A 512,271-nucleotide genomic window follows, 5' to 3' on the forward strand; every position below is an offset into this window, starting at 1 on the left:
TAATCACGTTGTATTTTCTATCTTGTCACTCTGATTTTAGGGGATTGTGTGTAATATATATTTTTTGACTTTATGATTTTTTCACACAATGATTTATGCATGTTTGATGAAATCCAAGTATATTTCTGTTTTAGTATTGAGCTTGTGTAATGGATCATGATATCTGAACCGTCAGACTGACGTTCAATGAGGACAGCACCCATTCCCACATATTATTAATGGTGGAGATGATTAATGGTGGAGATGATTAATGGTGGAGATGATTAATGGTGGAGATGATTAATGGTGGAGATGATTAATGGTGGAGATGATTAATGGTGGAGATGATTAATGGTGGAGATGATTAACGGTGGAAATGATTAATGTTCAACCTCCAGTTACTGCTGGTGATTTGGACACTGTGCTTGACAATGCCTGCCCAAAACGGTAAATAATGTCAAATGATCAAATAGATAACAATGTTAAACATTAAGACACTTCAGACAAAGGGATCTAATTCTGTACTAGACAGTATTCAAAACATCAGAATGGCGTTTAGAAGCTTTAAATAGAGGAAATGGCACCAAAAGAGAAGGGATCTAATTCTGTACTAGACAGGACTCGAAACACCAACCTAGTGTTTTCAACCTTTTCTGAGGGCTCCCAGTCTCTGGCAAGGTGTTGCACAGCACTTTTCTGTGAGGGCTCCCAGTCTCTGGCAAGGTGTTGCACAGCACTTTTCTGTGAGGGCTCCCAGTATCTGGCAAGGTGTTGCACAGCACTTTTCTGTGAGGGCTCCCAGTATCTGGCAAGGTGTTGCACAGCACTTTTCTGTGAGGGCTCCCAGTATCTGGCAAGGTGTTGCACAGCACTTTTCTGTGAGGGCTCCCAGTATCTGGCAAGGTGTTGCACAGCACTTTTCTGTGAGGGCTCCCAGTATCTGGCAAGGTGTTGCACAGCACTTTTCTGTGAGGGCTCCCAGTATCTGGCAAGGTGTTGCACAGCACTTTTCTGTGAGGGCTCCCAGTCTCTGGCAAGGTGTTGCACAGCACTTGATTAAGTGGTGTTACAACACACCGTGTCATGTTTCAAAACAGCTCAGGATGATGTGTTTCAACACTCCAGCAAAGTTAAGGCTTCGTCTCCTTCAATTTGGTGGCAGCTCAGTTACCACAAGTTTTGGCATTACAACGTACTTCATTTTAACAGTGTTGATTGATAAATTAAGGTCACTAATTAGTAAGGAACTCCCCTCACCTGCTTGTCTATGGCTTAATTGAAAGGAAAAACCAAAAACCTGCAGACATGAGTTTGACACTCCTGCAGCACAGTATTGTAGATGAGGTGAACCCTAGGTGCACTGGTCATCTGACACCATGATTTAAAAAAACAGGAACCGCTTAGCTGACTGGCATGTTTAGGCCAGTAATGGGACTTTATCTCTCAATACCAACATGCACATTTACGTAGACACTCTTGTCCAGAACGACTTACAGTTGTGAGTGCAAACATTTTAAAAACTTTTTTTGTGCCACGCTCTACCAACTGAGCTGCACGGATCACATACATGATACTGTTGTGTGAGGTCACTTACACCATAAAGGCTGTATTGTGAACACAGTTAACCCCACAAGGCATCCTACTCTGACAAGACTTGTTTCATTTCTGTTCTTTTTTCTCTTATAGCAACCTGACAATCTGCATTGTCTCCAGGTCTCTCTTGAAAAAATAGACATGTTTTATATCAACGAGAGTAACCTGGTTAAATAAAGGGGAAATAAGTGCTAATCCTTCCAGGGTGCTGCTTCTATAAGACACTGTTCTCTCACTGAATGTACTGGAACAGAACAGCAATGATGATTGCCATTGACTGGCTATTTAAAATGAGGCTTTTTTTTAATAAAATATGTGTTGTTGCTTTACATGTATTATTCAATAAATGTCTATTTTCTGAACGGCGAATGATGAACTGTACATGAATTAGGATGAAGCTATGTATTATGTTTGGTTTAACTGTGTCTGAACTGCATATACAGTTAACCTGATTATTAAGCCTATATATGAATTAGGATGAAGCTATGTATTATGGTTGGTTTAACTGTGTCTGAACTGCATATACAGTTAACCTGATTATTAAGCCTATATGTTTTTTCCCAACCAAAACATCAGTGACATTTAAGACACTCAGAGAGGGAAGCACCTGTTCCCCTACAAGACCATGCTCCCCCATGCTCAACGTCCCACTGAATCCAGGAAATGAGCCATTTCAGTTCAAAACAGTGATCCAAAACTTAGACCACGTGGTGCTTCTCTGGTCTCAACCACTTCAGTCCCGTGGTGAGAGGTGGACGTAGGTTGTTCCCGCCACCTCTCTGTGGTCTGTGAGTGGAACTAACTGTTGAAGCCTGACTCTGTGATAGCACGCTCCCCCCCCACACACACAGACAGACACGTGGATGGGGTTTTAGGTTGGTTTCTGTAGAAGCACTTTGTGACATCTGCTGATGTAAAAAGGGCTTTATAAATACATGTGATTGATATGTGCATCCACCAAGTGCTACACCTACAGCAGACTGTGTGGCTGACCCCTGACCCCTGACACTGCGGAGAGGAGGATGTGTAGAGCTACACCTACAGCAGAGTGTGTGGCTGACCCCTGACACTGAGGAGGATGTGTCGACTTACACCGACAGTAGACTGTGTGTCTGACCCCTGACCTCTGACACTGAGGAGGATGTGTAGAAGTGAGAAAAACAATACCTGAAAAGATTTTGAGCAGAAAACTTGCCATTAAAATGTATTTTTAATCCCCCTCATCATAAGGCAATCAATAAAGTCTAGCTGGGGTGTGTGTGCGTGTTTGTGTGTGTGTGTTCGTACTATACAAGCACCATGACAGGGGTAGTGGTGTCAGGGGGGACAACTTCCTACTGTTATTCTCATGTCTCAATTCCCTGTTCTGCTCTCAGGAGGAAGTTGGATATTTCACATACTTCTACAGGTAAACGAGTATGTGTCTGAAGAATGTGCTTAACTGACATCAGAGGACCAAGATTAGAGATCTGAAAACTATATAAATACAGGTGGACCACCTTAAAGTTGCTTATATTAGAACCACCACTACAGAGTTAACCGCTGTAGGGAGTACTTAAAGGGTTAATTACCAGAAGATGATCTAGAGTGCCCTCTAGTGGATATATAGTATATAGCACACAATTAGCTAAACCTCCCACTGAGCTGTTATCTTGTTTCGGACTGATAATATTGTTATGAACGGGTTCAATCCAAATGTAATCATCTAGTTTCAACATGAGACCATGACCTGCTGCTCGGTCTCAGGTTAAGAGGCAGGGTATGACCACTAAAATATATAGGTCCCACATAAAACCAGGCATAACCTTTAAGGCATAATGAAGCCCTATAGATGCTTCATAAGTCATCCATAAGTCAATGTGATGCTATATAAACGGGTAGAAAAAAGGTTATGCCACATTTGGTAAAGAACCAGACGTACGGTCAGACCTGTCACATGACCCTTTGTAGTGCTTATGAAGACTTTACGAATTTATGTCATGTTACGTCAACTCAAATGAAGAAGAAACACATTCAATATAATGATAAATGTCTTTGGTCTGACAGAGTTGGATATAATGATACATGTCTTTGTTCTCACAGAGTTGGACATAATGATACATGTCTTTGGTCTGACAGAGTTGTGGAGTCAGGGGGGACAAAGAAAAATCAGTGATGCCAAGTTCCAGAGTCAAGAGGTTCATTCAGAGTCAAGAGGTTCATTCATAGGTAACAGAGGGTTTCCTCCAGATAAGCCTTTGATTTACACTCCTAGATTAATGATTTGCTTTTAGAACTTTAATAATATTCAGAACATCAATAATAAACGTTTGTTTGTACAGAACGGATTGTGTCCACTTTCCTGTCATTGTGAAGTGCTCCAGCTTCCCCATGCAGTCAACAGAACTAACATACATATCTAGTATTACCATGTGTGGACTCTGGGGGGGTTAGGGTTCCTTCGGAAAGTATTCAGACCCCTTGACTTTTTCCACTCTATGTTACGTTACAGCTTAGTCCTAAAATTGATTCAATATTTGTTTTTTCTCATCCATCTACACATAATAACCCATAACGACAAAGCAAAAATAGATATTTAGATTTTTTTGCAAATGTATAACAAATTAAAAACTTAAATATCACATTAACATAAGTATTCGGACCCTTTACTCAGTACTTTGTTGAAGCACTTTTGACAGCGATGAAAGCATCAAGTCTTCTTGGGTATGACGCTACAAGCTTGGCAAATCTGTATTTGGGAAGTTTATCCCATTCTTCTCTACAGATCCTCTCAAGCTCTGTCAGGTTTGATGGGGAGCGTTGCTACACAGCTATTTTCAGGACTCTCCAGAGATGTTCGATCAGGTTAAAATCCGGGCTCTGGCTAGGCCACTCAAGGACATTCAGAGACTTGTCCCGAATCCACTCCTGCATTCTCTTGGCTGTGTGCTTAGGGTCGTTGTCCTGTTGGAAGGTAAACCTTCACCCCAGTCTGAGGTCCTGAGCGCTCTGGAGCAGGTTTCATCAAGGATCTCTCTGAACTTTGCTCCGTTCATCTTTGCCTCAATCCTGACTAGTCTCCCAGTCCCTGCCGTTGAAAAACATCCCTGCAGCATGGTGCTGCCACCACCATGTTTCACCTTAGAGATGGTGCCAGGTTTCCTCCAGACGTAACACTTGGCATTCAGGCCAAAGAGTTTAAACTTGGTTTCATCAGACCAGAGAATCTTGTTTCTCATGGTCTGAGACTCTTCAGGTTCCCTTTAGCAAACTCCAAGCGGACCATCATGTGCCTTTTACTGAGAAGTGGCTTCTGTCTGGCCACTCTACCATAAAGGCCTGATTGGTGGAGTGCTGTAGAGATGGTTGTCCTTCTGGAAGGTTCTCCCATCTCCACAGAGGAACTCTAGAGCTCCGTCAGAGTGACCATCGGGTTCTTGGTCACCTCGCTGACTAAGGCCCTTGTCCCCTGATTGCTCAGTATGGCTGGGCAGCTCTAGGAAGAGCTGGCCACCCAAAACTGCATTAGTTGCATTACAACCATTCATAGATGTATTGGCATTTGCATTTGAACCATAAATGGACAAAATATCCTATACAACTAAAGCAGACATTCCAACTGAGGCCAGTAGAGCTGTGACTAGATCACACTGTTTAAACACCCTTCTGTTAGGATCACACTGTTTAAACACTGTTCTGTTAGGATCACACTGTTTAAACACTGTTCTGTTAGGAACACACTGTTTAAACACTGTTCTGTTAGGATCACACTGTTTAAACACTGTTCTGTTAGGAACACACTGTTTAAACACCCTTCTGTTAGGAACACACTGTTTAAACACTGTTCTGTTAGGATCACACTGTTTAAACACTGTTCTGTTAGGAACACACTGTTTAAACAATGTTCTGTTAGGAACACACTGTTTAAACCCTGTTTAAACACTGTTCTGTTAGGAACACACTGTTTAAACACTGTTCTGTTAGGAACACACTGTTTAAACACTGTTCTGTTAGGATCACACTGTTTAAACACTGTTTTATTAAGACAGACCCGGACAAGACAGACCAAAACAGACCAAGACAGACCAAAACAAGACACCAAAACAAGACAAGACAGACAAGGCCGGACAGGCAAAGACAAGACAGGACAAGACAAACCAAGACAGGAAAGGGACAAGATAGACCAAGACAGGACATGGAAGGACAAGAAAGGGACAAGATAGACCAAGACAGGTAAAGTCAAGACATGACAGACATGCTGAAGAGAATCACAATTGTAGGCAGGATGAGTGTGAGTGTGTGTTTATGTGTAGGCCCAGTTTCCCTGACTCATATGACTACCTGAAACTGGAGTGAGACTGGGTGTGTGTTTGCTTTGAGGCTATTTCAGAACTTTCACTGTGCCACAATAGTCACAGAACATTCAAGAGTAGATATGTTTAAAAAGCAGTGCCAGTCAGACGGTCCAAGAGAAACAGCATCGAGTCCAAACTGGGCACAAGAGGGGCAGACTGAATGGGCTTTCTGTTAGCTCACCTCCCACAATCTATTCTGACCATCTGTTTCCAACGGGACTCTTGTTGTGAAACTCTGGTGAATAATCTTCAAGAACAACACACACTAATTCATACAGGTACACACACTAATTCATACAGGTACACACACCGATTCATACAGGTACACACACCCGTAAACACACCCACACCCAAAAAGTATGTTGTGGCTCACAAAGCCCTTCAAAGTTGAAGCATCTTCAAAAAGCATAGGTTTGATAAATCTGGCACCTAATGAAATAAGCCTGGCTGGTGCCACGCTTGTATGGTCTGCAGGATGCAAGGGGCACACAAACACCTCTGGAGTCAAAGCAAGACTTTCAGATCCTGGTACAAGGAGGAGCACTTCCAATGGTGAGGTCCACTAATTATCATAAACACATAAAACATACTTTAAAAAGCATTGTTTCTAAAGGCAACAGAGTCATGCAACAATTCATTTGATAATGAAGATCAACAGAGTGAAATAAAGAGCATCTCTGGGTGGTTTAATTGTCCATGTAGGTCCTGTAATAGTGCATTACATACTGTACATAGAGCGCCTTCAGAAAGGATTCACACCCCTTGACTTAATCCACATTTTGTTGTGTTACAGCCTGAATTCAAAAAGGTATTAAATAGATTATTTCTCCCTGCTACATCTGCTCTTGCCATCTACTTCTCATCATGTGTCTCCCTAACCCGCCGCCACTTCCCCAGTGCTCTCTCCCTGTGTGTGTGTGTGTGTGTGTGTGTGTGTGTGTGTGAGTGGAGACAGGTGTGCTGGAGACGGAGCAGATCCCCACCAGCTGCAACATGTTCCATAATCAAGGCCTTTACAAATAATCAGCCCTGCCACTTCCACGCTGCTAGTTCGTAGCCTCTGCTCAGTCAGTCTGCGGTTTAAGCTGTTTGTTCCTGCATAGCTCGTGTTATCCTCTTGTGCCTGGTTTTCCCTAGCCTGACTCTGCTTTCCGCTACAGTTCCGTCCGCTCTGACTCTGGTCCGTCTCCAGTCCCTCGTCAGTCCTGCTTACCCTGCCCCTACTCCCCTTGTCTCAGCCTCAGTTCCTGGTTCCCTGCTACCCGCCCAAGCTTTATTCAAGCTTTGTCAAGTTGGTGGTTGATCATTGCTAGACAGCCATTTTCAAGTCTTTGTGACGTGGTGAGGTTGGACCCAGGTGCAGAGAAGAGACCAGACCAGGAATCCGTGGTTAAGGATAAACATAGTACTTCACTGAGAAACGGTAGTCTCAGGATCACAGTAAACGTAGGTGATTAGATGTTGAAATGGTGCTGGATTAGTGGAGGCAGCGCTTGTTTTCTTTGTGACTTGCAGTAACTCTCTGTGGTTCTAAATCAATAGTTTAGTAGTCCGAGAATGTCTGAAAAATGTACTTGTTCTACCGTGCTGTAGGTTTGTAACTGTTTGTTACATGCAATATGCTTTCTGGACTTCACCGGACAGATGTTGCTCTCTGGTTTTGTGGTGAAACAAAGGTGAGGTTGAATTTATTCTACCACTGTCTTCTTATTGTCTAGGCTTTAAGCCTATATATATCACAGTGACAAGGCATATGAACTAACAGGTTATAGCTCAAACAATGCAATTATCACAACATATTGGTTGAAAAATTGCCCACCTCTATTGATCCTCAGCTCTTTCTTTGTTTACCCATCTTCTAATTGGTGCTCTTCTTTGTGAGGCATTGGAAATTCTCCCTGGTCTTTGTTGTTGAATCTGTTTGAAATTCACTGCTCAACTGAGGGACCTTACAGATCATTGTATGTGTGGGGTACAGAGAGGAGGTAGTCATTCAAAAATCCATTCAACTTATTACGCGACTTGTTAAGCACATTTTTACTCCTGAACTTATTTAGGCTTTACCATAACAAAGAGGTTGAATACTAAATTGACTCAAGACATTTTAGCGTTTCAATTTTAATTACTTTGTAATAGGCCAGTGACACAAAATCTAATTTGAATCCATTTTAAATTCCGACTGTAACACAACATGTGGAGAAAGACAAAGGGTGAATGTTTCTGAAACCGCTGTAGGTCTGTTCACCAGTAATCCTCAGGCAGCACTTAGAAACACACAGCTCAGCTCACTATTAGTGCTGTTTGACATTCCAACAGGAATATTCTCAGTGACGTAAGGGACAGTAGCCTAAAAAGCTATCCTGATATACCCAACCTGACATCCAATGTCATAAGTATATTTCATTGACACAATCACGTCAACTTCCATCGTTGTCTAGACTATTTTGGGCAGGCTGATTTGGTGTGATGTTAAACTATAGGAAGATGCTGAAGAGTTTATTGCTAATAAACAGTAGTAGTTAATTTGTATACATACATCTGTTGTGAGGTTTAAACAGGCTGAAAAGTTGGAGGCCATTTTCCTGCTGTAATTACACCTTCAGTTCAAATGGGCAGATGGTAGTAATACGATTCAATAGGAAAGGCACGCGACACAGACATTTTGTCATTCCCTGTTGGAAATATGTAAGTTAAATATTGAGCATGAGAATTATATGATATTGTTTGTATTCTAAATGTCATATAGCTAACTAATACATGGCAAATTGCATTTTAATACTGGAACTCCCATGAAGTCAACGTGTGTGTTTGAGTCATAAAATATAAAGATATGTGTAACACACCACCCCCCCCCCCCCCCACGGCCCTTATAACAGCAGCAAAATCACACAAACAAATAACAGGAGAACTCCTACACAAAACAGCAGCCTGGTCCTTAAACACACTGTAACTGTTAAACATTACAGTGTGTAATTAGAAAGTTTTTGCGAACGTATAATTTAAAACTTACTTTTAAAGCACTTTCAATTAAGGGCCTTTGTCCTATACTTTTTTCTTCATCGAGTGGACCGGTTATAGCCTGATCCCAGATCTGTTGAGCCATTGGCGTAACAATGACTATAGGAGTTGGCAAGTCATTACAAACTGATCTGGGACCAGACAAACTAAACTTCAAAGCCACATTTTGATAAGTGTCTTTATATCTACTGTTAATAGAAACATGGCTTTAGTGTTGTTGATGTTGTCGTCACTGGTGGGATGAAGGTGTATGTCCAGTTCACCCAGTGGGGTCTGGGGAAACAGCTGTTGGTGATGTGTAGTACTGTAGTGAGTTGTTCCTTCTAACAGACATGGGGCGTATGGTGCTGAGGAGCTGATAGGTCTAGCTGGATGACCAGAACTCTGGCTTCTCATCAAAACAGTCCTTCTTCCACCATTCCAGGTCAAATCTCAATCTGGATGGTGGGAGAGAGAGAGGGTGGGAGGAGGGGGGCAGAGAGAGAGGGTGGGAGGAGGAGGGGGGGGGGCAGAGAGAGGGGGGAGAGACACAGCGAGAGAGAGAGAGCGTGAGAGAGAGAGGAGGGGGGCAGAGACACAGCGAGATAGAGAGAGACAATTAGACCAAACAAAATCATGAGAAAACAAAAAGATAATTACTTGACACATTGGAAAGAATTAACCAAAACTGAAAAAACTAGAATGCTACTTGGTCCTAAACAGAGAGTAAACAGTGGCAGAATACCTGACCACTGTGACTGACCCAAACTTAAGGAAAACTTTGACTATGTACAGACTCAGTGAGCATAGCCTTGCTATTGAGAAAGGCTGCTGTTGGCAGACCTGGCTCTCAAGAGAAGACAGGCTATGTGCACACTGCCCACAAAATGAGGTGGAAATTGAGCTGCACTTCCTAACCTACTGCCCAATGTATCACCATATTAGAGACACATATTTCCCTCAGATTACACAGATCCACAAAGAATTAAAAAACAAACCCGATTTTGATAAACTCCCATATCTACTGGGTGAAATACCACAGTGTGACATCACAGCAGTAAGATGTGTGACCTGTTGCCACAAGAAAAGGTCAACCAGTGAAGAACAAACACCATTGTAAATACAACCCATATTTATATGTATTTATTTTCCCTTTTGTACTAACTATTTGCACATCGTTACAACACTGTATATAGACATAATATGACATTTGTGAGTGTAATGTTTACTGTTCATTTTTATTGTTTATTTCACTTTTGTATATTATCTACCTCACTTGCACTGGCAATGTTAACATATGTTTCCCATGCCAATAAAGCTCCTTGAATTGAATTGAATTGAGAGAGGCGGGAGAGAGACAGTGAGAGACAGAGAGAGACAGAGAGTGAGAGAGACAGAGAGTGAGAGAGACAGAGAGTGAGAGAGTGAGAGAGTGAGTGAGTGAGAGAGTGTAGGGGGGGGGGCAGAGAGAGAGATATTTAATTAATCATCATATCCAAAAACGAGGTGTTATTGTGTTAGTTGTACCCTCATCTACTCCACAGTTTCAACTCAAAACAACAGTCCCCTGTCAGTCAGTCACTCCCTCTTCCTGACCCTCTAATGTCCTCATTACACAAACAGGCAGCCAGCATCATGTGGAGACCGATCAGTCTGCCGCAGGGCGAGAAGTCTGGTGCAGGGCGAGATATCAACACCTTTGTCTTTGAAAGAACAAAGGCCTTACATCGGAGTAGAGACTTCCTCTGGTTTGCTTAAGGAGCAGGACCAAACCTGGTCTTATTCCTCTTCCTGAAAGTGATTCAATCATGCAATGTTCCCTGCCAAAAACATCATAACATCCTGGCCAAGCGTTACACTCATCCAGACACATTATAGAGCAGTGGAGGCTGGAATGGAATCAAACAGTGGAGGCTGGAATGGAATCAAACAGTGGAGGCTGGAATGGAATCAAACAGTGGAGGCTGGGATGGAATCAAACAGTGGAGGCTGGAATGGAATCAAACAGTGGAGGCTGGGATGGAATCAAACAGTGGAGGCTGGGATGGAATCAAACAGTGGAGGCTGGGATGGAATCAAACAGTGGAGGCTGGGATAACAACAAACAGTGGAGGCTGGGATAACAACAAACAGTGGAGGCTGGAATGGAATCAAACAGTGGAGGCTGGAATGGAATCAAACAGTGGAGGCTGGGATGGAATCAAACAGTGGAGGCTGGGATGGAATCAAACAGTGGAGGCTGGGATGGAATCAAACAGTGGAGGCTGGGATGGAATCAAACAGTGGAGGCTGGGATGGAATCAAACAGTGGAGGCTGGAATGGAATCAAACAGTGGAGGCTGGGATAGCAACAAACAGTGGAGGCTGGGATAACAACAAACAGTGGAGGCTGGAATGGAATCAAACAGTGGAGGCTGGATGGAATCAAACAGTGGAGGCTGGGATGGAATCAAACAGTGGCGGCTGGGATGGAATCAAACAGTGGAGGCTGGGATGGAATCAAACAGTGGAGGCTGGGATAACAACAAACAGTGGAGGCTGGGATAACAACAAACAGTGGAGGCTGGAATGGAATCAAACAGTGGAGGCTGGAATGGAATCAAACAGTGGAGGCTGGGATGGAATCAAACAGTGGAGGCTGGGATGGAATCAAACAGTGGAGGCTGGGATGGAATCAAACAGTGGAGGCTGGGATGGAATCAAACAGTGGAGGCTGGAATGGAATCAAACAGTGGAGGCTGGGATAGCAACAAACAGTGGAGGCTGGGATAACAACAAACAGTGGAGGCTGGAATGGAATCAAACAGTGGAGGCTGGAATGGAATCAAACAGTGGAGGCTGGGATAGCAACAAACAGTGGAGGCTGGGATAGCAACAAACAGTGGAGGCTGGGATAGCAACAAACAGTGGAGGCTGGAATGGAATCAAACAGTGGAGGCTGGAATGGAATCAAACAGTGGAGGCTGGGATGGAATCAAACAGTGGAGGCTGGGATGGAATCAAACAGTGGAGGCTGGGATGGAATCAAACAGTGGAGGCTGGAATGGAATCAAACAGTGGAGGCTGGGATGGAATCAAACAGTGGAGGCTGGGATGGAATCAAACAGTGGAGGCTGGAATGGAATCAAACAGTGGAGGCTGGGATGGAATCAAACAGTGGAGGCTGGAATGGAATCAAACAGTGGAGGCTGGAATGGAATCAAACAGTGGAGGCTGGGATAGCAACAAACAGTGGAGGCTGGGATAACAACAAACAGTGGAGGCTGGAATGGAATCAAACAGTGGAGGCTGGAATGGAATCAAACAGTGGAGGCTGGGATAGCAACAAACAGTGGAGGCTGGGATGGCAACAACCAGTGGAGGCTGGAATGGAATCAAACAGTGGAGGCTGGGATAGCAAGAAACAGTGGAGGCTGGGATAGCAACAAACAGTGGAGGCTGGGATAGCAAGAAACAGTGGAGGCTGGGATAGCAACAAACAGTGGAGGCTGGGATAGCAACAAACAGTGGAGGCTGGGATAGCAACAAACAGTGGAGGCTGGGATAGCAACAAACAGTGGAGGCTGGGATAGCAACAAACAGTGGAGGCTGGGATAGCAACAAACAGTTGAGGCTGGGATAGCAACAAACACCTGGCAACCACATGTTTGATGTATCGATACCATTACACTCATTTCGCTCCAATCATTACCTCGAGCCCGTCCTCCCCAATTAAGGTGCCACCAACCTCCTGTGTTATAGAGGGTGTCTACAGTACACGCATTCCACCCGTTTCCAGGAACAGAGGAAACCCCTTAACACACAACCAGCCCTGAAAGACCACATGCACACTTAGAACTCACCAACTACTTCTCTGACAGAGTTCAGTGTGTCAAATCTGTTGTCTGGACCTCTGGCAGTCTCTATGGGGGTGCCACAGGGTTAAATTCTCGGGCCGACATTTTTCCTGTATACATCAATGATGTCGCTCTTGCAGCTGGTGATTCTTTGATCCACCTCTACACAGATGACACCATTCTGTATACCTCTGGCCCTTCTTTGGACACTGTGTTAACTAACCTCCAGATGAGCTTCAATGCCATAGAACTCTCCTTCCGTGGCCTCCAACTTCTCTTAAATGTAAGTAAAACTAAATGCATGCTCTTCAACCGATCGCTGCCCGCACCTGCCTGCCCGTCCAGCATCACTACTCTGGACGGTTCGGACTTAGAATATGTGGACAACTACAAACACCTAGGTGTCTGGTTAGACTGCAAACTCTCCTTCCAGACTCACATTAAACATCTCCAATCCAAAATTAAATCTAGAATCGTCTTCCTATTCCGCAACAAAGCATCTTTCACTCATGCTGCCAAACAGACCCTCGTAAAACTGACTATTCTACTGATCCTCGACTTCGGCGATGTCATTTACAAAATAGCCTCCAACACTCTACTCAACAAATTGGATGCAGTCTACCACAGTGCCATCCGTTTTGTCACCAAAGCCTCATATACTACCCACCACTGCGACCTGTATGCTCTCGTTGGCTGGCCCTCGCTTCATACTCGTCGTCAAACCCACTGGCTCCAGGTCATCTACAAGTCTCTGCTAGGTAAAGCCCCGCCTTATCTCAGCTCACTGGTCACCATAGCAGCACCCACCCTTAGCATGCACTCCAGCAGGTATATCTCACTGGTCACCCCCAAAGCCAATTCTTCCTTCGGCCGCCTCTCCTTCCAGTTCTCTGCTGCCAATGACAGGAACAAACTGCAAAAATCACAGAAACTGGAGACTCATATCTCCCTCACTAACTTTAAGCACCAGCTGTCAGAGTAGCTCACGGATCACTGCACCTGTACATAGCCCATCTGTAAATAGCCCATCCAACTACCTCATCCCCCATACTGTTATTTATTTGATTTATTTTGCTCCTTTGCACCCCAGCTTGTACATTCCTCTTCTGCACATTCTACCATTCCAGTGTTTAATTGCTATATTGTAATTACTTCGCCACCACGGCCTATATAAATAAAGGTGAAATAAATAAATAAAAGTAAAGCATGGCTGATATTCCATAGTAGTGTGCGTTTGTGAGTGTGGGATAATCAATGGTGGTTTATCAGTAACAATAGGCATCAACTTTTTATTGAAAAGTAAATGAACATGTACAGGCAACCACCAGCAGGTGTCTCCTAACCATCCAATCAGAGGATCTCTAACCAGGTTGCCAGATTGGTGATAGATGACCATGCTTAACGGTCAAGATAACGTAAAGGTGATACAACTAAAACTGTTATTTCCCTTCTTCTCTTAGACTGTTTCTGAAACTGTCTTCCCTACTTCCCCACAACCAATCAGAGTTTTGCCAACAGTGCCACACTCATGGCGAGGTAAGGTCGGTTGAGCATGTTTGTGTGCCGGACAGGATATGGTTACTCCCCGCACTTCCTCCTGTGTTGCAGATTAAAAGTGCCCCATGCAAACTTCCCCTTTCATCAAATAACAGAAGTTCTTATCTGGACTTGACTTTCTGCATGACTGGCTGAAGCTCATATCCTACAAGACACACATGAAGCTTTTTAACAGTCTGTCTGACGACCGGGTCTCCTGTGTGCCACGACTATGTTATCATACAAACGCTAACTCTGTGTAGACATAAATAGAACTGCCCAATTTGACTGGAATACCTTCAGTTCTGGGTTGGGTTCTATTTCCCAGCTGTCATTGAAGCAGACAGTCACCACTATGGCCCATTGATTTAGTAGAACCACAGTAGAACCACAGAAACCCACTTGTGGTTCCATGCTGCTCCCAGTCTCTCCCCACACATATCAATAATCTACTCCACCATCCAGACTAGCCACATCTCTGAGCTCCAAATGTTTTGGGACAGTGACAAATGTTTTGTTGTTTGGGATTTGAAATGATACAGTGACTATGAGGTTAAAGTGCAGAATGTCAGCTTTCATTTGAGGGTATTTATCTATTTCTTTTGAACCGTTAGAAATTACAGCACTTTTTTTGTACATAGTCCACCTATTTTAGGGGACCAAAAGTATTGGGACAAATTCACTTGTATTTGTATTAAAGTAGTCAAACTTGTTTGGATGCACTTGCTGTTTGTTTTGGTTGTGTTTCAGATTATTTTGCGCCCAATAGAAATGAATGGTCAATAATGGATGGAGTCACTTTTATTGTAAAGAAGAATAGAATGTTTCTTAACACTTCTACATTCATGTGGATGTTACCATGGTTACAGATCATCCTGAACGAATCGGGAATAATGAGGAGTGAGAAAGTTAGACACACAAATATCATATTTTCAAAATGGACAAAGATAATTGTCAATCATGAGATTATATTAGATCAATTAGAGAAGCCATCTCTCATTCCATCGCAAGTGTTGGTGTAATTTCAGCTGCTGACATGCAGTTGTTTGACCTATAATACAACACAGTGGGAGATAAATCTGAAATCAGAGATGCAGGTGCCTCTCTTGATACAACAACTTCACAGCAACGTCATAATCAAAACCATCTTCTGACCCCATCACGTGATTAATCACGGCACTCTGCACAATGTCATTGAGGGCACAGCAATGAGTGAGGGCCGGGCTAGCATGCGGCAGGAACAGTTTGAGAAAAAGAGAGGCGTTGTTAGCCACTGGGCAGTTTGTCAGATTTTTGGGTTCTTTCTGCCCCCTCTTCCCTCCTCCTGGCCCCTTGTGTGAATCTGGCTCCAAGTAGCGGATTAGAGAAAGTCCTTTCTACTGAGAAACTAGCACTGGACAGCCAGCACTTGTTATTCTGGGGGGAGAGGAGAGGAGCACGAACCATAGACAACACTTAGAACAAACTGAATTAGTAAACATATCTAAATGACCTCTGTGGTGTTTTTTGGCAGGGGTGACAGTGTGTCACCTCTAAGTTCTATACACACATTAAATCATAGTGAGTTACATTTACTCACACACATTCTATTTACCAATCGGAATATTTCTCATAAGGATTTTATGAGAAACAGCTATGCAAAGTCAATTATTACCTCCACAGGTAATGGAAGGTAGTGCACTACTTCAGACCAGGACCCATAGGGCACTACTTTAGACCAGAACCCATAGGGCACTACTTTAGACCAGGGCCCATAGGGCACTACTTTAGACCAGGACCCATAGGGCACTACTTCAGACCAGGACCCATAGGGCACTACTTTAGACCAGAACCCATAGGGCACTACTTTAGACCAGGACCCATAGGGCACTACTTTAGACCAGGACCCATAGGGCACTACTTTAGACCAGGACCCATAGGGCACTACTTCAGACCAGGACCCATAGGGCACTACTTTAGACCAGGACCCATAGGGCACTACTTTAAACCAGGACCCATAGGGCACTACTTTAGACCAGGACCCATAGGACACTACTTCAGACCAGGACCCATAGGGCACTACTTTAGACCAGGACCCATAGGGCACTACTTTAGACCAGGACCCATAGGGCACTACTTTAGACCAGGACCCATAGGGCACTACTTTAGACCAGGACCCATAGTGCACTACTTTAGACCAGGACCCATAGGGCACTACTTTAGACCAGGACCCATAGGGAATTGGGTGCCATTTGGGACGCATCTGCGGTCTTGAATCCACATCATGATTCAGGAGGTGAACCAACAAGGACATGTCTATGTCTGCCCTCCAGGATGTTGATTTTGGAGCCTTTGCTGAAAGTCTGAGAAAAGTAACTCAACAGGAAAGAGTTTGGAGTATTTTGGAGTAGATGAGTACCAGTGAATCTGTCTCCTCAACACATCTACCCACATGGCAGAGGTCTTCCTCATCAGTTCCAGCCTTTCTTATCACGTAAGAACACAGCAATGAGGAAGAGCAACATCGTGATGAAAGCTCTGACCGACCAGTGGGCCAGTGAGTCAAGTCGGACACTTTCATCAGCTATGGAAACTAAAATAATTACTAAACCTACGAGGTACGCGAACCATGGACGGTCCGTTCAATGACCCTTAAACTTTACAAGAGTACAAAAGAGATCCAACGAATCCGATCAACTTCTAAAATGTCTTGGTCTATCTGTAAGAATTGAGAAATCAAATTGTCCCTATTGCTAAATGCTAGACCACTTATATAATATAGCCATGAGTCAACAGAGCCAACACTCATGGACTGTGATTATAATTCCTCCACAACCCTACCTGGCTTATATTGACACCTCAGTGCCAGACTCGGCAGCAGTGTTTTGCAGACTACACCTCTTTCAGAATAAGTTGACGTACCGCTCACCCTTCCCACTACTGCTTATCATAGACCACACTAACCCCAGAGCCACTTCCCTCTCATTGGCTAAATCACATCATTATCACTAATGATATGGTTAGCGTAATGAGCCTCTTCAGTTTGAACATGTTGAGGCGTAAACATGTTGAAGCGGCAGGAGGATTTCTCAGTAGGAAACTGAGTAATACTGTTGTGTTGAATTTCTTGAAGGAACTACCTGAAAGTACTCATACAATTTCATTTTTAATGCCAGGTAAATACCAATGTAAACTAGTGCTGCCAGAAACTGTGCCCACAGGATTTCACAATCGGAAATGGAACCAAAAAAAAGGGACCTTTCCTGAAATCTCTCTCCTTTGGCTGACCAAAAAGCTCACTTTGACGGCAACTGTTGTCGGTAGCGTGATCTGTTCTGTTTCCTGCATCTACCTGGGAACTGGGAAGTCCTATTATTATCGCCAGTTCACCCTACCCTGAAGAGGTCATGGGAAAAGGTGTCAGAGGTCAAGGGTCAAGGGAGCGACGATGACAGAGGACTGGCGTATCCCCCTTTCACTTTCCTGTGGACCTCCCACCTCCATGTTAAAATATGTCATCGGTCTCAAAGAGTTATCCTTTTGAGTCATGTTTCCTTACCTTGGTGATGTTGGTTTTGTGTTTTAGGGGAATGGTAACTTTCCATCAGTGAACATTTTGAAGGTCATACTGTTGTGTTTTTGTATCAAGCTTTGTGCCAGCTGTTACTGAGTGTTCTTTAACAACACTGGTAGTTGCAGAAGTTTGAGATACTTATTACCAAAGAGATAAAACAATTTGTTTTATCATCTGTTTTTACTACTCTCTAGGGCTCTCTGGAGATCCTGAGAGTCCACTGAAGTCACAGAGATATGATGACGAGGCCTTGACCCCATATCATAAATACGTTATTAATCTCAGAGGGGAAATTTGTTAAATTAAGGTTTAGTTTTTTGATTGACCCAAAACCGCCCCTCCCATGCTAACCAGTGGGAGTTGCAATCAAGAAGGAGTCGCAATCAATGAAACATTTGAGCTGCCTTCTACATTGTGTTTATATGCCATGGTCCAACCGTGCAAACTCATGGAGCAAGATGTTAACTTTTCACTCTGAGATTGACCAATTGGCTTTTAGAGATCGTAGATCTCAGGGAAAGTGACGTCACATTCCGATGCCAACGAAAAGTCTCCTCTATATCTTGAACACATGAAACAACCACAGTAGGAGACAGATGACCCGGGTTATGAGAAGCACTCATAACTTGGCAAGCATAACCCGGTCAAACTGTGTCTGCTGTGTCAGCTCTGAAGAGGCTTGTTCCCAGGATTCAGAAGGACACTGGTATCATTAGCCTCACCATGGCAACAACACATCCATGGTGTTGGAGACGACACAAAAATAGCAGTAATGTCCTTTTTGGGACTGTTTACAAAACACCTAGGGAGTGTATTGAGTAGGACACAACCTTTGAAACATTGCAGATGTAATTACAATGTATATTGAATGGACAGGGTCCTCTATTCTGAATGAGAGAATCGTGTCCACTCTATATGTTCAGGTTACATGACAATGTTGCTTCCCACTAAATAAGCCCATGGAGTGTCACCTCTTCGACCAGGAAAATGGACTCAAGGAGGATCAGAAGCTGATTGGCTACTCACCGTCTCGACACAGGAAGCACTTGCAGAGGCACACACACAGACAGCACAGAAGCAAGGCTGCCACACAGGATACTGAGATGATAGTAGTGAGGGCCGGACCAACTGCAACACACACACACACACACCATGTTTACCAACAGACATATGACAACCCATGAGATGTGATTGGCGCTGGAGGGATGGCTGCCGTCTTATCGGCTCTCAACCAACCATGCAATTTTCTTTTCTTTTTTCGTGTTTGTTCGTAACTTGTTTTGTACATAATGTTGCTGCTACCGTCTCTTATGACCTAAAAGAGCTTCTGGACATCAGAACTGCGATTACTCACCTCAGATTAAAAGCAGGGGTTTTCTTCAATGAGTCAGACATAATACAGACACGCGAACATGCCCAGATCCCCGTCATTGGCTGGAGAAGAAAACTGAGATTTCACGGAAAAGGATCAGGCGACGAGTGGCTAATCTGCCTTCGCCTTCTGCCTTTGCCTGCTAGCTAACGTTCAATCGCTGGAAAATAAATGAGATGAACTGAAAGCATGTATATCCTACCAACGGGACATTAAAAACTGTAATATCTTATGTTTCACAGAGTCATGGCTGAACGACGACATTAAGAACATACAGCTGGCGGGTTATACACTATCGTTGGGATAGAACAGCAGCCTCTGGTAAGACACTTGGTGTGGGCCTATGCTTATTTGCAAACAACAGCTGGTGCACGAAATCTAAGGAAGTCTCAAGGTTTTGCTCACCTGAGGTATCTCATGATAAGCTGTAGCCCACACTGTCTACCTAGAGATTCTAGACCACCTTTACTCCACACACAGAGATGCGTACAAAGCTCTCCCTTGCCCTCAATTTGTCAAATCTGACCATATTTCTATCCTCCTGAATCCTGCTTACAATCAACAATTTAAGCAGATAGCACCAGTGACTCAGTCTATAAAAGAAGTGGTCAGATGAAGCAGATGCTAAACTACAGGACTGTTTTGTTAGCACAGACTGAAATATGTTCAGCGATTCTTCCGATGGCATTGAGGAGTACACCACAGTCACTGGCTTTATCAATAAGTGCATCGAGGACGTCGTCCCCACAGTGACTGTACGTACATAGCCCAACCAGAAGCCAGGCAACATTTGCACTGGGCTAAAGGGTAGAGCTGCCGCTTTCAAGGAGCGGGACTCTAACCTGGAAGCTTCTAAGAAATCCCGCTATGCCCTCCGATGAACTATTAAACAGGCAAAGCGTCAATACAGGACTTGGAACGAATCGTACTACACCGGCTTCGGCGCTCTTCGGATGTGGCAGGGCTTGCAAACCATTACAGACAACAAAGGGAAGCACAGAGCTTCCCAGTGACACGAGCCTACCAGACGAACTAAACAACTTCTATGCTCGCTTCGAGGCAAGTAACACTGAAACATGCATGAGAGCATCAGCTGTTCCGGACGACTGTGTGATCACGCTCTCCGCAGCCGATGTGAGTAAGACCTTTAAACAGGTCAACATTCACAAGGCCGCAGGCCCAGACGGACTACCAGGATGTGTACTGCGAGCATGCGCTACCAACTGGCAGGTGTCTTCACTGACATTTTCAACCTCTCCCTGTCCGAGTCTGTAATACCAACATGTTTCAAGCAGGCCACCATAGTCCCATTGGCCAAGAACACTAAGGTAACCTGCCTAAATGACTACCGAACCATAGCACTCACGTCTGTAGCCATGAAATTCTTTGAAAGGCTGGTCATGGCTCACATCAACACCATTATCCCAGAACCCCTAGACCCACACCAATTTGCATACCGCACCAACAGATCCACAGATGATGCAATCTCAATTGCACTCCACACTGCCCTTTCATACCTGGACAAAAGGAACATCTATGTGAGAATGCTATTCATTGACTACAGCTCAGCGTTCAACACCATAGTGCCCTCAAAGCTCATCACTAAGCTAAGGACTCTGGGACTAAAAACCTCCCTCTGCAACTGGATCCCGGACTTCCTGACGGGCCACCCGCAGGTGGTAAGAGCAGGTAACAACACATCCGCCACGCTGATCCTCAACACGGGGGACCCTCAGGGGTGCATGCTCAGTCCCCTCCTGTACTCCATGTTCACTCATGACTGCATAGCCAGGCACAACTCCAACACCATCATTAAGTTTGCTGATGACACAACAGTGGTAGGCCTGATCACCGACAACGATAACACAGCCTACAGGGAGGAGGTCATAGAGACCTGACCGTGTTGTGCAAGGACAACAACCTCTCCCTCAACGTGATCAAGAGAAAGGAGATGATTGTGGACTACAGGAAAAGGAGGACCGAGCACGCCCACATTCTCATCAATGGGCAAGTTGGAGCAGGTTGAGAGCTTCAAGTTCCTTGGCATCCACATCACCAACAAACTAACAAGACCCAAGACAGTCATGAAGAGGCCACAACAAAACCTATTCCCCCCCCAGGAAACTGAAAAGATTTGGCATGGGTCCTCAGATCCTCAAAAAGTTTTACAGCTGCACCATCGAGAGCATCCTGACGGGTTGCATCACTGCCTGGTATGGCAACTGTTTGGCCTCCGACCGCAAGGCACTACAGAGGGTAGTGTGTATGGCCTAGTCCATCACTGGGGCCAAGCGTCCTGCCATCCAGGACCTCTATACCAGCCGGTATCAGAGGAAGGCCCTAAAAATCATCAAAGACTCCAGCCACCCTAGTCATAGACTGTTCTCTCTGCTACTGCACGGCAAGCGGTACCGGAGCGCCAAATCTAGGTCCAAGAGGCTTCTAAACAGCTTCTACCCTCAAGCCACAAGACTCCTGAACAGCTAATCAAATGGCTACCCAGACTATTTGTCAACCCCCCCCCCCTTCTACGCTGCTGCTACTCTGTTATTACCTATGCATAGTCACTTTAATAACTCTACCTACATGTACATATTACCTCAATTATCTCGACACCGGTGCCCCCGCACATTGACTCTGTACCGGTACCCCCTGTATATCACCCCACTATTGTTATTTGCTTATGCTCTATAATTATTTGTTATTCTTATCTCTTACTTTTTTTGTTTTTTTTGTTGGTATTTTCTTAAAACTGCATTGTTGTTTAAGGGCTTGTAAGTAAGCATTTCACTGTAAGGTCTACAGCTGTTGTATTCGGCACATGTGACAAATAAAATTTGATAGCATATACCATTTAGCAGGCGCTTTTATCCAAAATGACTCACAGTACAGTGACCGCATACATTTTGGTAAACAAATCTGACCCCCTGGAAATCGAAGCCAGGACCCTGGCGTCGCTAGCGTCATGACCAACTGAGCCAGACAAGACCACAATATTGACTTCAAGGACATTAAACTATGCCTCATTTTGACCATAACTGATGATATGAGCTTCACAACAAGAGAGATAGACGCACTGTGGAAAAGGCTTGATGCTTATTTTGGTTTTCCACTTCCTGGAAACTGGAGCACTTAATGGTCTATCAAACGAGCCATAATTGTACATAACTAGAATAGCAACTGAAGCTCTCCTAAGAATCACTCCCCCAAATGGATACAATCACAAAACTAGATCAGGACAGTGTTACAATACAGGATTTCAACACACAACTCTACACATGTTGAACCACAATGCAGACCTGGGTTCAAATAGTAGCCCCAAGTCCTGGGCTTGATTGACCTCGCCTGGCGGAATGGACCCAAAACAATAGTCCTAAAAGTGCAAACCCTGCCCATCGCACTTGGCATTTGAAAGAAACAAAATACTATGTGAACCCAGCACTGTCACATTGCGAGGGCTGTTAAGCAGACTTGTCTTCATAAGCAGAAAAAATCTGTTTTTTTATTAAAAAAGTATAACTAATATACCTTTATTAGATCTTTTATAAGACATGTATTAATGATTTACTGCTAATTTATAAATCTTTATTGAGCCAATGTGATTCTCTGAGCTGCTCACCATTGAGGTTGACGGACATGGGCGAGTCCAGGCCTCGGTGGTGCACCATGCATTTGACGGATTGGTCGTGGGGCAGGCCCTCCTGGAGGAGGAGGGTGCTGGTGACCAGGGTGGTGCCGTCCCCCTGGTCGTAGGACGAGGACACGGACGGCCCCAGCGTCCGGTTGTCCCCCTCCACATTCCATACCATCTGGGCTGCAGGACGGGCTGCGGCCGTGCAGTTGGCCTCGATGACCCCGCTGGAGGTCACGTGGGTGATCTCTGGGTTGGGCAGCACTGAGGGAGACATCACACACAATGGATGAGAGATCATGTTTATGGTGAATGACAGTATATATATACAGTGTAAGACAGTGGTTCTCAACTCCAGTCCTCCAGTGGTGTCTGACTGATGTTATCTTGTCTGGTGTGGTCTGACTGATGTTATCTTGTCTGGTGTGATCTGACTGATGTTATCTTGTCTGGTGTGGTCTGACTGATGTTATCTTGTCTGGTGTGGTCTGACTGATGTTATCCTGTCTGGTGTGGTCTGACTGGTGTTATCTTGTCTGGTGTGGTCTGACTGATGTTATCTTGTCTGGTGTGGTCTGACTGATGTTATCTTGTCTGGTGTGGTCTGACTGATGTTATCTTGTCTGGTGTGGTCTGACTGATGTTATCCTGTCTGGTGTGGTCTGACTGATGTTATCTTGTCTGGTGTGGTCTGACTGATGTTATCTTGTCTGGTGTGGTCTTGTCTGGTGTTATCCTGTCTGGTGTGGTCTGACTGATGTTATCTTGTCTGGTGTGGTCTGACTGATGTTATCTTGTCTGGTGTGGTCTGACTGATGTTATCTTGTCTGGTGTGGTCTGACTGATGTTATCCTGTCTGGTGTGGTCTGACTGATGTTATCTTGTCTGGTGTGGTCTGACTGACGTTATCTTGTCTGGTGTGGTCTGACTGGTGTTATCTTGTCTGGTGTGGTCTGACTGGTGTTATCTTGTCTGGTGTGGTCTGGCTGATGTTATCTTGTCTGGTGTTATCTTGTCTGGTGTGGTCTTGTCTGGTGTGGTCTGACTGGTGTTATCTTGTCTGGTGTGGTCTGACTGATGTTATCCTGTCTGGTGTGGTCTGACTGATGTTATCCTGTCTGGTGTGGTCTGACTGATGTTATCTTGTCTGGTGTGGTCTGACTGATGTTATCTTGTCTGGTGTGGTCTGACTGATGTTATCTTGTCTGGTGTGGTCTGACTGATGTTATCCTGTCTGGTGTGGTCTGACTGATGTTATCTTGTCTGGTGTGGTCTGACTGATGTTATCTTGTCTGGTGTGATCTGACTGGTGTTATCTTGTCTGGTGTGGTCTGACTGGTGTTATCTTGTCTGGTGTGGTCTGACTGGTGTTATCTTGTCTGGTGTTATCTTGTCTGGTGTGGTCTTGTCTGGTGTGGTCTGACTGGTGTTATCTTGTCTGGTGTGGTCTGACTGGTGTTATCTTGTCTGGTGTAGTCAGACTGATGTTATCCTGTCTGGTGTGGTCTGACTGATGTTATCCTGTCTGGTGTGGTCTGACTGATGTTATCTTGTCTGGTGTGGTCTGACTGATGTTTTCTTGTCTGGTGTGGTCTGACTGATGTTATCTTGTCTGGTGTGGTCTGACTGGTGTTATCTTGTCTGGTGTAGTCAGACTGATGTTATCCTGTCTGGTGTGGTCTGACTGATGTTATCCTGTCTGGTGTGGTCTGACTGATGTTATCTTGTCTGGTGTGGTCTGACTGATGTTATCTTGTCTGGTGTGGTCTGACTGATGTTATCTTGTCTGGTGTGGTCTGACTGATGTTATCTTGTCTGGTGTGGTCTTGTCTGGTGTTATCTTGTCTGGTGTGGTCTGACTGATGTTATCTTGTCTGGTGTGGTCTGACTGATGTTATCTTGTCTGGTGTGGTCTTGTCTGGTGTTATCTTGTCTGGTGTGGTCTGACTGATGTTATCTTGTCTGGTGTTATCTTGTCTGGTGTTATCTTGTCTGGTGTTATCTTGTCTGGTGTGGTCTGACTGATGTTATCTTGTCTGGTGTGGTCTTGTCTGGTGTTATCTTGTCTGGTGTTATCTTGTCTGGTGTGGTCTTGACTGATGTTATCTTGTCTGGTGTGGTCTGACTGATGTTATCTTGTCTGGTGTGGTCTGACTGATGTTATCTTGTTTGGTGTGGTCTGACTGATGTTATCTTGTCTGGTGTGGTCTTGTCTGGTGTTATCTTGTCTGGTGTGGTCTGACTGATGTTATCTTGTCTGGTGTGGTCTGACTGATGTTATCTTGTCTGGTGTGGTCTTGTCTGGTGTTATCTTGTCTGGTGTTATCTTGTCTGGTGTGGTCTGACTGATGTTATCTTGTCTGGTGTGGTCTTGTCTGGTGTTATCTTGTCTGGTGTGGTCTGACTGATGTTATCTTGTCTGGTGTGTTCTTGACTGATGTTATCCTGTCTGGTGTGTTCTTGTCTGGTGTGGTCTGACTGATGTTATCCTGTCTGGTGTGGTCTGACTGATGTTATCTTGTCTGGTGTGGTCTTGTCTGGTGTTATCTTGTCTGGTGTGGTCTTGACTGATGTTATCCTGTCTGGTGTGTTCTTGTCTGGTGTGGTCTGACTGATGTTATCCTGTCTGGTGTGGTCTGACTGATGTTATCTTGTCTGGTGTGGTCTGACTGATGTTATCTTGTCTGGTGTAGTCAGACTGGTGTTATCTTGTCTGGTGTAGTCAGACTGGTGTTATCTTGTCTGGTGTAGTCAGACTGGTGTTATCTTGTCTGGTGCACAACATGGAAACAGAACATGGCCTCCAACCCTCCAGTCTCCATCTGACACAATGAGACCTCACTATATCAGACTGCACAACATGGAAACAAGACGGAACGACAGATGGGCATCGGTGCCTGGGTTTACTGCTGTTTTTACAGTGGACAAAAGCAGGGCTGTTCGGATGAGATTGGAGCAGAGGGACTCACCCAGAGACATACTGATTAGAGCACCACACACACACACAGAGAGGGCCTGTGTCTAGGGAAAACAGTGACCCAGTCATCCCTTGGGTCTCAGCCCATTTAAATCACCTCTTTCCTGTCTCCAGAATCGTCACCCCTCCCTCTAACAACTTTATCACCCCCAAGTCCCAACACTCACATTCTGTAATCGGTTCATAGACAGCATCTAAGAGGACTGTAATCAGTCCATAGACAGCCACATAGCCTCTAAGAGGACTGTAATCAGTTCACAGACAGCCACACAGCATCTAAGAGGACTGTAATCAGTCCATAGACAGCCACACATCATCTAAGAGGACTGTAATCAGTCCATAGACAGCCACACAGCATCTAAGAGGACTGTAATCAGTCCATAGACAGCCACACAGCATCTAAGAGGACTGTAATCAGTCCATAGACAGCCACACAGCATCTAAGAGGACTGTAATCAGTCCATAGACAGCCACACAGCATCTAAGAGGCCTGTAATCAGTCCATAGACAGCCACACAGCATCTAAGAGGACTGTAATCAGTCCATAGACAGCCACACAGCATCTAAGAGGCCTGTAATCAGTCCATAGACAGCCACACAGCATCTAAGAGGACTGTAATCAGTCCATAGACAGCCACACAACATCTAAGAGGACTGTAATCAGTCCATAGACAGCCACACAGCATTTAAGAGGCCTGTAATCAGTCCATAGACAGCCACACAGCATCTAAGAGGCCTGTAATCAGTCCATAGACAGCCACACAGCATCTAAGAGGACTGTAATCAGTCCATAGACAGCCACACAGCATCTAAAAGGACTGTAATCAGTCCATAGACAGCCACACAGCATCTAAGAGGCCTGTAATCAGTCCATAGACAGCCACACAGCATCTAAGAGGCCTGTAATCAGTCCATAGACAGCCACACAGCATCTAAGAGGACTGTAATCAGTCCATAGACAGCCACACAGCATCTAAGAGGCATTCTGTCGAAGTCAAATTCTATAACTTCCATTCCATAACTGTGAAATGACAATAGGCCATGTTGAGTCTCCAGTGTGAAATACTCGTATCTCTCTCAGTATGCCACCAAGGGGCATAACATTTGTGGTTCTTATATTTCAGTGGGCAGAATGCACTAAAACAGCTCAACCCTGTTCCTGGAGAGACCCTCCTGTAGGTTTATACTCCAACCCTGTTCCTGGATAGGTACCCTCCTGTAGGTTTATACTCCAACCCTGTTCCTGGAGAGAGACCCTCCTGTAGGTTTTTACTCCAACCCTGTTCCTGGAGAGATACCCTCCTGTAGGTTTATACTGCGACCCTGTTCCTGGAGAGATACCCTCCTGTAGATTTATACTCCAACCCTGTTCCTGGAGAGATACCCTCCTGTAGATTTATACTCCAACCCTGTTCCTGGAGAGAGACCATCCTGTATGTTTATACTCCAACCCTGTTCCTGGAGAGATACCATCCTCCAGGGTTGGAGTATAAACCTACAGGAGGGTATATCTCCGGGAACAGGGTTGGACAGTCCTGAACTAAAGGGTAGCCTTCCACCCCTAAAGGGCCCTGGGTTTAGTAACTGTACAATAGAGTATATCCACAGCAGGTCTAAACAGTAGCATTGTGACCCATTCTGGCTCTTCCCATCGGCTTCCCTTTCCTGTGCTCTATCTGACACACACACACACACACACACACACACACACACACACACACACACACACACACACACACACACACACAGGGAGAAGTGTATCATCTTATAATACAACTTCCTTCCTATCTACTATTCCTTCCAGTCTACTATTAGAATGTCTACTTTGACAACATCATCCGGGAAATCATCACATTTTTACAGTGTGATTACAGTGTGATTACAGTGTGATTTACACATGGCCCTTTAATGACCTGGAGTGTATAGACATAAACACACATCATCTCATCCAGTCTCAATGGGCCTGTTTGGCCTTCAATGAGCACAACAACTGACTACCTTGGGGCACATGGCTACGTTTTCCAACAAACTAAATATAAAATATACTAGAATGGCTGGGCAGTAGATGACTGCTACTGGTTTTGAGCCACATCTTTATCAGTGAAGATTGGGAGCAGGAAATTCCAGCAAAAACCATAATCAATACAACCTTCCTTACAGCAATAGTCTCAGTGGATATACTCCCTGAGATATAATACAACCTTCCTTACAGCAATAGTCTCAGTGGATATACCCCCTGAGATATAATACAACAATACAACCTTCCTTACAGCAATAGTCTCAGTGGATATACCCCCTGAGATATAATACAACAATACAACCTTCCTTACAGCAATAGTCTCAGTGGATATACCCCCTGAGATATAATACAACAATACAACCTTCCTTACAGCAATAGTCTCAGTGGATATACTCCCTGAGATATAATACAACAATACAACCTTCCTTACAGCAATAGTCTCAGTGGATATACCCCCTGAGATATAATACAACAATACAACCTTCCTTACAGCAATAGTCTCAGTGGATATACTCCCTGAGATATAATACAACAATACAACCTTCCTTACAGCAATAGTCTCAGTGGATATACCCCCTGAGATATAATACAACAATACAACCTTCCTTACAGCAATAGTCTCAGTGGATATACCCCCTGAGATATAATACAACCTTCCTTACAGCAATAGTCTCAGTGGATATACCCCCTGAGATATAATACAACAATACAACCTTCCTTACAGCAATAGCCTCAGTGGATATACTCCCTGAGATATAATACAACCTTCCTTACAGCAATAGTCTCAGTGGATATGAGATATAATACAACAATACAACCTTCCTTACAGCAATAGTCTCAGTGGATATACTCCCTGAGATATAATACAACAATACAACCTTCCTTACAGCAATAGTCTCAGTGGATATACTCCCTGAGATATAATACAACAATACAACCTTCCTTACAGCAATAGTCTCAGTGGATATACCCCCTGAGATATAATACAACAATACAACCTTCCTTACAGCAATAGTCTCAGTGGATATACTCCCTGAGATATAATACAACAATACAACCTTCCTTACAGCAATAGTCTCAGTGGATATACTCCCTGAGATATAATACAACAATACAACCTTCCTTACAGCAATAGTCTCAGTGGATATACTCCCTGAGATATAATACAACAATACAACCTTCCTTACAGCAATAGTCTCAGTGGATATACTCCCTGAGATATAATACAACAATACAACCTTCCTTACAGCAATAGTCTCAGTGGATATACTCCCTGAGATATAATACAACAATACAACCTTCCTTACAGCAATAGTCTCAGTGGATATACTCCCTGAGATATAATACAACAATACAACCTTCCTTACAGCAATAGTCTCAGTGGATATACTCCCTGAGATATAATACAACCTTCCTTACAGCAATAGTCTCAGTGGATATACTCCCTGAGATATAATACAACAATACAACCTTCCTTACAGCAATAGCCTCAGTGGATATACTCCCTGAGATATAATACAACCTTCCTTACAGCAATAGTCTCAGTGGATATACCCCCTGAGATATAATACAACAATACAACCTTCCTTACAGCAATAGTCTCAGTGGATATACCCCCTGAGATATAATACAACAATACAACCTTCCTTACAGCAATAGTCTCAGTGGATATACCCCCTGAGATATAATACAACAATACAACCTTCCTTACAGCAATAGTCTCAGTGGATATACTCCCTGAGATATAATACAACAATACAACCTTCCTTACAGCAATAGTCTCAGTGGATATACTCCCTGAGATATAATACAACAATACAACCTTCCTTACAGCAATAGTCTCAGTGGATATACTCCCTGAGATATAATACAACAATACAACCTTCCTTACAGCAATAGTCTCAGTGGATATACCCCCTGAGATATAATACAACAATACAACCTTCCTTACAGCAATAGTCTCAGTGGATATACCCCCTGAGATATAATACAACCTTCCTTACAGCAATAGTCTCAGTGGATATACCCCCTGAGATATAATACAACCTTCCTTACAGCAATAGTCTCAGTGGATATACCCCCTGAGATATAATACAACCTTCCTTACAGCAATAGTCTCAGTGGATATACCCCCTGAGATATAATACAACAATACAACCTTCCTTACAGCAATAGTCTCAGTGGATATACCCCCTGAGATATAATACAACCTTCCTTACAGCAATAGTCTCAGTGGATATACTCCCTGAGATATAATACAACAATACAACCTTCCTTACAGCAATAGTCTCAGTGGATATACCCCCTGAGATATAATACAACCTTCCTTACAGCAATAGTCTCAGTGGATATACTCCCTGAGATATAATACAACAATACAACCTTCCTTACAGCAATAGTCTCAGTGGATATACTCCCTGAGATATAATACAACAATACAACCTTCCTTACAGCAATAGTCTCAGTGGATATACCCCCTGAGATATAATACAACCTTCCTTACAGCAATAGTCTCAGTGGATATACTCCCTGAGATATAATACAACAATACAACCTTCCTTACAGCAATAGTCTCAGTGGATATACTCCCTGAGATATAATACAACAATACAACCTCCCTTACAGCAATAGTCTCAGTGGATATACCCCCTGAGATATAATACAACAATACAACCTTCCTTACAGCAATAGTCTCAGTGGATATACCCCCTGAGATATAATACAACAATACAACCTTCCTTACAGCAATAGTCTCAGTGGATATACTCCCTGAGATATAATACAACAATACAACCTTCCTTACAGCAATAGTCTCAGTGGATATACCCCCTGAGATATAATACAACCTTCCTTACAGCAATAGTCTCAGTGGATATACCCCCTGAGATATAATACAACCTTCCTTACAGCAATAGTCTCAGTGGATATACCCCCTGAGATATAATACAACCTTCCTTACAGCAATAGTCTCAGTGGATATACTCCCTGAGATATAATACAACCTTCCTTCCAGCAATAGTCTCAGTGGATATACTCCCTGAGATATAATACAACAATACAACCTTCCTTACAGCAATAGTCTCAGTGGATATACCCCCTGAGATATAATACAACCTTCCTTACAGCAATAGTCTCAGTGGATATACTCCCTGAGATATAATACAACAATACAACCTTCCTTACAGCAATAGTCTCAGTGGATATACCCCCTGAGATATAATACAACCTTCCTTACAGCAATAGTCTCAGTGGATATACTCCCTGAGATATAATACAACAATACAACCTTCCTTACAGCAATAGTCTCAGTGGATATACCCCCTGAGATATAATACAACAATACAACCTTCCTAACAGCAATAGTCTCAGTGGATATACTCCCTGAGATATAATACAACAATACAACCTTCCTTACAGCAATAGTCTCAGTGGATATACTCCCTGAGATACAATACAACAATACAACCTTCCTTACAGCAATAGTCTCAGTGGATATACCCCCTGAGATATAATACAACAATACAACCTTCCTTACAGCAATAGTCTCAGTGGATATACCCCCTGAGATATAATACAACAATACAACCTTCCTTACAGCAATAGTCTCAGTGGATATACTCCCTGATATATAATACAACAATACAACCTTCCTTACAGCAATAGTCTCAGTGGATATACCCCCTGAGATATAATACAACCTTCCTTACAGCAATAGTCTCAGTGGATATACTCCCTGAGATATAATACAACAATACAACCTTCCTTACAGCAATAGTCTCAGTGGATATACTCCCTGAGATATAATACAACAATACAACCTTCCTTACAGCAATAGTCTCAGTGGATATACCCCCTGAGATATAATACAACAATACAACCTTCCTTACAGCAATAGTCTCAGTGGATATACCCCCTGAGATATAATACAACAATACAACCTTCCTTACAGCAATAGTCTCAGTGGATATACCCCCTGAGATATAATACAACAATACAACCTTCCTTACAGCAATAGTCTCAGTGGATATACTCCCTGAGATATAATACAACCTTCCTTACAGCAATAGTCTCAGTGGATATACCCCCTGAGATATAATACAACAATACAACCTTCCTTACAGCAATAGTCTCAGTGGATATACCCCCTGAGATATAATACAACAATACAACCTTCCTTACAGCAATAGTCTCAGTGGATATACTCCCTGAGATATAATACAACCTTCCTTACAGCAATAGTCTCAGTGGATATACCCCCTGAGATATAATACAACAATACAACCTTCCTTACAGCAATATTCTCAGTGGATATACTCCCTGAGATATAATACAACCTTCCTTACAGCAATAGTCTCAGTGGATATACCCCCTGAGATATAATACAACCTTCCTTACAGCAATAGTCTCAGTGGATATACTCCCTGAGATATAATACAACCTTCCTTACAGCAATAGTCTCAGTGGATATACCCCCTGAGATATAATACAACAATACAACCTTCCTTACAGCAATAGTCTCAGTGGATATACTCCCTGAGATATAATACAACCTTCCTTACAGCAATAGTCTCAGTGGATATACCCCCTGAGATATAATACAACAATACAACCTTCCTTACAGCAATAGTCTCAGTGGATATACCCCCTGAGATATAATACAACAATACAACCTTCCTTACAGCAATAGTCTCAGTGGATATACTCCCTGAGATATAATACAACAATACAACCTTCCTTACAGCAATAGTCTCAGTGGATATACTCCCTGAGATATAATACAACAATACAACCTTCCTTACAGCAATAGTCTCAGTGGATATACCCCCTGAGATATAATACAACAATACAACCTTCCTTACAGCAATAGTCTCAGTGGATATACTCCCTGAGATATAATACAACCTTCCTTACAGCAATAGTCTCAGTGGATATACTCCCTGAGATATAATACAACAATACAACCTTCCTTACAGCAATAGTCTCAGTGGATATACTCCCTGAGATATAATACAACCTTCCTTACAGCAATAGTCTCAGTGGATATACCCCCTGAGATATAATACAACAATACAACCTTCCTTACAGCAATAGTCTCAGTGGATATACCCCCTGAGATATAATACAACAATACAACCTTCCTTACAGCAATAGTCTCAGTGGATATACTCCCTGAGATATAATACAACAATACAACCTTCCTTACAGCAATAGTCTCAGTGGATATACTCCCTGAGATATAATACAACAATACAACCTTCCTTACAGCAATAGTCTCAGTGGATATACTCCCTGAGATATAATACAACAATACAACCTTCCTTACAGCAATAGTCTCAGTGGATATACTCCCTGAGATATAATACAACAATACAACCTTCCTTACAGCAATAGTCTCAGTGGATATACTCCCTGAGATATAATACAACCTTCCTTACAGCAATAGTCTCAGTGGATATACTCCCTGAGATATAATACAACAATACAACCTTCCTTACAGCAATAGTCTCAGTGGATATACTCCCTGAGATATAATACAACCTTCCTTACAGCAATAGTCTCAGTGGATATACCCCCTGAGATATAATACAACCTTCCTTACAGCAATAGTCTCAGTGGATATACCCCCTGAGATATAATACAACCTTCCTTACAGCAATAGTCTCAGTGGATATACTCCCTGAGATATAATACAACAATACAACCTTCCTTACAGCAATAGTCTCAGTGGATATACCCCCTGAGATATAATACAACCTTCCTTACAGCAATAGTCTCAGTGGATATACCCCCTGAGATATAATACAACAATACAACCTTCCTTACAGCAATAGTCTCAGTGGATATACTCCCTGAGATATAATACAACAATACAACCTTCCTTACAGCAATAGTCTCAGTGGACATACTCCCTGAGATATAATACAACAATACAACCTTCCTTACAGCAATAGTCTCAGTGGACATACTCCCTGAGATATAATACAACAATACAACCTTCCTTACAGCAATAGTCTCAGTGGATATACCCCCTGAGATATAATACAACAATACAACCTTCCTTACAGCAATAGTCTCAGTGGATATACTCCCTGAGATATAATACAACAATACAACCTTCCTTACAGCAATAGTCTCAGTGGATATACTCCCTGAGATATAATACAACAATACAACCTTCCTTACAGCAATAGTCTCAGTGGATATACTCCCTGATATATAATACAACAATACAACCTTCCTTACAGCAATAGTCTCAGTGGATATACTCCCTGAGATATAATACAACAATACAACCTTCCTTACAGCAATAGTCTCAGTGGATATACCCCCTGAGATATAATACAACAATACAACCTTCCTTACAGCAATAGTCTCAGTGGATATACCCCCTGAGATATAATACAACAATACAACCTTCCTTACAGCAATAGTCTCAGTGGATATACTCCCTGAGATATAATACAACAATACAACCTTCCTTACAGCAATAGTCTCAGTGGATATACCCCCTGAGATATAATACAACCTTCCTTACAGCAATAGTCTCAGTGGATATACTCCCTGAGATATAATACAACAATACAACCTTCCTTACAGCAATAGTCTCAGTGGATATACCCCCTGAGATATAATACAACAATACAACCTTCCTTACAGCAATAGTCTCAGTGGATATACCCCCTGAGATATAATACAACAATACAACCTTCCTTACAGCAATAGTCTCAGTGGATATACTCCCTGAGATATAATACAACAATACAACCTTCCTTACAGCAATAGTCTCAGTGGATATACCCCCTGAGATATAATACAACAATACAACCTTCCTTACAGCAATAGTCTCAGTGGATATACCCCCTGAGATATAATACAACAATACAACCTTCCTTACAGCAATAGTCTCAGTGGATATACCCCCTGAGATATAATACAACAATACAACCTTCCTTACAGCAATAGTCTCAGTGGATATACTCCCTGATATATAATACAACAATACAACCTTCCTTCCAGCAATAGTCTCAGTGGATATACTCCCTGATATATAATACAACAATACAACCTTCCTTACAGCAATAGTCTCAGTGGATATACTCCCTGAGATATAATACAACAATACAACCTTCCTTACAGCAATAGTCTCAGTGGATATACTCCCTGATATATAATACAACAATACAACCTTCCTTACAGCAATAGTCTCAGTGGATATACTCCCTGAGATATAATACAACCTTCCTTACAGCAATAGTCTCAGTGGATATACCCCCTGAGATATAATACAACAATACAACCTTCCTTACAGCAATAGTCTCAGTGGATATACCCCCTGAGATATAATACAACAATACAACCTTCCTTACAGCAATAGTCTCAGTGGATATACCCCCTGAGATATAATACAACAATACAACCTTCCTTACAGCAATAGTCTCAGTGGATATACCCCCTGAGATATAATACAACAATACAACCTTCCTTACAGCAATAGTCTCAGTGGATATACCCCCTGAGATATAATACAACAATACAACCTTCCTTACAGCAATAGTCTCAGTGGATATACCCCCTGAGATATAATACAACAATACAACCTTCCTTACAGCAATAGTCTCAGTGGATATACCCCCTGAGATATAATACAACAATACAACCTTCCTTACAGCAATAGTCTCAGTGGATATACCCCCTGAGATATAATACAACAATACAACCTTCCTTACAGCAATAGTCTCAGTGGATATACTCCCTGAGATATAATACAACAATACAACCTTCCTTACAGCAATAGTCTCAGTGGATATACCCCCTGAGATATAATACAACAATACAACCTTCCTTACAGCAATAGTCTCAGTGGATATACCCCCTGAGATATAATACAACAATACAACCTTCCTTACAGCAATAGTCTCAGTGGATATACTCCCTGAGATATAATACAACAATACAACCTTCCTTACAGCAATAGTCTCAGTGGATATACCCCCTGAGATATAATACAACAATACAACCTTCCTTACAGCAATAGTCTCAGTGGATATACTCCCTGAGATATAATACAACCTTCCTTACAGCAATAGTCTCAGTGGATATACTCCCTGAGATATAATACAACAATACAACCTTCCTTACAGCAATAGTCTCAGTGGATATACCCCCTGAGATATAATACAACCTTCCTTACAGCAATAGTCTCAGTGGATATACTCCCTGAGATATAATACAACAATACAACCTTCCTTACAGCAATAGTCTCAGTGGATATACCCCCTGAGATATAATACAACCTTCCTTACAGCAATAGTCTCAGTGGATATACCCCCTGAGATATAATACAACAATACAACCTTCCTTACAGCAATAGTCTCAGTGGATATACTCCCTGAGATATAATACAACCTTCCTTACAGCAATAGTCTCAGTGGATATACTCCCTGAGATATAATACAACAATACAACCTTCCTTACAGCAATAGTCTCAGTGGATATACCCCCTGAGATATAATACAACCTTCCTTACAGCAATAGTCTCAGTGGATATACTCCCTGAGATATAATACAACCTTCCTTACAGCAATAGTCTCAGTGGATATACCCCCTGAGATATAATACAACAATACAACCTTCCTTACAGCAATAGTCTCAGTGGATATACCCCCTGAGATATAATACAACAATACAACCTTCCTTACAGCAATAGTCTCAGTGGATATACCCCCTGAGATATAATACAACAATACAACCTTCCTTACAGCAATAGTCTCAGTGGATATACTCCCTGAGATATAATACAACAATACAACCTTCCTTACAGCAATAGTCTCAGTGGATATACCCCCTGAGATATAATACAACAATACAACCTTCCTTACAGCAATAGTCTCAGTGGATATACTCCCTGAGATATAATACAACAATACAACCTTCCTTACAGCAATAGTCTCAGTGGATATACCCCCTGAGATATGATACAACCTTCCTTACAGCAATAGTCTCAGTGGATATACTCCCTGAGATATAATACAACAATACAACCTTCCTAACAGCAATAGTCTCAGTGGATATACTCCCTGAGATATAATACAACAATACAACCTTCCTTACAGCAATAGTCTCAGTGGATATACCCCCTGAGATATAATACAACAATACAACCTTCCTTACAGCAATAGTCTCAGTGGATATACTCCCTGATATATAATACAACCTTCCTTACAGCAATAGTCTCAGTGGATATACCCCCTGAGATATAATACAACAATACAACCTTCCTTACAGCAATAGTCTCAGTGGATATACTCCCTGAGATATAATACAACAATACAACCTTCCTTACAGCAATAGTCTCAGTGGATATACCCCCTGAGATATAATACAACCTTCCTTACAGCAATAGTCTCAGTGGATATACCCCCTGAGATATAATACAACCTTCCTTACAGCAATAGTCTCAGTGGATATACTCCCTGAGATATAATACAACAATACAACCTTCCTTACAGCAATAGTCTCAGTGGATATACCCCCTGAGATATAATACAACAATACAACCTTCCTTACAGCAATAGTCTCAGTGGATATACCCCCTGAGATATAATACAACAATACAACCTTCCTTACAGCAATAGTCTCAGTGGAAATACCCCCTGAGATATAATACAACAATACAACCTTCCTTACAGCAATAGTCTCAGTGGATATACTCCCTGAGATATAATACAACAATACAACCTTCCTTACAGCAATAGTCTCAGTGGATATACCCCCTGAGATATAATACAACCTTCCTTACTGCAATAGTCTCAGTGGATATACTCCCTGAGATATAATACAACAATACAACCTTCCTTACAGCAATAGTCTCAGTGGATATACTCCCTGAGATATAATACAACCTTCCTTACAGCAATAGTCTCAGTGGATATACTCCCTGAGATATAATACAACAATACAACCTTCCTTACAGCAATAGTCTCAGTGGATATACCCCCTGAGATATAATACAACAATACAACCTTCCTTACAGCAATAGTCTCAGTGGATATACTCCCTGAGATATAATACAACAATACAACCTTCCTTACAGCAATAGTCTCAGTGGATATACCCCCTGAGATATAATACAACAATACAACCTTCCTTACAGCAATAGTCTCAGTGGATATACCCCCTGAGATATAATACAACCTTCCTTACAGCAATAGTCTCAGTGGATATGAGATATAATACAACAATACAACCTTCCTTACAGCAATAGTCTCAGTGGATATACCCCCTGAGATATAATACAACCTTCCTTACAGCAATAGTCTCAGTGGATATACTCCCTGAGATATAATACAACAATACAACCTTCCTTACAGCAATAGTCTCAGTGGATATACCCCCTGAGATATAATACAACAATACAACCTTCCTTACAGCAATAGTCTCAGTGGATATACCCCCTGAGATATAATACAACCTTCCTAACAGCAATAGTCTCAGTGGATATACCCCCTGAGATATAATACAACAATACAACCTTCCTTACAGCAATAGTCTCAGTGGATATACTCCCTGAGATATAATACAACAATACAACCTTCCTTACAGCAATAGTCTCAGTGGATATACTCCCTGAGATATAATACAACAATACAACCTTCCTTACAGCAATAGTCTCAGTGGATATACTCCCTGAGATATAATACAACAATACAACCTTCCTTACAGCAATAGTCTCAGTGGATATACTCCCTGAGATATAATACAACAATACAACCTTCCTTACAGCAATAGTCTCAGTGGATATACTCCCTGAGATATAATACAACAATACAACCTTCCTTACAGCAATAGTCTCAGTGGATATACTCCCTGAGATATAATACAACAATACAACCTTCCTTACAGCAATAGTCTCAGTGGATATACCCCCTGAGATATAATACAACCTTCCTTACAGCAATAGTCTCAGTGGATATACCCCCTGAGATATAATACAACAATACAACCTTCCTTACAGCAATAGTCTCAGTGGATATACTCCCTGAGATATAATACAACCTTCCTAACAGCAATAGTCTCAGTGGATATACCCCCTGAGATATAATACAACAATACAACCTTCCTTACAGCAATAGTCTCAGTGGATATACCCCCTGAGATATAATACAACCTTCCTTACAGCAATAGTCTCAGTGGATATACTCCCTGAGATATAATACAACCTTCCTTACAGCAATAGTCTCAGTGGATATACTCCCTGAGATATAATACAACAATACAACCTTCCTTCCTGCAATAGTCTCAGTGGATATACCCCCTGAGATATAATACAACAATACAACCTTCCTTACAGCAATAGTCTCAGTGGATATACTCCCTGAGATATAATACAACAATACAACCTTCCTTACAGCAATAGTCTCAGTGGATATACTCCCTGAGATATAATACAACCTTCCTTACAGCAATAGTCTCAGTGGATATACCCCCTGAGATATAATACAACCTTCCTTACAGCAATAGTCTCAGTGGATATACCCCCTGAGATATAATACAACCTTCCTAACAGCAATAGTCTCAGTGGATATACTCCCTGAGATATAATACAACAATACAACCTTCCTTACAGCAATAGTCTCAGTGGATATACTCCCTGAGATATAATACAACAATACAACCTTCCTTACAGCAATAGTCTCAGTGGATATACTCCCTGAGATATAATACAACAATACAACCTTCCTTACAGCAATAGTCTCAGTGGATATACCCCCTGAGATATAATACAACAATACAACCTTCCTTACAGCAATAGTCTCAGTGGATATACTCCCTGAGATATAATACAACAATACAACCTTCCTTACAGCAATAGTCTCAGTGGATATACCCCCTGAGATATAATACAACCTTCCTTACAGCAATAGTCTCAGTGGATATACTCCCTGAGATATAATACAACAATACAACCTTCCTTACAGCAATAGTCTCAGTGGATATACTCCCTGAGATATAATACAACAATACAACCTTCCTTACAGCAATAGTCTCAGTGGATATACCCCCTGAGATATAATACAACCTTCCTTACAGCAATAGTCTCAGTGGATATACTCCCTGAGATATAATACAACAATACAACCTTCCTTACAGCAATAGTCTCAGTGGATATACTCCCTGAGATATAATACAACCTTCCTTACAGCAATAGTCTCAGTGGATATACCCCCTGAGATATAATACAACAATACAACCTTCCTTACAGCAATAGTCTCAGTGGATATACTCCCTGAGATATAATACAACAATACAACCTTCCTTACAGCAATAGTCTCAGTGGATATACTCCCTGAGATATAATACAACAATACAACCTTCCTTACAGCAATAGTCTCAGTGGATATACCCCCTGAGATATAATACAACAATACAACCTTCCTTACAGCAATAGTCTCAGTGGATATACTCCCTGAGATATAATACAACAATACAACCTTCCTTACAGCAATAGTCTCAGTGGATATACTCCCTGAGATATAATACAACAATACAACCTTCCTTACAGCAATAGTCTCAGTGGATATACCCCCTGAGATATAATACAACCTTCCTTACAGCAATAGTCTCAGTGGATATACTCCCTGAGATATAATACAACAATACAACCTTCCTTACAGCAATAGTCTCAGTGGATATACCCCCTGAGATATAATACAACCTTCCTTACAGCAATAGTCTCAGTGGATATACTCCCTGAGATATAATACAACAATACAACCTTCCTTACAGCAATAGTCTCAGTGGATATACCCCCTGAGATATAATACAACAATACAACCTTCCTTACAGCAATAGTCTCAGTGGATATACCCCCTGAGATATAATACAACAATACAACCTTCCTTACAGCAATAGTCTCAGTGGATATACCCCCTGAGATATAATACAACCTTCCTTACAGCAATAGTCTCAGTGGATATACCCCCTGAGATATAATACAACAATACAACCTTCCTTACAGCAATAGTCTCAGTGGATATACCCCCTGAGATATAATACAACCTTCCTTACAGCAATAGTCTCAGTGGATATACCCCCTGAGATATAATACAACAATACAACCTTCCTTACAGCAATAGTCTCAGTGGATATACCCCCTGAGATATAATACAACCTTCCTTACAGCAATAGTCTCAGTGGATATACCCCCTGAGATATAATACAACAATACAACCTTCCTTACAGCAATAGTCTCAGTGGATATACTCCCTGAGATATAATACAACCTTCCTTACAGCAATAGTCTCAGTGGATATACCCCCTGAGATATAATACAACAATACAACCTTCCTTACAGCAATAGTCTCAGTGGATATACTCCCTGAGATATAATACAACAATACAACCTTCCTTACAGCAATAGTCTCAGTGGATATACCCCCTGATATATAATACAACAATACAACCTTCCTTACAGCAATAGCCTCAGTGGATATACTCCCTGAGATATAATACAACAATACAACCTTCCTTACAGCAATAGTCTCAGTGGATATACTCCCTGAGATATAATACAACAATACAACCTTCCTTCCAGCAATAGTCTCAGTGGATATACTCCCTGAGATATAATACAACAATACAACCTTCCAAATGACCCCTAATAACCCCCATCCATACACACCATATACAAAGAGGCAGGCCGTGGCGCTCCTGGTGCCTTCTGGGTAAGTGTGGAACTCGCAGGTGTAGCAGCCCTCGTCCTCCGTCTTCACCGGCCTGATGGAGAGCTGGGTGTCTCCCAGGGAGGGGTTCAGGGTCATGCGTCCCCGATAAGGTTCCTCAATGCTGGGTTGGCCTCGCTTGGCAAAGGAGGCCAACGTGGTCGTGTCGCCCTGCTCTGCAGTCTTTCTCCACAGGACCTGGCGTACCCTGTCTGGGAGGACGTACCAGCAGGACATGGTGGCCAGCTTCCCGCTGATGGCTGTTTTATTACCCTCATTGCCCACTTTGACTGGGTCAGATACAGGGAAACAGAGGAAGGTATCAATAGGTGAGCATTGGAATGGGAGGAGCACATTCGTAGTGGTGGGTTAGAGAGATATGACAAAGTGTTTGGAGGCTTACATTTCAGCAAGGCATTTAAATATAGAAATAATTTGGCTTAATTTAAAACCTTATGCACACTACAACCCCAAAAGTATGTGGACACCTGCTCGTCGAACATCTCATAAAAAAATCATGGGCATTAATATGGAGTTGGCCCCCCCTTTGCTGCTATAACAGCCTCCACTATTTTGGGAAGGCTTTCCACTAGATATTGGAACATTTCTGTGGGGACTTGCATCCATTCAGCCACAAGAGCATTAGTGTGGTTGGGCACTGATGTTGGGCGATTAGGCCTGGTTCGCAGTAGGCATTCCAATTCATCCCAAAGGTGTTCGATGGGGTTGAGGTCAGGGCTCTGTGCAGGCCAGTCAAGTTCTTCCATAACGATCTCGATAAACCATTTCTGTATGGACCTCGCTTTGTGCACGGGGGCATTGTCATGCTGAAACAGGAAAGGGCCTTCCCCAAACTTTTGCCACAAAGTAGGAAGCACAAAATCGTCTAGAATGTCGTAGCGTTAAGATGTCCCTTCACTGGATGGTCTTCAGAGATACAGTGGCAAGAGAAAGCATGTAAACCGTTTGGAATTTCCTAGATTTCTGAATAAATTGGTCAGGAATTTGATCTGATCTTCATCGAAGTCACAACAATAGACACACTGTCTGCTTAAACTAATAACACAAATTATTTAATTGTTTTTGTCTATGATGAATACATAATTTAAACATTGGGGAAAAGTATGTGAACCCCTAGGCTAATGACTTCTCCAAAAGCCAATTGGAGTCAGGAGTCAGCTAACCTGGAGTCCAATCAACGAGACAAGATTGGAGATGTTGGTTAGACCTGCCCTGCCCTATAAAAAACACTCACAACAATGTACAAGAAGTATTGCCTGATGTGAACCACGCCTCGAACAAAGCAGATCTCAGAAGACCTAAGATTAAGAATTGTCGACGTGAATAAAGCTGGAAAGGGTTACAAAAGCATCTCTAAAGTATCTCTGTTGCTACTCTCCCCAGGAGAGGCCGTCCTGCAAAGACTACTGCAAGAGCTCAGAGCAGAATGCTCAATGAGGTTAAGAAGAATCCTAGGAAGTCAGCTAAAGACTTACAGAAATCTCTGGAACATGCTAACATCTCTGTTGACGAGTCTACGATACGTAAAATAGTAAACCAGAATAGTGTTCATGAGAGGACACCCCTGAAGAAGCCACCGCTGTCCCCCAAAAAATATTGCTGCACATCTGAAGTTTACAAAAGAGCACTTGGATGTTCCACAGCGCTACTGGAAAAATATTCTGTGGACAGATTAAACTACAGTTGAGTTGTTTGGAAGGAACACACACCACTATGTGTGGAGAGAAAAAAGGCACAGCACACCAACATCAAAACCTCATCTCAACTGTAAAGTATGGTGGAGGGCGCATCATGGTTTGGGGCTGCTTTGCTGCCTCAGGGCCTGGACAACTTGCTATCATCGAAGGGAAAATGAATTCCCAATCCAGGTCAATTACTTGATAAGCATATCCAGTAAATAAGTAAGTAAATCCAGCTAATTATCATAGAGGATGTCCCGCTAATACCCAATGAGTATATCCACATCATTATAGGCTATCTCTCCGCCAATTGAAGCTCAACAGAAGTTGGGAGATGCAAAAGGACAACGATCCAAAACACAGATATAAATCAACAGAATTGTTTCAGCAGAAAAAAAATGACGCCTTCTGGAGTTGCCCAGTCCTATCTTCAACCCAATTCAGATTCTGTGGCATGACCTCAAAAGAGCGGTTCACACCAGACATCCCAAGAATATTGCTGAACTGAAACAGTTTTGTAAAGAGGAATGTTCCAAAATTCCTCCTGACTGTTGTGCAGGTCTGATCCTCAACTACGGGAAACGTTTGGTTGAGGTTATTGCTGCCAAAGGAGGGTCAACCAGTTATTAAATCCAAGGGTTCCCATACTTCTCCCACCCTGCACTGTGAATGTGTACATGGTGTGTTCAATAAAGACATGAAAACGTATAATTGTTTGTGTGTTATTAGTTTAAGCAGACTGTGTTTGTCTATTGTTGTGACTTAGATGAAGATCAGATGAAATTGTATATTTTATGACCAATTTATTCAGAAATCCAGGTGATTCCAAAGGGTTCACATACTTTTTCTTGCCACTGTATATGAGAGGGGTTGGAGGTAGATGAAGGATGGGATTAAAAACAAACAAGAGATTATTATTGTAAAATACATTGTGTCTGTAAAATGTATATAGTATTTATTAGCTGGAAGAAGAGGCCTAAGTGTTTTTGTCCATTAGTTTATTCGAATTAGGGAAGGGGTAGTAGGGTTAGGGGAAAATTATAAAGGAAAATATATTTTTAAACGATATATACAAAAATATTTCCCTTCACTGGAACTAAGGGGCCTAGCCGGAACCACGATAAACAGCGCCAGACCATTATTCCTCCTAGTTCCAAATTTTTGAGTTGGCACTATGCATTCGGGCAGGCAGCGTTCTCCTGGCATCCGCCAAACCCAGATTCGTCCATCGGACTGCCAGATGGTGAAGCGTGATTCATAAATCCAGAGAATGCATTTCCACAGTCCCATGGCGCGAGATTTACACCACTCCAGCCAACGCTTGGCATTGAGCATGGTGATCTTAGGCTTGTGTGTGGCTGCTAGGCCATGGAAACCCATTTCACGAAGCTCCTGACGAACAGCTCTTTTGCTGATGATGCTTCTAGAGGCAGTTTAGAACTCGGTAGTGAGTGTTACAACCGAGGAAAGATGATTTTTATGCGCTATGCGTTCAGCACTCCTGTTCTGTGAGCTTGTGTGGCCTACCACTTCGTGGCTGAGCTGTTGTGGCTCCTAGACATTTCCACTTCACAATGACAGCACTTACAGTTGACTGGGGCAGCTCTAGCAAGGCAGACATTTGACCAACTGACTTGTTGGAAAGGTGGCATTCTATGACGTTGCCACGTTGAAAGTCACTGAGCTCTTCAGTAAGGCCATTCTACTGCCAGTGTTTGTCTATGGAGATTGCATGGCGGTGTGCTCGATTTTGTACACCTGCCAGAAATGGGTGTGGCTGAAATAGCCGAATCCACCAATTTGAAGGGGTGTCCACATACTGCTGTATATATAGTGCATATTTTGAGGCAGTAATACAACAGAGGGTTAGAGGTGTCCTCTTGTTGTGGTCGTTATATTCAGAGAAAGTATCGGGCCCTGGTCACTTCCTGTTTCTGATTATCCACAACTGATATATTCTGGGATGGGAGGGCCAAGTGAGCATGCTGACTTTTCATGACCTTACACAATCAGCAGACAAATCAACTGTGCTGAAAAACATGGGAACTACAAACAAATTCACAGGAGGATTTGTTTTCTATTTTAGAAAAATGTAACAATTGGGAATGTGCCAACCCTATGAGGAAGGCCACCTGGTGCTGGAGAGAGAGTATTTGAGGAGGAGAAATTAAGGAAACTATTGCATGCCATAGTCCTGGAATCTACAGTATATCTGGAAGTCCTTAAAAGTGTGACTGACCGAGCATGCTGAGCTAAAGCCTATGCATTACCTCTGGGCACTAATGCAAGTCTTCAGGTCTCAGGCAATGCTACTCATCACATGAGCGTGGTTTACCAAACCACCTTGTTTAGACTGAGGCCAAACTCACCTTCGATACTGAGGCAGGTGATTCCCTCCTGTGCTCCGCTGGGGTAGATGTCAAAGATGCAGCGGTAGCAGCCCTCGTCGTTAGGCCCCACCCTCTTGATGGTGATGGCGCTGACGTTGCGGTGCGAGGAAGTTAGCTCCACGTCGTCTTGGCCGGAGGTGGTTCTGACCGACTCGCCTGGCTCGTACGCCAGGAGAACCTGCTTGTGTTTGTTCAGCCAGCGGACCTGCTTGACCGTGTCGCCAGTTGCTATGGTGACGTTACAGCCCAGCGTGAAGGGGAGGCCCGCCACAGCGGTCATGCTGGAGGGGGCGATGACCTCACCTGACACATGACAGGAAGTCAACCAAAGAGAAGCACTGAAACTCAATACAATTCACTATTTTAAGGTGGTCGACCACATACCAAGTCAAACATGCTTTCTCACTGCAAGGGAAGAATAGCATTTTCTATTGGATTCAACATGGCACCTAAACCTACTGTAACGTAGTGAAATATGTTGAGTGTTGGCTACCTTGTGTCCTGAAAACCACCATCACCACTAGCTGCAGACACAGCATCAGCCAACGAGACAGGGCAGATACACACATCTTGGTCTGCGGGAGTGTGTTGCATCCAGGTTACTGATAGAGAACAGGACTATTGTTAAAAATAGCACCATGGAACATCCACAGCCAACAGTCACAATGAACTTCAGCATATAAAGTTGAATCAGATTTTTTCTTCCCCTACCTGTGATCCAGTGTGTGAGACGTGTTGTCGGTCAGTGTTGTAGCAACCTCATCTTACTGGCAGACGGACTCCTGTAGCTGGATCCAGGAACCAGAGGAGGACACAACTCTCTCAACGTTGTAACCCTCTATTCAGCATTACAACCAATTATAACAGAGCATTATAACCTACAGTGGCAAGAAAAATAAGTATGTGAACCCTTTGGAATCACCTGGATTTCTGAATACATTGGTCATAAAATATACAATTTCATCTGATCTTCATCTAGGTCACAACAATAGACAAACACAGTCTGCTTAAACTAATAACACACAATGATACGTTTTCATGTCTTTATTGAACACACCGTGTAAACAGTCACAGTGCAGGGTGGGAGAAGTATGTGAACCCTTGGATTTAATAACTGGTTGACCCTCCTTTGGCAGCAATAACCTCAACCAAATGTTTTCTGTAGTTGTGGATCAGACCTGCACAACGGTCAGGAGGAATTTTGGACCATTCCTCTTTACAAAACTGTTTCATTTCAGCAATATTCTTGGGATATCTGGTGTGAACCGCTCGGTTGAGGTCAGGACTCTTACTGGGCCACTCCAGAAGGCGTATTTTCTTCTGTTGAAGCCATTCTGTTGTTGATTTACTTCTGTGTTTTGGGTCATTGTCCTGTTGCATAACCCAACTTCTGTTGAGCTTCAATTGGCGGAAAGCCTTACATTCTCCTGCAAAATGTCTTGATAAACTTGGGAATTCATTTTTCCGTTGATGATAGCAAGCTGTCTAGGCCCTGAGGCAGCAAAGCAGCCCCAAACAATGATGCTCCCTCCACCATACTTTACAGTTGAGATGAGGTTTTGATGTTGGTGTGCTGTGCCTTTTTTCTCTCCACACAGTCTTGTGTGTTCCTTCCAAACAACTCTACTGTAGTTTCATCTGTCCACATAATATTTTGCCAGTAGCGCTGTGGAACATCCAGGTGCTCTTTTGCAAACTTCAGATGTGCAGCAATGTTTTTTTGGACAGCAGTGGCTTCTTCCGTGGTGTCCTCCCATGAACACCATTCTTGTTTAGTGTTTTACGTATCGTAGACTCGTCAACAGAGATATTAGCATGTTCCAGAGATTTCTGTAAATCTTTAGCTGACACTCTAGGATTCTTCTTAACCTCATTGAACATTCTGCTCTGTGCTCTTGCAGTCATCTTTGCAGGACGGACTCTCCTGTAGCAACAGTGCTGAACTTTCTCCACTTCTAGACACGTTGTCTTACTGTGGACTGATGAACATCAAGGCTTTTAGAGATACATTTGGAACCCTTTCCAGCTTTATGCAAGTCAACAATTAGGTCTTCTGAGATCTCTCTTGTTCGAGGCATGGTTCCCATCAGGCAATGCTTCTTGTGAATAGCAAACTCACATTTTGTGAGTGTTTTTATAGGGCAGGGCAGCTCTAACCAACATCTCCAATCTCGTCTCATTGATTGGACTCCAGGTTAGCTGACTCCTGACATCTTTTGGAGAAGTCATTAGCCTGGGGGTTCACATACTTTTTCCATCCTACACTGTGAATGTTTAAATTATGTATTCAATATGGACAAGAAAAATACAATAATTGGTGTGTTATTAGTTTAAGCACACTGTGTCTGTTGCTGTGACTTAGATGAAGATCAGATCTAATCCAGATAAGAAATAGTATTTGAACCCTTTTTCATGCCACTGTGTAACATTGCATTAGAACCTTTGATGTACTGTAGCATTCTAACACTCTGCTTAGTGGATGAAAACTAAACTGGATAATGGCTCGGTAGCTCTAATCAAGTGGAGCTTATTTTCAGTAGCATTGCACAGCACCAGGTTGGTTACGCTAAGTGACACAAACAGTGTTGTTAGTCTGAGGGGCTATCGCCATGGGGATTGACTCAACAGATCAACAACAACAACAACAGCATATTCATCAGTTCTGTCAGATTATAGGTCTTAACCCCTGTGCTGCACTCCTACCCACTGAGAGTGTAATCACCTGGCAAACAGAAGGCCAGCTGTGCTGCTTTGATGTCTGCAATGCACCAGCCCCCGGTCTCAAAAAAACACGTTTGTGCAATCAAACCAGAAGCAAAAATCTGTGAACGACGCAAGATGAGTCCATGACAGAAGAAACAGAGGAACCACCATAACAGCCAGTACTAGCCATGATGGAGCACGGTGGATGTACACATACAGCAGCCTAGAGGATTCAGGCCTACTGTAAAGCACTGTCTGTCTGAGCTTGGGCTTAGAGGTCTGCCAGCCAAGCTCAGCGTGGTTCAGCGGCTATAAAAAACACTTGTGGTTATGCTCCAGTGTCTGCGTTGCCGGGAAATCCACTTGTTTAAGAGAGCCAGTGGGAGGTTGTGACAAAGCAAGGAAAAACAGCCCTCCAGGCAGAGGGTGTCCCTAAGAGCTGATTTGGGATCCGTTTACACAACCACAATGATTATCCCTTCTCCTGTGGAGGTACATATCCAAACTGACCTCAGATCAGCTACAGAGGCAACCTCCACTTAGACAATGAAAAAGAAACTGATATAAGCCACACGACCAGACCAGAGCGAACCCACCAGTCTTTTATAGGCAGTTCATTGGGTCTTTTACGACGTAAACCGTCTGGGTTCAAACGTGCCGTCTGCCCCGTTGGGCAAAGTTTAAAACGGCTCCTCTCTTTTTCCACTATACACATTAAAAAAGTAGTTCTGGCATCTTATGGTGAATAAAACATAGTATATGGAGGGAATGTAAACATAGACACCAGTATTTCCAGATGAAACAGTCCCATAACAGACAAATCCATGCCCCTCATGCAGCTCTTTGAAAAACATGACACAGAAACTCCATTCCTGTATCAAACTGACTTGGATTTTACTGAATATAATAGCATAGATTATTACTGGGCCATGTTTGACTGATTCCATTTCAAAAGGGTGCATGGCACAGCCAACACACTTAAAAGTCAACCTCATTGCCACAGAGTAAAGGAAAACCTGGCCTTTCACAGGCAGTAGGCCTATACAAGAATAGGACACGTTAGAGCACACTGGTCCTCAGGGGCCAAACAGTGTGCATTGTGTATGCAGAGTGTTAACATCTTCAACAGCTGTTTGTTTAGTTCTCAGTAACAAGGTGTGTGGACTTCCTAATGTCCAAATCAAAGACTGGGGAGTCCAGACATTCTATATCATTATATCACCAGACTTGATTCAATGTAGGCATGAGGAATTCAGAGCCTGTTAAGGCTTGTTTAGTTGATGTACCAACCTATGGGGTTTCTGTAATTGTTCTGTTGATGGATTCACTACCATGCAATACCATGATTAGGCTATTTGACTATAATAGGACATTGTTTTGGAGGGGAAGGGTGGGGGGGGGGGGGGGTGTCTATTGAGCATATAAAGGTGATACATTGAAGATATTAATTCAATAAAAGGTTGAGATAATCCTACTAGCAATATGTAGGCTAAAAGTTGATCCACATGAGTTGAATGATGTCCTAGTCAAAAAAAGGCAATTTCACAAAATACAATTTCATCCAACTTCAATATGATGCTATATCTGTCATAATCCTTGATTAAAAACTGCACTGGGATACAACAATATATAAACATGATATAAACAATTGTTATAACAATATTATTAACGTAATGCTGTGGTGGGAAAGTAGTAAATGATAATACTTGAGTCAACGTAAAGAGGTTTTAATAGAAAACGACTCAAGTAAAAATAAGTCGCCATGTAAAATACTACTTGAGTGTACAGTAGTCATACTTGAGTAAAAGTAAATGCTCTACATCAAAATCATTATATTAAGCAAACCAGAAGGCACGATTTTCTTATTGTTTTTTTTACGGACAGTCATGGGCACATCAACACTCAGACATCTTTGACAAACGCAGTATTTGTGTTTAGTGAGTCCTCCAGATCCGAGGCAGTAGGGAAGACAACGCGTTATATTGATAGGTGCGTGAACGGGATCATAATTCTGTCCTGTCTTACCAGAAACAGTTTTAAAAAAATGAATTATAAAGTACAGATATCCAAAATAAACGGCTTAAGTAATACTTTAAAGTGTTTTTACTTAAGTAGGCTAATTTACACCACTGACGTAATGTATAGGCTAACCCTACAGACTTCTCCCACCTTTAGAAAATAATGCAATATAGACAGCCTTATGATGAACGCATTCATATGCATATTAAACAGAACACAATGTTTTATTTTAACTGGGCCCTATAACAAATGAATACTGGTAAAAAACATAAACTTACCCGTTGAGCAGTGCATGGAGTTAGTGATAATGAGATTTATTTAATTCCGTCCTCTGCAATAACACAATATTCTACACTTTGACTATCAAATCCATGCTTCAAAAGTCTTAAAGCTGAACAGATCGTGTGTGATGCGTTCCGCCTCTACAAGAGCGGCGTCAGAGAACAGAGACTGTCAAGTGGACCTATATAGCAAATTGTCTTGGGTACGCTGTTGGCGATGTTGCATGAGCGCTGCAAAACTATCAAAACCGTTTCTCTACCACCTCTCTCCCTAAATTATATTCAGGCGACCCCTAGTGGCAATTGTTTGCAACATTGGCTGGTCTCGAGTGGCAGAAGAATCAGACAATTCGTTTAAGCTTTGCCAGCAGCAGATTTATGACAATTCCATACATTACAACATTGTTACAGCATTTTATTTATAAAGTGAATAAAAAAAACAAAAACGCACACAAAACACACCACATAGTACATTATGATGACATTGTGTAGGCTATAATATTACAACACTTAAATATATTTAAAAAATTGAAGAATGAAACACACATCTAGTGTTTCTTCATGACCAAACTGCTAATATATTTACATAGAATACATATGAACATATTTATACAATAACCCGCAGGACTATATGCGTGTCATTAACCATTCAGTCAGCTAATCAGTATCTGTCCGAGACAACTAAACTGTCTCCGAGCCACACAGATGTGTGTGTGACAGTATGATAGTCACTCGGCAATCCTTTAGAAACGTTTTCATATTGTTGTGTATTAAGAGGGTAATTAACATATTGTTGTGTATTAAGAGGGTAATTAACATATTGTTGTGTATAAAAGAGGGTAATTAACATATTGCTGTGTATAAAGAGGGTAATTAACATATTGTTCTGTATAAATCAGGGTAATTCACATATTGCTGTGTATAAAGAGGATAATTAACATGTGTGTAAAGAGGGTAATTAACATATTGTTGTGTGTAAATAGGGTAATTAACATATTGTTGTGTGTAAATAGGGTAATTAACATATTGTTCTGTATAAATCAGGGTAATTAACATATTGTTCTGTATAAATCAGGGTAATTCACATATTGCTGTGTATAAAGAGGATAATTAACATGTGTGTAAAGAGGATAATTGACATATTGTTGTGTATTAAGAGGGTAATTCACATATTTGTTTTATGAAGTATGTAAGTGACATGAGTAACATCAGAACAACAATGCAGGAATGCAACTCATTTGAATATGTGTTAGATTAGACCTCTGGATTTCAGGGTCATCATGTTGAGCGTTGATAGTTCTTCCTGTTCTCTGTCATTGGCTGTGGGATTTGGGCTAAAGATTGTCAAACTTACAAAAACAATGTCAAAGTAATACAGTATTTTCTCTGTCATCTGAACAGTAAAACCTACCTTCTTGTATTTCTCAGTTTGCACCACAGTACCACAGCAGCTCCACAGCACACAGCAATGAAACACAGTGAACCCATCACTGCACCAATCCCTGTTGGGTAACATGTGAAAGATGACAAGATGAGAACGATACAATTCACAGATAAGAGTGTCAGAGATTAGTTGTGGTCATTAGATTAGTGACTTACCTCTGATCCTGTCACCATCAGTGACCTCAGGTACACCTAGCACAGAACATACAGAGACAGTGCTTCAGAATGACACCAGCATGTTGATTGTTACTGTAGGCATGTACAGAACCACTTCTCACCAGGAAATGAAGCTTGTGTTCTAGCTGGAATAACCATGGATACGTTATTGGTGACACCTCCAGAGAACTGTGACACCATACAGCCAACCCTGGTGTCTTTGTCAGGTAGACTGAATGCTGCCAGCGTGGAAGTTATGGTGACAGTGACAGTTCCATTGTGATGGGTGACATTGACCATTGTGGAATTTTCTGGAATTTCTGTGTCTTCCCAGGTTACTGTAGGAACAGGTCGTCCAGTAGCAGAACAGGACAGAGTGGTGTGACTGTTGTTGGTTTGTGTGATGAGGAGTGAGGGTCCATACAGCTCTATAGAACAACAACAAACACAGTTCACAGTGAATGTAAATACTATGATGTTTTCATGCACATCACATGGTCAAATTGATCTATGATGTTTGGAGGCCATTGTTCCTGTGTTAAAGGGACATTAAACATTGTTCCAGTGTTAAAGGGATATTACACATTGTTGAAGACATTTCATGCACATTGTCCATGTTTAAAAGGTCTGAAAACATCTGACAAACTTACGCTAGACTTTGGAGTGGTAGTGTCCCTTCAATCCCCTCTTCCCCAACCTAATGTAATGTGATTTTTACCATTTACATGGAGGCAGGTGGTTCCACTGATAGCTCCCTCTGGAAAGGCGTTAAACAGACACTTGTAGCAGGACTCGTCTCCTCTTGACACTCCTCTGAGGACAATAGAGCAGTTCTGCAGTCCCTCGTCTTCAAACTCCACATTCCTCTGAAAAGGTGGGTTGACTACTGGTCCAAATCGTTTGCTATAGGAGCCAATGTTCACATTTTGCCCGTGTCATTTTTTTCCAGGTGACTTGCAGCACGTCTTTGGGTTTCATGAGTTCACAGGTTAAGACTGCATCTTCTCCCAGGGTTGCTGTGACAAGCTGCTGTGTTCTCACCAGATGAGAGAGCCCTGCATGAAGAGAGTTACACATGACATAAAACTACTACAACACACGCACTTCTAGGATGTACATCACTGGAGCCGAGCTCCCAGCCATCCAGGACCTCTATACCAGGCAGCGTCAGAAGGCCCCAACATTTTTTTGAAAGACTCCAGCCACCCAAGCCACAGACTGTTCTCTCTGCTACCGCACAGCAAGCGGTACCAATGCACCAAGTCTGGAACCAACAGGACCCTTAACTACTTCTACCCCCAAGCCACAGACTGTTCTCTCTGCTACCGCACAGCAAGTGGTACCAATGCACCAAGTCTGGAACCAACAGGACCCTTAACTACTTCTACCCCCAAGCCACAGACTGTTCTCTCTGCTACCGCACAGCAAGCGGTACCAATGCACCAAGTCTGAAACCAACAGGACCCTTAACTACTTCTACCCCCAAGCCACAGACTGTTCTCTCTGCTACCACACAGCAAGCGGTACCAATGCACCAAGTCTGGAACCAACAGGACCCTTAACTACTTCTACCACCGTGCCATAAGACTTCTAAACAAGACTGCTAAATATCTGATCAAATGGCTACTACCTGCAATGACCCTTTCTTGCACTGACTCTATGCACACACACAGGACTCCACCCACACATACTGACACCCCAACACACACAGGACTCCACCCACACATACTGACACCCCAACACACACAGGACTCCACCCACACATACTGACACCCCAACACACACAGGACTCCACCCACACATATTTACAGACACCCCAACACAAACACACAGGACTCCACCCACACAGTCACATCCTTACACTGACATCCCAACACACACACACACTGCTGCTACTGTCTATCCTGTTGCCTAGTCACTTTACCCCAATTACCTTGTACCCTGCACATTGACTGTTGTGGTATTCCTGTTATTCACTGTGGATTTATTCCTTGTGTCGCTATTCTTTTTTATTTATTTATTAATCTTATCTTAAACTCTGCATTGTTGGAAAATGACAGTTAAGTAAGCATTTAATTGTTAGTCTACACCTATTGTCTACGAAGCATGTGACAAATACAATGAGATTTTATACAATATAGTGGTGTAGTACTCAGAATGGCCAGAAGGGGGAGTACAGAACTAGTCTATAATATAGTCTAGGTACAGTAGGAGGAAGTTGTGATTTAAGGAGCTTTTAAACTGACTGCAGTACGGGTTCATGTGTTGAATTATTAAAGTTGAATTTAAAAAACATGAGCTAGCGCACACCCAGAGAAAGTTATGTTATGTAGAGGTGCTGACTAACGGCGAATAAACTTTAAGCTATAAAAAAATAAAGAGTTGCACACTCCATACATACATTTACTTGGCAAATCACCAATGTTTCGGCATCACTGTACCTTTTTCAGGGTAATGTCATGAATGCTTGAACCAGGTTACGTAGACAAACAGTGCAATTAGTGCAACCAATGACAAAAGTGAGGAGTGTGTGATAATTATTAAGTTAATTAGAATGAATTGAGTGAAACTGTTACAAAAACAATCGTTTATAGCATATTGAATATACACTGCTCAAAAAAATAAAGGGAACACTAAAATAACACATCCTAGATCTGAATGAATGAAATATTCTTATTAAATACTTTTTTCTTTGCATAGTTGAATGTGCTGACAACAAAATCACACAAAAAAGGTCAATGGAAATCAATTTTATTGCTGTCAATCTGTCTGGTGGCCACAGATGTGTTTAACCCTGCACAACTGACTGTATGGTAGACCATTATAGAGGGGAAGGATACTGTCCGCACATAGCAGGGGATTGTGGTCTGTGGGCTTTGTGTAGAAGTCTGTGGGCTTTGTGTAGAAGTCTGTGGGCTTTGTGTAGAAGTCTGTGGGCTTTGTGTAGAAGTCTGCGGGCTTTGTGTAGAAGTCTGTGGGCTTTGTGTAGAAGTCTGTGGGCTTTGTGTAGAAGTCTGTGGGCTTTGTGTAGAAGTCTGTGGGCTTTGTGTAGAAGTCTGTGGGCTTTGTGTAGAAGTCTGTGGGCTTTGTGTAGAAGTCTGTGGGCTTTGTGTAGAAGTCTGTGGGCTTTGTGTAGAAGTCTGTGGGCTTTGTGTAGAAGTCTGTGGGCTTTGTGTAGAAGTCTGTGGGCTTTGTGTAGAAGTCTGCGGGCTTTGTGTAGAAGTCTGCGGGCTTTGTGTAGAAGTCTGCGGGCTTTGTGTAGAAGTCTGTGGGCTTTGTGTAGAAGTCTGTGGGCTTTGTGTAGAAGTCTGTGGGCTTTGTGTAGAAGTCTGTGGGCTTTGTGTAGAAGTCTGTGGGCTTTGTGTAGAAGTCTGTGGGCTTTGTGTAGAAGTCTGTGGGCTTTGTGTAGAAGTCTGTGGGCTTTGTGTAGAAGTCTGTGTGTAATGCATCCTTCTCTTTGATGATCCATAAGTCCAGGTAGTTTATTTTTCTCTCATCAGTCTGCATGGTGAATTTGAGGTATTCGGGGCTCTTGTTTAATAGAGTTTGGAATTTATTTAGTTCCTGCTGACTTCCTTCCCAGAGCACAAAGACAGCATCTATGTCTCTTTTCCATAGGAAAGTAGGGGGTGCGTCTCTGTTTTGTAAAGGAGTGCTTCCTAAAATTGTCCCACATACAGGTTTGCATAGTTGGGAGGAAAAGGAGGAGCCCACGGCTAACACCCCGAATTTGAAGGAAAAAGTCTGACTCAGAGATAGTCGTTTTTGGATAATACCAGTTCAGTAAGATGCAATCATTGGATGGAGCCAGCATTGCACAAAATAACAGGTCTAAACATATATTCAATACATTTCACATAAATAGTCAGCAATTCATTAAATTCATTATTTTCAGGCCCTGGCTGGACCTTAGATGCTTCAAACCAGTTCACATTATCATGTTGAATTAAAATTTTCCTCGTGGTCTAATATATTGTGCCAATTTCGAAGTGGCTGTCAAATGCAGTATATTATCAATCGGGGAGAGCTATCAGCAGGACAAACAGGTAGACGTGAGGAGCCATGGTAAAATGTATTCTGTAGGGATCGAATAAGCAGCAGAGATGATCTGTCTCTGACCATTTGTGTACTCTTACACGTGGTGCCGAGCGGAGTTGTCTGGTCGGTGTTGCCGGTTAATTATGAAACTCCGCATCCAATTCATTTTCAATGGAAGGGAAGCGGTGAGAAAGCGGCGACGGCTTGGGAGGCGGTGAAAAATAAAAACTTTCCCCAACTTTGACGCACAATCACCAGCGGCGACCACTGGGCGATGACCAATCATATCGAGTGGTTTCCATGACGAATATGACGCTATGCAACCCAAGGCTGGAGACTTTCTTCAGTAAAGATGGCTGACAAAAATATTAGGAAGTGATAACGTATCATGTAACACATATGTACAGTTGAGAGGAATATGTTAGTTAATGTAGAGACTAACGATTATGCATATGCTTTTGTCATGGAGTTAATTTACGAAAATCGTGATTTAGCAAGCTAGCTGACTAGCTAACATTAGCTGGCTAGCTGAATGGGTGTTGTGACATGAGTAGGAAATTGTCATTCTGGTTGTTTAATGTTTTAGGGACTCCTGAAACAACCAGAAAACCAGGCTGTCGTCTTGTGAAACAGTGGGTGTAAAGAATCTAGCTAGCTAAAGCATTTATTTACTGCAAATTGAATGTACAATTTTGTAAACTTGCCTTGCTAATATTTGCCATGCAATGCAGATGAAGTAACGTAGCTAGCGAACTGTTTTCTTGCTTATTGTGCAGTAGAGGATAAAAATACACGTATGCCTACGGATGTGTAGCTAGCTGTGTCTGCATGTTTGTATTACAATTATACACTTAAACAGTGTTTACCAATCTTGGTCCTGGGACATCAATGGTTACACATTGTAACAATGCAATAGACTAGTAACAGGATTTAACTAGTTAAAGGCTGATTTGTAAATACAGAAATATAATTTTAAAAACAGTACACTACACTTCCTATGCGTCATGTAAGTACTCTAAAACAGGTACATCTCAATATTTAATTTCCTTCATCTGCATTTATCTGATAAACATAGGATAAGTGTACTATTTAATCAAATGAGACTTAATTTCAGCCAGTAGAGAATGTGAATAGAGAATATTATCGCAGTTAATCACAATTACATAATAGTGTCTTTAGTGGTTTCTCCTAACTAGCCTTAGGCCACTAGTTGGCCCGAAGGTTCTCTTAAGAGCGGCGGAGGTGGTGATGACGGTACTTGGGATTGGCATCCTGTCTCACATCAAAACATACCTACAAATGAGAGACAAAGCATGATTATGCCTTGTGTTTTTCTATTCTAATACTGCCAGTCATCATAAAAATCAGGAGGTGAAATGACAAACTGACCTTGGATCATTAACTCTGGGACTTCTACATTTCTATCTGTATTTCAATGTAAAACATCGCTAATAGTACTTCCTGTTGACCCGACCAAGTGACCTCTCACCTCTGACCATGCTGTGCAGTCTATGTAGCCTGTTCAGATGCGGGATGGGTTTACCGACACAGGTGATATAACCGAGAGGATGAAGTGAAGAAGAGAGACTGTTATTGAGAAAATAGGGTCTTCCAGCCATGTGGAGGATTGCCCGGTTGCCAAAGTTTGTTTGTCACCAGAGCGGTTAGAGCGTATTACTATTTACCTGGGAATAAATACATTAAACAGAACATTTATGAAACTATTTAATAACTAGACCTTCATGCAAACTTGCTATGCTGAATTCTTGACGCACAATCAAACATGCTGCTTGCTATATGCTGCAAGCACGCCTTCAAGCGAGCCACTCTGGGAGGCTGGAGTGGCACATGGAAATGTACCGCGTACTAAATGTACAATAAAAAAACAAAAAAATGCTCCATGTTCTCCATAGTAAAAGTAAAATGTGCTGCCAGTATCATACACAGTTACTGGTCACAGAGAACCAACATCACGTTTTGTACCAACAGAGGGAGCACATGACTAAGGAAATTACAATAAAAAAATGGAGTCTAAAGAAGCTTTCCACTGAGCTGAAATAAATAAATTAGGAATAAAATATTACATTCACTGAAAACAATGTAAAGTCAAAAAAAGTATTACTCTAATATCGCTCCTCTTTCAGGTCTTTCAGTAAGTAAACAGTAGCACAATTGATACATCTGACCGACCAAAAGGTACAGACAGTGAACCCAGAGTCACACTACGTCGCTAATTCCAATGTGACATCTACTGTAAAAGCCGAAAGTCAGACACTAGCAAGGCTCAGACCAACATGGAAGAGTTGGCGTTGTTTATAAAAAGTTTCCAACCCCCATATCACACACTCACAAACTGAAATCATATGAGTGTACAATCAATTAGTGAGAGAGTGCCTGAAACATAACATTAATTTGTATAGATCTGTATGAATCATAGCAAAATTGCTTCCTGTTTCAGTCATGTCTTTGGTCACGTTTGGGTGAGTAAAAAACAGCTAATGATTGGTTGATAGAGCCTCCCACCATGCAGGCTATTGCTGCAGGGTGAAGTTGGTGAAGGGTAACTGCAGAAAAGTTAATGCAGTCGACATGTAGGCGAAAGTCAGATAATTTTGATCCCCATAATGCAACACACCTTGATTTGGTGATGGTCACCGACTTAACAAAAGTCATCCGCTTGATTACACCCTGTATGTTCGAGATGGCAACGATGAGTATGATGTGTCTCTAACGCCCCCTTCCCTGAAAATATCACTTATCTTCATGTACTCCAGTAACAACTGGTTGGTACATTTTTTTTTACGCTAAACAGTCTCCATATATACTTCCATTCATTTTTTATATCTGGTACCGGGGACCTTCAGATGAGTCTTGTGAGTGTCCTAGAGCAGAGCAAATCAACCAACATGTAAGTGTTCGTGAGAGTCTCACCTTTCCACGAGGTCTAACCTTTCCACTTTTCATATGAGTCTGTAGCCAAAACTGTTCAAACGCTATAGACAGAGGTTGGCAGATCGGCTGTACCAATCCAAGACGTCCCAAGCAAAACGGAGAACATGAGAGTTTCATCTTTCCATAGAGGGGTCCTAATAATTTGTAGGCCAAACCATTCAGACTACTGACGGTTTTGTGAGAAGACTTTTTGGGATGTCTCATGGTCTGACAAACATTGCTTTGTACACATGCTTCAAACATCTGAAAACACAATATTTTTGGTTTAATAAAAATATATTTCACAGTGGTTTAGATTATTCTCTACACTAAACATTGCTTGTTTAGTCACAAACTGAAATTAGGTGAACTACTAGAATTTTAGCAACCAGGAAATTGGTATTTCTGCATATTGCACCTTTAAGTGTAGAATTGCAGGAAAATTGTTAAAATGCTAAAGATTTCTAGCCAGACATCTTTCTTGACAGACATGGGATTCGAACCAGCAACCCTCCAGTTGGTGGCCTGCCTCCTCTACACCAACCGGTCTATCGCGATCGAATGGTCAATCTCCAAGGCATTCCTAGTCGATCACCAAACATTTCTGTAAAAAAAACTGTGATAAAGCCTTGCCTTCCTATTTTTTTCCTTCATTTCACACCGATGGCGGTAGGTGCACTTGACTCAGCAGCCCTAGAAGGCAGAACTCCACCTACCAGGCAGGCCCAAAGAGCAAATCAAGTGCACCTATAGGACTACCGCTGTCCAATCAGATAGCTCAGATCACCGTGTCTGCAGTTTCCTTGACTCAGAAAAGGTTGTTGACCACTGCTCTAGGTTAACTACAGTTTTACCAGAGCAGTCTAGTCATCAGATAAGGAGCGCCTCCTGTAAGTATCTTTCTGACTGCGTATCCTTCCTGGATTTGGAGTCAGCATATTTGTTTATTAGAATCCCCATTAGATTTTGCAGAGGCAGCAGCTACTCTTCCTGTGGTCTGAAAAACACACAAAACATGTCACAAAGTACTAAAAGGCAAGGACAGTCACACACATTCTTTTAAAGCATAACCCTGAGGTTGTGAGTGGCCAGAGTACTGTAATAAACCTCCAGCCCAGATGGTTCCTCTTTCCTTTGACCCTTTTCTACAGTAAACCCGACTCAGACCTCCTGTTGGGCCACATAGCTAAGCTACTTGGTACAATTATATAATGTTTTTCAATTGTGGGAACAAAGTCATGATGCAACAAAGTAATGAATCTCCTTGGCATGACGGGCATGACCCCGACCTCTAACACCGGAGAGAGACTCAGGACCAGCATCGGGGGAACTTCCTGCTGACTCAATTACCAGAATCGCACATACTTTGGGCATCTGAGAAGCATGTGGTGAAAACTGTAAACCTCTATGACACACATACTAATCTAAATAAAATCCTCACCCTATTCCCATAACATGGAGTCATCATTTCCCACATTGTAAAACGTTTAATTATGTAAATGGACTGAAATGTATGCTGCTATTCTTGTTACAGTTGTATTTTCTGTTCTTATCTTTTAGGCCTATGAATTAAGTATAGGCATGTTTAGCTTCTGGGGTGGAGCATTAGCAGGCGATTGGTTTGGAACTTGCTGTGGTTATTAAAGTACTCTGGCCAGGCCCAACATCAGGGTTATGGCATAAAAAAAAATGTTTTAAAAAGAGGGCAGCAAAAATACATCAAAACACAGCAATCATTCAACAAACAACAATTATCCATGACCCAGGCCGTCTACTTTATTCTCTTGCATCGTCTGATTGTGTCCAGAATGTTCTATCCATACCTTTTTATTGTTGTGCCACCTAGTGTTTGCTACTTGTTCTGTACCTTATGGTCCATATGCTGGAAATGCTACATTAATTGATAAAAGAAAGATGTATACTGCAGAAAGTGTATTGTCTGTCTTCAGTGTCTGTGTTTCTAGATTTAAGCATTGAGATGCAGCCGGAGTCATCCTCTGGTTGAGTGAGACAGCTTCACATGTATCAATGTCACCACAGTAACACAAGACCACACCAGCCAACCAGAATATGAGGCAGGTACTTCCCAAGATATAATGAAAATGTTTTGTTCAGATTAAAAAACACCTTGCTGCTCTATTTCTCCTTTTAGGGGTTTCTATGGCAACTACACTCATCCATTTGGCACCATACAGTGTTTTGACACTGTAAACTCTGACATATGCATACCCTGAGGGTCCGTGTCAGCTGTGGTGCAGCATCATACTGTATTTCCTGATGGACCTGTGAATCGAACCAGAAACCATTCTAGTTACTGGTCCACCTCTCTAACTCTAGGCTACCTACAGTTCTACCAGATGACTCAGTACACATTTCAACACAATCACATGATATCAAAGTTTACAGTAGCTTAGTCATCAGATAAGGAGTTGCTACTGTAAGTATAATTCTGACAGATAAGGAAGGAGTGGCTACTGTAAGTATCATTCTGACTAGAGGTCCACCGATTAATCGGAATGACCGATTAATTAGGGCCTATTTCAAGTTCTCATAACAATCGGAAATCTATATTTTTGGACACCGATTTTGCAGATTTTTTTTTTTACACCTTTATTTAATCTTTATTTAACTAGGCAAGTCAGTTAAGAACACATTCTTATTTTCAATGACGGCCTAGAAACGGTGGGTTAACTGCCTCGTTCAGGGGCAGAATGACAGATTTTCACCTTGCCAGCTCGGGGCATCCAATCTTGCAACCTTACAGTTAACTAGTCCAACGCAATAACGACCTGCCTCTTGTTGCACTCCACAAGGAGACTGCCTGTTACACGAATGCAGTAAGCCAAGGTAAATTGCTAGCTAGCATTAAACTAGTCTTATAAAAAACAAATCAATCAATCATAATCACTAGTTAACTACACATGGTTGATGATATTACTAGATATTATCTAGCGTGTCCTGCGTTGCGTATAATCTGACTGAGCATACAAGTATCTACGTATCTGATTGAGCGGTGGTAGGCAGAAGCAGGCCGGTAAACATTCATTCAAACAGCACTTTCTTTGCGTTTTGCCAGCAGCTCTTCGTTGTGCGTCAAGCATTGCACTGTTTATGACTTCAAGCCTATCAACTCCCGAGATGAGGCTGGTGTAACCGAAGTGAAATAGCGTTTCATGATTTTTCAACGCAGATACCTATACTGATTATTGGAGGACAAAAAAAAGCCGATACTGATACAGATTTTTTAATATTTTTATTTGGAATAATGACAATTACAACAATACTGAATGAACACGTATTTTAACTTAATATAATAGATCAATAAAATCAATTTAGCCTCAAATAAATAATGAAACATGTTCAATTTGGTTTAAATAATGCAAAAATAAAGTTTTGGAGAAGAAAGTAAAGGTGCAATATGTGCCATGTAAGAAAGCTAACGTTTAAGTTCCTTGCTCAGAACAGAAGAACATATGAAAGCTGGTGGTTCCTTTTGAGTTTTCAATATTCCCAGGTAAGAAGTTTTAGGTTGTAGTTATTATAGGAATTATAGGACTATTTCCCTCTATACCATTTGCATGTCATTAACCTTTGACTATTGGATGTTCTTATAGGCACTTTAGTATTGCCAGTGTAACAGTATAGCTTCCGTCCCTCTCCTCGCTCCTCCCTGGGCTGGAACCAGGAACACAACGACAACAGCCACCCTCGAAGCATCGTTACCCATTCAGAGCAAGGGAAACAACCACTCCATGGCTCAGAGCGAGTGACGTTTGAAACGCTATTAGCCGTGCGCTAACTAGCTAGCCATATCACTTCGGTTACACCAGCCTCATCTCGGGAGTTGATATGCTTGAAGTCATAAACAGCGCAATGCTTGACGCACAACGAAGAGCTGCTGGCAAAACGCAAAGAAAGTGCTGTTTGAATGAATGTTTACTCGCCTGCTTCTGCCTACCACCGCTCAGTCAGATACTTAGATACTTGTATGCTTGTATGCTCAGTCAGATTATATGCAACGCAGGACACGCTAGATAATATCTAGTAATATCATCAACCATGTGTAGTTAACTAGTGATTATGATTGATTGATTGTTTTTATAAGATAAGTTTAATGCTAGCTAGCAATTTACCTTGGCTTACTGCATTCGTGTAACAGGCAGTCAGTCTCCTTGTGGAGTGCAACAAGAGGCAGGTCGTTATTGCATTGGACTAGTTAACTGGAATGTTGCAAGATTGGATCCCCCGAGCTGACAAGGTGAAAATTTGTCATTCTGCCCCTGAACGAGGCAGATAACCCACTGTTTCTAGGCCGTCATTGAAAATAAGAATGTTCTTAATTGACTTACCTAGTTAAATAAAGATTAAATAAAGGTGTAAAACAAACACAAAATTGGCCAAATCGGTGCCCAAAAATACAGAATTCCGATTGTTATGACAACTTGAAATCGGCCCTAATTAAATCGGCCATTCCAATTAAATCGGTCGACCTCTAGTTATGACATTAGCTTCTAGTGATAAATTCACAGATCTTTCAGTTGCACCTTTTCAATAATGCCTTCTGGATACAAGACTCTTGGATACAAGACTCTTGGATACAAGACTCTGGGGCAGTGGTCATGTTGCGAAGTTCTCCTTTTGCTTTGACATGTGGGAACAAAGTCACTCACTGCACACCTCAGCATGCACATGACCCTTACCACCAGTCTGGTCTAATAGATATAACATAGTAAATGTAACAGATGTGAAACGGCTAGCTAGTTAGCGGTGGTGCGCGCTAAATAGTGTTTCAATCAGTGACGTCACTTGCTCTGAGACCTTGAAGTAGTGGTTCCCCTTGCTCTGCAAGGGATGCGGCTTTTGTGGAGCGATGGGTAACGATGCTTCGTGGGTGACTGTTGTTGATGTGTGCAGAGGAAACACCGTGCACCTGGCGACCTGGTTAGCGCTAGGCCAATTGTGCAGTGCGCCCGGCCCGCCACAGGAGTCGCTAGTGCGCGATGAGACAATGATATCGCTACCGGCCAAACCCTCCCTAACCCGGACAACGCTAGGCCAATTGTGCGTCGCCCCATGGACCTCCCGGTCGCGGCCGGCTGTGACAGAGCCTGGGCTCGAACCCAGAGTCTCTGGTGGCACAGCTAGCACACCACCCGGGAGGCCCAGCTTCGTCTTTTAACCAAAAGATGAGACAAACAAAATTCCCTGCCCCTTTAAGGACGGGAGATTACCGCGGTAACGTGACTCTAGTCAGTCTGATATTTAGAAGCGTTGTTTTCTCTTCCCTAGCAGTTGAAACTCAAACATACAAAATCAAACTAGCTTGTGAACAAAACAATGTAAATAGCCAAGAAACACACGGACTAGTTGTCACTTCAATAGTATTTTTTTCCAAGTAAATTAGAGCAATTATTTATGCCTTGTGCACAGAGTATGGAAATGTATCTTTCACTCCGCTCTTCACGTGAGAAAGGCCTGTAGCCAGGCAGTGTTGCAGCGCGAGGTGGAATAGGCTATTTAAGATTCGTAGTTCTTTGACTTTGTGCGATTAATTTACCAGCTATGAAACAAAACGGCAGAAATACTCTGAAAACAGCTGCTGCAGCATTTATTTAACTATACATGTGATCATACTTGACATTTTTTTAAATTCACAAATGCGAGTGAAATGCTCGCACTGTGGAGCCATGACAACCCGTCAACATGGCTGGCGAAATAGACATCTTTACCCGCAAATGCCAAAATCTGCACACAGATGGCGGGTGTTCATTTTAGGCCCTGTATATCAACTACAAAGACATGCAGTATTTTTCACATTTCTGGTTATATTTAGTGCAGCTACAGTATGACATTAAGCTTATTGTGAGCCACACAGAAATACTAGAACAAACTCGTTTCTTCCATAGAAATGTAATCACTTACTCATTCTAGTTCCGTGATAACTTCATTCTCGATGTTTATTCTACAGTATGTCACCGGAAACAAAGGGTTACTTTAATGTTACTAACTCCCAACGCCAGCCGCTATAACTTTCACTTTCACCTCACCAATATTTAAAGGTCCAACGCCAGAAACAGAATGATCTTGTTAACATTCACCCGCTGAGAATGAACACTTACCTAATTATCTTATGCGTGCTGTCTGAAGGTACGTTATTTTCCATGGATCTGACCAGTTGATTCTGCTCGTATATGATAAAGGAACATTTCCCACTTTTGACAGGCCATTGATTTTTTTTGTAAGGCTAAACTTTTTTTATTTACCTGTTAACATTCCTTCTTCCTTTTGTAGCGGTCTCTGTCAACGTCGTAGCTAGAGGAGACACCAGGGTTGACTTCAATGCCGACGCATCATATACCTGCACTCATGCGGACCCGACAGGTGTGCTGCAAGTCACCTGGCAGAGGCTGTTCAAAGACGACTCGGTGGAGAATCTGGCCACCTACAGCAAGCGGTTTGGAGCTCAAATCATAGACCCGCAACGAGGCAAGGTGGTTTTCACGGAGGCATCTCTCAACTCAACGTCTATTACCGTGAAGAACGTAACATGGGCAGACGACGCCTGCTATATTTGTTCCTTCAATGTTTACCCGAGTGGTTCAATACGCAAGCAGATTTGTCTTACCGTTCAAGGTTAGTCAACTAATTAACTAATTTACTAGTTACCAATGTATTACCTAACTGCTCAACGAATTATCCAGCCCTTGATTAGGCCTAGTTGAATCAGGTGTGCTGGTAGTATAGGAGCCTAAAAAGTCTCTGGGGGTATTCTTGGAGAGAATCATTTTGGGGAAAACACTGTTATACAGTATTCATAAAGTCTTAGCAATACATACATGCTTCACAACTAATTTATGAGCGAAATCATACATTAGCAGAGATGCTGTAATATGTTTTACAGTACTATTTTCCTTACTGTAAAGACATTTTACAGCATACTTGCAGTAAATGTAAATGGATGCTGTAATGTTTTACAGTAAGGAAAATGGTATTGTAAAACAAAATTACAGTATTAAGATGCCAACTCTGGTGTCAGGATATTGCTGCAAATTTACAGCGAAATTCTGCCTGAAATAGACATGTAAGAAAAACAACACATTTATGGTATTATCCTATGGATCCTACAGTGTTTTACTGTTGAAATTGCAGAAAAGTCTTACAGTGGGACCTTTGCTAAGGCATGATTTCTGAATCATACAGTATGGGCTAAGGGTTTATTAAGCCTTTCTAACCAAAATATGAAATGGAATTATGACTTCTCAGATGTATTGTGTTGACTGTCTTGTCCTAGACTTTTAAACCCCGCCCTCTGCGCCACAGGATTCCTTTGGCTGTCATTGTAAATAATAATTTATTCTTAATTGACCTGCTTTGTAAAATAAATAAAATCAATATTAGCTAATATTCCCTGTTTCATCTATTCAAAGGTTTATCTGAAGTGAGAGCCACAATGCAAAAAGTCCCCAGCACTGAACCTAAAGCAGACATGGAAGTTGTGGTCAGCTGCTCTGCCACGGGTAAACCAGCACCTTGGATCCAATGGAACTTATCTGCTGCAGCACTCATAAAGACACCTAACAACTGGACTGTCATTAACAAAGACCAAACTGTCACAGCCAATAGCAACATCACCCTCCAACTGTTGCCAGGCTCCGGGGGATACGTGGACTGTATCGTAAACAATGGGATGAGGACACAGAGACACGAGCGGGTCTTGCTTCCTATTCTCCCTGGAGAGAGGGAGGTTGAAGAGGGTACGTAATGTTGACGTGTCATATACTTTTAGACCATACATTTTTAGCGTGTCAGTACAGAACGGTTCAACTTGAAAACAACATTGAGAAAAGATCATCCCCAATGATGTTGGGATAGCCTAGTGAACCAGCCAGATCGTGCGACAGCTCACTATTCTAACATTCCAACAGAATGGTGAGCACAATGAGATCAGGCTGGTTGCAAGAGCCTAATGTTGTGATGCTAGTAGTGCTGTTATCTAATCTCACCAGTTAAGTTTAGTTTTGACTACTGTGGTACAGAACCATGAGTCACTCCCTGTAGAGTCAGGTGTTTTATTGAGTTCTGGGTAGTTTCCTGCCCCTCAGGGAAGCTAAATGAAGGATGGATGATATGTTAAAGGGTGAAATCCATATCAACATGCTATTCAAACAGACTTCTTTGGAAAGAGGATGTACAATTCCCAGCTTCCTCTTCTCAAGAAATGGATCTCTCCAAATGCATGATCACGGCAATTTCATAGGGGCGGCAGGTAGCCTAGTGGTTGGAGCGTTGTGCCAGTAACTGAAAGGTTGCTGGATCGAATCCCCGAGCTGACAAAGTAAAAATCTGTGCTTCTGCCCCTGAACAAGGCAGTTAACCCACTGTTCCTAGGCTGTCATTGTAAATAAGAATTTGTTCTTAACTGACTTGCCTAGTTAAATAAAAAAATAAAAAAAATGTTTCACCTTCCAGGTGACAAGAGGACACCCCCATGGGCGGTTGGCATTCCAGTGTTCCTAATCGTCTCCATTTTAGTCATCTGCGGCAGTGTCATGCTTCAAAAGAAAAAAGGTGAGTCAGCACAAGATTATCTGATGTCACCTTTGCCAGTCTGGTTTTCTTAACAGTCATGAGAGACTACTAGATGTAATAACACCGTAGAAAGACCAACTGAGTGAATGTCTAATCAGAACCATAGTGTATCATCTCTCTCTCTCTCTCTCTCTCTCTCTCTCTCTCTCATATATATATATATATATATATATATATATGTATATATATATATATATATGTATGTATGTGTCTCTGGCTTTATGAAATAAACTGTGTGAAGTATCAGCTGTGGGTGAGTCATGTCTTAGAGCTCTAGAATGGTTACTGATAAAGTGTACTGTGGATTCAGAAAGTATTCAGACCCCTTCCCCTTTACCACATTTTGTTACATTACAGCCTTATTCTAATTAAATCGTTTTTTCCCCTTCATCAGTCTACACACAATACCCCATAATGACAAAACGAAAACAGGTTTTTAGAAATATTTGCAAATGTATAAAAATAAAAAAAACAGATACCTTATTTACATAAGTATTCAGCCTTTGCTATGAGAATGTAAATTGAGCTCCGGTGCCTCCTGTTTCCATTAATTATACTTTAGATCTTTCTACAACTTGATAAGAGCCCACCTGTGGTAAATTCAATTGATTGGACATGATTTGGGAAAGGCACACACCTGTCTATATAACATGGTTGACAGTGCATGTCAGAGCAAAAACCAAGCCATAAGGTCGAAGGAAATGTCCGTAGAGCTCCGAGACAGGATTGTGTCGAGGCACAGATCTGGGGAAGGGTACCAAAAAATGTCTGCAGCATTGAAGGTCCTCAAGAACACAGTGGCCTCCATCATTCTTAAATGGAAGAAGTTTGGAACCATCAAGACTCTTCCTAGAGCTGACCGACCAGCCAAACTGAGCATTTGGGGGAGAAGGGCCTTGATCAGGGAGGTGACCAAGAACCCGTTGGTCACTCTGACAGAGCTCCAGAGTTCCTCTGTGGAGATGGGAGAACCTTCCAGAAGGACAACCATCTCTGTAGCACTCCACCAATCAGACCTTTACGGTAGAGTGACCAGACAGAAGACACTCCTCAGTAAAAGACACATGAAAGTCCACTTGGAGTTTGACAAAAGGCACATAAAGGACTCACAAACCATGAGAAACAAGATTCTCTGGTCTGATGAAACAAAGATTGAACTCTTTGGCCTGAATGCCAAGCATTTTCCAGCGGCAGGGACTGGGAGACTAGTCAGGAAGGAGGGAAAGATGAATGGACAAAAGTAAAGAGATCCTTGATGAAAACCTGCTCCAGAATGTTCAGGACCTCAGACTAGGGTGAAGGTTCCCCTTTCAACAGCACAACAACCCTAAGCACACAGCCAAGACAACGCAGGAGTTTCTTCGGGACAAGTCTCTGACTGTCCTTGAGTGGCCCAGCCAGAGCCCGGACTTGAACCAGGTCGAAATTCTCTAGAGAGACCTGGAAATAGCTGTGCAGTGACGCTCTGCATCCAACCTGTCAGAGCTTGAGAGGATCTGAATAGAAGAATGGAAGAAACTCCCCAAATACAGGTGTGCCAAGCTTGTAGCGTCATACCCAAGAAGACTTGAGGCTGTAATCGCTGCCAAAGGTCTTTCTGCAAAGTACTGATTAAAGGGTCTGAGTACTTAAAAAAAAAAAATATTTACAAACATTTCTAAAAACCTGTTTTTGCTTTGTCATTATGGAGTATTGTGTGTAGGTTGATGAGGGGGGGAAACATTGTCATCCATTTTAGAATAAGGCTGTAACAAAATGTGCAAAAAGTCAAGGGGTCTGAATACTTTCTGAATGCGCTGTATGTCTTTACTCCCTACAGTAAAGTCTAACCTTCACGTTCTCTCTGGCAGGTTACAGGCAAGCAGCAACCACAGCAGACGAGCAGGACGCTTTTGGGGAAAGTGTGTAAATGTTTGTCAGTGTTGATTGCTATACTTATGTACTTTAGCTGACAGAGGTTTTTATTGAGCATCAGAGCGCTGTTGGTATTTAGAGTTCGGTTGCAGAAGAGCCCAGTTCCTCAAGACATGAGATCCACTAACACGCCTCAACCAGACTACTAATCCATCTTTAGAATATTACAGTATATTCTAATTTTATGACAAAGATCATATTAAATGCATGGCGACTAGCAAGATACAGTACTACTATTCATGAATGAGGATGAGACTGTCTGGGAGTCTTGGGAGCATGAACAGTGTGCAGGCCTTCCTGTTCTTTATTAGTATTCTTTATTAGCCCAGCTCCTACGTTTAGAAGGATGTGGTTATGACAAACATTTCTAATGAGACAGGTAGATGCACTGTGTACTAGATATATTGAACCTTTTTGAGTTGACAGAGTCACATTTCTTCCCCAGTCATATGTAAGCTAATTTATACCTGCACTATACATTACATAATGTCACTAATAATGTTTTTTGTTTTGACATTTTACTTTAGTTTTGAGAGATGAGGTTGGTCAGTGAGGAAATACAATATAATCAATTACAACACAGCGCCACCTACAGTTGACTTTATGACACACCAGGAAGAAGATGGGAGAATATCCTTCTATTTAATTTAACTTGAAACCATTTAAATATGGTAGCACTTGTGTCAATGTGAAGTTTATGCTGTTATTACATACTGTATCTATAGTAATACAGATACATGGATGTTTTACCTCCTTTGTTATATCAATGCAATGTATGAATGTATTTGAGCCCTGAAAATATAATGGTGATAACAATGTTTTGCACTTTGATAGTTTGATATACTGTACCTTGTTCACTAGATTTAATTGTATCACGTTTTAGTTCCTGTTTGTATTTATTCTGATCATGGATGTTGCTTGTTGTGTTTGACCCCACTTGATTTAACACTGTTTATAACTCAGGTTATTATTCTCGCTTGATCTGTACAATGTTTTTGATTGTTTAAGATTCAAAAGCATTCTGTAAATGTATTGTGTTCTCTCCCGTTTGATATAAAACTATACGCTGTATTTAAAATCGCCCATCGTCACCTTGTTTTATGTTACTCACCATTTCAAATCTTGGCTACTTTGTTATAACTCTGTTTACAGTAACATCACAATCAGGGCTACTTTGTTATAACTCTGTTTACAGTAACATCACAATCAGGACTAGGTTGTTATAACTCTGTTTACAGTAACATCACAATCAGGACTAGGTTGTTATAGCTCTGTTTACAGTAACATCACAATCAGGACTAGGTTGTTATAACTCAGTTTACAGTAACATCACAATCAGGACTAGGTTGTTTAATAGCGCTGCACCAGACTCCCTTGGCTATGTGTGTAATATGTCAGCGCCTATCTGTTTTAAGAAGAGTTCAACTAATTAACCTTCTCAACTAAAACTAGTGATAGACCAGCAGAGTTTACTTTCACTTTTAGTGTAGGGGAGGGGCTTCTGCCCAAAAGGTGATAGGTCCATTCAAACCAGGAGGGAATTCCAAAAAAGAGAACTCACATTTTCACCATGGCTCCTACGTTCTACAACTACCTGTTTATTCAGCTAATAGTCCTTCCTACAGGTGAGTTATATCCGTTTTATACATGACTTAGTGCATCTGTCAGATTTTTATTTTAATTTCACAGTATCGCTGACACTGTTGCTTTTACGTAATGAGGTGCTTTCAAACCTATTTATTTCAATACACTGCATGCATTTAATTTATCTTCCACTATACAGATACATTAAAATATATACAGATAAATTAATTGATGAATGTAGTGAGTCACTGTTTAAAGTGTATAGTGTCGTGAAAGTCACTGTATAAACTGATTTTAATCAGTGAACAAAGTAAGAGGATTGATCTATAGCCATAGTTCCTTATATTCACTGATGTCCACACATTCTGTACTTTGTTACTTTAATAATTCAACACACGGACCCATACTGCTGTCAGTTACTAACCCATACTGCTGTCAGTTACTAACCCATACTGCTGTCAGTTACTAACCCATACTGCTGTCACTTACTAACCCAAACTGCTGTCAGTTACTAACCCATACTGCTGTCAGTTACTAACCTATACTGCTGTCACTTACTAACCCACACTGCTGTCAGTTACTAACCCATACTGCTGTCAGTTACTAACCCATACTGCTGTCAGTTACTAACCCATCCTGCAGTCAGTTACTAACCCATACTGCAGTCCTCAAGGATCATACAATATTATAATGACCATCAGTGTGATGCATTTTTACTAACCCATACTGCTGTCAGTTACTAACCCAAACTGCTGTCAGTTACTAACCCATACTGCTGTCAGTTACTAACCCATACTGCTGTCAGTTACTAACCCAAACTGCTGTCAGTTACTAACCCATACTGCTGTCAGTTACTAACCCATACTGCTGTCAGTTACTAACCCATACTGCTGTTAGTTACTAACCCATACTGCTGTCAGTTACTAACCCATCCTGCTGTCAGTTACTAACCCATACTGCAGTCAGTTACTAAGCCATACTGCAGTCAGTTACTAACCCATACTGCAGTCCTCAAGGATCATACAGCATTATAATGACCCTCAGTGTGATGCATTTTTACTAACCCATACTGCAGTCAGTTACTAACCCATACTGCTGTCAGTTACTAACCCATACTGCTGTCAGTTACTAACCCATACTGCTGTCAGTTACTAACCCATACTGCTGTCAGTTACTAACCCATACTGCAGTCAGTTACTAACCCATACTGCAGTCAGTTACTAACCCATACTGCAGTCCTCAAGGATCATACAGCATTATAATGACCATCAGTGTGATGCATTTTTACTAACCCATACTGCTGTCAGTTACTAACCCATACTGCTGTCAGTTACTAACCCATACTGCAGTCCTCAAGGATCATACAGCATTTTAATGACCATCAGTGTGATGCATTTTTACTAACCCATACTGCTGTCAGTTACTAACCCATACTGCTGTCAGTTACTAACCCATACTGCTGTCAGTTACTAACCCATACTGCAGTCAGTTACTAACCCATACTGCAGTCCTCAAGGATCATACAGCATTATAATGACCATCAGTGTGATGCATTTTTACTAACCCATACTGCTGTCAGTTACTAACCCATTCTGCAGTCAGTTACTAACCCATACTGCTGTCAGTTACTAACCCATACTGCAGTCAGTTACTAACCCATACTGCAGTCAGTTACTAACCCATACTGCTGTCAGTTACTAACCTATACTGCAGTCCTCAAGGATCATACAGTATTATAATGACCATCAGTGTGATGCATTTTTACTAACCCATACTGCCGTCAGTTACTAACCCATACTGCTGTCAGTTACTAACCCATACTGCTGTCAGTTACTAACCCATACTGCTGTCAGTTACTAACCCATACTGCTGCCAGTTACTAACCCATACTGCAGTCAGTTACTAACCCATACTGCAGTCAGTTACTAACCCATACTGCTGTCAGTTACTAACCCATACTGCTGTCAGTTACTAACCCATACTGCTGTCAGTTACTAACCCATACTGCAGTCAGTTACTAACCCATACTGCTGCCAGTTACTAACCCATACTGCAGTCAGTTACTAACCCATACTGCAGTCAGTTACTAACCCATACTGCTGTCAGTTACTAACCCATACTGCTGTCAGTTACTAACCTATACTGCTGTCAGTTACTAACCCATACTGCTGTCAGTTACTAACCCATACTGCTGCCAGTTACTAACCCATACTGCTGCCAGTTACTAACCCATACTGCTGCCAGTTACTAACCCATACTGCAGTCAGTTACTAACCCATACTGCAGTCAGTTACTAACCCATACTGCAGTCAGTTACTAACCCATACTGCAGTCAGTTACTAACCCATACTGCAGTCAGTTACTAACCCATACTGCAGTCAGTTACTAACCCATACTGCAGTCAGTTACTAACCCATACTGCAGTCAGTTACTAACCCATACTGCAGTCAGTTACTAACCCATACTGCAGTCAGTTACTAACCCATACTGCAGTCAGTTACTAACCCATACTGCTGTCATTTACTTAGCCATACTGCAGTCAGTTACTAACCCATACTGCTGTCATTTACTTAGCCATACTGCAGTCAGTTACTAACCCATACTGCAGTCAGTTACTAACCCATACTGCAGTCAGTTACTAACCCATACTGCAGTCAGTTACTAACCCATACTGCAGTCAGTTACTAACCCATACTGCAGTCAGTTACTAACCCATACTGCAGTCAGTTACTAACCCATACTGCAGTCAGTTACTAACCCATACTGCAGTCAGTTACTAACCCATACTGCAGTCAGTTACTAACCCATACTGCAGTCAGTTACTAACCCATACTGCAGTCAGTTACTAACCCATACTGCTGCCAGTTACTAACCCATACTGCAGTCAGTTACTAACCAATACTGCAGTCAGTTACTAACCAATACTGCAGTCAGTTACTAACCCATACTGCAGTCAGTTACTAACCCATACTGCAGTCAGTTACTAACCCATACTGCAGTCAGTTACTAACCCATACTGCAGTCAGTTACTAACCCATACTGCAGTCAGTTACTAACCCATACTGCAGTCAGTTACTAACCCATACTGCAGTCAGTTACTAACCCATACTGCAGTCAGTTACTAACCCATACTGCTGTCATTTACTTAGCCATACTGCAGTCAGTTACTAACCCATACTGCTGTCAGTTTAAAAGCCACTTCATTCATAACTTCCTCCTACTGTACCTAGACTAGATTATAGACTAGTTCTGTACTCCCCCTGCTGAACATTCTGAGTACTACACTACATTATGTATACAGGGAATCCAGAAAGTATTCAGACTCCACTTTTTCCACATATTGTCAAAACATGAACCCATGCTACGGTCGGGTTAAAATCCCCTTCATGCAAGACTTCCTTTGGGCTCCTGAGTGGTGCAGCGGTCTAAGGCACTGCATCTCAGTGATCGACCGTGATTGTGAGTCCCATAGGGCGGTGCACAATTGGCCCAGCTTCGTCCAGGTTTGCCATTGTAAATAAGAATTTGATCTTAACTGACTTGCCAAGTTAAATAAAGGTTAAATAAATACGATACCTAGACTAGATTTTAGACTAGTAATGTACTTCCCCTTCTGACCATTCTGAGTACTACACCACAATATGTTGTGTGTATATATACTGCGTATTGGCTAAAACTTTCTATGAAGTCCATATACATAATGCATTATACAACATTATACATGTACTCATAATGCACTATGATAGGTTAATAATGCAGTATAGACACAGACTCATTAAGTCTCATAATTCCATATACCAATACTCCTAATGCAAAACATTTTTTTATAATATGGTCCCAGCTGGAATCAAGCCCACAACGCACCATACTCTACCAACTGAGTGTGTGTGTGTGTGTGTGTGTGTGTGTGTTGTAGTACTAGTTTTAAGTAGTGTGTAACTGTCTTCATGCAGGGCTCTCTCAATTAGTGAAAACACAGAAGGTTGTCACAGCAACCCTGGGAGAAGATGCAGTCTTAACCTGTGAGCTCATGACACCGAAAGACGTGCGGCAAGTCACCTGGCAGAAAGAGACACCAGGGCCGAAGGAAAATGTGGCCACTTACAGCAAACGAGGTCCTGATGTCAACCCACCTTTTCAGAGGAAAGTGGAGTTTGAAGACGAGGGACTGCAGAACTGCTCTATCGTCATCAGAGGAGTGTCAAGAGGAGACGAGTCCTGCTACAAGTGTCTGTTTAACGCCTTTCCAGAGGGAGCTACAGCGGAACGACCTGTCTCAAAGTCAATGGTAAAATCTGATAACATAATGTGCTGTAAATGATTGACCCAGAACAACTTCAGAACTTCAGGCAGCCATTTTATCAGATCATACTTCCAATGTCTTGAAACCATTTATCAAAATGGAATCATTTAGTAAATCATGTAAATGGAATAATTTAGTAAATAATTTCAATGGAATCATTGTGGTCTCACTGTGAACTGTGTCTGTTGTTCTATAGAGCTGTATGGACCCTCACTCCTCATCACACAAACCAACAACAGTCACACCACTCTGTCCTGTTCTGCTACTGGACGGCCTGTTCCTACAGTAACCTGGGAAGACACAGAAATTCTAGAAAATTCCACAATGGCCAATGTCACCCATCTCAATGGAACTGTCACGGTCACCATAACTTCTACGCTGGCAGCATTCAGTCTACCTGACAAAAACACCAGGGTTGGCTGTATGGTGCCACTGTTCTCTGGCGGTGTCACCAAGAACGTATCCATGGTTATTCCAGCTAGAACACAAGCTTCATTTCCTGGTGAGAAGTGGTTCTGTACATGCCTACAGTAACAATCAACATGCTGGTGTCATTCTGAAGTACTGTCTCTGTATGTTCTGTGCTAGGTGTACCTGAGGTCACTGATGGTGACAGGATCAGAGGTAAGTCACTAATCTAATGACCACAACTAATCTCTGACACTCTTATCTGTGAATTGTACCATTCTCATCCTGTCATCTTTCACATGTTACCCAACAGGGATTGGTGCAGTGATGGGTTCACTGTGTTTCATTGCTGTGTGCTGTGGAGCTGCTGTGGTACTGTGGTGCAAACTGAGAAATACAACAAGAAGGTAGGTTTTACTGTTCAGATGTCAGAGAAAATACAGTATTACTTTGACATTGTTTTTGTAAGTTTGACAATCTTTAGCCCAAATCCCACAGCCAATGACAGAGAACAGGAAGAACCATCAACACTCAACACTCAAAATGATGACCCTGAAACAAGTAAACAGTGTTTGTACTTACTGTAGGTAATAGATTAGAAAACATTGAATTGCTTTTCAGTTTCAAATGTCCTCCCTGGAGAATATGTAACTGTAAATACCCACAAAGCCGTTATATCAGTACAATACTACAACATGATCTGACTCTGATCAGTATCATTGATGTTAATGTCTTTCAGGACCACAACAATCTCCAGTACATTCTAAATGTGTTAGTACAACCTTATTGGATCATCCTGGTAGAGTGGTAGTCATGGTGACCGCATACATGCAAATAAGTTGCATTGCTGCATTGTTGTTCCAGTATGTTATTTGTATTTTGTATATATTAGGGATCCCCCATTAGCTGCTACTCTTCCTGGGTCCAAACATATTACAGTACTTACATTACATATAAAACAGTACATCATATAACATTATTACACCACTACATCTCTACAATACAACATGTTTAATACCACCATACAACAATATCACAATGTTTACATATGCCTGTGTCTGTACCTTTGTATGTGTCTTCACAGTCCCCGTTGTTCCAAAAGGTGTATTTTTACCTGTTTTAAAAAATCTGATTCTACTGCTTGTATTACATGATGTGGAATAGAGTTCCATGTAGTCATGGCTCTATGTAGTATTGTGCACCTCCCATAGTCTGTTTTGGACTTGGGGACTGAAAAGAGACCTCTGGTGGCATGTCTTGTGTTTTAAACAGGCAGCGCAGTACATTCAGCTTGTCAACACCTCTTACAAAAACAAGTAGTGATGAAGTCAATCTCTCCTCCACTTTGATCCATGAGAGATTGACATGCATGTCATTAATGTTAGCTCTCCGTGTACTTTTAAGGGCCAGCCGTGCTGCCCTGTTCTGAGCCAACTACAATTGTGGCACTTGACCACACTACTAACATTAGTCAAGGTGCGACAAAACTAGGGCCTGTAGGACCTGCCTTGTTGATAGTGTTGTTAAGAAGGTAGAAACTATGGCCTGTAGGACCTGCCTTGTTGATAGTGTTGTTAAGAAGGTAGAAACTAGGGCCTGTAGGACCTGCCTTGTTGATAGTGTTGTTAAGAAGGTAGAAACTAGGGCCTGTAGGACCTGTCTTGTTGATAGTGTTGTTAAGAAGGTAGAAACTAGGGCCTGTAGGACCTGCCTTGTTGATAGTGTTGTTAAGAAGGTAGAAACTATGGCCTGTAGGACCTGCCTTGTTGATAGTGTTGTTAAGAAGGTAGAAACTAGGGCCTGTAGGACCTGCCTTGTTGATAGTGTTGTTAAGAAGGTAGAAACTAGGGCCTGTAGGACCTGTCTTGTTGATAGTGTTGTTAAGAAGGTAGAAACTAGGGCCTGTAGGACCTGCCTTGTTGATAGTGTTGTTAAGAAGGTAGAAACTAGAGCCTGTAGGACCTGCCTTGTTGATAGTGTTGTTAAGAAGGTAGAAACTAGGGCCTGTAGGACCTGCCTTGTTGATAGTGTTGTTAAGAAGGTAGAAACTAGGGCCTGTAGGACCTGCCTTGTTGATTGTGTTGTTAAGAAGGTAGAGCAGTGCTTTATTATGGACAGACTTCTCCCCATCTTAGCTACTGTTGTATCAATATGTTTTGACCATGACAGTTTACAATCCAGGGTAACTCCTAGCAGTTTAGTCACCTTAACTTGCTCAATTTCCACATTATTCATTACAAGATTTAATTGAGGTTTAGGGTTTAGTGAATGATTTGTCCCAAATACAATGCTTTTAGTTTTGGAAATATTTAGGACTAACTTATTCCTTGCCACCCTATCCGAAACTAACCGCAGCTCTTTGTTGTATAGTGTTGAGTCATCCGCATACATAGACACACTGGCTTTACTCAAACAGCTACCCTGGGGAATTCCTGATTCTACCTGGATTATGTTTGAGAGGCTTCCATTAAAGGACACCCTCTGTGTTCTGTTAGACAATCAACTCTTTATCCACATTATAGTAGGGGGTGTAAAGCCATAATACATATGTTTTTCCGGCAGCAGACTGAACGATAATGTCAAAAGCTGCACTGAAGTCTAACAAAACAGCCCCCATTATCATTTTATCATCAATTTCTCTCAGCCGCCTCCCGGGTGGCGCAGTGGTTATTGGCCTAGCGTCGTCCGGGTTAGGGAGGGTTTGGCCGGTAGGGAAATCCTTGTCTCATTGCACACCAGCGACTCCTGTGGCGGGCCGGGCGCAGTGCGCGCTAACCAAGGTTGCCAGGGGCACGGTGTTTCCTCTGACACATTGGTGGTGCTGGTTCCGGGGTGGATGTGCGCTGTGTTAAGAAGCAGTGCGGCTTGGTTGGGTTGTGTATCGGAGAACGGATGACTTTCAACCTTCGTCTCTCCCGAGCCTGTACGGGAGTTGTAGCGATGAGACAAGATAGTAGCTACTAAAATAATTGGAGACCACGAAATTGGGGAGAAAAAGGGATAAAATTTAAAAACAAACAAAAAAACAATTCTCTCAGCCAATCATCATTCATTTGTGTCAGTGCTGTGCTTGTTGAGTGTCCTTCCCTATAAGCGTGCTGAAAGTCTGTTGTAAATTTGTTCACTGTGAAATTGCACTCTATCTGGTCAAATATTTATTTTTTCTAGAAGTTTACTAAGGGTTGATAACAGGCTGATTGGTTGGCTATTCGAGCCAGTTAAGGGGGCTTTACTATTCTTGTGTAAAGAAATGACTTTAGCTTCCCTCCAGGCCTGAGGGCACACACTTTCTAATAGGCTTAAATTGAAGATGTGGCATTATCATCGGCTATTATCCTCAGTAATTTTCCATCCAGGTTGTCAGACCCTGGTGGCTTGTCATCGTTGATAGACAACAATCATTTTTTCACCTCTTCCAAACTGACTTTACGGAATTCAAAAGTACTATTCTTGTCTTTCATCATGTGGTCAGATATACTTGGATGTGTAGTGTCAGTGTTTGCTGCTGGCCTGTCACACATACGTTTGCTTATCGTGCCAATGAAAAAGTCATTAAAGTAGTTTGCAATATCAGTTGGTTTTGGGATGAATGAGCCATCCGATTCATTGAATGATGGAGCTGAGTTTGCCTTTTTTCCCAATATTTAATTTAAGGTGCTCCAAAGCCTTTCACTATGATTCTTTATATAATTTATTTTTGTTTCATAGTGTAGTTTTATTTCATTTAGTCATGATTTCTTAATTTGAAATACGTTTGCCAATCAGTTGGGCTGCCAGATTAATTGCCATACCTTTTGCCTCATCCCTCTCACCCATACAATTTTTCAATTCCTCAGCAATCCACAGGGATTTAACAGTTTTTACAGTCATTTTCTTAATGGGTACATGCTAATTAGTAACTGGAATAAGCCATTTCATAAATGTGTCAAGTGCAGTATCTGGTTGCTCCTCATTACACATCAAAGACCAGCAAATATTATTTACCTTATCAACATATGACTCACTATAAAACTTATTGTATGACCTCTTATACACTATATTAGGCTCAGCCGTTGGAACTATTCTAAAATGGAGTAAATGAAAGTGTGATGATCACTTTAATGGTACTGTATTTCAAACTCTCTGGTCAGTTATGTTTGTTTTAGACCATAGCTGTCAATACTTGACCGTTTTTACTTTTTTTTTAATGAGAACCTGAGTGACTACTATACTGTCTCAAACACATCTGTGTGGTTCAAAGACTGTTTCCATCCATAGGCATTGTGGGTACTGAATAGTGGACTGAATGGCTGACACACATAGGCCTGCTGTTTATTTTATACTTAAATACAGTCTGTATGTAAATATGTTTTGTAGTTGGTTAATGATGAAACATGATGAATCCAAACTAGACTTGTTTGTGGTTTTTATTATTTTACTGGGGTTTTTTATCAAATGTTTATAAATCAAATGTTAGGTACTTTCATAGTGTGGGTGGTTTTCTTAATTCTTTACTTTTTTCAAAATCAAATGCTGTAAGATACACAATGTTCTAATGTACTTTGTTGTGTGTTTTTGTTTTCTACTTTTATAAATAAAATGTTTAAAACAATGTTGTGATGTACGTTGTGACATCGCTTGTTATACAATGTGTCATAAATCTATGGAGCCAGATATCTTCCAAAACGTTGAACGTGCGTATCGTAAGGATCGTAAGAAAATCCATTCTAAAGTGTTAGGATTGTAAGAATAGCAATACATGAAACATAAACGTGAACTTTCATCTGTGAACATGTTACGATTACGGACAAATATTTTAGGCTTGTACAAATCTTGTTGCAATTCTGATGTACAATAATACCTTTCAGTTTCATCTCACCAACAAAGAAAGCGTACACCAAACGGCCTGTGAAGAGTGCTACCCGAACAAGCATTACACAGTATAAAACAGGTAATGGAAACCGGAAAGAGGTATCCTGCACGTTTTCAAATTAAAAGTCTCCATTCTGTTATTGGCATCATTATTATTGGCATCATTTGGTTAACCCCAGTTTTTGGAATAAAATTGAGGTCGTTGACAAAACAGACCATTGTCAAAGGTCTGCGTGATAATGACGTCAATGTATTCCAAATACTGGTGCCTGATGATCACAATCATTTGGATTATAAGCTTTCTGGTATGTTCTATTACGAATTGTCTGGGACTCGTTATTGTTTCGTTGTTTACTACTGAAATATATTTTGCTTATTAAGTCAAATAAGGCATTAACTGCAATACACTGATCTCAAATATATTTGCATAATTAGGCTAAACAGAGCCATGGCGGACCCATTGTAAAATTAGAGGCTTTTTATATTGTATTAAAACGTGTCCCAGTCCAACGTGCTAACTCTGCCCACTGGGGCGTGGCTTATGGAGCGCTCTTTAAAATACGCGCTTGTATCAATTTATTCCAACAGATCGAGTTCTCATCACACACAGGCTGTTCAAAGACGACTCAATGGAGAATCTGGCAAGGTGGGTTTCACGGAGGCATCTCTCAACTCGACGTCTATTACTACGAAGAATGTAACATGGGCAGAAGAAGCCTGCTATATTTGTTCATTCAATGTTTACCCGAGTGGATCAAGACGCAAGCGGATGTGTCTTACCGTTCAAGGTTAGTCAACTTAATTAACTAATTCATTCATTAAATTCAGGGGAGGGTCATGTAATTTGTAATCAATTAAACGTCTCATTGCTCAGGGTTTGAGAATTAGTTGCATATTATAGTATCTCATGATGCCCCTCATCCCTGATTCTCTGCTGGGTCCGCAATATCAAGCTCTGAACGAACAGAGTAGAAACGCAGATGGACAACTAGTAAAAGCACAAACCAGCTTTATTCAACCCACTGGATGCTTCAGTCACACAAGCATATATTTATACCTTCCAACTAGGTGGAGTCACCACTCACCACTTCCAAGATAAACAATCAGTCTCTGTTCCTCTTACTTATTACATTGTCATGGCCCTGCCTGAGTCCAGAGCAGCGTGAGCGGAGAGGTGTGTGAGATGGGACTGTGGTTGGGGTGGACCCCTGCCGCCTTCCTCCCAGAGGTTTCTTCTCTCTTCAACTGTTGTCCTCGTCTCGATGTTGAGTTCCACCTCTCTCCTTGCCCTAGTTCCACAGAAACTAACCTGACTTATCAGGAACTGAGACTAGCATGTTGCTCTTAACCTCCATCCTTAGGAATATTAATACACAGCAAGAACAAAACATGTCTGGACAGACACCTTCTATACTCGTCTCACAGTAACTTTCCTATACAAAGTTCAATAAAGTAGTTAGAATCCAACATGATCCATAGCCTATACTATAGGCCTAGGCTATACCAAGACCATGCAGGGAGAAGCACAGTGCAAAGTTATATTTCTAAGAAAATTGACTCCTTCCCTAGTTTTTGCGCTGCTGGGATAGTATATATAAAACTAGGCTACACTGCAATGGATAGGCGTTCCCAATCCAGGCTGCATCACATCCGGACGTGATTCGGAGTCCCATAGGGTGGCGCACAATTGGCCCAGAGTCGTCTGGATTTGGCCGGGGTAGGTCGTCATTTTAAATAAGAATATGTTCTTAAGTGCCTTGCTCAAGGGCACGTCGACAGATTTTTCACTTTTGGTTTCACTGTCCCAACGCTCTAACCGCAACTCTTACATAGAATTGCAGGGCTCAATGATGTTGATGGCTGTCGATAGTATGAATCTGTAACAACGGTGTATTAGCTAATGCGGCCATTACATCTAGCGCATGCTAGCTAACTCACTTATATAGCAAATACCATACATTACATCTAAAACATGCTAACTCACTTATAGAGCAATAACATACATTACATCTAGAGCATGCTAGCTAACTCACTTATATAGCAATACCATACATTGCCTCTAGAGCATGCTAGCTAACTCACTTATAGAGTAACAACATACATTACATCTAAAACATGCTAACTCACTTATACAGCAATAACATACATTACATACATCCAGGGCCTTTGGAAGAAAAACAGCCCCAAAACATCAAAGATCCATCACCAGACTTCACAGTGGGGATGAGGTACTTTCTGTATGGATATCTTTCTATCTACACCAATCCCACCTCTGGTGTTTGTTTCCAAAAAGCTCTATTTTGATCTCATCTGACCATAGAACCTGGTCCCATTGAAAGATCCAGTAACGTTTGGCAAACTGCAGGCGCTTGAGTTTGTTGTTTGATGACAGCAAAGGCGTTTTCATGGCAACCCTCCCAAACAACTTGTGGTTATGTAGGTGGCGTCTGATCGTAGTTTTGGAGACTTTCTGACCCCAAGACCCAACTAACGTCTGTAATTCTCCAGCTGTGATCCTTGGAGATTTTTTTTTGCCACTCGAACCATCCTCCTCACTGTGCGTGGGGTCAATATAGACACATGTCCTCTTCCAGGGCCATTGTTAACATCTCCGGTAACTTTACATTTCTTAATTATTGCCCTGATAGTGGAAATGTGCAGCTCAACAACCTTTTGTCGCACATTATCACAACTTTCCAATAGTGATGGATGACTATCGGACCTTGGCCTGTGTGTCACCATATATTTACACCCCAGTGAAACAGGAAGTCATGGCTTACCACTTAAGTGTTCCTAATCACTCAGGTGAACTTAAGAACGCAAAACATGAATGGGAATATACTTCAGTTAGATTTTACTCATAATCATTTCTAGGGGTGCCAATAATTGTGCAACACATGTTTTGAAGAAAAACATTTATTTCACATGTATTTTTTTCAGTCATTTTACTTTAATTAAAAGGTTCGATTTTTGTTAATATTTTGAATGAAACACCAAGAGGATAAACAGCAAACACATTTTTTTCACAGCCCGTTTTGCTCATATTTACCAAATGTCCCAATATTAGTGGAGGGACCTGTATGTTCACCCCTACCCTTATCCACGGTGTTCTGCAAAACCACAACCTTCTAGCTACTTTGCCATGTAACGCTTACAAAACGAAGAACAGTTTCTAAAACAGCATATCTAAGACTCTGGTCTGTCCAAGGAGTGAGGGTAAACAGTAGGCATGTTCTCTGCAATCCACTTCATATTTAAATTATTATTTTGGGTATAGTGGAGGGTCACTTGTTTTTTGTTGTTGTCAAGTGTTCAGGGAGGGTCGGGTAAAAATATATTTAACTGAAGGGAGGGCCATCCATTTCCATTTCAGAGAGATATGATTTTCTCCAGGTATCCCTTATTATAAATACCTTACAGTCCCTTAGTAGTCAAAAAATATATATCCACCCAAACAAAAGGTGAAAACTGATCCTCACACCATCTCTATCTGATACATGTTGTGTCTACCAGCTTATTCCCACATAAAACTGATCCTCACACCATCTCTATCTGATACATGTTGTGTCTACTAGCTTATTCCCACAGAAAACTGATCCTCTTTACAGTAGAAGCTAACAAAACACACCAAAACTGACAAGGTGTACACTGATTAGTAAAGAGAGGCTAACATTCTCTAATTCTCCATTTCCTCTGCACAGTTCTCACAGTGAGAAACAATAGGATCCAATTCAGTGTTACCACTTACTTTATGACATGAGAATTAAGTGATGGACTTTAACCTTAGCTGGTCTGAGAGAACTGATGAGGCTTTTCTCCTTTATGTATATGTTGGTGTTTCTTTAAGCTGCTGTGTTGAGAGAAATTTTTCCCACAGTCAGAGCAAGAGTAAGGCTTCTCTCCTGTATGTATACGCTGGTGACATGTTAAGGTATATAATTGGGTAAAACAATTCCCACAGTCAGAGCAGAAGTGAGGCTTTTCTCCTGCATGTAAACATTGGTGTTTTTTTAAGTTGCTCTGTTGAGAGAAACTCTTCCCACATTCAGCGCAGGAGTAAGGCTTTTCTCCTGTGTGCGTTCTCTGGTGAACTGTTACCTCAGATGATGTTTTGAAGCATTTTCCACAGTCAGAGCAGAAGTAAGGCTTCTCTCCTGTGTGTGTTCTCTGGTGAACTGTTAGCTCAGATGATGTTGTGAAGCATTTTCCACAGTCAGAGCAGAAGTAAGGCTTTTCTCCTGTGTGTATAAGTTGGTGTTTCTTTAAGCTGCTGTGTTGAGAGAAATTTTGCCCACAGTCAGAGCACGAGTAAGGCTTCTCTCCTGTGTGTATTCGCTTGTGACTATTTAACTTATCCAATTGGGAAAAACTCTTTTCACAGTCTGAGCAGGAGTAAGGCTTTTCTCCTGTATGTGAACGTTGGTGTCTTTTTAAGTTACTCTGTTGAGAGAAACTCTTCCCACAGTCAGAGCAGGAGTAAGGCTTTTCTCCTGTATGTATACGTTCATGTTTGATTAAGGTATCCAATAGGGAGAAACACTTCCCACAGTCAGAGCAGAAGTAAGGATTCTCTCCTGTGTGTGTTCTCCGGTGAACTGTTAGCTCATATGATGTTGTGAAGCATTTTACACAGTCAGAGCAAGAGTAAGGCTTCTCTCCTGTGTGTATATGTTGGTGGTTTTTTAAGTTTCTCCGTTGAGAGAATCTGCACCCACAGTCAGAGCAGGAGTAAGGCTTCTCTCCAGTGTGCACGCTCTGATGAACTGTCAGAGCCCCTGATGTTCTAAAGCTCTTCCCACAGTCAGAGCAGGAGTAAGGCTTCTCTCCCGTATGAATACGTTGGTGTGTTTGTAAGCTTCCCAGTTGAGAGAAACTCTTCCCACAGTCAGAGCAGGAGTAAGGCTTCTCTCCTGTGTGCATACGCTGGTGAGATTTTAAGGTATTAAATTGGGCGAAACAATTCCCACAGTCAGAGCAGAAGTAAGACTTTTCTCCTGTGTGTATTAGTTGGTGCCTATTTAACTTATCCAATCGGGAGAAACTCTTTTCACAGTCGGAGCAGGAGTAAGGCTTCTCTCCTGTGTGCACTCTCTGATGAACTGTCAGAGCCCTTGATGTTGTGAAACTCTTTCCACAGTCAGAGCAGGGGAAAGACTTCAATCCCGTGTGCCATCTCTGATGAACTGTCAGAGCCCTTGATGTTGTGAAGCTCTTCCCACAGTCAGTGCAGGAATACATATTCTCTCCTGTGTGTATTTTTAGGTGTATTTTTAGCTTTGATAGCATTGGGAAAATCTCCTCACAATGTGGGCAGTGGTGAGACCTCTTAGCTCTGTGATCTTCCTGCTGCTTTCTGGATGTAGAGAATGTCTCAACGTCACCTGTGTGAACAGCATCAGGAAAAAAAGTCAAGTTTTTGTGACATACGCAGAATGGGAAAAACATTAAGAACACCTGCTCATTCCATGACATAGACTGACCAGGTGCAAGTTATGATCCCTTATTGATGTCACTTGTTAAATCCGCTTTAAAATCAGTGTAGATGAAGGGGAGGAGACAGGTTAAATAGGGATTTTTAAGTCTTGAAACAGCTGAGACATGGATTGTGTATGTGTGCAATTCAGAGGGTGAATGGGCAAGACAAAAGATTTAAGTGCCATTGAATGGGGTATGGTAGTAGGTGCCAGGCGCCCCGGTTTGTGTCAAGACCTCCAATGCTGCTAGGTTGACGCTGAACAGTTTAACTTATATATCAAGAATGGTCCACCACCCAAAGGACATCCAACCAACTTAACACAACTGTGGGAAGCATTTGAGTCAACATGGGCCAGCCTCCCTGTACAACCCTTTCAACACCTTGTAGAGTTCAATAGGGCTGTCCCCAACAACAACAAAAAATATGTGGTTAACCAAGAGTAGTTTGTTCTTTCAACTAATCAATTGGTCCAACATGTTTAAACATGTATTTCTCCAGTGCATTCGGTAATTATTCAGACTCCTACTTTTTCCACATTTTGTTGCGTAAACAGCCTTATTCTAAAATGGATTACATTGTTTGTTATTTCTCATCAATCTACACATATTACCCCATGACAAAGCAAAAACAGTTTTTTAGAAATGTATTCATAATAAAAAACAGAAACATCACATTTTATGTAAGTATTCAGACTAGGGATGCACGATATATCGGTGAACATATCGGAATCTGTCGATATTAGCGAAAAATGCCAACATCAGTATCGGCCTGATGTGTAGTTTAACGGCGATGTTAAAAAGCAACATCAAAGCTACCGTGCATACCTACGTAATGACGCCACGTAAAATGAAGCTACACGTGCATACCTACGTAATGACGCCACGTAAAATGAAGCTACACGTGCATACCTACGTAATGACGCCACGTAAAATGAAGCTACCGTGCATACCTACGTAATGACGCCACGTAAAATAAAGCTACCGTGCATACCTACGTAATGACGCCACGTAAAATGAAGCTACACGTGCATACCTACGTAATGACGCCACGTAAAATGAAGCTACACGTGCGACATCGCATTCCTAACCTAGCCCATTCAATGTCTGCTGTGTGGATCGAGCCGCCAACAAGTCGAGCAGTCATTTGAAAGAGTAAGAACATTTCAGTGAGACAACTCAAAGGCGAAATCCATTAAAGCCAAGATAATGGAATTCATTGCCCTTGACAATCAATCGTTCTCTGTCGTGGGTGATGTCGGCTTTCGCCGACTGGTCGAGCACCGGTACACACTACCAAGTGCGCTATTTTTCAGGATGTTGCACTACCGGAGTTACACAGTAATAGAGTCACTGCTGTTAGCTTCTCGACATGCATACTATGGAACGCGATTTGAGTCTTTACGTGTCAAAAATGATACAGTAGCACTGTTAAAGCTGTACAAAAATGTCTAACAAGCAAACACCGCTAACAAGCAAACACCGGCCACGAACGATGTGTTTATTACGGCGTTGGCAATAAAGCATAATTTGTTTGACCGCAACTTCTGGGGTGGCTAGCTAGCTTTAGCTTGGTACCTAGTTAGCACCAATACAACCAGCCTGAAAACAATGACCAGTAGAAACTGCAGTCCTTTTCATTATTCTTAGCAATAATTTAGGAATCATAGGTATTAGCTAGGTTGTCACTTGTGGTTCGCCTATTAAATTGAACTTCAGTTCATGAAAATAAATAGCTAGCCTGTTCTTATTTGATTAATGGTGGTCGGACCCATCTATGTGTAGCTAGCCACAATAAGGATTAGCCACAATAGTGGACTTTGCAGTTAACCTTCAAAATAAAGGTATATGACAAGAGGGAGTCCGACCGCAAGTGATTTGATTGTGCCGGACTCAGACTTTTTATTAACAGTGAGTCACTGTGACTAGCACCCATTGTCTCACACTCCTCCCTGCTGCACCGACCACCACAGAACATCAAAAGGGTTTATTGCGCTGTCCGTGATTCTGAAGCTGCAACATAATAACACCCATTTCTGACTGAAAAGTTCTGTTGCCGAAATCCCTCATTTGTTTAGGAAAAACATTCCCTATTCCCTCAATCCTTGCTCTATTTATGAGAGATATGTATGCATCGCATGCACATGATCAATAGGGCCTAACCTATAGCACATCATAATCACATAAACAAACTCAGAACATCATAACAGTAAAATTGATGAGGAGGACATGGCAAACTCGAAACAGGAGAATGTTTACTGGTTGCTCAGGAGGGAAAGGGGAAGTCAGATATATGGAATACATGTGACTAGTTATGGAAAATACTGGAGATCAAGACAAATGAGGAAAGGAGCAAACGCTGTCAGCATATTATGTGGGCCAAACAGGTGCTGTTAGATTACAATATCCTTTTTCTGACCGTTTGCAACAATGTAAACAACACTAAATAAATTATAAGCGGACCGGTGAGCCTGTTGTAAAAAAACAAAAAATGTTATGCCTTTATTACAGCAAAGACTAAAAACAGTCACATATGTGAAAGCAATTTCTGAAATGGAACCTGTTTATTTATTGTTTACGCTAATTATTCATTTTATTTTAAAACTAAAATGCTTGATTGCATTTAAAATCATGAATGACTGGTCTGCTGTTTAATGACTGACTGATACAGTACCCTATATAAGTACTGAAATATAGGCCTAAGTAAGTTACGGTATTAAGACTAAACAGGATGCCCTCTTAGGCCTACATCTGGATGGTGGTTATACAAGGCTATTATACTAAGCCTACTAATGATAACGGCATTACCTATTATCATAATGATGATCATAACAATAGTAATAATCAAGAAATATCAAGAAAATGGAGGGGTATTGTTATTATTATTATTATTGGACACTAAATGAATCATAAATAATACCAGGGAGGCTGTTTAACAGAGAGAAAGTAAAGCGTTTATTACAGCATAGCAAAGACTACAAACAGCCGAATTCGTGAAATTGTTTATCCAACATGTGGTTGCGTGAGGCTCGGTGCTCATGGAATCAGTAGGCTATTAAACAAACACTCAAACAGGCAACACAAGCAGGATCTGTATTATTTCTGTTGATGTACAGCTCTGGAAAAAATTAAGAGACCACTACAAAATTATCAGTTTCAGTAGTTTTACTATTTGTATGTATGTATTTTGGTAAAATTAACATTTTTGTTTTATTCAATAAACTACTGACAACATTTCTCCCAAGCGCATTGATGTGTTTCAGAACCACAGACATCGACCACTATCCAACACGGGAAAAAGCACATTTGTTATAAGATAAAACTTTTTTTAAATTAGTGTTGCACCATTGTTCTTACATAATATAACCATATACAATTTCAGTAGCACGTCTTGGAGTGATGGACTGTGCCATCCCCACAGCCTCCACAATGGATTAGTCCATTCAGACAGGCGTGAATCAAACAGGTGTCTTGTACACCATGATTTTTTTTGTTATTTGCTACTGCTCGACTAAAGAAATATTGGTGGACCAAAAGCCTATCGACCAAATAATCGACTAAATGGTGTCAGCCCTAGAGTCCATGCTACATATCTGTGTGGGGGGGGTATTGGAGTGGCCATCACAAAGCCCCGACCTCAATCCCATAGAAAATGTGTGGGCAGAACTGAAAAAGCATGTACGAGCAAGGCCTACAAACCTGACTCAGTTACACCAGTTCTGTCAGGAGGAATGGGCCAAAATTCACACAACTTATTGTGGGAAGCTTGTGGAAGGCTACCTGAAACATTTGACCCAAGTTAAACAATTTAAAGGCAATGCTATCAAATACTAATTGAGTGTATGTAAACTTCTGACCCACTGGGAATGTGATGAAAGAAATAATAGCTGAAATAAATAATTCTCTCTACTACTATTCTGACATTTCACATTCTTAAAATAAAGTGGTGATCCTAACTGAACTAAGACAGGGAATTTGTACTCTGATTAATTGTCAGGAATTGTGAAAAACTGAGTTTAAATGTATTTGGCTAAGGTGTATGTAAACTTCCAACTTCAACTGTACATATCAATCAAATGTATTTTAAGAAGCCCTTTTTTACATCAGCAGTTGTCACAAAGTCCTTCACAGGAACCCAGCCTAAGACCCCAAACAGCAAGCAACGCAGATGTAGAAGCTCAGTTCCTAGGAAAAACTCCCTAGAAGGGAGGAACCTAGGAAGAAACCTAGCGAGGAAAAAGGCTCCAAGGGTGACCTTGGAGCCTTTATACAAATATGAGCTTTTTTTTAATCAAATAAATAGTTTCAACGATATTGAAAAACCATCCCGTGGCGTTTTCCAAATACCCTGGTATACAGTATACCACCCAAGCCTAGTAACTACACAGACTCATTTCATACAACTTCAAAACACTGTCAGTTTGTCTACTTCACTTCTTTAGTCTACTCTCTGATCACTCCAGATAGACCAGTTGTTCAGGGATGTGTGATGTTGAATTACAGAATTCAACCTAGCAACAGACTGGGTCATAACTTGTGGAGGTCTAACTTCTGAAGATAACTTATAGACAGAACCTGCTCTTACCATGACTAACAGATTTCCCAATCTTCTCCTCCTCTTCTTCATCTTTAATGTTGACATTCAGCTCTAGTGTTTGACTGCAGTCTTCCAGTTTCACTGATGCCATCTCTGGATCCTGCAGTGCAAACTGGGCTCAACTGTCACAATCAGGACCCAGTGACTGTACGTTTGGACTCAGTGTGAAAGGAGAGAGGCAGGCTGGGTTTGTCCTCACTGTTGATGTTACTGGCCTCGGACTTAATCTGAGTCGGGCTGTAATAATAAAGAGAAACAGACACAAAGTTATTTACTTTCTCTATTCTCTAAAAATACATTACATTTATTCTCTTGGGTTCTAACTTGAAATATCCTCATTCATATTAACATATTAGAACTGGGTGTATGCAAATGTGCTGAGGGAGAAAGGGGAGTGCAGAAGGTTTACACTCTGTCAGAACATGTTATGGTTAAATCTCATGTATGATATGGAGAGGAGAAGGGCAACGGTCTGGTTTCAGCCACTGATAAGGTTGTATAGCCGTGGATTAGGGAGGAGTGAGGAATGTGGGCCGAGGTCAGGTCAGATGAAGGAACACTCCTATGACATACACACATAGGAGGCAGGGCCATGACTGCACCAATGAGAGGAACCACTTACGTTCCTGCCTAGCAACAGAGATGAGTTGTCTGTCTAGATGGGCAAGGAGTTTGTGTAAACATATCTGTCTAGATGGGCAAGGAGTTTGTGTAAACATGTCTGTCTAGGTGGGCAAGGAGTTTGTGTAAACATGTCTGTCTAGGTGGGCAAGGAGTTTGTGTAAACATGGCTGTCTAGGTGGGCAAGGAGTTTGTGTAAACATGTCTGTCTAGGTGGGCAAGGAGTTGGTGTAAACATGTCTGTCTAGATGGGCAAGGAGTTTGTGTAAACATGTCTGTCTAGATGGGCAAGGAGTTTGTGTAAACATGTCTGTCTAGGTGGGCAAGGAGTTGGTGTAAACATGTCTGTCTAGATGGGCAAGGAGTTTGTGTAAACATATCTGTCTAGATGGGCAAGGAGTTTGTGTAAACATGTCTGTCTAGATGGGCAAGGAGTTTGTGTAAACATGTCTGTCTTATGCAACTGTTTGACCCAGTGGGTGAATATATTTGTTTGGAGCTTTGACTAGTTGTCTGTTAGTTTTTTACACTGTTTATTTAGAACCTAACACTTCTTAATCACTTATCTAATTTCAATAGCTCAGGCAGCTAAACATTGACAACAAAACATTCATTCATTTACATTAGACAAAGTGCACACTTTAAATGACAAAGTAAGTACATGTAACCTATAGTAGATTAAATAAATGAATATAAATGCATAACTGACTCAAAAAATTTTAGTACAAGGTTGCAGTTTGTTTTAGGCAGCACTATGTACTATTTTACTGAATAACCTTGTCTTCATTGTATATTTTCACTCTCAAAAACCAGATCGTCAGTGGTGGAAAAATAACTAAATTGTCAAACTTAAATGCTATACATCAAATTCCTTATATCAAAGCAACAATATGTAACTTTTTGGGCAATCCGACCAAACGCACAAATGTGTGTAATAGATCTTTCAGTCTCATTGAAAGCAAGTTTAAGAAGCGGTAGATACATTCTATGTGTGCCATTTCTGTGCTTTCCATTCTTAAGTTAAGTGTTTGAGTCCTTTACTTTCGGTCTTGTACTGTACACCAGCGTCAAACAACTGAATATACATTATTCTTGGTGATGGAAAATATATTTCACAGCGGTTTAGATGGTACAATGATTCTCTACACCATGGCTGCTTGTTTGGCCACAAACTGAAATTAGGTGAACTATTCACATTTTTGCAACCAGGGATTTCTGCAAAGGCAAAACTTTAAACAAACCAGATGGCATGATGGCACTTTAAACAAACCAGATGGCATGATTTTCCAGTTTTTACATTTTATTTATGGATAGCCGGGGGCACACTCCAACACTAAGATATCATTGAAAAATGCATTTGTGGGCCTCCCGGGTGGCGCAGTGGTTAAGGGCGCAGCGCCAGCTGTGCCATCAGAGTCCCTGGGTTCGTGCCCAGGCTCTGTCGTAACCGGCCGCGACCGGGAGGTCCGTGGGGGCGACGCACAATTGGCCTAGCGTCGTCCGGGTTAGGGAGGGATTGGTCGGTAGGGATGTCCTTGTCTCATCGGGCACCAGCCTCTCCTGTGGCGGGCCGGGCGCAGTGTGCGCTAACCAAGGTTGCCAGGTGCACGGTGTTTCCTCCGACACATTGGTGCGGCTGGCTTCCGGGTTGGATGCTGTGTTAAGAAGCAGTGCGGCTTGGTTGGGTTGTGTATCGGAGGACGCATGACTTTCAACCTTCGTCCCTCCCGAGCCCGTACGGGAGTTGTAGCGATGAGACAAGATAGTAGCCACTACAACAATTGGAGACCATGAAATTAGGGAGAAAAAGGGGTTAAAAAAAAAAAATCAGATCAGAGGCAGTAGGAATGACAACATGTGAATTGGGCGATACTGCCGTGGGTTTTTGTGCTTTTCCGTGATATCACGGAAAAAACAAAGGCAGCACAAAAACACCCAAATTCATCCTTTTAGAGACTGTGATACAGATGGTACGCATGAAATTGTGTCATTCCAAACTTTATCCGCTACTTTATTTTCCATTTTGTTTTGCAACTCTGTCCATTTTATATGTAATAAAGGAAACATTTTGAATAAATGAGGGATACAAAGTATATTGAAAGCATGAAATGCTTCTACACAGGAAGTTCCAGACACTTGTAGAATCTATGCCAAGGCGCATTGAGGCTGTTCTGGCATCATATCTGGAGGACACCTGGCACCATCCCTACGGTGAAGCATCATGCTGTGGGCATATTTTTCAGCAGCAGAGACTGGGAGACTGGTCAGGAAAAGATTAACAATGCAAAGTACTGAGAGATCCTTGATGAAAACCTGTTCCAGAGCACTCTGGACCTCAGATTAGGGTGACGGTTCACATTCCAACAGGACAACGACCCGAAGCACACAGCCAACACAACGCAGGAGTGGCTTTGGGGCAAGTCTCAATGTCCTTGAGTGGCCAAAGCAGAACCCAGATTTGAACCCGATCGGACATCTCTGGAGAGACCTGAAAATTGCTTTGCAGCCACACCCTACATCCAACCTGACAGAGCTTGAGAGGATCTGCAGAGAACAATTGGAGAAACTCCCCAAATACAGATGTGCCAAGCTTGTAGCGTCATACCCAAGAAGACTCAATGCTGTAATTAACTAAAATTTAAAATAAACTATTTTTGCTTTGTTATTATGGGGTATTGTGTGTAGATCACATTTTTTTTTTACGGCTGTAACGTAATAAAATGTGGAAAAAGTCAAGGGGTCTGAATACTTTCCGAATGCACTGTAGTATGCTAATGTTACCTAGCTGGCCTGGCGCATTGTTGCCCAGGAAAGCCTAGTGAGCTGGTATTTTATCCAGGTAGCCTAGGACATCAAAAACTTAAAGCGTGTACTGTATGACAGAGTTCTAGACCGTTTAGGAAACATGAAAGAGTTGGATAGCATTGGCGTTTCTCTACAAGTAGGGTGAGTCAACATGTTTTTTCTACTTGCGCGCGCACACACACACACACACACACAAACCAGTGCCATGGACAGCCACAACATGTTTAGCTTACGTTGATTGGACTAAATAGTTTTGGGTATCTTTTAGTTATCACTTTATTAGACTAAGCATAGGTGATTAGATGTAGAAATGTTGAAGTTGAAATGGTGCTGGAATAGTGGAGGCAGCTCCTGTTTTTTTTGTGACTTGCTGTAACTCTCCATGGTTCTAAATCAATAGTTGAAAATGTATGAAACATTACTTTGATTGACCATGCTGTCGGTCATATAACTGTTTGTTACATGCAATATGTTTTGTAGACTTCACTGGACAGATGTTGCTCTCCGGTATTGTAATGAAACAAAGGTGTGGTTGAATTTATTCTGTCACTGTGTCTTATTGTCTAGGCCTTAAGCCTATATACCACAGGAGCAAGGCATATGAACTAACAGATTATAGTGCAAACAATGCAATTATTACATAGGTTATAATATGTTTAGGGCTTGCACAGTGATTTTACTGATAAAAAGGTATTTCCTATTCTGATTTCAGATGATCAATCCTTTCAAAATAATGGTGGCAGAATATCCTACATTTTTCTCAATCATCATTGGAAAGTTGTGTTAATGGCAGTTGTTTAGGAGAAAAGCACAGATTTTCGTCTAAGATACACATTTTCACAGGTGTTTTTCTTGACTGACAACAATTTGATTGATGTGGTGTTTTTACTGTGTCATAACATTAACCACAGACAGAATGGTCACCGCCATTTTACATGCTCGTGAGCCTTTTTTTAACAAAAAAACAACATCTCAATTAAATTGATTATTTATTAAATTACCCTGAAATAACGTACAGTACATTCAAAAAGACAAACCCCAAATCTCTAGCTATGTGACATGTAAAATATTTGTTCACGTTCTTCTCTCACTCGGTTTGACACACACAAAAAAAATAACAACCTCTGTTACGGATTTGTTACCTACCATGTTATGACATGTTCTTTCGATATTAGAAAGTACAAACGTGCAAAGACATACCTGTAGTAATACATAGAACTGTGCTGTCAAGACGATAACCGTTGTAACGCTTTCGTTATTCTGAAGAATGGTCCACGCCTACCCGGAACTACTTCTTCTTCTTCTCCTCTGGATTTTTACGGTGGTTGGGATCGAAAATGTGGCATTACCGCCCCCAACTGGATGATAATATATGCCCATTATACTTTGTCTTACAAAATGGAAAAAACATCAAATAAATGTTCTATACCCCCCAAAAAATATATATACCCCCCAAAAATACCATTCCAATTAACTCTACACTCATTAAAAACCCACTACCCCATTCCACTACTGTGATCCTATCTGCACCATGCCAATGGGCTCAGAGGGCGGAATACCACCCCTCAACACAACCTGTAACTCTTCTGGAATGAAATCAGATCTTGTATACCCTCAGCTAATGTAGCTATCATTGGGCTGAAACATAAACTGCAGATTGTGGTTATATCAAGACAGCAGCCCCACCTGCAGTTTACTTACTGAAAGACCAAAGAGAAGAGGACCGTAGATAATGTTCACTTCTCTCACAAAATATGACATTAGTCCACTTTTTTTCTTTGTCTGCAATATTTTATCCTCCACTTATTTCACCTCAATTCATTTAAAAATGACAGCACGTGTTGAACTTTTATTGGTGTAAGGTGTATGAGGTCTTGTGGTAGGAAAAAGTGATTGGAAAAAAAATTACTTATGGTGTGTGTTTGGTTAAGTAAATCTTGGGTATCAATTAAGTAATAGTAATTATTACTTAAGTAAAGTAATGCTTTTGGCGTCATTAGTGCCTAGGTTCGGCCAAAGTTCAGAAAGTCCCATAGCTCTTGAGAAACAATATCGTTATCTGAAAATGTTGCCATGACAACATTGTTGATTTACCCTACACCACAGATACAAAAGCTGAAGCCAGGCCCACTGTCTTCAGATATGGTGTATGTTCTCATGTGCTCCATCTCTCCAATGCATTTTAGCAAACTTGTCCTACCTCATGTATTATTGAGTTACATTGCAGTCCGATCTCATCTATGATTCCTCTGTCAGTGCAATGCATACAACTTCAAAATCAAATCAAATGTCACATACTTCATAAACAACATATGTAGACTAACTGTGAAATGATGACTTTAGGGGCCCTTCACAACAATGTAGAGAGAAAGTAAATAGAAAAATAATAGAAATGTAATAACACGTATTAATAAAAATAACAATAAATACACATTGACTAAGGATAATATGGCTATATACACGGGGCAGCGAGTAGATGTGCAGGGTTTGAGTTCATATCGTAATTTATTTTATTATGTAAATACAGAATTTCCAGATGCTTGTTGTGTTAGATTCCACAGTTAATTGAACAATTTTATTATTTTCACGCTTCTGAAGAAAAAGCCTCAGCAAATTTCCCCAGCAGATATACACAATACTATATTGATTGAGTTTAACTGTGACTGTAGACAGAATACAGAGAGCAAGTTTACTTTCACTTTTATGCAGGAGGCAGCCTGGTCCCAGATCTGTTTGTGCTTTTGCCTACTCCATTGTCATTGACAAGCTAAACATTGTTGCTATGGCAATTCAATGAGGCGCTGGCAAGAGAGCATAAACAGACGGTTACCCAGGCTATGGAGCAGGTGTAAGGGAATAAGGAATTTCCCGCTCTTTTTCTCTTGTTTCATTACTGTAGCAAATTACATTTTCACCATGTCTCCTGCACTCTTCAAGTCTCTGTTTATTCTGCTCATATTCCTCCCTAATGGTGAGTTATATCAGGTTTATGCATGATAATACCGCATTTGACTACCACTTTGAAAGTGGCGCGATATTGTTAGTGCCTATTTGATCTAAATGTGTACTTTCACAACTGTAGACAAACCTGTTAATTTCACAACACGAAATACATGTCATATTGAAGCTGTAGCTCAATCTTCTTGCTGCATGGGTAAATAGCCACCAACTCGGAATTCTTAAATAATTCGTATTTATTAGCAAAAAGTAGTAAGACAAAGGCCTGGCACAGCACAACGCGTTTTTGGTTTCACAGAACTAGGACAAGATTCATTAGGCTTTAAGCCACTAGGTCGTGCTACTAGACTATGAGACTAATGTAACTAATGGATGCATTGATTGACCATCCATGATATCAAAATAAATGTTGAGGCTATACAGTGTTTGATCATATTTGATCTGTAAAGTTGACTAATTCAATATATACATTAAAACAAGAGTGTGACATACTTGAAAATCATTGGGTTCTTGAGTGTCGCAGTGATCTAAGATTCTGCACCTCAGTACAAGAAGCGTCACTGTAGGACATGGTTTGAATCCAGGCTGCGTCACATTCAGCCGTGATTGGGTGACCCATAGGGCATAGCACAATTGGCCCACCGTCGTCCGGGTTTGGCTGGGGTAGTCCGTCACTGTAATTACGAATTTGTTCTTAAATGACTTGCCTAGTTAAATAAAGGTTAATAAACAAAAGCTATACACAAAGGTGTCTGTAAACAACTCTGGACACTAATATATATATTTTTATTAGTGCTCACCCCTGTAACTAGCTAGCCTTTTCACACCGGTTACACATACGTGTTAACTGTTGACAAACCAGTTAATTTGACTATAGTAAATGCATGATTTCATCTGCAGCTCCATGCTCTTACTGTATGGAATGATTGATGTCGCTCTAATGGGTACTTTAATGGTGATGTATGCTGTGGCCTTAGGCACATATCATGTATATTCTATCCTGAAATTGATAGAAATGGATAGTTTTACAACAGGTGCCATAACTTCCTCCCGCCAAGACTGCCCTTACCACTGTAGTCCCCCTTCTGACCGTTCTGAGTACTACTAGTGTCTAAGAACTATTGTAACTGTCTTCATGCAGGGCTCTCTCAGTTGGTAAGAACACAGCAGGTTGTCACAGCAACCCTGGGAGAAGATGCAGTCTTAACCTGTGAGCTCATGACACCCAAAGATGTGCGGCAAGTCACCTGGCAAAAAGTGACAACTGGGGAGAATGAAAATGTGGCCACCTACAGCAAACGCGGTCCCCATGTCAACCCACCTTTTCAGAGGAAAGTGGAGTTTGAAGACGAGGGACTGCAGAACTGCTCTATCGTCATCAGAGGAGTGTCAAGAGGAGACGAGTCCTGCTACAAGTGTCTGTTTAACACCTTTCCAGAGGGAGCTATCAGTGGAACGACCTGTCTCAAAGTCAATGGTAAAATCTGATAACATAATGTGCTGTAAATGATTGACCCAGAACAACTTCTCCAGAACTTCAGGCAGCCATTTTATCAGATCATACATCCAATGTCTTGAAACCATTTATCAAAATGTGATCATTTAGTAAATCATGTAAATTGATTAATTTAGTAAATAATTTAAATGGAATTATTTAGTAAATAATGTGATTGAAACCATTATGGTATTGACATTCACTGTGAACTGTGTTTGTTGTTGTTCTATAGAGCTGTATGGACCCTCACTCCTCATCACACAAACCAACAACAGTCACACCACTCTGTCCTGTTCTGCTACTGGACGACCTGTTCCTATAGTAACCTGGGATGACATCATGATAGAACATTCCAACATGGTTGATGTCACCCATCCCAATGGGACTGTCACTATGACAACTACTGTAACAGTGGTAGTGTCCAGTCTAACTGACAAAGAGGTTAGGTGTGTTGCCTCTATGTCCTTCAGTGATGTCACCAAGAATGTTTCCATGGTGATTCCAGCTTCAATTACTGGTGAGAAATGTCTATAGATCAATGTGTAATATCAGGAACATGATGTCATGATGAAGTACTGTCTGTCTTCATGATGAAGTACTTCCTGTGTATTTCTGTGCTAGGTCAATCTCAGGTCTCTGATGATGACAGGATCAGTGGTACGTGGTTGTTATTCTAATAATGACAGGTCATAATCAACCTATTGACGGGCTCTTTTCCTATTCAACTTTCAGGTGTGGTGCAGAGCCATATTTACATGTATGAGGCTTTGGTGTAGTGTACCTGTGAATTTGACCTCTGTCTTTTCTTGACATCTCTCTCATTCACAGGTACAGTGGTTGGTGCAGTGATGGGTGCAGTGTTGTGTTTAATGTGTCTCATTGCTGTATTCTGTGTAATATGGTGGCAAAAGAGGAGAAAAGACACCTCTTCCAGGTAGAGAGAAAACCATTTCCTTCCTTGATACTGAAAACAGCTATTCTGAATTTAATGTAATTTGACTGCCAGCTGTTTACTAGTTGATCTCTAATTTAATGTAGAAAACCCCCAGTTCCTGACCCTGAAATCAGCAGAACTCCCTTAAAGACACCACCAACATCCAAACAGTAAGATGCTCATTCTAAAGATCATCCTTCATCATTAAATAATTGTAATAAAATAATAATGAATCAGATGATGTGGTTCTTGTCAGTACAGTGTTTATTTAGATTTATTTCAGTGTCACACCAACCTCCAGTCCATCACACATGTGATTATCTCTTCAACACTTTTAACAGCTATTTAAGATAAGTAATCATTTTATTACCTTTTGTTTTTTCAGGTCACAATCGTTAACTAGCTCACCAAACAGCTCAACAACCAGCTCACCAAACAACTCAACAACCAAGCGGAGGATGACTAAGAAGTAGGTTTATCTTCTCATACTTTCATAGTCTTAACGTCTTCTGGAATCTCTCTCATTGAGCAAGAAACATGGGAATAAAACTTGGAAATGTATTTCTGTGGTGTATGTTTCCTGCCGCTACATTGTCTATTTTGATATTTTTCACACCAAGCTCCAGTCCGTCACAAATGTGAGTATTTTTACAACTTCATTTGATCATCCCGATAGAAAGTGTGAAACAGACAATATTGAGAATGTTACAAAACTTTTAGTATAAATTACAGTGACCCAAAAATCAAAACATAAATCAAATATGTCCTCTTGTTTCTGGATAAAATCCCTCAGCTCGTCTGACAAGCGCAGGATGCAACAAGCTCAGGAGGCTGTAAAGAAGTAGGTTTACACCTTCACTCTCTCACTGTCTGCTGTAGTCTCTCTCTTGAGGAAGAAGCTCTGAAATGATGTAATTTTGTGGTGGTCATAGAGTAGTCATGGTGACAGCATCATGCACTCAGCTGCATGTTAATATCTGTTCTGTAATGTTTGTCACAATGGCTGTCAGACCATCTTATTACCTCACAATGACCTGTGTTTTCATCCAATTGAAACATTATGATTTTCTTTCCCCCTCTTTTCTTTCTCAGGAACCTTTTCAATGACTACTGAGTGACTGTACTCACATTGGCACACACACACCTGATCATTACTGACTCATCTGGTTCATGTTATTTTATCTTTAAAAGTCTGTGACAATCAATCCGTTTTTTTAAAAACAGTCCTTTTTAAAGATATTGTATTGAGCCTGTTATAACAGTTATCTTCGTTGCCTGGTTTGTCTCAGGTCATGATGGCCTAGGGAGAGTTGTGCAGGTCAGTTTAAAGATTGTAGGGAGAAATCAAAAATCTCTCTGAGACATTTACAAAGACCACACACGTAAGAGGGGAACATCAATCGTATTGGACACTTCCACTGAACAATCAGTATGCAGTTCTGACATTAGGTAACACTCAGGTTTTGACCTCTTAAAACCAAGAGACGGCATCAGTACAGCTTTTAATGTTTATCTAGTATATACCTTGTAAGCATGTGCATCTGTCATGTGTGTTGCTGTTTCTTTATCTTGTGTCACGTGCCACAACTAATGTTCCTTCTGGATAATGTTTAATTTAATCTAGGGTATATTACCAGGAAACTACCAGAATTTTGGCAATTTTCAAGTTTTGGGGGTGAATTTTATAAGATCTAGTGAGTTTTTTTCAGATTATCACTTCAGATTATCACATGTCTGTAATTATCTTTGGCCCTCTGTGTGGCCTTATCACATATAAAATATATACAATTAGAGTTAATAAAAAATAATGTTATTGTTGATTAGATGATTTTTCATTAGACAATTTTCTCTTGAACCTTATGGTCTATCCACTAGAAATTCATGGACAATAAGGACATAGATATATGTGAATACAGTTTTTCAAAGTTATTCAAGTATAAATGACAAAAGTTTCCATACTAGAAATAATTTGTGCTGACATCAAAATAAATTAACCAGCAATTAGAAGTTTAACCAATCAGAGTATCAAAGCCAATTACATGATTCATGGAAGCCAACTCTTGCTCAACCCATCAGTTTCTGGGACCAATCAGAATGGTGAGAATGTTTTCACATTCTTAAGACGTTGGGAAGGAAAGCAAATCCAGACTCATGGTGGAGAAGAAACGCTAGTGGGCGTGTTGTTTGGCCGGAGCGATGAGGTTAGGTAGTCAGGCTAACTGATGTGCAGGAAGGAAACGACAGACCGGCCACCATGAAACAGTTATCTCATGCTTTAAATAGACTGGCCTTGCATCCACAGAAGTACATAGGCTACAGCATACATAAATTTTGTGGGAAAAACAGTTGTAATAAATCATATCCAGCTCGTTACTAGTTGTTGTGTGTGTTTTTTTTATTAACATATGCACTTAAACATGTAGACTAATTCATGTAGCCAGGCCTATATAGGAAACAGAAAACTACAAAACAGGTCTACATTAATATTCTGTGTTTTAAAGTTACAGTTTGAATACAGTGGCACTTGGGACTTTTACTGATTTCTCCATTCATGTTTATGACAGGACAATGTTAGTATTTTACAACAGTACACTGACACCTGGTGGAGAAGATTATGACTTGATGTGATCTCCACAGAAACATACTTTGTTCTATCCACAAACACAACAGCTGTACTTTTTTAGACGTGTAACACTTGTATTTCCATAACAGATGTGCAGCCTGCAGACAGTATGTGTTGATATTTACAACCACCACAGAACATCTACAGTAAAGGAGAGGCTGATATATGGCAAGTCAGACAAGGGAAAATGCATTTTCACTAATCAAAATATTCACAGTAAATGCATATCTACCACTCTACCATATAGCTGTATTCTAGCTAGCTGTATGTTACGAGAAGGTGTCTAATGCCATGTCGTCATTGGTCAACGGTGCCAGAGGTCAGGGGTTAGGATGCGGCAGCTGCAGAGTTGAGTAAAGCCCATTGTCTCTCCTTGTGAACGTGTTGTAGGGCTCATTGTCCTGTGGCTCCTCCTACAAAGACATTAACAATAGTCACCATATTACACTGTAGAATAACATATGGGGCTGTGGAAAATTCTATTGAAAATGTGAAAGAGCGTAGTCTGCAGGGGCCTCATTAATAAACGCTGCGTACGCACAAAATATCCCCCATAACGTGCCTGCGTCCGTTTCCACGCAAAAGTTGTCATTTATAAAAACTGAACTTGACATGAGAATGTGCTTATCCTCATGCTAACTTTAGACCATGAGTTCAAGTGGTGAAGTATTGCAATGCAAGAAGGCATACGTAGCCTAGTAGTAGCATTGTGCAGGAATATATGACAACACACTTATTCAGAACGATAAAACAGGTAGCTAAATATCATGCAATCATTCGCGGTTAGTGAGAAGTGCAAAAAATCTATTTATTTTATATTTACACTAAAATAATTAGGTGTCCTTGCTAAGCAAAGCAAAACTCTAGATTTCTTCTTCCTATTATTATTATTATTATTATTATTATTATTATTATATTTATTCTGCTCACTCTAAAGTTTAAAAGATTTAAGCTTTTAAAAAAGTGCCAAATGTCCAGACTGCCCCAGTTTAGATTGCTTGTCAAAGGATTTTTGATGCTGTGTTTACTTTTTGAGCTATAGCCATTTTCAAATGTTCTTAAATTAACACGGGTTTGAATGAGAACCATAGGAATAAATATATTTGTTATTTATTACTTTTATTTATACAGGGTGGGTCGGTATTGAGACCAGGGTCTCTTTTGTAAGGGAGCCCTGTGAACATGAACATAGAAAACTATACAAAATGCAGTGATGTGTATGAAAATAGTGAAGAGAACAGGGACCAAAAATTGACCCCTGTGGCACACCTTTCGTAATATTGAGGAAACTAGATTTGATAGCGTCAGTAAGCAAACAATGTGTCCTGTCTGTTAGATAGTTCTTGAACCAATTGCAAAATGCCTGATCTAGGCCCATTTCAGACAACCTTAGAGTAAGTAAGAAATGGTCAACTGTATCAAATGCCTTCGACAAGTCAAAACATAAGGCATCACAATGATGTAATGGTCTAAACAATGTAGCACATCATCTAAGTGTTGCTGCTGAAACAATGCTATGTCCACGTCTAAAACCAGATTGGTGTTCATTAAGAATACAATGAGAAGTAAAAAACATTCTAAATTCTAGTTTTCAGAAGCTATTTTATGAAATAGGTGGCCCGCTGAGGCAAAGTGGTTCTTAAAAGCACTACAAATGTCCATCTTATCTGTTATGGAGAGGCTGTTATAACCTGCTGGTGTATTGAGGGGATGGAGTTTTGTTTGAGATTTCACTACCTTCCAGACGGCAGCTGAATTCCCACCATTCTCAGATGCACAGTTCAAGAAGTATGTTGATTTTGCTTTTCTAATCATGGATAAACATCTATTTCTCATGCGTCTGAAGGACTGCCAGTCATACGTAGAATCAGTTAGCCTAGCTGTAGCCCACGCTAAATTTCTCTCCTGAAGTTTCTCTGATAGTTCATGCGTGAACCAGGGATTAGCTCTATCTCTTACCCTTAGTTTCTTGAACAGAGCAGGCGTATCTGCAATAGAGTTGAGCAAAGGAGTAAAATCATTTAGGGCCTGATCTGAGTCAGAGATATTGGACACAACCCCCCTTTCAACAAGAATTGTTGCTAATTGAAATTCCTATAATTTCTCTTTGTAATAAAGCGAGGGCAAGATTTAGGTAGATGTGCAGCTCTTATACAGGCAATGGAACAATAGTCACTGAACTCACTAGAAAAAATTGTCTGTATACTTATGAGGAGCATTTGTCAAAATAATACCTAAAAGAGTAGATTTTTCCAGGTGTTTAAAGTTGGGGCGGTTTGGTTCAGCTGAGTTAGATTTAGATCAATAAAGATAACTTTCAGCCTATCAGAAGCTGGCATCAAACAATCCATATTAAGATCACCCCCAAATTAATAATTCAGAGTTAGTATAGTTAGATAGCAAGTCAGACAATTGGCTAAGAGCACATGTTGAGGCAGAGGGAGGGCAATAAATTCCCACTAGTGTAATTTGGGCATTATTACCGAATTATTATTATTATTATTATTATTATTATTATTATTATTATTATTATTATTATTACTACAGTAGCTATTAAAAATTATCCTGCTCCTTGGCCAGCGTGTCCAGAGATGCAACCTCTCTTATCATCACTCAGTGCCTGGGTTTATCTCCACTGTACCCGCACCCCACCATACCCCTGTCTGCATATTATGCCCTGAATCTATTCTACCACGCCCAGAAATCTGCTCCTTTTATTATCTGTCCCCAACGCACTAGACGACCAGTTTTGCTATCCTTTAGCCGTACCCTCATCCTACTCCTCCTCTGTTCCTCGGTTGATGTGGAGGTTAGCCCAGAACCTGCGTGTCCCCAGGCACTCTCATTTGTTGACTTCTGTAATCGAAAAAGCCTTGGTTTCATGCATGTTAACATCAGAAGCCTCCTCCCTAAATTTGCTTTACTCATTGCTTTAGCACACTCCGCTAAACCTGATGTCCTTGCTGTGTCTGAATCTTGGCTTAGGAAGGCCACCAAAAATTCTGAGATTTACTGCAATATACTGCAGAAATAGCTTGCAAAATTATGTTATACTTTCCAGGTCTATGCCCAAACAGTCAGAGCTTCTAATTAAAAAAATTAATATCTCCAGAAATAAGTCTCTCAAGTCTGGACACCATATGTGAATTGATTGCCCCCCCATCTATCTTCAGAGTTTGTTCTGTTAGGTGACCTATACTGGGATATGCTTAACACCCCAGCAGTCCTACAATCTAAGCTAGATGCCCGCAATCTCACAAAATTTTTTAAGGAAACCACCAGGTACAACACTAAATCCATAAACACGGGCACCCTCATAGATATCATCCTGACCAACTTGCCCTCCAAATACACCTCTGCTGTTTTCATTCAGGATCTCAGCAATCACTGCCTCATTGCCTGCATCTGCTATGGGTCCACAGTCAAACGACCACCCCTCATCACTGTCAAACGCTCCCTAAAACACTTCTGAGAGCAGGCCTTTCTAATCGACCTAGCCCGGGTATCCTGGAAGGATATTGGCCTCATCCCGTCAGTCGAGGATGCCTGGTAGTTCTTTAAAAGTAATTTCTTCACCGTCTTAAATAAGCATGCACCTTTCAAAAAATTTTAGAACTAAGAACAGATATAGCCCTTGGTTCACCCCAGACTTGACTGCCCTTGACCAGCACAAAAACATCCTATGGCGGACTGCAATAGCATCGAATAGTCCCTGCGATATGCAACTGTTCAGGGAAGTCAGGAACCAATACACGCAGTCAGTCAGGAAATCAAAGGCTAGCTTTTTCAAACAGACATTTGCACCCTGACTCCAAAAAGTTTTGGGACACTGTAAAGTCCATGGAGAACCAGAGCACCTCCTCTCAGCTGCCCACTGCACTGAGGCTAGGTAACACGGTCACCACCGATAAATCCATGATAATCAAACATTTCAAAAAGCATTTCTCTACGGCTGGCTATGCTTTACTCCTGGCTACCCCAACCCTGGGCCAACAGCTACGCATCCCCGCAGCTACTTGCCCGAGCCTCACCAGCATCTCCTTCACCCAAATCCAGATACCAGATGTTCTGAAAGAGCAGAAAAACCTGGACCTGTACAAATCAGCTGGGCTAGACAATCTGGATCCTCTCTTTCTAAAATTATCCACCTCCATTGTTGCAACCCCTATTACCAGTCTGTTCAACCTCTCTTTCGTATCGTCTGAGATTCCTAAAGATTGGAAAGCTGCCACGGTCATCCCCCTCTTCAAAGAGGGTGACACTCTAGACCCACACTGTTATAGACCTATATCCATCCTGCCCTACCTTTCTAAAGTCTTCGAAAGCCAAGTTAATAAACAGATCACTGACCATTTCGAATCCCACTGTACCTTCCCCGCTGTGTAATCCGGTTTCAGAGCTGGTCATGGGTGCACCTCAGCCACGCTCAAGGTACTAAACGATATCATAACTGCCATCGATAAAAGACAGTACTGTGCAGCCATCTTCATCGACCTGGCCAAGGCTTTCGACTCTGTCAATCACCATATTCTTATCGGCAGACTCAATAGCCTTGGTTTCTCAAATGACTGTCTTGCCTGGTTCACCAACTACTTCGCAGACAGAGTTCAGTGCGTCAAATCGGAGGGCCTGTTGTCCGGACCTCTGCCAGTCTCTATGGGGGTGGTACCACATGGTTCAATTCTCTCAATGATTTCCTGATCCACCTCTACGCAGACGACACCATTCTGTATACATCTGGCCCTTCTTTTGACACTGTGTTAACTAACCTCCAAACAAGCTTCAATGCCATACAACACTCCTTCCGTGGCCTCCAACTGCTCATAAGCGCTAGTAAAACCAAATGCATGCTTTTCAACCGTTTGCTGCCCACACCCGCCCGCCCGACTAGCATCACTTCTCTAGATGGTTCTGACCTAGAATATGTGGACAACTACAAATACCTAGGTGTCTGGCTAGACTGTAAACTCTCCTTCCAGACTCATATCAAACATCACCAAAATCAAATCTAGAATCGGCTTTCTATTTTGCAACAAAGTCCCCTTCACTCACGCCGCCAAACTTACCCTAGTAAAACTGACTATCCTACCGATCCTCGACTTCGGCGATGTCATCTACAAAATAGCTTCCAACACTCTACTCAGCAAACTGGAGGCAGTCTATCACAGTGCCATCCGTTTTGTTACCAAAGCCCCTTATACCACCCACCACTGCGACCTGTATGTCGGCTGGTCCTCACTACATATTCGTCGCCAGACCCACTGGCTCCAGGTCATCTATAAGTCTATGCTAGGTAAAGCTCCGCCTTACCTCAGCTCACTGGTCACGATAACAATACCCACCCGTAGCACGTGCTCCAGCAGGCATATCTCACTGGTCATCCCCAAAGCCAGCACCTCCTTTGGCCGCCTTTCCTTCCAGTTCTCTGCTGCCAGTGACTGGAACAAATTGCAAAAATCGCTGAAGCTGGAGACTTACATTTCCCTCACTAACTTTAAACATCAGCTATCTGAGCAGCTAACCGATAGCTGCAGCCGTACATAGTCCATCTGTAAATAGCCCACCCAATCTACCTACATCATCCCCATTTTGTTTTTATTTACTTTTCTGCTCTTTTGCACACCAGTATCTCTACTTGCACATCATCATCTGCTCATCTATCACTCCAGTGTTAATCTGCTAAATTGTAATTACTTCGCTACTATGGCCTATTTATTGCCTTACCTCCTCACGCCATTTGCACACACTATATATAGACGTTCTTTTTTTCTATTGTGGTATTGACTGTACGCTTCTTTAATCCATGTGTAACTCTGTGTTGTTGTTTGTGTTGCACTGCTGTGCTTTATCTTGGCCCGGTTGCAGTTGTAAATGAGAACTTGTTCTCAACTAGCTTACCTGGTTAAATAAAGGTGAAAAAATAAAAGTAAGCTAAAATACTAACTTTAAAACATTCAGGCTATCCTAACTTCTAATTCATTTTCATATGCATTTGCATACATTAGCATAAACTACTCAACAACTGTAACTCTTGAACCATTCAAGCGAGAAACACTAAACAAACTTTCACATGTTCAGGCTATCCTATTCTATCAATCAATCGATTTGACCACAACTATTGACCACAACCACATAGCTACTGACCACAACTACTAACCATAACTACTGACCACAACCACACAACTACTGACCACAGCTACTGACCTCAACCACACAACTACTGACCACAGCTACTGACCTCAACCACAAAAGTACTGACCACAACTACTGAGTAGTACTGACCACAACTACTGACCACAAGCACAAAACGACTGACCACAATCACACAACTACTGACCACAACCCCACACCTACTGACCACAACTACTGAACCACACACCAACTGACCACAATCACACAACCACACACCTACTGACCACAACTACAAAATGTCTGACCACAACCACACAGCTACTGAACACAACAATTGATCGCAACCACACAACCACAAAACGACTGACCACAGAATACTGACCACACAACTACTGACCACAACTACTAACCACAAACACACAACTACTGACCACAACCGCACAACTATTGACCACACAACTACTGACCACAACCACACAACCACTGAACCTCACAACCACTGAACACAATTACTGACCACAACAACACAACCACAAAAGTACTGACCAGAAACACACAACTACTGACCACAACCACACAACTACTGACCACAACTACTGAGCACAACCACACAACCACTGAACCACACAACTATTGGCTCATTAATCCCCCTCCTCTCCCCTGTAACTATTCCCCAGGTCGTTGCTGCAAATGAGAATGTGTTCTCAGTCAATTTACCTGGTAAAATAACGGATAAATAAAAAAAATTACATTACTACTGCCTTCACTACCACTACTACTACTATTTCACAACCATACGTACTTCAAGACTAGCAAACACACCACATTTACTTCAGTAAATGCCATTTTCTAGTTAGAAATAGGTATATTTGTACTATTTATTTCATTTCCATGATCATTGCAGAATAATTTCCTCACCTTTTCAAACTGTGATGGTTTCATTAGCCTATAGGTTTACAACAAGTTAGGATACCATTCATCGCATCTGTTATTTAAGTCACATGTATCTCAGTTGGTAGAGCATAGCCAGGTGTCACGCCCTGACCTTAGAGCCTTGTTTATTCTCTATTTGGTTAGGTCAGGCTGTGACTTGGGTGGGCAAATCTATGTTTATAATATTTAATATATGAACATAATATAAATTACCATTTAATTGAGCCTATTAAGCTATAATAACATGCGAAAGGGGGCGTGGTTTATAACAGCTGACTTTAACAGAAGAACAGACAGTTGATCTTTTGTATTGAAGTGAGTAGGCTACCACTGTAAGTACTGTAGTTGTCATTTCTTTCCGAGTAGACAACGTTTCAGAATTCACGGCCAGTGGAGCATATTAAAAAGTTACAATATGTTTACAGGTCCACAACAATTTGCAATTGTTTTTTTCAGCAAATGTCACTGTAAAAGTTTAAAACATTCTGCCAACACCTCCAGAGACATTTTATCAAGCTCGCGAACTGCTATTTAGAAACGGCAATGGTTTAATTTCAGTACATAGCGAAAAAGGGCGTTACTGTCACCATAAAAGGCTTTTCAGGCTGATTTGAATGCTCATTCACAAGCGAACAAATTCAGGATGGGTCTGATTTATAACAGGAAACATGCATGGCACCCGCCAAGCTGATGAATCTCAATATTTTTGTAAGTGCGCAGTCTATGTGTGCGGTCTTTTCAGAAATGCTGCGCGCAGATATTTATTGTGAAATGTACGCAACGGTTATAAATGAAGACTCGGCTGCCTTCATCACTAACAGGCAACAGCAAGCAGTGTTGTGGCACCTCGTTGACGGTTCCAGACACTTGTAGCTGTGTTCTCCTGTTGAGCAAAAAATAACAAGATTGAATTAACATAGCACCAACTGAATCATGTTTTACACAGCACATTTTCCAGAGTAAAATTATTGTGAGCAGTGTGTGTGTGTTTTTTTTCACCACACTCGTTTTTGACAGGAAATGAGACGTGAGAAGCCACAACAGTGCAGCTATTGGAAACTACTCACTGGTCACATATGTCAGTTGAACATCTAGCCTAGTTTCGATTTACATTTTGGTTGAAGCCCCAATTGAACTCATAGCATTGCATGTATTTCTGACACCAATTCAGTACTATATCCTCATTGTAGAACTAAAATGTATTTGAGAATGCATCATTTCTACAACAGTGCTTCCAAGTAATTATTCAAATACCAAAAATCTGTCAAACACTCTTTTACCAAAATATTAATATTATCTTACCTGAGATGAATTTTCCTCATGATTACGCCAGCAAACACCAGGACAGCTACACATGCTGCAACGCCTGATATCATCCCCCAATAGAAGAGACGGTTGTCTGTGGCCTCTTGCACTTGGGCCCCTGAGCAAGGGGAAAATATATATTAAGATCTTATTTGTTTCTCTTCCGCCATCTTGTTCATTTTCATTAAGGCAACGTGTTGTTGACAGTCTCTCCATTTTAAGACATTATTACATGAACTGATGACAAAATCCAATATTGTGACTACAGACATTCTCTCAGTTCTGTCAGATGTAACGTCTATGACAGACGTTACGAAACAAGAACACAAAACACTGACAGAACATCAAGGTAAGCACAGGACAGGCATCCCACTAAATATGTGATGATAAGATATGCTGGGGTTCCTTTTTAAATGATTGTGAACAATCCCATCAGACCAAACACTTACCATTGACTGAAATATGTATGTCTATATCAGAATTGCCTTCATCATGTGTACATACACAGGTGTAGTTCCCTTCATCAGATGGTTGTGTGTTGGTGATGTGTAGAAACACTCTGTCATTCTCTGTCTGCAGTGTGACTCTGGGGTCACAAGTGCTGTTGGTATGATTTCTTTCAAAGTCTTGTGATACTCTACACTCATGACCGTCACTTATAACTCTATTTTTGTGACATATTACAATAAGGATGTCAGTGAGTGTTTGGTTTGGGCAGAGAAGAGTGGAATCTGCTCCTCCGGTCTCCAATGTTTTCTCTTGAGTCACTGTAAACAGGAAGGGAAACAGATTGTGAGTATATTATTTTATGAGATCGGTTTGATTGAGCATGAGTAGTACCATCAATTCTCATTCATAGAAAGTCCCATTTCAGTCTACAGAAATGACTACAGACCCAAATGGACGTTTTTTACAATGGTAGAAAGAAACCTGGCACAAAAAAAAGCCACTTTACTGAACTGTTAATGTCCAAATGAAGACGACCCAAAGTGAATTCATGACCTTATAGTAAAACTATCTCAATGTAACAGGAATATTATATGGGGGGGTTTAACTGTGTATGGGATGCAACTCTAGACAAGCCATCAACTAAACTAAATCCTCTTCCTAACATGTCTAAGGTATTAAACCACAATATCAAAGAGATGGGTCTGTGTGAACTGTGGAGATAGAAACATTCAACTGAAAGACAATACTCTTATTACTTTCACCTCCAAAACTCATATTCAAGAAGTTACTTTTTCATTGTAAACTTGGCTTTAATTGACTGTTTCTGAATGTAAATACCTTCCTATAATAATTACAGACAATATCCCATTGTCTTTCACGTTTAACCACAAACCTCCTATGCCAATAGCAGAGACATAGCGATCCAACACAAAGTTTCTTGGAGATAAGGAGTTTACCTCATATCGCAACACACAGACAGACACGTTTTTGGAAATTAATGTAGACAATGAAGTGCGCCCAACTGTAGTCTGGGAAGGTCTTAAATCTATACATGAGAGGTTGTATCATGTCTTACTCTTCACATTAGAAAAATTAGACCAATAAAGAATTAGAAATACTAGAACAGAAAATTCACGACTTAGAAAGAAAACACAGTTTAGATAGAAATGTTGACACCCTTCAACAGTTGAAGACTTTTAAGCTTGAATATAAAACAAACTCTCGAACTGCAGAGATTGCTGCCATGAAATCCAAGCAACAAGATGTTGAGCATGGTGAAAGTGCAGGGGAAATGCTTGCTTGGCAAAATAAGAAAGAGTAATGTACCATCCATAGCATTCAAACCCCAGATGGTAGCATAATAATGGTTCCTTCTGAAATGAACTCATTAACTCAAAACATTTTATGACAACCTGTATCAATCCCAAAACAAAAGTTGAAATGAATATATAGACATTTTCCTCAATAAGGCCATTTGACCAATTATAAATGAACCAGAGAAAAGGAATATGGAAAAAACATCACCCCAGGTGAACTGTTGGAGGGCATCAATTATCTACATATTGGGAAATCTCCTAGTAATGATGGATTCCCAGTGGAACGTTATAGACACCTTCATTCCAAATTACTAAGGCCTATGTTACTTATGCTCACAGCAGCTCTAGAGAAAAATGAACTTCCCCAGTGACCATGATTGGCTACAATCACCCTACTTAAAAAGAAAGATAATGATCCACTGTCGTGCGGATCCTTCTGCCCAGTATAACTTTTGAATGTAGATTACAAAAATCATTGCTGAAGTATTGGCTTTTCATTGGCATAGAAACAGTCATGTAAAAGTTAATTCCCTCAGATCAAACAGGGTTAATAAGAAAAAGGATGTCCAGACAATCTCCACAGTTTTTTCAGTGTAATCCATCATACCACCATCAAATTCATGAGGTGGAAAGAAACAACATTGCCAGGCACCCTTATTTGTTATAACCCCACCTTACCTCCAGCATTTAGTGATGACATCTTTAAGTCGTGTTCCAAAGGGGCATCATGAATTTAACATGTTTACTATGATGGATCTATACTGTCATTCAATCAATTACATTATCCAAGGCCGATTTCTCAGAAATCCTATTCAGTCACTTCAACAGAATATGGATGAACCTAAGGCATCTAGCATAGATTAAATACTGAAAGAAGCTGCTACGACAAAGAAGTTGATTGCCAAGTTATATCAAGGGCTGATTGAAACTCTACCTGAAGGCTCAGAACCTATAATGAACAAATGGTAAACAGATCTAAATGAAGAAATTGAGGAGAATCATTGGTCACAGATGTGTTAAAATGTTCATACCTGTTCCTACAAAGACATGAACTAATGCAATGTAAGATCATTCATAGGACTTACTATACTCCTGCCAGAATGCATGTAATGTCACCCAGAAATCATCTCTGTTGGAGATGCAAAAAGCACAAAGGAACTATATTTTATTTATTTTATTTTTATTTATTTCACCTTTATTTAACCAGGTAGGCAAGTTGAGAACAAGTTCTCATTTACAATTGCGACCTGGAATATTACACATGCTGTGGTCCTGTGACAAACTGACACCATTCTGGGATAATGTATGTGCTACCATTTCATTAGGTCTAGGAATTTATATCCGTTCATCTCCACGATTATGTTTGTTGGGAAATGTAAATATTGGTGATCAATATCAGAGAAGGTTTTGGTAATCTAGATCTACTTGCTGCAATAAAAATAAAGCCATCAATTGGAAAGCTCCATATCCACGCTCAATAACAAACTGGAATTAAACCATACACATCAAACCATACACATTAAACCATACACATTAAACCATACATATTAAACCATACATATTAAACCATACATATTAAACCAGACATGTTACCATACATATTAAACCATACATATTAAACCAGACATGTTACCATACATATTAAACCATACATATTAAACCATACATATTAAACCATACACATTAAACCATACATATTAAACCACACACATTAAACCATACATATTAAACCATACACATTAAACCATACATATTAAACCATACACATTAAACCATACATATTAAACCAGACATGTTACCATACATATTAAACCATACATATTAAACCATACATATTAAACCATACACATTAAACCATACACATTAAACCATACATATTAAACCATACATATTAAACCAGACATATTAAACCATACATATTAAACCATACACATTAAACCATACATATTAAACCATACATATTAAACCATACATATTAAACCATACATATTAAACCATACATATTAAACCATACACATTAAACCATACATATTAAACCATACATATTAAACCATACACATTAAACCATACATATTAAACCAGACATATTAAACCAGACATATTAAACCATACATATTAAACCATACATATTAAACCATACATATTAAACCATACATATTAAACCATACATATTAAACCATACATGTTACAGTGCATGAGTAGCTAGTGAAGTAAAGCAAAGTAAAGTTTATTCATATTGACTAACTGCATTAAAACTGTAGTGAACAATGTGGTTATCTTTACAATGCAGTGTCCTTATTACTGTGTAGGTCTAACTCCTGTAAGTACTCCTGTAAGGTTCAGGGCTCGTGTACAAATTAAATAGATCATGGGATACATCTCTCTTACCGTTAACAGCTGTGCATAGACCCCACAGCACCAGAAGCAGAGCAAGTCTGGATACACTTCCACACATACTGACCAACTGCAGAACCAGACGTTGACCGGACACTGCCTGCTGAGACCGACTACAGATGTGACGTATTTACTCAGTAGAGGAACACGATAAAACTTAATCAAACCAAAGTGAAGCTCATTTGTCTGGGTTGACTTGGTTATAATGGGCCTTGAGAGCTGAGTGTAGGAAGTTCTGCTGTCGTCTAGCTTGTATTCGTGTTACTCCTATGCAGAAACAATGGCACCTCTGCTAGTGCAACCTAGTTTTTGTGACTGGGGTCTTTGTAGAGCACCACAGAAAGGTCTTATGATCTACCACAGACACATCAACAGGTCCACTTCCTTCTTTAGACACAAAAAAGTATAGATTTTGCACCACCACAAGGCTGAAGGATGCTTTATAACAGATGTTTTCATTCAATTTTTTATTTCACCTTTATTTAACTAGGCAAGTCAGTTAAGAACAAACTCTTATTTACAATGACGGCCTACCAAAAGGCAAAAGGCCTCCTGCGGGGTTGGGGGCTGGGATTACAAATATTAATAAATAAAAATAAATATAGAACAAAACACACATCACGACAAGAGAGACACAACACTACATAAAGATAGACCTAAGACAACAACACAGCAAGGCAGCAACACATGACAGCAAAGCATGGTAGCAACACAACATGGTAGCAGCAACACATGGTAGCAGCACAAAACAGGGTACAAACATTATTGTGCGCAGACAACAGCACAGAAGGGAAAGAAGGTAGACACAACAATACATCACACAAAGCAGCCACAACTGTCAGTAAGAGTGTCCATAATTGAGTCTTTGAATGAAGAGATGGAGATAAAACTGTCCAGTTTGAGTGTTTGTTGCAGCTCGTTCCAGTCGCCAGCTGCAGTGAACTGAAAAGACGAGCGACCCAGGGATGTGTGTGCTTTGGAGATCTTTAACAGAACGTGACTGGCAGAAGGGGTGTTGTATGTGGAGGATGAGGGCTGCAGTAGATATCTCAGATAGGGGGGAGTGAGGCCTAAGAGGGTTTTATAAAGAAGAATCAACCACTGGGTCTTGCGACGGGTATACAGAGATGACCAGTTTATAGAGGAGTATAGAGTGCAGTGATAAGGAGCATTGGTGGCAAATCTGATGGCAGAATGGTAAAGAACATCCTAGCCGCTCAAGAAAGCACCATTACCTGCAGATCTATACATTCTCCGTAATCTAGCATGAGTAGGATGGTCATCTGAATCATGATTAGTTTGGTAGCTGGGGTGAAAGAGGAGCGGTTACGATTAACTTTAACCTGCAGCTTTGATATGTGCTGAGAGAAGGACAGTGTACCATCCAGCCATACTCCCATGTACTTGTATGATGTGACTCCCTCAAGCTCTAAACCCTCAGTAGTAATCAAACCTGTGGCGAGAGGAGCATTTCTCTTACCAAACCACATGGCCTTTGTTTTGGAGGAGTTCAGAACAAGGTTAAGGGAAGAGTAAGCTTGTTGGACACTAAGAAAGCTTTGTTGTAGAGCGTTTAACACAAAATCCGGGGAGGGGCCAGCTGAGTATAAAAATGTATCATCTGTATATAAATGGATAAGAGAGCTTCCTACTGCTGGAGCTATGTTGTTTATGTAAATTGAGAAGAGCGGGGGGCCTAGGATCGAGCCTTGGGGTACACCCTTGGTGACAGGCAGTGGCTGAGACAGCAGATGTTCTGACTTTATACACTGCACTCTTTGAGAGAGGTAGTTAGCAAAGAGACACCAATACTCCTTAGCCGGCCCACAAGAATGGAATGGTCTACCGTATCAAAAGCTTTGGCCAAGTCAATAAAAATAGCAGCACAACATTGCTTAGAATCAAGGGCACATCATTGAGGACCTTTAAGGTTCCAGTGACACATCCATAACCTGAGTGGAAACCAGTTTGCATACCAGAGATAATACTATAGGCATCAAGAAAGCCAGTCAGTTGATTATTGACAAGTTTTTCCAACACCTTTGATAAACAGGGCAAAATAGAAATAGGCCTATAACAGTTAGGATCAGCTTGATCTCCCCCTTTAAATAAAGGACGAACCGTGGCTGCCTTCCAAGCAATGGGAACCTCCCCAGAGAGGAGAGACAGGTTAAAAGGTCAGAGATGGGCTTGGCGATGATAGGGGCAGCAACCTTAAAAAAGAAAGGGTCTAAACCCTCTGACCCAGAAGTTTTTTGGGGGTCAAGTTTAAGGAGCTCCTCTAGCACCTTGGACTCAGTGATCGCCTGCAGGGAGAAACTTTGTAGCGGGGATAGGAAAAAAGAGGGGCTAGTCGCATTAGAAAAGGTGGGAGATTAGGAAATGTTGGACGGGCGAGGAGGCATGGCTGAGTCAAATAGGAATCCCAACTTAATGAAGTGGTGATTAAAGAGCTCAGCCATGTGCTTCATGACAGTAACAACCACATAATCAGCTTTAAGGGACATGGGCAGCTGTGAGGAGGAGGGTTTATTCTTCAGGTCTTTAACTGTTTACAGAACGTCTTGGGGTTAGACCCACAGAGAGAGAACTGCTCCTTATAGTAACTAACTTTGGCCTTCCGGATAGCCTGAGTGCACTTATTTCTCATTTGCCTGAACGCGAGCCAGTCGACCTGAGTATGTGTGTGCCGAGCCTTTCGCCAAATGCAATTCTTGAGGTGGGGTAACTCCGCAAGATCACGGTCGAACCAGGGGCTAAACCTGTTTTTAATTCTCATTTTCTTTATGGGGGCGTGTGTTTGTTAGCAATACCACTGAAATATAAAAAAGAAGGTCCAAGTGTCTTCGACAGAGGGGATCAAGCTGATTCTATACCAATTTACAGAGGCCACGTCCTGAAGGAAGACTTGCTCATTAAAGTTTTTTTTACCAAGCGTCTATGACAAATCATGACAGGACGTTTCACCGAACAGCCGTTACGAACACAGGCTGTAAAACAGTGATCACTAAGGTCATTACTGAAAACATCAGACTGATACCTCTCGGGATTATTTGTGAGGATAACATTGAGCAAAGTATCCTTTTCTGGGTGTTTGGAGTCATACTTTGTGGGATTGTTAATAATCTGAGAAAGATTTAGGGAGTCCCATTGCTTTAGGACTTGGTCAGGTGGTTTATGCATGTCCCAGTTTAGGTCACCTAGCAGGACAAATTCAGACTTAGTGTAACGGGGCCAGGAGAGAGTTTAGGGCAGGTAGGGTACAGGCCAGTGCTTATGGAGGACGATAGCACCCAGCAACAGTCAAGAGCTATTTGAAAGTTTAACGCTAAAATCCAGCAACTCAAATTGTTTGGGAACAGACTTGGTTGAGCACTGAAGGTGATCCATGGAAAAGATTGCCACTCCCCCACCTTTGGAAGATCTGTCTTGACGAAAAAAGTTTATAACCAGAAAGGTTAACATCAGTATTCAGAACACTCTTCCTTAATCACGTCTCAGTAATGGCCAACACATCTGGATTGGAGCTGTGAACCCACACTTTCAATTGATCCATTTTAGGTAATAAGCTTCTAGTGTTAACGAGCTGAAAACCCAGGCTTTTACGAGAGCAGCAATCACCAAAGCAGATATCAGCAGGCAACGGGAGTAGGTGTCACACCCACTTGGGAGAAGCTTTTATTTCTGTAGATGATTTCTTGTAGAAAATAGCTTACATATTGCTAACAGGCCACATAGTCAATGTACCTGCTAGGCCAAGCCTAACTTAGTGAAGACCTTGATTCGTCTCTGTCTTTACAGTTCCTGAAACATGTCTATGGCCACCCACTCAGTTACCAGTGACCTATTCTGCCACATCCCAGGGAATGGAGAGTGCAGAACCACCCCTCCTTAAATCCATAGTCATTGACAGTAAGATGTGTGAAAAATGTTGTTTGGTACTGAGATTTTCTATGTGTATTGATTCCTACGAACCAACTTTGTAAGAGCCTTGTGTCCTGATTCAACAGACACCTCCCCTGGTGAGTCATGTAAAGTTTCCTGACTCAACAGACACATCCCCTGGTGAGTCATGTAAAGTTTCCTGATTCAACAGACACCTCCCCTGGTGAGTCATGTAAAGTTTCCTGATTCAACAGACACCTCCCCTGGTGAGTCATGTAAAGTGTCCCGACTCAACAGACACCTCCCCTGGTGAGTCATGTAAAGTTTCCTGACTCAACAGACACCTCCCCTGGTGAGTCATGTAAAGTTTCCTGACTCAACAGACACCTCCACTGGTGAGTCATGTAAAGTTTCCTGACTCAACAGACACCTCCCCTGGTGAGTCATGTAAAGTTTCCTGACTCAACAGACACCTCCACTGGTGAGTCATGTAAAGTTTCCTGACTCAACAGACACCTCCCCTGGTGAGTCATGTAAAGTTTCCTGACTCAACAGACACCTCCCCTGGTGAGTCATGTAAAGTTTCCTGACTCAACAGACACCTCTCCTGGTGAGTCATGTAAAGTTTCCTGACTCAACAGACACCTCCCCTGGTGAGTCATGTAAAGTTTCCTGACTCAACAGACACCTCTCCTGGTGAGTCATGTAAAGTTTCCTGACTCAACAGACACCTCCCCTGGTGAGTCATGTAAATGTCTTCCATTTCTCTCTTGCTCATTCTCTCTGTTGCTCACTCAGACTCACACACGTGCAGTTACACCCATTTCTAACACTGTTTGTTGCAGGAATGATATGACAGACGCATAACTATTGAACAATATAATATTATATTGTATCTTTACACATACTTACATTTGTGCATCATTTTTTTTAAGACTGCCAAGCTGTCCTATATTGAGGTACCTCTGTCCAGGACAATGTCCTCAGGATTATGGAGCTGTGTGTTTATAATAAGTTGTTTGAATATTACAACGTGTATTAGGATTAAGCTACACTTTAAAGAGGAGTTCAGATAACCTCTTTCTTAAAATGCTTCAGATTGATGAGCAATGAATGAATGTCCCACTTCGATATGAAGGGACAGAGGAGCAAACATGGCTTTGCTACCACTTTTAGTAGATTCTGACTGTTAAATATATTTGATTGTGTGTTACTGTTATATCCTACAAGCCCACATTATGGAAACATATATTTTGTGCTTACAGAAAGTGTCATGAAAAGCCAGAAGAGTCAGGAGGTTGATGTGTTTGGTGCCCTCTGGAAAGTCCTAAAATATGCCCCTGAGCCGTGTTGGAGAAGGACGCAAAGTATGTATATGATCAAGATGCTCTTTTTTAAAGACGTCTCTAAGCTGTAACTGCCACAACATTATTCAACTAGTACCATGGAAATACTTTTAACCAGCTGAGTACAAAGTTTCTTCAAGAGTGTCCTCTTCTAGTTTGCTTATAAAATATCAACCTGACAAAGTTGTAATGCGCTGATTGTCTTCACTTCATCTGACCCATCACACCACTCTACAAGAGGACCACTATGCTCCAGATCTGACCCATCACACCACTCTACAAGAGGACCACTATGCTCCAGATCTGACCCATCACACCACTCTTCAAGAGGACCACTATGCTCCAGATCTGACCCTTCACACCACTCTTCAAGAGGATCACTACGCTCCACATCTGACCCAGCACACCACTCTTCAAGAGGACCACTATGCTCCAGATCTGACCCATCACACCATTCTTCAAGAGGATCACTACGCTCCACATCTGACCCATCACACCACTCTTCAAGAGGACCACTCTGCTCCAGATCTGACCCATCACACCACTCTACAAGAGGACCACTATGCTCCAGATCTGGCCAATCACACCACTCTCCAAGAGGACCACTATGCTCCAGATCGCCTTCTGTGCTCAGAGGTCCTTGATGAGGATCTTGCCCATCACACAGCTCTTATTAATAATCAAGTCAAATATAACAATTGGTCTTTATTTCTATGCATGAGATTTCTGTGGGTGAATTATGAAACAATTATTTTATGCAGATGTATGAAAAATTGTTATGTATATTTGTTTTAGCCATTGCTTGATCTATTTTAAATGTAAGAATATGTTGCAGATTAACTTTAATTGATTGGCCTCCCGAATGGCGCAGCGGTCTAAGGCTCTGCATCGCAGTGCTAGAGGCGTCACTACTACACATCAGGGTTTGATCCTGGGCTGTGTCGCAGCCGCCCGAGACAGGGAGACACATGAGGAGGTGCACAATTGGCCCATCATCGTCCGTGTTGGCTGTCCCCATTGGAGAACCCTTGAAGAACCCTGTTTGGTTTCAGGTAGAACCCCTTTGGGTTCTATTTTGAACCCTTTCCACAGAGGGTTCTACATGGAACTAAAAAGGCTTCTCCCTAGAACCAAAAAGGGTTATTCTATCGGGACAGCTGTAGTCAGGGGGTCATTACCAGGTGATGATGAGGTCTAAACTATCACCAGTAGGCTCCATAATATAGCACATAATATAGTGGTCACAATTATGACCAACTGGTCGCTGGCGGGCAGAAAAATACATAATATTCTGGTCAGTAAAAAAATGTCATTTTTCATCCAGTTTGAGACCAGAATAAGATGTCATGAAAATACTTATTTTCAACCACTGGTCATATGGGGGTTAGAAAAATACATAATATTCTGGTCAGTAAAAATACGTTAAAAAAACATCATTTGTCAACCACTTTGCAACAGAGTAAAACGTCATAAAAAGATGTCATAATGAGGTCTTTTCAACCAGGTTTTGCCAACTGGGTAGGCTACCAGCGTAAGTAGGCCTGTCCTGTAGTTGTCATTTGTTTCCAAATAGACAGTGTTTCAGAATTGGAGGTCAGTGCAGCATATTAAAAATACATTACTGAATTCAAACAATCTGTTTACAGGTCCACAACCATTTTGCAATAGTTTTTTATTTCAGAAATGGTCAGATACTGCAAATGTCACTGTATAAGTTTAAAACATTCTGCCAACACCTCCAGAGAGAGACATTTGATCAAGCTCACCATTTCTATTTAGAAACTACCATGGTATAATTACAACACTTCCAAAGTATACAGTGAAAGGTGTTATTCTCACTATAAATGTTGAATGAAGGCCGTTTTTCAGGCAGATTCTCACTCACGCGCGCACAGGTTCAGGACGGGTCTGATTTATAGTGGAAACATGCATATGTACGTATTGCATCCGCCCAAGTTGATGAATCTCAATGTTATTGTACGTGTGCGGTCTTTTCAGGAACGGAGCGCGCAGATATTTATTGTGAAATGTACGCAACTGTTGTAAATGGGGACCCAGCTGCTGTCATCTGACTAACAGGCAACAGCAAGCAGTGTTGTGGCACCTCGTTGACGGTTCCAGACACTTGTAGCTGTGTTCTCCTGTTGAGCAAAAAAAGAACAAGATTGAATTAACATAGCACCAACTGAATCATGTTTTACACAGCACATTTCCCAGAGCACAATGATTGTGTGCAGTGAATCAGTTTTTTTTCCACCACACTCGTTTTTGACAGGAAATGAGACGTGAGAAGCCACAACAGCGCAGCTATTGGAAACTACTCACTGGTCACAGATGTCAGTTGAACATCTAGCCTAGTTTCGATTTACATTTTGGGTGAGTTTTGGGTGAGTCAACTAACGTGAATTCAACGTGAATTCAACAACAAAAAATATCACCATGTTATTGGATTTAGGGTAAAAGTTTGGGGGGGGGATACGAAATTCCCTTGTGATAATACATTTCTCTATGGGGCGGCAGGGTAGAGTGGTTAGAGCGTTGGACTAATAACCGGAAGGTTGCAAGTTCAAACCCCCGAGCTGACAAGGTATCGTTCTGCCCCTGAACAAGCAGGCCGTCATTGAAAATCAGAATTTGTTCTTAACTGACTTGACTAGTTAAATAGATAAAAATCCAACATGTTTTCCACATTATGATCACATCGCATTTTGTTGTTGAAATTAAGTGGAAACAACATTAATTCAACCAGTTTTTATAGTATTCAACCAGTATTTTATAGATGGTGTTTGGATATTTAAAAATGTGTCAGTTTGATATATAGCATTGCATGTAAAGGGCTTTTCCAGAAGAACATTTCCAGAAGGACTAATTCGAGACAGAAAGGAGTTTGGACACTCAACTGTCATCATCCTATACAATTAATTATTAAAGTGAGCTAAAATAAATCCATCTCTGCCTTTCTTGTTGAGTGCTCCAATTACTTTCTGCCTCAAAGTAGTCCTTTTGGATGTTTTTCTTGGTAAGCCCTTTTCATGCTTTTCATCATTGTTGTACTCTATCCTCATTGTAGATCTAATATGTATTTGAGAATGCACCATTTTTACTACGGTGCTTCCAAGTAATTATTCAAATACCAAAAATCTGTCAAACACTCATTACAGCAACTCTTTTACCAATGTATTAATATTATCTTACCTGAGATGAATTTTCCTCATGATTACGCCACCAAACACCAGGACAGCTACACATGCTGCAACGCCTGATATCATCCCCCAATAGAAGAGACGGTTGTCTGTGGCCTGTTGCACTTGGGCCCCTGAGAAAGGGGAAAATATATATGATGATCTTATTTGTTTCTCTTCCGCCATCTTGTTCATTTACATTAAGGCGACGTGTTGTTGACAGTCTCCATTTTAAGACATTATTACATGTATTGATGACAAAATCCAATATTGTGACTACAGAGATTCTCTCAGTTCTGTCAGATGTAACGTCTATGACAGATGTTACAAAACAAGAACACAAAACACTCACAGAACATCAAGGTAAGCACAGGACAGGCATTCCACTAAATATGTGATGATAAGATATGCTGGGGTTCATTTTAAAATTATTGTCAACAATCCCATCAGACCAAACACTTACCATTGACAGAAATGTGTATGTTTATACCAGAATTGCCTTCATCATGTGTACATACACAGGTGTAGTTCCCTTCATCAGATGGTTGTATGTTGGTGATGTGTAGAAACACTCTGTCATTCTCTGTCTGCAGTGTGACTCTGGGGTCACAAGTGCTGTTGGTATGATTTCTTTCAAAGTCTTGTGAAACTCTACACTCATGACCCTCACGTATAACTTTATTTTTGTGACATATTACAGTAAGGATGTCAGTGAGTGTTTGGTTTGGGCAGAGAAGAGTGGAATCTGCTCCTCCGGTCTCCAATGTTTTCTCCTGAGTCACTGTAAACAGGAAGGGAAACAGATTGTGAGTATATTATTTCATGAGATCGGTTTGATTGAGCATGAGTAGTACTATCAATTCTCATTAATAGAAAGTCCCATTTCAGTCTACAGAAATGACTACAGACCCAAATGGACGTTTTATAATGGTAAAAAGAAACCTGGCACAAGAAAAAGCCACTTTACTGAACTGTTAATGTCCAAAAGAAGACGACCCAAAGTGAATTCATGACCTCATACTAAAACTATCTCAATGTAACAGGAATATTATATGGGGGGGTTAACTGTGTACGGGATGCAACTCTAGACAAGCCATCAACTAATCTACAGTTGAAGTCGGAAAATTACATACACCTTTTAAACTCTGTTTTTCACAATTCCTGACATTTAATCAGAGTAAAAGTTCCCCGTCTTAGGTTAGTTAGGATCACCAATTCATTTTAAGAATGTGAAATGTCAGAATAATAGTAGAGAGAATGGTTTATTTCAGCTTTTATTTCTTTCATCACATTCACAGTGTGTCAGAAGTTAACATACACTCAATTAGTATTTGGTAGTATTGCCTTTAAATTCTTTAACTTGGTTCAAACGTTTCAGGTAGCCTTCCACAAGCTTCCCACAATAAGTTGAAACTCATTTTGACCCATTCCTCCTGACAGAGCTGGTGTAACTGAATCAGGTTTGTAGGTCAGGGCTGTGATGGCCACTCCAATACCTTGACTTTGTTGTCTTTAAGCCATTTTTCCACAACTTTGGAAGTATGCTTGGGGTCATTGTCTGTTTGGAAGACCCATTTGCGAACAAGCTTGGCTTGAGGTGTTGCTTCAATATATCCACATAATTCTCCTTCCTCAGATGCCATCTATTTTGTGAAGCGCACCAGTCCCTACTGCAGCAAAGCACCCCCACAACATGATGCTGCCACCCCGGTCCTTCACGGTTGGGATGGTGTTCTTCGTCTTACAAGCCTCCCCCTTTTCCTCCAAACATAACGATGGTCATAATGGCAAAACAGTTCTATTTTTGTTTCATCAGACCAGAGGGCATTTCACCAAAAGTACGATCTTTGTCCCCATGTGCAGTTGCAAACCGTGGTCTGGCTTTTTTATGCTGATTTTGAAGCAGTGGCTTCTTCCTTGCTGTTTGGCCTTTCAGGTTATGTCGATATAGGACTTGTTTAACTGTGGATATAGATACTTTTGTACCTGTTTCCTCCAGCATCTTCACAAGGTCCTTTGTTGTTGTTCTGAGATTGATTTGCACTTTTCACACCAGAGTACGTTAATCTCTAGGAGACAGAACGCGTCTCCTTCCTGAGCAGTATGACAGCTGCGTGGTCCCATGGTGTTTATACTTGTGTAATATTGTTTGTATAGATGAACGTGGTACCTTCAGGCATTTGGAAATTGATCCCAAGGATGAACCAGACTTGTGGAGGTCTATAATTATTTTTCTGAGGTCTAGGCTGATTTCTTTTGATTTTATCATATTGTCAAGCAATGAGGCACTGCGTTTGAAGCTAAACCTTGAAATACATCTACAGGTGCACCTCCAATTGACTCAAATTATGTCAATCAGCCTATCAGAAGCTTCTAAAACCATGACATCGTTTTCTGGATTTTTCCAAGCTGTTTAAAGGCACAGTCAACTTAGTGTATGTAAACATCTGACCCACTGGAATTGTGATACAGTGAATTATAAGTGAAGAAAAATAAGAAATTTGTGGAGTGGTTGAAAAACGAGTTTAATTGACTCCAACCTAAGTGTATGAAAACTTCTGACTTTAACTGTATATCCTCTTCCTAACATGTCTAAGGTATTAAACCATAATATCAAAGAGATGGGTCTGTGTGAACTGTGGAGATAGAGACATCCAACTGAAAGACAATACTCTTATTACTTTCACCTCCAAAACTCATATTCAAGAAGTTACTTTTTTATTATAAACTTGGCTTTAATTGACTGTGTTTCTGAATGTAAATACCTTCCTAGAATAATTACAGACAACATCCCATTGTCTTTCACGTTTAAGCTCAACCTCCTATGCCAATAGCAGAGACATAGCGATCCAACACAAAGTTTCTTGGAGATAAGGAGTTTACCTCATATCACAACACACAGATAGACATGTTTTTGGAAATGAATGTAGACAATGAAGTGTGCCCAACTGTTGTCTGGGAAACTCTTAAATCATACATGACAGGTTGTATCATGTCTTACTCTTCACATTAGAAAAATTAGTCCAATAAAGAATTAGAAATACTAGAACAGAAAATCCATGACTTAGAAAGAAAACCCAGTTTAGATAGAAATGTTGACACCCTTCAACAGTTGAACACTTTTAAGCTTGAATATAAAACAAACTCTCGAACTGCAGAGATTGCTTCCATGAAATCCAAGCAACAATAATGTGAGCAAGGTGAAAGTGCAGGGGAAATGCTGGCTTGGAAAAATAAGAAAGAGGAATGTACCATCCATAGCATTCAAACCCCAGATGGTAGCATAACAATGGTTCCTTCTGAAATTGACTCAGTCTTTAAAACATTTTATGATAAACTGTATCAATCCCAAAACAAAAGAAACTGTCATGTAAAAGTTAATTCACTCAGATCAAACAGGGTTAATAAGAAAAGGATGTCCAGACAATCTCCACAGTTTTTTCAGTGTAATCCATCATACCACCATCAAATTCATGAGGTGGAAAGAAACAACATTGCCAGGCACCCTTATTTGTTATAACCCCACCTTACCTCCAGCATTTAGTGATGACATCTTTAAGTCGTGTTCCAAAGGGGCATCATGAATTTAACATGTTTACTATGATGGATCTATACTGTCATTCAATCAATGACATTATCCAAGACCAATTTCTCAGAAATCCTATTCAATCACTTCAACAGAATATGGATGAACCTAAGGCACCTAGCATAGATTAAATACTGAAAGAAGCTGCTACGACAAAGAAGTTGATTGCCAAGTTATATCAAGGGCTGATTGAAACTCTACCTGAAGGCTCAGAACCTATAATGATTGGTCATTGGTCACAGATATGTTAAAATGTTCATACCTGCTCCTACAAAGACATGAACTAATGCAATGTAAGATCCTTCATAGGACTTACTATAGTCCTGCCAGAATGCATGTAATGTCACCCAGAAATGTCACATCTCTGTTGGAGATGCAAAAAGCACAAAGGAACTATATTACATATGCTGTGGTCCTGTGACAAACTGACACCATTCTGGGATAATGTATGTGCTACCATTTCATTAGGTCTAGGAATTTATATCCGTTCATCTCCACGATTATGTTTGTTGGGAAATGTAAATATTGGTGATCAATATCAGAGAACTTTTGTAATCTAGATCTACTTTCTGCAATAAAAATGTAAAGCCATTAACTGGAAATCCTCATCTCTACCCTCAGTTCAAACCTCCAGTTTGTTACTATCTAGCTACATCCCATTAGACTTATAAAATCAAACATAAGCCAGATTGTCACGGTTTTCTAGGTGTGAAGGAGAGTCGGACCAAAATGCAGCGTGGCTATTGCGATCCATGTTTATTTAACAATGATGAAACATGAACTGTACAAAAACAATAAACGTGATGTGAAAACTGACACAGAGGACACTAAGGACAATCACCCATGAAACACCCAAAGAATATGGCTGCCTAAATATGGTTCCCAATCAGAGACAACGATAAACACCTGCCTCTGAGAACCACTTCAGACAGCCATAGACTTCACTAGAACACCCCACTAAGCTACAATCCCAACACACCACATACAAAAACCCATGCCACACCCTGGCCTGACCAAATAAATGAAAATAAACACAAAATACTTCGACCAGGGCGTGACACAGATAGACATACTGTATTTGACAGAATTTGGAAATGTTTCAACCATCTTAGAGAATGTTTTGTATAGTTGGCATTTTGTTCTTGTGTTTGTGTTTAATTAAGAGCATGAGTAGCTAGTGGTAGGGAAGTCAAAAAGAAAGTTTAGTCTTTTTGACCGTATTAAAATTGTATTAAAACTAGTGAACTATTTGGTTATCTTTACAATACAGTGTCGTTATTACTGAGTAACTCCTGTAAGTACTCCTGTAAGGTTCAGGGCTCGTGTACAAATTAAATAGATCATGGGATACATCTCTCTTACCGTTAACAGCTGTGCATAGACCCCACAGCACCAGAAGCAGAGCAAGTCTGGATACACTCCCACACATACTGACCAACTGCAGACCCAGACGTTGACCGGACACTGCCTGCTGAGACCGACTACAGATGTGATGTATTTACTCAGTAGAGGAACACGATACAACTCAATCAAACCAAAGTGATGCTTCTTTGACTCGGTTGACTTGGTTATAATGGACCTTGAGAGCTGAGAGGAGGAAGTGGTTCACAGAAACACTTGGACCTCTGCTAGTGCATCTTGGTCTTTGTGACTGGGGTCTTTGTGGAGCCCCACAGAGAGGTCTTATGATCAACCACAGACACATCAACAGGTCCACTTCCTTCTTTAGACACAAACAACGATAGATTCTGCACCACCATAAGGCTGAAGAGTGCTTTTTATCAAGTGTAGAACTGATGCAGGTATTAGTTAGTTTCAATCAACACTGAATCGGCCAATGTGTCCTCATTTTGTATTTTTTGTAGAAGAAACCCTGATAGAAGAAGCAATTTTTTTGCCTAAGTGGGAAGTGTCATTAAGTCAGCATATGTCCTGACACCTGTCATAACTGCAAAAGGTACACTGCCTTGTTATGTAGATATTATGCTTGTGATGTCTTTCTACCTCAGTTTGTGGCAGGACTACCACTGGGCTGAAACACAAACTACAGATTGTGGAGTTATCAAGACAGCAGCACCTCCTGCCCCTTACTTATTGAAAAGGTGTTTAGTGACTACCGCTCCCCCCGATTCGGCACATACCTGGCACGAACTCGGGACCTCTGCCTTGCTAGCACACGTGACCGTTCTCCCTCATGCATCTTAGCTGATCACGCCACCTCAAAAGCTCATGAGGCGACGCAAGCGGGACACTTAAAGCTGAGGCGCAAGGTTGGGGTCAATTCCAATTAAATTCCAGTCAATTCATGAAGTACACTGAAATTCCAATTCTAAGTCCTATTCCAATTCTCTTCAATGCCTTGCAATTAGGAACATTTGGAATTAGAATTGGAATTTGGTTTACTTTATGAATTGACCTGGAATTAAAATGGAAGTGACCTTACAATGACCCTGCTGAGGAGGAAGTTTCACACATCTCCATGTGCTACATTCATCCCATAAACTTCCTCAACAGCGCCCCCAGTGTTGAGCTGAGCGCAACTGTTGATCCGAGTCATTACGCACCACAGTAAAGGATGTCGTACCGCTTCCTTAGCGAGTACTGCCAACCCCCAATGACCCTGCTGAGGAGGAAGTTTCACACATTTACAACATTCTGCTCAATCCACTGAAGAGGCCTCTAAAATAACTAGTATTAAACGTTACAGTTGATTCAAGACAATCTTTGTTGGGCTGAACATAATATTTGATCTCTCTCAGAATCCCCCGTGCAAGAGGACCCAGTCAAAGAAGCATCACTTTGGTTTGATTGAGATTTATCGTGTTCCTCTACTGAGTAAATACATCACATCTGTAGTCGGTCTCAGCAGGCAGTGTCCGGTCAACGTCTGGTTGTGCAGTTGGTCAGTATGTGTGGAAGTGTATCCAGACTTGCTCTGCTTCTGGTGCTGTGGGGTCTATTCACAGCTGTTGACGGTAAAATAGATATTGCATAATCTATTTCATTTGTACCCTAAGTACAGGTTAACAATGAGTAATTACAGTACTTGTTACACTACTTACAGGAGTTACACAGTAATTGTTCATTACAGTTTTAATAGTCATTAAGAATAAACTGTCCTTTTCACTTTCCTACCTCTAGCTTCATGATCAATCCAACCTATCATATGAAAAAAATACTCTCAGAATCTGCTTCTCTTCCTGTTTGCAGACTCAAGTGAAAACGTTGGGAACAGGAGGAGCAGATGTTCCTCTAATCTGCCAAAACCAAACACCGAGTTACATTACTCAAATGATATGTTATTTAAATAGAGTGAAGAGGGATGAGTGTCCAGTGTCATATTGATCTGACCCAAAACGTCCAGACAGCACTTGTGACCCCAGAGTCACACTACAGATAGAGAGTGACAGAGTGTTTCTACACATCACCAACATACAACCATTTGCTGAAGGGAATTACACCTGTGAGTCTTCACATCTTTTGCGTTTCAGTATTTCTGTCAAAGGTAAGTGTTTGGAGCCCTTTCAGTGGGGAAAATCGTCCAGCCCTTCCAGTGGGGAAAATTAATGGAGAAAGAATAGGGTTTTGGAATAAACGCTGAAAATAAGGTCAGAGGTTAACACAGGCTTCGGAGATCTTATACGTTTTGTTCTATGAGATACTATCCGTCAGCTAACATGACCATGGAGTTAGTGAGAATTAATTATGTCCTCTGTATGGGGTAAAACAATCTGGTACACTGACTATCACATCCATGTTTCAAAAGTCTTTAAAGTGAACAGACCAGGGTGTGATGCGTTTTGCCTCTTCATGAGACATCAGAGTCAATATCAAACCCGTTTCTCTACGACGTCTCTCCCTAAAATGATATTTGTGGGACACCTAGTGGCACTTGTTTGTAACTTCGGTTGGTCTCTTGAGTGGCAGAAGAATCAAAGACAATTCATTTTTTAAGCATTCCCAGCAGCAGATTTATGACACATTGTATAACAAGCTGATGTCACAACATACACTACAACGTTGTTTAAAATTGTATTGATAAAAGTAGAAAACAAACACACACCCACAACAAAGGACATTACAACATTGTGTATCATAAAAAACATTTGATTTATAAAGAGTGAAGAAAGAAAACCACACACAAAAACACACACACCATGAAAGTAGTCGACATTATGACATTGTGTAGGTTATAATATAAACACTTGATTTATAAATAAGTGAAGAATAAAACCACAAACAAGTCTAGTGTGGATTTATCACGTTTCATCATTAACCAACTACAAAATATATTTACATACAGACTGTATTTAGATATACAATAACCAGCAGACCTATGTGTGTCAGCCATTCAGTCCACTATTCAGTACCCACAATGCCCATGGATAGAAACGGTCTCCGAACCACACAGATGTGTGTGAGGCAGTATGGTAGTCCCTCAGTTCTCGTCACCCTCTAAAAGTTTCCTAAGATAGATACAACAGAATGGCATAGATATTTATTATTTAAATATATATACTTCTGACTGCATCTTTGTAATTATTTGTAATGATTTCAGCTCACCTTCTACATTGCAGGTCATCTGGTCTCTCAGGAGATATTCTGCATAAAAGAAGGTCATTTAAATATCGACTGAATGGAGTATACTATATTAGTGATGTGAGTAACATAACATAACAACAATGCAGCAAATTCAACTAATTTGCATGTATGCAGTCACCATGACTACCACCTCAAAACATAATTCCAGAGCTTGTCGTTCAATGAGAGAATACGGTATAAAACACCCGCCCAAAAAACAAGAGGACTTAAACCTACTTCTTTACAACACCTTGTGCTTGTTGCATCATACGCTTGGCTGAGGAGCTGAGGGAGTCTAAACTGAAACACAAAAAGTACATTTTCGAGTAATGTTTGAATTTTGGGGTTATTGTAACCCATTTTAACATTCACAATCATCTGTTTCAAGCATTCTACCAGGACGATCAAATAAAGTTGTACAAATACTCACATTTTGAATGGACTGGAGATTGGTGTGGTCCTGAAAGAAATGAACATGGTCAATGTATTGATAAGAACCATATTATCTATGGAAACAGCCAGTCAGTGCCGCTTCTAGCCTTAAGTGACGTGAGCGGTTGCTTAGTGCCCACAGCCACTAGGGGGCCCCCAACCAAAACAATGTTTTTATATACAGTAAATATCATATGTTTTAGGAAGTCAGTCGGGGTCTCAACATACTGTTGAATTGCAGGACAATAACTTTAAAGCTGCCAAGAGGAAGGGCAAAAAGCTAGAAACGGCCCTGCAGACAGGGATGTAAACACTGACATAATAAACATGACCACTCTCTGATTAAAGAAATACACATCTTTCCCAAGTTGAGAGAATATCTAGTGCATTAGTGACATGATGAGTCACAAAGCAGAACAGATATCAACATGCAGCAGAGTGCATGATGCTGTCACCATGACTACTCTATGACCACCACAGAAATACATCATTCTTTTGTAACTTTCTATTCTTCCCTGTTTCAAGCACTTTATAAAGATAATGAAATAAAGTTGTAAAACTATTCACATTCGTGATGGAGTGAAGGTTTGTGTGTCCCTGGTTGGTGGACTGGAGGTTGGCGTTTCCCTGAAATGAATAAAACATGGCAATGTACTGACAAGAGCACACAGGTTTTTTTTTTACCTGTATGGCAGAGATTTTTTAACAATTATATTAGCATGTTTTAGGTTTTCTTACAAATAGATTTGATGGACCTATTGGCCCCTTACAGGTTCTTTAGAATGAGTCTCACCATTCAGTTGTCGTCTTTGTTGGAGTCCTGATGAATTCTGGGTCAGACACGGGGGATTTTCTGTACATCAAATTAGAGATCAACTGGTAAACAACTGGCAGTCAAATCACATATTAAATTCATAGTAACTGTTTTTTTGTTTCAAGGTAATATTTGTATCTCTACCTGGATGAGGTATCTTTTCTCCTCTTAAGAAACCAAAGTATTACACAGATTCCAGCAATGAGACACATTGAACCCATCACTGCACCAACCACTGTACCTGTGAATGAGAGAGATGACAAGAGAAGACAGAGGTCAACTTCCCAGGTACACTACACCAAAGCCTCATGCATGTACAGTCGTGGCCAAAGGTTTTGAGAATGACACAAATATAATTTTTCACAAATGTGCTGCCTCAGTGTCTTTAGATATTTTTGTCAGATGTTACTATACTGAAGTATAATTACAAGCATTTCATAAGTGCCAAAGGCTTTTATTGACAATTACATGAAGTTGATGTCAATATTTGAAGTGTTGACCCTACTTTTTCAAGACCTCTGCAATCCACCCTGGCATGCTGTCAATTAACTTCTGGGCCACATCCTGACTGATGGCAGCCCATTCTTGCATAATCAATGCTTGGAGTTTGTCAGAATTTGTGGGTTTTTGTTTGTCCACCCGCCTCTTGAAGATTGACTACAAGTTCTCAATGGGATTAAGGTCTGGGGAGTTTCCTGGCCACGGACCCAAAATATCAATGTTTTGTTCCCCGAGGCACTTAGTTATCACTTTTGCCTTATGGCAAGGTGCTCCATCATGCAAGAAAAGGCATTGTTCGGTCACCAAACTGTTCCTGGATGGTTGGGAGAAGTTGCTCTCGGAGAATATGTTGGTACCATTCTTTATTCATGGCTGTGTTCTTAGGCAAAATTGTGAGTGAGCCCACTCCCTTGGCTGAGAAGCAACCCCATATATGAATGGTTTCAGAATTGTTTACTGTTGGCATGACACAGGACTGATGGTAGTGCTCAACTTGTCTTCTCCGGACAAGTTTTTTTCCGGATGCCCCAAACAATCGGAAAGGGGATTCACCAGAGAAAATGACTTTACCCCAGTTCTCAGCAGTCCAATCCCTGTACCTTTTGCAGAATAGCAGTCTGTCCCTGATGTTTTTCCTAGAGAGAAGTGGCTTCTTTGCTGCCCTTCTTGACACTAGGCCATCCTCCAAAAGTCTTCGCCTCAATGTGCATGCAGATGCACTCACACCTGGCTGCTGCCATTCCTGAGCAATCTCTGTACTGGTGGTGCCCCGATCCCGCAGCTGAATCAACTTTAGGAGACGGTCCTGGCGCTTGCTGGACTTTCTTGGGCGCCCTGAAGCCTTCTTCACAACAATTGAACCGCTCTCCTTGAAGTTCTTGATGATCCAATAAATGGTTGATTTAGGTGCAATCTTACTGGCAGCAATATCCTTTTTTTTTTTTTTTTTTTTTTTTTTTTACCTTTGTTTAACCAGGCAAGTCAGTTAAGAACAAATTCTTATTTTCAATGACGGCCTGGGAACAGTGGGTTAACTGCCTGTTCAAGGGCAGAACGACAGATTTGTACCTTGTCAGCTTGGGGGTTTGAACTTGCAACCTTCCGGTTACTAGTCCAACGCTCTAACCACTAGGCTACCCTGCCGCTCCTTGCCTGTGAAGCCCTTTTTGTGCAAAGCAATGATGACGGCACGTGTTTCCTTGCAGGTAACCATGGTAGACAGAGGAAGAACGAATGATTCCAAGCACCACCCTCCTTTTGAAGCTTCCAGCCTGTTATTCGAACTCAATCAGCATGACAGAGTGATCTCCAGCCTTGCCCACGTCAACACTCACACCTGTGTTAACGAGAGAATCACTGACATGATGTCAGCTGGTCCTTTTGTGGCAGTTCTGAAATGCAGTGGAAATGGCAAATAGCGACTATGCAATTAATTAAAATTCATCTGATCACTCTTCATAACATTCTGGAGTATATGCAAATTGCCATAATTGCCACACATAATTGCCACAAATTGCCACACGCAGACTTTGTGAAAATTTATATTTGTGTCATTCTCAAAACTTTTGGCCACGACTCTAAATATGGCTCTGCACTACACCTGAAAGTTGAATAGTAAAAGAGCCAGTCAGTAGGTTGATTATGACCTGTCATTATTAGAATAACAACCACTGATCCTGTCATCAGAGACCTGAGATTGACCTAGCACAGAAATACACAGGCAGTACTTCATCGTGAACACAGGCCCTAAATCACCATGACATCATGTTCCTGATCATGTCAATATATATTATGGTGGTATTAACCCTAACCATTTCTCACCTGCAAATGAAGCTTGATCCCTAGTTGGAATCACCATGGAAACATCCTTGACGGCGCCAACGGATGATGCTACACACCCAACCCTGGTGTCTTTGTCAGGTAGACTGGACGCTGCCACCATGGCAGTTATGGTGACAGTGACTGTTTCATTGGGATGGGTGACATCAGCCATGGTGGATTTGTCTAGACTGATGTTTTCTATGTGGTCCCAGGTTACTGTAGGAACAGGTCGTCCAGTAGCAGAACAGGACAGAGTGGTGTGACTGTTGTTGGTTTGTGTGATGAGGAGTGAGGGTCCATACAGCTCTATAGAACAACGATAAACACAGTTCACAGTGAATGTAAATACTATCATGTTTTCATGTACATCAAGGTCAAATGGATGCATGATAATTTGAGGGAATTGTTCCTGGGTTAATCATTTACACACAGGTCAAGGTAGAACAATGGATTGAAGGCATTGGAGGCCATTGTTCCTGTTTTAAAGGGACATAACATTGTTTTAAGACGTCAAAAGTAGTCTAATGTTAAAGTGAATTCACATTATACAATTTGGATTATAGAGTGTAATGTCCCTTAAACCCCTCCTTAGTTATCATATATTACCATTAATTTGGAGGCAGGTCCTGCCACTGATAGCTCCCTCTGGATAGGCGTTAAACAGACACTTGTAGCAGGACTCGTCTCCTCTTGACACTCCTCTGATGACGATAGAGCAGTTCTGCAGACCCTCGTCTTCAAACTCCACATTCCTCTGAAAAGGTGGGTTGACTACTGGTCCAAATCGTTTGTTGTAGGTGGCCACATTTTCAGTTGCCCCTGGTGTCACTTTCTGCCAGGTGACTTGAAGCACATCTTTGGGTTTCATGAGCCTGCAGCTGAAGTGAGCATCCTCTCCCGGGGTTGCTATGACAACCTGCTGTGTTCTCACCAGCTGAGAGAGCCCTGCATGAAGATAGTTACAGCCTGTTTAGTACACACATCTAATACAGCGCTAGATTTTAGCAACCTGCAGTGAACACTGTGAAGGGGTAAGACAACTGCAGAAATACATTTAAAGGTATATGCAGTGTTGCATCAATCATTTCAATTCCCATTCTGTATGTTTATACATTTCAAAGGACTCTTGGAAGACTAGCCCTTGGTGGGCTAAAATAAATCCTATGAAATTTAATGCTGGAATATGTCACTTTTTGGGCAACCAGACCAAATTCACAAAGAAATGAATTTATAGAAATGATATATCTGTCATTCTCATTGACAGCAAGTCTAAGAAGTGGTAGATCTGTTTTATGTGAGCTATTTCTATGCTTCCAGTTTTGTTGCAGCTGAAAGTACACTATTTTTTTGGTTTTGGAAATATATTTCACAGTGTTTTAGATGGTACAATGATTCTCTACACTAAGCATGGATGGTTTTGTCACATAAACTGAAATTAGGCAAACTACTAGAATTTTTGTATTTTAAGCTGAGAGTTTCAGCAAACTAAGGTTTTTTGATTCATCTCAAATTGAGTAAAAATAAAAAAGTATTCCACGTCAGCTAAAGAATCCTCCCAATTCAAATGTCCAGGAAACTGGGATATTTAGGCTCCATGGACTTTTTATAAGTTGCATGTTTTACAGTATAGAACAGGAAGATGCTGATGTTTGTATACTAATGGTGACTGGACCGGCTATTCACCAGTTAGCTTCAATAATAATGTTCAAAATATAATAATTTTCATTGAATTAAATGTATTATTTTAAGGACTATCTGCTACAGTTACAACTTATGTATAATGCACCTACCTATAAGTGTAGTGTAGTTATCTACATCTCATAATGAAACGCAACTCTGAAATTGATAATACTGTATAACTTACATTTAAGACCTACAGACCTATCATGTATTTCATATGAACACGGATGTAACTCACCCTCAGGAAGGAATAGCAGCAGAAGAGTAAGGTAACTTTTAACATGAGCCATGGCAGCAATGTGTGGCCAGGTGAGGCAAGGTGATGTAAATGGACCTCTGGATAATGTGTGGCAAAGTAGTATTTCATACTAGAAACCGTTTTCAAATGAGGCATTGTGGGAGGCATGGTAACGTGGTCCGTTGGATAGTTTAAATACAAGCTCTGTTGTTTTAGTTCAAAAACTAACAAGAAACCTTGTTGGCCAATTTTGTGTTGTGAGCTCCTCCCACAGAGAAAATGACAGTTGCCAGTCTCTCTACAGCTCCTCCTCTAGTGAAAGTGAAAGTGAAAGTAAACACAGAACAGTATCAGGAAAACACCGGAGAACACAGTATCAGGAAAACACCGTTGCAAGGTTGTATCATCAAGCTAAGTGAATCTAATGGTGAGATTAACTTAACCTATATGAAGGTTTTCTCGTGTGTGTCAGTACCATTGCTTGCTCAAAGATGTAGCTGTGAAGTATGTCTCTCCTTACAGCCGTTTGATTGGCCCAGCAAATTGAGTGTGAAAAGATAAGGGTGGCGTCTGAACTATGCTCCACACAGCAAGCAGATTTGATTTGTACGTATAGGGTACATGTGCAGCCAGCATGCACAACCAAGTGTGTGTGGGAAAGACATGTAAGATATTCATGTGTCAAGGGGAAATGGACTAGCCTGAGTACCAGTCTCTAGCTAACATTCAATGTTTTATAAGAAACATTAATGCGTTAAATTCCGAAGTGTTTGCAGTCAATTTACAGATAGCTTGACTCACTGCAAGGCCAGCCTCTCCCATCTCCTCATTGTTTTTCAGGAGCATATTTTTATTTATTTAACTAGGCAAGTCAGTTAAGAACAAATTCTTATTTACAATGACGGCCTTATTCAGGGGCAGAACGACATATTTTTACATTGTCAGCTCGGGGATTCGATCTAGCAACCTTTCGGTTGCATGGAGGGCTAGAGTGTCCGCAGGTTTTTTGTTTTAATTATAGCCTAGACAACCAAGTGAGGCGAGTTCCTTACTAATTAGTGACCTTCATTCATAAATCAAGTGCGAGGGTGGAGCGAAGTCCGGCAGACACTCGGCCCTCGGTGGAATGAGTTTGACACGTGGACTATAGCTATATATAGCCTATACCTATTTAAATAAAATCACGAATGTAGTGAAATACAGGTTTGAACTGCTGTAAAAATATCACGCCCTGACCTTATCTCTGTTTTTCTATATATTTTGGTTAGGTCAGGGTGTGACTAGGGTGGGTACTCTAGTTTTTGTATGTCTAGGGTTTTTGTAGGTCTAGGGGTTTTGTATATCTATGTTGGCCTGATATGTTCCCAATCAGAGACAGCTGTTTATCGTTGTCTCTGATTGGGGATCATATTTAGGTAGCCCTTTTTCCCCACTTTCTGGTGTGGGATCTTGACGATGTGTATATTACACACACATAGCCAAGTGAGCCTGGCGCAGAGCTATAACAACCTATCCCTGATTTTAAATACAGAATATATTCATAAAATACACAGGCTTGATGTAGAAATTCATAAAAAAGACACTTGAAATAACTAGTAGTAGCTTTGCTTAACCTGTCAGCACTATATTGTATAGCTTCACGTTTTGTTTGTTAGTTTGTTCGGTGTGAATTATTTTAATAAAGAGAATGTAGGCATACCACGCTGCGCCTTGGTCTCCTTTATATGACGATCGTGACAAGAAAAGCTATAGTATCAGCAATATTGTGTACATTCAGAAAACAATGCTGACAAATGCAGTATGTCATCCATAAAACTAATTAGATCACCTTTAGAAATGACGAGACTATACAGGTAGCTGTAGTGTGCAGGAGACATGGTGAAACTGAGTTATATTAGTCACGAGAGGGAATTTGAATTTTCCTCTGTGTCCACATTTGGCCCCTCCCCATACACCAGGCTAAAAGTAAACTCAGCTGGTGAGACTTAATTTTTATTTTTAAACAGTGTAAGCCAATGTCAGAACCATTGTTTTAGTTGAGAAGGTTAAAGGAACTCTTCTCAGGACATAAAACAGAAAGGAGCTAAAATATTACACACACATAGCCAAGTGAGCCTGGCGCAGAGCTATAACAACCTACCCCTGATTTTAAATGGTTATTACTGTAAACAAGGAGCTATAACAACCTACCCCTGATTTTAAATGGTTATTACTGTGAACAAGGAGCTATAACAACCTACCTGATTTTAAATGGTTATTACTGTAAACAGAGCTATAACAACCTACCTCTGATTTTAAATGGTTATTACTGTAAACAAGGAGCTATAACAACCTACCCCTGATTGTAAATGGTGATATTACTGTAAACAAGGAGCTATAACAACCTACCCCTGATTTTAAATGGTGATGTTACTGTAAACAGAACTATAAGAACCTTCCCCTGATTTTAAATGTTGATGTTACTGTAAACAAGGAGCTATAACAACCTACCCCTGATTTTAAATGGTGATGTTACTGTAAACAGAACTATAAGAACCTTCCCCTGATTTTAAATGGTGATGTTACTGTAAACAAGGAGCTATAACAACCTACCCCTGATTTTAAATGGTGATGTTACTGTAAACAAGGTGACAATGGGCATTTTTTTTTCTTTTTTAAATACAGCATATAGTTTTATATCACAGGTGGTAACACAATCCATATAAATAATGTTTTTAATGATTAAACAATCTAAAACATTTTACAGATCAAGCAAGAATAATAGCCTGATTTTATAAACAGTGTCAAATCAGGTGGAAATGGAATCGAACACAACAAGCAACATACATTATCAAAATAAATAACAATAGAAACTCAAACAAGACGATATATCAAAGAGCAAAAATGTGCATTATCATAATTTACATTCTAAGGTCTCAAATACATTCACACATTACACTGGTATAACAGGAAGAACAACAAAACTATTTGTAGTGCCATAGATTTATAATAACAATACACTGTAAACTTAACTTGAACAAAAGTGCAACCAGGTCAATCATATTGAAGTGGGTTGAAATAAAATAAATTACTAGGTTATTTTATTTAGAACATAAAATAAATAGATAAATATATTCTACTTGGTGTATGTTATAATAAAGTACAGTCAAACAGTAGGTGGTGCTGTCCTAATAGATGAGGTAACCTAGCCTGACGACTCAAACTAAATTCTCCCACTGCTTTGTCCTTCACCACATACTTTAGTCTGAATATGGGTAGGGTTATTATTGAAGTTGTTTGTGGTGACGAGGGGCACGACGGGCGTTGTACAAAACAATGTCTCCAGCGATTGGATTGTCTCTAACCAATCACAGTAACAGCCAATGATGAATTTTCAAACCCCTGTTTAACCTACGTGTGTTCTAGCTCTGACTCAACCCATCGTTACTGGACAAATCAGATGGCCCCGAATGTGTTGGCATTCGGTGAAAAGCTGGGGATGTACTCAAATCCAGACTCATTGCGAAGAAGAAACTAATGTCCTTTGGCGTAACATTTGGCTGGAGCAAGGAGTTTGGGTAGCCAGGCAACAAGTAAACCTACCTCATATCACAACACTCACCTACAAGAGGTCATCAATCTCTCAAACCTAAAAGTGCCATTTCAGTATCTCTAAACAGCATTAACCATATCATGGCTTGTATAATGCATGTGTTAATTAGCTTATTTATGACTGTGTAAGAATGATTCAACAAGGTTCAACATCCAGGCTCAGTAACAACAGGTGCTCCAGTCCTCAACAAAAACAGCGGTCAGCTACAGTGCATATAAGCACGGTCAGCAACAACAGACAGATGTTTACACAATGCTCCTAAGACGGTCCTGCTCGTCTGCTGTGGTTGCCAACGCTGCTTGCCTGCAACCTGCCAGAGAGAATGTGAAGGTTACTATACTGTACTACAGTGAATCTAAAAGGACGTTATCCATAAACATTCCTGAGCTCCAAGGCATGCAGTTTATTCAGTTTATTTGATAAAAGACAGAACCATATATAGAGTTGATGACTCAATTCATTCCACTTGTCTTACTAAGACGGTTAAAATAAAGATATTAGATATTACAGATAATCTTGTGCTGACTCACCTTTTTTCTTTTGAAGCTCGACACAGCCCAAGATGACTAAAAGGGAAATGATTAGGAACACTGGAATGGCAACCGCCCACGGGGATGTCTTCTTGTCATCTGGAAGGTGAAACATGAAACTCCAGTGAGCATGTGTTTGGAGAGACAGCATTTACTCAGAAGAGAAAAACAAGGAATTTTACACCCTTCCTTTTTAATGCATTCAGTTTGAATAACATGTTCTGTTCCATCTATCCAATCATATCATCCATCACGTAGCATCCCTGAGGATCTGGAAACTACCCAGAATTCAACACAACACTTGACTACAGTGTGATTTTAAAAAGGGAGTGACTCGTGATGCTTTGCCATGGTGGTCAATATTAAACCCAACTGGTGAGATAAGATTACTAACAGCACTAATAGCATCACAACATTAGCCTCTTGGAACCAGCCTGAAATCGCTGCGTTCTGTTTTCAGGAAACAGAATGTTGCACTATTGCACGATGATGCTGGTCACAAGGCTATCACGACATGCCCCTGGGGATGATGTAGCCTGTTGAATAGAATGCCAAATTCATGTATCCAAATGTAAATGTTTACTATTAACATCAAGAATTTGGCAAACTATTTATAAGGCTAGGGATGATGTTGTTTTCACAATGTTTTCAAGTTGGACCATTCTGACACGCTAAAAGAGTATGGTTTAGAAGTATATGACACGTCAACATTACGTACCCTCTTCAACCTCCCTCTCTACAGGGAGAATAGGAAGCAAGACCCGCTCGTGTCTCTGTGTCCTCATCCCATTGTTTACGATACAGTCCACGTATCCCCCGGAGCCTGGCAACAGTTGGAGGGTGATGTTGCTATTGGCTGTGACAGTTTGGTCTGTGTTAATGACAGTCCAGTTGTTAGGTGTCTTTATGAGTGCTGCAGCAGATAAGTTCCATTGGATCCAAGGTGCTGGTTTACCCGTGGCAGAGCAGCTGACCACAACTTCCATGTCTGCTTTAGGTTCAGTGCTGGGGACTTTTTGCATTGTGGCTCTCACTTCAGATAAACCTTTGAATAGATGAAACAGGGAATATTAGATCATGTTGAGTTTATTTATATGACTTATTTTACCAGACAGATCAATTAAGAATAGCTTTCAAAATATGTATCATGTTTTCATAAATGTTTTGACACCAGCAAATGTCCCTTATTAATGCAGCAGAGTTCATGGTCGTTCAGACAGTTTTGGGATTCAGACAGTTTTGGGAAATCCTGCCAGTGATGTAACAATGCCAATATGTTGATTTTATAGTTGAAGTTAGCTGGTGTTCTAAACTATAGTGTTTCTATTCCCCTAATAAAACCCCTAATAAACTGCCCACACTATTATTCAGATATCATTCCTTCGCAAATGTCCTGCTGTAAAGGCTGACTAAAGGATTATTCTATATTTAGCGAAGCACCAGATGTAAGGACCTTTATATTACATGTATTGGGGGTTTTGCTTATAAATGTATTAGTTTAGCATCTACAGTACATTCGTAAAGTATTCAAACCTCTTCCATTTTCCACATTTAGTTACCTTACAGGCTTTTCTAAAATGTATGAAATAAATACAAATTCCTCAATCTACACGCAATACCCCATAATGACAAAGCAAAAACATGTTTAGACATTTTTGCAAATCATTAAAAAAAAAAAAACTTTTACTACATTTGAGGCTGTAATGTAACAAAATGTGAAAAAAGTCAAGGGGTCTGAATACTTTCTGAATTAACTTTATGTATTGCTTATGAAGTCTTTATGAATGCTCGATAAGAGTGTTTCCCAAAAAATATAATCTCCAAGGATACCCCCAGTGACTTCCACTTCTATACCAGCACACCTGATTCAACTAGGTCTAATCAAGGGCTGAATAATTAGTTGACCAGGTGTGCTTGTACCTGTGCTGACCTACGATTATTATTTTGAGTTACAATATCACTTACATTAAAATGTTGTAACTTCAACTGAATAGATAACAATAGAGGTACGCCCTAAAACTGTTATTATTCAGTGCATTAAATACCTTGAACGGTAAGACACGTCTGCTTGCGTCTTGATCCACTCGGGTAAACATTGAAGGAACAAATATAGCAGGCTTCGTCTGCCCATGTTACGTTCTTCACGGTAATAGACGTCGAGTTGAGAGATGCCTCCGTGAAAACCACCTTGCCTCGGTGCGGGTCTATGATTTGAGCTCCAAACCGCTTGCTGTAGGTGGCCAGATTCTCCACCGAGTCGTCTTTGAACAGCCTCTGCCAGGTGACTTGCAGCACACCTGTCGGGTCCGCATGGGTGCAGGTATATGATGCGTCGGCATTGAAGTCAACCCTGGTGTCTCCTCTAGCTACGACGTTGACAGAGACGGCTAGAAATGGAAGAAGGCAAGTTAACAGGTAAATAAATAAAAACAAGTTTAGCCTACATAGAAAATAATCAATAACCTGTCAAACGTGGGAAATGTTGTTTACCTAACCCATCTCATCTTATATGAGCAGAATCAACCCCTAGTCAGAAGCCATGGAAAACGATTTACCTTCAGAGAGCAGGCATAAGAGAACGAGAAAAGTATTCATTCTCAGCTGGTGAATGTTGACTTAAACTATTGGTTTTGTTTCTCACGTTGGACCATAATATATTGCTTCGTTAGTTGCACGTGAAGTGAGTCAGATTGTTTTTGGAAAGCCCTTAAATTGTTGAGGGGGTATAGAGTAGCTTAGTTCCCCAGTGGTTCCCGGCAGTAGCCAATTACAACGTGACAAGAAGGAACTGTTAGTATAATTTTTTGTGTGGCGAAATGACGAGACTATACAGGTAGCTGTAGTGTGCAGGAGACATGGTGAAACTGAGTTATATTAGTCACGAGAGGGAATTTGAATTTTCCTCTGTGTCCACATATGGCCCCTCCCCATACACCAGGCTAAAAGTAAACTCAGCTGGTGAGACTTAATTTTTATTTTTAAACAGTGTAAGCCAATGTCAGAACCATTGTTTTAGTTGAGAAGGTTAAAGGAACTCTTCTCAGGACATAAAACAGAAAGGAGCTAAAATATTACACACATAGCCAAGTGAGCCTGGCGCAGAGCTATAACAACCTACCCATGATTTTAAATGGTGATATTACTGTAAACAAGGAGGAGCTATAACAACCTACCCCTGATTTTAAATGGTGATATTACTGTAAACAAGGAGCTATAACAACCTACCCCTGATTTTAAATGGTGATATTACTGTAAACAAGGAGCTATAACAACCTACCCCTGATTTTAAATGGTGATATTACTGTAAACAAGGAGCTATAACAACCTACCCCTGATTTTAAATGGTGATGTTACTGTAAACAAGGAGCTATAACAACCTACCCCTGATTTTAAATGGTGATATTACTGTAAACAAGGAGGAGCTATAACAACCTACCCCTGATTTTAAATGGTGATATTACTGTAAACAAGGAGCTATAACAACCTACCCCTGATTTTAAATGGTGATATTACTGTAAACAAGGAGCTATAACAACCTACCCCTGATTTTAAATGGTGATGTTACTGTAAACAAGGTGACAATGGGCGGTTTTTTAAATTAAATACAGCATATAGTTTTATATCACAGGTGGTAACACAATCCATATAAATAATGTTTTTAATGATTAAACAATCTAAAACATTTTACAGATCAAGCAAGAATAATAGCCTGATTTTATAAACAGTGTCAAATCAGGTGGAAATGGAATCGAACACAACAAGCAACATACATTATCAAAATAAATAACAATAGAAACTCAAACAAGACGATATATCAAAGAGCAAAAATGTGCATTATCATCATTACATTCTAAGGTCTCAAATACATTCACACATTACACTGGTATAACAGGAAGAACAACAAAACTATCTGTAGTTCCATAGATTTATAATAACAATACACTGTAAACTTAACTTGAATAAAAGTGCAACCAGGTCAATCATATTGAAGTGGGTTGAAATAAAATAAATTACTAGGTTATTTAGAACATAAAATAAATAGATACATCTATTCTACTTGGTGTATGTTATAATAAAGTACAGTCAAACAGTAGGTGGTGCTGTCCTAATAGATGATGAGGTAACCTAGCCTGACGACTCAAACTAAATTCTCCCACTGCTTTGTCCTTCACCACATACTTTAGTCTGAATATGGGTAGGGTTATTATTGAAGTTGTTTGTGGTGACGAGGGGCACGACGGGCGTTGTACAAAACAATGTCTCCAGCGATTGGATTGTCTCTAACCAATCAAAGTAACAGCCAATGAATTTTCAAACCCCTGTTTAACCCACGTGTGTTCTAGCTCTGACTCAACCCATCGTTACCGGACAAATCAGATGGCCCCGAATGTATTGGCATTTGGTGAAAAGCTGGGGATGTACTCAAATTCAGACTCATTGCGAAGAAGAAACTGTCATTTGGCGTAACATTTGGCTGGAGCAAGGAGTTTGGGTAGCCAGACAACAAGTAAACCTACCTCATATCACAACACTCACCTACAAGAGGTCATCAATCTCTCAAACCTAAAAGTGCCATTTCAGTATCTCTAAACAGCATTAACCATTATATGGCTTGTATAATGCATGTGTTAATTAGCTTATTTATGACTGTGTAAGAATGATTCAACAAGGTTCAACATCCAGGCTCAGTAACAACAGGTGCTCCAGTCCTCAACAAAAACAGCGGTCAGCTACAGTGCATATAAGCACGGTCAGCAACAACAGACAGATGTTTACACAATGCTCCTAAGACGGTCCTGCTCGTCTGCTGTGGTTGCCAACGCTGCTTGCCTGCAACCTGCCAGAGAGAATGTGAAGGTTACTATACTGTACTACAGTGAATCTAAAAGGACGTTATCCATAAACATTCCTGAGCTCCAAGGCTTGCGTTGCTCAGGTTATTTGATAAAAGACAGAACCATATATAGAGTTGATGACTCAATTCATTCCACTTGTCTTACTAAGACGGTTAAAATAAAGATATTAGACATTACAGATAATCTTGTGTGGACTCACCTTTTTTCTTTTGAAGCTCGACACAGCCCAAGATGACTAAAAGGGAAATGATTAGGAACACTGGAATGGCAACCGCCCACGGGGATGTCCTCTTGTCATCTGGAAGGTGAAACATGAGATTCCAGTGAGCATGTGTTTGGAGAGACAGCATTTACTCAGAAGAGAAAAACAAGGAATTTTACACCCTTCCTTTTTAATGCATTCAGTTTGAATAACATGTTCTGTCCCATCTATCCAATCATATCATCCATCACGTAGCATCCCTGAGGATCTGGAAACTACCCAGAATTCAACACAACACTTGACTACAGTGTGATTTTAAAAAGGGAGTGACTCGTGATGCTTTGCCATGGTGGTCAATATTAAACCCAACTGGTGAGATAAGATTACTAACAGCACTAATAGCATCACAACATTAGCCTCTTGGAACCAGCCTGAAATCGCTGCGTTCTGTTTTCAGGAAACAGAATGTTGCACTATTGCACGATGATGCTGGTCACAAGGCTATCACGACATGCCCCTGGGGATGATGTAGCCTGTTAAATAGAATGCCAAATTCATGTATCCAAATGTAAATGTTTACTATTAACATCAAGAATTTGGCAAACTATTTATAAGGCTAGGGATGATGTTGTTTTCACAATGTTTTCAAGTTGGACCATTCTGACACGCTAAAAGAGTATGGTTTAGAAGTATATGACACGTCAACATTACGTACCCTCTTCAACCTCCCTCTCTACAGGGAGAATAGGAAGCAGGACCCGCTCGTGTCTCTGTGTCCTCATCCCATTGTTTACGATACAGTCCACGTATCCCCCGGAGCCTGGCAACAGTTGGAGGGTGATGTTGCTATTGGCTGTGACAGTTTGGCCTGTGTTAATGACAGTCCAGTTGTTAGCTGTCTTTATGAGTGCTGCAGCAGATAAGTTCCATTGGATCCAAGGTGCTGGTTTACCCGTGGCAGAGCAGCTGACCACAACTTCCATGTCTGCTTTAGGTTCAGTGCTGGGGACTTTTTGCATTGTGGCTCTCACTTCAGATAAACCTTTGAATGAATGAAACAGGGAATATTAGATCATATTGATTTTATTTATATGACTTATTTTACCAGACAGATAAATTAAGAATAGCTTTCAAAATATGTATCATGTTTTCATAAATGTTTTGACACCAGCAAATGTCCCTTGTTAATGCAGCAGAGTTCATGGTCGTTCAGACAGTTTTGGGATTCAGACATTTTTGGGAAATCCTGCCAGTGATGTAACAATGCCAATATGTTGATTTTATAGTTGAAGTTAGCTGTGTTCTAAACTATAGTGTTTCTATTCCCCTAATAAAACCCCTAATAAACTGCCCACACTGTATTATTCAGATATCATTCCTTCGCAAATGTCCTGCTGTAAAGGCTGACTAAAGGATTATTCTATATTTAGCGAAGCACCAGATGTAAGGACCTTTATATTACATGTATTGGGGGTTTTGCTTATAAATGTATTAGTTTAGCATCTACAGTACATTCGTAAAGTATTCAAACCTCTTCCATTTTCCACATTTAGTTACCTTACAGGCTTTTCTAAAATGTATGAAATAAATACAAATTCCTCAATCTACACACAATACCCCATAATGACAAAGCAAAAACATGTTTAGACATTTTTGCAAATCATTAAAAAAAAAACTTTTACTACATTTGAGGCTGTAATGTAACAAAATGTGAAAAAAGTCAAGGGGTCTGAATACTTTCTGAATTAGCTTTATGTATTGCTTATGAAGTCTTTATGAATGCTCGATAAGAGTGTTTCCCAAAAAATATAATCTCCAAGGATACCCCCAGTGACTTCCACTTCTATACCAGCACACCTGATTCAACTAGGTCTAATCAAGGGCTGAATAATTAGTTGACCAGGTGTGCTTGTACCTGTGCTGACCTACGATTATTATTTTGAGTTACAATATCACTTACATTAAAATGTTGTAACTTCAACTGAATAGAGAACAATAGAGGTACGCCCTAAAACTGTTATTATTCAGTGCATTAAATACCTTGAACGGTAAGACACGTCTGCTTGCGTCTTGATCCACTCGGGTAAACATTGAAGGAACAAATATAGCAGGCTTCGTCTGCCCATGTTACGTTCTTCACGGTAATAGACGTTGAGTTGAGAGATGCCTCCGTGAAAACCACCTTGCCTCGGTGCGGGTCTATGATTTGAGCTCCAAACCGCTTGCTGTAGGTGGCCAGATTCTCCACCGAGTCGTCTTTGAACAGCCTCTGCCAGGTGACTTGCAGCACACCTGTCGGGTCCGCATGGGTGCAGGTATATGATGCGTCGGCATTGAAGTCAACCCTGGTGTCTCCTCTAGCTACGACGTTGACAGAGACCGCTACAAAAGGAAGAAGGCAAGTTAATAGGTAAATAAATAAAAACAAGTTTAGCCTACATACAAAATAATCAATAACCTGTCAAACGTGGGAAATGTTGTTTACCTAACCCATCTCATCTTATATGAGCAGAATCAACCCCTAGTCAGAAGCCATGGAAAACTATTTACCTTCAGAGAGCAGGCATAAGAGAACGAGAATTCGAGTATTCATTCTCAGCTGGTGAATGTTGACTTAAACTCTTGGTTTTGTTTCTCACGTTGGACCATAATATATTGCTTCGTTAGTTGCACGTGAAGTGAGTCAGATTGTTTTTGGAAAGCCCTTAAATTGTTGAGGGGGTAGGTATAGAGTAGCCTAGTTCCCCAGTGGTTCCCGGCAGTAGCCAATTACAACGTGACAAGAAGGAACTGTTAGTATTATTTTTTGTGTGGCGCACATTAGGCTGAAGCTGAATGACGTCATTGCAACAAAATAAACGCGGAAATGTATTTATTTTGACGTAACATTTTTTTGGTTCACATGCTCTGTGCCAAACAAAACTACAATGTAGAGGTCACCACATCAAGGGTATCGAAAGGCTACTGTAACCACAGCAAGTTCCAAACCAATTGGCTGCTAATGCTCCACCCCAGAAACTTAACATGCCTACACTTGATGAACATAGATTTCAGTCAATCTACAGTACCAGTCAAAAGTCTGGACACACCTAATCATTCAAGGGTTTTTCTTTATTTTTAGTTTCTACGTTTTAGAATAGTAGTGAAGACATCAAAACTATGAAGTAACACATATGGAATCATGTAGTAACCATAAGTGTTAAACAAATCAAAATATATTTTAGATTTTTCAAAGTAGCCACTCTTTTGCCTTTGACCGCTTTGCACACTCTTGGCATTCTCTCAACTAGCTTCACCTGGAATGCTTTTCCAACTATCTTGAAGGAGTTCCCACATATGCTGAGCACTTGTTGGCTGCTTTTCCTGCGGTCCAATTCATCCCAAACCATCTCAATTGGGTAGAGGTTGGGTGATTGTGGAGGCCATCTGGTGCAGCACTCCATCACACTACTTCTTGGTCAAATAGCCCTTACACAGCCTGGAGGTGTGTTGGGTCATTGTCCTGTTGAAAAACAAATGATAGTCCCACTAAGCACAAACCAGATGGGATGGCGTATCACTGCAGAATGCTGTGGTAGCCATGCTGGTTAAGTGTGCCTTGAATTCTAAATAAATGACAGACAGTGTCACCAGCAAAGCACCATCACACCTCCACGCTTCACGGTGGGAACCACACATGTGGAGATCATCCGTTCACCTACTCTGCGTCTCACAAAGATACAGTGGTTGGAACCAAAAATATAACATTTGGACACATCAGACCAAAGGACAGATTTCCACCGGTCTAATGTCCAATGCTAGTGTTTCTTGGCCCAAGCAAGTCTCTTCTTATTATTGGTGTCCTTTAGTAGTGATTTCTTTGCAGCAATCTGACCATAAAGGCGTAACTCATGCAGTCTCATCTGAACAGTTGATGTTGAGGTGTGTGTTACTTGAACTCTGTGAAGCATTTATTTGGGCTGCAATTTCTGTGGCTGGTAACTCTAATGACTTTATCTATGGGTCTTCCTTTCCTGTGGCGGCCCTCATTAGAGCCAGTTTCATCATAGTGATTGAGGGTTTTTGTGATTGCACTTGAAGAAACTTTAAAAGTTCTCAAAATTTTCTGGATAGATTGACCTCCATGTCTTAAAGTAATGATGGACTGTCGTTTCTCTGAGCTTTTTTGGGCTCTTCTTGCCATAATATGGACTTGATAGCCCTACTTGATAAAATACCATCTGTAAACCACACCTACCTTGTCACAAAACAACTGATTGGATGAAATGCATTAAGAAGGAAAGAAATTCCACAAAATAACTTTTAACAAGGCACACGTGTTAATTCAAATGCATTCCAGGTGACTACCTCATGAAGCTGGTTGAGAGAATGCCAAGAGTGTGCAAAGCTGTCAAGGCAAAGGGAACTACTTTGAAGAACCTCAAATATAAAATATATTATACACTTTTTTTGGTTAATACATGATGTGTCATTTCATAGTTTTGATTTCTTCACCATTATTCTGCAATTTATAAAATAGTAAAAATAAATTAAAACCCTTATATGAGTAGGTTTCCAAACTTTTGACTGGTACTGTACAAAAACATATTACAATGTGGGAAATGATGACTCCGTGTTATGGTAATAAGGTGAGCATTCTATGAGTGAGACATTTTCAAGATTTGAAATCTATTACAGTAAGTAGTGTGTCTATCATAGGGGTTCACAGAGTTTCTTCAACATGCTTCACACATTAAATGTTGTTCTGGTAATTGTGTCAGTAGGAAGTTCCCAGATTCTCATCCTGGTGGTTGCTGGTCTTCATTGGTCTGGTGTTAGGGGTTGTGGATGTGTAGTGAGTGACTGTGTCTGAATGTCATAGCAAAAGGGGGAAGTCCACTGCCCCAGTAGGTAGAAAACACTAGTTGCATGACACAAGTGAAACTGAAAGCTCTTTAGATACTTATGTGACTTCATTAATTGAAGGTGATGTTAACATCACGTTAGTATAACCAGTGGTGTAAAAATACTATCATGGGCTACTTCAGCAGTTTTTGGGCATATCTGTACTTTTACTTTGCTATTTATTTTTTTGACAACTTTTATTCCACTACATTCTACATACATACACTACATACACTACATACATCCTAAATAAAATAAGGTACTTTTTACTCCCATACATTGTCCCTGACACCCAAAGGTACTCATTATATTTTGAATGTTTAGCAGGACAGGAAAATGGTCAAATTCTCGAGAATATCTGACGGACTCACTAAACACACATCTTTTGTTTGTAAATGTTGTCTGGTTTGCTTAATATATTATAAATTATGTATACTTTTATTTTAGCTACTTAAGTATATTTTAGCAATTGCATTTACATTTGATACTTAATTATTGTTTTTACCTTTGTTTAACTAGGCAAGTCAGTTAAGAACAAATTCTTATTTACAATGAGAGCCTACCTTGTTCAGGGGCAGAACGACAGATATTTATTTGCCTTGTCAGCTCAGGGATTCAATCCAGCAACCTTTTGGTTACTGGCCCAACGTTCTAACCACTAGGCTACCTGCTGCCCCACTTAATTATACTTAAATTCAAATACTTTTACTCAAGTAGTATTTTACTGGTTGACTTTCACTTTAATTTTTGATTATGGTATCGTTAAGTATGACAATTGGGTCCACCACTGAGTATAATATAGTTCATTTTATTATCATAATTGGGTTATAATTGTAATGGTACATTTTATTACATCATAAACTGCATGTCCTATTAAAGTATAATCCCATCACTCTGTAATTTGACCATTTACAGTCTAGCTAGGAGCAGCCTTAAGGGTGGCAGGTAGCCTTGCGGTTAACAGCGTTGGGCCAATAACCGAAAGGTTGCTGGTTCGAATCCCTGAGCCCACTTCAAGGTCACCATCAATGATGGCTGATCTCCGAGGGTGTCTCGGGGAGTGGCCCAAGAGAAGGTCTGAGTCATGGTTACTGTAGGAAGGAATAAAATGAAAGAGGATCCACTACCGGAGGGTTATTTCAATACTCTGGGCCACTCTCCATGGCCTCGGTAGTAACCGACTCCAATTCCAGGAAAGGAGAGCAGTCATAATGATACTTACAGTAGACACTCATTATCAGAAATCACTGTACACTTTGATATCCTGTGATTGTATAAAGGGTATTGGAATGTGTACTAAGAGTTATCTGGTAAAACTGAAAGTAGCCTAGTTTAGAGAGGCGGGCCAGTAACCAGATGGAAGAAACTTCTCCAGGGCTTCTGTACTGCAGTGTGTACAGTGTCACAACACTGTAGGGGCAAATTGTGTACATATGTAGTTTTGATAAAAACCCTTGACAGGGGAAATTGAGTAAAAAGGTGTGTTCTAATCCAAATATCTGAACCAAACATTTTCATTATATCTTGGGAAGAACCTGTTTAATATTCTGGTTAGCAGTTGTGGTCTTAAATTACTGTGGTGACATTGATGCATGTGACGCTGTCTCACTCAACCAGAGGATGATTCCAGCTGCATCTCAACACCTATGTATCTAATGTACATAAAAACAAAGACACAGTGAAAAGACAAAGATGATAATTTCTGAAACACATATTTCTTAACAATTGATGTTGTCTACAGTACAGAATATAGACCATATAAAATATGTTACAAACTCAACGGTAAATCTAAAGTATGGAGATAATTCAGTACCATCAGATGACGCAAGGCTCTTACACAAATATAAAGCATTCACATATGTCATCAGACAGGACACTTTTCTGGAATTTTTACTTCAGAAATGTTGCATCACTATCCGTTCATAGCGCTGTGACTAAGTCCTTTTTCAAATGCAGCACAGCGACACCTAGTGGAACTGCAGTTTTATTTTCCTTTTTGTTTCTTAAAAAAAAAAAACAGGAACTAAAATGACTGATTTAATAATGCATGTTGCTGTGGAGGTGACAGACACTCGTGGCCTGGCTCTACTGTTCAGCAACACTAAAACCAGAGGGAGCCATAGAAATACTATGGTTCGCTCTGGTACTACACACACACATGCATGCATGCATACACAGTGCCAGTCAAAAGTTTGGACACCCCTACTCATTCAAGGGTTTTTATTTATTTTTACTATTTTCTAAGTTGTAGAATAATAGTGAAGACATCAAAACTATGAAATAACACATGGAATCATCATTTCTTTGAGATTCTTTAAAGTAGCCAACCTTTGCCTTGATTACAGCTGTGCAAACTCTTGGCATTTTCTCAACCAGCTTCATGAAGTAGTCACCAGGAATGCATTTCAATTAACAGGTGTGCCTTGTTAATTTGTGGAATTTCTTTCCTTAATGCATTTGAGCCAATCAGTTGTGTTGTGACAAGGTAGGTGTGGTATACAAAAGATAGCCCTATTTGGTAAAAGACCCTAACCCAACACACCTCCAGGCTGTATAAGGACTATTTGACCAAGAAGGAGAGTGATGGAGTGCTGCATCAGATGACCTGGCCTCCACAATCACCCAACCTCAACCCAATTTAAATGGTTTGGGATGAGTTGGACCGCAGAGTGAAGGAAAAACAGCCAACAAGTGCTCGGCATATGTGGGAACTCCTTCAAGACTGTTGAATTCCAAGTGACTACCTCCATTAAGCTGGTTGAGAGACTGCCAAGAGTGTGCAAAGCTGTCATCAAGGCAAATGGTGGCTACTTTGAAGAGTTTAAAATATATTTAGATTAGTTTAACACTTTTTTGGATGCTATGATTCCATGTGTTATTTCATAGGTTTGATGTCTTCACTATTATTCTACAATGTAGAAATATTGAGATGCAAAGAATGTGTTCCTCCATTAAATACACACTCACAGGTGTAGTTCCCTTCATCAGATATGTTGGTGATGTGTAGAAACACTCCACCACTCTCTATCTGTAGTGTGACTCTGGGGTTACAAGTGTTGTCTGTACCAATAATTTTGGGGTCAGATATGACACTTGACAGTCATTCCCACTACTTATCACTCTAGCTTACATATTATATAAATAATGTTGTTAATGGTTTGGGCAGGTAAGAGTTCCTAAATCTGCTCCTGTTTCCAATGTTTCTACTTGAATCTCTGTAAAAATGAAGGGACATGGCTTGTGAGTATATTGTTTAAATTGAAATGTTTATTTTGCATTGACTAGCATTACAATGCACCATTTTTTTTGCATTAGTGAAAGGTGTGTAAAAAACAAAACATGTTTTATTACACATTCATAAATGAATGAGAATATTCTGAATCAAATGTTGCTGCTTCCCTGAATGTACTTCAAATTGTGCTGAGTGGAACTCCTATTGTTATACAAGGTAATGCTGATGGCATTAACATTTCACTAATATCAGAGGACTGGACCTCTTTCAGTGTTGTACATGCTGTGTGTTTGATAACAGGACAAATCTTATGTTAAAAGGCTGTGCCCACACCCCACACCAGCAGAAGCAGAGAAAGCCTCAAGGCACGTCTTCCACACATAATGACCCACTGCAGAACCAGACGTTGGTCCAATATTTTCTGCTCGGACCAACAGTAGAACAAAAGTCAAACCAAAGTGGTGGTCCTTTGACAGGTTGTATCCAGTCACATCATCTTGTGATAGCACCACGTCCTCTCGGCTGTGCAACTGTATTCTATTTTCTGTGTTACTTTCACACTGACAATACATCCCTTGGGCTCTGCAGTACAACCACTACATATAATAAACTATGTGTCAAGAGCTCATCTTCCCTTCTCTAGCAACAATGATAGATTCTGACAGCTCTTCAAGACTGAGGGGGGTTTATATCAAGTGTATGTAAGTGATGGTTAGATCTGGTCCTACAGGTTAATAACAGGAAATGAATCTACCAACTGCTATGATTATGATTCAACATTATTATAATCATTCAATTATTAACTTTTAAATACAAATTACTTTTTAATACATCTGCAGCAGGGCAATAAAGTCCAGGGGCCTCATTTTATAAACCCTGCCTACTTATGAAATAGAGCCTAGAATGTACGTGCACCAGTAGGGATGCGTTGGTAAAATCACCGGGAAGCCAATCCAGAAAAAAAGCCATATTACAACCTATGTGTTGTGATAATTGCATTGTTTGCTCTGTAACCTGTTAGTTAATTTGCCTGGACACCATGATGTATAGACCTAAAGGCTGAGATGATAAGAAAACACAGTGGCAGAATAAATTCAACCACACCTTTTTTAAATTAATTACAGTATATAACTGAGATCAACATCTGTCTGGTGAAGTCTACAAAACATATTGCTATGTAACAAACAGTTATGTGACCTACAGCATTGTCAAACAAGGTAATGTTTCCAACATTTTCAGACTACTAAACAACTATTGGTTTAGGACCATGGAGAGTTACCTCGAGTCACAGCTGCCTCCACTATTCCAGCACCATTTCAACATCTAATCACCTATGCTTAGTCTAATAAAGTGATAACTAAAAGATACCCAAAACTATTTAGTCCAATCAACATAAGCTAAATATGTGGCTGTCCATGGTACTGATTTCTGTGTGTGCGTGCAAGTAGAATAAACATGTTGACTCACCCTACTTGCAGAGAAACACCAATGCCATTGTCACGTTCTGACCTTTATTTCCTTTGTTTTGTCTTTATTTAGTATGGTCAGGGCGTGAGTTGGGGTGGGCAGTCTGTGTGTTTTTCTATCTTGGGGTTTTGAGTTCAGCCTAGTATGGTTCTCAATCAGATGCAGGTGTCGTTAGTTGTCTCTGATTGAGAATCATACTTAGGTAGCCTGGGTTTCACTTTTGGTTTGTGGGTGTTTGTTTCCGTGTGAGTGTTTGTTGCCACACAGTACTGTTTCGGTTTTGTTCGTTTCACGTTTATTGTTTTGTATTTCATAGTGTTCAGTTTGTCTTTAAATAAACGTTATGGACACTTAGCACGCTGCGCATTGGTCCTCCGATCGTTCTCGCTTCTCCTCCTCAGAAGAGGAGGTGGAATGCCGTCACAGCCATCCCTCTTTCATGTTGCCTAAACGGTCTAGAACTCTGTCATACAGTGCACACTTTAAGTTTTTATTGTCCTAGGCTACCTGGATAAAATACCAGCTCACTAGACTCACTTCCTGTCATGGACAATGATACACCAGGCCAGCTAGTTAACATTAGCATACTACATTAGCATACTACATCATACTACATACATGTTGAACTTCCATCCTCTCAAGCCAGGGGCACAATATATTAATTTATGGTTGGATCAGAATCAACGTTATAATCATTGGCCAGTACAGAGAATTAAGTTAAACCGCAAGTCTAAATCTCCATCCATGGCTAGGAAAGGGCAGATTTTTATCTAGCTAGTTAGCCACCGTAGTACAACACAACGAGATGCAACAATTCACGTTTTTTTCTGTCAATAAAGACATTTGGCTTGTAATGTGATTGGTCTGAAGCCAAATCCACACTGGCTTCCCTTGACACTTTTTTTGTTTGTTTTGGTGCAACAGGACCAATCACAGCTGAATGATGGGCATTTTCAGGCAGAGTTTTAATACTCTTTCATGCGCATACAGTTTCAAGACAGGTCTCATTTATAATTGGAAACATGCAGGTGCCCAGTCATATCAGAAATGGCACACGCATTAGTGTGAAAGTTACGCAATGGTTATAAATGAGGCCCCTGTGGTGTGTGAGGGAGCTTGTGAGAGGATTTTGCACCTATAACATTTCTGTCAACTGTGACTTTCGTTATCACACCGTAGAAAGTTAAAGGTCGCTGAATTTCAGTGAAGTAAGCAGAGATGATATACACCATCAGACCAAACACTGTGTAGAAACACTTTGAAGGAAATATTGAAATGAAAAAAATGATGTTCCTCCATTATGTATACACTCACAGGTGTAATTCCCTTCATCAGATGGTTGTATGTTGGTGATGTGTAGAAACACTCTGTCACTCTCTGTCTGCAGTGTGACTCTGGGGTCACAAGTGAAGTCAGTACCATTATGGTTGGTCCGAAATTACACTTGACAGTCATTCCCCCCCACTTATCACTCTAACTTATGTTACAAACATTTTTTGGGCAGACAGATGTCTTTATTTCAGTCACTGCCAACATGAAGGGAAACAGATTGAGTGTCCTGTTTCATGGTTTTCAGATTGAGCATTAGTAGTGAAGTTGATTGCTTATTGACTAACTGCATCCCACAGCAGCAGAAGCAGAAGTAGCCTGAATACAAACACACTGGCCAACTGCAGAACCAAACATTACTCAATGTTGTCTGCTGAGACTGAGTACAGAACTCAACGTCTATCCAACGTTACTTGTTCAACAGAGAAACAAAGTAAAACTTGGGTTGACTAGTCATAATGGACCTTGAGAGCTGAGAGGAGGAAGTGGTGCTGTTTTCTAGCTTCTACCTGTCTTACTGTTTCACAGAAACACTTGGACCTCTGCTAGTGCATCCTGGTCTTTGCAAAGCACCACGAGGCCAAATAATAAACTACAGCCACCTCAACAGGTTCACTTCCTCCTTTATACACAAACAATGATAGATTCTGCACCACCACAAGGCTGAAGGGTTCTTATATCATATAAGCCTGATGTAGATAATGGTGAGTTTTCCTCTAGAGTGTACATGCTGGGTTAGATGGGGTGGCAGGGTAGCCTAGTGGTTAGAGTGTTGGACTCGTAACTGGGAGGTTGCAAGTTCAAATCCCCGAGCTGACAAATCTGTCGTTCTGCCCCTGAACAGGCAGTTAACCAACCCACTGTTCCTAGGCCGTCATTGAAAATAAGAATTTGTTCTTAACTGACTTAAAGGAAAAATAAATAAAAGATGCATACAGCCAATACATTATACATATTACTATAGACTTCATGGATCTGTTTGGAAATTAAGTTTTAATGAACGGTTTAGTTTTGTCGTTACATCTCTAAACTTGAGGCCTACATGATAAATGGAGATGGAACATTGAAAGCAAGGAAAATGCATTGTCATGAAGCATGTTGTGATGATGACTGTACATACTGCTGCAGGGAATATCTTTTACCAATCCAATACACTGACACCTGGTGGAAATGCACATGATCACATCTGTCCACGGGAACATTGGTTCTACGTAACAGAATGTGCATGATTCATACAGTAAGTGCTGATATTTACAGCAACAGAAGACGATCTACAGTACAGGACCTATTCAGCCAGGTGTCAGTAACCAATCAATAAAATTATATTAAGTCGGCGTATCAGCTGTAAAAATAGGGGCATTACAGTAATCAAGATATCCAGTAAATGGACATACTGTACAGTTGTATATCCAGGGCTGGTGAAATAGTATTTAACCCCTAGTGATAGAAAAAGGTGTCTAATGCCATGTCGTCATTGGTCAACGGTGCCAGAGGTCAGGGGTTAGAAGGTGTCAGCTGGAGAGTTGAGTAAAGCCCATTGTCTCTCCTTGTGAACGTGCTGTAGGGCTCAATGTCCTGTTGCTCCACCTACAAAGACATCAACAATATGTCAACATATTACACTGTAAAGTCTCATATGGGGCTTTGGAAATATTTGTAAATGTTGGCAAATTCAATTGAAAATGTGAAAGAGCATAGTCTGCAGATGCCTTACCATTACAGGTAACAGCAAGCAATAACAGCCCTGACAGTCTTACGACTAAAGGTAACAGAAGAAGCAAGAACAGCCCTGACAGTCTTACGACTACAGGTAACATCAAGCAGTAACAGCCCTGACGGTCTTACGACTCCAGGTAATATCAAGCAGTAACAGCCCTGACAGTCTTATGACTCCAGGTAACATTAAGCAGTAACAGCCCTGACAGTCTTACGACTCCAGGTAACATCAAGCAGTAACAGCCCTGACAGTCTTACGACTCCAGGTAACATCAAGCAGTAACAGCCCTGACAGTCTTACGACTCCAGGTAACATCAAGCAGTAACAGCCCTGACAGTCTTATGACTCCAGGTAACATCAAGCAGTAACAGCCCTGACAGTCTTACGACTCCAGGTAACATCAAGCAGTAACAGCCCTGACAGTCTTACGACTCCAGGTAACATCAAGCAGTAACAGCCCTGACAGTCTTATGACTCCAGGTAACATTAAGCAGTAACAGCCCTGACAGTCTTACGACTCCAGGTAACATCAAGCAGTAACAGCCCTGACAGTCTTACGACTCCAGGTAACATCAAGCAGTAACAGCCCTGACAGTCTTACGACTCCAGGTAACATCAAGCAGTAACAGCCCTGACAGTCTTATGACTCCAGGTAACATCAAGCAGTAACAGCCCTGACAGTCTTACGACTCCAGGTAACATCAAGCAGTAACAGCCCTGACAGTCTTACGACTCCAGGTAACATCAAGCAGTAACAGCCCTGACAGAAAAGACAGTTGCATCACCTCCTTAAAGGTGTACACCGCTTTCTTCTGTGTTCTCTTGCTGTGTAAAAGAACAGAAGACCTGTGAATGAACGTAACATAACATGGTTTTACACAGCAGATGCTTTCTGGAGCAAAATGTTTGTGTTTGTGCTTGGCTGCATGAATGTTTTTGTCCGGCACTCATTTTTGACAAGGCAGGAAGTGAGAACCCTCAACAGTTCAGTTATTAGTGACCTACAATAACCTTATCGAGTCAGACTTTAACGTAGGTCAAGTAGCCTATATCATACATCAGGGTATTTCATATGATCTCAGTTTTAACTGTTCATGCTCTATTGGCAGCTCTTTGTCACTCATAGTCACACCATTGACATTTAGTTGGCAAGCGAGCACAAACAAATCTTGGACCTAAAGTATAGCCTACCACATATTTCTGAGTCCCATAGTTCTCTATATCAATTGTAGATCAGATTGCTATTTGAGCTTGAACCTACATTATATTATTACAGTACCTCCATAACAAAGGAATTGATTAATTCAATTACCAAATATGTCAAATATCAATCAACTTTTCTTTTAACAAGCTAACAAGAATCTCTTACTTGAGATTACGTTTCCTCCTGATTATTCCAACAAGGACCACGACGGCTACAAGTCCTGCAAAGGCTGTTATTATCATGACATGGAAAGGACGTAAGAAAGAAAGGTTGTTTGTGACATGGGATCCTGAAAAAGAAAAGGGGAATAACTCATTGTGATCCGATATGGCTTGTTTCTCTTCCTCCACTCTGGTCATTTACATTGTTGACAGATGCTCAATTTGAAGACTATTTTTGATACAATCCAGTTCACTTGGACTGAGATGGTAGAAGTGACTAAATGAGAGCAAACATTCACAGTTCAAGCTAAATGTGACACGCAAACCAAACACTTACCATTGACAGAAATATTGAGATGCAAAATATCTGTTCCTCGATAATGTACACACTCACAGGTGTAGTTCCCTTCATCAGATGGTTGTATGTTGGTGATGTGTAGAAATACTCTGTCATTCTCTATCGGCAGTGTGACTCTGGGGTCACAAGTGTTGTCTGTACCATTTTGGCCAAAATGAAGAGACACTCGACACTCACTCCCACCACTTTTCACTCTATCTATCTTACATATTACATACGTCATGTTATTAATGATTTGGTTTGGACAGGAAAGAGTGCCCAAATCTGCTCCTTTTTCCAATGTTTTCACTTGAATCTCTGTAAACATGAAGGGAAATGGGTTGTAAGTGTATTGTTTCATTTAAAATGTTTGTTTTGCATTGACTACAATTGTAATGCCCAGTTTGTTGCGTAAGAGAAAGTTGCGTGTGTGTGTGTGTGCGTATATATATATATTCTGACGCAAATGTTTCTGCTTCCATTAATGCAGTTCAGATTGTGCTGAGTAGAACTCCTATTCTTATACGAGGTAATGATAATGCCGTTAAAATTTAACAAATGAAACATGAGGACAGGACCCCTTTCCTTTTTCAGTGTTGTACAAACTGTACATGCATGCTGTGCGTTTGAGAAAAGTACACATCTTACCTTCTAAGGCTGTGCACACACACCACACCAGCAGAAGCAGAGAAAGCCTGAATGCACATCTTCCACACATACTGACCCACTGCCAAACCAAATGTTAGTCCAATATTTTCTGCTCAGACCGACGGCCGAACAAAAGGCAAACCAAAGTGATGGTCCTTTGACAGGTATGAAACAGTTACATGATCTGGTGCTGGCTGAGAGGAGGAAGTGGTGCTGTGTAAATGTATTATATCTTCTAAGTGTGACTTTCACAAAGACAATACATCTTAGTGGGCTGTGTCTAAGGGCTATGCAGTGCAACCACCACGTACTACATAACAATAAATACACATGTCAAGAGGTCCACTTCCTGCTCTAGAAACAATGACAGATTCTGACACCACCACAAGACAGGGGGGTTACTGTATACCAAGTGTATGTAAGTGATGGTTACATCTGGTCCTCCAGGTTATAACAGGAAATGAATCTACCCACTGCTATGTTTATGATATAACTAATTATTATAATCATTCAATTATGACCTTTTATATACCAATACCTTATTGATACATCTGCAACAGGGCAATAAAGTCCAGGGGCCTCATTTATAAACCCTGCCTACTTATGAAATAGAGCCCAGAATGTACGTGCACCAGTAGGGATGCGTTGGTAAAATCACCGGGAAGCCAATCTAGAAGAAAAGCCATATTACAACCTATGTGTTGTGATAATTGCATTGTTTGCTCTGTAACCTGTTAGTTAATTTGCCTGGACACCATGATATATAGGCCTAAAGGCTGAGATGATAAGAAAACACAGTGGCAAAATAAATTAAACCACACCTTTGGTTTAATGTTTCTGACATTTTCGGACTACTAAACAACTGTTGATTTAATGGAGAGCTACCGCAAGTCACAAAGAATAACAGGAGCTGCCTCCACTATTCCAGTACCATGTTTCAACTTCAACATAATCACCTATGCTTAGTCTAATACAGTGACAACTAAAAGATTTAGTCTAATCAATGTAAACTAAATATGACATGGCTGTCCATGTTACTGATTTCTGTGTGTGCGTGCAAGTACAAACCACATGTTGACTCACCCTATTTGTAGAAAAATAACGATGCCATCCTCCTCCCTTTCATGTTTCCTAAACGGTCTAGAACTCTGTCAAACAGTACACACTTTAAGTTTTTGTTGTCCTAGGCTACCTGGCTAAAATACCAGCTCACTAGACTAACTTCCTGTCATGGACAACAATACGCCTGGCCAACTAGTTAACATTAACCTACTTCATCTAGCTACATGGTGAACTTCCATCCTCTCAAGCCAGGGGCACAATATATGAATTTATGGTTGTCACACTCTGACCATAGTTTGCTTTGTTTATTTCTATGTTTTGTTTGGTCAGGCTGTGATATGAGTGTGCATTCAATGTTGTATGTCTAGTTTCTGTTTCTATGTGTTTTGGCCTGATATGGTTCTCAATCAGAGGCAGGTGTTAGTCGTTGTCTCTGATTGGGAAACATATTTAGGTAGCCTGTTTTGTATTGTGGGGTGTGGGTTATAGTTCCTGTTTCCAGTGTTCACGGTACGGGTCTGGTTCGGCTTCGTTTCATTTGATTGTTTTGTGCTGTTCGTTGTTTACGTTTTCTATTAAAATGGATTATCATCACGTTGCATTTTGGTCCTCCTCTCTTTCGCCCGGCGAAGGACGTTACAATGGTTGGATCACAATCGCTGTTATAGTCTGTCGTGTCTTTGGCAACATTAAACTGAAGACTGTTATTTTATCAAATAAATTCTCTGTAATTATTATTACGTTATTAAACTGAATCACGTAAATGTAATTTACTAGGAAGTCGGGGCACCAAGGAAAATAGTCAGATTACAAAGTTAGAATTTTCCTAAAACAACTTTCAGATATTTTAATATCTGATCGATTACTGTTCTAATTAATGAATTATTCTTTACCTCACGTTAGTCTCATTCCAAACGTCGTACATTTTTGGTTATCTGCATGAACCCAGTCTTCACTATGAATCATCCATGCATCAATTGTCTCATTTATTAACTAAATAATCACAGAAATGAGAAGTGCGCGAAAGATAAGACACTACAAAGTTGAAAATTACAACCATTGAAATGCTAATCCTTTGCACATGAACGCTCACTCATTCGGGAATAATTGCAATCAATATATAGGCTGTGTGTCGTCGATCTCTGTTGGAATCATCCTTCTTTCTGTTGGAAGTTCATCCGCCCCTCTCTCTGCATCCCTGGAGTCTTTGGTTAGAATGACTACTTCAGAGTAACATTCAGAAATGTTCTTATAGAATAGATGTTTCGGCGGTTGTTGGCCTTTGCATTCAATGGTATAGAATTCCTAGCTGCAGACTTGTAATTAGTATCAAAGATTTGCTCTTATTCTGTCGGTATCGATAGTCTGAGTTTCAACAACCATTACAACCTTAGTTTATACTCCAGTTTAGGGTCTCTACTCAAACCTTAGCCCTCTCGGTAATCGAGGTTCAGGTGTAAAGGGAAATTCCCAAGGAAGGAGTTATATCCAGAACAGTAGGAAAGGGCTGTCCCATGGAGCCAGGTCAATGTCTGTGCTCATGGGGGAGGCCTATGACTTAGTTAAACTCCAAAGGGAATTGGCGTTTCCTTCATTAAACAGTTTAAAATCACGTTACATAATTTCACAAATAGTTTAATCTTTACTAATTTATTTGATACAACAACTAGATTGCAAGCCTCGCAACTGAGACTCTTGTATAAACAGAGTTATGGTAATGTGGCTGTATTGTCTCATGAGTTTCACAAACATTAAACGAAATGGGCCGGTTGTAGCTGGATTCTCCCCCGACCGTGTACACATTCTCCAAAACATGGACATTGTTCAGTTCTGTGATGTGGAAGAGGTTCCTTTGTTCTCCTGTGAAACTTTCTCTCTATACTGTCTGGCCATGAGGAGAGAGACTCCTCTAGGAATTTATGACCTGCGTAACAGAGCCTGGGTGTAGGGGGAAGAGAGAGAGGTTGTGAGAGAGAGAGAATGGTGCAGAGAGAGAGGTGGTGAGAGAGATAGGATGGTGCAGAGAGATGGGGATGGTACTCGCTATCCCCAAAGAGGGCCAAGTCATGACAAGTCATTGGCCTGTACGGAGAATTAAGTAAAACCACAACTCCAACTCCATATCTCCATCCATGGCTAATTTGGGAAAGGGACAATTTTTAGCTAGCTAGCTAACCACCGGAGTACAACAACACAAGATGCAACAATTACATTTTTTTCTGTCAATAAAGACATTTGGCTTGTGATGTGATTGGTCTGAAGCCAAATCCAGACTGGCTTCCCTTGACACGAACAATGTTTCTGTAGGCTACTGCGATGGCAGTTTGCAAAACAAATCCCCTCCCAATTGAAACACATAATAATCCTGATATCATTCAGCCAGGTTGGCATACTTTGTAGTTAACATTTAATTGAGAATATTAGTGGGAAAGCCTTTCTATCTACTCATAAGACACTAGCAGTAACATTAGTAACTTGTCTCTAACTGACAACACAAAGTGATAGATAAACGCGCGTGCACGCACGCACACAAATACCCATGATGTTGCTTCTTCAGAAAGCTGTATACTACACTATTGTTTTTTAAAAACATTTAATTATTGTAACATTATTTTTCTGCCTGTTGAGGGTGACAGTTTGGTTTGGTGCTCATCTTTCTGCTGCCACGCAATATCGTCCAGTGGATACATTCAATAGTTGTACAATTTTATAATACAAGTATCAAACTTGGTACACTAATACTTGCTACCTTAAGGACTATTTTAAAGATTGAAGGCAGTCTGGGAAGCCTGTCAATCAACCAGGACTGATATTTTAATAAAATGGCTGCCATCTGGATTTCCTGTTAGAAGAAAATGGGGTATAAAAACAAAGGGTCACACACTCCGTATGTATAACCTCCCAGTCATTTATTGGGTAAGAAAACACAAACCTTTCAGCATCACTGTGCCTTCTTCAGGATAAAATAGAGTCAAATCATTCCAAACAATGTAAAAATTGCTAATGTTATCTTCCCACTAAATAAATTCCACAGGTAATATAGAAAGTAATTCTGATCATAAAGTACTCTTAAGACCTTATAGGTGCACTATGCAGAAATGGCTCTGCCATTTCCTGGTTGCAAAAATTGTAAGAGTTCGCCAAATTTCTGTTTATGTGACAAAACAAGCAAGTGTAAAGAATCATTGTACCATCTGAACCGCTATTAAATATATTTTCCATAACCAAAAATATTGTATTTACAGCTGTTTGAAGCTGGTGTGCAAAACTGAAAGTAAAAGACGCAACAACTAAACTTAAGAATGGGAAGCATAGAAATAGCTCACATAGAACAGATCTACCACATCTTAGACTTGCTTTCAATGAGAATGACAGATGTAAGAAATTATAGTTTTTGTGAATTAGGTCTGGTTATCCCAAACGTTACATATTGCAGTTTTAATAGGGGTCATTTTGACCATAGTCCAGCGGCTACATGAAGATTTTTGCTACTTTGTGATAGAGCCACTAACATTTCACACACATATAGGGAATGTGTTAATATGTCATTTTGGCTATAGTGCCATAACTGATTCTGTCCATTAGTCCCCTGGTGGTAATTTTAAATATGGCCACCAACCAGCTGCATGCATGTGGCGATTTTGGACTAGATTCACATGACCATATCTCCATAAATAATTGGTACATACAGCCCATTGATGGTTTAAAATGTTTGAGTGGGTCTGGAAAGCACAATAAAATGGCTAAAAAATGCCATATATACGTATCCTTTAAACTTTTTTGTAGAAAAGTGGGGAAAACTGATTCCTGGTTGACTTATGCTTCCCAAATTGTCTCCAATCTTTAAAATGTCTAATATTAGTGGGCCAAGTTGGATGTTGGAACGATTTTTTTCTTGTGTATACTGTATTTGGTTCTTATCCACTGTTTGTTTCACTTTCACCTCCTGGCCAGCAGAGGGCAATACCACGTTCCCCTCCCCTCAAATTACCCATTGTTAGTTTCTACATCGCTGGTGTTTATCAAATCTGTCAGATTTCTCGGGTGCTTTACACCGGGTACGCAGTTTAAAAGTCCAGTTAAACATTAATGCAGGTAAGCGCCATAAATAATGATTTTGCAGTCGGTTTATTAAGCGGTGTAGCTAGCTCAGAGCGGTCTGATTCAACTTTTAGAAGCTGCGTTTGCTGTGTCTAAGGTTTGCATTACAATGTGTTGGCTACCTAACGTAGCTGATTTAGCTAGCTAGCAAGCAAGCAAGGATTAGCCTGCTGTCTAATTCTTCACTCAGCTAAACGTGTATTCTGTTTTTGGACTAGCCATACAGTCTATTGTCATGTTATGACACTTCTTGCTAAATTGTATTTTGCTTACTGTTCAGCAATATCTCTTTCTGTTTTGCTTCCCAATGCAACGCTGTATCAGTCATGGCATGTAACGTTATCCTTCTGCTTTCTCTAGTCACTGATCATGAAAAGTTCAAAGGAAGCTGTGCAGACTGCTGCCAAGGAGTTCCTGCAGTTCGTGAACAAAGGAGTGTCTCCATACCACGGTAAGAACACGAATCATTCTAGGACTGGTAGTTTGATAGTTAAAGAAATGGTGTCAGTACTACAGGTTCAGAACAATGGCAATATAATATTTTGTAGGCATGTAGCTGTCAAGAGCATGTAACCAAATGCAGTGGGAGACTATTTGGACCTAACTTAAATGGACCTTGATCTCTAAATAAGATAGATATCTTGCAGGCGGATGTCCTCTTTCTGAGCCTGTACGGATGCCGTTTTGTTGTGTAGCCTACCTTTGCACTCTGATCCATGTACAGTCCATTCACATTATCCTTCGCCTAGATCCCCTCCTGAGCTGTCTTAACGCCACCCTCTTATCAGACAGTTAATTGATATGTCCCCCGGTTGCACAGGTTGTAACTCATAAAAGGAACGAGGTGGCTTGACGTTAATGTCCTGCTCTTTTCACTCTGTCCTATTTGTGAGCAGTGGTTGAGGAGTGTAAGTCTCGTCTGCTGGGGGCTGGCTTTACTGAGCTGAAGGAGACTGAGCAGTGGAACATCAAGCCTGCCAGTAAGGTCAGTCAGTACATGGAGGTTCCAGTCTGACACTGATCTACACAGCTTTATAGGGCTTCATCTTATAGGGATCAAATCATATTTCCCTGTCAAACTGTGCTTGATTGAGAACTAACTACTCCTCTTCTCTCAACAGTACTTTGTGACCCGTAACTACTCCTCCATCATCGCTTTTGCTGTGGGTGGACATTTCAAGCCAGGCAATGGCTTCACTATGATTGGAGCACACACAGACAGCCCCTGTCTGAGGGTAAGGATGAAATTCTACACTTGGGAAATGACTGGGCTGTGTTCATTAGGGACAAAATGTTTTGAAACAGTGAGGTAATGTCTGAACATGTCCATTTTAAGAACAAATATTTTATGGTGTACCCTACTGAACACGACCCAGGGCTAACACCGCCAACCACTGGGGATAGTAGGTCATACTTGTATTTCGTCGCTAACTTGACACCCTTCTCTCTCTGTGTGGTTGATTCAGATTAAGCCACGGTCCAAGAAGACCAAACAGGGCTGTCTGCAGGTCGGGGTGGAGTGCTACGGAGGAGGAATCTGGAACACCTGGTTCGACCGGGATCTGACCATCGCCGGTCGTGTTATGGTCAAGGTATGGCAATGTAACCCTACCCATCTAACCCTTCATTCACAACTGAAACATTAAGGTTGGCCCATTTCTTAGGTTTCTGAACTTTCATGAACTATGTGTTGAAGTGTGTCTGGAGAATGGAGGTGTGTTTGTGAGAGGACCTTACATGGGAGTTGTTGTGTTATTGTGGTGCAGACTGGAGATAAGCTGGTCCATCGTCTGGTTCACGTGCCCCGGCCGATCATGAGGATCCCCCACCTGGCCATCCACCTCCAGAGGGACATCAACGACTCCTTCGGCCCCAACAAGGAGAACCACCTGTAAGTCCCAGGTTGCATGTCAGAAGTCTGAACTGGCTTCCTCTCCTCCATCTACACTGATCTGACGACAGGACAGGTGAAGGCAGTATGGCTGGAATTTGCTGTCACCTGTTCTGTTCTTTCACATCAGTGCAGTTGAAGGGGAGGAGACCACTATATAGACTATTGAGATACACCCCTCAAGGGACCAGGAGAACAAACATGAATTGGACAGGAAAATAAGTGTTTAGTAACTGTGTGTGTGACAGAGTGCCCATCCTAGCCACTGCTGTACAGGAGGAGTTGGAGACTGGCTGCTGTTCCACTGGGGATGCCTGCGATGCCACCACTTTTGTAAGACTCTTAACTATCCATATCTCTCACTGTACACTCTGCAGTACCAGATAGTTATACACAGTCCAATGTACCACATACACTAATCAATCACTTGCCTTACACAACTTCAGTAGTACATTAGTACATTTCTCCATCTCTCTCACTCGTCCAGGCAGAGAAGCATCACCCGGCCCTGGTCAAGGTGCTGTGTTCAGAGCTGGACGTTCAGCCTGAGGCCCTGCTGGACTTTGAGCTGTGTCTGGCTGACACTCAGCCAGGGGTGAGTCTCCTCTCCTCAACACCTCCTCCCCCTCTGTTGTTAATGACATCGATAACAGATTACTGACGTGTGTCTGTGTGTGTCTGCTGCATAGGCAATTGGTGGTGTGTTTGAAGAGTTCATCTACTCCCCCCGTCTGGACAACCTCCACAGCTGCTACTGTGCCCTACAGGTGAGTCTCCTCTGTTCCAACTCAACACTCCACCTCCAGACACTAACACCAGCCACCTCAACAACCGGTCTCCTTCTCAAAGTACAGCTCTGAGAGTAGGAAGCTCACATCTTTTCCTCCGGTGTGTTTGAGAGGGACGAGAGGAATCGGAACATGACTACCACCATAATGTGAACGTCCTCTTTAACCTTACCATTTAAGCTCCTAACCTCTACTTCCTCTTTAACCTTAACCTTCATTCCCCTAACCTTTACCCTCTTTTCCTCTGTCCACTAGGCTCTGATGGACTCCTGCATCTTTGGAGACTCTTTGGCCACAGACCCCAACATCAGGATGGTGACTCTGTTTGACAATGAAGAGGTCGGTCCCCCAGTCCTGTGTTGGCTAAATTCCTTCTGTGTAGAGCTAGGGCTTCTCCTTCACTGGCCTATAGCTATGAACTATAACTAGGGCCCAGGGTTTTCTGGTGGTTAGGAAAAATCCCTGGGGACATATTCACAAAGTATCTCTGATAAGGAGTGCTGATATAGGATCAGGTTCCCCCTCTGATTAATTATAATTTAAAAATGTACAACTGATCCTAGATCAGCACTCCTACTCTGAGATGTTTTGTCAATATGGCCTCTGTATATCTAACTCCGGGCTCTCCAACCCTGTTCCTGGAGAGATACCCTCCTGTAGGTTTAGACTCCAACCCTGTTCCTGGTAGAGAGACCATCCTGTAGTGTAGGTTTAGACCCCAGTTGTAAAATGACTGATTTAGCCTATCACCCAGCTAATTAATAGAATCAGGTGCTCTAAATTAGGGTTGGGGTGTGAACCTACAGGAGGGTAGCTCTCCAGGAACAGGGTTGGAGTATAAACCTACAGGAGGGAACTGGTTTGGCAAACCCTAACCTAACACTTAACACTTCCCCCTATGGCCTGTAGGTGGGGTCAGAGAGCGCCCAGGGGGCAGCGTCCAACCTGACAGAGCTGATCCTGAGTCGACTGTCCTCCTCCCCCACCAACCTCACAGCCTTCCAGCAGGCGGTGCCACGCTCCTTCATGATCAGCGCCGACATGGCCCACGCCCTGCACCCCAACTACCAGTCAGTACCATACAGTAACCTGTCAATCACTCCAGTCTCTATAGTAACACTCCAATTACCAGTCAGTTTACTCCTACTCCCTATAGAAACGCCGTACTGTTAATCACTCTGTGGTTGCATCCCAATTCTCCACCATTTTCCCAAAGTGTCTACTTCCTGCCATGGATTTAATGGTGGAGCCTCCCTCCAGCCCATTATTACACCAACCAAATGTTTTTAGATCCATGACAGAAAGTGTGCAAGTGAGGTCAGGTTCTAGAACATCATCCCAACTACCGGTCAGGTTCTAGAACATCATCCCAACTACCGGTCAGGTTCTAGAACATCATCCCAACTACCGGTCAGTGTCTAGAACATCATCCCAACTACCGGTCAGGTTCTAGAACATCATCCCAACTACCGGTCAGGTTCTAGAACATCATCCCAACTACCGGTCAGTGTCTAGAACATCATCCCAACTACCGGTCAGGTTCTAGAACATCATCCCAACTACCGGTCAGGTTCTAGAACATCATCCCAACTACCGGTCAGTGTCTAGAACATCATCCCAACTACCGGTCAGGTTCTAGAACATCATCCCAACTACCGGTCAGGTTCTAGAACATCATCCCAACTACCAGTCACACTTTAGAAAAAGGGTGGAGAATCAAGACACAACCTGTCTCTAGTAACACCCCAACTACCAGTCAGAGGTTGTGTCCTGATTCTCCACCCTTTTTCTAAAGTGTGACTGGTAGTTGGGATGTTACTATAGACAATATAGACAATGTGCTGTTACTCCCCATAGAAAACATACTAACATTCACACTGTCTCTACCAGTCAGGTTCAAGAACAACATCCCAACTACCAGTCAGTGTACAGTATACCTGGGGAATAATAGTCTCATTTATATATTTATGATATATTTATATCATATTGGATATATAATTGACTGCTGTTGTACTGTTTTTGTGCCAGCTGGGACCAGAAGACAATTTGAAAGATGTTTGCTGTGTTTATAGTTTTAATCGACTTTCATTTTCACCCTAGGGAGAAGCATGATGAAAACCACAGACCAGCCTTCCACAAGGTACAGAGCTCAAATGACCCCCTCAGCAATATGCACTGAAAACCCACATTAGAACTGGTGGACATATTGTTGGAATCGTCTACAAAAAATGTCTACAATTTAGATTTAGGTAAAATAGTCATGGTGGACCTGTGTAATATTTGTGGCAGACATGCTATACATTTATGTATGTTTTCTATACAGATATCTGAAGTTGTAGTCAGTGTGATTGTCTGAATGTCCTCTCTCTCTCTCTCTCAGGGTCCTGTAGTTAAATTCAACAGTAACCAGCGCTATGCCACTACGGCTGTGACAGCCTCCATCTTGAGAGAGATCGCCAGTCGTGTTGGTGTGCCTCTTCAGGTAATTGGCGTGTGTGTGTGTGCGCGTGTGATTTGTTCATACATACTTGTTTCTGTGTGTGCTTGGTGCACTGCGCGGGTTTGTGATCTTGTTTCTTAAATCCACTCCGCAAGGAGCACATCTCCTAGCAAAGTAGTGCTGAGGTGAAGAAAGTGCAGTGGTGTAGTGGGGATTTAAACCAAGCCGTTTCTGTAGTGGGGATTTAAACCAAGCCGTTTCTGTAGTGGGGATTTAAACCAAGCCGTTTCTGTAGTGGGGATTTAAACCAAGCCGTTTCTGTAGTGGGGATTTAAACCAAGCCGTTTCTGTAGTGGGGATTTAAACCAAGCCGTTTCTGTAGTGGGGATTTAAACCAAGCCGTTTCTGTAGTGGGGATTTAAACCAAGCCGGTTCTGTAGTGGGGATTTAAACCAAGCCGGTTCTGTAGTGGGGATTTAAACCAAGCCGGTTCTGTAGTGGGGATTTAAACCAAGCCGGTTCTGTAGTGGGGATTTAAACCATGCCGTGGTGTAGTGGGGATTTAAACTAAGCCGGTTCTGTAGTGGGGATTTAAACCAAGCCATTTCTGTAGTGGGGATTTAAACCAAGCCATTTCTGTAGTGGGGATTTAAACCAAGCCGTTTCTGTAGTGGGGATTTAAACCAAGCCGTTTCTGTAGTGGGGATTTAAACCAAGCCGTTTCTGTAGTGGGGATTTAAACCAAGCCGTTTCTGTAGTGGGGATTTAAACCAAGCCGGTTCTGTAGTGGGGATTTAAACCAAGCCGGTTCTGTAGTGGGGATTTAAACCAAGACGGTTCTGTAGTGGGGATTTAAACCAAGCCTTAGTGGAGTGGGGGTGGGGGGGATTTAAACCTAGCCTTAGTGCAGTGGGGTAGGGGTTATTTTAAACCAAGTTTATGGGAGAGATGAGGGAGACTGAAATGAGAACGTCTGCCTCTTAAGAGTAGATGAAGGATGTTCCGCTCCCACAAGGGCACTTTATTCACCTCAGGGCCTGGTGAAACTACCGCTCTGGTCCATTTCCCTCCCTGAAGTGTGCACTCATTCACCCCCATATGGACTCAGAGGAATGGACCGCTGTAAAGCCAGATTTAAATAGCAGAGAGGCAGGAAGGACAGTTCCAGTTCTGACTCATGTTGAGTTTCCCCACACAGCTGACATCCAATGTATGTCTGAGTGATTAATGGGCATCCATGGCACATGGAAATGTAATCAATAAATCTGAATGTAACAGTACATGTGTTTTATTCTCTCCACAGATGCTTCAACTGTACCTAGTAAGCGTGTGTTAATTCATTACCCTCCTGACCCTGTTTCTGTGGCCCCAGGATGTGATGGTGCGTAACGACAGCCCCTGTGGGACCACCATCGGCCCCATCCTGTCTTCCCGCCTGGGGATCCCCGTGCTGGACATCGGTGCCCCCCAGCTGGCCATGCACTCCATCAGGGAGATGTGCTGCACCTCTGGAGTGCTCCAGTCTACCAACCTATTCAAGGTACTGGACCCTGTACTAACCCACTCCATCAGGGAGATGTGCTGCACCTCTGGAGTGCTCCAGTCTACCAACCTATTCAAGGTACTGGACCCTGTACTAACCCACTCCATCAGGGAGATGTGCTCCAGTCTACCAACCTATTCAAGGTACTGGACCCTGTACTAACCCACTCCATCAGGGAGATGTGCTCCAGTCTACCAACCTATTCAAGGTACTGGACCCTGTACTAACCCACTCCATCAGGGAGATGTGCTGCACCTCTGGAGTACTCCAGTCTACCAACCTATTCAAGGTACTGGACCCTGTACTAACCCACTCCATCAGGGAGATGTGCTCCAGTCTACCAACCTATTCAAGGTACTGGACCCTGTACTAACCCACTCCAGGGTTGGGGTCAATTCAGGATGTACACTAAATTTCCAATTCTCTTGAATGCTTGTCAATTAGGAAAATGTGGCTTTGGAATGACCCCCTGACCCCTGACCCACTCATCACACTGATACCCTTTTCACTCTGCTGTTTCTCTGAGCCAAACTGAGCCAAGCGGTTCTGCCTGGCCTGGGTACACATCTACTGTAGTTGCTGGACAATGTGGAAGGAAAATATCAGAGCCAGCACAGTGTGGGAACAGCATGTTAGTGTGAAAGTGGTATCAGACAGTCCGTACATTCTATGGGTCGAATTGTGTTGTAATCTGACCAGACATAGTGAACCATAATGTCTCACTATGTTGATGTATGATGATGTTGTCTTCCGTCTGTTCTTACCAGGGCTTCTTTGAGCTCTTCCCCACTGTGAGAGACATGGTGACTGTGGACTAGCCTGGGGGAAGGACACAGCATGGACAGAAGGACAGACAGATGTCCTCCTCTGGGTCTCTCTACACACGGTGTTATCTGTATACTCACATGACACACAGTGCTACAGCAGAACGTTTTGCACACATTCAGAGGCAAGGAAAGTTTCCTTCAAATGATGTTTCTGATGAACTGAAATGGTTTATAAAATAATACATTTTTAATCTACACATCCTCTCTCCTTCCCTTGTTTTTGTTCACTCACTCATTCCACACACATATAGTCCTAAAGGCTGGACGCAATGGGCACTGCAGCGCCCCTGGACCAATTATAGGGGGTTAAGTCGCTTGCTTAAAGGCACAACGGCAGATGATGCATTTCCGCACTAGATTTTCCCGTCTTGAGTTGGGATTCGAACCGGCAACCCTCTGGTTGAGGCCTGCTTCTCTAACCTCTGCCTCTGATGTTGCACTGGATCTCCAATTGAAATAAAGTGTTTGGCCCACACTCTTTAGCAAGTCTAGTACCAGTGCTGAAACAACATACAATGTTGACAAATATTCTGAACAAAAATCTAAACACAACAGTTTTACTGAGTTTACAGTTCATATAAGGAAATCAGTCAATTTACATAAATTCATTAGGCCCTAATCTATGGATTTCACAATACTGGGCACTGGTGCAGCCAGTGAGGGCATAGGCCCACCCACTTGGGAGCTAGGCCCAGCCAATCAGAATGTGTTTTTCCCCACCAAAGGTTTTTTTTTCAGACAGAAATACTCCTCAGTTTCATCAGCTGTCCTGGGCTGGCATGGTTACATGAGGTCGGAAGTGGCTTGTGGTAGAGAAATTAACATTCAATTCTCTGGCAACAGCGCTGTTGGACATTCCTGCAGTTAGCATGCCAATTACACGCTCCCTCAACTTGAGACATCCGTGGCATTGTGTTGTGTGGCATTGTGTTGTGTGACAAAACTGCACATTTTAGAGTGGCCTTTTATTGTCCCCAGCACAGGGTGCTCCTGTGTAATGATCATGCTGTTTAATCAGCTTCTTGTCAGGTGGATGGATTATCTTGGCAAAGGATAAATTATCACTAACAGGAATGTAAAACAAGTGTGTGCACAATTTGAGAGAAATAAGCTTTTTGTGAGTATGGAACATTTCTGGGATCTTTTATTTCAGCTCATGAAACATGGGACCAACACTTTACATGTTGCGTTTATATTTTTCCTCAGTATATTTAGAGGAACTGAGGAATACATGGTAAAAATGACTTGAACTTTATTAATTTCGCCTAGTGGGCTATGATGCAATGGTGGGTCTCCCAAAGGTAAACCAGCCATGCAGAAAGACTAACCCCTTCCGTTCCTGATCCGAAGCAGCGTGCATCCCGGGATTTACACGTTTCTCGCAACACTTGCTGTCTCACTCACAGTTGGTGCGCTTCTGCTGCCGAAAATCCACGTCCTTCCTTTGGAGTCGGAGTGGATGTGCGACATTTAGAAAGTCCCTCCGATAGTTGACACGGATCATGAGGGTTTAAAACGCACCGCTGAACAGCTCTGTCTGTCTTGGGGAAAACCATGGGATCTCAGCGACTATGGAGCGTGTTATGTGTGATGGCGGTGTGCTATCAGACGGGGATGTCAAGCAGATACGGTAAGGGAGAAAAATGAACTGAGTCACTCAGAGGCAGGTAACAGGTCTACATACACAGCCATTTAGAAATCTCAGCCAAGGCAATAGCGTATAGTGAGTAAATCAATGCAATATATTGACGGGGTCCATGAGCCATATTCTGCTACTTAATTCAAACTGGATTTGCCAGAATAGCAACTAAGAATATAGCCACATATGCTCAATTATTTTAGTATCATTCACCGTACTGTTTTGCTTTTCTGTGCATTGTAGCATAGTGTTATAAACAATGTGAATTTACTTATACATTACACATGTTAAGAAATTGAGAGATTCAGATGTGATTCAACATCATTTCTGGATGTCAGTTATGTTTGTTTAGGCTATTGGAGGCTATGTAGGCTGAATCTACAATTGCTTCACAATACACTTGGTTTGATTAGTGACTTGAGGCTGTCGACTTCTGCTTGGATTGAATGATGGGTTTTGCGAAAACAGCGTCAGGCGTGATTCATCATAGCTCCTCTCCGCAATAATAGTGGAGCAAGGACCAGTAATAAATAGCCTGCTGTGCCCCACGCTTTGGCTCGGCGCGCTCAATAAAGACAAAACTGTTTGAGAGCGAGGGAGAGAGTTTCTTCACGTCATTCAAAAGTCAGAAGATTAGGGTTTGGTTTTTGTGTCGGCTACTGGTCTGGTGTTTTTGCTTTTGTGGATGACGATGTCATGTTGATTTGTGTAAAATGCACTGCGCTAAGTTTAAACAACATGCACTTGGCTATTGATGCAATGTCAACCCAATGCAAGGAAATTGAATGACAACCTAGGCAACCACTGTCATAGGTTTACCAAGGCCCATTTTGTAATACTGCGATTACAACCACCCACTTGCTTACCACACATGACCTCACGCCCTCCAGGCTGGTTAGTAGTTCAATTACTAAAGTTGGATCCTGTTCTCATGTAGCCATCCTACTGCTGGCAGTTTATCAATGTAGGCTGCAGCCAATCCTACCACCTCGAATTGTACATCAACAGCGCCTGCGCGCTCATTTCAGTACCATGGACAGTGCATACATACTCTCTACGTCAATGGCATGTGCGTTGGTTATAGCCAGTCATTTTAGAACCATGGACAGACGGCACACGCAGACTCAGCACTGATGGTTCAGAACAGTGCGCTTGTTTTCTGTGTCGATGGCCGCTTGACATTTCGGTGCTGTAGAGCAGGCTAAACCTGTGCTGTGGAGGCAGGCACACACACTGACCTTAACTCAGTTCTGGTGAGATGTAGACCTGACTACTGTTAGTTCATCACACTAGGGGAAAATGTATTACTTTGCCTCCTTGATTTCCAGCTGTTCGACACGGTTGGTTATCTTGTAATGCGGTTATTGCTTACTTACCGTGTGTGTCAATCTGAGGAGAATTATACCATGTCTAACTGGCTATGACTGCCTTCCTTTTGACATGCCGGTTTGTGGAGTTATCAGAAGTGAAACAGTAGGCCTAACATTGTGCAGGTAACTAATAAACCAATAGTAGCGTACCCCATCGCTGTGACTCACCACCACGACTGTAGTCACTACCTGAAGGATCCTTCATTCATTTGGCTTCACCCCATGTGAATAAACAGGAATGAGTGAGAACTGCATATATTCTAATGTATTTGGAGATTTTGTTGGATGGCCAGACCAATTTACTGAGCATGTTTAAGGCACAACACTAACAAAGCTGAAGAGGCATATACACGCGTATGTATCAAGTATAACTCACCTATTCTGATGGTTATGAATCACATAATGATAGTCTTTAAATCTGGTGGTACTGATGGTTATGAATCACAATATGGTACTTGTTAGATCTGGTGGGGTGTTACATTTCTCAGGTTGTCAAACAGTGAGAGGTGAGACACAGGTGGTGTGTGACTTCAGCCCATCACCTGTCATGGCCATCTGTCTATATGCACCTCGGAGGACAAAAACAAGTCTGTTTTCTGAAGATTAAAAGGGCCATCCGCAGTTGAAACAATAACAAAGAGGGCTCCCCGCCACCGTTTTGATAAAAAGTTGAGGGATGGGGTGGCTGGAGAAATGGAACCACTCTTAAATTCTGTACATCACTTATATACAAATTATAGTTTTAACCATCTTTTGAGTCTATACAGTGTTTGTTTACATTCACATTGGAGTAAATCAAGCTTATCATGTTGGATTCTAATGGGGTACAACATTCTCATGAGGCATTTCTAAGTTTAAGATTACCCCTTTAAATCTGTAAAATATAAGACTGCATCCCAAATGGCACCCTATTCCCTATATAGTGCACTACTTTAGACCAGAGCCCTATTCCCTATATAGTGCACTACTTTAGACCAGGGCCCTATTCCCTATATAGTGCACTACTTTAGACCAAGGCCCTATTCCCTATATAGTGCACTACTTTTGACCAGGGCCCATAGGGAACAGGGTACAATTTGAGATTCAGACTCTTATCTGAAGCTATAAAAGAGAATTCAAATGGACAAAGCCTCACCAGACTCACCATTATTCAACTCAACATGTCGTGTCTGTCATCACTCTATCCCTGTACTTATAGCCCATTACTTTATTGTCATTTCAGATATGAAAGGATATGATTGTAGTTGCAGTAACATATTAAAAATAGCCCTTGTGTCGTAGAGTGCTCCCCCACTTCCTCTGTCCAGGCCCTGACTCCCAGTGGTACAGATCTGCTATCTTAATTTGATTACTGTTGTTGCAGAGATGTATCCTGCAAATTTTAGTGTATTCAAGGTTTTAAAAGGCTTCTAAAGTATGTAATACCCACCTGATTTGCACCAACGGAAAATGTATCAACCCCTACAAAAATGTCCATTAATTATAATCCACATAATAATTCCAATTTCATTTTCCTGCTATGAGAAGCAGGGTCAAATTAAGGTAGCACATCTGTAGGCTGAGAGAGAGTTTGAGGGGGGATAGAGAGAGAGCGAGTTTGAGAGGGGGAGAGAGAGTTTGAGAGGGGGATAGAGAGAGAGTTTGAAGGGGAGAGAGAGAGAGAGAGTTTGAAGGGGGGAGAGAGAGAGAGAGTTTGAAGGGGAGAGAGAGTTTGAGGGGGAGAGAGAGTTTGAGAGAGAGAGAGAGTGAGTTTGAGGCAGAGAGAGTTTGAGGGGGAGAGAGAGTTTGAGAGTTTGAGGGGGAGAGAGAGAGAGTTTGAAGGGGAGAGAGTTTGAGAGAGAGAGAGAGTGAGTTTGAGGCAGAGAGAGTTTGAGGGGGAGAGTGAGTTTGAGAGTTTGAGGGGGAGAGGGAGAAAGAGTTTGAGGAGGAGATTAGGGGAAGGGAGATGGAGGAAAACAAACTCAGATCATCGTGGAGAAAGAACAGGAAACACCCAGTCATGTGACTGAGTTTAACTATGGGATTGAATTCATAAAGTGTGTGTGGGGTGGAAACATCCAAGGTGATAATTATGTCCATGCTGTTTGGAACTCTTTTGTTTATGGAGCTCTGACTCATGCATGTATACAGCACAATGCAGCAAATGTTGCCATGATACAGTCCTGTGCTAATTATTGACTGCTGTAATAGCTTTTATTGACTGTTGTGGGATACACATAATCAGCTTACAGTACATGCCTCTTCCTCAGAAAGAACCTAGAATCCCGATAAACTTGTGTGTGTTACATCTCTCCCTCATATTTCTGAACAGCTGAAATAACAAAAAAAACAGCCCAGAGAATTACGCCACGCAGTTTGAAATGACTGTTGCTATGATACTTACAACCCAGGTCACTTCACTTTATTGGTCTTATTTCACATCTTGAGTTTCTTGAGGTAGAACACAATGGACAATGCCATAGATGACATCACAAGGTCACACCAACTGATCGGATGCAAAATACATGATACAACACAGTGCTGTACAACAGTTAAGAATAGGCCTAGAATGCAGGGCCAAAGTATATTCTCTTAGATGTAAGATACAGCAATACTCATTACTAGAACAAGAGATGTACTATGACCTAGCCCCCTGGGATTGATGGTCTGTATTTCTGCATGCGGTTGATTGATTGACATGCTCTTGGGGCTCGGGGGCAGTGCACTAGTGATTTGTCCAGTCTGTGATGGACTCTAGCTTGGGAACAATCTCCCCTGCTTCTGCTGCAGACAGACGAGAGAGGGATGGACAGAGGAAGAGAGAGAGGAGTGTGAAGAAAGGGAGGGATACAGCGTGTATTAGTCATCATATCGCAGATATATCCAGACATGGATTCAAATAGTATCTGACTTCTTTCAAATACTTTGAGCCTTTGATTGTGCCTGCCTGAGGTGGCAGATGGACGGGGCTTGGACCGTTGCGACTATTCCATTGGTTCCGTTGCTCGGCGCCAGGCAAACTCAATCAAATGCAGCTAAAGTATTTGAAAGACAACTAATACTGTTTCTGGTGCACGGAAAGACATGCTCTGTTTTCTCGTCTATGTTTCTTCTTGTCTTGTCTGTGATCTTGTCTTTGTGTCTGGGGAATCGTATTGTTTCCCCCACAGAGAGACAGCCCTCTAGGCCAGTCTGTCTCCCGCTTCTGTTTTTGTAATACAGTACACACATAATCATGAATGCAAACTCACTCACATACGCACACACACACAACACATTCAGTGTGTACAGCCGTGTTGTGTCACATCTGGCCGTGTTTCCTCCCCAAGCAGACTGGAGCTCTGTAAAGGTCACCCATTACCTCCTTTATATATATATATATATATATACACACACACACAGTCTGCTACATACATACATACATACAGACACACAGTCTGCCATCCAACACAACCCCCTGCTCTCTCTCAATTCAAAGGGCTTTATTGGCATGGGAAACATATGTTTACATTGCCAAAGCAAGTGAAGTAAAAAATGAACAGTAAACATTACACTCACAAAAGTTCCATAGGAATAGAGACATTTCAAATGTCATTTTATGGCTTTATACAGTTTAGTAATGATGTGCACATTGTTAAAGTATACAAGGGAAAATAAATAAACATAAATATGGGTTGTATTTACATTGTGTTTGTTCTTCACTGGTTGCCCTGTTCTTGTGGCAACAAGTCACAAACACTGCTGCTGTGATGTGATGTCACACGGTGGTATTTCACCCAGTAGATATGGGAGTTTATCAGAATGTGGATTTGTTTTCAGATTCTTGGTGGGTCTGTGTAATCTGAGGAATATACAGAGCATTCAGAAAGTCTTCAGTCTTCAAGTCACAAACACTGCTGCTGTGATGTGATGGCACACTGTAGTATTTCACCCAGTAGATATGGGAGTTTATCAGAATGTGGATTCTTGGTGGGTCTGTGTAATCTGAGGAATATACAGAGCATTCGGAAAGTCTTCAGACCACAAACCTTTTCCATATGTTGTGACGTTCAGCCTTATTCTAGTGTGTGTATATATATATATATATATGTGTGTGTGTGTGTTAAATCCCCCCTCATCAATCTACACACAATACCCCATAATGACAAAGCAAAAACAGGTTTGTAGAATTTTTTGCAAATGTATAAAAATAAACAACTGAAATATCACATTTGCATAAGTATTCAGACCCTTTACTCACTACTTTGTTGAAGCACCTTTGACGCCGATTACAGCCTCAAGTCATCTTGGATATGACGCTACAAGCTTGTATTTGGAGAGTTTCTCCCATTCTTCTCTGCATATCGTCTCAAGCTCTGTCAGGTTGGATGGGGAGCGTCGCTACACAGCTATTTTCAGGTCTCTTGGGAGGTGTTCGATAGGTTTCAAGTCCGGCCTCTGGCTGGGCCACTCAAGTCCATTCAGAGACTTGTCCCGAAGACACCCTTGCATTGTCTTGGCTGTGTGCTTAGAGTCGTTGTCCTGTTGGAAGGGGAACCTTCACCCCAGTCTGAGGTCCTGAGCACTCTGGAGCAGGTTTTCATTAGGGATCTCTCTGTACATTGCTCTGTTCGTCTTTCCCTCAATCCTGACTAGTCTCCCAGTCCCTGCCGTTGAAAAACATCCCCACAGCATGATGCTGCCAACACAACGCATTACCATAGGGATGGTGCCAAGTTTCCTCCAGACGTGACGCTTGGCATTCAGGCCAAATAGTTCAATTTTGCTTTCACCAGACCAGATAATCTGTTTTCTCATGGTCTGAGAGTACTTTAGGTGCCTTTTGGCATAAATGCCTGATTGGTGGAGTGCTGCAGAGATGGTTGTCCTTCTGGAAGGTTCTCCCATCTCCACAGAGGAACTCTGGAGCTCTATCATAGTGACCATCGGGTTCTTAGTCACCTTCCTGACCAAGGCACTTCTCCCCCGATTGTTCAGTTTCGCCGGGCAGCCAGCTCTAAGAAGAGTCTTGGTTGTTCCAAACTTCTGCCATTTAAGAAATATGGAGTCCACTGTGTTCTTGGGGACCTTCAATGCTGCAGAAATAGTTTGGTACCCTTCCCCAGATCTGTGCCTCGACACAATCCTGTCTCAGAGCTCTACGGGCAATTCCTTTGACCTCATGGTTTGGTTTTTGCTCTGACATGTACTGTCAACTGTTGGACCCTATATAGACAGGTGTGTGCCTTTCCAAATCATGTCCAATCAATTAAGTTTAGCACAGGTGGATTCCAATCAAGTTGTAGAAACATCTCAAGGATGATCAATGGAAACATAGCAAAGGGTCTGAATACTTATTTAAATTAGGTATTTATGTTTTTTAAAATCTTTAATGCATTTGCAAAAATGTCTAAAAACCTATTTTTGCTGTGTCATTATGGGGTATTGTGTGTAGATTGATGAGGAAAATGCTTTATTTAATCCAATTTAGAATAAGGCTGTAATCTAACAAAATGTGGAACAAGTCAAAGGGTCAATACTTTCCTAATGCCCTGTGTGTGTCTCTACTATGGTCATACATTTAGCAGGAGGTTAGGAAGTGCAGCGCAGTTTCCACCTCATTTTGTGGGGCAGTGTGCACATAGTCTTCTTTTGAGTGCCAGGTCTGCCTACAGCGACCTTTCTCAATAGTCGGTCACAGTGGTCAGGTATTCTGCCACTGTGTATTCTCTGTTAGGGCCAAATAGCATTCTAGCTTGCTCTGTTTTCTTTTGTTAATTCTTTCCTATGTGTCAAGTAATTATCTTTTTGTTTTCTCATGATTTGGTTGGGTCTAATTGTGTTGCTGTCCTGGGGCTTTGTTTGTGTTTGTGAACAGAGCCCCGGGACCAGCTTGCTTAGTGTCCTCAGCTTGCTTAGGGACTCTTCTCCAGGTTCATCCATCTGTAGGTGATGGCTTTGTTATGGAAGTTTGGGAATCGCTTCTTTTTAGGTGGTTATAGAATTTAATGGCTCTTAAATTCTCTTTCTCTCTCGCTCTCTCATTTCCCTCCCCCAGTTTAATTCAAGGGTACATTATTGTCATGACATTTTGTCAATTGCCAGAAAATCTGAAATAATAGAAAATCTCTCTCTCCCTTCCTCCTCTGTCTCTTCCTCCCTCTCTATCTCTCTCTGTTCTTCCCCTCCCTCCCTCTTTCTCTCTTTCTTTTCCTCTCTCTCTCTCTCTCTTTCTCCTCCCCCTCTTCATGTGCTTCTCAGGCTGTCTGTTTGAGAAGAAGCTCTGCCCCAGAGACCAGCCATGCTCAGATGGTCAGTATGACATAACACCATCTCTCTATCTAACCCATCTTCTTCACGTTGTCTCACTATACAATCCTCTCTCTGTCACCAGACACTCCAGGAGGTGTTGGCAGTTCTTTAATAAGACAGGGGTGTCAAATTCTTAGTCCTCGTGCGCCAAAGTCTCTTCCTGTTTCCATTTCAGCTGTTACTGATTGGCTGGAGGCTACACAAATGTCCAATTAGTCTGTGGTCTAGACCTGGGAAATCAGGTGTGTAGCCTCCAGCCAATCAGTAACAGTAATTTATCAATAAGTTGAAATGGAAACAGGAAGAGACTTTGACTCTTGACAAAGATTTTTTATTATGTTGACAAGATGGTCGAGTGAATTCTCTAATAATGGAAATACATGTCCTCAAAGATGGAAGGCAGGCAGGTGGAGTCGAGATCAGCTATTTGTATTTATTATGGATCCCCATTAGCTGCTGCCAAAGCACCAGCTACTCTTCCTGGGGTCCAGCAAAATTAAGGCAGTTTATACAGTTTTAAAACGTTATAATACATTCACAGATTACACAACACACTGTGTGCCCTCAGGTCCCTACTCCACCACTAACACATATCTACAATACTAATTCCATGTGTATGCGTGCTAATGTTTGTGTTGCTTCACAGTCCCCGCTGTTCCATAAGTTGTTTTTTAATCTGTTTTTAAAATGTAATTTTACTTCTGGCGTCAGTTACTTGATGTGGAATAGAATTCCATGTAGTCATGGATCTATGTAGTACTGTGTGCCTACCATAGTCTGTTCTGGACTTGGGGACTGTGAAGAGACCTCTTGTGGCATGTCTTGTGGGGTATGTATGGGTGTCTGAGCTGTATGCCAGTAGTTTAGACAGACAGCTCGGTGCATTCAACATGTCAATACCACTCATAAATAAAAGTAGTGATGAAGTCAATCTCCTCCACTTTCAGCCAGGAGAGATTGACATGCATATTATTAATGTTAGCTCTCTGTGTGCATCCAAGGGCCAGCTGTGCTGCCCTGTTCTGAGCCAATTGCAATTTTCTGAAGTCCTTTTTTGTGGCTCCTGACCTCACTACTGAACCGTAGTCAAGGTGCGACAAAACTAGCGCCTGTAGGACCTGCCTTGTTGATAGTGTTGTTATGAAGGTAGAAACTAGGGCCTGTAGGACCTGCCTTGTTGATAGTGTTGTTATGAAGGTAGAAACTAGGGCCTGTAGGACCTGCCTTGTTGATAGTGTTGTGAAGAAGGCAGAGCAGTGCTTTATTATGGACAGACTTCTCCCCATCTTAGCTACTACTGCATCAATATGTTTTGACCATGACAGTTTACAATCTAGTGTTTCTCCAAGCAGTTTAGTCATCTTAACTTGCTCAATTTCCACATTATTTATTACAATATTTAGTTGAGGTTTAGGGTTTAGTGAGGGTTTTGTTCCAAATGCAATGCTTTTAGTTTTAGAAATATTTAGGGCTAACTTATTCCTTGCCACACACTCTGAAACTAACTGCAGCTCTTTGTTGAGTGTTGCAGTCATTTCAGTCGCTGTAGTAGCTGACGTGTATAGTGTTGAGTCATCCGCATACATAGAAACTCTGGCTTTACTCAAAGTCAGTGGCATGTCATTAGTAAAAATTTAAAAAGCAAGGGGCCTAAACAGCTACCCTGGGGAATTCCTGATTATAACTAGATTATATTTGATAGGCTTCCATTAAAGAACACCCTCCGTGTTATGTTAGACAAGTAACTCTTTAACCACATTATAGCAGGGGGTGTAAAGCCATAACACAATAATGTCAAAAGCTGCACTGAAGTCCAACAAGACAGCCCCCACAATCATTTTATCATCAATTTCTCTCAGCCAATCATCAGTCATTTGTGTAAGGTGGCACTATTCTAGCCAATCAGAGGACAGATACGCTTGTGAACAACAGGCAAAACTCCATATCAAGTTGCCAAAATGCTACATGCGTCCACTTATGTCAGTTCATTCATAACAACCTAACCATTACGAAACCTCTATTCGATCGAATAAGCCTCACGTAGCAAATTAGCAATAAAAAAGGTTGTTGACCAAATTCGACACTCTCATTGATCTCCACACAAAAATTCCTCACTTCCTGGTTTTATTTTCTTGGACAGACTTTAGGTGGAGTAAACCCTCTCTCTTCGCCTCTTCCTCTCTGCGTTGGAGGACTAGAGTTTGACACCCTGTATTAAAACAAACAGTCCGCTAAGTGTAAAACCTACAGCACACACCCTGTATCTCTTTCCTTCCCCCCTCGTCCGTTATGTCTTCCCTCCTTCATTCACCCCCCTTGTCCCACCCCCCTTGTCTCATCCCACCTTGTTCCACCCCCCTTGTCTCATCCCACCTTGTTCCACCCCCCTTGTCTCATCCCACCTTGTTCCACCCCCCTTGTCTCATCCCACCTTGTTCCACCCCCCTTGTCTCATCCCACCTTGTTCCACCCCCCTTGTCCCACCCCCCTTGTCTCATCCCACCTTGTTCCACCCCCCTTGTTTCATCCCACCTTGTTCCACCCCCCTTGTCTCATCCCACCTTGTTCCACCCCCCTTGTCTCATCCCACCTTGTCTCATCCCCCTTGTCTCATCCCACCTTGTTCCACCCCCCTTGTCTCATCCCACCTTGTTCCACCCCCCTTGTCTCATCCGACCTTGTTCCACCCCGCTTGTCTCATCCCCCCTTGTCCCACCCCCCTTGTCTCATCCCACCTTGTTCCACCCCCCTTTTCTCATCCCACCTTGTTTCACCCACCTTCTTCCCCCTTGTCTCATCTCCCTTGTTTCCACCCCCTTATTTCACCCCTCTTGTCTCATCCCCCCTTGTCTCATCCCTCCTTGTTCCACCCCCCTTGTCCCACCCCCCTTGTCCCACCCCCCTTGTCTCATCCCACCTTGTTCCACCCCCCTTGTCTCATCCCACCTTGTTCCACCCCCCTTCTTCCCCCCTTATTTCACCCCTCTTGTCTCATCCCACCTTGTTTCACCCACCTTCTTCCCCCCTTATTTCACCCCTCTTGTCTCATCCCCCTTGTTTCATCCCCCCTTGTCTCATCCCCCCTTGTTTCATCCCCCCTTGTTTCACCGACCTTGTCTCACGCACCTTGTCTCTTGGAATCTGTTGTTTAATCTGTAACCAGTCACATCCTGTCTTTAAAATGGTATTCGCTCCCCAGTTCCAGTGTGCATCCCAAATGGCACCCTATTCTATGGACCCTGGGCAGAAGTAGTGCACTATATAGGGAATAGGGTGACATTTGGGACTTCATGCATATAATGACGTTAACCAGTTCGACGGTTGTGATGGGCAGGTGTTCTGCTGTCTACTGTCTCATAGGAAATACTACATTATTCATACTCAATTAACTCAATGGCAGTTGTCATGTGTTTCCTGATTTTTGTCTACAGAACTGCATGTGTGCAAATGTGTTTGCAAGTGTGTGTGAGCGTGTGTGCCTTCATGTACGATGAGGCACACTCTGAGCATCAGTGTGTAAACATACGGCCTCTCTCCGTCAACCTGCTCTTAACCAATCACGTCTCTTTCCCACCGTTTCCATGGCAACAGTGACATCACCCGGGTGACGGCAGTGTCTCTCCCCCATGTGTATGTTAGAGAGAGAGAATGGGTGAGAGAGAGAATAGAGCTGGGCGATGACTCATCGAGACCCACTCGCACATCTACAAACACACAAACATCACCATAGTACATCTCCATAGTACATCTCCATAGTACATCTCCATAGTACATCACCATAGTACATCACCATAGTACATCACCATAGTACATCACCATAGTACATCACCATAGTACATCTCCATAGTACATCACCATACTACATCTCCATAGTACATCTCCATAGTACATCACCATAGTACATCTCCATAGTACATCACCATACTACATCTCCATAGTACATCTCCATAGTACATCACCATAGTACATCACCATAGTACATCACCATAGTACATCTCCATAGTACATCACCATACTACATCTCCATAGTACATCTCCATAGTACATCACCATAGTACATCTCCATAGTACATCTCCATAGTACATCTCCATAGTACATCTCCATAGTACATCTCCATAGTACATCACCATACTACATCTCCATAGTACATCTCCATAGTACATCACCATAGTACATCACCATAGTACATCATCATAGTTGTGTGCGCGTGCATATGTGTTTATATGCATGCGTGTGTGTGTTCTCTGTGCTTTGTAGATGTGTCTGCTGCCCCCAGCAGGAGAGGGTTCTGATGTGTTCTGCTGTGTTCTCTATATTCTGTAGGTTGGCTGTTTGGCTGGTCTCTGCTGCCCCAGCAGGAGAGGGTTCTGATGTGTTCTGCTGTTTTCTCTATATTCTGTAGGTTGGCTGTTTGGCCAGTCTCTGCTGCCCCAGCAGGAGAGGGTTCTGATGTGTTCTGATGTGTTCTGCTGTTTTCTCTATATTCTGTAGATGGACTGTTTGGCCAATGTCTGCTGCCCCAGCAGGAGATGGTTCTGTATGAGGTGTCAGTGCCTGTGCTGCACAGACTACAGGAGGTGCTCAAGGAACTGATGATGCAAGGTAATTAAAGTTACACACACATGTACACACACACACACACACACACACACACACACACACAGCCACATATAGACATATCCGTACTCCATGCATACTCACTAACCCATTCCCACAAAGGTTGTTAGGTTCAGAGTGTGGTTGTAAAAGTGAACTGTTACCTTAGTGATGGTAAAGATCATGAACAGATAATCAGGTCTCATCTGCTACCACGGCAACAGGGCTGAGGGCTCTATAAGGTCACACTCCTCAAGTTACCAGGTTACATCTATGACTACTGTGATTGACATCTGTATCGGCCTTTGGCTGTGCAGGATTGTCCTGGCAGGATGACATCACCCAGTACGTCATTCGCAAGGAGCTGAGCCGTGTTTCACTGACCCGCCCCCTGTCTGGACGTCATGACAACCCCTCGTCTCAGTGAGTCTCCTGCTCTGTTGACTATAATTAAAAGCAGATCTATAATTACATCTGTTCTATTTGTCTGCAGATTTCCACAGGAAGGTCTGTGACTCAATGGGGGAATTGTTTTGTAATAGCAGCCAGGAAAGGTTATGAGATTAGAAAGAAACCTTTAGAAAGCCCCAGAACCAGATCTTTGAGTTTAGAGAAGAGATGTTTAAAATCCAGTCCACGAGGAACAGGCCACAGCCTCTGCGTCTCTCTCTTCCACTGGTAGTTGATTAATTGGTTGGTTTTATTTGTCAGTTAAAAACGTATACACACAGTACATGTATATATTTTTAAACGTGGTCGGAATAACACAATTCATTCAGATACTTATTTCCATTGAGGTCCCATTGATGAGTGCCCTAAGCAGACAGTCAGTCACTGTCACTGAGCGTCTGACATAGAGCACAAGTAGACTAAGTCACACTCAAATGTTGTTAGAGAAAGTGGCCCTAAGAGGACTGTGGTCAAATACTCCTGCAGTAGAGGGAAGCCATCCTCAGAGGACTGTGGTCAAATACTCCTGCAGTAGAGGGAAGCCATCATCAGAGGACTGTGGTCAAATACTCCTGCAGTAGAGGGAAGCCATCATCAGAGAACTGTGGTCAAATACTCCTGAGTAGAGGGAAGCCATCCTCAGAGGACTGTGGTCAAATACTCCTGCATTAGATGGAAGCCCTTTTTAGACAGGTGGAGGATGACTTGGAAGTTGAGTTCTTGTGAGTGAGGGAAGCTATGTTCCCTATGAGGGTCTGCAAGTGCTAATTGGTTGGCCTTATTCTGATATTCTCCATTCATACTGTATTTCTCAGGTCCTCAGAACCTGTGCAGAGTGCCCATCTTTCCAAGATGCAGTATCCTCCCAGCTCCAGGACCAAGGCTCAAGGGGACGATCCCAACCCAGACCTGATGCAGAGTTACCTGGACTACATGATCGTGGATCCCCCCAAGGCCTCCCAGTCCCTCCACATGCAAACTCTGGACCCTTACACCTACCGCCAGGTGGGAATGGACACACACACACATACACACACACACATATATACACACACACACACACACACACACACACATCTACAGTGTATTTATATCATACGACTCATGGTTATATGGTATCTATCTACTGTATATACATTCATACACACAACTACTATTACCACATACAGTTCATGTGTGTAAGAATGTATATACAGTACATAGATACTATATAACTGAGTCGTATGATATAAATACACTGTAGATAGATACCATATAATACCCCACAAGACATGCCACAAGGTCTCTTCACAGTCCCCAAGTCCAGGACAGACTATGGGAGGTGCACAGAACTACATGGGGCGGCAGGTAGCCTGGTGATTAGAAAGTTGGGCCAGTAACTGAAAGGTTTCTGGGTTGAATCCTAGAGCTGACAAGGTAAAAATCTGTCATTCTGCCCCTGAACAAGGCAGTTAACCCACTGTTCCCCGGTAGGCTGTCATTGTAAATAAGAATTTGTTCTTAACTGACTTGCCTAGTTAAATAAAGGTTACATTTTAATTAAAAAATAAATAAAAATGCATAGAGCCACGGAACTCTATTCCACATCAGGTAACTGATGCAAACAGTAAAGTTAGATTTTAAAAACAGGTAAAAATACACCTTATGGAACAGCAGGGACTGTGAAGCAACACACACATAGACACAGACACACGCATACACATACACATATGATAACATAAGCACTATACACACACGTTCACATGGATTTAGTACTGTATTGTAGTTGTAGAGTAGGGGCCAGAGGGCACACAGTGGGTTGTGAAATCTGTCAATGTATTGTAATGTTTTTAAAATTGTATAAACTGCCTTCATTCTGCTGGACCCCGGGAAGTTAATGGGGATCCATAATAAATACAGGAGATTGTATCAATTCCTTTTCCCAGAGGGCATCTCTGTGTCTGTTTATGGGTTTATTAAGCAGCAGTATGGTTACCAAGACGACGAGGAGCGCTCTCTTAACTCTCTGGAGGGTGGTGGTTTCCCCCGCCCTTCTACTCACGCCGGGGGTAAAGGGTCCCGCCCCCAGGACCGAGACCGCCAGGTGCTCCAGGACCTGGTCTCCCTGTACCTCTCCTCCCCCGCCCAGCCGGCCTCCCGCCACCGTGGGGCAGCAACACCGATCTCTACCTCTCCCTTGTACCAGGACCTGGACTTCCCTCTGGACTACGCAGAGGACTACGTTTCCCAGCAGGACGTGGAGGTCCGCAAGCAGCAGCAGCAGCTGGATCAGACGCAGAGCAACGCTCAGAAGGACTACGGATCGCTGGCTGGATTGGATGGTGAGTGTGTGGCAGTCAGTGTGTGGCAGTCAGTGTGTGGCAGTCAGTGTGTGGCAGTCAGTGTGTGGCAGTCAGTGTGTGGCAGTCAGTGTGACTGGAGCGGAATCAATGGAATAGTATCAAAGATACATCAAATGCATGGTTTCCATGGTTTCCATGTCTGATGCCATTCCATTCACTCTGTTCCAGCCATTATTATGAACAGTTCTCTCTTCAGCAGCCTCCGGTGGGTGGGTGGGTGGGTGGGTGGGTGGGTGGGTCACATGATAATATATCACATTGGGCCTCCCCACCACAGGCCACACCAACCCTGCACAATTGCTGTAACCACACACCTCCAGAACCCAATCGACCCATTCAAAGCTTTAAATAACTCTAGCTTTGCAGGCCTGCAACTCTCTTGTAGTCCAATATTTACTGACAGTGAGCTGTGAAAATATAACACTGTGCAGACATGCATGCAACATTCTGAATACAGTGGAATTCACTATTCGATGCAGGACTGATCCCCTCTATAAAAACGTCTTTTACAGTCTAAATGTAATTTGAATTGGAAAATTCTTCAATGGAAAATTCTCTTAACATTAATGAATAACTTAAAATAAATATAACTTAAATATACATTAACCTCTTCAATTAAAATAAATTAACATTATCATCTATAGAATGATATAACAAATAAAATAATAAAATCAGCAGCAGATTTTTGAACTAAGTTTACATACCAACTAGAAAATAAGCAGCTGTAAAAGTAGAAATGGAAATGCCTGATGGTGGCGCTAGAGGAAAGGTCAAGAGGTCACCAAATCAATAGGTTTCTTCCACTTGGGGTCTTGATTGTACTCAACAAATTTTATGGCAATCCAGCCCTTACATTTAGATCTTGGTCTCAGTCTGTTCTCAGTCTTGTTCTCAGCCTGTAGGCGTCATATGTGTAGTGATCCAATATCCATAGCCATGCCATTTAACAGTTATCACTGGCCCTTGCTCAACCTTACCCACCAAGAGCCCAGCGCCAGGCCTTATTGCTAGCAAAGTCACTGATCAAGTCTTTGAAGTCCAGCTTTCTAGCTAACTGACTTTCAATGGACAGCATGGCAAGACTGCAAAGCCTGTCCTGGGACATAGTGGACCTCAAATAGTTGTTTATCAGTTTTAGCTTACTGAAAGCTCTCTTGCCACCAGAAATATACGTAAAGCAATGCCCACGTCTCCAAAAATGCTTTACAAGCTGCATCTTACAAATTGCGTTCAGGAGACCAAGGGGACAAATTAGGAGGGAAAGTGTCAGCATATACAGTGTTCAGGAGACCAAGGGGACATGTTAGAGGGGTAAGTGTCAGCATATACAGTGTTCAGGAGACCAAGGGGACATGTTAGGAGGGAAAGTGGCAGCATATACAGTGTTCAAGAGACCAAGGGGACATGTTATGGGGGAAAGTGTCAGCATATACAGTGTTCAGGTGTCAGGAGACCAAGGGGACATGTTATGGGGGGAAGTGGCAGCATATACAGTGTTCAGGTGTCAGGAGACCAAGGGGACAAGTTAGGGGGGAAGTGTCAGCATATACAGTGTTCAGGAGACCAATGGGACATGTTATGGGGGGAAGTGTCAGCATATACAGTGTTCAGGAGACCAATGGGACATGTTATGGGGGGAAGTGTCAGCATATACAGTGTTCAGGAGACCAAGGGGACATGTTAGGGGGGAAGTGGCAGCATATACAGTGTTCAGGAGACCAAGGGGACATGTTAGGAGGGAAAGTGGCAGCATATACAGTGTTCAAGAGACCAAGGGGACATGTTATGGGGGAAAGTGTCAGCATATACAGTGTTCAGGAGACCAAGGGGACATGTTATGGGGGAAGTGGCAGCATATACAGTGTTCAGGAGACCAAGGGGACATGTTAGGGGGGAAGTGGCAGCATATACAGTGTTCAGGTGTCAGGAGACCAAGGGGACAAGTTAGGGGGGAAGTGTCAGCATATACAGTGTTCAGGAGACCAAGGGGACATGTTAGAGGGGAAAGTGGCAGCATATACAGTGTTCAGGTGTCAGGAGACCAAGGGGACAAGTTAGGGGGGAAGTGTCAGCATATACAGTGTTCAGGAGACCAATGGGACATGTTATGGGGGGAAGTGTCAGCATATACAGTGTTCAGGAGACCAAGGGGACATGTTAGGGGGGACAGTGGCAGCATATACAGTGTTCAGGAGACCAAGGGGACATGTTAGAGGGGAAAGTGGCAGCATATACAGTGTTCAGGTGTCAGGAGACCAAGGGGACATGTTAGGGGGGACAGTGTCAGCATATACAGTGTTCAGGTGTCAGGAGACCAAGGGGACATGTTAGGGGGGAAGTGGCAGCATATACAGTGTTCAGGTGTCAGGAGACCAAGGGGACAAGTTAGGGGGGTAAGTGGCAGCATATACAGTGTTCAGGTGTCAGGAGACCAAGGGGACATGTTATGGGGGAAAGTGGCAGCATATACAGTGTTCAGGAGACCAAGGGGACATGTTAGGGGGGAAGTGGCAGCATATACAGTGTTCAGGAGACCAAGGGGACATGTTAGGGGGGAAGTGTCAGCATATACAGTGTTCAGGAGACCAAGGGGACATGTTAGGGGGGAAGTGGCAGCATATACAGTGTTCAGGAGACCAAGGGGACATGTTAGGAGGGAAAGTGTCAGCATATACAGTGTTCAGGAGACCAAGGGGACATGTTAGGGGGGAAGTGTCAGCATATACAGTGTTCAGGAGACCAAGGGGACATGTTAGGGGGGAAGTGGCAGCATATACAGTGTCAGGAGACCAAGGGGACATGTTAGGGGGGAAGTGGCAGCATATACAGTGTTCAGGTGTCAGGAGACCAAGGGGACATGTTAGGGGGGAAGTGTCAGCATATACAGTGTTCAGGAGACCAAGGGGACATGTTAGGGGGGAAGTGTCAGCATATACAGTGTTCAGGTGTCAGGAGACCAAGGGGACATGTTAGGAGGGAAAGTGGCAGCATATACAGTGTTCAGGTGTCAGGAGACCAAGGGGACATGTTAGGGGGGACAGTGTCAGCATATACAGTGTTCAGGTGTCAGGAGACCAAGGGGACATGTTAGGGGGGAAAGTGGCAGCATATACAGTGTTCAGGAGACCAAGGGGACATGTTAGAGGGAAAGTGTCAGCATATACAGTGTTCAGGAGACCAAGGGGACATGTTAGGAGGGAAAGTGGCAGCATATACAGTGTTCAGGAGACCAAGGGGACATGTTATGGGGGAAAGTGGCAGCATATACAGTGTTCAGGTGTCAGGAGACCAATGGGACATGTTAGGGGGGAAGTGGCAGCATATACAGTGTTCAGGAGACCAAGGGGACATGTTATGGGGGAAGTGGCAGCATATACAGTGTTCAGGTGTCAGGAGACCAAGGGGACATGTTATGGGGGACAGTGTCAGCATATACAGTGTTCAGGTGTCAGGAGACCAAGGGGACATGTTATGGGGGACAGTGTCAGCATATACAGTGTTCAGGTGTCAGGAGACCAAGGGGACATGTTATGGGGGACAGTGTCAGCATATACAGTGTTCAGGTGTCAGGAGACCAAGGGGACATGTTAGGGGGGAAAGTGGCAGCATATACTGTACAGTGTTCAGGTGTCTGTCTTCATGTTGAAACTCAGGTGTCAGAACTCTGGAATACGTCGTGATCAGTGGTTGGCACACAGAAGGGACTTTACCCTCACTAATCTGACCACCTTTCAGAACAGCAGAAAATTATTCTACAATGTTTTGCAGTGGTGTGGAACCTCGTGTTCAAGTCACTTATGATGTTGTCCATAGCAGTAAAAACACAGTGTCCTGAAACACTGTTGCTGCACTGTCCTGAGCTGTCTCCTCTTCAGAGGTCTCATCATGGAGTCTCTTATGATGTTGTCCATAGCAGTAAAAACACAGTGTCCCGAAACACTGTTGCTGCACTGTCCTGAGCTGTCTCCTCTTCAGAGGTCTCATCATGGAGTCTCTTATGATGTTGTCCATAGCAGTAAAAACACAGTGTCCCGAAACACTGTTGCTGCACTGTCCTGAGCTGTCTCCTCTTCAGAGGTCTCATCATGGAGTCTCTTATGATGTTGTCCATAGCAGTAAAAACACAGTGTCCCGAAACACTGTTGCTGCACTGTCCTGAGCTGTCTCCTCTTCAGAGGTCTCATCATGGAGTCTCTTCCTTTTCCTCTGGCGGCTGTGTTTCTTGCTAAATTGAGGTGCAACATCCATTTGCGTAGCAATCAGTGTTGCCTCAGACAGGAGAGACTCTCATCCATCTCTAAGAGACTGTGTCTCTTTCTATAACGCTCTGATATTGGCTGTCTTCTGTGTCAAGTGAGATTTTTCCTGACTGGAGAATCACATTCCTGTCCTCAATGCATTTCAGTACCTGCAATTATGCCAACTGACATGTCATTCAACACAATGCTGCTCACCTCCTTCAGTTGGGAGTAGGGCTGGTTCAGGGGGGTGGGGATGGGGAGACAGGGCTGGTTTAGGGGGATGGGGATGGGGAGACAGGGCTGGTTCAGGCGTATGGGGATGAGGAGACAGGGCTGGTTCAGGCGTATGGGGATGAGGAGACAGGGCTGGTTCAGGGGTATGGGGATGAGGAGACAGGGCTGGTTCAGGGGTATGGGGATGGGGAGACAGGGCTGGTTCAGGGGGGTGGGGATGGGGAGACAGGGCTGGTTCAGGGGTATGGGGATGGGGAGACAGGGCTGGTTCAGGGGTATGGGGATGGGGAGACAGGGCTGGTTCAGGGCGATGGGGAGACAGGGCTGGTTCAGGGGTATGGGGATGGGGAGACAGGGCTGGTTCAGGGGGGTGGGGATGGGGAGACAGGGCTGGTTCAGGGCTATGGGGATGGGGAGACAGGGCTGGTTCAGGGGTATGGGAATGGGGAGACAGGGCTGGTTCAGGGCTATGGGGATGGTGAGACAGGGCTGGTTCAGGGCTATGGGGATGGGGAGACAGGGCTGGTTCAGGGCTATGGGGATGGGGAGACAGGGCTGGTTCAGGGGTATGGGGATGGGGAGACAGGGCTGGTTCAGGGGTATGGGGATGGGGAGACAGGGCTGGTTCAGGGCTATGGGGATGGTGAGACAGGGCTGGTTCAGGGCTATGGGGATGGGGAGACAGGGCTGGTTCAGGGCTATGGGGATGGGGAGACAGGGCTGGTTCAGGGCTATGGGGATGGGGAGACAGGGCTGGTTCAGGCGTATGGGGATGAGGAGACAGGGCTGGTTCAGGGCTATGGGGATGGGGAGACAGGGCTGGTTCATGGGTATGGGGATGGGGAGACAGGGCTGGTTCAGGGCTATGGGGATGGGGAGACAGGGCTGGTTCAGGGGTATGGGGATGGGGAGACAGGGCTGGTTCAGGGCTTTGGGGATGGTGAGACAGGGCTGGTTCAGGGGTATGGGGATGGGGAGACAGAGCTATGGGGATGGGGAGGCAGGGCTGGTTCAGGGGGGTGGGGATGGGGAGACGGGGCTGGTTCAGGGGGGTGGGGATGGGGAGACGGGGCTGGTTCAGGGGTATGGGGAGACAGGGCTGGTTCAGGGGTATGGGGATGGGGAGACAGAGCTATGGGGATGGTGAGACAGGGCTGGTTCAGGGGTATGGGGAGACAGGGCTGGTTCAGGGCTATGGGGATGGGGAGACAGGGCTGGTTCAGGGGGATGGGGATGGTGAGACAGGGCTGGTTCAGGGCTATGGGGATGGGGAGACAGGACTGGTTCAGGGCTATGGGGATGGGGAGACAGGGCTGGTTCAGGGGTATGGGGATGGGGAGACAGAGCTATGGGGATGGGGAGACGGGGCTGGTTCAGGGGGGTGGGGATGGGGAGACGGGGCTGGTTCAGGGGGGTGGGGATGGGGAGACGGGGCTGGTTCAGGGGGGTGGGGATGGGGAGACGGGGCTGGTTCAGGGGGGTGGGGATGGGGAGACGGGCTGGTTCAGGGGGGTGGGGATGGGGAGACGGGGCTGGTTCAGGGGGGTGGGGATGGGGAGACAGGGCTGGTTCAGGGGTATGGGGATGAGGAGACAGGGCTGGTTCAGGGGTATGGGGATGGGGAGACAGGGCTGGTTCAGGGGTATGGGGAGACAGGGCTGGTTCAGGGGTATGGGGATGGGGAGACAGGGCTGGTTCAGGGGTATGGGGAGACAGGGCTGGTTCAGGGGTATGGGGATGGGGAGACGGGGCTGGTTCAGGGGGGTGGGGGTGGGGAGACAGGGTTATGGGGATGGGGAGACAGGGCTGGTTCAGGGCTATGGGGATGGGGAGACGGGGCTGGTTCAGGGGGGTGGGGGTGGGGAGACAGGGCTATGGGGATGGGGAGACAGGGCTGGTTCAGGGGGGTGGGGATGGGGAGACAGGGCTGGTTCAGGGGGGTGGGGATGGGGAGACAGGGCTGGTTCAGGGGTATGGGGATGGGGAGACAGGGCTGGTTCAGGGGTATGGGGATGAGGAGACAGGGCTGGTTCAGGGCTATGGGGATGAGGAGACAGGGCTGGTTCAGGGCTATGGGGATGAGGAGACAGGGCTGGTTCAGGGCTATGGGGATGAGGAGACAGGGCTGGTTCAGGGGTATGGGGATGGTGAGACAGGGCTGGTTCAGGGGTATGGGGATGGTGAGACAGGGCTGGTTCAGGGGTATGGGGATGGGGAGACAGGGCTATGGGGATGGGGAGACAGGGCTGGTTCAGGGGTATGGGGATGGTGAGACAGGGCTGGTTCAGGGATATGGGGATGGGGAGACAGGGCTATGGGGATGAGGAGACAGGGCTGGTTCAGGGCTATGGGGATGAGGAGACAGGGCTGGTGAGTCTGAAGCTGTGACTGTTGGGTCTGGCACCAGGCAGGGACAGGGACAACTGATTTAGTATGAACAGTTTGCTAAAAGTTTGCCTGCATTGATTAAATGTCGGCTAAAAAAGGAGTGAAATGTAACCCCTAACCCAGACCCTAACCCTAACCCTGACCCTAACCCTGACCCTAACCCCTAACCCTGACCCCTAACCCTGACCCTAACCCTGACCCTAACCCTAACCCTGACCCTAACCCTATGTAAACACTCAGAATGTTCTGTGAAGATAACATTAAGTAACTAATGTTAGGGGAGCAAAAGTAGCTTATTTCACTAAGGACGAAGCTAACAGGCTCATTTCCACCAGTCACGGACGACACCCACCTTCCTTTGTGAATCATCGGGTGACATACTGTCGCCCTTTTCTCTCTCCTGTCCTCCTTTCTCTCTCCTGTCCTTCTTTTCTCTCTCCTGTCCTTCTTTTCTCTCTCCTGTCCTCCTTTTCTCTCTCCTGTCCTCCTTTTCTCTCTCCTGTCCTCCTTTTCTCTCTCCTGTCCTCCTTTTCTCTCTCCTGTCCTCCTTTTCTCTCTCCTGTCCTCCTTTTCTCTCTCCTGTCCTTCTTTTAGTTTTTGGAAGCCAGGTTTTTCTTTAGGAAACTGAGACATGATGCTCCACCGGCACTCGTCACTCACAATTCACTGCTAGCAAGTACCTGTCGCGCTTGGTTTCAAATCAAATTGTATTATTTTATGCGAATAGTCTGGGTAGCCATTAAACTAGATGTTCAGAGTCTTATGGCTTGGAGGTAGAAGCTGTTTAGAAGCCTCTTGGTCCTAGACTTGGTACTCAGGTAACGCTTGCCGTGTGGTAGCAGAGAGAACAGTCTATGACTAGGGTGGCTGGAGTCTTTGACCATTTTTAGGGCCTTCCTCTGACACCGCCTGGTATAGAGGTCCTGGATGGCAGGAAGCTTGGCCCCAGTGATGTAATGGGCCGTTCGCACTACCCTCTGTAGTGCCTTGTGAATTTTGACCTGTCTAAAGGTCCTGGGGGCAGGATCAAACCATTTCATGTAAATAGAGGGGGGTTGGGCAATACAGAGGCTCTCTGGATGTTTACTTTTTGCCAAAAACAAGAAAATTAAACCGTTAGTTTATTAGTACAATGTAAATAAAATATTATATTAATGATGATAGGTTAATCATTTAATATATATGTTTTTTTACCTAATGTTGTAATATTGTTTTAGGGCCCCTGTCAGTCACAGGCCATTAGAATCGTCCTAACCCCCCCGGCTCCCCTGTCTATATGATTATTTTTTTTATGTTCTTGCCTGCTGTAGCTGAGACACTGAATGCCTAATGTCTGGCCTGCCTGAACTTTTTTCATCACCTGCCTGTTGACCTCTCACCTCTAACTCTGTATGACCCTGTCTGTTTGTTCAGATGACTCCCTGCAGAAAGTGTCTCTGCTCCTGGACCACTATGGCATCGATATGAAGGACTTAACCCCTCCACAGCTGGCCAACCTGCCTGCAGCACTGAAACAGCTGCAGATGGAGAGTGCTACTGACTTGGGCACCGACACAGCAGGTGTGTCAGAGCGCAGGCATGCAGCTGAACCCTGTCAGAGCACTACACTACGGGTCAAAGGTTTTAGAACACCTACCCATTCAAAGGTTTTTCTTTATTTTTACTATTTTCTACATTGTAGAATAATAGTGAAGACATCAAAATGATGAAATAACACATATGGAGTCATGTAGTAACCAAAAAAAAGTGTTAAACAAAACTAAATATATTTTATATTTGAGATTCTTCAAATAGCCACCCTTTGCCTTGATGACAGATTTGTACACTCTTGGAATTCTCTCAACCAGCGTCACCTGGAATCCTTTTCCAACAGTCTTGAAGGAGTTCCCACATATATTGAACACTTGTTGGCTACTTTTCCTTCACTCTGAGGTCCGACTCATCCCAAACCATCTCAATTTGGTTGAGGTCGGGGATTGTGGAGGCCAGGTCATCTGATGCAAAGTGTGTCGGGTCATTGTCCTGTTGAAAAACAAAGGATAGTCCCACCAGATGGGATCAAATCAAATTTTATTGGTCACATACACATGGTTAACAGATGTTAATGCGAGTGTAGCGAAATGCTTGTGCATTGAGATAGAAGCTGTTTTTCAGTCTCTCGGTCCCAGCTTTGATGCACCTGTACTGACCTCGCCTTCTGGATGGTAGCGGTGTAAACAGGCAGTGGCTCGGGTGGTTGTTGTCCTTGATGATCTGTTTGGCCTTCCTGTGACATCGGGTGCTGTAGGTGTCATGGAGGACAGGTTGTGCAACGCATCAAATGGCGTATCCCTGCAGAATGCTGTGGTAGCCATGCTGGTTAAGTGTGCCTGGAATTCTAAATAAATCACAGACAGTGTCACCAGCAAAGCACCCCCACACCATAACACCTCCTCCTCCATGCTTTACGGTGGGAAATACACATGCGGAGATCATCCGTTCTCACAAAGACACGGCTGTTGGAACCAAAAATCTCCAATTTGGACTCCAGACCAAAGGACAGATTTCCACCTGTCTAATTGTCATGTACTGTCATGTTGTGTCTTGTCTCTGTCCTTTCCCTTCACCCTGTCTCCCTCTGCTGGTCGTTGTTAGGTTACCTTTTCTCCCCCTCTTTCCCCCAGCTGTGCCTTGTCTCCTCCTAACCACCTCGTCACCCCTTTTCCCACCTGTTCCCTTTTTCCCTCTGATTAGGTTCCTATATCTCTCTCTGTTTCTGCTCCTGTCCTTGTCGGATTCTTGTTTGTTGTGTTTCATGCCTGAACCAGACTGTCGTCATGTTTGCTGTAACCTTGTCTTGTCCTGTCGGAATCTGCCGGTCCGTCTGAGCCTACCTATGTTTGGTAATTAAAGAAGCTCTGTTTAAGTTAATTCGCTTTTGGGTCCTCATTCACGCACCTTAACACTAATGTCCGTTGCTCATATTTCTTGGCCCAAGCAAGTCTCTTCTTCCAATTGGTGTCCTTTAGTAGTGGTTTCTTTGTAGCAATTCGACCATGAAGGCCTGATTCATGCAGTCTCCTCTGAACAGTTGATGTTGAGATGTGTTTGTTACTTGAACTCTGTGAATAATTTATTTGGGCTGCAATTTCTGAGGCTGGTAATGAACTTATCCTCTGCAGCAGAGGTAACTCTGGGTCTTCCTTTCCTGTGGTGGTCCTCATGAGATCCAGTTTCATCATAGCGCTTGATGGTTTTTGCGACTGCACTTGAAGAAACTTTGAAAGTTCTTGAAATGTTCCATATTGACTGACATGTCTTAAAGTAATGATGGACTGTTGTTTCTCTTGGTCTTTTACCAAATATCTATATAGATAATCTTCTGTATCCCCCCCCCCCCCTCTTCCACACCTTGTCACAACACAACTGATTGGCTCAAATGCATTTAGAAGGAAAGAAATTCCACAAACTAACTTTTAAGAAGGCCCATCTGGTAATTGAAATGCATTCCAGGTGATTACCTCATAAAGCTGGTTGAGGGAATGCTAAGAGTGTGCAAAGCTGTCATCAAGGCAAAGGGTGGCTATTTGAAGAATCTCAAATATAAAATATATTTTGATTTGTTTAACACTTTTTTTTGGTTACTAGATGATTCCATATGTGTTATTTTATAGTTTTGATGTCTTCAGTATTATTCTACAATGTAGAAAATAGTAAAAAATAAAGAAAAACCTTTGAATAAGTAGGTGTTCTAAAACTTTTGACCGGAATTGTAATTCACTGGGCCAGCACTTGACAGCAAACACCTTACTGAAATGCTGTCTGAAATCACAGTCTTTTCACCACACAGAAAGACCCTTCCAAGCTGTGGCCTCAAAAGGCAAGACTACTGTATATGTCACTAGTATCATTCATTAAATGAGATGATGATATAATAAATGATATAATTAAGGAAATCAAGTTGTGAACCACAACACGCTGCAGGAATACCTGCAGTATCTTTATACAAAATGGCATGACCCAATAATGAGACTGAAAAATGTGACATTTTGCGGTGGGATTATACTGTGACAATTACAGATACTGAAACAATTATTATCTGTGTGTCAGATAATGAGAATCTGTGTTCTTTGCTTTTCAGACAAATACCGGAACAGTGCTGCCCCACGTAAGAAGGTAAGTTGAGATAAAACAGTAAAACTCTAGAAATTCAATTATTGCTCTTGGGTTTATAAGTGTTGTTTATTTAACGATATGAAATGTTTTTTTATACAATGTTAATAGCATTTACAGTAAATGTAGAATGGCAATAATTAGGCTTTCTGGTTGTTGTTGTTGCATCTACCAAACAGTAGGTGGCAGAACTTCCCCAATCTGAGGAAATCAGTGGTCTATTTGACATATCCTGGAGTAATATTCAAATGAAACATGTATTTATTAGATCCTACTATAACGGATGTTAAGGTGTTTGGTGCCTCCTCCTATTCCTCATCAGATCACTGAAGGGGCCATGACACACAAGGTGGACAAATCTCCCGTGCTAGGTGCCCCCACCTCCCTTCCTGCCCCGCCCCCCACCATGGGGGCCCCTCCTGCCACAGAGGGAGCCAGTGTAAAGGAGCCAGGGGCCCCGGTGGAAACAGAGACGCAAGGGAAGAAAGAACCACCAGGAGGGACCACACATGTGAAGGAGGAATACGGCTACATCGTCACCAACCAAAGGTCTTCTAAGCCTAATGTTCATAAACACAGAATGTTGGTGTAGGAGCGTATATCTGTCTGTCTGTCTACGTGTCTGTCTCAGAGTCTTTGACTGTACATGGCGTGTGTATGTAAGCGTGTGTATGTAAGAGTTTGTGTGTGTTTGCAGTTGTACTGTATCTGTGTTTGTGATTTTGCTTTTTTCTTCAGTGCTCTGTGTGTATGAGTGTGTATGAGTGTGTCCGTGTGTATGAGTGTGTATGAGTGTGTATGAGTGTGTCCGTGTGTATGAGTGTGTATGAGTGTGTATGAGTGTGTATGAGTGTGTCCGTGTGTATGAGTGTGTCCGTGTGTATGAGTGTGTCCGTGTGTATGAGTGTGTATGAGTGTGTCCGTGTGTATGAGTGTGTATGAGTGTGTCCGTGTGTATGAGTGTGTCCGTGTGTATGAATGCATGTGTATTTCTCCGCAGCCCCCTCAGTCTGTACGACGGGGTGCGTCTGCTGGGGCTCCTGGCTGAGAGGATCCCACTATCCACTGGCTCTTTCATCAACATCAGGTAGGCTATAGGCATAGAGGCCCACTGGCCGACTGGTCCAATGAGGAGAGATGACAATTAGCTGGCTGCTAATTGCTAATAAGCAGATGATAATTAGTTGGCTGGTTAAATCTGGCACGTTTACAGAAATGTTAATAAATGTGCATCGTCCCGATTGTCAAATAAACTTATAAATGTCAAATTAAAGGATCAGGAGATCTCAGTGTATAGGGGCCATCTCAGTGTAGAGGGGCCATCTCAGTGTAGAGGGGCCATCTCAGGGGCATCTCAATGTAGAGGGGCCATCTCAGGGGCATCTCAGTGTAGAGGGGCCATCTCAGGGGCTTCTCAGTGTAGAGGGGGCCGTCTCGGTGTAGAGGGGGCATCTCAGCTCAGGAACTTCTATGATCAACATCAACATGCTCCATTCCCTCTCCCGGGCCTCTCTGGTGGCACAGTGGTCTCTGTGCCACCAGAGATTCTGGGTTCGAGCCCAGGCTGCGACCGGGAGGCCCATGGGGCGGCGCACAATTGGCCTAGCGTTGTCCGGGTTAGGGAGGGTTTGGCCATTAGGGATATCCTTGTCTCCTGTGGCGGGCCAGGCGCAGTGCACGCAGACCAGGTCGCCAGGTGTACAGTGTTTCCTTGGTTTGGCTGGCTTCCGGTTTGGATGTGCATTGTGATTGTGTTTCGGAGGACGCATGACTTTCGACCTTCGCCTCTCACGAGCCCGTACGGGAGTTGCAGCGATGAGACAAGACAGGGGAGAAATTGGGGAGAAAAAAAGGGGTTAAAAAAACAAACAAAAAACATGCTCCTCTTCTGCTTGACTGCTGAGCTCAAACTCGGGTGTGGTGGCGAGGTGGAGCTCTCTCTGTGGCCTTTTCTCATTTGGGCAAAAGTCCTAGACCTAAAAATTCCCTGTCTTAGGTCAGGTAGGATCACAACTTTATTTTAAGAATGTGAAATGTCAGAATAATAGTAGAGAGAATGATTTATTTCAGATTAGATTTTTTTCATCGGTGGGTCAGAAGTTTACATACAGTCAATTAGTATTTGGTAGCATTGCCTTTAAATTGTTTAACTTGGGTCAAACGTTTCGGGTAGCCTTCCACAAGCTTCACACAATAGGTTGTGTGACAGAGCTGGTGTGTCTTGAGATGTTGCTTCAGTATATTCACATAATTTTCTTTCCTCATGATGCCATCTACTTTGTGAAGTGCACCAGTCCCTGCTGCAGCAAAGCACTCCCACAACATGATGCTGCCACCCAATGCTTCACGGTCCTCCAAACATAACAATGGTCATTATGGCCAAACAGTTCTATTTTGTTTCATCAGACCAAAGGATATTTCTCCAAAATGTACGATCTTTGTCCCCATGTGCAGTTGCAATCCGTAGTCTGGCTTTTTTATGGCGGTTTTGGAGCAGTGGCTTCTTCCTTGCTGAGCGGCCTTTCAGGTTATGTTGATATAGGACTCGTTTTACTGTGGATATAGATACTTTTGTACCTGTTTCCTCCAGCATCTTCACAAGGTCCTTTGCTGTTGTTCTGGGATTGATTTGCACTTTTCACACCAAAGTACGTTCATCTCTAGGAGACAGAACAGGTCTCCTTCCTGAGCAGTATGACGGCTGCATGGTCCCATGGTGTTTATACTTGCGTACTATTGTTTGTACAGATGAATGTGGTACCTTCAGGCGTTTGGAAATTGCTCCCAAGGATGAACCAGACTTGTGGAGGTCTACACATTTTTTTTTCTGAGCTCTTGGCTGATTTCTTTTTATTTTCCCATGATGTCAAGCAAAGAGGCACTGAGTTTTAGGGTAGGCCTTGAAATACATCCACAGGTACACCTCCAATTGACTCAAATTATGTTCATTAGCCTATAAGAAGCTTCTAAAGCAATGACAATTTTCTGGAATTTTCCAAGCTGTTTATAGGCACAGTCAACTTAGTGTATGTAAACTTCTGACCCACTGGAATTGTGATACAGTGAATTATAAGTGAAATAATCTGTCTGTAAACAATTGTTGGAAAAATGACTTGTGTCATGCACAAAGTAGATGTCATAACCGACTTACCAAAACTATAGTTTGTTAACAAGAAATTTGTGGAGTGGTTGAAAACGAGTTTGAATGACTCCAACCTAAGTGTTTGTAACTTCAGACTTCAACTGTACTGTGTGTGTGTGTGTGTGTGTGTGTGTGTGTGTGTGTGTGTGTGTGTGTGTGTGTGTGTGTGTGTGTGTGTGGGGGGGGGGGGTGTATATGTATGTACAGTATATCACATAAGTGAGTACACCCCTCACATTTTTGTAAATATTTGAGTATATATTTTCATGTGACAACACTGAAGAAATGACACTTTGCTACAATGTAAAGTAGTGAGTGTACAGCTTGTATAACAGTGTTTAGGGCTGTTAGGGGTGTTTAGGGGCTTAGTGACACCTAAAATAAAGGCCCACCCCCCCCCCCCCCCCCCCCCCCCCAGTCATCCTGCTCCTACCACCATCCCACCACCCCTCTCTCTCCCGGCCCCAGCTATATGAATCAATAGTTTGATGGAATGTTCCTGTCTGTCTCTCTACAGTGTGGTGGGCCCTGCCCTGACATTCCGTGTCCGCCCCAACAGCCAGAACCTGAGTGCTGAAGACGTGGCAGAGAAAGCCGGTAAGTGGACCTGTTACTGGGGTCAGACGGGGTCAAATTGACCCAATGTCCCGCTGCTCTATGTAAACCACCAAGACAATGTCTACACACACACACACACACACACACAACTTGGACAAAAAGTGAGCTAGGGGTATAAAAGGGATTTTTGAACCACTCTAGTGTTTTTACAAATATATAATAGCAAGAATATTACTTTTTTGCAAGATGGCAACTATTTTATTTTGTTTCATAATTTACTCAGTTGCAGAGAAGAACTTTCTGGAGTCTGAAACTGCTCTGAAGATCCTGCAGACAGGTGTCGGTGAGGTAAGAGAATGTTATGCTGCATTTAGTAGTGTGTGTGTGTGCGCGAGAGAGGAAGCGAGAGACGGGGGTCTTTTTGCATTAGAATCTATTGGCATTCATCATCAATATTCTTTGCGTCCTTCTGTGCATTTTCACAGTCAAACTATTTTCCTCTGCCTGAAATACCTAGAATGGCTAAAATCCTTTGACATGACAAACGTATTTTGCGGTCGAATGAAACGTGCGCGCTCCCGAAAGACACAAGACTGTCTCTTTAATTCATATTGGTCACGCGCACCACTCCTCTCTTGGTCGTCTCACATCGTCCCTGGGCCTGAGCTAGTAGGTCACACTGCCGCCAAAATTCAATCAAATGATGCGCTATTTTCCACTTTATAAACGCATTATGGAAAGCAAGAGACAAATCTTATTTTATATTGTGCACTATCAAAGTCAAGTCGTCTTTCTTTCACGGAAGGTGGATGTTGGGTGAGTGTCGCTTATATTTAGCCTACTAATAGGCTATTCATACTTTTGAATGGTAGATTTGTCTAGAGTTATTCTTATTATGGGCCCAAGTCGCGAATTGTATTTCTTATAGGCCTAATTTGATTCTATAATAGTTATATTTAGTTCCACTTCAAATATGTCAACGATTTAGTTGCCATTTGTAAATTGCTTACGCATTAATGTTATCTGTTAGTTTAGACCTTTTCATCAGATTCTGCCGGCATAGCGCACGCACATCTACGAGATGCCCAGCCCGCGTGGTGTGTGTGGGATTGTCGCATGATTCGTTGTCAAATATTATGATTTGGTTTATCTGGTTTATCTATAATCATAATGAAGATTTTAACAACATATTCAAGAACGTACAGCAAATAACACTTAACGAATTTAATCTGTTTGAGGACACGTCTATCAATATTATAATATTTAACGGGACCTATATCTGGTTACAGTAATTAGTGTTGGTGCACTTTGTAACTGTATCTTGTTTACATTTTGAATAATTTCACATTGGCAATCTCTCCTCTTGAATTATAAGAATTCTGCAATAATGTCCATTAGATTTCTCTTGGAAGTCTGAAATTGTGCATACACACACACATGTACCAGTGTGTGTAATCTAAGTTTAAAACCCTTTAATTCTAGTTGTCAATTCCATTTTTTTATTTAGTGAAAAAAAATTGTTAAGCCTTATGTTTGCTAACTGTTTGCATCACTCACAATAGTGATGAATGAAGTTGCATATCGCTTTTGGCAACAACAACCTGAGGAAAGACACTTGTGTCAGAAGTCAATGTCTGCAGCAATGGAATGATCTGGAGTCTATCTACTGTACTGATCACGCTACTCTGCTATTGAATCAACCTCTTGGTCTCTCTGTTGTCTTCAATCTAAACTGCAACCTCTTGGTCTCTCTGTTGCCTTAAATCAATCAATCTCTTCCTCCCTCCCTCCCCTCCTATACCCATCCCTCCCTCCCTCCCCTCCTATACCCATCCCCCCCTCCCCTCCTATACCCTTCCCTCCCTCCCCTCCCTCCTATACCCATCCCTCTCTTCTTCCCTCCCTCCCCTCCTATACCCATCCCTCCCTCCCCTCCTATACCCATCCTTCCCTCCCCCCCTATACCCATCCCTCCCTACCCTCCCATACCCATCCCTCCCTCCCCTCCCATACCCTTCCCTCCCTCCCTCCCATACCCATCCCTCCCATACCCTTCCCTCCCATACCCTTCCCTCCCTCCCCTCCCTACCCTCCCATACCCTTCCCTCCCATACCCTTCCCTCCCTCCCCTCCTATACCCCTCCCTCCCCTCCTATACCCATCCCTCCCTCCCCTCCTATACCCTTCCCTCTCTTCTTCCCTCCCTCCCCTCCTATACCCTTCCCTCCCTCCCCTCCTATACCCTTCCCTCCCTCCCCTCCTATACCCTTCCCTCCCTCCCCTCCTATACCCTTCCCTCTCTTCTTCCCTCCCTCTCCTCCTATACCCATCCCTCCCTCCCCTCCTACACCCATCCCTCCCTCCCCTCCTACACCAATCGCCCCCTTCCTCCGTCTCCTCTCCTACACCCACCACTCACCCCTGCATCCCCTGATGTCAGTTAGGTAAATTCACCTCATGTCTAGATCTTAATAGTCATCTCCAGAAACCGGTCATTCGGTTCTTCCCCCTTTCTGTTTTCTTCCCCTTCCCCCCTTTTCTCTCCATCTCTCATCTTCGGGCCCCTTTAGACTATCAGGTGAAGCACCCCCCCCAAATATCTCAGACTATAGCTCCACCTTTCACCCCAATGTCTCAGACTATACCTTCACCCCCTACCCCAATTTCTGACTATAGCTCCACCCCCCCACCCCACCCCAATCCCCCATGTCAGACTATAGCACTCCCCACCCCAATGTCTCAGACTATAGCTCTATCCCCCAACCCCCAAATCCTTCAGCACATTCCTGGGGCCTCTGAAGAGGAAAGAGAGGTCAGGAGGGCAGGAGAGGCAACCGTGGCAACCAGGGAGGAGAAGGAGAGATGAAAGAGAATATATGATTGGGGGTCAGGCTGCAACAGTACTTGTGTTGCATTCAGTGGGGTACAATGTAGAAAAACGTTTTGCAACGTGAATATCTCTGTTCTGATTTGGACTTTTCACTCTGTTTCAAAACATTTTCACCCTAATGAACACCACCCAGGTTTTCTCTCATCCACTTCCTCAATAATAATAACTTTGATAAATTCTTCTGTTGCAGGACATTAGTGGGGCTCTAAACAACCAGTCTCATCCTTCCACTAAAGGATAAACACTCTTTCAAAAGCTATTTTATTGGCTCATCAGTGAGATATTCAGCTAACAATTTTGTTTTCCTTCCCTCTCTCTCTTTGTCTCTGTCACCTCCCCTCTCGACAGAGAACTGATGGGCGGGGCTTACCTCAGGCCACCCGGGTCCGAGATGGCTCCCGTTGGGTGTTCATGACCATGGTGGGCGTGGCCTGTGTTGGCGGGATCCTGGTGGCGACAATGACCATCGTCTGCCTGCGTCGCCACACCAACCGCCTGGCGTCTGAGAAGCTAGGCCTGGGCCCAGAGGGAGGCAGCGTTACACACCAGGAGTACCAGGTAGGCACACACACACACACACACGTAAGTAGGCCCAGCCGTCAACTGACACCACACAGCCATGCAGGACCAAGTCAAGTGGGAGTACTGTAGACTATAGACAGACAGCACATTTCTCTATGAGATATGATTGACAAACCAATTTCCCCTCGGGGATCAATAAAGTATTTATCTTACATGGGTTTGTCCAGCCGCTATATCTTAGTTTTCTTATGTCGCCCTCTCTTCACCAATGTCAACAGTGTAATACTCCCTAAAAAGACAACTCACAAACAGTCCAACATGAACACATTCACTCTTCAGTTTTCAACCTGCACAAGGATTCACTAGTCTGAGACATGAGATGTATTGAAAGAGACCTGTGCATGCTGCAGACCCCAACTTCCCAGGACTACCAGTGTGACTGTATCCACGGGACATTGATCCCTGATTTAGTAATACATTGTGTCCGTAGAAAACCCATTGACTGTCATGATCCCCTTCTCCTTCTGTCAGGACCTGTGTCGTCAGCACATGGGATCCAGGGGACTCTTCGAGCGTCAGGAGGGGGCAGGAGCTGCGGGGGGCGGTGGGGGTGCTAGTGGAGGTGGTGGTGGAGGAGGAGGTGGTGGTGGTGGAGGAGGAGGTATGGACACGTCCAGGGTGAGCAGTGTGTCGTCCCAGTTCAGTGATGCGCCCCAGCCCAGCGACGCGCCCCAGCCCAGCCCGAGCTCCCACAGCAGCACCTCTTCCTGGTGCGAGGAACCAGCGCAGACCAACATGGACATCTCCACCGGTCATATGATCCTGGTCAGTGTCACTCTGAACATTTACTCTATGCATTAATTAATTTATTTATTCCTACTCTGCCTCAGATCTCACTACCGCTGTTCTGACTAAACCTGGGTTCAAATAGGATTTGTTTTCCATCAAATACTTTTGCTGTGCTTGATCGAACTTGCCTAACTTCTTTCCGCAGTGGAACCAATGGACTAGTCCCAAAAGTGCAAATCTTACCCACCTGGCACTGCAGGCAGGCTCAATCAAACCCTAAAAATATTTGAAATAAAACAAATACTATTTGAATCCAGGTCTGGTACTGACAATTAAATACACATTAACCATCAGACTCTAGAAGACAGATTCATCCAGTTGAAGGCATTGACAGAGGAAGAGTGTAGTGTATTATCTAAGTAAGAGTCACCCTAGTACTGAGAACCTCCTCTGTCCTCCTAACTCACAGGCTTACATGGAGGACCACCTAAAGAATAAGGACCGTCTGCTGAAGGAGTGGGAGGCCCTGTGTTCCTACCAGGCTGAACCCAGCACCATGTCTGTGGCGCAGAGTGACACCAACCTGAAGAAGAACCGCTGCCCTGACTCTGTGCCCTGTAAGTTCTTCTTCTTCCCCTCATCCTCCTCTTTCTTCTTCTCTCCTTTCTTCCACATCTCCTCCTTGATTTATTTTCCCTTTTGTATTTTCTTGGGTGGTTTTTGTTGAACAGAAAGTGATAGCCTGGGTCCCAGGGCTGTTTGGGCTGTTTTGCTCCTTGTCAATCTCTCACCAAACATTTCATGTCAACCGATCTGAGACCAGGCTAGGAGAGTGAACGGACAGGAAAGTTAGGAGGAGATCTAGTCAAAATGACAGTGGGTCAGATTAAACCCACACAGACTGTATGTTGAGGGTGACCGCCGACACCACCAGCTAGACCACCCAGGTGGCCTGGCCTCCATGATTCTAGGTTAAACCACCCAGGTGGCCTGGCATCCATGATTCTAGGTTAAATCACCCAGGTGGCCTGGCATCCATGATTCTAGGTTAAACCACCCAGGTGTGGCCTCCATGATTCTAGGTTAAACCACCCAGGTGGCCTGGCCTCCATGATTCTAGGTTAAACCACCCAGGTGGCCTGGCCTCCGTGATTCTAGGTTAAACCACCCAGGTGGCCTGGCCTCCGTGATTCTAGGTTAAAACACCCAGGCGGCCTCCGTGATTCTAGGTTAAACCACCCAGGTGGCCTGGCCTCCGTGATTCTAGGTTAAACCACCCAGGTGGCCTGGCCCCCGTGATTCTAGGTTAAACCACCCAGGTGGCCTGGCCTCCGTGATTCTAGGTTAAACCACCCAGGTGGCCTGGCCTCCGTGATTCTAGGTTAAACCACCCAGGTGGCCTGGCCTCCGTGATTCTAGGTTAAAACACCCAGGTGGCCTGGCCTCCGTGATTCTAGGTTAAACCACCCAGGTGGCCTGGCCTCCATGATTCTAGGTTAAAACACCCAGGCGGCCTCCGTGATTCTAGGTTAAACCACCCAGGTGGCCTGGCCTCCGTGATTCTAGGTTAAACCACCCAGGTGGCCTGGCCTCCGTGATTCTAGGTTAAACCACCCAGGTGGCCTGGCCTCCGTGATTCTAGGTTAAACCACCCAGGTGGCCTGGCCCCCGTGATTCTAGGTTAAACCACCCAGGTGGCCTGGCCTCCGTGATTCTAGGTTAAACCACCCAGGTGGCCTGGCCTCCGTGATTCTAGGTTAAACCACCCAGGTGGCCTGGCATCCATGATTCTAGGTTAAACCACCCAGGTGGCCTGGCCTCCATGATTCTAGGTTAAACCACCCAGGCGGCCTTCGTGATTCTAGGTTAAACCACCCAGGTGGCCTGGCCTCCGTGATTCTAGGTTAAACCACCCAGGTGGCCTGGCCTCCGTGATTCTAGGTTAAACCACCCAGGCGGCCTCCGTGATTCTAGGTTAAACCACCCAGGTGGCCTGGCCTCCGTGATTCTAGGTTAAACCACTCAGGTGGCCTGGCCTCCGTGATTCTAGGTTAAACCACCCAGGCGGCCTCCATGATTCTAGGTTAAACCACCCAGGTGGCCTGGCCTCCGTGATTCTAGGTTAAACCACCCAGGCGGCCTTCGTGATTCTAGGTTAAACCACCCAGGCGGCCTCCGTGATTCTAGGTTTTTGTTTTGTGTCTTTGCTCTGCAGATGATCACTCCAGGGTGAAGATGAAAGCGGAGAACAACCCCTCCAGGACCGACTACATCAACGCCAGCACCATAGTAAGAAGTAATCTTGATCCCCGCTGTCACCATGGTACCTGTCTAGTTAACTCAGATCCATACCAGTGAGCAAAATTGGTTGAAAGACATCTTTTTAACGTCTTTGCAACCAAAAATATGTATTTTCAACGTCTTGTACTCATAGGGATAGAACCCCACCTAAAGCCTTCTCTATATATCACTCTGATCTGTATTAGAAAAGGGCCTCAGGGTAGAAGTGCTGATCTAGAATCCATATGATCTGTCATTATGATCTAAAAGACTGATCCTATATCAGGACTCCTACTCTGATACTTTTTCTGAATATGGCCCTGGTCCCACCTATGGCCTTGTAGCTGTCTCTGACACCAACACTCCATTGATCAAACTGGAACACTAGTTGTGGAATCTCTCCCCTGATGCTTCCCAAATGGTACTCTGTCCCCTACCCGGTGCACTACTTATGACCAGAGTGCTATGTGCCCTGCTCAAAAGAAGTGCACTATATAGGGAATAGGGTGCCATTTGGGAAGCAGATCCACTCACCCGCCCCGTAAATGCCACTGGTCAGTGAATGGAGCCGTCGCCACCGGCGACCACCAGTGTCCACAGTGTCCTCTATTGTGGATGCCAGGAGGTGACCCATGATGACCTTTCCCCTCTGTGACCCCTAGATTGAGCATGACCCCCGGATGCCAACGTACATCGCCACCCAAGGACCCCTGTCTCACACCATCGCCGACTTCTGGCAGGTCAGTCACTCCGGATGAGTGTTCATATGTGTGTCATATGAATACAATTCAAATGCTAAACTTTATTGTCCCTTTAGGGACATGCCAATTTGTTGCTGCTGCTGCTTTAATCTAAATGTTTTAAGAATGAACCCTAACTTGAACCATATAATGTGTACAGACATTTGTTCACATAAATCAACACTCAAAAACACATGTCAATGTGATGATGAAAGAAGATTACATTATGATGTTATTGGTCTCCAAGCTCTTATGTTTACATGATCTAGTGTGTGTGTGATGGTGTTTCTCTATAGATGGTTTGGGAGAATGGCTGCACGGTGATAGTGATGATGACAGCCCTGGTTGAGGACGGAGAGAAACAGTGTGATCGCTACTGGCCTGACGAGGGATCTTCCCTCTACCACATCTATGAGGTGTGTGTGTGTCTGACTCGGTGTGTGTGTCTGTCTGTCCTGATCTGTAACAATGGTCTGTGTGTCCATCAGGTGAACCTGGTTTCGGAGCACATCTGGTGCAATGACTTCCTGGTTCGTAGTTTCTACCTGAAGAACGTCCAGACCCAGGAGACCCGCACACTCACCCAGTTCCACTTCCTCAGCTGGCCTGCCCAGGGCATCCCCACCTCCACACGCACCCTACTGGACTTCCGCAGGTACCGCATGGACATTGAACGCAGGGTTGTGTTTACTAGGCACGAAATGGGGGGGAAAAAATGGACTGAAACAGGGAGTGACTACTGCTCATTTTAGTTTTCCGTTTGAAAAACACTTTAAAACATTGCATGCTATAATGAACACAACCCAGATTTACAGGACAACAGAATGTTTGACATTTTGAGGTTTGGAAGGGATTTTATTATATGATACATCCTATGGTTTTGCCAGACCATGCTCCCATCTCGTTTGGTCTCATTCCTTTGTCACTCGTCAACAGTGTCAGTTTCACAGACCTTTCTCTGTCCACAACTCCTTATAATCCTAAATCCATTTTACTCATCTGATCCCTACTAGATGATGGGATGACCAAAACATATACAACATATGTCATTTCACTCATCCATCCTGCTCTCTTTCCTTTTACACTCTGTCTGTCTCGCTCTGTCTCTCTCTGTGTGTTGTCTTTACTTAATTAGCCTTTCCCTTTCAATCGCTCCTCACATCTCTCCCTCTGTCCCTCCTCTTCTTTGCTCTCACACATCTATCTTGCGATGGAGGTCAGCGGGCTCATGATATTTTACATATCTGTCCGTGTCATCTTTGTGATTTGCAGCTAGTAGTCTGGGTCCAGTTGCATAGTCACAAAAATGATCATGGACAGGTGTGGCTGCAGCAGGAGGTCCATCGCCTAACCCCTTTGCTCCCTCGTCTCTCTCCCTGTTTTATACTCTCTCTGTCTACATTTCTCTCACCCTTTTGACTCTCCTCCTCATCACTATGCTGCGAACGCTCCTCTTTATCTAGAAGTTATTTTCATCCTATAATGATTGTTAAACTGGAGTGGAGCTTCAAAACAGGGCTGTTTTCCTCCATATTGAATACACACTGACTGCTTGTTTAGAACCGCTAGGCTGCGTTCCAGTGCGACTATATTGCTGCCAGATCTCCTAATGCTTGCATAGGTCTTTAAAAAAGATCAGCGAGCCACATCGTGTGATTACGCAGTCTGATGCCCAACTGCACAGTCGGATGACGTGGCACGCAACCATTGGTTGATGCAATGCAACATCTGCAATGTAAACGGCCTGGAATGCGACTTTAACATTTTTATTAATTAGGACACGGCTGCAATCGAGCTAGGATTTGTGTTGTCCTCATTTTAGCTTATCTGACGTTTGTGTGACATGCCATTGTCAAGCATGATCAATATATATGTTCTCCATCAGTGTTCACTATTCATTCAGTATTCACTTATATTTGATCTCCCTCTCTCCCTGCTGCTCCACAGAAAGGTGAATAAGTGCTACAGAGGCAGATCTTGTCCGATCATTGTACACTGCAGGTAAACCAACGTTTGCAATACCACTTTTGTCCACATGGTGGCAGAACCTCGCGATTCTCTTTCAGATGCGGCTTGGTTCAGGTGTTGTCGGAGAGAGTGTAAATGTAGCACTGATGTTCCACTATATTGACCCAGATGCTTCATTGGCCGCCCTAACAATGAAAATAAATGTCTTTAAAAAATGGAAGACAGTCGGGACGAGGCAAGACAGGTGGGACCCTTCTGACCCGTGTGGCTCAGTTGGTAGAGTGTGGCGCTTGCAACACCAGAGTTACAAAAAAAGTATGCACTCACTGCTGTAAATCGCTCTGGATAATAGTGTCTGCTAAATGACTAACATGTAAAAATTTCATTCTAGCCAATGAGAGGGCAGATACGCGTGTGAACAACCGCAATGGTATTTGCTAGCTGGGATCCTTGAGACGTCCCTATCCCGTTGAATTGTAAAACGGTTAAAGATCCCGCATAGCAGAGGCACAACTTCGATATAAAGTTGCCTGGATGTCACGTGTTCTACTTATATCAATACACACGCAACAACCTAAGAATTACAAAACTTATATTCGATCAAATAAACCTCACGTAACAAACTATTACATTTTTTGTTAACCAAATTCGACATTCATTGACCACCATGAAAAAACGCCACCTGCTGGGGAACAGAGATTTTGGGCCGAGTTATCCCTCTCACTTCGCCTCTTCCTCTCTGAATGCACTCCATTATCTATGGTGGTGTTTTGACTAAATAATGCATGCTATATAGATTGACGTTTATTGTCCAACAAGAGGGAATTCTTAGCACAGCTTGCACATTACATACACAAAACACAGCAGGAAACAAACAACCAGAGGGGGCTGGTGGGAGGAGCTATAGGAAGACTGCTTGCTCATTGTAATGGCTAGAATGGAATCAATGGAACGGTACCAAACACATGGAAACAATGTGTTTAACGCCGTTCCATTGATTCCATTCCAGCCAATACAATGAGCCCGTCCTCCTATAGCTCCTCCCACCAGCCTCCTCAGCAAACAACAGTTGTAAGTTGATATGTTTATTGTTTGGTCTATTATTAATGTTAAGATGTTCATGTTTTCCTACACAGTGATGGTACAGGCCGGACTGGCACCTACATCCTGATTGACATGGTTCTGAACCGCATGGCCAAGGGTAAGCATATTAGACTGTCCATTTCCGTGTATGTAAATGTGTGTGTGATTTTGGTATAGGAGTGTTTTCTGCAGGCATTTTTGGCTTAAAATTGAAGTTTTATTTCAGGAGTGAAGGAGATTGACATTGCTGCTACCCTGGAACACGTCCGTGACCAGAGACCAGGGATGGTGCGCACCAAGGTACTGTCATAAATACAACCTTATGTATGTACAGTATATCATCTATGGTGGATAAATTCCCAAACATGACATGCATTGCGTCATCAGACCATAACGTACATCCACAATTGGATTATAACCTATCTATTCACTGTTCAATTTAAATCACATAATGATCATCTTCCCTACAGGAGCAGTTTGAGTTTGCCCTGACCGCTGTGGCGGAGGAGGTGAATGCCATCCTTAAAGCCCTGCCCCAGTGAAACCAACTCGATCCAGACCTGCCTGTACCACAGACCCTCCCCCACTCAATGATCCTTCCCTTGCGCCATGGAATTATATCTGCAATCATCAACTGTGTCTTACCTCACCTTTTCTCTACAATATGGTGTAGAATGACCAAGCTGTCCTTTGTGCTTTCTCTCCTGTTTGAATGATGCCTTTGATTTCTTGCTATTCTCTGTGGTGGTGGTGATGAGGAAGAGGGTGCTTCTGTCATCTTCTATACATGTCCTCTGACAAAGTTCCCTTGTGAACAGTTTCCAGGTTATTGGGGTGAGCTGAGATGGCTTATTGTTCTCTCAAAGGTAGATAGAAATCATAATATTTTAACGTTTTACATCAAAGAACTATGTCCTTTTCAGAGTGTCATCACAAAGGTTTTGGCTGTGGTTGGTGAATGAGGATGGATGTGAGTCAAGAAGGCTTGCCAGCTGTCACTCTCCGATTCTCCCTGCTCCTCAGAGCGCATTTGTTTACAATTTACCCAAATCTCAAACCCTGCTCATTCACATTCCATGTTCTGTGTTTTACTAACCCTCTAGGTAAAATGACTAACCCATACTTCCCTCCTCTTCCTGTGCCATATAGATTGTTGTAAATGATTTGCTCAATTATTGTTGTTTACCTCAAGCAAACCAGAAAAAAAATAAACAAAAAATGTTAAAATATGAAAAATGCCTATTTTGTAACTTTGTGTGGTAACTAATAAACGTTGATGTGTGTGTTGCAAATGCTTAATAGACTGAGTGCTGTTTTCTCAGATTTTTTTTACAATGTTTATTTATTGTGCAGGTTTATATTTTTTTCAAATCCTACCAATCACAATCGTTCAAGGGGTCAAATTAGTTTTCAAACATGCACGTGTCGTATTTGCCACGCAAACAGACTGAAGTCTCCTACTGCCAACGAGAGCTAGTGTGAGGTAAGGTTTCATCCCAATATGCTGACAAAATCATCCAATCCAAGTGTTATGAACATTCAACGTTACAGTAATATAAATGTACTTTCAACCACGAAGTCCTTCTGATTCAATTTAAAATAAAGTTTTTGGCTAGCCGTGAAGGCATATCGCGCGCCAGAGAGGCCACGCCAATGCTGTTAGCTAGAAGAGCTAGCTAACTTCAGGCATAGCATCCCCTTCATACAGAAAGAATTAGCGAAAATGTGTACTTTTTTAAACTCACTATTTTATTGGCCAGTCTAGTTTACGTTCGACTATAATCTGATAGCAAGAGGTGGGGAAACTAGCTCCGGCTCGGAGAACTGTTTTGATCGGTCATCCAACTCGTAACTCCAAATCGGGCATCTTTCAAGAACTCCGTCCTGAAGATCACTGACGTCATGATTTGAACTCGGTTTTTGTCCCGAGTTCCCAAAGCCACGTTCAGAACAACTGGAAACTCTGGAAAAATACGAGGTCAAATCATGACGTCTGTTATATTTAGGTCGGAAAGTCGGCGCTCCAGAAAGAGTACCCAAGTTCGGTTTTCCCCAGTCGGACCTCGTTTTTTTCCCTAGTTCCCAGTTTTGAACGCCCTGAAGTCGGATGTCAGAGTTCCCAGTTGTCATGAAAGCACTGTTAGAAAATGTGTAGAGTGTATGTCATAAGGTAGATCATCACAGAATCCGTGAAAACAACGAGTTATTGTTTTCTCTGATATATGCCTATACTTTAAGTCCTCTTATTGATACTGGGTTTGGTAGACAGCAATATTTTGAGGCTCTAACAAAGTGGGTTTTAACAACAGGATGCAGGATCACCATCACTTCAATCAACCATAGAAGGGAAAGGCTGTTAACATTTAGGCCCTAATGCATGTTTAATCTCTTCATTGCTAGCAAAGCAGTGACTAGCTCAGTAAGAGGATTGGGTTGTTTTTCAAAGTGGAGATTGTTTACCAATGAAAGTGAATTCCATAAATTTCAAGCATACAGTATTATAACTTGAGTGCATTTTGTTGTACAGGATCTGCACTATAGCATGCAGTAGCATAACGTTGTATGGTCAGAAAACATCTGCAGAGATTGCGGAGAGCGAGAGGGTTAATGTTATTTTTTTTAAATTTTTTTTTACCTTTATTTAACCAGGCAAGTCAGTTAAGAACAAATTCTTATTTTCAATGACGGCCTGGGAACAGTGGGTTAACTGCCTGTCCAGGGGCAGAACGACAGATTTGTACCTTGTCAGCTCGGGGGTTTGAACTTGCAACCTTCCGGTTACTAGTCCAACGCTCTAACCACTAGGCTACCCTGTTAATGTTTGATCAAATCTGGTTTAGTAAACCTCTCTAAATGTCTGACTTGTAAGTTTGGCAGCTCCATATAGCTTGGCCTACCACCAACTTTAGAAACTGCTCACTTTAAAATGTCCTACAGTTGTATGCTGAATCGTCTTCTCAGCTTGGCACATCACGCCGACAGTGTCATTGCAGTTTTTGGTTCACCAGAAGTACATTCATTTTCAATGTATTTATTAAAATTGTATTTCACTAGGCAAGTCAGTTAAGAACAAATTTTTATTTACAATGACAGCCTAGGGACAGTGGGTTAACTGCCTTGTTCAGGGGCAGAACAACAGATTTTTACCTTGTCAGCTCAGGGATTGATCTAGCAACCTTTGGGTTACTGGCCCTCCACTCTAACCACTAGGCGACCTGCCGCCCCTCCACTCTAACCACTAGGCGACCTGCCGCCCCTCCACTCTAACCACTAGGCGACCTGCCGCCCCTCCACTCTAACCACTAGGCGACCTGCCGCCCTCCACTCTAACCACTAGGCGACCTGCCGCCCCTCCACTCTAACCACTAGGCGACCTGCCGCCCCTCCACTCTAACCACTAGGCGACCTGCCGTGTTTTCCTTGCAGCATTGCGTTGCAGTGCGTTCTGTGTGGTGCAAACATTGGATTTATTGAACACATGCTTCAAACTGTATACATAGACGGCTTGACAGAAATGGTAGCAGAAGGGGAATGTTGAACTTTTGTTGCACACATCCAGATGATGCTGCATATTATTTTGCGGAATTACGCTGTCGGTGTGATCAACGCGTCAGATATATCTGCTACTTCATGTTGACATACCAAGAGGTTTCAACCAGTAAACACAAGAAGCTTTTTTTTCTTTCATATTTTATTCAAAATGGCTGATGTGAGGCAGGAAGGTTCTTCTTGTAGCTGGGTGGAATGTGCTTACTCTATGGAATGATTTCCAATATTAGTCCGTTAAACCCTTTTTGTTGTTTTCTTACTACTTGCACTATCCGGGACTGGTAGACTATATTAATGTAACATCAGCAGATCAGGAGTTACGCCCTTTAGTACTCCTCTCCTTCTTCATCCTCTTCTCCGATGCTGTCAGTACCCACCTCTTCATAATCCTTCTCCAGGGCTGCCATGTCTTCTCTGGCCTCTGAGAACTCTCCCTCCTCCATGCCCTCTCCCACATACCAGTGCACAAAGGCTCTCTTGGCGTACATCAGGTCAAACTTGTGGTCAAGCCTGGCCCAGGCCTCAGCGATGGCGGTGGTGTTGCTCAGCATACACACAGCTCTCTGGACCTTGGCCAGATCTCCTCCAGGGACCACTGTGGGTGGCTGGTAGTTGATACCGACCTTGAAGCCAGTGGGACACCAGTCCACAAACTGGATGGTGCGCTTGGTCTTGATGGTGGCAATGGCAGAGTTGACATCTTTGGGCACAACGTCACCACGGTAGAGCAGGCAGCAGGCCATGTACTTGCCGTGACGTGGGTCACATTTCACCATCTGATTGGCTGGCTCAAAGCAGGCATTGGTGATGTCAGCAACAGACAGCTGCTCATGGTAGGCCTTCTCAGCAGAGATGACTGGAGCATAGGTGGCCAGAGGGAAGTGGATACGGGGGTAAGGCACCAAGTTGGTCTGGAACTCTGTCAGGTCCACATTGAGAGCTCCATCGAAACGCAGGGAGGCGGTGATGGAGGAGACGATCTGACCAATCAGCCTGTTGAGGTTGGTGTAGGTGGGGCGCTCAATGTCCAGGTTCCTGCGGCAGATATCATAGATGGCCTCATTGTCCACCATGAAGGCACAGTCCGAGTGCTCCAGGGTGGTGTGGGTGGTCAGGATGGAGTTGTAAGGCTCCACCACAGCAGTCGAAACTTGGGGAGCAGGGTAAACAGCAAACTCAAGCTTGGACTTCTTCCCATAGTCGACAGAGAGACGTTCCATCAGCAGAGAGGTGAACCCAGAGCCGGTGCCTCCTCCAAAGCTGTGGAAGATCAGGAAGCCCTGGAGGCCAGTGCACTGGTCAGCCTGAAAGAAACAAAGGGAAGACAATGTCATTATTACCCTTCATTGAAATGTATACCTTTTGGTTTCAGTACAAGGTCAACACAAGGCCTAGCAATGAAATGGATCTTACCAGTTTGCGCGTCCGGTCGAGTACCAGGTCGATGATCTCCTTGCCAATGGTGTAGTGACCACGGGCATAGTTGTTGGCAGCGTCCTCCTTGCCTGTGATCAGCTGCTCAGGGTGGAACAGCTGGCGGTAGGTACCTGTGCGGACCTCGTCTGTGGACATGGGGAATTGACATTTAATATCTGTAGCTTTAACCTATAAAAATATGGAGATTGGAATGTCAGTAGGCAAATTGTTTGTTAACTTACCGATGACGGTTGGCTCCAGGTCTACAAAGACCGCACGAGGAACGTGTTTACCAGCCCCAGTCTCACTGAAGAAGGTGTTGAAGGAGTCATCTCCCCCTCCGATTGTCTTATCACTGGGCATCTGTCCGTCAGGCTGAATCCCGTGTTCCAGGCAGTACAGTTCCCAGCATGCATTGCCCATCTGGGCTCCGGCCTGGCCGACATGCATAGAAATACACTCACGCTGCAGAGAAACAGAGGTGTCAACTTATGGCCTTCATTTGAAGCTCAACGTCAAGAAAACGTCCTCCCTCAACTGATGAATGCTCATGGATATCCTATCTGTTATTCAACCAAAACACAAAATAAAAAATGTTGACACTACAATACATTAATGGCTCTAGGTTCAGGCCAAACTGTTTGTGGCCAAGAAACCGCTTACACCTCCACAAACTCTGAAGAGCTCCGTTGGATGAATAGAGAGCAAGTGTTATTCATGGAACTGGCTGTGGAAGAAAATCTGAAAATGATCCATCCAATGAAATCAGCCCTGACATCTGTGAATCCTATTCATGATGAAGGTAGGACCTTCTATTTCCTTTCCTTTGTTTTCCCTTTTAGATTCCTGGCTTCAGACTGGTCACATGCAATAAGCCCACAGTTTCCAATGATACTCTCTCTCACTGTCCCAGTCTAGACATCTGAATCGATCATAGGCCAGGGATTCAATGTCATTGCTGTTTGGCAACAAGCACCATCCTTACCAACTGCAAATCGGTAGTCCTATTGTTAGGATACAAATTATTATGAGTCAATAGTGAGAGTAGTCATTTTACTGTGTCTTAACACCTGTTCCAGCTTTAAATCTTATATTACCCCAACGACAGCTGGCTAAAGGGTGGGGTTGCTCCTCCGCAGGCTGTGAAGCTTTGGGCAGCTGAATGCTGAGTCATATGCAGGTTATTACTGCAGCCCCACGGCGACTGAGCTGTGTGAACAACAATTATTGGTACCGTGATTGTCTTCCCAATAAAACATTTATTTACAGGAAGATTGACCAGGGTGATTGCAATTTGTTCCATTCATTATAATGGGTGGATCCTGCTTTCTGCTAACAATGCCTGTAGTGCTGCGTCGGTCTTGAACTAACCCTGTCTTCAATGAGAGGGGGCAGTCGTTCTCCAATGAAACCAGCAATGCAGTTATGAACTCCCAGTGCTAGAGAGGAAAAATCCATAGCCCGGCAGGCCACTCCCCACTCTGCCCTCAGTGCCAAAGCGCGCTGCTTTGTGTAACGCACAGACAGGATATCTGACTGTGTCCTCTAGAACATACTCAAACTTTTTTTCTCTTCATAACTGCTCAACTCAGATACAGATATCCCCTCCCCTGTTATTACTCAAGAATGAAAGTACAACAAAAAATTGCATTTAGCCAAAACAAATGGTCAAGTAAAACAATTTTGTAAATACCCTTCCACCCAAACAAATGGAATAATTGTTCTTGAAAATTAATTTCTACATCAAATTGAGGCAAGTGCTTCTGACTGCAATGTGCTTTCCTCCCGCTGGTGGAGAAAACTGTGCCAGTTCTCTGGCGTCAGCCCCACATGCTCTGAGTCCCCTTCGTCACAGTGCTGAGTCCGTCTCCACTGCACCCAAACCCACAGCCTATCCAACAACGGCAGCGTGGCTTTTAATGCTATCTATAAGATAAAAAAAACCTGTAACATTAGCCAATGATAGTGTATACTTATCAAACACTAACAAACTAGAAATAAACATACCCCTATATATTTGACTGAAAATGTACAAATGTTCAATCCAAGGACATATTTATTTATCTCGCTGTTTGTCTAAAATGTAGTTATTAATTTTTTTCAGAATCAGCTGCAGTACTCAGCACTCACCATTTTGACAGATTTCTTTCCTTCGGCCGACGTTGAGGATTCGGAGAATGAAGGCTGTAATGGGGGAGGGGGCCACGGTGGGGGTTTTATATGTCTGGTGGAAGGGCGATGCAGGAAGCTGTATTATTTTCTCTTGGCGGGAGCGACTGTTAGCACAAAAAAAGGGGCGGCCCCTCGGCAAGCTGCTAATCTCTCTCAGGGACAAAGTCAGAGCTGTAGGTCTGCTTTCAATGCACAGTCCACACTCCACACTCTATAACCCAAAGGAATGCTCCTCGGGCAATTAAAGGTTGACAAGCAGATGTTACATCGTGGGTAATATCTTTCATAATCACTATCACTAATATAATATTTAATGTAGAGAACAGGGAATGGAAGTTGGCTCTACTGGAAGGGAAAGAAACTACTCAAAGCACAGGGGAGGGGCTTGCAACTTTGCATATAATACCTGCTACTGGGAACAAAAGAGCCGAGAAGTAGCCTACACCAAAAGTAATCTTTTTAAAGTAAGGAATATTTGTCACAATCCTAAATGTATTTTTTCATTCATGCTCAAGGAACATTTATTTATACGTTATATTGGTAACACTTTCTTAAGAATCGATGTGTAGGCCTATATCATTAATTGAAATGAAAGTAAATATTGGAGATGGCACCTTTTTAAGTACCCTGTTAACCTAGTTTTGTAGAGAACACAATTGTAGGTCAGCTTTACAAAGCCTGAACTGCTGTGGAATTAGCTATTTGTTTTTGGCCCCAACCTCAATCACATCCACTGATTGTACAAAACATTAGGAACACCTTCCTAATATTGTGTTGCATCCCATTTTGCCTTCAGAACAGCCTCAATTCGTCGGGGGCATGGACTCTACAAAGTGTCAAGCATTCCACAGTGATGCTGGCCCAAGTTAAATCCAACGCTTCCCACAGTTGTGCCAAGTTGGCTGGATGTCCTTTGAGTGGTGGACCATTCTTGATACACACGGGAAACTGTTGAGCATGAAAAACCCAGCAGATTTCATAGATGGCCTCATTGTCCACCATGAAGGCACAGTCCGAGTGCTCCAGGGTGGTGTGGGTAGTCAGAATGGAGTTGTAAGGCTCCACCACAGCAGTAGAAACTTGGGGAGCAGGGTAAACAGCAAATTCAAGCTTGGACTTCTTCCCATAGTCGACAGAGAGACGTTCCATCAGCAGGGAGGTGAACCCAGAGCCGGTGCCTCCTGTGGAAGATCAGGAAGCCCTGGAGCCCAGTGCCTTGGTCAGCCTGAAAGAACCACGGAAGAATGTGTCACAAACCATATATTTCTTTATCAAAGATAGAAGGTACATCCACCTAGAAAGATGACTAGTTTGGGTCTTACCAGTTTGCGAGTCCTATCGAGTACCAGTTTGATGATCTCCTTACCAGTGGTGTAGTGACCACGGGCATAGTTGTTGGCAGCGTCCTCCTTGCCTGTGATCAGCTGCTCAGGGTGGAACAGCTGGCGGTAGGTACCTGTGCGGACCTCATCTATTGGGAGACAACAATACATTTATAAATCTACTATTGACGTATGCTTTTTGTCAAATTCCATCAGCTGTTAATGAAAGCCTCCTGTTTACCAATGACAGTTGGCTCCGGGTCTACAAAGAATGCACGGGGAACATGTTTGCCGGCCCCAGTCTCACTGAAGAAGGTGTTGAAGGAGTCATCTCCCCCCCACTTGGCATCTGTCCATGCAGATGGATCACATGCTCCAGGCAATAGAGCTCCCAGCATGCATTTCCAATTTGAGCCCCAGCTTGGCCAATGTGGACAGAGATACATTCACCCTGGAGAGAGAGAAAGGAATCACTCAAGTCACATGCCATTAAAGAAAATGATTTTTTTTAAACAAGCTGTGGTGGAAGCAGCTGAACTCTTGCTACACTAATTTGAGGAAAACTTGTTTCTGTTTCTTGATTGAATTATTTCATATAAAGGTTGCTATGGCCTGGTGAGTTTTTTTTAATGATAAGTCTAGTTAATTGCCTCACGATGACAAACGTAACATGAAAATATTACTAAAATCATCATCTTTTACAAAATTAATATTAGTCATTTAAGTATTTTAACTTTTTAAATTGCAAGCAAACATTAGATTTTAGAAAACGCGCTCACCATGTTTCAGACTCTTGGACTCTCCTGAAGCAGTTGCCTACCCGGGGAATCTTTTATATTGTCATGTAAAGGCTCATGGAGCAAGTTTTTAACCGTGCCGGATTGCTAGGCAACAATGGTGCATTGTTGTAGTAACTGGAGAACTCGGATAAGCTGATACCATCTTTTGATTCTTAACTGAAATAGGGACAAAGACCAATAATATGAATTGCTACCTTGAGTCTAGGATGGGTGAACAGTAACCTTGACCTGTCCAGTATTTGTGAAATAAGACCCATATGTATTACATTTATTTGCCTTGCCCTCCTCATATAGTAGTTACATTTGACAAGTAAAATGTAACTTAAGTTATATGAAGGAAAAATAACAATTTAAAAATATATTTTGCACTCTGAACAAAGTCTGTTTCAAGATATTTTGTGCTCCTGTTTCAATGGTTTTTACTAATTTACCTTAGAGGACACTGTGCACATTTACTGCTCAAACTCTTTCCAACTAAAGAGGATCCATTTTGTAAAGGTCATGTTGTCCCATTGCCCTGAGGAAAGAAAATGGATACCTCCCCATGGTGACCTGAATAGGCTGTTGTTACAGGAGATCGTTATGGTCACCATGGTAGTAGAGATTAATTTACAATGCAAATGTCCTCAGGTGAGCGGGCGCCTAGGGAAAACCTCAGCGTCGGTCTTCCGTAAAGCAGGTGTCTGTTCAGAGCTCTGTCTATAGTCCTATTGTCTATAACAGAATGTGAACAGCTGGCTTCACACAAGTTGTTCTTTTTTAAACCAAGTGCTTTTGTTCTTAGTTTATCTGGTGTGTGTGTGTGTGGTCAGAAGTCTTCATTGTTTGCCAGGGAAGCAGTCTTTCCTTTCAAAGGATTGGCTAACTATATGTAATATTTATAAAAATGCTTGTCTATTAAAAGAGCATATTATATATCAACTAAATGATTTATCTTGCCATTAGTATTGTGTAGTTTTACAGTTCATGCTGTCAAATTCACAGCTCTAAGGCATTATCGCATCAGTATTTGTTTAACTTTTGAGTGTGGTGAAAATTATGGTTCTACCACTAAGGTTTTGTTAGCTGTTAAATACACTGAATGTAAGCAAGTGTTGGGCAATGTATAACCACAGGTACTGTAGCCACAGTTGACTTTTCATCAATGAGTATCTAAGGAGATACTGTAGTTCTCATTTGGTTGTCTGTAGTCACCAATCATTTCTTCTTCTTCTCAGGAGTCAGTGTTTTACAGCTGTGTGTCAGCTGAGCTTGGCGCTTTGTTTCATAAGAAATAGAGACCTGAAAGTTAGATGGCTTCAGTGTGAGCTGACTACGTATCACCAAAAGTGGTGTGTTTACAGTACTCAATAGCCTTAACCAAACACTCTCCCACAGCTGAAGCAGGACGGGATGGAGAAGTTTAGCCGAAGTTCAGGAAAGACAGAGGACACCATTAACACCAGTGTGTGGCGGTTGATGGTGCACTACCTCCTCAAATAGATCATTGTGTGATACAGTATGACTGACTTCCCTCAAGGCAGAACCTCTTGCCACAAGCTGTGGAATGAGACAGGGTAGAGGGTTTATACATTGACATTACTGAAAAATTTGTTTTGAGCAAGCATGACACAGACCAATATTTTGGGCGTTGACAATGAATGCTTTATTTTTTCACAGAGAGGATTCATATCCAAAGAAATAGATGTTTAAAAATTATTGTTACTATTCTCGATTTGGTCAAAACTGTATCTGGCTGACAATCATAGACTTGTGTAGTTTCAACATTCATGTTGTAAAGCTGAGATTATAGATCTTAACATTCTACTCTTCCACCCCCGCATCCTCCTCTTCATTCCCTGTTGTTCTTCACAGATGTTGTTCTTTACCAGTTGACTACTTTTTAGTATTCCTCTCCCTCCTCCTCCCCCTCGTCCCCTACACTGTCAGTACCCACCTCTTCATAATCCTTCTCCAGGGCTGCCATGTCTTCTCTGGCCTCTGAGAACTCTCCCTCCTCCATGCCCTCTCCCACATACCAGTGCACAAAGGCTCTCTTGGCGTACATCAGGTCAAACTTGTGGTCAAGCCTGGCCCAGGCCTCAGCGATGGCGGTGGTGTTGCTCAGCATACACACAGCTCTCTGGACCTTGGCCAGATCTCCTCCAGGGACCACTGTGGGTGGCTGGTAGTTGATACCGACCTTGAAGCCAGTGGGACACCAGTCTACAAACTGGATGGTGCGCTTGGTCTTGATGGTGGCGATGGCAGAGTTGACATCTTTGGGCACAACGTCACCACGGTAGAGCAGGCAGCAGGCCATGTACTTGCCGTGACGTGGGTCACATTTCACCATCTGATTGGCTGGCTCAAAGCAGGCGTTGGTGATCTCAGCCACTGATAGCATCTCGTGATAGGCCTTCTCAGCAGAGATGACTGGAGCATAGGTGGCCAGAGGGAAGTGGATACGGGGGTAGGGCACCAAGTTGGTCTGGAACTCTGTCAGGTCCACATTGAGAGCTCCATCGAAACGCAGGGAGGCGGTGATGGAGGAGACGATCTGACCAATCAGCCTGTTGAGGTTGGTGTAGGTGGGGCGCTCAATGTCCAGGTTCCTGCGGCAGATATCATAGATGGCCTCATTGTCCACCATGAAGGCACAGTCCGAGTGCTCCAGGGTGGTGTGGGTGGTCAGGATGGAGTTATAAGGCTCCACCACAGCAGTGGACACCTGGGGAGCTGGATAGATGGCAAACTCAAGCTTGGACTTCTTCCCATAGTCGACAGAGAGACGTTCCATCAGCAGGGAGGTGAACCCAGAGCCGGTGCCTCCTCCAAAGCTGTGGAAGATCAGGAAGCCCTGGAGACCAGTGCACTGGTCAGCCTGAAAGAAACAGATATAAATGTAATACATGTATTTATTAGTGATGGGCACTGATATGTAAAATCAATATCCATATCAGTTGAACTTTTTCGAACCGAAATGTTTGAATGAATAACATTGCAACTGTGTGGAATACATTTCCACGGCTTTGTGAAGTTCAGACAACTGCTTGCTCGTTGCCCATTGGGCCAGGTGTGAATGTCCAGGTGGCCTAATTAACCTACACAACCAGTTTGAATACAATGGGAAGTCTGTTGAAGTCTCAGTTTACAATAGCAATAAGGCACCCGGGGGTTTGTAATATATGGCCAATATACCACGGCTAAGGACTGTGTCCAGGCACTCTGCGTTGCGTCGTGCAGATGAACAGCTCTTAGTCGTGGTATATTGGCTATATACCACACCCCCTTGGGCCCTATTGCTTAAGGATAAACCGATATCACGATAGGCCTTGCTCACATCGATATCAAACGTTATGGATATCATATAGAAGTATTGATATTGATCAACTCCACTAGTATTTATTAGCATTTCCACATTTGGTGTCAACACAAGGCCTTGCTTTAAAATGCTATGAGTCTTACCAGTTCATTCTTACCTGGAAGAAACAGGGAGGAATGCGTTACAAACCTAATATATTTGTATCATAGATGGACGGAACATCCACCTAGAAAGATGACTAGGTTGGGTCTTACCAGTTTGCGCGTCCGGTCGAGTACCAGGTCAATGATCTCCTTGCCAATGGTGTAGTGACCACGGGCATAGTTGTTGGCAGCGTCCTCCTTGCCTGTGATCAGCTGCTCAGGGTGGAACAGCTGGCGGTAGGTACCTGTGCGGACCTCGTCTGTGGACATGGGGAATTGACATTTAATATCTGTAGCTTTAACCTATAAAAATATGGAGATTGGAATGTCAGTAGGCAAATTGTTTGTCAACTTACCGATGACGGTTGGCTCCAGGTCTACAAAGACTGCACGAGGAACGTGTTTACCAGCTCCAGTCTCACTGAAGAAGGTGTTGAAGGAGTCATCTCCCCCTCCGATTGTCTTATCACTGGGCATCTGTCCGTCAGGCTGGATCCCATGTTCCAGGCAGTACAGTTCCCAGCATGCATTGCCCATCTGGACACCTGCCTGGCCGACGTGGACAGAGATACATTCACGCTGCAGAGAAAGGACAGAATTGAAACCATTAGCCATATTAACATGGTCACAACTTCAGGTTACGGTTTTTGGGAGGATTTAGGTCAAACAACTAAATAGCATTTCTAATGTTGCAGCTAAAACTCTCTCTTAATTTGCTCAGTAACATTATCAGTATCAATATTGCCAATACAATTCTATTTCTAACCATATATATTTGATCTATCAAGGCAATGAAACAAGAAGCAGATCTGTTTTAAGAGACATGAGGCGTATTGAAGAAACAAAGGATGGGATGGCTGCATGAAGGGAGCAGGAGACATAATATTCAGAAGCTTACCATTGTTGCAGTTTCTTCAGGCCGACGTTAAGGATCTGCGACAGAAATCTTGCTTGTGTGTCCTGGTGGCGGCTCCGTCTGTATTTATAGGATTAGCGAACACCTTGGTAACAAGCTTTGTTGTTGGTAACAAAGGGGTTAAATGTGTTTGGTCGATGGGAGTTCTGGGCTGGGAAGAGGAAAGCCAATCATTCAGCTCGAGAGGAGACACTGCATACAAGCCCTGCCGCACATCAATAACTCCTCCCCATCTACCCAGGATGATAATGTGTAACTCTGACCATCCGACCGACCAGCCCCACCTTACGTAGGACAAAAGGTTCCTAAGGGGACTAATTTAACCTGTACCACAATAAATGCGTATAAAATACTCATACTATGTTAGTGGCAGTACCATGGGTCCGTTAACGAAGGAATTTAGGAATTAGTCACTTTAAGATGGTTGATCCCCTCCCCCATAGTCCCTGCTGTTTGAGCCATTTGTTATTCAAAGGCGCTGCCTTCCCCGCCCTCACTCCCTCCCTCCCCTTGTCCCTGTGGCCTGGCAGGGTTCTGTTGTGTTTCACGCTTCGTTGACTGTATCCTATGGTAACAACGGCACCATAGGTAACAGCTACACCAAGGTGACCTTTTAACTCAAGACTCCTTCATTGGCACAAGGAATCATTTATAATTAGTTTGTTTACAAAATTGTCAAGTTTTCAAAACATTTGACTTGTTGATCCATTTCATATGATAAAATTAATGAATTCATGGGGATGCTCCTTTACTTATTTGGGAGTTAAATAGATATTTCTTATGTCACTGAATCTGTAGTGATTGTTTGAGGCATGGCTTGAAAGGGGAGCCAGTCTGAGTCCTGGAAGCATCTCCATCCCATGCACCTGCTAACAGAGTATACTGTATATTCACCACAGAAGCAGCAATGATGTCATGAGAGGAATGTGACTAAGCAAGTCCTGCTATTGGCCGCCATTACAATGCTTTGCCGTAAAGGCCTGTCAAGTCACACTGCCATCTGGTGTTATGATAAAGTAGCACAGACCACTACTATGTGGGTGTTGTCCCCGAGTGAGGGGCAGCTGTCTGATTGGTCTTCTGATGTGTGATCAGTAGGGTGTGAAAATGTTGTTTAGGCTATCACCATACAGGCAGCATGCAGAGGTGTTCTAACCCCCAGGTGTAAAGCAGGTGAAACAATGAAGGCCACAGTGTCTGGTGTTGAACCCATCTTTAATGTTGTAAAGAAGTCTGTCGGTTACAGGCTCGCTCACTTTCCACTGAGAGACATTTTAAACATACAGTTACAGGGTGTTCACACAGGTGTTGATTTCCAGCTACATCTAGGAGTTGAACACAGTACTTGAGTATAGGCTTAATTTGACTTGAGTTTAACTTTGGTTTTCAGCAGGACACAATGTGGACACTGAGATGATTTGTTTCAGGGCTCTTTGAATACTTTGTATGGATTGTTACATTCAAATGGTATGACACCCATAAATAGTTGCCTTACTTTTGATCAGAACATTGACCACAGTTCTAAAATTCTTCTGAACATGCGGTTTTGTTCATTACCCCTCGCCCCTCTAGCCCTTATCAACATATTCTAATAGAGACAAGTTAGGTGTAGATTTTATGATTGGGCCATTATCACTCCACTCAGAGCCAAGCAATAACCTGAGTTCTAATGAAACCAATACCACAGAGTTGAGAGACTATTATTCTCTTGCTTTAGTTATCCAGTGTTTCACAAAAGTTGTCGCAACCGTAGAAATAGAATCCATAGAACAGGCTTCCTCATTCAAGTCAATGGTGGCATAGTGGGTGGACTGGCAGCCATTGCACACGTGAGTTTACCAGTCAAATTGCCAGGGCTAGAGGTTTCAACTTCAAAGCCCTTTCTATGGATTCCATGTATATGGTTGCAACGCTGCAGGGCTTCTGCACACCATTCCCTAGCACATGTCCCAGGAATCTCTTTCACAGGAGAGGGACTGATAGAAAAATACACAGAGCTAGGGAGCCTGATTCTGATGTGTGTCCTGACTGCTGACCCAATCTCTGAGAGATTTCTCTCTAAGGGAGAGAGCAACAGCTGGGTTTCCTTTATTTCCCTTCAACTACTGCTTAGGAGAGAGGGACAGTACAATACATAAAGGTGGAGAGAGGGACAGTACAATACATAAAGGTGGAGAGAGGGACAGTACAATACATAAAGGTGGAGAGAGGGACAGTACAATACATAAAGGTGGAGAGAGGGACAGTACAATACATAAAGGTGGAGAGAGGGACAGTACAATATAAAGGTGGAGAGAGGGACAGTACAATACAAAGGTGGAGAGAGGGACAGTACAATACAAAGGTGGAGAGAGGGACAGTACAATACAAAGGTGGAGAGAGGGACAGTACAAACATAAAGGTGGAGAGTGGGACAGTACAGTACAATAGATAAAACATTAATCTTAGCAGAGCGACAGCCTAGGGAGCCCACTTCTCAGAGGCAAATGGTACATTAAACGGGTCACAGATATAAGATCACATGGTTTCAGAACAGCTACTGAGTCTTTTTGCATTTCATTGGGCAAAATATAATAATAGTGACTTAAAGTTTGATACAGACATAAAGTATAGACTTAAGAGTTAACGACAACAGAGCCAGTAGGGTGAATGCTACCTGAACTCTCCAATAAGAACAGAGATTTTTTTGGTTTTCCCGTTGCAAAACGTTTTTCTTCGAGTACCCTTCCGAACATGACCCAGGTCAACATTGCTTTAATCTGGTGTGCCCCAAGGTTCTGGTCCAGTACCAGTACATTTTTCATCTCATCACAGTCAGAACTGAAGGACTGATACCAGAGCAGTCCCAATCTCTGTCTAGGGGTGTGATGTTGTTACTACAGTAAAATGATCATGCAACTCTTAATGTTTTTTTTGTTTTTTTACATGATATGTCAAAATGTGTTCAAGCAGTGTGACATCCATTACTTTTTCATTGAAACTAGCATACTCTTTGTTTCTACTGGCCACATTAGCTTAGCATAAATACATTACTGACCACATTAGCATTAGCAAAAACACATACATTACGTAGTCAAATGTAACAAATCAAAACAATAATCGTGCGAATCTGCTAAAATATACCAGCACATTTGATACACGGGTCAAGGATTGAGATGATGTGGTTTTGGTTTGTTTCTATCCTGGCAGATGTCCCAAAGGACGGAAGAGGGATTAGAGGGGAAGGGGGAGTGCAGGTTGGATGGGACGTCCGGCTCACAACTTCTGGGTAAAGTTTTCAGGGAAGACTCCTTTTGCCAAGAGGTCTTTATTCTCCAGCCAATGAGATTCCTTCACGCCCATGAGCCAGCCGTCATCCTGCACACACACAAACAGCATGGGTTATCAGAGGATGTAACCCAATCACGTGTGAAAACGTGTTATAGTTCTCAGTGGGGGTAGAATGCGGCTGGCTACCGACCTGCTCATCAGGATTCTCCCAGGCCAGGACCAGCACAACATCTCCTGCTTTCATCTCCAGCTCGTCTCCATCGGTGGCAGCATAGTCATGCATGGCTTTGACCTGAATTATTATTTTTTTGGACATCACACACAGCGATATTGCTACCTGATTTAAGATATACTGACCGCAACAACCAAGATCCATTGTTGGCAGAATATTGAAAAATACTAGTGTGCTGGAGTTTTCTTCCTCCGTGAACCTGAAACTAGGTGTTCAAACAACCCCTTTTCAGTAGCCGTCTCTACGGTCCTCTAGAAACAAGACAAGCGAAGGGCTCACCTTGTAGATGACTCCAGCCGGCAGCGCCTCAGAAGACCCATTGGTCACCGCAGTCTGGATTCAGAAATAAGCAGAGAAAAGGCTTCATTTGATACTGAGAAATGTATTAAGTGGTCAATCAATTCTACAATGGTTACATCACACTGTAGAGGGAGTGATATGCCAGGGACCCAATGTTTGTACTACATATGAATGGCCCATTTACTCCAGTACTTACGGTTGCAGCCCCTGCAGCGGCTGCCACAGCAGTGTCAGTCTGGAAGGGAGAGAAAGGGGAGGTGAGAATTCCCAATGAACATGTATCCCTCCCACCCCACAAAGATCAGCATACACATACAGGTATGAAGACTTCACAGGAATACATACACCCAGGCACAAAGACTCTCCCCGGGCACAATCTGTCAACATGTGCCACCATCAGACCGCCACAACAGCCATGCCATCTATCTACGGATCCTAAAGATGGGAGACTGAAACTTCATCAACCTCCTGTCAGATGGGGTAATCACAGGGTGTTTGTTTGTCCCAGTCAATGATCAACACCCTTCAGAAGCCTTGGTCTCCCATCACTACTGTAATGAACCTCCTGTCCATCTACCAGCGCTACCTATAGCACATCTACACTCCCCTACAGTACTTCCTCGTTTCCCGCCTACTCACGCTCTGCTCTGAGTCAGCCCAGCCAGTCTGCCCAGACTCAGCCCAGCCCAACTGCCCGTCTGCAGCTGGCTCCTCTGCCCACCCAGCCTGGGCACCCGCATCACCCCAGCCTGGCTGTCCATCAGAGGCAGCATCTGCAGCCTCTTCCCCTACCTGGGCCCCGTTATCGCCCCAGCCACCCTGAGAATGCCCAGTCTGGGTCACATCCTGGTCCCAGCATGCCTGAGAAGCCTGTGTCCCTTCAGTATCCCAGCTCGGGGCGGCCCCAGTCTCATCATCGCCCCAGCCACCCTGGTTGGCTGCAGGCTCCTCTTCCTCCCAGCCGGCCTTGGTCTCCTGGGACCCTTTGTCGTCGTTCTGCTGGGGCTCCTCCACTGCAGGGGGATGCTCGGGTTCAGGCTGAGGAGGGAAGGGGGCGAGGCAGTATGGCAGGTAGAGGGGTGGCCAAGGTGCACGTGGGTGGAGCAACACAGAGAATTTGGAATGGGACCGACGGTTTGATGACAAAAACCCACAGGGCATAAAGGGGCCATGGGTCAAAAGCAGGAATTGTAGGATAAGGGACAACAGACCAAGAGAAGATAAGAGAGAGATCTGTGAGTGCTGCCAGAGATCAGCTCGCCATTCAAGTGTCTGCAGAATATGGTACCCAACAAACCAAGAACATTCCTATTGCTACTAATGTTTCAAAGAAAATGCTTGAAAGGAAATATCCTAGAACACCGAATAAAAGTACAAATTCAAAACAATTATCCCAAATGCCCATGGCCACATTCAGTATACGAACTTTGTAGATATAAATGCAACGAATGGAGCCGACGTGATTCCTTTATTCTACTTGTTCTACATAGCATATTTCTAACTTCAGCTTGGCTCAAAAAAATAGCTAGTTAACTACACATGGTTGATGATATTACTAGGTTAACTAGTGATTATGTGAAGATTGATTGTTTTTTTTATAAGATAAGTTTAATGCTAGCTAGCATTTTACCTTGGCTCATTGCAGCCATTAGGTCCTTTTGACGATGCACTCGCGTAACAGGTGGTCAGCCTGCCACGGAGTTTCGTCATGGATTGCAATGTAATCGGTCATAATCGGCATCCAAAAAGGCAGATTACCGATTATGAAAATTCGAAATTGTCCCTCTTTCTATGGCTTCCTCTGTCGACCTCTAATCTGTATAGTGGAAAGTCAGCGCTACAGCATGATTGAAATTTAAAGGCAATGTCCCTCGTTAGCGGAGACTGCATTCACGGTGATATCGGCTCAAACGGAAATCACAAATTGAAAATGTAGAGTTTCCATCAACCTCACGCGCAATGTAGACATCAAAGAACATAAAGTAGACCTTTCATTATGTGTTACTAAATTCATAAAAATATTTGCTGCCATTGTAGTACGGTTGTTAAACCTGTTCAATCTAGGGGTCATTTATTTTTTTATTTTTTTAAATAACGTTCCCAAAGTAAACAGGCTATTTTTCAGGACTAGAAAATAGAATATGCATATAATTGACAGCTTAGGATAGAAAACACTCTAAAGTTTCCAAAACTGTAAAGATATTGTCTGTGAGTATAACAGAACTGATATTGCAGGCAAAAGAATGAGGAAAAATCCAATCAGGAACGCAGCGGTTTCTAAATAAGAGTCCCTTCCTATGCTTCTCTATTGAGCAGTGAATGGGATATCAACGAGATTCCTTTTTCTATGGCTTCCTTAATATGTGTCTAGTATCACAAGACAGAGTTTCAGGCTTTTATTTTGAAAAATGAGTCTGAGCGACAACATTGCGTCAGTGTCCACCTGATGGCTCTTTGTGTATTTCTCGCGCAAAAGACAGAGGTAGCTATTTTTCCACCAGGTCTTACTGAAAAAAGCTCTGTCCCGGTTGATATATTATCGAATAGATATTTGAAAAACACCTTGAGGATTGATTATAAACAACGTTTTCCATGTTTCTGTCGATATTATGGAGCTAATTTGGAATATTTTTCGGTGTTGTCATGACCACAATTTCAGGTCGTTTTCTCAGCCAACTGTGAAGAACTAGCCAAGCTATTTTTGGCTACAAAAATAATTTTTCTGGAAAAAAGGAACATTTGCTATCTAACTGGGAGTCTCGTGAGTGAAAACATCCGAAGCTCAAAAGGTAAATGATTGAATTGGATTGCTTTTCTGATTTTCGTTACCAGATTGCCTGCTGCTAGCTAGGCATAATGCTATGCTAGGCTATCGATAAACTTACACAAATGCTTGTCTTTGGCTGTAAAGCATATTTTCAAAATCTGAGATGACAGGGTGATTAACAAAAGGCTAAGCTGTGTTTGAATATATTTCACTTGTGATTTCGTGAATATGAATATTTCTAGTAAAAAATTTTTTTTTGTCTGTTGCGTTATGCTACTTAGTGTCAGTTGATGACAATTCTTCCGGATCCGGGATGGGTAGTTACAAGAGGTGTTTAATACGAGAGGTCTTCAGACTTAGCATTTTTGTATTATTTTCTTTGAAAGAACAACTAGTGGGTTTTGAGTGCTTCTCCCCTATTTGGCAAGTTGGTCTGTCTGCTCCTCAGTCAGAGAGATAGTCTGAGAGCAGGTTCGTGTCTCTTTCCTCTCTATATAAAAACTGTATAACACAGGTGTTTTTGGAAAACTGGTTCATATATCCTAAAGTCAATAGCGAATGTGGCTATGTGTATGTTTATTTTGCCGTTAATGCATTGAAAACCTATTTCAGCAAGTTAACCAAGTTTTTGCTGGTTTAGCTAGCCATGTTAATGACTAGCTAACTAGCACCGTTGGTCACTGCACTACAATGTCACGCTAGCTATTGCCGGCAGGTGACATTGAGTGAATGTTTATTTTCTTACTACCTTTTAAATGTTTATGGATTAATATCACTTCCCATTGAGGACATGTGCCATTACTGTTGCTCCTATCTAAAAGATATCTTGTGTATTTTTGTTATTTTCTAAACACAACGCATGTATACTATACGATCACTTTGTGGATTGAGTCTGAGAGAGATATTCTGAGAGCAGTGAATGTGTGGCTGTGACATCCTGTCAATGCCTGTCATCACTGTTTTGATATCTTTTACTGCAGATAAAAACCAAGTCACCCTGAAGTGCGGGTGTCCGTGTGCCTTTCTTCTGGGGGGCTATGTGAAGTTGGTTACACGTTCTGTAAAGCTTCAGCGATTCAGATTGAATAGAACCATAAGTGTTCTGCTAATTTTGATGGAGCTGTTATTCAGAACACCTAAAACAACATTCCTGCTTGACTAATAAAATTATAGTAGAATATGGTGAGTGATTCTACTAGTGTTGGAGATTTTAAAAACAGAAACGGGGAATAATCCTGTAAGACAAAGTTATGCTTGTTATAAGAAGTGGCCAAATGGCAATATGTTTTTGAGAAAGGGTATTGCCCAGATTAGAACCTGTGACCTTCTGGTTTATATCCCAGTGTCTAGTCTACTGTGTCACTAGGGAGGGAAGCACCAGAATTGTTTTGTCACATATTTAAAGCTTTTTGTTCAGTCAGTCACTTTACTATAAATGTGATTATTTAAGAATGTTGGGTATAGTTGCAACTTGGATTCGAACTGGCCACTTAACATGTCGCAGCCCTCGCGTAATGCCACCCTTAAGTATACTTTTCCCAAACATGGAGAGCAATCAGGAGGGCTGGAGAGGGAAAATGCAGGAAGTGCTTACCTCCCATGAGTCCCAGGAAGCCGCCTTCCGTGAGGCAATAAGACACACGCATAAATATATATACACACACACACACACACACAGATCTACTGGGATTTTTAAAAGACAGACTACCTTTGTTTTGTCTTCTTGGACTCAAGAGAAAAGTATAGTTGTGTTAATATTTTGACAGGCAGTTCTTTTAATGAATGTATTTGCAATGTTGACTGTATATATTTTAGGAATGTTTTTGTTTTTTTAAAAAGACAACTACATTTTGAATAAGCATTTACTGTTTAGCAAAAGTTCTGTTGCTTGTTGACTGTTTTGAAAATCAACATTGTTCCAAAAAAATGCTTTTAGGCGATTGAGAGAAACGGTGATACTAAAGACAGTTGCTCCCTGATTAAATAGTACAAGAGTACACTCTGCTGGACAGAAATGCTTACAGCACCTGGTGTTCCCAGGCAGTGTACCATCCAATTACTAACCAGGCCCGACCCTGCTGAGCCTCCGAGACTCGGCGTAAGCCAATGACTGTATTGTGTGTATGTATATATGCTGTAAGCGAAGGAATAACCCTTGGTACCCTATATCAAGTTTGTCACTTGAAAAAGTGCAGTGTGAAATCATAGAATCAATGGGATAAACAGACATAGTTACTTTAACACAGGCAGATGAGTTACAAACCTTGTATACATTTCAACCGCATATTTGAGTCTTATGAAAATAGCAGGCCTATCAAATAATGACTTCAGACAACGTTACCGGTATGCGAGGCGGGCCATATTACCAGTACATGACTTTAGCACATTTGATAGTTTATACTGTATATTCATTCATTCTCGTATACATTTCCAATCATAACTGTTTGTTTTTACTACTTTACTACTTCGCTATGTGTATATATTTGATCATGTGTATAGCACTGAGCTTGCAAGTAAGCATTTCACTGTACCGTTTACACCCTGTTTCCCGTGCGCGTGACAAACTTTGATTAGAAGACCGACTTGACCAGCACTATCTAGCAATCATTGAGGTGAACTTTCTCAAATGTGAAAATACAATATACATCATGATCCTAACATTAAAACTAATCAACTCTGTTGTCTCTGCCTGATTTATCTTTACAGTGACGGGGTGGACCGTTCCTGGAGGTACTGCAATACCAGGTCGGTGCGTGGAGTGGACGGAGTGAGCCCCTATTCCATCTCCCTGTTCCAAAAATCAATTTAATATATGGTCCCCAGATAGGGGACATATCAGATATTAAACTGATAAGAACAGATTTTTTTTATTTTTTATTTTCATTTCACATTCAATTACAAATTGAGTGCATTACGTTGTACATAACATGGATACTTAAAAACAGTATCAAAAAGGACCGTAACAATATAAAAATATCAAAACTCCCCCAAAGACAGTGCTGTTCTGCAGAACCTGACCAGTATTACAGGTCTAAGATTAACGTGCCTTTAACAAGCTCCAAAAACAATAAACAATTCTATAAATAAAAACACACACACGTATGCCAAAGTGAACTCTGAATAACCCTCTGTGTATCAAATATGTACAAAGGCTTAGCCTACATTTCAATTTTACTTATGGAATACAACACTATATATATATATATATATATATATATGCGCTATAAAAAACATTTACAATGCTGGAAATCCCTTTCCATCTCTGTTTAACTGATACGATGCCCCACTTATCTATTTCGAATTGTATTCTTTTCTAAACTTCCTGTTTTATAAATTGAACCAATTGAACGCATCTAGCTTGAGAGGAATATGAGGGAAATCCTTTCCACCAGCCTCTATAGGCTGGTGCATCCGATCTCTACGGATGTACTCATATCTCCCCCAAAAGAAATTAAACAGTACCCGTATGAACGTTTTTCTTAGAGACACCGGCATGGGAAACACATAGGCAAAGTGAAGTAATGAAGGCAGAATGTCCGCCTTCAGCACTAACACCTTCCCACTAAAAGATAGTCGCCTGACTTTCCACAGTCCCAATCTTTTATTAATTGATAATAGTTTTTCTTTCCAATTAAACATGTCATCTTTAATTTCATTTCCGAAAGATATGCCGAGCACTACCATTGGTCCTGTGCACACAGTCAAACCACATAACTGATCCGTTCTCCTTTTCCACTGTCCCAAATATTTTATTTCTGTTTTATTCTTGTTTATCTTCGACCCAGACGCAACAGAGAATTCAACAATGACTTTGATAGACTCTTTCAAGCTCAGGTCGTCTCGTAAATATAAAACTGTGTCGTCCGCATATTGCGATATTTTTAGCATATCCCCTCCAGGTAAAATGATGCCTTTTGATGTTATAATTTGTCCTAATTGCGCATGCGAAAGGTTCAATATATAAAACATACAATAGAGCAGATAGAGGGTCACCCTGTCTGACACCTCGTAATTGTTTGATAACATTTCCAATATTCCCATTAATATTTACCCTGCTACCCACATTACTATACAGAATTTTTACCCATTTCATAAAATTATTTCCAAAACCAAATTTTTCCATAATTCTAAATAAAAACTCATGGTTTACCATGTCAAAAGCTTTTTCCTGGTCCAAATTCACAATAATAGCTGGCAGGTGCCTTTCCTCTAAATAGGCTTGAACGTCTCTGTGCAATTGCAAGTTCCAGGTTAATCTTCTCCCCACCACACCACATGTTTGGTCTAAACCAACAACATATGCCATGGCAGAAGATAGGTGATTAGTTACGGCTTTGCTTAATACTTTATAGTCAACACACAACATTGTTAAAGATCTCCAATTTGCTAATGTCTTGGTCTCCCTTTTTATACAGTAGAGAGATTACCCCTCTCACACATCAAAACTCCCATATGCTCCAAACCAAATATACCTCTAAACACTTCCAACAGATGACATCCAATTATATCCCAAAAAACTATGTAAAACTCTTTAGAGAGCCCATCCACTCCTGGTACTTTTATCTTTCATGCTCTTCAGTGTCATATAAATGTCATCTAAGTTCACTTCCCCTTCTAATTGGTCCTTAATATCGAAAGGTATCTGCACATCCACGCATAAAAAAAAATAAAAAAAATGGTCCCCTTCTCATAATCAATAGTTTGTTTTTGAAATAGCTGAGAAAAGTGGTGTGTAGCGACACCAAGCATGCCATCTCCATCCTCAACCATCTCCCCATCTTGGTCCAATAAAGCTGAAATAGTCCTCCTCTTTCCCCTTGGTTTAATTTGTTTGAAAAAATATGCCGAACACTTCTCATCATTTTCCCATTTATCTTGCTGACTTTTAAAAATGAAGTCTCGAGCTTTCTTTTCAAATAATGTGTGCTGCTTTTTCAGCAGGATACACAATTTGTCTTTATCTAATCCACCACCATTTACATTTCCTTGGATGTGTAGATCTTTTAGTTCATTCTGTAATTTATGAAATTCTTTGTGGTTATTACGTACTTTGTCTTTGCAAAAATTCTGAATAAAACTCTTGATTCTTAATTTTGTGCTCTCCCACCACTCTATGACAGTAGAATAAAAAGGTTTCATAGCTACACAGCCCTGGAAAAAAGACCTGAATCTTGTCCCAAAAGTTTTGTCGTGTAAAATGCCGTTATTAATTTTCCAATACCCTTTTCCAAATTCAATTGTTTTTAATTCTACTGTCACAGACAGGCAACTGTGGTCCGAATAAAATACCGGTGTAACGCACGCGGAGGACACACGGAGTTCACGCGGAACAAACAGATAATCTATTCGGCTCCTCGAGCCCCTGCTGTTTCCCCAAGTGAAACCGGGATCATCCGCATGCGCCATTCTATAAGTATCAACCAAATTATATTTACCTATAAGACTTTTTACAAGATGGCCGCCTAGATTACCTCGGTCATATGACACATTAAAATCTCCCCCCATAAACTCCTGTCTGTCTGTCTCATAAAAATAGCGTCTAGGTCGTTAAGCATTTCCCTCCTTTCCTTGGGTGTCGATGGTGCATATACATTAATAAATCTAAAACATTTACCCTTCCAATCGATATCTACTATTAAAACCTGTGTACTGCCGAAAAACTTCCTACTATTTTTAAATCCCTATTCCCACATAGAACACCAACCCCTGTAGAATGCACCCCTCCGACACTCCACCTCGACTCTCCCGGAACCCATTCCCGCGCAAACCTCTCCATGTCATTTTGATCTTTTAAATGTACTTCTTGTAAAAAACACACAGAGAAGCGAATGGAGGACAAATGGGAAAAAAGTCTCCCTTTTAACTGGGTTCCTAAGCCCTCTAACATTGATGCTAGCGAGGTTAATAATAGACGACATGAGATAGAGGGAAAAAGACAACTATCTAATTATGACATTATTTTCCAAACTCACTTTAAGTACATTAACTCATTAGGCGGCCTGTCTGGGAAACGATGGTTTCCAGTCGGAGGACTGTCCACCAAGATAGGGGTCGGGAAAACACTGTCCTCCTCCTCATGCTCCCCCTCCATCTGTGTGGGTGCTGGAACCCCACTGGGTGCCAGACCGCTGCTCTCGATGGAGGCCGCGCCTGACAGGGATAGCAGAGTCTCCTCTGCGCTGCCCAGGTTTCCCTCGCTTTTCTCCTCAGACTTCCCGCTTTCAAAACAACTGAAGCGATTTCCCCCCAAAACGGACTACTCCGTCGCCTCCATGCGGATGAGTGGGGAAACAGGGCTCATCTGCTTCCTTTTCACCGAGCACTTCCTCCTCTCTCTCACCGTTGTCCAGCTCTCGTTAGCCGAGGGCGCGGTGGGCTCTCCCTTCTCCTCCTCCACTTGCTTGTTCCAACTGCTGTCCGTTTCTCCTCTCTCCTCGTGAGATGCTGATGGCGTCTCACTCCCGCTCTCCTCTGACTCTCGCAGTTCTCTCTCCATCACTAGCTCATCCACAACCTCCTCAATAGCGCGTAGTTCCATGCCTTCTCCCTCATCTGGTCTTTTCCCGCTCTCCGCTCTGGTGTAAGAGGGGACTGCCTTCGGGCAGTGACGGAACAGGTGGTCCTCCGAGTTGCACAAACTGCAGCGCTTTGGCACGGTGCAATCCTTCATTATATGTCCAATAATCCCACAGTTTCTGCACCTTGTCTGTGTGCAGGCATCCGCGAGGTGCCCGTACGTGCTACACTTCCTGCAGAAACGAGGCTGTCCAGCATACATGAGGTAGCCCCTGTCTGCACCGATGGAAAAAGAAGCAGGAGGATGGCGGTATCCATCATGGCCGCTCTCGTCCTCCTTTAGCAGCACATGAAACTGCCTCTTCCCTGTCCAGATGCCTTAATGTCTCTCACTCCTGACAAGATGGTCACGTACCGGCTGAGGTAGCACACTAAAGTTTATTCAGTGACCCAGGGGTTGAACATAGGCACCGTTAGCACCCTCATATTGTGCCTACACATGGACTCAACTTTAAAATCCACGAGGGCGGGTGCTGTCGCGTTCGCACGGAAGAGCCCTCTTACCTCCTCCAGCCGGGTGATGGTGTAGAAAGACACATCGTAGAACTTCTCGGGTGTGTTCTGTTGCAGGCAGTGCACATCGTCTGCTGTCAGGCGTAGAGGTCCAAACAGAACTTCCTTTCCAAAACGAACTCTCTCCATCAAATTATCCTTTGCTGTCCATTGAAATCAAAGCGTATTCTTCAGTCCAGCAGCCGCTGACTGTGACGTGGCCGACGACGACGTCGCACCACCTTGAGGTTCCCGCGCGAAATGCACTCGATCTTGCTCTTGATCTTGACCAAAAGGCCGAGAAGCGATACCCACAATGCTTTCGAAAGGCGCCATTCTCGCACACGTCAAATTCGATTACACCAAAATGAGCTCTGTAAACTTTCCGCCAAATATCAAAGATTGTGATTTTTTTTTTTTAAATTAACAATTTGGAGAACATAATATTGACATAACATTTGATCTTGTATCAAATCTCTGGTATCATTGCTGCCACAACGGAACTGAAGCAATTGTTCACTTAATGGCCCCAGAGTTCCACCGACTGATCAAGATCAAATGTTATAATGGCCATGGAGGAGGAAGGAGATGGGGAGCAAAGTGAAAATGACATGGCTTGAGAACGCCTCTTGGAACCTGTGGCCAGACGGGGGAAGACTGGGTGAAAGCATGAGGAGGTTTTTTTAGGGCCTTCATTTTTGTGGAACCCAGCAGAAAAGTATCCTGAAGGCATAGAGTCAGGTGAAGAGAGAGTGGGAATTGTCATGTTATCAAACTTTGGTTTTTCTTTGCATATATAATGATGCATAGCTCAGTGTTATGTTTTGTTTATTTTTGCTTTTCAAGTCTTATGCTATAACTCTCTTAGGAACCGGAAGCTAAAATGTCATTCTGTTGTCTGACGAGAGATGTAAATAAGAGTGTGCAGTGTGATTATAGAACAGAGGCCATAAGTCTTGGATTTGTAAACATAAATCAACTGTGAATGTTAAATCATGTCATTGTTTGTTCATTAAGTCATTTCCAAGTTTTTATAAATGTTGAACAGTATGAAGGTAATGTTCAAAAGGGGGAACTGATGGGTTCTGACTTCTAAACTTGAAATATTGTTAATCATCAGGTATCCTATGGAAATGAGAAGGGCCACAGTCTGGTTTCTACACCAGAAGCTAATGGGCATCTGTAGGAGGAATGTATATGGTGGAGTCAATTAAGGTTGGATATGAGCCAGGGACTGAGAATGTTTCTGAGTAAATGAAAGGCAATCACATGGTTGCAGTCACTGATAAGGGTGGAGAGCTGTGGATTAGTGAGGAATGGGGGGTCCAGGTCAGGTCACATTAAGGGAGAAGGAACAGTTTATTACCCACATCACTTAACTTCCTGCCTAGCAATAGAGATGTAACGCTTAAAAGAGTAGAAGGAGACGTGCTCTGTTCGGCAGTCTGACCCATTGGGTGAATAAACGGTTTGAGCTTTACTGAGTTTTTACTCTTTATTTAGAACCTAACAATTTACATATCTGGATTTGAATGTCATCCAAATTCCAACCTGATGCTCCCTGAGCCTGATGAGACATATATTAAATGATTTTGCTGTTATCCAATAGGCTACATACATATTACGACTTTTCAGGCTACAGAAAAGGTACATTTGTCAGCAAGGCTCATCAATTAAATGTAGACCCAATCAATGGCAATTGATGAACTTCATTAGGCAAACTTTTTGGTGTTTTGTAACAGATGTCTATTTACATTCATCAAATGGCACTAGTTTGCTATGTTGTTGTGACATGCTATGTTGTTGACTTAGGCCTCTCTTTATGTAGTTTTGTCCTATATTTTTAATCCCAGCCCCCGCAGGAGGCCTTTTGGTAGGCCATAATTGTGATTAACCGAGAATAAATATGTTGTTTTCTCTGGGGTATTTCCCGCCAGGAAACCGGAAGTGACATTCCAAAGCATATAAATATCTGGATTTGATTAGAGCTTTGAACATTCAGACCTGATGCTACCTGAGCCTGATGAGACATTAATACATTTAATGAGCCCTACATTAACCACATTTAATGAAGCCCTACATTAACCACATTTAAAGAGACATATAGTAAATACATTTGATGAGCCCTACATTAACCACATTTAATGAGCCCTACATTGACCACATTTAATGAGCCCTACATTGACCACATTTAATGAGCCCTACATTGACCACATTTAATGAGCCCTACATTGACCACATTTAATGAGCCCTACATTGACCACATTTAATGAGCCCAAGTCCAGAAAAAAGCCCAAATGATTGTGCTGTTATCCAATAGACCACATATGATATAGGCACAGAAAAACATAAAAGGGCATAGATGAAGCTAGCTATATGCGCTCTTGGGTAAATAAATGAAACTAGCCAGTAAGTTCATCTGTTTAAGTGTGAACTCTGTATGCCATATTAACCACTCTCCATTTGTGAACTGTGTACATGTGTCTTATGATCCTCTCAGGGTTTTGTGTATAATATGATAGCATCTAATAGAGCATCAATCTGCCTTTGGGTCAACTGGAACAAATGTTGATGAATAAGTTCAGTGGCCTGACTGTTGGTAATGCTGCAATAATGGAGAGTATTCCATCTCGGTGGTTGGACTGAAGAGACACACTGTCTGTCCCCAGTCTGTCAGTGTGTCTGTCTTGTCCGTGTCCGTCTGTCCCCAGTCTGTCAGTCTTACTGTCATGTGAGGAAAGCTGTCAATTCGTCCCTTGCATGCATTGAGTGAATCCATGCATAGCATGCAAAGACTGTGCACTGAACGAGGGGAAGAGTTCAAACCACCAGGACCACAAGCCTGTGTCTGACTGACCCCTGAACCTGGTGACCTTGCTGCCTGACCAATGGGGAGACACACCAACTTTGGGTGCCGGAGAAGTGGCGGCCTGCAATAGTACATCCAGGTCCATATGGAGCAGGTTAATAACCCCTGCTGGGGCCAAACACACACACACACACACGGAAGATAAGCACTGGGATTATTGGGACATTTTACTGGGAAGGCCCTGGAGATGACTCGTGTGGTGTTACCAGCTGTAATAGTTGCAGAGATATGGATAGGCAGGTGAAAAAGTAGGTGGAGGATGGATGAAGAGGGTGAGGAGAGGATGGATGAAGAGGGTGAGGGACTGACCAGAGAATGAAAGGAGGTGAGATCATCAGAAAGGGCAAGCTGAAAACATGGAGGTAGAGGACGTGGGAGGCCAGACCATCCCTAGGAAAACAAGGGGGTAGAGGAGGTGGTAGACCAGATCATCCCTAGGAAAACAAGGAGGTAGAGGAGGTGGGAGACCAGACCATCCCTAGGAAAACATGGGGGTAGAGGAGGTGGGAGACCAGACCATCCCTAGGAAAACAAGGGGGTAGAGGAGGTGGGAGACCAGACCATCCCTAGGAAAACAAGGGGGTAGAGGAGGTGGGAGACCAGACCATCCCTAGGAAAACATGGGGGTAGAGGAGGTGGGAGACCAGACCATCCCTAGGAAAACATGGGGGTAGAGGAGGTGGGAGACCAGACCATCCCTAGGAAAACATGGGGGTAGAGGAGGTGGGAGACCAGACCATTCCTAGGAAAACAAGGGGGTAGAGGAGGTGGGAGACCAGACCATCCCTAGGAAAACAAGGGGGTAGAGGAGGTGGGAGACCAGACCATCCCTAGGAAAACAAGAGGGTAGAGGAGGTGGGAGACCAGACCATCCCTAGGAAAACATGGGGGTAGAGGAGGTGGGAGACCAGACCATCCCTAGGAAAACATGGGGGTAGAGGAGGTGGGAGACCAGACCATCCCTAGGAAAACAAGGGGGTAGACGAGGTGGGAGACCAGACCATCCCTAGGAAAACAAGGGGGTAGAGGAGGTGGGAGACCAGACCATCCCTAGGAAAACATGGGGGTAGAGGAGGTGGGAGACCAGACCATTCCTAGGAAAACAAGGGGGTAGAGGAGGTGGGAGACCAGACCATCCCTAGGAAAACAAGGGGGTGGGAGACCAGACCATCCCTAGGCTAGAACCTATGAACCTATGAGTTGACACTGAGGGTATGATGTTGATGGAAGCCTGAGGGGACATTATGACATCATCTGACCTGCGGCTGTGACGGAGTGGTTGCCTGTGACGGTGCGGTTGCCTGTGATGGTGCGGTTGTGTTAGCGTCGGGAACCAGGGCTTCACCATCGAACAAGATTATGTCCTGTTGCGTGTCTGGAGCTGGAGTCAACGAGGGTCTGGGGCTGGGCGGCGGGCGTACAGGGGCGGGTCCAGGGGGCGCCGGCCTCGTCTGGAGGATCCACGGAAGTATGTACACACATGCAACAGTAGTGAGGGAGACACAGCACACAGGTTAGTAAAACACACCAGCACACTAGTAATAGTAGGTTACTGTTACCTGGGCTGGTATCCAATCCAAGGCGTGTCATGGAGCAGCACTCTGGACAGACGACAATGTGCCTTTTCAAGGCAATTTCCCTGACATTCCTGGAGATTGTGTTTACTGTTAACGCTGCTCATGTTAGCTCACCCTCCATGTTGGCTCAAGCGTAAATTACCTTTAGAAATCAAGTGCAATGCGCTGCTCTACAACGCGCCATGGATTGGATCCAGCCCTAGTCTGTAAGTGGTGTCTGAGGCTTCCTTCTATGTTAGAAGAGCACATGTCTATCAAACCAATGGAGAGAAACTCTCCATTCAACATGCTCTGGGTTAGTTTCATCTCTCGCTTTGGGAGTTTTCCTGAAGAGAATGTTAGCGACTGTGTGTGCTCGCAATTGTACCGTCCACTCCTTTTTCCACCCTCTTGAATTCAACACCATAAAAATACTCCAGACCTTAAACTCAAGATTTCCCACACACACACTCACATTTCTGACCCACGCTTCTGAAAATGACACTCGTTCATCAACACACAAACCCCAGTCACTCAAGACAAACACAGAGACAGTCAGACACTTTACAGCCCCTGTATGAGGGAACCTTACCTTGGGTGCAGCGTCTGGGGTAACGCTGTGGTTGGCGGCGGCTGCCTCACTGGGAAAGAAAAAGGGAGAATTACTGACTGACTCCCATATCATGCCATGATGAAGATGTCCTGGTTGTGTTCAGTAGAGAGAGAACATTTTACTGTATTAATTTTTCTAGGAAGGAGAAAGTAGAAAATAAAGAGGGTAGAGGAGGAGAGAACGAGAGAGGGGGCAGACGAGAGAGAACGAGGGGGGGGCAGACGAGAAGAGAGAACGAGAGGGGGCAGAGGAGGAGAGAGAACGAGAGGGGGGCAGAGGAGGAGAGAGAACGAGAGGGGGGCAGAGGAGGAGAGAGAACGAGAGGGGGGCAGAGGAGGAGAGAGAACGAGAGGGGGGCAGAGGAGGAGAGAGAACGACAGAGGGGGCAGAGGAGGAGAGAGAACGACAGAGGGAAGAGTAGAGAGAACGAGAGGGGGCACAGGAGGAGAGAGAACAAGAGGGGGCAGAGGAGGAGAGAGAACGAGAGGGGGGCAGAGGAGGAGAGAGAACGAGAGGGGGGCAGAGGAGTAGAGAGAACGAGAGAGGGAAGAGGAGGAGAGAGAACGAGAGGGGGGACAATGACCTCAGTTGTGTTGGAGCAACGTGCGGGCGATTCACTAAGATGATAGTACAACGGGCAAAGATGTAGCAGCGTATCAGTTTCAGTCATCCACAGTGGTGAAGGTCTGACTATCTGGTGGCGGCCGCGCCGATTAGTTTTTTTAGCACAGACTGTCCCCCTGTATCACCATGGGAAAGCAGAACAGGGTCAACTGGTGTGCGTAAGAGAAAACATTTTGAAACGGGGTGAAATGCGTTGGTACAACCATTGAACTTTTCTGATAAGAACACAGACGTTTGTTATTTTTGTCGCAAAACTTTTTGTTACAGTGTGCCCTACTGTGTAGTCAACAGTCTGCACCATCCACCAAGACCACAAGATGGGAGCAAGGGGCTGAGAAGTATATTAAATGATCTGTGTGTACAGGCCCATTTTAGCAGGGAGAATGAGCATATGACAAACAAACCATTCTTTATTAATAATATATAACAAGACTGTGCGTAGTACTTCACAAATACACAGCTCAGAGCAAAAACTATTTGGGGACGTTGCTGCGGCATGAGACACCAACTCACAACACAAGGCTTCGTCAAACGCCATGCTGCGGTCATGCAGAGGAGTGCCTGACCTGAAACACACGGACTCTCAGACTGAGAACTACCGGAACACCCATGAATGTCCAAGCACACAGCAGAACTCCATGCACTACTTGACAGATGACGGTTCACTTGGACAACTAAAGGTCTGTATACATCCTGTTTTGAGTCCTCCAATCCTTTATTCTCACTCAGTATGGAACTGCACCATGCAGTGTGACTAGTGCTGTGCAATTAACCAAAATGACGGTTATTTATTGGTTTTTAAATAAATAATTCACCAACTTCAGTTCAATTATTTTAATTCCATTTCTTTCTTTTTTTCTGTGAGCACATAGTGCTGCCGAACTGTGATGTAGTAGGGAGTTGTAGTTTCCAACAAGCTCTTTATAAACCAGATCATGCTGAACTGTGTGATGTAGTAGGGAGTTGTAGTTTCCAACAAGCTCTTTATAAACCAGATCATGCTGAACTGTGTGATGTAGTAGGGAGTTGTAGTTTCCAACAAGTCCTTTATTCTCAGTCAGTATCTAACTGCACCATGCAGAAGGACACACACAGGCACATATAAACTGTCATACTGGTCACTCCCAGTCAGGTCCATTACCTCTTCTTGGGTCCAGGCTTCCAGTCTTTACCTGCCTTTCTGTAGGGGGGGGGGGGAGGGGGGGTAACGTAATCTGATTACATTCCGTTACTTTTAGATTAATTTCCCCTTAAAATGCATTAGAAGAAGACAAATGTATGTTGCCAATTGAACGACGTCTATTGCAGGATAAATCAATGTTAAAGTTTACATAGCTGGCCATATATGGATGTTACATTTTACTTCATGGGTTGGTTAGGTAGGCTTCTTCTAACCCATCGCTTTCTACTACATATAATAATAATAATAATAATAATAATACGATTTAATTATATCCTTACATCATGAACCAAATTCTATCAGAATTCCAGTCATTCCAATAAATGTTATACCCCTTGATCGGAAAGAATAGGACTTGGAAATATGGAAGTATAGATCAGCCAAATTGTTTTATCTGAGCACCAAAACTAAGGACTTATTAGCCAACCCTACTCTGTTGTCATGGAGGACTGATTGGGCTCATTGATTCCAGTTGAAAAATAAATGCTGCGCTCATGGAATGGCATGCTTTGATCAATAATAAGTGATATCCGTATCAAATTACACTACACCACTACTGTCATCCTGACCTCCAAGCGTTTACTCAAGTTGGATCATCTTTGGATGCCGACAGCAGTCACTCCATTGGAAGACATAACTTTGACTGTAGCCTACAAAAACCTATTCCTGCTCTTTCCCCACAATCCATCAAACACATTCGCTGTGTCGTCATGTAATCCGTTACTGCCCAACCCTGTGTATGCATTGCATTGGACCTCATTTCTCTACAATTACCATAAAGTTCCTAAAAGGTGCACCAGACAGAGGTAGATTGTACAGGTACATATAACAGTGGGGCAAAGTAGACAGGTACGCCATAGATGAACACTATCATATGTACAATAGTCCACTGGTAATCGCAACACATTGGTATCATGTCAAGTCTCACTCACTTGGCCAGCCTCTGCTCATCCAGTTTGGTCATGACATCATTCAGGTCCTGGTTCAGCTGCAAACAGAAAGATTGGAGGAAGTCAATTAATCAGTCTAGACATGTATTTATCAATCAGTCCCGTGTACTGACGGTGGGCACCCAGCTCTCCCTCTCACCTTTCCCATGTCTTTGTGGAACCTCTGCTGATATCCAGCCATACTCTGGAATGTGTTAACATAGAAGCCAACACGACTAGAGAGAAGAGTAGAGAGGAGAGAGAGAACGTGTTAACATGGTGGCTGGCAACACTCTGTGTGTGTGTGTGTGTGTGTGTGTCTGTCTGTCTGTGATGACATGTGGAAGAGAGAACGTGTTAACATGGTGGCTGGCAACACTCTGTGTGTGTGTGTGTGTCTGACTGTCTGTGATGACATGTGGAAGAGACAACGTGATAACAGTGGTTGTAAGTGGGTGGCTCTTCAGAAAGACAGAGGGAAGGAGATTGTGTCAGCCTGGTAGCATCAGTGAGAGGGTGGAGAATTCTCACCTGTTCCACAGCTGTGGAAGCTCATCCTGCAGATCTACGTTGATCTCCTCAAATACTTTCTGAGCTCTCCCTAACTCCTCCTCTGCCTGGACAGACACCATGACACATCCACAGAGGTTAAACAATGTTAGTATATGCTTGGACAGACACCATGACACATCCACAGAGGTTAAACAATTCTACAGTACCATGTTTGTTAGTATATGTTACTCAAAAGAAAGCACATTATCTACAATCAAACTAAAGAACGACATGGAATACAGACAGAATGTTAGGGCATGGTGGCATAGAATATAGAATTAGAACTCAGAATGGGTGAATGACAAGTGAGTGTTGAAGGCATGGCGGGGGGGGGGGTCAGGGTGAAGTGTGACAGGGGTGAGAGGGTGAGTTAGTTAGACATCAGTCACCTGGTTTCTGGTCAGGTTAGTTTGGGCTATTTGATGAGCAGACAGAATCCCCTGGGCCCAACCTGGGGCAGCCTTCTCCACAAGAGACATCGGCTAGCCATGCAGACGGACGAACAGACAGAGCGAGAGAGAAGCAAGACAAATACACTGCTCAAAAAAATAAAGGGAACACTAAAATAACACATCCTAGATCTGAATGAATGAAATATTCTTATTAAATACTTTTTTCTTTACATAGTTGAATGTGCTGACAACAGAATCACGCAAAAATGATCAATGGAAATCAAATTCATCAACCCATGGAGGTCTGGATTTGGAGTCACACTCAAAATTAAAGTGGAAAACCACACTACAGGCTGATCCAACTTTGGTGTAATGTCCTTAAAACAAGTCAAAATGAGGCTCAGTAGTGTGTGTGGCCTCCACGTGCCTGTATGACCTCCCTACAACGCCTGGGCATGCTCCTGATGAGGTAGCGGATGGTCTCCTGAGGGATCTCCTCCCAGACCTGGGCTAAAGCATCCGCCAACTCCTGGACAGTCTGTGGTGCAACAGTTGGTGGATGGAGCGTTGACATGATGTCCCAGATGTGCTCAATCGGATTCAGGTCTGGGGAACGGGCGGGCCAGTCCATAGCATCAATGCCTTCCTCTTGACACACTCCAGCCACATGAGGTCTAGCATTGTCTTGCATTAGGAGGAACCCAGGGCCAACCGCACCAGCATATGGTCTCACAAGGGGTCTGAGGATCTTACAGTACCTAATGGCAGTCAGGCTACCTCTGGCGAGCACATGGAGGGCTGTGCGGCCCCCCAAAGAAATGCCACCCCACACCATGACTGACCCACCGTCAAACCGGTCATGCTAGAGGTTGTTGCAGGCAGCAGAACGTTCTCCACGGCGTCTCCAGACTGTCACATGTGCTCAGTGTGAACCTGCTTTCATCTGTGAAGAGCACAGGGCGCTAGTGGCGAATTTGCCAATCTTGGTGTTCTCTGGCAAATGCCAAACGTCCTGCACGGTGTTGGGCTGTAAGCACAACCCCCACCTGTGGACATCGGGCCCTCATACCACCCTCATGGAGTCTGTTTCTGACAGTTTGAGCAGACACATGCACATTTGTGGCCTGCTGGAGGTCATTTTTCAGGGCTCTGGCAGTGCTCCTCCTGCTCCTCCTTGCACAAAGGCGGAGGTAGCGGTACTGCTGCTGGGTTGTTGGCCTCCTACGGCCTCCTCCACGTCTCCTGATGGACTGGCCTGTCTCCTGGTAGCGCCTCCATGCTCTGGACACTATGCTGACAGACAGAGCAAACCTTCTTGCCACATCTCGCATTGATGTGCCATCCTGGATGAGCTGCACTACCTGAGCCACTTGTGTGGGTTGTAGACTCCGTCTCATGCTACCACTAGAGTGAAATCACCGCCAGCATTCAAAAGTCACCAAAACATCAGCCAGGAAGCATAGGAACTGAGAAGTGGTCTGTGGTCCCACCTGCAGAACCACTCCTTTATTGGGGGTGTCTTGCTAAATGCCTATAATTTCCACCCGTTGTCTATTCCATTTGCACAACAGCATGTGACATTTATTGTCAATCAGTGTTGCTTCCTAAGTGGACAGTTTGATTTCACAGAAGTGTGATTGACTTGGAGTTACATTGTGTTGTTTAAGTGTTCCCTTTATTTTTTTGAGCAGTGTAGTTTGACAGGCAGGTTAGCAATTCAGACAGGCAGGTTAGCATTCAGACAGGCAGGTTAGCAATTCAGACAGGCAGGTTAGCAATTCAGACAGGCATGTTTGAGAGAGTTTTGAAATAGGGCAAGAGTATTTCCATATTGCACATTAACACCCAATCAAACACACACACATGAAAAACAGGTTAATGAGACTTTTTTTCCCCCAGTAGGTTGATTGGTTGCTTATTTCAACTGGTATAGCCTAAGCCCATGGGAGCATGTGCCAAGCATAGCAAAACACGCCTCGCCAAAATTGCAATGCAGAATGTTGCTTACTGACATCAGACATCATAATGTGGGTATTTGCATTAGCTTTGTTAAGGCCTTTATAGAGTCATGACTGAGTCACATTATAGAGCCGACCTGAACTGGCCTGGATATTTTCTCTTTACATTGTTCTGTTCCTTCCTAGAAGGTTCCAGAAACGCTGGTCCTCTGTAGTTGGTAGAGCATGGTGCTTGCAACGCCAGGATAGTGCGTTTGATTCCCGGGATCAACCGTACGTAACAGGTAGGCATCCATGACTAAGTTGCTTTGGATAAAAGCGTCTAATAAATGGCATATATTATTTGTTATTTTAAACGATGGCGGATGCATCCCAGTACTACTGGCTCGACTTGGATTGGCTCAGCAGTGTGATACCGTAATGAACCCAGGAAACGATGCAGCGGGCGGCCATCTTACCTTGGCGATCTTGGCCTGGTCCTGCTTCTTGCCCTTCTGTAGGGAGCCAAAGTGATGCCTCGCACTGTCGTAGTCGGTCATCTTCCTGTCCCGCTTAGCGATGCGTGCCTGGTCAGAGACACCAGACAAACATACCCACAGAGTCACTGATAGATAGAAGGTTGCAGCTTCTTGAGAACCAATCAATCAAATGTATGTATTGATGTATCCTCTAACTGGTCTGGGATCTGAGCTGTTTCAGGGCTCCATTTAAAACCAGGATCGCTGAAACGTTAAAGATTGCACACCAGAAAATGTAAAGGTGATTTCCTATTGAGCAGACATTTGCAGCGTTTACGGTGAATGCAGTCTCCACAAACAGAGGAACATTACCATTACATTTGAATCACGCTGTAACTCTGAACTTCCACCATATGGATTGTATAGAGCCCTCGGTACCAGTATATGTAATCTGTTCTGTTAGAGCCCTCAGTATCAGTATGTGTAGTCTGTTCTGTTAGAGCCCTCGGTACCAGTATGTGTAGTCTGTTCTGTTAGAGCCCTCGGTACCGGTATGTGTAGTCTGTTCTGTTAGAGCCCTCGGTACCAGTATGTGTAGTCTGTTCTGTTAGAGCCCTCGGTACCAGTATGTGTAGTCTGTTCTGTTAGAGCCCTCGGTACCAGAAGTGTATGTGTAGTCTGTTCTGTTAGAGCCCTCGGTACCAGTATGTGTAGTCTGTTCTGTTAGAGCCCTCGGTACCAGTATATGTAATCTGTTCTGTTAGAGCCCTCAGTATCAGTATGTGTAGTCTGTTCTGTTAGAGCCCTCGGTACCAAAATGTGTAGTCTGTTCTGTTAGAGCCCTCGGTACCAGTATGTGTAGTCTGTTCTGTTAGAGCCCTCGGTACCAAAATGTGTAGTCTGTTCTGTTAGAGCCCTCGGTACCAGTATGTGTAGTCTGTTCTGTTAGAGCCCTCGGTACCAGTATGTGTAATCTGTTCTGTTAGAGCCCTCGGTACCAGTATGTGTAGTCTGTTCTGTTAGAGCCCTCAGTATCAGTATGTGTAATCTGTTCTGTTAGAGCCCTCGGTACCAGTATGTGTAGTCTGTTCTGTTAGAGCCCTCTGTACCAGTATGTGTAGTCTGTTCTGTTAGAGCCCTCGGTACCAGTATGTGTAGTCTGTTCTGTTAGAGCCCTCGGTACCAAAATGTGTAGTCTGTTCTGTTAGAGCCCTCGGTACCGGTATGTGTAGTCTGTTCTGTTAGAGCCCTCGGTACCAAAATGTGTAGTCTGTTCTGTTAGAGCCCTCGGTACCAGTATGTGTAGTCTGTTCTGTTAGAGCCCTCGGTACCAGTATGTGTAATCTGTTCTGTTAGAGCCCTCGGTACCAGTATGTGTAATCTGTTCTGTTAGAGCCCTCGGTACCAGTATGTGTAGTCTGTTCTGTTAGAGCCCTCAGTATCAGTATGTGTAATCTGTTCTGTTAGAGCCCTCAGTACCAGTATGTGTAGTCTGTTCTGTTAGAGCCCTCAGTATCAGTATGTGTAATCTGTTCTGTTAGAGCCCTCGGTACCAGTATGTGTAGTCTGTTCTGTTAGAGCCCTCGGTAATCAGTATGTGTAGTCTGTTCTGTTAGAGCCCTCAGTATCAGTATGTGTAATCTGTTCTGTTAGAGCCCTCGGTACCAGTATGTGTAGTCTGTTCTGTTAGAGCCCTCTGTACCAGTATGTGTAGTCTGTTCTGTTAGAGCCCTCAGTATCAGTATGTGTAATCTGTTCTGTTAGAGCCCTCAGTATCAGTATGTGTAGTCTGTTCTGTTAGAGCCCTCGGTACCAGTATGTGTAGTCTGTTCTGTTAGAGCCCTCGGTACCAGTATGTGTAGTCTGTTCTGTTAGAGCCCTCAGTATCAGTATGTGTAATCTGTTCTGTTAGAGCCCTCGGTATCAGTATGTGTAGTCTGTTCTGTTAGAGCCCTCGGTACCAGTATGTGTAGTCTGTTCTGTTAGAGCCCTCGGTACCAGTATGTGTAGTCTGTTCTGTTAGAGCCCTCGGTACCAGTATGTGTAGTCTGTTCTGTTAGAGCCCTCAGAACAGAGTATACATACTGGTACCATTTGTTAATGTTGTGAAAAATCTATCAAAATGTTATAAAAACGTTTATATTTATTTATTATGGAGTTTCATTTTTCACAAAATGGCCAAACACACACCCTCACACTCAGCACCTGACTGCAGTGACACATACCTTAATGTCAGGAAACTGGGCCAGATAGTTATCCATGGCGATCATGGAATTGTCCGCAAGCTTGTCGTGGTAATCTGACCACAGGATGTCTGTCTCCTACAATACACACAGCAGAGTCAAACAACACACTCACAAATGCAAACACCCACGCATACACCCACTCCCACCCCAATAACAGCTCCACTAACGGTGCAGTTCAGAGCTAGTCTGAAACTAGTGCCATGTCTTCTAGCTATAGATCTAGTGTAGGCCACAGCTATTCCCACTAGTCCTCATTCATCACCAGTCTACACAGTCATGAATGAGCTACTGAGCTAGCTGGCCTTTACCTCCATGCAATAGTCCATCTCCTTCTCTATCATCTCCTACAGACGGAAGGATGGAGAGATGGAGGGAAAGAGACATGCAGTGAGAGAGAGAGGAGTATGTGTTGCATTGAGAAGAAGTGAATGTGACAGTGATGAAATGGAGGGAGGAAACTAGACACTGGTTCCCTTTTCGATTCTCTTTTTACTCAAACAACCAATAGAATTGATCTGAAGTTCTCATGTTCATTTCTACATTTTCAATTATACTTTTAATTCAACCTCTGAAGTTTTGTACACCTCTTTCGCAGAGGAACAGGTAGTCAGTCATTCATCCTGAATTCCCATAGATCACACACACCAACTGTGCTAGTCTCTCTCACCTCTGCGATGGTATCCACCTCCTCCTTGCCAAACCACTCTGGCTCGTACATATCCGCCAGACAGTCCTGCAGACGCTTGGACGCATCATGCATGGCTGAGGATCACAGAGACAGACAGACAGGCAGACAGACAGACGACAGGCAGACGAGAGGCAGACCAAAAACTGAAATGAAACTGGGCGAATGACAGGAAGAGGTCTGAGTGTATTAATGAGTGTGAACACTACAACTGTGTCACTCCAAAATAGACAAGACAGAAACTGACATATATTACTGTAAAACCTAATAATAAGTCACAGGATACATGCACACACACACGTGTAGTGTACAAACACACTCACAGACAGACATGCTTCTTACTTTTAACTGCTGCCAGATAGGCCCTCAAGTCTTTCTGCAGTTTGGTGCCCTCGGCCTGGAAAATACAACAATGGGTTGGACTGGGATTGTGAGCATGATGCCATTTTCACATTACTGAACCAAACTGAGCCAAGCTGTACTGTGCTGCCCTGGTTACACAAACAACAGTTGCTGGAACCATACTGGAAAGGATATTGTGAAAAGACCATCTTAACCAGCCCAGTACGGTTCAGGACAGTTATGGATCCGTTTGTGTGTGTGGGCAGGGAGGGGAGGGAACGGAACATTGGGCCACAACAGTTGGTTCACCATCTCAATGAGAGAGGGAGGAGAAAGAGTTGGAAGAGTCTCACCATCTGCTTGTTGAAGTTAGCCACACCCTCCTCGAACGCTGTGTCCCTGGTCTCATCAGCTTTACCCAGCTTCTGAAGGACCTGACAGAAAGACAAAACAACCCTGGGTGGTTAATACATGAGCACTACAGGGCTTCTGAAGGACCTGACAGAAAGACAAACAACCCTGGGTGGTGAATACATGAGCACTACAGGGCTACTGCAGGACCTGACAGAAAGACAAACAACCCTGGGTGAATACATGAGCACTACAGGGCTACTGCAGGACCTGACAGAAAGACAAACAACCCTGGGTGAATACATGAGCACTACAGGGCTACTGCAGGACCTGGGAGAGCACAGTCAAAAATCACACACAGTAATACTTTACTTAAAGAGACCCTAGTCTTAATGGCGAAGCCCTGCTTAAATAAAGGTCAAATGATATAATCTACCAACCTATCGTTCCTCCAAATCAATTGGAAAGATATAACTGGTAATACACTTGTCTATTTTTAGGCAGGCTGTCAAAGCCATGTGTCTCCTCCGTCTCTGGCAGAGACCAGCTGACAAGCACACGAAAGGCTCTGCGTGTCCATCTCCTAGTTCAACATGGAGAACTTTGAAGCGTTAAGCTGTTCAACTCTGACTCTCTCTGGTGGAATTTTCTAAATGACACTAAATATTGTATACTACCCTGATAAAGCACATGTCAGTTTCAAAACAGGGCTTGTGCAATGTCATTTGTCATCTCACAGGAAAATAATTCATTTGTGGAGAGGGATAGTGTAGCCTTGTTCACATTGGCAGGTTGAAGTTACTCAAATCCATTTTTTTTTTGCACATCTGATTTGAATCTGTTATTTTTCCTCCAGTCTGAACAGCCAAGAGCCACATGGAATCTGAAACTTCAAGCCACCTTCGTAGGCCATGCGACAACGGTCAAATCAGATTTATTTTCCCTCACAGATTTATTTGGCATATCTTGTTGCCTGCTAGCTACTCTGTTGACAGTTTGACAAGAACATGACAGGGTAGCGAACTAGCTTGTTAACTGTTTACAAACAAATTAATGTGCGAGAAAGATAAAGCTACCTACCTAGCTGGCTGACTGCTGTGGCTAGCTTAGCTAGCTGACTGCTGTGGCTAGCTTAGCTAGCTGACTGCTGTGGCTAGCTCAGCTAGCTGACTGCTGTGGCTAGCTCAGCTAGCTGACTGCTGTGGCTAGCTCAGCTAGCTGACTGCTGTGGCTAGCTCAGCTAGCTGACTGCTGTGGCTAGCTTAGCTAGCTGACTGCTGTGGCTAGCTGGCTGACTGCTGTGGCTAGCCAAAAAACACTTGTTTTGAAAGTTTGATTATCTTATCCTTTGAGGTTTTAAAAGTGTTCTTCCTCTATGAATTTGAACATTCAAAACAACTGAGGCATTGTCGTCACCTTAGCTTGTTACATAACTTCTGAGTGATAGGAAGCACGAGCACAACCACCAATCAGCCGACACCACTGGCACACACCCGTCGTTACTATAACAACTAGCATAGCCACGTCAACAAATGACTGCTGTCTGAACACACACAAATCTGATTTGATCACTTGCTGTTTGGACAGTCACTATTCCAAAACAGATTTGAAAAACAAAACAGATTTCAGCATTAAGGCCTGCAGTGTGAACAAGGCTTAAGTGTCTTCTGTTCAGGGTCAGTTTCCCAAACCCAGACTGAGCATAGTCCTTCACTAAAAAGCATTTAAGGGAACATTTCCATTGAAAGTCCAGGATTCTGAGAAACTGAAACCTTAAAAAGTTTCACTTCTGTATTCTTTAACATTATAACCTCTGACTCATTCAAACAATAGAAAACAAAAACAGCAGACGTCAGCTTTTAGAAGAGCTTTCATCATTAAAAGGAAGAGGGGGAAAGAGGAGAAGAACATAAAAGTAAGCATTACATTGAAGTGAAAAGGAGGGAGCGAAGGGCAATGAAGAGCTGATGACTAGGGGAGATGACTTGGGGAGCGATAGTGCAATGAAGAGCTGATGACTAGGGGAGATGACTTGGGGAGCGATAGTGCAATGAAGAGCTGATGACTAGGGGAGCGATAGTGGAATGAAGAGCTGATGACTAGGGGAGATGACTTGGGGAGCGATAGTGCAATGAAGAGCTCATCACTAGGGGAGCGATAGTGGAATGAAGAGCTGATGACTAGGGGAGCGATAGTGCAATGAAGAGCTGATGACTAGGGGGGCGATAGTGGAATGAAGAGCTGATGACTAGGGGGGCGATAGTGCAATGAAGAGCTGATGACTAGGGGGGCGATAGTGCAATGAAGAGCTGATGACTAGGGGAGCGATAGTGCAATGAAGAGCTGATGACTATTTCACCATGGTTACCGATGGACCATTTTGAAAAACACAACAGTAAAGCCTTGTGTCCTATTGTTTGTATTTGCTTCGTGCTGTTAAGGGTAGTTGCACTTGATTCAGCAGCCGTAGCGCCGGGAAGGCAGAGTGTTCCCATTTTGAAAGGTAGAATTCTGCCTAGCAGGCAGGACCAAAGAGTAAATCAAGTGCATCTACAGGTCTACCACTGGCCAATCAGATAGCTCAGATCACCGTATCTGTAGTTTCCTTGCGCCTCGACTGGAAAACGAGGCCTCAAACGCACATGAAAGTTGATCATGTGAGATTTTAAACTTGTAAAACCATGACTAGCGAGAGACTCAACGAAAACAGCAAAGAGCTGCAGTTTTTATGAGTAAGTTCTTCTTCTGCAGAGGCCCTATCGCCATAAATGGTGCACAGCCAATGCAGACGTCAGAATGACCATGCAGCACATTTACGCATGAATTTCCTATGTAATATGCTACCAATTGGATTATGGTTATGGCTCTTTAATTCTACTTGTGTCATGGCATTGATGATTATAACTCACTTCCTGTAAAATACATTGGCCTACATGGACATGAATGGGTACTTTGGGACATTGTGGCTTTGACTTGCAAACATTGTTGTGCAAATCTATCTCACTATCAACATCTCTGCAATCCTCCTCCATGCCATTGACCTTCTGATTTTGTCTCAGTAGTCTAAAAATCATTCTCAGAAAATAAACAAGGTAGAATTACAACGCTCCCCCCAACGCACAACACATTATTTTCCTTTGACATTGTTAATTCGCCCACAAATTGCCAGCTCCTTATTTCCATGTACAGTACTGTACCTAGAATCCACGGGTTGGATTTGCACTAAACAACTTCATGTCAGAAACATCATGTGGAACATCTTATGGTTAGCCTCATATACATGACCTAGTGCATCAGTTTAAACTGAGAACGTATATATCTAGTTCATCAATATGCAAATGATGTGCGTTTCGCTATTCTCTTCTTCAGATGTGTGATGACAAGGGGCACATTGATTGCACATGTCCATTAGGTCAGTAATGACATCATACTGTAGACATATGGCTGCATTGGTGACGCATGTCATTATGATAAGCAGCCTCCTCTGAACAGTTGATGTTGAGATGTGTCTGTAACTTGAAATCTGTGAAGCATTTATTTGGGCTGCAATTTCTGAGGCTGGTAACTCTAATGAACTTGTCCTCTGCAGCAGAGGTAACTCTAATGAACTTGTCCTCTGCAGCAGAGGTAACTCTAATGAACTTGTCCTCTGCAGCAGAGGTAACTCTAATGAACTTGTCCTCTGCAGCAGAGGTAACTCTAATGAACGTATCCTCTGCTGCAGAGGTAACTCTAATGAACTTGTCCTCTGCAGCAGAGGTAACTCTAATGAACTTGTCCTCTGCAGCAGAGGTAACTCTAATGAACTTGTCCTCTGCAGCAGAGGTAACTCTAATGAACGTATCCTCTGCAGCAGAGGTAACTCTAATGAACTTGTCCTCTGCAGCAGAGGTAACTCTAATGAACTTATCCTCTGCAGCAGAGGTAACTCTATTGAACTTATCCTCTGCAGCAGAGGTAACTCTAATGAACTTGTCCTCTGCAGCAGAGGTAACTCTAATGAACTTGTCCTCTGCAGCAGAGGTAACTCTAATGAACTTGTCCTCTGCAGCAGAGGTAACTCTAATGAACTTATCCTCTGCAGCAGAGGTAACTCTAATGAACTTGTCCTCTGCAGCAGAGGTAACTCTAATGAACTTGTCCTCTGCAGCAGAGGTAACTCTAATGAACTTGTCCTCTGCAGCAGAGGTAACTCTAATGAACTTGTCCTCTGCAGCAGAGGTAACTGTAATTAACTTATCCTCTGCAGCAGAGGTAACTCTGGGTCTTCCTTTCCTGTGGTGGTCCTCATGACAGACAGGTAACTCTGGGTCTTCCATTCCTGTGGTGGTCCTCATGACAGACAGGTAACTCTGGGTCTTCCATTCCTGTGGTGGTCCTCATGACAGACAGGTAACTCTGGGTCATTCCTGTGGTGGTCCTCATGACAGACAGGTAACTCTGGGTCTTCCATTCCTGTGGTGGTCCTCATGACAGACAGGTAACTCTGGGTCTTCCATTCCTGTGGCGGTCCTCATGACAGACAGGTAACTCTGGGTCTTCCATTCCTGTGGCGGTCCTCATGACAGACAGGTAACTCTGGGTCTTCCATTCCTGTGGCGGTCCTCATGACAGACAGGTAACTCTGGGTCTTCCATTCCTGTGGCAGACAGACAGGTAACTCTGGGTCTTCCATTCCTGTGGTGGTCCTCATGACAGACAGGTAACTCTGGGTCTTCCATTCCTGTGGTGGTCCTCATGACAGACAGGTAACTCTGGGTCTTCCATTCCTGTGGCGGTCCTCATGACAGACAGGTAACTCTGGGTCTTCCATTCCTGTGGCGGTCCTCATGACAGACAGGTAACTCTGGGTCTTCCATTCCTGTGGTGGTCCTCATGACAGACAGGTAACTCTGGGTCTTCCATTCCTGTGGTGGTCCTCATGACAGACAGGTAACTCTGGGTCTTCCATTCCTGTGGCGGTCCTCATGACAGACAGGTAACTCTGGGTCTTCCATTCCTGTGGTGGTCCTCATGACAGACAGGTAACTCTGGGTCATTCCTGTGGTGGTCCTCATGACAGACAGGTAACTCTGGGTCTTCCATTCCTGTGGTGGTCCTCATGACAGACAGGTAACTCTGGGTCTTCCATTCCTGTGGCGGTCCTCATGACAGACAGGTAACTCTGGGTCTTCCATTCCTGTGGCGGTCCTCATGACAGACAGGTAACTCTGGGTCTTCCATTCCTGTGGCGGTCCTCATGACAGACAGGTAACTCTGGGTCTTCCATTCCTGTGGCAGACAGACAGGTAACTCTGGGTCTTCCATTCCTGTGGTGGTCCTCATGACAGACAGGTAACTCTGGGTCTTCCATTCCTGTGGTGGTCCTCATGACAGACAGGTAACTCTGGGTCTTCCATTCCTGTGGCGGTCCTCATGACAGACAGGTAACTCTGGGTCTTCCATTCCTGTGGCGGTCCTCATGACAGACAGGTAACTCTGGGTCTTCCATTCCTGTGGTGGTCCTCATGACAGACAGGTAACTCTGGGTCTTCCATTCCTGTGGTGGTCCTCATGACAGACAGGTAACTCTGGGTCTTCCATTCCTGTGGCGGTCCTCATGACAGACAGGTAACTCTGGGTCTTCCATTCCTGTGGCGGTCCTCATGACAGACAGGTAACTCTGGGTCTTCCATTCCTGTGGTGATCCTCATGACAGACAGGTAACTCTGGGTCTTCCATTCCTGTGGTGGTCCTCATGACAGACAGGTAACTCTGGGTCTTCCATTCCTGTGGTGGTCCTCATGACAGACTGGTAACTCTGGGTCTTCCATTCCTGTGGTGGTCCTCATGACAGACAGTTTCATGTTTCATCATAGAGCTGGATGTTTTTTTGCGACTGCACTTGAATAAACTTTTCAAACTCATTAAGGAGGAAAGAAATTACACAAATTAACTTAACAAGGCACACCTGTTAATTGAAATGCATTCCATCCTCATGAAGCTGGTTGAGAGAATGCCAAGAGTGTGTAAAGCTGTCAAGGCAAAGGGTGGCTACTTTGAAGAATCTCAAATAGCAAATATATTTTGATTTGTTTTAACACTTTTTTGGTTACTACATTATTTGAGAGTTTGTCTTCACTATCTTACAATAAAGAAACCCTTGAATAAGTAGGTGTCCCCAAATTTGACTGGTACTGTACATTATGTCATGCCAATAAAGCAATTTTAATGAGTTTTGAAAGAGCTGATAATATAACACTTAATCTCTTTTTTTAAACCTTTGAGTTCAATATCTACTTTTCAATTCTAATAGTTTGATGTTTTGCGTCTTCTCACTTTTGTTTACTTCACTTGCTTTGGCAATGTAAACATGTTTCCAATGGCAATAAAGCCCCTTTGAATTTGAAAGAGAGAGAGAGGAGTGAAATTGTTGTGGACCTGAGAGAGCGTCAGAGCGAGCTCTTTGGCTCGTCATTGTGTCAGAGGATGTTGCCAAGGTCACCAGCTAATCTGGTCAGTTGACTCCTCCCACCACTCCCATAACTAACCCCGGCCACCTGGCTGCCTAATCCTGGCCCACACGGGACCAGGGGATTTCCCTTCACTTACACCACAGGGATGATCACCACTTCCTGGACATCACAGTTATGGACCAGGTTCCATTTCACTCCCTAGCCTCTTGCAATAGAGCTTGGTTGTGTCCAGTAGGCACAAAACAGGAAAAATATAAAAACTTTTGAAACATCAAGGTACTATCTGAACTTGTCCAATAGGAAACACTTGTTGCATTTTTTGCTATGGTGTGCCCTATTGAACACTACCCCTGCCCTGACACTTTGGCTTTATCACTGAAGAAGACCGGGACAGTATTGACAGATCTGAAAAGACTGGGTAGGTATCAATGCCGTTGCCTGGTTCTCCCAAAGGCTATGTTGTAGCCTCCACCATTTTGATTTAGCCTGTCCAATACTCTCAGATCTGAAAAACCAGAAGAGTAGGGGCAACACCATAGGTGTCAAAAAATGAAAAGGACCCAGGCCAGAGACAGTGGCACTTCCTGATGGCACAGGGCTTTCCTCTAGTCTAGGACACAGTGGCACTTCCTGCACCACAGAAACAGTGGCAACAGTGGCCCTTCCTGCACCACAGAATGAATGACAGCGGTGCTTCTTACAGTGAGAAACAGCCTTGTGGGCTGGTTTACTGTAGTGGTACAGCAGCCTTGGGGCCTGGTTTACTGTAGTGGTACAGCAGCCTTGTGGGCTGGTTTACTGTAGTGGTACAGCAGCCTTGTGGGCAGGTTTACTGTAGTGGTGCAGCTGCCTTGGGGCCTGGTTTACTGTAGTGGTACAGCAGCCTTGTGGGCTGGTTTACTGTAGTGGTACAGCAGCCTTGGGGCCTGGTTTACTGTAGTGTCTACTGTAGTGGAACAGCAGCCTTGGGGCCTGGTTTACTGTAGTGTCTACTGTAGTGGTGCAGCAGCCTTGGGGCCTGGTTTACTGTAGTGTCTACTGTAGTGGAACAGCAGCCTTGGGGCCTGGTTTACTGTAGTGGAACAGCAGCCTTGGGGCCTGGTTTACTGTAGTGTCTACTGTAGTGGAACAGCAGCCTTGGGGCCTGGTTTACTGTAGTGTCTACTGTAGTGGAACAGCAGCCTTGGGGCCTGGTTTACTGTAGTGTCTACTGTAGTGGAACAGCAGCCTTGGGGCCTGGTTTACTGTAGTGGAACAGCAGCCTTGGGGCCTGGTTTACTGTAGTGTCTACTGTAGTGGTGCAGCAGCCTTGGGGCCTGGTTTACTGTAGTGTCTACTGTAGTGGTACAGCAGCCTTGGGGCCTGGTTTACTGTAGTGGAACAGCAGCCTTGGGGCCTGGTTTACTGTAGTGTCTACTGTAGTGGTGCAGCAGCCTTGGGGCCTGGTTTACTGTAGTGTCTACTGTAGTGGTACAGCAGCCTTGGGGCCTGGTTTACTGTAGTGGAACAGCAGCCTTGGGGCCTGGTTTACTGTAGTGTCTACTGTAGTGGTGCAGCAGCCTTGGGGCCTGGTTTACTGTAGTGTCTACTGTAGTGGTACAGCAGCCTTGGGGCCTGGTTTACTGTAGTGTCTACTGTAGTGGAACAGCAGCCTTGGGGCCTGGTTTACTGTAGTGTCTACTGTAGTGGAACAGCAGCCTTGGGGCCTGGTTTACTGTAGTGGAACAGCAGCCTTGGGGCCTGGTTTACTGTAGTGGTGCAGACAGACGTCTTATCTTCTGTGACTGAGGTTAGCCTGACCCAATGCCATCAACATAACCAGATAACTACCAGAGGGTTTGTTTGACCTCAGGGATGCTGTGATACCTTTATACAGCGTCATCATCCCCCATATTTAGCCCATGAAAACTACTGTAAAGTTGCCCCCTTGGCCAACTGCCATGCTGTCTAACACCATGCCTCAGATCAGAAGTTACAACCTTCTGGTGGAATGTCTAATGGGTGTGTGCAGCAGGAAGAAACTATATCCATGACCCCCACCATAAGGAGGACTTGAGTCTTAAAGGAATAGTTTACTTTTCGACCTGAACCGCTAACTGATAAACAATTTCCACTAGAATTGCTGCATTCTCCAAATGCTAAAAACATACTAAAGAACCTACAAATAGTTAGGGTGTCTAGGTATGTTGAAAATAATGTACTCTTTAAAAAATAAAAAGTTTAACAAGAAGTGAACAATCCCGTTAAACAAGATGAGCAGCAGTCTGTCAGGGGGAGTGCAGCGAGGAAGAGGAAATAGCAGGAAGAGGAGGGGCTGTACAGTAGAAGACTGCCAAGGACTTCAAAGAACTCCGGCAGTGATTAAACAACAGGCATGGGGCCTTACTGTAAGCTGTACAGATCATGAGTCCCGGGAGTACATTTCAGGAGTACATTTCGTCACAGACTCTTAGCTCGTAGTTGTGGTGAGTTCGGGGTCTCATTCAACACGGAGAGCGAGTCACTACTTCTGTGGTCAGAAGTTCCATACGTTAAGAGGACGGGGAAGTCCCGAGTTCTATTCTTATGCCTTCTAGACAGTCTGCAGCACCTGCTGTGGCAAGGTTGAAACTAAAAGGTCCTAAAGCAATGGTGTCACTATTTCCAGTGATATTCTCCCTCCCGACAACACCTCAAGTACTGACCAGCACATTCTACTCTCCACGTGTCAACCAAGCCCCCCTGAGGTGATGTTCTGACTAACAGAAGATCAAAAAGAAAGTTACACACTCATTTCTCCTTGCTGTGGACTGATTCAACCAAGCACCAACCAAGCACCAGCCAAGCACTGCAAGACTCGTCCAGAGTCTGGATGCCGTTCCATATTCCGTAAGGTTGAACTCTATAGCCTCTAGATCTGTCAGTGTGGTATTCACCACAGGCCAAATTGTTGACAGGCCAAACTGGATAGAATGTTTTACTGTAGCTGCCCTGAATCAACCAGTTGACTTCACTGACCGAAGGTTGACATTTTAGTCCCCAGGTCAGAGGGTAACAGCCCGACCCCACAGAGCAGAGAGGATGTCATGCTACTTTCCACCACCAACTACCAGAAGTAACAGAACACACAGAAAAATACACAGTCTCTCTCTCTCTCCCCCTCATACACCCCGTTAGGCCTCTCTGGGTCTTAACGAGATTTACCAGGAGCCAAATGGGTTTACTGTGTGTGTGAAAGAGAGGGACTGTATGGGACTGTGTGTGGTGTATTTTTCTGTGTACCGTCACTTATCCACCCCCTCTCTCCATCTCACACCTCTCCTTCCCCAACTCTCTGTTTCTCCCTCCCCCCCCCCCCCCCCCCCCCCCCCCCCTTACGATATCTCTCCTTACCCAGTAGAGAGGAATCCATGAAGAAGGAATCTCCGCTCCAGTGCCAGACACACACAGACACACTCCATTAGGCCTCTCTAGGTCTTAAGTGAGATTTACCAGGAGCCAAACAGGTTTACTGTGTGTGTGTGCTGCAGAAGTGTATCTTGTGTGTGTGAGTGTGTGTGTAAAGGTGTGTTCCTCTCCGTCTGCTCTACTAGGCGTTGACAGAGGCCTGAGACATGCCTGCTGCTGCTGACCAGTGTTCAATTTCAGCCCCCCAAAATACCCCCTCAGGCCTGACTGGGATGCCAGTGCCAACCACCACACACACACACACACACACACACACACAAGATAGAGGCCTTGTGAGCTATTGCTATTCATAGATAACCTCTCTGCTGGACTGGGGGGTTTCAGGGCATGGACAGGTGTGCAGGCAGAACTGTGGTGGAGGGAGGGGGGCAAGCTGAGCCTCAGGGACATGAGGGTGGGGTCTGGGATCTGGGAGGTTTTATCACTATGTGAATAGCATAGGGTCATAACGGGGGTGGCAGAGGTGCAGAGGTCAGGGTATTCAAAGTGCAGGGGGTGTCGGACTTCTGAATGAGACAGAGGTGGCTGTCAGGTTTCAAAAGTTCACCACCACCACCACCACCACATGACCATTCAGACACATCCGGATTCCCCAGGAGGAATTCTCCTATCATGCTTTACTGCATGGGTCATTATTGGGCTGCTCGTTGTGTCTACCCTCAGAGGGCGCAGGCTGGCATGACATCACTATGACAACCACGATGGGCACCCAGTGACAGCGTCCGCTAGATTCCTCCGCTCCGTCCACTGGTGAAACTTTAGGTCAGTCACTAGGGAGGGGTTAGCCAATAGCTAGCCAGAAACTACAAAGTGGAATCTAAATGTGACCACCAGCCATACAGACAGAGTTACTGGTCTGCGAAGAAAGCTGGTGGCAGGGTGAAGGGGTGGGACAGAGTTACTGGTCAGAGAAGACAGCTGGTGGCAGGGTGAAGGGGTGGGACAGAGTTACTGGTCAGAGAAGACAGCTGGTGGCAGGGTGAAGGGGTAAGACAGAGGGGGAAAATACATTTCTGGCTTTCTCACTCTAATAGCCGAGCGATGGATGAGACTTGAAAGTATGGTAACACAAGAATAGTGTCTATGATGTTGAGGAATGAGATGGTTAATGAGGGTGGAGACAGAAACATTAACATTTTTCAGGTGAGGGTAACAAGGAAGTGATTCAAACGTTGCTTCCCCGCTTGAGAAGCGTAAACTCAGAGCTCATTCCGGGAGAACACATTCCCGATAATAAAACTCCTTTTACTTTTTTGTTTACGTTTCAAGTTATCGATTTCATTCAGGGATTAATTCAATCTCCTGAAATAGCTCTACTGCTGACTTGGGGGTGAAGGTTAATGCTAGAAGACTCCAGGTCAAAGGTCAAACCAGGAGGGTTGGCAAGCACTCTCTCAAACACACGTATGCACATTATCAGACGGACAAACACACACGAACACTGAGGAAAGCCAAGTCACACTCAGCCAGTCTTTTTCCATCCCTACTCCCCATCCTAGGGGCCAAGCATCTATCCATAGATCGTCATTCCAAGCCAAATAGACAGGAGTGGGATTACCATTCCTATAATGAGGACATGACAGGAAGTGACCATGTGGATTTGTAGACAAGCCTGTACTCCAATGGAAACCGAGGTGTCCCACTGTGGTAAACTAGAGCTGAAGAGAAGACGAGGCTAGGTCTGTCTGTTCCATGGTTTATTTCCCCCTTGCAGTTGACTGAGCTTCCTGTAATGCCAGAGTCTGGTGTTGTTGTGGTCGTTAATTCCCAAGGGTTTGGGCAAAGAGTCATCCGACTAGACAACATTTCCTGCCTGCTTCACTTGGGAGAAGTTTGGCTTTAGAAAGCAGAAAGTCTCCTTAAAATGTTATTCTGACACTATCATGTAATTACTTATATAATTAATAATTGTGCTCACAATTTCAAACTTCACTCAGTGAGGATATTTCCAGGACTTAGTAAATAAATAAACTGGTCAAATAAAACTGTAATTTTAGGAATACCCGCCACTTCACTGAGAGAGAGGCTAGTCTACATTGTAACATCCTACTGTAAGTGTCCAATGTAACACATGCATTGTAAGAAAGTAGTTATACGGACAGAACAAAGACAACCGGTTAGAAAAATAAGCATGCGTGTGGCTGCAATTTAATTTGTCAGCGCATTCGGCTCTTCCTGCAATAACCCAACCCCCTGCTGCCTGTCAAAACTAACGGGTTAGATTCACAAATGAGGCCGAGAACGCAAATAGAAATAGCGGAGCGGGCTTGACATTTAGATGGAAAGCTGGGTGTAGAACTGGTCAGCCACAGTACCCAGTTGAATGCACTCTGTGCGGTTTCAATTGAGAGAAAAAAACGTAGTGTGAAAGAGCACGTCTCAGTCTACCTGCTTACCTTTTCTTGCGCTCTACTAAGTCTTTTCTGCATGCTGGTGGCCAGTTTCCCAGTGTTGATCCCTTTCCCCGGTTTCCCCTGCTCCTCAGCCATTTTACCGTTCTTTACTGCTCCGAATCCCTAATTAACAGCTATGCGATGTAAACTGGTGTGAGGAAAGAAAGGGACAGAACTTGTCGAACAGGAGGAAGGGTATGTGCGGATGCGAGGGACTCCCCAGGACTCGGTGCTGCGTAAAAGCCCTCGATAACGGTGTGGGTAGCGCGTAATTGTAATCCCGATGACTGTTTCTGAAAGGTGCAACACGTAATCTAATCAACTCAGGTAGTTTAACAACATAGTCCCACGTGTAAAAACTAAGAAAAAAGTAACTTTTTGGCAATTGACGCTGCAAGAAGCGAATTGACGCTGCAAAGATCCGAAAATCGTCCTTCTTGCTCGTCAGTCAATTGATGAGCTTTTGGTCCGTTAAAGAGCGATTAAATTTCCCCTCTGCTCGTCCATCCTCTTAAAGGCACAGTAGTTAACATTTATTAGCCGACTCGCCAACTGTTATGGATGCAACCGGTGTGTGGGAGTTGCTGCTGCGAATAGACTTCTACTTTATCATTTCATTGAATCATGTGAAGTATTTTTAACAGTCTACCATCTATGATTTAAAACAGTTATATAATCTGAGAGAAAGTAGGCCATCTGTAGGCTACATTTTGTTACCTGTCGTCGTGGCCACAAAATGTAATCGTTATACTTGTATTCTGCATCTTGGTTTGAATGGGATTCAATGATGCAGTGTAGTTAAATTGAGATCATAGAAGCGTATTATCACGTGGAATTGTCTATCACCCTCGTACCGTATCATGGTCTACCAGGAGATGGCAGTGAGAGAAAGCTGTGCCAAGACTTACGAAAACAACAATCTTAAATGCTTTATGTAGCCTTCATATAACTTTTATGGCTTCAGCCTTTAAAGTTGTTGCTTGGGTTCATATCTACAGCAAAGAGAGTTACAATGTTGCGATGTATAATAGAAAACAAAACCAGGAGCATTTCCATAATATTTAATTTCAAAAAATAAATCTTTAAATATCTCATTATACATAATATTAAAATCATAAATATTTCAGACATCGCTTTAATAAAATACAGTAAATGTTGCCTTAAAATATCATACCTCTAGATATGTTCTATACATGAAGCCTATACTTTCCTTCAGTTGCCAAGTTGCGACATCATAGTTGTGTCGTGTTACGGACATCTTACTGTGAAGCAATCAAAAAAGATCAAAAAAGAAAATGCTTTAGATGTTCTTCATAATGGTAGCTTGATTTCAATGAGACACCTCTCAATGTTAAATAAAACAAACTCTCCCCCCTTTAGAAACTATGGTCTCACCACAGACACGACCAGGTCCACCTGTCCCATCTGTGTGAAGAGGACACACCCATTTGTAGTTTTTCCTCGGGGGTCACAATGATTTGTATACTATGGTGTGAGAGAACACATTGTCTATCTGTCCAGATTCATTCATGGCTCAATCTCCTCTCTCCAATGAAATAGGCGTGGTCAGTCATCAAGCCCCACCCTTTTCCTGAGAGTCCGCCCTCTGCATCAGTGTGCTAGACTCGAGAACAAGGTAAACCCCGCCCTTTTATAGTCAGGTCCAATGGGGCATCAGTCCAGTGGGTCATCTGGTCTGTATATCTCACCAACCAAGCCAGTTACATTACTTCCTCTTCCCCATCTAGTCTCACCTCCCTGGGTCAGCCAGTCCCCAGGGATGGAAGTGTCCAGAGTCCAGCAGCAGACTACCTATCCAGTACAGTAACTGGGAGTACCAGTGAACCCCGGTGTCTCCAAAATGTCCGCCAGCGGAGCCAGTCCAACGGTGCAGCAGGCGGAGCGGGGCGAAGGCCCAGTGGGCGAGGTCATGCCTGTCCACCACCGCATAGCACGATGCCACCATGCCGTTCACCGACAGCGTCCCATGGCGGGTGAGGGGTGCAAACACACCCTTGTCCTCCTGCACACTCACCCGGGAGATGCGCGAGAGATGCCCCACGCCTTTTCTCCCCTCCTCCCCAGACACTGTGGTTAGCACACACTGTCCTGGCCGCGCGTCGCTGGCGTATACCGTCCTCATACTACCCGGAGTTGGCTCCGCCCCTTCAGAGCAGTTTCCCTTGGACACGAACAGCAGGTGGGCAGCGGTGAGTGACAGGCTAACCCCGCCTTCTGTCCCAATGGTGTAGAATTCCTTCCGGGTTGCGGGGTCGCGGTCCAGGAAGGTGAGGACCTCGCTGTAAACGAGCTCTCCGCTGCCGTCGCTCCCTGAAGAGGCGAGGACTCGCTCACCCGGCTGCAGGTCCTGGATCAACCTTTGACCCCCGTCCTCTAGGGTCACCCACGCCCCTCCTGGAAAACACCCCCCTGATTTAGCGGCAACGGAGTGCTCTGAGAGAGAGAGAGAGAGAGAGAGAGACAGAGACAGACAGAGACAGAGACAGAGAGAGAGAGAGACATAGAGAGAGAGACAGAGAGAGAGAGACAGAGAGAGAGAGACAGAGAGAGAGAGACAGAGAGAGAGAGACAGAGAGACAGAGAGAGAGAGACAGAGAGAGAGAGACAGAGAGAGAGAGACAGAGAGCGAGAGAGAGAGAGAGAGAGAAAGAGAGGTTGTGAAACAATGCATTCTGTGAGGTGGGTAGGTACACAGTAAGTCTACGCATAGCAAATATATTCCGCCCTTTAAATAAAGATTAGCTTCTTTATTTCCGTCTACTCCACAGAAAAGAACAAAAGCTGGCTGAAAGATTAAAGCTGCTATTTGAATGTGTGTGTGTGTGTGTTTCCATCCCTCAGTTTGTGTGTGTGCAAGTCTGTGTTCATTTGTGTTTTAAGGTGCTGAACTTGATGTGGTACGTTGGGACTGTCTCAAGTCTATCTACACAAATATTTGTGCAAGGTAGGACCAAGGCCAGGTCCAGCCAAATGATCGGAGAATCAGGAAGTGGAGGTTAATCATCTGTGGACCGAGACTCCGCCCACTGCACCAACATAACCTCAAACTCCACATCATCTCCAATGTATGGTGTAACATGCCATGTACTTGGTTGTTCAGGGGTGAAGTTTCCTCTAGGCACAGGTCTAGGATCAGCTTCCGTTCCCCCAATCATAAGCTCCATTAGTGGGAAAAATACAAAAAACTGACCCAAGATCAGCATCTAGGGGCACCTTCTTGGTAAATCATTCTTCTTCTTCTTCATTCACCTTTCCAGTCCTGAATGTAGTAGGGGTCTGGTTGGGTAGCGCTCCCTTGTGGGCTCTTTGTATTGGTGTCAGTTTTTGGGTCCCCCACTCAGTTATATTTGACCTTTTATTTAACTAGGCAAGTCAGTTAAGAACAAATTCTTATTTTCAATTATGGCCTAGAAACAGCCTTGTTCAGGGGCTGAACCACAGATTTTTACCTTGTCAGCTCAGGGATTCAAACTTGCAACCTTTTGGTTGCTAGTCCAGCGTTCTAACCACTAGGCTACCTACAGTAAGTGTTAGAATGGAGTTTCAAGGAAGCCTTGGTATTATGATGTCACTTGTAGCAGCAGATGAGACTTCTTGGTCTATGAAGAGATGTCTTTCTTGAGTGGTTTTTCTTTTTCACAGTTTGAGGTTTCAGTTGGAAAAAAAAAAAAAATGGCGCCCGGTGCCGTCTTCCGATCAAGTCAAGGACTGGTGACTCGCAACCCGATCTGGGTAGGAAAGACAGAAGGAACAGAGGAAAAATAAATAAAGAGAGGATAGAGGGAAAATAAATAGAGAGAGGATAGAGGGAAAATAAATAAAGAGAGGATAGAGGGAAAATAAATCAAGAGAGGACAGAGGGAAATTAAATAAAGAGAGGACAGAGGGAAAAGATCATTTCAGGCACCACGTAGTACAAGAGAGGACAGTTTGATCTGCCTCTGCTCTGTTTTGCTCTATTCTGTGTTCTATACCGTTCCCCTGACAACCGAATCAGTCCTGAACAAGGATCATCGCTTAGCTACACTACTAACGTCTGTGGCTTTATCAATGAGGCTACATCAATGGGAGAAAGAAGAAGCAGAAGAGACACAAAGTCAACTGAAGCAACGCTGCACACCAACATATTGCTGCAGCATAGCATGCCAGTAACATAAGGGAATCATTTCTAGCAAAAGGGGGGTTGTGAGTGAGTGACCACATAAAGTTGCAGTAGCTACCTCTCCCTTAATGGTGAGTCACTCTACTGATCCTAATGTAAGCTTTAAGCAACAATGGCCAGGTCATAGATGGGTCAAGAGACAGTTGTGGTGAAGAGGGTTAGAAGGGGTTAGGGAAGAAGCTGAGAAGTCAGTCACCCAAAGCGGCTGTATGTCCCTCTAGCTGTGACCCCCCCCCAAAAAGCAGGCGTCCGTTTTGATTTGATCCATAGTGACGAGGTGGCCACTGTTGAAGGACGTCTTCAAGTGGTTCAGTGTTATGTTTAGTAAGGAATGTAGAGGTGATGCTGTCCCTCCTCTGCTAAGTGTCCAATGTGTGTCCAGTTAAGGTGAAGGCAGTCAAAAACCCTCTCAAATCATTCCCTGTGTATCAAATCATTCACTATCCATATTTTCACTATTATCACGTACCGAGAAAGAGTGAGAGGTTGTTTTTTTTTCATTAGTGGCAGTTAGGTGAAACAGACGTCCATGCACAGTGTGTTACTGCTACATCCTCCTTTCTCCTTCCTCCGGTCTCTCTCTGATGCTTGTTCAATCTCCCTCTTGCTCTCCCCTTCAGCCCTCTTTCCCTCCCCTCCTTCCTGCCCCTCTCTCTCCGTCTCTCACCCGACTTCACACTGCAGTGCACGTGGGCCTTGGACTCGTAGTAGACCCAGTCGAAGCCGGCCTCAACTGCCAGTCGAGCCAACATGGCGTACTTGTTGCGGTCGCGGTCAGAGGTCGTGATGTCGACCGCCCGTCCCTCGTAGTGGAGCGACTCCTCAGAATGGTGGCCGTCCTCGTCCCAGCCCTCTGTGACCCGGAGGCGCACCCCCGGCCACAGGTTCATCACCGAGATGGCCAGAGAGTTCAGCTTGTCCTTGCAGCGCTGCTCGGGAGGGTTAAGGGTTAAGGGTCATGGGAGGGAGGAGAGGGAGGAAGGGAGGAGAGGGAAGAGAGAGAGACAGGAGTGTTAGAGATGTGGGGTGAATCTACATGTGTCAGTGTGTAATCCAAAGTGCATTTATAACAGTTCATATACTTAAAATGGCTGAAAGAATGATTACACATCATTACACAATGTAGTCCATAGCTCTTTCTCAATGGTCTTTCCTTGATTCCTCGTGTCTTCTTTTCTCACCTCCTGCTCAAAAGGCATTGGAGGAGAAGATCAAAAAGTCCATACACAAGCATTCGAGGACAGCCAATTGAGAAAGAACCCTGGTGCAAGAGCTATCCATCAGGCATCCACCCCATCCAACCAATGTAGAAGCCTGGGGCTGTTCAACAAACCAGCCACCCCACCACAGAAGGCCCCACTCCTCAACACCTCCCCCCCTGCATCTGGCCAGCAGACAATGCCCCCCTACAGTCTCATCAGCCTGGGTGTTTGCTCTCTGTGGCGAGAGAGGAGGCTGAGAGTCTCAGTTAGGGACCGGAGAAAGGGGGGAGTGGTAGGTGGGATAGGGTGGAGAGGTAGGTGGGATAGGGTGGAGAGGTAGGTGGGATAGGGTGGAGAGGTAGGTGGGATAGGGTGGAGAGGTAGGTGGGATAGGGTGGAGAGGTAGGTGGGATAGGGTGGTGGTAGGTGGGATAGGGTGGAGTGGTAGGTGGGATAGGGTGGAGTGGTAGGTTGGGGTGAGGTTAGGGGGGTATTGAGGTAGAGGGGTGGTGTGAAGTTAGAGGGTATTGGACAGGAGGATAGAGGGAGACGTGGGTATGAACAGCCAGCCAATGCAGCTCTCCCCAAATTTGGGTCTGGTGAGGGTGAGCAAATAGAGGGTGAGAGGTCCTATTGAGGACCCTGATGGTGTTGGACGTTCCCTAGTCACACACACACACACACCAAGCACACACACACACTTGACCTCAGATCACCTAAAGCTAAATTTCTCATTATTTTTGTCACCATCTCATTCACAATAGGATACATGACACTACTTTATGGAGATAACAGAGCAGGGTATTCACATCTCATCCTATATGAGGTCCGGACTACTGCTGGTTCTCTCTTCTACCTGATAATGAATTGCACTCACCTGGTGTCCCAGGTCTAAATCATTCCCTGAATAGAGGGGAAGAATAGAAAAAAAGCAGCAGAACTGGCTTGGAGGTCCAGATTACAATTTGAGGGACATGTAGACAGTGTGACATATAGCTTCTGCAGACTGAAAGGGTGGGTTAGGTCACAGGATTCCCTAAGCCGGTGATATACACAGGCCCTTCATTTCTGTTCAGAACACATACAGTGTACGTGTCTGGTAGGTGTATTATATATATATATATATATATATATATATACACACACACACATATACACAGTGGTAGGTATATATATATATATATATATATATATATATATATATATATATATATATATATATATATATATATATATATACACACACTCGGTATATATATATATACCGAGTGTACAAAACATTAGGTACACCTATATGTACAAAGTGAATTTGGAAGGTATTCAGACCCCTTGACTTTTTATCCACATTTTGTTACGTTACAGCCTTATTCTAAAATGGATTTGACATTTTTTTCCCTCATTGATCTACACACAGTACCCTATAAAACCGAAATACCTTATTGACATAAGTATTCACTCTCTTGCTGTGAGTTGAGCTCAGGTGTATCCGTTTTCCATTGATCATCCTTGAGATGTTTCGACAACTTGGAGTCCACCTGTGGTAAATTCAATTGATTGGACATGATTTGGAAAGGCACACACCTGTTTATATAAGGTCCCACAGTTGACAGTGCATGTCATAGCAAAAACCAAACCATGAGGTTGAAGGAATTGTCTGTAGAGCTCCGAGACAGGATTGTGTTGAGGTACAGATCTGGTGAAGTGTCCCCAAGAACACAGTGGCCCTCCATCATTCTTAAATGGAAGAAGTTTGTAACCACCAAGACTCTTCCTAGAGCTGGCCACCCAGCCAAACTGAGAAATCAGGGGAGAAGGGCCTTGGTCAGGGAGGTGACCAAGAACCCGATGGTCACTCTGACAGAGCTCCAGAGTTCCTCTGTAGAGATGGTTGTCCTTATGGAAGGTTCTCCCATCTCTGCAGCACTCCACCAATCAGGCCTTTAAGGTAGAGTGGCCAGATGGAAGCCACTCCTCAGTAAAAGGAACATGACAGCCCGCTTAGAGTTGCCAAAAGACACCTAAAGACTCTCAGACCATGAGAAACAAGATTCTCTGGTCTGATGACGCCAAGATTGAACCCAAGCGCATTGTCTGGAGGAAACCTGGCACCATCCCTACGGGGAAGCATGCTCATGGCAGCATCATGCTGTGGGGATGTTTTTCCGCACCAGGGACTGGGAGACTAGTCAGGATTGAGGGAAAGATGAACAGAGCAAAGTACAGAGAGATCCTTGATGAAAACCTGCTCCAGAGTGCTCAGGACCTCAGACTGGGGTGAAGGTTCCCCTTCCAACAGGACAACAACCCTAACCACACAGCCAAGACAACACAAGGGTGTCTACGGGACAAGTCTCTGAATGTCCTTGAGTGGCCCAGCCAGAGCCCGGACTTGAACCCGTTTTAACATCTCTGGAGAGCCCTGAAATTGGCTGTGCAGCGACGCTCCCGATCTAACCGAACAGAGCTTGAGAGGATCTGCAGAGAACAATGGGAGAAACTCCCCAAATACAGGTGTGCCAAGTTAGCGTCATACCCAAGAAGACTCAAGGCTGTAATCGCTGCCAAAGGTGCTTCAACAAAGTACTGAGTAAAGGGTATGAATACTTGTGAAAATGTGATATTTCAGATTATTTTCATGAATTTGCAAACATTTCTAAAAACCTATTTTTGCTTTGACATTTTGGGTTATTGTGTGTAGATTAACGAGGAAAAAACAATTTTAATCAATTTTAGAATAAGGCTGTAATGTAACAAAATGTGGAAAAAGTCACGGAGTCTGAATACTTTCTGAATGTAGTGTATACACTACCATTCAAAAGTTTGTGGTCACAGAAATGTCCTTGTTTTTGAAAGAAAAGCAATTTTTTTGTCCATCAAATTGATCAGAAATACAGTGTAGACATTATTAATGTTGTAAATGAGTATTGTAGCTGGAAACGGCTGATTTTTAATGGAATATCTACATAGGCGTACAGAGGCTCATTATCAGCAACCATCACTCCTGTGTTCCAATGGCACTTTGTTTAAGCTAATCCAAGTTTATAATTTTAAAAGGCTAATTGATCATTAGAAAACCCTTTTGCAATTATGCTAGCACAGCTGAAAATCCTGATTAAAGAAGCAAAAGAACTGGCCTTCTTTAAACTAGTTGCGTATCTGGAGCATCAGAATTTGTAGGTTTGATAACAGGCTCAAAATGGCCAGAAACAAGAAACTTTCTTCTGAAACTCATCAGTCTATTCTTGTTCTGAGAAATGAAGTCTATTCCATGCGAGAAATTGTCAAGAAACTGAAGATCTCGTACAATGCTGTGTACTACTCCCTTCACAGAACATTGCAAACTGGCTCTAACCAGAATAGAAAGAGTGGGAGGCCCAGGTGCACAACTGAGCAAAATGACAAGTACATTAGAGTGTCTAGTTTGAGAAACAGATGCCTCACATGTCCTCAACTGGCAGCTTCATTATATAGTACCCACAAAACACCAGTCAACACTATTTAATGAAGCTGCCAGTTGAGGATTTGTGAGGTGTCTGTTTCTCAAACTAGACACTCTAATGTACTTGTCCTCTTGCTCAGTTGTGCACCGGGGTATACACATACATACATACCACACTGAGTGTATGAAACATTAGAAACACCTTCCTAATATTGAGTTTCCCCCCTTTTGCCCTCAGAACAGCCTCAATTTATCAGGCATGGACTCTACAAGGTGTCAAACGGACTGAAACAGGGCTGCTGGCCCATGTTGACTCCAATGCTTCCTTCAGTTGTGTCAAGTTGGCTGGATGTCCTTTGGGTGGTGGACCACTCTTGATACACACTGGAAGCTGTTGAGCTTTGCAGTTTTTGACACTCAAACCAGTGCGCCTGGCACCTACTACCATACAATATTCAAAGGTATGTAAATCTTTTGTCTTTCCCATTCACCCTCTGAATTTCACACATACACAATCCATGACTCAATTGTCTCCTCCCCACATCGACACTGATTGAAGTGGATTTAACAAGTGACATCAATTAGTGATCATAGCTTTGGCCTAGATTCACCTGGTCAGTCTGTCAAGGAAACAGCAGGTGTTCATAATGTTTTGTATACTCAGTGTATGTATTCTACCGCATGATTTCTATTAAGTGGAGACATAGGCACTGCCACTCTCGGCCAACTGCACAGCTAAACTCGGGCTAGATTGGTAGTGGCCCCTATAGGTTACAATAATATTTTGACACTATGTGTCTTTTACGTGTTGCATTTGGATAGGTTTAGGCTATTAGCTTGGCCAATGTTGTATTTCAAAATCTATGTATGGTGTTCTAACTTATTTTTCCATGTCGGTCCTCTCAGGTTCACCGGGATAAGAATAGCTCATTGCAGAGTCCCAATAGATGCCTTTTCACAGTGGTGTGGATTTTAACATCAATTTTTTTCCTCTGCGGTCGCAGACACGAACTCGAGTCCATAAATCAGTCGATTAATTTTGTTGGTTTTACTTTCAAGGTACAGATCGACGGGGTTTCTGTAGGCGCGGTTTCGCACTGACCACGAGCTACACAAACATTCGATGTCGAGTTGACAACACGTGCCTGTGCAGTGTGCACACCTATGGCTTCAGCCGCTGAACAGTCACGTCTGTATGCGCGCTCCAGTGCCACTCGCGGGCAGGCAAGTCACCACTGCTGATTTAAAAATAAGAGGCGAAAAATGTGTATAATTAAGTCTTGAATGCATGTGAAGTGGACTATTTTTGCACATGTGCTTCAAAAACAAACAGAAAAATAACACAAAATGGTGAAAAACAAACAGGAGGTTGTCTCCTGTGGCAGGCGGCGGCGGTCGCGCTCGGAGCACATAAATTGTGCGCAGGTCAAGTTAAACGCGCAGCCCTGTGTGTTTGTGTGCGCTTGGAGCGAGGTGACAGCTAACAACCCGAGTGAGATCTGGCACTCTGTTTCCACGTGGGGGACATAAATGCTCGCCTTTCAGAGGAAGCCCGTGGTCACAAGAGGCAGATATAAATACTTTATTCCTAGGGAATTGAAGTCAAATAAATTCCACTCTCGGAACCACATCAATGAGCGTGTCGTAAAAAGTCTGACAGTCCAAAAGGCGACCGTTAACTCTTAAACGAACTGTAAACATTTGCATATGCACCGAGTCAGGCTCTGACCAAGTAGGACGATTGGGTGTTTTTCCCCAAAAATGTAAAAACAGAGGACATAGTGTTTTAATTACATGCTTCCACTATTCCGTACTTTTATAGAAGGGGTTGCGTTATAAGGTTTGTTGCAGCTGCCCAGCTTTACGCATGCGGCAGCCCCAATTTAAATTAACTCCAAATATCTCATGTGATGCTATTTCAGCTCTGCACGAAAAATGTTGGAACCAACCATCAGACCAGTTATTGGAGCCGCCAGTCCAACTTTTACTGATGTCCTGCGGGCGACCTGATGAGGGCCAGACTGGCAAACCTCTCCATATCCCAATACCATTCTGAGTCACCCTCCACATCTATCATGTTGCCAACAATACGCTCTTTGGATTGCGTGACTCAAGCACGTTGTGCAAATACGCACTCTGTAATCAGTGCTGTGCACTGCTCCTGGCCAGGAAACCAAAGTCAATAACACGGCATCGATAAGACAGGTCCACGGGTTTAAAGGCTGTACAAAGTACAAGAGGTAGGCTTTAGGGAGCTACCCAATCCCACATACAAGTGTCCCAAGTGCAGATACGTGTTTGACATGGCCAATGAAGCATGATATCACAGTAGGGCTTTACGAATCTAGTCTATCCAGGGTATAGGCTAGTCTTACCTGTGTCATCATCCGGTCTGCACCTGTGTTCTCTTCATCTTTAAATATGATGTCAGGGTTATAGTTCGGGGTCAGCTCTTTGAAGCGCTCCGAGGTCCGTGTTATTTTCCCCTCATATCGACCACTCGCACCTAGTGTCTTCTCCGCTACGTTAGGGCTGAACTGCTTGTAGGCAAGTGGCGCAAGCTTCCTCGGTGACCTCCTCTTGCCATATCCCCTTCCTGGCCCGCAGCCCTCGCTGACCTGCGAGAGAATCACTGCGCACCCGGCGAGGCACACCACGAGCCTGGGGAGTAGCATTCCACTCACCCACGCCAACGGACACCCCAAAAGGAGGTGACAGAAAAATGTCACTGATCAATTTAAAACACCTCCTCCCCCTGGTCGCTGCTTATCTCCTTTCACAGGGTACAAGAGGGGGAGGAGGACAGTTACAAATGAATCACCAAGTCCCCAAAACTCGCCATATCCCGGCGCGCAAAAAGACGCTGCGCTACTGGAGATGGAGTACAGCGCCGGCGTCTTTTAAAACCCCAGGTAAGATCCCCTATAATAAAGTACCGGCGCGTTCAGCTGCTCCTCTCACGGTGAACGTCTCGTCTCACAGTTCAAGCGGAGACGCGCGCATAAATAGGGAAAAATCGTTTATCTTGGCAGACAGGTTCAAAGCCGTTCCCTTAGCTGTGAGAAACGTCCCTCAGTCAGACAGGCCCCGGTGCGCAGACTGACTGGGCTTTTGGGGTAGCGGTCAAAGGGTGTCCCCGCAGCGGTTTTCCTGCCACTCGGCTTGGCTCTCAATGCGTGGCCTGTGGTGCAAGACTCTCAGCTCAACTGGAAATGGATGAGTTCCGAAAGATCAGATGCCGTGGAGGAGACCGCGCCCTGCCAGTCCTGCCCTCTGTCCCGTCCCAGCCTACCTCTCCTCCCATCTGGTCAGCCCGGCCGAGCCATTTCACTTTATTGCCCACACGCTCGGCTCTTTCTGCTCAACGCCACTGTGCGAGACAAACAACAGCCTACAGCCGTCTAGACTCGCGCACACACCGATACTGTCCTTTGGACCCGTGTGATTATCTTGGACTCATAACCTGGTGAAAGACAGCCCCCCCCCCTCCCCCTCCAGAATATTGTTAATGCGAACATAAATGAATCGCCCTCAGTAAGAAGCGCGGTAATTGCCGCATGCATGTCCGATTTCATTAAGGGAGACAGTCAGGACTTCCAAAACCCGTCAACGACTCCTGTACCCTCACTGTGGTCACCCCCTTTCTGCTATAACAGCCTCCACTCTTCTGGGAGGGCTTTCTACTATATGCTGGAACATTGCTGCGGGGATTTGCTTCCATTCAGCCACAAGAGCATTAGTGAGGCCGGGCACTGATGTTAGGCGATTAGGCCCAGCTCGTTCCAATTCATCCAAAAGGTGTTCGATGGGGTTGAGGTCAGGGCTCTGTGCAGGCCAGTCAAGTTCATCCACACCAACCTCGACAAACCATTTCTGTATGAACCTCTTTGTGCACATGGGCATTGTCATACTGAAACAGGAAAGGACCTTCCCCAAACTGTTGCCACAAAGTTGGAAGCGCATAATGGTCTAGAATGTCATTGTATTCTGTAGGGTTAAGAATTCCCTTCACTGGAACTAAAGGGGCCTAGCCTGAACCATGAAAAATTGCTCCAGACCATTATTCCTCCTCCACCAAACATTACAGTTAGCGCTATGCATTCGGTCAGGTAGCACTGTCCCCCAGTCCAGTGGCGGCGAGCTTTACACCCCTCCAGCAGACTTGGCATTACGCATGGTGATCTTAGGCTTGTGTGCGGCTGCTCGGCCGTGGAAACCCATTTCATGAAGCTCCCAACGAACAGTTCTGACGTTGCTTCCAGAGGCAGTTTAGAACTCGGTGGTGAACGTTGCAGATGAGGACAGACAATTTTTACACCCTACGCGCTTCAGCGGTCCTGTTCTGTGAGCTTGTGTGGCCTACCACTTCCTGGCTGAGCTGTTGTTACTCCTAGACGTTTCCACTTCACAATAACAGCACTTACAGTTGACCGGGGCAGCTCTAGCAGGGCAGACATTTGACAAACTGACTTGTTGGAAAGGTGGCATCCTATGACGGTCCCACATTGAAAGTCACTGAGCTCTTCAGGAAGGTCATTCTACTGCCAATGTTTGTCTATGGAGACTACATGGCTGTGTGCTCGATTTCATACCTCCATCAGAAACGGTTGTGGCTGAAATAGCCAACTCCACTAATTTGAAGGGGTGTCCACATACTTTTGTATATATAGTGTAACATCCATTTGAGACAATGTGGGCTCTTACGTCAGGCATTTCAAACATTTAGTGTCTCCTCTGTAGAGCGACTGACACCTTATTAAAATTGGGATAAATATGCATTCTGACTGACCTATGACAGTGTTCTAACGGCGTTGACTTTTGAAAACAAGCCAAGTCCTCGACCAATGATTGAACAGGACTTCAATAGCATTCCAAGCATTCTACAACACCTTGAGTCAATATCTCATTCTCTCTCGAAAGAAATAAGAATGAATTGCCAACACACTGCTAACCATCCAATAAGGATAAGGCGCCTGGAGCATGCATCAACTAGCCCTGTGGTTGGACTAGACCCAGGCTGGTACTAGAGCGTGGTCCTGTAATGGCAGTAATGTACAACTCCATTCTGCCCAGAAGTTGAAACGAGTAATTCATGATGTTCCAAAAATGCAGATCTAAAGAGAACACAGTCATTGATCCACATCTAACACTTATATTGATAAGACGCCCTAAATTGTCACACTTTATTTATTTAGACAATTAAAAAAATACACATCCATCAAACAATGAAACAGCCAAGGAAAAACATGCATATCTAATGATTTAATTTAAAAAAAATGTTTTTAAAAAAAGGACATCTCCGTAGATGAGTACTTGAAAAACATGTCACATGAAGTAAGGTGGTAGTGCTCATAGACGGCATCCCAAACGACACCCCATCCCCTACATAGTGCACTACTTTTGACCGTGTCATTTGGGACGTAGTCACAGACAGTCTCCATAGTGTTTGGTGCCCTACAGGTTCCGAGGTCATCCAAAAAGCCCCTTAGCTTTCTTCTTCTTGGGTCGGGCGGAGGGCCGATCTGCGGCAGTAGCCATGGGAACTGTAGTCTGCGAGGACGGCAACAGACGTGTCAGAAACAAGGTAAGGATATTATGGTTACATTATAGCCTTCAGTCTGAGGGAGAGGGGTCTAGGCTGGGTTACTGTACAGCCCTTAGGCGGCGTTTACACAGACAGCCCAATTCTGATCTTTTGCCCAATTATTGGCAATACAGCTGATCAGATTACTCAAAATACCAATTAGTGAAGGAAAAAAAAATCACAATTGGGCTGCCTGTGTAAACACAGCCTTAGTGACATCTGCTGCTGTAAAAGGGCTTATCAATAAATCGGATTGATTCATTCATTATTATTGGTAAATCAGAATCATTGCGGAGTTGACCACACCTTTTCCTCATTAGGTGTCTCCGAGTCTGTGGTTCTGTCTCTATCCCCCTGGTCCAGCCCATGGTTCACCTCCTCTCCTGTAGGGAACAAACCAACCACCAATTCACACCTATATAGTGGCCATAATCAGACACTAAAACCCATTTTTCACACTATTGAGCCGAGCTGAGCTGTCCTGGCCAAGGCAGCCTTGGTATGAGCTGCAACGTTGCAACACATTTATTAACGTTGCAACAAAAGTATCAAACCGCTCGAGACTCCAACTTTCCCACGCCAGTTGTCCTGTTAAAAGCAGCACTAGCAGGAGAAGTGAAGTGTTTGGGTGATTGATGTTGTTCAGCTAGATTACAGAAATGTCTGGGACAGAATATAGTACTTCATCCCTCCCCCTAGTGATCTCTATTATCAAATGTGTGTGTGGTGTCTGTGTCTGTGTGTGAGAGACTGTGTTGGTAGGACATGCGATCCTACAGGTCTAAATCTGAGGCCTTGGGCCACAGAGGTGACGGCAAGATGGGATGGGATTAGAAAGATCATACGACCAATGAGAAGAGGTCCAGACCTGGGGGCTGTGTGCCGCTGGCGGCGTGGTTAGGGTCACGGTCCTCTGTGGTGGTTTCGTCCTCTTCGGGGGCGTGTCTCTCAGAGATCTTACGTTTGCGAGCGTTGGTGTTGCCGTAGGACGTGACGGCTGAGTAGAGCTCCTGCAGCTCAGAGTCAAACCCCAGACCGCCCTGCCTCGCATATACCTGTGGCACAGTCTGAGGGAGAGTGAGAGAGAGAGAGAATGGGAAAGGGAGAAAATTATGACAAATCCAACTAATGTCAAAACTGTTGGCTATCTTTCCATAAATATACATTTATATTAATATTTTCCTGCACACTATATTTTGAGGGGATTAAATGAAAGAAAAATAAGAGTACAGGAAGCAGAGGGAAATGACCAGAAATAAACTGTGACCTGAGCAAACACTAAGCTATCAGAGAGGGAGAGAAACAGTATGAGGGAACGAGTGAGAGGTGTAGAGAGAAAACTACACTAAATGATTTAGAGAGAATAAATGAATGATATGGAAAGACTATGTCCTGCAGTGAGTGTGTCTGTCAGTCAGTCAGTCAATCAGCCAGCATCCTACCTGGTGGCCTGCTTTTCCCAGTCAGTAACATGGTAGAGGTCTGGAGGAGTGACTGAAGGCTGAAGGCCTGATAAGGGTCTAATGAAAGCAGTTTTTCTAGCAGCTCTGGCACAAGGTAGAGACTAGCAAACAGGAACAACACTACACGAGACAGGAGACAGGAACAATACTACAGGAGACAGGAACAACACTACAGGAGACAGGAACAACACTACAGGAGACAGGAACAACACTACAGGAGACAGGAAACAACACTACAGGAGACAGGAAACAGGAACAACACTACAGGAGACAGGAACAACACTACAGGAGACAGGAACAACACTACAGGAGACAGGAAACAACACTACAGGAGACAGGAAACAACACTACAGGAGACAGGAAACAGGAACAACACTACAGGAGACAGGAACAACACTACAGGAGACAGGAAACAACACTACAGGAGACAGGAAACAGGAACAACACTACAGGAGACAGGAACAACACTACAGGAGACAGGAACAACACTACAGGAGACAGGAAACAACACTACAGGAGACAGGAACAACACTACAGGAGACAGGAAACAACACTACAGGAGACAGGAAACAGGAACAACACTACAGGAGACAGGAACAACACTACAGGAGACAGGAAACAGGAACAACACTACAGGAGACAGGAAACGGGAACAACACTACAGGAGACAGGAAACAGGAACAACACTACAGGAGACAGGAAACAGGAACAACAGTACAGGAGACAGGAAACTTCAGTAGGTCTATATAGGCTGCTGCAACACCGTACTGCACTGTTGTGTGTGCGCACACACACACACACACACATTGACGCCACAACCAACTACAAGTCAAGACAGATAACATACTAAACTCATACAGCACGTACACACTATTCATTCTACTCTTTCACTCGCTTTTTCCAGTCAAACGGAGAGGACAAACTCTGAATTAGCTGTTCAAATATTGACGGGGAGAAATTGGTGGTCTCGCACTGCTGTCAGTGAGAGGGGCTCCTAAACATACTTGGTCAGGTTTAGAGGTCTGCATTGATTTATTTTAGTTTTTTGTTTGTTTAAATATCGTAAAAATAAATGTATGCTCTGGTCAGGCTTTAGTTCCCCTTTGGGCACAGAGCAACCAATGTGTGGAGGAGCAGCGGCTCCATAGAAAAGGAGCAGAGCCACCCTTCTCTTCTCCGCTCTCCTCCTCTCTCTCCATCATCTCATTTTCTGTTCCGCACCTTCGTTTTCACGTTCATCTTTCTTTCCACGCAATTTTGCTATCATTCAACCTCCGGTTTTCATCCATTTTATCATTCATGCTATAATTTGGCCCTGGTCTTTTCTCCCACACGTTCATCAATGTGCTCCGTTCCACACAAACCACTGTATTTCAGTCTAAATTAGTGTTTATTGCATTCAATTCCTGTGACAACAGTGCCTTGTGAAATGTGGAAACTTGCTGTTTTCCCATTTTGTCCCAACCTTCTCCTGTAGGACACATCGGAAAACACGTGTCATGCACACCTCTTCTGGAAAACCCGTGGCATGCACACCTCTTCTGGAAAACACTTGTCATGCACACCTCTTCTGGAAAACACTTGGCATGCACACCTCTTCTGGAAAACACTTGGCATGCACACCTCTTCTGGAAAACACGTGGCATGCACACCTCTTCTGGAAAACACGTGGCATGCACACCTCTTCTGGAAAACACTTGGCATGCACACCTCTTCTGGAAAACACTTGGCATGCACACCTCTTCTGGAAAACACGTGGCATGCACACCTCTTCTGGAAAACACGTGGCATGCACACCTCTTCTGGAAAACACTTGGCATGCACACCTCTTCTGGAAAACACTTGGCATGCACACCTCTTCTGGAAAACACTTGGCATGCACACCTCTTCTGGAAAACACTTGGCATGCACACCTCTTCTGGCAAATTTGCTCCTTTTCTGTCAAGTTGTTTGAGGATCATTGATGGACAGTAACAGTAAAACAAGGTGAAATCCTTAATGGTGAAACTGCTTCGTCTGTTTGTGATGTAACAACAACAAACAAGTTACTGCAAAGAACAAACACCTTTTATTTTATTTTTATCAGACATCATTGCTCACAATATGCACAGCAATATCTTTACCACGCTGCGCGACGTCGCCTCGGCAACATAACCAATAATGGTGGTGGGGGCGGCCAGCGGTGCCGTTTCCCCTTACAATGGATGACATCTAAGTCAGCGCTGTAACTAGGCCACTTGGGACCGTCCCTTTAAACCGGCAAGTGTAAAGCATTCTCAAAAGTATGTCCAATGTATTGGGCCTGCGTCTCAGAGTAGGAGTGTTGTTTTAGGATCAGTTTAGCCTTTTAAAGCCTAATGAATAAGGGCATGGACCTAGATCAGCCCTCCTGGACGATAAACAACTCTTAAACACATAAAAAGGGAAAGAATGGCATAAAGAGTTAACAAAACAAAAGGTCAAAGGTCAGTTTAAATAGACTACCGTGGTTCAACCACCTCTCTACCTCACAGTTAATAATATTCATCTGGAACTTTCCTGTGGCCTCCACCAGACTGAGTGGCCTGCCGCTGTCATAACAGACCAAAGTCCTGCAGTACGGAGCCAGGGGAGGAGCTACTGCTTTGGTGAGCTCACCTGTGTTAGGGATTTGATTGAGGTTAGGGTCAGTTTACCCTCATCGGACTGTCAATGGGATGCACGCCAGTCAAGTTCCTTTAGTTGCACCCTCACAAATCTGAACCCTGCCCTCTGTAGGGTTGTTAGACTGCTGGCCATCCATAATCCATTCTGGCACCTTAGCCAATCACTGCCCTGCGGCCTGACCAAAGAAAAACAAGGAATGATGAGTAGAAGGAGGGTGAGGGATGTTGACATTTCCCTCTATTACTAGTGGGTAAACAGCTCTGAGTTTAGCCGGTGTTGTTTTCTGAGACAGAACAGTCTCTAGGCTGGTGTTGTTTTCTGAGATAGACCAGTCTCTAGGCCGGTGTTGTTTTATGAGATAGACCAGTCTCTAGGCCGGTGTTGTTTTCTGAAATAGACCAGTCTCTAGGCCGGTGTTGTTTTCTGAAATAGACCAGTCTCTAGGCTGGTGTTGTTTTCTGAGACAGAACAGTCTCTAGGCTGGTGTTGTTTTATGAGATAGACCTGTCTCTAGGCTGGTGTTGTTTTATGAGATAGACCAGTCTCTAGGCTGGTGTTGTTTTCTGAGACAGAACAGTCTCTAGGCTGGTGTTGTTTTCTGAAATAGACCAGTCTCTAGGCCGGTGTTGTTTTATGAGATAGACCAGTCTCTAGGCCGGTGTTGTTTTCTGAGATAGACCAGTCTCTAGGCTGGTGTTGAGTAGTGGGGATTGGTGCTGACCGACCTTCATGGAACCCTGGTACAGACTGCTGAGGCCTCACCTGATCTATAGTAAGAACACTGATGCTGGATCCTAAAATGGCCCCTAACCCCTACACCCTAGTCAGGAACCACTGACCCCTACACCCTAGTCAGGAACCACTGACCCCTACACCCTAGTCAGGAACCACTGACCCCTACACCCTAGTCATGAACCACTGACCCCTAGTCAGGAACCACTGACCCCTACACCCTAGTCAGTAACCACTAACCCCTACACCCTAGTCAGTAACCACTAACCCCTACACCCTAGTCAGTAACCACTGACCCATACACCCTAGTCAGGAACCACTGACCCATACACCCTAGTCAGGAACCACTGACCCATACACCCTAGTCAGGAACCACTAACCCCTACACCCTAGTCAGGAACCATTTACCCCTACACCCTAGTCAGTAACCACTGACCCATACACCCTAGTCAGGAACCACTGACCCCTAGCCCCGACACCCTAGTCAGTAACCACTGACCCAGACACCCTAGTCAGTAACCACTGACCCCTAGCCCCGACACCCTAGTCAGTAACCACTGAACCCTAGTCAGGAACCACTGACCCCTAGTCAGTAACCACTGACCCCTAGCCCCGACACCCTAGTCAGTAACCACTGACCCCTAGCCCCGACACCCTAGTCAGTAACCACTGACCCAGACACCCTAGTCAGTAACCACTGACCCAGACACCCTAGTCAGTAACCACTGACCCCGACACCCAAGTCAGTAACCACTGACCCAGACACTTAAGTCAGTAACCACTGACCCAGACACCCTAGTCAGTAACCACTGACCCCTAGCCTCGACACCCTAGTCAGTAACCACTGACCCCTAGCCCCAACCCCCTAGTCAGTAACCACTGACCCCTAGCCCCAACCCCCTAGTCAGTAACCACTGACCCCTAGCCCCAACCCCCTAGTCAGTAACCACTGACCCCTAGCCCCGACCCCCTAGTCAGTAACCACTGACCCCTAGCCCCGAAAACCCTAGTCAGTAACCACTGACCCCTAGTCATGAACCACTGACCCCTACACCCTAGTCAGTAACCACTGACCCCTATCCCCGACACCCTAGTCAGTAACCACTGACCCTAGTCAGTAACCACTGACCCCTAACCCCGACACCCTAGTCAGTGACCCCTAACCCTGACACCCTAGCCAGTAACCACTGACCCATACACCCTAGTCAGTAACCACTGACCCCTAACCCCGACACCCTAATCAGTAACCACTGACCCCTAGTCAGTAACCACTGACCCTAGTCAGTAATCACTGACCCCTAACCCTGACACCCTAGTCAGTAACCACTGACCCCTACACCCTAGTCAGTAACCACTGACCCCTAACCCCGACACCCTAGTCAGTGACCCCTAACCCCGACACCCTAGCCAGTAACCACTGACCCCTAACCCCAACACCCTAGTCAGTAACCACTGACCCATACACACTAGTCAGTAACCACTGACCCATATCGCCTTACGCAGAGGTTACAGGACCTAAAACAACCACATTGGATATTGATATTCTACTACACACGCCAGGCTGGCAGATGGGTATGGAACAACAAACAGAGGCAGGTGAAGTCCTAATGGTCCGTCTGCCTTTAAACCCTGAAAGCGCATCTGGTCATATCTGTCTGCACTTCCCTGTCAACTACTCTCACCCTCTTTCTCTCTCTCTTCCCAGTCAACTACTCTCACCCTCTTTCTCCCTCTCAACCTCTTCTCTCTCTCTTCCCTGTCAACTACTCTCACCCTCTTTCTCTCTCTCTTCCCAGTCAACTACTCTCACCCTCTTTCTCCCTCTCAACCTCTTCTCTCTCTCTTCCCTGTCAACTACTCTCACCCTCTTTCTCCCTCTCAACCTCTTCTCCCTCTCTTCCCTATCAACTACTCTCACCCTCTTTCTCCATCTCTTCCCTGTCAACTACTCTCACCCTCTTTCTCCCTCTCAACTACTCTCACCCTCTTTCTCCCACTCTTCCCAGTCAACTACTCTCACCCTCTTTCTCCCTCTCTTCCCTGTCAACTACTCTCACCCTCTTTCTCCCTCTCAACTACTCTCACCCTCTTTCTCCCACTCTTCCCAGTCAACTACTCTCACCCTCTTTCTCCATCTCTTCCCTGTCAACTACTCTCACCCTCTTTCTCCCTCTCAACTACTCTCACCCTCTTTCTCCCACTCTTCCCAGTCAACTACTCTCACCCTCTTTCTCCCTCTCTTCCCTGTCAACTACTCTCACCCTCTTTCTCCCTCTCAACCTATTCTCCCTCTCTTCCCAGTCAACTACTCTCACCCTCTTTCTCCCTCTCACCCTCTTTCTCCCTCTCTTCCCTGTCAACTACTCTCACCCTCTTTCTCCCTCTCAACCTCTTCTCCCTCTCTTCCCAGTCAACTACTCTCACCCTCTTTCTCCCTCTCACCCTCTTTCTCCCTCTCTTCCCTGTCAACTACTCTCACCCTCTTTCTCCCTCTTCCCAGTCAACTACTCTCACCCTCTTTCTCCCTCTCAACCTCTTCTCCCTCTCTTCCCAGTCAACTACTCTCACCCTCTTTCTCCCTCTCAACCTCTTCTCCCTCTCTTCCCAGTCAACTACTCTCACCCTCTTTCTCCCTATCACCCTCTTTCTCCCTCTCTTCCCTGTCAACTACTCTCACCCTCTCTCTCCCTCTCTTCCCAGTCAACTACTCTCACCCTCTTTCTCCCTCTCTTCCCAGTCAACTACTCTCACCCTCTTTCTCCCTCTCAACCTCTTCTCCCTCTCTTCCCAGTCAACTACTCTCACCCTCTTTCTCCCTCTCACCCTCTTTCTCCCTCTCTTCCCTGTCAACTACTCTCACCCTCTTTCTCCCTCTCTTCCCAGTCAACTACTCACCCTCTTTCTCCCTCTCTTCCCAGTCAACTACTCTCACCCTCTTTCTCCCTCTCAACCTCTTCTCCCTCTCTTCCCAGTCAACTACTCTCACCCTCTTTCTCCCTCTCACCCTCTTTCTCCCTCTCTTCCCTGTCAACTACTCTCACCCTCTTTCTCCCTCTCTTCCCAGTCAACTACTCACCCTCTTTCTCCCTCTCTTCCCAGTCAACTACTCTCACCCTCTTTCTTTCTCCCCTCTTCCCAGTCAACTACTCTCACCCTCTTTCTCCATCTCAACCTCTTCTCCCTCTCTTCCCTGTCAACTACTCTCACCCTCTTTCTCCCTCTCTGCCCAGTCAACTACTCTCACCCTCTTTCTTTCTCTCAGGCCAGGAGAGGAGCCAGGAGACTGAGGAGAGGCTTCCCCACATCACTCCCTCTCTCTGGGACAACTGACAGGAGGAGAGGGGGTCAGACCTCTGGAGGGGATTTATGATTTTATGAGGATCCCCAATAGCCGACGCCAATGATGACAGCTAGTCTTCCTGGGGTCTGACATAACGAAAAAGACATTACAGACAAAAATACTCTATATACATACACACACACATAAAAACTGAGCAATCGGGAGATTAGGGCCTTGGTCAGGGAGGGGACCAAGAACCCGATGATCACTCTGACAGAGCTCCAGAGGTCCTCTGTGGAGATGGGAGAACCTTCCAGAAGGACAACCATCTCTGTAACACTCCACCAATCAGGCCTTTATGGTAGAGTGGCCAGACGGAAGTAAAAGGCACATGGCAGCCCGCTTGGAGTTTGCCAAAAGGCACCTAAAGGACTCTCAGAACACGAGAAATAAGATTCACTGGTCTGATGAAAGGTGAGGTACAAACACACATAAACCCCAGGCCTTGTCCCTAAAAACAGACACATGGTGAGGTACAAACACACAAACCCCAGGCCTTGTCCCTAAAAACAGACATGGTGAGGTAGAAGGGTGTAAATGTAGAAAGCCATCACCGACAGCTGTTCAAGATTCTACATGGTGAATAAGGAAAGACAACCTCTGATCACAGGCAACAATGAAGAACACATCGAACTGACTATCCAAGGTCCCTCCCCTCAGAGCCTCTCCAATGGTTTAGAAGAGGATGCAAGGGTAGAGGATGCAAGGGATCGAGGAAAGATGAATTGAGAAAGATCCTTCCTCGTGTCTCCTTTTCTCCTTCTTCCATCCCTCCACTTGCACACAGTTTCCACAGGGCTCTCCCCTGCCTCGGGGCCTGTAATTAGGGCCATTGTGGCCTGGCCGGCTCCCTGTCACTGCCCCTTCAGCTGGCGGGCCTGGTTCTAGACGGCCCAGTGTGGCGTCCCACAAGACATCAGGATGGGCTGCCGGCCCAGCGCTACACAGATCCCAGCAACCCTCAGACACGTGATGTAAACACTGGCTGCAGTCCAAACTCAAAGTAGACGGCCCTCGGCCCCTAACCCCTCAGTCCTTGAATGGCGTTTTACATTGTCACATCCCAGTGAACCTTAAAATGTCCCTTGCCCAAGCGAGGGAGAGTGATGTTCGGAGAGGCAACGTCCTAGGTGGAAATCTTCAAGTTGATTTAAAAAACAACCAACCTAAAGCTATTAATATACTGTACCTAGCAAGCTAACGTAGCTCACTAGCACTCCTGTCAGGTAGCTAGCTAAAGTTCCCCATAGCTGGCAAGCTAGTTTTATAGTATGGTCATGTATTCCAATAAATTTCAGAATTCCCCAAAAATATGTTTATGAAGCTTGCTACGTTTTATGGGCTCCTCACTACGAGACTAAGCCAATTTGTCAACGCTAAAATCAATGTCATCCACAGTATATATATTTTTCACCAAGCTAGCATCGTAAGTTTGTCTGACACAGCGAAAATAGAGCCGTGTTGATTAAATTTGACACTTCGCGGCCACCAGAATTTGACACATGGCTACAGTTTGCATTGATTTGTGGGTCATATCAACCCCAAAAGCAATTAAAGTTCTTCACTCACTCTCTCCAGCTAAATGGAGGGCCGAGGGGGCAACGTTAGTGAACTGGACATCCATCTAAGATGGCAATCAAACTGCATCCGGGAAAGTGGCTAGCGCGAGGGCTGAGGGGGTACAAATAACATGGACTGCAGCCACTCTCTCTGTCCTCTCTATTAGGGAAGAGGGGAGGGAAGAGAAGAAAGAAGGATATTATAAAGATCTTCTCTCATCTCTCTTTCTGTTGATCTCTCCTTCTCTGGTCCTGGCCTACCAGTTGGCCTCCAGTCCAGGATGGTTTTAGGGACTTTACATGCTTATCAGTTAGGAATGATTATGAGGCCCAGCCCAGAGCCTGGGGTTCCATTACCACCAGAGGCCTCCCACCCCCCTAGTGAGGGAGGGGTGGGCATGAAGTTCCATGAAGAGTACGTCCAGTACGTCTGTCAATAAAACATCAGTGACCAAGCAGGATCCACTGACAGACAGCAGCCAGTCACTTTAAGTGACTCTGTTTCAGTCATTACATCACCCAATCAAATGACAGAGATGGACACCTTTGCACCCAACCTGATGCCAAAGAAAGTCAGCACTCAGCTGTGGGACACTGGTCCAGCTGTAAGCGCCTGGGAGCAGTGGGGTCTCCCGAGCACAAGGGGGTGCTATTCAACCCACAGGGTTGCCAGGTATCACCTGAGTTATTAACCACCGGGTTGCCAGGTATCACCTGAGTTATTAACCACCGGGTTGCCAGGTATCACCTGAGTTATTAACCACCGGGTTGCCAGGTATCACCTGAGTTATTAACCACCGGGTTGCCAGGTATCACCTGAGTTATTAACCACAGGGTTGCCAGGTATCACCTGAGTTATTAACCACCGGGTTGCCAGGTATCACCTGAGTTATTAACCACCGGGTTGCCAGGTATCACCTGAGTTATTAACCACCGGGTTGCCAGGTATCACCTGAGTTATTAACCACCGGGTTGCCAGGTATCACCTGAGTTATTAACCACCGGGTTGCCAGGTATCACCTGAGTTATTAACCACCGGGTTGCCAGGTATCACCTGAGTTATTAACCACCGGGTTGCCAGGTATCACCTGAGTTATTAACCACCGGGTTGTCAGGTATCACCTGAGTTATTAACCACAGGGTTGCCAGGTATCACCTGAGTTATTAACCACCGGGTTGCCAGGTATCACCTGAGTTATTAACCACAGGGTTGCCAGGTATCACCTGAGTTATTAACCAACGGGTTGCCAGGTATCACCTGAGTTATTAACCACCGGGTTGCCAGGTATCACCTGAGTTATTAACCACCGGGTTGCCAGGTATCACCTGAGTTATTAACCACAGGGTTGCCAGGTATCACCTGAGTTATTAACCACCGGGTTGCCAGGTATCACCTGAGTTATTAACCACCGGGTTGCCAGGTATCACCTGTTATTAACCACCGGGTTGCCAGGTATCACCTGAGTTATTAACCACCGGGTTGCCAGGTATCACCTGAGTTATTAACCACCGGGTTGCCAGGTATCACCTGAGTTATTAACCACCGGGTTGAGTCACCGATATCCTCTAAGAGTTCTAGACAGTACTGTAGCAGTGAACGCCAGTTATTGCATCATCCCTGGCAAGGGTTCAACCTGGGTCACCATGACCCCGAAGGCAAACACACTACCCACAAACCTGAGAAAGTTACCTCACTTGGGGTAAATCGTATATAAACGGGGTTCATCAGGGTTAAGTTTGTTACAGTGTTTTATACTTACATAACAAACTGAAGCATACAACTATACCTCTAAAAACTACAAAAAGCCCTTCCCTCAAAGCAAACCCCTAAAACTACAAAACCCACATAATACCCTCAAAACTGTGCTTCTAAAAACTACCAAACCCAGCTCATACCTTTAAAAACACCCCTCTAAAAAACAACAAAACTCAGTCCATCACCTCATGCCTCTCCACCAAACTAACAGGGTAATCTAACCCAGGCTGTGCCAGTGAGCCACAGGAGCTGGTCCAACTGACTGTGTCTGGTAGAACAGGGCAACAGGAGCTGGTCTAACTGACTGACTCTGGTAGAACAGGGCAACAGGAGCTGGTCCAACTGACTGTGTCTGGTAGAACAGGGCAACAGGAGCTGGTCTAACTGACTGAGTCTGGTAGAACAGGGCAACAGGAGCTGGTCCAACTGACTGTGTCTGGTAGAACAGGGCAACAGGAGCTGGTCTAACTGACTGAGTCTGGTAGAACAGGGCAACAGGAGCTGGTCCAACTGACTGACTCTGGTAGAACAGGGCAACAGGAGCTGGTCCAACTGACTGTGTCTGGTAGAACAGGGCAACAGGAGCTGGTCCAACTGACTGTCTGGTAGAACAGGGCAACAGGAGCTGGTCCAACTGACTGTGTCTGGTAGAACAGGGCAACAGGAGCTGGTCCAACTGACTGTGTCTGGTAGAACAGGGCAACAGGAGCTGGTCTAACTGACTGAGTCTGGTAGAACAGGGCAACAGGAGCTGGTCCAACTGACTGAGTCTGGTAGAACAGGGCAACAGGAGCTGGTCCAACTGACTGAGTCTGGTAGAACAGGGCAACAGGAGCTGGTCCAACTGACTGAGTCTGGTAGAACAGGGCAACAGGAGCTGGTCCAACTGACTGAGTCTGGTAGAACAGGGCAACAGGAGCTGGTCCAACTGACTGAGTCTGGTAGAACAGGGCAACAGGAGCTGGTCCAACTGACTGTGTCTGGTAGAACAGGGCAACAGGAGTTGGTCCAACTGACTGACTCTGGTAGAACAGGGCAACAGGAGCTGGTCCAACTAACTGTGTCTGGTAGAACAGGGCAACAGGAGTTGGTCCAACTGACTGAGTCTGGTAGAACAGGGCAACAGGAGCTGGTCCAACTGACTGTGTCTGGTAGAACAGGGCAACAGGAGCTGGTCCAACTGACTGTGTCTGGTAGAACAGGGCAACAGGAGCTGGTCCAACTGACTGTGTCTGGTAGAACAGGGCAACAGGAGCTGGTCCAACTGACTGTGTCTGGTAGAACAGGGCAACAGGAGCTGGTCCAACTGACTGTGTCTGGTAGAACAGGGCAACAGGAGCTGGTCCAACTGACTGTGTCTGGTAGAACAGGGCAACAGGAGCTGGTCCAACTGACTGTGTCTGGTAGAACAGGGCAACAGGAGCTGGTCCAACTGACTGTGTCTGGTAGAACAGGGCAACAGGAGCTGGTCCAACTGACTGTGTCTGGTAGAACAGGGCAACAGGAGCTGGTCCAACTGACTGTGTCTGGTAGAACAGGGCAACAGGAGCTGGTCCAACTGACTGTGTCTGGTAGAACAGGGCAACAGGAGCTGGTCCAACTGACTGTGTCTGGTAGAACAGGGCAACAGGAGTTGGTCCAACTGACTGTGTCTGGTAGAACAGGGCAACAGGAGCTGGTCCAACTGACTGTGTCTGGTAGAACAGGGCAACAGGAGCTGGTCCAACTGACTGTCTGGTAGAACAGGGCAACAGGAGCTGGTCCAACTGACTGTGTCTGGTAGAACAGGGCAACAGGAGCTGGTCCAACTGACTGTCTGGTAGAACAGGGCAACAGGAGCTGGTCCAACTGACTGTGTCTGGTAGAACAGGGCAACAGGAGCTGGACCAACTGACTGAGTCTGGTAGAACAGGGCAACAGGAGCTGGTCCAACTGACTGTATTGCTGTTAGTTTATAGGGAGTCCTACCTACAGTCACACAGAGCAGGAATTCCTCAGCCGTGTGTGATAAGGCCCACTCCTGTTTAGAACACCGCTGTCAATGATTTACCACACAGAAGAGGGAGAGAGAGAGGGGGGGGGGGAGAAGAGGGGAGAGAGAGGTAGAGGAGGAAAGGGGATGGGGGAGAGAGAGAGAGAGGGGGGAGCAGAGGGAAGAGGGAGAGAGAGGGGAGAAGAGGGGAGAGAGAGAGGGGAGAAGAGGGGAGAGGGAGGGAGAGAGAGAAAGGGAGAGAGAGGTAGATAGAGGAGGAAAAGGGGTGGGGAGCATGGGGGGAGAGAGAGAGAGAGAGGGGGGAGAAGGAGGGAGAGAGATAGAGGAGGAAAGGGGGGAGAGCAAGAGAGGGGGATAAAAGGGAAGAGGGAGAGAGAGTGTGGGGGGAGGGAGAGAGAGAGCAAGAGAGAGGTGGGAGAAGAGGAGAGAGGTGAACGAGAGAAAGACATGGAGAGGAATGCAAGAGAGGATGACCAGAGCATAGAACCATGGCATCAGCTCAGCCACTGATCTCAAAACAGCCTCTATCTATCTAGCAGTGCTTGGACTGATCTAGACAGGAGCTGTATGACAGTTCACACAGGTGGCTGGTCTAGCGGTAATGCTGCAGCCTCCAACACACAGGTCTACACTGTCTGCATAGGTTTAAATAGGGCCTGCTGCCCTTTGACACCAACTCTCTCTCTGTTCAATGAAGACAGAAAATACATGACATCTACATAAAGGGAGATGATAGGAGCAGCAGAGCCAGATCTGAAGTCCAGAGGTGATGACAGGAGCAGCAGAGCCAGATCTGAAGTCCAGAGGTGATGACAGGAGCAGCAGAGCCAGATCTGAAGTCCAGAGGTGATGACAGGAGCAGCAGAGCCAGATCTGAAGTCCAGAGGTGATGACAGGAGCAGCAGAGCCAGATCTGAAGTCCAGAGGTGATGACAGGAGCAGCAGAGCCAGATCTGAAGTCCAGAGGTGATGACAGGAGCAGCAGAGCCAGGTCTGAAGTCCAGAGGTGATGACAGGAGCAGCAGAGCCAGGTCTGAAGTCCAGAGGTGATGACAGGAGCAGCAGAGCCAGATCTGAAGTCCAGAGGTGATGACAGGAGCAGCAGAGCCAGATCTGAAGTCCAGAGGTGATGACAGGAGCAGCAGAGCCAGATCTGAAGTCCAGAGGTGATGACAGCCTCTGGCGGAGGGAGCCCCTGAATAACCAGGGGGGAGATGCTAACCACAAACCCGCAGTAGCTCCCCACATCCCCTGCTTCCAGACTTCTCCCCGACCCCCAACCCATAGACCCCCAGGGAGAACCAAATCCACAGCACTACAGATAGACTAACATGTTAACTCACAGTGTTAGGGGGACTGTAAACGCTCCACTCCCCTGATCTGACCCGCCTGTTCCTATCCAGCATGGGGGAGGAGGGGTGTGGGGTATGGAGCGTGAGGTAGACCACAGGGAACATGTCCCCCCCCCCCCCCCCCCCTCTTTCACTCAGTCACAATGTTTTTCTCCTCTCAGCACCAAAACCCCAAGGCATGCGTCACTGCTGCGGACTGGTCACACACACACATACTGGTCCCACACACACAGAAAAAGGAACACTCAACGACACACCCTCCCCTCTGAAACCAAAATCATGCGTCATTACCCGGTCCAGTGTGGACAAACAGACACGCCCCTTGCCAGGCCAGATCCACAAGCGGTGACAAAATAGCCCCAAAACGGGTCAAAAACAGGTGAAAACGACAAAAGCCCAGATGGAGATTAGTGTGATCTAAAAGAAGGACAGAAGGGTTTTTCACCACAACACTGTCACTCTGGGCCCCTCCACCTTCACATCAGAAATGGACATCTAGATTCCAGATGAACCCAGGACACGGTGTGTGTGTGTGTGTGTGTGTGTGTGTGTGTGTGTGTGTGAGAGAGACAGTGGACGGGTAGTCTAATTCCAACCTCCATGTCAATGTTGACCTGTGGTGGGTGGGGTGTTACTGTGGGGTGATGAGGGGGCTCCAATGGAAAGCTAGAAAGGTACCTGGGTTGACTTTCTCTTCCCCGTCTGTCTCGTTCCCCTCCTTTCATCTGCACATCTCTCTCATCCTCCTTTCCAGGAGGTCTACTCTACAGTGGAAGAGGATGGCAATAGAAAATCCCCAGTGGTGGGATGAGAGGAGGGGTGGAGTGAAGGAAGGTACAAACCACACCTGGGTTCAAATAGTATTTGAACTACTTTGAGCGGTTCCCTGAGCCTGCCCGGATGGCAGCGTTTGCACTTTTGGGACCATTCCATTGGAAGGCAAGCTCAATCAAGCAGAGTGCAAGTATCTGAAAGATTTCAAGTGCTATTTGAACCCAGGTCTGTCGACAAACAGAGAAGTCCTTCCTCTCTCCCCCCTTTCATTTGCAGGAAAATCATTCTCCAAAAATACCCCTGCTCACCACTTTGAAGGACAGATATGTCATTCTAAATGTGTTTGCCCACAGATAAAGGCATCTTTCAGTAGCCATTGAGTAAGAGTCACCATCAAAAGGTAGGCGCCGTGTTGACTGCGGTGAGCAGAGGTGAAGGGGGCATTATCTGGGCCTGGGTTCCCAGTATAGTCTTACGAGCCGAAGGCTGGAGGCTAAAACAGATCCCAGTATAGTCTTACGAGCCGAAGGCTGGAGGCTAAAACAGATCCCAGTATTGCCCAACGAGCTGAAGGCTGGAGGCTAAAACAGATCCCAGTATTGCCCTACGAGCCGAAGGCTGGAGGCTAAAACAGATCCCAGTATTGCCCTATGAGCTGAAGGCTGGAGGCTAAAACAGATCCCAGTATTGCCCAACGAGCTGAAGGCTATAGGCTAAAACAGATCCCAGTATTGCCCAACGAGCTGAAGGCTATAGGCTAAAACAGATCCCAGTATTGCCCAACGAGCTGAAGGCTATAGGCTAAAACAGATCCCAGTATTGCCCTACGAGCTGAAGGCTATAGGCTAAAACAGATCCCAGTATTGCCCAACGAGCTGAAGGCTATAGGCTAAAACAGATCCCAGTATTGCCCAACGAGCTGAAGGCTATAGGCTAAAACAGATCCCAGTATTGCCCTACGAGCTGAAGGCTGGAGGCTAAAACAGATCCCAGTATTGCCCTACGAGCTGAAGGCTAAAACAGATCCCAGTATTGCCCTACAAGCCGAAGGCTGGAAGCTAAAACAGATCCCAGTATTGCCCAACGAGCTGAAGGCTATAGGCTAAAACAGATCCCAGTATTGCCCTACGAGCTGAAGGCTGGAGGCTAAAACAGATCCCAGTATTGCCCTACGAGCTGAAGGCTAAAACAGATCCCAGTATTGCCCTACAAGCCGAAGGCTGGAAGCTAAAACAGATCCCAGTATTGCCCAACGAGCTGAAGGCTATAGGCTAAAACAGATCCCAGTATTGCCCTACGAGCTGGAGGCTAAAACAGAGCCGACTTAAGAGGGAAGATGAACAGCAAGACACCAGGAGAGACAGACGGACACAAAAGGTACACAGAGAGTCTTCCCAGAGGGGGAAATGCAAACGGAGACACCACCTCCTATAGATAAATACTACACACACATGCCACGGCTCCTCGCCTAGCGCCACCTCCTCCACCCATCTGTCTACTGGTTAGGCCATGAGCCCAAAGGAATGGCTGGCCACGGACGCCACCTCCCTCTCCAGTGTGTGTGTTGCCTTGACACTTCGCAGTGAAATTTTTCCAGACACTTATTTTCAGTTTGGACTTTGGTCCGTGGCGGCCTGTCGGTGCTCAGTGGAATTTGCCGTGGCCGGGAGAAGAAGGGTGTGAGGTGTGTGTACTTTGATCTGAGAGGAGGAAAGGCCACGTTCCCCTGCATGCATTGCCATTCTCTTTATGGGCCATGTCCAGATGAGCATTTCCCCAAAACTCCAGGGAGGTTTACTACAGTAAGGTCCGAGCCCAAGGTAGAGGGCCTCGACGGGGTCAGGAAGGAGGACGAGTACCCACTACCCTCCGTACGGGACAGGAGGGAGGGAGAGTGGACCCTGCCTGCCCCCTGTTTCACACTGCAGAGTTCAGACAAAAATCCATCTCTACATTCCCCAGGACACTTCGAAATGCCAAAACACACACACAGGTCAGGGATGGGGGTCAATGGAGCAGCGGACTGAGAAATTCCACATCCTACCACACAGTCAAACTGAAACACACTAACTAAAACACAGGCTCATCAAACTACCAGGGCACCAAACAAACACACACATCAACTGCATGGATCCCTCTACTACTGTTAACACAAAAGCAATTCAGACAATTTATTTTGAGCATAAATAGGAAGTATTCAAGCTATATTCTTACAATAAAACACTTTTGGACAAACAAATGATCTAAATGTGTGTTTGCATAATCAGCTATATATTTTATAGACTTTTTTTGCTCCTCTTTATCAAGGGGGCCAATCATTTGGGACCTGACTGCACACACACTCTCCGGCGTATTCATCTAGACAGCTACAACTTTCTACTCTCTTCCAGCATGTTTCCTATGAGGCGACAGGACACAAAGTCACCTTTTATTCAGTGGTATTTCCATACACCTGTTACCGTTTAGATTAGAAAGGAAAGCACTTTGTGCATCAGGTCCCTCCATTTGAAGGTGTCAGACGTATTGGGAAAACAATGCACCTATAGTGTATTAAAGTAGTCAAACGTGTAGTATTTGGTCACATATTCCTAGCACACAATGACCACATCATTCTTGTGACTTTACAAACTTGTTCGATGCCTTTGCAGTTTGGGAATAGGAACTGAATGTTGAATAATGTATTGTGTCATTTTGGAGTCACATTTATTGGAAATAAGAATAGAATGTTTCTAAACACTTCAACAGTAATGTTGATTCTACCATGATTGCGCATAATCGTGAATAATGACAGAACGTTAGAGGCAAAATTATACCCTCCAAAAACATGCTAACCTCTTCAAAGGACCAATAACAGGGGAGGGGAGCATTTTGGGGGGGTAAGAGCAAGGACCCAGCCCTCACCAGGCGACCCAGGAGACTACGCACAAGAGGAGCGTAAATCTATATCATCTGGATGACGGGAGTGCACGACGATCGTCTAAGAAAGTTGATTTTCCCGAGCGGACTCATCATAAGTGCAAAGTAGAGCTGTGACGGTCATTGCATTTTGGATGAAGGTTATTGGTCTGCATAATGACCGCGGTCAGCGTTATAATCGTTTGAATAGCAAAATGTTTTAATTATTATTTTAAAGACGCACATTTTCTTCTCTCCTCCACTCCCGCATGTGCTGCAGGAAGTGGGGCGTTGCCTAGGCAACCAAAGCCTTGTTTGCTACAGCAAGGAGCAACAAAGTCTCCTTACGTTGTAAAGAGTCCATGTAACCGTAGAAACAGACTCAACGAATGCCCATCCGTCCCGTCTTCAGTCAGCTATTCCTTCCATAATGTTTTTATAGGTTATGACAGTTAGTTTATTTTCATGATCGTCAGTTACGTGATTATACGGTAACTATGCCGCCCTCGTGCCAAGGTGATGACCGAGGGCGGCAGCAGTAAGAGGTTTATCAGCCCCTTCTCCCCTGAAGAGGCCACCGAGGCTAATATGGAGATACAAGAGCGCATCGTGTCCTCCAAGCCTCTTTACCTGGCTTTAACCCAACGGGAAGTGTACTTGGCCATGATCCAGCCAAACCCAGCACCTCCCACCAACCACCTCATGGCTATAATGCCCCTAGAACAGAACAAACTACATTCACCAGTTGGCTGAGCAAGAACCCAGTCCTCACTGGACGACCCAGGGTGCCATGCAACTGAGCACAATGAGCGCCTTGTGCAAACAAAGCATTTCCTTTAAAGCCTGAACACCCGATTGTCTTTCAGGTCTAGATAAAGGTTCAATTAGAACTTCATTATTAAAATAACGGTCATTTACAAAAGTGTGGACACACTACTCTGTCAGTGATCACTAGATACAACAAGGACAGACAACCATCCAAGTAGGAAACTAGAAGTCATTAATAATCTTTATTATTTTATGGAAGGCCACGCCCAGAGAGAGACACACACAAAATATCGCAGCAGAAACCTGGTTTATTGGCTTACTTACTAAGCTGAGTATTCAAAGGCGGCTCTTGCCAGGCTCTCTTTCCCAATAATATATTCCTCCTAACTATGCATGTTCAGTATGCCTGAGACTGCGACTATGAAACTTACCTGTGTCAGGAAGTTCTCTCTGTAGCTTTGTTCCTCAAACAACTCTGTCTGCAATCGCTCTGCAAAACACACACACCAACGAGAGGAACAGGTGTGTATGTTGTGTTTAATGAGTGTATTTTTGTTTCTCTGCACGTAGAGCCTACCTCTGCTCAGCACTGCCCCATTGTCCCTGTAGTCTTGGAGCTCAGTGTCTTTCCTGGCCAGCAGAGCTCCCAGTTGGCCCACCTGTCTCTGCAGTAACCTGCTCATCAACAGCAGGGGGCGCACAAGCTGACTGCACACCTGATAGAACACACCAATACACATTACACAACCATTAGTTATAGAGCGCGCGCACACACACAAACACACTGGGGCTTGCATAAAAACACACAAACACACAGAAAAGTTCAGTGAAAGTTGAGTATAGAGTTGGTGTTCAGTTAAGTCTATAGATCGTACCAAAGCCACAGGGGCAGGGGTGCAGCGGAATTCCCAGTAGAAAGGCACCCCAGCCAGCTCACTCTTCAACTTCAGGTTGATGTCACCGCCGTGGTGGTTGAGGGAGAACTGAAGCGCCCCCCCGTCCTCCACCCGCCCAGACAGACAGGGGTGAGCCACCTCACACATGTGAGAGAAGAAGGCGTGGACGGGAGCCCGCAATCGCCTGTTCAGCTCCTGTTATGACAGAGAGGACATTTTTTCAAAGGCTGTTGAAATGTACTTTAATTTGTGTGTGTGTGTACATATATGTGTGTGTGTACATATATGTGTGTGTGTGTGTACATATATGTGTGTGTGTGTGTGTGTACATATATGTGTGTGTCCTCCTTGCCTGAGCTCTGTCCTGGATGGCCCTGGTGTCCATCTCCTCCTCCCACACAGAGTGCAGGTCCGTGAGCAGGATGCGGTACGCTGTGTCCCCAAACCAGGTCTTTGCCAGGAGCTGAGACCCACTGATACACACTGGTACCCAGGGACAGTCCAGCAGAACCCCATCAACTGCATCTCTCTCCATGGCAGACTATCACCAGGCCAGCACCAACCACCTAGATAGATGATGTAACATTACTGCCATCTCTCTCCATGGCAGACTATCACCAGGCCAGCACCAACCACCTAGATAGATGATGTAACATTACTCCCATCTCTCTCCATGGCAGACTATCACCAGGCCAGCGCCAACCACCTAGATAGATGATGTAACATTACTGCCATCTCTCTCCATGGCAGACTATCACCAGGCCAGCACCAACCACCTAGATAGATGATGTAACATTACTGCCATCTCTCTCCATGGCAGACTATCACCAGGCCAGCGCCAACCACCTAGATAGATGATGTAACATTACTCCCATCTCTCTCCATGGCAGACTATCACCAGGCCAGCACCAACCACCTAGATAGATGATGTAACATTACTGCCATCTCTCTCCATGGCAGACTATCACCAGGCCAGCACCAACCACCTAGATAGATGATGTAACATTACTGCCATCTCTCTCCATGGCAGACTATCACCAGGCCAGCACCAACCACCTAGAGGGCTGAGGAGCAACCAGGTTGTCATATTTCCCTTGTCTTGTGAATGAACTACAACCATGAAAGGCTGTGGTTATCTAGGATCATGCAAATTGCTGTCTTATAGTACAGGCATCATCTGCTTGTCATCACTTGACAGAAGCACAAGTCATATAATGGTAACGTCTCTGTTCGCTTACTCTTGACACTGGTTGGATGGAGTCAGTGAGTCGCTAAATCAGCCACGTTAAAGTACGAGACTCAGTCTGGACACAGATCTGTTAAAACGTGTTAGACGCTGCTGTCCTAACCGCATAATCACACACCATCTATATGAGCCGACCACTAGCAGCAACTTGAGGTTGTTGGGGATATGTAAGGAGGTTGTTTTCGGGAATACTTGGTATTTCTAGCAAATGCCATTATTTTACAGCGCATATTTCAGAGGTTAGTGAGCAAACTAATGTAATGCAAATGGTAAATAGAAAACGTAGCCAACTCGCTTTATGCAATGTTTATGTTAGCTTGCTTTAGCATGTGACAATATTTAGGAAGTGAATATTCAACAAGCCAATATCAAAGTAACGTTATGCATGCAGTACGCGACAAAAAGTATTTAGCATAATTTTCATTAATTGTGCTTATTCAATTTACGTAAGTGATATGAAATTATTCAGGTTGGGAACAGTTTATTATAAAAAATAAATTCCCGAGAATGAATGCACATACCAAAGTTTGGGAACGGTCCTGCGGTCAAAACATTCCTCTGCTTTCACTGAAACAAAACCCCTCATTAAATTAGTTCCGCTTTAGAGGCCCTGTCCTATTTTATCAATAAAAAAACATTCGTCTTAACTAAATTCTTTGATAAAATAAACATTTGAATTAATACTTAGATAACCCAAGTAAAAGGCAATGAACTTGACAAAATAGGCTGCCAAAAAATATATATTTTTGCTACATCTTCCCATAATAATCTCTGTGGTCTCTGTTGCGCCTGTGATATGGGGAATGCGGTGTCTCCACGATCCTGGGTCTCTCCTTGCCTGGCTTGCTGCCTCTGGTGCTTCTGGTAGGGGAGGAGCTGGGGGTGAGGGGGTCGGAGGTGGAGATGGGGGTAAGGGGGGAGAAGACCAGTCCGCTGCGGAGTGGTGACATGTCGATCTCTGAGAGGAGGGACCACTGTCCAGAGTCTGAGCCAGCTCCGGTGGGGAGATTGTCACTGCTGAGCCAGGAGTGGAGTGTGGTGAGTGGTTCTGTGCTGGAGCTGGCTCCTCCTGATCTCTGGGTGTGCCTGTCAGTGTTGCTGCCACCACTGGTTTGGCCTACATGTAGATCTGGAGGGTTGGACTCACACAGCATGCCACCGAGGAAGGGAGAACTATCTAGGGTCCAGGTTTCCAGGTCTGGAGAAGGTGTGTCAGTGGCCCGTGAGCCGAGGTGCGGCAGGGGGGAGCGCGTCAGAGGGTCGGATGACGGCGGGATGGACAGGGGGGAGATTAACTGAGAGCAGAGAGTCGGGCTGGTTCTCTGGGCAGCAGGCAGACCTCCAGATCTCCAGTCCAGGCCTCCCCCACCCCCTCCTATGGGTGTCGGCACAGTGGCAATGTTCTCGGTCCAGGCCCCCAGCAGCCGTGGTGGGGCCAGGTCGATCAGTGTAGGGGACCTGAAGGCAGTGCTGCTGCATGGGGCATCTTCTTCCCTCCTCTGCCCTCCGGAACCAAGAGAGCCAAGCCCAGCAAAATTCAGCTTCCACCGACTTCCAATGCTGCCCATTCCAGCAGCCTCTCTCTGGGTCTGGGTCCACCCCGACTCCCTCACTCCTCCAGCGGCACCACTACCAGTCCTCCCCTGGTCTCGGTCACTCTTCCCCCTGGACGGGCTCTCCTGGTAAGGCTGGTAGCTGGGGTTAGCTGGCTGACACTCCTCCTGCTGGTAGCTGGGGTTAGCTGGCTGACACTCCTCCTGCTGGTAGCGGAGGTTAGCTGGATGACACTCCTCCTGCTGGTAGCTGGGGTTAGCTGGATGACACTCCTCCTGCTGGTAGCTGGGGCTAGCTGGCTGACATTCCTCCAGCTGCCCATGCCTGCTCTGTTGGCGCGAGTGCACCAGGGTGGCATGGAGGGCCACCTCGGGGGTCAGCGTCAGAGAGGAGAGCGTCTTGAGGAGGGAGGACGATACTGTAGCATGCACCTCCTTTTTCTTCCCGACCTCCTCCTCCTCTCCGTCTTCCTCCTCTCCTTCCTCCTCCTCTCCTTCCTCCTCCTCTCCTTCCTCCTCCAGGGTAGTAAGAACACAGAGGGAGGTCAGGTGGATGGGAACGGCCACATTGGTGGGTTTAGGGATGTGTCTGGTACTGGGCTGAGCGGAGGTGGAGGCTGAGGCTGAGGCTGAGGTGGAAGCTGGGGTGGCGGGACCCTCAGGCAGGACCAGGGTGATGTGTCTGGGGGAAGAGCTGGCCCTGGACTGGACAAGGTGGTCCATGGAGCTGGAGGCCACACTGCTAGGGGGAGATGCCTTATGGGCCACGGCTGATGTAGGTGGGGTGGCTACTGTTGGCGGTGTGGAATATTGATCAGATGGAGGTGGAGAGAATGGGGCTGACTGGGCAACCTGGGTGGAGGCCATACATGTGGACAGGCCAGATTCTGCAGCCAGGATCTTTCTGGGAGATGGAGGCTTGCTCATTTCAGACACTTCGTTCTCGTTGACTAAGGGTATTTTCTCCTGTAAGGAAACAGCAGAAGAAATTACACATGAAAGATACTCTCTCTGTGTGTGTGTGTGTGTGTGTGTGTGTATAAACACAGATCAGCAGTACCTGTTGCATGGCAAGGCGCTTTAAAAGTGGCACAGGGGGAGTCACACCTGCAACATAAAAACAGTGACATCAAAATCAGCACTGCCATGGATATTAATATTAACCAGAGAAATCCATATGCAACATCCTATCTGTCTTTTTGCCATTGCCAAGTTTAGCCATGTATGTGTGTGTTTGTGTCCGTGAGTGTGTGTCCATGAGTGAAAGGTTGCCCAACCCAATGGCCCCGTGGGCAACATGTTGTCTCTCTGTTGTTTCGCCGCCTCTGAACAGCCTCCAAAATTGAGCAGCTTGGAGACCATCGTTGCCTTTTTCCTCCACTTAGAGAGAACCTGCAAACACACACCAGACAAAACCCTCTCAGATATACTGCTTTACAGGACACAACACTGCCCTACAGCCCAACCAAGAGGGTCATTGACATAGAATTGAATATACACACAGGGTTAGTGTAAATAAAGCATTTACAGAGAACATACACTACGATTGTGGCCAATTCAGGAAATTAATAGAGAAATCTGTATAGGACTTCCTGAATGAACTGAGTTGATAGAAAGAGAGAGAGAGAGAGTTGAGTTACAGACAGACAGACCTTGAACCTCTTGTTCATCCTCCAGGGGGTACCGGTTCTAATCCCTTTCTTCATCACCAGTTTCTCCAGGTACTGCAGGGAGTCCTCGGACGACTCAAACGCCTCCATCTCCTCATGCATCTGCAGTAGCCTGGGCATCATGGGGGTAATAACTTAACATTAGGGATCCGTTCCAAATAGTACCCTATTCCCTTTATAGCGCACTACTTTTGACCAGGGCTCTGGTTCCTTTACACCCCACAGGGCTCTGGTTCCTTTACATCCCACAGGGCTCTGTTTCCTTTACATCCCACAGGGCTCTGGTTCCTTTACATCCCACAGGGCTCTGTTTCCTTTACATCCCACAGGGCTATGTTTCCTTTACATCCCACAGGGCTCTGGTTCCTTTACATCCCACAGGGCTCTGTTTCCTTTACATCCCACAGGGCTCTGTTTCCTTTACATCTCACAGGGCTCTGTTTCCTTTACATCTCACAGGGCTCGGGTTCCTTTACATCCCACAGGGCTCTGGTCCCTTTACATCTCACAGGGCTCTGGTTCCTTTACATCCCACAGGGCTCTGGTTCCTTTACATCCCACAGGGCTCTGTTTCCTTTACATCCCACAGGGCTCTGGTTCCTTTACATCCCACAGGGCTCTGGTCAAAAGGAATGCACTATATAGTGTCAAGAAAAAGTATGTGAACCCTTTGGAAATAACTGGATTTCTGCATAAATTGGTCATAAAATGTATTCTGATCTCCATCTTTCCGTCACAACAATAGACAAACCGGTATGCTTAAACTAATAACACACAAACAATTATACGTTTTCATGTCTTTATTGAACACACTGTGCAAACAATCCCAATGGAAAAAGTATGTGAACCCTTGGATTTAATAACTGGCAGAAATAACCTCAACCAAATGTTTTCTGTAGTTGTGGATCAGACCTGCACAACAGTCAGGAGAAACTTTGGACCATTCCTCTTTACAAAACTGTTTCAGTTCAGCAATATTCTTGGGATGTCTGGTGTGAACTGCTCTCGAGGTCATGCCACAGAATCTCAATTGGTTTGAGGTCAGGACCGACTGGGCCTCTCCAGAAGGCGTATTTTCTTCTGTTGAAGCCAGTCTTGTTGATTTACTTCTGTGTTTTGGGTCGTTGTCCTGTTGCATCACCAACTTCTGTTGAGCTTCTATTTGGAGGACAGACATTATCCTGAAAAATGTGTTGATAAACGTGGGAATTCATTTTTCCATCAATGATAGTAAGCTGTCCAGGCCCTGAGACAGCAAAGCAGCCCAAACCACGATGCTCCCTCCACCATACTTTACAGTTGGGATGAGGTTTTGATGTTGGTGTGCTTTGCCTTTTTTTCTCCACACATAGTGTTGTGTGTTCCTTCCAAACAACTCAACTTTAGTTTAATCTGTCCACATAATATTTTGCCAGTAGCGCTGTGGAACATCAAGGTGCACATTTGCAAACTTCAGACGTGCAGCAATGTTTTTATTGGACAGCAATGGCTTTTTAAATTTGTTTAAATTAATGTTTATTTAACCTTTATTTAACTTGGCAAGTCAGTTAAGAACAAATTATTATTTACAATGACGGCCTACCAAAGGCCTCCTGCAGGGATGGGGGCCTGAGATAAAAATGTTTAAAACAAAACACATATCACAACAAGAGAGACTACATAAAGAGAGACCTAAGATAACAACATAGCAAGGCAGCAACACATGATAACACAGCATGGTAGCAACACAACATAACATGGTATCAACAAAACAAGATAGCAGCACAAAACATGGTACAAACATTATTGGGCACAGACAACAGCACAGAGGGCAAAAAGGTAGAGACAACACCATGCAAAGCAGCCACAACTGTCAGTAAGAGTGTCCATGATTGAGTCTTTGAATGAAGAGATTGAGATAAAACTGTCCAGTTTGAGTGTTTTTTTGCATCTCGTTCCAGTCACTAGCTGCAGCAAACTGAAAAGAGGAGCAACCCAGGGATGTGTGTGCTTTGGGGACCTTTAACAGAATATGACTGGCAGAACAGGTGTTGTATGTGGAGGATGAGGGCTGCAGTAGATATCTCAGATAGGGGGGAGTGAGGCCTAAGAGGGTTTTATAAATAAGCATCAACCAGTGGGTCTTGAGACGGGTATACAGAGATTACCAGTTCACAGAGGAGTATAGAGTGCAGTGATGTGTCCTATAAGGAGCATTGGTGGCAAATCTGATGGCTGAATGGTAAAGAACATCTAGCCACTCAAGAGCACTCTTACCTGCCCATCTATAAATGAAGTCTCCGTAATCTTTTTTAATTTATTTTTAACCTTTATTTAACGAAGCAAATCAGTTAAGAACAAATTCTTATTTTCAATGAAGGCCTAGGAACAGTGGGTTAACTGCCTTGTTCAGGGGCAGAACGACAGATTTTTACCTTGTCAGCTCGGCGATTCGATCTTGCAACCTTTCAGTTACTAGTTCAACCCAGGTAGCCTAGCATGGGTAGGATGGTCATCTGAATCATGGTTAGTTTGGCAGCTGGGGTGAAAGAGGAGCGATTACGATAGAGGAAACCAAGTCTAGATTTAACTTTAGCCTTCAGCTTTGATATGTGCTGAGAGAAGGACAGTGCACAGTCTAGCCATACTCCCAAGTACTTCTATGAGGTGACTATGAGGTGACTACCTCAAGCTCAAAGCCCTCAGAGGTAGTATTCACACCTTACCAAACCACATGATCTTTATTTTGGAGGTGTTCAGAACAAGGTTAAGGGTAGAGAAAGCTTGTTAGACACTAAGAAAGCTTTGTTGTAGAGCATTTCACACAAAATCCGGGCAGGGGCCAGCTGAGTATAAATGGATGAGAGCTTCCTAATAAATTGAGAAGAGTGTGGGGCCTAGGATTGAGCCTTGGGGTACTCCCTTGGTGACAGGCAGCAGATTTCCTGACTTTATATAGACTGCACTCTTTGAGAGAGGTAGTTAGCAAACCAGCCCAAAGACCGTCAGCTTCTTTCGTAGTGTCCTCCCATGCACACCATTCTTTTTTTTACCCCCTTTTTCTCCCCAATTTCGTGGTATCCAATTGTTACTGTCTTGTCTCATCGTTACAACTCCCGTACGGGCTCGGGAGAGACGAAGGTCGAGAGCCATGCGTCCTCCGAAACACAACCCAACCAAGCCGCACTTGCTTCTTAACGCAGCGCGCATCCAACCCAGAAGCCAGCCGCACCAATGTGTCGGAGGAAACACCGTACACCTAGCGACCTGGTCAGCATGTTCCAGAGATTTCTGTAAGTCTTTAGCTGATACTCTAGGATTCTTCTTAACCTCATTGAGCATTCTGCGCTGTACTCTTGCAGTCATCTTTGCACGACGGCCACTCCTAGGGAGAGTAGCAACAGTGCTGAACTTTCTCCATTTATAGACAATTTGTCTTACCGTGGACTGATGAACATCAAGGCTTTTAGAGATACATTTGTAACCCTTTCCATCTTTATGTAAGTTAACTATTCTTAGGTCTTCTGAGGTCTCTTTTGTTTGAGACATGGTTCACATCAGGCAATGCTTCTTGTGAATAGCAAACTCAAATGTTGTGAGTGTTTTTTATAGGGCAAGGCTGCTCTAACCCACATTTCCAATCTCATTGATTGGACATCAGGTTAGCTGACTCCTGACTCCAATTAGCTTTTGGAGAAGTCATTAGCCTGGGGGTTCACATACTTTTTCCAACCTATACTGTGAATGTTAAAATTATGTTTTCAGTATAGACAACAACAAAACAATAATGTGTGTGTTATTAGTTTAAGCACACTATGTTTGTCTATTGTTGTGACTTAGATGAAGATCAGATCAAATTTGATGACCAATTTATGCAGAAATCCAGGTAACTACAAAGGATTCACATACTTTTTATTGTCACTGTAGGGAATCAGTTGGGACGTTTGCTACCTACATCCTTCCTGTTCTTTCTAACACTAAATTGACCACTTAGCAATATCAGATCCTTTTATATTATGGTTATTTAACATTATGTTCCACTTACCTTGGATATAATTAATTCACTAAGGCAGTTTGGACAGTAGACATTTGTTTTGTTAGTGTAGCTACTATGCATCATTTTCAGAAAATGGGCTGAAAACAGTATACACTTTGACCTTTGAACCCAGAATGAGATTCCATAATAAACCGTACCTGCCCCTCTTCTCCATACATTCCAGGATGATGGGGGATATTGTGCTGTTTGAGGGGTAAGTCGTCCTGTTGTCTGGGTTGGTGGTCTCTCTGTACATCAGCGCTGCGATAAAGTCTGAATAAGGTACTGGCTTAGGAGTGACCACATTACTGTAGACACAGGGAGCGATATGTTACATGGGAGAATATCGGTCTGTCAAATCTAGGGGGAAAAAACTCACACAAAAGGGTCACAGTTTTAGAATGTCAATGGTTAAGAATTCATGTACAGTATTTGAGTGTCCGTGTCTCACTAGTGATGGTCTTTGCGGTCGTCTGGTGGTGGACAGCGGAGGAAGAGCGAGCGCTCCACTAGGCTCTCCATGTTTCTATTTGGGTGCTTCAACTAGGGAGTAAATAATAGATAGGCAAGATCAATTCTTCCTCCACATCTACACAAACACTGATGTGTCTCCCTTCTAACCTGGTGGGAGTATCCGTAACCCAAGGATCCATACGCAATCACCATCTCCATCTCCAGCTTACAGATGATCTGGAAAACAGGTTGGCTTTTATTGCGTGTGTCAATGCAGGAATCCACTGTCCAAAACTCCCATTGAACATGATATAACTGTCCCACACGTGGACCATGGTGTCTGATTCATATTCTGTACCTGGCGCTTGAGCCTCAGCTCCAGCAGGTGGTTCATTTGTGATTTCTGATTAGAGAACAGGACAGAGGACAAGACAGTTGATATCTGGTCCTGCAAGCCAGCCTTCTAGCAGCAGGTGGTTGACAATACTTGTACCATCGACTGGAAGCTAAAATAGAAAGAACCCATTGGTTCTTTAGTGGAGGACATCCACACGTGTTGAGCCCTGGACAGCTTTGTACACTCACTCTTATGATCATCATTTTATTATTATCCCATTTAAACATGGCATGGTGAGCATGAAGCATGGCGGTGGGTTCGTCCCCATCGCTCCTGTCCGTGTCACTCACACTGACGATGTCCAGCAGTTTGACAAAGGTCTTTCCTATGAGCTTGGGAACGCCCGTGTCCTGCTCAAAGAAGATGAGCTCCACCACCAGACGGTGTGACTCACAGACACCCAGCGTGTTATCAGTGCTCTTAGGAATCTGAAACATCCAAATGAGTCATTGATTGATTGTGTTAAAGTATTGGATAGAGGAAAAACCTGTCCTGTTAGATACAGAAAATAATATTCTTACAACTTTCTCGATACAGTATTGCAATAGCTGGCCCCATACTGTACATGCAGTGTAGCCAACTCTTTTGTCATGACCAATACATGAATCCAGACAGAGAGAAGTTGGCTAGAGCATCAACTAATATACCTACTTACCTGTATGGAGAAATACTTCCACTCGTTGAAGCAGAGGGGGAACTTGGAGCGCTCAGCCTTGGAGTCCTTGTAGGGCTGGACCATAGTACACTTCACCTTCTCCCCAATACTCGCCCTCAGGAAGCCCTGGGTGCCTTTCTTTATGGAAGCTGGGAACACAACGCTCACGAAAACACTCATTTTACTAGTCATTTAGCAGACACTTATCCAGGGCCACTTACGATGGCATAACTTAACTACCCCAGTTAGCACACTGACACACACACAAAGCTTTGGCATGCATTGATCTTAAGATGGCTAGGTGACCTAACTTAACTACCTTAGTTAGCACACTGACACACACACAAAGCTTTGGCATGGTGAATAGGGTCTAATGATTTCACTGTTAGGGGTCACTGAGAAGGATACCGTTTTTATTGAAATCCCTGCAGTTTTTCAGATGGACTGTTAGACATCCTTTCTGTAAACAAAATATACTATTTTAAACACTACAGTCCTTTAATGTAATAATAATATGCATGTCAGGTGTAAAATCTATATTCCAGTTAACTAAGCATAATAATGTGAATTGACAATAGGAGAATGCAAATTCACTAGAGGGCCTCGTGGAATTAGTAGTGGTGGTGGGGGAAGCTGCTCCTCCTCCTCTTCCTCATCGTCATCAGGAACAGGCTCGGCTCTTGATACTCTTCTCAACAGCTGTGAAAATGAACCAGGTAGCAACCCAGCCCTCTAGTGTTATGCCCGTGACAACTGATGATTCAATGTGCATCTATTAAACTGAGAAAAATACTGTAGGCGTATTTCTAGGGTAAATATGCCTGCCTGTTGTTACAATTATATTTACATTCCCAATGAGATTGACTGATTTTCCATCCGTTGGTGGCCCTTCGGTCGTCGTTGCCACTGGATCAGTCATGATACACCTCGGCGACTAGTATTTTCTGAGAAAGTTTGTAAATAGGAAGCAAATGTGCCACTGGAAAACGATTTCAAAATAGGGATAGAACTTGCGCTGTTGTCATGGCAACATAGGTCCAACAAAAACAAGCGAGACCTTGTTCTATCCGGCGAGCGTTCGTAAATTCACTCTGGAGTGCCAGAGAGCACCCAGTCAGTGTGCCCAGAGCTTTGTCAGATTGTCCGTTCGTAAAATCAGAGTTTCGCTCTCGGAGCGTTTAGAGCGCACACTGGACGCTCTGGTCGAGGAGTGGGGGCGATCCGAGTGTTCTGACCTCACAACGGCTGTCAAGCACCCAAGCTAACTGGCTAAAGTTAGCTAGCTACTTCCAGACAAAAATGAGAGTTCACATCACTGACCATTTCTCACCCTAGCAGAGATGGTTAGGCTGTTTTCATGTTATCCAGAGCGTTGGTGACTGCAACTGTGCTGCTGGCAACAATTTAATTACGCATTTTTGCCGACGTTTACTGACACTGGCCATATACGGGTGTTGAGCGTTCGTAAATTCATAATTCTCTGGCACACTCAGACGAGAGTGCTCTGAAATCGGAGTATTTAGCCTAAGGGAATTTACGAACGCACCCCATGTTCAGCAGTGTAAGCGCTCCAAGCATTTTACAACTTGGTCGCCCCCTAGTGAAATATTTATGTACTGTTTAAAATACAAAACATGCATTTATGATGATTGTACAAAACATTAGGAACACCTGCTCTTTCCACGACAGACTGACCAGGTGAATTATATTATCCCTTATTGATGTCACCTGTTATATCCACTTCAATCCATATATGAACTGGAGGAGCCAGGTTAAGGTTTTTTACACATGGATTGTGTGCCATTCAGAGGGGGAATGGGCAAGACAAAAATATTTAAGTGCCTTTGAACGGGGTATGGTAGTAGGTGCCAGGCGCATCGGTTTGTGTCAAGAACTGCAATGCTGCTGGGTTTTTCATGCTCAACAGTTTCCCGTGTGTATCAAGAATGGTTCATCAGCCAAAGGACATCCAGCCAACTTGACAACTGTGGGAAGCGTTGGAGTCAACATGGGCCAGCAACCCTGTGAAATGCTTTCGGCACCTTGTAGAGTCCATGCCCCACCGAATTGAGGCTGTTCTGAGGGCAAAATAGGGCACTCCAAATTAGGAAGGTGTTCCTAATGTTTTGTACACAGTATCCTATTTTCACAGCTACAAATCAGCCATACATATGAATGACATTTTTGACAAGACTTTAATGATTACTTTCCACTTGTGTATACAAAGCAGTTTGTCTGTACAGAATGGACCAGGGAAACATTTAAAACAATCACTTACAATTTAGTACCTGGAAAGTGCAAAAAGTACAATTAAAATCCACTAAAATAAAAATCATGCTGTACATTATACACCAGTATTTATAAATCAGATATACACACACACATCCATTTTGGTGACAGTCACAGAGCAAGCAGCTAAGGTAAGACACCAATATATTTCAGATTTTTAGTCAACTTTGTTTACAGTTCTAGATTCTTGGTTCCTATTGGATGTTAAGTTTGTGGAATGCTGCTATCCATGGGTTATCATGGAGGGAAGGGTAAAACAAAGAATTGTACACACAAACCGGATAATTGTCTGTATGATGCAACGTGGATAAAAAGGCACTGTTTCAGTGGTGGGGTCGGAAGAGAGTCCTAAAACAAGATAGTGGTGTCGTCTGCCTGACAAACTAAGATTGACAAAAATAGAAACATTTATTAAATACGTCCTTTGGAAAAAATGAGTAACACATCCTGATGAGAATGGAAACTGTTTAAAGGAGTATGCCTTCGAGACACATCAGCATAAACATATTGAAACGGCCTCTTGGTTAAAAAAGGGCACACGTTGGTCTGTGATTGTATTCTCCGGACAGATTGCGGAGAGACTTAAAAGAGAAGACCAAAAACAACCACACTGCACATAGAAGTCTGATCCCTAATCTATAACCACCATAGAATCAGAATGAATGATTCTAAGTCCATGATAGATAAGAACCAGAATCACTGAATTGTTACCAAGAAGGCAAATGATATGACAAGGAAATAAGGAATTTGGCATTTTAAGAAACTGTCATCATGAACATACACACTCACATTATGCAACAGATGACCTACCCCGACCAAACTGTCCTTTTGATTTGACAGGAGCATAACAACCATAAGGATTCAATGGGGGTGAAATCATTCATAATCTCAAACATTGACATAAAAACACACATGAAATCTCAAAAAGCCACATTAGGCCCGGTTCACAGACACGTTTAGTGACGTTACTGCATTTATGGAACTCCAGAGGACCTTAACTAGCTGACATGGCTCCCAACTAAGAGACAATTATGGAAGGAGGAGGAACACTGAGGTGATTCTGACTGTTGGAAGATGACAGCCGTTTGGGATGTCCCTTGGCAGAATTAAGTTTAATCTCCCAATCGCGTCGTCCCGGTCAGAAAAACCAGGAAGACTGGAGATTTATTTTTAGTTCAGCCTTGACAAGAGGCTGGAATGTACCAATGCACAGTCAGCAGAGCAGAGGAAGGAACTGTATTGCTGTAACACTGACATCTCAAAAGCCCTTAGAAAGTCTCCCCTCCCATTCTGAAAGGTGGATCGATCCACCGTCTTCAGTTTTTCGCAGCATAAATCTTTGTTGAACAACTGAAGCACCACTTAAAAACATACAAATAATGTAGTGTGAATTTCAATAGCCTACGGGGAAAAAAGCTCATTTTCATTCATAAATAAACATTGATTCAAGTAACATAAAAACATTCTAGGATGGATCTAGAGCTAAACATTGCACACTAAGCCAGGTTCAGTATGGTTCGTCCCTCCGAAGCATGCGGTCTAACACAAGTGTGAGAAGCTTGCCGTGTGTGTAAGAGTGTAGTGTTTGAGGGGAGCGAGTCCTTTGGGCACGGTATGGGGTAGCTATTTATTCTACAACACTAGGCTTCTCTCTTCTTCTGTAGTGTCAAACTAGCGGACTTTGGGTGCGTTCCAGGTCGTCTTTATTGCCGATTATCAGATTTCACAACGCCTGGAGAAGTGTTCAGCGTCTCAGAAACCACATTAAATGTCATATAGACATCTACTGAGATTGCAATAGAGATGACATGGAACGCAGTCACAGGCTTCTCCAATAGGGAGGAGTCTATGCAAGTGTACATTAGCAAACAAGTGTGTGTGTGTCAGGCTTAGTACGAGTGTTGGATACCTTAGGGCCCCGTCCTCTATACTAAATGAGGAGTGGGCCAGAAATGCCACGCTAAACACAACCTAACCACAGACCTTATACACATGCACGCATCTGTAAAAAACAACTACAATTATCAGTAACATCAAACAAAAAAACTAAACCAAAAACATTGTATTGTGACTGAACATAGCCCCTTACTGCTGCATAGGAGCCCTGAGGCATCGGTCACAGCCTAGTCAGACTGGAAGGCAAAACCAAGTCAACAAAAGCCCACGGGAGAAAACAACCAGCGAGAGACAACACACAGAAACACAAAAGAGCGTACATACACACACACACTGCTCAGTGGTCTCGGGTTCAGGGCTCGGAGAAGTGGGTCATCTTGATGACCAGAGAAATATAAAATATAATTCCCATTGAAGTCAGTGTGATGTGATGGGTGGACCGTCAACCAGGTTAAGTGTTCCCATTGGAGTAATTACATTTCTACGTTGGGGATCCCCTTCATTCCTTGGGCCTGAGAGGAGGAGGGGTCAGAGGTCAGCTCAGATTGCTGTAGTGTGTGTCTGCATAGAGGGTCTCTGTAGTAGTGGGAGCCACTGGCCTGACCGTGCTAGTGATGATGGAGGAAGATGAAGAGTAATGGCCATGTGCGTCATTGAAGGGGAGGGGGGGTGAGGGGATGTATGCACCTACAGTTGGATCCGAAACTCGGCGCCGGCGCCGGTTGGTCCGTCCTGACCTGCCCTACTCATCCGCCTAACCTTTACACACAGTTAAAACACACACACACACACCCCCCCGTCTTCCACTCGTGGGTCAGTCTGTCCTTCCCAAGTCAGAGAGAGGAACAAAAAAGGAGTAAGATTCTCCCAAAACAGTCATCAGTCAATCAAAACGAGGGGTGGTTCAAATCTGATTGGGTAGACTGTGATGATTGGCAGGGCTTGCGGGCCAATCAGGCAGGCAGCAGGGTGAGGGGGTGTGGTGGTAGTGGGAGGGGTGGAAGGGGTGGTTGTGGGGGTCAGTTCTGGTTGCCGGCTGGTTGGTACTCTGTCTCTCCAGAGGAGATCTGGGTCAGGCGCTTGCTGGAACCCCACAGCTTACGAGTGATCTGGCCTGAACGCATCTGAGAAGAGTGGAGGAAAGGAGGAGGAAGTGAGGAAGAGGAGAGAGATGAGGAGGAAAGTGTGAAGTCAAAAGAAACAAACAAAAAGCAGGATATGATTTATGAGTGATCGGTTAGTTCAGAAATGTTGGAATGATGTAGTGCCAGTTCAAAACCAAAGCGGTGAGAGAAGTTGGGAGGGGATCAAATTATCAATTGATTCGAGGGTGATTCCCTGTGTCCCTCCCTATCCCATCATTACAGCCCCAGAGTTAACCTTACTTTCATGTCTACCAGTAGGGAGGAAGAAATCAGGGTTAAACCATTTTCACTTGAAGAGCAGGAAGACAATAAGGGTTAAACCATTTTCACTTGAGGAGCAGGTGGGAATAAATGACAGCCTAGTGCATCTTATTATAGCGTAGCTTATTACTAATATAGTTTATATGGCTTGAATTTGCAGAGGTGTTCATCCAAGGCAATTCACAGCATGTCACAAATACATATTAAATCAGTCAATAATAATAATAATGACACTTCCGGTAAACAATATTGGACAACACCATCCCAAGGCCCAAAAATAAGTCATTCCTCGGTTAGAATGAGGTAAACGGAAGCCCATGTTTTCATTTCACAGTAATATTCCAGGAGAGGGTGTGTTGTATTCATTCAGAGGGGTTTATGGAATGTCTCAAGTGTTACTGTGTGTGTGTGTGGTCACCAATCCTTGCAGGGCAAGAATGGGCCAGGGTCCTGCTTCGCCCCAGAAACAGGGTCATGTTCATTAGGGCACGCAACAGAAAATGATTTGAAGTCTTACAACAGAAAACGGGGGGGGGAAAGTCCAGGTAGCTCCTCCGCTGTTTGTCAGTTTTCTTCCATTTGGTGCCTAATGAACACACCCGAGGTGTATGTGGCTAAGGAAGGACAGGTCATTTAGGACAAACTATTAGCACTACAACAGAGAGAGAATGGTATGCGGTGGTAGTTTGTAGGGTGAGTTTATGAAGTTCCCTCTGAGGTAAATACATTTTTTTTTTATTGAATTGAGGGGGATGTTCTGCTCAGGGGGTCAGGGGTCAGGGCCCTGGGGGTTAAACATTAACTTGTCCCGGAGGCTCAGCCTGCGGGCGGGCGAGCGCACCCTCAGCGGGGCGAGCAGTGGCATTGCCATGAGGGGTGAGCCCTCCAGGCTCTGGGCGATGTAGTTTCTGAATGAGCTCTTTACCTCGGCCGGCTTGCCCACGCCCACAATGATCAGCTTGCCGTCCTGCAGGCCCACCAGCACGTGGCTCTGCTCCTTGGTGACAGACACGCAGCGTACGGGCACGCGCATTGCCATGGGGGTGGCGCACAGGGACAGGCTGCCCGGAGGAGAGAGGAGGGGAGGGGACAGAGACAGAGTGAAGGGTTGGGTTAGACAGATATATATCAGGGATTTTTCTATATTAATAATAATAATAAATGTATGTATGCATATATGATTTTGTTTTGGGGGTGAAAACGTTTTCAGTGTAAACGACTAAAACCAGATATAAAGTATGTAGAAAAGATAAATGAAGATAATCTTTGAGAACTAACAAATCGCCAAAATAAAAACTACAGTCAAGGAAAATTGAAAATTCCCAAAAACAATGAATTTAGAAGTATTAATATTGTTATGTTTGAGTAAAGGAACACAGTATTAGACATGGTAAAATGCATAGAATTGCAGGAAATTAGCTTTAATACTGCAGTATTTTCTCTCAGCTCAATGGAAACATTTGTAAAAATGCAGGAAATGGGCTTAAAAATCTATATATTTTTTTTAATCAGCTGTTCAGCGGGGCCCATTGCCACCCTTACCACCTAAGACCCTTCTTGATACAGCAAAAACCCTGTAGATGCATGCGTGCAGTCACGCACACAGACAGACAAACACACACAGGAAACAAGGTCACCTGTACAGGTCTCGTATGGAGAGGAAGCCCTGCTCGCTGCCAATAACCAGGTACTCCCCGGACACACACATGTCTGTCACCTGCTCCTTCAGGCCCTCCGTACACAGGTGCTTCCCATTGACAGAGTACAGGTGCAGGCCATTCTTATCCTAAACAGGGACAGGATGAGAGACAATTGTTCACCAGGACCCAATCATAATGTACCATCTAGTGGTCAACTAGCGTTTTGCTAAGCATCATGGTGAGTTTTGTATGACGTACTGTACCAACTAAGTCAGTCAGTCACTCACTAAGCAAATAACTCACTCACCCTCTGTAGCTCACCAACTAAGTCGCTCACCAACTAAGTCACTATGGCTTCATTCAGTCCAATTCTGATATTCTTTCCACTAATTGGTTCAATGACCAATCACATCAGATCTTTCTCTGAGCTGATCTAATTGGTCGTGAATAAAATATCTGCATTGGGCTGTCCGTCTAAACACACACACACACACACACACACACACACACACACACCCCGTAGCTGCCTGGTCAGACTCCTGCACCAAAACACATTTTTTAGAGAAGACGACCACAACATTTTCAACTACATATTAAGAACATGTGTTAGTGTACCTTGAGCGTGGCCTTGCCCTCTACACAGGTGTGAACCACCACACACCCCTCATAAGAGATAGCCAGGTGCAGGATGGAGACAGGCAGGGAGCTCTCACAGGGCGGCCGCAGACACCGCATGTACTGGCCCCGACGCACCGTGTGGATGATCACCGTCCCGTCCTGGTACACAGAAACAAAACATCAGCAAGATCCATCTATCAACCAACCCTTCAAACTTCTCTTCATCCAACCCTCCAACCCCTTCGTCCTCCTGCATTCCTTCATCTTTCTGCATTCCCCCAACCCTTTCGTCCTCCTGCATTCCTTCATCCTCCTGCATTCCTCCAACCCCTTCGTCCTCCTGCATTCCTCCAACCACTTCGTCCTCCTGCATTCCTCCAACCCCTTCATCCTCCCGCATTCCTTCATCCTCCCGCATTCCTTCATCCTCCCGCATTCCTCCAACCCCTTCATCCCACCAACCCCTTCAACCCCTCCATCCCACCAACCCCTCCATCCCACCAACCCCTCCATCCCACCAACCCCTCCATCCCACCAACCCCTCCATCCCACCAACACCTCCATCCCACCAACGCCTTCATCCCACCAACCCCTCCAACCCCTTCATCCCACCAACCCCTTCAACCCCTCCATCCCACCAACCCCTCCATCCCACCAACCCCTCCATCCCACCAACCCCTCCATCCCACCAACCTCTTACCCGTGATCCAGAGACGGCCATATCCAGCTCTGTGCTGATGCTGACGCTCAGCACCTCGTCAGTGTGTCCATACAGCACCTGTACCGGCTTGGGACACAGCCCCACCGGACAACCTCCCTGTAGGACACACACACAATACATTCAGTCACACGCTCATACTCCTGGGTAGTGTTCAGTAGGGTATACAGTAGTAAAACAGTTTGCAACCGAAAACAGATATGTGTCAAACAGTTTCACTTCCTTTTTTCTTTTTTTTGTGTACTAACATCAAACGTTTCCACAGTAACAATGCAGTACAAATGCTTTCTAGTCAGTGTAGTGTATTCCAATAAACCCTCAGGCTTCATGATCTCACCTGCTGCAGCACCTGCCACACCATACAGGTGTTGTCCCTGGATCCAGAGATCAAGTGGATCCCACAGTAGTCTGTCGACAGGCACGTGACTATGTCTGCGGTGAGAGAGAAGACACCAAATAATTACTATACTGTATGTACAGACAGTGTGCGTGTGTGTCTGAGTGCATGTATGTGTGTGTGAGATCCATCCATACCCATGTGTCTGATGTGATGTCCCACAGTCTTTCCCTTGACCAGGGAGGTGACCCTCAGGCTGTTGTCCCAGTGGCCACCGCTGAACAGGAGCTTCCCGTCATGTGACACCACAAACAGACCTGCAGTCACCTCCACGCCCGGAGAGAAGGGCCCGCCCAGGACCCGCTGGGTCCTAGAGAGAGGGGGGAGGGGCAGAAAGGAGGAGACCTCAGATACATACCTCACAGAACAACTTTATGACCAAGTAATGACATCAAGTGCCCTCCAAGGGTCTGTTCCAAAACATTTAAAGTGCATTCTTCCCGTCCCCATCCTGGAGATAATCACAGATCTGGATACACCATGGCAGAGTTTCCATCATACTGCGGTGACAAACCAAACATTCTCAGATGAGTGATTACTTCAAGGAATGGAGGTAAGAACTCAAACAGGGCTCCCAGTCTCCCAGTCAGACTACAACGCCCCATAGTTTCAAGTAGAAAAGGGGGCGGTGTTGGGGAGGGACTGACTTGGGGTTGGCCACGGTGGGGTCCTTGATGAAGGTAAAGTAGTTGGAGATATTCTTGTCATAAGGCAGCCAGCCGTGGGTTCCCATCAGACAGTTCTGACTCAGGGTCACCATAGTGTCTGGGCTGCCCTGGGTGATGAAGGAGTGGGACTGGTTCTTGGGGACCACGGCTTTCACCAGAGGCACGTTGTCATTGATCCCCTACAAATCAACATTTATTTATGAAGTTGTTTTTCAAGAAAACGGTTTTCATAAAGTACTTTACAATAATCAACAAAGAGGGTCATGATCATATGCTTTAGTGTGTGTGTTTTCAAAACTAACCTCGACAAAGAAGGACTTGAGTTCGGCAAGGTGCTCGAAGATGCTGAGTGGCGAGGCATCTAGTCGACCTTTCCTCTTCTCCACCTCCTCCAGAGAAAGACGAACTGGGTGTGGCTCCTATACACACAGACAATACATCACTATAGCCCATCTAAAATACCTGTTCTAAACCAGTGATTCTCAGCTAAATATCCCCGAGTAACCTCACCAGCACCCATTTCTGTTGTAGCCCTGGCTAAACTAATCACCAAGCTGTTGACAAGTTTAATAAGGTGTTTGTCTAATGCTACAACAATGAGTACTGTTGAAGGTCCTCAAAGACCAGAGATGGGAATCACTGTTCTAAATAACCTGTTAAAGTCTCATTCCCAATGATTCCTAATTGACCGGGTCATCCCTCAGTGTTCCAATGGGCTCATATCACGAGGAAGGCCAGGGAAGGTTTCTCCCAGTCAGGTCAAGCCTTGTGTGTTTTCTCCAGTACCTTGAGCAGCTGGCAGGGTGTCTGTCCAAAGTTACTGATCATCCCCTCTACAGCTTTACGCTCCTTCTCATCAGTGATTGCATCCAGGTCCACGGCCCCTACGGCAAAACCAGAGACAAACGCTTCAGTAAAGTGTCATACTATAGCAATCTAGCGTTTCTTTAGCATGAGTGCTATTGTATCAATGAGAGTCTATGGGTTTAGTGTTAGCGTCCGTACCTTCGTAGGTGCAGCGTTTATTTAGCATCAGGGCTATCGTATGAGTGGGAGTCTTTGGGTTTAGTGTTAGCGTCCGTACCTTCGTAGGTGCAGTAGTAGAAGACATTGAGGGCCTCCACGGCCGCGGGGCCTCGCTGTTTGTAACCGAAGATCAGATCGATCCAGTCTTGCAGGTGGGCCGATACGTACTCAGACTCCTGTTACAGAACACACACACAGACAGAAAGGCCAAGACACACACATATTTTTAACCCCCTCAGCAATAAATCACTAAATACTACTCTCTGTGGAATGCATTTCTCCTGCACATCATGGTAATAGAATGTGTGTGATCCAATTGTGTTACAGAGGTTTTTCTCCCCCCTTGGGACAAAGCATTATGGTAATGGTGACCGTCCATGAGAAAAGGAGGCTCACCAGGGCTTTCCTGTGCTTATAAATGAAGTCCTCTGGAGACTTGGCCCATTTAGGCAGGATGACATCATTCACCCTCTCCTTGGAGATCTGCAGGCGCCCCAGATCAAAGGCTAGAGGGAGCGAGAGAGGAGGATGAACAAAGGACGGGGGAGTGAAAATGGATTCCATCAGAGTGGCAGTGTGACCAGATTTTTACAATTCAGGGTGTAACTGGGTCAGTTATAGATTTAGTCCGATTTGAACAAGTTCCAGTGTTCCACAATCTGAACCGGTCCAGTCGAGTCCAGATGTTCTCTGATTGACTGTGTGAACACCACCACAGGAGGCGTGTTAGTACGGACAGTCAGTCAACATAGCCAGCGTGTCTGTGATTCTCTACAGACACGGAGCTCATCTCACCGTTCTGATTCTCCAGGAACTCCGGGAAGTAGAAGAACTCTGGGATGAGCTCCTTGACGTCGTTGGGGTTGTCCGTGAGGGTCTGCCACAAAGCTGGGATGGAGTGGAACTGGCGGTCCGCACAGTCAAACCTGGACCGAGGGAGGAAGACCAACAGCCAATGGCCTTAAAGTATGCCATAGTACTAGAGACCGGATGGTTTTGCTGACCATGTGACCTGACAAAGACAAACTGTGGATCTAGTAAGGCTGTAGCTCGGTGAGAGAAAGACTTCTGGCCTTACTGACATCAGTACAATAGCACATCTCCAGACAAGAGCATAGATACATTTCATTGTCAGTTGGAACACACGTGTAATCACAGAACTAGAATGACTAGAACGCACAAAGCTGCTCAGACCACAGCAATTTGACTGGTACAACCCGAGCACTGTTAACTCCATGGACTTCAATGCTGTTAACTTCTGGCCTGAGTTTTCTAGTCTGATTCCCCCCTCACCAAAACCCATTGCTTTTACCGTCCACTCTGTAGCGCGATGTGGAGGGACGTGAAGGGTTCCACGCGGATGAGATAGTGCATGACTCCTGCTGCGTTGGAGTAGTGGGTACCGTAGTGGAACCGGTCGATGGTCCCCGTGGGGTCCTCAAAACTCTCATACCTACAGACAGGGAGACGTGAACTTAACATTATAATTACTTACTATATTTACTACAACAGAATCCAGTTATTTGCCCCCAAAGAGACATTTCCTCAACGGGAATAAAGTGTTGTATTGCAGTCAGTCTAATTCTATGGACGAGGACACTTATGTAGTGAAGAGAATGAATGAATACACTGCCACCCTGGAACGTGTCACGTAAATGCCAGTATGTAGACGCCTCAGCGGCTCAGTGAGAGAGGTTGAGAGAACGTACTTCTCCCGTACAGCCTTGGCGTTCCGCTCGTTGAGTACGGCCACGGGCTTGGACAGGTCGCGGAACACCCCGGGGTCTGTCAGGTCCAGCTCCTCTGACGTGTAGTCCGACAGGATCCAGGGGAACTGGATACACACACACACAATTAACTAAACCATGAACACCCTTTAGAAGAGCACCAAGATGGTATATTCCACATCTTCCCCCATAGGGTCCGTGTTAACAGAACGTACCACTGGGTACTGAGACAGGTCGTTGTAGGTTCGGCCCGCGATGGTGTTCAGCTGGATCAAGTAGTCGAAGTTGGTCATCTCTCGGTTCACCCATTTCTACCAAAGACGAGAGAGAGAGGAGGTTTAACACAACCTGTCAACACAATACCTGAGACCATACTGACTACTTAACATGGGTCATGCTCAGTAGGGCACAACGTAACAAAACGTTTTGCAAAAAAATAATACATCTGTTCTTATTAGACCAGTTCAGGGAGTATCACCTCCGTTTCAAACCACTTCCTCCCTACTGAACACGACCTTGATCTCCCATGTCAATGTTTGACCCCTGACCTGTGTGAGTCCGGAGGCCTTGAGCAGCTCCTGTGGTGAGCGTGTGCCGTACAGGCTGAGGGAGCGCAGCAGCAGCATCCTACTGTACACCTTGTTCCGCACCTGTCAATCAAACCACACAGAACATTCCAACATGAGGGGGTCTGTTCAAAAGTGTGAAATCTTTCAGAATGCTCAGATCAAAATATATTATGTAGAACAGATATGATGGCCTGTCATGTAGAATAGGGAGTAGTACAGGTTATATTTGTTCTTAACGTTTTACTGTACTCAACACACCCCAGTACTCCAGGCCTATGTAGTCATTCCTTCTACATAAGAGTATCCCAAACCCCTCCTCAAACACCCCCCATCTACTTACTTGATCTATTCCAGGACTAGCCCTTGATGAGTTGAATCAGGTGATGTGCTAGCTCTGGAATAGACCAAGTAGTGAAATGGATGGGGGTACACCGTTCTCAATCCACGTAAAAAGCAGATCCCAGAACTGACCTCTTTCTTAAAGTTGAGGAAGTAGTTGGTCTGATCTATGAGGAAGATCTCCAGGGCCGAGCGGCGGAGGTTGTACCTTCGCAGGTGGATCTCCCGGATCTGAGATAGAGGCCACTTAAAGTCCTGACCCACACCTGGAAGGACAGACAGGGGGACAGACAGGGGGTTGGTTATGTATAATACACAAGGCCAGGAGTTTGACCTAACTAGGGACTTGACCATGGCAAAACTCCAGGCCCGAATCTTAAACCCTACGTCATTACATTATATGATGTGTATTGCCTGTGGGAGCCGCTACACCTCTATATCGAAGACAACACAATGAGAGTCTAACAGTGTAGTATGTATGTATTGTACATGTCTAGTCAGAACAGCTACACCTCTATGTCTAAGACAACACAATGAGAGTCTTTAACAGTGTGGTATGTATGTATTGTACATGTCTAGTCAGAACAGCTACACCTCTATGTCTAAGACAACACAATGAGTCTTTAACAGTGAGGTATGTATGTATTGTACATGTCTAGTCAGAACAGCTACACCTCTATGTCTAAGACAACACAATGAGTCTTTAACAGTGAGGTATGTATGTATTGTAAATGTCTAGTCATAACCCATCCATAACCTCTGGTTAATCAACTCCTGCTCCACTCGCTCACTCTCCTTCAGCCTTCCTTCCTCTCTCCTTCTTACTAACAGCAACTCTTCCGCTAACCCCACTATTTCATCCCTTCTTCCTCCCCTCCCTCCTCTTTCAGGAGAACCCTCCCTACGACCCTCCTATCTTCCTCCCTCTCTCCTCACCCTCCTCCTTCTCTGTGCTGCTGTCATAGAAGTAGATGTGCTGGGTGGTGAGCTCCAGACGTCCAGGGCTGACATCCACCTGGGTGACCAGCTCACAGTCCTCCCACAGAACCAGCTTCTCCTTCTGGCCTGCCTCCTCCACCTCCCCCCTGGAAAGAGAGAGCGAGACAGCGAGAGAGATAGAAACAGACAGATAGGTGACCAAGTCCATTCACGTTTGTAGTCAAAACTACCTAACAGTCCACGACAGACACAACACACAACATTAGTAGACAACGTTGAGAGTACTGACGTGTTGTTGGTCGCTGCAGGGTCGTCTTCAGGCAGCTCCAGAATGTCATCCTCCAGGTCGCTGACCTTCACCTGCTTGACCGCTTCCAGCAGTAAGGACTCAGATGTCACCTTCTGCTGCTGGACACCTGGGGGACAAGGGAGAGGAAGAGGAGGAACAAGAGGCGGAAGAAGAGTTAGAGGAGGAGGAAGGTGGAAGAGGATGAGGAGTTGTTAGAGGAGAAGGAAGAGGAACAAGAGGCAGAGGACAAAGAAGATGAAGAGGAAGAGAAACAGGAACAAGAGGCAGAGGACAAAGAAGATGAAGAGGAAGAGAAACAGGAAGAGGAGAAGGGTCCGTGTCTACAGCTAACATGATGGTTTATTCAGACTCCAGCGATGCCTTGTCAAGGGAACCAGTGAAGCTGCCTCTCTTACCCAGGTTGTCCCTGAGAGCGCTGGCCTGCCGGTGGTCCTCATAGTTGTAGTTGGGCACCAGTTTGAGTCTCATGCGGGAGTAGTTCTCCGCGCTGGACACTCGCCAGTGCATCTCACTCTGCTGCCTGAGAAAACAACAGACAGGAGAACGTCAACCAAGTTGCATGAACTGAAGAACAAACTGAACGCAAGAGAGACACCCAGAAACTCTTCTAGGGAGTTTTTCCTAGCCACTGTGCTTCTGCCTCTATATTGATGGCAGAACATGGTGGGTTTTAGGAGGGGTGTCTGTAAAGCACTTTGTGATAAACTGCATTGATGGCTCTTTGGGGGTTTTAGGAGGGGTGTCTGTGAAGTACTTTGTGATAAACTGCATTGATGGCTCTTTGGGGGTCTTTGGGGGTTTTAGGAGGGGTGTCTGTGAAGTACTTTGTGATAAACTGCATTGATGGCTCTTTGGGGGTTTTAGGAGGGGTGTCTGTAAAGCACTTTGTGATAAACTGCATTGATGGCTCTTTGGGGGTTTTAGGAGGGGTGTCTGTAAAGCACTTTGTGATAAACTGCATTGATGGCTCTTTAGGGGTTTTAGGAGGGGTGTCTGTAAAGCACTTTGTGATAAACTGCATTGATGGCTCTTTGGGGGTTTTAGGAGGGGTATCTGTAAAGCACTTTGTGATAAACTGCATTGATGGCTCTTTGGGGGTTTTAGGAGGGGTGTCTGTAAAGCACTTTGTGATAAACTGCATTGATGGCTCTTTGGGGGTTTTAGGAGGGGTGTCTGTAAAGCACTTTGTGATAAACTGCATTGATGGCTCTTTGGGGGTTTTAGGAGGGGTGTCTGTAAAGCACTTTGTGATAAACTACATTGATGGCTCTTTGGGGGTTTTAGGAGGGGTGTCTGTAAAGCACTTTGTGATAAACTGCATTGATGGCTCTTTGGGGGTTTTAGGAGGGGTGTCTGTAAAGCACTTTGTGATAAACTGCATTGATGGCTCTTTGGGGGTTTTAGGAGGGGTGTCTGTAAAGCACTTTGTGATAAACTGCATTGATGGCTCTTTGGGGGTTTTAGGAGGGGTGTCTGTGAAGCACTTTGTGATAAACTGCATTGATGGCTCTTTGGGGGTTTTAGGAGGGGTGTCTGTAAAGCACTGTGATAAACTGCATTGATGGCTCTTTGGGGGTTTTAGGAGGGGTGTCTGTGAAGCACTTTGTGATAAACTGCATTGATGGCTCTTTGGGGGTTTTAGGAGGGGTGTCTGTAAAGCACTTTGTGATAAACTGCATTGATGGCTCTTTGGGGGTTTTAGGAGGGGTGTCTGTGAAGCACTTTGTGATAAACTGCATTGATGGCTCTTTGGGGGTTTTAGGAGGGGTGTCTGTAAAGCACTTTGTGATAAACTGCATTGATGGCTCTTTGGGGGTTTTAGGAGGGGTGTCTGTAAAGCACTTTGTGATAAACTGCATTGATGGCTCTTTGGGGGTTTTAGGAGGGGTGTCTTTAAAGCACTTTGTGATAAACTGCATTGATGGCTCTTTGGGGGTTTTAGGAGGGGTGTCTGTAAAGCACTTTGTGATAAACTGCATTGATGGCTCTTTGGGGGTTTTAGGAGGGGTGTCTGTAAAGCACTTTGTGATAAACTGCATTGATGGCTCTTTAGGGGTTTTAGGAGGGGTGTCTGTAAAGCACTTTGTGATAAACTGCATTGATGGCTCTTTAGGGGTTTTAGGAGGGGTGTCTGTAAAGCACTTTGTGATAAACTGCATTGATGGCTCTTTGGGGGTTTTAGGAGGGGTGTCTGTAAAGCACTTTGTGATAAACTGCATTGATGGCTCTTTGGGGGTTTTAGGAGGGGTGTCTGTAAAGCACTTTGTGATAAACTGCATTGATGGCTCTTTGGGGGTTTTAGGAGGGGTGTCTGTAAAGCACTTTGTGATAAACTACATTGATGGCTCTTTGGGGGTTTTAGGAGGGGTGTCTGTAAAGCACTTTGTGATAAACTGCATTGATGGCTCTTTGGGGGTTTTAGGAGGGGTGTCTGTAAAGCACTTTGTGATAAACTGCATTGATGGCTCTTTAGGGGTTTTAGGAGGGGTGTCTGTAAAGCACTTTGTGATAAACTGCATTGATGGCTCTTTGGGGGTTTTAGGAGGGGTGTCTGTAAAGCACTTTGTGATAAACTGCATTGATGGCTCTTTGGGGGTTTTAGGAGGGGTGTCTGTAAAGCACTTTGTGATAAACTGCATTGATGGCTCTTTGGGGGTTTTAGGAGGGGTGTCTGTAAAGCACTTTGTGATAAACTGCATTGATGGCTCTTTGGGGGTTTTAGGAGGGGTGTCTGTAAAGCACTTTGTGATAAACTGCATTGATGGCTCTTTGGGGTTTTAGGAGGGGTGTCTGTAAAGCACTTTGTGATAAACTGCATTGATGGCTCTTTGGGGGTTTTAGGAGGGGTGTCTGTAAAGCACTTTGTGATAAACTGCATTGATGGCTCTTTGGGGGTTTTAGGAGGGGTGTCTGTAAAGCACTTTGTGATAAACTGCATTGATGGCTCTTTGGGGTTTTAGGAGGGGTGTCTGTAAAGCACTTTGTGATAAACTGCATTGATGGCTCTTTGGGGGTTTTAGGAGGGGTGTCTGTAAAGCACTTTGTGATAAACTGCATTGATGGCTCTTTGGGGGTTTTAGGAGGGGTGTCTGTAAAGCACTTTGTGATAAACTGCATTGATGGCTCTTTGGGGGTTTTAGGAGGGGTGTCTGTAAAGCACTTTGTGATAAACTGCATTGATGGCTCTTTGGGGGTTTTAGGAGGGGTGTCTGTAAAGCACTTTGTGATAAACTGCATTGATGTCTCTTTGGGGGTTTTAGGAGGGGTGTCTGTAAAGCACTTTGTGATAAACTGCATTGATGGCTCTTTGGGGGTTTTAGGAGGGGTGTCTGTAAAGCACTTTGTGATAAACTACATTGATGGCTCTTTGGGGGTTTTAGGAGGGGTGTCTGTAAAGCACTTTGTGATAAACTGCATTGATGGCTCTTTGGGGGTTTTAGGAGGGGTGTCTGTAAAGCACTTTGTGATAAACTGCTGATGTAAAACAAAAAGAAGGAGTTATAAAATAAACTGCGTTGATTGACTGGAGGACAGTGGACAACAGTTCTTTGGCTGATCATGTGTTTGCCGGGGTGCTGAAGTAATGACCAATGAAGTCCTATAATCATATATAATACTGTATATATAATAATAAATAGTGTGTGTGTGGCCGTTACCTGTCTGCCCAGGGGCCTCTCTCACACACCAGGCTGCGGCGTGCTCCTCTCCACTGCCTGAGGACGGCGCTGTGCTGGCTGTGAAGCTGCTTCAGCATGCTGTTGTATCGCAGGTTCTCCTGCCGGCCGCGCCGAGAGAAGGGCTCCACAAACTGCTCCTGAGGGACGGCGGGACGAGGAACGGGGAGTCAGTGTGTTCTGGTGTGGAGAACACCACACAAGGCAATATGCTCTGTGTTACTGTGGCCTGACATTTCATTTCCATGATACAGCAGTATTATGGACAGCTCAATAGGAAGTGGACCTTACTCGGATCTGTGTGTCTGTGTGTGTGTGGTGTGTGTGTGTATGACCTGGAAGCGTATCTTGCTCTCTCCCCTCTCCCTCTCTCTCTTGTGCAGGTTGACCATGAAGCTTTCATAGCACTCCTTCCAGAACAGAGCCATGGTCTCGTGACCCTGGCTAAACGTCTCAATCTCATACTGCTTCATGTAGGGGATGATCTGAGGACAGAGAGAGAACCAATTCAACTACTTCTTTTGTTCATCTCAGGCTCGCTCCCTCAACACCGGAGATTGATGTATTTTCTCATCTTTAAGGTTGATCTTCAAATTTCTCAACACGTTTCTTGCTGCTCTTCAAGAGTTGAATGACTTAGCAATGATTTAGTAAGGCATTGAACCAGCTCCTCACGTATTTGTCGAGGTAGACCCTCCACTCGGGGGAGTTGCAGTAGAGCTGGAAGTCCTCGAAGAAGGAGGGGCTGCCGTTGGTGTCAGGCAGCTGGGGGAGGTGCAGCTCCATGTACAGCAGCTTGTTCACCTGCAGACACAACAAGATATTACAAGAGATTAGAAAATAATCCAAAGTGGTGTGAGGTATTGACATACTACAGACTAGTGGCTAGTAATCCTGGACTACAAAGCATATTCAAAAGAGATTCCATTGAAATCTCTCTTTAGTCCAGGACTATGTTTAATCTGTGTCCTAGACACCGACCCTTGGTGTGACAAATGTTTTGTCTATGTGCCAAGGTTTTGCCGTTATTTAAGAAAACAGTCAGCAAGTCTCTTTGGAATGTTTGATACGGATTCTACTTCATTGTGACTGTTCATCATGCATGTCTTTTCGTGTCTGAGTCTGAGCTCGAGTGTGTGTGTGTGCCTGCGCGTGGATGTGTGTGTGTGCCTGCGCGTGGATGTGTGTATGTGCCTGCGCGTGAGTGTGTACCTTGGAGAGCAGCGTGCGGAGCAGGGGCACCAGGCACATATAGGTCTCCTCTGTCTGCCCCCCTACAGAGCGCCTCAGGATGCCCTCCACCTTGCCCAGCAGGTAACACGCCTCGTCCTGAGTCTCCACGCTCTTGGTCTGCAGGATGCCGTTCAGCTTGGCTGTGGCCAAGGCACACACCTGGCAGGAGAGGAGATCACTTACATACACAGCTTACCTGGAGGTGATAAAAACATTCATATAAAGACAAGCATCCTGAATAAGATGTGACACCTGGTAGTGGGGGAGGGGACGTGATAGAGGGTTATAGTGCCTTCTATGAGACTTCGTGTGAGGCGGGTCGCCCTCAAGGGGGGACTAAGCTGAAAAGGTTTGAGTACCACCGGTAGACTGAAAGTAGAGGTATGAAGTGTACAGTTGAACCCACTGACTAAGTTCCACTGGAAAAGAGCATCTGCTAAATTACTCAAATGTACATGTAAGAGTGTGTGTATGTGACACTGGACAGCTTCTCACCTGGGGGTCTTCCTGGGCCATGAAGCCCAACAGAAGCCTCAGGCCCACCTGAGACAGCTGCAGCCACTGGGCCCCTGACGAGTACCACACCATTAGACTGTCCATCAGAGTCACTGTCTCCTCCAGGACCTAGAAGAAAACAATCAATGAATCAAATCCCCTCTAACATGGCTTGTGTTACTCAATTGGTTTATAATTATTTAACAAAGCCTAATTGTGGATTGCAGTCACTCTTAGGCGATAGACTGCTTTTAATGTAACAAATGTCTTCATATGTCAAATCACTGAACTATGACATTCACACATACTGGCAAAGATGTCGCTACTCCTAATAACAATACCTTCTCTGTCCACAGGGTGGGGTTGACCAGGCCCTCAGCCTGCAGGAAGTCCTGCACAACGTGGAGCAGCCGCACAGCGTTCTCGGTGTGCTGGGGCAACATGGCCGCCGTGGCCTCCCGGTTGTCAGTCACAGCCCACTCCAGCATCCTCTCCATCAGACTGGGTGAGAGGGAGGGAGGGGTGGGAGATGGGGATAGAAAGAGAGGAAAGAAGGACAACAGAGGAGTGGAGGAAATTAAGAGAGAGAGACAAACAAAATGTGAATAAACACCAGAGAACCAGACCCCCGCTTCAAGACTGATGTGACTGAACACTAAACACATTGAACAGCCACAACTACAGTCGTCACGTCACCCTACAGACTGGTTCCTACTCCTCACGTCACCCTACAGACTGGTTCCTACTCCTCACGTCACCCTGCAGACTGGTTCCTACTCCTCACGTCACCCTGCAGACTGGTTCCTACTCCTCACTATAGTCATCACATCACCCTGCAGGCTGGTTCCTACTCCTCCTCAATCATTTTTTGTAACAAAATGGGTCTTTTTAAACTAATATCTTTGTGAGACTGAACCTTTTTAATTGAACGTAATATCTCGTGTTTGGTGTCTAAATGGAACTGTGCATTCTGCATATTTTCAGTCTTGTCAACTGAGAATGAAATAAATCAAACGTAAAAATTGCCAGTGTGTCCACCTGAGCTTGATGTGGTCCACAGGCAGCAGCAGCTCGTTGGTAGTGCCCAGCTTGGTGAGGGCAGAGAACACCTGCCCCCGCTCCAGCCAGGCGGCATCGTCCGAGCCCTCCACGCCTCGCCACATTACGCACAGCACGATCTCCAGCAGCATGCGAGACAGCTCCTCCTCCGTCCGCTAGGGGGAGACAGAGAGGAGGGAGTCAGTGAGAGTCACATCCAGGTACAGATAGACAAACACAGAGGGGGTTCCCTCCCACCCCCAGCCTCCATGGTGTGGTTTGACCCCCCCATGTCTGGCCCTACTGACGACAGTCCCATGGGAGAATCTCAATTGCATTACCTTGACTACTCGTGTCCGCTCTCCCCACCCCATTCTGAAAACCCATTCAAAACATAAGGACCTCTGACTTTCTCATCCACTGGGTTTTGAGAAGGAGACGAGGAGAGAGGACGCGAGGAGCCAAGGAAACGCAAATTGAGATTGTCCCCATCTATAGATGAGAGGGAGAGGTGGCTCCCTAGTGAGGCAGTGGCATTTTATAGCTTTATATTTCTTTATAAGTCTGTAGGGGATCAGAGGACCTGAGGGACATAGGAACACTCTGGCACCACAGTGGAAACCAATAGGGTGGATACAGAAGCCCCCCAATAGGGTGGATCCACAAGCCCCCAATAGGGTGGATCCACAAGCCCCCAATAGGGTGGATCCACATGCCCCCAATAGGGTGGATCCACAAGCCCCCAATAGGGTGGATCCACAAGCCCCCAATAGGGTGGATCCACAAGCCCCCAATAGGGTGGATCCACAAGCCCCCAATAGGGTGGATCCACAAGCCCCCAATAGGGTGGATCCACAAGCCCCCAATAGGGTGGATACAGAAGCCCCCCAATAGGGTGAATACAGAAGCCCCCAATAGGGTGGATACACAAGCCCCCAATAGGGTAATCTGGATCCCTTCCAGGAATTAGCTTTCAAATATCCAATTTGAGCAGCTGAAGGAAAGGAAGACAATTTATACAATTGATATACAGTCACTGTGACTAGTCAGACTTCCTAGAGCCTTTAGGAAACCACCTAGAGGAAACCACTTTTATCTATTGATATACAGCCACTGTGACTGGCTAGCTACAATGAAGAGGAGAGGAAACCACTATAGACAGATGTCTCACCTCAGCACAGCTGAACGACTCCCCCAACGACATGTTGTCGCTGAACAGGAAGCTGTCCTCGGTGAGGGACGCCGCCGAGGCATCTGGGAAGGCCTTGACTGATGCCTCCAGCGGCGATGGCGTGCTGACCATGCTCCCCGGCGTCTGGTTGCCGCTCTCCCCGCCCTCGTAGGCACTCATGTGGGACAGGTCCAAACTCAACCCCCCTGCTTTCCCTCCCCCAGACGCCCAGGGCTTGAGCAACAGGCCCTCCCCAATCTGACTAACGGGCGTGTCCAGAAGCGAAAGCACATCCCCATTTTCAAGACTGTCCACTGATCTTCTGGAGCTCATGCTGAGGCGGTCTTCATCCACCAGTCTCCCGGCGCTGCCTGCTCGGCCCCTCCTCTCCAGGGGCAGTTCTAGGCGGCTGCCGCTGCCCCGGCTGAGGTCCAGGCTGCAGGTGCTGGCAGCGTCGCCCCGCCCCGGGCCGCCCTCGCAGGGGGAGCGCAGGAACAGCCTCATCAGGGTCTCCTGCCAGCACAGCTGTCTGGAGATCTCCCGCGCCGCGTCCTGCTGGGACTGGAGGAGCTGGTACAGCTAGAGGGAGAGAGAGCAGTAGTATTACTACCCAAGTATTCATTATTGTTCATTCAACATTACTGACCTGTTATTTATTATTCAAGTATTATGTAGTATTATGTAGTATTATGTAGTATTATGTAGTATTATGTAGTATTATGTAGTATTATGTAGTATTATGTAGTATTATGTAGTATTATGCTTATGTTATTTATTTATGTCATCAATGATTTCATCTTTTTTGGGGGGATGGAGAAAGAACAAGGGATGCAGGGAGGGAAGGAATGATAGTGAGGGAGAGAGAGAGAGGAAGGATAGAGAGGCGGGGGAAGGGGAGAGAGAGCGAGGAAGGATAGAGAGGGGGGGAAGGATAGAGGGAGGATAGAGAGGTGGGGGAGGAAAGATAGAGAGAGGGAGGAAGGATAGAGAGGGGGGAAGGGTAGAGGGAGGATAGAGATGTGGGAAGGATAGAGGGGGGATAGAGAGGGGGGAAGGATAGAGGGGGGATAGAGAGGGGGAAGGATAGAGGGGGGATAGAGGGGGGGTAGAGAGGGGGAGGAAGGATAGAGAGGGGGGAAGGTGGGATAGAGAGGGGGAGGAGGAAGGATAGAGAGGGGGAAGAGTAGAGGGAGGATAGAGAGAGGGGGGATGGATAGAGAGAGGGGGGATGGATAGAGAGAGGGGAGATGGATAGAGAGAGGGGGGATGGATAGAGAGGGGGGATAGAGTTTTAGGAAGATCAAAACCAGATATTTTAGCACAAGTTTATAATCCCTTCTATAATGCCTTCATTTCAAAGATTTCAAAGTAATATCATCCATTTATGGTTGATGTAGTGATTTAATTATTATGGATATCAACATCTGGTATGTAGGAAGATGTCTGTTTCTACCCTGAGAACCGGGTATGTGTGTCGTTTTAATAACTTAGTGTGTGTGCTCTGTTCCCTCACCCTATTGCACACGAGCAGGCGTACGCTGGGCCCGACCCGGTGAGTCAGCTGGACCAGGGCCATAAGGTCCTTGTAGCTCACCACATGATCTAAGGGGGGGGTCAAAGGTCAACATGATAAGCCATAGCCATATAATTTAGTCGAGTACACATTGACTGAATCTCATATTACCTGTTGGGCCACACCATAATACTGGATCATGTTCAGTAGGGCGCACCGTATAAAAACATTTCTCAACGGAAGAAAAGCATGTTCAGGAAGTACCTCACTGTTTGAAAACGTTTTCTCCCAGCTGAACATAACCCTGATTGATCTGTCCATATAGCTGAATGGGTAAAACAATAACCTGAAGTACACTGGAGAAACATTGATTTCCTGCCCTTTGCCCATACAAACCTCACTGCAGAACCGCCCTGACTCTCTCCAGCCATTCATTCAGTCATTTATTTATAGAGAGGAAGCCATTCTCTGCAGTCTACACTCCCTCCAACTTCAGCCGCACTCCCGCCAATCAATTAACCCTCAACGCTTCATTGATTGGCCACTAAATCAAACTCCAATGGAGTCATGGGAGTAGAGCCAGCCAATCAAAACTATGCAAGGGCTGAACACCACATCTACAAAGGTCTATAGGGACAGCTGGGTGAAGCGGTGTCAGTTCTCATTCTTTTTTATTGGCCAATGAAATGAAACCACTTCACCTGCGTTACTGTAGATATTGCTTGGGTAAAAAAAATATATATAGATGTTTTTTTTTTTTAAATCACAAAACACATTTGTATTGCCTTTTACTAATTTAATTTGTTTGCCGTTTTGTATGTATTTGTAAAGTTGCCAATGAATTACCCTTCGGACACAATAACTATTTGGGGCGGCAGGGTAGCCTAGTGGTTAGAGCGTTGGACTAGTAACAAACCTGTCCTTCTGCCCCTGAACAGGCAGTTAACTCACTGTTCCTAGGCAGTCAATGTAAATAAGAATTTGTTCTTAACCGACTTGCCTGGTTAAATAAAGATAAAATAAATAAAAACATGTTTTTATAGAATTGAAAAACCATGTTGATGATTGGCTGTTGAAGGAGCCGCCTCCAACCGTAGTGATCTAGTCCCCAGAAACATATCTGAATGGTGTGGTGGACACTGACAGGGTGAGAGAAGGGGTGGGAGGGACACCGTCACCCACCTGTGTGGAGCACCTGGTTGAGCAGGCTCTTGACGAGGGAGGGGGTGACGTGGAGGTCAGAGAAGAGCAGGGAGAGACCAGAGTATCCCACCTCCCTCAGCTTCAGCCTCTGCTTGTTCTTCTCATAGACACGGTCGCAGCGCAGCATGCGGTCAAACATCTGGACTCTCACACACGGCAAAGACCATTAAATGATGTTACATTAGCAGCATTCAATGTCTGAAAGAGAAGGGTCTTGAATACTACCTCGTGAAAGTATTGACTCATCTGCACAACATAACCTACTCCACATTTTCAAAGTAATTAAAAATTATTATTTTTTAAATCCAGAACATTTCTAGGCCAGTAAGTTCTCCGTGTCCAACACAAACTCGGAAGTCGTCAAAACCACAACACACTTGAACATTCCCGTGTGTGTGTGTGTGTGTGTGTGTGTGTGTTGGTACGTGTGAGGAGGTCCCTCACCTTGAAGACGAGCTCTCGGAGGCGGTCTGAGTGTTTGGTGTTGAGCAGCAGGGCGTAGCAGGAGTCGGCCGCCCCCGGCTCAAACAGAAGCAGGAAAAGCTGGTCCCTGGCAGCACTGGTCTGGAGCAGACTGAGCAGCAACTCTATCACTCCACACAGCTAGAGGGACACACACGGTTAGCAACTCCACCAAGGAGCATGCACGCACGCACACACGCACACACACGGTTAGCAACTCCACCAAGGCGCGCACACACACACACACACACGGTTAGCAACTCCACCAAGGCGCGCACACACACACACACACAAAGTTAGCAACTCCACCAAGACGCACACACACACACTAGGATTGAATTAAGTGGAGAGCGCAAGTAAATGACGAGTGTGGTTTCAGGGACTGAACAGCCTAATAATGGGTCGGATGGAGAGAAGACAAACTGTGGAGGATGAACACTTGACATTGCAGTGAGCATATGTCACATGCCATGATGTCACAGGCCGTGTATAGAAACCTATGTAAGAGGATAAGACAAACAGGAAAAAGAGCTGGAGAAAAGGAGGGAGAGAGGAAGGACACGGACACACAGGAAACAGATCCTCATTGAATGCCAGGCGTATAAATCCTGTGTGAAGTGAGTGGATGGGAAGCTGGGCCTTGAGAGACAGAGGCCTGCCGCAGTCAGTTAAACAGAGCAGCCAGCTGAAGGCTATTAGGGGCTTTCTTCCAGAGGCCTAGGTAACCAGCAGGCCAGAGACCAGGGCTGTCCTTAGTGTAGCCGCAGGCTGGAAACACACAGCCTCACCACTGTGCCAGGCACAGAGCAGGCAGCTGTTCCCTCATAGGCACCACAGCAATGGTCCTCATAGGATTTCTAAGTGATATTCCAGTACATGGATATTGAAGACAACTTGGGCTTATTCAGAGAGGGTCAATAAGTGAGAGAGGTTGAATTGCACTCGGTCTTCCACATCGGGTAATAGCCAGTCTATTAACCATCTCATCTTCAATGTTACTCATATGGAGTGGAGTCCTCTGACTACAGGACATCTGCTTTCTCCATGTTAATCCATGATACGATGCATGGCTTCATTAGTGTTAATATTGTAACAGAGACAAAGATTCTGACAAGTCATGGACCCGTCATCTGTCCGTTCCTCCCTTCCATCCATCCCTCACCTGTTCCTCGTCTCCGATGGCGGCGATGTATCCCAGAATGCTGTGCATCTCCTCCTGGGTCATACCCTTGCTGATGTAATACTTCAGGAGGCCGCAGAGGGACGATCGGATGGTCTGATTGTCGTCTTCACTAATATCTCCCTCCCTGCTGACACTCTTACTGACAGATTTAGAATCACTTATTAAAAATAAAAAAAAAACACGTTTAACATAAATATTATTTTATGAGAAATCAAGTTGACTGTAGAACTTGTACAGTTATTACAATACATACATCTCATGTAACAGATGGAGCTAGAGTAGGACAATTATGAATCATGAGTAAAAACCAGAAGCTAAGCATTCTGGGAGATGGAGTCCCACCCGTAGTAAAGGCGAATGGTGTCCAGTAGAAATTGAACTCCGTATTTCTTCCGGAACTGCTTCCTGTTTTCTTTGATGACGGTGGACATGTACTGGATGTGACCTTCATCACCACGAGAAAGATTGACAAGAGTCACACACACAGGGATGGATAGGTTACATTCTAAAAGTAATCCATTAGTTACCTGCCCAAAAATGGAATCAGTAACAGAACTTTTGGATTACCCAAACTAATTTAATTTGATTACTGTCAGTTACTTTTGGATTACTCTCCCCTTAAGAGGCATTATGCCGCGTTCACGGTCCAGTCGGAACTAGGAAACTCTGAAATTTCCGACTGGCTAACTGGTTGAAGTTATACACGTGCCACGTTCAACCAGTTAGGAAGTCCGAAACCTCAGAGTTCCGACTAGCATGTGAAGGTGGCATTAGAAGTAGACAAAAAGGGTCCATCAAACACATGTGGTGTGTCATTATAGTGGTCTCTGACTTGCTCAGGTGGAACAAACTTCAACTTGTTCCTGGATTTGTAACCAATCACACTCTCATATCGACTAACACGTGAACCCCCCTCACACAGACCCATGGTCCCAGGTGCTCACCGATGCGCAGGGGGAAGTCTCCCAGGTTCCAGATGCTGAAGTTGAACAGAAGGTGTGTGTGGAGCTGCTGCAGCAGCTGCTGGTTCTTTTCATAGGTAACCTGCTCCACCAGGAGCTGAGCAGACACCAAGACACTCACATCCACCAGACTGGCAGGCAGCTACACAGAGAGAAACACACACACGCCAAGAGAGAGACTCAATAAGAGAGGAGAGAGTAGAGAGAGAATGACAGAGACAAAGAGAGCAAGAGAGAATGACAGAAAGAGAGAGTGGAAAGAGATTGAGAGAGCACAGGCGAGAGAGAGAAAGAGGAGACAGAGAGAATGAAAGAGCCAGAGAGAGTTGATAACGGCGCCGGAGGGGATGGCCGCCGTTTCACGGGCTCCTAACCAACTGTGATATTTTGTGTTATTTTTATCATTGGTCGCAACTTACTTTGTACAAATGTTGCTGGTTCCGTCTCTTACGACCAAAAATAGCTTCTGGATATCAGAACAGTAATTACTGACCACGAACTGGACGGAGATTACTTCTTTAATGAGTCTGACGTGAAGGATATACAGCTTCTCCGAGACCAGGCCCAAATCCACATCATTCGCGTGAAAATAATCCGGAAATACAGGGGACGGAGATCGGGGTGCCTTGTGAGAGTCGTTGGCGAGTGGGTAACCCGCCTCAAACATCCGTTCTACTGGACAACGTGCAATCACTGGAGAATAAACCGGATGACCTCCGCACGAGACTGTCCTACCAACGGGACATTACATACTGTATTATCTTATGTTTCACCGAGTCGTGGCTAAACGACGACACGGGTAATATTCAGTTGGCTGGGTTTTCCTTGCATCTGCAGGACAGAACAGCTACGTCTGGTAAGATGAGGGGTGGGGGTGTGTCTATTTGTCAATAACAGCTGGTGCGCAATGTCTAATATTAAGGAGGTCTTGAGGCATTGCTCGCCTGAGGTAGAATACCTAATGATAAACTGTAGACCACACCATCTACCAAGATAGATAATATATATAATATAATATAGATAAACTATAAAACTGACCATCCTACCAATCCTCGACTTTGGCGATGTCATTTACAAAATAGCCTCCAATACCCTACTCAACAAATTGGATGCAGTCTATCACAGTGCAATCCGTTTTGTCACCAAAGCCCCATATACTACCCACCATTGCGACCTGTACGCTCTCGTTGGCTGGCCCTCGCTTCATACTCGTCGCCAAACCCACTGGCTCCATGTCATCTACAAGACCCTGCTAGGTAAAGTCCCCCCTTATCTCAGCTCGCTGGTCACCATAGCATCTCCCACCTGTAGCACACGCTCCAGCAGGTATATCTCTCTAGTCACCCCCAAAACCAATTCTTTCTTTGGCCGCCTCTCTTTCCAGTTCTCTGCTGCCAATGACTGGAACGAACTACAAAAATCTCTGAAACTGGAAACACTTATCTCCCTCACTAGCTTTAAGCAACAACTGTCAGAGCAGCTCACAGATTACTGCACCTGTACATAGCCCACCTATAATTTAGCCCAAACAACTACCTCTTTCCCAACTGTATTTAATTTATTTATTTATTTTGCTCCTTTGCACCCCATTATTTTTATTTCTACTTTGCACATTCTTCCATTGCAAAACTACCATTCCAGTGTTTTACTTGCTATATTGTATTTACCTTGCCACCATGGCCTTTTTTGCCTTTACCTCCCTTATCTCACCTCATTTGCTCACATTGTATATAGACTTGTTTATACTGTATTATTGACTGTATGTTTGTTTTACTCCATGTGTAACTCTGTGTCGTTGTATCTGTCGAACTGCTTTGCTTTATCTTGGCCAGGTCGCAATTGTAAATGAGAACTTGTTCTCAACTTGCCTACCTGGTTAAATAAAGGTAAAATAAAATAAAATAAAAACAAATATTTTTAGTAGCAGTCCATTTACAAACAAACTGATGCTGGCACTAAGACCACACTCACAGAGCTGTATAGGGCCATAAGCAAACAAGAAAATACTCATCCTAGTGGGCGGGACTTTAATGCAGGCAAACTTAAATCCATGTTACCTCATTTCTACCAGCATGTCACAAAACACTATAGACCACCTTTACTCCACACACCGAGACGCATACAAAAGCTCCCCCTCGCCCTCTATTTGGCACATCTGATCATAATTCTTACAAGCAAAAACTAAAGAAGGAAGTACCAGTGACTTGCTGAATACGGAAGTGGCCAGATGACGTGGATGCTACGCTACAGGACTGTTTTGCAGCACAGACTGGAATATGTTTCAGGATTCATCCAATGGCATTGAGAGTATACCACCTGTCACCAGCTTCATCAATAAGTGCATCGACGATGTCCCCCCCCCACAGTGACCGTACGTACAGTGAGGGAACAAAGTATTTGATCCTCTGCTGATTTTGTACGTTTGCCCACTGACAAAGAAATGATCAGTCTATAATGGTAGGTTTATTTGAACAGTGAGAGACAGAACAAAAAAATCCAGAAAAATGCATGTCAAAAGTGTTATAAATTGATTTGCATCTACTCTCTCTCTAGTCATCTACTCTCTCTCTCTCTCTAGTTGAATTCTACTACACTGGCTCTGACGCTCGTCGGATGTGGCAGGGCTTGCAAACCTTTACGTACTATGAAGGGAAACCCAGCTGCAAGCTGCCCAGTGACGCGAGGCTACCAGACGAGCTAGATGCCTTTTATGGTCGCTTCGAGGCAAGCAACACTGAAGCATGCATGAGAGCACCAGCTGTTCCGGACGACTGTGTGATCACGCTCTCCGTAGCCAACAGTTCAACATTCACACGGCCGCAGGCCCAGACAGATTACCAGGACGTGTACTCAAAGCATGCGCGGACCAACTGGCAAGTGTCTTCACTGACATTTTCAACCTCTCCCTGACCGAATCTGTAATACCTACATGTTTCAAGCAGACCACTATAGTCCCTGTGCCCAAGGAAGCAAGGTAAACTGCCTAAATGATTACCGCCTGTGGCACTCACTTCGGTGGCCATGAAGAACTTTGAAAGGCTGGTCATGGCTCACATAAACACCATTATCCCAGAAACCATAGACCCACTCCAATTTGCATACCGCCCCAACAGATCCACAGATGATGTAATCTCAATTGCACTCCAACACTGGCCTTTCCCACCTGGACAAAAGGAACACTTATGTGAGAATGCTGTTCATTGACTACAGCTCAGCGTTCAACACCCTAGTGCCCACAAAGCTCATCACTAAGCTAAGGACCCCGGGACTGAACACCTCCCTCTGCAACAATTAAGCAAATGGCAACCTGGACCATTTACATTGACAACCCCCCCCCTTTTTTTACACTGCTGCTACTCACTGTTTATTATCTATGCATAGTCACTTTACTACCATCTACATGAACAAAGAGAACGAAAGAGCCAGAGGGAGAGAGAGACAGGCAGACAAAAAGCGTTAACAGAGTGTCTAAACCTTCTGCATCAGTCCCCCCAGGGTGGCTACTCCATGGGAGTGCAGCAGGCTCTCCTGGTTGATGGGGTGACGCTGCAGGAAGTGCTTCAGCACCAGCAGGAAGGTGGCAACCAGGTTCTTCTCCAGACGCGCCTCTGAAACACACAGTCAGTTCAGTTCAATAACTGTAATGCTTGTATTATCACCTAAAGCTAAACATGTTTTGTGTTGGGGACTCACCCGAGGACCTGTTGGAGGGCAGGATGACCCAGTCCCCGTCCCCAGGAGAGGTGGCCGCGTCAGGGGTGGGGCTGATGAACTCTGACCCCGTGGGGTCGGCAGCAGTGTGGTTCTCAGGGGTCAGCAGGGTGAGTTGCTCCAGGATGGGGAAGAGGACAGGTAGACCTCCCACGCAGTTGATCATATCCTGAACACAGGAGTGTGAATCAGAAAGGGGAAAATTAACCAGAGGCTGAATCAGAAAGGGGAAATAATCAGAGACGGCATTGAATATAATTTTGCCCTGTAACCATCCCCCAAGACACCCTATTGCCTAGCCGGGATTGGAACCAGCAATCTTGCAGCTACTGATTGACTTATGTAACCTCTACACTACATACCACCCATCAACCATCCAATCAAATATTCAACAATAAAATGAGGAGAATATGTTGTCGTTGTTAAATCGTACCTTGATGTCCCAGTTGACAACCTTGTTCCCAGTCAGACGCCCATGGAGGAGGTTGGGGGACAGGTCCAAACAGATGGGGTTCCGACAAGCCTGTAGGAACCAGGAGACATATTTCCTTGTTACACCGCCTGTCACAACTGACAAGTCATTAACATCCATGACTGTAATAATAAAGCATGGGCGTGGCGTAATGAGGTAAATGACTGACAGTAGCCTAGTCCAATCACCTTGGGGGAGTAGTGCAGCAGAAGTTTAGTTGTGAGGTCACCGAGCTCCGCCTCCTGGGTCTTGAAAGGAGAAATGCAGTTTGGCCCTGAGAAGAGAAGGAAACCAACCAAAGATAAGATAACATGACTATAACCCTGGCCGTGTTCCAATGCTCATGAAACGCATCCTTCCTTCCTTTGAAGAAATCGCTGTTCTGACAACATCTGATTGACGAGACTCCAACAGAAATGAAGAGGTGTGAAAAATATGGTGGAAAGTTTCTCAGCCAATGCTCACATCAATCTAATGCCTGTAAAATCATGAAGAGGATGCACACTTCAGGGAGAGAATCAATGGAGAGAGTCCATTGGCTTCAATAATCCAATCCCGGTCAGATTATCGGGATTATCGAGATTATCTCAAGGAAGGGAGGAAGGATCGTTCAGGGATGCATTTTAAAATAGTTCTATGGGAGAAACCCAACTGCATTTCCCTGATTCCTTGCGTTCTCTCTCGTCGCCTCCTCCTCAAAACCCATTTGGATGAGAACATCAGAGGTCCCTCCCTCCTGACCTTTTCATCCAGTAGGTTGAAACAGAGGCGAGAAGAGAGGATGCGAGGAATCAAGGAAATGCTATTTAGATTCTCCCCATCTCTCTCACCGAGGCTGCAGAGGGCCTTGACGTGGTTGGGCTGCAGTGCTTCGTGGAACACCATGACGTTACCCAGTTGGCCCTGCAAGGAGGTGGGGCTGCCCCACTCGCTGTCCTGCGTCCCCGCAGAGATCAACTTGGTGACCGACTCAGGCTTGCCCCCCAGGAGGCTCCCCCAGCCCTGGGTCGACAGGATGCCCCCCAGGGAGGAGCGGGCGGAAGGGGGCGCTCCGGATAAGGGGGGGTCTGGGATTTGGGAGGGTGGTGGCGTGGTGGTCCGATGGCCCGCTGAGCCGATGCAGCAGGAGGTGAAAGGCTGAGGGGGCAAAAACACAGTCAGGGAACTGAATATGAGCTCACGGGCAAAAACATACACACAAATGTACAATTATATAAACAACACACGCGCGCACACACAATGTAATTCATGGTAACTCTCACCTCTGTCATGGTTGGGTACTTGAGTGGTGCTGACAGTTTCTGCTGTCCATCTACATAGATGTAAACTAGACTCTGTCCAAATGGCCTCTTCCCCGGTACATGGACTACACCTATACTGTGCTGTGGGCAGAACACACACAAGATTCAATCTCCCACAATTCACCCTGTCGGCAGCCAGCCATACAGAGCATGGAGACATATCTATTCTAGTGGTCTATGTTTAATTCTATGACACAGTCATGCCTACAGAAAAGTGATGTCACTCACCCAGAGTGAGTCACAGAAAGAGTAGTCTGGTAGCATCACTGTCATGTACTCCTTCTTGGTGCACACGGCAACCACCAGTACCCCTGCTGAACTGATGAAGGCCTCCAAGCCCGTTCCTCCCGGGGTGAAGAAACTACAGAGGAACAGACAACAGAGCACGTTACACACTCTTAACCTGTCTCTCCCCATCCTCCTGTCTCTCCGTCCCTCTCCCTCCCTCGACCACCATCTCTACCTCATCCACCTCCATCCATCCCTCTCCCTAGGTCACTCAACCCTCCGTCTCTCTCTCACCCTCCGTCTCTCTCTCACCCTCCGTCTCTCTCTCACCCTCCGTCTCTCTCTCACCCTCCGTCTCTCACCTGTACAGCTGCTTCCTCTTGTCTCCCTTGCCAGGCAGTCCCTGCTGGTCCTGGTCCAATGAGAGCCAGGCCAGGAAGCTGAAGGCGGGGCCCGGCCAGCGCATCACCATCGGCACGGCGATGCCAGCCATGCTGGGCGACAGATCAAAGTACTGCATGGCGCTCTCCAGACCCTGCTTCCGCACCATGCCCAGGACCGCCCTCAACACCGGGCCCACGTACGGGTGAGCCTGCCCGGGCTCCAGCGGCCTCAGAAGCCTGAGTAACTGGAGGAGCTCACCGCCGCTCAGCGACTGGCTCCCCAGCGACCCCAGCAAACTGACAAGGCTTTCAGCGCACGCCCGGTGCAGGCGAGCGTGGTGCCCAAGGGTGGCGAGGAGCCGCACGGCCATGGCGGCGTTGACGCAGGTGGCGCGCGTCTGTCGGTTGATGCAGCAGAGGCGGCGGAGCCAGTCGGCAGTGAACACCTGCAGCTCAGCAGAGTCCATCTCTGGGAGCCACTGGATGAGGAGGAGCAGGGGCTCCACGTTACTGATGCCCAGGATACCCACCGAGCTGTGTTCACCCTCCACAGCCTGAGAGGGAGGTGAGGGCGGGGAAGGAGAGAGGGAGAGTGGGCAGACATGACACATAGCGGGTAGGTGCACAGAGATACAGGGGGTTTAATGTCCCAAATGCAACCCTATTCTCCATGTAGAGTGATGCTCCTGTGACTATGAGCCAGAAGACAATATTCCCATAATCAGTGTATAGACAGTAGAAGGCTTGTGATTGCATTTTGGTTTAAGGCCTTAAATTAAAAAAGCAATATGCCTTGTGTTACAGTGGCATTAAAAATTAGTGTAAAATCCAGTCAAAAGTAGTCTACTATGGGAAATAGGTTGTACTTTAATATGAGAAGAACTCCAGTGACCGAGGGAATCTCTCACCATATTCATCAGTTCCTTCAGCAGGTGTCTGGAGGGCTGGCCCAGGGAGACCAGAACCTCAAACAGGTGAGTGTAGCCAATCCGCTCCTTGAACACCTCCTGTAGGGGCGGGACTAAACTGTTAGCAATACTGTTTGTGTGGATCAGTCAAAATATATGGATATGTTGGAAAGGTTTTGTGTGTGTGTGTGGTTCACCTTTGCAGCAGGTGACTTGTGCATCACCGTCGTCAGGGCTTTGATGGTTGCCACGGCGAGAGAGTCCAGTCGCCCTTGAAACACCTGAGACGATATCAGACCTGTCAATCTTTCTCCTGAGCCAATCCCCATTTCCTTAACCTCTCAGGGAGGTGTGTGCAGGATTGTACGTGAGTGAAACTAGCCCCTTTTTATCCCTGCCTTCATGCAAACAAAATGAATGATTGTTTTTATCAAATCATTATTTAATGATCATCATTCTCCGAATATAACATTGACATCATGCTTAATGATACCTCACTCCACTCGCAGGAATAAAAGGAGGCTGTTGGTGTGTGTGTGTGTGTAATCACTGCAGAGGTTTAGTGTCTGATTATTCGTGGACAGAAGCTGCAGTGTAAGTGCTCATTGCTCTTATTGCCCTTGATATAAAGAGGAAACAGACACGTCAGGCCTTTCTGCTCCAGACAACACCAGGAAAAATGGCACTTTCCCGTCAAGAGTCATTGTCTCACTAATATCACAGTACTCTCTGGAGCAGGAAGCTCTGAGGGCTCACCAAAACACAATATCTTAAGAATATATATTCCTCTCTCCTTCACACAGAGGAACACCAACACACACGGAGGAGCAACGCTTCCTCTTGTCGACAGACACACTGGCTCAGCCTCACACACACACACCCTCACCCACACACATCCTCTGTCCAGCTCTGCCCTTCTCCAAATCTTTCTTTTCTCTCCCTTTAACAGAGTGTACAACATTCAGTGTGTCTCGGACCGGCTGGAGAGGGTCTGTCCGTGGTGAAAGAAAATAAACAGAAAATAAAACCCACAGAAATATATATATCTCAGACAGATGTTCAGACCACCTTGGCCATGGACGTCCATCAAGACACTAGCCACGATCTCCATGGTAACACAAGGCAGATGAGGTGACAGCATTCCATTTGGAAACCCACACGACGCCAGCAGAGAAAACCAACAGGGGAGGGAGGGAGGGGAAGATGTCATAAGGGAGGAAACAGAAGAGGGTAGAAGAATGACACGAGGAAAAGGAAAATGAATGAATGATGGGTAGCAACAAGAGAGAACAAGAGACCACTCCACGACAGGACAACTAGCTGATTAGTTCTTCTCATTGTACTGTAGCTTTGCTCTGTAAACCAACAGTCTACTCTAAGTCTTTACTGCGTCATGGGGGTTTTAATGCGTGCACTGACAGTTATTTGATGTTTCACATGAACTCAGCAACAAAAAAAAAAAGAGAAACGCCCTGTTTTCAAGACCCTGTCTTTTGAAGATAATTCGTAAAAATCCAAATAACTTCACATATCTTCATTGTAAAGGGTTTAAACATTGTTTCCCATGCTTGTTCAATGAACCATAAACAATGAACATGCACCTGTGGAACGGTTGTTAAGACACTAACAGCTTACAGACGGTAGGCAATTAAGGTCACTGTTAAGAAAACTTAGGACACTAAAGAGGCCTTTCTACTGACTCTGAAAAACACCAAAAGAAAGATGCCTAGGGTCCCTGCTCATCTGCATGAACATGTCTTAGACATGCTGCAAGGAGGCATGAGGACTGCAGATGTGGCCAGGGCAATAAATTGCAATGTCCGTACTGTGAGACGCCTAAGACAGCTCTACAAGGAGACAGGATGGACAGCTGATCGTCCTCGCAGTGGCAGACCACGTGTAACAACACCTGCACAGGATTGGTACATCCAAACATCACACCTGCGGGACAGGTACAGGATGGTGGCAACAACAACAACTGCCCGAGTTACACCAGGAACGCACAATCCCTCCATCAGTGCTCAGACTATCCGCAATAGGCTGAGAGAGGCTGGACTGAGGGCTTGTAGGCCTGTTGTAGTAAGGCAGGTTCTCACCAGACATCACTGGCAACAACATCGCCTATGGGCACAAACTCATAGTCGCTGGACCCGACAGGACTGGCAAAAAGTGCTCTTCACTGACGAGTCACAGTTTTGTCTCACCAGGGGTGGATGGTCGGATTCGCATTTATCGTTGAAGGAATGAGTGTTACACAGAGGCCTGTACTCTGGAGCAGGATCGATTTGGAGGTGGAGGGTCCAGGGATGGGAAGACATCCTCCTCCCTCATGTGGTACCCTTCCTGCAGGCTCATCTTGACATGACCCTCCAGAATGACAATGCCATCAGCCATACTGCTCATTCTGTGTGTGATTTCCTGCAAGACATGGCCAGCGAAGAGCGCAGATCCCAATCCCATTGAGCACGTCTGGGACCTGTTGGATCGGAGGGTGAGGGTTAGGGCCATTCCCTCCAGAAATGCCCAGGAACTTGCAGGTGCCTTGGTGGAAGTGTGGGGTAACATCTCACAGAAAGAACGGGCAAATCCGGTGCAGTCCATGAGGAGATGCAATGTAGTTACTGACTGTTACTTTTGATTTTGACCCCCTTTTGTTCAGGGACACATTATTCCATTTCTGTTAGTCACATGTCTGTGGAACTTGTTCAGTTTGTGTCTCAGTAGTTGAATCTTGTAATGTTCATACAAATATTTACACATGTTAAGTTTGCTGAAAATAAACAAAGTTGCCAAACGTTAATATTTTTGTTGAGTTAACAACAACAAAAAGGTGCAGTGAAATGTGTTGTTTTACAGGGTCAGCCATAGTAGTAAGGCACCCCTGGAGAAAACTAGGGTTAAGTACGTTCCTCAAGGAGACAGACAGATTTTTCACCTTCACGGGTCGAGTATTCGAACCACCAACCTTTCGGTTACTGGCCCAACAATCTTTCATTGTGTGTGTGTGTGTGTCCCTCTCAGGTTGGGTAATAAAACAAGACATGTCTGTGGACTGTAAGGAAAATGAATGAATAAAGTATTTCATCTTCATTCATTAATTCCACAGCTGACCTATAGGAGAGGAGACAGCATAGGTCTGACTGTGGTCAGGTTGCTAGGTAACCAGGTAACCATGGGTGGCCATTACACAGAGTCGGAGTATCGGATTACAGGTGCTCAAACTCTGCCTGACTACAAAGGAATACTTTGTAGAGTGTGTGAAATCACCTGGCCGCATGATAACCAGACCAACAGGTGAGTGTCTGCCTACAGATGATTCACTACAGGTGAGTCTTTGTGACTAAAGCACACTACAGACCAAGAGACACACTACAGACCACTGTATGTCAAGAGAACACTGCAAAGCTACATTAAATGGTACCAGTGAGTGTGTGTGAGTGCAGGGGAGGCCAGGTGAATAACACTGAACAGGGGGGACGGTTTGACCACACACTGCAGGTGATGTTGGTGCCTTTTGGAGATCGGGCTACATTCTGTAAAAGTTACTTTGAAGTAATTTCAGACAAATGTTACTGTAAAGACTGCTTAATTGATTGAATTACAGCTTGATAGACTGCTTGATTGAATGAATGACAGATTGACAGCTTAATTTATTGGCAGTTTGATAGACAGATTAATTGATTGATTGATTGATTGGAGTAACTGCTTAATTTAGTAACTGCTTAATTTATTGAATGACAGCTTGAGAGACAGCTTAATTTATTGATTGACTGCTTGATTGAGTGACTGCTTAATTGATTGATTGATTGATTGTTTCTGACTACAGGGCAGCACAGATGTACATCTTGTCATGGAGTGGCCATCTTGACGGGGATGGCGGTGACGATAGTATGAGTGACGGTGGTGGCGTGAGTGACGGTGGTGACAGGGTGGCAGTATACCTGGGTGTCACTCTCTCCTGTCACTGTCAGTAACCTGTTGGTGAAATCTTTCTGGTCCTTCTCTGCTGTCGTGCACCTAGCATTAACCAGCTGCAGAGTTGAACCAACAACAGGACGTGGTGGTGGAGGGGGGGGGGGGCAGGGTGAGGGAGAGAGAAAAGAGTGGTGGATGGGGGTCAGAAGGTAAAGGTTGTGACTCACAGAGGGGCTGGGTGGGGGGGGGGTTAGTGGTACCGAAGTGCTCCAGCACTAAGTGTCATAACATGCACAGTGAGCCTGTATTGAAAGGCTCACGCACAGTGTAAGGTAACACTATGCTTCCTAGACAGAGTTACCTTGATACGCTGAGGAAAAACACACACAATAAACAGTAGGCTAAGACGTGCCCCCCCCCAATCCTCATGTTCAACGTCCTTTGTGCCAGGGCTGAGCGAGACCATACCTTGCTGTTCTGTAGGAGGCGTGTCAGGTGCTCGAAGCAGTTGCTGTTGAGGAAGATGGCCTGCAGGACGGGACGGTCCGAACACAGGAACATATCCCTGATAGTGTCTGGAGGTCACAGACACAGGAGAAGAAGAAAAAGGGGAATGGGATATGAGAGAGCGATAAGGGGAAAGAGAAAGAGAGGAGGAGAGAGAGAGCGAGAGCCTTCATAAACTATTTATAAAGGCCTCTCTCTAAGTGCTTCATAAATCATGGAAATCAGAAGTCAGGTGACAGTGGTCAATACTCAACCTATACTAGGTGCTAGTGGTAATGTAAGTAGTTCAGTAAACCACACTGGTATAAAGAGTAACCTTGTCTGAGACTTAAAGACTTGCGTTAGCTTCCTGAGCTAATGCCTAGGCTTTAGCTCAGTGGGCTATTGCAGCTTTGTGGCGTACATGACAATCCGGGTTCGGTCACTCACCTAGCATGTGCACCTGCAGCGCTACGAAGCGGCTCTCCCAGTGGCGGCCCAGCACCTTATGACCTTTGACCCCTTGCTGCACGGCCGCTGCCGCCGGATCAGAGTTGAGCAGTTTGAAGTAGTTCTCCAGCACCGAGCCGATCTCCACCTGTATGAATGAATTAATGTTATTTTATTACACTTCAAATAAGCTACATTAGCAAATTGAATCAGCCAATTGAAATCAACAATATACATATTATTTAAAAAATCTGAAGATAAAAACATTATAAAGTCAACCATCTGGCTCTTCTCAGAACAACACCCTAAATAGTGTGAGTATAAATGACGTTGTCTGAAGAGATAGCATCGACTCTAACTTTATCTTGGTTTGTGCTGGTGACTGTGACCTCCTCCTCAGACCAATTGGCAGTACTCCAGAACATTGTTCTGGGAACCAAAAAGAGTATCCCAGTTTGTAAAGAAGAAGCCTCGTCAGTCACATGCAGAAACCAACGTTAATAATGAATAATGTAAATCATACTTTATGACCTGTTTGTATAGCAGTATACACACATACACACTACTTCTCACCCCTGGTCACTCTAAAAGCACTGACCTGTTTACATAAATATGAAATTGTATTCTATTACTATCATGAATGATTTGATTTTTTTTAACTATGATTTGTGAAAGTTCCTAAACCATTGTTAACTGCAATTTATTGAGCTGGGAAAAGAAAACCAATCCATGTTAAAAAATATATATATATAATTCTAGTGACCTGGCGTTGGTCTGAGCTGCTGGCCAGGAGGGAGTGGACCACCTCCCTCAGACAGCCCAGGGTGAGCAGGGACTTCCGGTCTGGAGCCTCACTGTCCCAGTCCTCCCCGTCCATGTCTCCCCCCTCATAGTCCCCCAGCACACGCAGCAGAACCTCCATGGTGGCTGGGGAGATGGCTAGTAGAGCATTACGCTGTGGAGGGAGGGAGGGAGCCTTCATAAACGCTTTCTACGGCCTCTACATGCTTCAGAAAGCATTCACAAGCAGACGTCCTGCTCCAGTTTAAAGGGTGGTTATATACCACTAAATGTCCTGCTCCAGTTTAAAGGATGGTTATATACCACTAAATGTCCTGCTCCAGTTTAAAGGGTGATTATATACCACTAAATGTCCTGCTACAGTTTAAAGGGTGATTATATACCACTAAATGTCCTGCTCCAGTTTAAAGGGTGGTTATATACCACTAAATGTCCTGCTCCAGTTTAAAGGGTGATTATATACCACTAAATGTCCTGCTCCAGTTTAAAGGGTGGTTATATACCACTAAATGTCCTGCTCCAGTTTAAAGGGTGGTTATATACCACTAAATGTCCTGCTACAGTTTAAAGGGTGATTATATACCACTAAATGTCCTGCTCCAGTTTAAAGGGTGATTATATACCACTAAATGTCCTGCTCCAGTTTAAAGGGTGGTTATATACCACTAAATGTCCTGCTCCAGTTTAAAGGGTGATTATATACCACTAAATGTCCTGCTCCAGTTTAAAGGATGGTTATATACCACTAAATGTCCTGCTCCAGTTTAAAGGGTGGTTATATACCACTAAATGTCCTGCTCCAGTTTAAAGGGTGATTATATACCACTAAATGTCCTGCTCCAGTTTAAAGGGTGGTTATATACCACTAAGTGTAAATGAGGACCATTGCGTTCTCTACAGTGCATTCGGAAAGTATTCAGGACTTTTGACTTGTCCACATTGTTACGTTACAGCCTAATTCTAAAATGATTCAAATGTTTTTTTACCCCCTCATCAATCTACACACAAAACCACATAATGACAAAGTAAAAACAGGTTTAGAAATGTTTGCAAATTTACTACAAATAAAAAACAGATTTATCACATTTATGTAAGTATACAGACCCTTTACTCAGTACTTTGTTGAAGCACAGTGGGCAGCGATTACAGACTCAAATTTTCTGGGGCAGTGGTCTCCCACACTTTGAATAGTCTCGTACCCCTTCAAACATTCAACCTCCAGCTGCGTACCCCCTCTAGCTCTAGCACCAGGGTCAGCACGCTCTCAAATATTGTTTTGCCATCATTGTAAGCCTGTCACACACACACTATACAATACATTTATTAAACATAAGAATGAGTGTGAGTTGTCACAACACAGCTCGTGGGAAGTGACAAATAGCTCTTATAGGACCAGGGCACAAGTAATAATAATCATCAATAATTTAGCTCTTTATTTAGCCATCTTACATATAAAACCTTATTTGTTCATAAAAAATTGTGAATAACTCACCACAGGTTAATGAGAAGCGTGTGCTTGAAAGGATGCACATAACTCTGCAATGTTGTATTGGAGAGAGTCTCAGTCATAAATAATTTCTCACACACAGTCTGTACCTGTATTTAGTTTCATGCTAGTGAAGTCTGACAATCCACTCTCACATACACGACCATTCAAAAGTTTGGGGTCACTTAAAAATGTCCTCGTTTTTGAAAGTACATTTTTTGTCCATTAAAATAACATAAAATTGATCAGAAATACAGTGTAGACATTATTAATGTTGTAAATGAATATTGTAGCTGGAAACGGATGATTTTTAATGGAATATCTACATAGGCGTACAGAGGCCCATTATCAGCAACCATCACTCCTGTGTTCCAATGGCACGTTGTGTTAGCTAATCCAAGTTGATCATTTTAAAAGGCTAACTGATCATTAGAAAACCCTTTTGCAATTATGTTAGCAAAGCTGAAAACTGTTGTCCTGATTAAAGAAGCAATAAAACTGGCCTTCTTTAAACTAGTTGAGTATCTGGAGCATCAGCATTTGTGGGTTTGAAACAAATACCTTTCTTCTGAAACTCGTCAGTCTATTCTTGTTCTGAGAAGTGAAGGCTATTCCATGCAAGAAATTGCCAAGAAACTGAAGATCTCGTACAACGCTGCGTACTACTCCCGTCACAGAACAGTGCAAACTGGCCCTAACCAGAATAGAAAGAGTGGGAGGCCCCGGTGCACAACTGAGCAAGAGGACAAGTACATTAGTGTCTAGTTTGAGAAACAGACGCCTCACAAGTCCTCAACTGGCAGCTTCATTAAATAGTACCCGCAAAACACCCGTCTCAACATCAACAGTGAAGAGGCAACTCTGGGATGCTGGTGGTTCCAAACTTCTTCCATTTAAGAATGATGGAGGCCACTGTGTTCTTTGGGACCTTCAATGCTGCAGAAATGTTTTGGTACCTTTCCCCACATATGTGCCTCGACACAATCCTGTCTCGGAGCTCTACGGAAAATTGCTTCAACCTCATGGCTTGGTTTTTGCTCTGACTTGCACTGTCAACTGTGGGACCTTATATAGACAGGTGTGTGCCTTTTCAAATCATGTCCAATCAATTGAATTTACCACAGGTGGACTCCAATCAAGTTGTAGAAACATCTCAAGGATGATCAATTGAAACAAGACGCACCTGAGCTCAATCTCCAGTTTCATTGCCAAGGTTCTGAATTGTTACGTAAATAACATATTTGTTTTTATTTTTAATACATTTCTTTTAAAAAAACGTTTTCACTGTCATTGTGGGGAATTGTGTAGATTGATGAGGAAATGGTTGTATTTAATCCACTTTAGAATAAGGCTGTAACGTAACAAAATGTGGAAAAAGTCTAGGGGTCTGAATACTTTCCGAAAGCCCTGTATAAATACCTAGGTGTCTGGTTAGACTGTAAACGCTCCTTCCAGACTCACATCAAGCATCTCCAATCCAAAATTACATTTACAATCGGCTTCCTATTTCACAACAAAGGCTCCTTCACTCACGCTGCCAAACATACCCTCATAAAACTGACTATCCTACCAATCCTTGAATTCGGTGATGACATTTACAAAATGTAAATGCCTCCAACACTCTACTCCGCAAACTGGATGTAGTCTATCACAGTGCCATCCGTTTTGTCACCAAAGCCCCATATACTACCCACCACTGTGATCTGAATGCGCTCGTTGGCTGGCCTTCACCACATATTCGTTGCCAAACCCACTCGCTCAAGGTCATCTATAACCCTCTGCTAGGTAAAGCCCCGCCTTAGCTCACTGGTCACCATAGCAACACCCACTAGTAGCACGCGCTCCAGCAGGTATATTTCACTGGTCACCCCCAAAGCCAAAACTTCCTTTGGCCGCCTTTCCTTCCAGTTCTCTGCTGCCAATGACTGGAATGAAATGCAAAAATCATTGAAGCTGGAGATACATCTCCCTCTCTAATTTTAAGCATCAGCTGTCAGAGCAGCTTACCCATCACTGTACCTGTACACAGCCTATCTGTAAATAGCACACCCAACTACCTCATCCCCATATTATTACTTACCATCTTGCTCTTTTGCACCCCAGTATTTCTACTTGCACATCATCATCTGCACAACGATCACTCCAGTGTTAATGCTAAATTGTAATTATTTAGCCTCTAGCGCCTATTATTTAACCTCCCTACATTTGCACACACTGTACATAGATTTTTCTATTGTGTTATTGACTGTACGTTTGTTTATGTGTAACTCTGTGTTGTTGTTTTTGTCGCACTGCGTTGCTTTATCTTGGCCAGGTAGCAGTTGGAAATTGTTAACTGGTTAAATAAAGGTGAAATAAAAAAATTACGCCTTCAATTGTTCTCATGTGGCAAACATGACTTTATATGCCGGGATAGTGTATGGTCACATGACTTTATATGCCGGGATAGTGTAGGGTCACATGACTTTATATGGCCGTGATGGTGTAGTGTCACATGACTTTATATGCTGGTGTAGTGTAGGGTGTAGTGTGTAGGGGATAGTGCAGGGTGTAGTGCAAGGTGTAGTGCAGGGTGTAGTGCAGGGTGTAGTGCAGGGTGTAGTGCAGGGTGTAGTGCAGGGTGTAGTGCAGGGTGTAGTGCAGGGTGTAGTGCAGGGTGTAGTGCAGGGTGTAGTGCAGGGTGTAGAGTAGGGTGTAGAGTAGGGTGTAGTGTAGGGTGTAGTGTAGGGTGTAGTGTAGGGTGTAGTGTAGGATGAAAAGAGTGCATCTTGATTCTCACCTGTCCCCCTGCCACGATGGCTCCAAACAGGTGTAACAGACAGCATTTCAGACTGTCCTTAAGGTGTTCACTCTCCTGGAAGCACTCTGAAACACACACACACAGTCAGTGGACATGGAAAACTGTGGGTGTTTTGTTAACTATGCAAATATAACACCCACAACATGAGGCCAGTCTGGTCTGATGTTGAGAGAACGGCCTCTTGAATGGCTCCATCTCAGTCTGGTCTGGTGTTGAGAGAACGGCCTCTTGAATGGCTCCATCTCAGTCTGGTCTGGTGCTGAGAGAATGGCCTCTTGAATAGCTGCCTGTCTCGCTCATACAAACAGTACATTCATTCATTCACTCACATGCACACAGTCGCACACGCGTCACACACACCGTGACATACACACACACACATGCCCACAGACACACAGTCTCTATCATGTTCCCTTGGGGCCAGTCTTTTCAGTCATACATTAACTCATCTGTCAACACATCCCAGTGAGGAGCAGCAGCAGCAGCAGCAGCATGGCCTCCCAGGTCAGCACCGTTCCCTCTACAGGCCAACCCCAGACAGTAGCAAACCAATCCCAGGGGGATAAAGCTAGGTCAGAACCAATGATCCCAGACAAGACAGATGGTCCCCCACTCACCTGGTCCCCCACACACCTCGTCCCCCACACACACACACCTCGTCCCCCACATACCCCCCCCACACACACAAACCTAATTTCCCCCCCCACACACACACACATACCTCGCCCCCCCCCCCCCCACACACACACACCTCGCCACCCCCCCCCACACACACACACCTCGCCCCCCCCCCCACACACACACACCTCGTCTCCCACACACACACCTCGTCCCCCACACACACACACCTCGTCCCCCACACACACACACCTCGTCCCCCACACACACACACACCTCGTCTCCCACACACACACACCTCGTCTCCCACACACACACACCTCGTCTCCCACACACACACACCTCGTCCCCCACCCACACACACACCTCGTCCCCCACACACACACACCTCGTCCCCCACACACACACACCTCGTCCCCCACACACACACACCTCGTCCCCCACACACACACACACCTCGTCCCCCACACACACACACCTCGTCCCCCACACACACACACACACACACACCTCGTCCCCCACACACGCACACACACACCTCGTCCCCCACACACACACACTTCGTCACCCTCCCCATTTCTTCCACACACTATTCCTCACTCCCTCTACTGTACCATTCATATCCTCTCGGAGCCTCCCACACTTCACACACACACACACACACAGGCATGCGCTAACACACACGCGTGCGCGCACACGGTGGCAGGTTGCTGGAGTGGCCTTGAGGCAACTGGATGGAGCTAAAGAGTTCTCTCTGTGGTGTTGACAGAAACCACAGACACAAAGAGAGGCTGTTTGTTCCAAGATGGCCGCTGTCGCCAGAGGCCCAGACAGCCACCGTTCACTACCAGGCTGATCTGGACAGCCTGGCAAATAGACTAAGGAGAGGACACAAAGACTGGATTCTTCTGGGATAGAGTGAGAGGACTGAAAGAGTCAGAGGTATGAGGAAGAATAGAGTGAAGAAGGAAAGACAGAGTGGAGAGTGAGAGTGGAGCTCTGAGGGGAGGCTGTTCCTAAACTGGAAGGAGGAAAGAGAGTAGAGCTCTGAGGGGAGGCTGTTCCTAAACTGGAAGGAGGAAAGAGAGTAGAGCTCTGAGGGGAGGCTGTTCCTAAACTGGAAGGAGGAAAGAGAGTAGAGCTCTGAGGGGAGGCTGTTCCTAAACTGGAAGAGGAAAGAGAGTGGAGCTCTGAGGGGAGGCGGTTCCTAAGCTGGGAGAGGAAAGAGAGTGGAGCTCTGACAGGAGGCTGTTCCTAAACTGGAAGAGGAAAGAGAGTGGAGCTCTGAGGGGAGGCTGTTCCTAAACTGGAAGAGGAAAGAGAGTGGAGCTCCGAGGGAAGGCTGTTCCTAACCTGGGAGAGGAAAGAGAGTGGAGCTCCGAGGGGAGGCTGTTCCTAAGCTGGGAGAGGAAAGAGAGTGGAGCTCTGAGGGGAGGCGGTTCCTAAGCTGGGAGAGGAAAGCAGGGAAGTGTGATCTGTTTTCTCTAGAGAGACCTTTTCATTGAGTAGAACATGGCTTCCTCATTCACTACTGTTAATGACCACACTGAGTTTCCCCCCACTGAACGACCCCGCTAGAGAGGATAACTGGGTTGTGTTCATTAAGGAGAAAACGTTTTGAAAAAGAAATCAAACTCACGGTAGAAGAAGGGGACAAACTCCACGGTGAGAGGAGCTGCTTTGTGTTTCTGTCTGCTCTTCTCCACTGTACTCCGCTGGTCCCTGGAGACGACAGGCAAAACACACGGTGTCAGAAAAAGACCCCCTGTCCAAACTCTGTCTGTGTGTCTGTGAGCAGGAACACTGCTGGGAGGGTTTAGCACAGGATTAGAACCAACACTACTTGGATTGATTTGGGAAATGTTTTGGCACTTTGGGGAAAAAAATACTTGTATACTAATTAGGTAAACCAAGCCGAGCTGTACTGTGAAGAAACAACAACATCCAAGCCAGCACATTACGATTGCAGTGTTTTCAGAAGTGTAACAGTAGAATTGACCATGGTGGAATAAGTACATAATGATGATAGATCCTAAGAGCGTTGTATATAGTGCTTCAGTACCCACGAGAGCCCCGGTGCTGACAGAGCCCCGGTGGTTAATGCATGCTTGACCCTGCTCCTCCAGTACCCAGAGCCCTTCCTCTTATTGTGCTTCTACACCTGCATTGCTTGCTGTTTGGGGTTTTAGGCTGGGTTTCTGTACAGCACTTTGAGATATCAGCTGATGTACGAAGGGCTATATAAATAAATTTGATTTGATATTTCCCTGAGAAAAAGTGTGCAGTATTTATTAAATGATATACATTATTATGAGTAGTCCTCCACTTACTGTGGATCTACTACAGTTCCATCTATTATTATGAGTCGTCCTCCCCTTACTGTGGATCTACTACAGTTCCATCTATTATTATGAGTCGTCCTCCCCTTACTGTGGATCTACTACAGTTCCATCTATTATTATGAGTCGTCCTCCCCTTACTGTGGATCTACTACAGTTCCATCTATTATTATGAGTAGTCCTCCCCTTACTGTGGATCTACTACAGTTCTATCTATTATTATGAGTCGTCCTCCCCTTACTGTGGATCTACTACAGTTCCATCTATTATTATGAGTAGTCCTCCACTTACTGTGGATCTACTACAGTTCCATCTATTATTATGAGTAGTCCTCCACTTACTGTGGATCTACTACAGTTCCATCTATTATTATGAGTAGTCCTCCACTTACTGTGGATCTACTACAGTTCCATCTATTATTATGGGTCGTCCTCCACTTACTGTGGATCTACTACAGTTCCATCTATTATTATGAGTAGTCCTCCACTTACTGTGGATCTACTACAGTTCCATCTATTATTATGAGTAGTCCTCCCCTTACTGTGGATCTACTACAGTTCCATCTATTATTATGAGTAGTCCTCCCCTTACTGTGGATCTACTACAGTTCCATCTATTATTATGAGTCGTCCTCCCCTTACTGTGGATCTACTACAGTTCCATCTATTATTATGAGTAGTCCTCCACTTACTGTGGATCTACTACAGTTCCATCTATTATTATGAGTCGTCCTCCCCTTACTGTGGATCTACTACAGTTCCATCTATTATTATGAGTAGTCCTCCCCTTACTGTGGATCTACTACAGTTCCATCTATTATTATGAGTAGTCCTCCACTTACTGTGGATCTACTACAGTTCCATCTATTATTATGAGTAGTCCTCCACTTACTGTGGATCTACTACAGTTCCATCTATTATTATGAGTAGTCCTCCACTTACTGTGGATCTACTACAGTTCCATCTATTATTATGAGTCGTCCTCCCCTTACTGTGGATCTACTACAGTTCCATCTATTATTATGAGTCGTCCTCCCCTTACTGTGGATCTACTACAGTTCCATCTATTATTATGAGTCGTCCTCCCCTTACTGTGGATCTACTACAGTTCCATCTATTATTATGAGTCGTCCTCCACTTACTGTGGATCTACTACAGTTCCATCTATTATTATGAGTAGTCCTCCCCTTACTGTGGATCTACTACAGTTCCATCTATTATTATGAGTAGTCCTCCCCTTACTGTGGATCTACTACAGTTCCATCTATTATTATGAGTAGTCCTCCCCTTACTGTGGATCTACTACAGTTCCATCTATTATTATGAGTAGTCCTCCCCTTACTGTGGATCTACTACAGTTCCATCTATTATTATGAGTAGTCCTCCCCTTACTGTGGATCTACTACAGTTCCATCTATTATTATGAGTAGTCCTCCCCTTACTGTGGATCTACTACAGTTCCATCTATTATTATGAGTAGTCCTCCCCTTACTGTGGATCTACTACAGTTCCATCTATTATTATGAGTCGTCCTCCCCTTACTGTGGATCTACTACAGTTCCATCTATTATTATGAGTCGTCCTCCCCTTACTGTGGATCTACTACAGTTCCATCTATTATTATGAGCTGTCCTCCACTTACTGTGGATCTACTACAGTTCCATCTATTATTATGAGCTGTCCTCCACTTACTGTGGATCTACTACAGTTCTATCTATTATTATGAGTAGTCCTCCCCTTACTGTGGATCTACTACAGTTCCATCTATTATTATGGGTCGTCCTCCACTTACTGTGGATCTACTACAGTTCCATCTATTATTATGAGTCGTCCTCCCCTTACTGTGGATCTACTACAGTTCCATCTATTATTATGAGTAGTCCTCCCCTTACTGTGGATCTACTACAGTTCCATCTATTATTATGAGTCGTCCTCCCCTTACTGTGGATCTACTACAGTTCTATCTATTATTATGAGTCGTCCTCCCCTTACTGTGGATCTACTACAGTTCCATCTATTATTATGAGTAGTCCTCCCCTTACTGTGGATCTACTACAGTTCCATCTATTATTATGAGTAGTCCTCCACTTACTGTGGATCTACTACAGTTCTATCTATTTTTATGAGTAGTCCTCCCCTTACTGTGGATCTACTACAGTTCCATCTATTATTATGAGTAGTCCTCCACTTACTGTGGATCTACTACAGTTCCATCTATTATTATGAGTAGTCCTCCACTTACTGTGGATCTACTACAGTTCCATCTATTATTATGAGTAGTCCTCCACTTACTGTGGATCTACTACAGTTCCATCTATTATTATGGGTCGTCCTCCACTTACTGTGGATCTACTACAGTTCTATCTATTATTATGAGTCGTCCTCCCCTTACTGTGGATCTACTACAGTTCCATCTATTATTATGAGTAGTCCTCCACTTACTGTGGATCTACTACAGTTCTATCTATTATTATGAGTCGTCCTCCCCTTACTGTGGATCTACTACAGTTCCATCTATTATTATGAGTCGTCCTCCCCTTACTGTGGATCTACTACAGTTCCATCTATTATTATGAGTAGTCCTCCACTTACTGTGGATCTACTACAGTTCCATCTATTATTATGAGTAGTCCTCCACTTACTGTGGATCTACTACAGTTCCATCTATTATTATGAGTAGTCCTCCACTTACTGTGGATCTACTACAGTTCCATCTATTATTATGAGTAGTCCTCCACTTACTGTGGATCTACTACAGTTCCATCTATTATTATGAGTAGTCCTCCACTTACTGTGGATCTACTACAGTTCTATCTATTATTATGAGTCGTCCTCCCCTTACTGTGGATCTACTACAGTTCTATCTATTATTATGAGTAGTCCTCCACTTACTGTGGATCTACTACAGTTCCATCTATTATTATGAGTAGTCCTCCACTTACTGTGGATCTACTACAGTTCTATCTATTATTATGAGTCGTCCTCCCCTTACTGTGGATCTACTACAGTTCCATCTATTATTATGAGTAGTCCTCCACTTACTGTGGATCTACTACAGTTCCATCTATTATTATGAGTAGTCCTCCACTTACTGTGGATCTACTACAGTTCCATCTATTATTATGAGTAGTCCTCCACTTACTGTGGATCTACTACAGTTCCATCTATTATTATGAGTAGTCCTCCACTTACTGTGGATCTACTACAGTTCTATCTATTATTATGAGTCGTCCTCCCCTTACTGTGGATCTACTACAGTTCTATCTATTATTATGAGTAGTCCTCCACTTACTGTGGATCTACTACAGTTCAATCTATTATTATGAGTAGTCCTCCACTTACTGTGGATCTACTACAGTTCTATCTATTATTATGAGTCGTCCTCCCCTTACTGTGGATCTACTACAGTTCCATCTATTATTATGAGTAGTCCTCCACTTACTGTGGATCTACTACAGTTCCATCTATTATTATGAGCTGTCCTCCACTTACTGTGGATCTACTACAGTTCCATCTATTATTATGATTCGTCCTCCACTTAAATCAAATAAGCAAACTCTGCTAGAGTTAGCGACTTAGTGTACCCGCAGGTGCGATGTCTCCAGTTCCGGTAGGGGTCGTACAGGCTCTCGCAGAAGGCCAGAGAGTGGCGGACAAACTCCTCGGCCTGAGTCTGGTCCACCATCTCCTTCTCCTTGGTCTTACTCTTCAGCTGTAGGAGAGAGCATGTTGAGGCTAGAAGACACACACACAGGAATGTGTAATCTCACGGGAATGTACCTACTTAATCATTGTGACATGCTAAAAAATAAACGTAATCATTGTGACATGCTAAAAAATAAACGTAATCATTGTGACATGCTAAAAAATGTTTTTGTTCAAATCTGTTTTGAAACAGACTAGCACAAATGCGCGCACACACACACACATCCCTATGACTAATCATTGTGACTGGGTAAAAATACTTCATTTTGTGCAGGTTGGTTTTTAAACTTGTTTTCAAAAGAAAACAGAGTCAGGAAGGCGATGATAGGGGGAGAGGAGGGTGGATAAAGGGGGAGAAGAGGGTGGATAAAGTGAGAGAAGAGGGTGGATAAAGTGAGAGAAGAGGGTGGATAAAGTGAGAGAAGAGGGTGGATAAAGTGAGAGAAGAGGGTGGATAAAGTGAGAGAAGAGGGTGGATAAAGTGAGAGAAGAGGGTGGATAAAGGGAGAGAAGAGGGTGGATAAAGGGAGAGAAGAGGGTGGATAAAGGGAGAGAAGAGGGTGGATAAAGGGAGAGAAGAGGGTGGATAAAGGGAGAGAAGAGGGTGGATAAAGGGAGAGAAGAGGGTGGATAAAGGGAGAGAAGAGGGTGGATAAAGGGAGAGAAGAGGGTGGATAAAGGGGGAGAAGAGGGTGGATAAAGGGGGAGAAGAGGGTGGATAAAGGGGGAGAAGAGGGTGGATAAAGGGGGAGAAGAGGGTGGATAAAGGGGGAGAAGAGGGTGGATAAAGGGGGAGAAGAGGGTGGATAAAGGGGGAGAAGAGGGTGGATAAAGGGAGAGAAGAGGGTGGATAAGGGGGAGAAGAGGGTGGATAAAGGGGGAGAAGAGGGTGGATAAAGGGAGAGAAGAGGGTGGATAAGGGGGAGAAGAGGGTGGATAAGGGGGAGAAGAGGGTGGATAAAGGGGGAGAAGAGGGTGGATAAAGGGGGAGAAGAGGGTGGATAAGGGGGGAGAGGAGGGTGGAGAAAGGGGGAGAGGAATCAGACCTGCTGGATGTAGAGCGTTGTCATGGTAATGACATGATTGATGTAGGAGCAGGTGCCAATCTCCTCCACATTGGACAGGTTCCTGCAGAGAGAAAGTCATAGCCTGTTAAAGTAGTGACAGGTTCCAACACACAGACACAGAGAGACATGAGAGAGAGTCATGTCTGTTATTGTAGGGACAGGTTACAACAGAGAGTCATGTCTGTTATAGTAGGGACAGGTTCCAACACAGAGAGTCATGTCTGTTATAGTAGGGACAGGTTCCAACAGAGAGAGAGTCATGTCTGTTATAGTAGGGACAGGTTCCAACAGAGAGTCATGTCTGTTATAGTAGGGACAGGTTCCAACACAGAGAGTCATGTCTGTTATAGTAGGGACAGGTTCCAACAGAGAGAGAGTCAGGTCTGTTATAGTAGGGACAGGTTCCAACAGAGAGAGAGTCATGTCTGTTATAGTAGGGACAGGTTCCAACAGAGAGAGAGTCAGGTCTGTTATAGTAGGGACAGGTTCCAACAGAGAGAGAGTCATGTCTGTTATAGTAGGGACAGGTTCCAACAGAGAGAGTCATGTCTGTTATAGTAGGGACAGGTTCCAACAGAGAGAGAGTCATGTCTGTTATAGTAGGGACAGGTTCCAACAGAGAGAGAGTCATGTCTGTTATAGTAGGGACAGGTTCCAACAGAGAGAGAGTCATGTCTGTTATAGTAGGGACAGGTTCCAACAGAGAGAGAGTCATGTCTGTTATAGTAGGGACAGGTTCCAACAGAGAGAGAGTCATGTCTGTTATAGTAGGGACAGGTTCCAACAGAGAGAGTCATGTCTGTTATAGTAGGGACAGGTTCCAACAGAGAGAGAGTCATGTCTGTTATAGTAGGGACAGGTTCCAACAGAGAGAGAGTCATGTCTGTTATAGTAGGGACAGGTTCCAACAGAGAGAGAGTCATGTCTGTTATAGTAGGGACAGGTTCCAACAGAGAGAGAGTCATGTCTGTTATAGTAGGGACAGGTTCCAACAGAGAGAGAGTCAGGTCTGTTATAGTAGGGACAGGTTCCAACAGAGAGAGAGTCATGTCTGTTATAGTAGGGACAGGTTCCAACACAGAGAGTCATATCTGTTATAGTAGGGACAGGTTCCAACAGAGAGAGAGTCATGTCTGTTATAGTAGGGACAGGTTCCAACAGAGAGAGTCATGTCTGTTATAGTAGGGACAGGTTCCAACAGAGAGAGAGTCATGTCTGTTATAGTAGGGACAGGTTCCAACAGAGAGAGTCATGTCTGTTATAGTAGGGACAGGTTCCAACAGAGAGAGAGTCATGTCTGTTATAGTAGGGACAGGTTCCAACAGAGAGAGTCATGTCTGTTATAGTAGGGACAGGTTCCAACAGAGAGAGAGTCAGGTCTGTTATAGTAGGGACAGGTTCCAACACAGAGAGAGTCATGTCTGTTATAGTAGGGACAGGTTCCAACAGAGAGAGTCATGTCTGTTATAGTAGGGACAGGTTACAACAGAGAGAGTCATGTCTGTTATAGTAGGGACAGGTTCCAACAGAGAGAGAGTCATGTCTGTTATAGTAGGGACAGGTTCCAACAGAGAGAGTCATGTCTGTTATAGTAGGGACAGGTTCCAACAGAGAGAGAGTCATGTCTGTTATAGTAGGGACAGGTTCCAACAGAGAGAGTCATGTCTGTTATAGTAGGGACAGGTTCCAACAGAGAGAGTCATATCTGTTATAGTAGGGACAGGTTCCAACAGAGAGAGAGTCATGTCTGTTATAGTAGGGACAGGTTCCAACAGAGAGAGTCATGTCTGTTATAGTAGGGACAGGTTCCAACAGAGAGAGAGAGTCATGTCTGTTATAGTAGGGACAGGTTCCAACAGAGAGAGAGTCATGTCTGTTATAGTAGGGACAGGTTCCAACAGAGAGAGAGTCATGTCTGTTATAGTAGGGACAGGTTCCAACAGAGAGAGAGTCATGTCTGTTATAGTAGGGACAGGTTCCAACAGAGAGAGAGTCATGTCTGTTATAGTAGGGACAGGTTCCAACACACAGAGAGTCATATCTGTTATAGTAGGGACAGGTTCCAACAGAGAGAGAGTCATGTCTGTTATAGTAGTGACAGGTTCCAACAGAGAGAGAGTCATGTCTGTTATAGTAGGGACAGGTTCCAACAGAGAGAGAGTCATGTCTGTTATAGTAGGGACAGGTTCCAACAGAGAGAGAGTCATGTCTGTTATAGTAGGGACAGGTTCCAACAGAGAGAGAGAGTCATGTCTGTTATAGTAGGGACAAGTTCCAACAGAGAGAGAGAGTCATGTCTGTTATAGTAGGGACAGGTTCCAACAGAGAGAGAGTCATGTCTGTTATAGTAGGGACAGGTTCCAACAGAGAGAGAGAGTCATGTCTGTTATAGTAGGGACTGGACCAATGAGTAGCCAGCTACATTTGACAATTAGAAATAACTATTGATTTTCTGGTTCATTAAGAAAACTAAACTAAAATGTGTGTTTTTGGTTGTTGAGGTAATTAGACCAAGCCCATTTCAAGGTTCTTTCGAAAATAAAAAAAGTAATTTCAGAATATGAAGGTAAGATAGCTGGCTGACTCATTGATCCTGCTTTGTTGCATATCCCTCAAGGTCATGTTCATGACTGTACCATATAGAGGACTACAGACTGAAGCAGCAAGGGAGAAACTTTTACTTGTTTTCACTTTCTGTTGCAAAAACCTGTGTTACGTGCCCTACTGAACCACCTACCTACTGCTGGAAGACCCTTTAAAACCAGGTTGACCCCTCAACCTAGGCTAGAGGGGTTCCTATCAATAGACATTACCTATAAGAGGTCCAACCCACAGAACTAGAAATTATTCAAATTCCATGGTCCAACCAGGTCTAGGTGGGTGGAGGGAGGGGCCAGACCACTGGACCGGTACAACCAGGTCTGGGTAGGTGGGTGGAGGGAGGGGCCAGACTACTGGACCGGTACAACCAGGTCTAGGTAGGTTGGTGGAGGGAGGGGCCAGACCACTGGACCGGTACAACCAGGTCTAGGTAGGTGGAGGGAGGGGCCAGACTACTGGACCGGTACAACCAGGTCTAGGTAGGTGGAGGGAGGGGCCAGACCACTGGACCGGTACAACCAGGTCTAGGTAGGTGGAGGGAGGGGCCAGACTACTAGACCGGTACAACCAGGTCTAGGTAGGTGGAGGGAGGGGCCAGACTACTAGACCGGTACAACCAGGTCTTGGTAGGTGGAGGGAGGGGCCAGACTACTAGACCGGTACAACCAGGTCTAGGTAGGTGGAGGGAGGGGCCAGACCACTGGACCGGTACAACCAGGTCTTGGTAGGTGGAGGGAGGGGCCAGACTACTAGACCGGTACAACCAGGTCTAGGTAGGTGGAGGGAGGGAGGGGCCAGACCACTGGACCGGTACAACCAGGTCTTGGTAGGTGGAGGGAGGGGCCAAACTACTGGACCGGTAGAACTAGGTCTTGGTAGGTGGAGGGAGGGGCCAGACCACTGGACCGGTACAACCAGGTCTTGGTAGGTGGAGGGAGGGGCCAAACTACTGGACCGGTACAACCAGGTCTAGGTAGGTGGAGGGAGGGGCCAGACTACTGGACCGGTACAACCAGGTCTAGGTAGGTGGAGGGAGGGGCCAGACTACTGGACCGGTACAACCAGGTCTTGGTAGGTGGAGGGAGGGGCCAGACTACTGGACCGGTACAACCAGGTCTAGGTAGGTGGAGGGAGGGGCCAGACTACTGGACCGGTACAACCAGGTCTCGGTAGGTTGAGGGAGGGGCCAGACTACTGGACCGGTACAACCAGGTCTCGGTAGGTGGAGGGAGGGACCAGACTACTGGACCGGTACAACCAGGTCTAGGTAGGTGGAGGGAGGGGCCAGACCACTGGACCGGTACAACCAGGTCTTGGTAGGTGGAGGGAGGGGCCAGACTACTGGACCGGTACAACCAGGTCTTGGTAGGTGGAGGGAGGGGCCAGACTACTGGACCGGTACAACTAGGTCTTGGTAGGTGGAGGGAGGGGCCAGACCACTGGACCGGTACAACCAGGTCTAGGTAGGTGGAGGGAGGGGCCAGACTACTGGACCGGTACAACCAGGTCTAGGTATGAGAGGGAGGGGCCAGACTACTGGACCGGTACAACCAGGTCTAGGTAGGTGGAGGGAGGGGCCAGACCACTGCTTCTGGTCCTACAGAAACACCACGGACCAACCTGCAGATGACGATGAGGAACTTGACCAGCAGGAGGGCCAGGTTCTGCTGCTCCTGCTCCAGCCCGTCCGAGGCCTTCTGGACACACTGGAGCAGCTGGTGCCGCAACACCTGCAGGATGTTGTCTGGCAGCAGGGTCATCACTGGAGGCACCTCCTCCAACCTGGGGAGGGAGAGAGAGAAAGGGGTGAAATAAAGGGAACACCAAAACATGCTCAACTCTCACCTGCGTGTCACACACATCTGCACAAATATTATGCAAGCAAGCGCACGCACACAAATACTATGCAAGCGCACGCACACACATAAATACTATGCAAGCAAACACACACACACACCCTGCCATCCAGGACGTTTCTACCAGGCCCTAAGAGTTGTCAAAGACTCCAGTCACCCAAGTCAGACTGTTCTCTCTGCTACCGCACGGCAAGCTGTACCGATGCACCAAGCGCGCGCGCACACACACACACACACACACACACACACACACACACACACACACACACACACACACACACACACACACACACACACACACACACAAACTTCTAAGGCCTTCAGGTACATTACACACATTTACACTACATTCACACACGTACCTAAGCAACACTCCATGATAACCTTTAGACTAATGTCATGAAACCGTCCACTGTACAGCTAACAGTGAACCTAACTGTCTCTGTCCCTCTCTGTAGACAGAGGTCATCAGAGAGGAATGGGCCTGTCTCTGTCCCTCTCTGTAGACAGAGTTCATCAGAGAGAAATGGGTTCTTCCTCTAACCGGACCAAGCAGAGCCCAGATGAGCATTCCCAAATCGGGGTAGGAGCGTATCGCTGGGAAAAGCAGGACAGCTGCGGCAGAGGGGGGAGGTGGAGTGGGAAAGAGAGGGAGGGGGAGTGGGAAAGAGAGGGAGAGGGGGAGGTGGAGTGGGAAAGAGAGGGAGGTGGGAGGTGGAGTGGGAAAGAGAGAGGGAGAGGTGGAGTGGGAAAGAGAGAGGGAGAGGTGGAGTGGGAAAGAGAGAGGGAGAGGTGGAGTGGGAAAGAGAGAGGGAGAGGTGGAGTGGGAAAGAGAGGGGAGAGGTGGAGTGGGAAAGAGAGGGAGAGAGGTGGAGTGGGAAAGAGAGGGAGAGAGGTGGAGTGGGAAAGAGAGGGGAGGTGGAGTGGGAAAGAGAGAGGGGAGGTGGAGTGGGAAAGAGAGGGAGAGGTGGAGTGGGAAAGAGAGGGAGAGGTGGAGTGGGAAAGAGAGGGAGAGGTGGAGTGGGAAAGAGAGGGAGAGGGGGAGGTGGAGTGGGAATGAGGGAGAGGGGGAGGTGGAGTGGGAAAGAGGGAGAGGTGGAGTGGGAAAGAGGGAGAGGGAAAGAGAGGAGAGGGGGAGTGGGAAAGAGGGAGAGGGAAAGAGAGGGAGAGGGGGAGTGGGAAAGAGAAGGAGGGGGAGGTGGGAAAGAGGGAGGGGGAGGTGGGAAAGAGGGAGAGGGAGAGGTGGAATGAGAAAGAGGGAGAGGTGGAGTGGGAGAGAGAGGGAGAGGTGGAGTGGGAGAGAGAGGGAGAGGGGGAGTGAGGTGGAGTGGGAGAGAGAGGGAGAGGGGGAGTGAGAGAGAGAGTGAGAGAGGGGAGTGAGAGAGAGTGAGAGAGAGGGGAGTGAGAGAGAGTGAGAGAGGGGAGTGAGAGAGAGTGGGAGTGAGAGAGAGAGAGAGAGGGAGAGAGAGAGAGGGGGAGAGAGAGAGAGGGGGAGAGAGAGAGTGAGAGAGAGGGGGAGAGAGAGAGTGAGAGAGAGGGGGAGAGAGAGAGTGAGAGAGAGGGGGAGAGAGAGAGAGAGAGAGAGAGAGAGAGAGAGAGAGAGAGAGAGAGAGAGAGAGGGGAGGTGGAGTGGGGAGGTGGAGTGGGAGAGAGAGAGAGAGGGGGAGGTGGAGTGGGAAAGAGAGGGAGAGGGGGAGGTGGAGTGGGAAGAGGGAGGTGGAGTGGGAAAGAGAGGGAGAGGGGGAGGTGGAGTGGGAAAGAGAGGGAGGTGGAGTGGGAAGAGAGGGAGGTGGAGTGGGAAAGAGAGGGAGAGGTGGAGTGGGAAAGAGGGAGAGGGAAAGAGAGGGAGAGGGGGAGTGGGAAAGAGAAGGAGGGGGAGGTGGAAAGAGAGGGAGGGGGAGAGAGAGAGGGGAGGTGGAGTGGGAGGAGAGAGGTGGAGTGGAGAGAGAGAGAGAGAGAGAGAGGGGGAGGAGGAGGATGGGAAAGAGAGGGAGAGGGGGGAGGTGGGAGTGGAAAGAGAGGGAGAGGTGGAGTGGGACAAGAGAGGGAGAGGGAGAGGTGGAGTGGGAAGGAGAGGGAGAGGGGAGAGGTGGAGTGGAGAAGAGAGGGAGGGTGGAGTGGGGAGAGAGAGGGAGAGGTGGAGTGGGAAAGAGAGGGAGAGAGGTGAGTGGGAAAGAGAGGGAGAGAGGTGGAGTGGGAAAGAGAGGGAGAGAGGTGGAGTGGGAAGAGAGGGAGAGAGGTGGAGTGGGAAGAGAGGGGGAGAGGTGGAGTGGGAAAGAGAGAGGGAGGTGGAGTGGGGAAAGAGAGAGGGAGAGGTGGAGTGGGAAAGAGAGAGGGGAGGTGGAGTGGGAAAGAGAGGGGGAGAGGTGGAGTGGGAAAGAGAGGGGGAGAGGTGGAGTGGGAAAGAGAGGGAGAGGTGGAGTGGGAAAGAGAGGGGAGAGGTGGAGTGGGGAAAGAGAGGGGGAGGTGGAGTGGGAAAGAGAGAGGGGAGGTGGAGTGGGAAAGAGAGAGGGAGAGGTGGAGTGGGAAAGGAGAGGGGAGGTGGAGTGGGAAAGAGAGAGGGAGGTGGAGTGGGAAAGAGAGAGGGGAGGTGGAGTGGGAAAGAGAGGGAGAGGTGGAGTGGGAAAGAGAGGGGGAGGTGGAGTGGGAAAGAGGGGGAGAGGGGAGTGGGAAAGAGGGAGAGGGAAAGAGAGGGAGAGGGGGAGTGGGAAAGAGAAGGAGGGGGAGGTGGGAAAGAGGGGGAGGGGAGTGGGAAAGAGGGAGAGGGAGGTGGAGTGGGAAAGAGGGAGAGGTGGAGTGGGAAAGAGGGAGAGGTGGAGTGAGAGAGAGAGTGAGAGAGAGGGGGAGTGAGAGAGAGAGTGAGAGAGAGGGGGAGTGAGAGAGAGTGAGAGAGAGGGGAGTGAGAGAGTGAGAGAGGGCAGTGAGAGAGGGGCAGTGAGAGAGAGAGTGAGAGAGGGGGAGTGAGAGAGAGGGGGAGAGAGAGAGAGAGGGGGAGAGAGAGAGAGAGGGGGGAGAGAGAGAGAGAGGGGGAGAGAGAGTGTGAGAGAGAGAGAGAGGGGGAGAGAGAGAGAGAGAGGGGGAGAGAGAGAGAGAGAGGGGGAGTGGGAGAGAGAGAGAGAGAGAGAGAGAGGGGGGGAGGAGGGGGGAGAGAGAGAGAGAGAGAGAGAGAGAGAGAGAGGTGGAGTGGGAGAGAGAGGTGGAGTGGGAGAGAGAGAGAGAGAGGGGGGAGGTGGAGTGGGAGAGAGAGAGAGAGAGGGGGAGGTGGAGTGGGAGAGAGAGAGGGGGAGAGAGAGAGGGGGAGAGGTGGAGGTGGAGTGGGGAGAGAGAGAGACGGCAACGAACCGACAAACGACCGTACTGGCGGATCTAATGGAAAGTAATCTGTTTCCCCTTGCTCCACACTTCACTCTCTCCAGTCCCACACACACAGACCACACAGCCTTACGTAACCATCTGACAGGACTGACTGGGCATTTCACTGGTCATGTGACCAGACCACAGCTGGAAGAGCAGAGGAGCACATCACCTCTCACTTGCTCTGTCTCTCTCTATACTGCATGTGCTTCTTCTCCCTGAACGCTCTCAAACAATGGATGCAGCCGTGCAAACATACAGACATGCACAGAACCTTCACACCAACACAGATTCCAGAGCTGGTTATGGAACCCCAACACAGATTCCAGAGCTGGTTATGGAACCCCAACACAGATTCCAGAGCTGGTTATGTCACACCAACACAGATTCCAGAGCTGGTTATGGAACCCCAACACAGATTCCAGAGCTGGTTATGTAACACCAACACAGATTCCAGAGCTGGTTATGTCACCCCAACACAGATTCCAGAGCTGGTTATGTCACACCAACACAGATTCCAGAGCTGGTTATGGAAACACAACACAGATTCCAGAGCTGGTTATGTCACCCCAACACAGATTCCAGAGCTGGTTATGTCACCCCAACACATATTCCAGAGCTGGTTATGGAACCCCAACACAGATTCCAGAGCTGGTTATGTAACCCCAACACAGATTCCAGAGCTGGTTATGTAACCCCAACACAGATTCCAGAGCTGGTTAAGGAACCCCAACACAGATTCCAGAGCTGGTTAAGGAACCCCAACACAGATTCCAGCGCTGGTTATGGAACCCCAACACAGATTCCAGAGCTGGTTATGTCACCCCAACACAGATTCCAGAGCTGGTTATGTAACCCCAACACAGATTCCAGAGCTGGTTATGTAACCCCAACACAGATTCCAGAGCTGGTTATGTAACCCCAACACAGATTCCAGAGCTGGTTATGTAACCCCAACACAGATTCCAGAGCTGGTTATGTCACCCCAACACAGATTCCAGAGCTGGTTATGTAACCCCAACACAGATTCCAGAGCTGGTTATGTCACCCCAACACAGATTCCAGAGCTGGTTTTGGAAACCCAACACAGATTCCAGAGCTGGTTATGGAACCCCAACACAGATTCCAGAGCTGGTTATGGAACCCCAACACAGATTCCAGAGCTGGTTATGGAACCCCAACACAGATTCCAGAGCTGGTTATGGAACCCCAACACAGATTCCAGAGCTGGTTATGGAACCCCAACACAGATTCCAGAGCTGGTTATGGAACCCTATAGTCTATTTCTGTACCTTGCGTTTTGAAAATGAGTCCCCGTTTATGACCCTAAAGACAGGCTACATTTGCACAGCGATGGGGGGCGCTTGCCTGTGTGCGCGGAGGCCGCAAGCTACTTTTTAGGGGTCATGGGTCAAAACATTTGAAAACCAATGAGCTAGAGAACAGATGGTTGATTTGCAGTACAGCTAGAGGACCGGGTGCAGCACAAACATCCATAATATGAACTGTTTACTTTGCAACGGGGCATCAAGCAACGGCCACCATAGACCTACTGCTCTTCTGGTTTGTCCAAATGGCTTGGAATTAAACATCGACTGATAAAGCCCGCAATTGGAATCTATTGTTAAAATGTATTATTGCAAAATCAAAATGTGTTATAGATAAAATAATGAAAAGGGCTGTCTGATGGCCTCAATAAATAGACAAGTATTTGTAGTTGAACAAGTCGTTGCCTGATTAGATGGTTTATTTATTTTTTACGAGACATGACTTGCTCTTAGACTCGACCCGTTCTACTAGGACTGACTCGAGACTCGACCCGTTCTACTTGGACTGACTCGAGACTCGACCCGTTCTACTTGGACTGACTCGAGACTCGACCCGTTCTACTAGGACTGACTCGAGACTCGGCCCATTCTACTTGGACTGACTCGAGACTCGACCCGTTCTACTTGGACTGACTCGAGACTCGACCCGTTCTACTTGGACTGACTCGAGACTCGACCCGTTCTACTTGAACTGACTCGAGACTCGCCCCGTTCTACTTGGACTGACTCGAGACTCGACCCGTTCTACTTGAACTGACTCGAGACTCGACCCGTTCTACTTGGACTGACTCGAGACTCGACCCGTTCTACTTGGACTGACTCGAGACTCGACCCGTTCTACTTGAACTGACTCGAGACTCGACCCGTTCTACTTGAACTGACTCGAGACCCGCCCCGTTCTACTTGGACTGACTCGAGACCCGACCCGTTCTACTTGAACTGACTCAAGACCCGACCCGTTCTACTAGGACTGACTCGAGACCCGGCCCGTTCTACGTGGACTGACTCGAGACCCGGCCCGTTCTACGTGGACTGACTCGAGACCCGGCCCGTTCTACGTGGACTGACTCGAGACCCGGCCCGTTCTACGTGGACTGACTCGAGACCCGGCCCGTTCTACGTGGACTGACTCGAGACCCGACCCGTTCTACGTGGACTGACTCGAGACCCGACCCGTTCTACTTGGACTGACTCGAGACTCGACCCGTTCTACTTGGACTGACTCGAGACTCGACCCGTTCTACTTGGACTGACTCAAGACTCGACCCGTTCTACTTGGACTGACTCGAGACTCGACCCGTTCTACTTGAACTGACTCGAGACTCGACCCGTTCTACTTGAACTGACTCGAGACTCGCCCCGTTCTACTTGGACTGACTCGACCCGTTCTACTTGAACTGACTCGAGACTCGACCCGTTCTACTTGGACTGACTCGAGACTCGACCCATTCTACTTGGGACTTGCTTGTGACTCAAATAATGGTGACTTGGTCCCACCTCTGGGGCTATGCTTACCTGGAGGGTGGCTTCTCAAAGTCCACATCTAGACATCTCTCATAGGAGCCAATGAAGATCTCCAGCCACAGCTTCAGGTAGTCTGGGTCCCTCTGTCACAGAGAGGGATGGGAGGACGGAATGAAGGAGGAGAGGGAGAAGAGAGGGTGAGGTGAAGAGGAGGAGAGGGAGAAGAGAGGGTGAGGTGAAGAGGAGGAGAGGGAGAAGGAAATAAAAACATGTTAGTGGTTGTCATGTGAGAATAGAGAGATAATGATTCCACTAACTGTAGTATGTCAGGAGGGGCAGATTACAGTGAACTCAGGTGTGAGTGTGTGTGTGTGTGTGTGTGTGTGTGTGTGTGTGTGTGTGTGTGTGTGTGTGTGAGAGTAATGAGGAGTGCACCTGTCTGCCTGAAAAACAGGCATCGCTACATTCTCTACTCCCGAGGGGAGTCACGAGCAGCTGCCGTTTAGACATTTCCTACATTCCTGGGAACAATGCAGAGAGCCAGAGGACAGCAACACTGTTCACAGACAGACAGACAGCACATCACCCTCCCACTCTGAGAATGCCAGTCATCTCCACACCCTGGCTAGCCTAAGCTCTATCTCTGCCCAGGGTGAGGAGGTAGAGAGGGAGGTAGAGAGGGAGGTAGGGCAGGGGAGTTCCAAGGCTTGCCTGACTGACACTGATTCAGGTCAAGGGGGACTGATATGAGAAAAGGCCCAGAGTATTATTGTGGAACCAGTAGGAGTGGCAGGAATGAATACTGCTGTGTTAGACTAAGTGTTGTTCAATAAGGCAGTAGGCTATATTGGCTATTCACTAGAAATCAACTGGAAGCAAACGGACCAAAACCAAGAGGGATTACCAGAACTTGTCCAATAAGAAACGTTGGTTTTCGTTGCCAAACGTGTTGCTACGGTGTGCACTAATGAATAAATACACCCCTGGCATGTGCCTGCTTAGTCCGTCAGAGTGTAACACCCATTTAAGGACAAAACCCACCAGACTGATGGTCGGTCTGCACGATACATGGTGTTCATTCGTTTGCTGTCGTCGCGGTGTGTTATAGTGAACACCCACCGATGGCGACTGGCGGAAGTCATTTTAGCCCTTTTCCTCATGTCCAATCGGTTTGCAAATTACAGACGACCTCTGTTCAGGGGTGCTAACTACTCTTGTCCGGCAGACATTCAACCATCCTACCAGTCTGGTCCCTGCCTTTCGTCGATTTTCAAGTGACACTTTTGATGAAGGGGTTTTCTGACGACGCCCGAAGTTCAGTTACATGTAAATGACCATATTTCTTACATCTAGCCAATACTATTCAGGGCCCTATAAATGTGCAGCAAGGTTGGTTATGACACTAGAGCAGGGCAGGACAAGTCCAGGAAGGCCTCAGCCTGCTGCGTGTCACAGTGGGAATGGTCCAGAACACGAAAGAATTCCAAAAGTGAGGTCATCAGAACAGCAAGTGACTTGACGGAGCGTTTGAGAGGGACTTGGATACAGAGTTCAGGACAAGTGTCTGTCTGTGTATACTGGAATCAACAAGGTTGTACAGCAAAAACATATGACGATCTTGTTCATTCCGCTCTCAGTGTGTGTGTTCCCTCCCCTTGACTGTGTGAGCCAGAGCAGGTTTGGGCACTAACCCCAGGGAGTGTGTGTGAGTGGTTAGAGAGAATGCCCTCTTTCACTGGGCAACCAGGGAGTACAGATGTCCACTGAGGGCTCAGGGCTGAGACAGGGAGGACAGGGAGGGGAGAGCAGAGAGGGACACACCCTGGGCCTGCTAGCTGTGGCACCACTGCTGACCCAACACCAAGCAACACTGGCCGGATGAATTCAGATCAGATGAGCTCAACATCTGGGTAGCAACCTATTAGTAATATCTCTGAAACGATCTGACAGACTTTAATGACTGATGACGTATTTCCTATTAGTGTGTTTTCTTAAGGTCAGCCGGTTTGAGGGGGTGGGTAATCTGGGTTTCCTGTGCCCAACATGTGACCATCCATCCTGATATCCTGACCACCCCCTCCCTGAGTCTTAATAACACATGACCCCATGGGACCTTCCCAACAGGGTGAATTGTGGGTTGTTATTAGTCAGCTGGTTTGGCAGGGGGTTAGACTATAACTGTCGTTGTACCAAGCATGTAACCATTCCTCATGAAATCATGACGACCCCCCTCACTGAATCTTAATAACACATGACCCGGTAGGACCTCACTAGCCTGAGCAGACAAGGTTATCAACATCAATCTTTCCTCAAGGAGAAGCCATCCAGAGGAGATGCCATCCAGAAGAGATGCCATCCAGAAGAGATGCCATCCAGAAGAGATGCCATCCAGAAGAGATGCCATCCAGAGGAGATGCCATCCAGAGAAGATGCCATCCAGAGGAGATGCCATCCAGAGAAGATGCCATCCAGAGGAGATGCCATCCAGAAGAGATGCCATCCAGAAGAGATGCCATCCAGAAGAGATGCCATCCAGAAGAGATGCCATCCAGAAGAGATGCCATCCAGAAGAGATGCCATCCAGAAGAGATGCCATCCAGAGGAGATGCCATCCAGAAGAGATGCCATCCAGAAGAGATGCCATCCAGAGGAGATGCCATCCAGAGGAGATGCCATCCAGAAGAGATGCCATCCAGAGGAGATGCCATGGAGAGGTGAAGAGAGCATTACGACGGAGTTATATCTTTTCCCTTACTGCCCTCCTCACCCTACCAGAAGGGCATGGTTGGCATGGTGACAGAGTATGACTGCTAGAGGAAATGGTGAGGGGCGACTCAAAACCACAATGTCTACTGTAGATGTCCCCTCCCTAACAGTTTCTCTGTTTTACCACAATGTCTATTGTAGATGTCCTGTCCAAACAGTTTCTATTTTACCAATGTCTTTATTGCCTTCATGGTCCATCTACAGTCACCTTCTCCTCCCCATCAATCTCCAGTACTCACAATCCTGGGATTGACTGATGTAACGGCACCAGTAGTATTTATAGTGCACACATGGGAGGGGCTAAACCACGAGGTGTGGTCGATATATAAACACTATGACATTACTGATGTTGCTGGTGATATTTATAGCACACAGTGAAGGAGGAGAGAGCCGAGAGGAGGGAAAGGAGAGAGCGAGAGCCAGGCAGAAGCCACTGCTAGGAGGCGGTGCCCAGAAGCCACTGCTAGGAGGCGGTGCCCAGAAGCCACTGCTAGGAGGCGGTGCCCAGAAGCCACTGCTAGGAGGCGGTGCCCAGAAGCCACTGCTAGGAGGCGGTGCCCAGAAGCCACTGCTAGGAGGCGGTGCCCAGAAGCCACTGCTAGGAGGCGGTGCCCAGAAGCCACTGCTAGGAGGCGGTGCCCAGAAGCCACTGCTAGGAGGCGGTGCCCAGAAGCCACTGCTAGGAGGCGGTGCCCAGAAGCCACTGCTAGGAAGCGGTGCCCAGAAGTCACTGCTAGGAGGCGGTGCCCAGAAGCCACTGCTAGGAGGCGGTGCCCAGAAGCCACTGCTAGGAGGCGGTGCCCAGAAGCCACTGCTAGGAGGCGGTGCCCAGAAGCCACTGCTAGGAGGCGGTGCCCAGAAGCCACTGCTAGGAGGCGGTGCCCAGAAGCCACTGCTAGGAGGCGGTGCCCAGAAGCCACTGCTAGGAGGCAGTGCCCAGAAGCCACTGCTAGGAGGCGGTGCCCAGAAGCCACTGCTAGGAGGCGGTGCCCAGAAGCCACTGCTAGGAGGCGGTGCCCAGAAGCCACTGCTAGGAGACGGTGCCCAGAAGCCACTGCTAGGAGGCGGTGCCCAGAAGCCACTGCTAGGAGGCGGTGCCCAGAAGCCACTGCTAGGAGGCGGTGCCCAGAAACCACTGCTATAGGTAGTCACCAGAAACCACTGCTATAGGTAGTCACCAGAAACCACTGCTATAGGTAGTCACCAGAAACCACTGCTATAGGTAGTCACCAGAAACCACTGCTATAGGTAGTCACCAGAAACTACTAGGCCTGTGTTGTTGCTACTTATGGATTCAAAAGGGGATTGGTGCTACCATGATCCAATGATGTATAGTTACACAGGCCTACAGACCTAGTTAAAATGACAGAATATGACAGCCTTTTACTATGACCTACAGCTCCAGGATAAACTAGTTCCTGACCGCAGCACCACTACTCCCTTTAATTAGGCTGCTCAACCGTCAACACTAGTTGCTGGGTGTGACTCCACCCCAGGGACCAGGGTGACTTACTGTGATGTCTCTGTCAACCTCTGGCCCCGTAGTGTTAACAGCCCTGCTTGGGTTAATCATTATAGAGGTGAGTAACAGTTCAGTCACACTGATCTAATGGAAGTTAGAGAGACCACAGTTGTACTGGATATTTTAGCTAGGTAGCCGAGCCAGAACGGCCCAGAGGGCAGGGGACTATCACCTGTTTCTGTAGCGTGAGGCAGCTTTAGGATTGAGTACGCAGCCTTACGATCCTAACCCCAAAGTCAAGGAGTTGGTCATTTTAGCTTAACTAAGCTCCCATTATTGTTCATATGCCATGCTGTGTTAAAGGTCAGTTATCTTGGTACACTAGGGTGTAATGAGCCTATCCCTCAATGAGGTGTGACATCATTAACCTGCGACACTGAAGTGTATGGCATCTTAAGGGCAAGTGGAGACAATGGGCAGCCTCACACAACAAACATTCCGGTGCCGATTTAGCTCACGTGACAGACTACAAGTTCCCCTTGCTCCCGATGTATCCTGGGAACCCTGACACACACTGAAGGGGAGACCCCTGAGCCAGTGTTGACATTGCGGCCGCTCTGGGAGAGGTAAAGGTCCTTACAAATTATTTAAGCAATTTAGGCAAAGCCTCATAGGGTTCGTTGCCACATGCAGAGTGAAATACAGACCTGTTGCTGTCGGAGATGGGGTCAGACAGTAGGCTAGAAGTTCAATGTAAAGACAGTCCCTTAATAGAACAAAGACAATGTGTGTACTCTCCACAATGCCTGCCATTTAACACAGGACTGAGAAGTGAGTGTAAGATCAAGTGTGTTCTCAATGTTTTGTACACGTATTGTTTACAAAGCAGGTAACAAACTAAATCTGGGTTTAAACTAAACTAGCCTGGTCCCAGATCTGTTTGTGCTCTTGTCAACTCATGTTGGGCATGACAATAAGTTAAAGGGCGTTGGCATGACAACACAAAGACTGGCCCTCAGGCAAGATAATACTAAAAACTTGTGCCTTTCCTGCCCTGTGTCGTGTGGGAGAACAGGATAGCTCAAAAGGCTAATGCTTATGAGAGGGTTGTCCTTTTGAGTGGTATTAAAGAGGGAATGTGTTGACTGCAGTTGAGACTCACATGAGAGGCTCAGGCACCAAGCAGTGATTGGTCATCCAGTGCAATGAAACAACTGTAGCTACTACAGTCAATCAAGGGGGAAATAGGTCTAGCTAGGTTGCAATACAAAACAGAATCTATGGAATTGTATTATACCCTTGTACATACCACAAGACGTCGCTCAACTCAAATCTAAATACCAGGAGATAGCCTTTACACAGTGCAGGACAGTCCAGCAGCTGTTACTGAGAATAGTGGAGGAAGAACAGGATGGCTTATACATTCAAGCCCGATTACAATTCATCATCTTGGACATGTTCTGTTATAATCGCCACCCAGCACAACCAGAAGAGGACTGGCCACCCCTCAGAGCCTGGTTCCCCTCTAGGTTTCTTCCTAGGTTCTGGCCTGTCTAGGGAGTTTTTCCTAGCCACCGTGCTTCTACATCTGCATTGCTTGCAGTTTGGGGTTTTAGGCTGGGTTTCTGTACAGCACTTTGTGACATCAGCAGATGTAAAAAGGGCTTTAAAAATAAATTTGATTGATTGATAATCACCCATTACATCATCTCAATATACCACAGCTATTGTAATAGACCTAACTGTCTGGTCTTACTGACAGTACACCGAGTTTATACTCCGAGATGGGCGCAGATTCTAATGCATGTTTTATGTGTCAAACAGATCAAGAGACAGGTTTGTTTACCTTGTTGCAATACAGCATCCAGACCTCGTACAATCTTTCATTTGATGCCATTCTCCAAGGCGCGTGGTGGGGTTCCAAACAGAGGTCAATTCTCCGGATTCCTCATATTGAGCCCCTAGCTATATCTCCTCATTCGGGCATTGCTCGTATACATATCGACTTGAGATGTTAAGTGAAACGTCACAATGAAAGACAACTCCTTTCTATTTAGAAAGGAAAAACAAAATATTAAAATGTAATCCCAGTGGCGTTGTTTCTGGATTTTGGAACTTCCTAAAGCATTATTCCATCGTGAATTATGGATTCCCAAGGTTTCGCGTTTCCTGCTGTGGTGAGATTTCCACGGTCAAAGTCGCACTAGGTCCACTTCTCGACTCATATGCCACTGACTCTGCCCCTCTCTGGAAAGCCAAGCCACAAACAAAGTTATTATATCAGATAGACAAGTTCTGTGGCGCCAGTTTATGAATAGTTAACAGCACTTGTTTATAAACACAACACAAGTAGGCTATACCTTTGATAACGTTAGCTGACTGGTTATGATAGCTAATTTAGGTTGCTGTAAACAAACACTATGAATCAGCCATCAGCCCAGGCTCGTTCTGTTCAATTAGATCTCTGCTCTTTTGCAAGAGAAGGATACAGCTGACGAAATAAAACACAAAGCTAACTAACATTAGCAAGCTAACTTGGGGTTGCAGTACGCCGAAAAACGCTCGAGTTAGCAAAGTTACTTAGCTAACAAGCTGTCATTGTGAAACAAGGTGGCTCATATGAATTAACTAGCATTATCGTTCTTACCTGTGATGTGTCAAAACGACGAAGCCTTTTTTTCCTGTCTAACGTTACTTCTCATTTGACACAAACGACGAAACGCGTTTGTGAATTTGCTTGACCTTGCCCTAAAATGTAGACATTTAGAAATGTCACCACATAAACAATGCAAACGCACGCATTACTAACGAAAATGACAAAATGTTACAGCCAGCCCATTCCTGTACACTGGGATAGCTACAAACAACACTGGCGGTTAGTGTTGTGGCACTGCCACTCGTGAAGCTGTCTACAATGTGCAAAACGCGGCCAACTACTTCCTGATGTCAACTTTTTCCATTTTCAAAGTAAACGTTCTCATTTATTAAGCCCAAGGGAATCTTAAAAAAAACGTTTTTTAAAACAAAACATAGGTAGAAGTGTTTGTGATAAATAATCATGTTGCCAAAATTGACAAAATAACTTAAACGATTAACGATTTATTAATTGTTTTTTATTTTAAATACATAAATAAATATAACTGAACTGAATCCAAACTGGATTTGGCCTAAATTAGCCTACTGTTTTAGAGTTTAGACAAAATACAGCCTACCAACATATGGGGATACTTACAGAAGACTGGCAAAGCCAATAATAATAAAAAACATTGATTGGGCTAAACCCGCTCCACAATGAGCAGGGGTGCACATAACTCAGATCGTGAATTTATTTTGGAAAACATAATTTTATAAATGGGAAAAGCTAAACAATAACTGATTTTCATTTAAAAAACGGTGCTTTTATTTTGACATGTAAATCCGGAAGTCAAAATATTTTTGTATTCAGCTGTCGTCAATTGCCTTGCTAGGATAGGCTGAATAAGGGGAGCTTTGAATATAATTACATTTATTTGCCGGCCACAATATATATTTCAGAGGCATAAGACATTCAGCTATACATGTATGTCTATGGAGGAATTATTTCAGTATTTTTCTTAGGCTGCAGAGTTTGCGACAGTCATCAATCCCTTTACGTTGCCGATGTGGAGCTCGTGGGTCGTTAGGGGTGGGTCTTGGTTGCGAGGGAACCGAGCTTAAATTTGGCTGTGATTGGTTACTTTCAGCTGATCACCATGTTGTTATGCAGTTACCGCCTACTAGGGTAAAAATTATAGGAGTTCCTCAGTCGTAACATCATATGTTATCGGAATCTGTCAGGGGATGACGCTGTCGACGACGTCGCACGGAACCATTGGTTGATATATGCAACATCTGAGCAGGGGATTGTGTCCATGATGTGGCAAGCTGATACTTAAAAAATATCTAGCATGCATCATCAACAACTGGGCAGAGGAACATAGCCATAAGTATTTTTTATTTCATTTATTTATTTCACCTTTATTTAACCAGGTAGGCAAGTTGAGAACACCTTTATTTAACCATGTAGGCAAGTTGAGAACACCTTTATTTAACCATGTAGGCAAGTTGAGAACAATTTCTCATTTACAATTGCGACCTGGCCAAGATAAAGCATAGCAGTTCGACACATACAACGACACAGAGTTACACATGGAGTAAAACAAACATACAGTCAATAATACAGTATAAACAAGTCTATATACGATGTGAGTAAATTAGGTGAGATAAGGGAGGTAAAGGCAAAAAAAGGCCATGGTGGCAAAGTAAATACAATATAGCAAGTAAAACACTGGAATGGTAGATTTGCAATGGAAGAATGTGCAAAGTAGAAATAAAAATAATGGGGTGCAAAGGAGCAAAATAAATAAATCATTTAAATACAGTAGGGAAAGAGGTAGTTGTTTGGGCTAAATTATAGGTGGGCTATGTACAGGTGCAGTAATCTGTGAGCTGCTCTGACAGTTGGTGCTTAAAGCTAGTGAGGGAGATAAGTGTTTCCAGTTTCAGAGATTTTTGTAGTTCGTTCCAGTCATTGGCAGCAGAGAACTGGAAGGAGAGGTGGCCAAAGAAAGAATTGGTTTTGGGGGTGACTAGAGAGATATACCTGCTGGAGCGTGTGCTACAGGTGGGAGATGCTATGGTGACCAGCGAGCTGAGATAAGGGGGGACTTTACCTAGCAGGGTCTTGTAGATGACATGGAGCCAGTGGGTTTGGCGACGAGTATGAAGCGAGGGCCAGCCAACGAGAGCGTACAGGTCGCAATGGTGGGTAGTATATGGGGCTTTGGTGACAAAACGGATTGCACTGTGATAGACTGCATCCAATTTGTTGAGTAGGGTATTGGAGGCTATTTTGTAAATGACATCGCCAAAGTCGAGGATTGGTAGGATGGTCAGTTTTACAAGGGTATGTTTGGCAGCATGAGTGAAGGATCCTTTGTTGCGAAATAGGAAGCCAATTCTAGATTTAACTTTGGATTGAAGATGTTTGATATGGGTCTGGAAGGAGAGTTTACAGTCTAACCAGACACCTAAGTATTTGTAGTTGTCCACGTATTCTAAGTCAGAGCCGTCCAGAGTAGTGATGTTGGACAGGTGGGCAGGTGCAGGTAGCGATCGGTTGAAGAGCATGCATTTAGTTTTACTTGTATTTAAGAGCAATTGGAGGCCACGGAAGGAGAGTTGTATGGCATTGGAGCTTGCCTGGAGGGTTGTTAACACAGTGTCCAAAGAAGGGCCAGAAGTATACAGAATGGTGTCGTCTGCGTAGAGGTGGATAAGAGACTCACCAGCAGCAAGAGCGACCTCATTGATGTATACAGAGAAGAGAGTCGGTCCAAGAATTGAACCCTGTGGCACCCCCATAGAGACTGCCAGAGGTCCGGACAGCAGACCCTCCGATTTGACACACTGAACTCTATCAGAGAAGTAGTTGGTGAACCAGGCGAGGCAATCATTTGAGAAACCAAGGCTGTCGAGTCTGCCGATGAGGATGTGGTGATTGACAGAGTCGAAAGTCTTGGCCAGATCAATGAATACGGCTGCACAGTAATGTTTCTTATCGATGGCGGTTAAGATATCATTTAGGACCTTGAGCGTGGCTGAGGTGCACCTATGTATGTCTAAACCCTCTGTCTATTTCTACAATTTCTCTTCTTAAGATCTGTTTTTACACCTAACCCTAAGCACACTGCTAACCTTATGTCTAAACCTAACCTGACATTAAGATAATAAAACACATTTTTGTTTTCTTTATTTTTATATTTTTTACAATATAGCCAATTTCGACTCTGTGGCTGTGTTAACTAGTGACAACCGAGTTCCTTCAGCTTTCTACTCAGAGAGCAGAGGCAGGGGCAGAAGGGTTTAAAGTATGTTTTCTCATGACCCACTCATGAGAAATTATACTTCAAAACCATTCTTCTTGAGAAAAGGTATTATGGTGTGCAGATAATTAGATTTCTGCCTGATGTTAACTAAAATGCCGTGAAATAGTTTTTAGTTGCAAGGTAGGCATGAGCCATAAGGATGAAAATAATGAAAAATGCAGCAAACGCTCAAACTTGAAGCATATTGATAAAACCATGTCTATGTATTCATTCATCTACACAGTTATTCCTTTATTTCATTATGTTTTGTTTGGCTCTACTCTCTGCTTTGTCTGTTTCAGCCTGTTGACCACGTGTCTGGTCTGCTGAAGGGCCTGGCTGGGGCCACTGTGGCCCTGCTGCTTCTGGGTTTTGGGGCTTCTGATTGGGGCGACCCGGTCGGGGAACAGGTCCTGTATCACACTGTGTTTGTAGTCCTTCCAGCGGCTGTGTTCCAGGAACACAGTGCACAGCTCGTCGTCGCTACACAGGAAGACAACACAAACGCGGTCATAATAATAATATGCCATTCAGCAGACACTCTTTTCCAAAGCGACTTCCAGTAATGCATACATTCTCCCTAGCTAGATCTGAGAGGATTAGATAGGTATAAGCAATACAGTGAAAGTTCCACCTTGCCCTCTGTGGATTGCTTGCCTTACACCTATCTAGTCCTGAGTCGTCTTAGATCTACACAAACACCTAGAGGGTAGGGGCTAGTGGTTGTTTTGCATGAATTGCACCAGTAAGGGCAGCCCATCTGAACTGGTATCCATAAGTCTCACCTTGGGTAGGTTTTCTGCAGGGCCTCCAGCTTCTTCATGGTGGTGTTGTCCACCAGCTTGTCAAAGCGAGTCTTCTCCACCCGCAGGATCTCCACGCTCTGGCTGACCAGAGTGAACCTGCGACAGTCTCTCTGCTTCGACGGCATCAGGTACTGGTTCAGACCCTGAACCACACCACACAGCAGATACACGGAACCGTAGAGTTAGAAAACACTAGAGGAAGAGTTTAAGGAAGTGATTACAACTCTATGCCCAGAACACAGCATGCCATGGATGTCATATTATCATGTTATTACATGGTCATCCATGCTGAACACAAGGCACAAGTACCATACAGGTTTCTTCCAGTGTTGATGTGGGTAATGTCTGGACCTTAGGGCTACGTACAAATGTGCCGCTCTGATGAAGGGTGTCGATCAGGAAACAGGCGCTGGTGGGCAAGTCTGCAGGAAGTCCTCTGGGAGGACGTGGAGGATTATTGAGGAGGACTTTGTGTTTTATGACACTGAGGAAGAGTAGAACAGACAGACACAACTTATCACCGGGCAGCGAACTAACTGGACACAGCTGAGATGCAGCAATGTCACTGATGTGTGGTACATCCAGGTGAATACACTGTGGCCAGTTACATTACCTTCCTGGTTGGTTTGTCAGCTCGCCTTTGAATCCATGTGTTGGCAAACATGTACCTCTGCTTACTGAGAGAGAGGAAGAGGGAGAGAGAGAGCAACAGAGAAAGAGAGACAGACATAGACAAAGAGACGGAGAGAGAAAGAGAGACAGACATAGACAGAGAGACAGAGCGAGAAAGAGAGACAGAGAGACGGAGTGAGAAAGAGAGACAGAGAGACGGAGTGAGAAAGAGAGCGAGATAATATTTTTTGTTTTTAATTGTTCTTCAACATGTAATTACACAAATGTTATAATCTTACTCAAAACTCAATATAAACAACAGACACCTTTTTTTTTAAATAAAACTAAAATAAGTGTTATTCTGGTTGCTATAGGATACAGGGAAAACTGAGTTTGCCTAGAACTGAATGCTGAAATGTGAACTGTGTATATTGTATGCATATTTATTGTGTCTTCACATTACAGTAGGATTGTATTATAAACACGTGCCAGTACCTGAGTCTGCATACTGTTTTAGGAAGCATTGGTAGGTACTGCAGGAGGTAAGGTCCACCACTCTCAACACGTCACATTGGCCCTGTAATGGAAGTATTTCATCTCAAACATCTCTGCCTGCAACTACATTACCCAACATTCCCCACATGCTCTGTAGGCCTACAACTTTGTCCTCCAGTTACCTTGCCAATGAAAATGATGTTGCCCATGTCGTTGGTGTCCTTGACGACCACGTGGCCGTATCGAAATTGCTCGGCCTTGGAATGGTCAGCCATCTGTTCAATGAGAGAGTATGACCAGGAGGACACTAGCTGGAGTGACCTGGGAGAGAAGGGGCACGAGGTGAATAGTTGCAAAGAGGGGCAATGTGACTCACGGTGAATGAGAGTTAGAAACACCGTTTGTAGTGGGAGTTCAAGGTGCAGCACCTCAAAGACAGGTTTGTAGCAGGAATTCAGGGAGGCCTTCGCTCTTCAGTAGGAAAGTAGGAGTGGTGCTCTGCTCAACAAAGACAGGTTTGTAGGGGGAATTCAGAGAGGCCTTCGCTCTTCAGTAGGAAAGTAGGAGTGGTGCTCTGCTCAACAAAGACAGGTTTGTAGCAGGAATTCAGGTAGGCCTTCGCTCTTCAGTAGGAAAGTAGGAGTGGTGCTCTGCTCAACAAAGACAGGTTTGTAGGGGGTATATATTCAGATACTAAAACTCATCTCTGGCTGCAGAATCTCACCGGAAGAAGCTGAAGCGATAGTCAAACTCCCTCTTGAGCTCTACGTCCATCTTGTTAGCGAAGAAGTCTTCCTTGTCGACCACCATGAGTTCCGTCTCCTCCATGCACACCACAGTGGCATTCCTCCTCAGCGTTTTGATCAAGGCCACATCCTGACAGGCAACAGTTACAGACCATTAATAGTCAGAACAGTCAAAACCACACGATTGCGCCAGTAGCCTAGCTACAGTCAGGTTTGCTATTTCATGTGGTTGAAGCTACTCGTCTGCGTTGCCCATCAGGCTTGGAATGTATGTGAGTTATGACGTTCGCAAGAGCCCAGATATATTTTTCCTAAACACTAAACAATATCACTACTATTCTCACCACTACTGCCTCCACTATCACTACTTCGACTATTGATAATGATATTGCATCTTAAAAAAATAGCTTCTACTAAAACACAGAATTGTGAGGCCTCACCCCGAAGCTCATGCCCTTCTTGATGAGGATGGGCTCCTTATCCACGAAGGCACTGCTACCGTCGTTGTCCTTGGTGACAGCCAGGAGCCCAGAGAACACAAAGTAGAAGCTGTGTCCCCAATGGCCCTTCTTAATGACCACTCTGCGCCGCTCCAACCTGCAGGCATAGCCGCGCGGGGTGATTGGTAACTCTTTATTTGGTATTTATTAGGATCCCCATTAGCTGTTGTAAAAGCAGCAGCTACTCTTCCTGGAGTCCCCACAAACCATGGAACATAATACAGAACATTAGACAAGAACAAACTTGTAAAGCATTAGAATGTCCTTGTAAACATATTTGTAGTACCTTACGCAGTCATAGTTAAATATAACTGCTGTGATAGGTCTATATTATGGCTTCTTGTTGTGCGTTAATGCTTGTACTCCTGTGTCCGTGGGAACCAGGGCTATCGCTCAACGCAAGCCATTTCGATCTACGGTGTCCACAGATCGATTTATGATCGAAAATGTGGGTCGGAACCAGTACCAGAACCGCGCAGGTCCCCTAAGCCGAAGGGGACTTTACATCTAAGTGGTTAATGCTTTATTGTACAGTTAAGTATAACGCTCTATGACTGCATCTATAAAGTCCTATGAATGTTTATAAGGCAATATAACACTTCACAAGAAGCCCCTTCAACTAAAGTGTTAGCGGACTATTATAGCCTACCAGTAGGTCAATGGCAGCTATACAGGCCAGCAAAGCCCAGTACAGACTAGTAAAACAAGGGTTGTGTTAATTTGACACTAAAAGAAACAAACTGACTGAAACAAGGAGGGACTATACTAGCTAGACATTTTCCATTGCGTTCCCTAAGACTGGGGTTTACAAACGTTTTCACTCAAGTCCCCCTTCCATGCAGAAGGCACAGTTCAGTTGAAGGCATTCAGTTGTACAACTGACTAGGTACCCCCTTTCCCTTTCCTTTCCAGCATTGGGGAACATCCGTGGGCCTCCCTGTGCACGCCATGTCTATTTCCATGGGCACAAGCACTGATCATGACATCAACTGTTCACACCCTTCTTGTTGGTGGAGAGAATGTTGCAGGTTTAAAGCTCATTTCCTGCAATTCTACACATTTTGTCATGGGGTGTGAAGAAAGCATTGCAGTTTTAAAGCTAATTTTGCCATGTCTAATGTGTATTCATGTGATATTTGAGAGACATGAACATTACTACAAAATCTACGGGCTAAAAAACATTAGCTGACATGAGCTAGTTTCTGACAAGTTATAAATAGCTCCCTAAGGTCTGCAATGACTGACATGACAAGAGAAATGACACCTTTTGCATTCTACTATTACAACTTTCAAGAGTAAGTTTGAAGCCGGACTGAGTTCCTTAATTTAAAAAAAAATATGTTTGGGAACCACTACCCTAAGGAACCCAAGTGATTGACAGGGGATTGACCTCTAACCTCTGATAGCGAACCACCCTGGCCAGTAGGAGTTGCAAGGTTCCACTGTAGCGACGGAACATGCTCACAGAGCTCAGCATGTTGTGAACCAGCAACACCTCCGACTCAGAACGCTCCTCTGGGCACTTCCGCATAATCTCCACCAGCAGGACAGGGATCCGGTCCTGGAATGTTCCAGACATAACGCTCACACACGTATACAAGCACACATATGCTCACACACATTCACACATAGCATTCACGCTCAGACAGAGACACACACACACACCTACGCTCACACACCTACACACACAGCTTTCCCGCACACAGACAGAGACACACACGCACATAGCATTCACGCTCACAGACAGAGACACACACGCACATAGCATTCACGCACACAGACAGAGACACACACGCACATAGCATTCACGCACACAGACAGAGACACACACGCACATAGCATTCACGCACACAGACAGAGACACACACGCACATAGCATTCACGCACACAGACAGAGACACACACGCACATAGCATTCACGCACACAGACAGAGACACACACGCACATAGCATTCACGCTCACAGACAGAGACACACACGCACATAGCATTCACGCTCACAGACAGAGACACACACACAAACGTACGCTCAAACACATACACACAAAGCTTTCACTCACACAGACGGAGACAAAGACACACACACCAACACAGGCAGACACACACACCAAGGAGAACAGCGTTCCTTCCAGTCATAAGCACAGTGTGGTCATACCCATCATAGGTCTTCTAAATCCATACGGTATCGTTACCTCTTTCACTTTGAAGTGGTTCAGGTCAAACACCAGACTTTTACCCTGCAGGAACAGAAATCACTGTTGACTTTCCAGTCTTTCTGGATATCAAAACTGTAGCTTCTTTCTCAATCTCCCATCAAGACCGCTATATAAACCTGGTGGCCCGTTAGTCCAGCAAAACACAGCACCTTATCACTTCCCCTTAACAGTAGCACTCTCCTACAAACACACACACACGACGCACCGTTCCACCGGCCGGCTGGTTGGTGATGGTCGGAAGTTGAACTCCATGAATTGGCGATAGTTGGAACGGGACATGAAGTAGCGGCAGAAGCGAGTCATCAGGATGACGCTGCGCACCGCCCACTTAAAGCCCAGCTTGCCCCGGCATGGAGCAGCCTGCACCGGGGACGAAAATAACATCTCCGCTGCCTGCTGGAAATGTAAAACCGCCGATGACTAGAGAAGGGAGGGAAGAACGGAGAGAGGGAGGGAGACAGAGAGGTCAATACATGGACTGGCTAGAGAAGGGAGGGAGACAGAGAGGTCAATACATGGACTGGCTAGAGAAGGGAGGGAGACAGAGAGGTCAATACATGGACTGGCTAGAGGAGGGAGACAGAGGTCAATACATGGACTGGCTAGAGGAGGGAGACAGAGAGCTCAATACATGGACTGGCTAGAGAAGGGAGGGAGACAGAGAGGTCAATACATGGACTGGCTAGAGGAGGGAGACAGAGAGGTCAATACATGGATTGTAAGGTCATTGGCATTGTCCCTACATCTCCTAAACACCCATGGTCAGAGGACACAGGTTGGACTGAACTATGAACTAGAGTGGCATACATAACAGTACATGCCGTTGATAAGGGGGGAGGGGTTTATGTGGCCAGACCTGAAGGCCTAAACGTGAACTAAGAGAGCCTATGGAGAGCCCTGTTACCATAGAAATACAACTAAGATGGTATAATAATAATGGCTGACAGTTTGTGCTTGCAGTCTCTAACAAATATTCCTATCTAGCTTTCTATATCTATGCACATTACCACATCCTTGAGGTCCGTCTTGGCCTCCTTCGCAGCTGCTGGAAACAGAATGAGATGCTGATCAAATGAACTAATAGCCCTCACCAGGACAAAATGATAGACATACCGGTGGTGAGCATGTTTCTAAGCCACAGCATTTTTGTAGTGACTAAGATGTCAATTAAGAAACAATGTGGTTTTACCTTTCTCTGCTTTCTCTCCTGTCTCCATTGTCCAATGGTGTCAGGTGTTAGTTGTTTATTTTTGAGATATGGACTCCACCCACTAGAGAGGTTCCTCTGTGACATCACAGGGTGTATTTTATCACAGCGTCTCAGCCAGGACAGTGGTTGTGGAGGTGTCTTCTGAATCCCCCTGGAGAAAGGCCAAGTCCCCCCAGTGGTATACCTACCCCAGGTTGACAACCACAGCGCTAGTCCATATTTTAGGCATAGACTATTCAGTGATGTAGCTATGAATGGGTAGAAGTCAAACCTAACCACTGACACAGGGTCAGATATTTGTTCATCCCCCTAAAGGTTAAGTGGATGTGGGGTAGGATAATCTGATCTTAGATCTGTGGTTGGGGGAACTTCTACCTCAAGCAATGCAGTCCTAAACACATTATTGCCAAAAACCACCAATCCCAATGTCAACCTGACCTAACCCTTCAATAACCCCTTATACAGCTTTCTGCTTATTCAGGCTTTAACAGAGACTTCAGAAAGACCACACAGAACTTCCAAAGACAAGAAAAAATGGGCCATTGTTTTAGAAAAATGTATAATGAATATATTTATAACACTTCTATAAGGCTCATACAGCTATAACATGTTTGATATGCACTGATACATAACATGTCTCTCATACACATAATCATCAATCACAGAATAAAACACATAAATGTATCATAAACAGTTCACAGATTTCATTAAAACGATACAATTGAGGACCCTCCCATTCGTTTATTATGACTAGAAGGAAATGTATAGGGTAGCTGCATCTCAAACCACAGTAGTGGTCGTGTTATAGTTCTTATTTGATCACAGGGATTTCACTGGTTGTACAGGGGAGGCATAGCAGCCTGGTCAATCAGACGGACTGCTGAACTCACGTTTAGTTTCCCGTCGGGACTGTGAGCTATCGCGAGATCAGGCTGGTTTCACAAGACAAGAGGGATAACCATAGAACTTCCACTAACACACTAGCTATTCTCGTACCGTCTCTGCTCACACACTTATACACACTTATTATACCCTCTCCAACTCCATAACATATCTATTATCTATTATCTTCCTCTTCAAACCCTGACACATTATTATCTATGCCCTTTCACAGTCTAATAGCCTAAAATAGTTCACATTACTGTTCGTAGTACGATCCATATGAGTCCAGTGATAGGTCTTTAAACTGGCATAGGGGGTGTGTCCTCACTGTCCTGCAACATCATTGGTTGTCATTGTCGTCGACCGGCAGCCACACCCATGGCACAGAGATCCTCATTGGATGGTCATTAATCCTGCCCTCCAATTCCAGCAGCTGGCCTATCTAAGGGGAAATGGCTCAGTTCTGCCTCCAGGACAAGACTCAAGACAATAAACATCCACCTGCAGAACCTTATTTGAGTTCCAAAACAAACATAGAAAAGCATAGAAAACTTGTAGAAAGGCTCAGAGTGGTGGGTAGGACAGGTCCAATCAGAGCACAGTAGAAAGGCTCAGAGTGGTGGGTAGGACAGGTCCAATCAGAGCACAGTAGAAAGGCTCAGAGTGGTAGGTAGGACAGGTCCAATCAAAGCACAGTAGAAAGGCTCAGAGTGGTGGGTAGGACAGGTCCAATCAAAGCACAGTAGAAAGGCTCAGAGTGGTGAGTAGGACAGGTCCAATCAGAGCACAGTAGAAAGGCTCAGAGTGGTGGGTAGGACAGGTCCAATCAAAGCACAGTAGAAAGGCTCAGAGTGGTGGGTAGGACAGGTCCAATCAAAGCACAGTAGAAAGGTTTGGGCTCGCTGTTTTTTTTGATCATTTTGATTGTCTTGAGTTAGGCTTGGTTGTCAGGTTTTGGGATGTGGGGGGGCAGAGGTGGAAGGGGGCAGGGAGGAGGGTTAGGAGAAGTCCCACACCTCCTCTGTGGAGTGAGCGATGGCGGAGGTGGGGGGGTGGCAGGACGGGGTAGGGGAGCAGGACACATGGGGGTCATCGGGGCTGGAAACTCCAAGGGGCACCGCGGGGTACATGAGACTGAGGAAGGAGTCCCGGGTATGATGCCTTTTCACCTGTCATACAGTCCACAGAAAAATACATGAATACGAAGTCAGCCACACCGTGCCACAGAATGGAATCCAGTCCAAAACACAACCTTTTGATGATGATGAGACCTACCTGTTTGAAGAAGGCATGGGTCAACAGTGTAGAAGCAGAGGGTCTATGGAACACCAAAACAGGACAAAGTCACACCATGCCTTAATGTCCCACAACACTGTCATATCTAGCAGTCATACCGTGCCTTAATGTCCCACAACACTGTCATATCTAGCAGTCACACCATGCCTTAATGTCCCACAACACTGTCATATCTAGCAGTCATACCGTGCCTTAATGTCCCACAACACTGTCATATCTAGCAGTCACACCGTGCCTTAATGTCCCACAACACTGTCATATCTAGCAGTCACACCGTGCCTTAATGTCCCCCAACACTGTCATATCTAGCAGTCACACCGTGCCTTAATGTCCCACAACACTGTCATATCTAGCAGTCACACCGTGCCTTAATGTCCCACAACACTGTCATATCTAGCAGTCACACCGTGCCTTAATGTCCCACAACACTGTCATATCTAGCAGTCACACCGTGCCTTAATGTCCCACAACACTGTCATATCTAGCAGTCACACCATGCCTTAATGTCCCACAACACTGTCATATCTAGCAGTCACACCATGCCTTAATGTCCCACAACACTGTCATATCTAGCAGTCACACCGTGCCTTAATGTCCCACAACACTGTCATATCTAGCAGCACTGGGAATCTCACATATTACACACCTTTCAAAAATGACAGAAATTCAGACAGAACACAAGAACATTTAAAATTGTTCCTTGAATGAAAGAACCGACTTCAAACGGAGGTACCAGAGCTCCTGTGTATAACGTCTGCTGCCCCTGTGTATAACGTCTGCTGCTCCTGTGTATAACGTCTGCTGCCCCTGTGTATAACGTCTGCTGCTCCTGTGTATAACGTCTGCTGCTCCTGTGTATAACGTCTGCTGCTCCTGTGTATAACGTCTGCTGCCCCTGTGTATAACGTCTGCTGCTCCTGTGTATAACGTCTGCTGCCCCTGTGTATAACGTCTGCTGCTCCTGTGTATAACGTCTGCTGCCCCTGTGTATAACGTCTGCTGCCCCTGTGTATAACGTCTGCTGCTCCTGTGTATAACGTCTGCTGCCCCTGTGTATAACGTCTGCTGCTCCTGTGTATAACGTCTGCTGCTCCTGTGTATAACGTCTGCTGCCCCTGTGTGTGTGTGTCTCACCTGCATTCGGTGTGTGGGTTGTTGTGTGTGTGCGTTGCGTTGCGTTCGGTGTGTGTGTTGCGTTCGGTGTGTGTGTTTTTGTGTGTGTGCGTTGCGTTGCGTTCGGTGTGTGTGCTCACGTGTATGTCTCACCTGCAGTCGGGCTGCTGTTGCAGACACAACTGGACCAGGTTGTGCAAGGTGACCGAGTGGTTCTTGGGGGCGGGGCTCTGAGGTCTCTCGGCGGTGGCGGTGCGGGTCAGGCTGCCCGTGGCAACACTCTCCCCGATGCCAGAGTCCACCCCGGAGCGGGACACCTTCAGCCCCCTCAGCTCCCCTAGGGGGGAGGGGGCCACGTCCAGCAGGCAGCAGTGGGACCCACGCAGCTTCTGGAGCAGCATCTGGAGGGAGAGACACAGACATATGGACACAGTCACACAGAGGGAGAGAGATGGAGAAAAAACGAGACTCTCATAGACTCAACTATGTTTTGTAATGTATGAGAACAGCCCTAGCGTATGGCATTGTGCTGTATTAATGTAAGGCCCCAGTACCTGTGTAGGGGGCATGTCCTGGAAAGGCACCCTGCCACTGACCAGCTCACAGACTACTATCCCCAGACTGTAGATGTCTGACTTCACCCCATAGCCATGCAGGTCCTGTCGTAGCAGCTCTGGGCTGAGCCAGGGTAGCAGGGCGGGGCTGTGGTGAGGCATGTCGTACACGGTCCTCACCTTCTTCCCATCCCGCATCATACTGTAAACACTGTGAAGCCCCGAGAGGTAGACACGGCCCTCCCCAGACAGCAGGATGTGACTGGCCTTCACTCCCCTGAGAGGAAGAGGAGAAGAGCGTTCACTCTCGCCAAATCTTCAGGCTTCTACACAACTACAGTCAACTAACTATCCCTGGCACATTCTACATGTTGAGAGCAACTCCGAGCAACTATGTCCAACTGAGACAGCAACCTAGGCTGATTCTTTCAACAAATCAAATGAAATGTTATTGGTCACAAGCGCCGAATACAACAGGTGTAGACTTTGCCGTGAAGTGCTTACTCACGGGCCCTAGAAGTATTTGCTAAATAGGAAACACATAGTAACACAATAGCGAGGCTGTAAACAAGGAGTACCGGTACCATCTAACAGTTGGATTGGCTGTAGTTGGACAGAAGTGTATCGGTGGTGCTTCCGCCCCTCTCCTCGCCCCAACCTGGGCTCCAACCAGGGACCCTCTGAACACATCAGCAACTGCCACCCATGAAGCATCGTTACCTCTCGCTTGACCGCTAACTAGCGCACCGCTAACTAGCTAGCCATTTCACATCGGCTACACGTAGAAGCCTTAAAACGGTCCATATCTCTCCCTTGTCCCCATGGTGTCTTTCCTCCCTCACCTGTGCACGTAGCCCATGAGGTGCAGGTATTGCAGAGCCTTCAGGACTCCGTGGAGGAGGTAAGCGATCAGGGACTCACTCATCCCGTCAGGGAAGAACGTCCTCAGCAGGCTATCTGCCGAACCTGGGACAGAGAGAGAGAGAGAGAGAAGTTGGTAACCATGGTTCCAAACGGTTCGTAATGTTTCTTACAAACATAGGCATTTTTTACCATGTCATTTCTGTACCATAAAAAATCAAGTTCAACCAACTTAACGCTGAGAGAAGGAGCATGGATGAAGAGAGATGGGGGGAGTAAGTGTGGGAGAGGGATGGTGAGAGGAAACGAGTGTTAGAAGATGCATGCAGTAGACTGACCGTAGCCCATGAGTGGTGTGAGGACCCAGAGCTGGCAGCAGGAGCTGAAGACCAGGCGAGAGGTCAGCAGGTTGGGGTGGCGGAAAAGCCTGGAAAGAAGAACCTCGTTCTGGGGACACAGCCAGGAAACACTGGGGTCACACAGCCAGGAAACACTGGGGTCACACAGCCAGGAAACATTGGGGTCACACAGCCAGGAAACACTTGGGTCACACAGACAGGAAACACTTGGGTTACACAGACAGGAAACACTGGGGTCACACAGTCAACCAGGTGGCTTGTACCACTGCCAAGTGCCAACAATGTTATTATGAACAATGACCTAAATGGTCCCTGACCCTGGATCTAGAGAGCAAGAGCGCAGGTTTTTGTTCCAGCCCAATACTAACTCATCTTATTCAAGTAATCGTCCGACTCAACTAACTAAGAAATTGATTAGTTGAATCAGGTGTTTTGAATCAGTTGTGGCTGGAACAAAATATGTATCTTATGACATGAACTTCAATGAAAAGACAAGGTGGGTCGTATCTGTAGGACCTTTAAAACAGTACCGCACCATCAACTGTAGCAGCTCATCCTCAGTACACTCATCCAGGTTGGTGTTCTTGACTGCCACCAGCTGGCGGGAGGGGGTGTGGCGCGCCATGCGCACCTGGCTCAGGTTGTTGAAGCCTTTCCCTGGGAACACGGTTTGGTAATAAATATTAAGACATGTTGAAACACGTTCAACTCTGAAAATGCTTCATTCTCAGGTACTGTGTGGTTAGTATGGTCTTCAATAATCCAGGGAGATTTGTGAACTAATATTTTGAATTGGCCAGTTTATTCAACAGCTGTGCCAAAAGGTAATAGACTACGTGTCACATAAAATGTCCACACTACAAACGCTTTATACTCGGGCTATGTGTAGTATGGGACTTGGTCAGTGAAATTGTAAACAATGCTTTTGGATTAGCTATTCTATTCAACAGTAACATGCTAAAAGGAAATATGCTTTGTATTTGTCAGAGGAGATATTACTCTCCAGGCAACAACTATGTAATGAAAGGACTTGTCTTTCTGGGTTGTAGTGATGAGTTGATTTGTGACCAATGGTATGCTCACCCAGCTCTGACAGCAGCTGGTAGTGGGCGGAGTTAGCAGAGAGCGCTGTGATGTCATCGCTGCCTGCACCACCCCAGGCGAAAGTGCATTCTGAGACGTCGGAGCTCTGTGAAGAATCAAACACACACGTACTCACACACAACCCTGAAATGTATCAGCAGCATATTTAATTCGATCACAGAACATGTAGTAACAACATGGCAATAGTATGAAACATGTTGTAGCTGGTCACAATAATAACCTTCTTTACCTAGATGAGGGATAGTTCACCCAAAGGAACTGTTTTTCTTACCCTGAAGGCAATCTACAAATACAGTCTACGAGTGCTTTAGTATAGCATGGTATGTTTAACTAACATGAAATGGGCCCATTTAGCAGAGAAGAGGAAGCAGAATGAGGGTGAGTGAGTGTTGCCTTTGAGCCTGAAGAGGTCAAAGTACTATGGTGTTGTGGTGATGACCAACCAGTGGCTGCCACAGGGGGGCCCTGTGGTGTTAAGCTACACAGGGTAATGCTGGGGTGGGGGTAGTTTCACTGGGGCCGGTGTTGGGGGGAGGGAGAGGCTGTAAAGTACTTTGTGTTAAGGGGTCAGGGCCGAGCACAGACCTTTCAGGGGGCCGATGCTTAAACGAATTTATATCTCGAAATTCAGAACATACAGCCTTTGTAGCGAACCGTTTTATTTGTTTTAGCAGAGACCTTTTTATTTCTGCAACAACACACTCAATCATCACAAAATGAAAGCTAGTTAGTTACAGTGCCTCCTAAAGACGTGGGGAAAAGGAGGGCTATCAGCTGATCATTCATGTTGATGATTGATGTAAATCTGCTAGCTAGTTAGCAAGATTTGTTTTTATTGATTGTGATTTATCTTAAATGCTCTTAAATAATAACTTCATGATATGAACCTCATCATCCTCTAACTCAAGAGATGTGGTTGGCTGGCTATTGGCTTGTGTGGATATTTTAGTATCACCTGGTGGTTAACTAGAGTCTTAATCTCATGACTCTGGATCAGAACGTTGTGAGGAGGACACTAGTGTTTTATTTTAACCCTATCTAAACCTTAACCCTTAGCTTAACGATTCAGAATGAGTGTCTAACCTTAACCCTTAGCTTAACCATTCAGAATGAGTGTCTAACCTTAACTCTTACCTTAACCAATCAGAATGAGTGTCTAACCTTAACCCTTAGCTTAACCATTCAGAATGAGTGCCTAAACAATGTCTTAACCCGATCCAAAACCTTAACCCTTAATCTTCTAAATTTGACGTTTGGAGCAATTTCGAAATGTGATGTTTGGAGAAATAGAACGATACCTAGCATGAGGAGTCAACCCAGAGTATAAAAAGCACTTTGAAATGTGTCGTTTGGAGCAACTTCGAAATGTGACGTTTAGATAAATGTAAATAAACATCTGATTCTGCAGTGAGACTGTGAGAGCTTGTTGCGAGCTTAGACTACCTGTGACGCTGCTGCCAACTGAGGAAGGGATGTCGGGTCGGGGGGAGGGTCGTTGATGCAGCCGCTCCTCTCTCTGTGCTCTGTGTATCAGCCAATGTAACAGTGTTCCTTCCGTCCCTCTCCTCGCCCCTCTACCTGGCCTCAAACCAGGGGTAACAGTGTTCCTTCCGTCCCTCTCCTCGCCCCTACCTGGCCTCGAACCAGGGGTAACAGTGTTCCTTCCGTCCCTCTCCTCGTCCCTAACTGGCCTCGAACCAGGGACCCTCTGCACCCATCGAAAACAGTCACCCTCAAAGCAACGTTACCCATCGCTCCACAAAAGCCTTGCAGAGCAAGGGAAACAATTACTTCAAGGTCTCAGAGCGAGTGATGTCACCAACAGGGCTGACCAACAGGAGCAACCAACAGGGCTGACCAACAGGAGCAACCAACAGGGCTGACCAACAGGGCTGACCAACAGAGCTGACCAACAGGGCTGACCAACAGGGCTATCCAACAGGGCTGACCAACAGAGCTGACCAACAGGGCTATCCAACAGGAGCAACCAACAGGGCTAACCAACAGGGCTGACCAACAGGGCTGACCAACAGGGCTGACCAACAGGAGCAACCAACAGGGCTGACCAACAGGAGCAACCAACAGGGCTGACCAACAGGGCTGACCAACAGGAGCAACCAACAGGGCTGACCAACAGGGCTGACCAAGAGAGCTGACCAAGAGGGCTGACCAACAGGGCTGACCAACAGGAGCAACCAACAGGGCTGACCAACAGGGCTGACCAACAGGGCTGACCAAAAGGGCTGACCAACAGGAGCAACCAACAGGGCTGACCAAAGGAGCTGACCAAGAGAGCTGACCAACAGGGCTAACCAACAGGGCTGACCAACAGGGCTGACCAACAGGAGCAACCAACAGGGCTGACCAACAGGGCTGACCAACAGGAGCAACCAACAGGGCTGACCAACAGGAGCAACCAATAGGGCTGACCAACAGGGCTGACCAGCAGGGCTGACCAACAGAGCTGACCAACAGGGCTATCCAACAGGGCTGACCAACAGAGCTAACCAACAGGAGCAACCAACAGAGCTGACCAACAGGGCTTACCAACAGGGCTGACCAACAGGGCTGACCAACAGGGCTGCCCAACAGGGCTGACCAACAGAGCTGACCAACAGGGCTAACCAACAGGGCTGACCAACAGGGCTGACCAACAGGGCTGACCAACAGGGCTGACCAACAGAGCTGACCAACAGGAGCAACCAACAGAGCTGACCAACAGGGCTAACCAACAGGGCTGACCAACAGGGCTGCCCAACAGGGCTGACCAACAGGGCTGACCAACAGAGCTGACCAACAGGGCTAACCAACAGGAGCAACCAACAGGAGCAACCAACAGGTCTGATCAACAGGAGCAACCAACAGACAACATCACAACGACTTGTGGGCAATCGGTTCAGAACAACAATGACCAAAACTTTTACAAAAAAAATGTATATATACACCACCACACAAAAGGGCACTTGGCGAGTGGGAGGGCAAAGTGCTGGGCACAGGTTGACTCCCATCTGTGCACATGCCTGGGCGGGATGCTGTGGCAGTTAGCTCCAGGGTGAGCTGACACAGCAGCTATGAAAAAGGCATGAATAGCTTTGGTTCACTTATAGGCTATGTAATGTTCTAGCGATCTGGTCAGTGGCTGGCAGCCCTATTATGTGGTAGGTTACATGCAGCTCTACCATCACATAGACAGGACCCGGAACTGTCCGAAGTTGTCCTAGTGGTCCTTTTTGACCTCTGACCTGATAGAATAGGACTAGGCTGACCACACCATAAAGACAAGGCCGGGTGGGCTTCAGTGCTCCGATTGGATGCTAAAAGAGTGGACACAGCACTGTACTGACCAGGTATTGGTGGCTGACGTCCTCATACTGGTCCTCTATGCTGATTGGCTGGACCTGAGTGGGGGAGATGCAGGAGCAGTCCTGGGGAAGAGGGGAGGAGGGAGGAGGGGGTGAGACATGCTCCCGGAGGAGAGGAGAATAGAGGAGAGGAGTGAGACGGTCCAATAGGGAAGGAGGGAGGAGAGGACAGGCATGCCGTCATGCCCTTATAAGGAGATAAGGCGGGACTTAGGAGGACAACACTGAAGAGATACTTTTGGAGCATCAAGGTTGGAGCCAATGTGGAAAACAACAGTGTTGTGGAGGAAGACATGCAGTGCATGTCCATGAAGTGACTGCTACTTTAGAAAGAGACAGGGTTAGCAGCAGATTGGTACCCATGATGTAACCTACAGGGAAAGGTCATGGCAATATGCATGGATAATGAGATGGGTCTTATGAATGAACCCTGATAAAGAAAGCATGAGTTCTAGGATTGGAGCATGGCCAGATCAATGCGCTATGAGAGAGAAACACTGCACACCTGGAGGAGACGCTGGCTCATTAGATCATCATCATCATCATCAACAACCTCTTTAGATAAATCAGTGTCATGATCGGCTAAACATCAAAGCCATGCTGATTAGAATAAATATCCCTTACCAAGAAAGACATGGAGTTCTCTTCGTGGGGGTGTAGCGCTTCACGCGATGGCATTTATCCGCTCCACGACCACAGCACGCGCTGTACAATGAGAGCGATGGAGAGAGAGGGAGGGAGAGGGAGAGAGAGAGAGAATGAGCAAGAGGAGAAATACATGGTAACATGAGAGACTTAGTTAGGATTCAACCTGAGAGAAAGCCTCCCCCATGGGGCGTCTGTATGTCCATACAGTTTACCTGGCTGTACTCTGCCGGGTTCAGATTCCACTGCGTTGGCATCTGGCTTCATCACTTCATGCAAAACACTGCTCCACGTTCTTGAAAAACATCACACAAAATGATTGATGATTAACTAAGCAATAATAGCCCCAGCAGGGATTTTGTGCTGAACGCATGCTGTTGTAAAAAAATACATTTTCACGGAGGTATCAAAATGTCTCGACAAAAATAACTATGCCAGTCGGTGACCACAAAATACTGAGATTAAAACACGCATTACGTGACTGTTTGGTGCGCAATAGCCCGATTCACATCTGTATTCGTTACATTTTCGTGATACAGAATCATTGTAGCCACATCTGAATGTAAGCATCTGAAATGCATGTGGTCCATCGCTTTCGCTAAGTGCCTCGATGGATATTTTCTCCCCGTCTCTCCTGCCACAGCATGAATGGGAAGGGGACTTTGAGGACAGTGCGTCGTCGTGTCCCATTCTATGAGCGCGCGAACTAATGATGAGTCCTTGGTCCCTGACCGTTATTGTTCTTTATAGGTCGTCGCTGTCATCTACTCACCGTTGTGAAAGCGGTAAGTCTTTAACAACCCTATATAGTGACAGTTCTTGCCTGTTGTTTTGGGGGAATTATTTAGCTTTTAACCGATATTCTATTGTATTGTATTCCAGTCTATTCTGTTCTATTCTAGCTATTTTATTATAATCTACTGACAGACACCCTACTAGGGGGGGTTAAATGGTTGAATCAACGTTGTTTCCACGTCATAAAATAATAATATGTAATGGCGTTGAATCAGCGTGGGGAAATGATTGGATGTGCCAAAAGTCATCAACATAAGGCAATTTCGTATTTTTTAAATCAGATGATGTGGTGACATTGTTGTTGATTTCCCGTTGATTTCACGTTAGTTGACAACTCAACAAAATGTAAATCAAAACGACGTTGACCTGACGTCCAGTGGAACGGGACCTACACATGTTTAGTACATGTTTTCATATAACCACGTAAAAAAAAGAATCCCATAATTAACATAATCACATAATTTGTGGATGCAGGATTGCTTATGACTGCAATGAGTTTACTCACACTGAAAATCAGTTTATGAAATCTTTATGCCCAATCATAACAAAATCAGGCTGGGTTTTTTAACCAACTTTCTCTTGCTCTGAATGCGAAACAAACTTGAACAAACCAAGCATGACATGAGGAAGCTTACAACTCGAAACTTAAACATTTATAACTTGGCAAAATTAAGGTTTGTGACAACGCAAAATATGACGTAACGTACAAGTTGTGCGTACAGACACTGTTTTGACTGAAGATAATAAAATATTTTCAAGATGTAATGGAATGAAATAGAAACAAATTGCGATGCGTTATACACACTGTTAAAACAAATGTATATTGTTGAGAGTACGAAGTTTGAAACTTATAGTTAATGGCAACAACATACTTCACCTATGTTGTTGCTCTCCCCTCAGATGATTTGACGTAATGACGTAGACACTAAACTTGCGAGAACCTGATAAAAGTTTGGATATTATTGTTATACATTTAATTTTCATATGTGAACAGCACTGATTTATACCAGTACTTTTTTGGTATTTTTTTCCATAATTCGTAGTACATTTTAGTTTTAATTCCATGTATCTTAAATTGATTTTAAATATGAATTAACAAAATAGATAACAAATAACAAATCTCAATGTATTTAGTGTAGGACTTTTATTTAGAAACACCACTCAATAAATATTGTCGCGTAATTTATACGTCACTCATTTCATCCGCGCGCTATTTCATGACGTGATGAAACTATCAACACCAACAGTCTGCCTGCTAATTTTCTCCCTAATATCTACTGTTGCCATTGTTTGAGATTTAGGATTGATGGGACCACATGTGCTCTGGGATTTGTCTAAGGTGTTTAAAATACATCGAAAGGTAGGTTGATGTTAATTTATATTACATGAAAATCCGGATCATGAAATCCTTGCCAAAGGCCGGATGGAAATCACGGATGTGCCACAGTACTACCTAGCTCTGCAATGTTCATCATACTATTCATCATCACAATCCCCCCAAAAAACAAATCTCAGTCTTCTCAGAACGAATTTTTTTGCGATTGTCGGTTTGGTTTATTATTATGAAACAAGTCCTTGCTCTTGTCTAATTGTTCCATTGGTAGCGAGATCAAGGATTATTTTTGCACTTGTCACTTCTGCTCATCGCAGTTTATATTTAAATCCATATACTACGCCGTTGTTTTTATTATTACCCACAATCAGCGAGATGTTTTGTTGTTGTTTGTGACGAACACTCCACGGTGGTTACACTTTATCCCGCGAACACTTAATAGTATTCTTACTGTTGATAAAGTAACAATGTAGCTATCAATGTTTGACATTGCCCCATGCTGACTGTTGCAGATCCCAAAGTCCAGAAGACTATATTCGAATTCCCCGTTTAGGATCATTTAAGTGTAATGACTTGGGAATTAAACATTTTAGCTAATATCTAAACTTCACATCCAATCTTGTACTTGTTGGAATCAAGTAGATTATATTTCCACCAATCATTGGTTAAATTTGATTTATGAACATGTTAATGCACAAATTCTAGACCGAATGACAATTAGCTAATTATTTCTTCCCTCCTTTCTAACTTTTTTTTTTGATTTTCCAAGTAAAAATAAGAGTACAGTTTCAAGTAAATGAGACATTTCTCCTCAGGATGAGTGTGGTTATGGACAGTTGTTCCACTAACTACTCAGCAGACCGTCCCAGAGCCGTTGTTATGTGTGCCTGGTGTTGAGTTGGAACTCCTGCTCAGACAGTCTGGTATCACATGGTCCTCTTGCCCCCTCCTGACACCCCCAAACAGTCATGTGCAGAAGAGAGTCCGTTAGATGGGGGCTAGCTAATTGGAGATTGTTTCTAGGGAATCACAGAGTCAGAGGAAGAGAGTTGTAGGAACTCCTTTCACTCTACTGAACCGAGCTGTACTGCGCTGGCCAGGTTATGCAACCCTCATAGTTGCTAGAAAGGACACGGTTCGGCTCGTCACGATAGTATGAAAACAATAAAAGTGGGTGAGAGAGAAAGAGAGGGTTGGGGCAGAGCAGGTGGTCCTATCACTGCAGATGAGACCTTAGTCCGGCACCTGTACACAAGATTAGATAACCTCCCTTTCTCCTCTCTATTCCTTCATAACTACAGGAAGGGGAAAGGATGGCAACAGTCTCCACCATGCTGCTTTGACCTGTCAAGCCCTTGTAGACAGTCTCCACCATGCTGCTTTGACCTGTCAAGCCCTTGTAGACAGTCTCCACCATGCTGCTTTGACCTGTCAAGCCCTTGTAGACGGTCTCCACCATGCTGCTTTGACCTGTCAAGCCCTTGTAGACAGTCTCCACCATGCTGCTTTGACCTGTCAAGCCCTTGTAGACAGTCTCCACCATGCTGTCAAGCCCTTGTAGACAGTCTCCACCATGCTGCTTTGACCTGTCAAGCCCTTGTAGACAGTCTCCACCATGCTGCTTTGACCTGTCAAGCCCTTGTAGACAGTCTCCACCATGCTGCTTTGACCTGTCAAGCCCTTGTAGACAGTCTCCACCATGCTGCTTTGACCTGTCAAGCCCTTGTAGACAGTCTCCACCATGCTGCTTTGATCTGTCAAGCCCTTGTAGACAGTCTCCACCATGCTGCTTTGACCTGTCAAGCCCTTGTAGACAGTCTCCACCATGCTGCTTTGACCTGTCAAGCCCTTGTAGACAGTCTCCACCATGCTGCTTTGACCTGTCAAGCCCTTGTAGACAGTCTCCACCATGCTGCTTTGACCTGTCAAGCCCTTGTAGACAGTCTCCACCATGCTGCTTTGACCTGTCAAGCCCTTGTAGACGGTCTCCACCATGCTGCTTTGACCTGTCAAGCCCTTGTAGACAGTCTCCACCATGCTGCTTTGACCTGTCAAGCCCTTGTAGACAGTCTCCACCATGCTGCTTTGACCTGTCAAGCCCTTGAAGACAGTCTCCACCATGCTGCTTTGACCTGTCAAGCCCTTGTAGACAGTCTCCACCATGCTGCTTTGATCTGTCAAGCCCTTGTAGATCAGCGGTAGGGAATGACAGGAGACGAGGAAGGAAAGCCATCTCTTGGGAAATGCCTCTCATGACCTTTCACCTTATCAGAAAAGGGGGGGCGGGGCTACGCTCTGATTCTCTGCGCCTCTCCCCGACGTGTTTACTTGTTCACTGTCCCTCAGTTGTTAAAGGTATTGATTTATTTGTGGTAACATGAGGTAGATGGGCTAGAATGAGATCACAGCTTGAAGAGAAGGATATAGGCTAGACAAGGCTAGAGAATCCTCCTGCAGTCAGGGAGAAGGAACGAAATAAAGAAATATAAACCCATGTCTCAGTTAGCTACCTTGTCTCTTGTGTGTAGAGTAGACCAGTGACAGCATGTGGTGCAGTGTACTGTCAACTCCAATTTGGTTTGCCTTGCCCAAGGATGGATATGTCACTGAAACGAGGCCTGCTGCACTACTGTGGGTAAGGATGGATGTATCTGATGCTAAGTCCAATTCAAAAGGTTGCATTAAACATACTTGGTGGGGCTGCTTCATCTCAAAGCAGGACTTCTGGGTCTTATTTACTGGGAAACGGCAAGAGGGCCAAAACGGGGAGGGACTTACAGTACCTGTACCTGACTTTGTCCAATAAGAAATGCATGTTTTAGTTTTCCATTGCAAAATGTTTTGATACGGTGTGCACTAATGAATATGACCCTGGTTGGGGTATGGAACATCTAGGCTCTTTTGCTTCTAGTCATATGTAGTTGACTCATAAGCACAGTCCCTATGACTATCACCCCTGATATTGGAAATAGAGGGAAAACGAGAAGGAATGGAAAGATGAATGTCACTGTGATGATTCCCCTGAGGATGTGTACACTGCAGCAGGGATATTTTGGGGGTTCGTGAGACTGACAGAGTTATCTTATGTAAGGAGTCTGAGCTGCTATTTAGCTGAGGAATACAATCTCTTCTCTCGCTCTCTCTCGTGTGTGTGTGTGTTTCACATGCAGAGGGATACTCAGTCTCTCTCTTTCACATGGAGAGATTTTATATCATCTTAGAAGGCACTGCACTAGCCCTGACCCAGGATGCAAGTCTGGGACACGCTCGCACACGACACAACACACTCAGACAGAGACTCCTACTCTATTTTCACCTTGAAATGTTGTAGACAGCACTAGCTCTATACTAGCCTAGCCTTGACCCAGGACCAACACACCACACATGTACGACACACACTGGTCACTCGGTGCCTTAGCTCTGCCTCCAACTCCATAACACAGTCAGAAGCCTTTGCCTTTAAGACTGTGCTTGGCTTCTCGTGGGAAGCCGCCCCTTTAAGAACTCACATCCTGTCTTGTGTCATCTCTTTAACATTGGAAGGTGTCTCGTGTGTCAAACAACAGGAAGGGGCTTCCCCCCCACCCCCCTCTCTAATGCTATGTGGCACATTTCTGTCTGCAGCTTGCCAGTCCTTATAATAGGACTGTGATTGGCATTTTAGCTGCTGGAGGAGGCCAGGAGTGGTCTATATGGACAAATGTTTTCACTAGAGCCTGGAGGAGACTAGGAGTGGTCTCTATAGACAAATGTTTTCACTAGAGCCTGGAGGAGGCTAGGAGTGGTCTCTATAGACGAGTGTTTTCACTAGAGCCTGGAGGAGGCTAGGAGTGGTCTCTATAGACTAGTGTTTTCACTAGAGCCTGGAGGAGACTAGGAGTGGTCTCTATAGACTAGTGTTTTCACTAGGGTCTGGAGGAGGCTAGGAGTGTTTTCAGCAGGGCTCTAGCTGCTAGTCAGTATGACTCACTCAGACACTAAATGGTTAAGACCTCCAACAGCAGAATCAGCTGGAGGAATGTTTGTCCTAAGTGTTGAAATGTCAGAGAGGGAGTGAGATGGAGAGATGACAAGGAAGGATAGAAGGGGGGGCTAGAGGAGGAGGAGAAGCTACAGTAACACTGAACATTTTTACAATAGCCTAGATTTTTGCCGTTTATGTTCTTATTGGACATGCTAACATACACTGAGTGTACAAAACATTAAGAACACCTCTTTCATTGACAGACTGACCAGGTGAATCCAGGTGAAAGCTTTATGATCCCTTATTGATGTCACCTGTTAAATCCACTACAATCAGTGTAGAAGATTTAAGTGCCTTTTAATAGGGTATGGTAGTAGGTGCCAGGTGCACCGATTTGTGTCAAGAACTGCAATTCTGGCTGGGTTTTTCACGCTCAACAGTAAAAAAAACAACAACATGTATTTCGCCAATTCCTCCTTTGGCCAGCTTTCCTTCCAGGTCTCTGCTGCCAATGTCTGGAACGAAATGCAAAAATCACTGAAGCTGGAGACTCGTATCTCCCTCAATAACTTTAAGCACCAGCTGTCAGAGCAGCTCACTGATCACTGTACCTGTAAATAGCCCATCTGTAAATAGCCCATCCAACTACCTCATCCCCATACTGTATTTATTTATTTGCTCCTTTGCACCCCAGTATTTCTACTTGCACATTCATCTTCTGCACATCTATCACTCCAGTGTTTAATTGCTAAATTGTAATTATTTCGCCACCGTGGCCTATTTATTGCCTTACCTCCCTTGTCTTACCTCATTTGCACACCCTGTATATAGACTTTTCTATTGTGTTATTGACTGTATGTTTGTTTCATGTGTAACTGTTTGTGTCGCACTGCTTTGCTTTATCTTGGCCAGGTCTCAGTTCTAAATGGTGAGGTGCAACTCAATATTAGGAAGGTGTTCCTAATCTTTGGTATACGCAGTGTAGCCTATTCAAATATATGTGTGTGTGGGGGGGGGGGGGGGGGTGTTTTGTACTCAGTGTATTGCCTACCTACTAGTAGTATCTCCTGTTTCACTCTGTTCCAAAACGTTTCTCCCTACTAAACACTTCTCTGGTCTGTTTCACTCTGTTCCAAAACGTTTCTCCCTACTGAACACTTCTCTGGTCTGTTTCACTCTGTTCCAAAACGTTTCTCCCTACTGAACACTTCTCTGGTCTGTTTCACTCTGTTCCAAAACGTTTCTCCCTACTGAACACTTCTCTGGTCTGTTTCACTCTGTTCCAAAACGTTTCTCCCTACTGAACACTCTGCTGGTCTGCTTCTTTTGTTTCTGCTAAGGGTTAGGGTTCAGAGGCCAGTTGTGGAGACTGTGTGTGTTTGACACCACTGTCCTCCAGGCTCCTGGACGCCTGCCCGCCTCAGGAGGGGGCAGGATGTGATGTCACAGCGGCGCTCCCTTCTTCCTGTCCGGCGGTGTGTGTGAGAGAGGTGGAGGCTCCACCCACACGGCGAGCAGACGAACAGGAGAGATGTTTGAGGTGAAACCCCGTGGCGTGGAGAAGAAGGGCGGAAGCACAGAGACTGGTGAGTGAAGAGGAAGGGGGAGAAGAGTGGAGGAGAGAGGTAAACAGGAGGAGAGGGGGCAGTAGATACTGAGGAGAGAGAAAGGAGAGGAGAGAGGGCAGGAGACTGCAGGATAGGGGGAGATGGCTGGAGGACAGGAGACTGCAGGATAGGGGGAGATGGAGAGAGGACAGGAGACTGCAGGACAGGAGGGAGATGGAGAGAGGACAGGAGACTGCAGGACAGGAGGGAGATGGCTGGAGGACAGGAGACTGCAGGATAGGGGGGAGATGGAGAGAGGACAGGAGACTGCAGGACAGGAGAAGGGAGCCTTGCGTGCCTGACTGAGGAAAAACTGCAACCACACACCCTTCAAGGCCTGTTTGATGATGGTGTGTGTGCTATGTGTGTGTGTGTGTGTTCCTGTCTGTGTACACAGTTGTGAGGACTCGAGTCTCCTGCTATAGTTAGCCCAGCCCACTAAACCACATAACCACTGAACCGGAAGACATTGTGTTATGCACCGCCAGAGCCACGGGAACACACACACATTCATGATTCACACACACACTCCCTGCCATACATACACATTCATGACTCTCTCTCTCTCTCTCTCACACACACACACTCATCCCTACTCTCAACCCAGCACTCAGTCTTCGCTCAGACGGATGGTGTCTAAGGCAGCATTACCGAAATCAGCTTCAGCAATGAGTTGGTTTCATCTATAGGGGGCGACGTGTAGATTCACTGTAATAGTTACTGTATTAGTATGGCGCCCCCCTATGATCACCACGAGTACTGCACCCACTATTTTGATCATACTATTTTGTTGCATGAATGATGGCAATATTTGTTTCTCTCTTTGGATGCTTAACCCCCCCTCTTCTCCCCAGATGACACCAGTAGCAGCAGTAAGCTGTGTGGTGGTGGGGGGTCGGGGTCGATGGGCTCCCAGGGGTCAGAGTCTCTGTACCTGTATGACAGCCAGGACTGGGTGATCTCTCCCATCTGCTCCCCTGAAGAGGAGCCCTGCCCCACCGCCATCTCCCCCATGCTGGCCGAGGAGACCTTCAGATACATGAGTGAGTCACCGTCGTGTGTGTCTGTGTGTGTCTGTGTGTGTCTGTGTGTGTCAGTGTGTGTCTGTGTGTGTCAGTGTGTGGTTGTTAAGGTTGGGAGGTATACGTACACCAGGTTATGTGGAAATACCCACGGGATGGTTTTCATATACCGTCAATACCGTTGAAACTATTTATTTGAAGTTTTTCTATTCATTTTAATATGTTGTAGGAAATGTACGTAAATACCTGCAGTCGATTGGTGCAGTACGTTAGGAGATAAAGATGATAAATACCTGCAGCCGATTGGTGCAATACGTTAGGAGATAAAGAACATAAATACCTGCAGCCAATTGGTGCAGTACGTTAGGAGATAAAGAACATTCCGTTCTTCATTTCACCTGTCACGTTATTTAAAAAGCTTCCCGTAGTTCCCCAGAACAGCAGCCAGTCAGGTGTTGGTTGTAAAGAGGACAACGGGACAAAGCTGGTGAGTCCATAATGTTGTGCGATGCTCATGAGGTGATGAAGTTAGTTGTGTGCAATTCACTACTAAATGTTTGCCATCAGATATCTTGTAACTGTCTAAGATGTGCTTTTCTCTCCAGCTGGGTATTTGGTTACTTGTTAGTTAGCTGAGTAAGTGTCTGAATTAATAAGGAGACAGTTGGCTTTCTGACGTGTTTGAGAAGTCAGAGCTCTAGAGAAGGGATCCGTACAGCTGCCACTTTATTTCCCCACTAGTGTTTTTTTCATCCTCTGTTCTTCTCCCCTCTGCTCCATGTACACAGGCTGCTCTCCCCTCTGCTCCATGTACACAGACTGCTCTCCCCTCTGCTCCATGTACACAGGCTGATCTCCCCTCTGCTCCATGTACACAGGCTGCTCTCCCCTCTGCTCCATGTACACAGACTGCTCTCCCCTCTGCTCCATGTACACAGGCTGCTCTCCCCTCTGCTCCATGTACACAGACTGCTCTCCCCTCTGCTCCATGTACACAGGCTGCTCTCCCCTCTGCTCCATGTACACAGGCTGCTCTCCCCTCTGCTCCATGTACACAGACTGCTCTCCCTTCTCCCCCTCTGCTCTCCCCTCTCCCCTCTGCTCCATGTACACAGGCTGCTCTCCCTTCTCCCCCTCTGCTCTCCCCTCTCCCCTCTGCTCCATGTACACAGGCTGCTCTCCCTTCTCCCCTCTGCTCCATGTACACAGGCTGCTCTCCCCTCTCCCCTCTGCTCCATGTACACAGGCTGCTCTCCCTTCTCCCCCTCTGCTCTCCCCTCTCCCCTCTGCTCCATGTACACAGGCTGCTCTCCCCTCTGCTCCATGTACACAGGCTGCTCTCCCCTCTCCCCTCTGCTCCATGTACACAGACTGCTCTCCCTTCTCCCCCTCTGCTCTCCCCTCTCCCCTCTGCTCCATGTACACAGGCTGCTCTCCCTTCTCCCCCTCTGCTCTCCCCTCTCCCCTCTGCTCCATGTACACAGGCTGCTCTCCCTTCTCCCCTCTGCTCCATGTACACAGGCTGCTCTCCCTTCTCCCCTCTGCTCCATGTACACAGGCTGCTCTCCCTTCTCCCCTCTGCTCCATGTACACAGGCTGCTCTCCCTTCTCCCCTCTGCTCCATGTACACAGGCTGCTCTCCCTTCTCCCCTCTGCTCCATGTACACAGGCTGCTCTCCCCTCTCCCCTCTGCTCCATGTACACAGGCTGCTCTCCCCTCTCCCCTCTGCTCCATGTACACAGGCTGCTCTCCCTTCTCCCCCTCTGCTCTCCCCTCTCCCCTCTGCTCCATGTACACAGGCTGCTCTCCCTTCTCCCCCTCTGCTCTCCCCTCTCCCCTCTGCTCCATGTACACAGGCTGCTCTCCCCTCTGCTCCATGTACACAGACTGCTCTCCCCTCTGCTCCATGTACACAGGCTGCTCTCCCCTCTGCTCCATGTACACAGGCTGCTCTCCCCTCTGCTCCATGTACACAGGCTGCTCTCCCCTCTGCTCCATGTACACAGGCTGATCTCCCCTCTGCTCCATGTACACAGGCTGCTCTCCCCTCTGCTCCATGTACACAGGCTGCTCTCCCCTCTGCTCCATGTACACAGGCTGCTCTCCCTTCTCCCCCTCTGCTCTCCCCTCTCCCCTCTGCTCCATGTACACAGGCTGCTCTCCCCTCTGCTCCATGTACACAGACTGCTCTCCCCTCTGCTCCATGTACACAGGCTGATCTCCCCTCTGCTCCATGTACACAGGCTGATCTCCCCTCTGCTCCATGTACACAGGCTGCTCTCCCCTCTGCTCCATGTACACAGGCTGCTCTCCCCTCTGCTCCATGTACACAGACTGCTCTCCCCTCTGCTCCATGTACACAGGCTGCTCTCCCCTCTGCTCCATGTACACAGGCTACTCTTCCTTCAGACAAGCATGCATCACAACTTTCTCAATTTCTCTCGTTAAATTTAGCTTTTCAATGTCCACCTTCCCATTACTAGTCTAACCACTAGTCTACCTGCCGCCCCAATGTCCACCTTCCGGTTACTAGTCTAACCACTAGTCTACCTGCCGCCCCAATGTCCACCTTCTGGTTACTAGTCTAACCACTAGTCTACCTGCCACCCCAATGTCCACCTTCCGGTTACTAGTCTAACCACTAGTCTACCTGCCGCCCCAATGTCCACCTTCCGGTTACTAGTCTAACCACTAGTCTACCTGCCGCCCCAATGTCCACCTTCTGGTTACTAGTCTAACCACTAGTCTACCTGCTGCCCCAATGTCCACTCGCACCAAAAATGGCTACTAGCTGTACTTCTATAACTTTACGAGCTGAATTTGTCTTTGCATTTGGTTTGTGCATTTAGCTAAAAGCATCTATGCGTCTTGTGTTCTATGCTGGTAATACTGTAAATCCTGGGATGGTATAAGAACGCTATGAACATCTGGATACTGTAAATCCTGGAGTGGCAGAACGGTATGAACATCTGGATACTGTAAATCCTGGGATGGTATAAGAACGATATGAACATCTGGATACTGTAAATCCTGGGATGGTAGAAGAACACTATGAACATCTGGATACTGTAAATCCTGGGATGGTAGAAGAACGCTATGAACATCTGGATACTGTAAATCCTGGAGTGGCAGAAGAACGGTATGAACATCTGGATACTGTAAATCCTGGGATGGTATAAGAACGATATGAACATCTGGATACTGTAAATCCTGGGATGGTAGAAGAACGCTATGAACATCTGGATACTGTAAATCCTGGGATGGTAGAAGAACGCTATGAACATCTGGATACTGTAAATCCTGGGATGGTAGAAGAACGCTATGAACATCTGGATACTGTAAATCCTGGAGTGGCAGAAGAACGGTATGAACATCTGGATACTGTAAATCCTGGGATGGTATAAGAACGATATGAACACCTGGATACTGTAAATCCCGGGATGGCAGAAGAACGGTATGAACATCTGGATACTGTAAATCCTGGGATGGTATAAGAACGATATGAACACCTGGATACTGTAAATCCTGGGATGGCAGAAGAACGGTATGAACATCTGCATTCTGTAAATCCTGGGATGGCAGAACAACGGTATGAACATCTGCATACTGTAAATCCTGGGATGGCAGAACAACGGTATGAACATCTGCATTCTGTAAATCCTGGGATGGCAGAACAACGGTATGAACATCTGCATACTGTAAATCCTGGGATGGCAGAACAACGGTATGAACATCTGGATACTGTAAATCCTGGGATGGCAGAACAACGGTATGAACATCTGGATACTGTAAATCCTGGGATGGCAGAAGAACGGTATGAACATCTGGATACTGTAAATCCTGGGATGGCAGAAGAACGGTATGAACATCTGGATACTGTAAATCCTGGGATGGCAGAACAACGGTATGACCATCTGGATACCGCCCAAGTCTAGTGGTTGAATGTTATTAACATACGAGAAAGAATGGGAATCCTGTGTGACTTTCTAGTTACAGGGAAGAGGTGGAATCGGTGTTTTGTATCTGTGGTAAAAGTATCTTGCTCTCATCACTTCCTGTTGTGTATTCATTGGTGTGACTGGCAGAGCAGTGATGGTGTTGATGGTGGGACTGGCAGGACAGTGATGGTGTTGATGGTGGGACTGACAGGGCAGTGATGGTGGGACTGACAGGGCAGTGATGGTGGGACTGACAGGGCAGTGATGGTGGGACTGACAGGGCAGTGATGGTGGGACTGACAGGGCAGTGATGGTGGGACTGACAGGGCAGTGATGGTGGGACTGACAGGGCAGTGATGGTGTTGATGGTGGGACTGACAGGGCAGTGATGGTGTTGATGGTGTGACTGACAGGGCAGTGATGGTGTTGATGGTGTGACTGACAGGGCAGTGATGGTGTTGATGGGAGGACTGACAGGGCAGTGATGGTGGGACTGACAGGGCCGTGATGGTGGGACTGACAGGGCAGTGATGGTGTTGATGGTGTGACTGACAGGGCAGTGATGGTGTTGATGGTGTGACTGACAGGGCAGTGATGGTGGGACTGACAGGGCAGTGATGGTGGGACTGACAGGGCAGTGATGGTGGGACTGACAGGGCAGTGATGGTGGGACTGACAGGGCAGTGATGGTGTTGATGGTGTGACTGACAGGGCCGTGATGGTGGGACTGACAGGGCAGTGATGGTGTTGATGGTGTGACTGACAGGGCAGTGATGGTGTTGATGGTGTGACTGACAGGGCAGTGATGGTGTTGATGGTGTGACTGACAGGGCAGTGATGGTGGGACTGACAGGGCAGTGATGGTGTTGATGGTGGGACTGACAGGGCAGTGATGGTGGGACTGACAGGGCAGTGATGGTGTTGATGGTGTGACTGACAGGGCAGTGATGGTGTTGATGGTGGGACTGACAGGGCAGTGATGGTGTTGATGGTGGGACTGACAGGGCAGTGATGGTGGGACTGACAGGGCAGTGATGGTGTTGATGGTGGGACTGACAGGGCAGTGATGGTGTTGCTGCATTGTCGGAACTAGAAGCACAAGCATTTCGCTACACTCGCATTAACATCTGCTAACCATGTGTATGTGACAAATAAAATTTGATTTGATGGTGGGACTGACAGGGCAGTGATGGTGTTGATGGTGGGACTGACAGGGCAGTGATGGTGGGACTGACAGGGCAGTGATGGTGTTGATGGTGGGACTGACAGGGCAGTGATGGTGGGACTGACAGGGCAGTGATGGTGGGACTGACAGGGCAGTGATGGTGTTGATGGTGGGACTGACAGGACAGTGATGGTGGGACTGACAGGACAGTGTCATGTGGTGATCCAGTGGGACTGACAGGACAGTCATGGTGTAGAGAGGGTACAGTTCTAATAAGAGCTCTGTGTCTGCTTCAGTGTCTCTGTCAAACAACACACACTGGACAGGCCCTGTCCCTCTGAGCCAATGGTGCTATTGGTCTCTCTTCTCTCGCTCGCTCTCTGTTGCTCGTTCTGATTGGCTATGCCCTAGATGAGATCAGGGCAGAAGATAGACGTGTGTGTGCTTGGGTGAACGTGCTCATATGAACAGCTGTGTGTTTAACTCAGTGTAATAGTCGGGTGAATGTTTCTCCACATCCCCTTTTTCTTGATGTTTCTTCCATATGAGCGGCACAGAGACGTGTGCGTGCGTGCGTGCGTGCATGCGGTCTCAGCGGCTGTCCCTGGCAAGGACAGAGGAATCCACTGATCTGGTCTTCTAAGTGCAGCTGAGTGTCGATCCAGGATCCGGCAGCGTCACGGGAGACAGACGGAGAGGGGGTGAAAGAGAGTAAAGGGTGAAACGGACATGCTGGTTTTTAACATTCTCAATGAGAATGTTGCTGTGGAAGGTGAGCCTTGAAGAAATGATTTAGATGCTGGGCGTGCGAGTCGCTGGGCGTGCGTGTCGCTGGGCGTGCGTGTCACTGTGTGTGAGTTCAGAACATGTTGATGTCTCCTAGGTCATAGAGCTGCAGGGTTCAGTTAGTCTGTGCGTGCATGTTAGTAAAATTTTGCAGCAGTCTCTATGTGTGTGTGGATGGACTCATAACTTTGCAGCAGAGTGTGTGAGTCGTAGCAGGCAGGAAATAATGTGTCCATGTAACTGTTTACATTAATGTGTGGTATGTGGTTACAAGTAGACAGTCTTGCAGTTAACAGTACATCACTACTCATTCTGGAACCCAGGCTGATCTGCTCCATACTGCAGTGATGTTATCTTCAGGTGCCAGTCAGTCTGGCAGTAGCAGAGAGCTGGCACAGTACTCTCTCTGGTTGTCATGTAATACACTCAGATCACATATCACCTTTGTCTTTGGATAATCAGTGAAGGGCATTGAACAACAGCAACGCTGTTATTGCGGATGTTATGGACTCTGAAAGAAGAGGAATTGTGTGTGTGTGTGTGTGCGCGTTGACGATGCGTGTGTGCGTTGACGATGTGTGTGTGCGTGCTTTGACGGTGCTTGGGTGTGTTGACGGTGTGTGGACGGTGTGTGTTGGCGTTGGCATGTACTGTATGTATGCTATGCATCCTACTGGGACAGTAAAGGGGTACAGTAAGATTTAGGGGGTCAGACAGTTTATCTTGGCACAGCCCACAGTGTACTGCCTGGAGGGTTGTTCAGTGGGGCGTTAAGCTCCTGTTCAGATAAGGGCCAGTGGGACACTTGCTCCACTTCTCTCCGAGGGTAAATGAAGACCGCCATGCAGTTATCAAATAAAATGTATTTATAAAGCCCTTCGTACATCAGCTGATATCTCAAAGTGCTGTACAGAAACCAAATCAAATGTATTTATAAAGCCCTTCGTACATCAGCTGATATCTCAAAGTGCTGTACAGATACCCAGCCTAAAACCCCAAACCGCAAGCAATGCATGTGTAGAAGCAGTAGTTGTCGAGGGTGCAACAAGTCAGCACCTCAGGTGTAAATGTCAGTTGGCTTTTCATAGCCGATCATTAAGAGTAGCTCTACCACTTCTGCTGTCTCTAGAGAGTTGAAAACAGCAGCTATTAGACCCCGGGGCAGCCAGACAGAAATGGCATGTCATATTTAATTGAGTCTCAATCCGGCACCCCTTATCCCCACTGAATGGTACCCTCCAGAGACTAAGGGGGTGTGGATTGGAATGGAGTGACGGCGTGTGTATAGAGAGATAAGTGGGAGTGTTAGGATGGGAGGGATGAGGATAGATCTAATGTAAAGATTTAACAACTGTTACTGTAAAACAGTTATGCCTAAAAATGTGATGGATTAATTTATAGAGGAAGACTTAAGTTGATAGTACGACTTTCTTTACGTATTCTGTGTCTAGCATCACCTGGATGTTCCTAACTATCAGTCTTGATTGTTTTGATATAGACTAGGCCTAGTTAGCTTTTACAGGCAGCATGATCAGGTGAACTTACGTCAGTTGGCATCCATCCAACGTCGTCTGTCACTTAGAAACCCAGCGACTAGAACTGGCCGTGTTCGGACTCTGGCTTGCCTACTACTTACTTAAACTGCATACGGTGTATTAATCGTACTACTTACTATTTAGCATGTACTGTTCAGTAAACAGTATGTAGTAAATCCACGGCCCGAACCCGCTTGTTCCCAGAGTAGCTAGCCCGCTACAAGTTCATTACCGGACTCCATCTTCATCAGCCTTCTCCCTGGTCATCTCCTCTGATCAAGCCATCCACTGTCCCTCTCAGACTTGGCCTCTATTGGTTGACCTAGCCAACCAGCTAGGCTACTCATGAGATTGTTTGATTATGAAAAGTGCAATAAAAATGTCAGCACTTATTATTATACCAAATATGGTTTACTTAGTTTAGTAAAGCAGAAAGCTCTGGCGAAGTGATACCTGCTCACTGCTACCATGCACCTGCAACAAGAGAGCTCCGATGTGCAAGTACACTTTTGAATGTTGTAAGTAAACATTTACCGGTCTAGCTAGCTAGACCTATTCAGACCGTAACCGTTTAGGTAGAAACTAATGCATAGCATGCACTTTACAAGCAGTTTAACACAGATAAACCAACGTGACAAATCAGGAGACAGGGAAGTGTTGGGACCAGCACTGCTGTGGAAAAGTGTAGGCTACCGCGTTACTAAGGTTCACTATAGCTAGTGGCAATAATTAGTGAGGTGGCAAGAGAGCGAACTACGGCCTCGTGACTTACTTTTTTGCGGCATTTCTCCTGCGGTGTTCACCACTGAATGAAATGCCTGGTATTGTCATCAGACCCTGTAACAAGTTTGAACACAAGTCCTGATGTTTACAACTAATAGCTAGCTAGAGTAATGATATGACATCGTTGCTCAACAGCAAGTAACCCCGATGCCAACGTTACTGTTGAACAGTTATAACTTCTAGTGTTACTGAATCACGTAAGTAGCTACATGAAGTGCGGTGGCATGCTGCAGGTATGTTGTAACGGTACGTCAAAATGGTGTTGAAGGAATTTAATTCCTCTGTTTTAATTCCCAATTAAAATTAAACACTGTCAATTCATAAGAATTTGTAAGACCCTTATTTTATAGGAATGGACAGAGCACGGTCTTAAAAGTCAAGTAACAGCCTTTATTCAAGAGAGTACTGCCACAATACAGGTTACCACAGGTTATAAACTGAAAATGACGTCATTAGTTCTAACACTACCCCGTGCCATCTCCGTTCCAGTACCAAGGCTGTGTCTCAAGCCTTCCCACATCCGTCTCCCTACCAATTTAATATAATTTACGAGTCAAGGTTTTCTTGGGTAGATAAGCATTCTAGCCAGTCTGATTCATTTGTACCAAGGAACAGACCGTCATTGTTACTAAACTCTTGACCACATTCACACACATTATTTTCAGTACTGGGATCAGATAAGAAAATTCATACATATACAGTAACATTTAGTATTCTGATTAGTACATATACAGTAACATTTAGTATTCTGATTAGTACATATACAGTAACATAATAGTATTCTGATTAGTACATATACAGTAACATAATAGTATTCTGATTAGTACCATTTATCATTTGATTTACACAACATGTCTACCACTTTGAAGAGGCAAAATATATTTTCTTGTGAAACAAACAAAAAAACAGAGTAGTTATGCACACAAAGTCAATACTTTGTAGAGCCACCTTTTGCAGCAATTACAGCTGCAAGTCTCTTGGGGTATGTATCTGTAAGCTTGGCACATCTAGCCACTGGGATGTTGCCCATTATTCAAGGCAAAACTGCTTCAGCTCCTTCAAGTTGGATGGGTTCCGCTGGTATACAGCAATCTTTAATATATGACAGTTTCTCAATTGGATTTAGGTCTGGGCTTTGACTAGGCCATTCCAAGACATTTAGCTCTGTGGAGTGTACGGTTTAAAGTGGTCCTATGGACAGATATTCCAATCTCTGCTGTGGAGCTTTGCAGCTCCTTCAGGGTTATCTTTTGTCTCTTTGTTGCCTCTAATTAATGCCCTCCTTGCCTGGTCTGTGAGTTTTGGTGGGCGGCCTTCTCTTGGCAGGTTTGTTGTGGTGCCATATTCTTTCCATTTTTTAAAATAATGGATTTAATGGTGCTCCATGGGATGTTCAAAGCTTCTGATATTTTTTTTATAACCCAACCCTGATCTGTACTTCTCCACAACTGACCTGTGGAGAACTCTGTGGTCTTCATGGTGCCCCTTGCTTAGTGATGTGGCAGACTCTGGGGCCTTTCAGAACAGGTGTGTGTGTATATGAGATCATGTGACACTTATATTGCACACAGGTGGACTATATTTAACTAATTATGTGACTTCTGAAGGTAATTGGTTGCACCAAATCTTGTTTAGGGGCTTCATAGCAAAGGGGGTGAATACATATGCACACACCACATTTCACTTCACCATTTTGGACTATTTTGTGTATGTCCGTTACATGAAATCCAAATAAAAATGCATTTAAAATACAGGTTGGAATGCAACAAAATAGGAAAAATTCCAAGGGGGATGAATACTTTTTGCAAGGCATTGTATGTGAAAGTGACAGTTGAGACATAGTGGGGTGAATGCTATACTTAAATAGCAGATTAGTAATCTCTAGCAGATTAGTAATCTCTAGCAGATTAGTAAGAATGGCTCACCCCATGTTCAAGAAAGGCCTTTTTTCCTTTATTCAGATTACAACCTCTCACTTTCAGATATTTGAAAATGAAATAATCTCCAAAATATTGCTATTTTTCAAACAAGCCATTGACAGTTTGTTGCAATTTCAATTTAATCCACCAGAAAAGACAGAACAACTATTATGGTTAAACTGTTTATTATACTAATTGATCAAATAAATGTATTTTATTATCCCCAAATAGTTATCTTTAGGTGATATAAATAGGACTGGTGGAGTTGTCAGACATAACAAAAAATATCTGGAAATGTCTGCTCTATCCAAAATTACAACCAACTAATTGCAGCATTACTGAAAATGGAAGAGGCAAGTGGAAGGGGGAGAAAGTGAGGTTCTTGTCTGTCAGCCCTGCATTAAAGACCAACATTTGTTAAAGACAATTGTGATAAAGAATTATACCAGAGCTGAAAGGTGGGACTAAAAATAACAAAAAAAACAAGATCACTAATGTAAAATATACTGTGTCCATAAAATAGGTTCTGAACTTTTGTGAAACATCACAACATAATTGAAAAATATATGGCAAATAGAAATCCAAAATTGGATGGTGTTCAGAGATAGATGTGAGAGGATGAGGGTAGCTGAAGGATGGGACTAAATACAAACAAAAGATGACTAATGAGCCTCCTGAGTGGCGCAGTGGTCTAAGGCACTGCATCACAGTGCTAGCTGTGCCACTAGAAACTCTAGAAACTCAGGCTCTGTCGCAGCCGGCCGTGACCGGGAGACCCATGGGGCGGTGCACAATTTGCCCAGCGTCGTCTGGGTTAGGGAGGGTTTGGCCGGCAGGGAGGTCCTTGTCCCATCGCGCGTTAGCGACTCCTGTGGTGGGCCGGGTGCAGTGCATACTGGCACGGTGTTTCCACCGACACATTGGTGCAGCTGGCTTCCGGGTTAAGTGGGTATTGTGTCAAGAAGCAGTGCGGCTTGGTTGGGTTGTGTTTCGGAGGACGCACAGCTCTCGACCTTCGCCTCTCCCGAGTCCGTACGGGAGTTGCAGCGATGAGAGAAGACAAAAATACTTGTTTGTCAACCACTCCACACATTTCTTGTTAACAAACTATAGTTTTGGCAAGTCGGTTAGGACATCTACTTTATGCATGATCCAAGTAATTTTTGCAACGATTGTTTAGAGATTTCTTTCACTGATAATTCACTGTCACAATTCCAGTGGGTCAGAAGTTTACATACACTAAGTTGACTGTGCCTTTAAACAGCTTGGAAAATTCCAGAAAATTATGTCATGGCTTTAGAAGGTTCTGACATGCTAATTGACATAATTTGAGTCAATTGGAGCTTTACCTGTGGATGTATTTCAAGGCCTACCTTCGAACTCAGTGCCTCTTTGCTTGACATCATGGGAAAATCAAAAGAAATCAGCCAAGAGCTCAGAAAAATAATTGTAGACCTCCCCAAGTCTGGTTCATCCTTGGGAGCAATTTCCGAATGCCTGAAGGTACCATGTTCATCTGTACAAACAATAGTAAGCAAGTATAAACACCATGGGACCACACAGCCGTCATAACGCTCAGGAAGGAGACGTGTTCTGTCTCCTAGAGATGAACGTACTTTGGTGGAAAAAGTGCAAATCAATCCTAGAACAACAGCAAAGGACCTTGTGAAGATGCTGGAGGAAACAGGTACAAAAGTATCTATATCCACAGTAAAACGAGTCCTATATCGACAACCTGAAGGCCGCTCAGCAAGGAAGAAGCCAATGCTCCAAAACCACTATTAATAAAAGCCAGACTAAGGTTTTCAACTGCACATGGGGACAAAGAGTATTTTTTGGAGAAATGTCCTCTGGTCTGATGAAACAAAAATAGAACTGTTTGGCCTTAATCACCATCGTTATGTTTGGAGGGAAAAGGAGGGGGCTTGCAAGCTGAAGAACACCATCCCAACTGTGAAGCACCTGGGTGGCAGGAGGGACTGGTGCACTTCACAAAATAGATGGTATCATGATGAAAGAAAATGATGTGGATATATTGAAGCAACATCTCAAGATATCAGTCAGGAAGTTAAAGCTTGGTTGCAAATGGGTCTTCCAAATGGACAATGACCCCAAGCATACGTCCAACGTTGTGGCAAAATGGTTTAAGGACAACAAAGTCAAATTATTGGAGTGACCATCACAAAGCCCTGACATCAATCCTATAGAACATTTGTGGGCAGAACTGAAAAGGTGTGTGCGAGCAAGGAGGCCTACAAACCTGACTCAGTTAAACCAGCTCTGTCAGGAGGAATGGGCCAAAATTCAGAAGCCATTTTCGGTCTGTAATAAAGCCCATTTGTGGGGAAAAATGCATTCTGATTGGCTGGCTCGCAAGTGGGTGTGCCTATGCCCTCCCAGGCCCATCCTAGGGCTGCGCCCCTGCCCAGTCATGTGAAATCCATAGATTAGGGCCTCATTTATTTCAATTGACTTTATATGAACTGTAACTCAGCAAAATATTTGAAACTGTTGCATGTTGTGTTTTTTTATATATATGTTTTTCAGTGTAGTTCTTTTTCTAATTCTATAATTGGAGAACTTTGAAAACACTGTTGTTTGACATGACAACAGAGGGAAAAAGCCAGTGAGGAATTATTGTGACCGGAATAAAAGAGTTTGTCAGTGTTTCAGAGGACCCTAATTAGATGTAAGAGAAAACATAATGTAACGTCATTAAGATAGCTAGCACTCGCTAACATTCATGCTTTGTCTAGTTTGCCTGTACTGGTAACAGGCTGTATTAGCTAGCTACGTTTGCTATGACTCTTCGTACGTTTAGCAAGCTATCCAGCTAACGAGTGATTAGCCTTAGCGGCTAACAATGTATTTTAACAACTTGCTAAGAAAAGACCAGCTGTTTGCAGACAGTAAGATACACTATTAGTTTGTGTAATTATAGAATGCTTTTTTTGCCATCAGGCCCTATATACTAGGCGGTGTCAGAGGATGCCCCAAAAAATGGTCAAAGACTCCAGTCCCCCATGTCATAGAAGGTTCTCTCTGCTACCGAACGACAACGGTACCTGAGTCCCAAGTCTAGGTCCAGAAGCCTCCTTAACAGCTGCTACCCCCAAGCCATAAGACTGCTGAACAACTAATCAAATGGCCACCCGGACTAATTGCACAGTACCTCCGCACATTGACTCGGTACCGATACCCCCTGTGTAAAGCCTCGTTATTTTTGTATATTTTTTACTGTCGTTTATTTTGTACATTTTCTTAACTGCATAAGGGCTTGTAACGAAGCATTTCACAGTAAGGTCTACCTACACCTGTTGTATTCGGTGCATGTGACAAGTAAAATGTGATTTATATAAGAAGCAAAGTGGAAATCTGTATCGTTGTCAGCAACATCTTGTTGCATCTGGCCATGCAGACGGAGTGAATGGCAGGACAAGGGCTTGAGTGACGGGGCTGGAGGGCGGGGCTTGGTGTGGGATGCAGGAGGAGGAGCAAGAGTGACGACTCAAGCAGCAAACGGAGTCAACTATTAAAAAAGGACATTATGATTTGACGGAGGGGCAAATTAATTTAACAAACCAAACATTGAAATACCGTAATAGAAGGTAAAGTAAAAACCCAAACTGGTCTGTTCATCCATACCACGGTATATAGTCAAATACAATATACCGCCCAGCTTCTCTGTTCCACTGCCCCCTGGGAAGCATTTTTTTTTACACAATATTAGACCCAAACAAGAACATAATATTTAATTGATTGTTTTTTTGACAGGGATCACATACAATGAAAAATGTACATTTCACAATACGTGTAATGCGTTATACTAGGTTTAGCTAATTCAGTAGTACAACATAATCCCAAAATGTCTCAACACACTATATTGAAAATGTGAAAAAGAAATCAAAAGATCTAACTTAATATTCTACTGTAGATCAGATTTAAAAAAGAATTGTTAAACCTTGTGACAATTGAGACATGGATTGTGTATGTGTGCCATTCAGATGGTGAATGGGCAGGACATAAAATGTAAGTGCCTTTGAACGGGGGTATGGAAGTAGGTGCCAGGTGGTTTGAGTGTGTCAAGAACTGCAATGTTGCTGGGGTTTTCACGCTCACGTTTCCGTGGGTCCTCAGATCCTCAAAAGGTTCTACAGCTGCACCATCGAGAGCATCACCGCCTGGTTGCATCACCGCCTGGTATGGCAACTGCTCGTCCTCCCACCGCAAGGCACTACAGAGGGTAGTGTGTACGGTCCAGTACATCACTGGGGCAAAGCTTCCTGCCATCCATGACTTCTATACCAGGCGGTGTCAGAAGAAGGCCCTAAAAATTGTCAGACTCCAGCCACCCTAGTCATAGACTGTTCTCTCTACTACCGCACGGCAAGTGGTACCGGAGCACCAAGTCTAGGTCCGAGTTTTCTGCTGCTCTTTAATTACTACTTATTACTTATTACTTACTTACTTTTATTTCTTATTTGTACTGCATTGTTGGTTATGGGTTCGTAAGTTACCATTTCACTGTAAGGTCTACACCTGTTGTATTCGGCTCGTGACTAATAAGATTTGATATTGATGGGGTTTCTGGCATGTTGTTAAACACCTGTCCAGGTGTTGTGAAATTCGGTTTGTGATTGCATGACAGACCCCTGGAACGTGCCCCATTATTATCAACACTCTTTACAATTGGATGTGTTGAGCAAATAACAATTAGGATAATCAGATTAGGTCATCTGTTGCCTTATTGGACCCCAATTCAGTCAGTGTGATTGACAGGAGAGATGACCAATGGGGCTGTGTTTGGACCCTCAGAATTATTACAGGGGTTCAAGAATGGATATAGTTTCTCAGTGAAGGTACAACCAGTGAAAGAGTAGATATGAGACCTGTTTTCTACATCATAAAAGGAGATCTGACCCTCCTCGTAATCTACAAACACCCCCACCTTCTGGGGTTTCTGACTCAGGAAGAGGGGGATAGGGGGTGTGTCCATGATCTCGTACTTATTCTCACCCTTCATATTCACAGCCCAGAGTCCAGCATCTGGGCTTTTAACTGTTGGGCCCTTCCTGATGATGGACTCTCTGGCCACGCCTACCTCCCACTCAATCTTCCCTCTAACCTGAACCTCAAAGTAGAATCTCCCTGAGGAGAAGCCCTTCTTTCCCAGGACCGATAGATAACGTCCAAACCTCTTTGGGTTGTCAGGGATATTCTGCCGTATGTCTCCATAGCTCACTTGTTTCCTGTTCTTAGAAACAATGAGCTTGGGGTGTGCTGTATCAGGATCCAGAGTCACATTCACTGACCACTGCTGTATCATCTTCAGCTCAGCATTACACAACTTCTCCATCTCATTATGAAGCATCTCCTCCAGCTGAGAAAGAGCTCTCCTCACAGTTCCTACATGCAGATCCCTGTGAACACTGATCTCAGACCAGTCCTTGATTGGGGATGGGGAGTTCTGGTGGAGGTGGTCCAGCTCAGTGCCTCTCCTCAGCAGCTCACTGATTTCCTGCTCCAGTTTTTCAATGAGCCCTTCAGCCTGCCTCTGAGCTTCTTTCTGCTTCTCCTCAACCACCTCAATGAGCTCTGCCTGACTTCTCTCAATGGAGCGCACCAGAGCAGTGAAGACCTCCACACTTCCTGCTATCTCTCTCTCTGCACCTCTCTGGCTGAGCTTTTCTGAGAGTTTGATCTCCTTAACCTTCTGCAGTCGCTCCTGGACCATCTGCTGCACTTGTGCTACTTCTCCAGGCTTGGAAGAGGACTCCTCTCTGTCTGAGACCTTCATCCTCTTAAAATGATCTGCAACATCTCTGAGTGTTGTGTTGGTTTTTAGGTCAGGTCTTCTGTTGAATGTGTCCTTACACAGTGGACACTGGCACAGGGCAGTGCTGTTCCAGTATTCACTGATACAGGCCTTGCAGAAGTTGTGTCCACATGGAATAGAGACTGGCTCAGTGAACACATCCAGACAGATAGAGCACAGGAACTGCTCTTCAGACAGGACATTGCTGGAGGTGGACATTTCTGAAACCTAATAGAAGACCATAGAGTTAGAAATGTAGCTGTCTTCATTTTAGTGTTTTACTGCCCCCTGCTGTACTGGAGTGTCTGTTCAGGTATATGATTTATTGATTGATCCCTTCCACTGGCTTGGATGGAATTCTGTGATCCCTCCCTAACCCAGAACAAGTCCCACCCACTAGACTACTTTAAAATGCTACATGCCATCACAGGCATTTGTACAGTGGCAAGAAAAAGTATATGAACCCTTTGGAATTACCTGGATTTCTACATAAATTGATCATAACATTTGATCTGATCTTCATCTAAGTCACAACAATAGACACACACACAGTCTTCTTAAACTAATAACACACTTATGCTTTCATGTCTGTATTGAACACACCGTGTAAACATTCACAATGTAGGATGGAAAAACGAAATGAGCCCTTTAAGTTAATAACAGGTTGACCCTTCTTTGGCAGCAATAACCCCAACCAAACCTTTTCTGTTGCGCATTAGACCTGCACAACGGTCAGGAGGAATTTTGGACCATTCATCTTCACAAAACTATTTCAGTTCAGCAATATTCTTAGGATGTCTGGTGTGAACCGCTCTCGAGGTCATGCCACAGCATTTTAAATTGTATTGATTTCAGGACTGACTGGGACACTCCAGAAGGCATATTTTATTATGTTGAAGCTATTCTGTTGTTGATTTACTTTTGTGTTTTGGGTTTTTGTTGTGGTGCATCACCCAGCTTCTGATGAGCTTCAATTGGAGGACAGATAACATTACATTGTCCTGCAAAATGTCTTGATAAACTTGGGAATACATTTTTCTGTCTGATGGCAAGCTGTCCAGGCCCTGAGGCAGCAAAGCAGCCCCAAACCATGATGCGCCCTCCACCATACTTTACAGTTGGGAGGAGGTTTTGATGTTGGTGTGCTGTGCCTTTTTTTTCTCCACACATAGTGTTGTGTGTTCCTTCCAAACAACTCAACTGTAGTTTCATCTGTCCACATAATATTTTGCCAGAAGCGCTGTGGAACATCCAGATGCTCTTTTGCGAACTTCAGATGCAATGTTTTTTTCGGACAGCAGTGGCTTCTTCCGTGGTGTCCTCCCATGCACACTGTTCTTGTTTAGTGTTTTACGTATCGTAGACTCGTCAGAGATATTAGCATGTTCCAGAGATTTCTGTAAGTCTTTAGCTGACACTCTAGGATTCTTCTTAACCTCATTGAACATTCTGCTCTGTGCTCTTGCAGTCATCTTTGCAGGACGGACTCTCCTGTAGCAACAGTGCTGAACTTTCTCCATTTATAGACATTCTGTCTTACTGTGGACTGATGAACATCAAGGCTTTTAGAGATACTTTTGTAACCCTTTCCAGCTTCATGCAAGTCAACAATTCTTAAGTCTTCTGAGATCGCTTCTGTTCGAGACATGGTTCCCATCAGGCAATGCTTCTTGTGAATAGCAAACTCAAGTTTTGCAGATTTTTTTTTTTTATAGGGCAGGGCAGCTCTAACCAACATTTCCAATCTCATTGATTGGACTCCAGGTTAGCTGACTCCTGACTCCAGTTATCTTTTGGAGAAGTCATTAGCCTAGGGGTTCACATACTTTTTCCAACCTACACTGTGAATGTTTAAATTATGTATTCAATATAGACAATACAAATACAATAATTGGTGTGTTAGTGTGCTTAAACTAATATGTTCATCTATTGTTGTGATGAAGATCAGATCAGATTTGATGACTAATTTATGCAGAAATCCAGGTCATTCCAAAGGATTCACATACTTTTTCTTGCCACTGTACAGTGCCTTGCGAAAGTATTCGGCCCCCTTGAACTTTGCGACCTTTTGCCACATTTCAGGCTTCAAACATAAAGATATAAAACTGTATTTTTTTGTGAAGAATCAACAACAAGTGGGACACAATCATGAAGTGGAATGACATTTATTGGATATTTAAAACTTTTTTAACAAATCAAAAACTGAAAAATTGGGCGTGCAAAATTATTCAGCCCCCTTAAGTTAATACTTTGTAGCGCCACCTTTTGCTGCGATTACAGCTGTAAGTCGCTTGGGGTATGTCTCTATCAGTTTTGCACATCGAGAGACTGACATTTTTCCCATTCCTCCTTGCAAAACAGCTCGAGCTCAGTGAGGTTGGATGGAGAGCATTTGTGAACAGCAGTTTTCAGTTCTTTCCACAGATTCTCGATTGGATTCAGGTCTGGACTTTGACTTGGCCATTCTAACACCTAGATATGTTTATTTTTGAACCATTCCATTGTAGATTATGCTTTATGTTTTGGATCATTGTCTTGTTGGAAGACAAATCTCTGTCCAAGTCTCAGGTCTTTTGCAGACTCCATCAGGTTTTCTTCCAGAATGGTGCTGTATTTGGCTCCATCCATCTTCCCATCAATTTTAACCGTCTTCCCTGTCCCTGCTGAAGACAAGCAGGCCCAAACCATGATGCTGCCACCACCATGTTTGACAGTGGGGATGGTGTGATGAGCTGTGTTGCTTTTACGCCAAACATAACGTTTTGCATTGTTGCCAAAAAGTTCAATTTTGGTTTCATCTCACCAGAGCACCTTCTTCCACATGTTTGGTGTCTCTCCCAGGTGGATTGTGGCAAACTTTAAACGACACTTTTTATGGATATCTTTAAGAAATGGCTTTCTTCTTGCCACTCTTCCATAAAGGCCAGATTTGTGCAATATACGACTGATTGTTGTCCTATGGACAGAGTCTCCCACCTCAGCTGTAGATCTCTGCAGTTCATCCAGAGTGATCATGGGCCTCTTGGCTGCATCTCTGATCAGTCTTCTCCTTGTATGAGCTGAAAGTTTAGAGGGACGGCCAGGTCTTGGTAGATTTGCAGTGGTCTGATACTCCTTCCATTTCAATATTATCACTTGCACAGTGCTCCTTGGGATGTTTAAAGCTTGGGAAATCTTTTTGTATCCAAATCCGGCTTTAAACTTCTTCACAACAGTATCTCGGACCTGCCTGGTGTGTTCCTTGTTCTTCTTGCGCTTTTAACAGATCTCTGAGACTATCACAGTGCAGGTGCATTTATACGGAGACTTGATTACACACAGGTGGATTGTATTTATCATCATTAGTCATTTAGGTCAACATTGGATCGTTCAGAGATCCTCACTGAACTTCTGGAGAGAGTTTGCTGCACTGAAAGTAAAGGGGCTGAATAATTTTGCACGCCCAATTTTTCAGTTTTTGTTTTGTTAAAAAAGTTTGAAATATCCAATAAATGTCGTTCCACTTCATGATTGTGTCCCACTTGTTGTTGATTCTTCACAAAAAAATACAGTTTTATATCTTTGTTTGAAGCCTGAAATGTGGCAGAAGGTCGCAAAGTTCAAGGGGGCCGAATACTTTCGCAAGGCACTGTATCTGTAAATAATCTGGGTTTTCCCCCTTTCCATCTGTGGAGCTCCATATCTATAAAATGACTTCCTTGAATGAGTCAGCGTTGGATAGAAATTCACTATTTGAATGCTAATTATATCTTTAGATGCTAAGACGAGTGTATGTAGTTCTACCCATACAATATTTATTCAGTGTTCCACAGACAGGCGATGCTTTTAATCCAGAGTAGGTAGAGACCAGAGATCCAGGATGTGTGTTTTTTTTGACCTACTCTTGTATATTATGGAACACATTTAGTATTTACATGTGGAGAAGTAACTTTAAACGTATTTGTAACATTGTCAATTATCAGATTGTAGTCTGAATTTAACAGAGATCACAGAAAGAACAATACTTATTAAAATAATAATCACCAATGTCCAGGTTAATATTTGTGTTTCTGTACGTACCTGGGTGTGTTTCCTGCTCCTCGTTGCTCTACACAGTCCACCTTCTGTCAAGAGGGGAGAGTTATGCAGTTGTACTTTCACTTTAGCAAAAAGGTATCTCTCAACTCCTCCCTGTTCTGGACAGAACTTAACTGTTGCACTTTCTCTGCTTGGCTTAGTTTGGTTTATTTGACAATTAATTTTGTTTTGGTAAAGGAAAACTAGCTGTTTGTGTTCAAGTCATGTATAAATGTATCAAAGCCCAGTGTTGGTCCAGTCAACATGTCTGTTTCTTCCTGTGTCTCAGATGGCACCAGGGCCTGTATGTATTTTAAGCCTAGGTGCTGGGAGGTAGAGGGAGGTGGAGGGAACAGCCAGATCTAGAGGTCAGTGTGGGTCTCAGATGGCACCAGGGCCTGTATGTATTTTAAGCCTAGGTGCTGGGAGGTAGAGGGAGGTGGAGGGAACAGCCAGATATAGAGGTCAGTGTGGGTCTCAGATTACTACAATGCACTGCTGCAGTAACCCCTCTGTTCCACTGCCCTCTGGGATGCATCGTCCTTATAAACAATTTTAGACTCATAAAAACAAGAACAACACATTTATTCACTGTATTTATGTTTAGTTGACATTGACCACATACAATGAAAACTCACAAGAAATTGGATGCATTGTACTAGATTTGGATAATTCAGGACATACTCCCAAATGAATCCAAACAACGTCTCAACACACTATACTGAAACATGGGGAAAATAAATGGGAACAAAGACACCAACTAAAACATATTCTACTGTAGATCAGATTCCAAGCATTATCCTCTGATTTTAACACCAAAACCATATCAAACATCATGGTCTAAACAGGCCGCAAAGAAGTCATGCTGCACAAATGAACCAATCATTGACCACCACGTTAGATACATTGCAGTCATGCTTCATATTATAATATCTTATTGATGTGGTTTCTGACATGATGTTAAACACCTAGATGTTATGAAATTTGGTGTACGACTACTTGGCAGACCCCTTGAAAAACGGCCCAATATTATCAGCACTTCTGCCTTATTGGACATCAATTCAGTCAGTGTGATTGACAGGAGAGATGACCAATGGGGCTGAGTTTGGACCCTCCTCATTATCACAGGGGTTCAAGTATGGATATAGCTTCTCAGTGAAGGTACAACCAGTGAAAGAGTAGATATGAGACCTGTTTTCTACATCATTAAAGGAGATCTGACCCTCCTCGTAATCCACAAACACCCCCACCTTCTGGGGTTTCTGACTCAGGAAGAGGGGGATAGGGGGTGTGTCCTTGGCTATATACTTATTCCTATTCATATACAGAGCCCAGAGTCCACCCTCAGGGCTTACAGCCGTTGGGCCCTTCCTGATGATGGACTCTCTGGCCACTCCTACCTGCCATTCAATCTTCCCTCTCACCTGAACCTCAAAGTAGAATCTCCCTGAGGAGAAGCCCTCCTTTCCCAGGACCGATAGATAACATTCAAACCTCTCTGGAAGGTCAGGGAGAATCTGCCGTATGTCTCCATAGCTCACTTGTTTCCTGTCCTCCGACACAATGAGCTTGCAGTGTGCTGTATCAGGATCCAGAGTCACATCCACTGACCACTGCTGTAACCTCCTCAGCTCAGGATCCTGTCGCTCCTGGACCATCTGCTGCACTTGTGCTACTTCTCCAGGCTTGGAAGAGGACTCCTCTCTGTCTGAGACCTTCATCCTCTTAAAATGATCTGCAACTTCTCTGAGTGTTGTGTTGGTTTTTAGGGCAGGTCTTCTGTTGAATGTGTCCTTACACAGTGGACACTGGCACAGGGCAGTGGTGTTCCAGTATTCACTGATACAGGCCTTGCAGAAGTTGTGTCCACATGGAATAGAGACTGGCTCAGTGAACACATCCAGACAGATAGAGCACAGGAACTGCTCTTCAGACAGGACATTGCTGGAGGTGGACATTTCTGAAACCTAATAGAAGACCACAGAGTTAGAAATGTAGCTGTCTTCATTTTAGAGTTTTACTGTCCCCTGCTGTACTGGAGTATTTGTTCAGGAATATGATTTATTGGTTGATCCCTTCCACTGGCTTGGATGGAATTCTGTGATCCCTCCCTAACCCAGAACAAGTCCCACCCACTAGACTGCTTTAGTTTACAGAATGGCAATAAAAGGACAGCCACAGAGTTAGATATATCCTGTTAGAGGTCGTAGCAAAAAGTAGATTTATACCTTAATAGACATTGATACCCAATTATGAGAGGGCCATAAACAATAACTAATACTGCTGCATATGGTTAAATCTCACCTTCCTGGTAAAAATGGTTTTAGTTGCTGAGGTGTAGTCATTGACTTTTGAGGACACAAGCTCAAGTACATAGTAGAAAAATGATGCTAACATTTGAATTTTTTTTAAATTGAACCTTTATTTAACTATTCAAGTCGGTTAAGATCAAATTATTTTGGACTCCCGATCACAGCCGGTTGTGATACAGCCCGGAATTGAATCAGGGTCTGTAGTGACACCTCTAGCACTGAGATGCAGTGCCTTTAGAACGCTGTGCCACTAGGGTCTGTAGTGACACCTCTAGCACTGAGATGCCTTTAGAACGCTGTGCCACTAGGGTCTGTAGTGACACCTCTAGCACTGAGATGCAGTGTCTTAGACCTCTGAATCAGGGTCTGTAGTGACACCTCTAGCACTGAGATGCAGTGTCTTAGACCTCTGAACCAGGGTCTGTAGTGACACCTCTAGCACTGAGATGCCTTTAGAACGCTGTGCCACTAGGGTCTGTAGTGACACCTCTAGCACTGAGATGCCTTTAGAACGCTGTGCCACTAGGGTCTGTAGTGACACCTCTAGCACTGAGATGCAGTGCCTTTAGAACGCTGTGCCACTAGGGTCTGTAGTGACACCTCTAGCACTGAGATGCCTTTAGAACGCTGTGCCACTAGGGTCTGTAGTGACACCTCTAGCACTGAGATGCAGTGTCTTAGACCTCTGAACCAGGGTCTGTAGTGACACCTCTAGCACTGAGATGCCTTTAGAACGCTGTGCCACTAGGGTCTGTAGTGACACCTCTAGCACTGAGATGCAGTGTCTTTAGAATGCTGTGCCACTAGGGTCTGTAGTGACACCTCTAGCACTGAGATGCAGTGCCTTTAGAACGCTGTGCCACTAGGGTCTGTAGTGACACCTCTAGCACTGAGATGCAGTGTCTTTAGAATGCTGTGCCACTAGGGTCTGTAGTGACACCTCTAGCACTGAGATGCAGTGTCTTAGACCTCTGAATCAGGGTCTGTAGTGACACCTCTAGCACTGAGATGCAGTGTCTTTAGAATGCTGTGCCACTAGGGTCTGTAGTGACACCTCTAGCACTGAGATGCAGTGCCTTTAGAACGCTGTGCCACTAGGGTCTGTAGTGACACCTCTAGCACTGAGATGCAGTGCCTTTAGAATGCTGTGCCACTAGGGTCTGTAGTGACACCTCTAGCACTGAGATGCAGTGTCTTTAGAATGCTGTGCCACTAGGGTCTGTAGTGACACCTCTAGCACTGAGATGCAGTGCCTTTAGAATGCTGTGCCACTAGGGTCTGTAGTGACACCTCTAGCACTGAGATGCAGTGTCTTTATAATGCTGTGCCACTAGGGTCTGTAGTGACACCTCTAGCACTGAGATGCAGTGTCTTTAGAATGCTGTGCCACTAGGGTCTGTAGTGACACCTCTAGCACTGAGATGCAGTGTCTTTAGAATGCTGTGCCACTAGGGTCTGTAGTGACACCTCTAGCACTGAGATGCAGTGCCTTTAGAACGCTGTGCCACTAGGGTCTGTAGTGACACCTCTAGCACTGAGATGCAGTGTCTTAGACCTCTGAATCAGGGTCTGTAGTGACACCTCTAGCACTGAGATGCCTTTAGAACGCTGTGCCACTAGGGTCTGTAGTGACACCTCTAGCACTGAGATGCAGTGCCTTTAGAACGCTGTGCCACCAGGGTCTGTAGTGACACCTCTAGCACTGAGATGCAGTGCCTTTAGAACGCTGTGCCACTAGGGTCTGTAGTGACACCTCTAGCACTGAGATGCAGTGTCTTTAGAATGCTGTGCCACTAGGGTCTGTAGTGACACCTCTAGCACTGAGATGCAGTGTCTTAGACCTCTGAACCAGGGTCTGTAGTGACACCTCTAGCACTGAGATGCAGTGTCTTAGACCTCTGAATCAGGGTCTGTAGTGACACCTCTAGCACTGAGATGCAGTGTCTTAGACCTCTGAATCAGGGTCTGTAGTGACACCTCTAGCACTGAGATGCCTTTAGAACGCTGTGCCACTAGGGTCTGTAGTGACACCTCTAGCACTGAGATGCCTTTAGAACGCTGTGCCACTAGGGAGCCCAGGTAAATATCATGTTATGTAGCTCCTATTCAACCAAAGTGGTTGAATGGGGCCTGAAATGACTGATATGCCTTCTAAATATAGTAATAATTAAATGATCTATTGACTAACTATATGATTTCACCTTCCTTATAACTATAAAATAATATATTTTGTGAAAGTACAATATGGCACCATTTTCATAGAACTGATGATAGTGAATGGTCTTCCCTGCTGGCTCTGAGCAATGCACAGATGCCATTTAAATGCCTGCCGACTTGTAGCAACTTCCGCTTTAAGTACAAAGTGATGTTTGTCCCTCTGTGACCAAGAGAAAGTGGTCTTGTTTCAGTTCTACAAAATGGTTTTGTATTTTTTCATGTTGGTTGGTCTTACTCTGTGTGAACATCACAGCGTTTGGGGCTGTGACCTACTGAGCCAGAGGAGATCAGTCCTTTGTTTGAATAGGTCCTGTTTTTTGGTCTCACTCCTTCAGCTATTGAGTGGAACGGGACAACCTTAATGCTTTTTTGTAAATCCTTCCATTTGTTTCTAAACCCTCCACAGACACATCTACAAGCCAAAAACATTCAGGACAAATCCAAAACCCAAGTAAGTCCCTGATGTCAGGACTTTGTCTCTAGCAGGTCTTAGAGGGTGCACGTGGAACCTCTTATCTTTGGCATTGGGGAGTGTCATGGAGGGCCAGCTCCATTTTAAAGTAGTTGGTACATTTTCTTCTTTCCTGTTTTTGAGGGGTTGTAGAGCCAATGTTGGTGATTTACTGCCACCTTCCACGCTGGACTGTCTGCTCAGTAGTGTCTGATCCCTTCAACTGATCTGGATGGAGTTATCTGATCTCTCCCTAACCCACAGCAAGTCCCACTCCGTTGACTACTTTAAAATGTTGCACGCTATCGGTCACAGGCATTTGTCCCAAGTGCCAAACCTTTTCTCACTCTGTGGAGGAACCGAATATTCGTATAGCTCACCTTAGATCGTTCATAACCTTGTGGCACCAGACTGATTGCTGCGTTCACCATTCTGTTTTACTGCACGTATAAGTCTGGGCTTTCTCCAACAGAAGGGTGTTTGGACCAGCCATTTTCTTTCTTATTCCAATCAGCTTCCTCCTTAGAAATAGGGGGTGTATATGGGACAAAAACCCACGCAACCATATAGTGTGCTTTGAATTAGGCCGTCCTCTGATTGAATGGAACGTGTGATCCAATCGCTGACAAGTAGTTTTGAATTATACCTGCCGTTATAGACATGTACTCAAACTGTTTAAATTAATTAATTGTTAATTAACTGGTAATTCAACCAATATGGTTGGACTTTAGAGCCCTGGTTGGCATAGAGTCAAGTCTACAAAACCTTGTGGATTTTATTCATAACGGATTCTAGTTTTGGGAACAGAAAATTGTAGTGAAATCAGATTTTCATCTATGAAAACGTTTTGCTGAATGTCAACCCAGTTTCAGATATGGTAAGGAGATGAAGCCCCTAGTGGATGTGACAGGTTGTCCTCTAGTATTCAAATAGCGAATTTCAGTATAAGGCTTTATCGTTCCAGGAAGGACATTTTATGGTTATGGATGCACTATAGATGTGATAAGGAGAACGGGGATGGATCACATATAGAGGATATCCTCACGTTTGTTATGGGCTTCCTGTCCTGACCATATTTGGTAAGAAGAGGAAGTCCAGTGATAAGGCAGACAAGAGGAGCAACATGATGGATGAAACGTCCAATCTGTATACAGGTTGAAAGGTTGTCAATGAGTCAAGTCAAAACTTAGTGGACCTTTTTCATAACAAGTTTTGGGAACAGAAAATTGTATGGAGATCTGTGAAAAAACATCAACCCACTTTCAGTTTCCTTCTGCCTTGCACTGGACCTCTTCTTACCAAATATGGTCAGGGCAGGAAGCCCCTAGCAGTTGTGATAAGTCAGCGTTTTCCATGTCTGTCTGTGGAGCAACTATAACATGAAAGGACTTCCTGGAATTAGCCAAAATGACATAGGAATTCCCTATTTGAACACTACATTTATCTTTATATGGTAAGACGTGTGTATGTACATGTAGTTCTACCGAAATGATATTGATTCAGTTTTCCACAGACAGACCCTGCTTTTAATACAGAGTAGTAAGATAAAATAATATACTTACTATGACTGAGGTGGTTGTCCCACCTAGCTATTTTAAGATGAATTCACTAACTGTGACTCACTGGATAAGAGCGTCTGCTAAATGACTTAAATGTAAACGTTTTCACATTTTGGATAAGTTCACATTTTGGATAAGTTCACATTTTGGATAAGTTCACATTTTGGATAAGTTCACATTTTGGATAAGTTCACATTTTGGATAAGTTCACATTTTGGATAAGTTCACATTTTGGATAAGTTCACATTTTGGATAAGATAAGTTCACATTTTGGATAAGATAAGTTCACATTTTGGATAAGATAAGTTCACATTTTGGATAAGTTCACATTTTGGATAAGTTCACGTTTTGGATAAGTGACATTTAACATACTTGTAACATTGTCAATTCACAAATTTATTCCAGATTTTTTTTTTAAACAAATCTGAAGTAAAAACAGAACAGGTGAGAAACACAAAGCAGTGTGATTACGGAGTAAATAATCCAGGTTAATCTCTTTCTCTACTTACCTGGGGGGAGGGGGTCCCTTTTTGTCTTGACAGAAGGTTGACTGTGTCGCTGAGTTGCTGTGTGTAGAACGATGAGGAGCAGGAGAGTTATTGCACTTTATACTTCCACTTTCACAATCAGATATGGCCAGTCAATCAAATCAACGTTTATTAGGCACGTGCACACAGTACAGTGAAACGCTCGCTAACTCTTCTCAAAAATGCTGTACAATATCATTCAAAAATCAAATGCCAAATACAAAAGCCCCAAAAATAACAAGTAGTAATAAAAAGTAGAAGGAAAAACTAGTATGAGAAGTATGTACATATTGTATCTGTGATTTATCAAAATGGAGACTTTAATACAAGTAGTGAAGTGACTTGTTACTGCAGCTTCAGTAAACAGCAGTTGAAACCAGAGGAGCACTGTCTCCTAGTCTGCTGTGTTCTGTTGCTGCTGGTCTGCCCGTCATCTGTCCACCAAACCAGAGGAGCACTGTCTCCTAGTCTGCTGTGTTCTGTTGCTGCTGGTCTGCCCGTCATCTGTCCACCAAACCAGAGGTGTTAGGCTAGGTAAACTGCCACTGACTCGACATGACGTTGTGAATGTATTTTCCCTTCCATTTACAAGCTGAATTGCAATAAACATGATGCACACATAGTATTACATATAATGAATGCTGTTTTATTTGATGGTTACCAGGTTGACCTCGTGTAAAGGGTCAGGCTGGGGTTGGAGGCCAGGGGTCAAGGTTGACCGTAATAAATAAAATGGGTTGGTATCTCTCTACCCAGGGCCATCTGGCAGCGCTGCTGGGGTTACGGTTCTGAGTCAGGTGCTGAACCCAAACAAACCACTCATCCTAATCCCCCTAACCCTATCTAAAGTACACACATGATTTCTCCTGCTTCTGCTCTCTCTTTCTGTCCCTCTATCTCTGTTCCTCACTATCTTTTTTTCTCTCCCTCTATCTCTCTATTGCTATCTTGATTTGTAGGTATTTCTCTCCTAGGTTCTACTCTCTCTGCTCAGCTGGTATTTCTCTCCTAGGTTATTCTCTCTCTGCTCAGCTGGTATTTCTCTCTTAGCTGAGCAGAGAGAGAAGAACCTGATTCCCCTCTTTCTTGCCATCTAACATCTCTTTCTCTCTCTCTCCTTGTTATTCCCTCATTCCCCTCCTTGTCCTCCGTTGTCTCTCATTGTTATTCCCTCATTCCCCTCCCTGTCCTCCGTTGTCTCTCCTTGTTATTCCCTCATTCCCCTCCCTGTCCTCTTGTCTCTCCTTGTTATTCCCTCATTCCCCTCCCTGTCCTCCGTTGTCTCTCCTTGTTATTCCCTCATTCCCCTCCCTGTCCTCTGTTGTCTCTCCTTGTTATTCCCTCATTCCCCTCCCTGTCCTCCGTTGTCTCTCCTTGTTATTCCCTCATTCCCCTCCCTGTCCTCCGTTCTCTCCTTGTTATTCCCTCATTCCCCTCCCTGTCCTCCGTTGTCTCTCCTTGTTATTCCCTCATTCCCCTCCCTGTCCTCTGTTGTCTCTCCTTGTTATTCCCTCATTCCCCTCCCTGTCCTCTATTGTCTCTCCTTGTTATTCCCTCATTCCCCTCCCTGTCCTCCGTTGTCTCTCCTTGTTATTCCCTCATTCCCCTCCCTGTCCTCCGTTGTCTCTCCTTGTTATTCCCTCATTCCCCTCCCTGTCCTCCGTTGTCTCTCCTTGTTATTCCATCATTCCCCTCCCTGTCCTCTGTTGTCTCTCCTTGTTATTCCCTCATTCCCCTCCCTGTCCTCCGTTGTCTCTCTTTCTCTTCCTCCAGCTTATCTTTCCCTGGATCCCTCTTCCTACTCTCACCCTGGCTCCCGAGGTAAAGTGCTTCCCTCTATCTCTCTCTGCATCTTTCTCCATGGATAGCTCCAGAGCGTAAGGGGGGGCTTCAGTCCTCCAGTAGGCCCAGACAGTGCTCTCAAACCTGGATTAGACTAGGCTGAGTGGCCCCCTGGAGCTCTGGAGTCTTTCTCTTGCTATACCTTAGGACAGCATACACTCACACACTAAGTCTACTGCCACTAGTGGGATTGTCCTGGCATCTAGTAGTGTGTGGATGCATAGCTTGTAGTGTCTAAGGCTGTTTCACAGGAAAGTTGGTGTGCTTGCATGGAGGCGCATGCATTAGCATATATAGTCTGTGTCTTTGTGCATGAACGTGTTGCTTATTTTGGTGTGTGTGTGTACAGTATACATGTATGTGTGTGTATGCTGGCGTGTTTTCTTGTTCCCCTGCTAAAATTTGATTGTCTCTCTCGCGCGCTCTCTCTCGTTCTCTCCCTCTCTCTCGTTCTCTCCATCTCTCTCGTTCTCTCCTGTTCTCTATCTATCTCGCTCTTGCTCTCTCTCTCTCTCTCTCTCTCCAGTCCTCAGTGCTGATAGGGTGGAGCAGATGACCAAGACCTACAATGACATTGAGGTTGTCACACATCTATTGGCTGAGGTGGGCTCTCATTGGTGCACGGTCTTTGACACATGGCGGTGATTAGTTGTCATTGATGATTCTGACCGCGTGATTGGTGGACTAACTGTTGTATGTATCATTGATTGCAGCGGGACCGGGACTTGGAGCTGGCCGCTCGGATTGGTCAGTCTCTGCTTCAGAGGAACCACCTGCTCCAGGAACGCAATGAGTCTGTGGAGGAACAGCTAGCACAGGCCCTGGACCAGGTAACACACACACACTACTGTACGCACACACACTACTGTACGCACACACACTACTGTACGCACACACACTACTGTACGCACACACACTACTGTACGCACACACACTACTGTACACACACACTACTGTACACACACACTACTGTACACACACACACTACTGTACGCACACACACACTACTGTACGCACACACACTACTGTACACACACACACACACACACTACTGGACACACACACACTACTGTACACACACACACTACTGTACGCACACACACTACTGTACACACCACACCCCCTCTGACCTCCCCTGTCCCAGGTGCACCAGCTACAACATGAGCTGGGGAAAAAGGATGAGTTGCTGCGGATGGTGGCCAGCGCTTCGGAGGAGAGTGAGACTGATTCCAGCTGCTCAACGCCGCTGCACCCCCGCCAACCCCTAGCACCAGCTGTGGCCCTCAGCCAGCTGGAGGCCCTGCAGGGGAAAATGTCTGATCTGGAAGAGGAGAACCTGGCCCTACGCTCTGAGGTATAGCTGACATGACACCTTATTTCCTAGAGTTCACTACTTTTGACCAGGACCCATAGGGTTAAGGTTAGGATAAACGGTAGGGTGATCTGATCCCAGATCTGTGGTCCGTGCCAATTCTACTCCGACTGTGCACTTTATGCGGTCCAGGCTTTTAAAGGCTTCATAGTGGGCCCCTCACACCTTACTCTAACCTCTGTACCTCTGGTCCGACCAGGCCCGTCATTTGATAGTTCCTCACACCTCACTGTAAACCCTGTGGTCTGACCAGGCCCGTCATCTGATAGTTCCTAACACCTCACTGTAAACCCTGTGGTCCGACCAGGCCCGTCATCTGATAGTTCCTAACACCTCACTGTAAACCCTATGGTCCGACCAGGCCCGTCATCTGATAGTTCCTAACACCTCACTGTAAACCCTGTGGTCCGACCAGGCCCGTCATCTGAAGACGGAGACCATCACCTTCGAGGAGAAAGAACAACAGCTGGTCAGCGACTGTGTCAAGGAGCTACGTGAGTCACATGCACTCAAACACACACACACACACACACACACACACACACACACACACACACACACACAAAAAAGGAATGAATCAGGTCAATTAACAAGTAATTAGGTTATTGATCTCTAATGATTAAAGAGCTGTGTGGGTGTGGGTTGGTTCAGGCGAGTCCAACAGTCAGATGGTGAACCTGACAGAGGAGCTGTCCCATAAGAATGAAGAGGTGATGCGACACCAGGAGGAGATTTCCCAACTCCTCTCCCAGATAGTAGAGCTCCAACACCGCGTCAAAGAGGTGAGGGGGGAGGAAGGGCACAGTTTGAAGTTGATGTTGTAGTAATACTTGTAGAGGAATAGTACTAAGGAAGTGTGTTTCCAGCTGGCCCTGGAGAAAGAGGAGCTGAGGATTCACCTACAGGCCTCGAAAGATGCCCAGAGATCACTCACTGCAGAGGTGAGTTGTCTAGCAATGAACAGTTCAATGAACTCTGACTCCATAGAAGTTCCTTAAGGTGGGCCCTTTTTCCGAACTCTCCAACATCATTTGAACCACAGCTATATGTCAGAGCAGAACTGCACCTGATAAGCAGTATGATATGGCCCAGAGTTGGAGTATTTAAAATATTATCTTGGGTTTCGTCTGCTATGTTGACACAAGCAGTGAATTTGTGTTCAATGTTATTAGCTGCATCAAGATTTAAGTTAAGGTGTTTATTACTGATGAATGAGTATGTGTGGAATACGGTCATGAAGTGTGGGTATTTAACTGTTGTGTAGCTGAACCAGCTAGCAGAGGGTTAACTGTGTTGTTGTGTAGCTGCACTAGCTAGCAGAGGGTTAACTATGTTGGTGTGTAGCTGAACCAGCTAGCATAGGGTTAACTGTTGTTGTGTAGCTGAACCAGCTAGCAGAGGGTTAACTGTGTTGTTGTGTAGCTGAACCAGCTAGCATAGGGTTAACTGTGTTGTTGTGTAGCTGAACCAGCTAGCAGAGGGTTAACTATGTTGTTGTGTAGCTGATCTAGCTAGCACAGGGTTAACTGTGTTGTTGTGTAGCTGAACTAGCTAGCAGAGGGTTAACTATGTTGTGTAGCTGAAAAAGCTAGCAGAGGGTTAACTGTGTTGTTGTGTAGCTGAACCAGCTAGCAGAGGGTTAACTGTGTTGTTGTGTAGCTGAACCAGCTAGCAGAGGGTTAACTGTGTTGTTGTGTAGCTGAACCAGCTAGCAGAGGGTTAACTGTGTTGTTGTGTAGCTGAACCAGCTAGCAGAGGGTTAACTGTGTTGTTGTGTAGCTGAACCAGCTAGCAGAGGGTTAACTGTGTTGTTGTGTAGCTGAACCAGCTAGCAGAGGGTTAACTGTGTTGTTGTGTAGCTGAACTAGCTAGCAGAGGGTTAACTATGTTGTTGTGTAGCTGAACTAGCTAGCAGAGGGTTAACTATGTTGTTGTGTAGCTGAACCAGCTAGCAGAGGGTTAACTGTGTTGTTGTGTAGCTGCACTAGCTAGCAGAGGGTTAACTATGTTGGTGTGTAGCTGAACCAGCTAGCATAGGGTTAACTGTTGTTGTGTAGCTGAACCAGCTAGCAGAGGGTTAACTGTGTTGTTGTGTAGCTGAACCAGCTAGCATAGGGTTAACTGTGTTGTTGTGTAGCTGAACCAGCTAGCAGAGGGTTAACTATGTTGTTGTGTAGCTGATCTAGCTAGCACAGGGTTAACTGTGTTGTTGTGTAGCTGAACCAGCTAGCAGAGGGTTAACTATGTTGTGTAGCTGAAAAAGCTAGCAGAGGGTTAACTGTGTTGTTGTGTAGCTGAACCAGCTAGCAGAGGGTTAACTGTGTTGTTGTGTAGCTGAACCAGCTAGCAGAGGGTTAACTGTGTTGTTGTGTAGCTGAACCAGCTAGCAGAGGGTTAACTGTGTTGTTGTGTAGCTGAACCAGCTAGCAGAGGGTTAACTGTGTTGTTGTGTAGCTGAACCAGCTAGCAGAGGGTTAACTGTGTTGTTGTGTAGCTGAACCAGCTAGCAGAGGGTTAACTGTGTTGTTGTGTAGCTGAACTAGCTAGCAGAGGGTTAACTATGTTGTTGTGTAGCTGAACTAGCTAGCAGAGGGTTAACTATGTTGTTGTGTAGCTGAACCAGCTAGCAGAGGGTTAACTGTGTTGTTGTGTAGCTGCACTAGCTAGCAGAGGGTTAACTATGTTGGTGTGTAGCTGAACCAGCTAGCATAGGGTTAACTGTTGTTGTGTAGCTGAACCAGCTAGCAGAGGGTTAACTGTGTTGTTGTGTAGCTGAACCAGCTAGCAGAGGGTTAACTGTGTTGTTGTGTAGCTGAACCAGCTAGCAGAGGGTTAACTGTGTTGTTGTGTAGCTGAACCAGCTAGCAGAGGGTTAACTGTGTTGTTGTGTAGCTGAACCAGCTAGCAGAGGGTTAACTATGTTGTTGTGTAGCTGAACCAGCTAGCAGAGGGTTAACTATGTTGTTTTGTAGCTGAACTAGCTAGCAGAGGGTTAACTGTGTTGTTGTGTAGCTGAACCAGCTAGCAGAGGGTGAACTGTGTTGTTGTGTAGCTGAACCAGCTAGCAGAGGGTGAACTGTGTTGTTGTGTAGCTGAACTAGCTAGCAGAGGGTTAACTGTGTTGTTGTGTAGCTGAACCAGCTAGCAGAGGGTTAACTATGTTGTTGTGTAGCTGAACCAGCTAGCAGAGGGTTAACTATGTTGTTGTGTAGCTGAACCAGCTAGCAGAGGGTTAACTGTGTTGTTGTGTAGCTGAACCAGCTAGCGTTGGGTTAACTGTGTTGTTGTGTAGCTGAACCAGCTAGCGTTGGGTTAACTGTGTTGTTGTGTAGCTGAACCAGCTAGCGTTGGGTTAACTGTGTTGTTGTGTAGCTGAACCAGCTAGCGTTGGGTTAACTGTGTTGTTGTGTAGCTGAACTAGCTAGCGTTGGGTTAACTGTGTTTGTGGTTAAAACCCTAAGGTCAATGTCCTTGCCCCAGCTGAAATCTAATTAGCATAACAAAGAAAATCCCCATAAAAGATATCAAAGCTATATAGATATCTGTTCTTTTTTGCTTTGGATGCATCTCATTCCACCGCATGTGTATACTGTATGTCACACTTCCACATCTGAGGTGAAAGGTGACAGTGCTAGAGTGGTGTTTGTCAGACCATGAGACATCTTGAAAATAGTTATTGTCACAGAATGATCTGTAGCGTCCGACCGGTTTGGACTACAAAACTATTACCTCTATGGAAAGATGAGACGAATCTCACTAACACGATGGTGTTCTCCGTTTTGCTCTACGACCCCCCCACACGAGTCTCAGTACAGTCGATCTGCCTGTAGTGTCTGATCAGTCTGGGCTACACACTAATTTGACCCTCTGTGGAACACGTACACTATCGGTCAAATGTTTTAGAACACTTAGTCATTCAAGGATTTTATTTATTTGGACTATTTTCTACATTGTAGAATAATATTGAAGACATAAACTATGAAATAATACATATTATAAGTGTTAAACAAATCAAAATATATTTTATATTTGAGATTCTTCAAATAGCCACCCTTTACCTTGATGACAGCTTTGCACACTCTTGGCATTCTCTCAACCAGTTTCAACTAGAATGCTTTTCCAACAGTCTTGAAGGAGTTCCCACATATGCTGAGCACTTTTTGGCTGCTTTTCCTTCACTCCGTGGTCCGACTCATCCCAAACCATCTCAATTTGGTTGAGGTCGGGAGATTGTGGAAACCAGGTCATCTGATGCAGCACTCCACTCTCCTTCTTGATAAAATAGCCCTTACACAGCCTGGAGGTGTAACCCTGTGTTGGGTTATTAACCCCCCCCCCCGGCTTATGGCTTAACTATGTTGTGTTGTATAGCTGAACTAGCTAGCAGTAGTGTTAACTATGTTGTGTTGTGTTGTATAGCTGAATGAGCTAGCGGACCGTAATGTAGAGTGTGTGGGGATGCTACATGAGTCTCAGGAAGAAATCAAGGAGCTGCGCAGTAAGAACACTCCGTCTGCAGGCATGAGACGACACCTGCCCTACGGACTCTTCCCCATGGTGAGATATATACCTTCTGTAATGTGTGTGTGTGTGTGTTAGGGATGTAACGATTCACCAAAACACAGCTTTAAAATGTTTAAGATACAAGTGCTTCGGTCCGCGGAACCCAAACCGAACCAAATGTAGCATGCATCGGTCAGACAATCTATTCAAAGTGAAAAAACCGCTGGTTCACTAATATCTTTTGCTCATATTATATTATTTCTACCTTCAGAAAATACCTCATATTTTGTGACAACTGATGTGTCCTCTCCTTCAGTGTTGAACTGCATGTAACTGTGTTGACCGTCATTGATCTACAAGTAATTTTGCAATGTCGAACAACCCCAGGCAATATCATTAGTCTAGTTAAACTGCGCACTGTGCCCAGCTTCACACGCTGACCAACGTGAGGTAACACGCATTTCCACGTAGCACGCTGGGGGTGATTAAACAACGGAGCCTCATTCATTTTCTATGGAGTGAAGTGGGTGGGGGGGGCCGTCGGGTGACGCGAGCATGGTTTAGGAAGCAGGAACAGGGCGGTACTAAAAATGGGGAAAGCTGAACCTTTTGCAAATACTCTGCGACATTATGCCGCTATTGACCAATCTAAGCTCACTATAGCTTCCAACCCCTAGTTGATTGGCTGTTGATACCTAGCACTACCTGCCCTGCTTTCTAGCACCCACATGAACTATCCAAATGATTATGTTATGTGGAAGTTGGGCAGGAGGCTGTATTGCATTAGTGGAAACCTCAGGTCTGCCGGTTTTTACTAGCAGAAGTCACTTTTCGTAGCAGGTTAGAAGAATTAGATTAAGGTTAGGAAAAAGGAAATTGTCTCCAAAGCAAACATATCTAGCAACAACCAGGCCTGCCTTGAGAAGCCATGGATCACAGGATTCATCCACACCAAGCTAAAGGCTAGAGCGGCCTCTTTCAAGGAGCTTGACACTAATCTGGACGCTTATAAGAAATCCCGCTATGCGCTAAGACGAACCATCAAGCAGGCAAAGTGTCAATACAGGACTAAGATTGAATCCTACTACACCGGTTCTGGATGTGGCAGGGCTTGAAAACTATTACGTACTATGAAGGGAAACCCAGCCGCAAGCTGCCCAGTGACGCGAGGCTACCAGACAAGCTAAATGCCTTTTATGAGAGCACCAGCTGTTCCGGAGGACTGTGTGATCATGCTCTCCGTAGCCAATGTGTGCAAGACCTTTAAACAGGTCAATATTCACGGATCAGTCAGACGGATTACCAGGACGTGTACTAAAAGCATGCGCAGACAAACTGCCAAGTGTCTTCACTGACATTTTCAACCTCTCCCTGGCCAAGTCTGTAATACCTACATGTTTCAAACAGACCACAATAGTCCCTGTGCCCAAGAACACTAAGGTAACCTACCTAAATGACTACTGCCCCGTAGCACACACGCCGGTAACCATGAAGTGCTTTGAAAGGCTGGTCATGGCTCACATGAACACCATCATGCCAGAAACCCTAGATCCACAGATGACGCAATCTCAATCGCACTCAACGCTGCCCTTTCCCACCTGGACAAAATGAACACCCATGTGAGAATGCTGTTCCTTGACTACAGCTCAGTGTTCAACATCATAGTGCCCACAAAGCTCATCACTAAGTTAAGGACCCTGGGACTAAACATCTCCTTCTGCAAATGGATCCTGGACTTCCTGACGGGCCGCCCCCAGATAGTAAGGGTAGGTAACAACACATCTGCCAACACTGGGGCCCCTCAGGGGTGTGTGCTTAGTCCCCTCCTGTACTCCCTCAGCTGCGTGGCCAAGCATGACTCCAACACTATCATTAAGTTTAGGCCTGATCACCGACAACGATGAGACAGCCTATAGGGAGGAGGTCAGAGACCTGGCAGTGTGGTGCCAGGACAACAACCTCTCTCAATGTGAGCAAGGCAAAGGAGTTGATTGTGGACTACAGGAAATGGAGGGCCAAACAGGCCCCCATTTTAACATTGACGGGACTGAAGTGGAGCAGGTTGAGAGCTTCAAGTTCCTTCGTGTCCAACAAACTGTCAGGGTCCAAACACATCAAGACAGTTGTGAAGACAGCACGAGAACACCTTTTCCCACTCGGGAAACTAAAAAGATTTGGCACGGGTCCCCAGATCCTCAAAGTTCCACAGCTGCACCATCAAGAGCATCCTGATCGGTTGCATCCCAGCCTGGTATGGCAACTGCTCGGCATCTGACTGACAGGCCCAATATATCACTGGGGTCAGACATCCAGGACATATATACTAGGTGGTGTCAGAGGAAGGCCCAAAAAATTGTCATAGACTCCAGTCACCCAAGTCGTAGACTGTTCTCTCTGCTACCGCACGACAAGCGGTACCGGTGCTCCAAGTCTCCTTTACAGCTTCTACTCACAAGCCATAAGACTACTGAACAACTAATCAAATGGCCACACAGATAATCTACATGGACCCCCTCCCCCCCCCCAGTGTTTTTACACTGCTGCTACTCGCTTTTTATTATCTATGCATAGTCACTTTGCAAATTACCTTGACTATCCTGTACCCCCGCACATTGACTTGGTACTGGTACCCCCTGTATATAGCCTCCACATTGACTCGGTACCGGTACCCCCTGTATATAGCTTCCACATTGACTCTGTACTGGTACCCCCTGTATATAGCCCCCACATTGACTCTGTACCCGGCACCCCCTGTATATAGCCTCCATATTGCCTCTGTACCGGTACCCCCTGTATATAGCCTCCACATTGACTCTGTACCAGTACCCCCTGTATATAGCCCCCACATTGACTCTGTACCCGGCACCCCCTGTATATAGCCTCCATATTGCCTCTGTACCGGTACCCCCTGTATATAGCCTCCACATTGACTCTGTACCAGTACCCCCTGTATATAGCCCCCACATTGACTCGGTTCCGGTACCCTCTGTATAGAGCCTCCACATCGACTCTGTACCGTAACACCCTGTATAGAGCCCCCACATTGACTCTGTACCGGTACCCCCTGTATAGAGCCTCCACATTGACTCTGTACCGGTACCCCCTGTATAGAGCCTCCACATTGACTCTGTACTGGTACCCCCTGTATATAGCCCCCACATTGACTCTGTATCGGTACCCCTTGTATATAGCCTCCACATTGACTCGGTACCGGTACCCCCTGTATATAGCTTCCACATTGACTCGGTACCGGGACCCCCTGTATATAGCCTCCACATTGACTCGGTATCGGTACCCCCTGTATATAGCCTCCACATTGACTCGGTATCGGTACCCCCTGTCTATAGCCTCCACATTGACTCGGTACCGGTACCCCCTGTATATAGCCTCCACATTGACTCGGTACCGGTACCCCCTGTATATAGCCTCCACATTGACTCGGTACCGGTACCCCCTGTATATAGCCTCCACATTGACTCGGTACCGGTACCCCCTGTATATAGCCTCCACATTGACTCTGTACCGGTACCCCCTGTATATAGCTTCCACATTGACTCGGTACCGGGACCCCCTGTATATAGCCTCCACATTGACTCGGTACCGGGACCCCCTGTATATAGCCTCCACATTGACTCGGTATCGGTACCCCCTGTATATAGCCTCCACATTGACTCGGTATCGGTACCCCCTGTATATAGCCTCCACATTGACTCGGTACCGGGACACCCTGTATATAGCCTCCACATTGACTCGGTATCGGTACCCCCTGTATATAGCCTCCACATTGACTCGGTATCGGTACCCCCTGTATATAGCCTCCACATTGACTCTGTACCGGTACCCCCTGTATATAGCCTCCACATTGACTCGGTATCGGTACCCCCTGTATATAGCCTCCACATTGACTCGGTACCGGGACCCCCTGTATATAGCCTCCACATTGACTCGGTATCGGTACCCCCTGTATATAGCCTCCACATTGACTCGGTATCGGTACCCCCTGTATATAGCCTCCACATTGACTCGGTACCGGGACCCCCTGTATATAGCCTCCACATTGACTCGGTACCGGGACCCCCTGTATATAGCCTCCACATTGACTCGGTATCGGTACCCCCTGTATATAGCCTCCACATTGACTCGGTACCGGGACCCCCTGTATATAGCCTCCACATTGACTCGGTACCGGGACCCCCTGTATATAGCCTCCACATTGACTCGGTATCGGTACCCCCTGTATATGTTATTGTTATGTAAATGTATTGTTACTTTTTGATTTAATTTTTTTACTGAAGAATATTTACAAAATAAACTAATCTATTTCTTGAACTGCATTGTGGGTTAAGGGCTTGTTAGTAAACATTTCATGGGAAGGTCAACACATGTTGTATTCGCCGCAGGTTTCCACTAATGTGATGTTGCATGAGGTAGGCAGCCTGTTACTTTAGTTTTGGCAGTTTTGCTTTAAACAATCAGTCTATATGGTAATTTTTAGACATACAGGCTAAAGTTGATAATTGAATAATGAGGAAAGCAAATCATTTCTGCGAGGCGCACTGCGTGGTTGAAGCGATGGGAGAAGAACACGCAATAAAACATTTAAAACACAAAAAGTTGTGCCATATATTCATTGGCTATGTCATAGCTCATTTGTAAACAATAAATATTGATACATTACTACCTCAAACACTTAAGCTGCAAAAACATCAAGTTAATCAGTGGGTGATGGGGATTTCAGAACCAAAGTGGGGGGAGAAAAAAAACGGCTACATTGCCCACCTTATCTGATAGTGGTAATGGGGTGGTAGTATCCTTTATGGCTCAGATCAGGTGCCTAAATGGCATACATAATTTACACACAAGACACAGAAGTCAGCTCAGACAGATCCAGCTCAGACAGATCCAGCTCAGACAGACACACAGAGATGTCAGCTCAGACAGATCCAGCTCAGAGAGGGTCAGCTCAGACAGATCCAGCTCAGAGAGGGCCAGCTCAGACAGATCCAGCTCAGCGAGCGCCAGCTCAGACAGATCCAGCTCAGCGAGGGCCAGCTCAGACAGATCCAGCTCAGCGAGGGCCAGCTCAGACAGATCCAGCTCAGACAGATCCAGCTCAGACAGATCCAGCTCAGAGAGGGCCAGCTCAGACAGATCCAGCTCAGAGAGGGCCAGCTCAGACAGATCCAGCTCAGAGAGGGCCAGCTCAGACAGATCCAGCTCAGAGAGGGCCAGCTCAGACAGATCCAGCTCAGACAGATCCAGCTCAGAGAGGGCCAGCTCAGACCGATCCAGCTCAGAGAGGGCCAGCTCAGACCGATCCAGCTCAGAGAGGGCCAGCTCAGACAGATCCAGCTCAGACAGATCCAGCTCAGACAGATCCAGCTCAGATAGATCCAGCTCAGAGAGGGCCAGCTCAGACAGATCCAGCTCAGAGAGGGCCAGCTCAGACAGATCCAGCTCAGAGAAGTCAGCTCAGGCAGACACACAGAGATGCCAGCTCAGACAGATCCAGCTCAGAGAGGGCCAGCTCAGACATCCAGCTCAGAGAGGGCCAGCTCAGACATCCAGCTCAGAGAGGGCCAGCTCAGACAGATCCAGCTCAGAGAGGGCCAGCTCAGACAGATCCAGCTCAGAGAAGTCAGCTCAGGCAGACACACAGAGAAGTCAGCTCAGGCAGACACACAGAGATGCCAGCTCAGACAGATCCAGCTCAGAGAGGGCCAGCTCAGACAGATCCAGCTCAGAGAGGGCCAGCTCAGACAGATCCATCTCAGAGAGGGCCAGCTCAGACAGATCCAGCTCTGAGAGGGCCAGCTCAGACAGATCCAGCTCAGAGAGGGCCAGCTCAGACAGATCCAGCTCAGAGAGGGCCAGCTCAGACAGATCCAGCTCAGAGAGGGCCAGCTCAGACAGATCCAGCTCAGAGAGGGCCAGCTCAGACAGATCCAGCTCAGACAGATCCAGCTCAGAGAGGGCCAGCTCAGACCGATCCAGCTCAGAGAGGGCCAGCTCAGACAGATCCAGCTCAGAGAGGGCCAGCTCAGACAGATCCAGCTCAGACAGATCCAGCTCAGACAGATCCAGCTCAGATAGATCCAGCTCAGAGAGGGCCAGCTCAGACAGATCCAGCTCAGAGAGGGCCAGCTCAGACAGATCCAGCTCAGAGAAGTCAGCTCAGGCAGACACACAGAGATGCCAGCTCAGACAGATCCAGCTCAGAGAGGGCCAGCTCAGACATCCAGCTCAGAGAGGGCCAGCTCAGACAGATCCAGCTCAGAGAGGGCCAGCTCAGACAGATCCAGCTCAGAGAAGTCAGCTCAGGCAGACACACAGAGAAGTCAGCTCAGGCAGACACACAGAGATGCCAGCTCAGACAGATCCAGCTCAGAGAGGGCCAGCTCAGACAGATCCAGCTCAGAGAGGGCCAGCTCAGACAGATCCAGCTCAGAGAGGGCCAGCTCAGACAGATCCAGCTCTGAGAGGGCCAGCTCAGACAGATCCAGCTCTGAGAGGGCCAGCTCAGACAGATCCAGCTCAGAGAGGGCCAGCTCAGACAGATCCAGCTCAGAGAGGGCCAGCTCAGACAGATCCAGCTCAGAGAGGGCCAGCTCAGACAGATCCAGCTCAGAGAGGGCCAGCTCAGACAGATCCAGCTCAGACAGATCCAGCTCAGAGAGGGCCAGCTCAGACCGATCCAGCTCAGAGAGGGCCAGCTCAGACAGATCCAGCTCAGAGAGGGCCAGCTCAGACAGATCCAGCTCAGACAGATCCAGCTCAGACAGATCCAGCTCAGATAGATCCAGCTCAGAGAGGGCCAGCTCAGACAGATCCAGCTCAGAGAGGGCCAGCTCAGACAGATCCAGCTCAGAGAAGTCAGCTCAGGCAGACACACAGAGATGCCAGCTCAGACATCCAGCTCAGAGAGGGCCAGCTCAGACATCCAGCTCAGAGAGGGCCAGCTCAGACAGATCCAGCTCAGAGAGGGCCAGCTCAGACAGATCCAGCTCAGAGAGGGCCAGCTCAGACAGATCCAGCTCAGAGAAGTCAGCTCAGGCAGACACACAGAGAAGTCAGCTCAGGCAGACACACAGAGATGCCAGCTCAGACAGATCCAGCTCAGAGAGGGCCAGCTCAGACAGATCCAGCTCAGAGAGGGCCAGCTCAGACAGATCCAGCTCAGAGAGGGCCAGCTCAGACAGATCCAGCTCAGAGAGGGCCAGCTCAGACAGATCCAGCTCAGAGAGGGCCAGCTCAGACAGATCCAGCTCAGACAGATCCAGCTCAGAGAGGGCCAGCTCAGACCGATCCAGCTCAGAGAGGGCCAGCTCAGACCGATCCAGCTCAGAGAGGGCCAGCTCAGACAGATCCAGCTCAGACAGATCCAGCTCAGACAGATCCAGCTCAGATAGATCCAGCTCAGAGAGGGCCAGCTCAGACAGATCCAGCTCAGAGAGGGCCAGCTCAGACAGATCCAGCTCAGAGAAGTCAGCTCAGGCAGACACACAGAGATGCCAGCTCAGACAGATCCAGCTCAGAGAGGGCCAGCTCAGACATCCAGCTCAGAGAGGGCCAGCTCAGACATCCAGCTCAGAGAGGGCCAGCTCAGACAGATCCAGCTCAGAGAGGGCCAGCTCAGACAGATCCAGCTCAGAGAAGTCAGCTCAGGCAGACACACAGAGAAGTCAGCTCAGGCAGACACACAGAGATGCCAGCTCAGACAGATCCAGCTCAGAGAGGGCCAGCTCAGACAGATCCAGCTCAGAGAGGGCCAGCTCAGACAGATCCATCTCAGAGAGGGCCAGCTCAGACAGATCCAGCTCTGAGAGGGCCAGCTCAGACAGATCCAGCTCAGAGAGGGCCAGCTCAGACAGATCCAGCTCAGAGAGGGCCAGCTCAGACAGATCCAGCTCAGAGAGGGCCAGCTCAGACAGATCCAGCTCAGAGAGGGCCAGCTCAGACAGATCCAGCTCAGACAGATCCAGCTCAGAGAGGGCCAGCTCAGACCGATCCAGCTCAGAGAGGGCCAGCTCAGACAGATCCAGCTCAGAGAGGGCCAGCTCAGACAGATCCAGCTCAGACAGATCCAGCTCAGACAGATCCAGCTCAGATAGATCCAGCTCAGAGAGGGCCAGCTCAGACAGATCCAGCTCAGAGAGGGCCAGCTCAGACAGATCCAGCTCAGAGAAGTCAGCTCAGGCAGACACACAGAGATGCCAGCTCAGACAGATCCAGCTCAGAGAGGGCCAGCTCAGACATCCAGCTCAGAGAGGGCCAGCTCAGACAGATCCAGCTCAGAGAGGGCCAGCTCAGACAGATCCAGCTCAGAGAAGTCAGCTCAGGCAGACACACAGAGAAGTCAGCTCAGGCAGACACACAGAGATGCCAGCTCAGACAGATCCAGCTCAGAGAGGGCCAGCTCAGACAGATCCAGCTCAGAGAGGGCCAGCTCAGACAGATCCAGCTCAGAGAGGGCCAGCTCAGACAGATCCAGCTCTGAGAGGGCCAGCTCAGACAGATCCAGCTCTGAGAGGGCCAGCTCAGACAGATCCAGCTCAGAGAGGGCCAGCTCAGACAGATCCAGCTCAGAGAGGGCCAGCTCAGACAGATCCAGCTCAGAGAGGGCCAGCTCAGACAGATCCAGCTCAGAGAGGGCCAGCTCAGACAGATCCAGCTCAGACAGATCCAGCTCAGAGAGGGCCAGCTCAGACCGATCCAGCTCAGAGAGGGCCAGCTCAGACAGATCCAGCTCAGAGAGGGCCAGCTCAGACAGATCCAGCTCAGACAGATCCAGCTCAGACAGATCCAGCTCAGATAGATCCAGCTCAGAGAGGGCCAGCTCAGACAGATCCAGCTCAGAGAGGGCCAGCTCAGACAGATCCAGCTCAGAGAAGTCAGCTCAGGCAGACACACAGAGATGCCAGCTCAGACATCCAGCTCAGAGAGGGCCAGCTCAGACAGATCCAGCTCAGACAGATCCAGCTCAGACAGATCCAGCTCAGATAGATCCAGCTCAGAGAGGGCCAGCTCAGACAGATCCAGCTCAGAGAGGGCCAGCTCAGACAGATCCAGCTCAGAGAGGGCCAGCTCAGACAGATCCAGCTCAGACAGATCCAGCTCAGACAGATCCAGCTCAGATAGATCCAGCTCAGAGAGGGCCAGCTCAGACAGATCCAGCTCAGAGAGGGCCAGCTCAGACAGATCCAGCTCAGAGAGGGCCAGCTCAGACAGATCCAGCTCAGAGAAGTCAGCTCAGGCAGACACACAGAGAAGTCAGCTCAGGCAGACACACAGAGATGCCAGCTCAGACAGATCCAGCTCAGAGAGGGCCAGCTCAGACAGATCCAGCTCAGAGAGGGCCAGCTCAGACAGATCCAGCTCAGAGAGGGCCAGCTCAGACAGATCCAGCTCAGAGAGGGCCAGCTCAGACAGATCCAGCTCAGAGAAGGCCAGCTCAGACAGATCCAGCTCAGACAGATCCAGCTCAGACAGATCCAGCTCAGACAGATCCAGCTCAGACAGATCCAGCTCAGAGAGGGCCAGCTCAGACAGATCCAGCTCAGACAGATCCAGCTCAGACAGATCCAGCTCAGAGAGGGCCAGCTCAGACAGATCCAGCTCAGAGAGGGCCAGCTCAGACAGATCCAGCTCAGAGAGGGCCAGCTCAGACAGATCCAGCTCAGAGAGGGCCAGCTCAGACAGATCCAGCTCAGACAGATCCAGCTCAGACAGATCCAGCTCAGAGAGGGCCAGCTCAGACAGATCCAGCTCAGACAGATCCAGCTCAGAGAGGGCCAGCTCAGACAGATCCAGCTCAGAGAGGGCCAGCTCAGACAGATCCAGCTCAGAGAGGGCCAGCTCAGACAGATCCAGCTCAGAGAGGGCCAGCTCAGACAGATCCAGCTCAGACAGATCCAGCTCAGACAGATCCAGCTCAGACAGATCCAGCTCAGAGAGGGCCAGCTCAGACAGATCCAGCTCAGAGAGGACCAGCTCAGACAGATCCAGCTCAGAGAGGACCAGCTCAGACAGATCCAGCTCAGACAGATCCAGCTCAGACAGATCCAGCTCAGATAGATCCAGCTCAGAGAGGGCCAGCTCAGACAGATCCAGCTCAGAGAGGACCAGCTCAGACAGATCCAGCTCAGAGAGGGCCAGCTCAGACAGATCCAGCTCAGAGAGGACCAGCTCAGACAGATCCAGCTCAGAGAGGACCAGCTCAGAGAGGACCAGCTCAGACAGATCCAGCTCAGACAGCTCCAGCTCAGACAGCTCCAGCTCAGAGAGGGCCAGCTCAGAGAGGGCCAGTTCAGACAGATCCAGCTCAGACAGATCCAGCTCAGAGAGGGCCAGCTCAGACAGATCCAGCTCAGACAGATCCAGCTCAGACAGATCCAGCTCAGACAGATCCAGCTCAGAGAGGGCCAGCTCAGAGAGGGCCAGCTCAGACAGATCCAGCTCAGAGAGGGCCAGCTCATGAGCTCCATCCGCAGCAGATTTGTATTTAGAATGGAAAATGAATGTGTTTATGCAGCAAATGTCAGTGCATCGATTCATTCTCTAATTAAACCCAATCATTTCAAACTAAAACGTATCGTTCCTGTATCTTATTGGAGCCCATGTATCTAGGTATCTATCAAATTATCTTTAAAGTGTAAGATGCATATCCATAGTGTGTGTATGTGTGTGTGTCAATCCTATTTATGTGTGAATATGTGTGCGTGTGCCCAATAGTGTGTGTACCTATTAATGAGTGTAAATGACTGTGTCTCAGGACTCCCTGGCAGCAGAGATTGAGGGCACCATGAGGAGAGAGCTGAGTGTCGAGGACGAGGTGGCTTTCCAGGACCAGAAGTGAGTATAGAACACACACACACCGACAACAACAAACACACACACACACACACACACACACACCCACACCGACAACAACAAACACACACACAAATAGAAGAGCAAAAGCAATCAAAGCAGAAGCTCCCCTCTCTAACTCCCCTCTCTAACTCCCCTCCTATCTTCCTCTTCTCTAACTCCCCTCCTCTCTTCCCCTCTCTAACTCCCCTCCTCCTCTAACTCCCCTCCTCTCTTCCTCTTCTCGAACTCCCCTCCTGTAACTCCCCTCCTCCTCTAACTCCCCTCTCTTCCTCCTCTTCTCTCTTCATCTCCTCTCTACCTCCTCTCCTCTCTTCTTCCCTCTCTCCCCGTCCCCAGAGTTTCCCAGAAGAAGGTGTTTCAGACTGTACGCGTGGTCAACGAGTCGGTAGAGCGAGCTGCGGCGATGGCCACGCCCCCTATCCCCGGCTCGGGAGGCAGCTGCCTGGTGATGACGGCCCAGCCCTTCCTGTCCGCACAGGGGATCGACCAATCCCACGGCCGCGCCAAGTGAGTTACCCAGGTTGATCCTGATTGTTAGACCTGCAGTCTAAAGCACCCGTATTGACTGTAGTGGATTCATTGAGTCAGTGGCAACAACATGTGAGAGAATTCAAAGCATATTATTTGATATGATTTCATTCAAACCTATTTCAGTGAATTTAGAGCCTACAGAGGAGTATATTTGGGTAAGCATGTGTTTGTGTTGCGTGTCTGTCTTTGTAGTAGGGAGGAGGTCCCGCTCGGCAAGCCTGGCGCACCAGGAGGAAATGACCTCGTGTCGGCGCTGCACCGCCTCTCCCTGCGGCGGCAGAATTTCCTGTGCGAGCGGCAGTTCTTCCAGGCGGAACGCGACAAGAAGCTGGAGGCCCTGGCTGGGGGGCCGGAATCGGATGTGGAGGGGAGTGGCTACAGCTCACCAATGAGCAGCGTCATGTCATCCTTCACCAACCTATCAGAGTTCTCGGTCTCGTCCAGCTGTTTTAAGACCTTCCTGCCTGAGAAGCTGCAGATCGTCAAGCCCATGGAGGGTAAGGATACGTTCATGCTTTAAGTGTAGTCATGATAATGGGCGCGTTCCAGGCAGTGCGATAAGCAACCCCTCTGCACAAATCTACCAGTGATTGAATGCCACATCATCTTTTGCAGTCAGGCATCAGATTTCAGTATGTTAGGCTGCGTTTAGACAGGCAGCCCAAATCTGATAATTTGTCACGATTTTATCAGAGGTGATTGGTCAATAGACCAATATCTGATGTGAAAAGATCTGATGTGATTGGACAAAAGACCAATTAGTGAGAAAAATATCAGAATTGGGCTGCCTGTCTAAACACACCCTTAGAGATGTGGTTCCTGAATGTAGGTGGCCTGGAATGCAGCCAAAAGCTATGATATCTATCCAGGAGTTATTCCTGACCCAATATCTATGAGGTCTATATTATCATATCTGTATACTGGTACTCTTGAAATTAGGATATTAATTAGGAGTTTTAGTTTAGTTGTGATGTAACGCATTGATCCCTGACCTCTAACCTTTGCCCTCTCTAGGCTCCCTGAGACCAGAGTTTGAACCCACTTGGTCACATTATGATATCTGTCAACTGTAACACTCCTAATTGTCATCTGTGAGTAACGCATTTGACGCCTGATCCCTAACATTTAACCTCTGACCCCTCTAGGCTCTCTGACTCTGCACCACTGGCAGCAGCTGGCCATGCCCCACCTGGGCACCATCCTGGACCCCCACCCGGGCGTGGTCACCAAGGGCTTTCGGCCCCTCCCCCATGATGCTCTCGCCGACACCGTCTACCGCCTCACTGACCTGGAGGAAGACGAAGAGGGAGGCGACGAAGAACAGAAATATGACATGAGAGGTACTTTTATTCACTATGTACATTTCACAATTGATACATACATACATACATACATACATACATACATAGTGGGGCAAAAAAGTATTTAGTCAGCCACCAATTGTGCAAGTTCTCCCACTTAAAAAGATGAGAGACGCCTGTAATTTTCATCATAGGTACACTTCAACTATGACAGACAAAATGAGGAAAAAAAATCCAGAAAATCACATTGTAGGATAGATAGATAGATCTCTCCTATTGTAAAATGACTGACTGGGTATTTTATATATATAGATATAGATAGATAGATAGATAGATAGATAGATAGATAGATAGATAGATAGATAGATAGATAGATAGATAGATATAGATCTCTCCTATTGTAAAATGACTGACTGGGTATTGAAAATGAAAATGTGCTACATATGTCTTATTCATATAATTATGAAAATAGTTTTTTTGTAAACGATTGATTTAAAATCATTTAGCAGTCTCACTAACAAAGGTTTGGGACTTTTCAGGAAACAGAGGGAAGGAAGGGACAGACGCCTGGGAGAAGAAGGGAGAGGAGGAGGAGGAAGGAGGGATCACCTTCAAGGTGCAGTACTCATCAACACCGGAGGAGAACAGGGAAAGGATTAGGGAGCGTTTGCCGTTGAACAGGCCACCGGTGTCTCCCGTTTCTCCCGTTTTCTTACCAGTACCAGGCTCTCCACAGCTCCCTCTAATCCCGATCACCTGTGACCTCCCTATGACCTCTAATGCCCCCTGTGACATCATCAGTGTCCCGGCCCTCTTGGCTCTGCCCGTCAGTGTAACGTCCATGGCTCCTGTCCAATCCCAGAGCCTGACTGTCACCAGTCTTACTGCTACAACCTCCTCGTCAGGTAAGTTTAAAAAAGATTTAACATTAAAAGTTTAACGTTATAGCTGGAATCCTTAATGGTGAAACAGCCGTGTCCGTTTGCGATATGAAAACACCAAATAAGTTATTTTAATCAACGGAGACTGTTTTTCCCCTCTGACATAATCGTCCTCGCCGTTGAAGAGCACAATTAGTTTCACCATGCTGCCCGACGCTCCCCAGCCCAGCAACAACAACCATGACAACGTGGTGGAGCGACCAGTGGTTTCCCCTTACTACGGATTACATCCTTTAACCAATCATCATCTTCTTTCACAAGATAAGGAACTGAAAAGGGCCGTTAGTCTGTGATGGAATGTTTGAATGGTGTGTTTTGTCTCTTCAGTTTATAACCCGGGGAAATGTCAGAGTTCAACGTCTTCCACCTACACCTTTACAACCTGCCGCATCCTGCACCCCTCTGACATCACCCAGGTCACATCCAGGTACACACACACACACACACACACGACTATAAAGGTGATTGGTGTTGTGTGTTTGTGCTGTAGTGTTTATGACATGGCTGTGTAGGGTAACATTGTCTTGTCTCTCTCTCTCAGTTCCCACTGTCAGTCTTCTGTCTCAGAGTACACTCCCAGCTCCATGAGGACAGGCCCCAGCACCCCGGTGACCCCCTGCAGGCTGAGTTTGGGGGTGGACTCTTTCCCCCCTCGCCGTCCCCCCGCCCCCTGTGGCCTGGCCAAGCTGGTCCTGGAGAGGGGCATCTCTGCTTCCCTCTCCACCGCCGATGCCCCCCCTCCCTCTCACCTTAAAGCCCCACTCCCCCAGCGTCTCCTCCCCAGCACGCCCCCCAACTCCCCGTCCCACTCGCCGACCCCCTCGCCTGTGCCCTTTGAGTCCCGCGCCTCGGCGCCAGCCACCTGTGACAACTTCCTGGCGTCGCGTCCGGCCGAGCTCTTCCTCCAGGATGTGTATGGGCTGAAGTTTGGCCGCACCCATCGCCCCAACCTCCCCAGCCCCGACCCCACCTCACATAGCTTCAGCCACGGCCCCAGAATCAAATCCAAAGCCAAACCCGACCCCATCAATGTAAACTTAGTCGAGAGGCTACGCCGGCTGGGATTGGTCAAGGTTCCCCAGGGGGTGGAGCCGTTGTCAGAGTGCCTGGTGCGTCAGGACTCGGCCACCTTCCTAGCCACAGGCGGAGGCAGCCTATTGGACGGCCTGCGGCGGAACCAGAGCCTCCCCGCTATGAGTGGAGCGACGCGGGGAAGCCCCTCCCACCATCTGGGCCAGGCCCCACCTCAGCCACCCACCTCCCTAGCCATCGCCCCACCCCTCTGGGGCAACCTGAAGGGGCAGCGCTCTGTCCGCTCTAGGCCCGCCTCCACCTCCCATGCCCCACCCCCTTCACTCAAACCATGAAGAAGTTATGACACTACAGGGAGACAGGGTTTGGAGGGGAGCCAGCACCGAACAGAAGCATTTGGGCCCACACCCTCTCTCCTCTTTCCTCCCTCCACCCCTCCCTGCCTTGCTCCTTCTCCACATCTCTTTTAGATTGATATTCGATGAAGAAAAGGGCAACAAGTGGGGGGGAAAGTCCCTCTCCTTTTTTATAAATTATTTTTAAAAGCACAATATTGTTAAAAATGGAAATGTGCATTAATGCCACGGTGTATATGCCATTTTAAAAGCCTTAGATTGCCTGAAAAGGGCTTTATTAGATGTTCCTAACCTTGCCTGCCTTCCCCCTCCAGCCCTCTAGGAGTGCTGTAGGTAGACGTTCTCCCTGCTCTCTTCTGCTCTGCCCCTGCTACAGTAGTTATTCATCTGTGAGGCTCTGGATGCTCAAATAGATGGGAAGATGACCGAGGGAATAAGTAAGTTGATGAGGGCTTGAGAATGTTAGAGGGATGGGGAAGAAGAGGTAGAAAGGGGAAGTGGCAGAATGTGACAGAATGTCAAGGAGGGGAAGAACAAGCAAGAGAAAGAGATGAGAGGGAGACGAGGAGAACAGAGATGAGGGGGGATGAGAGAAGAGCAGTGTAAAGAGAGAGCTTGAGCCTCCAGAGCCTCAATGTCTAGGGGCTTGTTGTTCTGTAGTTCGAATAGCTTTCTAAAGTTCATTTTTAAAAGCAGTAGAGTAGTTTTTCATGTGTATACGCTAGCTAGACTCGCTACGCCCCTTAGCTTCTCTTAGGAACTAGGCTGGTGCCCATGCACCTTACTACTGCCAGCCCGTTGCTAGGGAACTACAATCTAGCCTTCCCAGTGTTACTACTAATACAATGATCCTTTTGCTTTGCTGTCGTCAGGGGCAACTCTCTCTGTGCATTGTAATAGGCTACAACCAGTCTCTGAAATGCATGGTATGTCCTGAAAATGACACACTTCTTTGCCTACAGGTCCCAGCATGCACCTGGCCCTCTGGGAGTGGGTAGGACCCAGCCGTGCAGCGTGATTGGCTGTAGTGGTCTGACTGACAGGTCCGAGGCTGCTCCTCCTCAGGTCTCCCATAAGGAAGAGGTTGTAAAGCTTTAAAGGAGAAGCCTGTTTGTACTGTTGGGGTGTTTCTGGTTTAAAGCCATGTGTATATTTTATTAGACACTTAGTGGGATTGGTAGGTTTTGTTTGGGATGCCGTTAGTCTGGTCCCAGATCTGTTTGTGCGGTCTTGCCATACCCCTATTGTCATTGTCATGTTACAGCACAAACTGATCTGGAACCAGGCTAGGATGCAGCTGGGATGGACTATTACTCAGCCTGTGGAGATCTGAGAGGATTTGATTGGTATAACCAATATGGTGAAACTTCCACCTAGCCTATCAGAGATAGATAGGTAGATGTATTACCAAATTGCTTACACCTGTCAAATCCTGACAGACTCCCCACAAGGTCATAGGGCTTAGAGGTCGATTTGGGATGGAAGGTTACAAGGTTATTGACTGGAAACGGAGAACATGGTAGTCGCTGGAGAGGCTTTTTAACAGCACAGGTCCAAATAGCCCCGCTGAGGAACAGGCCCTTATCTCAGGCCCATGGCATGCTCAGGTCTGCGTTCATTAGGGCACACCATTGTGGAATGTTCTAGTAGAAATATATGCAGAACAACTATGCCTCTGACATAAGGAATCACGTCAGCTCTATTCAAGACAGTTCTAACGTTCCACAACGTTTACCTCCTCAACATGCTCCTGGTACAAGAGGTTTGGTCCCAAACGGGGAACCATCAGCATCCTAGGTAGTAGTGGGTGTACTATGTTTTGATGCAGGTTAGCTCTGAGTCTCATCTCATGTATGGTTCACTATTACTGTGGTTATGGACTTTAAAGGTACTCTATTCACTCAGCGGCCAGTAGAGGGCAGCATGGTGTTGTGTGATATTGAACAGCTATGAGACTAACGGCCTCTAGTACCTTCCACTGTAATGCTGTTTATTTTAAATCTGAAAGGACTTGATGGGTGTAGCGGCAGAGCCTAAGCATTCTGGGGAAATTCCAGCTAGCCTATCAGAGGTCAAAAGGTCAAACAAATCCACTATTGTTATTCCTTTCAGGTCTACTGGAGTGTGTAGTGGGGAGGGGCTAGACTAGAGCCTGGGTACCAGTCTGTGGTCACATGACAGAGTACATGACCTGGAATGCTAGCAAGACAGGTTCTGTATTTCAAGCTAGCTAGACTAGTGTGTGACCCTTTGACCCGGTGCCCTTTGACCCATACTTGACCCCTGGTGTGACTCTCAGACGTCCCTGCTATGCCTCTTTCCTTACCGTCCGTCCATATGACCTGTCCCACTCATGTACTGCACTTTTTAACCTGATTTACAGAGATCACTAGTTAGGAAATATTATTAGTGACAAATATTGATATTTATACTAGGTTATAGCATCAAATACTGTATCATTATCAAAGGTAATAAGTTATTTAGCATTTCATGTAGACATATATTTTAGATGTTTTGTTGTGCCTCCATTGTGTGATGAACCATTGAAAAGGGAATCCAAGCTGTCATGTTTTTAAAACTGTATATCAGTGCAAACCAAAACTCATTTTTAAATACAGTGAAATGCTTTGTGTTGGCTTGTGTGTGTTGTAATACCTATTACCTATGTAACCACGAGGAAAGAGCATCAGTTTTATACTAGGCTTTCTGCTCTGGGGGAGGTATAGGAGGAGAGGCTGTTCGTTCTATTGCATCTAGTTCTATGATTCACACCGTTGTCTCTATTGAATGTAGCTGATGGGTGATGGTGGAGGTTGTTATGGGCTCTGTGTAGTTGGAAGTGTCCATTATTGGTTTTGGACCTGGCGCCTCTCCTCCATGCTTCATAAAATACCCAAGATGACCTTTTTGGTGCTTTTGCTTTAATAAAGGAAATGATAAATTATTTGGTTGTCTTATATTTATTGTCTTATAACGTGTGTGTGGTGTGTGTGTGGTGTGTGTGGTGTGTGTGTGGTGTGTGTGTGGTGTGTGTGTGTGACACCATTTGTCAGTTCAGTCTTCTATTAGTGTTTGTATGTAATTTGTTTGTCAGAAGTGCAGCACTTGGGCTGTTCTGTAAATGTTTAGGAAACAAACTATTTCTCGTTAAATTATGTCATATAAAGCGGTGATAGCAGATGGGGATCAGAGGTCGTAGGTCACATTACGTAGGTCATGTCACATGGGGCAGATCTATACAGATGTCGTAGGTCTCCTCACATGGGGCAGATCTATACAGAGGTCATTGGTCACGTCACACAGGGCAGATCTATACAGAGGTCGTAGGTCTCATCACATGGGGCAGATCTATACAGAGGTCGTAGGTCTCATCACATGGGGCAGATCTATACAGAGGTCGTAGGTCTCATCACATGGGGCAGATCTATACAGAGGTCATAGGTCTCCTCACACGGGGCAGATCTATACAGAGGTCGTAGGTCTCGTCACACGGGGCAGATCTATACAGAGGTCGTAGGTCTCGTCACACGGGGCAGATCTATACAGAGGTCGTAGGTCTCCTCACATGGGGCAGATCTATACAGAGGTCGTAGGTCTCGTCACATGGGGCAGATCTTGATGCTGTCGGATGTCTGGCTGAACTGACCCAGAGCGAAGTCCAGTCCAACACCAACCCCACTTCCCACCCCGAAGGCCGCATACAGTGGCTGTGTAAAGTTGGCACGGAACGTGTGCAGGTGCGCCATGCTCTCCGCCACGCTATAGAACGCCAGGGTGCCCGCGTTGAGGTCCAGGAACAACCCCAGACGCGGCGAGTACGTCACCGGGATGTCCCTCTTCTCATTGTCATGCATTGCCGTGCAACACGTATCCGACAGCTCCAGGCTCCATGATTGGGCGTTGTAGCCAAGCCCCGCCCTGGCGTCCGCCCCCTTCCTGCTCAGGGCTCCATAAGCCACGCCCATTGATGACCCCCTCCCCCGCCAATCCACCTCCCAATAACATCGCTGGGCGGAAAGAGGGGCCTGGCACAGCACCTGGGTCCAGCCGTCGAAGCGTTGGGGGCAGTCTGGATAGGGTTGCCGTGCCCCCTGTAGGGTGGCCTTGGTGTTGCTCTCCGACAGGGTCAGACGCCGGTGGGCTGTCCTCGTGTCTAGGGTCAGGGTACAGGCATCTGGGGGAGGGAAGAGTGGAGGGATGGATGGATGAATAGTTAAGTTGTGGGGATAAGGACTTTGCAGATTTGGTTGTCAGCTGTTGTGAGTACTCCTTCCCCTTGGCCCCAACCTTCTGAAGTTTTCAGATCTGAAAGTTGTAATCAATATGGTGGATGCTACAATGCTCATACCTTTCCCTTCATGTCTGCGAACATGGAAGGGTGAGGGCCAAGGCCACACGGTAGGGAGCTAACTGGAACAGGCTGTGTCTGTGTAGATGTTTAGCTGTTCTATACTCACACTGCAGGAACTCCTCTCTGCTCCTGGGCTCTGGGGCCTGGATGCTGGAGATGTCTATCTCCCTCACTACAGGAGACGAAGACAGGCAGTATGAGGGGAGAGGATCACAACCAGTGGTGGAAAAAGTACCCAACTTGAGTAAAAGTATACAGTAGATACTTCAATGGAGAGTTACTCCAGTAAAAGAGAAAGTTACTCCAGTAAAACACTACTTTAGTAAAAGTCTAAAAGTATTTGATTCTAAATATAATTAAGTATCAAAAGTAAAAGTGTAAATAATTTAAAATTCCTTATATTAAGCAAAGCAGACTGCACCATTTTCTAGTTTTTAAAATGTACAGATAGCAGGGGCACATTCCAACACTGAGACATCATTTACAAAAGACGTGTTTAGTGAGTCCGTCAGATCAGAGGCAGTAGGGATGACCACGTGTTCTCTGTTTAGTGAGTCCGTCAGATCAGAGGCAGTAGGGATGACCACGTGTTCTCTGTTTAGTGAGTCGGTCAGATCAGAGGCAGTAGGGATGACCACGTGTTCTCTGTTTAGTGAGTCGGTCAGATCAGAGGCAGTAGGGATGACCACGTGTTCTCTGTTTAGTGAGTCGGTCAGATCAGAGGCAGTAGGGATGACCACGTGTTCTCTGTTTAGTGAGTCGGTCAGATCAGAGGCAGTAGGGATGACCACGTGTTCTCTGTTTAGTGAGTCCGTCAGATCAGAGGCAGTAGGGATGGCCACGTGTTCTCTGTTTAGTGAGTCGGTCAGATCAGAGGCAGTAGGGATGACCACGTGTTCTCTGTTTAGTGAGTCCGTCAGGTCAGAGGCAGTAGGGATGACCACGTGTTCTCTGTTTAGTGAGTCCGTCAGATCAGAGGCAGTAGGGATGACCACGTGTTCTCTGTTTAGTGAGTCGGTCAGATCAGAGGCAGTAGGGATGACCACGTGTTCTCTGTTTAGTGAGTCGGTCAGATCAGAGGCAGTAGGAATGACCAGGGATGTTCTCTGTTTAGTGAGTCCGTCAGATCAGAGGCAGTAGAGATAACCAGGGATGTTCTTTGTTTAGTGAGTCTGCCAGATCAGAGGCAGTAGGGATGACCAGGGATGTTCTCTGTTTAGTGAGTCCGTCAGATCAGAGGCAGTAGAGATAACCAGGGATGTTCTCTGTTTAGTGAGTCTGCCAGATCAGAGGCAGTAGAGATAACCAGGGATGTTCTCTGTTTAGTGAGTCTGCCAGATCAGAGGCAGTAGGGATGACCAGGGATGTTCTCTGTTTAGTGAGTCCGTCAGATCAGAGGCAGTAGAGATAACCAGGGATGTTCTTTGTTTAGTGAGTCTGCCAGATCAGAGGCAGTAGAAATGACCAGGGATGTTCTCTGTTTAGTGAGTCTGCCAGATCAGAGGCAGTAGAGATAACCAGGGATGTTCTCTGTTTAGTGAGTCTGCCAGATCAGAGGCAGTAGAGATAACCAGGGATGTTCTCTGTTTAGTGAGTCTGCCAGATCAGAGGCAGTAGGGATGACCAGGGATGTTCTCTGTTTAGTGAGTCTGCCAGATCAGAGGCAGTAGAGATAACCAGGGATGTTCTCTGTTTAGTGAGTCTGCCAGATCAGAGGCAGTAGAGATAACCAGGGATGTTCTCTGTTTAGTGAGTCGGTCAGATCAGAGGCAGTAGGGATGACCACGTGTTCTCTGTTTAGTGAGTCCGTCAGGTCAGAGGCAGTAGGGATGACCACGTGTTCTCTGTTTAGTGAGTCCGTCAGATCAGAGGCAGTAGGGATGGCCACGTGTTCTCTGTTTAGTGAGTCGGTCAGATCAGAGGCAGTAGGGATGACCACGTGTTCTCTGTTTAGTGAGTCCGTCAGGTCAGAGGCAGTAGGGATAACCAGGGATGTTCTTTGTTTAGTGAGTCTGCCAGATCAGAGGCAGTAGAAATGACCAGGGATGTTCTCTGTTTAGTGAGTCTGCCAGATCAGAGGCAGTAGAGATAACCAGGGATGTTCTCTGTTTAGTGAGTCTGCCAGATCAGAGGCAGTAGAGATAACCAGGGATGTTCTCTGTTTAGTGAGTCTGCCAGATCAGAGGCAGAAGGGATGACCAGGGATGTTCTCTGTTTAGTGAGTCTGCCAGATCAGAGGCAGTAGAGATAACCAGGGATGTTCTCTGTTTAGTGAGTCTGCCAGATCAGAGGCAGTAGAGATAACCAGGGATGTTCTCTGTTTAGTGAGTCGGTCAGATCAGAGGCAGTAGGGATGACCACGTGTTCTCTGTTTAGTGAGTCCGTCAGGTCAGAGGCAGTAGGGATGACCACGTGTTCTCTGTTTAGTGAGTCCGTCAGATCAGAGGCAGTAGGGATGGCCACGTGTTCTCTGTTTAGTGAGTCGGTCAGATCAGAGGCAGTAGGGATGACCACGTGTTCTCTGTTTAGTGAGTCCGTCAGGTCAGAGGCAGTAGGGATGACCACGTGTTCTCTGTTTAGTGAGTCCGTCAGATCAGAGGCAGTAGGAATGACCACGTGTTCTCTGTTTAGTGAGTCGGTCAGATCAGAGGCAGTAGGGATGACCACGTGTTCTCTGTTTAGTGAGTCGGTCAGATCAGAGGCAGTAGGAATGACCAGGGATGTTCTCTGTTTAGTGAGTCCGTCATATCAGAGGCAGTAGAGATAACCAGGGATGTTCTTTGTTTAGTGAGTCTGCCAGATCAGAGGCAGTAGGGATGACCAGGGATGTTCTCTGTTTAGTGAGTCCGTCAGATCAGAGGCAGTAGAGATAACCAGGGATGTTCTCTGTTTAGTGAGTCTGCCAGATCAGAGGCAGTAGAGATAACCAGGGATGTTCTCTGTTTAGTGAGTCTGCCAGATCAGAGGCAGTAGAGATAACCAGGGATGTTCTCTGTTTAGTGAGTCTGCCAGATCAGAGGCAGAAGGGATGACCAGGGATGTTCTCTGTTTAGTGAGTCCGTCAGATCAGAGGCAGTAGAGATAACCAGGGATGTTCTTTGTTTAGTGAGTCTGCCAGATCAGAGGCAGTAGAGATAACCAGGGATGTTCTCTGTTTAGTGAGTCCGTCAGATCAGAGGCAGTAGGGATGGCCACGTGTTCTCTGTTTAGTGAGTCCGTCAGATCAGAGGCAGTAGGGATGACCACGTGTTCTCTGTTTAGTGAGTCCGTCAGATCAGAGGCAGTAGGGATGACCACGTGTTCTCTGTTTAGTGAGTCGGTCAGATCAGAGGCAGTAGGGATGACCACGTGTTCTCTGTTTAGTGAGTCGGTCAGATCAGAGGCAGTAGGGATGACCACGTGTTCTCTGTTTAGTGAGTCGGTCAGATCAGAGGCAGTAGGGATGACCATGTGTTCTCTGTTTAGTGAGTCCGTCAGATCAGAGGCAGTAGGGATGACCAGGGATGTTCTCTGTTTAGTGAGTCTGTCAGATCAGAGGCAGTAGGGATGACCAGGGATGTTCTCTGTTTAGTGAGTCCGTCAGATCAGAGGCAGTAGGGATGACCACGTGTTCTCTGTTTAGTGAGTCCGTCAGATCAGAGGCAGTAGGGATGACCACGTGTTCTCTGTTTAGTGAGTCCGTCAGATCAGAGGCAGTAGGGATGACCACGTGTTCTCTGTTTAGTGAGTCGGTCAGATCAGAGGCAGTAGGGATGACCACGTGTTCTCTGTTTAGTGAGTCGGTCAGATCAGAGGCAGTAGAGATAACCAGGGATGTTCTCTGTTTAGTGAGTCCGTCAGATCAGAGGCAGTAGGGATGACCAGGGATGTTCTCTGTTTAGTGAGTCTGCCAGATCAGAGGCAGTAGGGATGACCACGTGTTCTCTGTTTAGTGAGTCCGTCAGATCAGAGGCAGTAGGGATGACCACGTGTTCTCTGTTTAGTGAGTCCGTCAGATCAGAGGCAGTAGGGATGACCACGTGTTCTCTGTTTAGTGAGTCCGTCAGATCAGAGGCAGTAGGGATGACCACGTGTTCTCTGTTTAGTGAGTCCGTCAGATCAGAGGCAGTAGGGATGACCAGGGATGTTCTCTGTTTAGTGAGTCTGCCAGATCAGAGGCAGTAGGGATGACCACGTGTTCTCTGTTTAGTGAGTCGGTCAGATCAGAGGCAGTAGAGATAACCAGGGATGTTCTCTGTTTAGTGAGTCCGTCAGATCAGAGGCAGTAGAGATGACCACGTGTTCTCTGTTTAGTGAGTCTGTCAGATCAGAGGCAGTAGAGATAACCAGGGATGTTCTCTGTTTAGTGAGTCCGTCAGATCAGAGGCAGTAGGGATGACCACGTGTTCTCTGTTTAGTGAGTCGGTCAGATCAGAGGCAGTAGAGATGACCACGTGTTCTCTGTTTAGTGAGTCTGTCAGATCAGAGGCAGTAGAGATAACCAGGGATGTTCTCTGTTTAGTGAGTCCGTCAGATCAGAGGCAGTAGGGATGACCACGTGTTCTCTGTTTAGTGAGTCCGTCAGATCAGAGGCAGTAGGGATGACCAGGGATGTTCTCTGTTTAGTGAGTCCGTCAGATCAGAGGCAGTAGGGATGACCACGTGTTCTCTGTTTAGTGAGTCCGTCAGATCAGAGGCAGTAGGGATGACCATGTGTTCTCTGTTTAGTGAGTCCTCCAGATCAGAGGCAGTAGGGATGACCACGTGTTCTCTGTTTAGTGAGTCCTCCAGATCAGAGGCAGTAGGGATGACCACGTGTTCTCTGTTTAGTGAGTCCGTCAGATCAGAGGCAGTAGGGATGACCACGTGTTCTCTGTTTAGTGAGTCCGTCAGATCAGAGGCAGTAGGGATGACCATGTGTTCTCTGTTTAGTGAGTCCTCCAGATCAGAGGCAGTAGGGATGACCACGTGTTCTCTGTTTAGTGAGTCCTCCAGATCAGAGGCAGTAGGGATGACCACGTGTTCTCTGTTTAGTGAGTCCGTCAGATCAGAGGCAGTAGGGATGACCACGTGTTCTCTGTTTAGTGAGTCCGTCAGATCAGAGGCAGTAGGGATGACCATGTGTTCTCTTTATAAGTGTGTGAATTGGGCCATGTTCCTGCCCTGCTAAGCATTCAAAATGTAATGAGTACTTTTGGATGACAGTTAAAATATATGGAGTAAAAAGTACATTATTTATTTTAGGAATGTAGTAAAGTAAAAGTTGTCAAAAATATAAATAGTAAAGTACAGGTACTCCAAGAAACTACTTAAGTAGTATTTGAAAGTATTTTTACTTAAGTACTTTACACCACTGATCACAACAAGGGTAACCGTAAATATAGGGCAATATGCTTTCCTCAGATGTCGAGAGGAAGAACTGGAGAATGAAGAAAAGGAATGAATGAATTATGACTCACATGCAGGGAAAGCTGGCATCTGATTCATGATGGGGTCAGGGGTCGGCGGATCCAGGAAAAGGCTGGTATTCACTTCCGGTTGGGATTCAGTCAGTGCACCCATCCCCCCTGTCAAAACAGTATGTTTATAGCCATGATTTTCAAACAATGTGCTGTGGCACCAGCAAGGTACATTATACAGTGTCTACACTGGAGAAAGGCTAGTAAGACCAGGGTTTATGACCTCTGATGGGTTTAAAGCGGTGAGGGTCGGGACCATAGAGATATATAGAGGACTCATCTTTGTATCTGTGCCATTAAAGAGTCTGTGGACAGCATGGGCAGCGCCATTGAGGCAATTTCCATTTTCCCGATTGGCTGATCCCTCCTCATGACCCATTGTACATGACTCCAAGAATGTCACGAGGAGGGATTATCCAGTGGACTTGAAAGCCACCCAGTTGACTACATTAAAATGCTGAAAGCCCTCAATGGTGATGCCTGTGCTAATATGGCCTTTTGGCTACTAGAGGCCTCAATCATTCTCTCGGGTCGGGACTCACATGGGTCAACTCCACCAGTGTTGTTGTTGACTGGCCCAGGTGCCGGTGTGGCACGTCGATGGGAGCGGAAGAGACTTGCTATGGATCCCATCCGGCTGAAAGCTCCTGAGGCTGGGGTGGCTTGGGTAACAGCACCGGGGGTAGGGGTGGTGGTGGGTTCTGGTCTGGGTGTCTCTCTCCGGCTGGGCGTAGGGCTGGGTCTGGCTGGCTCTCTACGACTTGGAGTGGGACTGGGACTGGCTGGCTCTCTACGACTTGGAGTGGGACTGGGACTGGCTGGCTCTCTACGACTTGGAGTGGGACTGGGACTGGCTGGCTCTCTACGACTTGGAGTGGGACTGGGACTGCGTCTGCGCGTCTCTCTTCGACTTTGGGTAGGGCTATTTCTGGCTGGCTTTTTCCGCCTCTGAGTGGGACTAGATCTGGTGCTTGGCCTGGGGGCTGCCTCTCTGGCTGTGGAGAGACGAGAGGTATTACTGGGTGAGCATGGCTTGATGAGTCTAGAGGCGTCCACATAGGTTCGGTTTGCTTCTAGCAGAACTCGGCTAGGTGAAACGAACGTCTGACGTCTTGCTTGAAAAATCTCAGTATTACTGTTTGGTCCCGCTTGAGCCACTGTAGCAACAATATACCCAGTAACACTTCCTCAACATAGAATAAAATAATAAAGATAAATCAAGAAATCTGTATTTATCTTTTATGTTTTTTGCCAGGAAGATCCTAGTCGCGCAATTTTACATCTAACTAAAATGTTTGGTGCGGTATTTCTCAAGTGGAAAAATGTGCATTAAAACTAGCCAGCAAACAATCCCATTCATTGCTCCCACTCCTACTAGGAGCAGTACCTAGTCCAGTAATACCATTGACCAATCACAGACGAAGGGGCGTAGACTTCGGACTAACGAACATTGACTTGCCTCAAGGAAAAATGTTGCGTTGCCGAACAGCTGAACCAAAGCGTCACAACGTTTCATCATAATAAATGCTTAAACTGTTTCGACTATGAAACATACAGTAAGCTTAACGCCTGTCGCGTGCTTCCCAGTCGAAACAGTTCCATCATATATTATGAAACATACAGTAAGTTTAAAGCCTGTCGCGTGCTTCCCAGTCGAAACAGTTCCATCATATATTATGAAACATACAGTAAGCTTAACGCCTGTCGCGTGCTTCCCAGTCGAAACAGTTCCATCATATATTATGAAACATACAGTAAGCTTAACGCCTGTCGCGTGCTTCCCAGTCGAAACAGTTCCATCATATATAATGAAACATACAGTAAGCTTAACGCCTGTCGCGTGCTTCCCAGTCGAAACAGTTCCATCATATATTATGAAACATACAGTAAGCTTAAAGCCTGTCGCGTGCTTCCCAGTCGAAACAGTTCCATCATATATTATGAAACATTTCTGTGACGTTTTGGTTGGTTTTGGTGTTCGCCGGGCGTTTACTTGGCTGTTGGCATACACTACATTTTCTCCAGAGGCAAGTGGAAGTTCGGTAGCCAAAGTCTATACGCCCCTTCGTCAGAGATTGGTCAACAGGACTACTCTTAGTAAGAGTGGGAACTATAGATGGGATTCTTCAATTAAGTGTTTGTCATTCAACAAGAGATGACTAGTTTTCATGTAGATTTTTTCACTTGAGAAATACTGCACCAAACATCTTTAGATAGATGTGAAATGATGCGACTAAGACCTTATTGGCAAAAACGTCAAACTGAATGACACATTTCCTGATTTATCTTAGATTAATCCAGACTATTTTGAGAAAGTATTACTGGGTATGTTGTTGCTACGGTGCTTCAAGAGGGACAAACAACAGTAATGTTGAAGCTTTTTCTCCTTTTTTAAGCGACGGTCATGAGGGAGTACGTTTTGCTCGTAGCAAACCAAACCTATGTATCCGGACACCTTTCTGATTGCATAGAGAGAGAATGAGAGGAAACGCGAGGCAGTTGAGTAGATTTTATAAACACTCTAATGATGACTGAATTTGTAGTATTGGTCAAGACCACCTAAGGGAGGTGGTCAGAGATACATTTATGGAACTGATATCTGCAGTTATTCTGAAGAGGTTCAGGATGTGACACAGTACGGATGGAGGAGACAGGAAGAAGGAGCATACACAGATGATAAGGAAATGTTCCTCTTGTGAGGCAGGCCAACCTGTGGAACCGGTTATGTTCACAAATAAATTCTGGGGTGTGTGTGTGTGTGTGTGTGTGTGTGTGTGTGTGTGTGTGTGTGTGTGTGTGTGTGTGTGTGTGTGTGTGTGTGTGTGTGTGTGTGTGTGTGTGTGTGTGTGTGTGTGTGTGTGTGTGTGTGTGTGTGTGTGTGTGTGTGTGTGTGTGTGTGTGTGTGTGTGTGTGTGTGTGTGTGTGTGTGTGTGTGTGTGTGTGTGTGTGTGTGTGTGTGTGTGTGTGTGTGTGTGTGTGTGTGTGTGTGTGTGTGTGTGTGTGTGTGTGTGTGTGTGTGTGTGTGTGTGTGTGTGTGTGTGTGTGTGTGTGTGTGTGTGTGTGTGTGTGTGTGTGTGTGTGTGTGTGTGTGTGTGTGTGTGTGTGTGTGTGTGTGTGTGTGTGTGTGTGTGTGTGTGTGTGTGTGTGTGTGTGTGTGTGTGTGTGTGTGTGTGTGTGTGTGTGTGTGTGTGTGTGTGTGTGTGTGTGTGTGTGTGTGTGTGTGTGTGTGTGTGTGTGTGTGTGTGTGTGTGTGTGTGTGTGTGTGTGTGTGTGTGTGTGTGTGTGTGTGTGTGTGTGTGTGTGTGTGTGTGTGTGTGTGTGTGTGTGTGTGTGTGTGTGTGTGTGTGTGTGTGTGTGTGTGTGTGTGTGTGTGTGTGTGTGTGTGTGTGTGTGTGTGTGTGTGTGTGTGTGTGTGTGTGTCTGTCTGTCTGTCTGTCTGTCTGTCTGTCTGTCTGTCTGTCTGTCTGTCTGTCTGTCTGTCTGTCTGTCTGTCTGTCTGTCTGTCTGTCTGTCTGTCTGTCTGTCTGTCTGTCTGTCTGTCTGTCTGTCTGTCTGTCTGTCTGTCTGTCTGTCTGTCTGTCTGTCTGTCTGTCTGTCTGTCTGTCTGTCTGTCTGTCTGTCTGTCTGTCTGTCTGTCTGTCTGTCTGTCTGTCTGTCTGTCTGTCTGTCTGTCTGTCTGTCTGTCTGTCTGTCTGTCTGTCTGTCTGTCTGTCTGTCTGTCTGTCTGTCTGTCTGTCTGTCTGTCTGTCTGTCTGTCTGTCTGTCTGTCTGTCTGTCTGTCTGTTACCTGGTTCTCTCTCCTCTCTCCTCGGCCTGTCTCTGTCAGCTAAAGGAAAGAGGTAGAAGAGAGTTTAAACCCCTTTGCACGCAAACACACACACACACACACGCACACATGCAAACACACACACATGCAAACCCACACACACACATGCAAACGCACACACACACACATGCAAACGCACACACACACACATGCAAACGCACACACGCAAACACACACACACACACACGTCTGACCTCGTGGTTCCTCTCTGCTCCTAACATCCTGAGAGCGCAGGCCTACACCTACAGAAGGAAACATGATTAAGCTGATCTAATGTTTGATCATGATCGTCATAGTGAGATTTGTAATGAAACTAGCCCTACCACGTGAGTTAGGTCCTCGAACCGCCACGGAGACAGTCGGTGTGGGAGCTGAAACACGACCACGAACGTACACATCATTATGTGTCATTCAATGACCTATCACAAACCGCATGTTAAAACCGATACAGGAAACAGGCGCTACAGTACATACCTGCAGGACGGTTGTTGTTTGTTGTTGTTGTTTTGGATCCCAGACCAGAAAACACTGAGGAATTGTCATTGAAAATAAAAAGGCACAACACTCACCATTAAAAACATACTGTTTAACCATGAAAAACATACTGTTTAACCATGAAAACATACTGTTTAACCATGAAAACATACTGTTTAACCATAAAAACATACTGTTTAACCATTAAAAACATACTGTTTAACCATGAAAACATACTGTTTAACCATAAAAACATACTGTTTAACCATTAAAAACATACTGTTTAACCATGAAAACATACTGTTTAACCATAAAAACATACTGTTTAACCATTAAAAACATACTGTTTAACCATAAAAACATACTGTTTAACCATTAAAACATACTGTTTAACCATGAAAACATACTGTTTAACCATTAAAAACATACTGTTTAACCATTAAAAACATACTGTTTAACCATAAAAACATACTGTTTAACCATTAAAACATACTGTTTAACCATGAAAACATACTGTTTAACCATAAAAACATACTGTTTAACCATTAAAAACATACTGTTTAACCATGAAAACATACTGTTTAACCATTAAAAACATACTGTTTAACCATTAAAAACATACTGTTTAACCATGAAAACATACTGTTTAACCATAAAAACATACTGTTTAACCATTAAAAACATACTGTTTAACCATGAAAACATACTGTTTAACCATTAAAAACATACTGTTTAACCATGAAAACATACTGTTTAACCATGAAAACATACTGTTTAACCATTAAAAACATACTGTTTAACCATGAAAACATACTGTTTAACCATTAAAAACATACTGTTTAACCATTAAAAACATACTGTTTAACCATTAAAAACATACTGTTTAACCATGAAAACATACTGTTTAACCATTAAAAACATACTGTTTAACCATTAAAGACATACTGTTTAACCATGAAAACATACTGTTTAACCATTAAAAACATACTGTTTAACCATTAAAAACATACTGTTTAACCATGAAAACATACTGTTTAACCATGAAAACATACTGTTTAACCATGAAAACATACTGTTTAACCATTAAAAACATACTGTTTAACCATTAAAAACATACTGTTTAACCATGAAAACATACTGTTTAACCATGAAAACATACTGTTTAACCATTAAAAACATACTGTTTAACCATTAAAAACATACTGTTTAACCATGAAAACATACTGTTTAACCATTAAAAACATACTGTTTAACCATTAAAACATACTGTTTAACCATGAAAAACATACTGTTTAACCATTAAAAACATACTGTTTAACCATGAAAACATACTGTTTAACCATTAAAAACATACTGTTTAACCATTAAAACATACTGTTTAACCATGAAAACATACTGTTTAACCATTAAAAACATACTGTTTAACCATGAAAACATACTGTTTAACCATTAAAAACATACTGTTTAACCATTAAAAACATACTGTTTAACCATGAAAACATACTGTTTAACCATTAAAACATACTGTTTAACCATTAAAAACATACTGTTTAACCATGAAAACATACCGTTTAACCATTAAAAACATACTGTTGAACCATGAAAAACATACTGTTTAACCATGAAAAACATACTGTTTAACCATGAAAACATACTGTTGAACCATTAAAACATACTGTTGAACCATTAAAACATACTGTTTAACCATAAAAACATACTGTTTAACCATTAAAAACATACTGTTGAACCATTAAAACATACTGTTTAACCATTAAAACATACTGTTTAACCATGAAAACATACTGTTTAACCATAAAAACATACTGTTTAACCATAAAAACATACTGTTTAACCATTAAAACATACTGTTGAACCATTAAAACATACTGTTGAACCATTAAAACATACTGTTGAACCATTAAAACATACTGTTTAACCATTAAAAACATACTGTTTAACCATTAAAAACATCCTGTTTAACCATTAAAAACATACTGTTGAACCATGAAAAACATACAGTTTAACCATTAAAAACATACTGTTTAACCATTAAAAACATACTGTAACTATTAAAAACATACAGTAACTATTAAAAACCTTTTGTTTAACTATTAAAAACATACAGTAACTATTAAAAACCTTTTGTTTAACTATTAAAAACCTGACTATGATGATCCTTCACCAGGAACAATAAATCATTATTTCAAGTTAGGTATTTCATATCCAAACTGCACAATTAATGATGAGGACCAATCACTCAACTAGACAAGTGAAAAGACCAGCACCAAAAGGAACAGGCACTGAGTAGAAAGCATTTGCACTACGGAAATTAAATATTGCCTTTCCTCACATTATTTGCTGTTGACTAAAATGTCCAATTCAGATTAGTTCACAATCTCAGTGAATTATTAAAGTCCAACTCACACTACCAATAAAGAAATGGGAAAACTACTCACAACTCCTGAACCCTCCCGTCTTCTGGACGCCATTTTTTTTTGCTATGATGGGGAAAACAGTGCAGTGAGTAAGTACAGTCTGTCAATCCACAATTTAAATGTTTATTGGTAATCGATGGATTCTAGCTCTGGTCCAGGGCATTACGAGTGGCTTGCTTATGCTGAGCCTTCTTCAAGCCCCACAGAACACCCTGGACCAGAGCTAGAGACATCCTATGGACCAGAACTCACCTTTGTCTCCTAAGGTGAACAGTGTCGTGTCATTCACTGAAGAGAAGGATGAGAAATGACAGTTTATTAACTCATTGACATTGTATTGATCCACTGATATCAGTCTAAAACGTAGCATGGAAAAAATACTTATATTTATAGTGGACAAGGTAATGATGATAGAGATCTCTGCAAGTGTGTGTGTGTGTGTGTGTGTGTGTGTGTGTGTGTGTGTGTGTGTGTGTGTGTGTGTGTGTGTGTGTGTGTGTGTGTGTGTGTATGTGTGTGAGTTGATGTGTGTGTGTAGTATGCATGTCCGCCACTCTGACACACCTGTCTTGGTGATCTTGCCCAGTTCCACGTTGCACATGTCCTCCACTCTCTCCCGTAGGTTCAGGATGGCTTCACGTACAGGCTCAAACGTAGCCTCTGGATTGGCCACCACACACGACAGATCATTACACTCAAACGGGCTGCACAGAGACTCACAGGTCTGTAGGGCGGCGCACAGGAGAAGGAGGAAGTGGAGAAGAGGATGGAATGGAAGAGGGCAGAGATGGAGAAATGAGGAGAAGAGGATGGGATGGAAGAGGGCAGAGATGGAGAAATGAAGACCGAAAGAAAGGCAACGTCAGAAAAAGAAGACACGTCATTTAAGAAATAATGCCTTTTGTGATAGAAGCTCCACATTTCAAACATGACTAGGACAAAGCTGCTTTTTAACTTTTGTCCCATCCCAGATGTGGTCTTTCACACCCTGGCAGCCATGTCCAATATGACCATCAACCAGCTGCATGCAGCTGAAGTGGATCAAAAATATACAAAAGGTAGCAGAAAGAGACAAGCGTCCTACCTCCAGGAAGTGGATGTTGTCCTCACAGCGGAACACCTCCTTCATGTCCTTGTCTCTCCTCTTCAGCTCCGAGATCTCGGCCTCCAGCTTGTCCACCACGTCCTGGGCCTCGCTTACTTTCTCCTGCCCAGCCTGGTTCATCACACCCTCCACCAGCTCCTGGAGCCTCTCCACTGAGCGCTGGAGCTCCGACAGCACCGTCTCTGTGTCATCATGTACCCTGTCTGCTGAGCGCTGGGGGACACAAACACAGGTATGAAGACATACGCACACTGGTACTGTATGGAGGTGGATAGAAAGGTACTCACTGAGGAACACACACACACACACACACACACACACCTACGCACTGGTGTAGTGAGGTGTAGTGTAATGGAGTGTGGTGTGGTGTAGTGTGGTATAGTGTAGTGTGGTATAGTGTAGTCGGGTGTAGTGTGGTATAGTGTAGTGTGGTATAGTGTAGTGGGGTGTAGTATAGTGTGGTATAGTGTAGTCGGGTGTAGTGGGGTATAGTGTAGTGGGGTATAGTGTGGTATAGTGTAGTGTGGTATAGTGTAGTGGGGTGTAGTGTGGTATAGTGTAGTGAGGTGTAGTGTGAAGTGCCGTGTGGTGTGGTGGGGTATAGTGTAGTGGGGTGTTGTGGGGTTTGGTGTAATGTGGTGTGGTGTGGTGGGGTTTAGAGTAGTGGGGTGTAGTGGGGTTTGGTGTGGTGTGGTGTGGTTTAGTGGGGTGTAGTGGGGTATAGTGTGGTATAGTGTAGTGTGGTATAGTGTAGTGGGGTGTAGTGTGGTATAGTGTAGTGAGGTGTAGTGTGAAGTGCCGTGTGGTGTGGTGGGGTATAGTGTAGTGGGGTGTTGTGGGGTTTGGTGTAATGTGGTGTGGTGTGGTGGGGTTTAGAGTAGTGGGGTGTAGTGTAGTGGGGTTTGGTGTGGTGTGGTTTAGTGGGGTGTAGTGGGGTGTAGTGGGGTGTAGTGGGGTGTGGTGTGGTGTGGTTTAGTGGGGTGTAGTGTAGTGGGGTGTGGTGTGGTTTAGTGGGGTGTAGTGTAGTGTGTCCTAAGCCCTTACCTTTGTTGCCTCCAGCATCTTCTTCATGTCTTTCAGCTCTCCTTCTCTTTCTTTCAGTCTCTGATGATTCTCTGTCTGCACCTCAGCCAGCTCTTTCTGCAAAACACAGTCACATCAACTCACTCCTGAATGGACTGGAATGCAGTCTGGAATGCTCACTGGCCCACACACACACACACACACACACACACATCTAATGAATCACCACAGCAAAGGCTGAATGAGAGGCAGTTTCTAGGTGTGTCCAGATCAGCTGTGATGGGACACAGACCAGCAGCCTGTATGAATGTTTTGATCAGACTGTATTTACATGTTTTTGTGGAGTGAGTCTGTACATGGTGGTGTGTTTGATTAATATTATAATAAGAATATATACCATTTAGTAAACGCTTTCATCCAAAATGACTTACGGTCATGTGTGCGTACCGTATGTGTGGCCCCAGCGGGAATCGAACATTGGCTTTGCATACAGAGCCACACAGGACCTGATTGGGTGTTGTTTTGTTGTAAAGATCATGAGTAACCTTGCCTGAGACCTGAAGACTTGTGTTAGCTCCCAGAGCGAATGACTAGCCTTTGGTTCAGCGGGATAACACAGTCTTGTGCCAGGCAGTTGATCACATTAGTGGGTGGGTATGGTGGTGTCCATGTACAGCGCATTCGGGAAGTATTTCAGACCACTTGACTTTTTCCACATTTTGTTACGTTACAGCCTTATTCTAAAATGGATTAAATAAATACAAATTATTCACCAATCTACACACAATACCGCACAATGACGAAGCGAAAACAGGTTTTTAGACATTTTTGCAAATGTATTACAAAAAAAAACTGAAATACCTTATTTACATAAGTATTCAGACCCTTTGCTATGAGACTCAAAATTAAGCTCAAGTGCATCCTGTTTCCATTGATTATCTTTGAGATGTTTCTACAACTTGATTGGTGTCAAACTGTGGTAAATTCAATTGATTGGACATGATTTGGAAAGTTACAGTTGACAGTGCATGTCAGAGCAAATACCAAGTCATTAGGTCGAATGAATTGGCCGTAGAGCTCCGAGACAGGATTGTATCTAGGCACAGATCTGGGGAAGGGTACCAAAGAAATGTCTGCAGCATTGAAGATACACAAGAACACAGTGGGCTCCATCATTCTGAAATGAAATAAGTTTAGAACCACCAAGACTCTTCCTAGAGCTGGTCGTCGGCCAAACTGAGCAATCGGGGGAGAAGAGCCTTGATCAGGGAGGTGAGCAAGAACCTGAGGGTCACTCTGAAGGAGCTCCAGAGTTCCTCTGTGGAGATGGGAGAACCTTCCATAAAGACAACCATCTCTGCAGCACTCCACCAATCAGGCCTTTATGGTAGAGTGGCCAGACGGAACCCCCTCCTCAGTAAAAGGCACAAGACAGCCCGCTTGGAGTTTGCCAAAAGGCACCTAAAGGACTCTTAGATCATGAGAAACAAGATTCTCTGGTCTGATGAAACCAAGATTGAACTCTTTGGCCTGAATGCCAAGTGTCACGTCAGGAGGAAACCTGGCACCATCCCCAAGGTGAAGCACAGTGGTGGCAGGATCATGCTGTGGGGATGTTTTTCAGTGGCAGGGACTGGGAGACTAGTCAGGATCGAGGGAAAGATGAACGGAGCAGAGTACAGAGAGATCCTTGATGACACCTGATCCAAAACACTCAGGACCTCAGACTGGGGTGAAGGTTAATCTTCCAACAGGACAACAACCCTAAGCACACAGCCAAGAAAACACAGGAGTGGCTTCGGGACAAGTCTCTGAATGTCCTTGAGTGGCCCAGCCAGAGCCCGGACTTGAACCCGATCTAGCATCTCTGGATAGACCTGAAAATAGCTGTGCAGCGATTGCTCCCCATCCAACCTGACAGAGCTTGAGAGGATCTGTAGAGAAGAATGGGAGAAACACCCCAACCAACCTGACAAAGCTTGAGACAATATGCAGAGAAGAATAGTAGAAACTCCTGAAATACAGGTGTGACAAGCTTGTAGCGTCATAACCAAGAAGACTCAGGGCTGTAATCGCTGCCAAATGTGCTTCAACAAAGTACTGAGTAAAGGGTCTGAAAAATTTATGCAAATGTGATATTTCAGTTTTATATTTGAATACATTTGAACAAAATCCTAAAAATCTGTTTTCGCTTTGTCATTATGGGGTATTGTTTGTATATTGTTTGAGAATATATAAAAATAATTGAATTTAGAATAAGGCTGTAACGTAACAAAATGTGGAAAAAATGAATACTTTCCGAATGCACTGTATGTCTGAGGGCTTACCTGTCTCTCTGTGCGCTCTGCCTTGGTGGAGGTGGTCTCATGGTCCTTGTGCTGGTTACTGGTGCACAGCCAGCACACAAAAATCTGGCACTGGCGACAGTAGAACTCCTGCAGGTACTTGTGCTCGGTACAGATCTTCTGCGCCAGCTTGCCCGTGGGCGCAATCAGCTCATGCTTTTTCAACTCCGCTTTCGTCTGATGCGGTTTCAGGTGGGCCTCGCAGTAGGACGCCATACACACCAGGCAAGACTTCACCGCAGCCCGCTGGTCTCCAGCGCCGTGGCACATGTCACAGGGCACGGCCATGGCTGGCAGCCTGCTGACACCACCACTACGGGAACTTCCCTTGGCTCTACCCATGATGTTGGCACGGTGGGCGCTCCGGATGGACTCCCTGGCGGAGGTGGTGAGGGCCCCCTTGCGGAGCTGCTCCACGGCCTCTGCCAGCATGGTGTTCCTGGACAATGAGGGCTTGGGACAGAATGTCTGGCGGCACTGGGGGCAGCTGTAGACTCCAGGGGAGCGAGGGTTGTCCTTGCTCCAGTAGTCCTTGATGCAGCCCATGCAGTAGCTGTGGCCACACGGGATGGTGACTGGCTCATTGGGGAGGTCCAGGCACACAGGACAGTTGAACTGCTCCTCCGTCCACAGATTACCACTCATAGTGAGACCACAGGTAGCAGAGGTGAATGTAGACTATTACAAAGAGAGAGAGCGGAAGAGAGAGAGTGACAGAGAGAATAGAGAAAGGCAACTGAGAGGAAAAATGTGAGGTAGAGATGGATGAAAACAGAAATGGGTAGAATCAGAAAGAATGCTGTACACACAGAGAGATATGTAGCTACAGAGCAGAGACACACAGAGAGATATGTAGCTACAGAAAAAAGACACACAGAGAGATATGTAGCTACAGAGCAGAGACACACAGAGAGATATGTAGCTACAGAGCAAAGACACAGAGAGATATGTAGCTACAGAGCAGAGACACACAGAGATATGAGGTATAAGACAGAGGTATGAGTCTGTCCAGGGTGTTAGTCAGAGAGTGGTGATCTCATATGAGATGGACCTATGGTGTTGTCGGAATAAAAGGAAGACAGGTAGAAGGGCGGGGCTAGAGTCACAGAGCTGGTTTAGGGAGAAAAACAGGAGGGGATGAGTTTCTTTGTGATGTCACATACCATTACAGTAACTAGAATATAATGTCACCAGCATGTTACAGTAACTAGAATAGTATGTCACCAGCACGTTACAGTAACTATAATAGAAGGTCACCGGAATGTTACAGTAACTAGAATAGAATGTCACCAGCATGTTACAGTAACTAGAATAGAAGGTCACCAGCATGTTACAGTAAATAGAATAGAATGTCACCGGCATGCTACAGTAACTAGAAAGGTCATTGGCATGTTACAGTAACTAGAATAGAAGGTCACCGACATGCTACAGTAACTAAAATAGAAGGTCACCGGCATGTTACAGTAATTACAATAGAAGGTCACTGGCATGTTACAGTAACTAGAAAGAAGGTCACCGGCATGTTACAGTAACTAGACTAGAAGGTCACTGGCATGCTACAGTAACTAGAAAGAAGGTCACTTGCATGCTACAGTAACTAAAATAGAAGGTCGCTGGCATGCTACAGTAACTAGAAAGAAGGTCACCGGCATGTTACAGTAACTAGACTAGAAGGTCGCTGGCATGCTACAGTAACTAGAAAGAAGGTCACCGGCATGCTACAATAACTAAAATAGAAGGTCGCTGGCATGCTACAGTAAATAAAAAGAAGGTCACCGGCATGCTAGAGTAACTAGAAAGGTCACCAGCATGTTACGGTAACTAGAATAGAAAGTCACTGTTATGCTACAGTAACTAGAAAGAAGGTCACCTGGCCTGTTACAGTAACTAGAATGAAGTTCACCTGCATGTTACAATAACTAGAATGAAGGTCAATGGCATGTTACAGTAACTAGAATAGAAGGTCACCGGCATGTTACAGTAACTAGAATAGAAGGTCACCGGCATGTTACAGTAACAAGAATAGAAGGTCACTGGCATGTTACAGTAACTAGAATAGAAGGTCACTGGCATGTTACAGTAACTAGAATAGAAGGTCACCGGCACGTTACAGTAACTAGAATAGAAGGTCACCGGCACGTTACAGTAACTAGAATAGAAGGTCACCGGCATGTTACAGTAACTAGAATAGAAGGTCACTGGCATGTTACAGTAACTAGAATAGAAGGTCACCGGGACGTTACAGTAACTAGAATAGAAGGTCACTGGCATGTTACAGTAACTAGAATAGAAGGTCACCGGCACGTTACAGTAACTAGAATAGAAGGTCACCGGCATGTTACAGTAACTAGAATAGAAGGTCACCGGCACGTTACAGTAACTAGAATAGAAGGTCACCGGCACGTTACAGTAACTAGAATAGAAGGTCACCGGCATGTTACAGTAACTAGAATAGAAGATCACCGGCACGTTACAGTAACTAGAATAGAAGGTCACCGGCACGTTACAGTAACTAGAATAGAAGGTCACCGGCATGTTACAGTAACTAGAATAGAAGGTCACTGGCATGTTACAGTAACTAGAATAGAAGGTCACCGGCACGTTACAGTAACTAGAATAGAAGGTCACCGGCACGTTACACTAACTAGAATAAAGGTCACCAGCACGTTACAGTAACAAAACAATAAAGAAAGTCACATGCTTCCTTCCTTGCCTATCAGCTGATTATACCTAGACCATTCCACTATAGGTGAACTCTCTCTGTCTCTTTCTCTCCCTCCATTTCTTTCTCTAAAAACAACATAGTGTGTGAAAACAGACGCTAGGTGGAAGTGGTGATCTGACCAAGCCTGTCTTCAACCAGTAGAGAACACAGGAGGCTGGTGACACCTTCATTGGGGAGGATAGGCTCGTGGTAATGACTGGAGCTGAATCAGTGGAATGGTATCAAATACACCAAACACATGGTTTCCATGGTTTCCATGTGTTTGATGCCATTCCATTCGCTCCATTCCAGCCATTAGTATGAGCCGTCCTCCCCTCAGCAGCCTCCACTGGTAGAGGCCTACCGTCCTCACTGTGAAGTGGTGATCTGAACAAGCCTGTCAACAACCAGTAGAGAGAGGTCTACCATCCTCACTGTGAAGTGGTGATCTGAACAAGCCTGTCAACAACCAGTAGAGAGAGGTCTACCATCCTCATTGTGAAGTGGTGATCTGAACAAGCCTGTCAACAACCAGTAGAGGTCTACCATCCTCACTGTGAAGTGGTGATCTGACCAAGCCTGTCTTCAACCAGTAGAGGTCTACCATCCTCACTGTGAAGTGGTGATCTGAACAAGCCTGTCAACAACCAGTAGAGGTCTACCATCCTCACTGTGAAGTGGTGATCTGAACAAGCCTGTCAACAACCAGTAGAGGTCTACCATCCTCACTGTGAAGTGGTGATCTGAACAAGCCTGTCAACAACCAGTAGAGGTCTACCATCCTCACTGTGAAGTGGTGATCTGAACAAGCCTGTCAACAACCAGTAGAGGTCTACCATCCTCACTGTCTGTATGTGTCATGTGCATTTGACCAATCAACCTTCCCTTCCCTATTGCTGTCTTACTCCATAATATCCATCCATTGTTATGGCGTCTACCTCCACTGCAAGGTGTGCATTTTCATTCTCTAATGCCAGGCCTAATTCAGTTCATTAGCATCTTAGCTGGGCTTTGTAGGGTTGGGCTCATTAGCATACCTGTGAAAAGACAGATGCGACCCCTCCTGTCTCCGCCTCCAGTATCTACGCTGCAGTAGTATCAGAGGCCTAGGGTAAGTCTGTTATATCTGCTGTCATTCTCCTGTCTTATCCGGTGTCCTGTGTGAATTTAAGTATGCTCCCTCTAATTCTCTCTCTTGGATGAAAGGCCTCTACCGCACCTGCTTTCTCGAACTCTGAATGCTCAGCTATGAAAAGCCAATTGACATTTACTCCTGAGGTGCTGACCTGTTGCACCCTCTACAACCACTGTGATCTATGGTCATCTATGAACGTTTGAACATGTTGGCCATGTTCTGTTATAATCTCCACCCGGCACAGCCAGAAGAGGACTGGCCACCTCTCAGAGCCTGGTTCCTCTCTAGGCTTCTTCCTAGGTTCTTGCATTTCTAGGGAGTTTTTCCAAGCCACAGTGCTTCTACATCTGCATTGCTTGCTGTTTGGGGTTAAAGGCTGGGTTTCTGTACAGCACTTTGTGACATCGGCTGATGTAAAAAGAGCTTTATAAATACATTTGATTGATTGGTTGATATGTGCTCAGGTCTCTGTCTGTGTGAGACTAGCTGTAATTGACTTGTTACAATGTTGAGTTACAGGGTGCAGGAATGAGAGTGAGTTGGAATGCTGAGGGTGGGCTAATCTGGACAGGATTCTCTGTGTTTTAGTATTGGCTTCAGATCACAGAGAGCTGCTATGGCTTCATCATCAACACAGTATCTTCACCCCGTACCTAGGACCTGCCAGTGGCTAGAAGTCTCTATAGTTTTAAAACCTCTCCTCACGTGTAGCCTATTTCCTTCTGGGTTTCCTTTCAGTACCAGAGACAGAGATAGGGGTAAAGGCCTATGCAAACTCTTGGCTGTTTCATTGTATGTGTAGTTCACCCTTTTGCCCAGCAGATGTCCCACTTCACTGAGATTATTGTAGTACTACCTTAATGCTGTTGTTGAATTCGAATTTTACGACCTCAGATCCCTTCACCAGCCTTAGTATGCTAATCATGGAGACCCTGGAATCCAATCAAAATGGTAAATTCACTTTGTACTCGTTGTTTCAGTGAGACTGGAGATAAGAACGGACATCTTGTGAAGGTCACAGAGGAAGGTAGGTGGAAGGAGAGTGTTTTTTTATTGGGAGATGTGGAGAGTAGATACAGTATCCATTAATTAGTCTAATCTAATCAGACTGGCCGCTACTCTCTGGACATCTTGTGTTCCTGCTGATCATTCTACACTGTGTTACGAACAGAGATACACTGGGGCTGTGTTCAGTAGGGAGGAAACGTTTTGAAATGGAGTAACAAGCACAGGCTTCCTGAACTTGTCCAATAAGAATACAGATTTTTGTTACAAAATGTTTCCTAAAGTGTGCCCTGCTGAACACGACTCAGGTCCCTGTCTGTCAGTGTCACTGGGCGATGGCGATGACAGGGGGTACTGACTGTGACGGCTGGACCCACAATGCCATCTGTGTCTGGCCTCCTAAGTGGTCTCTTTGTTATGGGCCTGGTGCTAGCAAAGCTACAGACCCAGAGACAGACAGAAAAACTCATCGCTAATTCTCCTCTTTCTGACAGAAATAGCCCGTGTGTGTGCTTGCCCATGTGTTTATGTGTGTGTGTGTGTGTGTGTGTGTGTGTGTGTGTGTGTGTATATGAGTGTGTATGCCCGTGTGTGCATGTGTGTGTGTGTGTGTGTGCCATGAGTGTGTGTGTGTGTGTGTGTGTGTGGGTGCGCACTCGTGCGTGCCCATGTGTGTGTGTATGTAGGTATGTAAGTATGTACGTGTGTGTGTGTGTGTGTGTGTGTGTGTATATGTATGTATGTATGTGTGTGTGTGTGTGTGTGTGTGTGTGTGTGTGTGTGTGTGTGTGTGTGTGTGTGTGTGTGTGTGTATGTGTATGTGTATGTGTGTGTGTGTGTGTGTGTGTCCAGAGCCCAATGACACAGTGAGTTCCACCCTGTCATGAAGCAGAATGTAGGACAACATAAGCAGCAGAAGGCAGTTTGTCCTGTATGATGACACGGGTTCTGTTCCCTGTAACCTGTCCCTCCCTCATCATTGTCTTTGGCTGAATGTCACCTGATTTAATCCTGTACTGCTTAGGTTAATGCTGCAATCAAACTAGCTAGAGAGACTATAGAAACAGAAAGACTATAGAAACAGAGAGACTATAGAAACAGAGAGACTATAGAAACAGAGAGACTATAGAAACAGAAAGACTATAGAAACAGAAAGACTAGATAGGATCATCAATCTTCTGGTTTTCCATGGACCACAACATTAAAGTTTTTTGCTGTGGTCGACAAACTGAGAAACGCTGATGGACGTTTGTACTGTTCTGGGTAAGTGATTCAGAAAACGAAATGCCTCATATTTATTCATAAGAGATTGAGGGGGTTTGAAGTTATTGTTGTTAGATGAAATTAACAGACTGTAGAACTGTAAACTGTAGAGGATAAACAATATGAAGATGTGACTGACTGACTGTGTGTGAGTGTGTGTGTGTATGTGTGTGTGTGTGTGTGTGTTTGTGTATGGGTGTGTGCTGAGAGAGAGGGGGGGTTCAGGTGAGGTGAATTCCTGAGGCCTGTGTTGAGTGGCAGATTAACAGAAGTTTCAGCATGTCTTATCACGCTGTCACCACGCCAAACCCATTCCACCCTCCATCTCTCCTCTGCAATCTGTTCTATGCCTTCTACCATCTTATGAAAGGTTTTTTGTTCACCCCTCCCAAATACACACACACACACATACGCACACACACACACACACGCACACACACACACACCCACACACACACACACACATACGCACACACACACACACACACACACACACACACACACACACACACACACACGCATACACACCCACACACACACACACACATACGCACACACACACACACACACACACACACACACACACACACACACACACACACACACACACACACACACACACACACACACACACACACACACACACACACACACACACACACACGCGCATACGCACACACAAACAAGCATTCCCACCTATAGCAGGCTACATTTAATAGATTCATGATATCTGTTGTCTGGGTGTCAGTTCTCTTCCTACTGCTTCTACCCTTACCTCTCCCTCCCTCCCTCTCTTTCTCTCCCTGTATTTACACCTCCTCCACCTCTCCCTCCCTCCCTCTCTTTCTCTCCCTGTATTTACACCTCCTCCACCTCTCCCTCCCTCCCTCCCTCCCTCCCTCCCTCCCTCCCTCCCTCCCTCCCTCCCTCCCTCCCTCCCTCCCTCCCTCCCTCCCTGCCTCCCTCCCTGCCTCCCTCCCTGCCTCCCTCCCTGCCTCCCTCCCTCCCTGCCTCCCTCCCTCCCCCTCCTCCTTATGGTACTCCCATCAGCTCCTCTTTCTGGATGTGTTTTTAAATCTGAACTGGTGGACATCACATCACTATTTGTTTTAATGTGAGTGGAAATAAAGGGAGGGTGGGTTGGATAATTTACCAAACACAACCTGTTGCTGATAGACATACACCTCTGCATATTGCTATTTCAGCTCATCATTTCCCCACATCTTTATATATGCTGCCCTATGCATCAGCCGGCATGAAGGGGATGACTGAGTTTATATTCTCAATCACATGCTGAAATGACTAGGTTTACGTCCCAAATGGCACCCTATTCCCTATTTAGTGCCCTACTTTTGACCAATATCCATAGGGCGCTGATCAAAAGTAGCGCACTGTGAACGGAAAAGGGTGCCATTTGGGAAGCAGCCTAGCTGACTAGAACTAACGTTGTCTTTATCCGAGGAGCTAATGTTCTCTCTGAGTCTATGATTCATTTGGGGACACTGTGGTGCATCCTCCATTGATCCATTTAGATAACAGCTTGATGTGCTGTGGAATGGTACTAACAGCATTACCTTGGTATTAACATTCATCTTCACATTATTATTAGCATGGGCAGTGGCACCAGAGCAATTTAGTGCACTACATAGGGAATAGGATGCCATTTGGGATGCATACCTGGCTTCCTCCCGGTCCTAAAAGGATGACGTGGCTATTCCTAGATCAAGGTACCTAATCTACATGTCTAAATGATTGGACCTATGCATACAGTTGGAGTCGGAAGTTTACATACACTTAGGTTGAAGTCATTAAAACTCGTTTTTCAACCACTCCACTAATTTCTTGTTAACAAACTATAGTTTTGGCAAGTCAGTTAGGACATCTACTTTGTGCATGACACAAGTAATTTTTCCAACAATTGTTTACAGACAGATTATTTCACTGTATCACAATTGTATCACAATTCCAACACTAAGTTGACTGTGCCTTTAAACAGCTTGGAAATTCCAGAAAAGAATGTCATGGCTTTAGAAGCTTCTGATAGTCTAATTGACATAATTTAAGTCAATTGGAGCTGTACCTGTGGATGTATTTCAAGGTCTACCTTCAAACTCAGTGCCTCTTTGATTTTCCCATGATGTCAAGCAAAAGAAATCAGCCTAGACCTCAGAAAAATAATTATAGACCTCCACAAGTCTGGTTCATCCTTGGGAGCAATTTCCAAATGCCTGAAGGTATCACGTTCATCTGTACAAGCAATAGTAAGCAAGTATAAACACCATGGGACCACGCAACCATCATACCGCTCAGGAAGGAGATGCGTTCTGTCTCCTAGAGATTAATGTACTTTGGTGCGAAAAGTGCAAATCAATCCCAGAACAACAGCAAAGGACCTTGTGAAGATGCTGGAGGAAACAGGTACAAAAGTATCTATATCCACAGTGAAACGAGTCCTATATCGACATAACCTAAAGGCCGCTCAGCAAGGAAGAAGCCGCTGCTCCAAAACCACCATAAAAAGCCAGACTACGGTTTCTAACTGCCCATGGGGACATGTCCTCTGGTCTGATGAAACAAAAATAGAACTGTTCGGCCATAATGACCATCGTTATGTTTGGAAGAAAAAGGGGGAGGCTTGCAAGCCGAAGAACACCATCCCAACCATGAAGCACGGGGGTGACGGCATCATGTTGTGGGGGTGCTTTGCTGCAGGAGGGACTAGTGCATTTCACAAAATAGATGGCATCATGAGGAAAGAACATTATGTGGATATATTGAAGCAACATCTCAAGACATCAGTCAGGAAGTTGCAAATGGGTCTTCCAAATGGACAATGACCCCAAGCACACTTCCAAAGTTGTGGCAAAATGGCTTATGGACAACAAAGTCAAGGTATTGGAGTGGCCATCACAAAGCCCTGACCTTAATTCTACAGAAAATCTGTGGGCAGAACTGAAAAGGCGTGTGCGAGCAAGGAGGCCTACAAAGCTGACTCGGTTACACCAGCAGGAGGAATGGGCAAAATATACCCAACTTATTGTGGGAAGCTTGTGGAAGGCTACCCGTGTTGAAAGAAATAAAATCTTAAATAAATCGCTCTCGACTATTACTCTGACATTTTACATTCTTAAAATAAAGTGGTGATCCTAACTGACCAATGACAGGCACATTTTTACGAGGATTAAATGTCAGGAATTGTGAAAAACTGAGTTTAAATGTATTTGGCTAAGGTGTATGTAGACTTACGACTTCAACTGTATACCAGCCATGGTATTAGTATTCAAAGTGTATATATATTTTTGAGCAGAAAATAACATTTAATTCTGCTTGTTTTCGCCATATACCTGGCATAGTACCTGAGGGATTTGTTATAGTCACCTTGGCATAGAGAACCAGGAGGTTTGTTCCTCCCATCAGAAGCTGCTTGGCATAGAGAACCAGGAGGGTTGTTCCTCCCATCAGAGGCTGCTTGGCGTAGAGAACCAGGAGGTTTGTTCCTCCCATCAGAGGCTGCTTGGCATAGAGAACCAGGAGGTTTGTTCCTCCCATCAGAGGCTGCTTGGCATAGAGAACCAGGAGGTTTGTTCCTCCCATCAGAGGCTGCTTGGCATAGAGAACCAGGAGGGTTGTTCCTCCCATCAGAAGCTGCTTGGCGTAGAGAACCAGGAGGTTTGTTCCTCCCATCAGAGGCTGCTTGGCATAGAGAACCAGGAGGTTTGTTCCTCCCATCAGAGGCTGCTTGGCGTAGAGAACCAGGAGGTTTGTTCCTCCCATCAGAGAGAGATCTCCTTGGAGGGGGAGACTGTGTGTGTGACTCACCATTATAGTGGGAAATCCAATAGACTCAAGAGTGGAAACATCCTAGAGAACGATGAGGGTAAAAAACAGGATGTAGGATGTAGTTTCAGGTTGTATGAACATAGTGAACATGTGGATTATCATTGATATACTGTCTGACTGATCTCTGTACACACACACACACACACACACACACACACACACACACACACACACACACACACACACACATACATATGTCCCACAGGACGTCCTCAACCACCCTCTAATCTACAACATCTGTTAGGAAATGGATGGTTTCCTTCTATTTAATGGGAAAGCCAATACACAGCCCAGCTCATTAAAATACTATCACAATCCATCAGGACTTAATACAAACACCATCAATCATAATATTGAGTCACCATCCTTATGAAATGTCTCGGTCACTTTGGCTGCCAGACTCATGTTGGCCTGGTAAGTTATGACTGCATGTAAATGTGTGTGAATTGTTTTCTAAGAGGCATCAGGGGATATACTTAATAATACAACGCATTTTCAGTTGAGTAATTGAAAGAAGAAAAAAAACTTTTGAGTCCTTCATATTGTAGGTCTGTGATGAATGAGGGTATTTACTAAATGCAGGGCGACATATACATTAGATGGTGATAACTGCTGAGGTACGACTCTAGGGGCTGAGGTACAACTCTAGGGGCTGATGTACGACTCTAGGGGCTGAGGTACGACTCTAGGGGCTGATGTACGACTCTAGGGCCGAGGTACGACTCTAGGGCCGAGGTACGACTCTAGGGCCGAGGTACGACTCTAGGGCCGAGGTCGACTCTAGGGGCCGAGGTACATCTCTCGGGGCCGAGGTACATCTCTAGGGGCTGATGTATGACTCTAGGGGCTGATGTACGACACTAGGGCCGAGGTACATCTCTAGGGGCTGAGGTACATCTCTCGGGGCCGAGGTACGACTCTCGGGGCTGAGGTATGACTTTAGGGGCTAAGGTACGACTCTAGGGGCTGAGGTACGACTCTCGGGGCTGAGGTACGACTCTCGGGGCTGAGGTATGACTTTAGGGGCTAAGGTATGACTCTACGGGCTGAAGGATACATTTTAAGGCTGACATAAAGGTTAAAAGCATGTTTTAAAGTTTACTGATCTGGGTTGGTGCTTTAGCTGGCTAGTACAGGATGGTGAAAAAGCCCTGTCCAGTTTCCGTGAGATACCTTGAGGCTGGCTATAGGCCATCCTCCTTACCTCAGCTCCATAAATATCCCAGCATGCCTCTGGAGGGCTTTGCTTTGTCATTGGCTGTGTTTATACCGGCAGTCCAATTTAGATATTTTGTCCAATAATTGACAAGAGATCTGATCTGATTGGTCTAAAGACCAATTAGTTTCAAAATATCAGAATTGGGCTGCCGGTGTAAACACAGCCATTGTGGCAACAGGGGTCTGTTCTACTGGAAGGGTGTTCTTCACAGAGACAGAGACAGAGACAGAGACAGAGACAGAGACACAGACAGACAGACAGAGACACAGACAGACAGACAGACAGACAGACAGACAGACAGACAGACAGACAGACAGACAGACAGACAGACAGACAGACAGACAGACAGACAGACAGACAGACAGACAGACAGACAGACAGACAGAAAAAGAGAGAGTGTGTTTATTTGTGTGAGAGCGAGAAAGAGAGATTGTGTGTGTGTGCATCTTTTTGTGAATGTGTGCATGCGTACTTGAGTTCATGCCAGGTTGTGCATGAATTGGTTGATTGCAGGTGACAGGTTTCACACAATTTATCTTGGGCGTCAAATAGTGCATAACACCGTGTGAATGCCGAAGCAAAGCCAAAGTCAACCTTGATCTCACGCTAGGATGTGTTGGGGGGGAAAGAGAGTACCGTAGCATCACAAGTCAGTGTGGATCTGGATTCTCTCTGACAGGTTTCGGAATGAGGGGTCAATGGTGGTGTGTTTCAGTAGTAATAACAATCTGATACCATTCAGTGAGACACTTGTAAACAATACAAGCAAAGTGGGCAAGCTGGGACTCACACAGTACTGGTGATGAAACAGTCAAGCTGGGACTCACACAGTCCTGGAAACAAACAGTGTGTGTATGATAAGTATAGTCTCATATTCTGGCTTTAATGGCCACACCTACTCTTATATCTCTACCCGGTACAGCCAGAAGAGGACTGGCCACCCCTCAGAGACTGGTTCCTCTCTACCCGGTACAGCCAGACAAGGACTGGCCACCCCTCAGAGACTGGTTCCTCTCTACCTGGTACAGCCAGAAGAGGACTGGCCACCCCTCAGAGCCTGGCTCCTCTCTACCCGGTACAGCCAGAAGAGGACTGGCCACCCCTCAGAGCCTGGCTCCTCTCTAGGTTTCTTCCTAGATTCTTGCCTTTATGGAGTTTTTCCTAGCTACTGTGCTTCTACATCTGCATTGCTTGCTCTTTGGGGTTTTAGGATGGGTGTCTGTAAATCACTGTCTGACAACTGCTGATGTAAAAAGGGCTTTGTAAAAGACATTTGATTGTATCCATCCTGTACTGTATGTGTTGGCCAACTCTATGCTTCTTGTTGCCATGTACCATATATGTAGGAAGACTGAAGTCGGACTCAGCACAAATACAGTTTGAATACATGGTGACTGTAGGGAACGAGCAAGAGGCTAACTGAATGGTAGTGTCTTGACAATGGAGTAATCAACCAAGCTTCCTAGTGATTTAGTGAGGGTAACTGAATGGTAGTGTCTTGACAATGGCGTAATCAACCAAGCTTCCTAGTGATTTAGTGAGGCTTCCTAGTGATTTAGTGAGGCTAACTGAATGGTAGTGTCTTTACAATGGAGTAATCAACCAAGCTTCCTAGTGATTTAGTGAGGCTAACTGAATGGTAGTGTCTTGACAATGGAGTAATCAACCAAGCTTCCTAGTGATTTAGTGAGGGTAACTGAATGGTAGTGTCTTGACAATGGCGTAATCAACCAAGCTTCCTAGTGATTTAGTGAGGCTTCCTAGTGATTTAGTGAGGCTAACTGAATGGTAGTGTCTTTACAATGGAGTAATCAACCAAGCTTCCTAGTGAATGTAGAAGGCCACAGTTGACAGATGTTTGGCACCAAAGTTAATTTTTATTCATTTTTTACAATGTACAATATACAAAAATATAGAGTAGCAAAAAATTCACAGTGTCTAAAAGGCAGTGATTAAAAAGTCTCAATTCGCAAATCCAACAGCCATGTTTGTAGTTCTGGAAAAGAGCAATAGCTTGTGAGCAGGACTACAATACCCAGCTGACAGTACCACCTGGTTGATTGCGTAGAAGGGTGCAGACCCCCCCCCCGATCGGCGTTTTTCCAACATGCAACAGCAGCGTGTTCAATCACGATGACAAAACGAAGTGAATGTGTCCTGTGAATGTCCACAACAATGAATGTACAGTAATATTTATTTGAATTGTATTTTTAACACACACACACACACACACACACACACACACACACACACACACACACACACACACACACACACACACACACACACACACACACACACACACACACACACACACACACACACACACACACACACACACAATTAAACTAATTGAAATACATGAAGAGGGTTGTATCTTGAGATTTGAGGGTAACAGATACCATGGCAGCTAAACCTATGTGTGGCTACATTACTACATCACAGGGCTGAACATTAATCTACATAGTATCTAGGCTGGTCCCAGATCTGTCATTACTACATTACAGGGTTGAACATTATGCTACATAACATCTAACCTGGTCTCAGATCTGTCATTACTACATTACAGGGATGAACATTATGCTACATAACATCTAGCCTTGTCCCTGATCTGTTTGTGCTCCTGCCAACCCCATTGGTCATTGTCAAGCCATGTGACAATGAGTGATGAGGGGTTGGCATGACAGCACAAACAGACTGGCACTCACATCAAATCCAGGATGGAGAACAACTCAAACCTCGGTTACTGACAGGTACAAACCTCCATCTCCTTCTTGATATTTACAAAACATATCCATTTTTACAACTAGAAGCCTTTAAAAACACAGAAAAGCTATACAATATACATTTTACAAACCATACTGACTAGGTTGCATTGCCTTTAGCATGGAACAGCATCTATGAACAAATTAACATTAGCTGTTTAAGAAAACATGACTTAACATTCATCGAATGGAGAATGAATAGTTTGAGAACCTTCACAGTAAACTTCCAGACTCAGTATCATTTAGGTGAAGATGTCCTACCATCATCTCAGTATCATTTAGGTGAATATGTCCTACCATCAGCTCAGTATCATTTAGGTGAAGATGTCCTACCATCAGCTCAGTATCATTTAGGTGAAGATGTCCTACCATCATCTCAGTATCATTTAGGTGAAGATGTCCTACCATCATCTCAGTATCATTTAGGTAAATATGTCCTACCATCATCTCAGTATCATTTAGGTGAAGATGTCCTACCATCAGCTCAGTATCATTTAGGTGAAGATGTCCTACCATCAGGTCAGTATCATTTTGGTGAAGATGTCCTACCATCAGCTCAGTATCATTTAGGTGAAGATGTCCTACCATCAGCTCAGTATCATTTAGGTTAAGATGTCCTACCATCAGCTCAGTATCATTTAGGTGAAGATGTCCTACCATCAGCTCAGTATCATTTTGGTGAAGATGTCCTACCATCAGCTCAGTATAATTTAGGTGAAGATGTCCTACCATCAGTTTATATGGGGCTCAGATCTGTAACATGAACAACTTGAATGACTGGAAGAGATAGGAGTTGATCATCACTACTCTAATATCATCACATTGATACTCTCCACACTCACAGTAACATATACAACAATGAATGGCCCAGCAAGACACACACACACAGTATGGCAATCTCCTTCTGCAGATGATTACCATAACATGATCCAGTATTGGGGTCCAGTAATGGGATCCAGTAATGTGATTCAGTATTGTGGTCCAGTAATGGATCCAGTATTGTGATTCAGTATTGGGGTCCAGTAATGGGATCCAGTAATGTGATCCAGTAATGGGGTCCAGTAATGGGATCCAGTAATGTGATTCAGTATTGTGGTCCAGTAATGGGATCCAGTATTGTGATTCAGTATTGGGGTCCAGTAATGGGATCCAGTATTGTGATTCAGTATTGGGGTCCAGTAATGGGATCCAGTAATGGGATCCAGTATTGTGATCCAGTAATGGGATCCAGTATTGTGATCCAGTAATGGGATCCAGTAGTGTGATCCAGTAATGTGATCCAGTATTGTGATCCAGTGGAAGCAGTGCAGAGTGATCCAGTATTGTGATCCAGTGGAAGTGCTGAGTGATCCAGTATTATGATCCAGTGGAAGCAAAGCTGAGTGATCCAGTATTGTGATCTAGTGGAAGAGGTGCGGAGTGATCCAGTATTGTGATCTAGTGTAGGAGGTGCTGAGTGATCCAGTATTGTGATCCAGTATTGTGATCCAGTGGATGAGGTGCTAAGTGATCCAGTATTGTGATCTAGTGGAGGAGGTGCTGAGTGATCCAGTATTGTGATCCAGTGGAGGTGCTGAGTGATCCAGTATTGTGATCTAGTGGAGGAGGTGCTAAGTGATCCAGTATTGTGATCCAGTGGAGGTGCTGAGTGATCCAGTATTGTGATCTCGTGGTGGAGGTGCTGTGTGATCCAGTATTGTGATCCAGTGGAGGTGCTGAGTGATCCAGTATTGTGATCTAGTGGAGGAGGTGCTGAGTGATCCAGTATTGTGATCTAGTGGAGGAGGTGCTGAGTGATCCAGCATTGTAATCCAGGTGATGACCTTATCTGCCACCATTCAAAACATATTTCATTATATCAACATGACAAACCCATTTCCCTGTAGCATGATGATGAAACAGTGCCCTTACACACTAACTGTATTCATCATGCTTCACGTCAAGGTTTGGTATACAGATCATTTCCCCACATTTCCAATTTGATGCATCCATTTATCCATTTGAAGGGATGAGGGTGGTGAGACAGCTAACCAGTTGAAGGGATGAGGGTGGTGAGACAGCTATCCATTTGAAGGGATGAAGGTGATGAGACAGCTATCCATTTGAAGGGATGAGGGTGGTGAGACAGCTATCCATTTGAAGGAATGAGGGTGGTGAGACAGCGATCCATTTGAAGGGATGAGGGTGGTGAGACAGTGAACCATTTGAAGGGATGAGGGTGGTGAGACAGCTAACCAGTTGAAGGGATGAGAGTGGTGAGACAGCTATCCATTTGAAGGGATGAAGGTGATGAGACAGCTATCCATTTGAAGGGATGAGGGTGGTGAGACAGCTATCCATTTGAAGGAATGAGGGTGGTGAGACAGCGATCCATTTGAAGGGATGAGGGTGGTGAGACAGCTATCCATTTGAAGGGATGAGGGTGGTGAGACATCAAAGCATTTGAAGGGATGAGGGTGGTGAGACAGCTATCCATTTGAAGGGATGAGGGTGGTGTGACAACGAACCATTTGAAGGGATGAGGGTGGTGGGAGAGTGAACCATTTGAAGGGATGAGGGTGGTGAGACAGCGAACCATTTGAAGGGATGAGGGTGGTGAGACAGCTATCCATTTGAAGGGATGAGGGTGGTGAGACAGCTATCAATTTGAAGGGATGAGGGTGGTGAGACAGCGAACCATTTGAAGGGATGAGGGTGGTGAGACAGCTATCCATTTGAAGGGATGAGATTGGTGAGACAACGAACCATTTGAAGGGATGAGGGTGGTGAGACAACGAACCATTTGAAGGGATGAGGGTGGTGAGACAGCTATCAATTTGAAGGGATGAGGGTGGTGAGACAACGAACCATTTGAAGGGATGAGGGTGGTGAGACAGCTATCCATTTGAAGGGATGAGGGTGGTGCGAAAGCTATTCATTTGAAGGGATGAGATTGGTGAGACAACGAACCATTTGAAGGGATGAGGGTGGTGAGACAACGAACCATTTGAAGGGATGAGGGTGGTGAGACAGCTATCAATTTGAAGGGATGAGGGTGGTGAGACAGCGAACCATTTGAAGGGATGAGGGTGGTGAGACAGCGATCCATTTGAAGGGATGAGGGTGGTGAGACAGCGATCCATTTGAAGGGATGAGGGTGGTGAGACAGCGATCCATTTGAAGGGATGAGGGTAGTGAGACAGCGATCCATTTGAAGGGATGAGGGTGGTGAGACAGCGATCCATTTGAAGGGATGAGGGTGGTGAGACAGCTATCCATTTGAAGGGATGAGGGTGGTGAGACAGCGAACCATTTGAAGGGATGAGGGTGGTGAGACAGCGATCCATTTGAAGGGATGAGGGTGGTGAGACAGCGATCCATTTGAAGGGATGAGGGTGGTGAGACAGCGATCCATTTGAAGGGATGAGGGTGGTGAGACAGCGAACCATTTGAAGGGATGAGGGTGGTGAGACAGCGATCCATTTGAAGGGATGAGGGTGGTGAGACAGCGATCCATTTGAAGGGATGAGGGTGGTGAGACAGCGAACCATTTGAAGGGATGAGGGTGGTGAGACAGCGATCCATTTGAAGGGATGAGGGTGGTGAGACAGCGATCCATTTGAAGGGATGAGGGTGGTGAGACAGCGAACCATTTGAAGGGATGAGGGTGGTGAGACAGCTATCCATTTGAAGGGATGAGGGTGGTGAGACAGGATCGCTGAGCCTTAGCTGAGTATCTGGGTTGTTCAAAATACATGTTTTTTCTCAAAATTTACATCGACTCTGAATCGCCGCCATTGTCATTTTTGGGTGTCGGTGCAGGTAGTTACAGGATTATAAACCCTTTCTACACCCTGCTTCTACACCTGCATTGCTTGCTGTTTGGGGTTTTAGGCTGGGTTTATGTACAGCACTTTGAGATATCAGCTGATGTACGAAGGGCTATATAAATAAATTTGATTTGATTTGATTTCAGAGGCCATGGTCACGCCCCATTTGGCTCCCTATTCCCTACATAGTGCACTCCTTTCAGCCGGGGCCCATTGGGCTCTAGTCAAAAGTAGTGCACTATATAGGGAATAGAGTGCCATTTGGGACGTGATACAGGAGTCCTTGGGCTGCTCAGATGAAAGCAGTACCAGCCCCTCACTCTCTTCCCCTCTCTGTTAGTCCACACTGCGGGAGCACCTGACCATGAGGCTAATCTGACGCAGCGTGTCCAAACAGACAGGAGAAACAAGTTGGTGAGCAGAAGCATGACAAACGTGCCCATACTGTCAGTGTCAATGAGTTCTGCACTTTCACCATCATAAAGCCGGTTTTTAGAGCTGGAAGGTGTCTTGGTCAGCATATTCCGGTACGGTATCCTTTGGGAACGGTTGATTTTGCCGTCTATATCGAATACAAACCAGCCACAATGTCTTATATTCTCCTCAGATTGAATGTGAAGTATGTGGATTTTTGTGATATACATGATCTGATACCGTAGGGTTTTACAGGAGACTTTTAACAGTGTTGTTTTAGAACAGATTCCACATGTAGTGAATCTCCATACTGAACCATAAGGCTGCTACAGCCCAGCTCCCTCATAAGACTCCAACTCCCAGCATTCCACATGGTCCAGTCTACTTCCTCGTCTTGAGATGAGTTGCTGTACTGCACAGTAGAGTAGAAAAACAACGTCATAAAACAGTCATATCAACTGAACAGTCACAATGATACGAAATGATTGTCCTGTTGGTTGACAGGGACAGTTCAACCTCCGCCCGCACTGGTGATTGAGAAGAACGTGCATGGTTCGGACCTTGAGAGGACACACCCAGTTCAAGGGTCTGCCCGGTCGTAAACACAGCTCCCCCTCACTGTAGCAAAGTACACACTCAATAGAGGAGAGGAGAGAGGAGAGGAAACGGTGAAGGGTCTGGGGTGCAGGAGTGTTTCCAACTTCCCATAGAGAAGAGAGTTGGAAAGGAGGGGGGGGGGGGTCCTGTCTCAACTGTGGTGCATATAGTTCCTGCAAGGTGAGTCGGGGTGGAAGGGGTGGTCGTATTTGCCCAGGGGTGCTGGGTAGTAGGTGGTGGTGTAAACGTTATTCTGGGGGAGAGAGGGGAGGGGCGAGAGGGACGAGGGGAAGAAGTTGCAGCTCTCGTCCGGGAGAAGGTTGTTCTTGTTCAGCGTCTGTGGAAGACAGAAGGAAACAGAACAGGGGGTGTTCAGTAGGTGCAACATGGGAGAAAACGTTTCTAAAGGCAGGAGGCGCTACCTGATCTCGTCCAATGAGAAAGCTCATTTTTGTTTCCAGTTCCACTTCCCTGCAACGCCCTACTGTACCACCCACTAACACTCAGGGAGAATCTCTCGCCTCCTTCTCAAAACCCATTGGTGGAGGAGGTCAAGGGGCTTTGGGTTTTGAGACGGAGGCGAGGAGAGGACACAAGGAGTATGCAATTGAGATTCTCTCCCACAGTTACATAATACTGTATCTTCACACACAGACCCGATCAATCACACAGAGATAGTATAATACATAAAACTGTATCAACAAGTAGACACGATCAATCACACACAGATGGAGTACCGATCCCTTTAGGGGGTCTCAGACAGACAAACCATGGTGGTAATCGCTGGTAACCATGGCGAAAGGCAGACACAGGAAGGACATGAGGGATGGTTTGTGTGTGTGTGTGTGTGTGTGTGTGTGTGTGTGTGTGTGTGTGAGGAGACAGCCAAAGAGCAGACGTTAGTTAATTAATTCAAGTAATGGCTCGATTAATCAAACACAGCTGTGTGAGTCTCGCCCTCCTTTCTGATAGGTTAACAGGCTAATGAACACATTAATAAAGAGTGGGAGGCAAACAGATGGTATATCACTGGGACATCACAAGGGCAGGATGGACGGACGGACGGACACTGTCTCTCTGCCATTCTACCAAAGAGCAAAATAGGCACAATCAGACAAGCAAGGACTACAATGACCTGACCATTTGAGGTCTGATATTTGGTATTTGAAGCAGACCTATGTTCAAATAATATTTACTTTCTTTCAAATTCATCATCTGTGCTTGATTGGGCTCGCCTGATGCAATGGAACCAATGGAGTAGTTCCAAAAGTGCAAACCCCACCCATCTGGCACTCCAGGCAGACTTAATGAAAAGTATTTGAAAGAAAACCAATGTTATCTATCTGAACCTGCAGGTCTGACTCTACCCTAACGGATTGTTCCATTCCCTGTGTGTAAGTGTGTGTGTGTGGGGGGGGGGGGGGGTAGAAAGAGTGGAATACTCCACCTTGAACTCCATGGGGGTGTACTTCTCGTTCTTTGGCGTCGTGTTGCCCTTATAGCTGAGGTGGTTGGGCGTGGTGGGGTGGATGACGGCTGACTCCTGGGAGGGCTTGTGGAGTCGTTGGCAGTAGGCGTAGACCAGGACCGACAGCCCCACCGCTGCAAAGAAACACAACGCTCCCGTGGCCATCAGGTGGAACAGAGAGAAGGCTGCTGGGAGGAGAGAGAAAGGGACAGAGTTTGGTATCATTGGTATTATTTACTACATCATCATTGATTTAATATGTTCCAATATGTTTGTTTTGGCAATGTAGTCTTGTTCCCTAAAAATTGTGAGTTCAAACCGGTTTTGAAGGCTAAGTGCAGCTAAGCTAGTGATCAGACCTGGTTTCAAATACTATTTGAAATCAGTTAAAAGGCCTTATCTGTGCTTAATTGAGCTTGCCTGGCTAAATGGAACATTTCTAAAAATGTGAACCCTGGTCATATAAAAGTATGAACCCTGGTCATATAAAAGTGTGAACCCTGGTCTTGGAAAGATTACAAATAGTATTTGAACCCAGGTCTACTCGCCACATTGCAATAGCTCCATAATGTTTTTGTCATGAGAGGATCCGCTCAAAAGACCAAGAATCATACTGAAATCAAAGCCTTGTTCACACTGCACGCCTTAAGACTCAAATTAGTTCTTCTAATCTGTTTTGGAATACTGACTGTCCAAACAGCAAGTTACAAGTGACCAAATCAGATTTGTGTGTGTTCAGACAGCAGTAATTTGCTGATGTTGCTATGCTAGTTGTCATAGTAACGACGGATGTGTGCGCGGTGGTGTAGCCTGATTGGTGGTGCTCGTGCTTCCTATCACTCAGAAGTTATCTAGCAAGCTAAGGTGACAACAATGCCTCCCTGTTGTTTTGAATGTTCAAATTCATAGAGGGAGAACACTTTTTTTTAAACCTCAAAGGATAACATGATCCAACTTTCAAAACTAATCCTTTTCGGCTAGCCACAGCCGTCAGCTAGCTAGCCACAGCCGTCTGCTTGCTAGCCACAGCCGTCAGCTAGTTAGCCACAACCGTCAGCTAGCTAGCCACAGCCGTCAGCCAGCTAGCCACAGCCGTCTGCTTGCTAGCCACAGCCGTCAGCCAGCTAGCCACAGCCGTCAGCTAGCTAGCTGTTTAGCTTTCTAGCACATTCAGTAAATTGTTCTTAAATTAACAAGCTAATTAGCTTCCACATGGTCTTGTCAAAACTGTCAACCCACTAGTTAGTAAGCAACAATATTTACCAAATAAATCAAATTTGACCGTTCAGACAGAAGTTGCACAGCCAGGAATCAGATTCGCATCTGATGTAGGTGGTTTGAAATATGGCTTGAAATATTTGATTCCATGTACTTTTTGGCTGTTCAGACTGCAGGAAAAATAACAGATTTGGACCGGATATGGAAAAAAATTGAATTTGAATCACTTCAAACTGCCAATGTGAACAAGGCTTTATTCAATCAGATCCGCTTTAGCCTACATCCACATAGCGGTTGTTTTGGCAGTGTCAGAGTTGGAACTGCGTTAGAGCTGTCAGACCCACAAGCGGCTCCTGGCATCATTCCTAAAGCAGACATTGCCATTGGCTGAACGGTGTCGCATTAAGAGAAATCCCTTGCAGCCTTGTTTAGAAGTTTTAACACTGGAATGTGAGATGTAATCTACACCTTGATTAGGCTGATAGAAATCCTCATTATATTTGTTTAATGATTTTTTATTTGAGAGCAATTATTTCTATACATTCTACACTTTGTCATTGTGAACTTGTAATGCGAGTGGGACGGGGTGTGGCTTCTGGACAATGATCAACAGCAGCTACTCCCTGATTTGACAGCTCCAACACAGTTACACCTCCGACACCGCCAAAATATCAGCTGCTCCCTGATTTGACAGCTCCAACACAGTTACACCTCCGACACCTCCAAAATATCAGCTGCTCCCTGATTTGACAGCTCCAACACAGTTACACCTCCGACACCGCCAAAATATCAGCTGCGGGTATTTGCTATCGCCCGTTAACACTTGATCTGATTGAATCTAGGCCTAAAGCTTTTAGGAATGATAGCATTGTGTGGAATCAGGGTGGCGATGGTTCGTTTGTGATTCAACGGGAGTGGGAAGGGCATAAAACAAGTGGAGAGGGGGGAAAAAGGGGGTGGCGAGAGTCACGCTCCATGTCCTTGGGGTCCCTGTAACCCCCCACTGGGATGGGGGAGGGGAATCTCGTAAGTCACTTACCCCCACAGCGCTGATCGTTATCCTGTCCAGGCAGAACGACTGCGGAGAAACATAGAGAGAGAAAGATAGAAGAAGAGGAAAGACATAGGGAGGAACCGAGAGAGAAACAGACTGTTACTGCAATGCACAATTCAACCAGCCAATAGAGTCAAAGCTCCCCACAATCACAGAGTATCACTTTCTGCAGCAAAACCAACCAAGCACTGCTCATAAAGTGATGGTCAGCTGGCTATTTAGCAGTGTGTTCAAAATGTTGGGGACTGACCTGGCACCTCGGGGGGCTGGCAGGGCCTGCTCGCGGTGGCATTGCCCTGACACAGGCTGGGGTCTGCCTCCCGTTCCCCACACTCCCTGCTGCGATGCTGCAGCCCCTCCTCGTCACACTCCCCCCACTCTGACCACGGCAGCCGGCCACCTGGAGGAACAGCAGATGAGGAGTGGAGGGGGTTGGAGGAGAGGGTGGACGGAGACAAGAGAGGATGATGAGTTGTGGTACCACTATAAGTCAAAGCCACAGTGAACTCAGCATAGCAGCTACATAACCTTAACATCCTTTAAATTAAATGACTTACTTTGAATGCTGAACATTTTTAAAACAATATTTGTATGAACGAATGCTGCAAATATGTGTACCTGTGCAGGATATGATTGAATGTTGTGTATCTGTGTATGACTGAGTGCTGCATATCTTTCATCTGTGAATCTGTTCAGTCTGCATACCTTCACAGGTGTGTGTGTTGCACAGGGCCTCTTCAGTGTGCAGGCCGATGCAGATGTCACCTCCGTTGGCGGGGGCAGGGTTGCTACAGGTACGGGTACGCTGGTAGTGCCCACCTCCACAGGTGGCGGAACAGTGAGACCATGATGCCCAGCACGACCAGGTTCCTTTCACTGGACACACACACACACACACCAAACTCTTATAGAAAATATAAACAGTTTATTTCCTGTAGTCCTTCACAGTCAGTATACAGGTTGAAAAGGGCTGATTTGGACACTGATAAGCACCTACATTGGAACACAGTGGCTGTATAGTAACATGTTATACAGCTCTGGCTCTGCGCCTCACAGCTCTGTATGGGTTTCGACTGACAGACGTTCTGAACTTGTGCACCACGCCACGCGCAACAAGAAGTTGCCCCCCATCCCTCCAGATAATTAGGCAACTTTTTCCACATTTGTTGTTGTCTGAGTAGGGGAATGCTGTAAATTACAAGGACTCGATGTATTTTGAAAGAGGATACGTTGAGAATTATAATAAATACCGCTTTAACGTCATTAAAGCTAGCCAAACACCTGTGAGTCCAAATGCGCACTTCACATTTCCATATCATAAAACTCATGTCATATAGTGTCAATGTTTATGATCACTATGTTAGTTACAAGATGACATGGTGTTATACCCTGGGTTGTCCTGAACAGAATGAGTCTGTGTTATACCCTGGGTTGTCCTGAACAGAATGAGTCTGTGTTATACCCTGGGTTGTCCTGAACAGAATGAGTCTGTGTTATACCCTGGGTTGTCCTGAACAGAATGAGTCTGTGTTATACCCTGGGTTGTCCTGAACAGAATGAGTCTGTGTTATACCCTGGGTTGTCCTGAACAGAATGAGTCTGTGTTATACCCTGGGTTGTCCTGAACAGAATGAGTCTGTGTTATACCCTGGGTTGTCCTGAACAGAATGAGTCTGTGTTATACCCTGGGTTGTCCTGAACAGAATGAGTCTGTGTTAGTTACATTGTCAACATGTTCCGTGGTCCACACAGCAGAATACATTCATGACCAGTAGTGGGAAAAGTACCCAATTGTCATACTTGAGTAAAAATATCGATACCTTCAAAGAAAACGAAGTAAAAGTGAAAGTCACCCAGTAAAATACTTCTTGAGTAAAAGTCTTAAATGTACTTAAGTATCAGAAGTAAATGTAATCGCAAAAAATATAAGTCGGAAGTTTACATACACTTAGGTTGGAGTCCACTACACTCCACTCCACAAATTTCTTGTAAAAAAACTATAGTTTTGGCAAGTTGGTTAGGGCATCTACTTTGTGCATGACACAAATAATTATTCCAACAATTGCTTACAGACAGATTATTTCACTTATAATTCACTGTATCACAATTCCAGTGGGTCAGAAGTTTACACACACTAAGTTGACTGTGCCTTTAAACAGCTTGGAAATTCCAGAAAAGAATGTCATGGCTTTAGAAGCTTCTGATAGGCTAATTGACATAATTTGAGTCAATTGGAGGTGTACCTGTGGATGTATTTCAAGGCCTACCTTCAAACTCAGTGCCTCTTTCTTTGACATCATGGGAAAATCAAACGAAATCAGCCAAGACCTCAGAAAAAAAATTGTAGACCTCCACAAGTCTGGTTCATCCTTGTCTGGTTCATCCAAATGCCTGAAGGTACAAATCTGTACGTATAAACTTATAAAGTATAAACACCATGGGACCACGCAGTCGTCATACCGCTCAGGAAGGAGACACGTTCTGTCTCCTAGAGATGAACGTACTTTGGTGCGAAAAGTGCAAATCAATCCCAGATCAATAGCAAAGGACCTTGTGAAGATGCTGGAGGAAACAGGTACAAAAGTATCTATATCCACAGTAAAACGAGTCCTATATCGACATAACCCGAAAGGCCGCTCAGCAAGGAAGAAGCCACTGCTCCAAAAAAGCCATAAAAAAGCCAGACTACGGTTTGCAACTGCACATTGGGACAAAGATCGAACTTTTTGGAGAAATGTCCTCTGGTCTGATGAAACAAAAATAGAACTGTTTGGCCATAATAACCGTTGTTACGTTTGGAGGAAAAAGGGGGAGGCTTGCAAGCCGCAGAACACCATCCCAACCGTGAAGCACGGGGGTGGCAGCATCATGTTGTGGGGGTACACAAAATAGATGGCATCATGAGGGAGGAAAATTATGTGGATATATGGAAGCAACATCTCAAGACATCAGTCAGGAAGTTAAAGCTTGGTCGCAAATGGGTCTTCCAAATTGACAATGACCCCAAGCATACTTCCAAAAGTTATGGCTTAAGGACAACAAAGTCAAGGTATTGGAGTGGCCATCACAAAGCCCTGACCTCAATCCCAAAGAAAATTTGTGGGCAGAACTGAAAAAGCGTGTGCGAGCAAGGAGGCCTACAAACCTGACTCAGTTACACCAGCTCTGTTGGGAGGAATGGGCCAAAATTCACCCAACTTATTGTGGGAAGCTTGTGGAAGGCTACCCATGATGAAAGAAATAAAAGCTGAAATAAATAATTCTCTCTACTATTATTCTGACATTTCACATTCTTAAAATAAAGTGGTGATCCAATCTGACCTAAGACAGGGATTTTTACTAGTATTAAATGTCAGGAATTGTGAAAATCTGAGTTTAAATGTATTTGGCTAAGGTGTATGTAAACTTCCGACTTCAACTGTAGGTATCAAAAGTAAAAGTATAAATCATTTCAAATTCCTAATATTAAGCAAACCTGACAGCACGATTTTCTTTTTTTTACATTTACGGATAGCCAGGGGCACACTTCAACACTCTGACATAATTTACAAACTAAGCATTTGTGTTTAGTGAGTCTGCCAGATCAGAGGCAGTAGGGATGACCAAGGATGTTCTCTTGATAAGTGCATGAATTAGACAATTTTCCTGTTCTGCAAAGCATTCAAAATGTAACTAGTAATTTTGGGTGTTAAGGAAAATGTACGGAGTAAAAAGTACATTATTTTCTCTAGGAATGTATTGGAGTAAAAGTAATAGTTGTCAAATATATAAATAGTAAAGTACAGATATCCCAAAAAACGACTTAAGTAGTATTTGAAAGTATTTTTACTTAAGTACTTTACACCACTGATCATGACTCCATTCTATGCTCACCAAAATGATGACCTGCTTCTCTGAATTGCCTTGTGAAAACCTAATGTATTTTATCATTTAGCTAGTCATGTTGGCAGTAGAACAAGCTTTCAAATGATGCCCATCTGACCCAGATTGTGATTTATAATGGACTGTTTTTGGAATGCGAAAACAACAACAGTAATTGTGTGAAGGAGGAGATGCAGGGTTGTGTTCCAAACTAAACAACAACAGTAATTGTGTGAAGGAGGAGATGCAGGGTTGTGTTCCAAACAAAACAACAACAGTAATTGTGTGAAGGAGGAGATGCAGGGTTGTGTTCCAAACAAAACAACAACAGTAATTGTGTGAAGGAGGAGATGCAGGGTTGTGTTCCAAACAAAACAACAATGAGAGCTAAAAATAGTGCCTTATAGTTGACACCTCTTTGATTTTTTTTTGATTTTGTTATCAACAAATGCGGCAAAAAGTACAGTAAATGTAAAATGCACATAAATTGGATTCAGTCTTGTGTCAGTCAGGTGAACTGTTGTGTCCTCAACTTTAGTCATAATTTTCCCATCATCTCCAAACCTTTCCCTTTTAATTGCTGCCATGGTTTTGCATATACTTTCCATATTTCTTCTGTAAGAAACATTTCAATTTAGCCCAATCCATAAAGAGTGTAAGGGGTTAACTATTTATCCAGATACTGAGTTTTTTTTAACATGTTTTCAGCACATGAAAACAAAACATTTTATTCATCTTTATTAGACCAGTTGTTTTTCACTACAGACTTTTAAAGGCAATTTACGCTTAAGCAGCTTTTACCTCGAATGCGATCTCCGAGAACGTGGGGGAAATTGCCTTTAAAAGGCTATTGTCAACTTTGAAGGAATCCCAATCTCAGTTCTACACTGCCCATTAGGTGAATAGATCAGTACAGTATTTGAGCAGATATACAGCAGCACTGGAGTAGTCAGTGTCTTACCTGGGCAGGGCTGGGAGTTGCAGTCCTGGTACTCCACTGGGGATCCACTACAGGCACTGGAGTAGTCAGTGTCTTACCTGGGCAGGGCTGGGAGTTGTAGTCCTGGTACTCTACTGGGGATCCACTACAGGCACTGGAGTAGTCAGTGTCTTACCTGGGCAGGGCTGGGAGTTGCAGTCCTGGTACTCTACTGGGGATCCACTACAGGCACTGGAGTAGTCAGTGTCTTACCTGGGCAGGGCTGGGAGTTGTAGTCCTGGTACTCTACTGGGGATCCACTACAGGCACTGGAGTAGTCAGTGTCTTACCTGGGCAGGGCTGGGAGTTGCAGTCCTGGTACTCCACTGGGGATCCACTACAGGCACTGGGGCTGCTCTTGCCCTCGGCTGAGGCACAGGTGCGCTTGCGCGTGCGGAAGCCTTTGGAACACTCCTGGGAGCAGGTCGACCATGTCTCCCACGGCGACCACCTGGTGCCACCTGGTTGTCGGAGCAAAGGTCGACCACTACTGCCTCCTCCACTGGCCCTGACCAAGTCTTCAACCAGGGCTGAACCACAGATATACTCATACATGAGACATTACAGCACAAAAGGTGATTTACAATATTATTTTTACTTCTCAAAGTCCTAAATATGTTGTTTTCCTAATGGTATGGTAGGAGAACAGCTCTGATAAACAATGGTCTTCTGTGACCTAAAGCTTGGCAATGAAATAACAGACAATGTGCTGGTTCTAAGAGTGCAGAGGCTTCCTTCCTCATTACATGGCTGTGCAGTTAGAATCTGGGCCAAACATTCAACCGTGGGGTAAAATCTGGGTTAATCGGTTCCAGATGAACTCTTTGAAAAGTGAAAGAAAAGCAACACGTCACCTAAATTATGGAAATGACTTCAATAATGAATTGAAAGCTTTTTATTTTCTGTGTGGTTTGAAACCAGGGCAGCAGTAATATTTCATACTGCCCATGTTACTGTGAGGCCAGATGTCTCCTCTTGAGTCTAGACAGCGCCTCCGTGACACAGTGTTTAGGCCCGGTGACAGCCTGTGACATTGTGTTTAGGCCCGGTGACAGCCTGTGACATGGTGTTTAGGCCCAGTGACAGCCTGTGACATTGTTTTTAGGCCCGGTGACAGCCTGTGACATTGTGTTTAGGCCCAGTGACAGCCTGTGACATTGTGTTTAGGCCCGGTGACAGCCTGTGACATGGTGTTTAGGCCAGGTGACAGCCTGTGACATTGTGTTTAGGCCCAGTGACAGCCTGTGACATTGTGTTTAGGCCCAGTGACAGCCTGTGACATTGTGTTTAGGCCCGGTGACAGCCTGTGACATTGTGTTTAGGCCCGGTGACAGCCTGTGACATTGTGTTTAGGCCCGGGGACAGCCTGTGACATGGTGTTTAGGCCCGGTGACAGTCTGTGACATGGTGTTTAGGCCCGGTGACAGCCTGTGGCATTGTGTTTAGGCCCGGTGACAGCCTGTGACATTGTGTTTAGGCCC

The 512,271-nt window shown here is 44.7% G+C and overlaps 25 protein-coding genes, 2 long non-coding RNA genes, 1 other non-coding gene, 1 pseudogene and 1 further gene across 96 annotated transcripts in view; 7 read left to right on the top strand and 23 right to left on the bottom strand.

The window, feature by feature from the left end:
- Positions 1-6,566: 6,566 nt before the first annotated feature.
- LOC100653477 (retinoic acid receptor, gamma, variant a) lies at positions 6,567-6,854 on the bottom strand (the record flags this gene model as incomplete). Its single annotated transcript, NM_001246348.1, is given in 1 exon segment — positions 6,567-6,854. The product of NM_001246348.1 is annotated as a retinoic acid receptor, gamma, variant a (mRNA).
- A 1,154-nt stretch (positions 6,855-8,008) lies between these two features.
- Positions 8,009-50,897, bottom strand: LOC110495466 (OX-2 membrane glycoprotein). 6 transcript variants are annotated; one of them, XM_090239591.1, is made up of 8 exons: positions 50,640-50,897; positions 46,351-46,517; positions 46,133-46,241; positions 45,619-45,942; positions 41,510-41,839; positions 22,820-23,095; positions 18,855-18,956; positions 8,009-9,361 (listed from the first exon to the last, which is right to left on the bottom strand). In XM_090239591.1, exons 3-8 carry the CDS (start codon positions 46,206-46,208, stop codon positions 9,357-9,359), a joined length of 1,113 nt encoding a protein of 370 aa, XP_090095717.1. In that variant the 5' UTR covers positions 46,209-46,241; positions 46,351-46,517; positions 50,640-50,897; the 3' UTR covers positions 8,009-9,356. The 6 variants fall into 6 exon arrangements, with proteins under 6 accessions (XP_090095717.1, XP_090095716.1, XP_090095718.1 ...); XM_090239590.1 differs by having other exon boundaries at positions 46,351-46,427; positions 50,640-50,892; XM_090239592.1 differs by having other exon boundaries at positions 46,351-46,477; positions 50,640-50,890.
- Positions 50,898-51,934: 1,037 nt separating this feature from the next.
- On the bottom strand, positions 51,935-65,209 carry LOC118965233 (OX-2 membrane glycoprotein-like). Its single transcript, XM_090239597.1, is given in 6 exon segments — positions 51,935-52,144; positions 52,242-52,277; positions 52,364-52,669; positions 52,960-53,174; positions 53,176-53,296; positions 65,133-65,209. Coding segments are annotated over 6 exon segments (777 nt in total). The 5' UTR covers positions 65,137-65,209; the 3' UTR covers positions 51,935-52,049.
- On the top strand, positions 64,115-70,791 carry LOC110525651 (OX-2 membrane glycoprotein). The gene is made up of 5 exons (XM_036982353.2): positions 64,115-65,357; positions 65,502-65,843; positions 66,638-66,964; positions 67,680-67,778; positions 69,650-70,791. Exons 1-5 carry the CDS (start codon positions 65,318-65,320, stop codon positions 69,706-69,708), a joined length of 867 nt encoding a protein of 288 aa, XP_036838248.2. The 5' UTR covers positions 64,115-65,317; the 3' UTR covers positions 69,709-70,791.
- Positions 70,792-75,254: 4,463 nt separating this feature from the next.
- LOC149982194 (OX-2 membrane glycoprotein-like) lies at positions 75,255-80,191 on the top strand (annotated as a pseudogene). Its single transcript, XR_016496994.1, has 5 exons — positions 75,255-75,585; positions 75,797-76,102; positions 76,189-76,224; positions 76,322-76,415; positions 76,507-80,191. The product of XR_016496994.1 is annotated as an OX-2 membrane glycoprotein-like (transcript).
- A 3,568-nt stretch (positions 80,192-83,759) lies between these two features.
- On the bottom strand, positions 83,760-95,697 carry LOC110502362 (uncharacterized). Its single transcript, XM_090239598.1, has 3 exons — positions 95,555-95,697; positions 90,917-91,165; positions 83,760-86,240 (listed from the first exon to the last, which is right to left on the bottom strand). The coding sequence occupies exons 2-3, from the start codon at positions 91,017-91,019 to the stop codon at positions 84,643-84,645; spliced, it is 1,701 nt and encodes a 566-aa protein (XP_090095724.1). The 5' UTR covers positions 91,020-91,165; positions 95,555-95,697; the 3' UTR covers positions 83,760-84,642.
- A 1,450-nt stretch (positions 95,698-97,147) lies between these two features.
- Positions 97,148-102,114, top strand: LOC110495467 (nectin-2). Of its 3 annotated transcripts, none has more exons than XM_036982357.2 (10): positions 97,148-97,325; positions 98,454-98,789; positions 99,040-99,324; positions 99,429-99,464; positions 99,636-99,741; positions 99,846-99,911; positions 100,127-100,210; positions 100,362-100,379; positions 100,535-100,582; positions 100,834-102,114. In XM_036982357.2, the coding sequence occupies exons 1-10, from the start codon at positions 97,148-97,150 to the stop codon at positions 100,853-100,855; spliced, it is 1,179 nt and encodes a 392-aa protein (XP_036838252.2). In that variant the 3' UTR covers positions 100,856-102,114. The 3 variants fall into 3 exon arrangements, with proteins under 3 accessions (XP_036838252.2, XP_090095725.1, XP_090095726.1); XM_090239600.1 differs by having other exon boundaries at positions 97,213-97,325; positions 98,642-98,789; XM_090239599.1 differs by lacking the exons at positions 100,127-100,210; positions 100,362-100,379; positions 100,535-100,582; positions 100,834-102,114 and adding an exon at positions 100,025-100,103.
- Position 102,115: 1 nt separating this feature from the next.
- On the bottom strand, positions 102,116-109,468 carry LOC149982195 (uncharacterized). Its single transcript, XR_016496995.1, has 3 exons — positions 109,415-109,468; positions 107,707-107,802; positions 102,116-102,777 (listed from the first exon to the last, which is right to left on the bottom strand). It is a non-coding gene; the product is annotated as an uncharacterized LOC149982195 (long non-coding RNA).
- A 21,511-nt stretch (positions 109,469-130,979) lies between these two features.
- LOC110525276 (OX-2 membrane glycoprotein) lies at positions 130,980-137,492 on the bottom strand. Of its 2 annotated transcripts, none has more exons than XM_036951692.2 (10): positions 136,961-137,492; positions 135,649-135,987; positions 135,043-135,348; positions 132,865-132,961; positions 132,700-132,759; positions 132,474-132,533; positions 131,905-131,934; positions 131,712-131,774; positions 131,457-131,495; positions 130,980-131,359 (listed from the first exon to the last, which is right to left on the bottom strand). In XM_036951692.2, exons 1-10 carry the CDS (start codon positions 137,010-137,012, stop codon positions 131,332-131,334), a joined length of 1,074 nt encoding a protein of 357 aa, XP_036807587.2. In that variant the 5' UTR covers positions 137,013-137,492; the 3' UTR covers positions 130,980-131,331. The 2 variants fall into 2 exon arrangements, with proteins under 2 accessions (XP_036807587.2, XP_090095727.1); XM_090239601.1 differs by having other exon boundaries at positions 134,890-135,348; positions 136,961-137,048.
- LOC149982196 (uncharacterized) lies at positions 137,285-142,448 on the top strand. The gene is made up of 2 exons (XR_016496996.1): positions 137,285-137,387; positions 141,099-142,448. It is a non-coding gene; the product is annotated as an uncharacterized LOC149982196 (long non-coding RNA).
- Positions 139,699-143,948, bottom strand: LOC110525040 (OX-2 membrane glycoprotein). Its single transcript, XM_036951696.2, has 5 exons — positions 143,638-143,948; positions 143,128-143,469; positions 141,801-142,127; positions 141,083-141,181; positions 139,699-140,862 (listed from the first exon to the last, which is right to left on the bottom strand). The coding sequence occupies exons 1-5, from the start codon at positions 143,675-143,677 to the stop codon at positions 140,798-140,800; spliced, it is 873 nt and encodes a 290-aa protein (XP_036807591.2). The 5' UTR covers positions 143,678-143,948; the 3' UTR covers positions 139,699-140,797.
- A 90-nt stretch (positions 143,949-144,038) lies between these two features.
- Positions 144,039-148,955, bottom strand: LOC110525141 (OX-2 membrane glycoprotein). Its single transcript, XM_090239602.1, has 5 exons — positions 148,691-148,955; positions 148,181-148,522; positions 146,856-147,182; positions 146,138-146,236; positions 144,039-145,919 (listed from the first exon to the last, which is right to left on the bottom strand). Exons 1-5 carry the CDS (start codon positions 148,731-148,733, stop codon positions 145,855-145,857), a joined length of 876 nt encoding a protein of 291 aa, XP_090095728.1. The 5' UTR covers positions 148,734-148,955; the 3' UTR covers positions 144,039-145,854.
- A 9,071-nt stretch (positions 148,956-158,026) lies between these two features.
- Positions 158,027-161,415, bottom strand: LOC118936328 (uncharacterized). Of its 3 annotated transcripts, none has more exons than XM_036951701.2 (5): positions 161,120-161,415; positions 160,472-160,789; positions 160,139-160,262; positions 159,555-159,594; positions 158,027-158,639 (listed from the first exon to the last, which is right to left on the bottom strand). In XM_036951701.2, the coding sequence occupies exons 1-5, from the start codon at positions 161,187-161,189 to the stop codon at positions 158,547-158,549; spliced, it is 645 nt and encodes a 214-aa protein (XP_036807596.2). In that variant the 5' UTR covers positions 161,190-161,415; the 3' UTR covers positions 158,027-158,546. The 3 variants fall into 3 exon arrangements, with proteins under 3 accessions (XP_036807596.2, XP_036807595.2, XP_036807597.2); XM_036951700.2 differs by having other exon boundaries at positions 159,555-159,615; positions 161,120-161,382; XM_036951702.2 differs by lacking the exon at positions 159,555-159,594 and having other exon boundaries at positions 161,120-161,382.
- A 4,746-nt stretch (positions 161,416-166,161) lies between these two features.
- LOC110504762 (aspartyl aminopeptidase) lies at positions 166,162-173,968 on the top strand. 4 transcript variants are annotated; one of them, XM_090239608.1, is made up of 15 exons: positions 166,162-166,276; positions 166,643-166,733; positions 167,179-167,267; positions 167,404-167,517; positions 167,749-167,874; positions 168,049-168,173; positions 168,422-168,506; positions 168,661-168,768; positions 168,863-168,940; positions 169,217-169,300; positions 169,871-170,031; positions 171,062-171,101; positions 171,342-171,443; positions 172,774-173,022; positions 173,712-173,968. In XM_090239608.1, the coding sequence occupies exons 1-15, from the start codon at positions 166,271-166,273 to the stop codon at positions 173,760-173,762; spliced, it is 1,509 nt and encodes a 502-aa protein (XP_090095734.1). In that variant the 5' UTR covers positions 166,162-166,270; the 3' UTR covers positions 173,763-173,968. The 4 variants fall into 4 exon arrangements, with proteins under 4 accessions (XP_090095734.1, XP_036838261.2, XP_036838262.2 ...); XM_036982366.2 differs by having other exon boundaries at positions 172,774-172,941; XM_036982367.2 differs by having other exon boundaries at positions 166,193-166,379; positions 172,774-172,941.
- A 1,007-nt stretch (positions 173,969-174,975) lies between these two features.
- On the top strand, positions 174,976-216,718 carry LOC110497026 (protein tyrosine phosphatase receptor type N). 5 transcript variants are annotated; one of them, XM_090239603.1, is made up of 23 exons: positions 175,071-175,401; positions 183,000-183,050; positions 187,543-187,653; positions 187,965-188,070; positions 188,913-189,102; positions 190,061-190,418; positions 198,716-198,862; positions 201,423-201,457; positions 201,777-202,003; positions 202,455-202,541; positions 205,114-205,193; positions 205,438-205,502; positions 208,393-208,602; positions 209,098-209,391; positions 209,825-209,972; positions 211,571-211,644; positions 212,298-212,375; positions 212,672-212,791; positions 212,864-213,030; positions 214,323-214,376; positions 215,480-215,544; positions 215,653-215,726; positions 215,897-216,718. In XM_090239603.1, the coding sequence occupies exons 1-23, from the start codon at positions 175,326-175,328 to the stop codon at positions 215,966-215,968; spliced, it is 2,889 nt and encodes a 962-aa protein (XP_090095729.1). In that variant the 5' UTR covers positions 175,071-175,325; the 3' UTR covers positions 215,969-216,718. The 5 variants fall into 5 exon arrangements, with proteins under 5 accessions (XP_090095732.1, XP_090095729.1, XP_090095733.1 ...); XM_090239606.1 differs by lacking the exon at positions 202,455-202,541 and having other exon boundaries at positions 174,976-175,401; XM_090239604.1 differs by lacking the exon at positions 183,000-183,050 and having other exon boundaries at positions 175,128-175,401.
- Positions 216,719-218,441: 1,723 nt separating this feature from the next.
- LOC110495565 (tubulin alpha chain) lies at positions 218,442-224,030 on the bottom strand. Of its 2 annotated transcripts, XM_036982383.2 has the most exons (4): positions 222,522-222,574; positions 220,634-220,856; positions 220,389-220,537; positions 218,442-220,279 (listed from the first exon to the last, which is right to left on the bottom strand). In XM_036982383.2, exons 1-4 carry the CDS (start codon positions 222,522-222,524, stop codon positions 219,302-219,304), a joined length of 1,353 nt encoding a protein of 450 aa, XP_036838278.1. In that variant the 5' UTR covers positions 222,525-222,574; the 3' UTR covers positions 218,442-219,301. The 2 variants fall into 2 exon arrangements, with proteins under 2 accessions (XP_036838278.1, XP_036838281.2); XM_036982386.2 differs by lacking the exons at positions 220,389-220,537; positions 220,634-220,856; positions 222,522-222,574 and adding an exon at positions 223,886-224,030.
- A 2,276-nt stretch (positions 224,031-226,306) lies between these two features.
- Positions 226,307-229,566, bottom strand: LOC149982197 (tubulin alpha-1A chain-like). Its single transcript, XM_090239611.1, has 4 exons — positions 229,031-229,566; positions 228,489-228,711; positions 228,244-228,392; positions 226,307-227,548 (listed from the first exon to the last, which is right to left on the bottom strand). The coding sequence occupies exons 1-4, from the start codon at positions 229,031-229,033 to the stop codon at positions 226,568-226,570; spliced, it is 1,356 nt and encodes a 451-aa protein (XP_090095737.1). The 5' UTR covers positions 229,034-229,566; the 3' UTR covers positions 226,307-226,567.
- A 680-nt stretch (positions 229,567-230,246) lies between these two features.
- LOC110495559 (myc box-dependent-interacting protein 1) lies at positions 230,247-270,585 on the bottom strand. 22 transcript variants are annotated; one of them, XM_090239631.1, is made up of 18 exons: positions 269,739-270,260; positions 257,443-257,523; positions 257,090-257,144; positions 256,730-256,824; positions 256,371-256,406; positions 256,042-256,137; positions 253,817-253,924; positions 251,398-251,490; positions 250,988-251,073; positions 250,617-250,692; positions 250,460-250,515; positions 249,489-249,527; positions 247,703-247,751; positions 246,814-247,005; positions 233,047-233,085; positions 232,830-232,883; positions 232,509-232,610; positions 230,247-232,405 (listed from the first exon to the last, which is right to left on the bottom strand). In XM_090239631.1, exons 1-18 carry the CDS (start codon positions 269,829-269,831, stop codon positions 232,304-232,306), a joined length of 1,452 nt encoding a protein of 483 aa, XP_090095757.1. In that variant the 5' UTR covers positions 269,832-270,260; the 3' UTR covers positions 230,247-232,303. The 22 variants fall into 22 exon arrangements, with proteins under 22 accessions (XP_090095757.1, XP_090095759.1, XP_090095762.1 ...); XM_090239633.1 differs by lacking the exon at positions 256,371-256,406 and having other exon boundaries at positions 269,739-270,263; XM_090239636.1 differs by lacking the exon at positions 251,398-251,490.
- Positions 238,326-238,524, bottom strand: LOC118941225 (U2 spliceosomal RNA). The gene has a single exon (XR_005037555.2). It is a non-coding gene; the product is annotated as a U2 spliceosomal RNA (small nuclear RNA).
- A 195-nt stretch (positions 270,586-270,780) lies between the features above and the next one.
- LOC110495566 (indian hedgehog B protein) lies at positions 270,781-281,985 on the bottom strand. 3 transcript variants are annotated; one of them, XM_090239645.1, is made up of 3 exons: positions 280,935-281,985; positions 274,586-274,847; positions 270,781-272,189 (listed from the first exon to the last, which is right to left on the bottom strand). In XM_090239645.1, the coding sequence occupies exons 1-3, from the start codon at positions 281,232-281,234 to the stop codon at positions 271,486-271,488; spliced, it is 1,266 nt and encodes a 421-aa protein (XP_090095771.1). In that variant the 5' UTR covers positions 281,235-281,985; the 3' UTR covers positions 270,781-271,485. The 3 variants fall into 3 exon arrangements, with proteins under 3 accessions (XP_090095771.1, XP_090095772.1, XP_090095773.1); XM_090239646.1 differs by lacking the exons at positions 274,586-274,847; positions 280,935-281,985 and adding an exon at positions 272,970-273,484; XM_090239647.1 differs by lacking the exons at positions 274,586-274,847; positions 280,935-281,985 and adding an exon at positions 272,947-273,484.
- Positions 281,986-283,728: 1,743 nt separating this feature from the next.
- Positions 283,729-308,082, bottom strand: nhej1 (nonhomologous end-joining factor 1). 3 transcript variants are annotated; one of them, XR_016496997.1, is made up of 9 exons: positions 306,085-307,452; positions 304,670-304,883; positions 304,297-304,512; positions 303,999-304,137; positions 303,853-303,911; positions 288,244-288,427; positions 285,012-285,210; positions 284,450-284,526; positions 283,729-284,109 (listed from the first exon to the last, which is right to left on the bottom strand). XR_016496997.1 is itself a non-coding variant. In XM_090239648.1 (8 exons), the coding sequence occupies exons 2-8, from the start codon at positions 304,850-304,852 to the stop codon at positions 284,029-284,031; spliced, it is 954 nt and encodes a 317-aa protein (XP_090095774.1). In that variant the 5' UTR covers positions 304,853-304,883; positions 306,085-308,082; the 3' UTR covers positions 283,729-284,028. The 3 variants fall into 3 exon arrangements, 2 of the variants coding, with proteins under 2 accessions (XP_090095774.1, XP_090095775.1); XM_090239648.1 differs by lacking the exon at positions 288,244-288,427 and having other exon boundaries at positions 306,085-308,082; XM_090239649.1 differs by lacking the exons at positions 288,244-288,427; positions 306,085-307,452 and having other exon boundaries at positions 304,670-304,971.
- LOC110497028 (uncharacterized) lies at positions 306,286-315,807 on the bottom strand. Its single transcript, XM_090239620.1, has 13 exons — positions 315,154-315,807; positions 314,901-315,005; positions 314,715-314,766; positions 314,307-314,455; positions 313,942-314,079; positions 313,613-313,657; positions 313,423-313,491; positions 313,253-313,344; positions 312,960-313,109; positions 308,769-308,898; positions 308,394-308,508; positions 308,177-308,223; positions 306,286-308,082 (listed from the first exon to the last, which is right to left on the bottom strand). The coding sequence occupies exons 1-13, from the start codon at positions 315,223-315,225 to the stop codon at positions 306,313-306,315; spliced, it is 2,934 nt and encodes a 977-aa protein (XP_090095746.1). The 5' UTR covers positions 315,226-315,807; the 3' UTR covers positions 306,286-306,312.
- A 675-nt stretch (positions 315,808-316,482) lies between these two features.
- LOC110495553 (neurobeachin-like protein 1) lies at positions 316,483-384,252 on the bottom strand. 7 transcript variants are annotated; one of them, XM_090239613.1, is made up of 57 exons: positions 383,930-384,252; positions 383,129-383,529; positions 377,106-377,197; positions 370,673-370,834; positions 366,431-366,512; positions 365,264-365,391; positions 360,981-361,063; positions 358,703-358,788; positions 354,400-354,591; positions 353,637-353,784; positions 353,169-353,275; positions 352,727-352,816; positions 348,983-349,066; positions 348,786-348,884; positions 347,857-348,431; positions 347,495-347,627; positions 347,228-347,347; positions 346,796-347,102; positions 346,154-346,239; positions 345,927-346,016; positions 345,476-345,662; positions 345,257-345,390; positions 341,765-341,924; positions 341,163-341,265; positions 340,800-340,959; positions 339,620-339,778; positions 339,155-339,314; positions 337,973-338,061; positions 336,460-337,038; positions 335,289-335,464; positions 334,592-334,751; positions 334,251-334,379; positions 333,735-333,914; positions 333,198-333,326; positions 332,858-333,007; positions 332,505-332,662; positions 329,244-329,368; positions 328,828-328,954; positions 328,536-328,684; positions 327,732-327,865; positions 327,240-327,341; positions 326,907-327,002; positions 326,674-326,798; positions 326,277-326,417; positions 325,760-325,890; positions 325,361-325,470; positions 325,023-325,140; positions 324,725-324,822; positions 324,241-324,357; positions 323,918-324,117; positions 323,408-323,580; positions 323,211-323,305; positions 322,856-322,972; positions 322,153-322,314; positions 321,535-321,683; positions 320,823-320,958; positions 316,483-319,615 (listed from the first exon to the last, which is right to left on the bottom strand). In XM_090239613.1, exons 2-57 carry the CDS (start codon positions 383,177-383,179, stop codon positions 319,511-319,513), a joined length of 8,238 nt encoding a protein of 2,745 aa, XP_090095739.1. In that variant the 5' UTR covers positions 383,180-383,529; positions 383,930-384,252; the 3' UTR covers positions 316,483-319,510. The 7 variants fall into 7 exon arrangements, with proteins under 7 accessions (XP_090095739.1, XP_090095744.1, XP_090095738.1 ...); XM_090239618.1 differs by lacking the exon at positions 352,727-352,816 and having other exon boundaries at positions 383,930-384,246; XM_090239612.1 differs by lacking the exon at positions 316,483-319,615 and having other exon boundaries at positions 320,617-320,958.
- A 986-nt stretch (positions 384,253-385,238) lies between these two features.
- Positions 385,239-392,962, bottom strand: LOC110495554 (cyclic nucleotide-binding domain-containing protein 2). Of its 4 annotated transcripts, XM_090239664.1 has the most exons (11): positions 392,747-392,962; positions 392,518-392,562; positions 391,724-391,887; positions 390,267-390,423; positions 389,805-389,956; positions 389,263-389,401; positions 389,081-389,162; positions 388,587-388,650; positions 388,340-388,457; positions 387,953-388,116; positions 385,239-387,650 (listed from the first exon to the last, which is right to left on the bottom strand). In XM_090239664.1, exons 3-11 carry the CDS (start codon positions 391,855-391,857, stop codon positions 387,428-387,430), a joined length of 1,233 nt encoding a protein of 410 aa, XP_090095790.1. In that variant the 5' UTR covers positions 391,858-391,887; positions 392,518-392,562; positions 392,747-392,962; the 3' UTR covers positions 385,239-387,427. The 4 variants fall into 4 exon arrangements, with proteins under 4 accessions (XP_090095790.1, XP_036838291.2, XP_090095789.1 ...); XM_036982396.2 differs by lacking the exons at positions 389,805-389,956; positions 390,267-390,423 and having other exon boundaries at positions 392,747-392,961; XM_090239663.1 differs by lacking the exons at positions 392,518-392,562; positions 392,747-392,962 and having other exon boundaries at positions 391,724-392,007.
- A 1,348-nt stretch (positions 392,963-394,310) lies between these two features.
- On the bottom strand, positions 394,311-405,655 carry LOC110495556 (STE20-related kinase adapter protein beta). Of its 7 annotated transcripts, none has more exons than XM_090239656.1 (12): positions 405,595-405,655; positions 404,143-404,222; positions 403,907-403,987; positions 403,265-403,345; positions 399,900-400,005; positions 399,352-399,473; positions 398,796-398,904; positions 398,439-398,562; positions 397,597-397,873; positions 397,196-397,443; positions 395,909-395,951; positions 394,311-395,802 (listed from the first exon to the last, which is right to left on the bottom strand). In XM_090239656.1, the coding sequence occupies exons 3-12, from the start codon at positions 403,958-403,960 to the stop codon at positions 395,632-395,634; spliced, it is 1,335 nt and encodes a 444-aa protein (XP_090095782.1). In that variant the 5' UTR covers positions 403,961-403,987; positions 404,143-404,222; positions 405,595-405,655; the 3' UTR covers positions 394,311-395,631. The 7 variants fall into 7 exon arrangements, with proteins under 7 accessions (XP_090095782.1, XP_090095783.1, XP_090095784.1 ...); XM_090239657.1 differs by having other exon boundaries at positions 405,600-405,649; XM_090239658.1 differs by lacking the exon at positions 403,265-403,345.
- A 252-nt stretch (positions 405,656-405,907) lies between these two features.
- LOC110528741 (trafficking kinesin-binding protein 2) lies at positions 405,908-465,404 on the top strand. Of its 7 annotated transcripts, XR_016496998.1 has the most exons (19): positions 405,908-406,082; positions 411,360-411,605; positions 412,481-412,669; positions 441,486-441,533; positions 442,081-442,157; positions 442,268-442,384; positions 442,699-442,908; positions 443,342-443,420; positions 443,578-443,708; positions 443,793-443,867; positions 447,346-447,483; positions 458,201-458,280; positions 458,638-458,808; positions 459,025-459,329; positions 459,978-460,172; positions 460,673-461,038; positions 461,402-461,501; positions 461,616-462,899; positions 463,425-465,404. XR_016496998.1 is itself a non-coding variant. In XM_090239651.1 (18 exons), the coding sequence occupies exons 2-18, from the start codon at positions 411,551-411,553 to the stop codon at positions 462,439-462,441; spliced, it is 3,159 nt and encodes a 1,052-aa protein (XP_090095777.1). In that variant the 5' UTR covers positions 405,908-406,082; positions 411,360-411,550; the 3' UTR covers positions 462,442-465,404. The 7 variants fall into 7 exon arrangements, 5 of the variants coding, with proteins under 5 accessions (XP_090095777.1, XP_090095776.1, XP_090095778.1 ...); XR_016496999.1 differs by lacking the exon at positions 441,486-441,533; XM_090239651.1 differs by lacking the exon at positions 441,486-441,533 and adding an exon at positions 437,582-437,626 and having other exon boundaries at positions 461,616-465,404.
- On the bottom strand, positions 426,334-432,937 carry LOC110495558 (E3 ubiquitin-protein ligase TRIM39). Of its 2 annotated transcripts, none has more exons than XM_090239666.1 (2): positions 432,650-432,937; positions 426,334-428,818 (listed from the first exon to the last, which is right to left on the bottom strand). In XM_090239666.1, exon 2 carries the CDS (start codon positions 428,807-428,809, stop codon positions 427,535-427,537), a length of 1,275 nt encoding a protein of 424 aa, XP_090095792.1. In that variant the 5' UTR covers positions 428,810-428,818; positions 432,650-432,937; the 3' UTR covers positions 426,334-427,534. The 2 variants fall into 2 exon arrangements, with proteins under 2 accessions (XP_090095792.1, XP_090095793.1); XM_090239667.1 differs by having other exon boundaries at positions 426,334-428,811; positions 432,650-432,746.
- Positions 433,230-434,771, bottom strand: LOC110495563 (E3 ubiquitin-protein ligase TRIM39-like). The gene has a single exon (XM_036982409.2). The coding sequence runs from the start codon at positions 434,602-434,604 to the stop codon at positions 433,708-433,710; it is 897 nt and encodes a 298-aa protein (XP_036838304.2). The 5' UTR covers positions 434,605-434,771; the 3' UTR covers positions 433,230-433,707.
- LOC149982198 (E3 ubiquitin/ISG15 ligase TRIM25-like) lies at positions 465,367-484,501 on the bottom strand. Its single transcript, XM_090239655.1, has 14 exons — positions 483,442-484,501; positions 481,136-481,231; positions 480,071-480,304; positions 479,551-479,710; positions 479,239-479,274; positions 479,008-479,049; positions 476,552-476,605; positions 476,401-476,448; positions 476,272-476,319; positions 476,039-476,077; positions 472,794-473,246; positions 472,252-472,359; positions 466,920-466,985; positions 465,367-466,636 (listed from the first exon to the last, which is right to left on the bottom strand). The coding sequence occupies exons 1-14, from the start codon at positions 484,102-484,104 to the stop codon at positions 466,062-466,064; spliced, it is 2,622 nt and encodes an 873-aa protein (XP_090095781.1). The 5' UTR covers positions 484,105-484,501; the 3' UTR covers positions 465,367-466,061.
- A 17,359-nt stretch (positions 484,502-501,860) lies between these two features.
- The window catches only part of LOC110527256 (semaphorin-5B), a 97,594-nt gene continuing 87,183 nt past the window's right edge, over positions 501,861-512,271 (bottom strand). The window contains exons 17-22 of one of the 2 annotated variants that reach the window (XM_090239668.1): positions 511,081-511,320; positions 506,656-506,826; positions 506,201-506,350; positions 505,936-505,974; positions 503,658-503,866; positions 501,861-502,547 (exon numbers count right to left, since the gene is read on the bottom strand). In XM_090239668.1, coding sequence (XP_090095794.1) covers positions 502,362-502,547; positions 503,658-503,866; positions 505,936-505,974; positions 506,201-506,350; positions 506,656-506,826; positions 511,081-511,320 — 995 coding nt within the window. In that variant the 3' untranslated portion in view covers positions 501,861-502,361. The remainder of the gene's footprint in view (positions 502,548-503,657; positions 503,867-505,935; positions 505,975-506,200; positions 506,351-506,655; positions 506,827-511,080; positions 511,321-512,271) is intronic. The other variant, XM_090239669.1, reaches the window with a different exon arrangement.

This window comes from Oncorhynchus mykiss, chromosome 7 (assembly GCF_057628025.1).
Source record: "Oncorhynchus mykiss isolate SJ-2025 chromosome 7, ASM5762802v1, whole genome shotgun sequence".
Classification (NCBI taxonomy): domain Eukaryota; kingdom Metazoa; phylum Chordata; class Actinopteri; order Salmoniformes; family Salmonidae; genus Oncorhynchus; species Oncorhynchus mykiss.

Coding starts and splice junctions, on each gene's coding strand:
- LOC110495466 (XM_090239587.1), bottom strand. CDS start 46,208: ATGTGTGTATCTGCCCTGTCTCGTTGGCTGATGCTGTGTCTGCAGCTA. Junction 45,943..46,132: donor GGTGGTTTTCAGGACACAAG/GTAGCCAACACT, acceptor GTCATGTGTCAG/GTGAGGTCATCGCCCCCTCC. Junction 23,096..41,509: donor GGCCTGCCTCTTTGTATATG/GTGTGTATGGAT, acceptor TGTCTCCCTCAG/TGCTGCCCAACCCAGAGATC.
- LOC110525651 (XM_036982353.2), top strand. CDS start 65,318: ATGAACACTTACCTAATTATCTTATGCGTGCTGTCTGAAG. Junction 65,358..65,501: donor CTTATGCGTGCTGTCTGAAG/GTACGTTATTTT, acceptor TTCCTTTTGTAG/CGGTCTCTGTCAACGTCGTA. Junction 66,965..67,679: donor AGAGAGGGAGGTTGAAGAGG/GTACGTAATGTT, acceptor TTCACCTTCCAG/GTGACAAGAGGACACCCCCA.
- LOC110502362 (XM_090239598.1), bottom strand. CDS start 91,019: ATGGCATCAGTGAAACTGGAAGACTGCAGTCAAACACTAGAGCTGAAT. Junction 86,241..90,916: donor TGGGAAATCTGTTAGTCATG/GTAAGAGCAGGT, acceptor CTGTTCACACAG/GTGACGTTGAGACATTCTCT.
- LOC110495467 (XM_036982357.2), top strand. CDS start 97,148: ATGAGGCGCTGGCAAGAGAGCATAAACAGACGGTTACCCAGGCTATGG. Junction 97,326..98,453: donor GCTCATATTCCTCCCTAATG/GTGAGTTATATC, acceptor GTCTTCATGCAG/GGCTCTCTCAGTTGGTAAGA. Junction 98,790..99,039: donor GACCTGTCTCAAAGTCAATG/GTAAAATCTGAT, acceptor GTTGTTCTATAG/AGCTGTATGGACCCTCACTC.
- LOC110525276 (XM_036951692.2), bottom strand. CDS start 137,012: ATGGCTCATGTTAAAAGTTACCTTACTCTTCTGCTGCTATTCCTTCCT. Junction 132,962..135,042: donor GGATCAAGCTTCATTTGCAG/GTGAGAAATGGT, acceptor TCTCATTCACAG/GTACAGTGGTTGGTGCAGTG. Junction 131,360..131,456: donor GATGACCTGCAATGTAGAAG/GTGAGCTGAAAT, acceptor TATCTATCTTAG/GAAACTTTTAGAGGGTGACG.
- LOC110525040 (XM_036951696.2), bottom strand. CDS start 143,677: ATGAATACTTTTCTCGTTCTCTTATGCCTGCTCTCTGAAG. Junction 142,128..143,127: donor GACGTGTCTTACCGTTCAAG/GTATTTAATGCA, acceptor ATCTATTCAAAG/GTTTATCTGAAGTGAGAGCC. Junction 141,182..141,800: donor AGAGAGGGAGGTTGAAGAGG/GTACGTAATGTT, acceptor TTCACCTTCCAG/ATGACAAGAAGACATCCCCG.
- LOC110525141 (XM_090239602.1), bottom strand. CDS start 148,733: ATGAATACTCGAATTCTCGTTCTCTTATGCCTGCTCTCTGAAG. Junction 146,237..146,855: donor AGAGAGGGAGGTTGAAGAGG/GTACGTAATGTT, acceptor TTCACCTTCCAG/ATGACAAGAGGACATCCCCG. Junction 145,920..146,137: donor CGAGCTTCAAAAGAAAAAAG/GTGAGTCCACAC, acceptor TCTCTCTGGCAG/GTTGCAGGCAAGCAGCGTTG.
- LOC118936328 (XM_036951700.2), bottom strand. CDS start 161,189: ATGTGTGGAAGATGTGCATTCAGGCTTTCTCTGCTTCTGCTGGTGTGG. Junction 160,790..161,119: donor TGTGTGCACAGCCTTAGAAG/GTAAGATGTGTA, acceptor TCATGTTTACAG/AGATTCAAGTGAAAACATTG. Junction 159,616..160,138: donor AGGAGGAAACGTAATCTCAA/GTAAGAGATTCT, acceptor GTTCATTCACAG/GTCTTCTGTTCTTTTACACA.
- LOC110504762 (XM_090239608.1), top strand. Junction 167,268..167,403: donor ACATCAAGCCTGCCAGTAAG/GTCAGTCAGTAC, acceptor TTCTCTCAACAG/TACTTTGTGACCCGTAACTA. Junction 168,941..169,216: donor GCTGCTACTGTGCCCTACAG/GTGAGTCTCCTC, acceptor TCTGTCCACTAG/GCTCTGATGGACTCCTGCAT.
- LOC110497026 (XM_090239603.1), top strand. CDS start 175,326: ATGGGATCTCAGCGACTATGGAGCGTGTTATGTGTGATGGCGGTGTGC. Junction 188,071..188,912: donor CATGACAACCCCTCGTCTCA/GTGAGTCTCCTG, acceptor TGTATTTCTCAG/GTCCTCAGAACCTGTGCAGA. Junction 212,792..212,863: donor CCCTCTACCACATCTATGAG/GTGTGTGTGTGT, acceptor TGTGTCCATCAG/GTGAACCTGGTTTCGGAGCA.
- LOC110495565 (XM_036982383.2), bottom strand. Junction 220,538..220,633: donor CCTGGAGCCAACCGTCATCG/GTAAGTTAACAA, acceptor CCATGTCCACAG/ACGAGGTCCGCACAGGTACC. Junction 220,280..220,388: donor TCGACCGGACGCGCAAACTG/GTAAGATCCATT, acceptor TGTTTCTTTCAG/GCTGACCAGTGCACTGGCCT.
- LOC149982197 (XM_090239611.1), bottom strand. Junction 228,393..228,488: donor CCTGGAGCCAACCGTCATCG/GTAAGTTGACAA, acceptor CCATGTCCACAG/ACGAGGTCCGCACAGGTACC. Junction 227,549..228,243: donor TCGACCGGACGCGCAAACTG/GTAAGACCCAAC, acceptor TGTTTCTTTCAG/GCTGACCAGTGCACTGGTCT.
- LOC110495559 (XM_090239621.1), bottom strand. CDS start 269,831: ATGGCTGAGGAGCAGGGGAAACCGGGGAAAGGGATCAACACTGGGAAA. Junction 247,752..249,488: donor AAGCCTGGACCCAAGAAGAG/GTAATGGACCTG, acceptor TTTCTTTCCCAG/TGAGGCAGCCGCCGCCAACC. Junction 247,006..247,702: donor CCCCAGACGCTGCACCCAAG/GTAAGGTTCCCT, acceptor TGGATCCTCCAG/ACGAGGCCGGCGCCCCCTGG.
- LOC110495566 (XM_090239645.1), bottom strand. CDS start 281,234: ATGCTACTCCCCAGGCTCGTGGTGTGCCTCGCCGGGTGCGCAGTGATT. Junction 274,848..280,934: donor CAGACCGGATGATGACACAG/GTAAGACTAGCC, acceptor CCTCCCGAGCAG/CGCTGCAAGGACAAGCTGAA. Junction 272,190..274,585: donor GCACTGCAGTGTGAAGTCGG/GTGAGAGACGGA, acceptor TCTCTCTCTCAG/AGCACTCCGTTGCCGCTAAA.
- nhej1 (XM_090239648.1), bottom strand. CDS start 304,852: ATGGAGAGAGATGCAGTTGATGGGGTTCTGCTGGACTGTCCCTGGGTA. Junction 304,513..304,669: donor CCATCCAGGACAGAGCTCAG/GCAAGGAGGACA, acceptor CTGTCATAACAG/GAGCTGAACAGGCGATTGCG. Junction 285,211..303,852: donor GAGAGAACTTCCTGACACAG/GTAAGTTTCATA, acceptor ACTCTCCCTCAG/ACTGTGCCACAGGTATATGC.
- LOC110497028 (XM_090239620.1), bottom strand. CDS start 315,225: ATGACTGATCCAGTGGCAACGACGACCGAAGGGCCACCAACGGATGGA. Junction 315,006..315,153: donor CAGTCAATCTCATTGGGAAT/GTAAATATAATT, acceptor TCATTTTCACAG/CTGTTGAGAAGAGTATCAAG. Junction 313,658..313,941: donor AACTGCTGGACATCGTCAGT/GTGAGTGACACG, acceptor TTCTCTAATCAG/AAATCACAAATGAACCACCT.
- LOC110495553 (XM_090239612.1), bottom strand. CDS start 383,179: ATGGCATCAAATGAAAGATTGTACGAGGTCTGGATGCTGTATTGCAAC. Junction 327,342..327,731: donor TCCTCAACTTTAAGAAAGAG/GTCAGTTCTGGG, acceptor TTTGATTGACAG/GTGCGGAACAAGGTGTACAG. Junction 324,118..324,240: donor TCAAGTCCTTCTTTGTCGAG/GTTAGTTTTGAA, acceptor GTTGATTTGTAG/GGGATCAATGACAACGTGCC.
- LOC110495554 (XM_090239663.1), bottom strand. CDS start 391,905: ATGTCTGGAACATTCCAGGACCGGATCCCTGTCCTGCTGGTGGAGATT. Junction 389,957..390,266: donor AGAAGGGCATGAGCTTCGGG/GTGAGGCCTCAC, acceptor GTTGCCTGTCAG/GATGTGGCCTTGATCAAAAC. Junction 388,651..389,080: donor AAAACAGTATGCAGACTCAG/GTACTGGCACGT, acceptor CCTCTCTCTCAG/TAAGCAGAGGTACATGTTTG.
- LOC110495556 (XM_090239656.1), bottom strand. CDS start 403,960: ATGCCATCGCGTGAAGCGCTACACCCCCACGAAGAGAACTCCATGTCT. Junction 398,905..399,351: donor ATGAGCTGCTACAGTTGATG/GTGCGGTACTGT, acceptor CTGTGTCCCCAG/AACGAGGTTCTTCTTTCCAG. Junction 395,952..397,195: donor CAACAGCAGCCCGACTGCAG/GTGAGACATACA, acceptor GGTGTTCCATAG/ACCCTCTGCTTCTACACTGT.
- LOC110528741 (XM_090239650.1), top strand. CDS start 411,551: ATGTTTGAGGTGAAACCCCGTGGCGTGGAGAAGAAGGGCGGAAGCACA. Junction 441,534..442,080: donor CTCTCACCCTGGCTCCCGAG/GTAAAGTGCTTC, acceptor CTCTCTCTCCAG/TCCTCAGTGCTGATAGGGTG. Junction 458,281..458,637: donor GTGGCTTTCCAGGACCAGAA/GTGAGTATAGAA, acceptor CCCCGTCCCCAG/AGTTTCCCAGAAGAAGGTGT.
- LOC110495558 (XM_090239666.1), bottom strand. CDS start 428,809: ATGTCCACCTCCAGCAATGTCCTGTCTGAAGAGCAGTTCCTGTGCTCT.
- LOC110495563 (XM_036982409.2), bottom strand. CDS start 434,604: ATGTCCACCTCCAGCAATGTCCTGTCTGAAGAGCAGTTCCTGTGCTCT.
- LOC149982198 (XM_090239655.1), bottom strand. CDS start 484,104: ATGAGTGGTAATCTGTGGACGGAGGAGCAGTTCAACTGTCCTGTGTGC. Junction 481,232..483,441: donor CAGAGCGCACAGAGAGACAG/GTAAGCCCTCAG, acceptor TGTGTTTTGCAG/AAAGAGCTGGCTGAGGTGCA. Junction 476,606..479,007: donor GACGGGAGGGTTCAGGAGTT/GTGAGTAGTTTT, acceptor ACAATTCCTCAG/TGTTTTCTGGTCTGGGATCC.